General features: G+C 40.5%; 6 protein-coding genes across 11 annotated transcripts; 4 read left to right on the forward strand and 2 right to left on the reverse strand.

Annotated features, from left to right (window-relative positions):
- Nucleotides 1-151,039: 151,039 nt before the first annotated feature.
- Nucleotides 151,040-249,693, forward strand: rxraa (retinoid X receptor, alpha a). Of its 4 annotated transcripts, none has more exons than XM_029515094.1 (11): nucleotides 151,040-151,367; nucleotides 177,088-177,201; nucleotides 209,298-209,536; nucleotides 225,011-225,170; nucleotides 227,357-227,536; nucleotides 232,547-232,731; nucleotides 238,975-239,104; nucleotides 240,331-240,463; nucleotides 242,124-242,215; nucleotides 243,920-244,025; nucleotides 245,275-249,693. In XM_029515094.1, the coding sequence occupies exons 1-11, from the start codon at nucleotides 151,340-151,342 to the stop codon at nucleotides 245,420-245,422; spliced, it is 1,515 nt and encodes a 504-aa protein (XP_029370954.1). In that variant the 5' UTR covers nucleotides 151,040-151,339; the 3' UTR covers nucleotides 245,423-249,693. The 4 variants fall into 4 exon arrangements, with proteins under 4 accessions (XP_029370954.1, XP_029370956.1, XP_029370955.1 ...); XM_029515096.1 differs by having other exon boundaries at nucleotides 232,562-232,731; XM_029515095.1 differs by having other exon boundaries at nucleotides 225,020-225,170; nucleotides 245,275-245,422.
- A 611-nt stretch (nucleotides 249,694-250,304) lies between these two features.
- wdr5 (WD repeat domain 5) lies at nucleotides 250,305-255,686 on the reverse strand. The gene is made up of 14 exons (XM_029515098.1): nucleotides 255,519-255,686; nucleotides 254,412-254,521; nucleotides 254,065-254,173; nucleotides 253,796-253,869; nucleotides 253,498-253,587; nucleotides 253,141-253,230; nucleotides 252,884-252,967; nucleotides 252,733-252,788; nucleotides 252,233-252,279; nucleotides 251,997-252,072; nucleotides 251,794-251,827; nucleotides 251,397-251,471; nucleotides 251,147-251,234; nucleotides 250,305-250,976 (listed from the first exon to the last, which is right to left on the reverse strand). The coding sequence occupies exons 2-14, from the start codon at nucleotides 254,487-254,489 to the stop codon at nucleotides 250,876-250,878; spliced, it is 1,002 nt and encodes a 333-aa protein (XP_029370958.1). The 5' UTR covers nucleotides 254,490-254,521; nucleotides 255,519-255,686; the 3' UTR covers nucleotides 250,305-250,875.
- A 1,317-nt stretch (nucleotides 255,687-257,003) lies between these two features.
- Nucleotides 257,004-264,531, forward strand: LOC115051607 (bromodomain-containing protein 3-like). 3 transcript variants are annotated; one of them, XM_029515091.1, is made up of 11 exons: nucleotides 257,004-257,296; nucleotides 259,425-259,781; nucleotides 261,017-261,154; nucleotides 261,231-261,366; nucleotides 261,824-261,882; nucleotides 262,008-262,352; nucleotides 262,457-262,585; nucleotides 262,697-262,894; nucleotides 263,475-263,596; nucleotides 263,691-263,965; nucleotides 264,103-264,531. In XM_029515091.1, exons 2-11 carry the CDS (start codon nucleotides 259,587-259,589, stop codon nucleotides 264,204-264,206), a joined length of 1,701 nt encoding a protein of 566 aa, XP_029370951.1. In that variant the 5' UTR covers nucleotides 257,004-257,296; nucleotides 259,425-259,586; the 3' UTR covers nucleotides 264,207-264,531. The 3 variants fall into 3 exon arrangements, with proteins under 3 accessions (XP_029370951.1, XP_029370952.1, XP_029370953.1); XM_029515092.1 differs by having other exon boundaries at nucleotides 263,535-263,596; XM_029515093.1 differs by having other exon boundaries at nucleotides 262,697-262,879; nucleotides 263,535-263,596.
- Nucleotides 264,532-274,353: 9,822 nt separating this feature from the next.
- vav2 (vav 2 guanine nucleotide exchange factor) lies at nucleotides 274,354-451,423 on the forward strand. Its single transcript, XM_029515090.1, has 28 exons — nucleotides 274,354-274,557; nucleotides 323,977-324,093; nucleotides 399,589-399,647; nucleotides 412,142-412,210; nucleotides 419,634-419,739; nucleotides 422,028-422,126; nucleotides 423,831-423,899; nucleotides 424,894-424,994; nucleotides 432,108-432,207; nucleotides 433,306-433,401; nucleotides 437,082-437,150; nucleotides 437,335-437,421; nucleotides 438,535-438,623; nucleotides 438,726-438,858; nucleotides 439,275-439,289; nucleotides 439,642-439,751; nucleotides 439,928-440,029; nucleotides 441,110-441,198; nucleotides 441,880-441,893; nucleotides 442,033-442,051; nucleotides 442,729-442,856; nucleotides 444,422-444,493; nucleotides 444,652-444,713; nucleotides 445,005-445,121; nucleotides 445,633-445,720; nucleotides 445,819-445,942; nucleotides 448,245-448,399; nucleotides 449,291-451,423. Exons 1-28 carry the CDS (start codon nucleotides 274,354-274,356, stop codon nucleotides 449,336-449,338), a joined length of 2,541 nt encoding a protein of 846 aa, XP_029370950.1. The 3' UTR covers nucleotides 449,339-451,423.
- Nucleotides 451,424-451,982: 559 nt separating this feature from the next.
- On the reverse strand, nucleotides 451,983-469,325 carry vsig8a (V-set and immunoglobulin domain containing 8a). Its single transcript, XM_029516424.1, has 8 exons — nucleotides 469,306-469,325; nucleotides 469,051-469,160; nucleotides 466,835-467,010; nucleotides 463,429-463,633; nucleotides 461,100-461,249; nucleotides 460,203-460,325; nucleotides 458,402-458,543; nucleotides 451,983-452,166 (listed from the first exon to the last, which is right to left on the reverse strand). The coding sequence occupies exons 2-8, from the start codon at nucleotides 469,154-469,156 to the stop codon at nucleotides 451,983-451,985; spliced, it is 1,086 nt and encodes a 361-aa protein (XP_029372284.1). The 5' UTR covers nucleotides 469,157-469,160; nucleotides 469,306-469,325.
- Nucleotides 469,326-475,288: 5,963 nt separating this feature from the next.
- On the forward strand, nucleotides 475,289-507,374 carry LOC115052354 (probable flavin-containing monoamine oxidase A). Its single transcript, XM_029516425.1, has 12 exons — nucleotides 475,289-475,406; nucleotides 475,523-475,610; nucleotides 476,228-476,408; nucleotides 477,286-477,400; nucleotides 478,994-479,151; nucleotides 480,094-480,183; nucleotides 482,535-482,619; nucleotides 490,807-490,907; nucleotides 496,620-496,778; nucleotides 499,622-499,708; nucleotides 501,523-501,623; nucleotides 507,044-507,374. The coding sequence occupies exons 1-12, from the start codon at nucleotides 475,289-475,291 to the stop codon at nucleotides 507,372-507,374; spliced, it is 1,614 nt and encodes a 537-aa protein (XP_029372285.1).
- Nucleotides 507,375-527,014: the final 19,640 nt, after the last annotated feature.

Here is a 527,014-nt window from a genome sequence, read left to right on the forward strand (position 1 = left end):
TGTGAGTAACTTTTATTAACAAGTGTAAAGGTGCTTTAAATGTCATGTTTCTATCCTCCCAAAAGCAAAAAGCCCATTAAGTCTGTCCCAGAAGATTACACTTTCCAGGGGAGTTTACCTGAAGGAGAAATCAAATTCCAGGATACTGAATCCCATAGGTGGCATGCAGACTGTCACCTAATGATTAGTTCTTGTGTCTCCCCCCTTAGTGCCAGACAATAGCCTCCCTGCCGTGAATAATCAAGGTTTGCAGGCACGCTGTTTTCCCTATTCCCATTGCAGGATCACTAGCCGGGCCTTTGAGGACGTGCCTCTCTGCACGTTGTTAGAGCTTTTACTTTCTGAGATCAGACATGTTGAGAGATCTCTAGAAAACCCAACTTTCCTTACCGCTCGCTGACTTCACTGCCATGCAGCTGAACTTTGACTTGGCAGATTTGGCAAAGGTCTAAAAATATCATAGGTTTCCATTTGATTCAAAGCAGGAGCTACTGCTACTCTGACAGCAGTCTGAGCAAAACAAAGACACGGGGAATCATTCATCATTACATTTAAAAGAAATCATGCCCCTGCTAGAACACAAACATCATGAACTTACATGAACTATATATCACTTATTCTTGAGAGTAGGGACAAAACAAGTGGAATTTATATAAAACAATCAATCAATGTATGGCTTGTGGTTAGAAGGCCCATGTTATTGTATTTGTCCTCAGCATGGGTTCACATTATCAATCAGCCCAAAAAAACTGTAACATTATGAATACATTTATATCAAATTAAAAAAGGAGGGTTATACATTTATAAAGCAAAGCACGAAGTAAAGGTCAAACAAGATTTTCCATAAAAACCTGTCTATCTAATTGTGCCTGACACCATTAGATTTTTTTTTTTTCGTAAAACCTCATAAACCTCTTTGGCATCGCTGAATGCAACACTACCACAAATACACTTTTAAGTTTGAAACTTTTGATATTTTAGACAAACAATGCCATTATCCCTACGGTCACAGCTGTACCATGCCAACACTGTCTCTCAGTTAGCTGCAGTGTACAAAACATGTTTTGGAGGGAAAACCCAACTTCAATTGGGGTCATCAACTCCCTCAAGTTGCATGTCTGGAGTTGGCGTGTAAGCAGACAAAGTCGACAAATCCACCTATAACGTCTTAATGAGCTAATATAATATTATTTGTGAACTTAGTAAAGGATAGTAAGGATTAAGATTCATATTTACACACCGTATAATATATATATATATCACACCGTATTTTATTTATATATATATATATATATATATATATATACTTTCCCAGCATTTATATATCATATAAAATGCCAGTGTGTAGATTTTCACAGCATCTGGTTTAAGGGAATATTATATTCAATGGCAGTGTCTGTAGGGGGTCCCACTTATATGTATATACACAGTAAAGTCAGGAAAATGCAACACTTCTTATTTTCATGGCACTATACTGGAATATGCTGATAAATATGGAGCTATATTCAATTTCTGACAAACCCATTACATTTATCTCACTTCTAGATTTCACCAAAAACTCTGTGCTGCATATATAAGATTTTGCATCGAATCAATCAATCATGTCAAGTAAGTGGAAATCTGATTCCATTTTTCACTGCCTCAATTTGCATTGTAGGAAAGCAAGGTTAGACAGAAAATACCTGTTGCTGAGGGCAATAATACGGGTTAGGGTAATCTCAAATTAGCTAATGTAACCTGTTTTTGGGCTACTTTTGTGTTGCAAGCCTTTTGCCCATACACACACAACACTTTTCATTTATGCTTCTCACACCAGAAAGGCGCCAGAGGACCCACACAGTTAGAAAAGGTGGAGACGGAGGATGTGGAGGAGAGCAGAGGGACAGTGTTGGAGGAAACGGAGGAGGAGGGGACAGGGACACAGTAGGAGTCCTCTCCTACTCCTCCTAGAGGTGGTTGAGAAGGAGGAGAGCAAACAGTATAGTTGTATAGTCTAATTTTCAGCATGTTCATTACAAGAATTTTAATTCAATATAAGATGAAAAGCAAATAGTTCTTCATCTATTATACTCTCTATCTGTTTAAAAACATGTTTGTTCGTAAATGCGAAAGGCACTCACATTTTTTTGTCTACACCATCAGATGTACGTTTTGTAAATTTTTGAAAGAAAAACTTTATTCTTTCTTCAGTTTTTGCTGTTTATGCAGGACCATCTGACCCACATCCTCTTATGTCTTAATTATTTAAGGAGTTGTTTTCTCTAGTATTAAAAATAAAAGTAGAGTTTGAAAATGAAACTATTTGGAAATATGAGTTTTCAGAATAGCATTAAATCACAACTTAAGTTGACACATTGTATTTTTTATTACATATCAGAGTAACTAAACCATATTCCAGATTCTTGTTTTATTTAGAGCCGGAATATGGTGTGCATTTAAAAAACAATAAGAAAGTAAAATATGCTTTCTCCCAACTCTCAGAATCAGGGATATGTGTGTGTGTATGTATCAGTGTGTAAATATATATATATATATATATATATATATATATATATATATATATATATATTTTATAATTGTAATCATCATCATCATCATCATCATCTTTGTTGTTGTGTGGATGTAGCCTAACTTTTTTTATCAGCATTAGTCTCCTGACTCCATCAGGTAGTTGGAAATATCGATGTATGTCACCTCCGGCCGTTCAGTGGGATCATTTCTCCATGAAAATGAAGGCACAATAAGAGAGACCCACACATGTGATTTATTTATTTATTTTTCATTGTACCGTTTTATTTCCGGTACAGCGTGTTAATATAATCATCTTGTTTTAAGCAACCTGCTGGACAGTGTTTTTGGCTTTCGCAGAATGACGTGTTGTGCTCTGTGCTATCATGGGACGCCCTGAGGAGGACTTTCCCTCAGCCCAGCACGGATATTGACCCAAAATTGCTTTTTATGTACTGGTACTCCTTTCAGCAGAGTAGCCGGCTCAACACTACTTTACAGTGACACAGAAGGCTGGATCCTGTTAGATTCGCTGTGTGGAAGTTAAACAGAAGACAAGTTGGTGGCATTGTGCCTTTCCCCTTACATTAGAAAACATGATGGCTTTAGATAGCTTTGACTAACAGACTACTGTGCTGTTCTTCTCAGGAACATAACATTCAGTATTTCAGCTAAGTGAAGTGACAGGAAAAAAAAATGTGTGCGTCCATGAAAAAATAGTGTGTTAGACATATTTCAACAATTTTGAGGACTCTCAGCATCGTGTGTACGTATATCTAACCAAAAATACGAGAGTAGGTTTCGCGTATGAAAGCTGAATAGCTGATTCTCAAACTAAAATGGTGCCGAAGCGTTAGACAGTCTGTCCAGTCTCTGAAGACAGAGTAAAACTGAAGTGTTGTCAACAAGATCATCTTCTGATGATAGAAATCAGTCAGCTACTGAAGTGCTGAATTCAGCCCACACTGACAGGAGAGCCACTGAGAGAGGATAACAAACAAGTTGTGAGTTTTGATGTAAATGGCGGTTCATGTGCGTGTAAAGACTGCTCTGTCAAGGTAAGAGCTCTAAATTCACATCACACCTAATGTGAAGTAAGGAGGTGTGAGAATCAGGGTGATAAAATCAGAGTTTTCCTGTTTTAGAGGTCACAGTGTGGTTAATAACTGTTACCTTCAAATTTTTGAACATTTATTTGAGCTACAATGGTGCAAAATTCATGGAGACTGCATTTTCAATTGTGGAGGGGCAAGTCCAAGTCAAGAGAGATATTATTTAGGATGTAAAAATAAAAATTGAAGCTGAGGCTGTGTCTGTCAGAACAAATGTCAAGCCAATTCACAGATACTTAAAATCTCACAGAAATCTGACTTTGAGAAAAACCTTGCAAGTGTTCAATTGGTGCCATTGACAATTTTAGCATGAAATTATAAATATTTAGCAGTCTTAGCAAAAACTTCAGGCATCTTTACATAATATCGGGGACAGTACTGTACCCTGAATGCCACAGTGGCTCAATATCAGGAACTGGCAACCCAAATGGACCTGGATTATCTTAATTTGCAGAAGAAAAGCAGTGAGAAACAATGAAGCAAAATAAGATTATCATCTTTAACCAGTGGTGAGAAGTTTGTTTGTGTTTAATAAGTTTGATACTGAGGTGACAATCTTTCCCATGCAGTGCGACGTTAGGCAGTTGACGCATTCCTACTGCAACTGCTTTGCATTGAAGTTATTTGTTATTTTTAAGATGAATCCCCGCTGGCAGGTTCCTTACATTTCAGCTTCCATCCAACAACCCCCTTGCTCACGTTGTAAAACAGCTCCACAGTCCACTTTCCCCGTGCTCGCAAGTCACATAAATCAGTCTTACACCTTTTGTGTTGTATTTTTAAAGGGGTGCAAGAGCTCTCTTTTCAAACCTTCAAAGGGCTTACAGCATGCAACAGTATCGGACATAAAGGCAGAGGAGGAGAATCAAAGCATGCTGTCAGTAAAAGCTGCTCTGTGGTTTGTGGCCTTGTTTCAATTATCCTGCAACATAACTGTTCCTCAGACATGAAAAGGCTGAAAGTGCCTCATGCTAGGATGAAAATGGGTAGGGCTTTGTTTTTTACCCAGGACCGAGGACAGGAAGATGGCAAAGTCACGGGAGATTTACGAGCCGGTGCTCACTGCTTTTAAAGAGGATGCGTAAGGGAGTCTGCTTAATGATTTATTATCTCATGCCACTGTGGAAATCAAAATGGACTTTAGAATCTGCTCAACTCTTAAATCCAGACTTGTAAAAAAAGGTGATTTATGAAAGTGACATCAAGATTCACTATGTTTCTTACTAAGCATGTGTGAAATGGCATGTTGGCCTCATTAAGCACAGTTATATACTTTTTTTCTTTTTTTCTTTTCTTTCATTTGCTATCTGCCTGTGTCATTAGGCTGCAAAACCAGAATGAATCACATCCATGTATCTATTTATTGTAACTTATGCAAGTATGTGTCAATGCATAGCATAATACCATAAAAGGATACACTGAGGCGGTGACAAAATTAGTGTCAAAAAAAAAAAAAAAGAAAGACATAATTTAAGACAAAGGAAATATTTCAGATTTGTATATCCATGTTTGTGCCTGAGAGGAGAAAATAGGTCCTTGGAGTGCGAAAACTATGAAGACAATGCAGTCGGAGGCAGATCTACCTCTCATAAAGAATTGAACATTTAATAAACATGGTGATGTCATCTCAGTGGAGATGGTGCAGGGGTGTGGAGAGAATTTTTCCCTGGCGTCCTCCTTTTTTTTAAAGTAAACTATCTCCCACTGGTGTGCGTCCACTCGTCCAAAACACAAAAACCAGACATAAAATGAAAGCTGGAACTCCTCACACACAGTCATTGAAGTGTGAGTAACTGTTATTGATCAAACACCCCACTGACCCCCTCCAGATGTATTAGGCTTTGATTGCTGGTTGCTTTTGTTTGTTGTTGTTGTTTGTTTGTTTGTTTGTTTGTTTGTTTGTTTTTTTCTGTGGTTTCCATTGAATATGAAATAATTAGTTGCCCTTAAGGGTCCAACAGTCTTCTCACTCAGGTGTTTTTGTTTATTCTGTCTAGTTTGCCTCAAAATTGGGTACGTGTGCATGTGCGGAGTGCCCGATCAACGCCTCTTTCACACTTTGTTGGCATTTTCTGTACCTGTTACATCAGGGCAATTTACCCCTTTCTCATCCTTCGCAGTACATGTAGCTTGGTGACCTCACATTATGCCCTCCACTCAGCTTCAACATGAGCTGAGACGTAATCAGGCAGAATACGTGAAAAACGTGCGCAGTGTGGAGGGCATTTAATGATAAGTGGAATCGTGGATGAATGCACATTGGGCACATCATTTATTTATTTTTTTTCTCTCCTGATTGCATGTGTGGAAGCATTCATATGTGATTTGTTCAAACACACACAATTATTTGTTAAGATTGCTTTTAAATTGGGGACATAGAGAAAAGTAGCTTTTATTATAAAAAAAAACAAAAAAAAAACATGTTGAGCACATCTGTATCTGCATCCACCTGTCACAGCAAAGACAATAACAATGATAGTAATAATGATGATAGCAGTAACAGTAATGTGAAACATCAGCTGGTATCCCAGTCACAGTACTGCGACGTGGTCACATAATTCTCCGTAACATCCTGTGCTGTGAATAAAGAACTTCAGGAGACACACCTCATGAATGTGACTGGCAGGCATCTGCCAGCAGCGGAGACCAACACTGCCAGAGATGTCAGGTATCATCAGGCAGGCTCACTCAGTCATTAGCTGCTCCAATAACGTCTGTGCTAGAAACTGTACGTATCTGGTATCCCAGGATAGTAGTGACTTAAATGCAACGCAGTGTCACCTCATTATAGACAAATCACAGAGCTCCTCGCGGATCACGCAGTAACAACCTGGAAATGGAAACACACACAACTCAAATTCTTTTCGCCTGATTTTCTGGGCTTTTAGTGTTTGCAGACAGACTTTTGCTGCGTGCATTGAGACACCCTTGTATGATTATGCACTTTTTTTCTGTCTCGGCTCATCCTGGCCTGACTCTCACAACGAAACAAAAACGTTTTGAGCAGTCCAGAAGAAATTGCAAATTTCAGTCTCCCCTGTTTTGTCACATGCGCTCACAAAATCGCGTGCACACAAATGTTTCTGCCATTGTGTTGTTGCTTTGCATGATGATGGTGCAACCAAGTCAGTATGAAATCTCATTGTCACACCAGGCTGACAACAACTGCGAGAAGTGGCATCTCCACGAATTGACAGACTGATATGCAAAAAGTGAAAGGAGAAGCTGTGTGATCACATTGTGCAGAAAGAAGAAAGATGTTTTAATTTGGGCTGCTGTGTTAAGTTTCATGCAACTAGTCCCCCATCAACTGCAAAGACAGAAAGTGTTGAATTGGCGGAGCATCATGCAGGACAATCGTAGTGTGGCTCGGTCTTTTTGTCATCATTTTACATGCAGCTTTTTCTCGCAGTTTGGGGTAGAGAAGCTGCACAAGGAGAAGCAGCAGGGCAGTTGGCGGATCCTGCTTCTCCTTGTGCTGCTCTCAAACCAGACCCCATCCAGTCTTTCATCATCTCCATATTTCCTGCCGCACAGTCTCCTCACCACTCTTGATCCCCTCAGGGATGCAAAAATGACATGTAATGCATGACGAAGCCCCCTGCTGAGGAAGAATATACACTTTGATCTCTTGTGTCTTGAAATTATGCAACCAGTAACAATCTTTGTATAATTTTTGCAATTACACATTAATTTATTCAAAAACAAATCACACTTAATGACAAAAAAAATGTAAAAAAAATCCTTATATTTGAAACATGACAGGAGAAAATTCATGTGCCGAGGCACAAATGCTATGATTGACCCGTTGACTTGATTATGTTGTTTCCCCACTTATTACTGGCAGGAGAAACCAGATGTATCACAAAATGTTTATACAGTAATTATGCGTTGAGGCAAAGTAACACAGCCAGTGTTTATATAGGACAACACGAATATGTCCGTGTTTGGAAACACTGCCGCTTGGTTCATGTGCAACAGTATGAGCAGATGATGTTTGGAACTGTAGCTTCTGGTTTGGAAAGAACGGCCAGTTGGATGATGAGAAATTACTCATCGCATTTGTTCATACAGTTTGGTCCAAAAGCCCGCCACTGTGCACTGTTCTCGTCAATCAGACTTTCTCAAAATCTGAGTGTTAAAGTGTTAAGGCGATATATTGTTTATGGATATTATACCTGAAATCTGACAGTCGTTATGTTTCATTTTTAAAGCCAGCAAAGCTAAAAAGCAGTACTCCAACTACACCCACAGTATTTTCACAAAGAAAAATTTCAATACAGCAGATGAAGGTTGGCAAAAAGCGGGACATCGCCGACAAACCTACCTTCTGATGAGTGAAGGTGACAAGAAAGGGCATTATCAGAGAGTAACGGGACATTTAAGCTGTCATTAAAATATTGTTAATGTCATTCCATGTTGAGGGCTGTATGAGTCCTAAGCTGTAAACATAAGCAAGCAGCTCCAAATCAGGGACTATAATCTGCAGAGGATACTAGCCTTTGCAATCAACGGCTACAAGCAGTTGAGTGCTTATTCACAATAGCTGACTCTTGTGGGCTTTAATGACAGATGATAAGCAGCACCCAGAGCACCAGTTTCAGTTAAGACCAGGGGTCTTGATTCTTGATTATGAATGGGTTATTTTTGTTTTTTTGTTTGTTTGGTTTTTTTTTAGTCCTGTTTTTTTGTTGTAGCCTAATGATGACTTCCCTACCATCTCTGAAGTATTGCAGACACACTATTTGTGTTTCTAAGTACTGTTCACATTATACCCAACACAGCACGGCCCATTGCGTCCAGCATCACATCCAAGGTAATATTAGCATTCTCTGCATTAAGTTATTTCAGTTATACAGCATTTTGTGCTTGATTTCAGTCGCTGATTCGCAGCCTCACTTCCTGCCCTCATATGTTTCCACCTCCTGTGATTTCCTGCGTGATGCGTTTCACTTGTTTTTCATTGGCTTCCTTCAGCCAGTGTATTTCATCTTTGTGCTTCTTTCCCTCTGTGCCAGTTCATCTCTGTCCTCTGTGACCTGAGTGAAAATTGTACAATTAATTGAAGGGATCAAACTTCTCTCTCTCTCTCTCTCTCTCTCTCTCTCTCTCTCTCTCTCTCTCTCTCTCTCTCTCTCTCTCTCTCTCTCTCTCTCTCTCTCTCTCTCTCTCTCTCTCTCTCTCTCTCTCTCTCTCTCTCTCTCTGGCAAAAGGTAACTGCAGTTCAGTGCAGACATGTGCCTCAATGAACTAAAGTGTCACAGTCTTTACAGAATGTTGCTTATTAATGTTGCTGTCAAATACATGATAAAGGACAAAATACAATATTTCCATCTGAAATGTAGTAACGCAAAAGTAAGTTAAGTGGAGCTGCCTCAAAAGAGCAGAGTTGCTGTAAATAAACGTTAAGTACTTGTCACCACTGATAATTAACCTCTGTAGCACACATGAAAGCAAAGGGTTAGGGGTAGAAGAGCAATAAATGCTAAAATGGGAAAGGTAAGACTAACTAAACCACCACAGCCACGCGTACGAATAAAAAGGCATCAGTTCTATGTGGCCAAACAAATCATTTCAATGCAAGCTTGGCGAAAATATTTACTAATGCAATATACATGTGATTTTTCAAGTGGGCCAATAATATCTAAATGTATCTACTTGTGTCACTGTTCAAGACTTTGTTCGCTAAAGGTTAGATATATGACATTTTCTGTACTCCACGAAGCATTGGAAACTAAAAAGCAGCCCCTAAATGTAACCACCTAAACAGAATCTAACCGTTAAGATTAAAAATCTGTTATCCAATTCACAAACTCAAAAGACAAGGCAAGTAAAGCACACTAATGAAATGGTTATCCACTGCTACTGAGATTTATGTGCAGCGTACGCTGCGTCTGAGCCCAACCCCTGGCCCTTTGCTGCAGTCGTCTCACTTAGCTGTCTAAAATCTAACATACTTTACAAATGACATAACATAAATTGCATGATCAATGACTGTGACTAATATAGTGACAAAAGCATTGATGTTTGTTTTTAAGCTCCCTGTAAATTTGTTCATTCATGACAAATAGGTTATAGAAGCACTGGGATTTGTAGAGGTGACAAAAAAGGGTGTAAATATGTAAAGAGCTATAGTTCTACAATTCCACAGGACATGTTTCCACAGGGATACAAAGATCAACTTGGCATTAATGGACTTGTCCGTGTGTTATGTGTCCATGATTAAGAATTCTCGGAGTCTGCAGGCTACATTAAATCAGACTGCACCACATACTCCATTTGCACCTTCATGCATCCATAATTTACCCATTTTTCTCACTGACTGTTCTTGTGGTGCTTTGGGCACCACTCACATCCTCTCTTAGGTGTGTGTGTGTGTGTGTGTGTGTGTGTGTGTGTGTGTGTGTACAGACTCACCCATTGCCCACACACAGGCATGCACTCAGGCCGCTTATTTTTGGAGTTTATGATATTGTTGTTCTTTTTTTTTTTTTTTTTTATCTCATTTTATTTTCGCTTTTCTTCCCACTGTATTCTTGGCCACTTATGGCTGGTAAGCACTTTGTGACAATCATATTAAGATCTCAGAGACTCCTCTGCTGCCACCTCTTTCCTCACTTTCCAAAATTTTTCCCAAACATTAATATCCAACCACAAGGGACTTCACTACTGACTCTTTATACACAGAGCAGATTAATTATAAATATGCAATGGAATATAGAAAATGTAGAGCTAAAGGGGGAGAGAATATTGAGTTTTGTGTGGGAATGTGCCATTTCATTTGGGTTTCTTGGGTTCATTAAAAGCCAGGATGTAGGCTGGGAAAGTCTAAGATTCAATAGCAAGGTCATTCCATGACTTAAGCTAATATTTAAGGCTGAAACCAGGCATGTGTATAAAACAATGTAAGGGTTGCTAAATAAGAAAGCCAAAGTGTGTTCTGTTTTGCTGTTGAAAGAAAAGTATGAGTGGCAGACACTCATGAAAATATTCAAGTATAAAATGCTGCAACTGAATCTCTCTTGGTACATTTGTATTAGCTCTGCATGGGGCTCCGCTGATGCAGCCCTTAGCATAAAGAGTAAACAAAGTTATAGCAATCTCCATTTGTAAGCAAGCCAACCTGGACGCCATCTGGCCTTCTTACCACTAGCTACCAATTTCGATCAGTCAATTCCCTGGAAGAGAAGTGAATCATTGGTTACATCAGCTGAGCAGATGCCAGTGATAGTGACGCCTACAGATATTTTGCCTTGGCAAAACGGAAAAAACATGCAGCAGCGGGAACAACGCACTCATTGGACAACAACAGCAACAAACAATACGACTTGCTGCAAGGAGTTAATAATATTCAGACCACAGTACAATTACATGTACGTAGCTTACATTAACAAAAAAAGAAAAACAAAACAAAACACAAATGTGGGGCAGAAACATGGTGAACAGCTGATCCCAGCAGCTGTCTTCATTAGCCTTGAACTAATATGGTGGTTGTTTTATAAGAAACAGGAAAATAAGTCAGGGTGGCATACAAGAAAAGGAGAGAGATTGCATGTTGTTTTTCAACAAAGGCGCTTTTGAGAGAGTTGGGGCAAGTAGGGCGACATAGTTGCCCCATAACAAGAAGGTCGCGGGTTCGGTTCCCGGGCCTGGGGCCTTTCTGTCCGGAGTTTGTGTGTCCTCCTTGTGTCTGTGTGGGTTTCTTCCGGGTACTCCGGTTTCCTCCCACCATCCAAGGACATCATGTTTGGGTTAACCTTTGGCTCTACATTGTCTGTAGTCTGAGTGTCAGCATGATTGTTCAGTGGTTGAACCAACGTGTATTGATGGAATCGATCGATTATGCTATTTCAGTAAAGACTAAAGGTTTTAAAAGGTTAATCCAAACAAAGTTGTATCTGAAATGTGTGTATATTGGTGAGATAAGGGCAGCAGAATTAGTGACTACTACTGAAATCTATTTGGATAGACCTGCTTTGATAGACTTTTCATTCACTTTGCATTTATGCTATGTTATCCTTTCTTGTCTTAATGTATCTATTGTTTGTTCATTTATTCTGCATGCATGGAATATGCTTCCCTTAATAATTTTGAAATACTGTTGGTCCTGAAACTCATAGCTGTTTGTAAATTTTGCTGTTAGTTTAATTTATTTATTTATTTTTTTTTTGGTTTGTTTTGTTATGGTTTCTTCTCCTGCCCAACAGAATGCAAATCACAAATGGCGCTATATAAAAATCACGATAATTATTATTGTATGGTACATTTTTATGATTGTCATTATTATTTTATGAGTGGGTGCTTATTCTTCTCTGGCTTTGATCACTTCGTTTAAGTTGCACTCAAAGCTAGTGTTGGTTGTTGCAAGCACTACATTACAACACAAAGGCCATTATGGGATATCGTCTCTGATCAGGAGGAGGAGACATGGAACATTAATCACCACAAAACAGTATGAAACACACACACAGGGAAACACAAATACATGCCAGATGTGAACACAAAAGCATTAACGTGACCACAAACGGCTGTGCATTTGCTATGCGCTTCTATTTGCACATTTTAAAAGGCGACTTAGGATGAAGCATGTGTGTTGAAGCACAGTACTGGATGGGAAGACCAACTTTAGAGCGTTGCTGTTGTAAAATTGTGAAAAGACACAGTGTTCCTTGCCTGAATTTGTAAATAGCTGTGTTGAAAGCATTCTACATGTGGCATTAAAGCCATTGTATCTGAATATTATATATTCATTATATATTTCTTTTAAAATGCCTCATTGTATTGAACTTCGTGTCTGTGCGTTGTTTCTGAAGATTAACTAGTGACTACTTGTTAAATACCTTCCAATTTCTCGCGGCAGGATAATTAATGGAGTAATTAAGGGCACGGTGCGAGTGCAGAATCATCAAATTTTTTTTTTTTTTTTTCCCACTCATCTCTTACTCTGCACTCTCATTTATTCTCTTTGCAGTGATACATCACAGATTATTTCCCTAGTGTTTCCTGTGTGTTAGCACTGAAACCACCAGAAATCCATTAGATTGGCATAACCATAGGAGCAAGCTAGCACACACCAGCTATTGAGTATGAATATGAAGCATAAAAAAATAACAGAATATTAATATGAACATTTGAGCATTAACTCACTACAAGCAAATGCTACTATCTCATGGCAATGACACAAAAACTGTGTAATTTAAGTGATATAAAAAACAAATATATCCATCTATTAGTTGTATCTGATAATCAATGTTCTAAAAAAAAGTGAAGTTGTACAATAAGCGGGCACATCAACAGGGAAATTTAGAAAATGCGAAAATAAAGTGCTTGAGTTACAAGAAAAAAAAAATCTGATTGTTTTAGTTTTTTTCTTTTTCTTTTCATTAAATCCATGTCACATCCATGACAGAATCAACCATCTTTGTATGTTTCATCAGCCTTGTGAACACCAGAATGGAAACTGAAAATGTGCTTACTGATAAAAGATATCATAGCATCAGTTTGCCTTAGTAACAGGTCACCATCCAGCGAGCCCAAATGACACTTAATGCCAGCTTTGACTCTGACTCAGGCATTAAATAGTGAATAGAGAACTTGCATAACCTGTCACACTATAGACTGATTTGTGAGTCATCGCTTACAAGAATCTTGACTTCACAGGGGGGACTTCAAGGTTAACATCAGTCAAAATGCTGACATTTCTGTAGATATGTCATGCCGAAATTCAATAGAATTTCTATTACACAACACTATGAATCACAGATAGTGAACATGGTATATTATCATAAGTGTTTCTAAGGAATAATATAAACAGTATTAGGTAACACTACAACTTATTGGACTTGACATTGCAATGTGTCTTTGTAGCAGTCACCTACACAAAACAGTTCCTTTATCCACATTTACTCACCCCCCGTGTAATTATGAAGTTAAGACTTGCTGACTTTATGTAACGTGATGAGAAATGAGCTAGTGATGAAGACCTTGCCTGGAGCAAGTCTGTGGATTTATGTCCTCTCCCATAGACAATACAGCCCTCAATATACAATTTAGAAAGGGGGAACCTGGGGAATATAAAAGGGGAGACATAAAGGAGGAGAGAGAGAGTGAGAACTAATATGCCAGATGTTAATAAGGAGTTGTCACAACAGATAGTCAGGCCTTATATCAACTTTGAGAGGGCTTCGGGAGATCTGCCAAGAGACCAGAATAAAGCCGCGGTCCGCTGGGGGCCCCTGGAGCCCAAATAGCAAGGAAACTGAACTTCTCAGCTGCTGTGCTACCTTCGTCTCCTGGCACAACACTTTATATCTACTGTGACCCTGTCCACTAAAACTGTCATAAATCTGTTATTTCCAAAGGTTGGCACAAACCCCAACAGTAGGTGAATTTCCCTGCTCCTGTTTCATGCACATTTTCAGCACTAACACAAAGTTGAAGCCAAAGCTCTTCTCTGCTATTTTAACTCTGTAGACCTTTTTACACCCTTCACTGCTTCAAATCTAACTTACTGTTGAGAACTATTCGCTTGCTAATGACATGATTAGACTGAACGAAGGTGCAATGGACAATGTACCTGATCTGACAAGATGAAAAGGCTCCTTTAAGCTAATGTTGAATTACCCCATGTGGGCTGAAAATAGCACAGTGAATCTTAAATGACAAAGCTGTATGCAAATAATCGGCAGTGTTCAGTAAGTTAGCATAATGAATTCCCACTCATTTTAATCTGTTTGACTGATTCTCTGTGTTCACAGGTATAAAGAAAATCATTTAAAAGTATGATAGTCCTTTTTCATATGTAGTCTGGGCTAACAGACGTTCGGCAATTACGTCACAGCTTCTGAAATAACTTGCATACTCACTAGACAATACCAACCGCGTTCAGAAGCAAATGATGTTTTTATATTTAGCTACGCCTTTATTGGGTTAGATATTTTGAGTGATATAAAACATCTGCCCAATTTAGTTAATCACTATTTTGAAACAAGTAGAAACAAATAGCTCATTATAAGGACAATGAATTACTGGTTCAATCCGAGCATAAAGCTACTCAATTCAGGCAATTAAAAGGAGAAATTAAAAAATAAATAAATAAATCAAATGCCAAGTCGGATGTGAAGCAACAATTAAACAGCACATGTGAGTCACTGTTATGTAGCATTTAGGAACTGCTTAAACACCTTCCACCGAATCACAGTCTCAGTGTTCTGCTTCTATTATTTCTTAAACAGTGAGGTTTTTGGGACTTTGTGGTGGACCTCTTTCCACTTCCAAAGATCTTATTGATAATCAGGAAATGATCAACGTCACTGACAACAGTCCCAGAGCTATAACCCCACCGGGAATATCTGTTCTGACAGGATGGTTTTTGATGTGACAAGCAAGTCTCAGGCTATCAACCCGATCTTACTTTGCATCAGAAGTTAACTCTTCTCTGTTGGAATAAAAGATGGAAAAACTTTTTAAAAAGTGTGAACCTCCCTTGATCCAGGCTTCTCAGGAGCTTAAGACGTGTTCCTTTAGCTGCTAAGAGAAGAAAGTGGCATCAAGTGGTCTTAAAGTAGTGGAAGCAAATCATTTTGGTGCATTAAAGGATTTTAGCAACGGTGGACTTAAAGCTGCTCTTCACTGATGATTTCATGATGATGAGTTCATATTCTGGCAAGTGCTTAGTTTTAATGCCACTTCTCAAAAAAGAGGTATAATCCTGTTTCAGGTGAAATATCAAGGAATTTTGTTTGTTTTGGAAGTGATCCTCACAAACCTACCTGTTGTGGTGGCGGTGCGATTTACCTGTTGAACCAGTATTTGTACCGATGCATCCATTCTACCATCCATGATGATGGGTTTTATCTCAGGGGTGAAGCTTGGTCTGCACCCATTATCATTCTGGAGAATGGTCTGACTATGTCAGACGACTGAAGCCAAGACAGTGAAACACGTGGGTGTTGAGCCGTGTGGCCAAACGAGTATGAATCATGAAATCTAGCCATCTGTAGTTCAGGATGGTTTGAATTGAATATAATGAGCTATAATACAAAATGGCAGACGTGTTTTCAGCACAAGTTGTTCCGCTTCAGATAAAATATGTTATGTTATGTCTCTATCTGACCATTTAGATCAGTATTCTCTGGAGCATTGACTGGCGTTATATGAATGATAAAGGAGCGGTTCTGTTGTTTTTTTTGCTTTTATTAACAATCTTTGCATCAAGAGTTAAGTGCTATTTTATCTTAATCTTACTCAGAGCCATCAGTTTGCTTCAGCTCAGTTTCAAACACAAAACTGTTGACAAACTGATTTATACTTGTTTACTCTCCAGTGCATCTTTTCATTACACGCATTATACGCACACACACAAACACACACTTACTCAGATCCAGTTGCTGCCTGGCAGACCTCCCTAGTTAACTGGGCTTGTAAATCATCTGCACAACATCAATGGAGAAACATTTGTCACCTCCAACCCCATCCTGACTCAGCATCTCTTTAGCTGTCCTCAATGAACAAGGCACAGCGAGGCAGGCAGGGCGTCGCAGGGGTCAAGGGGTGAAATTCGATCAAACTACCTCTATCAGATGGGATATTACATGATAAGACGCAAGTCCTTTGTTATCAAGTGATCTAGAGCCATAGTCCCTTTATTTTCTTTTTCTTTTTTTTTTTTTTAAGTAAACTCCAACTGAAAATAGCCACAATATATACACTATCAAAGGTTTGGACACACTTTCTCATTCAAATGAGTAGGGAGGTGTGTCCAAGCCTTTGACTGGTGTGTGTGTGTGTGTGTGTGTGTGTATATATATATATATAATGGATGACAACAACAAGATGACAACAAGAGCGACATGGTTTTGCTAATCTGTAATAAGATATCCATTCTGACCCTGAAGTCATTCCATACGACAAATCCATAGATGTTCTCCTTTAAGGCGGTGGAGGTACTCTGTGTAAGTCCGCCACGAGCAACCTGAATGTTTAACCCACATGGATCTCTGCTAAATTGGCCATATTAACCGCATCCTGTTTCAAAGGCTTTAAGGTACAATATTAAATCCCAGAAGGCTGACATGGAAGTCCTGGCTGGAATGCTGGTTTTCTGCTTATAATAACGAATAAGCGATGAAGTGGAAATTACCATTTGTAAATAATCATCAGGCCAAGCAATGGCACTTGATGATCGATTTAAAACAACAGCCACCACATACCGTAGTCTGGAGATACCCTTTTGAGAGTAACAAAGCTGTGGAGATAATGTCAAATGAAACTTACGATCACCTCATTAGTTTGCATTTGGCCTGCCATTTATTTGATTTACATTATTTTAATGAAATTTACTAAACCACCTGACAAAACCATTTTGACAAAAAATAACTCCACTTATTTATAAAAGGAAGCAAAAAATAGGTATTCAAGGAACCATTGGGGACATTTTTTTAGTATTCAGTGAAGAAAATCTGCCAAACATTTAGCAATTTTTTCAATGTGTCAAAATGGACAGTCTTCTTCTTTGAAATGTCTCTTGTATGGAAAAGAAATAGCTGAAGTAGAAAGGAATGCGTAAAATTGAACACTGAAAGGTGAAGTGGTATAAGTTTTAGTCAAGATACAGTTAAGAAAATGTATCCGTAAAATGCATTTAAAAACAAGATAGTGGCTTTCACAGAAACAACATTGCCATAATCCACAGTAACAATATTGGAACTCCTGTTTTGAGTCTTAAAATAATTTTGGGTTCATTTCCCCAGATGGGCCATTTTTATCTACAATGGTGCCACGTAAAATTTCAGTTTAAATACACCAGAATAAGCCAAATATGTCAGTGTTAACAACAGACCAAAGGTAACAGGACACCCTACATGAATAGGAATAAACCCGTACATGCTTTTGACGGCGGTGCATAATTTTTCTCAATCGCGCAGGCCGGACAGCCGTGTCAGAATGCCGGTTGTTGTTCTAATAAATAATGCATGCAGTTTGAAAGAGCTTCACCTCCTAAACCTTCCAAAACAGCACCTGAAAAACAGCCTTTCCTTTTTATCACATTTTTTTTTTTTTTTTTCAGAACTGGTTCACTGCCATCATGTGGTTTGTGAGATCATGTGCACACAGCGGTCATGTTCACATTCTGTGTTGTTTATATGTGGCATCCAGTCTTTCTGACTTCGTCATGTATGTCATGTTCCTCTTCTTTCCCCCGCCCCTGCCTTCACCAGCCGCTTGAGTCTCACCAACCCAAGCAACCAGGGTGGGATGTCTCTAATTAAACACTAGTAATGATGAGTGTGTAAGAGGGGGCGGTGGGGGGGTGGGGAGGGGGTTGGTTGGCGCACACATACTCATTACACTGAGAACAGATGCTCTCAACAGCCCCTGCCAGCCTGCCTTCATGCCCACAGTATGAATACATACATATAGATCACTATGCTGCCAGTAAAGCCAACACTTTACTAATACATTTTATTATTTCCGTTAACATCCTTGTTTAAATCAGAGTTTTGGGAGGGGATTTTTATTTGAAAAATAATAATAATAATAATAATAAAAAAGCCATACAAGGTCTCACTTTTCTCTCACACACATTATTATTCTGCACAGTATTCTGATCCAGCCCACACTTGGTCAGGGCTTTTTTTTTTTTTTTTCTTTGGTCAAAGTTACACCCACATTATGTTCAGTTTAGGCATTCAAATGCAAGTGAGCTCTGGTGGGGTTATAAAGTGCAACACAGCATCAGCGTCAACATCATGAAATGAGGGCAGGTTGAAAATGAAAATGACTTAAAAGCCTTCAGAAGAAGCAAACCAAAAGCTACAGTGTTGAAGGATAGGTAGCAAGTGAATCAGGCTGACTTGACAGCGGTGAAAGGAAAATGGATTTCAATTCATAATGAGATCTCTGCAACAGTTCTCATGTGAACTGATAAACTGAAACACCAGCCTGCAAAAACAACTAGGGGGAAAAAACCCCTGAGGCTTAAATCAGCCATTTTATGAGGAAGCTGATTTCCAACAACATTGCTTCAAAAGAATGCTAGTATTGTCCTCATTTCAGGCTTGTTGCAATTTATTACTTGAGTGGTCGAAGCCAACAGTTCCATTGTTATGATAACTCTACGCTAAACTAAATACCTACTGAGTGTAGGGCAGCATTATAATTAAATGTATTGCTTCAAGAAGCACAGTGAAATCAGCCAGGTTGTCAAAAGGTAAATAATTCAGCTAGATTTTTTTTCCTGAACCACTTTATTTGGAGGTGAAAACTGAAAGTGAATAAATCAAAATGTTTATGCTCCTCAGTTGGTCAGAAAAGCTGTCAAAGTGCAAAGTGTCCCAAAACGATATTCAATACTCACTGATAAAATAGTATTTCACATTTCTTACCAGGAGTGGGTGGCATAGGCGTGGATTTATGTTTCTGTCATCCCCCTACCCCCCCATGCTCAACATAAACCTTTTACAGAAACCCCAGCCTACATTACTTCATGCATGTCATGGATTTCAGCATCAAAGAAGATGAACAGTGGCAACCAACACATACAAGCAGACATAATGAGACTGAAAGTTGAACAAGTGAAGTTTAACCAACCTGGGGTATGAAATCAACATGAAATTTGGCATTTGGCATTTTCTGGCCATCGTTGTCTTTTTAACACAAGAGGTTGGGACTGCACTCTCTGCGCAGCGCTTCATCTCCTTGCACGTTCAGATTGAAAGCGACGAGAGCATCAAAGTGACGGGAAGTAATTCATTTTTTATGCAGCGGATTTTGAGCACTGTGGATGTCAAAAAAAGTTCAAATCCAGGCAATGATGAAGCGTTAAGACAGCCAATCTGAATGTGGAAGCGCTCTGCTCTGGGGAACAGGGTGCAGGAACGGCTTGTTTACATTTGTTGTGCTGTTTTGGTTTTGTTTTGGTTTTTTTCACTGTGAAACAAAAGAGTTGTTTTCACGTTGGTTTAATTTTTTTGTTGTGATCTTTTTAACCCTAACTGTGTGGCAAGCTAGCCATCGTATTAGCTTCAGGAGAAGAAAAGATGTGGTGAAGACTAAAAAAATCCATCCAGTGGTAAAAGATGGATGGATGGACACTTTATTTTCCCCTGAGAGGAAATTTTACTTGGACTCTACAAAGCTAGTGCTTACATACACATAAAGGCACAAAGTCCCAGCAGGCATAAAGAAACCATTCAAAAAAAGAAAACGCATAAGAATGCATCACACAATAAGCACAAGGATGAAAAGTACAAGGAGAAATGTAAAGGAAGTACACACCCTGAGGCATCTCTTCATGGAAGCATTTGTAATGCTGCACATCCTCTGAACCAAGCTTCTGTTTAAAACAGACTAATAAAGGGACAAAGGAACCTGTAAACTGGATCGGTTCGCACCACTGAGCTCGGTATCTCCTGCTACCATCACAGCAGCACATACTGTACATGAGTACAAGATCTGGGATGGACCAGGCATCTTTCTGCCTAATTATGTTATCTGATATCTCCAAAGAAAATATGTAAATATGTCCTCTGAAGAAGCCTAGAACACACCTGGGCCATGTGATTGGTCCAAGTTGAGGAAATGTCACACTGAATTACTTTCAGGCTTGAACCTGCGCAATCAGCAGGTCGTGCACTGTGACAGCACTGTGATCAGCAGCCACTTCAGGATCAACAATGTTTTTTTTTTGTTTTTGTTTTTTTAAACTTTAGTTTTAACAGTAACATGATTTGTGTCACAACAATCAAAAACATTTTCTTGTGAATGTACAGTACAGGCCAAAGTTTTGGACACACTTTCCTGTTCATTTGAATGAGAAGGTGTACCGAAACGTTTGGCCTGTACTGTACTTTGGCATGATGTCACAGGTTGTGCCACAAGCATAAGCTGAATGCTAAATACATTTACCACTGACAAACCATCTGTGAAAAAGCATTGCTCCATGAATCAATGGGGGGTGGGAGGGGGGCAGTTTCTAGTGTAATAACATCATTAGCCATACTGATCATTTCCCCTAATGGAGGGGGGGGTGGTAAATTGAAATTCAGTGTAGATGCCATTTGACACCAAGCTGAACGTGCTCTTATCATCGCCTGTGACGTTCCTATTATAAATTCTTACAGTTAGCATCTGTGCTTTAATTTATGGCTTAATGCTATCATTGAGGGGCCAAGGCCTGTGCTGGCCTCTGCCATCAATCCAATAGCCTGCAGGTAATGGCCAAGTTGCATATTGTCACAATTCCAATACATTATTTACTATGAGACATTAAAAAGTAATGCGTATTAATAAACAGGCCCAAGGCCAGAGGGCACAAGCAGGTTCAATCCAATCGTATTTCTCCTTGCTTTCATCAAGGAGACACTTGATAATATATGTACGGCCAAAGCAGAACCCAAGAGCCTTTTCTCTTTGCCAGGAGTGTGAATTATTGTTACCACTGTAAACATATTCAAAAGTGAGTTAATATTTAATTGTTTATTTCGCTCACCTCGTACCCCCCACCCCCACGGTTTAGCTCATTGTCACATGTTTCCCATGATGCATTTGTAAAGCTGTCATTTTGTCTCACTGTGCTGGAACTAAAATGAGGCAGCTAAAATCACCTTACATCAAAGTGTTTGCTGGCAAATCACAAAATGCATAAGGCCATGAATGGTCACGGCTGTGATAATGCCGTTCTCAGTATCACAGCCCTATTTGTCCTCAGGCTACTCTTGACATTACCTCAGCAGCATGCAATTATGATAGAGAAAACTGAAATTTTAGTTACAACTCAGCATCATGTTAAATGTTTCTCTCACATGACTTGAATATCAATGAATAAACCCTATAAATGCTGCTGGCTTCAGTTGTGACGCTGGTTTGTTCAAACTCACAGTACATTTTTTAAAATTGCATTGGTCCTACATCTAAGACATGGAATTGAGACGTGGGAAAAATCTGCAGAATAATTCAGTTACTTATGAAAGTGCAGCTCTATGAATTCTATTTTTCACTGTCAATAAATCAAAGCACCTCATTGAAGAGGTGTTAGAACAGACAGCTCTGGATTATATATGCAACTCCTCTAGAGCTTTATAGTTCCAAACTAACATGAGAAAAAAAAAATCACAAATAAAAGATGTCAGTTACTTCCAGAGGTAACACCAGTCTCCAGTCTTTTGCGCTCAATAAAACCTCCATGGTTTCTTGGATCAATATCACAAGCATCACAGAGCAAAGAAAATATCATTTAGTTTCACCACCTTATTCATCCCGTTTGTTTTTGAATCAGCGCATCACGTTAACAAGCATTGGAGCAAATTAGGAATGAAGAAACAGAGATTGGGTTGTTTGCTATTTAAATTAGTAAATCTGGTGTAAATACAACCCTTCAGTTTGGAGCGGCCTGAAATGAGCTGATTTTTAAAATGATGACAGGCATGAATGAAAATCAAGTGATTGCCATTCCGTATAAATTTCATACGAACAGTATCTTAAAGTGCAGCCTGATAACTTGGAAACATTCATCATCAAAATGAGATGGTGGAGTAAGTGATGCAAAGAGATAAACAGATGCTTTCTTCCCTCAAAAAGGAAACATCTGTGCCCTTGTTAGCCTCTGCTTTATGTCATCTTTATGCTGGGCAAGTGCTGTTAGTGCTCCCACATCTGCTACCGTTTATATAAGATGTACATGCATCATCTGCCGAAGGAGCCCCCCCCCCCCTTGGCTGAGTTAAGTCCTCCCATCATTGATTCATGCTCTTGGGGAAAACTGACAAATAGGAAACCATACCTTATGGTTCAGTCCATCTGGGGGAGGAGAGGCGGGTCAAGTCCTGAGCAATCACTCAAGTCTGCGGAAGCTCGAGTGTTCACTTGGCAGAGGTGTAGGACTGAAGTCATGTAACATTAATGAGTCTGTGAGAAGAAACATGACCACGCACATTTGTTTGCCGTGTAGTCATCTAAAAAAAAATTGTAATCAAGAAAAAATCACTCACTCCAATTAAAGGAAAGCAATTGCCACAGAAACACAAACAGACAAAGAAACACAGTATAACACCACAAACTACAAAAGTGCTGCAAACAAAAGAATACAATCTGTAAGAAAACAAAAAAGAGAATCTTATAGTGGCCTCTGCTTAATACTGTGGTCTGTTTCACCAGCTTTTCCAAACTGAAGTAACAACTTTTGATGTGTTTTTTGGTTTATTATTTATTTATTTATTTTTGTAAGTCATTTTCTATGCCTTTATTGAAGATGAAGTACGACTGGCTCCCTATTTAGATGTGCTGCATTTCTGTCATTGGTCTCATGCTTTTTGATCTTCAGGTGGTGGAAATATGCCAAAAGAGGCAGCAATGGACCAAGAAGACTGTCACCCAGTAATTGTGGATGTACATTCAGCAAGCACTTTATTAGGAGCAACTGCACCGCTGCTTATTCATGCAATTATTCCATCAGCCAATCATGGCAGCAGTAGATGGTATAAAAAACTGCAGACACAAGTCAAGAACTTTAGTTTGTGTTCACACCCAGCATGAGAATGTGGGGAAAATGTATGTCATAGTCGCTGTCTATTGTAGGACGGTGCCAGACAAAAGCGCTGATCTCCTGGGATTTCTGCACAGTTTCAAGAGTTTTTACTCTGAATGGTGTGAAAAAAAAAAAAAAAAAAAAAAAAACAGGCAGAAGTGTGCTGTTGATGTAAAGGGTCGGAGGAAGAGGCCCAGAATTGTTGGCACTGAGAGAAAGGTTACTGTAACTCAAGAGAAGCACTCTATACAACCGCAGTAGGCAGAAAAGCCACAGTGTGTTGAACCTTGAGGTGAATGGGCTACGACAACAGACGACCCATCAGATTCTACTTTCTGTCGACCAAGAGCAGGCACTAAAGCTAGACGACTGAAGCCTGAAAAAATATGGCCTCGTCTGATGGAGCTGGATTTATGCTGAGGCAGCAGATGGTAGATGGTTAGAATTTGGCATCAACAGCATAAAACCATGGAAGTGGGCATCTTGGTATGATGAAGGTGTAGGCCACATTTTTCTGGCACTGCTTTCCGTTTCCCTCTACTTCCCTCAAATAACCCTTATGTTTAATATTTGCTCATCCTAAATGTTTGCAGCAATCCTCAATATTATTCCAGCTGATCTGGAATGCAGGAATGGGGATAAAAAAATTGCATTGCCATGCTTCATCTCGAAAACAAACAGACAAAATGAGTCTGAACACCAAAAACATTTTTCAAATGTGAAATGAAATGAATGGGAATTACTAAAGTTACTTTACAGCAAGCCATGATGAAAGAAGCCAGAGAAAAACATGGCATACTACACATTATGCACGCACACACACACACACACACACACACACACACACACACACACACACACACGTCTGAGCCCCCAAAAGGCGGATGCAAATAATCGGAAAGCATTTCACACAGAAAGCATAGCAGAGGGTGCACACACACGCCTCACAATGCCCACAATTTAGCCGTGCAGAGTCTGACAGGCTCTGACAGCAAAACTTTATTCTTCAAGAAGCGGGCAACATTTACTTAAGTGAGACAAATGTATGTTGTTTGGGATATCAGGTGCGAAGAACATGAGGTGACACAACCATTTGTCACAATTCTTCTGTACGGTACATGACACTAATACACTCCTATTTTACAAGTTATTTCTGTTATTAGTTGCAGTGGCCCAAATGGGATTGGGCAAGCAAAAGAATACGCACCATTCAGCACCTTATCTTTGATGAAAACATACCCCTGGAAGAAGTACACGCACCGAGCAGGGGGAGTAAATCTACGCACTTAAGGTACGTACCAAGGGGAACTGCAGCAAAACAATTAAATTGCACGTGTAAGGATAAAGTAATTCAACACATGATGATTTGGAAAAAAAAAATGTTTGCGGCGAAGGTGTATGTGCCTCTGTGTCGCAGCAAGAAATATGCAATGAAAATGTTGGTTTGCACTGCTGAAATGCACTTATCAATCTCCTTTTTAATCATGTCTGTCACTTTCTTTAGCCTCTATTTAAAGCCATTTCCAAAGGTCTCCGGATTATAGAGTTCTGGGCCGTGTACCAAAAGCATTATGAAGATGCCAAAGTGAAATATGTCATAAAGCTGCTTTTGGTAGGAAGATGATTCAGATTGACGGTGAGGAAACAACAGCTGAGGTTGCAGGGGTCCAGAGGGTTTGTTTCCTGTGGTGCTGATAGCTGGTGATGTGTAGCTGCAGTGCCGGTGCAGGCGAGTGTGTCTGGGGTGCTCCGTGGAGTGTGACACACCTTGCTCCCGGGGCAATGCAGGGACAGAGGCATGTTGGAGGGGGCACGGTAAGGGGGGAGCGGCTCTGAGGATTGGAACAACATCTCCTGCAGGCTTGTCACACACTGCTGCACTGCTGCGCACAGTCAGCACGAGGCCCTCAGCTCTCTTCACATATGGACCATTTAAGGATTTAACTGTTTCTGCTGCATGAATTACTCGCGATATAACCTTGTCGAAAAACCTGACCATGCAAATGGAAATTCAAACACACAAAAAAATCCATCATTGTGCCTGGTATCCATTGCAAACACTTCAATCATAGTGGAGAAATTGTGTCTTATATTCATTTGTGTTGAACCACATTGCATCATTTCGTGCAATCTCCCTCTTTCAGTTGGCAGTTAGCTAAAAATCAGCCACACAGTCGCCCCAGATGAGACTTTCTTTTGACAGTGACTCGAGGTCCCCAGTGACTTCCTGTCCACTATGTGTTTGTGGTGAGTATCATGAGTAACTGTACTCAATTTCCATGTTTTGACATATAAGGGGACATTTGATAAATAGTTGAAGGACCTGAGCACATAAATGAGGCATAAATAATGCATAAATTAAATGCCATTTTATGGAGAGATGTCAGTGTGCTTCTCCAATAACGGGAAGATTAATGATCTGTCTGTGGGAGGGGGGGGCTTCACAGGACAGTGGTGGAAAGATCAAGGGATGAGCCTTCAGGCTGACTGTTTTCAATCAATATACTCATGTATTTACAGGGACGGGATGGATGATGCAAGCAAAGCAAACCTCAGCTGAAGTTTCTGGGAGGAAGAAAAAGTGGCCATTTAGAATAGCAACTGACTCAGGAGAAAACAGCTCCCTACTTCTTCACTAGCACTGGAGATTTTGGAGAGGGCCTGACGAACCAAGGCCACTTTCTTTTGCACCTTATTACCTTGTTCTGCATATTCGGTGAAAGTTGGATCGATGCATCAAATTGAGATTTGGGGAGACGTAATGAGCAACCAGGACCAGTAACAAACAGAAATAATTACAGTAGTAGTTTAGTCAAGGTCTTCAGTATGGAGAGCCAGACTGTGTCAGCATCATGCTGATACCCCCTCTGGGTATGCATTCCAGCAGAAGCCAGGTAATTGTCTTACTATTAAGATGACCTCGCATATAAACATAATTTGTTCTTGAATAATTACGCCTATTGTCCTGATGCCCTGGTGATTACAATGAGGTCAGACATGACACATTTATCTCTCCACACGGAGACATACAGGGTTGCAAAATATAATTATAAATGGTAGCAAATCTCTAAAAGAGCGTGTGTTAGAATGTAAATACACATATTCCAAAGCAAACGCACAAAAAAAAAGACCTGATAAAGTCAGAGTCAGTGAAGCAGAGTGGAGACAGACCATCAGAGGAGGGCAGCTTTGATATATATAATGGGAGCCTCACTGTCATGGCTGTGTAGCTTTGAAAGGGTTATGTGTTCAACATTTCAGTCAGGCACCTCTATCCTGGGACTGTCAGTCCAAAAGAAATGTTGGGTTCCCTTTCCTTTTTAATCCTATCATGATACTCATCCCTTTGTGTTACCCTGTGGATTGAGTGGGAGTTCGGGAGGTCATCTAACGGTCACAAAGCAGTGCTGCTGTAGACAGTCTATGGTAGCTCCAATGTTGCCCTGGGGGACAGTTAGCAGGTACATTTTGGTCTGATTTTACCTCTGCTTCCTCCAGAAAGTTGTCTTTCATTGTAATGACTCACTTTGGTGCCGGCTCCGAGCTGCACTCGGCAGAACAGCTAATCTATGGCCTTAACGTCTGAAAGTTTTAGGTCTGTTTTCATTGTCCATTGTTATTGTTTCCTGTCCATTGGGTGTCCTGTTTTATTGTGTACTCACATTTTTTGTCCTGTTCCCTGTGTTCCTGCAGCTTAACCACAATCACCTGATCTCCGCTCATGTGTTCCAGCTTCCACTCTTACCTGTTGATGTGACCCCTTGAAATGAAAATCAGGGCTTGCTGCAGCTACTGCACAAACAAGCAATGGATCCAGTGTGTTCCTGCACCCTAAAAGGGTCATTGATCTGCATCCCACCTACTGGATGTCTGAGTGGGAACACGTCTGTCACGTTAGCTGTAATACTGGCTATATGTGATTTAGCAAATGACTGCCCATCCCTATCTCTGTGGGCTTGGTTTCCATATACCTCCATGGTCGGGGCTGACCAATGATTCGTAGCAGCGAAGATGCAGCACCTCCTGAGACCACAGTTGCCTTGTGTGTCTGTATTACCTACCTGCCTACATACCTTCAGTATCATTTCATGTCTGACATTAAGATGCATGTCCGTGTGAGTCTGAAGGTGGCGAGGCTGTCACTCATGCTAATGCCAGCAGACAGCTATGTGTGTATCTCTTAGCCATTTCCTGTTTGCTGGAGCATTCAGGCATTGGCAGCTGTCCACTTTGGTTTCTGTCCCTGAAGCTCAGAGAAGACCTGACACTCTGTCTCCCCGACACTGAAACCTCTTGCAACGCCGTGTCACTCTCTGGCCCAAGAACTGAGGGGGAAATAAACATATTTCACCAGCAGAAGGTCACAAAGAATACCCTCACTATCACTCATTGCTGATCTAATGTTCACTGTGCCATAACTGATGACTGATGTAATTGACATCGCATAACTAATCTTACATACTCCACAGTGGCTAATGATAGTTTCTCAGCAGATGAGTTAAAGACTTTAGAAATTCTGAACAGTGGAAAAGGTGACCTAGCGCTCATCTAATCTAAAAAGGGAGAATGACACTTTAAATTCATGGGGACAATCTCTGTGCTCCTGCTCATTTGGAGTTCCCTGTAATTCGCCAAGGAGAGAGGGGGTGATGGCAAATTGAAAATAATTGGATTGATTACAGCAACATCTGTAATGTTCAAAAAATGTAGGTCAAGGGCAAATATCATCAGTGGAGGGAAACTATCTTCGGTGCCACCGTCTTTTCCCACAAACTTTTCTTTGAAAGAGATTTTTTTTCTCATTATATCGCCTGAGCATATTTCAAACTGATTTAGGAGTGTAATCCATACAAGACTTCATCCTGTGAGGGAAAAAAGAAACAGTATGACCGTTCCACACTTTGTCATTTAGATCTTCTGACCCATGGAGGATGATTTTTTTTGTTGTTGTTCTTTAAAATTACAAAAAAATGCTCACAGTTTTGTTTCTTTTGTTCAAAGTTGCCTCTCTATATTCTGATCAATATTCAGTTTACCATGTGACCTGCAGAGTTCATGGAGTTGTACGACTCCTTCCATGTTTTTCAGAGAGAAATGCTATTCTTTGTTCCCAACAGATAAAGACTAGAGAAAATACCAAGAAAAACAATCGCAGCAGTCATACTTTCTAATTTGGAACTAACTAACTAGCTCAAACTTAAATAAGCCAAGTACGCAAAAACACTGCAAACATATATGTTAAGTATTTTGATTTTCATACTTTTTATACTAAAAGTAGCATTTAGAAAGGTTTAATCTGACGGAAATAGACAAGAAAGTCACGTTTTAAGCTTTCTGCCGCTGTTTCATTGCTATCTGTCATGATGTAGCTCACTGTGTATCTGCATGTGATGTATTCAATAATGCAGTGTAGATTCATTTTCCATCACTGACAGATTTGTCCACCGTTGGTTCAGTTAGCTGTCAGTATTTCACGTACATCATGTCACAATGCTGGTTGAGCAAAAATACTTTCTGGGTTTGGTCAACATCCATCCACATCCAACATCAGTGATGTGTGTGAGGCCTTTCTCTCTTTCTGTCTAACACTACAGAATTATGATTATAAACTCAAATGAAATTTAAGTCCATTTCAGTCAATTCAGTTTTTGTTGCAACACACCTGATTCTTTTGTAATTTTCTTATATATTTGTCTGAGATTTAAAAAGTAATTGGGATCACTCTGGAGGCCTTGAGCAGGAAGTCCCCAGTTCAACTCCCAACCTTCATGTCAGCCCAAAACTCTTGCATTTCCTGTACCCTCTGCATGCATCGAATCAAAACCTAAATGGCCAAAAATAGCTAAAAATAGCATTAATAATATTATAAGAGTATGAACATTAACATAGCAGGCATGTCTTGGTATGTCTGTATCTTGGAAACCAGCTGACAGGTATTTGACATTTAATGAGTACTTTCTCACATGAAAAAAGTCCAGTCATTATCCTACAAGTACAAGTAGTGATGCGGAGAGCAGAAGGAGAATGATAACTTAAGAAGCATTGACACAAAGGTCCTTCTTTTTCATTAAACAGTCAGAGAAGACAGCTTTCATTGGTGGCAAACGGTGTCAGATTTGTGACGGAAAAAACGTGACACATCGATCCACTCTGTGGCTTGGAAACCTTTCACATGTGTGGCACCGTGTAGAGCTTTTGAACGTACCCCAGCTACATCTGCTGTCTACGGCTTCTAAATGTGTGACTGAAGTAGAACTTGTGTGATTTTGGACATCTAATGTGTGATATTTTTTTTTAGATTTAATTTTTTTCTCCTTGTGTGAAACAAACAGCGTGTATCCACGTGTAGAAAGGCAAACTGAGAAGGCCCTCATCTTTTTAATGAAAGCCGCACTAATGAACTACTATTTGGGCACTTCTTTGATGTCTTCAGATTCTTTGATGAAGCTTGATAATAGCTTTGAGGTTCTTTGAGGAGCCTCACACTGAATATAAGATTTTGCCAGAGCACCTAGACCGGAGAGACCCACAGAGAGGGCTGCCAATTTCTGAACATTTTCAAGAGATCCCTTTGAATCTAAAAGAAAATCATTTTGCCCTGCTGCATTCTCTCTCTTCTCGTGTCATAGCTTTAATCATTTCTAAAGTTGATGTTTATAGTCTAAACCTGAGCAGCTGTTTCAATATCCAAAGCGATGTAGAGCTCATTTTCACAGCTGTAACTGTCGCCACACTATTGAGAGTGGTGGATGGAAAGAATCGAGCTGCTACAGCAATTGACAGAAGGAAAGTGGTGTTTTGCTTTGCTCAATTTTGGGGTTTGGGTAATTGTAACATCCTTCAAATGGCATGTTGTTTAGATTTATATGATGAGAGCGTTATTATTATAAATACTGTTTGCATATAGTAATGTCTAATATAATGCAATTTGGTGGGGAAAAAAAAGCATATAAACACTGCATGATAAAAGAGGTTAAACATTAAAATCCCTCAACGCTCTCTCTAATCGTTCTCACTTAATTTATTTTACACACATGAAAAATGCATGAATGCAAATTACATTCTATGGAAGATGGCTGTTAGAAATATGCCTTCATGCATATTAATACAAACCATGATCACAACTATGAATGCAATTGGTTGTTATTAATCTACATAAAAACGGCGTTTTCTCCACCTTCCAATTAGCGTTGAAAGATGGTTAAAGAATTTTAAGTGCAGCAACAAACAACAGCCAGAGCTGGAGATTAACTTGGTTGGATGTCTGCTTGCTATACTCGCTGGGAAAATGTGAGATATTTTAGAGGAGCTGCGGGCTCCTGGGAAGTCATAAAGTGATCATATCCCACACCTTTCTTAGACTATAGATGCAATCCCCGCCTGTGGGGATTGACGACACTATGATTCTCACACAAAGCCTTGGTCCTAGATTTCAAAACCACATTAGACGGCTGCAGTATATATGTGGATGAGGTTTACATGTTTAAATAAAGCCTGCCTCCAAGACATACCTAATATAAGTCCTCCAGTATAAATGACCATGTAGGTTGCTTTCTCCCACCATCGGATATGACCAATGACTGCGCATGTGGATGGCATTCAAAATTGAAACCAAAACATATTGTGGGGGATGATTGGAGATGGAAAAAAACAAACAAACAAAAAAAAAAAACATGCACGTCAAACAAATAATAAAAAAGAGATATGTCATCAAGTGTTTTTCTTCCATGTGTGGTTTTTAAATGTGTTCTTTATACTCTAAAATGGCAGTACGATTAAGAGATTATTTATTTACAGCTGCAATTGAGAATTTGTAATGCGAGAGTGTAGGTATCAAGTGGAAATCTTTACACACATTGGATACAACCCTTGGGAACACACTAGGCTCACAGAACGCCTTATGAATTTACACATTTTTCCCATCACGCCATTTCCAACGTAATTACTAACACATTTTCGCTTTTTGTGTGTCATTCCAACACAACATATTTTTTATGACTTTTCAAATACAATATGCAAATGAAAAATTTACTCTTCTTTGGATATTTAGACACCACAGTAGAGCAAGATCATGTAAAGCACAAGTAAAGGGACATATTGTGACAGTTAGCATATTCATAACATCATGATCACCCAGTCATTGAACCATATTAAACATTTGGTTTCAGTCCTCTATATATTCCTTTGTGCTCACATATGCAGTATGTTAACGAATCAATGAGATTTGAAGACTTAAAAATAGAAAAAAAATAATGCTATTAATTGAATCCAAAACAGTAAGTATAAATTTAATAAATAGATGTTGTTTTTTGAATTAGATGAATTGGTCATGAATTTGACTGTTTTGTGGTGCACCCATGGTACATCTTAACTTTAATCTGATTAACATGCCTGGCATTTTTTAAGAAGTTGCAAGTAATGTAAAGTGTTTTTTGTAGAGCTTTTATTAGTATATTTTTGTTTTCTATCACACACTTTTTAAGACCAAGTGAAGAGACTTTGATTGTCTCGGTAAATGCTGTTGTAACCCAGATGAGGTGGCTGATCTGGTTTGGTGAAGTAGTGCAATTCCCCGTTACCCCGTTAGGGGAGTTTCTTCGCCTGTGGTGGATCTCTTCGCATGGAGATGTTTTGCCCCGAGAGCAAACAATCCGCCCGCTGAGAACTGCCCCCCGGTGAGACACGGTGGAATGAGACGCGCCTGTTTAGCGGTAAGAAATGCTAATGCTAACGCTAACACGAGCGCCATGTTTGACACCTGGAAGCGGTCATACTGTGCTGTTCTTTCTAAAAAAAGAAAACACCAAAACAATCGAAGTGATAATGTCACCGAGTGTCTGATACTACACAGATGCGGATGCAGATCGATTTAAGTTGTGATGAATGATTGGGAACATGTCGCTGATTACGTTAGCGTCGGGCTAATCGCTAGCGTAGAAATACAAAACTTGATTTTCACACTGCTGCTGCTTTGATGAAGCTCTCTGCCGGTACAGCAGAGCAGCGATAGTGTTTCACACAGTTATCTCATTGAGGGAGTACTTCCCCTTCTTACCGATCATATATTACATGTGATTTATTTATTTCATTTAATTGTTAAAATGTAAATGATATGGATATGAATCCACAAGAGCTAATGCAGTTCATCATAGCAGTTCAAAAAAGGTGAGTATATTAAAGAATATATGTTTGATCAAAGAATAAATATGTTGAAAGTGTGGTTTAAAAAGCATCAGTGGGGGTTTTCAGAGATATTTTATTATTTCATTTGTGTGTTTAGGTGGATATTATGAAATAAGAGTGTATGATTTGATTGCTTATAGGCACTGAATTATCTTATGTGATGTGTATCTATTCATTTCATAATGATTCGAGTGTTGCAAATAGTTGATATACTTGAAAAGAAAGTTTGAATGAGTTAAGGAAATCCACAAAGAGAAAAATGATTGTGACTTGTGCATTCTGCGTTTGTGTGCATTGTTTTTTTTGTTGGAACCTGAACTTCATGTTCAATGGCGAGCCAGCATAGTGTGAAGGTTTGACTGTGGAGGAACCAGCAACGCGGCGTAGCCACCCGCAGGATCTGTCTGTAGAAGACAGCATCACCGACACCTAATCCTCTCTTCATTCACAGACAGGTAAGATTGCCACTCAAAAGTTTACTGGTGTAGTTTAAACACAGGCATCACCAGTACACACGCACATATACACAAGAGACGTTAGGTCCTTTTTGGAAAGGAGCAGTGCACGCTGGACGTTCAACTTTGCTCTTTAGTTTTTGTGAGGAAACCTCCAAAAGGGACACCATTATTTAGACTTTATTTATTGTTTTATTTTTTCCTGGGCCCATTTATTGAGCTCACTTGGAAGCCGGCTTCGTTAGTGAGGCAGGGTCTATGATTTTATGTTTATAATTTTGTTTACAATACATCCACCCAGTTGTGAATCTGTCTGGTTTCTCTGCTAATACGTGCTTTCAGGCTCTGTAGACATTCCCGGATTTTACTGATACTAGTTTAGTATTAAATTATCATCAATATACTTATACTTGGCAAAATGGCCAAAACATGCTGCGGTGGGACCAACAACAACAACAACAAAAAAAAAAAAAAAACTCCAAAACAAAACACAAATATGGTGACCAGAGGTCATGATTAACCTTGAACTACAGTGATGGTTGTTTTATAAGAAACAGGAAAATAAGTATTAGAAAAATTAGTATTATTATGAGCTTTATTAAAAAGGTTGATTATTGACAAAACAGTTGAGGCCCAACGGACTCTTTCAGTTGATGCTTTCGAGTTTGAATACTCTGACGGTGTAGACCAGAATGAAGCCGATAGAAATCAAATGGCTAAAATTTGACTTTGCTTATTGTCTGAGGAGTGAAACTTAAGCTAAATGAAAATCATGGGCCTAAATGTCCCTGGTCTTTGAATGAGGGGTATAAAAATGCCATATCCTGGTAACATCCCTGTCAGACATGAAGGAATGTTCCACCTGTCATTCCTTAATCCAATATCTTTGATGTTGTGTATGAAGCTCTGTAAGGAACTTTGTTTGAACACTTCTTTTCATTTTCAGTTTGTTATTTGCTGGTGTTTGCCCCAGCTAACAGAAAACCTTTTTCATCTGCAGACAGAAAATCGACAGCTTGCTTTTTCTCTGCTAACAGTTTCCTGCACCACTTTCACTTGGCCCCTTTTCTTTGTCTTGCCATTAACCATTTCCCACTCTTTCTGAACTTATCATCCTTATTCAGAGGTACGGAGGCTAACTCAGCTTGACCAGCATTTTCTGGTATCTTTGTGGCTACATTGTGCTTAATCAGCATGAGCCAGAACTTCTGGAATGAAACACACGATTGCCATCTTTTCCCTTTTCCCTGTAATCCCCAAATGCACATTTCACATTTCACTCTCTTTCTTTGTCTCTTTTTCTTTCTCCGGAAGCGCAGATGATTTTATAGTATGAAGTCCTTTTCTTCTCTGGCAGGCTAAACTGTAATGTAATAGTGTCAGGCCCTACATTCATGGGATTTGGACTACCATTGCAGTAGATACATGTTAATGGGAAAAAAAAAAAAAAATACTCCAAGTCGAGAAGAGCACAAAACGTTGTGGTTAGTAGTTTGTATTTTGCTTGACAATGGCTTCTGGTGAAATACATAAACACTATGAAATTAGCAATGACTCCATAATTACCAAAGTGGAACTACATGATGTTGTACTTCAAGTAAACATCAGTTAAAGGTATGCAGAGAGTGCCAAGGACATACAGCTTTCATGAAAATCTTGCTGCCCATAAAACTGAGTTCTTTTATAGTACAGCACAGCACAGCACAGTACTATGAGTCTTGTATGGTGGACAATCTCTTCAGATTAACCTTATTTAGATATTTAATGTGTTATATTTAGACAGGCAATATAATTAGTTATCTTAAAATTTTAGTCGCTCCTAACCAGCTGATTGCGAAAGGCCAGGCTCACAAACTGTGGTTCTGCACCTCGCCTGTCCTGCCTGCAGTCTCGTTCCCAGTAGTTTTCCACTGACCTGGTCCTCCTGCTCCTCACCTCCTTACTACTCTCTCACTACTTATCTGCCTCTCATCTGCACTTAGCCTCTCCACTTGGTTCCTCTGCGTTATGCATGCCTCTCCAGTTTTGATTCCCAGATTGCTTGCCTCTTTCTGACTCTTCCCCTCTGCCTGATCCCTGGTAAACCTGCCTGCCTTTTGTGCTTGACCACGAGTATTGCCTCAGCCCTTCTTACTTCCTGTCTTCCTATCCTAGGGGCTGCACCATGGCTCTGGGTGTGTTTCACAGATGTGTTGGTCTGCCTCCTGTCCCCCTGATTCCTGACCCTGCTTGGTACGCAGCCGTTTGTGTGTGTTGCCTATCTTGCTATTCTTAGCAATAGAGGGCGTTATCAACTAGACCTTTGGCTGTGTGTGCTGCAGTAGGGTCCTACTAACATCCATTTGACAAACTGCAGATGGAAACGATTACTAGCTGCAGTCCAAACCCATTGAGTTGTTATCCTTCCATGAGCCGAGCTGCAGCAAGCTGGTTAGCAACAACATTTTTGACTCAAAATACTTGCAAAGATAAACAAATCAACTTTGATGTGTGATTGCACATGCACATGTAGCAATTTTTTGACAAAAGACAAACTGCAAAGGTTGCCGGCAGATGCACGACTGCCACTTCCTGTCAGGACTTAAATACGATACAGTTGTTAAGGAGTTGAAGCTTTAGCTTTGAAGTAGCAGGCTTTTTGCAGAGACATCCACATACATAGCTTATTATGTGATAACGAGTCAGATCACTCACCCCTACAACTGAACCTCTTGGACAGCAATTAGAGCAGAGAATAACTGAACACGTTAAATGTATTTATTAGAGTAATTTTAAACACATTTTCAGAATACCTTTCCCCTGGCACTTTAAATGGCTGAAAGTTAAAAAAGTTAAAGTGAGAATTTACATTGGAGGGTACTGAAGCAGTTGTCCAACTGAATGGACAGATGAAGATGAGTGATTCGGTGTAAGAGGTTAGAGGGGAAGGGAGTTGGGTAATACTGAGAAATTAAATAAGGGTGGATGAGAGAAGACGATAAAGAAGGTAGAGAAATGAAAAGGATGAAATTACGCTTGTCTAGCTTGAGCTGAACAATTGGCAGCACCCTTCTTCTTTTCCTCTTCTCTGCCTTCATCTCTTTCTTTTCCTCCAGCTTTGTTTGAACAGCCATGGTTGTTTGCTTTTTGGCTTCTTGTGAGACCAGAATCATTTATCTTCAGTATTTTTACACACAGCTCTTCTCCTTCATCAGTTGTTACTTGCCCTCTTCCAAGTCTTCTTTCTCAAGTAGTTCAGGTCATTCATTGTAATTTTGTCATAGAACCTTTTGTACTCCTCTCTCAGCGCTTTAGTTTTTAAGTTTATTGTTGTTCATCAATTGGAAATATTACACTTTCTCAGAACTGAGTGAGTTTTCTCCCTGTTTAGACATTCATTTTCTCTTGGACATCATAAAAGGAATTTCACTGTTGGAAGAACTCATCATTGGGATGTGTCTGAGCTTCTGGGCTGTGGGGATTTTCATGACTCTGATGGGTGTTGTCGGTGAAGCTGACATTTTTGGTAAAGAGTAGAATATCATCCCCGTCGTACATGTACTTGTGTGTATGAGGCCCAGCCATACCATGTTGAGACTGACATTCAGAATTGTAGCACGCAGACTTGAGCAGCTTGTGAAGTTTAGCCACGCCTGCAAAGATGCGACATCACTGACAGCTTGATACGCAGCCAGGCTTCTTTAAGAAATAGGCCACACCCACAAATAATGGGACACAACTTGCAGTTCTATCAGACTCCAGTAAGAAGTCCCATTAATTTTCCTATAGAGAATAACTCACATCCTTTAAAGGCAGAAAACCGACATGAGTCATGCCTATTTGTCAGTTATAGTTTTATCTGTGGATTCCAGGATAATCTTGTTTTTGAAAATGGATTCCTCTATGATTCATCATCTCCTCACAAGGAATCTTGGAATATGTTGCCCAGGGGAACATATCACATGACTTGACAGTTGAAGCACAGAAACTGTCAACTGGGCCAATAGATGAAAGATGAATATCTGAGTTAGAGACAACGAAAACAGAGTAGACTAAATATCCAAAAATATCACATCTTTAGCAGGTGGTTAGCCAATACAGATTCACTTTTTTGTATGTATTTGTAACACCATGAACTGAATTATTAGTATTAGTGTTAATGCTGGATTTTATTTAATACCAACAATGTTTCAAGATTATGTGAACATTAGAACCTTAGCATATATGCCAATGTTTCCTCCTGCACTGCAAAGAGTAGTGATGTCCCTCACATGTAATTTGCTTTGCTCTGCCAAAAGAGTAAATGGAAATGCGCTGCTGTCAGAAATTCTTCTGTTTGAAACAACATAGCTCAAAAGCAACTAGTGCGTCATTCTAGCGATAAAATTCTCACATGGTGGGTTAAAACTGGAGGCTCTTCGGAAAAATGGTTCCATAATCTGCATTTTAAATGAATGCACTTTTGGATTCAGGGTCATTTTCGATGAATTGGGCAGGAACATTGACATGAATTCAGAGATGAAGCATTCTGCATTCAGTTCACTTACATGTCTGAGGTGACGCTAAAGTCAAACTGGCCATCAGTATATATATGGACATTATGACTATATGTAAACATGACATGACCTTGGAGAAAATGTCAGTAGCATTAGAAATGCTTGTATTTTGTATTTTCATTTTCTTTTCTATTGATTTTTCTTCAGACCTTTTTAGGAAACCAACAAACAACAACAACAAAACTGTGGCTGGCCTTCACTTGCAGATCAACGTTGAAATAAGCAGGATTTGTCAGATTATTTCTGTTGTACTATAACGCATTGAAATATGAAAGAAAAATGTTTTCTCTATTTCTTTTTTGCACATTGTCTTGCTGTTAAAATGGACCTACAACTGAAAGCGAGGTAGAGAATGAATGAGTGGGCCGTCTTCTGCATAACTAAAAGCCTTCATTGATTAATGATTTTGTGCATGCAGGCGTCAGAATTAGCAGCCCCTGCTGAGAGGGAGGATTCTGCATAATCCACTGATTTGCTCTCATTACCATCCCTTATGAGTGCCAAGTTTGTCAGGTTTCTGTAAACTCTCTTTGTTTAATGTGAGGCAATCATTCCAGCCGTGGTCTGCTCATCAGAAGTAAAATGCCCCCACATGTTACATAAAATTAAATCTTTCCTGGTGGATGGGTGTGAATTTAGATCTTCCTAAAAGTGGCATCCTAATGTCAGTTTTGCAACATGGGAAATATGTGTGTAATTGTGAAAAAGAGATTTCATCAGATACATTTGGGTCCAAAGGCCTGAAGTAATCTCATACTTTTGAACTGCATGTTTCAAAAGGAGAGGACCCCATGGACTTAGCGAAGTCAGTTTTTAGTTTTTCAGTCAGTTTTTTTCTGTGGCCCATGTGGAATGATGATCATTTTCAATTCACTTTCTGAAAGGTTCAAAAAACGCTTAACAGTACAGCCTTCAAGTCCAATTATCACATTTTTAATGATCATCAAACACTTAATTTCCTCTGGCTGCATCGTGACGAGGGTCACTTAGTGACTTCCAGTTATGCTTTTAATGAAGAAGATACAAAAAATAAAGTTTAATAATTATTTAATATTGGAATATTTCAAGTTTAATTACCTTCCTGGTGAAAAGAGGAAGCACAATCAAAAGCATTGCAGTTTTAAGACTATGGGAGCACCATATTATCTGATGAGAAAATATTGCAATTATCAATGCTGAGGATGCAGACAAAAAAGTGAGTAGTTCTTCCTCTCTGTCTGTGTTTGTTGGCCCTGTGATGGACAGGTGACCTGTCCATGGTATTGGGATTGTCTTCAGCAGCCCTCGTGACCCGGAAATGATTAAGCAGTGAATGAACAAATGGATGAATTCTCCTTCTAAAGGTTACAGTGGTCTGCTCCTTTTGAAATGCGTATAATGGATCTGTTTTACAACAGAACTGGACTTCCATCAGTTGGTCTAGCTGCTAATCAATGTTATCATGTTGCTATGGTACATCAGGAACATAAAGAAGTTTTGCTCCAACATAGAGCGATGTAAAAAATATGTAAATGCATCAAAAGATATTTGCATCAACAACATGAGCCTAACCTCATCTTTTTCAAAAAATAACAAACAAAACAAGTCATGTGAGCAGCCTTTGTCACTGAGGCTGATGAGACATTTTGCTCAAAACCAAAAAGGTGAACTCGTACCTAACTGTTTCACACCTGGCCACTTTTCTTCCTCTCGTACTTGTTCCGCGTCATTAACTGCACTGCAGCTACAGTCTCACGCCTCCCTCATTGCGGGGCAAGGATGTGGTGCTCAGGCAACATTTCGAATACTGATTTAGCAGTGTTTGTTGTACAAGGAACACAGACACACTTTTGTCTCCTTTATCCAAGCTTCAATAATTTTCATCTCAAGGACATTTACAACAGGAAGTTGCACAGCATTTCAGAAAGTTTCTCTTGTTTCACCTTCCGATGATCTGCTGGCACGATTCTGTGCGTTCATGAATTTGTGTAGTTATAAGCACATTTATGAGGTCATTCTGTGCACAGACACATATTCAAATAAAGCCTCTTCGATAGAAAGGTAAAGTACTCATACATATGCTGATGTTGTTGTTACCACGGGAAACTATGTGGTTGAGAATAAAAGCAATTGCAGCTCCACCATTTAACCATTTTATTTATTTATTTCAGCTTGTTGTTTAAGATGAAGCAAATGTGAATCGAATCAGTATGTATCAGTGACTTTGTAAACGGCATCTCTCCATCCATCCATCCATCCATCTGACCGTTGGAATCACTGCCTGTTCTCTCATGTCTGGAGTGGCACTCCCTCTGTTTATCTGCAAAAAGCATTTAGGTAGCAAACAACACTAATTTCGCTTTTTCACGCTGTCAGCACAAGTTAAACTAGATCATATGCGATTTCTGTGACCAAAAATGCATTCACTGACCACGTCAGTCAAATTCCATGCATTCTTCTCTCACTCAGATTCAACTGCCAAACCTCTTAGCATTTATACTGCATTTTGCACTTGCTTACATACTACAAGTGGAACAACTGTGGCACTTTTGCAAACTTAAAACAAAACCCTCTAATTAGAATTGATATGTACACAATTCCCATCCCAACCTCAATGAAAGAGACCATGTCGCAGGTGACGAAAGAAATGGCAGCTGTTTTTTTTTCTTTTTTCCTTTTAATATGGGATAATTGTATGAGGCTATACTATTCTCTCCCCATCACAGAGTGGTTTACTACCCTTCCAAGGAGGCTGTCACTTTTATTTTCACTTTACACTCCATTTCCCGAGCCCCGTCAAGGAATTCTTTCCCTCAGGCGGAATGTCCACCAGCCACATGATCAGATCTCCCTCCTGGATATGATGAATGTCAATCAGCCAATCATGATTTTGCTTTCAGACTTCAATGTTTTTCTTGTCTTTGTGAGAGGGTCTCTGACTCTTTTAAAGAAATTGCATTCTTAAGCAATTGATTTGCAACCGATAATAGGTTTTGCAGGATTTGGAAGGGGAAATGTAATGCTATCTGAATTACATTTCCCACTAACATGATAAGAAAATAAGGTCAATTCACAGACAAAATAATCAAAGGAAATATGAGCCCAATATTTCATTTGTTTTCTTTCAAAATATCATATCTAGAACAATGATATCTGCTGTAGCAACAAAAAAAGGAATCCATTTCTTTAACACACAGCACAGAATAGTTCACTGCAGAAATGAACAATTGCTTGTTTGAAAATATTATTTACAGCTGACTAATTCAGTCTTTTATGAATGAGGTCCCCTTAACTACTCTGTTAACCAACTGGAATTTCCTCTTCCAAGCAGTAAAACATTATTAGAATGGGAATAAAACTCTTCATAAAGATGCATCGCATTGTGGTAAACTGTACATTGCATCACATGATACTGCAGGGAGACATCAGGACTGGATCCAATTGTATTGATCTGTTGTCTGCTTTGCAATGTCTCAGTAGACGAGCTACATACCCTCAAACATTAGCAAGACTTCACAAAATGCAGGCTAAGGTTTCATCGCAAGTTTCGATCGGAGTGATCAATCAGTCTCGGAAAAACAAAGAAAAACGACCTATATACAGGATAGTAGAGGGACAGCCAGGTAGAATATTAAAGTGTTTAAAGTAAGAACGTCTGAGAGCCAGAAAAATTGAGCAGCAGTAATTGCTGCAGAATAGCATTTTATGTTATACACTTTCCAAGTTTATTTTAGTCTCTTGTATTTTTTATTAGCGAAAGCCTCTTAAGTGATTTTTCAACACAACCCTGCAAAAACAAGTCTGAGGCAGATGAAGCATGTGTTCATCTCTCCCAGTGTCTGTAGGTACAGTATATTGTGGAAGGTAATAGGTAACATAGAGTTCAAACTGGAGAGCAGTGAAGTAATTAAAATAAAGTAGGATAACTAGGATGTAGTAGTTTCATATGAAGTGATTAAATGGTAGCTTCTTATCAATCTGCAGCACCTGAAGATAGGAGTATGGCGAGGGCTTCTGATGTCATGGCTTCACTTCTGAGACACACACACACACACTCATGTTGTGCTATTCTCTGTTAAAGACTAAAAACATCATAAACATAAATAACCTCAAAAAGGAATCAAATGTCAAAACAACTGCTATTTTTGTAATCTCTTCAACTGTTGTGTTTTTCAAACATTGTGCTGTCACTAGAAGATCTCTACCTTTGGTGATACTTCTGGTGTGTGTGTGTGTGTGTGTGTGTGTGTCGGGGGTGGAGGGGGTTGTGTAAGTACATAACACAGCTACTGTACAGTCAGTGATGCTCAAGGCCTGGGAGCATCTGTTGTAATGCCTGACATTGCACATGGTAGATGGGAACATGTTTCTTTCTATGTCTCTTCATATATCTCTCTATTGCTAAAAATGTTGAAATGGATAGATAGAGCATCCACTTTATAAAGTGATGACACACAGCACTGATTGCGCGTTTGTTGTGCTAAAAATGTGCGTTGGGCAGAAACTGCATAGCCAACGAAGTCTTTGCTTCACAACTACACACAGATCTCAGTGGATTAAAGACAATCGTGCCATTCATGTTTTCCAAAGCGTTTTTTATTTTTTATTTATTTTATTACATTTTTTTTTATTAATTCTGCCAACAGAAAGTATTTTGGTCTTACTAAGTTCTGTCATCCACATCCAAAAGCAAGCATGAGCATGCTGATGAATGAGTAGAGTTAGGCAACTTCTGTGGGTGGGCGCTCCTGCATGGTTAGATTTCTTTTGGCTGGCACTCACTGATGCTATTTCTGCCAATCAAAGTTGCCCCTCTCCATGGTTGTATTAACAAAAAAAAAAAAAAGCGGTTTGAAGCAATGCTGTATGTCCATCCTACATCCTACAGAAGAACATACAAGCGTATAAAAAAAATTCTAAATGTATATATGTGTACGGTTCATGCAGCTTTAAATCTTGATATAGAAATCAAGCCATTGTGGCACTTCACAGAACACAGAGAAGAGCAATCCCATGTTGTTAGCTAGGGAATTTAAAACTAGGACATAGAACAAAACATCTAATTAAAGCCCCTATCTGTAATTGCAGTGTACTGTTCCTGTTGTTTCTCTGTTGTCTTTGTGGAGCCCTGAGACATTGAATCGAAAGCATTTTATCATCTTTAAATGGGTGTGTAGATTTAACATACACCAAATGAGGGTGATACTTTTATAAACCTGTGGCCATTTAAATTCCGATCTGGGCCTTTATACTACATTGTTATGTAATGCATGTGATGTTAAATTTATACCTTATTTTGATGCTATTTGGCATTAGGAAGAGATCATATGTATGCACGTGCCCCGATGTGCATTATTTAGATACCCAGTGTATGGTGGTGGTCTTGTAGGCCAAATGATAATCAGGGGTTTCTCACAGCTGACCTCAGACTACCTTGGGATCCACCAGAAACAGCTGCGGAGCATGTGGGTGGTCCTGAGATTGCTTTCACCTGACCTGGATAACTGCTTGCATGGATAGCAACAATATTTTTACACACACACAGAAAAGAAAAAAAGTTCACTTGCTCTCTCATTCCTGTGCACGCAGCTCCAAAGTCTTTGTCAAACTTAATAAGTAATATTGCCGTAGCTGTTATTAATTATGTATAATAATCCACAGTTGCAACAGTATCAGTGAATTTAATTCAGAAAAGAAATGGCTGCCAACTGCGCTACGCTTAAAGCCCAAAGGAATCATATTTTGTCTCCCAGGCTGGAAAAAAATTCAATCTGCGATGTTTTGACCAAATTAGAAAATGGAGTAAATAAAATATTTATTTGCATTACAGTAATCTAGTCTGGATACCTTCCAATGTTTTACAGAATTCTTTAAAGTCAGCAGCCCAGAGTAAGTAAATCCCAATAGCATTAATCTTTGCCTTTCCTGACAATCTAAAAACTGTTTCTCTGTCGTGTCCAGTTTTAAAATGACTGCTATTGTGCAGTTGCACTGTCTGTCAAGTGCCATGAGAGTTTTCCACCCAACATATCATTTTTATTCTAATGTGTATGCGGGCCACCAGTCATGCATTCCTCTAAAATACAGATCCTCTCACTTCTTCAGCATTCTGTCAGGGAGAGCTGCGTGGCAGAATTCAATTTACTGCTCTGCACAGCCTGCTGAAGGCAAAGAATGTCGCCTGGCTGTCGCTTATAAATATGGATTTGGCCCACACTGACTGCTATCAAAGTATTTTTAAAAGCCCCAGTTTCCCTTAAATGTAAAAATTGTCATATGTGTTTACTCATAGAGTGTCTTGGCACGTGAGCGGCAAGTTTGAAATTGCTAGTCAAAGCGATTAAAAAAACCTGAGTTTACTTTCACACATTTGGTCACACTTTCCTTCATGTGGAGGGCATTTTCCCCCAACACACGAGTGTTGTAAGGCCATGCCAAAAATACTGAATCACTGACAGGCAGGATGCCCGGAACAACTTTACGCAATAACTTCCCCCACTATCTGCCACACATGCCATAGCCAGTTTGGTGTCTTTGAGCAGATGGAAGAGAAGAATTCCACAGCCATACACCTGCTGTGTTTCTTGAAAGCATCATGGATCAGAAAACAACAGGTCACAAGACAATGCAACTTCATCGCCGAGACTGGAGGCTTTGTGTTCAGAAGGTCAAAAGGTCATGATAACTTGTGTTGACAAAGGGTTTAGGGAGACAAAGAGGATGCCAGGCAGATATAGACAGGCCATTTCCCATCCACACAAGGGGCCCAAGCTCCGCACTGAGCAGTACTGGACTCAAATGATAACGGCAGCTATGGATGCACCCGGTTGCTGCCTCCACAAGGCCATCCCTTCTCATCAGTCTCTCACAGGGATAGTTCAGCCGAGTCAGCACAACGCTGATAAAAATGTCGGTGATGCGGCCTGTTCTAGCCTTTTTTTCCTCTGTAACAGAAAGAATAGATGGAGACTCTGTCTCATGGAAACTTCCTCCTTTCTTTTCCTATCTCCTCTCATTGAGAATCTCTCTTTGTAAATGTGAAATCTACTTGGAAATCTCTATGTAGGTGTATATTCTGAGAGTGAACAAAGACACAATGCCAGACACTCCAACGCAGTAAGTGCACTGATAAGCATTCTGCCTTTCTGCGACTCAAATATTTCCTTGAAATATTGTTGACATAAATGCAGCAAACTCCCATTTTGTACCTCTTGATTAATGCTGTGCGCACAGAGGGGCTATGTCTGTAGATGAAGTGTTTGCTCTATTTTGGCTGGGAGCTCAAAAAAAAGTGTTAGTCTAGAACACCCCCCTCCCTTCCTCTTTCAGACAAGACAAGATTAATATATGCAGATTAGATAATTCATTTCTCTCTCACTCTTTTTTTTTTTTTTTTTTTTTTTAAAGGGGACGTGGGCTCATTTTCTGGATGACAATGATGATGTAAGGCTGACTTGATAAGTATTCACTTTATTGAGCCAAAAGCCAAATCTGGCCATAACACAATATTAAATGGAAAGGGAGTGCTGTTTCTGTGCTTCATTTGACATTTGAGATTACTATGGAGTTGATTAGCTGTCAGTGCATGAAGCTGCTACATCTGCTGTGTCCTGGATTTGGGATCTGACTAATATGAGGAAATTAACCATCAAGGTGTAAGAGGCCTCTGATCTGATTTGCTGGACTTCACCAACTTCTCTTTTCGTCATCCCTGAGTTGCTGCTACGATAACTGGACAGACACCTTGGCAGAGGGACTCAGAAGTGTGATGAAGCACAACGCCTCCCGATTTGATCCAGCCTGATTGCCAGATTAGCGCGAGAGAACAGGGCTTCCACTTTCAGGTGAATGATGCTGGCTCGGTATTGACTGCATCTGTCACACAGTCTAATGACTTGTGGTGAAGCATTTTTGACTAACAGGATCAATCAAAGATATGCCACTTGGAGTGTTCCCCTAGACCTAACGGTGAATCTCTGGGAATGAGCGTGGTCAAATCACTGTCTCACTGTCTCCTTTGGTTTGGTGATTTATTGGCAAGTAGCAAAATGTTTCCGCCACACACAAATATACATGCGCACACACACACACACACACACACACACTGCTAAACAGGTAGCTACAGTGTTTCACTAGTAGTAGTAGTAGTAGTAGTATGTTGTTAGGTGATATGATTTTTTTTATTTTAATGTCAGCCGAGGCAGAAATCTGCTGGCTATAGTAGCAACAGATATTATGGTAAACTAAATTAGATTTGCCCAATCAGTTATTTTTTTTTCCTATTGAGAGAAGAATAGCTGGTTCACTGGTTTAACATCAACGAAAAAAAGTGTATCCAAAGTCAGCATTCAGGTTCTGGTATTCATCATAATCGTGATGCTCTTGTAAAATTGATTGTGTTTTTTAACATTTCTCTCAGTTCTAAAGTTGACAAGTGCTCATACTAACACACACATTGATGTAGCTATATTGTGATCATTACATTTTCAAACAGCTCCAAGACTTAAGTTGTGCTGAAGCCCAGTGTCCAGCATGAAGGATCAAAGTCCATGTTGCAGCATCACATTTTCATTACCGTTATCTTATTCAATCAAAAGACCAGCAGAACAGTAACATTGGCAGTAACATTTCAAGGCAGTTGTCAGTGTAGTACATCTCATGTACATTTATTTTATGCATAACGACAGTAACTGTTAGAAAAAAAGTGGTAAATTAACATGCTGTCATTTAAATTTACTGAGAATGTTTTCCTAAAATTTACCAGCAGCCTGACAGGACACTAGTGAGCCATTATTATCCCATTAATGTCCTGCTCTACTGTTTGGTAGAGCACATTTTGGTATTTGTATGTATTTTAATACATTTACCATGAAGTGCCATCTCAACCGTTTGGTAGAGGCCTATATTTTGTTATTTTTGCCTCAAGGAAATAAAAAATGCAAAGAAATAATTTTTCCATTGCTTTGGATTCTTTGGACATTAAAGGGTTATACTGACACATGTTGTTGACTGGGGAAAACATGGAAATAGCCTTGGAATTAATTAGAACTGCTGAAAAAAACCAACGAACAAAAACTCCTATTGCAATACTATATTTGTTGCTTAAGCATTTAACACTTTACTGTAGCACATAAATATAAAGGCTTGATTGTTGAATTTATTTATTTATTTATCTTCGGGAATAAATGACAGGAGGAATGTTAGATATAAGAAATCATACCGTAAAAATAATACTTAAAATAGCTTAAAGCATTTGGTTAAGTGGTCTTTATGAGTTAAGTCCAAAGTTATCTTTCTAATTTAAGTAAGCACACTGCTGCAGGCTGCAGGTTGATTGTAGTGCTGTTGATTAAAAAAAAAAAATAATTGCCACCATCTACAAAAAAATGTTTCCCCAACTTTGGTCTTCATGAATGTAGCAGGCTTTCAGTTCTCAGGGAGAAGCAGCTCAGATGTCTGTTTATGTTCTGCTATACCAAAACACATTAGCAGCATATTTTATCATTTTGGTTTGATGTTAGCTTACACAACAGCTACAAGAAAGTACTGCTCATATAGCACATTGCCAGATGTGGACAGTTTCATCATAATTTCAACTGTTAGCTATAAAAAACAATTGATTCATATGTTAACATTGTTAGATGTTGGTTTTTAAATTTTCACATCTCGTGGTTTATATATTTTTCTGCTCATATTCAATATTTAAGCAACAGCTCATAACAGGCTGTTCAGCCTGCTTTGCATTGGGCCGACCAACGCCCATTATCAGTGATATAATAAGCACATTCGACTGCCTGCCGTGAGCTATTGCTTAATTAGATTCTATATTGGCTTTTGTATCTATATTTATTCTAGTTGCGCTGTAAAAGAATCATATATAAGAAACATATGCCAGTATTGACAATACAGTTGACTTTAACTTTATGGGAGCTGAATGTCTAAGCATGGCCTTGTTTGAAGTTTATGAGTCCATCTGTCTATTGTCAGATCAGGCAGGTGAAGATGTACATGGCACCCACCCACCCCTTACTCTTTCTTTCTTTCTCTTTTTCTTTTCTTTTCTTTTTTTTTTTTTTTTTTTTTGGCCGTTTGTAAAAAAAAAAAAATAAATAAATAAATAATAATATTGAAAAGGCCAGCAAGGCAGCAGTTTTAACTACACTGGACAATGTGAGAAATGACTGATTCAGGAAGATGCAGCTTGCCTCACGCTCAATTGTGGGAAATCTATGTGAGCTAATGATGTGAAGTCTTTGTATACTGACACACATCATTTAGAGTGGTGCTGGCTATAAAATGGTTGCCAGTGACCAGATGGGTTTAGTTTTTGCTGCCTCTCCTAAAGTTTAATGTGGACAGTTCCTAGAGCATCAAAATTCATGAACTCCCGCCAGCCCATTTTCTTTATAGATAAAAAACATTAGATATGCTAAGAATAATAAATTGATGCATAACTATAATTTAGGTGTACATAATTTGAGGAAAATCTGTAATGCGTGATAACACTTCAATATTTCCCAACCATGCATATATTTGCTGCGTGTCTGTGCTGGTAAGAAAACGCTATAATCATTTTTTATTTTCAACCACTCATCTGTCAGGCTTGTGGGGATTCTGGAGCCAATCCCAGCTGGCATCTCAGGCGAGGCGGGGTACACCCTGGACAGGTAGCCAGTCTACTGCACGGCCAACATATAGGGACATACAGAGACAACCAATCAGACGTGCAATCACACTGCAATCACAAGCAATTTAGAATCTCCAGTGAAACTGGACGTGCATGTACTTGGACGCAGGCATGGGGAGAACATGCAAACTCCACATAGAAATGCCCCAGGTCTGCTGAACCCATAGCCTTCTTGCTGTGGTGCAGTAGCGCTAACAAAAATGCCACCATGCCACCAGAAAACACTATATATTAATCTCTAATTGCAAGTGAGAGTTCATTCACTTTGCAATTTTACAGCAGCACACTTAATATCTCTTATTGCATGACAGAAAGAAGTGTGAATTTAGGTGAGTTAACAGCGATAATAAATGTGATTTGTTTTGCCCTTTTCATGTCTTCAGCACACTTCTTTAAGTGGTAGAGTAAGAGAAATGACCTCTCATAAAACCCTAATTAAGGTAATGTGTGAATGAGCAACGGAGCCACGTGAATGCTGATGGTGATAAATGTCTACTCCCCTTCCAAGCCACACTAAAGGTGAAAGTGGCTCTTGAGTTCAGGTTGCCTACTGTGCCTTATTATTCCAGAGACAATAGAGGAGACACAGAGCGGATGTGTCTCCTGTGTACAGCAGCAAAGAAAGAAAGAAAGGAGAAAAAAAAAAACAAACAGTAATGAGGTACGAATAGTTTGCTTTCCAGCAGCCAAACATCTTCTGTGGGGAAACAAAACAGTGCCAAGCATTTGTTGAAATTCAGAAGAAAATACTCAAACAGCCGCTTTGACAATTCATTCCCTTAAAGCCACAAGTAATATTTCCATTTGTATTGAAGGAAGACTATTGGTTCTGACGTTTGAGCAGCAATTCCCAAGGAAGAGCTTTTCTATTTGCATCAGGGGTATGAAAAGGAGTGAGTCAAAGAAGAAGAAGGATCTGCTTTAATTTGACAATCCCAAACATGTTTCAATGCAAGAACTGAAAGTAGAACAGTGTGGGAATCTGTCAGGTTTTTTTCTTCCCACCACACATCCTAGAAGGTGCTTTGTTGATGACGCTGGTTTGGGGCTCTGGCAATTTATCACAAAGCCGAGATTCCAGCCTGGCCTATTTAGTACTGTCCAGGTTTCAGAGCATTCAGAACAGCTTTATCAGCATCCACATTCACTCGGGACTGCTGATTTAGGAATATATTCACTGAGCCATGTCACCTATGTCATTATCTTGCAAGACCATATTCCTTCTATGGATCTGAGTGTGGTCTGGCCTGAATTGTCTACATGTTGAGCTGCTAGATGAGCCCTAATACTAGCAATGCTCTCATTAATTATTTCTTAGGCAGCCTCTGTAATACTTGACTAAGAGGAGAAAGAAAAAAAAAACTTCATTATTGTAAGAATGTAATGAGTCTTTATAAAAAAACAAAACAAAACAGAGAAGTCAAGTCAAACAGGAAACCATTGCATGTTAGGGGAAATGTGGTGTGTAATTTATGTTGATTTTTTATTTTTTTTTTTTAACAATGGAGGTTTCAGAAGGGAATAAGAAAGTTGATGACTTCAGCCAATGAATGTTTCACAGAAGGACCCTTGTAAAACCAAGTCCTGCGTGGATGTGGTTTTAATTACTCTAAGGGACTACAAAACCTTCATTTATATTCACACCGGTTGGCTATGCCGACCCTCTTTCCTCACAGCACCAATCATTGTAATGAGAGGAATAATTTGATGACAACATGACAATGATATTCAAGTAAATGTATGTATTTTAATTAATTATTCTCCATCAAGCTGAAATGCTGTAATTATGAAATACTGCATATCTTACGAAGTCATTTCTTTCTGCAATGCCAAATAAACACCCTCAAAGATTCAGTGGGCTTAACATCTGGCTCCGTTTTCATAATGTGAGTATATGAAATCTGTACTGAGTAACGATCACAGCATATTTTACATTTTCCCCTGTTCGCAATTTATGTCATCATTCTTACTTTTTAATTTTTTTTTTTTTTGCCCTTGTCAAAGAGGCACCACCCACAACAGATCATTGTTTCTTCCAGGGCACAAAAATCCCTGTCAAGCTCCACGTTCCTCCTTCACTCCCTCATCTTTGTTCACTTATAATTAACTAAGATTTTGCTTGGCTGAATTTCAAAAGGGCATTGGAGAAAACAACTCTACTTGGCTGTGAGTCACTCAATCTTTCATTTGAATTATGGGTTTTTAAAAGTCAAGCCATTATTAGATTGGCAAATGGCAAGGATGAAATACAACAATGTACCAATCATGTGAAAAATGGAAAGTTACTTGATTTCAGTTCATGGCAATAAACATCATTCAAGTGCAACTCAGAGGTAGAAACCTTGCTGAGATTTCACATTTGCATTTGAAATGGTTAGGAAGAGAAAATAAAGATGTTTCCTGCATTAGTGTTAAACAATGACACACACTTGACCATCAGTGCCTCCCAGGAATGAGCTGCTTGACTGATCATAGCACTGATTTAAAAAAAAAAAAAAAGTCTGGAAATAAAAAAGGAAATTGAATGGCAGAAACATTGCAAAGCAAACAAAAAAACGATAGCACAGATCAAGGACTTGAGATGAAAAATTTGTGATATTGCTTTGTCAGTGGGCGCCCCCCGTTGGAGACAGACTAACTGTGTTAACAAAAGCTGTGGGTAGGGATGGCCAGTGAGGGAATACTGAAGCTGCTTACATTAGGGAGTACATGTCTGCTTTTCCTGCCATGACTCCTGAAAAGGCCTACAGGTATGTACTGGCTGGTGCCCGTCAGTGGTTTGTATTTTCTGAGCACTGTCAGAACAGTTTGGAGGCCTCAGTGATGACGCTAATGAGGCTAATACTGTGGTTAAAAAACAAAACAATTCCTCCAGAAATTTACTAGATTTCATGAATGGAAATCTAGGACATTTTCAGCACGGTAACAGACAACAAATATTATCATTATGAAATAAATAACGGGCAATTACATGCTCATGTATTTTGACAATGCAAATTAAAGAAAATGAGCAGCCAATAAGAAGTCTCAAAACTGGTAGTGCCAACCCAAGTTAGTGTTCCAATCTCTCACAGTCAATTCTGGCTGTAAAATGAAATAATAAAATAAATAAATAATTTCTGCGGCAGAGCAAAATAAAATAATATTACTGTCATCTCAGGGTTATCTAAACTTCATCATCATTATCCAGACCTTTACCAGCGACAGTGACATTTGGTGTTCACATTGTGGCTTCACTTCAGGTCTTTGCTTCAGATAGACACACTTTGTTGGAATCATCCTTACTTTTAGTTGGCATCAGCCGCACACAGCCAAATCTATTACAAGCTCACAAAATAAATAGGTTCATACATGTTGAACACTGTTGAGCTTGAATGTGCTGTCTATGAGGGCGTGGTGAACATGTCACAGGTGCTGCAAATCAATAAATGACTGCTTGCTCCTGCTCAGTGTGTGTGTGCATGCTGGTCAAACCAAACCGATGGCTGCATGTGGCTTTCCCTCCGTCATCATTCTGTTTTATTCGGCATTCCAGCCCTTATCAAGATGGCAACATCAGCACGTTATGGGCCCAGAGAGGCCAATGGAAATGTTTATGTTTTGACAGAGATGAGAAGAATTATGAGTTGTGGGAAGCTAAGTTATACCTGTGTCTGCTTGATTTGAAGAGCACCATGTGACACCATGCGAACACCTGGTGAGCACGATGAAGGTGCAGCAGACTATGCTGACAAAAACAAATTTGCGTAGGTAGAACTGACTCAACTGTTGGAACCAATCCCTTGTGATAAGAGACGGGGCAGATGATGGCAGAAAGGCGCTAAAGATTCTGAGAGAACACTGCGCTGGAAAGGGGAAGCCACGAGTGATTAGCTTGTATAGGGAATTGACGTCTCTTCAGAAAAGTGTTAATGAGACACAGACTGTCATTCATGGAGAGTCTCCTATCACAGTACTGAGGAATGCTGGAGAGATTTTAAGTGATGGCTTGCTGATTGTAATGATTCTGCAGGGTCTGCCAGACTCATTAAAGCCATTTTCACTCCGCTTTACACAAAGTGATCAGAAGTTAACTTAACCAACCAAGTTTAAAAAGAAAAAAACTTTCGAAGTTATGAGAGCACAGAAGAGTTTAATGCTGCCAGCTCAGATGATAGCGTGATGGAAGTGAGAGAAAGAGACACCTGGAATATGAAACTATCCTGCTATGATTGCGGCCAGAAGGGCCATAAAGCTGTTGAGTGCAATACTGTTACTGGTGAGCGCAGGGAACAGTGACAGTGGTGTAGCACAAGGACACAAACAGCAGGCGGAGAAGATGAGACAAGGCTAAGCAGGCAGCGGATGAGGAGGACCACACATTTCCTTTCGAGGTCGGTCAGGTGGATGAAGCCTTGGTGAGTGGACTGAAGGAGGAAGACCTCATGGTCGATATGGGAGCCACGTCCCACATTGTCAGGGGCATCACTAAATTCAAGGACTTTGGTGCAAGTTTTGAGCTGCACAAGCATGCGTTGGAGCTAGCTGATGGAGAGAGGACCAGATGCATGGCTCTGAAGCAAGGTACTGGCAAAGTTCACCTGAGGGACAGCAAAGGTCGAGTGGTGGACATGATGCTTTTTGGGGCGTTGTACGTCCTATCTTTCCCTGAAAGACGGCATCTCCGTTAAAGCCGCGACCGCCCAGGGAGTAGCAGTCATCTTTAAAGAAGGTCAGAACAGACCCGTTCACGAGAACAGTGTGACATTTGACATTTAGGTGTTTTACAGACTGTTGTAACTAAACATGGGTATAGATGACGTTGATGAATGTCTTCGGTGTTTCGATCTCCAAACATTGCGCAAAATTCTAGGCCACTATAATTATGAGTATGTGTTGAAGCTGGAAAATCTTACAGATGGGATGAAAATGAAAGGTAAAACAGTTGTCTTTAGCCTTTAGCTTTTTCCACCCTTTCTCATGTCAAGCCTTCATTCAAACGCCTTTCTACGCTGTAGAAACTCCCCAAGGCACGCTGTCTCGGAAGTAAGATTAGGAATAAATTTGCCCTGGAAGTTGATCATTCCCAAGGCTGGGAGCATTCATTTTTTGTCAGTGGGGGCAGGCATGTCCAATATGGCTTGCACTTTTGACTGGTCGGGTTCCATTCCTTCACTTCACTAAGCCTTTCCCCCAACAAGCTTAAAAAAATGGCTAAAAATGGATGTTTCCCTTTTCAGTTTTAGTCCATTCTCTTTGACTCTTTGTTTCTCCAGCCTTTCATCATGCTGCTGGTGTGTATTTCCCCAGATGACGAAGTCATTAATGCAGACTCCGGTGCCTTCCAGAGCATTTATGATGGACTCCATCGCTCTATGGAAGATTTCTGGTGCTGATTGGATGCAAAATGGGAGCCTCAAGAAACAGTAAGGCCCAAATGGTGTGTTTTCTGGGTTTTCGCCTCAGCTGCCAATTGCAAAGAATGCAATTTACTGGAAAGCTTCACACCTGCAATTTCACTCATAATCCCTTCACGTTTTGGGATCTGATAATTCTCTCTTTTAATATTATCATTTAGATCTTTGGGATCACGGCACATGTATTCTTCTTGACACATGTGATGGAGTTCACTCAGTCTGTGGGCTCTTCCACTCACTCAATGACACCCATTTAAGTCATCCTTTCAAGCTCTTTTTTTTCAAGCCAGCTCTGAGTGGTGCTGGCACTCTCCTCGGGGCATGCACTACAGTCTTGGCATCATCCTTGAGCTCAATTTTGTAAGTGTAAGGTAATGTCCCATGTCCTCTGAAGACTGTACTTCCCTCACACTGCTTGTGGTCCAAGTCTTTTGTCTTGTTTGGCCATGTTCGTGTTGTTGCTGTTTATCTTATAGATCCTCTTTACTAGTGCTAGTTTCCTAGTGAAAACTAGGACTGAGGAGTGACTCATGTCCGTTGGGAACAATGGTGAACAACAGGTTGTGCTTTCGTTTGGTTTGCCTTTCGCTGTCACTTTAAGTCTTCATCCAGCCTTCAGAGGTTTGACTTTTCCTGTTAATCTTCCAGGCTTCTTAGTCAGTGTGTTGAAATCATTCTCATTGATCAAGTTACCTTTGGCTCCTGTGTCAGTTTTTGATGTTACATTTGTCCTATTGACTAACTGTGGAGCAGTCCATTTGTTATTTGTTTTTGAAGACTTATCGCTATCATCTTCATCACGTGACACCATTTTGATGAAGTACTTTTAACTGAAATTATCACTGCTATCAGTGTCTTCCTACACTGTGCCTTACACATTTTTCCATAGGCAGGACATTGTCTTGGTCTGTGTTTTTCACCACATCTCTGTCGGCTCTTTGTAATTGGTTTTAATCTTGCTGTCATTGTTTTTATATTTGCCACAGGGCTTCGCTTTCAGTGACAAGGTGTTCACTGCCTCACCTTCTTGGTATGCTTCTCCGTGAGCAGGCTCTTTGAAAGTCAGTACATGCTGTCGTGCTAGCTCACAGACATATTTTTCTAGCACTGTCCAACGTGAGTTCTGTTTCCCCAAACAGTTTCTCCCAGAGCTTCTTGTGATCATTTCCAAACACTGTCTGATCTCTTATCGTCTCTGAGATTACCAAAATTACAGGACTGAGCTTTAATCTTGAGGTCGGTGAGAAAAGCATCAAATGGCACACCCTGTTGCTATAAACGCGAACGAAAGGCATGCATCTTGTATGTTTAATTTTTCTTTGACAGGTGGTGCTCGTCAGTTTTTTTTTTTTTTTTTAAGACCTCATCAAGCTTTTTGCACGAAAGTGTTGAAGACCTCAATTGCTTCTGTGCTGGCGAAGGAGAGCCGCATGGCTATTTTCCCCTCATCTCGATCCACTCTGGCAGCCACAATATACGCCAGGAATTACTACTTGAAGGCCCTCCGACTTGGATCCCCCTTTCCAGTCAGTTTCAACAGTCCTCCATCCATTTTGTTGTGCTGCTTCTTTTCTTAACCCCACTCCTGGCACCATGCAATGTTCTTATTCTTCTCTGAGTAAAACATTAAGAGATTGTAACTTCATGCTAACTTTAGCTAGCTATTTATTATGAACTCCTGCTATCTGCCATACACGTCTTCAATGTCTCTTCCTGTAACAGCATTCGCTCTGACACCTTTGTTAGCACTTATTACATATGTCATGGAAATTAATACAATGGAAAAAAAATGTCTAAGGGGGTGTGGTGAACATGTTACAGGTGCTCCAAATCACAAAATGGCTGCTTGCCCCTGCTCAGTGTATGTGTGCATGCTGGTCAAACTAAACCAATGGCTACGTGTTGTTTTTCCTCTGACATTGTTGTACTTTAGTCAGCGTTCTAGCCTTTATCACAATGGCGATTTATACAATGCTAATTTTCATCATTTTTGGTGCCAAAATCAGGAATGTCTGGTGACCCTATAATTTATATTTACATCTACACACTGCTGGCGCTGCAGAGTTGTAATGTTGTTAAATGTAAAGCCTTGATTGGTGTGTGTGCTTCAGTTGACCGGTGGAGGATATTTCTGTCATGATTTACCGTTGGTTTACTACTTAAATTCTGCCCAATTCTCTCCATTCATATCCACTATTAAGACACCTGCTAAGAATAGTAACAGCTAAGCGGCATTGCAGCTCTCTTGTGGTGACGTGACATGAATAGACTAGTTCAAGTTTATGCAGCCGTGAAGTGTTTCTTATATTTAAGTATTTTTACTCATAAAAACTATTTGTTCAACAGTGCTTGGACTGAAACGGTTTCTGCTCTCTTTTAAAATCTCTCCGGCTTTTGAGAATATTTTCTCACGAGGCACTGATGTGGCTCGAATGTAGAGATATTTCTTGGCCAGCTGAAACAGATGAGGGAATATAGCAGCGTCTTGGTGCTAATACTGTATTGTAAATATATGTAACTACATGTAAATGTACAACAATATGGCTTTTCACTCGGTTATGTTTGTGAACATCTCACCAATAAAGTTACACACCACACCTCACACAGCTAACAACTAATTAGGATGACCTTAGGTACAAGTCAAGACCAAATCTGCCGTCTGCTAACAGTCGAGTGGCTTGGTATTGAGTTTGATATGACTCTACACACTTAGGTTTCCCCCAGAGCAATAGATTTCAGTTTGAAATTAATTCTCCTATATGTCCTTTGGTTTGTGAGCCCTAACAGTTTGCAGACTTGAAAACTATTTTTAATATGAACCTTTCCTAAATATGAACAATTATTAATCTTCATTTACAATACCCTAACCATCTTATACTAATGTGTCACTTTAAGCGATAGTTTCACCTTGTAGCTGTTCCAAGCAAAGAAATCTCCAGTCTTTGGTATCGGTGTTTTATTTGTAGTATTTTCTCCAGATATGCATCCAGCTGCAGAGAGGGCAATATGCTTCTTGTTGGCATGTACACAGCTAGGTGAACGCGATTTCAAATGTACTAGTGTGAGCCGACACTGTTTCTTCTGCACAGCTCAAGCGATTTTAATGTATTATTGCAGTAGGAGAATGTAAAAGTATTTTAGTTCGTTATTATTATTCCCTGACATGATTGCAGGGAGTTTGTTGGGGAGCAGCCACATGGCAGCCAGCACCTACACATAAATTATGCATAATAGCGGGTGTTGGGCTTTGTATATATTTGGGTTCTCAGCTGAGCTTGGCTTTGGCTCATAGGTCGTGATAATGTCAGAGCCTAAACACCAAATATCTACTGTGTGCATACCCTGGATTCAGTTCTATAAATCAGTCCCACATTGGCTGAGGGACTGAACCAAATCCTTTCCAGTTTCGCAACATTGTAATTAAGGTATTGTCGGCTTGCTCCCACGCGCAGGGCATGATTAAGTGACAATCTGTAATTGTTTTCTGGTACTGCTCCTCCTATGATTTCCCTGTTTATTTTCCATTTCAGTTTTATCACAGCTCATTAAATATTTACTGAATTGAATGCAGAACAAGACGATGGTGCCATTGCTGGTAGCCAGGGTGATTGAATTGCCTTGTCATTGTCATGTGTTATGTCAAAGTTGTTTTACATTATCACTCCAAACACAAATCAGGACGAGAAAACAAGGAGAGGAAAAAAAAAAACAGAACATCTTTTCTGTAGCACTGAGGTCTTCAAAGCAGAGGAGGAGGAATAGACATTAGGCTGATGTACTGTGTGAGATGAATGGATGCAGGCCACTGTTCTAAAAACAGGAGGGAAGTTATTTTAGTTTGACCTGATGATCCAACCCACCTACTAACATGATAAACAGATGGAGCTACAGCAGGGACTGTAACAGCTCATATCTTTAAATAAAATATGTTAAAGCCCTTTGAGCCTGAAGGCCACAATCTGTGGAATTAAAAAAAAAAAAAAGTGTCATAACAGTCAAATCTGCACTCAGATGTTCTACACAATTTTCTTTTTATTCAGTGTGACATATACTTCTGGAGGATATCATCATCTTCCATCTTGTGTGCATGAAAATGTTTATCATGGAGCAAAACTTGTAACTCCAGAACTCCCCCTTGAACCAGCACCTTTTTACACTTTCTTTAGTATCCGAATCATTCAGCAGAAGCTTATTATATATTCATGGGTACACGACAAACAGGAACTTCTAATAGCTAATTTGGCATTCTTTTAAAATGCCAAAATATAAACGAATAACTACCTGACTGACTTTTTAAGTTATAATGAGTTAAGATGCTAAACTTGTGACCGGGGTTGTTTGTGGGGACACGATATGTAAGACTGAACATCAGAAAGATTTTAAAGGTTTCAAGGATGCCTTTGCTGCATAATTTTGGCTTGCCAATGAATCAAACATTGTGCTGCATTTTGTACTATTTTGTCATCCCATTTGACTCTGCTCTCAGAAGTATTCTTTGAAAAAACAGCAAATCCTAAATCTCACCATTTGCCATAATATATTTTGCAATTACTATGCTTCTTTTTATAGACTGCTCCCAGCTGCTACTTCAGTGGTGCAGAATAAACAGCGACGGTGCGAAGCTAAGCTACTTCAATGCAGTGGCAGTTAATGTGTCAAGACTATTTAATTATTAGCCCAAAAAGTCCCAACACTATCACACGTGCAGTGAAGTATATTTGAGTTTAAACTCGGTACCCTAACCTTCGGTACATGCAGTGCAGGCTGCCATTGCTAATTAAAGTAATGCACAGATTGGTTCCATCGTTATGGACCGTTTGCTAATATACTGAGTGGTTTAGGGTTTAGAGTCAGTGAAGTATCCTTCAAGTGCCTTTCTCAGCAGTAGTTTTGGACCATGGGACCAAACTGCTCCCCTCGACTCATCCCAGATGTTGCAGGCATTTTTCGCTGCTGACCTTCCTATCAGAAGTGGACTCTGATAGCCTTTAGGCCACCGCTGCCTGCAAATTGTATAAAAACCTGTAATTTCTCCTTCTTAGCTCCAATAATGTCCATATCCCTCAGCGGGTGCTTCATCCTGCCACCAAAGCACTCTCATCTTGCCTACAGGGCTAAATCGATGAATCAAGTGAAAGGATGACAGGTGGGAAGGGTGAGAGATAGACATCAGGAGGAAAACAGAAAGAGAGGTTAATCCCTACAGCTCAGTTTTATTTTACATCTGCTGCAGAGTGTGGTGGAGGAAACCCATTCACCCTTTCTTTTTAAGGCTATCTAAGGACACACAACACATCTTTAGCTGTAGCCTTTCTCTGAAGGTCATTCAGATGATGCCTTTACATGCATCTATATCCTGCCAACAGTGCGTCTTGCCCTGTGCTGTTTATCTTAAGACTCAACAAGGCACTTCAACATCCTGTCTCTACACAGAAAGAATAAGGAGTGCAGCAGCAGGTCACCAGCACATAGTATGGGCATGTGATGAACATTTGGAACTGCATTCAACATGTTAATCATATCCAATGTGTATATATATGTATATATACGTTTTTAAGAGTTTAATTGTTGCTTTGAGCAAAGACACAGAGTGCCAATCTGGATTTGCTAGTTTAGCTTGTTTTGCTGCATCTGAAAAATCTGTCATATAACTTTTATCATTTATCATTTCATTCATCTATCAATATCAAAACCAGTCCTCATACATAGCTAACTTGGTTATAACTAACTTGTCATGGAAACAGTAATAAATATGCTGTTAAGGTTATATAGGTGTCTTAAAAATGAACAAACTTTTAACTATGACCTCTGTTGTCATGTTTAGTACTGATAATAATTTAGCAAAAAATTATTGAATTGCTTTTTATATTCTTAGCCAATTGGTTGTTTGTTTTTTTATTTGCTTCGTTATTACAGGACAGTCTTGTCAGGCATCAGCTTATAAGAGACAAGTCTTGAATCAATCGCAGATCAAATTGAAGGGCTGGGAAAAGAGATTCATGAATTTTCTACAGACCTTGTATTCTAAAATTGACACAGCTGAACAAAGTGTATTGATATTGCTCAGTTCAAAGTGTATTCTGTTGCTCAGAGTCGGAGCAGCTGGCACTTTCTGCAAATTCTCATCAAAAGGGAGCATTGTAGCTGCATATGGGAATGGGAGTGTGTAACAGTTCAAATGTTTTGTGTTCATGTTTTCTGCAGAATTAAGCCTGCATTAAGGAAGATCAGCATTCAAGTGTTCACTGACTAATCAGCATTATAGTAAGTGGTCGGCTACAACATCAGCAGTTATCAGAAAGTACATTTTCTTTTGTGTAATAGTTCTGCTATCCATAGTAGGATGAAGGTGTTATTGATAAAACTGATATTGCAATGCGCTACACTGTGTACTTTCACAGTAAACAAATGCATTGTCTGTATGTTTATATTCAGTGTTACTCACGAAAAAACTTTGTGTAGCCAAAACAAAACACAACAAGTGGCCTATAAGCCCTTTATTTTTCTTATATCCAGGTTTCTTTTTCTTCAGTGTCCCTGCTGTTAAATTTAAGTTTCTGTGTACATGTTTCTGCCAACTTTAGATCAATGCAGTATTGTGAAGCCATTGGCTTTAGAGCCACATTCTAACTGCGGGAACTTTCCCCAGGAACCGTGTTTGTACAATTACAACAGAGGTTTAGGATCACTTTGTGGGGGAAAAAAAGTATTTTTCAGGGCTCTGGAGTATGGTAAACAATTTTGAGAGTAAAGTCATAATATTACCAGAAGTTATTATTGTAGGGGAAAAAGCCAAATTATTACGAGTACCTTTTTTTTTTTTTCGTCAGAAGTAAACAAACAGCCTCTTCGGCCGTTGTCTCCTGTGTCGAGCCAACACACAGTCAAGACTGTGGAGTTGACATGTTCTCCCTGTGGCTCCATAGGTTCCCTCCAGGCCTCCAGCCTTCCCCACAGACATGCACGTTGAATTACCCATAAACATGAATGGTAGTGAGGAATGGTTGTTTGTGAGTCGGCCCTGAGATAAGACTGTCAACATGTCCATTGTGTAGCATGCCCGTGCACAGTCCGCTAGCACATAGATAACATCAATCAGTAATAATACACATTTTCAAAAGACTTGGTCCCTGCCAATACCTGAATACATGCATCCTCAACTTGCTGCAACAGTCATTTGTAAGGAGGTGCAATTGGCAAAATAAATAGCACTGCACTGGATCAATGCAGTGATATTCATAGAACTGCCATTTTCTTAAAAAAAAAAAAAAATAATAAATTAAAATCAATTCATATTTCATGCGCTGTTTTAACCATCTGTCAAAACAAGATAACATTTTAAACAGTGCCTTGAAGCACAGATATGGCAGCTTTGAGTGAGAAGTCAGTCTTCAGTAAATTGATACCAATATTTTGAATGAAGCTGTATGTATGGATTGTTTATTTAGCTGAAGTGTCTGGGAGGAAAAAATGTGACAAAATGCACACCCATGTGAAGAGAAAAGCAGCAATATTCCCACACAACATCAGAACCAAAGGCAAACGCAAAGACCGGCTCAAACTTTTACAAGACGGGGTAGAGTGTTTTGCTTTCACACAAACTTTTTCTGTTGGCAAGTGATGAGTGATATAGCCAATGTAGAGAGACGGACCTGTTCAAATCAACCTTGCTGATGAATGGCTGGCTGAAAGGGATATTTACCAAACATCTGCAACAGAAAAGAAAACATTTCCAAAGAGCAGAATCATTACATATGTTTTTGGAGAAGTGTAGTTGTTCAGATGGGATGGTGTAAAGTCTGTTTTTACTGCCTACAGGACGGTTGTTATTGATGATCCAGCTGGCCTGTCTGGGTCATGCCAGTCTATGTATGAGTCTGTATGAGTAACTCTTTTTGGGTCTTTGTATTTGTGCATTCTTACATTCTAACATATTTTATTTCCATATGGGTTTGTGTGATGACCCACTGAAGGCCTGAATACCAATTTTTTTAAATGAGTAATAGATTCCAAAACACTGTCCCTGATGTAGATCTGCATTTTAGCCCTGGGAAATGTCTTGTATTTAGTTTGACTATATCCACCTTTTTCTGATTTTGTTTCTGATAGTATTATTATTTTTTTCTTTTCTTTTCTTTTTTTAAATGCCACCCTTTGGGATTGCAGCCATTAATACACTAACTATATATATATATATATATATATATATATATATATATATATATATATATATATATATGTAATTATTATATACTGAAAGCCTGCTAATGGCAAGCCCCATCTAAAGTGGTTGCACTCCTATTAGGTGAAGGGTGTTATAATACTCCATGTATGTTGCTATACATTTGAGCTCTGCTTGACATGTTTGTGGTTAGTGTATATGTATTATATATTATGTATACATAATATGGATATTTTCCAATATATATTATAATCAAAATCACTATATCTTAAGGATAACTCAAATTATGTATTTATTATGACACAATGGAGGGTTTTAACTTTTTTAAACTTAAACTATAAACTTGACCATGTATTAATCATAAACCTGAAAAGTTCACTGCTTTTAACAAAATAGGAGTCTGTTTTGTAGTGTAACATGCTGATTAGCATGCTAACTTCTGTAAATGGAAAAAAAATATTGATAAGCAGAGTGGCTACGATAGAGCATTTTCTTTCCACCACTGCAGGCGGATGAAGGTGAGCAAAGGAAACTGCTGTGAATGCTAACGTTATCTATGTATCTATTGCAGATGTTACAAATGGCTCCTTGAAAGAGTGTCTCCCTAAGGAGACATTTTTCTCATGACATCGAACCGTTTCCCTCACATCATGAAACAAATTTATATTTCATCAGTTATCTTCAACAGTTTTAAAAGGCAATATTCCAAAACGTGTGTCACATCTGAAAGTGTTAGGTACAAGTACCAAATAGTAATGTTATATTGAAATGGCCAGTAGGGCTGCCCAATCGTGTCCATAGTGTAATCTTCTTATTGTCAGCTGGAGGGTCTTGGGATGGGTTGGGGTGGAGAGACATTACCCGATATGTTTGAGAAAAAGAGGTGAGGTGTAAAAATCGCCATGAGTTTGTGATTGCTCTCTATTTAAAGCTTTGAAAAAAAAGGAGATAGGAAACCAGAGTAAGTGACGTGTTCCGTCTGCTGTACACAAGCAGCACTTCACTGACACTCAGCTGGTCTGAGTGTGAGAGTTGGTGTTACAAGCTTCAGGTACACTCATAAAGCTATACCAGATGAAATTAGGGTTATGATAATAAGTCACCACATTAATAGAAAAACAGGAAAACACTATCAGTGAGCACACAGATGTTCAATCACAAGGATCATCGTCCATCAATACAACCCTATGGCCCAGAGAAGAATCTGTGAGTTGTAAAACTCATTTCACACCTCTCAGCACTGGGAAGAGTGCTGTAAAGTAGTTTTCTTCATTTAAAACCTTTTTTTTTTTTTTTTTTTTTTTTTTCACTTTTTTTTCTTTCTCTCTTTTTCTGAAAGTGGGTAGTGAAGAAATTATAGTTTGCTAGTTTTGGTCAGAGAAACTTGTTAAAATGGTGCTTTCTTTCTTTCTTTTTTTTTTCACATTTAGTAACAGCAGCCGATAAAAAAAATAAATAAATAAATAAAAAAATTCTTCACTGACTTTACTGACTTCACTGTGACCCAACCAACTGCGGCCAGCTGATATAAATCAGTGTCTCGGTTTATGTTCAACACTTAAAGGAGTAACCATCAGACTCATTAGATAAATTGGCATGCTGTTATGCTAGCACACCCTTGCCAATTTGTTCATAGCGTTAGAGTTCACAGTGTGTCTCTCAAAGTTGTTAGCAGCCCAATGGAAGTGATACCACCCGTTGCGCTGAAGATGTTTTATGGTGTGAAATTTCCAGGGAGGGTGCTAATTTGCCCCAGCATCCTGCACACGAGACAGAAAATTGTTCCCCCGAGTAATAAATACTCAAATCTGTAAACTAGGTTGCCGCAGATTTTCTGACAAGGGACCCAAGAGCATGCTTCAGGAGGCAGATTTAAAAGCAAATGTTTACTTCAAAAACAAAAATAAGAAAGAAACAAATTCCGGGAGCGAAATGAAGTACACAGATCGCAAAAAGATCCTGAAAAAGCAGGAGGAAGGTCAAGATCAGAATCAAGACAAGCAGGCAAAGCTGGTAAAAGGCACGTGGAAGTGGAACAGACCAGGACAGGGAGCTAATGAAGTTAATCTCAAAACTGTGAAAATCAGATGGGAAGTTTCAAACACGAGACAAAAACGCATTCCGAAAGACATTAAAAGACATTAACTTTATCGAAAATTATCGAAAATTCAGTTCGATTTGCACACGGCCTGCACAGTGTCATGGACCCAAGGAGGTGCCTCTTTATTTAGGGTGCACCTCTTGTTGCCTCACAGCAATACTTGGAGTACTTCAAAGTGGTATCAGCATCGCAACCCCCATTTTTATATTTGTCTGTTTTTGGGGGGGCTGCTGGAAACATGAGAAAAAGTGACTGATGTTTTATTGAGTCTGTTTGCCTTTTAGATTTTTCAGCTTCCATCTGATGTTTCCTGTTGCTTTTCTTTTTGTCCTCTTACCCTGCCCCCCCAAACCCCATCATCACGCCCCCCCCCCCCCCCCTCCATCACTTCAGATCTGGCTGCTAGTCAGCCCTTCTGATTTTCAAAGGCTGCAGAGCATGAAACAGAGACTCAGAACATGGGCCAGATTTTGATTCTCTGATCTTTCCTCCTCACTTCCCTCCATCTCAGTAAGCCTCCCCGTTTTTGTCTCTTTCTGTTTTCCTGATTTCAAGAATGACAGGCTAACAGGCAAATATTGAATGATGGTACCACTGAGAACACAACAACCACTGGCCTTCATAGAAGCTTCTGCTGAAGTGACAGCTGAACTCGTCTTTGTAGGAAAGGCTTAAAATACCAGCAGCAAGTGAACATGACAGATGAAGAAAATCGCACAAAAAATTCAAAATACAATTAAAATATACATGCAAGAATAAATAAGCCAAGAACGACCACAGTGCAAATATAGCGGGTGTACACTTATCCCGCATACATCCACTAAGCTGAGTTTGCTATTATTGCCCATTGTGAGGGCTTCATAGCCACTCTGCTCCATCACCTGAAGTGACCTTTGCATTTTTGTAACTCACACAAGTCAAAAGGAGGTGGTTAGGGTTGAAGTGCAGGATATTGACCCTGGCTGTGGTTCGGGTCAGCCAACAAAGTTATTTCAATATTTCAAAGTTTCAGAAGACCTCTGTGTTTAGTAAATCTAGTTTGTCTCATGCTTCAAGTCCAAACAAGACCAATGATCTTCACCCCTACCTTAAAAAAGTATAGCGAGTCCCCAAACATGACAATGAAGTGTAATCATTCACTGCATGTATTAGGGAGTATTGTATGAAAACTAGGGCTGTCAGTGTTAACAAATAAATAGCAAAGCAATCACAAATCAAATGCAGTGATTAATGATGACAGCCCGATTGAAGAGAAAGTAAGATGAGAGAAGATTTTACTGATTTATTCAGTATCGCATTTTTTGGGTTGCTACATATGCTAATAATGTTTCTTTGTGATATTGAGTAAAAAAAAAAATCTCAGGCATCAAACACCCTCTCTGATGAAACTTCCGATGTTTTGGGGGTTTTTGTTTGTTTGTTTTTTCAATATTAACGTGGAAAACGCAAATTCCTATGTCTTGACCTGGAACCAATCGTATCACATAATCTGGCCAGGTGGAAGACCAAATGAATTCAAAGCATTTGCATTACAGTGAAGAAGAGTTGGCATTATCATGATCATCCTGAGCCCTTTCTCTGACTGAGGCTCAAACATGTGGCAGAGGCGCTCAGATGTTTCTCTGCCAACCATCTTGATTTGCTTTACTCTTTCATTGACTAACGTAACACAGGCAGCAGTAGTAAGTGGGTCGCAAGTCCTGATCCAGATTTTTAATGAGGAAGCACGCAAAGCTGTGCCTTCAGCCTGTTCTTTATTTCCTACTTATGAAGGAAATCTGTATTAACCGAATAATTCATTATAGAGTATTTCCACAGTTGAAAAAGTACTCTGGAGAGGGAATTCAAGGTTCCTTTTGTTGTTGCAAAGAAGTAACTGATTAGGATGATGAGGAAGCTAAAGGTCGAGCATTTATGCAGCTATGATAGGAGACATTTCAGGGGATGCTCTTTCGGCTCGTATCAGAGGGCTATGATAAACAAATTATGTGGCTATTAAGGTTGGAGAACTTGTTGAATAAGATCATCATCAGATTATTTGAAGTCGATTTGTTTTTAATAGTAAGTGCATGTAAGTGGAAGAGTGAGAATGAGAGAGACGGTGGTTTTAAGGGGATGAGTGATGGCTGTGCTCTGTTAATATGCAGCGCAGTGAAATAAAGTCACTTTGGTAGCATGGTATTTTCATAAAGCATCTGTGGCTGTGGTTATTAAATGAAAACTCTGAGGATGTCAGCAGAGTAGGCTGTCAATCTGGCCAGGGCACATTTGTGTTCACTCTGCTAAAAATACTTTTGGGACCAAATGTGGCTCAGAACTACTTCTGAATGACTGATTGGATCTCAAATGTGCCTTGAATGACTGCTGAATGTGCTCACTTCTGTATTTAGAGTGATCACCAGAAATGGCGATCTGAGCGTGGTCAAAATGAACGCTTATTCATATTCAGTCAATTCAATCTGAATATTTTATTAAACTTTAAGGACAGAATCTCTTTGCAGTTTCTAACTTGCAAACTTTTGAACTGCAATAATGATGGTAATATAATAACACCGTCACACACAAAAAATACATTTGAATTGACCGGTTCTCCTTAGACCACTTTTGAAAGGGAAACACAAAATGATCTTACACGTTTATACATCCTTGAGGGAAAAAAAAGTATCCTCACTTCATCTTCAACAGCCTGAGCATCTTTAAAAACCACTGGCACCCCCACTCCATCTACTAGAATGTTTACACACTAACGAACAAACAAACAACAAAACAAAAACCTAAACAACCTAATCAATTAATAAGCTATTAATGTCTTCCTGTTTGTTTTTGTTTTTTTTTTTTTGTTTACTTTTGTTTTTGCTTTTTTTTTTCCCCCACTGAAGAGAAGTTTCGCTGAAACATAGTTTAAAAGGTGATGATTTCCATCGTGTGCCAAATGGAGCACAGACAAAAAGGTTTTAAAGTGTCTGTGTGTTATTATTGAAGATGAAATGCAAATCAATAGTTTTAATGAAACACTGTGGTGACTGCAGTCTGACATCTCATTCTGCTGGAATATATTTCCTTCTCTTTTGCTTATCAGCTATTACTCTGGGGAACATGAAAAAACAGACATCAAACGGCCGGAGAGGCGCCGCGGCCATATCTTCCTGTGTGTTCCTGCTACAAGCAAGGCCCGCACTATCATGTCAAGGTCTATCTTTCAGTGCACTGAGTGAGCTAACCTGCAGAAGGAAGATAAAGAAAAATGGGTTCAGTTTCTTCCATCTGAGAAAGTGTGCTTGTTAGAGCGGAGAATCCATTCCCGCATCCCTGGGACCTTTGATCTGGGATTACACAGGAAGCTCTAAGATGAGAGCTCCACATTTGGCTTGGGAGAGCTCATGATAGAGCAGCCGGAGGTGGTCGTGGCCTCTGAAGTGAAAACCAATGCTGAGTCTACTGTGAAACAAGCTTGCATGCTTTTAAGTGGATTATTACATGATTGCCAATTTTCATCAGCGGAGAACAGAACAGAACAGAAGGAAAAAAGGCCTGATAGAAAGAGCCCATGGCAACAACCAATCCGAGAACAGACTCTGCTATCAATTTACCTGAAACCAACTGAAAGGAACATTCTTCATTTGTTCCCTTAACATCCAGATATCTTCCCCTTATTTTGCATATATACAACTTACTTCATGGTTTTGCTCTTGTAATTACATGAACATCCACTGGTTATGACTATAAATGTGCCAAAAAGTGTAGTACTACTGCAGTGAGTTTGACTCTCTTTTGATATTTTCATCACACTCCCTATCTGACAAGCTGTGACCATAGCCGACTTAAAAACGTGTGTATATTCAAAGTACTTTAATGTCATTGTCATAAACAATGAAACAGCATGTCCCGGTTATGTAAGTCAAATAAAACATTTTAAAGCATACAGCAGATAAATGGAATAGTGAAAGAATACAGCAGAATGTTAAAATAAGCACAAGCACGTCATACTGTGTGAAAGTACAAAGAGCCTCAGTGCTGTAACCTGCAGGGTTCTGCAGACTGGTGATGAAATTCTGAGCTGCACTGCAGCCACCATCTTGGTGGTGCCTGTCTCCAGCAACTGTCTAATAAGTGTCCAAGTCCTGTCCAATCCAAAAATGTCATGTTAAGCCTGACACACTCCTGGTACCCCAAACTGTCAACGTTTTCCCTCTGTGTCAATGTACGACTTGACACACATAATAACAGTGATAATGTGTTGAATTTTGTCTATTTCCATTTCCATTTCCACAAGTGGCTGGGGTGAACTATTAAACCCATCAATTACTTTTTTTTTTTTTTACCATTCATACATTTATTTATTTTATTCTTTTTTTTTTTTTTTTTACCTCAACCATGTATTCAGAAAAAAGAAAAGAAAAAAAAAAACAAGCTTTATATCCGGCAGAAGAAAGCACTGTTGAAGCACTGTTGTGCTCTACTCTCATTATGTTGATCAGAAAAATATAATTTCTTTTCAATATTTCTGTCCAAACCTTTTACATTATGGATGAATTCCAGCTAGATTTCCTGTTTGATTTCCATTTGCAAAATTTTAGCTGTATTGAAAATCAGTCAACACGCAGGGCTGCCAGCTCTGCTGGTGTAGAAGGAGCATGCTGTTATTCTTCAATACAAACCGGCCTACCCCTCGAGAGCTGTTGTCTGCAGACAAGATGGTATGCAGGATGAAAAGCTGTAAAGCTGTGTGGGTCTATATATATATAAATGAGCTAAAACCACTAGGAATTTGGAGCTTTAGTAACAACAACCTTTTAATACCAAGTCTTTTTCAAAACCCATTACTTCATAGCTTAACAATAAGGGAAGCGGAATAATGCCTCTTAAAGACCATATTCCAACTACAAACTTTAGACATTCATTTATTCAATTGGTACCCTTCTGCCTCCATCGCTCTTTCTCCCCTGCTCTCGTATTCCCTCCCTCTTGCACCCCTCTCTGTGGATTCATGTTGTGATCTTAACATTATAAATGGGTTCTCTAGCAGTGCTTAGATTAGATTTGTTTCTGTGAGATTCATTCCAGCCCTAACTCTGGTCTCTTTGCTCATGTGGCTTGTTTTCTTGATGAATGCCCCCTGCCCTGTCAACAGTCATTTGCAAGATCCCTTCTCATAAACTCGTCCACAGAGGGAGGCCAGAAACCTTCCTACTGAATCTACTCTGCATTTCCTCTGTATCCCAATAACCTTTACTAAGGTCATTCAGCTCTCGCAAACGAAATACACATAACAGAACTGTAAATAATTAGAAGGATAATGTGTTTAAGAGTTTTTTTAACGGAAAGTTGTGTCTCTTGGGACAGCTGGCATGTAGCTCCAAGGTTTGTGTGTATGGGTGATTGGGTTTTGATTGATGTGTTTTTGCGCTTCTCCTAAGGGAGCAGAAAGAGGAGTATTTAATGCCTATTGCTTCATACAGAGTGAATTATTGATTGTCCGAGGCCTCCATCTGGCCTTTGTCACACGCCCTCAGGCTTGACAGCTTCCAGTGCTGGAATAAGATATCATTATTCCTCCGTCAGCGGGAGTCACTTTCAAATCAGATGCTAACATTTGGTCCGATTTGCTCAAAACTGTACAATCACGCATAAAGGATAACGCTACTTATTTTATCTGTTTAGCTTTATCAACAAATCCCCTGAAGAGACCAAAACCAACAAGAAATTTATCCTGTTAACAAGTACTTTTAACCACAGCTTGATACACAATGGAAATCTACTCTTATCCAAATGCTATTAAAAAGGCATTAAAAGACCACACTATTGCAATGGATGACATAAGCTTTTATTATTGTGAATAGAGCCACAGAGCCTCCGGACCTGTGTTGGAGGCTCAGTTCTGTGTTTACGCTCTTGAGAAATTAGCACTATATGTGTGCAGTACAAGAACAGATTTTGATTGTACAGTAGCTCTGAAACAATATATTATTGCCTAATTGTTGACTGAAGTGAGACTAATTGGACATGTGAACTTTGTTACTGGAAGTTGTTCCAAAGATTGGGAACTTACTAACATGTCACTGCCACATAACTCATACACCTGTCTTTGTTCAATGTGGATTTTATTTTTTTACATCTAATAACTCTCTTAATTAACTCACATAGCAGTAGAGGAAAAACTGCTGTCTCAGTTCTTGGCAGCAGACATTTGACTACTCAAAGCAGGAAAAGTGTAATAACTTCCTAATATCACTATCACAATGTTAAATTTAGTCAGCAAGAACAGTTGCGAGATTCCTGAAATGGAAGCAGCTAAATGAAACAGCCTTTGTTCATTCAGAATATTAACACTATACCTGTGATTCTTTTGCGGGAAGAAGATCTACATAAGAAATTGCCAGGTGTAAATTTGAGGTTGTTAAAAAGGATGTTTCTTTACTGGTAATTAAATGGCTGCTCGTGGTAATGTTGGCTATGTCACCACAGAAAAACCTGCAAAAAGCTTAAATCAGCAGGACTAGATCAGAACTTGGTATATGGTTGAAGCAGATACGATCAATGTGTGTGAAAGTGAGCATGTATGAGAAAAGCTGTTGTAGAACAGTGTAGAAACAGCTCATGTCCTCTGCTCACTGGGCTCTCATATACAGTATTTTAATACTGAGTCACAGTCAAACTGCTTTGTTTTGTTTCTGTCATTCTTGTCAGACAACAGGACAAGTGCAAAACGCAGTCTGTTAACACTTGACTGCCAGACCTTCTCCAAAATGCCAGTCTGCTGCTGAAAACCTGATTTTATAAAAAAAAAAAAAAAGTAACATAATGTTACAGAATGGCAAAATGCAAACTGTACTGTTATTTCAGCTACACTTCTACTGTATATAAAATGATCACTCAGAGAAAGTTAGAAGAATATCATTCTTATCTAATCTTGAAACAGCACAGTTCTTTTTTAGGGGGAGGTATTTTATTTTATTGTGATCAAGTTACAGATGGGAAAGGAGGGACAGGAGAGACAGAGGATGACATGCAGCAAAGAGCCAGGGGTCAAATTCAAACCCAGGACATGATGTCACATGCTCTACTTGCTGAATGCCTGAGGCGCCCACAGGTTTCAGCTAGCAGTGACCAGCATCTTTATTTATCTGAAGTCCAGAGTGAGAGCAGGCTTGAAATGGAGGCTTTCTTTTTCGAGTTTCCTATACATATAACTGATCATACCAGCATGTAGTGTGATGGCTCGTGCTCCGTGTTGCAACTGCAAGCAGATTTAACACAACCTCAGCACTTTATGTTCACATTTCAAATTAAAAGCCCTCTGGTTTTAGAGTAGGTGGCCCTTTATGTCTGCACAGAGCTTTTATAGCTGTGGTGCAGGAAGAAAATTGTCTCATGGTGATAATTTTGCTTTTGAAATACTTCTCAGATTTGCTACTTTCTTTCGTAGTTAACAGTGGTTTGTCTCTCTTTCTCTCTCTTGCTCTGTGCTAGATGTTAAGTCATTCATCTGCTTCCCCAGTAATAATGTTACATGCAATAAAAGTAGTTCATCTGCTGTAATGGAGGGAAGGCTCAGCCATTTAGAAGTGCTTCTTCACTTCCCTGCGGCTTAAGCACAGGCACCTAAGTGTAACCTTAAAGTTGACACCCTTACACCATCCAGTCACATCGCACTCAGCTGTCCAGTGGTGGAGACACTCTGAAACAGTCGGTCAGGGACGTGTAATGCTGAATGGCTGTACCAGCTACAAAAGGTCTAATGTGATGTGGAGTCTATTCACACAAGGCTGACTGAGTTCTGAAATCCATACAGGACACTTAAGTGAAGGAATGGCAGAAACAAATGATTTTCATGGGGTGGCAGAGGCGATTTCTTCTTTTCTCATCTTCCCACTCGTTCACAGCTGTGTCGGCACAGCACAAATTGCACCACGGTTTCCTCTTTTTGACAACTGAGAGCAGGTGAGATTGATTGTCAGTTGTCAGCAAGTGACATTGATTTCAGAACAGAAACAGCTCAGCCAATTAATGACTCACGGTGTGGCACACTTCACGCCTAAAGTTGGTCATGCTTCATAATTTAGCTTTTCAACTTGTTTCACGCAGGTCTGAGAGCAAAAATTATGCATTTGCCTATTAAAATCCTTTCCCTTGTGACTGTGATTTGCCACTCAGCCTCTTTTATAAATAAGCGTCAAATAAGCTTTCACATTATTGGTGTTGCAATCCTAGGAAAGTAACGAGCAAGGACAAAGGGAGGAAGTGGTGGAAAAAGAAAGAAAAGAATAGACAAAAACAACAAAAAGCTATGAGATGGTTGTTTAAAGAAAAAAAAAAAAAAGAAAAATCCACCATGGTCTCTCCCTGGCGCCATGGCAACAGGCAGACAGTGTCGTTACATCTTGCTCAAACACAATGTACACAACAAAGAGGCAATTCTATGGTCTGTCTGCTTTAATGTTCCCCTAAGACAAATAAAAAAATTCAAACCTTCAGGTGAGGAATGGCATCTTTGATGAACCACATGGGGGTAAAATGATAGCCTATTTCAGTGGGCTGAGAGAGAAGATAAGCATGTGTTTGTGGCCACTGAGGTGTGATTCAATCAAACTCACAGAGCATAAAACATCTCAGAAAATGACAGCATGTTTTAATTTTATATAAAAACCTGTTCATTGTGAGGAAGCCTGATGTGAGGCTGTGCTGCTGACGGGGGTCCCATCTATATGAATTACAGACACATAAGACAATCTTGATTTGATTAAGACCTTTCATAAAGCAGCCACAGCAGAATTAATCTTACAGGCTGTCACAATTACACCTGTCAATGTGTAGATTAGCCATTCATTACCTAACATGAGTAAAATGTGAGAAGACTTCAACTACAATTTTTTTTTTTTTTTTTTTTTTTTTTTAAATTTAACTCGTACAGCTACACACCAAAGAAGAAGTTTGCCTACTTGCATATCACTGCCCTGAGCAGAAAAACTCAGACTTTCTCCCAATGGTGATTGTTAATAACCTAGTGAGATTTGCAAATTGCAGCAACTTTATTTGGTTTTACTGACCCTTCATCGTATTTGCTTCTGAAATGAGCATCTTCAGAAGGCCATACAATGTTTTAAGTAGTGAAGGAGATTTTGGAACTTACTTTAACATGAGGCTGAATGTTAGGAGTTTTCAGTAGCATTAGACTATCCAATTCCACTCATCTTCCACTATTTTTTTTTTTTTTTTTTTTCACACAACCATGAAATAAAACCTTTATTAATCATCCATCCATCTTCTACCACTTTTCTGTTTCCGGGTTGCAGGGGGTGCTGGAGCTAACCCCAGGGCGGGGTCCACCCTGGACAGGTCACCAGTCCATCACAGAGCTGGCACACAGAGACAGACAAAGACCAAAACCACTCACATTCAGACCTACGGATGAGTTAGGGTCGCTAGTTAACCAAGACATTCATGTCTTCGACCGAACCTGCGACCTTCTTATTGTGGGCCGACAGCGCTAACTGCTACGCTGCTGTGCTGCCCCCTTTATTACATCAGTATACATTTATTTTCTCTTTCATAATCACCTACAATTTGAAAGGACGAACATGCAATGGAGAATTAAGTTTCTAATCAATATGGCTTTCAACCAAGCAGCTAGTTGGTCAGTTGTAGTTGTAAGATTAATTTCAAAACTGTCAGGAGATGCACAAGAAGAAATGTGATCTCATAAATTGACTTGAACACCACATTTTCTCGATATAGCTTATTATCATAGTCGCTGGTACTGGTGCCCTAAATAAGCACGTCATGCTTGGTAACTGCATGGATGCATGTCGCTCATACTGTGCTGTCATCTGTTGGAATAAGACACTGAGGAGGAAGAATCTATTGCTCTCAATGTAGATGTCACCATGTGCTCAGCTAATTTTGCTTACTTTCAGACAGTTGCAACAAAAGTTCCGCTTCAAAGCCCAGGCAGTTTTTACCTGTAATACTATGCGAACATATGCATTGAAATCATACAGCTTTTCGCCGTAGGGTTTTAACCGCTGACTGCAGATTGCTGTTCCAGCTCTACCCTGACTATTTATCTCTAAACTGGCCGTACAGTAAGCAAGTGACATCAGAAGCAGCAGCTTCAGTCTGCAATCAACATCCAGTTCTTCATGCCTTCAGCCTCTGTATGCCACAGTTGTACTTCAAATGAGAAATAAAGGAAACGGGCAGGGAAACACATGCAGACAGCTGTTGAGTTAGATGTACATGAAATAAACTGAAGATGCTGATTTTTAACAAAACATGCTTTGCCAAGCCACAGATGTGCAAAACCTATTTCATGTTTGTGTTTAGGTTGCAACTGGAGAGACAAAATGAACCATTGTACAGTGCTTTCAGATAAACCGTCATACTTATGGACACTTTATTCTCACTGCACCTACTTGATTCTATGTCATTTTCTCTCTAGTATCTGTGCAGTCCTGCAATACAGCCTCCACACAGCCCCATTCAGTCTGAAAGCAGTTCTCAGAGACCATTCTCTCCCCTCTGACCAGTCCCAGCTCTGCTTTACTCCTCCCTACAGATATTACTGTATTCTACTTATTCTGTTGCTGTTTGGTAATATCAGGGAGGACTTGCCATTAACCACAGAACAGGATTCCAACTTTACCTCTTGGTGTCTTTATTAGTTAGACGTGAGGCCAGGCAGGTCACCTATCAACACGGGGAAAGCAGGCCGGACCAAGATAGTAACAATGGGGTGAAAACCTTAGAGAATGAAGAAATCAAGGTCTAATATGTTTGCAGTGTCCCTAGGCCAAAGCCATCTGGCAGTCTGAGAGTGATAGGCTTGCTGAGGCAATCGTACATCACTTTTCACCTGTATCAAACCAATTGTCTGGCCTTTCATGGACAGCTGCTCCCTTGCACAGTGTTTGACACTTTATGGATAGACATAGCCTCCATATGGAAGGTGTGAAACAGGTTTAGGCCATACAATCCTAAATCCTTTTGCATTTTTCACCAAATGACTTGGAGAGCATGTCATATACACAGGATAATTCATGCATAGACTAGATATAATACAGTAGCTAACATAATCCCTCACAAAGGGTATGAGACAGCGTCTGTAATATCAAGTTCCATCAAATCCCGTCTACCTGTGAGTAGAATGAGATTAGCATTTTGTGCTTAATTTGCAGGCAAAGTGCTGGTTATCAATTATCTTGTATTAATTTTATATCCATTTTATATGTTTTTTGTAGTTTTAAGTTATAGTATTGCTTTTCTCCTTTCTTTATTGCTGCAGGAGCAGCCTGTGCAGAGGGAGGTCACTTGTTGATTGTGGTGGAATTATTTAAAGTTTGTTGCGGCATTAGTGGTAATAGTAGTAGCAGTAGTAGTTTGGCGATTCTTTTGTGTGTGTGTGTGTGTGTTTCTCACATGTAGTACCCTTTCATTGCATCAGCCTGCTGATTTGTGTGCCGTACCACTCCAGCAAGTCATTTCATTTCCATCCTTAAATCGCATTAATGTGAGTCACCCTAATTTTAATAAAACCACCTGTGATGGCACTTTGACCATCACTGACCATGACTGACTGGTTTTGCAATTAAAGCTCGCCTACATGTATATCATACCTAGATCCAGGTTACAATAGCACAGTTCACATGCGACACGAGCACGTTGGTAACGTTTATTCTTGAGCTGTATCAGACATGCTGATGCCTGAAATAAAATCTGTAGCTGAGGAAAGCGCAATACGTTTTCATTGATCATTCTTCTACAAATATAAAACCCACCAGTTTCTGCCGCAGTCACATTTGTTTTTTAAGGTTTTCATGAATCTTTAAAAAGTCAGTAGATGAGTCAACAAGGACATTAAAACACTGTCATGCTGAAAATGAAGACTGACAAACAGTTGCTAACAAAGGTAAGGTAAGCTAAGAGTTTTTGTACTAAAGTTTGCGAACCAATAAATTTCAAAGAGGTGGTAACACTGAATTCACATAACACAAATATATATAGCCTAAAATTAGCTTTTTACTTGTGCCTAAATACTATTGCATTTAAGCTCGACAAATTATGAAAGTGCTGTCCATTAATGCAGATTATCCTGCAGAACAGAATGAGTATCATTACCTCTTGTTTGTCATTGATCTCATTTTCTGCAAAATTCAAGAAGCAATTCAAAAATACCAATAGATCTTCTGAGTGATGTTTGTGTTAGTTTACAGCAATATAGTTATGACTCAGTGCTCAATGAGAAAGAATCAGTGTAGAGGCGGGGCCCCATTCATCATCTTCATTATTGATTATGAGACTAATGCTTAAGAACTTGGATAATCCACCTGACCACGACTGTACAGGCATAATGAAACTTGATTGACAGTTGTGGCAACAAAAGGAGATCAATGTTAAATCTGAGATTCCGTTTTTATAAAGCTCCACATCCACATCAATGAGAAAAGCTTGGACAGAAAGAAAAGTAAAAATGCAGAAAAACAAGAATTGCATCCTGAGAAATAGCAGAACCTCTGGGTTCATGCAAAAAAACAGATGCTCATATTAAAGGACCAATGGAGAGAAATTTATGAAAGCGATATCCCCCCCCCATCCCTTTTTTTTTTATTTCATTTGGGTTAAAATGTCATACAAGTAAACAAAGTCAGTGCTTTTATTGTCTATCATCCACATTTCATCAAATGTCAGCTCTGCAGTTTCATGCGTGTTCACCCACTGACTTAGCTAAGTGCTAACAGAAGGTAAAACATTCCTCGGTAAGAAAGAAGGACTGCTTTTGATGCTGTGTAAGGACAACCCTTCTCACATTGCATGAATTCACTTAATGTCTCTGGAGGAAAAAGTAGCTTGAGAGTTCATTTTACCTTGTTAACTGTTGGATATGACACAACAGTTCATTACGTATTTTGGTCCATTTCAGTTAGGTTTGCAAATTTTACTACAGTATTAAAAGTAAAAGTTCAGAGCTCAGTCTTCATCCATCTAACGTGTCTATTCTCCCTTAAATTCTTTCTGTTTAACACTAAGTAAAGAAAGCCAAATGATACTTAATCACTTCTGAGAATTGAGCTAACTGGTCATCTTGCCTTTCTGAAGAAATCCTTCATTAGTAGGACTCCAGTTGATTTAATTTATTTGATGAGTAAAATCCTCCCTCAAGCGGGTATCACATTTATTAAATATCATAACACATGGATAAAGAATCAAATGGCCAAAGATTCTTTGTTCTGGTAGAGAGCTAGTTTCTGGATCACCATGGACCATGTAAAGCAAACATCCTAACTGAAAATGAATTATTACAGACTGTGTCCTGTGTCCTGTGTCATGTTTTTTGCGTTTTTGTTTACGAGCGTTGTGTCAGTGAGGTTGGGTGTCTATTAACCCTTACCTGTCTTGTAAGCAGGTCAACTCCGAGGGAGGTGATTTTTCTCTAGCCTGGTTAATGGTCCTTACTGACAGCTTTTAATGAAAATTAATGACTGGCCATAAGATACTATGCAAATATACATGTATACAGTGCAGGCCAAAAGTTTGGACACACTTTCCTGTTCATTTGAATGAGAAGGTATATATATGTATATATATATTTATAATGCATCCATGGGATTCAGTTGCAGCGACTGACTGAGCTGTTCCTTTTGAGGTTTCAAGTGTTTCATGGCTGTTGATTTTTTTTTTTTTTTTTCAGTCCATACTGGTGAACAGCAGTACCTCTGTTTAGGAGCCGCCTCTGTTCAAAGTGAGCAGAATAGAGTGGAAGGACTTTTTATACACTTCATTAGGTTTCCATTATATTTTGCTTTGGGTGATCAGCCGAAATGAGGGATCAGATTTGCCTATTTCTGTCAGTGATATACAGACAGCAAGATGACATGATTAGGGGGTCATTTGGTTAATTGCACAATACTGCCAGTGTGTCGCATTCATGGAAATGAAATAGGTGCCAGGGGCACCGTAATTCATGCAAGTCACATCATGAAAAACAAGCTGAGCAAGTTCTGATTGCTTTTAGCCTCTTGTTGTTGTTTTTTGTGTGTGTGTTTTGTTTGTTTTTTTTTCCCTCTGGCTGTCCTCTGTATGCAAATGATTATGAATGTACATGAAGAGATGTGCATTAGTTTGCATGCTCTCTGCTGTGCAGCACACAGTGAGATGGGTGATTGGCAAAGAGGAAGGAGAGAGAGAGAGACGGGGCGGGGGATGGGGGGTTGAGGAGTTTACTGTAAAAATTTATCACACATTTTCACAGTGACTGATTTGATTTCAGTAAACAATCAAGCACACCACCTGGGCAAAGGGCACAGGGGTTGCGGGTGCGTAATTGTTTGACATTCGCAGTGTAATCAAAAGGCATTAATAATGCAATTAAATTGAATTCCCATGTAAGCCCGTGGATAAAGTGGTCCAAGGCAGTGGCGGGAGCACACAAATATGGCAGCCCACCCCTGCAGTCCCATCCGTATGAAACCAGCCCTCTGTCGCTTTCTCGTGTGCTCCAGCCCCTTTAATCTCTGTCGTTCACACACTCTGCCCTTCTGTCTGACCTCCAACCCTTATTCCCATTTCATTCCTCTGATACCCCACACTTTCCATTAATCCCCCTTCATTCCTCCAAGCCTGAGCCAGAGCTGTGGCAAGACTGCCATCTGTGGTCGAGGCGCAACTTCTCTCCCTGCCTTTGTCTTCCCGTGTATCTGACGATGGAGTCCTCTATATCCCCCTGGGTGTCTTCAAAATCAGCCAACCAACAGTGTAATGAAGCTAGACTGCCATCCACTGCCTGCTGGGATTCTACCTCTTCCTCACTGTCATGCCCAGCTGCAGCGAAGACAGAGCAACATTGCCATCTGCTGTGACTGCAAATTCAATTAAGCAGTTAATCTTCAGTGAAGTACAGTTTCCTTTTGCAACTTTTTTTTTTTTTTTTTTCCCTGTTGGCATTTTGCGTCACTAATTGTTGGAGGCTAAAACAAGCTGAACTTGTGACTATAACTTGATTGTGTTTGTCACTTTCTGTCTCAGAGTAAAGCATAATTTGGTTGTGTTTGTCTCTGACCTCTGTCCTGCAGTGTGATCTCCTGTCATTGTCGTCAGGCGTGGAGTCAGGCAGACTAAGAGAGATATAGCCATTGCTGCTGCTGTCTCTGCATGACACTGCAGGATGACAGGATATATTGACATCAATCTAAAAGGGATCCATCCGTCTTTTCTGTACATTTTATTGCTGATGAATTAGACTTTACTGTAGCTGCATGAGCAATTAATTTTTTTTCTCGCAACTTATCTTACAAAATTTAGTTTTATTTTTCTTCATTGGGTGCCAATCAATTTGGCAATAAATCCCCCAGAATTCTGGCTGCCATTAATAAATGCCAGATGCCCACACACCCTCTATATTTCAAAAAATGTCAGGTGGAGTTTTTAGACGTTTCTTTCTTGAGCAATCGTTGTTCGGCAAATAAATAAACTTTTCTGCCAGAGTTTTTGATGCATTGCTGTGACACAGAAGTTTTCACTGTGTTATTCGGCTTCTATCACAATGATAAACTGTGCTTTGTTCTGTTCCCTCTATAGTTCCACCTGAAGGCAAAGCTCTGAGGTCAATCAGGAGAATAGACCAACACGACAACTACGCTTTGTCTTCCTTCCGATTCTCTTTTATTAAAGGGGGAAAAAATAAATAAAACCTTTTCAAAACCCTTTTCTAGTCTTCAACCCACATAACAGTAGATACTTCCTAGGCAATCACACAGGAACAAACAACCACATTGTGCAGGCTTTTCAAAAGAAAGTTGAGACATTAAATCGTGTTTCTCTCCCGATTGGTAGCTCAATAAATTCCTCTGAGTATACAATTAGCATTAACATGCCTTTTATGTCTGCCATGATGTTGCAATTCAGATCGCATGATTTCATAATGGCATTAAAATTGGCCTCTTTTTTAATTTTTCTTTTAAAAAAGTGTTAACACATTCAAACATGGGCCTCCAAAAAAATGACATTGTCCTTAGAGTGTGATTTCTTTGCTTTTTCCCCCACTTAAACCAAATGATCATCTCTTTCTAACTAGCCCAGATTCTCCCACATTTGACATTTACTTCTGCCAATACACATGAACAAAGTTCGATAAGATTTGGATCGGTCTGACCCTTTTGACTTAAGCATTACTCCTTTACCTCTGTCCATCGATCCTCATCCATCATATTTGTGAGTGATGTCCAGAGTCACATCTATTCACGACAAACAGCCCATCAGAGTCTCATTCAGAGGCCAAACAGTCAGTTTCCAAGTAAAATGGGAGCAATCCTGTGTTTTTCTGATATCAGGGTGAGGAGAAGTTGGTCCAAGTTTATTGCAGTGATAGAATAAAGGCAGAGAGATGTGGACAAAAGGATGATTAAAGCATTAGAGGCTTTGGAGCTTACTTTTCATGAATACTGCTCAGAAGAATGAACAAAAGTTATTATCAGATGAAGATAGAGACTGTAATCATCTGTAGAACATTGTGAAATTTTATATTGACATTTCCTTTGTTTATGATGTTTTAGAGTGTTTGTTTGGATTTTGGTTTTGGTTTTTTGAAAAAATAAGGAAAAATTCAGTGTCTTCCTTTTTATTTATTTTTTTAGAAGATATAATTTACCATCAATTTGAACAAAAGCTGCAATTACTACATTTGGCTTCGGCAACGTTGACTGTTCAACTATTCAACTATTCAAACCGTCACATCCCAACTGATTTATTGGAAAAGCCTTCACATAGAATTGCAGTCATTGCATTTTACTTTTAGTTTAACAACTGCTGAAGAGGGAAAAAACAGGTAGCTAATATAAGCTGTTGCATTTTTTTCTTCCAGACAGTCACGAAGAGTCTGTCTGCTGTTTGTTAGCGGGTGGCTAATGTACACTTTACTTTACTTTAGCTTCTTTACTGATTTCTGCTGCTGCTATCACTGGAAACATGTCTGATGAGTGAACAAACTGAACTATATAGTAAATGTGCCATAAATCAAAACAGGAAGTTACAGAGGACAAAACATTTGCAGGGCTGCAGAACTGACTACGAGATCGTCATTGCAGGGGACTCATTTCAAATCACAGGCGGTCATTTGTTTTGTTGATAATAAAGAAGAAACATCAATGCAGCTTTAATACGTATTCACTACTAGCCTAGCTATTATAGTTTCCAATTTCAGCACTCCCACCCCTGAGTAGTTCGAAATTATTACCTGGTTTCCACCAGCATTTCCTGTGCGAGGTTTGTGATTGTGCTTGTATTTGCACTTTGCTGATTATGAGACGGAAAAGCGCCTCTGATCTTCACTGTGCAATCCAAACCAATCACCCAACATGCATTTTAAATAGCAGATGTAGCCAGGGGTTCATTTTGTGAATTGTTCACAAGTGTTACGATGCCACTAATGTGTGTCTCTAGTAACAATTTGTATTCATGAGTTTTAAGAGAGGAATGTAGATTTTCATCGATAGTTTGTTTGCCTGTGAATGCGTTCGGATAATCACAACTGATCCTTCAAATATTTTAAAAGCAGATCATAAATAGTCTCTCTCTCTCTCTATTTTTTCTGTAATTATCATTTTGAATTTGCTGATTGCAGTAATTATTTCTGTTGTCAACTCTTGTTTACCCTGCAATATACCCCTTGCTACCACCATTCCATTGTTCCCAGATCAATTTCTTTCCAGGACAGATTTTTGTTACCCAGTAAACATAATTCAGCCTGGAAATATAAAATGCTGTTGTGCTGTACAGTCAGTCTTTCTTCAGATGATTTTCAGAAATTGGATCTGTATCAGATTTGTGCCAGCTCATGTATATGCAGGACTCTCACTACATGTGTCATGCCAGTGTTTCATTTTCAGTATCGGTGTATGTAGACAGATAAAGAGTGAAACAAAGTGCCAAAATACCAAAGGTACGCTTTAAATTGTATACAAAAGTGTTATCTATATACATTTTTTCTTCTTCAGTACATATCTGGGCCATTGATTCTTTACTAGCTTTTACAGAGTGCAAATTATACATTTACCATCGGGAGGGTGTTTTTTCCCTCAGCGAAAGGGAACCAAGCACTCTGCAGGCTTGGAATCTTTATTTTATTTTTACATTGTATCCTTTTACTAAATTATCTAATGAATGGAGTGGGTTCAGTATTTTCCTCTGAAATATGCTACATTAACTAAAAATGGAAATGGAAGTATTAAGTAAAAGTACCTAAGAAGTGTAATTAAGTGCATAGACTCTATGTATCATGCTCAATCACTGATAACACAATTACTTCAACACACATGAGTTCCTGAGTGAAAACAATGGACGTTAAAAGTCAATATCAAAACATAAAAGGCTAATAAAACCATCACAACCACACAAAACAATTGAAATTATAGATATTTGCTTGTAATGATTTGTTATATGACATTTTCTATTGGAAATAGTTACTGGCATTTATTTGTAGATGCCTGACTTAATCTAAATCAGTAACTCTCAAGGTAGAAAAATAAAAGGAAAGTGTATTAAACAAGCTTTTTATTACTGCTGATTACATGAATTATGACATGTCAGTGCGATGCAATGGAGCTGAGCTTTGAGGGCACAAACCCCCTGATTGCAGTCAGGCAGGTAGCGGAGGCTTTAACTAACATCAAGGAAATGAAATAATCATTTTTAGGGGGTGTCTGAAAGTGTATCAGGTTCTTCCATGCACGAGTTGTATAACAGACAAAAAATATTGTTTTTACCTCGTTTGGATGGGCCAAAGTGTTTATCTGGAGGGCCTTGTCTTTATTTAAGCCCTGGTTCAAAAGGAATTGTTATTTATAATGTTCAGATTCTCTTCATCTGTCATACGTTGAAACAGCAGTCTGTGTTTTTGGCAAGGCAGCGAAATAGCCACAGGCAAAAAATTGGTCAAGGGCAGTGACTACAGAGCCAGAGTTGGTATGCAAGAATGAAAAGAGACACGAGGCAGGCGAAATAAAGGAAGACTAAAGTAAAACATAGCAACAGACAGAGAGATGGCTAAATACTACCTGACAATGGACAATGATATGGTGAGAATATTTAAGCAACGAAGGGGGCGGGGGAGTGTCGGTCATTGTGCGTTTTAAGCTGTGAATGCTGCCAAATGCCTTGCAGCGCTGACATGCCTGCAGCTTGCATGTATTCATGGCGAATACAGCTTGTTTTAGCTCTATGAGGTCTTGTCATACAGTATTTACTCCCTGCTGTTCAAGAGAAGGACAGAAGCAAGCATTTACTGTCTTAGCCCTGTTACCCAACAGCAGCAAAGCATTGCTTCACTCTGTCATCTCTCATTTCTTGATTATTAAAAGATTAAGTATCACCTAAATAGAACAAGTCCTTTATTTGAAGATTTGATGTGCGAAGTACACCTGATTTTCTGCAGTATAAAAGTTGTTGATAAAGGTGATATTATGATAACATAATGATTCTTGTAAATCCTGTATAAGCATGTATGTTGCACAAACACTGAGCTCTTCTGTTTTGGTTTTGTCAGTGTTTGTGTGACACTTTACTTTTCTGGTCCACTCTCTGCCTGTTTGAACAGACTGTTCTGCCATGGGCTGAGAATAAAAGCACTTCTATCTGTCTCCCCCCACAGACTTCATTCAGGTTCAACTCTGTTGTTGACCTTGAAAAATATATGTAGCATTCACATAAAAGCGCTGTAATGATTTGGGACTGAATGAAACTGAAGCGTTAACATTTTTCTCAGCACCCTGTGGGTTCTCCCACAAGATGCAGTGATTTCTAACAAGGGCAGTCCAGTTGGACTACTCCATATGGTTCAGAATCAGGCATCCTTTCTTTGTTTTTTGTTTTTTTTGTTTTGTTTTTTTGTTTTTTTGCACCCAGGCACAATGCCAACAGTATAGTGTGTGCATCTAAAGAAAAAGACAAAAGTGATGGTACACAGTGTGGGCCAATGCATCATCACACTTCCTGCCACCGAGCACTCCATTTGAGTCCTATTGATTGTTGTGACAATACAACATTAACTTTCCCTTGGGGGTATACTCAAAAGTAACCAGTGAAGCCTCTGGATCTGGACTGTTTTAAACTAATACAGCATTGAAGCTTAATTCTAAGCAATGGTCACATACAATATTTCCTTGTGAAAAATCTAGGGCCAATTAGACCAAAAAATAAATAAATAAATAAAGTACAAAAATCGCAATTATTTGGCCAGATATTGATATAAAATGATGCTGATGCTATTTTTGTAGGGCCTTGTAGCAAGTCAGCATTTTTATTATGTTGGGAGAATATGGTTTGAGGGCCTGGATATTGCTCAGCTTCTGCAATGTTGGTATTGCTATTGCACTGCCAGATTAAAGATTTTGATTGTACTTCCAGTAATTGTGCAACGTTAGCTATAATGTGACTTGAGACGAGATCCTGCAAATCAAAAGGACCCATCAGGATCCTCTGCAGGATCGCGCTCTCATGTGGAAATGTACATGTGCAAAGAGGATCTGACTCTTTCCAGGTGGCAGTGGCAACATCCCAATTATCCTAAACGGATCAAACCAAGACTGCACCAGTGTTGTTGTTCCTCCAGGCAGCTGTGAGTATCACTGTGTTCATGTAGCTCTGTCAGGCAGGGGGCTGCTGTGTTAGTGTATCCTGATATGCTGGTTCAAAAGAACCATCTCATTAAATAAGCCGGTACTGTCTCCACACTCCTACCATTTTCCATACTCAATTACTAAGTGATTTCCTTCAGTTTTATCATGAGAACACCGACCATGCATGTGTTAAATAACAACGCCCACCAGATGGCTCTCTTTACCAATAAACATTATAGATGTTTACCATCCAATATGGAAATCTGGTGAATTCAATAAGGGGACAAAAGACCCGTTTAGTGTCAAAATCATGATGTGAAATAGCCTTACATGGTCCACCACTGCTTCACCAGTGTGAGCATAAAACGTGTCCAATGTTGCATTTAGAGATTAAAAACTGTCAAACAGCACAGCAGCGTAGGTCTCTTTTATGTGACCATTACTTTCAGACCATCTTTAACCAAACCCAACTCACAGAGGAGACAGTTCAGAAATAAAGTCCCAGGAATCACATTAGTCAGTCAAAATGGTTTGTCTCGATTTTGCACCAATTTGGTGTTTTCTGTATGTTTCAATACCTTTCTCGAGTCTGTCAGTAATTATGTGTCTTTATGGTGGGGTGGCATTGCTCTTGGGCAGTTTGGGTAACTACATGAAGTGACTTCATATATTTGTTCAGCTATTGGGGGGGGTATTCATGAGCCACATAAAAAAGACTTAAAAAACAAGCTCTTTTGTTGTTAAATAGTTTGGAAGACTCATACTGACTTTCATCAGTGTCACATTCACAGGACAAAGATGTGAAGGACAATTATAATTACATGGGGAAATGAAACTCCCTACTCCTTTTTACAATGAAACAGGGCTATCCTATTTCTGCTTTGAACCCCTGTCCCCAGATAAGCCTTACAAGATACTGGTGTGTGAATGTATGGAAACCTACAGGCAACTGTTTTCTGTCTCCTGCATTGGTGATGGCCTGTTGATAGGCACCCCCAAACTATTAGTCACAGCTTAACACCAAAGACGATAACGGAGAGCTGGAAGGAGGAGAGAAAGTTGGTGGTAGAGAAACTTAGAGAGGGAAGGTGGGGAGACACAAGGAGGAAGACAGGAGGAATGATAAATAGGGGCCTCATTAATGTTTTATTTATTTATGTAAGAGGCAGAAAGGAGAGGGTTGATAGGCAGCAGCTCCTTTGCCAGCTGCGCAAAGAACAGAGGATTTTCACAGACTTGCAAGAGTAATCTCAGAGACATGTGGGAAACGTATCAATTGGAGAGTGCTGTAAAAATTATGAGCGACTTGCTGTAAAATGTTCATGTTTCCATTCCCAGCGAGACATAACGCGAACAACGCCACGAGCTTACTTTAACACACTTGCCCACAGTCTATCCAGCCACCCCGCCGCCCTCATTTCCCTCCTCCTGCCTCTCATTCTGGAGCCCGACTGTGAGTCTGTGGCGCCACACTCACAACTGACAGCTTAATAGTGCTGCAGAAATTGGTTTTGTGGAGTGGGCAAAAAAAAAAAAAAAGGGATGGGATTTTAAAAGCCTTCTTTTTCGGGGGTGGGCTTTGCTCGGCGCTGTCTTCCTCATCATCTGTCATATTTGCCTGTCTAATGATGTTTAATAACAGAGCGAGGAACAGTGCGCTGAGCGAAATACACTGCCAGCCATTGTGCCGTCGTTTTTCCTGATGATGACTTGAGGTAAATGTTATGACGCAGAGGAGTATTTCCACTCACTGGCAATATTCTCACCAGCCAAGTCAACTGTCTGTCAAACAGATCCCAGTCAGAACTCAAGTTCTTCGCAGTGGAAGTATAGATTTTATAGGTAAAAGTTACACTGGCATACCCTGAGAGGGAGGGAGAGAGAGAGGGAGATGGAAAGAAACTGTGCTATAGCATAAAAGCTGCATTAATGCAAAAACCTTCAGGCCCTGGTTACACTTAAAAATTTATGGTTGTCAAGCTACCAGCAAAGTTGCCTTTCTTCCTTTAGATAAAAGGCTCCCCTTCTCAGAAAGCACAATAGTTGGCACCGTTAGTTTTTTTGCGCTTACGCGTGTGCCTGAGTGATACACAGTGTGATCTCCGTGTACACAGCCCTGTCCCTGTGTACATAACGTATGAATGCGCGGCTAAGAAAAAGAGAGCTCACATGGAATGGTTTCCCTCAGTGCTCTCACAGCTGCCTCTTTCATTGTACACAGCTTGTGTCACCAAGCCGCATAAACCCTTCCGTTTTCTCTCCACAATAACACCAGGAGCCCGACCCTCATCACAACTGAACCCTCCTGAACCCTCCTATGAGGTGGTACTGTCCAAAACAGCAGAGCAAGCCAGGCTAGCTTTCCGCATCAAATGCACCTAATGAATGCTACTAAATTGCTCAAGGAGTCACCCTGTTTCATCCTGGATGATGCCTGTGGACCCATTAATCCTATCTTATAAATTAAAGCAGCACTACACAAGTCAGGAAGTGTGCAGACAGGTAGAGAAATCCACATCACATTGTCTTTGGCAGCAGCGACGCTTGGTGCACAAAAGCCTCTTTGTCTCTCTCACAGAACTGGTGCTTGAATGGAAAGTGGCGTTGGCTCAGAAGCAATAATGATGTTGTATCGGTGCTTTCCATCAATGTAAAATAATAATGTCGGGAGGGTGATGGCTGCTGATTGTGATCGTTTTATAATTGAAACTGCAATTTGCTCTTTTTTCTTTTTTCACGCAAAGGCCAATTCTCTCTCATGGGTCCACTTTCTGTAGGTCACAGTTGTTGTTGCTCACACTTTTTGGAGGCATGGAGCTTTGACAAAGAGCGCTGTTGTGATCGTCAGCATCCAAATGTTTCTATTTTCACATGGCTGCATACTGTGTTTGCAATGCCAGTTTTTAGATTTCCTTTTCGTCATTTTGTTTTTTCTCTTCTCTACATTCCCACATACCCACGCACAGGACATGTAAAGATAATAAAACCAAATTCTATATAATGTGTTAACAAAAACATCTCTCTGTGGGCAAACATAAATGCAAAATTTGGATGTGAATGACACAACAGCTACACAAAATTGGACCACATTGTTTAGGATTGCTCCATCCATCAGTGCACAAAGTTTATTTTTATGATTAAAAGAACTAGAGTTAGAATAAAAATTAGAAATATATTTTCAGTCTATTAAAAAGCTGCTTTCGATGTTGATGTTTTTTTTTTTTTTTTCTTTCAACCCTTTTTCCAGCCTTTTTCACTGATGACGCAGCACAGTACAACATGACCCGTTTACAATATTTGATGGTAGAGTAGGGAAGGGGAGGGGGTTGCATTTCCTATTGTTTTGCTACATACAAAACCCCAATTTAAAATGGTCCACTGTTATGAAATTGTAATAATTTCCATTGCTGTCTATTTTTCCTGTTGTGATTGTTTTTAATCTAAGCTTGAGCTAATATCAAAGGTGTTAAGAAGACTTTGTGTTTATAATAACAATGATGTGTTTATGGTAATCAGCTGTGTTCTCCTTTTGGGTTTTAGATCAAGGAGAGAAATTGATCTATAAAGAAATATGAAGAGGAACAAGGATAGGATTCTGCAACAACAACAAAAAAAAAAACCCCGCAATGATGACACAAAGATTAAAAAGAAAATACTGAAGGTGAGGAAAACATTCTCTCTCCTTGTTCGTTCGAGTGGAGCCCAACATAAATCCACTCTCATCTCCAATAAAACAAACTGTCGGCAGCAGCGGGATGCCTGAGCTCTGCAGGTAGGAGTATATTTTGATCCTGTATTGAGCTGTTAATTTCATTGCTTTATTTATTTCACTCGTTATTTTATTCCCCCCTCCCTTCGTGCCAATGAGATCTGACAAATGGCAAAACATTAAATTGTGGACAGGTTTCAAAGATTGTACATACAGGTGTTGTGTATGGAGCATGCGACTGCCTAGCTACCCAGCATCTTACCAAGAAGTAAAAGATTTCAAAGCCAACCGTGGGTTGAATCAACCGAAATTAGCTTTTGAAATTATATTAATTAAAGTTTTAGTGAGGAAAAAGCAGCAGCTGACTTTTCTTCTCAAAAATACACATAGGATCAATTTCACCTCACTTGTTGAATGTAGATGATGAAGCATGTCTTCATATTTTAGATGGATTTGCCAAAACAAAGTTTTCCAATGAGACGTGGTAAATGTGAGCGCTGAATCTGAATGCGATGCATAAAAATATAAAATCGATCTACAGACCAATTGAAAGAGGTCAAAACTCCATCAACATCCCAAATTAAAGTTTAAAGTCTATTTTGAGTGATCAAATTTTAAACATTATGACATGGCTGGAGCTCCATTTTCCCGTATTTCAGAAGAGGAATATTGTACCATTTCTTTGCACACATTTCTGTCTAAACTCTGAGCCCCGCAGGAGGGGCACAGCACTGTGTGACTGACATCTGAGGACATTTGGGTTGCCAGTAAACACTAATGGACAAGACAGAGACAAACCCACACCACCTACTGTAGCTGTAGTTATGCATCTTATAAGTGATTCAAGATGTCTGTTCCAGACGGATCTGCCCTGCTGTTAAATTTATACTTCATTCAGAAAGTAAGAGCTGTGGCATGACGATGGTTTGTACTATTTCACCCCTCCGAACATCTATGTTCAGTAAAAAAGAGCAGTCCTACTGGACTGACCTAAAGTGTCAAAAGTGAAATTTATGGATCTTTACCTAATATGTATGCAACCCAAAACACATTGTACACAGTTATATAGATTTCTTAAAGAAACATTTTCACCAGGTACTGGATCGAATCTGTGCTGAACAGCACAGTAGCTGTTATTATCCTGTGAGATCAGATAAGCATTTCAAACAGAAGCACATGTCCTTACTGTGACAGTTCAGCTGCGTTTTTCTTTCATTTTCAGAGTGCGAACCCAGAAATCCATTTTAATATTGCCACTACATCGCCGCTCATTCCATCTCCCCTTCACAGAGGCCTGGAGATAGAGATCTGTAACCAAGGTAACTAGCTGTTTCTCTGTTACCCATCAGGATCAACAAGCTTGTTGTCTCACATCAGTACACCTGCAGCACAGTGTGTCCCCTCCACATACTTGGCCGGCGTAGACAGCAAGCGGACGCACTTAGAAGGGCGTGTGCATGATTTTCTCAAGAGGTTTTGCCAATGAAGTCCGAAATGTTTCGCAGTATTTTTGTCATCAGTGACTTCAGTGTAAGGTTATAGTTTGTGCGACTATTGGTGTCTGATCACAGAGGGAGCGTGTAGAAGGAGCAGAATGCAGCAGCCATTCAGTGGGAGGGCTTATCGTAGCAGGCAACATCCGCTGAGTTGGACTCACGTGCCTTTAACTCAACGGGCCCTGCCTGCTGCCGGCTGTGGGGGGGGGGGGTTAACCTGAGGTGGCAGTGAGCCAAGAACTCTTGAGTAAGCAGGTTCAAGTTTAGGCCTCACGACCTTAAAATGATAAGGTGAGGGGTCGTGGAGAAGTCAGGAAACCATTGTTTTTAGAAATTCCAATTATTTGGTTATTTAAGTCGACTGGGGCTTGTACTGCTCCCACAACCCCCTCCCCCCAACCTCCCACTTTCGTCCCGTCACTGCACTCAGAGGTCTGCACAACATCATCCGATTAACCACATGTGTGCTGGCCAGAGCTGCAAACCGAGAGGGAAAGGGGAAGGAGCGATATGTGTAGAGAGCGGAGGAGGTAGCGAAAGGATGTTTGAGATTTTACTCGGGTCGGGAACACAAGTTATCAATTACACAGCACAACATGGAAACTAGTAATGGAGTCGCAGTTTGTGAAAGACAGCAGTGTAGTGATTTGTGTCCTTGCAGAATCATTTCTCTCCATTTGTAAGGACAGAAATCTTACTCTTGCGGGGCCAGTGTGTAACTTGATATTGGAGGATTTAAATTTTACAGCCTTTCTCGACGTCCTGTCAGCTGAATTGAAAGCGCACACTGTAAACAGACCTTGGAAATTTTGCGCTTCCCTGCAAGAGGCAATGTTTTTAGTTCAGCTCAGATTATTCCACTTTTCTGTTACATCGTGGAGGCTGAGCTTTGAGCAAAGCTCTCTCCTGTGAATCCATTATCTCACCAAATGAGCAGTTTAAGATACTAGCCTCTGTCTGACCCCCTTCCCGTCCTGGGTTCCATACATACTGATAAACCAGGCATGTGAGCGCGGCACAAGTATCTCTTTAACAGCGAGGCAGACTGTTCAGCACATGGACTGAACTCAAAAACAAAGTCAAATTTGCAGGTGGATGCATCTGTTAACGCGTGACTTTTGATTGACTCCACTGACTCGTGGGAAGACATTTGAGCTCAGTTCACTGTCTTTCTATAACTGGCGCTTGTTTTAGCAAGCCGGCGATACTTCTTGTGAAACATGCCAATAACAGGAGGACACGTTAACTCTGGAGTCTGTATAATCAAAAGATTTGTCCGTGTGTATGCATTTGTTGAGGTTCCCCCGGCGTTTGTAGTCAGTGATGCGAGGATTCATTAGCACCATAAAGTACCCAAAAATCAAAAAGTCTGTAGAAATGAGCAGAGGGAGGCACGGAGCACGCAGGGTGGTGCTCCTGAGGGGCGTTGCGATGAAGGGGATTGTGGGATGTGTATGGGTGCAGCAGAACAAACAGAGAAAGGGTACAGCTCAACAAACACGGCTCTATCAAAGAGACAGGACTTCCCAGAGGATTCGGCAGTAGGCCCCTGCAAGAGCAGTGCCAACTCTTGGCCTGGCTCCTTACCTCTTTGCTTCTTTGGCAACTGTGACGGGTTTTCTTTGCAATTCTGACCTTTCCTGGGCTGAAAGCTGCCACACAGAGAGCTCCACGCCAGGGGCTCATTTACGCAGAAGATCTCAAACAAAACACGCAAGGAGGATGTTTTCTCATCTGGAAAGCAATTTTATCTCTGTGCCTTTCAACTCAGCCAGCTTCATTCCATTTTTTTATTTTTTTTTTTACAACTTTTCATGTAATAACCGAGGCCACATTATGAAGTGGGCCTCTCTTGTTGGAAACATATGCTTTGCAGTGTTTTTTACCTTTGGCTTTTGGACAGCTAGTTCCTTTATATACCCCATTCTTGACTCAGCCAATACCACAAAAACCTTTTCCTTCCATTTAAAAGCTTGAAGTCAATACTAACCAAAGAAAAAGAAGCAATGCCAGGAGTGAGGGTTTGAAAGAAAAAAGAAAAAAAAAAAAAAAAAAAAGCGTTTGACACCAGAGGAAACTATAAAAGCGTTCATATTTTGATCATAGAAACGATGAACGTGGCATGACTTGTCCTCATAAATCTCTTTTTATAGCACACATTTCAGTGTCATATCCCATAACGATTACGCGCATTAGTTCCATTCTTATTGTTTAATTTATCCATAAAGTCATCTATCACATTACAACGACTGCATCGGAGGGTGTGTGGGACTCTCCGGAGGGGCTTCGCCATGCTTTTTTCTCCTCTGCCAGTGTGATCAATTGTGGTATATGTGGCATTATTCTTATCCACACCCGTGATGAATGGAAAAGTGATTCTGCAGCATATTCCATTTTCATTCAAATCAATACTGCATGTGAAGGAATAAAGGAGAGGGCATCTTGCCTCACTCCCGCTTAATCCTTTGGTCTTCTGGACGAAGATTTTCAGAACCCAGATTCACATTGCACATTTTCATAAGCTAAAACACCACTGTGTTGCTTTCAAAAATGCACGTGTCGCGGTGGAAAGTGGAAAATCTGATGTGAGCGTAACTTAATACAGGGCCGAAAATCAATGTTTCACAGCTCTTTGTGGTTGAAAGTGATGTCACAATGCACTTACACACCCTGCAGTAGTTGCCTATATCGCTGCAGCAGGATGAGTAACGCAAGTTGAAAAAACAGGATTTTCAGGGGCATGGAATTTTCATTTTTATTGCTAAGCAATTCTGTAAAGTGTTTCAGCGATCAAAATCGAAAAGAGCTTGGGTCATAGTGGTGTGACCAGGCTGCTTGGCTTTTAATGCTTCTTCAAACGTGCTTGACCCAACAGGTGGATCTTTGGCAGCCCAACCTATCCCACAATTCACTGTCCGCTCAAAATGAAAGTAAAATGTCAGCAAACAACATGACCAAAGGAGCCAAGAATCACACTCGCAATCTAAGTGTTCGATTTTCAGTTTTTTTTTTTTTTAATTTGGCATGCTGTCAACATTGCCCGACTTGTAAAGTTGACCAAATAATATTTTTTTCAATGACTAATTACGCAATTGTATATACTTATATATACATTTAAATTATTGATATAAAACAGAAGGAAGCTACAAATTCTGAGAAGGTGGCGTCAACAAATGTTTGGGGTCAATGCTCAAGCCAGAAAAGGCAATACGCTTCAGTGATTCTGTCTTTGTGGCTCAGATTTAGAGCAGGCCACTGATCAATCTGATCAAACCAAATCTATATGAAGCCTAATAACTGGGTTTCCCAACATTCCCCGATGTAAATTCTTCTATTTAAATATTCCCTAATTTAAAAGAGAGATGCTTAGATGTTATAACAGTTTAATCAAATAATGATATCAGCTATAAAACAGGCACACAATGAAATTTAACATTTGAAATTGATCTAAAAAAAAATAACATGCTTTATGTGTCATGGTGCTGTCACACGTATAAAAGGATAATCAATTTTTAAACAAATGTGAGGAAGCACGTTATGCACATTGTGGACTGTGAAGGGTACACATCCTCCGCTCCAAGGTGGAGGTAGAAACTGTGAAAGCTTTCCTCTCTTTGTGTTTCTGCCTCTCATCATGTGACTGGAAAACCTATTTTCAGCTGTAATGGTGTCGGCTTTAGGAATGTTTTGTGTTTATTCTAGATGCAGTGCGATGTACAGTTGATGTTGTGTACTTTGGCAAAGAACTGTATTGTTTGGGAGGTTCACACAGCCTCTGTTTACACTACAGAAAAAAAAAATGAATTGGGCCTATTATATGACGTTTTATTGAAGTAAACAACCACCAGCCACCGTTTTAAAGCCACATCCCATTTGTTTGCTCAGGTTGTTTACAGTGGACTAATGGACTACTGGTCACCAGACTTCCCTGTACAGCTGTATGTGGCTGTGCTCAAACACAGGCAGCTATAGGACGATGCATGTAATGCTGCACAGTATTCTCTTTTATAATGTCAGGTTAAAGTGCATCTTATTACTTTTATCAATGCGTTTCTGTCAGTAGTGTAAGACCACAGTTCATGCTGAATCCAACGTGGATAAGGTGGGTGGTTTAAAAGTCGACTGTATGTCAAAGTGGAAATTGATTTGGGTCAAAACAGATATCAGTCTATAGGAAAATGGTTCGACTTCTCACATGATTTATTTCATCAGTTATCAGTTTCATCATTTTAGTGTTCTCAATCACCAATTTCAAGTCCCGGTCAATTCATCATGACTCTTTTTGGAGTAAACCAAACAATGGCACCGGCCATGCACTGGGGCGTGGCTATCCCATGATTGACAGACTATACCAGAAGTGGCCACACAGCAGATCAGATATATCCGTCACTCCTCCTCAGCTCCACCTTCACCTCACACACTGACAATACACAGTAATGAGAGTAGTAGCTGTATGAAGTCAGGTGGAAATTAGGCATGTGGAGATCACAGGGGTGTGAAAAGGATTTCCTACCATCACAGACCTGTAATTAACTGTAACCCCAGCATTTCCTTTACCAAGTGTTTTAGTTGCCCATGGTTATTTTAGCCACCGTTTATACAGCCACTAGACAGATTCCCATTCTTCTGTTTTTTTTTTTATTTATTTGTTTGTTTTTTATGCCCATTTTGTTTTTGCACATATTAGAAGATGTTGGAAGAGCAGAGAAAAGGATGTGATAAAGACCAATGGAAACTGATTTTACATCAGAAACAACAGAACCGTGTTGCACGTCAGCGGGCTCTTTATCACCATAGTAGCCAATAAATATACAACAGGGAGCGCATGAATCTCATATGGCAAGCAGCGGTGGGGTCCCAGCACTCGATGTTATTTTCTCATGTCCTTTTAATTAATTATACATTGGCAAAAGCCAACTGAGCCTGCACTGTGTTTTGACTCTTGTGGTAGCTTGACGAGTCCCTCTCTCATTTTCTCACTAACATTACTGCTGCTCCTGTACTGGTTATGAGGTGCACGTCACAGTGCCAGGCACGCTCTAGATGTCAGCAATTATCCACGCTCCTTCTGAAAGGCCTAAGCTGTATGTCATTTTTGAATACACACAGACCTGCACCCACCCACCCTCTCATCTCAATAATGCCTTGTGTTTGATTCCAGTACTTGTAAGTGTATCTCCTTAGGGGGGTGCTTGGCGCGCAGAGGGGGCGGATGTCAGTTTCCCAACACTCTGTCCTACATTTGTTGTGAAAGCAAACATTCACGATGGGGAGAAGGCAGCTGTCAATGGGTATCAGGGGGTGGAGCGGGTACAAGAGAATGATGATGACTTCATCGGAGCCATGTAGATTGGGTGCTGTTCCAGGATGGATGGAAATAGAATGAAATGAAAATTGATTGTCGCGGTGAGAGAAACGGTGGGAGGATGAGACGAGACTGTCCTGTTTAAGAGAAAAAGAAAATGAGACCAGAGGTCATGAGTCCAGGCAGCTTATTACTACTCGCTTTATTGCCAGGAGACCTTTAGCAGGCAGAGTAATTAAAATGAACAAAGGAGGAAGTTGGGTGACATCGTATAAAGAGTGACATCATCTGCCTGAGGAGAGGGGATTGCTGATCATTTCTTGCTTTTTATCCGTTTTTTTATTTACACTTTGTGACTAAGTTTGAGGTCAGCTGCCTCTTTTAAACTACAACAGGTAGTCTGATTGTCACACTGACAGCGAAGGTCTGGTGCAGCTACAGCGGAGTGCTTCAATGGGTCCATATCAAATATACGTTTATTAGTCATACCAAATGATCTGTGGTTGTTTAAGTTTGAGGACTTTAATGAGCCCACGAACAGAAAGTGTTAGTTTAGTGTCCCAAAAATGAGGCGTTGGGGCTTCAACTGTTTGATTTCATTGTGGAAATTATGTGGTGCATTTCTACCATTATAAAACAAATGATTCAATAAAAAATAATCAGTGGTAAAGTGGTTACAGACCACTTTTGTGAATGGTCTCTTGAGCCCTCTATTTCTTTCTCTCTCTCTTTTTTTGTATTTTTTCTTTTTTTTTTTCTTCTTCTTTGTAGATTTCATTGATCTGCTCTGCTTCTCTGTGTTTAGCACCATGTGGCTTTTGTTTCCTGCTGTGAGACGGAGTCCCATTATTGGCTAGTTGCATGAGTGATTAAATTAAATCTAACAAGGATAAAATATCCTCACTCCAGTCGTGATAGCAATTAATCTCCATTCAAGATGAAAACAGGCAATAACAGCCACAAAACAAAAGCAATCCACGTCCCTGTGGAAAGGACGAGATCCCAAAGATCTGCAAAAAGTGATGGATTCTGCACATTTCCTCACAGTGCTACTGATTCTGACTTCAGATTTGGATATGGGAGTGTCAATTTTTATGCCGAGCGAAATAAAAATTGCAGCATTTAATTTGATGTGTTTGATGTTTGATGTTTTTTTGTTGTTGAAACTGTAACTGCAAAAAAACAACCCATTTTAGCTGTTGTATAACCGGATGAATCACTGTGTGTATGATTCATCCAGCAACTTGCACATACACCTCCGCTTCACTCCCCACTGATAGACATGTCAGCTTATTAGAGCAAAAGCATGATGTCATGAAGAAAGCAATGTAAAAATCATATAAATCCTATGAAACGCAATGGTCAATGAGATCATTTGGCGATTGTTTGGAGGGTCAATGAGTTTAAAAGAGAAAGACAGAAAAGGCAATCATGATATCATAGTTCATTTCCTTTGGAAAAAACACAGGTGCTTCAGCCTGATGCATTTGATTTTTTTTTTTTTTTTTTTTTTTTTTTTTTTTTGTAATCTACTGAGCCCTCCAGACAAAGATTCAGGTAAATACAGAGTGGTTGATAGGCTGCAAACATCAGTCCTCTGTCATCTTGTCAGATTCTTATCTGCCTTCAAGTGAGCTCTTGTATGACAGTGAATGAAAGGCAGGAGAGGAGAGGCCCCTCCTCTAATGGTGTGTTGTTTGTTTGTTTGTTTGGGTTTTTTTTTTTGTTTTTTCAATCACTCCTGGGTGCTCAGTCAGTCACAGCAGGGAGATTTTTCTTGGCACATTGGTCCCCTTTTCCTCTACTTGAACAATATGGCTGTATGCTTTTTGTTATCTCTTGATTCTCCAGGTGATTCACCCGAACCAAGCTCTCAATATCAGCCTGTGGAGACAGACAAAACCCTCATATCACATACTTTAAGAAGTTGACCTCTGCAGTGAAAAACCTCCAAAATGGGGGTGTTGAATATCTAAAAGATTTCATCTTCTTTTAATAAATAACATTCAGCATAATTCACAGAATAATCAAAGTTCTTCTCAACACGGTCACCTCTCTGTTTCACCACACCTTTTTGTCATCATCTCTCACTTCCTTGAATTCGCTCTCATCAACCATCCTGTGTGTTTTTCTTGATTCAGTGCTTGCCATTACTTCCCTAACAAAACCAAAATGTCAGGCTTTCATTTTTGATCTGATCACAGTTTGACCTCATCGTCATTATTTGAAAGATGCTGTATTTGGTGTGGACGAATAGCATCCAGCATCCCCCTGGAGTAAAGATATTTTCTCCTGCACAAAGCGCAGCACAAGTGTCACTTCCATATCCAGCCCTCAAGTTGTTTGAATAACAGATACGGTTCCACCCATCTGAGTTCCCATGGGCATTGTTGGTCTTAAAATCCAGTGTGGTCAGGCACACTTTCGATGCTATCTTGTGACAGAGAAAAGTGGTTGCACGATAGAGCAAGAAGGATTTTTTTCTTAAGTCAGTTGCACAATGTTTCACAGTTATTTTAAGAACACATTATCAAGATACTAAGATATACAGACCTAGGTAATGGCTAAAACGCACTTATGGGGTTTGGATAAGTCAGGTGGAACTGTAGAATTCAGCTCCAGATTGTTAGATTTTTGTTTCTGGTATATTGTGCTTTGCATTTCTTTGTGTCTAACAAATAAAAGAGCCGCTGCCGAGAAACTTTCTTCCTTACTGCCAGGTATATCCGACGCAGTGTTTCCCAATCATCACCTCCACTACATTTCTACCAAGACAGTTTTGTTATCAAAAGTGTATTCAGTCTTCTGATAATATAAAATACCTCATTGGGACCTTCCCCATTGCTTCTTTGTTGAGCAATGAATCTACTTGCCCAGCCTTTTCTTGGCTCCCTGGTCAGTCACAATATGTAATCAACTAACCACAAACAGGATGTAATTCTGTATTGGAAATTGAAGTTGCTGCTCTGATTACTTTATTGTGTTATACCCAAAACAGATTGATTAAGAATTTGAAACATACACTTGGAGAAGCAACCATTTGTGTTGATGGACATGCCCTTAAAAGCACTTTCTTTAAAATAACACGCTGGGTGTCCACATCCATGGTAGGAGCAATGTGTTGCTTTGAGCCACCTGCTACAACCAGCATGCTAAAATGCTTATGTTTATGTGTATGTATGTCAAGGGGTCACCATTTTCTGCAATCTTACACTTAATTTTATAGTGGTCCATCCACGTGTTTTCAAATGTCAACCCACTGCAAAGGGCCAGGCAGGCTGAAAGAAATACCAATAAAAATGGAGCAGATTGATATTCCTAGCTACAGAGCAGAGCAGTCAGCAGCCTCCACTCTTTTTTACCAAAATCAGTGGGAATACCCAGGCCAAAGCCAAATAACCCCTTTTAAAGTGCCAAACACACACACACAGATGTAGGGAAATTAACTGCTAGCCGCCATGCAAACGGATAGAAACAGATGTGTTTCGTCTAACCTCCCGGTTGGTGACTTTGAAAAATAGCTGGAGTCCATCAATGATTGCATGTTTTTAAAAAGGTATTTAGAAGTTCCAGCTCCTCCTTCAGAAGAAAGTGTAGCCACGGTCTCTCTTGTGTAACGGCACCACGCTGGGCAGGTGGCACGTCTGTGTCTGCGTTCTGAAAAGTATCATAGAAGCAAAAGAAGCAGAAATTAGCAGGTTCAGCCAGGTGTTGTGTTTGCACTGGACTCAAGCATTTAATGGCTCCAGCTCCAAATGAGATTGATGCAGTCAATTGACCTGGGTCTGAATGCAGATTGTAGACTTTTACGTTGCCAAAAAAAGCCTGACGTTCCTCAGCCTCGGTCTCAGTGGGTTTTTTGACCAGTGGAAAAGGGTCTTTGCTTTAAAAAAAAAAAAAAAGATTTTAAAAGATAAAGTGGATTCTTCTGTGTCCTTTCATTTCCTTTATCCAAATATAAGCAGGTGCATTAAGATACAGTTGGTGGTGCTAGTCCTCCATTTGGCTGCCATGAAACCACTGCAGAAAATGAAGGGCCTTCAAGATGATCGACAAAAGAGCCTTAGTGCAGAGAATGTGCAATACATGGCAATTATGTGTGAGGGTCATTCCCATCCTAATATGGCACAGATCTGATGTTCTGCTGCTGTTTTTCATCCCTCCACAAGGCTTTTTGCTTTTCGTTTCTTTTTTCCAATTGCACTTTGTTGTATTTTGCTTTTACGATCAGGTTCACTTATGTGGAAATGTGTATTAAAAGCAAGTGAATGGAAATGGCATTTCCTGGTAAAAACCATATCCAGTTTAGAACATGTTACGAATGGGAAAAAAAAATAAAATGTTCTTAAAAGGGACAAACATTGTTCAGGATTCAGATACAAATTCAATCTAGGAGAACAACTGGTCACCACACAGGGGTTGGGGTAAAAAGAAATGATGGAACTCAACACTTGAGTCTGCTTTCTTATTAATGGAAGCATAGGTTGTGTATTGGACGGAATAAGTTATAGCATTATGAATGTCTCTTTCCCCTCTGTCCTATATTTGTGTTTTGTCACGCCTCTGTCACTTTCCTCCTCTGCTGGGAGCTGGAGTCGGTCCAAACTCTTTAGAAAGCTGCCTGCCTCACATGCAGAGACGGCTGTTGTTCGGGTGTCTGGAAAACAGCTAACTGGTGACGGATTAAGAGATTTTAGGCGTAATCTTCCAGAGAGGAAGCACCTCCAGTCATGGATATGCTGTCATCACTGTTATTAATAAAGACATAAGGGATTAAATCAGTAAAAGTTCAACTGCTTTTTACAAAAGCAAGCAGTTGCTCAAACCGTGTCCCCATTCTGAATATAGTGTACCATTGTGTCACAGGTTTTGCTCTCCTAAAAAGAAATGGAAAAATTTGCAGTCATAGAGCTCTCTTTTTATTCCTAATGATTGTACCTGCTACCAGAGAATCAATCATCTGCTTTTTACATAACCGTATAAACCAATAATGTTTCATTGTTTTGATGGGATGTTTTTTTGTTGTTGTTGTTTTTTGTTTTGTGTTTTTTTTCTAGTTGAGATGAATCTAAGGACACAGGAAGCAGTGTAGGAACCAGACCGTTTGGAGAGCTATTTGTAGCTCATTATACGTTCATTAGTGTTCAGTAGACTCATCATGGTGGTGCCCCGGGGGGGAACTGAGAGATTCGCAGAACTTTGGCAGATGTTAAATTTTAATCAGAGGGGTCTAGACTTACACCATGCAAGTAATCCTGAGCTCGGAGTGGAAGAACTCAGTCTGTGTGGTTCCAGTGTATTGCCACAGCAGAGACAGACCCATGAGAAACTGTGTTCTTATGCAGTTTGCCATCATGTGCACGTGTTTGCTCTTTAGACAAATGGCCATTAAGTTAATTTTCATTGCCTCATTGAGAGACTGATGTCAACACGTTAATGTAAACATGAGGACATGAGGAAAATAAAGGGCAATCGATACATTTCAGTCTGATTCATTTAAAAGACAATCCTAGAAAAACAATTCAACATTATGTTATCAATGAATAATAGCTAGCAATTCTTGCTATTTTTGCCAAATTATTCTCTCTAATGAGCTGATATAAACTCAGAACAGGGTTTTTTCGCAGACCCCTTTCCTGCTTTCAGGTTACACGTAATTATTTGAGTTGTTGAAGTGGGAGAAACTGGCTGAGGTTTTATGAAATTTGACTTTGGTGCCGATAATCAGTGGGATTTGCAAAATTTCACGAACCAGAGCTAAAGACAAGAAACCCATTTTCGCCATTGTTTCCATTGCCATATTTTAGTTTCGACCCTAAACTGTTGGTCACTTTAAATCGCATCACTGTATGGATGGACCACTGCTGCTTACCCACTTCTCCTGGCGTTGTCTATCGGTAATAGCTTGTGGCACACAGATTGAGAATGACAGGCGATTGTGTCCTGTCTTCAAGTCAGGATGAGGGCCATTACCCAGCTGTCCTTGGGTGGACGACATCCATCTCCCATAAGAGGCATGACATGGCCAAGTGAAGGTGATGATGTTATGAATGAGGTTGGCTGGCAGCACAAGGTAAGGCTGGCTGCTATGTCACTCAGAGCAAAAGTTGACAGGGTCCATGCACAGCCAAGGAGACAGGCCTTGGGAAAGGAGGCAAGGTTAACTAGTACAATATCCGGATCTAATAGGAAAGTGACCATCCTCAGATAGAAGATAAATGAATGAGCTGTTTGATGATGCCACCCTAAGTCCAATAAGAAACTCTGTGGAATTCTTGCACCTGCAGAGTCGAGTATCCTACAGACAGGTCTGCGCTTGTTTCACATTTCATGCCCTGGCTATCACCTACCACAGATAATTGGAATGCGAGAGAGACAGTAAGCAGGGAGATATCCCTCAGCAGAAAATCCTATTTTGCTTTGATGCCTCACAGGAAAGTAGATTTTAGTCACAGCCAAGCAGCGTTTGATCTGCTACGACCATTCGTTTCATTGCCTCCTCTGCCAAGGGAGCTTATATGAGCTAAACTGGGGATGATGCCACAGCAGGCCAGCGTTTTCAATCAGTCCGTCCGGGACAAAACTGCCCACTGACGGCAGCCATCTGGTGTAGAATGGGGTCATTCACTTTGGCAGCCAGTTCAGACCTATCACAATATTACGTTTATAGTATATATTTTTAAAAATCATGAAGAAAAAAAAACTTAGATGTTAAGCGTCTGCGCTGTCAAATGCTTAGGAGGCGTGCTTTCCCTTCCTTCCCTTTCCCATCAGATGTCCAGCGCTGGGGTCCTTTGAGGTTGCACCGCAACAGCTGAATGGCTGTCACATGTTGGTTGTGGCGGATGGAGGCTCGACTGAAGCAAAATGGGCAGACGGTGCCTGATTCTCTTTTCAGAGAGCCTGTGGCTGATGTAATTGAAGTGGGCAGAGTGAGGACGGGATGATCCCCTCCAAACTCCACCCCCCTCTACCCTCACAGAGGCACAGTCGTCTCCCTGGCTCTTCCTCCCTCCACCGGCCTGCCAGGCAATAGAGCTGTCGAGTAGTGAGTCTACTAATGGAACACCCAGCTGGCTCAAGACTTCATCATGCTGCAGTGAATTATTCAGCTTTCAGAGGGCTCTCCCCAAATTATTTAAAAGCCCACTTTGGCGTTCAGGGGAACAAGAAATATTCCAAGAGAAGTGCTCAGAGTTTGTGTTTTAGGTTTCCATGAGTTTCCTCATGAAACATAAACTACTCTTCATGTCTTTGCCTTCAGTGAAAAAAAATATCTGATTCCAGCTTTAATGAAGATACATTTTGTACAAGGAAACAACTGCCATGTATATTACAAGAATGCTGACTTGTACACGAGACTATGTAGCTGCACTTTATTATTTAGCAAATACAGTTGCTTTTCAACAGAGAATAAGTGGATGGCAATTGAGCCCTGATGACAGATAAACTACTGATCTATTCTTCATATCAGTAGATATCAGCAGATTTGAAAAATGAAAGAGACATCAGGCAAGGACAAATCTGCATATATATATATATATATATATATACACACAGTGAAATCCTGTCTCAAATGCACGATGCTTCCTCCTACAGGCTGGAGTCATCAGTCCTTTTGGGTAGGTGTGCTGGCCAGGATGACTGATTGGAATTCCATCTCCATATACATCACACTCGATCCTCGTCCACTCAGCAAAGAACGGATAAATCACTCCGTCTGGGCCGTCCCTCAGCAGGCCCCAGAAAGCCTTTAATAACAGGCTCAAGCTGCCTGCAGTGCCGGCCCCTGATTGTTTTGAGTGAAAACAGATGTGGTTGCTTGCTTCACAGCGCGGCCTGTACTATGGAGGTTCTGCACAGACCAATGTCACAAGACCCTCGCTGCCATGTTGTCTTACTAAAACATCCGGCACTGATAGGAGGCCACCTGAATTCCCTCTCCATTATTCCACCACCTCCACATTCCCACTCCCAAGAGCAAGAAAGGAAAGCGAGGAGGCGGGGGAAGTATTTCAAACAAGGTGGAAACAGGCTTCCCTCTCCACCCTTGTAAAGCCCACTTGAGAATCTGGGGGAACACATTCATGCCTCGAGGCCCTGATGAAATAAAACACCAATGCCATGCCCTTTATGTGAGCCAAAAACACTGCCGATGTTTATTACATCTGACCATCTGGGTTTTACACGTGCGTGTCTGCTGGCCACAGTTCGGCACAGCCGTGCACTCACACATAGGTCAGAGGTCGCTCAGACGGCCCGATAGCTCATTAGCCACATTCAGCTTAAATGCCAGCTACACGTGATTGTTGTAAATTGCTAAAATGCTTCTACGCTTGGCGTAATAGAGCAGGTACTTTCCCTGCTCTTCCATTTAAAGGCATCCCTCCTTCTCCCTCTCTGTTCACAGATGACAAAATGGTCTCTCAAGGAGAGACAAATGCCTCTGCAGCAGGGGAACAAACCAACAGCATCTCCCGCAGGGGCTTCAGTGACTGATACTCTTCACTGATTTGTTTAAACAGTCTCAAATGTCCCCCCCACCCGTCCCCCAGCAGTCCCCATCCCACCTCAATCTCTTGCCTCCACTAACCCCCCCCCCACACCTAGAGCTGCACATGTGGTGTGTGCCCTGGTGAGCCCAGAGCGGTGGTCGAGTTCCCCCTCAGGCCAGAGGTTTTAATCAAAGCAGCATGAGTATATATACTAACGCTGCCTTTTAAGATGATAGATGTAAAGGGGCCTGGCTCAACCTGATGGCCCCTCCCCCTGGCACACATAAAACCCCACCAGCTACACTGTATTTTCCCTTTATTCTCCTCCTGTCTAATTTGTTTCTCACACCACAGTTTTTCTTTCTGATTCAGCTGCAGGAATCCTTAGCCACGGCCCGTCCCACCCAGCTCAATGTGTTGTGTTGAATCAGGAAGGAAATGTTTACCCAGTGTTGGTGTGAAGGGGTTACGACCCCCAGGTCAAGCTGGAGGTCAGGATGTGGGCGGCACAGGTATGGAAATGTTTAAACACGTCACTCATGAGATGGCATAATGTAGGCTGTCTGAGGACAGCATGCAGATGAGTAACATTCTTTGTGTTATCCTGAATCGCTGCACTTCTGCATTTATAGGTGTTAATGGAAATTTTGTAGTAATTCACCTTATTGAGGAGAAACCAGAACTAGCCACAGAGGCTCCCCTCATACCAAAAATACACTTTTCTACACCACATATATCACATGCTTCACTTTTCTGAGCACAAGTTCAATCGAGAGGCACCAACATGAAAGGATCTTTGACAACAGTGGGCCAGTATGTTCAGATTCTTACACTAAATCTCCTCCTTTCTTTTTCCAGTGAAGCAAATATTCCAAGTGCTGATGTAAACTGCATAATTTAGATGAAAAATGATGACAAAAATAGATGATGGCCACATGTTAAGCAAGTTGCTTCCACAACTCTCTCACAGCTGAGTTTAAAGCCCTGCGGTAAGAAATCACCAGATGTGGTTTTAGAGGACTCAAAACAATAGACAACAGATAATACTGGACAGTAACGCCGAGGAGGCTCTGAGATTGAAAGATTTCTTTTCAGCTGTTGGCTATAAATAAAAAAAATCTAGGAAGTTGTTATTTGAATTTCGAAGCCATGATGATGATCTAGTGAGTGTGTCTGTGTGTGCCTATGTGTCCCAAGACACAGAAAATAGGACAGAGAGAAGAACGACCCAGCGGCCAGCTTGGAATCAAACCAGGGGCTTGTCTGCTCGGAGCACTTGTATGCGCTCTAACCCTTTGGCTATTGAGTCACTGTATTAGACATATATTTTATTTATTTATCAGAGTTAATAACACGTTTTTGTTCCCCCCCCTGTGGACAGACCACTTTTATTTAATCCTACATCATCGTCTGGACCTCTTATGGATTTTGTTCAAAAATTCAAGATGACTGAACGACACAAATTCTCTTAAGAGACTCAGACGTGCCACTTAAGAGCAAAGCACTTCATGAGTGCGTACTGCACGAGGCCCACTGAGCCTGATAAGCAGCGTGATTAAAGATCTACATAATTGCTATGACAGTTTAGAAACACAGAGTCGGAAATGCAGCCCCACATGTGAATGTGACAGTTATGGAAACATGAGGATTTAATGACCCATATGAATCTGAGCTAATTCTTTCTCTCCTCTTAAGTGTCTTGGATATTTGTCCAGTGAGTGAAGAGAAACGGTTAAGACAGCAAGATCATTGTGATGGTTTTTGCTTTTGTGATGTGCGTTTCCATTTGAGTTTTTGGACTTGACAATACACCACAGGCAATATTAACATGAAATGAGCCAAACAGAGGTGTATGTGACACATTGTTGGATGTCATATAGGATTAGTAACACTGGCTAGCATATAAATACGCCAAGCATTTCGCAACAACAGCAGTGTGAGGGCAAGTTTGTTTTTCAGAAAGGGAGAGAGCGTTATTTGGGAAAAATAAAAGAGTGACATGCAGCAGAGGACTCAAAGCCTGAGCTGAGTGTTAATGGTACGTGCTCTGCCAATCTATGTTTTTGAACATGTTTTTTTTTTTTTAAATCATACCTCAGCCTCAGCCATTTCTGGTTGCCAAGGATATTGTGATCTAACAATGTTTTTTGTTTGTTTTGTTTTTTTTTTTCTTTTACATTACATGCTCTTTGCAATTTGCACACTTCCTTTCAGATTTAAAAATATAACTCATTATAAACATAATTGGTCAGCAGAAAATGGTCATGACCATTTTTTTCCATTGCGTAAATCGCAGAAACATATTTCTCCATGAGTGGAAAGTAGAATAGCAGGGGGATAAAAAAATATATATCTCCTTCAGTACTGAAAATAATTAGGTTCTGGGAAAGAACAGCATAACAATGAACATGAACACAAAATAGATATTATGGACCCACTGAATTGTTCTTTTTCAGTTCCAGGGCTGAAGTACTAACCCTGAGATGTCCAAATATGTAATAGGTTCATCTATGTCCATGGCCTCATGTCACCACGTATGTGATGGAGTGATGTTATAGATCTCTCATGGACTCCAGATGAATTTCTTTGGTGGAGGCTCAGCACACTCGCAGCCAACTCTCTCAGCATGAGCTATGACTTTTAGATAAGGTCTTCCAGGTGACAAGATGACATGATTTTTGGCTGCCCTGTAGGAACTTGTCACGTGTATCATTTAGTCAAAATGTTCTGTGAAAATTAGTGTCCATGTGTGTAAATATGACATTGCATAAAGGTAGAGGCTGTAATGTATACTAATGTTGACATAATGCTTTGTGTCGACAGTGGCGACCACGCCTGTGCCGTAAAATCAAAATAATCTCAGTCATATTTCTCAGGTTCAATCCAGTCCACCTCTCAGTGAGCACAATCATGTATAGACTAAAAATCTATTTACCAAAGTGGCAACCCAACATGATCCCCATTAGTTATTGGTTTGTTAACAACTCTTTGGAAACTTTGTGTTTGTAAATTGGCTGCCATCATCTTTTTTTTCCTGTTTCTTTTTTATTAAATTAGAAGAAACACATTTAGAGAAGGTGGAGCTGAAGAGGAGTGAGGGCTGGATCTGGCCTGCACTGTGCTCTATCCCGATTGAGTCAACTGATTAGGAAATATTCAGGGTAGTAAATCAGTTGAGAAGTTTGGACATCTTTTTTTACAGTGTAAGGGTATTATCCAACTTACAGTTCATGTATTTTTACTGAAGGGCCACCAGTTTGAAGACATATACACAGAACAGCTATTGGATTTATGAATGAAAATAACGTTCCTACCTACTATATAAGTAGGACCTTGTGGACATTGAACGTTTGCTCTAGTGTGCAGAAATTGAATTGATATATATTTTTTTATTATTATTTTTTTCTTATGATTTTATACACAATGTTTTGCTGAACAACATGTTTTAGGAGCCGCGCTTGCTGTCTGTAATAATGATAATAATCCAATCTATTATGATTAGCTCCTCAGCCTTTTATATCAAAAAAAAAATCCCTGCTATGATTTAGCATGTGTTACTTGTGTGTGAAGCCCTGATAATATTCAAATCCATGCTTTTGAATGATGCCCAGCTAAGCACAGCCACGAAACAAAGTGGTGTTGAAGCTGTAGAAATAGTCAAAACAACGAGAAAACAAATATACGAGCAGGACTGGCATTGTCCTGGTCACTAGCAGCCATGAGAAAGTCCTGTTTCAAGAGTTCAGCCATGCAATGCTCTCTTTCATTTGCATTTGAGCTAAAGAAAGCCAGGATTTCCTAATGCCCAGAATGGGGAGCTCTCAACAGATTGATCTCCAACTGGGGACTGTCCATTCTTTGAGCTGGACAGAGTTTGGTAGAAGAACAGTCTGAAATAGAGCCCGTCTGGGTTCCAGGGCACGCTGCACCTGACGTAGGAAAGCATAAATCTGCGGCTCTGTCTCTCGGCTTGACGTAGCTCATTATGGACCCTTACTGCTTGGACATGAGCATAGGTGAGTCAATTTAAATTGTGAAATCAACAATAATTTTGGCATCCAGCCCTTGTTGGTTTGCTTCTGCACATACGTGATTATATATTATATACTGAGCTTTTTTTCTATGACTTGATTTTGAAATTAGAATTTGCTTTTGACAGTATCGCCATTATAATTCAGTCAAAATGAGATTTTTTTTTTATGTATCTTATTTAGATTAGAATAACTCATATTGTAAAGGTGATGATGACTATAGTTTTTATTTATCAGGCAATTATTCAAAAAACTTAAGTTAAAATTGTGCCTCACCAAGGCACATATAAACAATACAGATAAAAGTGCTAACACAATCAAGTGTCTGAAAACCAGTACACTTATTTAGACTCTTTGTTGTGGCTCAAAATTATACTCAAAAGGTGTCTGCATCATCATTGGATTCCCAATGATATATGACTAGAAATTGATTGGAGTCCATCTGGTTGTAGTTAAGAAATGCACACAGCAGTGTATGAATTCACACAAAGAATGTACAATGAGACCACGTTGCAGCATCGAGCAGCGCTCCATTTCTGAAGCACTGAGTGTTCACTCAGCACGGGGGTCTCGATCATGGTAAAACAAAAGGGGCGCCGAGGCTGGTCGGAACTTGCAGAAAGGTTGCAGCTAAATTTAAAGAGGTCATGTTCAAATCATGACCATTTATCTTTCAGCACAACAATAACTTGGAGTAAAAAAAAAAAAAGAGACAAAGCTGGACTGACTTCAGGACAAGATGGGGTGTCTTCAAGTGGACCAGCTTAAGTGGAAAGTTAGAGCATTCAGAAGTGTGGAGATGGCAGTTCGTAAAAGTTTCTCATTTGATAGCGAAGTCTTCGTCACAATGGATTATTGAGTATAAATTGATGGACAAAAGTGTTATCAGCCGCACAATACCTTGAAGTGACGCAAAGGGATCAGAGTACTTTCTGGAGCATTTGTAATATATATACTATATAGATCCTTGATGTAATTGGAATTGGCAGCATATGCTTACTCAGGAATTAAACCACATACAGTCTGTGTAGTTCAAAGGCACTAATGCAGTGTTGTTAAAATCTGCAGCTACTGTGGTACATCCTCACCATTTTCATCTTTTTTTGAGATGGCTAATATCTGGTACCATCTGAAAGCTCTGTATAGCAAACACGAACACAGACATAAAAAAAAAATAAAATAAAATAAAAAAAAAAAAAAAACAAGACCAAGACTTGGCAGGATGGAGCACCCTTGTACAGTAGGGAAGCTCGGGTGTGTTTGTTTGCCAAGCTGGACTGAGGATTATTGATTTTGCAAGTGTGTCTGTGTGTGTTTTGGGGGGAGCTGGCACACACCCTTGGAATTCAAGCAGATGCTGTTGCAACAGCTCTGATGATTTAGAAGGAAGGCTAGACTACACCCACCGATTGTACTTCATTGCTTCATACACGAAGCCTCCAAGGATATTTTGTGCTGGAGTTCAAGGGTCTCTTTTTTTCCCCCCCCCCCCATTTGTCTTATATCATCCACATATGGTTTGTTAGTGTTTCATCAATGACTCTCCTTTTAAAATCATCTCATTTGCCTCTTTGTGCAGCATTGGTATAAAAATTGAACAAATATTTAGAAACTCCATGCAGAAAATCTTATCCGATTATTGTACCAATTGGTCAGCCAAACTTTTACTTTACTCCGGATTTGTTCAACTTCATACTCACACTTTGTGAAAAGAATAAATTCCGGAGGCTGGGCTTAGCTTAGCCCCAAAAGTCCCCGCAGTGGAAGAGATACAAGCACTTTAAAATGAAAACTCGAGTTTGGTGAGCTGATCTTCAGTAGGTCTTCAGTAGTTCGATGTATATCGGCGTATACATCACTGAGAATTAACTTAATTTGGAATTATTTGGCTCTGCCTGGGAGAGTATGGGAAATATGTAGCTAAAAATAATGAACAAGCTCGTCAATGTAGTGTGAGCATTATTCTAGGGACCTTGTGCCAGTGCTTCCTGAGTTGAACTTTGTTTCAGAACTGCTCTAAAAGCCTCAAGTGTTCAAGTTATAAATCATCTTCTGTGCAAGAGTTGCTGCAAGAACTTGTAACATTTGCAAAATCCCCCCCCAACTGCTGATGAGGGAAACTAAATGTTCCATCCATGTGGCGCCATGGCTGAGAGGCATTTCTGAATTCAAATGGTGGGAAGTTTTATGCTATGCAGTCATGGCACAGTCTCGTAACATACATACGGCTGCAAACACGACATCAGCCAAAGAGAAATAAGTAGAAACATTGTCACTAAGAACACAGATCTTTGCTTTCTCCTCCTTTTCTGTCTCTCTGTGACTTTTTCCAGTGAAGACTGTGAGGGAAAGTGGAGTGTGTTGCACGAACACACCCTGTCAGGGGGCTGTAAGGTATTGATCGCAGCAGTGTATGATGTTGATGGGTTTTGACAGCCTGCTGCGTGGACCTGAGCTGAGTCAGACAGGAGCCAGCTCCATCTTCCGTTTGCAAGGGCCCAGGGTTACGCTGGCGAAGCCCACATCCCTGCGTATGCATGAGTGCCCCTCAGACACAGACAGAAAGGCTGCATGGAGACAAGAGCGGCACTGAAATATGGCTGCAATTTTTTATCTAGGTAAACTATCAGCTAAATGTTGTTTAAGTATTGTTTGCCTACCCTGACTTATTTTTGCTGATGTCCTATGTTTCCAAATTGAATCAGGAGAATGAGTGCGTTGAGTTCCATATAAAACAAATGTCAAAACAACTGTGAAAATGCTTATCATCCTTTCCCAAGGCCCAAGGGGACAGCTACAGTTTGCTTACTGTGTCCAACCAACCAAAAGAAACATTTTCTGCCCCATTCAGTCCACTGTAGCTTTGAACTGCAGCTGATTGTTTCAAGAGAGAGAGCGACGCTGACAAAATGTTAAACAGTGGGCAAGTAACTGCCAAGAAAAGGGTTATGTTATAGTAGTTGCACAGGAATACAAAAATTAAAGTGAGCTGTTGTTTTACACAGCGGTCATGGTTCCCAGCTGGCTAAATGTGCCATTCAAGAAACCAAGCAATTGTGTCACTCACCACAAACTGACGGACTTTGGTTTCTGGGAATACACGACAATCCTGCTGTTGAATAAATGTTAATAACTTTGGAGTTTAAATACATTTTTAGTTTAAGATTTTTGTGGGCAGTAATGTTAATAAGAGTGAGGGCACTGCCGCATTCATAAGAGCATAACATCCTTTGGTGATGATGAATAGGAGGGGACGAATGAGTGTTAGTCCCCTCTACTAGTGGGGACTACTACACTGCCAGTGTTTTACTGTTGATCTGAGTTGATGGGAGATCTTCTGCATTCACAAAAAATGTCTCACGCTTGTTCCTGATTTTAATACTTTGTATAAAAAAAAAACAAAAAAAACAAAACATAGATGTGCTAATAGATGAGCTAAAGCAAAAATCTCCATTATAAGAGTGCTCTAATAATAAAAGTGCTCCAGGAGTGTACCACACTGTTTCATGGATGTGATTTCCTGTTCCTCAGAACATACTTTGCCCTCTGGAGCCAAATCTTTGTTATTTACATCCACTGCCAAACCTCGGTGGCACTGATTAATGGGATGGAATCATATCAGGACTTTGACACTTTACCTTAGCTGGAGTTCACCTCAACTACAACAATAGGTAGTCGACAAATTTAAAATGAGTTTTGCAGAAACTCATCCAAATATAACAGATTTTTTTACCTCTTAACTGGATTTTGTAATACAAGGTTGGGAAAAAAAAAAAACAAAGCTGTAGTGTAAATGAGCTGTCACCTAAGAATTCAGATGGTCCATTTCCGTCTTAAGGAAGGTTTTTCCACCACGTTTGGCCCGAATTATGCCGATGTATTATTCCTCAAACAGAAGGCTGATGTGGTGGACATCTGCTCTGCTCTCAGGACATGTGGTATTAGGTGTTCTGCTTAAGGTTTTTGTTTCAGCTGACTGATTTATGTAGAAATAAATGAAAGGCAAACCTCCTGGCATTGGCAGTTCTGTGCAGGCCCGCAGTGAGTAATCTCAGAATGTGCACTATCCAAGGCTCAAACTAATGAGCTGGACTGAATGAAAGCTTTCATCAAATCCACTTTAAACACTGTAAGCAGTGTTTCAGCCCGTAGGAGTCACTCAGCATGACTGGCTCTATAATCACCTCCAAATGTGTTTTGTGTGATTGTTGCCTCGAAGCCTCTGTCTTCCTCACTCTCCCTCCTCTCTCTCTCTCTCTCTCTCTCTCTCTCTCTCACACAAACACACACACACTAACCTCGTCGCGCAGGAAATTTGTACTTATTGGTTTGAAGCAAAATGATGTGGATTTTTTTTTTTTTTTTTTTAAATTCACAAAAAATTGAAACCATGTCCGAAAGCATACTGTAATTCCAACAATTAGTCGCTGAGTGAGTCACCAAAAAAACAAAACAAAAACGTTTTTTTACCCTTTCTTTTTCTTTTTTCTTTTTTCTTTTTTTTTTTACATTGTTTTGTGGAATAAATTAATAACCTTCAGGTGTACAATCTACAGCCATGCAGATGCTCTGGTGCTGCCAATTAGACTATTTCGAGGTGGTGAGGATAGAAAATCTGCTTGATAGGTTTAGCAAGTGATAATATTTCCAGAAAGGAATGCAAATGTAACATAAAATGCCCTATATCAGGAGCGATGTTGCTATATATATTATTTTCATTTTTCATTATTTTCATTATTTTAATTATTTTCATTTATATTTTCTGGATGTATGTGAAATACATGAAATATACATAGCAAAAGCCAAAATTTCAACATCTAAATGTTCTGCATGATTTTTCATTAATTTTGAACATACAATCATTTATAGGTATGCTTTTAAAAAGAACATCAACATATATTGACAGCTTTTGGGATGGATTCATATTGAGCGTATATGACATAGGTATATTTATTGAAATTACATTTGCATATCAGCAAAAAAAAAAAAAAAAAAGCACTATTTGTGAGTGTTGCTATTGCTATGTAGCCAGCTTCAGCATTAGTCATTTGCTTACCAGTCCAGTTAATACATCAAACTTCACAGTTTACTTACCAGGAGCTGACTCCAGCAGTTGAATGCAACGCCGATATGAACTTGTATTCCTATGGCATCTTGTTTGTTACTGAAGTTAGCATGCTTACCAGCTAGCCTTGCCACCGAGGGCACTGGCATATTATAACTCCTTGTCTTGTCAACGCATCAATGGCTGTATTTATTACCAGCAGACAGCCATCACCTCCTGCTCCCTCCCATAAAGCACATTCGGCTATACTAATGGATGAAAAACAGACCCATTAAATGGTTGCTTGTCATCAAGGTCTGCAAAACCTTAGATTTCTGTTTGTTTGTGTTTTTTCAATTGGCCCAATCTACAGAATAAGAAATGTTGAAAAATGATCTGAAAAAAGCTGCACATTATAGCTTCACTGCTGCGGACAGTCTGTCCTTTGGAGTCCATAAAATGTTGGGTCACGCTCCACAGTCACTGTATATAACCAATCACAGGATTTGTGTATAATAACATGAGTTTTGTTTTGAAGTAAACACAATTCTTAAGGATGCTTAGGTGGATTGTTTGGCTTTGAAACTAATTAATTGATCGGTGTCGCGGCGTCACAGCTGACATGAATGTCCCTTGCTCTGCTGACACTACCACCTCAAGACTACTAGAGTATGGTTAATGCTGTAAGTGATTACAAGCTTCCGTGACAAGGGGAAAAAAAAAAACAAAAACGATTCAACCTGAGAGCAATCAATAGCAACAATGGATGCAAAGAGAAGTGAAGGACAGGCGGTAAAACCCGTCAATCAGCTTAGTGAGGAGCATGTTTACCAAATAATATGTAGCATCTGTGTTTTTCCTGTTTTGAAATTTTTATTGGGATATTGATGAACAATGGATTTTAGAAAATCACACCTTTGCTCGGGTTGTTTTAGCCAGCTGGGAAGGACGGCCACTCTGTGCACAAAAACGGCTCAAATTGATTTCATTTCCTTGTGCAACTTCAGATGTATTAGCATAGACTCTGTCCTGGCAGTCCCCTTCTCTCCGTGTCGAGTTTATGTGGAACAAATGGCTCATTCCCCCGGCAACACACAAACATTTTGTGGACATCTTAATCAAGGATGTTGCATAACTTTTCATGGCAAAGTTCATGGGTTGGGAAACAGGATTTTTATGTTGGGTTTCTTTCCCCCATGTCTTGTTGGCAATGTGCTGCAAGGGAGGAGAGCTTTACACCCTGATGCGAGAGAGGGAAAGAGAAGAACGAGGGTTGTTTGAAGAGAGAAACTTAGCATTGGACAAATCCCATCGAGATTCATTGTATTCCCATAGAACCACAGCGCAATTAGTCACTCCTCATTAATGACTACAACTCCCACATGGCACACCCCACCTGCCGCTCTGCCACTGATCCAAACTTTATTTAATTTAACCCTTACGCTGTGTTGAAAAATACAGAGCATCACATAGGTGGAGAAGTTTCTGAGGGAATAACAGAAGGACAGCAGGAGAGGGGAAGCTGACCTTGTTGAGATCCCCCCCCCCCCCCCCCCCTCATTTCTGTTTGTATTTCTTCTTTCATGAAGCCGGGAACTGCAGCAAGCAGAGAATAAACCACCGCAATTCAAAACATGTCTTTCAGATAGCAGTGGATAGAAATGTTATACACAAACTAGTATCAAGAATTGGTTAACCCTAAGATCAGACATTTTCAAGTATGTCTCTGCACAATATTTGCATTGTTCTTTCTGTCCAATTGACAAATGAGGTGTCATTTTACTTCAATGGATGAAAAACAGAGCGAGAAAAATTTCCTGGCTGGACACTAGGTTGCACTTATTTATTTATTTTTTTCCATGAAATAAAAGTTTGGGATTTTATCCCCCTATCATTATAAGTGGCCTTCAGTCTCACTTCACATCCAGGATGGAGAGGAGTTATGCTTCCAGCGACCAGTCATGCTTCCAAAGAGCGTAGTATCATGGGTATTACATCCATTTTGGAAGATTCTGCAATTCTTGGTTCTGGTTGAGTGCAAAGCGTCAATGTCAAAGTAGAAATCAGGGTGTGGGGATGTCCAGGTTTCACACAAAGGATTGAGTTTGCGAGTTTGCGTGCTGACAAAACCTATTGTCATAAGAATTCATCCTTCACTTGCACAAACACAGCGTGAGCGACGGCAGAATTATCCACTATTTCAAGCGGATATTTCACATGCCGTTCTTGTTGCCTGATTGGATCGCTGTCAACGCATTGTGCACGTGGTTGTGCTTCATTAAAATGAGCTTGAAAAGGTAGAAATCTATCCCTTAAGAGTTTGACTTCAGCATTAAGATTCATTAATTTGTTCATGATCCATGCCGCTTCCCTGTAAGTTACCACGGAGCGTTGGATCCAATCACAGCTGGCGTCGGGTGAGGGCGGAGTTGCTTCAGTCTTTCACAGGACTGACATATTGAGACAAGCATTCACGCTCACTGTCACACCTACAATCAACCTAACCTGTGCTGAGGAAGCTGGAGAAGCGTATTTAATGTACGCTTATATGCAGCACTTTGCACCTGGTGGGATAAGGAGAGGATCTCAACTAGACATCTAAATCTATTCTTTAGAGCATTTTTTTGAGGCAAAAGCTCAAAACTTCCCTTTGAAATCCCAGAGGATTTTAATTCCTGTTTCATCAGCGGTTTGAAAATACACCACTTACAACCACCTCTGTTAAATGAAGCAGTTCAAAGTCTTTTAATATATGGGCCACCTTGAAAGTGTCCCGTTATTTTGCTTCCTCCTTTCTGGTGAGTCTCATGGGTCCTCACAACATTTTCCTTTGTGATCCTGCACAAGTGGAGCATGCGGAATAGGACACATGAGCAGGCGTGCCCCCGGCGCTCTCAGGTGATCTGCCTGCGTGGATCCATTTACCAGCCAGGCAGCTGCTGTGGGAGGTTTGAGCCCTCTTTAAAAAGTCCACGTCAGGCTATGGTTACAGGCTACAAAGTCTGAGGCAGCGTTGGAGAGATGGGATAGCTTAGAGCCAGGGGGTGCTGTGAGTCTCCTGCTGTGAGTTCAAAGTGAGGTCCCCAACAGCTGTGGCTCTCCAGGGAGGTTCAGAGGGCGGGAGGAAGGGAGGGGGACGGGCGGCTCAGTGAGGGTCATATGGCAACAACTCTGACCTTTAAAATCAAGTTTCTGTGTTTCTCTTCTTCCCAAATTTCCCACATTTTGAAAAATATTCATTCCATATATTTCATCACAAAAGACCATTTTTCATGCTTTCCTTCAATGGAATGCCTTTACAAAGAGGTTTCCATTTGTGTCCTTGAAAGAAGTGATCCACTGCCATTGCAAAAGGCCAAGGTGACAAAAAATGCTTTTCTTTGCTTTTCTTTGGCAGCGTGTGTAGCTCTTAGCATTTTTTTTTTTTTTTTGTAATTTGATTTAGAGGTGAGAAAACCTTGGGAGAAAAGGAACATAGATCCCAGGTTGTGCAAATCACCTTATCTGAATCACAAACTTGGGGATTTGGGAAATTGGAAACTGGAAACGGGGCAGCACGGCAGCATAGTGGTTAGTGCTGTTGCCTCACAACAAGAAGTTTGCGGTCTCCCACCGTCCAAAGACATTCTGTTTGGGTTCATTGGTGACTCTAAATTGTCCGTAGTGGTTGTGGGTCTCTGTCTGTCTCGGTGTGTTGGCCCTGTGATGGACTGGCGGCCTGTTCAGGGCTACCCCGCCCTCACCCATAGTGAGCTGGCGGAATGTTTTTCTTGCATTCTGTTGTCTGTCGTATAAACTGACAGAAAACGTGACGAAGAACTACTTAAACCCTTCTACAGAGGTAAACTGAGGGAAAGTAGAGTGAAGCCAGAAGGAGTAAGGCAAGTGCCCACAACTGTACCTTTAAAGGGAGGTGACACATAAAAAAAATAACCTGAATAAATAACAGATGCAGAGTGTGAAGGCTGGTTCCTGTGTGTGAAAGGCAACTGATTCATATAATGTCCACAGATGTTTATTCAATTTGAAGCTGCGCTGGAGGAAACCTCTCAAACATTTCTTAACGATGTTTGTCCTCCAGCTATATGTGAGCTTGTATGTACATTTAATTCATAACACAACTCAAATGACTTTATTTTACCCTTTTCCACCTGCATAAAACAAGCCGTTGTGCAGTTGTTGGCATGACAGACATGAGCAGATGTTTACATCTGGGTAAACACACCTGTCTTCAGTGTGGGTGTATATGAGGGTTTGCTGTTGAGAGGTAAAGCAGAGTAACAGTAATAATATGTCTTGGTACCTATTGTACTGTCTGACAGGTTGTCTGAACAACTTTAGTGTAAATTGTCCTTTTGCATGTTGCTAAATTCGTATACATGTATGAAATATAGCTATTTATAGAAAGTAATTGAGCAGCTATTAATATGTCTTTTAAAAATGTGGCTAACATTTTTTTTTTTTTTTTTTTTTTGGTTTGTTTGTTTTTTCTTTTTTCTCTTGGGAAAAATATTGTCACTCAACCAACGCGGCCACTCAGTGTAGGCACTACAAAGACATTCCAGGCAATAAACAAATTTATAATCTGGGTTAATGCAAACCTTCCCCATGTACAGTAGCAGCTGGGAGCCTCCTAAAATTGTAACTACAGAAGATATCAGGTCTGAGGCAGCTATGGAGATACCGTGTGATGAATCTGATAAGTGCGACTGGGGCTGTTGCCAGTGAACAGTTGCTATAAATCAAAATCCTATGCAGCAGGCATGTACGGCAAAATGACAGCATTTGCAGTCTTTCAAGTTCCAACATGAATGTTGGAAGCAGTTGTGGTTGCTGTAAAGAAAAATATTTTGTTACTGTTGCTTCACTTGAATCAGGGAAACGCTCCAGGGACGATATCTGAATTTAGCACCCAATGACTTGTAATGACAGTAGAGAATAGTTTTAAGGCAGACTTAAAAAAAAAAAAAAATTACCATAAATATACCATGAATAATATTTCCCCACAATGCACCAGTAAACCAGTAAATAAGATGAATGAGTACTCTTAAGCATAAGGAGCCCCATTCACTGTTGCATTTCCTGAGCTTTGATCAGTGAATGATCTAATAGCAGATCCACAGATAAAGTGGGACTGTACTACATGTGTATCTGACTTCTCAATCACCCTGCCTATTCTTGTCTTCTCTAGTTAGAATGTTCCAGTAACATGATACTGTATAAATATTTGTCCGACATAAGTGCAGCCCCATTCAGCTGATCCCGCGGCTTCAGCTCCAGCACAATGGCCCCTTATCCGAACCACGTAACTCTACACTCACCTCTCTGGTCATTATTGATGGCTTAGTAAGTGTTACAGTTACAAACCAATTACTCTACCATTAATGTTAGATGAGCTGCTCTACAAGTACAGCTTGATGCTTATCAGCTTTCCTCTCTTACATGCCTTTTTACTCTCGCTAAATTACACACCTTCTCTCGCTGTTGGTTTCAGTCTTTAATAAGTGGGAGGTGAGAATGACAGCTGGCAGTCTCAGCCCTACAACAAGGGAAATTTCTCTCAGTTCAAGAGGTAAAGAAGTCAAGAGGTGAGCAACATGTCCCCTTCATGACTCTGGGAAATCTGGTGACCCAGTAAAGTGATATCACACCGGCAAAGAGGAGGAGCGGGGAGGATGGAGAGAAAAGGAGAACAGTGAAGCGATGCAGGGATCGAATGAGCTGCGCTGCCACCTCAAAACGTAGTTTCAGCGGCACGCTGAGATGCTGGCCATAGGTCAATGAAAGGTAGAACGCTTCAGTGACAGTATTTTTCCTCCCCAGATGTGTGTTTGAGATGTGCCAGACAGGTGTCTTGTTTTTGCGGGGGAGGGGGAGAGGAATGACAGTTCACAGCTCAGGTCGGCACCTTTCACATCTCCATCAACACCAACTGCTGCGAGACGTCTCTTACCACAATCTCCCCCGTAACAGCTATTCCACTTAGGAAGAAACAGAAACTTAATTTGCAGCTTTAGCGGTTTCATTGTCTTCAGTAATATTCTTTCTTTTTTTTTTTTTTCTATTTATCAGAAAGATTAAGTGCTCACCAGCCCTCAGAATCACCCATAAATCCACACGTCAACATTTTGATAGCAGTCGCTATAAGAAGTCAAAACCTTTGAGATTATAATAAATGACACAAACTACAGCTTTCCTGGAAAAAAAACAAAAAAGTCTGGCAGCTTAATATTCTAATTCTAATCTCTTCAGTCTATAATCTTAAATTCTCTCTGACAGGTTTGAACTAACCACATCCCTGAACTCATCCATACACTGCCTTTGGTCCACTAAGACTTATAGGAAACTGTGTTGTTTCATAGGCTGCTAAAATGGATCCATTTGGAACTAAGCCTATTGATATTGGTATATGTTGATGATGTTGTTGAAAGCGCAGTCTGTGGTTGTTGTCTACATTATTTGATGCAGTGTTTAATTGGTTATCCATACGAAGATATATCTGTAGCTTTAAGAACCAAAAACCATCTCGGTGTAGTTTTATATCATCTCCCTGTTTTCCCTATTGTGCCCTAATAACAACTGGTAAGTGGAACAATCAGAAGAGAGGATCTGACTTGTTTTCCAACTGATAAAATTAAATAATAACAAACTTCAGGCAAAGGCAATTCCTGGCAAGGATAGATTTGGGCACAGGTGGGGTGTGTCTTTGGTTGGTGACATCACAAAGTTGCAGAAGTCCTGACAGGTCATTATAAAAATATACTATTAATATTGAACTTAGACTGGCTGTAGGGTAAAAAAAAGCATGTTTAAGACAATGTTTAATACTTTTTAGAGCTGTTAAATATAGCTTGGTTGGTTGGCTGAATCCTCAGGGATCATAAATGCCATGAAACTAATTTCATGGCAGCTAATTAATATTTCTTGAGACATTGCAATACATTGTGGTGGGCATCTCTAGAACCCATGCTTACATGTGTAAAATATAATATAAGGGAGAAAAAAAGATGAGCAGAACACTAAAAAGAAAGTATAGCTTTTGTACAAACTGCAGTGCTCCCAATTCTAATTTGCCAACAGTCAATATTTGCTCTGTCTTTTCTTTTTTTTTTTCTTTTTTTTTTTTACTTTCTTACAAACAAACACACACACACACACCTCTGTCTCTGTAGGTGGTGATGCTGAAGCCATACATCAGCAGCTTTGTAGAGGACCATGTCCTTAAGAATACGATGAAAAAGGAAGCAGGCACTTCCTTCTCAAGAGGGATGTTTTCCTCTGCACGTCCTGTCCGATTAGCTGGACCACATGCCCCCTTCCTTGCACCACTGCACAGTTAGGTTATCCTTTACCACACGTTTATGGAAAGAAGGTTTCATGTTATACAGCATGTTGTGAAAATGCTATCTATTGCATTGAGCCCGAGAGCACTTCTATAATTCATGCGTGAGCCGTAGCTCTCAGTCTATCACGAAGCTGTCATGAGACAAACCTCTGCGATTTTTGAATCGACTCTCTTCAACGCTTTTTAAACCAGCATATGTCTCATTTTAAAGTGGCTGAGTTTGCAAGATCGCATATCGTAGTTATAGAGGGAGACCCATTAATGCTTTCACAGCTGCATAAATAGATAATGTTCCTCAAAGTGTCACTATTTCTCAGGAAGAAAACCTTGATAAACTACAATGCCCATCAGCTGCCCTGTTATGGGAAATCAGGAGTTCTCCTCGTCTCCTCTACAGTCCATGCAGGGACTGTAGAGGAGGAAATGCATTATCTGAGTGTCCAGCGAAAGTGGGAGGAGTGTGGCTAGCTGAAGTTTATGGAGATTTATGGCTTCTTCCCTGGGCCTTAATTGCCTCCTCCTCTGTGGGTAGTCCTGGGAGGCCCACAGTGCACGGCAACCAGCACTGGGGCTTCTGCAGGTGGGCCCACCAAAAAAAAAAACGCTATTTACTGAGACTTGTTATGGAGACAAATGGTGTCACGGAGCACTCCAAAAAGCCAGACGACAAACAAAGCCGAGGAAGAGAAAAAGTGGGGAAAAGAACAGCTGGTCACTGAAAGGGCTCAGGACTTCAACTTGGCCTTCGCAGACACCAAAAAGAGTTATGTGCGGGAGCCTTGGATTTAATGGCGACAATTAACTATCTGTCACGGTGGACTGCTGCGATAAAGTAGTGACAGATTCAAACTGCTGTATTCGATATCGGGACATTCATTTTGGAATGACAAGTCCACCACCAGGCAGACATTTTTTTCTAATGAAGTGCAAATCTTTTCTTTTAACAGCAATAGAAGTATTTATATGACAAGGGATGACATGCAGTAAACATCAAGCAGGAGGAAGTGACTTTTTTGACAGATTTAAAATGAATATAGGTGTCCCGGCTGTCAATGATATCCCCCTGCATTAGGAGAAACTGGACAATATTATCTGAGTGGCAACACAATTTCACCTGAATTACAGGTCAACTGACAATACAGAGCATACAAATGCATGTAAATAGTAAAAAGAGACAGCAAAAGACAGCAAAAAATATAAATATTATTTCTGCATCATGGTTGTTTTTCTGTCGTTCTCTCAGGTTGGGCTCCAACCGACTCACATTAATCCCTGAATACCTCACTCAGGGTACACACATGTCCTAATAAGGATGATGGCAGCTTTCTCGTTTTGAAGGCGCACACAGAGGAGTGGTAAGGGTGGGGGTGGGGTGGGCACACTTCCCTCTCAAGTGGTGGGTTGTACGAGGTGTCAGGAGGACTGCTGGGAATGACAGCCTCATGTTTATTGCAGGGATCACGTCGTGAGTGACTTGTCTCCATGATGAGCTTCAGAGGGAGATGGCAGTAAGTGCACTAATGACTGCAAACAGTACAGCCATTCAAGCCGTGAATACTGGATATTTATAGGTGCACATTTAGACACCACCCCCTTCCTGTTCTCTGATGAGGTGAAGCTGCTGCACATCAAACCGAGCTCACCTCCAGAACACAGGCAAACTCAGTGTTGCCATGATGAAGGGTTAAGAGGTAGAAATGTGGAAGGCATGACTATATAAGAGGTGGGATAAGGGCAGCCATCACCTTCAAACCTTTTAAAGGACAGGAGTCACATTTTCTGCAACGAGAAAAGTACAAATGCCCTAATTTCCCCATTTATTTAACTATTAATAGCCATTAACATTATTACGTTCAATCAGCTGCCCATCTACCCATTAAAGCTTCAGCCCTACAGAAGGAAAAAAGTTATATATTGTTCAGCCGCAACCTGAAACCAGGTGCCAGGCAACAGGCCACAATTAAAAAATGAGATAGGTTCTGAGAGCCATCTGGACCCCCCCCCCACACCCATGTTCACTGGGCTGGAGCGAGGACTGATGCTGCTCCATTATTCTGAGCTATCTCAGATCATCATCTCAGGCCCATTTTTTGTCAGTGACTCACCAGCTGCAGCAAAGCATTGTTTGTTGTGTTCAAGTAAAATGGCCACATTAAAAAAAAAAAAAAAAAACATCTGACTTATTGGATTGCTTGGTTTCCCATAATCGACCGTTGTATGGTTCAGCTATAAAAGCTCAGCTCTGTTTTTATAGTTGTTCTTTTGGTGTTATTGCTATCAAAGGAAGTGTGAGGATAAATATGAAAATGCACAATGCTGTCATTGTTTGCAGGAGAACCTCAGCTTTGAAAGGAGAGTCTCACAAAAGTGAGCAAAACCTGTGACCGCGCCTAGAGAGATATTGATTTGGCTTCAGCTGTGGATTTTTTTCAGCTTGTCACCTGTAACGTGTGACCACGTTTCCTGGGATATTCAAGACATCCAAAAATACTCCCCCAACATTCTGCCTATTTGTGTGTGTGTGTGTGTGTGTGTGTGTGTGTGTTATGGTCAAATTAATATTTGCATCCGTGCAGTCTGTGGCTCCAGATCAAACTGAACTGGTGCATTATTATTCACCCATTCACTCAGCCTGTATTTTCTTTCTGTCATTCCAAGATCCAGTGGAGACAAAATTGCAGCTGCCAAGTGACCACTAGTGGTCAGATTTCACTTTCCTCCAACAGTTTGATGGTATCTGTCACTCTTATTGTCGTTTTGTAAACTGCAAGAAGCTTAAGCTGAGGATGATGGGCTTAGTTTGTGTGCACATTTGAAAATCCAATTCGGCTTTGAAATGTGCCCCTATGCAGAAATAGGTCTTGTTGCAAGGACACATTTGTATTCTGATTACATAATAAATCAGATGTGGTCTCATGCATTCCTACCTCCGAAGGTGGCCTGAATGTTTAGCTCCAATCTCCAACCACACGCACATTCAGAGATTTGATTGTAATGATATTTTGGTCGCAAATATAAATTTCATATTCAAACCTGAAGTGGCATTTAATGGCCTCACTTGTTACTGGAAAATAATGCTAACTACTATGCCACCATGCTGCCCCTGTTTCATTTCAGGTAAATATCGTTGTTTTGTTCATTGTTCTTTGCTTATAAAATGGGTTAGATTTTCCAAAATGCACTGCAAAATAAAAAAACAAAAAACAAAAACCAAACAACTTTCTGATTGTGATAACATTACCCAAGGCATTTTTTTATCTGTAACTGTCAAAAGAGGCTTCAATTTGTACAATATCTCAAACTTTGTCAGAAATTCCAGTTCCAGATTGTGACCACTAGCATTCCTTTGCCATGTACAGTATGTGCTACAATGTGTAAAACCAGAGTTTCCAGGGCTCAGGTAGACGCAGCGACTCCAGTCGCTGGGAACTTCAGCCATCTGAGCTGCAGTACCAACGAGTTAAGGAACCCCCTTACCTTCCCCCCATTCTTCACTCTAATGAAGACCAGAGGAGAGAATATCAGGCCCTCAATCAGCCAACAAGTCCACTTCACATGTTTTGATGAATCTCCGCTCATGTGCAGAGTCTAGTGAGCTCAGGGGGATCACGCCTTTAGCCCTTATCAACATTCCTCAGAGGACATGGTCAACAAAACCACATGTGCTGTCACTGACAAGTGACGCCCCGACACAGGCAGGCAACGCCTCAGCGTTCTAAGCGTGTGACGGCCTGGGGAGCCAGGAGCTGGATTGTTTGTGCGATCATGATCACATGATGTAATTTGTCTCGAAGCCTGTTGAACACTCAGCTGCTGCTGTGGAGTTTGTGTGTGTGTGTCTCACATGACTGACAGCAAAGGGTTTTGTAGAGGAAAGATATGCAGTGTGAAGCTGAGAGGGATCTTTTTCCCATAAGTTCAGCAGGACTATGAAAGGTTGTAATTGAGTAATTTTTTAATTATTATTAAATATTGATCATATGATAATAAGAGACAATCATGTCAATTCTTTCTGCAGTTAGAAATATCTGTTATTGAGCCTGTGACTTAGCTGTCACCGTCCTAATTTTTTTTTTTTTTTTTTTGTAACAGGGCAGGATCTGACCTGCACTGTACTCTATCCTGATTGCCAGGCAGGGCACCATTTGTAGTCCGGTCTTTTAATTACGCCGTTGCCACTCCCCTATGGTCTGTTTTCCTCTAAATGGGATTACCATTATAAAAGTTTACATCAGAGTAGATCAAAGACTTGAAACTAGAAACTGAGACCCGAACCCATTTGGAAAACAAATAAAGATATAAATTAAGTGAAAAGTAGGGGCATTTTCCCATAGACTTCAACCTGGCTCCTTTCAGTGGAGTCACCCCCCTGGTGCATTTCAGTATTGGCTTCACTTTTCAGCCCTGTAGTGTAGACTGTCTTTTATATGGTTTGTGTAGCATCTGCAAATATAACGGTGTATGTATGGTGTGATGCATACACACAGTTCAAATGGTACTTCAGTGATACACCAGACAAAGTGAGCCAACGCGCTGTGGTCATGTTTTAACAGAGTGTTGGAGCTTTGTGTGGGTTCAGGTAGTGAAGTCTAACGCTTAAATGCTAAAGTCTATAATTGGAAATTTGTCACAGACACTTCCAAAAGAATTTTCATTACTCAACACCTAAAAAAAATATCTCACAAGTTGAAACTTGTATACATTTTGACAAATAAAGCATGAGCTAAATATTTCCTACTCAGTCTACTGACTGAGTTCATGATGTGCCCATTTCAGATTTCTTTTTTTTTTTTTTTTGCCTTGAAGTAGCTTTCACGCCTCATAAATCTTTTTTTTTCCTCCTTCTCACACACTTCTGTCTCCCCTGATTTAAACACTTCAAATAAAATATGACATCAAAAAGAAACATTCTCAATATTCTCAGCATTTAAATACATACCTCTGTGGGTTAGCATGACATGTTTATCTTAGAAACTTATGAAAAATAGTTGTTTGGTGGAAGTTTGGTGTATTCTTTTCAAGGTTATGGCTTATGCAACATGTTTTTGAACTGAGCTGAAAAAGTAATTGGTTCACGAGCAGAAGCTGTAATTTTCAGGTATTGTTCAATAGAGAAGGGAATCCTTCAGCTAGAGGAGCAGATAGTGATGGTGACAGATGTGAAAATGAAATTAAATCAAACATGGGCGTGTGCGTCTGGTGAATTGGGGTTCACGTGGCTTCTTCAGAAAGTCTGAGACAATGCCTATATTGACTGTGTGTGATCTTGTTTCATCTTACTACAACACAACCTGAACTAAACCCACAAGCTTTCACATTTCCTCAGTGATTTAATCATTTCATTGGCAGTGTAATGGAGGGAGGGGGTAAATTAATAGATAAGAGAGATTAAGAGAGTGATGGAGGCAAAATTGGTAGGACGAGAGTACATGCACTGCTGCCTCCAAATGTTTGGGGAAATAAAGGAAGGGTGGGGGGTTCGGCTTTTTTTTTTTTTTTTTTTTTTTTTAACAAAATACATTGTGGTAGGTAGAAGTGATAGAGGGAAACATTCAGTACTGCCTGGGAAAAAAAAATTTTATCTGTCTTTTGCAAATTCATTTTCTAACCAGTGTGCTAAAATATAAATAATTGCATTGAAAGCCCCCATGGGTGCATTTTTTAATACCAGTGTGCTACATACAGACTGCATACCTTATTCTACTCCGAAGTGGCAGCCACCTTATGAGAAAACAGGAAGTTAGCCAGCTGAGTGGTTTCTTTCTTTTGTCTGCACTGCACTATAACCCACAGACGGAAATAGTGCTATGGAAAGTGTGACTTCTGCCACAGAAAAAAAAACAATATGTTCAGAGCAAGTAAAAATAGAGAAAATTGGCAACCTGTGTTTGGTTTGTGTGACCAGCGGGACTCATGTACAGACAGGCTGGCCTTGGGGACTGAGGTGATAGCTTTCTGAGAAAAAAAAAAAAAAAAAAAAAAAAAGATTATTAAGTAATATTAATGTCTCAGCACAATGATGTTTTTGTTTTTTTTTTTTTCTTGCTGGATTCCCACCAAAACAGGAGAGTGAATAGCTGAAGCGAAACCGCTGTCTCCAGCACTCTGAACGACTGTGAGCCGTTGTGCAACAGTCGGCGCTCTATTTACTCGTGTTTCCTCCTGGCAGCTTGTTGTTTTACACTTTCCACATCCTGCACATGGGGTGCCACGAGAGGCTGACGCCGCTGTTTAACTACTACCTCATTTACAGATTAAATCGAAAGTGTGTGATAAATTAAAAGAAAACAAAAAATGAACGGAGGAAGTAAAACCTGCTTAGAAACACTCTTATTAATAGTAACATCTTTTTTTGTCTTTTTTTCTTTACAGCCTTGTGTGATTACAGGCCATAAGGGTTAGATGAAATGCCAGGCAGATGACTACGTTTCAGTATATACAAATGCACTCCCCCACCACACACACACGCACGTACAGATAATGGGGAAGAGAGCATAATGGAGAGTGAGGGTCAGGAGAAAGGTCAGTCTCCAGTAAACAAATGGCTATTTAACCATAAACAAATCATTGTGCCTCATAGATGCAGCAATGAAAGATGTTACCTCAGGTGACATAACTCTTCAGGGTTGTATTTATCCTTCTTTACATAAGCAAAGCAGCTAATTGACTGTTATCTACTATTATCTGCAATTATAAGCCCATTCCTTTTTTTTTTTTTTCCCACATTTATTTAGCGGCAGTGAAATGACTGTCACAACCTTAAGACAGATTTACAAATGTGCGCCTGCGGCCGTTTGTGTGTTGTGTGTAAATGTGCGTCGGTCGGAGCGTGGAGTTTTCATTGAGGCAGCGCTGGTGGTTTTGTATGAAAGGTTGACACGCCAAGCTGTGGTCACAGTGCATGTTTGGCTGTTTATTTTCTTCTGCTTGTCTCGATGAAGTCCTGGGAGGGAAAAAAAAAAAGGAGCAATCTCGGAGGTACAGGGTTAGGAGTTCAAACAGGAAAAAGAACACTCGGAAAATGTACTTTAATCCCCCTCTTAGATTCTGAGGCTGTACGCTGTAACACACTGAGAGTCAGCACTCATGTATCATGGAGAGGACAACAGTCCTTTTCCCACTGACAGACCAAAATTTCCAGCAGACTTTTTCTGTGCATCTATCCATTTGATTTACACAATTTCTTTTTTTTTTTTTTTGAGAATAAGAGGAGGCTATTCACTGCAGTTGTTATGGGCAAACATTATAGCACACCTATTAACTTCAACAAGAAAGGAGGTGGCATTGAATAACAACCAGGACGGATGAATCTGGTTCAACAATTGCCCTTAAGGGACGCTGTAAGAAGTAAAGTGATGAGACCTCGGAACAAAGTCTGAATATAAAATGGAAGAATTATGTTCTTAAAATGATGTAATATAACTATTCTATTGCAGCGCAGGATATCATGAATATTACCCAATGGTTGCCATCTGTCCGTCATGCAGCGGAAGTCGGAACTGCAACGTAACCAAACAATTTTTTGATGTTGTACTTTGTTTCAAATGAAGTGTAGTGTTACATTTTGTGTGTCTTGCAAACAAAAGGTCACATTTCTGCATCCTGCAAATATGATGTTTTATGGTAACAGCAAAAGTCCAGTTCCAGCAGTGTAACCGTTTTGTTTTTCCGCCGTGGAGAAGATCTGTTGGCGAGTCAGTCCCCCTCTTTGGTCCAGACTGCATTATCTCAAGAAGTCTTGGATGCACTGCTACAAACTTAACTACAGACATTCAGCACAATTCAGGCTTTCAAGCAGCCATCAATGTATCAGCTTCCATTTATTTCATCAGATAATCTAAACCTGTAATTAATGAGCAGACAATCCCTGTTGTGCTATTTAGTAGTTGACATTTTGGGTTTTTAATCAAATGTATTGGATAAATACTCAGGAAATTCAATGACAGTGCCAGAGGAGGAAATGTGATCTTTGGGAACACCCTGATTCTTTTATCATCATCCAGTGCTAATGATTTCTGTCGTTGTGCAGACAAGGACAGCCATGAGCCCTAGTTAGTTCAGTGTTCATCACACCATCACCTCCAGCTTCTTCCGCTTTTTCTGTTTGCTAGTAAATCCAAGACTTTTCTGCACAATGACCTTTGATTCGCCGTATAATCCCACCAGCAACTGATATTTTGTGGACACGCCATTTTACAAGACATGGTACCATCCCACACAAAGCATCAAGCAAGCTTCGGTCTTTAGTCTTTACTAAAGTTAAACCTGTCTTCTTTTGACATAATCTTTGCTGTTATGTGTGTGAGTATTAAAGAAAAGTACCATACTGCCAGCAGCATTAGAATAACTTTAATCCTATATGGTAGGTGATAGTAACTGCTTTGACCCAAATGACCGCAGTGTTTATGGAAACACGACTGTTCCTCTGTGGTTTATTTCATGGTCCACCCTGCGGCATAGTGCTTAGCATCATTGCCTCATAAACAGTAGGTTGCGGGTTCAGTTCTCGGGCCTGGGGCCTTTCTGTGGAGAGTTTGAATGATTTCCTCCCACCGTCCAAAGACATCGTGTTTGGGTTAACTGGTGGCTCTAATTTTCTGTAGGTGTGAGTGTGAGTGGTTGTTGGTCTCTGTCTGTCTCTGTGTGTTGGCCCCGTGATGGACTGGTGACCTGTCCAGGGTGACCCCGCCCTCACCCAGTCTGAGCTGGGACTGGCTCCAGCACCCCCTGCGACCCGGAAACAGAAAAGCGGTAGAAGATAGATGGATGGATGGAGTCCAGCTTGACGCACAGACAGAGCACATATCTATAATGTCACAGAGACTAGAATCAGTCAAGGCCTGCAGGTGTATCCTAATGTTACTCAGGATTAAAGTTTGGGCTTGTGAGGGAAGAATGTTTTAGGCAAACAAGCTGCTCATTATGGATTTTTAAACCCGGATTTTGAAAACAAATGCGTCCATGTCACCTACCCCTGGGAATCTGTTTGCCCTCTATTTGCATTTTATTGAGTTTTATGCCTCAAGTCCAAATTTGCCCTTTTTAAATCACGATAATTATATAATATTTATCATCCAAAACAAAAACAAAAGAGGAGGGAAACAAACTCTGGAACTCCACCCCTGAAGTGAAGGAGTATACAGTAAACAATGCAAGTACCATTGCCCTGTGTCTTGCAGATTTTCCTTCAGGCAGCCAGCCAAGGCGTGCTTGGCCTGCGTCCGTGCATTGTGGGGCAGATAAAATGAGTGGGGCCACACCAGCGCTGATGTGACCGAACCGCGAGCTCAGACATTGAGGGTTTTTGTCCAAGGCTGCCGCTCAGCCGTGGTTAGTTGTGTGTTTTCTCACACAACGCATATTGTCCAAGTGTGTAGGAGAGGTGAATCAGTGCAACTACTGTCCAAAGGTTGTGAGGAGGATGTTGTTGGTGTTACTGCCATAAACTATGAGGGGCCTGTACTGTAGGGCTCTAACTGCAGCTGTGACACTTGACTTGGAATAATAGGGGAAAAAAAGAAAGACGCCTCTGAAAAGCCATGAAATGAGCATGTCCTTCTAAAATGTTTTGAACTGGATAGAAGAAAACGAGCAGTACATCTGCAGTAAATACCTTGTTGTTAAGCCTTACCTTGTTTAGAATAAACTTCATGTCAAAATGTCCTTCTGATCTAATGTTGACTGAGGTAGATATCAACAGAATCCTACAATTTCCATTACGCAATTATATTAGTGTTACATTTTAAACTTTTGCTTGAAGTCTGAATAACCTCTGATGGCATCACCAAGGCTGTAGCCTTGTGTTTCACCATTATCCAAAGCAGTAATTGGTTTCTAACCTTAATTGTGCTCTATTTGGTGTTGGAATAAACTTCTGGCTCTGAGCCAATGTGGTGCAGCATTTCCCCCAGAATGCGAATAAAGTATATTAGTTCTGGTGTCAAGTGACAATTGTACATACAGTTACAATTGTATGCTTTTATTTTGCCATATTTGTTGCTCATATTTGAAGATTGTCATCTCATAACACTCAAATGCTCAGCTGCAAATCACACCTCTTGCTAAGGAGGGTACCATTCAGGATTTGAATTAACATATTATGGGCACTGCAGGAGGTTTGTTTGTTTGTTTTGTCACAAATTCAAGTTGCTTGGTTGTCTTTTCAGTTCGAAGTGCTGATCTTTAATCCCCACCCAAACAGGGCATTTGACTTCCTGGGAAGGGCTCAGTGATAATTTTTCGAGACAACAAAGTTCTATGTCAACATGAGTTTTAGTCATTTGGAATGGCAAATGGCAATGTCAAACAAAAAGGTCACTGCCATCTAATTGTTGTATCGTGTAACTCTTCTCAGGAAAATTCAAAATTATTTCTATGCATAATGTGTAAACATAAAAGTACAGCTGTTTCTCTCTCTGTCTTTGAGTTTATCTTGGGCTATCAGATGCTAGCACACAAGTTGAAGATAAGTCACAAATGCACCACCAGAGCAGGCTTAAAATCTACTCAAATAGCACTTTCATATGAATGGCTGTGTTTTTTTTTTAGTGTGAGGCTCATTTGTGGGGGGAAGTGAACTTCACATGACGGTAATAAATGGAGTTTCCTTTTTGAAATCCACTCTACGCCGACCAGTGTGGATGACGAGCCTGATAAGGTTAAACAAACACCGTGACCTATCCACTTCAAGCTACAGAGCAGCTGAAGCTCAGATAAAGTACACACACTGAGTCCCACCTGGTTTTACCCACTGCTTCTTTCTAGTAACTGCCTCAGCGCTGATAGTCATCGCCGTTACTTCATATCTGCGCCTGCAGGTGTTTACAGTACAAATTGTTTGTGCAGGAGAAATAATCCTGGAGTGCAGTTATATGTTTTTATAAACTTATTTAGAGGGACTTTCTGAGGTGGTCTCAGGTGTGATTTAATATAGATTATCGGATTATGCAAATAGAAATGCACTGTCCCAAATCTTGTTTGCATGTGGCCGAACAATTCAGCTTGAAGCCAAACTCTTTGTTAAAATTATTTTGTATTCATGAAAATCAGTATTTCAAAGACGATAATAAAGGCCAGCAGTTTGACTGTTATAATACAATGTTAGCATGTGGATAATGCATTTAGTCAGCTAAGCTTAGCACACTAACCTTTATTATGTGGCTTTATATGGTGCATTAGCCTGTGTATGCAGTTTAATGAAAAATAGTCGTTGGGTCACGCTGGACTAGTTGAAAAAGCCTGCGGATCATTAAAATCTGTAGTTTTACTCCTGAGGGGACTATAATTGTATGACCAATCAATCCATGCAAGATATTACAGTCTAGACTGACTGTCACAAGCATGGCTGAAAATGAAAATGAATTATTTCTTGTAATTTGGCTTTGGTCTGGATTGGCAGCATAAATCCAGAGTTCCTTTTTCTTTGTGGTAGCCGCCGTGGAACAATGCTGGTGGAAACGATAGCCAGTATACAGTAGTCAGTGCCACTCTGGGGTAGCAAGCATGAAAATCTGAGCGTTTGGCTAGCTGGGATCTGCCAGACCCATGCCCTCTGTTCCGCCGCATCCTCGGAACAATCATACCTTGTTGAGAACTGCACTAGTCGGGCAAAGAGAAAGTTAGAAAGAGGAAAGGAAAGGGAGGGAGGGGAGGATGGGCAGAGGCTTACTCAGAGAGCCTGAAGCTCTGACTGTGAGAAAAGACTGTTACGCTATCTCCACAGAACCCCCTAGACCGAGGAGGGATTTTATCTCTCAGTCCTCTGGGACTGGAAAAGGCAATAGAAGGTTATTTCCTGAGAAGTAAAGCAAGGGAAGAGTGAATGGTGAGAAAGAAAAAGAAAAAAGAGAGAGGGGAGGTAGAGGTGAGTGAGTAGAATTTCTGAGTTTGCAAGATCCAGAATGGGAAATGAGCAGGAGAGAGGAACAACCCAAAGCGACAGAAACACAAAGCACAAACAAAACACAAACACAGCCCATTGGGCTAACCCTGCTTCCCACCTTTTCACTCTTCCATTTCCACAACAAAAACATCCCCATGCCGTCTGAGGCAGTGCCAGGTCAGAGTCGGAGCTGCGCAGAGTAGTATATGAAACGTTTGGAGACTATAATGTCCTACTTCCTTCGTACACAGCTCCTTCCTCAGTTAAAGCCACATAGAACAAACAGCTATCAAAGGAGCGTGAGGAGGCAGAGGCATAAATCCGAGATTGAATGGGACAGTGCAAAAGGAGAAAAAGCCTTCAAAGGCATCCATGTGAGGAGGCTCTTCTCTGGATATGGGTCAGACTGGGTTTTCTCTTTTTTTTCCATCCGTCATTCAAAGTTAACGCCCACTTGGTGTATCGTTTGCTTTCCATTGTTATATATGACTATCTGACATCTGAGTGGGACAGGGCATTCGAAACCTGCTGACTGCTGATATTCCTACAGTCATTTTGCACTTACTTTAGACAAAGAAATGTACTCACTAGCTCATTTATGAAGCTCTGTAGTGAAGAAAACATGTCCTGACTTAATATTCTCAAGCAATTATCAAATTCTTTTGGACATTTTGGAGCACTTGCCTTTATTTTGAAAGAGGTAGGAAAGTCAGAGCAAGAAAGAGAAAGAAGGAGAGGACATGCGACAAAGGGCCATGGGTCAGACTCAAACACAGACCGCTGCAGTTTGGGCTCGACCAGGTGAGCTACTGGGTGAACTCCAATTTTCATATGAATCTGACCGTCATTACAAGTTCAGCTGTGCCATTTTTAGATCAGGCGCTGATGGAAAAAGCTACTGAAGAATGTTGGTCTCTTTCCTTTCTCAATGCTTCTTGGAAGCTGTCATTTAATAGCTTTCACTTTATATGCAGTTACATGTGTGAAGGCTCACCAGAGCACAGCATGAAAGTGAACAGAGACCCCGGTAATGAGAAGAGAAGCTAAAGTTGAGCCGTTTTAGACCTGCATTCTGTCTAAGACCTGAAAGGGGGCGACACCACTGTTTTTCAAAAGTCAGATTTTATTGAAATCTATGAGAAAATGGCAAACATTTTCAGAATGAGTTTATGGACTTGATGTGTTGTTAAAAAAAAAAAAAAAAAAAAAAAAGATTTAACTTTGCAGATCCACAATTTTCACTCTCAAAAAATTTTAATTGAACATGAAATTTTCAACATGGATGTGTTTTCCTAATGCAGCGCAGTCTGCAACAAAATAGGTGGTGTGTTTATGGACTCATGTTATGGTAGGATAAGCAATTCAGCTAGCCCACCAATCCCTCCAAGACTCCATCACAATGCAAGGGTGACTTTGGAGGAGAGATTTACAGCGGCACGCCAGCGGTGATGCCGTGGCATGACAGGGTGATGTCCTTCTCCTCCTTCATCAGGAAGAAAAATGGACACGAGCAGTTGGCCGCGTACGGGAGCGGGCCATCTGTCTTGGCTGCAATTATGCACAAAGCCACAGACGCATCTAGTCGTCATACTTCCAACTGTGATGGTAGCAGCACCACATCTAGACAGACGGAGTTATGATCATCACACAACATGAACTCATCCCCTCTCTATAACACATCTGTTGGATGATAGAGGTGGACAAATGGAGGATGGGCCTCAGCTCTAATGACCTGCTCCCCTGAGATCTATTGGAGGTGTTGCAACTAACAGCTATTTTCACTATCAATAATTTATCATATTTTGAATCGCATAATGAATAAAATGTCAGAAAATACTTAACTAAATGTACAACAATAAGAATATAAATCTAAGAAAAGAACCCAGCCACAAGGCACCCACAAACCAGTGGTACACTTGTGCCGGTCCCAAGCCCGGAAAAATGGGGATGGTTGTGTCAGGAAGGGAATCCAGCGCAAAACTGTAGACAAATCAAATCATGCAAGATAGATGCTGAAAAAGTTTGTCTTTCTCAACTTGGTAATTAACAATTGATCAATTGATAATAGAAACCACCCACACACACACATATATATATATTTATATCTGGAGTGTGTCCGTTATAAGTAGGAAAACCGTATGTGAAGCAGATTTCCTGCTTGTCTTTGAAGTGTTGTGTTGAGAAACACAACACCAGTTTTTCTCACCTGTTATTCTCTTTCCCTTCTTCCGTCCCTCAAGAATGATCCTGCAGCCTCCTGTATGGGCAGTTTTTACAAGCCTGAAACACAGTGCTGCTTGATGAGGCCTCCGCCTCTGCACACACACTCTGTCTGTGCTCCATTCACTGGGACAGGTTTAACAGCCATTTATATGTTTTCTGTCACACTTTCAAGGAATTTTCCACATGTTCGATGTGTGATATATATTTTCTCGTCTTTTTCTTGCGTCAGGCTGTCGGGAAAAAAATGGATAAAAATGTTTTTTTGCCTGCACAGCAAAAAAGTTTTTTTCCCCAAAAAACTCCATCTATAGGATGTTACGTGTGAACAACGAGCAGACACTAGCACAGACACAGCAGCGGCAGACAAAGGCCCAAGTCAAACTGTATGGGAATTTAAATAGAGCAGTCCCACAGGGTTGGTTCTCGTGCTCACCCTCAAGCTGAAGCCCAGTCCTTCGAAAGAGCAGAGAGAGAAAATGGGTTAAAATTCCAGTGAGTGCTTCTGCTCTCCATCCCACTGTGGAAAACATGATTAGTTTTTGTTCAAGTCCTTATGCATACATTATTGTTCCTCTGTATTATGGCTAAGCTTTTTTTTTTTCCTCACTCCTCTCCATTCTTTCAGGACATAAGAACAAAGGGAGCATGATGTAAAAACTGCAGCTTTCTCACTGCGGCGTTTTGGAGAAGTCTTAAAATGACGGCTGAAAACAGGTGTGAGGCATAATATCTGATGAAAGATACCGGACCATTTTCAAATTGAACCATATAGCTGGGAACAAATATGGATATGCATGTGTTGGAAGGAAGTGGATGGGGGTGGGGCTGTAGATGCAGCCGCATTCCTCTGAAGCTTTGGGTCACCAACCATATATAGGAAAACGCTTATAGAGAATAAGTCCAACCAATAAACAGCATTTGCACATCTAACAAGTGCTCTAAATAATCCATAAATCCAATTCAGTGTATGTATTTTGCAGCAATCACAAATTGCAAAACTTCTGGTGGTTTATTAATTATTATTATTAATAAGCCAAACAAGAGGAATAGGAATAAATAAACAAAGCAAAGAAATACAGTTGGTAGTATCGCAAAAAAAAAAAAAAAAAAAAGTCTACGATGGGCCCCATACCCTCAGAATATCACCGATGTCTATTTTCTTTGTTTCCAGACGGACCAAAGCAGCATAAAGGAATAAGTTAGCTTCCCTCCCATGTGCTCACAGCAGGCGAACATGAACGAAACAGCATCGAGCTGCAGCCACTCCAACTGCACATGCAGCGCAGGGGTTGGGGTTGTTTTTTTTTTTCATCTTTTTAAATGAAATATTCTCTCTCATCCTGGGCATGGAGTGCTTCAGGTTGGGAATGAGGTAGCAAGAGTGCCCCCTCTTTAGAAAACTAGATATATTTAGAAATAGGCACATTGAAGAATAAACCCCTCCAACACTAAAGATAAGGAAAAAAAAAAAAAGAAATCACTAAAGGCCAAAATCCTACCCTGGATAAATCACATTATAAGAATTCAGTTAGAACAAAAAAAAAAAAAAAAAAAAAAAAAGAACGAGGGAGGGATGCACAGATGGAATGGTTAGTCCATAACTGCTGAAAAATTTACAGCAAAGTCTGTGCAGATGGTTCAATTATGATCGCTTCTCTGAGAGCCTCCGACAGACCGTTTGTCATTTATATCACCTTGCTACGGAGTGAATCTGCACACAACTATGCAACGTTTGTGTTGAAATCATTGTAAGGTCATGACGCAGTTGTGTGTAATGGATACCCTGCTGTTTTCTTTTTTCTTCCCCCCCCCCCCCCTGCTGTCCTAGAATGACTGCACAAGATTTAAGATATTCATGTGCCTTGTGCACATAAAATTGACTGGAGTTGTAACAAGCTCAACAAAAACATAGCCACCTGCACGTTACCATTGGAATTCAGTTACATCTTGACAGTTTCGGTGCGTTAAGCTTATTTGACTGCATTTTTTTTATATTTAATTTTATCTGAATCATTTAGCAGCACGTCAGCTGTAAGCCAACACATTAGAGCTTGGCTTTCCTATCCGTGTTGCTTATGGTTACACAACTCTGTAACTAGTGTTTGCAGTTTATCTCACTTCATACCATTTTTTTTTTTTTCATTCATTAATCTTCTACTTATCCGTTTCCGGGCCGAGGGGTGCTGGACTCAATCCCAGCTTCCGCTGAGAGAGGGCAGGGTATACCCTGGACAGCCCATCCCACCCAGTCCACCACAGGGCCAACACACAGAGACAGACAGAGACCAACAACCACTTGCACTCACACTCAGACCTAAGGACAATTCAGAGTCAATTGGACGGTGGGAGGAAACCAGAGTACACAGAGGAAACCCACACAGACACAGGGAGAACATGCAAACCCACAGAAAAGCCTCAGACCGAACCTGCGATCTTCTTATTGTGAGGCAACAGCACTAACCACCACTAACCAAAACAACATATGTATCAAGTTGATATTAAGGTTTATTGCGCAGTTCTCCGTGGGTTCAATATTTTCATAATTGTGTCTTTCGTTTTGTTGGACAATAAAGTCACTGAGGATGGTTTTGTTTTGTTTTGTTTTGCTTTTTAATTCAACTTCTCCTGTTGTAGTTTAACAAGCAAATTTGAAAAATCCAACCTAATCTGTCAGGAAAACATCCTTTGGCCTTAATCAAAACACATTTTCTAAAAATGTGAATGTGCAAAAGTGGTAGCATAAACAGCACAAGTGTAAAGCATGTAAAGAATCGGATGCAGAAGACAACAGTGGGATTTACAAGAAAGGGAGAATGACAGCAAATGACAACATCATATTTTCTCTTTTGATAAAAAATGCACCATTCTCTCTGATTTAAAATGGATGCCATCTAAAAAAAAAAAAGCACAGAAAAAGAAAAAAGTTGCTGAGAAAAATGAGAGAAAAGCATGAAACTCAATCCACACATCTGCACATAGGGGATGTAATTTTTCAGCTAGTGCAGTTACTCCACTCTGAATTAGTTTGTCCTCTGGCAGCCCTTATTTGGTTTCTATTAAAACTCCTGCATCTCAAGCGTTGGGAATGACCTATCTTATTACATAATTCATGCACAGAGCTGGTGAATAATGAATGTTTCTGCCCCAGTTGATGTGATGCCAGACGTGGAAGAGCATTACACTATGTCCAGCTTTGCATCTCTGCAAACCAAACACTGCTGCCACAGGTTTTCTTGTTTTTCTTTTCTCTTTTTTTTACTTTCCTTTCTTCTGCATGCTTAAGATTCTGCAGTCCAAACATACTAAATAATGAAACACCAACACAATGGCCTGCTGTTTTTCATTAATGTCTTGTTGTTTTTCAAAGCTCTGTTTTTCATTCTGAAGGCTATTTTTTCCACCCGCACTGAGAAATCATGAGGATGATATTTGCCTCACAATAACACAGTCATCTTTTAATCTTTGTTGCTCCTCCCAAAGGACCAACTGTTCATGTTAATGTTTTATCAGGTCTTTTGGGCCTATTCATCTCCCTCCTTTATGCAGATGCCAGTGAGGCATCACAGCATGGGAACCCAGTGGTTTTTAAAGAGGCAGCAGCCAGTCGCTGCTAGTTACTGCGTAAAACTGAGCTTTATTAATAAACAAAAGCTGAAGTGTTTGCTGCCTGAGAACCTACAAGTGATGAGACCCACATTAGGAACTTGTCAAGGCAGGAGTGGGGAGAGTCAGAGCCACAGTTGCTGTCATTAGCGAAGGAGGACTCCACAGCAGCCTGGGGCAGCTCATCAGTACTTGCCACCGAGTTGGCTTCATTAGTCACCGTGCAGATGACAGGAGCTCTTGTAAAGAATATCTCGCCCCCTGTGAAGAGCCAAGTGTCTTCGCAAATAGGCAGCTGACCTTAAGAGCATCTCTGGTCCTGAGGGGGCAGAGTTGTGGAGAGGCAAGATGGGCGGGAGCAGGGTGAGGGTGTGCAGACTGCAGGGCACAGCCAAGCCAGGACCTTTCCTTTCTGGAGGATCCTGGGAGCTGACCTGCCCCTGACCCCATCTGTACAATGAAGTTAGCCGACTGGTGACTCCTGCACACTCTGATGAAAAAGCAGATTCCACAGAAGGGGACAGGAACAGAGAGTGAGAGAGAGAGAGAAAGAAAAAAGAAAAATCTGGGGCCCCACTGAATGAGAATGGGACACCCAACAGTGACATGCTAATCTGCCTGGTTGATGATTAGGACTTGTGGAGAAGGGGGTGATGGAGAGGTTGGAGAGGCAGAAATGAAATGATGAGGGGAAAAAAGATAAACCACTGCAGTTCTTTTTGATGCCTCTGCCTTTTGATTGTGTCTCTCTGCTGTGCGACGTAAATGACAGGAGCTCTGTCACAGTGGAGGTATCTGTTCAACATGTGGACGTTTGACGGCTGATTACGCTTTGATGCTGCCACCCTGTCTGGATCTTCAGCAAGACACCAAACGCAGGCGTGTTTTGATAGTCAGTAAATGCACCTCTTTGTAAGCAAATTCACTGACACTGGATGAGAGAAAGTTTCAGTGATGACATTACATCAACAGCTTTTGAAAAGTTGTGGCTTTGGTGGATGCTCACCAGTTGACCCATCCACATTGTGGTCCCTGTTTTTGATACATTGTGTTTTGACGTAGATCAAGCAATTTGGACATATTGAATCTTACCTGTTATTTACAGTCTGGGTTCAGTTGCAGGGAAACCACTGAGATCAAAGTTTTTGTCTGCTAACAAAAGCTGCCTTTGGATATTTGGTTGGATTCTGACCAGTGAACAACATGATTTTCCTTGATGGTTCCAGTCAGATTAGACTACAATGACGCTGCTGTGATGTGGCTGTGGGATTGAACCCTGATCATGATTGGGTTGGGCGGCCTTCACGGTCTTCTTGACTGTGAAGTTATGACATTCAGACTGAAACTATTGCATCTGGGCTACGATAGGAAATGTACTTATTGCACATGGTGAGGGAGGATACTCTAACTGTGGTTTCAGATAGAAAATAAGCAGGGGCCTCCTGTCTAACTCTTTATACTACATCTTCTGACCTCATTATTGTTACCATAGCCTCGACATTTTGAGCAGCTGTGCTAAAAGAAGTATTAGGTTGTAGCTGGCTGTGTAAATTAGCCCCACTTGTTCTCTTACAACTATGACCAAAATTGATGCTGTTAATGAACAGCCAGTTAATACACCTGTGGGCAAAATGTGCCGAGGTATGAATGACAAACAGTGTACCAGACAACGAATCTTTGCTTTGCTACATTAGTGCTCAGATATTTCGGAGTGACACAGCTCCATTGGCTGTGTACAGTTTACAATAAATCCAAAACTAAGAGCCTGACAGACAGTGAGGAGACTCCTTCACAATGAATATGGTGCCCACTTTGGTGATGGGAAAGTTAAAAAGATCTTGTCATTCAACGTGACTAGTTCCAGGATTGTGCTCAAAAGCCGGTGGCTCACCTCAGCCACGGCTAAACTCCAAGGAAGCCCATTTTATCTTCCTGCTCACCACCTAAACCAAACTGCCAAATAAGAAAGAGCATGCTCATGTGTTTGCCGTAGCATTCAGGAAGACATTCAATCCCATAGATTTGGTCTGCCAGCACATGGGCTGTTAAACCTGTGACGGGGGAAAGTCAGGTGTTTGACAATCGACAACTGTGAAAGAAAGTCAGAGGAACTCGTCCTCTCAATATGATGCTTTCTACCGTATGAAACATAAATGAGCTGCTCAAAAATTCACCAGCGAACAAGATGTTTTTCTTGAACTGAATGTGTTATTGATTACCGATATAAGAGAGAGAAAGAAGGCGAGATTCAAGTTTTCAGTTTCCCATGAATCATCTTGCTCCCTTCCTGTCATGTCAAAACCAGTGAAGCAACCACTCGCCCTGCTCTCAAACGCGTCCAGAAACTCTCCCAGGAGGGACACCATCAAAGTTACATGGAGAATCACGGCACATACTGGAGCCACTTTTGACACTGTATTCCTGCCTGTTTCGATCCTGATCATCTTTTGAACCTTGCCTGTATATTGGGGTTGGATTCTTTATTTTCACATCTGCCTCCCTCAGTCCTGCTCTTAGTCCCACATTTGAGAACTACGACAATGTCAACATTGTATTTACAGCTTGTTTCCGGCTTTCCCAGGTGGTCAAAAAAATAAAAAATCAAGAAGAAATCAATGTGAACCAAAGTGATGAGTGAGAGCCAGAGTGACACAAGAAATACAGCACGTTGACAGCAATCCATTAGGTAGACTCATACATCACTGCAGTACAATAGCAGACTTCACCCAGTGACAACTTCCATATGGCGTGAGCCTCTCTCTCGCACACACAGCAGACTGTACTCTGTCCGAGAAGTAATATGCTTTAATGTATCTACTGCATGAGCCTTGGGAGAAGAAGGGTGGCCCAGAGAGCCCCCACCACCATTTGTACTTTAACTCCAAACCTTCTCTTATTCATGTGCCCCTTTGTGCTCTCCACAAACGGTGTGCTCAATCGCATTATCATTACAGAGGAAATCACTCATATTAAGCCTCTGCACTGTCATTTGCCCCACAATCTCAGCTGTGCACTGCCAAGCAAGCGTGGCAGGACATAAGATGCATGCGAAATGAGATTTGCATAAACAGTGTTACTCAGCCATTTATTTATTTTCTCCCCTCAGCCAGAAAAAAAAAAAAAAAAAAAAATATATATATATATATAAAAGATGCTGGCTGCTTGCAGAGGACGCCCGTGAGCCTGCATCAAACAGGTGTTGTTCCCAGCATTGGGACTTCATCGATGGCATTATTGTAATAACGACATAATGACCTCATCATGGTTTCAGATGTGGGCGTGCAGGGAGGGGAAGATGGGGCAAAAAGCAAGTGGAGCAGGTGGCAGCTCCTTCACCGGTCTCTTTAGCGTGAATCATTATGTTGCTAATGGGCTCGTATCTGTGTTTCTCTATCAGCAGAGAGGAAAGGTAATAAAGACTTAAGCGGCAATTAATTTCTGATCAGATAATTTGCAGCCACAGTGGAGGAGCAACACCCTTCCACCCAAGACCTGATTCCAAAGAAACAGGACACAAAGGTTATTTAAAAAGATGTGCATGAGTCACTACCGGCGTTCACCCTCTGTGCGGTTATTTACTTTCTGTTTTACTATACTGTCATTATCTTTTCATGCTGAAAACCTTCAGTGTTAGAGTGTGAAATTACAGCCATGTGTGCTTTATTCTAAGTGAAGTTGAAAGGCTTGGAAGCCAACAAAAACACATACTTCTTCTTGGTGTCATTCTTAACCTTCCAACACAAGCACTTTAATCAGCACATTATACTGACTACACAACTTTTGCAGCTGTGCCCTCCTGAAATAGCCAAACATATTTCGTCTTATTTAGTTATTTATGCTACTATTACTATTTTCTCTGAGAAAAAAAAAACAAATTACTTACTAATACTTTCTTGTTATCGTCACAGTTTATTGATTGAATATCAACTAAAATTATGAATTCATAGCTGATCTATATTTGGGGCAGCACATTGCAGTGGTTAGAGATTCTGCGTTTGAATCCCAAGGCTGGGATCCTTCTGTTTGGAGATGTTCTCCCTGTTCTTGGTTCCATCCAAGAGCTCTGGCTTCCTCCTAAAACAGCCATGTTCCTGTAGGTGTAAATGTGTTTGAATATATATATATATATAGACTAATGACCTGTGCAGGATGCAACCTACCCTTGGCCAGTGTCAGCTGGAACTGCTTCCTGTATCCCCTCTGAGATAAGCATTAAAGCTGATGGATGGACGGAGATGTATTTCTGGCATATTACCAAAAATATCCAACAGTCCAAGAGTCATTAAGCATACATTCTGTAAAGTTCTCACACAGGACCACAGACCACAAGTTATTCTTTAGGTATTTTTAACACTGCATTGTCATTATAGTGTTTGTCCACCCCTTGGTTGAAGTTATCAGGGTAGAGGAATATTGGAGTAGCTTCACCTCTATCTAACATGTATCAGTGGTGTGCATATGCATATACTGTATACACTCCTGTACTGTCTAACAGTATATGCAGGATTTCCCATGTTGATACGTGCTGCAGATGCATTAACATGTAGCTCGTATAAATACTAAGACTGTATGAAAAAAAAAAACCCATAGCTCCTTAACAATGAGAATGCGATTGTGTAATTATAGCTTCCAATATATACAGGAAACATCACCAACAATGTTTTGTTTAACTTCGGTGGTGAAATGAAACATATGTCTTCATCCATTCCAGTCTAAATACAGAGTCGGGGTTTGGTCATTTGGCATTTTCTACTTACTTCACCTTCTCTTGTTTTATACTTAAAAACTACATGTCACTTTAAGCCTTCAGGCACCAACTTCATCACCTTAAGCAGCAGCAGTGGTGGATAGGTTCACGTAAGGTACCAGTGAGCTGATAAGAATCCACAACTTGCTGCATTGTTAAATTAACAGGAATATACAGCTTGAAACAACGACAGCTCCAGCATGAATTTCATCTGTTATTTAAAGCAGCTGTGTCCCCAACTGCTGCTAAATGAAAGACTAGCATTAATATAGGCAATTTGTTGCAGACAAAAGGTTTCACCTCACTCATAAGTGTCCGTCTTCTGCTTCTACTGTAAATGAACAGCCAGTTAATACACCTGTGGACGAAATGTGCAGGGGTATGAATGACAAACAATGTACCAGACAACTAATCTTTGCTTTGCTACATTAGTGCTCAGGTATTTCGGAGTGACACAGCTCCATTGGCTGTGTACAGTTTACAATAAATCCAAAACTAAGAGCCTGACAGACAGTGAGGAGATGAAGCATTGGTGTGTGTTCCTCCATGAATAATGAGTGGGTTGGTTTGTAAGTGGTAATGTGTTGATATGTGGGTTGTTTTTTTTTTTTTCTTGTTGCATTCTTTTCATTTACTTGTGTTCATGTGTCTCCATATGTGTGTGAGTAGGTGGGTGGCTTAATAGATAGCTTGTGTTGTTTGGTGTGCAAGTGGGTGATAATGAATGTGTGAATATGCATGTTTTAGTTGAATGTGTGCAGTCTACACCCGGCAGGGCCTTTGGGTGAGGGCTGGTAGACTGCTGCCACAGTTCAGTAAAGGACCCTCCCTCCCCTCTCCACCCTGCTTCTGACACAACAGCCTCGGCCTCCTTACGCTCATCTTTTTCATCTGAAATTTCATAGATCGCATTTGGGCACCTCAATGACAACACGTCTCTATTCGTTCTCAAAAAAAAAAAAAAAAAAAAACAACCCCCCAGCAGCGAGCAAACTTCCTTACTGAGCTGCAATTGGCATTCTGGGACTATCGCTTCGCTCAACTTGACCGAGTTCTTTGTAGTTTGAAGGCCTTCTGAAAACATTTTTCTTACTTTGTCATTGAGAGGCACTTTCATAACTTAAAAAAAAAACATTTACTTTTGTATTATTGTATTATTGTATTATTGCACATTATAAGGGAGGATACTCTAACTGCTTGCATTGTGTCCTTAAAAATTGTTTTCCTGTATTGATGTACAATTTGTAAAGGTCTGTTATATTATTCTAAATATAATCTGCAGTCCTTTAGATCCTTTTCTCTGCTGTTAGTTTGGAGAAAAAAAATCACGATACATTACATTTCATTTTTTTCTTATTTTTTTCAAACTCTCAGCCAAAGTCTAGGATATGCTTTATTAGTTATTTCCTGTGTAGGGAAGGAATGGCAAATCTGGAAGGTTGCTTGCCTCTGAGGTGTGAAGCAGGCCCTGTTTTTTTTTTTCCCCTGCATGAGGGCCTCTTGTTGGGGATGGGGGGGTTGCAGGGTGTGTGTATGTTCAGGGGACTGTGGACAGAGAGGAAGGGGGTTAATCACGTTTGCAACAGGACGGGCTTCCCCTTGAAGTGGGAGACAGTGGTAGGAAGTGTCCAGATTTATGGTGCTTCATAGTCAGCCATTGTAGCCACCTTCACCATGGCAGTTGACCAGCAGACAGAAGGAGAGAGTGTGAGAGAAGCTGTAAATCACAGCGAGAGTGTGGCTCAGACACACACACACACACACACACACACACATCTAGCACTATGCTCACAGTTCACAGCAGCTTAAGTGTGAAGGAAGCCTGGCTCTGCAGTGGTCGGCTGAGAAGATAGAGTCATTCTCACTCTTCTTTCATAAAAAGTTTGAAAATAGTTTTCTTCTTCTCCACAACTTTTCAACTCAAACGGGTCATTTCTTTGAATGAGTGACATGACCTCCAGTGCTCACAAAATCCTTTTGAAACACTCTTTGACTTAAAAAAAAAATTCTCAATCCTCAACCATTAAAAATAAACATAAAAAGACAGGTATGTGGCAATGCAGGGAACACTTACCTCTGCCAAGGCCACAGAGTTGATTTTAAGGTTAAAGGCATCAGAAAGAAACATATTTTCTTTTTTTTCTTTTTTTTTTGGAAAATTTTAGCTGAATGAAACCAGTGGCTGTAGATATGCAACTAACTGGAAACTCAAGTTCACAACAATGATGCCATTTGATGCATTTTACTGAAGACAAATTTCAAGTTAGTTCACTCGCCAAAAACCAACATTTTCTTAACGTGTTAATGCCACAATGTGAATAATGCAGATTCTACTCCTCTGTGAACCCACTCTGCTGAACTTCAAAATGTCAATGAGTCAGTGAGTGGCGGATTTTTACGTCAATCTGATTTTCATTTTCATCTGTCAGACATTAGAATTATTACACCAAGATTTTCCTGACATTACATTGGTGTCTGGTGTCTGCTGGGTGAATTTATAGTTACACAAATATGTTGTGTTGCTTCAGCAGTATCTATTCTGGCAAGCTGCCATCATCAATTCATCATCAATGGATTTAATACTTTTCATTTCAAATAATGTTTTCGTGGAATAGACTATAACTAGAAGATGTAAACAACAAATTATTCAACATTATAAATTGAAATTGCCTTCTCACTTCTCCCTACAAATGAAGAGTCATGAGCAAAAATAAAACAATGAGTTATACCCTTCTGACACTTATGTGGCCCATATTTCCATGGTCAATGGTCTGACAGAAATTAGATCACATGACACTGAACTCTGCCAAGCATTTTTTTATGTCCTGCTTACTAAGACAGAAACAATGAAAGGCCTGAATACAGTGAAAATGAAGATGGTAAATACGGAGAGTCTCACTGGCAGCAGCAACATGACTACTGTGAGGAGGGCTAATCCAGACAAATAGCATCACTGTTACTCTTGGCATCCCCCAGGCTAACGGGGCTTCCGATCTAGATGATAATGTCTCCCTCTGATATCGCCACAGGCTTCTTTTCAGAGACAGGACAAATGACTGATTTCAGCAAAAAGAAAAAATTGATTATCTCTATTGCATCTGCCATGTGTGAGTTACTGAGGTTTCATTATTAGGTACAGTCCTGTGTGCACGTGCAGGTGACTGCCAAGTTGTGGGAGAGCATTCATTGAGCCACAGAAGAGGTGTCCTCTTACATCGCTCCACTCTGACGTTCCTCTCGATGGAAACGACTCGCTTTGCCTCTTTCAAGCATCATTGAGTCTATTTCCTTCACCAGCGGCGTGAGGATCACTTATCATGCAGCGTGAACACGTGTGCATCTTTGCAAATACACATGAGAAGAGAAGTGTGCTAGTGCCTCATCCACAAAACCGTATAAACCAAGCTGGTATCCACATATCTGAGTTTAATGGTTTCAGCGGACGGGGGTGGTCTCTAGTCATATTTCAACTGCTGTGCCCACATGGACTCTGGCCCAGTTAGACCATCCATCCTCGCGGTGGCTGTGAGGCCCCCCTCTCTGAACGTGCGCTGTGCCCAGTGTGTACACAAGATCTCTGGCCTCAGCGGGGAATGTTTACCCAGCTGAAGTCCAACAGTGTCGCACTCTCTTCCAGCTGCACTGTACTTACTGGAGAGGAAGTCACCTAGGACAAATCTATTGACCAATGTCAAACATGTACTGTAGAGGCTTCTCTGAGGTTAATATGTCACTTGAAAACGAAAATTTGAGATTGAGAGCTTCAGAGCACTCTTTTTTGCCTTTACTTAACTGATGTGTAACATTTCCAAATTAGCCATTTCTCTTTTAAACTTAGAGATGAACCACATTTAACTAAACGAGTGACAAAACAACACGCCTACAACAAATCCACCTACGGATACGAATAAAGTAACCTGACCTGAGCTGACACAAATGAATCCAGCTAATTGTTTATCCAGCCTCAAAAATCTTTCCTCCCATAAAACAGAACAGATTTGTTGCTGAATGTGCTCTGATTGCATGTTACAAAATTGCAAAGCAATGCAGGATTAGGAAGCTGGATCAGCAACAATGCAATGCAAAGCAGCTGAGCTTTGCAAGACAAAAAAAAAAAAATATTAAATTTGTGATGCAATTGGAGCGAGTCGGTTGACAGTTTGACTGGTGGCTTACAGTTACAGTAAGAAACAATGGGAAATCAAAACAAATTCCAAAACAAAGTAGATAGCCGCAACCGATGGGATCTGGAAAAGCTAGATTCTACATGTGCATTCCAGCAAATGCTTAATCGCCAGTTCTCTTTCAACTCCAGACCAAAAAGAAGAAAAAAAAAGGAAAAAAAATGTGTGACTACACCTTCAACCCTTTGCACAGCCATAATTCATCCCCTCAATCTGCCGGCTCCAGCCTTACAGTAGCTCCATCATCAAGCAATAATGCTGGACTCAATCGGAGGTAAGAAGATGATGCCGTGCAGGGACGGTGATTCTCCCCTCTGTGATAAAACCAGCTTCTGCCAAGTGCTGACGAGATTTATCGCAGTGTCTGTTTAAACCTGGCCAATTTCACTTTAATATGATATTAAAGAATGATGCATGCCTGTGCTTCAGACGTTCCCATTGAGGGGGTCTCGTCTGCCCATGGCAGCATTCAGAACGCAGCGTGGCGGGCCAGTGATACAGCTGATGTAATGTTCAATATTGATAACAGCCCTGAGCAGAATGGGCTTGCATCATTTGGGAAAATATTGTGTGATTTTTTTTTTTTTTTTTTTTTTCAAACTGCCATTTCTTGGCCCTGCGCCTGGATTCATGCCATCCATCAGTTCAATTTGATAGGCAGATATCCACAAAGCTCTTATGACTTCAGATGAAATGAACTCTGTGAACACAGAGTTCATTTCATTCACATTGTGCATATGAGGTGAATTTTCCTTCATGGGCATCTCTGAAACCTGAATTGTTAAAATCTATGTTTAATAATTTTAAGTATTTATTTCTAATATTTGGTACAAAAAAAATAGTGTGTTGGGGTGTAGGGCAGAGTCCTAATTTAAAACATGCTTGCTGTCCATTGTTGGGCTCGAAAGGAAAATACCAGTGTTTTAATTATTTTTATTATTATTATTATTAATTATAATAATAACAATAATAATTTTTCAAGGTAAAGCACTAGAGACTTCAACTTCAATAGAATGTAAATCATATTTTTTTTTTACAGCTAGAGTTCTTCTTCTTGTATATTTAGATGAGTTTCCAGTTGGCAATATTAGGATCATTTTTGGTTTTACTCCCAAAACAACTTTTGCAGATTAGTGGTTCTAACCCCAACCCTCTAACAGCCCTTAAGATGAAATATCAGTAAGAATTCGTTCCAGGGTCCACCATATGATAGGATGTCTTCTTGTTTAATCAAACAAAATAGTTATAAATCCTGCCATGTGTTCACTCTAGATGGAATTAAATTAAATTCATCTGGGGGTGGACAAGACACTTGACAAGACAACCAACGTCCTCAGATCAGAACAGTTACTTTGAGTGCATATTATCATAGTAAACAGTTTCACCATGGTTAAAAATAATCGCCATAATTTATGCTTTTTATCATGACTGCGATTGTGTAACATTGACTTGTGTTTATAGTAAGAGGGGATATACAACACAAGATGCACCCAACTGACTTTAGCACTTCAGGAAACAATTGACTGTGTGGTAAAGAAGGGAGAATGTGCTAAGACAATCTAGGTCTGAACATTTGAAAGTGATCAACAAAACTAACTCAGATTCATATTTACTGCACATACAGACACAGTCCCTGTCCACAAACCCTTCAGTTTATAAGGTTTGTGGACAAAATAACTATTTTTGCGATCACATATGTGCTTCTGTCTGTCTGATGGCCCCTCTTCCTGCCTCTGTGTGCGTCTCCAGTGTTCAGTCTGTCAGCTCTTGTTGATTTCCGCAGGGGAAGTTGCCACAGTGTTATCCTCAGACAAAGCACTGACCCTGGGGTTAAGGAATGTGAACTCGGGGCTATGACGATCAAGACCTTCCCTCAGGGCGGACAATGCCGAACACCTCAGCAAACGCCCTAATGATCTCACATGCTTTTGTGTTCCTAATAGCACACCTTTTTCCTCGGTGCTCAATCAACTGGTTACGTTTCAGTGGAATCGGGAGTTAAGATGAAGACATCAAGAGTGTCCAATTAATAAAGACAAAATCAACTTTTTGTCTGATTGCATGCTTTAGTTAGTAGTTTAGTTAGTTAGTAGTTCCCTCTATTTTCATAGGAAGCTTTGCTTAATTGTTTTTTTTTTTTAAAGAGTCCATCAATAGCTTACTATACAAAAATTTTGTTCATTGCTCAATAAATTAAATCATTTATACAGCAAAAAAATTCAAATGTTCAATTTTTAGACCATCAGTTGGACATTACAAGCCTTTTACCACTATTTTCCACCACTGACTAAAAAAATTAATCAAAAGAAAATCGCAGTGTATATTCATGCACATACATTCCTCAGGATCCAAAACCATTGTCATTGCCACTGAAAGAGGCCATAATCACTTTTACGGATGAGCTTGTCGTGAATGGTCAAAGTACAAAGGAGACCAAAAGGCTCTTGTCTCATTTATCACCCACTTTAGGAGAGGCAGAAAGAAGAAGAGGAGGAGGGGGTGCCTGTCAAAGCAACCATAGCAGAGTGTATCGTAACAGTGGTGGTCTGTCATCCCCTGAGGCCCAGACACATTGCTTAAAGTGGAGAAAAAGACAGCACAAGAGAAGGAAAAAGAAATGGAGGGAAAGAACTGAGCCAAGAGCTTTTGCCATTAAGACTGTAGCGTATACTTGAGGCCTCTGAGAACAGAGGTGTGAGGCATTGAGAAGAGCCAAAATTACCTCTGGAGAATTTATATGAATGGAGGTGAGGGGTCAGACTGCTATTAATCATGGCTCATGCTGAGGATTAAATAGCTCGGTGTAGTGGGCCGATGAGAGGACCTGGCCTGATGGAGGCATTTAAAAAAAAAAGAAAAAGGCAGTGATGTGTCTGTCTTCTATTACAGAGCAAAGACCGGAGGCAAAACAGCTTTCTGTAGAACGCACAAATAGGGTGTCCAATCAACGCCTCCACCCCCCCTCGACCATTTAGCTAGCCAGTTAAGTCACTTAACATCATTGTGCAAACATGACACGCTAGACTATCAATCATCAGGCATCGTGTGATGATTGATAATTGGTTGCTTGGAAAGTAGTTCACACAAAAGCTAAGGGCCTCTCTCCTTAACTATCTGCACAGCTACCCAGAAACACACATCATATAGAACACACATTCTGTCACACACACGCGCACGAGCACACCTTGAATCAGTGCCCAGTCAGACTTAACTTTTCCTTTTTTTCCCCCCTCAACTGCCTTTGATCTTTGATATGCCATGCATTACATTAATTATGTATCCTGCCTCAGAACGAATGTGGTGAGCACCTTCAGGTATTTAATAGGAGCCGGATCATCATAGGGGCCCAGAGGATGACTCCAGGACGCATATACAGTAAATGCTGCATTGCCCCTATATACACTGCATAAGGGATTTTACAGTATAGAGAGAAGTCAGAGCTTGCAACTGCAGTGCTCCGCATCAAAGCAGGAACACTTTCCTCTTTCCTGAAACAAATACCTGTTCCATGCACGTGCAGGGCTGAGCATTTAAAAAGAAGAGGAGCACACAGGATAGATGTGGCTTAAATTAGGCAGAAACCGATGTAGCAGCAGGAACAATGGCAGCGAAAGGATCAAGATCAAACATATGCAAGGGAGAGTGATGCAAATTGAGCGTGGTGCCGTTCGCTGCAAAGCTAGCCTGAAGGGATTCATGTGAATCTGCCCCAAACTTTTATGCCTCCACAATAAATTTGTTAATTTTTTTTTTCTTTCCTTTTTGATATGCTTTTGATGGATCACACAATAGATTTCATAAACACTACCAGATGCAGTGTGGGAGTTTTGACAAAAATCTTGGTATTGTGACAGTATAAGGATTTCACTTGCGCAATTCAATGGTCTGGATTTACTTTTGTTGTTGTTGTTGTTTCACACAACATAAACACAATGTCTTATTGTTCCACTTAGAAGGAGGTTCGACATCTGGATTTTTTAAGCTTATTTCATACACTGCATTTTCATTTAGACCCTTTGTGATGCATGTAGTTTGCCATGATCCAGCTCAATGTTAGTATGCCTGTAGATCTTCAATTTCTCAAAGCTACAGCCATTTTGAGATGTAAGAAAGACATCAGATCAGGATAAAATGCCAACAAGCAGCAATCCTCTGGTGTAGGTGCGTGTTTATTTCATTTATTTATTTTGATGGTGTTGCAGCTCCTAGTGAGAGATAGGCTAATTGCTTCAGCAGCGAGTAAGTGCAGTGGAAACATCTATCTACTGAGCCAACAGCTCCGGTTCAACAGATGTGACCAGGTTAAAATAACAGGAGATAAGCAGTGCAAAAAAACACAAGAAGCCGTCTCTCGGCTGAAAAAGCGCCGTATGATCTGGAAAAGCTCGAGCTGGAGACTTTTTACATAACTCGGAGATGAAACGTGCTGTGCTTTTATGCTTTTATCTGTCTTCTTCTTTTCTTCTTTTTGTTTTTCTTGGGTCTTGTTAATTTCAAACCTAACAGCGCCAGAATCACGTTTGCGTCGCTGCAGCTCGGCGGACGTGGGTGGGAGTACCCCCTGCGCTGGTCCCCTTTGCAGTGCGGATCCAGTAGTTGGAGTTGTACACTGAGAGAGAGAGACACAGAAAGAGAGAGAGAGAGAGAGAGAGAGAGAGAGAGAGAGAGACAGAAAGAGAGAGAGAGAGAGAGAGACAGAGAGAGAGAGAGAGAGAGAGAGGGGGGAGTGTGTGTGAGCGCAGCAGCTGAGTGAGCAAACAGAGAGAGAAGCATTAGGTTATCTTCTGAGACTATCACACATCGACCTGTCACTTTTACCGCTTCGAGTCCCGTCTTCTTGAAGAGGCGCCCCGCAGCAGCAACAGCAGGAGAAGAAGAAGAAGAAGAAGAAGAAGAAGAAGAAGAAGAGTCCCGGTCCGGTCTGGTCTGCTCGACCAGCAGCCGCCTGTGAAAAAGAGAACTCCTAAACGCGGCCGTCTCAGCTGGCATGAGCTAACCTACCAGGCAGACATGGAGACCAAACCGTTCTTGTCATTGGGTGAGTTTGTTTGCGTTATGAATGTGAGGCTTTTGATTAATGTGAAACCTCCTGGCGCTGTGGTTGTGTGTGTGTGTGTGTGGGTGTGCGTGTGTTTTTCTTGCCACCTTTTATCTTTTGACAGCGTGTGGAGCGAGTTGCCAAATGCGGCAACATGTTGACGAACCGTAATGGACTTTATCTCCTTTATTTGCATTTTGAAAAAAAAAAAAAAAATAGACCGGTTGTTTAAGCAAAACAACCATACAAACAAACAAACCAAAAAAAAAACAAAAAACACGTAGGAGTCCCGCACATGCTGGCCGTGTTTGCATATCTGTCGCTGCTGCCGGGCTGGGTGACATTTCGCTGTGATACAGAGTGACATCTCAGTCGGGATCGAGCAGCGCGCTGCAATTAAACGCCGCCCGCTCGGTTGGTTCAACTTTGCGCGTTCGTTTTAAACGTCGATATTTTTTTATTTTTCAAACAAAGCACGAAGTAAAAGTGCGTAAACGCGGCTCGTGCCGCGCAGTTTGCCGTTTGCTTTAAGCATGAAAAAACAAGTTGGGTTTAAGATATTTAAACCCCTTTTCGGAAACGGTTTTAAACTTCTTCTCCTTTTGCTTTCTTTCATTTTCTCTTTTCTTTTCTTGTTTTACTCAAAGAGCAGCTTATTCATTTATTTATTGTGCCTTTCAGCAAAGCGTGTCCTTGGAGTGTACAGACCTGCAATGGAGGTTTCTTTCTCTTGTCTGTCTCTCTTTTTTTAAGCTTTGTGTTGTGGCTTGGTTTAACTTAGGGCTACATTTTGTTTCTGTTTTTAAGTGTAGCTTGTGGGGTTTTAAAAGTGAACTCAGGCAGCACAAGATGTGAACATGCAACAAAGTGGTTGGACTAAATGAGCACGGCTGACAGAGTTTTGTCTGGGGAAAAAAAAACATTCTGCTTAGGTTAAGGATAACACAAAGACATGAGTTGCACACAGGTGGGACTGGGCGTCCAAGCTGTTGTGATTCTGGGTGAAATACTCCATCTAATCTATATTTCCATTGCAGGCTGGAGAGCAGACTTTGTAAAAGCTGCTACTTTCAGTTTAGTCACAGAAGCAGACTGGTAACTTTCACATTCATTTTTCATTTTCAAGTAAGGATCCTAATGGAAAAACAGAGGAATTTACACACCTGCCAGGATTTGCAAAAGTACACTAACATAGGCATCATTCCATTTCCAGGAAAAGTCAAAAAGGCTAGTTTACCCATTACTGTGGGAATGAGGCAATTAGTTTTACTTGAAGTCTTAATTTTTATTAATGGATGCTTTTAATTTCCAGTTTAAACACATACTGTTACACGCACTGTAAATCATTAATGTTGGTCAATAAGTTTGACCAAGTGAACAGAGCAGACCCTTGTCCCCTGAAGCAGCGATACAGCGCAAGGCTGAAGGCGAGCCCTGTTATTGTTTCTGGTGCTCTTTCATGAGGGCGTCATGTTACACCTCGACACGTATCGTCAGCTGCCTGTACGCACCAAGGAGATTCACAGGGACTTCTGAGATGCTGGGCGGCTTTCTTCTGTTACAGACCCCACTCGCTGACACTGTCGCCACAATGCCCTTTATGTGGCTTCCCAGAAATACGCGAAACCACCGGAGTCACACACACTGATGTGCTGTTATTACAGGTGCACCGTATTGTGTGTCCACACTGAAAGTGATTCAAGTTTCAAGTCTGTCTAAATGTGTTGCAAGTAGCCAATACAGGCACTTGACAGCATGGACGCACAGCCAAGTCTTATCTGGTTGGTGTAAGCCTCACCACTTAATTGTTTAAGTGAGGAGGAGTACTTTTCCAGCAGTGCTGGATCTAATCTTTTCCTCAGTGCCACACCACATGCTGTATCAGCAGCAATTTCATCGCCCATAGTCTCAATCTGTCAGTCCTTAAATCACCAATTATATTTAAACTTGCTCCATCAAAAGGTCCACTTGAGCACTGATTGTTAATTGGCCACTTCAAGGACGCTTCTATCTGCAAAGTCCTTGAACATATTGATTAGCCACTTACTCAATGTAATTATCTGTCGTGCTGCATTAGAAATACTGACATGCAACTGTTTGAAATGACAGCAAGTGCATTTCCCAATTAAAGATCACTTGTTGGCTGTGATGATGACATCTCCCTCCCTTTGGCACTGTACGTTCAGTATTGTATACTGGTGTGTTGCCTGATCTTGCCATTAGACACCGCCTCCGTAGCTGACATTAAGCTACGGAGGCTGAAAAGATGACATTGAAAGGAGAACGTGTCCTTTTGTCAGAGTAGAGGCTGTCAGTTTGTCAGTGGAACAAACAATGTGGCTGTGAATAAAAAGAAGAGAGTATGAGCAATGCTGAGGTAAAAAAACACTTTAGATTCATAGCCCTCAGTTGTTTTTGCAGTTATTTTTTCTGATTATTTTCTGGCTAATATGTCAGCATATAGGTAATTCCACGGAATGAAGTTTCACCAGCTGACTGTTGGACATGTCTGGTTGTTATTTAGTTTGTCCTTATCAGGATCTAAGGATAGTGGGTGTTATACAATATGTTGTCCAGATTCTGAAGCCTGCAGAGGCTAATTTGGAATGTATAAACAAAATGTTCTCGGCCCCAATCAGACAGCGACTACAGCGTGGCGTTTGCTGCTGTAATTTGTTTTTCAGAGGATTCCTAAGATAAACAAGTTTTGAGAAAATCGACACCATTTTTTTTTAAGTGTCTGAGAGTCCCGAATGGCTTAATAAGTTATATATTTAGTGAAAAAATAAAATGTCAGATTGAATCCAAACAAATCTAAAATTAAAAAACATAATAATAATAATAATAATAATAATAATAATAATGATGATGATGAATGTACGCTGAATTTTAGAGACATTTTATTCACTCAGTGTTCATCTGGGTTAAAGTGAATGTGACAAATGTTTTGATGTTTTATGAAGCATTATGAAATAAAACATCTTCTTTTGATGGATCATAATTATTTACCACTGTTGAATAGCACCCAATTGTTCATTCAGAAGTCCCATTTTACCACCTGCTAAGGAGGTGTGTGTTTGTGTGTGTATGCTGCCTGTATCTAGTGTACCTAAACTGTTTGGTGCTTACAATTTAGAGGAACATTACTTAAAGCTCAACTTACACGCGTGCAGACTGACACTCTCCCAAAATCAATGAAGTTCATGGTCTTTGATGGGAAAGTGAGATTCATGATATGTGTGTGTGTGTATGGGGGGAGTGAGGGCTACATTCCTTTTCTAGCAGTAACTCAGGAACAAAGGTAATACAGGGCGGGTGCTGGGAGGGGTGTGTGTGTGTGGCAGTGGGAGCGGGCTTGTGGAATTACACTGCCAAAAGCATTTGGCCAAGTTTGTCTTTTTACGGCCGTCCAGTTTTGTGTTCCTGATGTGATGCTTTTGCTCCCCTTCTGAGAAAAGGGGCTGCAGCTGTCATTTTTATTGGAGGAGTTTTATAGCAAGACTTAATGGCTTAAAGTGACAGCTCTCTCTCCCTCTCCTTTCTCTTTTTTCTTTCTCCGTCTCACCCATGAACCCTTTAACTCAAGGAAATCAAAGAAAATTTGCTTGCCTTCTATGTGCCCACCCTCCACTTTCCCACCCTTCACCCCTGCCAACATCCAAATCAAACCAAAATGAAATGTGCAAGAGAAAGAGGATTTATGTTGCAAGTATGAACACTGCAAGAGTCTATTTTTTAATTACAGTAAACTGCTGTGAAGCATTGTCCAATGTTTTTTTTTTTTTCTTCCCTCTCATGGCATAGCTCTGCTGAATCTCTATAAAGCATTAATTATACTTTATGACTAAGAAGAAGCTGTGTTGGCCTCAGATAAAGCACTACATATTTTAGCCTGTCATTCTCTCTCCTCAGCAGCCCATACATGTTTATGTTTTAAACATAGTACAAATCAGAAAATCCTGGGAGGCTTTCTGATGCACAAATCACGGAACAACTCAAATGCTTGTTAATTATTTGTCTAAGGAGGTCCTTTGCTCGCAGGAGGTCTTTATTGATAACGACCACACTGAACTTTGCACCTCAAACCTTGACCTTTGCTCCCCATATGCTCCATCATTTCAGGAATTTGCCTTTGGCATTCAGTCTGTTGTCTAAAGAGTTTTAAAGACAGTAGCGCGTAGTTCTTTTCTTTCTTGTTTATTTCTTATTATACTACATATTCCTTTTCCTCTTCATGTATTTTGCCTTTTTATCTATCATTTGCCGTGCCAGCTTTCATTTGTGGATTTGTGGTGATTGGGAGGAGAGTTGGAACTAAAACTAATTCTGTCTCATGTATTCATTTGTTCATTCATCTTCTCCCACTTATCCGTTTCTGGGTGCTGGAGCCAATCCCAGCTCTCTCTGGGTGAGGGCGGAGTCACCCGGGACAGGTCGCCAGTCCATCACAGGGCACACACACACAGAGGCAGACGGTGAACAACCACTCACACTCACAGTCAGACCTACAGAAAATTTTGAGTCACCAGTTAACCCAAACAGGGTGTCTTTGGATGAAAACCACAGTACCTGGAGGAAACCCATACAGACACAGGGAGAACATGCAAATTCCGCACAGAAACGCCCCAGGAACCGAACCCACAATCTTACCGTTGTGTGGCAACAGCGCTAACCACAATGCTGCTGTGCTGCCCCTGTCTCATCTATGAAATTCTGAAAAAATGACCTTCACGAGTTCCAACAGCCCAATGTCCCAGCTTTATACAGCTTTTTTAAATCCCACTCCATTGTGCAAACCCCCAAAATTATTCCTTTTACAATAATCGAAGACATGGAAAGATGAAATTATCAAATCTTTAGAAGATGGAACCTGTGAATGGTTGGTGTTCTTTTCTTGGAAAATTACTTAACCAATCTCTTCAGCTGTATTTGACTTCCACAGCTTGGATTTCAGGATGCACGATTATTGCTGTGAACGCTCACTGACTTGGTGCTGGAATCATCGGAGCACTATTAGTTTCAGGGTTTTATTGCAGGTCCTCTGAGTATCTGAATGGCCTTTCTGTGGGCTACCAGTATTCAGGGTGCGTACAGCCACTCTTTTGAAGTAGAATCATAGCCTCTGTGGGGATTTGACCAGATCACACATAATTCGCATTGAGAGGAAGGTCAGTTTGCCCTGCTCTACCCAAAAACTCTTTCCGCTCTATTCTGTGTGCATCATTGAACCAGAAGAAGTCAAATACTGGGAAAGAAACTAAGTTAATTAAATAAGTAAAAAAGTTATAGTATATAGCAAAATAATAATAATAATAATAATAATAATAGAAAAGGCCAGTAGATGTCTGAAGCTAACGGCCTTATCTTCTCATCCATTGTCCGCAAGTTGTCCTGATAAAAACAATAGTCTTCTTCTGTGATCGCAATAATGCATTAAAATATCTCAGCTCTCTATGTTTGATAATTATGTGTTTTATAATAAGGTTATGAGCTTAAGTGCACACACTGTTTTCCTATATATATATATATATATATATATATATATATATCGCTGGCCTCATGTAGAATAACAGAAAAAATACTGAGCCATTTACTTTACTCGTCATGTAGAATGTAGTGAAAGGAGTGAGTAAATTTCACTTTCTCTTTCCAGATGATACAATAGGTCACAGAAGTAAGATTTGAATATACTGGATTATTGCTTCACATGTAGTAATACTACGTGTCTGTTAAATTAGTTACGATATCATCACTGTGTAACATGATCAAAAGCTGGAACAATGTGTTTGATGTTTCTGTGCTCCTCGGAGAAAGAACAAGAATGAAGTTATGGACTCCAGCTGGGAAGCTGTTTTTATAAAACTGTATATTCAGGTGTATGCACAGTGCCCTTCCTGTATTTTTTTCAGACACACTGAAAACACTGTGTGTACGTGCGTGTTTTAGTGTGTATGTACATGTAAACACTTGCTGCCACAGCAAAAACAGAGGAGGTTAATTAAGACTGTGTCTCTTGTTGGTCTGGTACAGATTCTTTTTGAGGTTGCATAGAGCGGCTTGAGGTGCTCTTATGAACCCCATAGCTGCCTCCACCCCCCTGTTGTCTCTGCTGCCTCTGCTGTTAACGTTTGTCTGTCACCTTGCCAGATGCCAGGAGTTGAGGTGGGGCTGCCATGCTCTGCTGGGCATAGAGCCAGAGAAATCCATCAGCATTAAAAAAAAAAAACAAAAGAAAACAAAAACCCTTGGTTATGTTCTGTGTGTGCATAAGTAAGTGGCCTGCTGTTGGTGTAGCAGAGGGGGAAGATTATGTGCATTGGCATTGTAATTTTCATCAAGCATCTTCAGTATTTACATTTTCACGTATGAAATAAATGAATAGCTGCTACCTTCATTAAATGTTACATATACACATAGTACATGTTCAAGAACCTTTCTAATGGCAGGGGGAAAAGGATGAAGATAAAGTTGAATAAATTTAATCATTGTAAATTAGGGTGTCATCAGTATTTCGATCTTCAAAATCAAAGTGGAATCCAGGATGTTGCCCTGTCTCCCATCTCATGTCCCACAAGTGTGTCAAGGGGAAAAACACACATACACACACACTCACACTTGTGTTGAAGTGCTGAAAGTCAAAGCTATTTCCTAACTTCACTGGTGCCAGTTAAAAGGCACCATGGTAACTGCTAATATAGATGACACTATATCAGCACTAGAAACTGAACACAAACCAGCCAAGGCAGCAAATATTGCAGGGCATTTCCACAGGCTTCACTGAGAGGTAGAGGTAACTATGAAAGCAGTCAACTCTTCCATTCTCAATTAGAGCTAAAAATCAATAAGTCCTCTTGGAATAAATCCAGTGACACTAGACTAAATTAAACTAGTCTAAAAATGACATGGCCATATGCACTAAAAGGACCAAATAAAGATAAGACAGAGAGAGGACTCAGATAATGTACTTCAAATCAAAATGAATGAATGAATGAATACCCAGATTGTAAATGTTAATGCAATTTTTTTTTTATGTTTTCAAAGAATTCAAATAGCACATGGTTTTCCAAGTTAAACAAAAAAGCGGCGATCCTTCATGTAATTTCTTCTTTCCAATCAGTTTGAGGTTTTTATGGTCATTAAAGTGAGTACTGACCCCCACTCTGCCAGCTTTATATAACAGTGTGAATGCAATCACAACTTACAATGGATTTATATTTGGGAAAAGCTATTATTTAAATTAGGAGAAGAAAGAATAAGGCACAGTGGCCCAAAGGCACAAAACAAAAGTAGTTTATAATGTGCATGACTCAGTTTTCTATAGTTCTAGACATGTTCTATTCTCAGGCAACCTGTGGAAAGAATATGACATTATGACAGGTTGTGATCTTCCCACAATACAGAAACAAGCTTTTCATGGTGTTCTATTCATTTAATCAATTAGTTTGTCAGGTTAGTGTATATCTGGAGGTGAATAGAAGCTGTAAAAAACTATTATGGACATTAGAGTGTTAATTTATTAATTAAGTATTATGCAAACACACTAGCGCATAAATATTACTGCATCTGTCGCAACTATCATTCATCATTTTTTAAACTTTCCCCAATTCATCCGCTTCCTGCAACTATTCTTTTCCCCCTGCTTAAGAAATTAAGCTATGCTAATGTATTTGTGAACAGCAAGTGTGGATTATGAGGCTGAACAGCAAACAAGTTAGACCTACACAACCAAGAATAAGTAAATTAAAACGTTAAAGTAAATGTTTTCTGATAAATTACATTTTTATCTTTATCTGTATGTTACTCTGAGCTGCTCTTTACTAGTCAGTTTTCCCCACACGTCTGGATTGAGGGCCACTGAAGCGATTGCTCAAGCGCACATATCCAGATCCTGCATGGGCAAGCTCTCAAGAGAACTCGCATCAAAAAGTTTTCCAAAACTTGTGTGTCCTTTTTCCCCTATGGTGATAGGATTCAGGTCCAACTTTGGCAAAGTGGTCCTTTAAACCAATTTGTAAAATAGGAGGCTGTGACTGCAATTATGATAAAAAGGAGATCCATTTGTACAAGGTTCTGAACAGCTTGGATTACTGAGATGATGGAGAATGTCAAGGGATATTAGCAGATGCATAAAGGACTGATACAGGTCATCTCAAAAGTGGAGACAAAAGGGTAAATGTGTACAACATTAATGTATTGCAGCTTTCACATTGCTTTCGCAAATTAATCTGTATGAGAGGGATGTGATGGGGAAAAAAAGCTAATATATGATATAGCAGGGTTCCTCTATGGGTCTCCCTCTGCCTGCAGAAGAGAATAACTGATTAACTGTTTGTTGATGCCTGCAGGTTTCACATGTTCATACATCCCCTCAGGGAGGCTGCTGCCCCCTTGGCCTGAACAGACACACCTGTACGCATGTGCACACCTACACACACACACACACACAGACAAACGGACTGGGTTGCAGCTGAACATAAGTGTGGAGGACTTCTTTGTCACCTACAGTTAGACACCTTCTGTGGCCGTCTGGTTTTAGGAATGTTCTCAATAGCAGGAAGGTGGAGGGGTGTTAAGGATAGAGGGGGATGGGCTGTCTATCTGGAAAAACAACACTGGCAACACAGAACACAGTCTTACGCTTGATATTGACAGATCAGCATGTGCTACGATTATCATCCTCCTCCCACCGTAGAAAAGCTCAACTCGAGTGAAAAGTTAAATTCACGCTCAGCTGCTTCCTCCCTTTACTTTGTCACTGAATACAATCTATTTGAGTTCAGCATTTTATTGCTCCTGAAGACATTGGCTTTGCAGACATGGTTTGCTGTGACATCACACGTGTAATACATGCATACGGTAAAAAACAATGAGACCACATACTAGAAGGCGGGAAACACATAAAAACGGCTCAAATTTCAAACAGTGGTGCCTTAAGTGGTGACTGAGTTGAATACTCCTTGATACTGGCTAAAAAAATTGTTAACCTGCTTGTTCAACTGCCACCAAGGAAAATGTTCTCAGTGTCATGTAAATGGATTATGTACTGAAAGAGGCTTTGTAACACTGCTCCACAACATTGTGCAAATTTTTTTGACTCTCTTAACACAGTGAATTAAGTGTACTTGCAGCCTAGTCTCTATATAAGTATGTTTGAGGAAAGTTGAGCAACCAGGTGTATTAGGCAGTGAACAAGACAGGCAGACGTGCAGGCGCTGGCCATGTCTTTGTCATCAGCGTTCTACATACCAAGGTGCTGACATTTGCCTGCACAAACGGCTTTGACAAGTTCAAGTGACACATTTAGGATGCTTTCTTCTGTTTCAGCCCAGAACGGGGAAAAGGAGAAGGCTGCAGATTAAACAGGACAGGTCTAAGCCTTGAGTTGTTTGGGGGAACAGGACCATTACTGAATAGGACCGTACGCATACGTGTAGATTTATGTAATTCATTCCTTGTGTGTATGTGTGTGTGCATTTCATTTGGTATGGATTATACCTGTAGCGAACACTTACATTATTGATTCATCTGTTGTTTCTTTTGGTTTATTTATTACTTTATTGATACATTTTTAAAGTTGTGTCTGTGTCAGAAAATAATGAAAAAAGCCCAGGACTCTTTCTGAGCGCTCAGGGCATTATCTTTTAAGCTGGTTGCTGTGTGTGATATTTAATTCAGAATGGCATCAAACGGAGAACAGCAGAGTATGCTTGCAATTGTGACACTTGAACCAGAATGTCTGTTATTATTGTTTGATAAAACCTCTCAATCAGTGGAACATAAGAATTGTAGCTTATTGATTGTATGATAAACAGTGTCAGAATACATGTTTGCGCTTGAGTATGCCATTGTGTCTGTTTGCACAAGTCTGCACATGTACGCCTGTGTATGTCCCACATGTGTGTTTAGCACTGCGGGTGTTAGCCGGGAGTTCCTGACACACTTATTCATGAACTGGTGCATAAGGAGCAGTGAAGAGCGGAGCAGCTGAGAACCAGTGTGCTGTCTGGGAAAGGGAAGGTCAGGGGTTGTGACTGGGTCACGCTCTGTGGGAGAGGAGCGGCTTCAGCAGACATGACAGTGTTTGTGTGGAGGAGAGGAGAGGGGAAAAGTGATGGAAAGGGGGAAACTAGCGAAACCAGATTGTTGTGGATTCTGGTTTAAAGGAAGCAGGGAGCTTGTTTTTATTTAGGTCTTGTTTCACTGTGTGCATTTGTTCTTCATTATATCAGTGCATCTATTGTTAGTAACAGAGTTAATTGTTAATTGATCCAAAGAGCGATAAAACAGGGCACCTAATCTCACTTTGTCTGACACACACACACACACACACACACACACACACACACACACACACACGTGCAGTAGAGAATGAGAGTGGATGTTTATTACAGGATCCTAGTGGATGCTGAGGTGCCCTGGGGGCTATTAAAGCCCTCACTTAAAAGGGACTATCAGGGAGCACTGATGTTGGCTGCTTAAAAGAGGGAGGGGCTGTAGAAAGAGAAAAGAGAGGAAAAGGGAAGAAAGGGAAGTCAGCAAGCAGAAGGAGGGAATAAACAGAGTGAGCACATCTGGATTGCCTCAGCAGAATATTTGTGCAACATCTGGAAAAATTCTGTGGAATTTAAGGGTCCCCTCCTTTCATTTCAGATTTTTTTTTTTTCCTCCTCCCTCTCACTTCTTCTTCTCCGTCCTGTTTTCCGCATCTTCAAAGTCTCTTACCGTGGTGAGGCAGGCACGTAAATACTTCTGTAGTAATGCATGTTGAGCCCTTGCAGACTTTATAGCGGGCCAAATTGGGCCCATGTGACCAACTCCCCTTTGTGCAAGGCTGGCTAATTAAGTGGCACAGAAGTGAGAGGGCACCCGCCTGTGGATCCAGACCTAAGCCAGACTTGGGCCTAACACAACCCCTCGTAAAAGGGGGAAAAAGGAAATAAAAAGCAAGAGGATTACTTTTTTTCCCTTTCTTTTTAGTTTTCATCAAAATAAAACTTGATGTTGCTTGTACAACGGCCACTGTAGAATGTAATATAGTGAATATAGTGTTGTTGTGTTCTTTCACAAACGAACTAAGACATATTATGCATTAGTCTGGTGTCACTGAGGACACACAGTGTATTCGTGAGGCTGTCTTTGAGGTGTAATGTCTCAAGAGACCAAAAAAAAAAAAAAAAAAGCTTCAAGACTGAATCAACTCTTTCATTTGATTTATATCCCTCAACTTTCTCTGAGTCCGCGGCACTGCGTTCATCTAAAAGGGCCTTTGCAGTACATTAGAGATGCACAAGGAGGTTTTTGTCCATCTCTTCGGTGAGATCACAGGAGTGGTTCTCTCCTCTCATCATTGGCGCTCCTAACCTGCGTTCATTAGTGATTAAAATTCAGATGAGCTCCGGATGCCTCCCGTCTTACCTGGATGAGACGCCTCATGGGTCGGCAGGAGCTGACAGGCAGGTAGCTTACTCAAAGCTGAGGGGAGAACAGGAGAGCGCAGAGGTACATGCTAATGCAGTGACTGTGCTGATCAAAAGAGGTGCATCACAGCCTCCCTCTGATGGGCTTACTGATGCTGGGCCCCCCTGAGCGCTACAGTGAGCAAGGGCAGGAGCAGGCCAGCGATCAGAGGAAGGCAGCGAGGGGAGTGGGAGAAAAATAGAGAGGATGGGGTTAGGGAGATTGAGGGAGGAGGGGGAGGGTAAAATGCTTGGAAAGGGATGGATGATAGGGAACTAGAAAATGTAAAAGATGAACCAAAAAACCCCAGTAACCTAATACTGTTGGTATTGAATCAGCAAACCCAATCAACATCAGTTTGTAATCAATGAAATAGCAAACATTCACAACATGCAACTCAGGACAAAAATAATGTGGATGAAACGCGCCATTCTAGATCATCCTTCATCTTTGTATCAGGATGACAATTTCATAAATTCTTTTTCCTCCCCGAGTTGCTCAGCACTTCTACTACATCCTTATGTCTGTCTGAGCACATACGTCAATATATGCTTGTGTGCAACATATGGCCCTTAAAGTCTGTTAAAGTAAATAACACAAAAATAAATAAATAAATAAATAAATCCTGCGTTTCAATTTGGAACAATTTTTGCTTCCTCACTGCTGACATCGTTGCTATTGATTACAGCAGGAAAGGTTTCTGAAAACAAAACATCTTGGTGGAAAACAATTAAAATCAAATCTGCCTGCTTAAATAATAATTCTCCTTTAAAATATTTGAATTCATGGGGTCTCCAGATACTGATTATATTCATTTTGTTGTTTATTTGTTTGTTTCAATTCTATTCAATCATGAAATGATTTTTTTCATTAAGTTATGAAACATCTTGTTTATCCAGCTTCACCCTACCTGATGGACAAAAGAAAAGTGTCAGCATCTCGGATTTTGCCATTTGTCTCAATAAATCATGCCTGTCAGCTATTTCATTCATTGATTCAGCCTTTTAAATAGACAGACTGTGCTAACACAGAAACCAAGAGGATTATTGATTTTATGTGCATTCTTAGAAAGACGTATAACATTAAATCACATCATGCTAGTATCAGTCTTGCTTACTTGTGACTATGAATCTGACACTGACCTTCAAAGTTATTATGTACTTGGACATCTATGCCCTGCAGAGTGACCTTGCTTGGTTCTGTCCACTCGCCTTGTGCCTTGATCCAAGTTAACTTTGCACTTTTGGATGCTACGATTTGAAACAGAGCACCAGTGATCAGCTCTAAGTTGATCTGATGATCTGCCTCTCTTGGTCAGTAATTCTTATGCGAGATAAGAGTTTTACCCCAGAAGGCAGATTTAGTATTTTTGGAGCGGCCTCATGCTTCACTGTGCTCATTGTATCTTGCAGCAGCTGCAGGTAGATGTGTAATGATGTCATCAATGACATTTCAGCAGAAAGAGTACGCTGCCAGCCCTCAAATGATGCCTCACCTCTTGACCTCGACCTCGTTATGGTATCAAAATAAACCTCACTCTTTTTGCATGACCTATTGGATTTTTATAATGCAGCTTGTGGCTCATGCTCTCGGCCCATAATCTGCACAGTAAATCGTCTAATAAATCTCTCAAGGTTAACCAAACCAAATTCACATTTTACCTAATAATTGCCTCTAATAAATACTGTGGCAAGTGATTGTTTACATTTGAGGTAAATAAATGGTCAAATTTAAGTAGCATAGCTGAGGGAATGTAAGTATTGTCAAAGGTGACAAAAAACCCCACAAAACAAACTTTATTTCTAGCACTGATACAACACAAGGGAATTTTCCTTTGAGTTGAAGGAAGTGGGGCGGATTTCTGTCATAGAGGTTCACTTATTGAAACTGTGGGCAGCCAGCGAGAGATTTGAGTTCTGTGCCCAGCTCATTCTCTCCTCCTCTCATTTGCTCGCTCTCTCTCTCACTCACTCACTCACTCACTCACTCACTCACTCACTCACTCACTCACTCACTCACTCACACACTCACACACTCACACACACACACACACACACACACACACACACACACACACACAACTTCTGTGTGTGTGGTGTCTCAGTGAGTGACTGAATGAATGGTATTCCACAGGCTGGACTCCAGGGGATTGATTGAGCTTATGACCAGCTTAGCCTTTAGTTCTCCGCTTGATTGGCAGCTATAGTTTCCTCTTTAGATGGAACGGGGTGGCTGGCATGGGAGGAAGGGACTGACGATATTTTGAATCTCACAGCATACCACCCTGTGTCACATTGCATGTGTGTCCTCATCATTGCTTTTTACAACAGATATTTTTATTATTATTTTTTTTATAATGACAATATATTCTCTTGTATTTACCCCCGCCCCCAAGAAGTGGCATTTATATGATAAATTATTGCATATGGAATTACATATGTTAAAAATAAGATGAGATATTTTTTAGAACAGACCTCAAGAATAATTTTAACTGACAGAGCCCAACATCATCTGACAAAATGATGGATTCAATTTAGGGCTACAACTATAGATTTCTTTCATCATCTTTTTATCAGTCCGTTGTTTTCTCAATAAACTGATAAGTTGTTTGTTCGATATAATACATATAAAATTAATGTGAGAAATTGCAATCCCATCCTCAGTAAACAGCCCAAAATCTAAATATATTGGCTTAATCATGGATGAGCTGGGGAACCAGGAAGGTTTCACATCCAAGAGCCTGGAAGTCGAGAGTTTTGACACGTTTTCTTTTTTTGAATAACTAATTAAGTTGATTATCATAATTGTTGCTGATTATTTTCCTCCATTTGATGAATTTTTAATTTGAGTGACTTCATTAATTTGTGTATTTGGTGTATTTTGCTTGCATTGACAATATATTTAGAGCTGTCACTTGATGTGATGTCTCTGTTTTTTGATATTTTGCTGTCCTTTGTGTTCATCCAGGATAATGGACAGGGTGTGTTATGGCCATTAGCCTGTCACAATGGAGCTGTCTCATACTGGAACCATGCTCCCTCCTGTTATGATCATTTCCATGCTATCTCAGGCTCTCGCTTTGTTTCCTGTCTCAGAGGGAAAGGCTCACTCAAGTCTCTAATGCTCCGTTTGTACTCACTGAAAAGCCTTGCTTCCAACCCTGAATACAGGGTAGACTCACACTCTCTTTGCCAACCCTCATCCCCTGTGGAAGAGAAATAATTTATAAAATGAAATCTACATTTGTTGTGTAAATGACCACATGCTGTAGGATATTTAATCCTGCTTGCAGTCTATCCCAGTCACATGACTTGACCTAGTTTTGTCTGCCTCCGTCTCTGGTTCTTTCTCCTCCTTTTTTCCCTCTTTCATTCTCTTTCTCACTGGTGTCCCTCGATTCCTCCCTCACTTGTGGTTCTCTCTTTTCTCTCCCTCTCTCTTGTTTTCGCCCCCATGCTGGCTGCTGTCTTTTATTTCTGTCCCTTTTTACAACAGATCCAAGGATCTGTCCTTCTCTGCCTGATGTGTTAATGTCTTTAACTATGAGGCCAATAACTCTGCCCTCTCCCCCCACATACTGAATATAAACTTAAAAATAAGGCATCTGGCAAATGAAGGAGATGACATTCACTTGCAGAGCGGAGTGTGGAGTATCATTGAAGTCATGAGTCATGTCATCATCCTCCACATCTTCAGGATTTCTACCCGCAGTTAGAGTCACGTCGGTTTCAAAAATGTCATTATCATATGAAGGTCGGATTTTACTTTGGCAGGCACAGTTTATTTTGATTTTCAAGAGCGGCATTCTGCAGGATTTCTGTCCTTGGGTTTGTTTTATTGTTGATCAGGTGTGTTACAGTGAAATGTACACAGTCAAAAGATGGATGCTGTTGACTATTTCAGAGATTCTACCTGAAGAAAAATGATTCCTTTCAGTGCATGGGCAGTTTGTCCCTGCTCTTGTTGTGGCACCCTCCAATGAAAAATAAAATGATAGCCACTTAAATGAAGTGTTGTATATCTGTTTTGCTGCAGCATGTAGACCATCATCTCAATTAAAATGATTACTGTTACAGTCGCATGATCATTTTAGTGTATTAATTTGAAAGGCTATTGCTTTGACTGACTTGTACTTCAAATATTTTTTAATACCCAATGTTTCTGTCACTTGGAAACAGCGTTTTACTTCTTCAGTCTGATGGGAAATCCTAGAGGTTGAATATGTGGTCTGTGTATTCTGATGAACACCTTTCAGACTTAGGCCAAAAGTAAGGTTGTTCGCAGGAGTGGTCAGAGGAACCCGACAAATCATCTCGAGATAAATATGCTTTTTCTTACGTATATTTGTGGGATGCAAAGGTATAAAGGTTTTGCATAAAGGTGTAGGATAAATGCTCAGATAAATGGACACAGGGATCCGTAGCGACTGTGAACATCCCTGCAGGAGCAGCTGTAGCCTGCTTGTCACAGGCTCAAGTGGTTGCCTCCTGGAATGTTTGGCATGTATCCATTCCTGAAGAGCACAAGAGATCACTCAGCTTTGGAATAATACTGTAACCCATAACAAGCCTCAGCCTCAGCTGTCTCACTCTCCCAGCAAGCACTGCACACATGTCAGTAATTTTGCACAATTTATATTGGGATCCAAACAGGCTATTTTTTATGTTCCTGTAAGATATGGTGTATCAGCTTTGATAAGCTATTACTTCTCTGAAGACTGAGATGCAGGAATGCCCAGATCACAGTCACACTGATATACACACAGTGACACCTGGAAGCTGCCCAGTATTACCACAGTCTGCTCTGCTGACCGAGCGGGTGCATTGCAGCAGTTAGGGCTAAGGGCCTTGCGTAACACCACCACAGGGCCATCGATTATGGTTTGGATTAATCTTTTGGATTTCCCACTGTGATTTAATGCTGATCAAACCAGCAAGGCTCCAGTCATATGATGTTCAACAAATGTAAGTCTAAATGAAAGTTGTCTATTTGCTCACACAGTTGCACAATTAATAGACATATAACAAAAACTGCAATATGACTGTGATGTCCAGGTGTCAGGGTCTGCTTTTACATTTTTCAGTTACTTCATCATTGGAAAGGAAATAATTTAAGGTCTTTTTGACCAATGACTCTTGTAGTATGAGGGAGAATTCAATGAAGGCCTGAGTTCCATGACCATCTGCTTTTTGGAGGATTTAAGAATAATTTACTGTTTTCCTTTAAAAGCTCAGCAAGGTCTAGCTTTCAGCAGTGTTTCATAATTTTTACATAACATGCAGTGCCAAAGAGCAAGTTGAGAGTCTTGCCCATTAGCTTTGCTGAGGATTAATTAGGCCTTTGCTTTTCCATAATTACTTCAGATGTTAAGAAAAATCAATGCCACCTTATTTTCTTTTACAACTTCTTTGTAGACCAAGATTTATGTAATGTGTAAACTGGATTAGTTCAGTCCTCACATATTTGCGTATTTTGAAAGCCTAGATTCAGGGTTCCCTGGGGTGTTTGGTATCCCTGAGTTTGTGAATTTAAGAAAAAGAAAAAATGTAAGCCCCAAAGTTTTTGAGAAAAAGACATCGGTTATTGAAAGTTATATATATTTTATCCTGACGTTCTTTGTTGATCAGCTTACACAATATATTGTAAAGCTGAGTTGTGTTAAGAGAACATAAGACACCACGTCCAACACTGCAACAAGAGAACCTAGAAGTGTTCTTAAATTCAAACCTATCGCTCTTTGAATTGTCTGTCAGCTACTTTAAAGCCCACTAGTCTTCTGAAAACAGTGTGGGCACTGTAACAGTAATTAATCTTGATCTGTGTCTACACTGTGTTAGGTCCTTGTGTTAAAAGCGAAAAGGGCCTTAGAAATTCTAGAAATGTACGTGAATTCGATCTTTAAGCAGGTATAGGATCTTCTTGACTGTGTTCTACCTTTAGCCTCACACAAACAGAAACTTTGTCTTGACTCACAAAACTGTCCTTGGACAAGAAACAGGTTGAAGCCGAGATGCCAAGATGGAAGTGTGTTTATTTTTATTTAGTTAAGAGTTACACTAAAAAACATCACAGTGTTCTGCACTTCTGAGCCAAGTCAGTAATGTGATACGATCTGATATGATATTAATGTGATGTGTTGATAAGTGGAGGTTTACTCAGTGAGATAGTCCTGTTGTCTCCACTCATTGTTTTGGCCTAAACTCTTCATTCCAAAACTGGACTGCATGCTGTAAACTGTCTCCCTGTACAAGTTTTTCTCAGTCCAGCCTGGCTTGATATCATGCAGCAATACGGAGTCAGAGGTGTGGACTTTACATTAAATTTGCTCTAAGTTTGAAATCCATGACAGGATTATTCTAATTTTTTTTAGCTTCTGGACTTCTCTCCCTAATGGAGTTTGACAGTCAACAGGCTGGAGTCAACATGACTTGTTTTAAAACCCTCTATTCCCCATGTTTAATGGCTCCAACATAAAGCGGCATTTTAGCCAAATCGTGCACTTTAACTTTAATCCCTGTTTTTATAACTGCTTGGCAAACGGTCTGTCTTGTGTGATTCTTATTCTGTATAATGAATTTCAGTGTTTTTATTGTTGTTCTGGTTTGCAGTGCAAACCCATACAGAGCAACTGTGGGGGTAGATGTTTTTGTTTCAGGTTTTGAATTATGTACTACTTCATATCATTGTGTTTCACATAGCAGACTCAAGCACAGAGCTTCCCATGACATGCTTGTGTGGTTTTCTTTTGATGTGTTTTTGAAAAGGCACATCTCTGCCTCCTTAATTTCTAAAAATATACCAGAATAGCATTTTCCTTTCATAGCAAAAATAACAAAACTGATTAACTAAACTTATTGTTTACTTTGCCATGCATTTTTCTCTGCTTGAAAATTAAAATCAGTGCTGCAGTTTTTTTTTTTTTTCTTTTCTTTTTTTTTTCAATTAGAGCATTCAGAAACTTAGAAACATTTAATTAATCATGCATCATTTTTTTTACTGATTATTTCAGAATTGCAGGTAATTCTTTCCCTAAGAAGAAAGAATTCTTCAGTGGAGTCAAGTCGTCATTGTAGGCATGTGCCACAGTGCTTGAGTAGAAAATCTTGACTTAAACATACTTTGGCCTTGATTGGTGTATCTGGGTCAGAGTTATAGAACATATTGTTTGGAGGAGAAGAACAGGACGTGGGTGGCAGCACAAGTCCTTCCTCATGTTTTGTCCTTGGGTGTTTGTACCTGTTTACATCCTCAGCATGTTGGATTTGAGATGTTCTAGGCTGAGGTGGCAGGAGGAGGTTAATGGGAGACTGTGTGCTCCTGTTGAGATGAGAGCGTGGGCGTGTGGAGTCAATCTAACAGCCTAACAGGAAGCGTGCCTCAGGACCTTCCACCAGGGCTCAGATAGACAGTGAGTGGGCCACAGGTCGCTACACTGTACCACACCTCACTTAGTGCCTTGGAATATCCTTGCACTGATGTTTTTCTCCCACAGAATAATCTTCACACAGTGAAGTCCAGCTTTGTTTTGACACTTTTGGCTGGAGGTAATTCTCTTTGATCACTTTGAAATGTCAGCTATGATCAAGGAAAACTGAGGCTGTGAACTGAGGCCAGAATTGTACCAAATCACCCATTAATCAAGGCTAAAAATAGCAGTGCAGGCAAAAGTGAATGCTAAAATCTGTTGGATGAATTTTCGCGAGTGATTCATTGGAGGAAGTGCATAAAACAAAGTTTCATCCTCCCCCTTTCTGCTGGTGATATTTCACAGCTGAGAAAAGGGCCAGTGTGTGTGGTGCCAAAGGCTGTTGGCGTTTGCTGATATTCAGTCATGTGAACTGCTACTGTAACGATCAGCAGAGGGATAGTAGATTTTTAAATGCTTCCTTGTGTCCCTTCCCGGGTGAAAGGAACCTCTTTTACTCAGCTTTACGCAGCTTTTTCTGAGTCTAATCACACAAATTTGATTAGAGTCATTTGCCCAAGGAGCTGCTTTGGCTGCAGGGCTGCAGTGAGGCCCTTGTTTCCCTGTTTGCCCCTGGAGAAAGGTTCTGACATGCAAAACAGTCTTTGAACTGCCCCCCCCCCCCCCCCACACACACACACACACACACACACACACACACACTCACGCACTCACATGAACACTCACACACCTCCCACCTCACCCCTTTATCACATCACTGAAAGTGAGACAAATGAGTGTGCTAAATTATCAGGAACCGCTCTCTTGGTGTCATCTAAGCTTAACCCTGGCACCGTAATGTTTGCTACAATCCTGAGAGCACATCTCTGTGGGAAAAGTGAACCTGAGAGACTGGGAACCAATGAAGCCACTGCCAAAATACATCCATCCATCATTTAGCATTAAACATTCTTAGAATACTTTTGCCATAACTCACACTTGTTATATGTGCAGGTGTACTGCGTATCTAGAGGCAGTCAGGTTTGAGCCAAACCAGTGACTTAGAGGTGGTGGAGTTGGTTATTTGCACCAGGACTTACAAGGTTAGAAGGAAGCCTGTGGGTCGAGCTTTGTAAGTGACAGTTTTGCCACAGCCACAACTATATTTTCAACTGGTTATCTTCAGTGTGTGTGTGTGTGTGTATAAATACATGCCTTGCCTGTGTATATATATATATATATATATATATATATATATATATATATATAGGCTATGTATTTTAGTCACTACTTTCAAAACATATCACTACAGTTTTGTCTCCTACTCACTTTGCTTAGTATTTAGCCAATATTTAAATGAATGGGATCACATTAACATTTTTGGAGGCTTTGTATAAAACTCAGTGAAATAAAGTGTTAAATTACAGTTTTACAAAGGACATCTTTGTCACTTTTACCTTTTCTACAGATGTCTTCAAATGCCACACCACAGTAACTGCCTTTTTCATTATCCTGAAACTGTGTGAAAGTGCAGACTCAATTTCAGACAAAGTTGGAAGGAATTTTTTTTTTCTTTAACAGCAGTTACAGAAAGGTGCTCTTGTTCATTTCAAAAGCCCCTCAGTTTAGGTCTCGCAAAACACAGTCGCTTAATAAGTCATTCAATAAAGCTGTCCAGTTAACTTTTTATTGCCTGCACAAACCTCAACAGCAGTTACCTTTGTGAGTCTGGATACGATAAACAAATGCAAGTTGCAGATTTCAGTTGCTCTTGTTTTCTCCTTACTCTTGGCTTCAACCACCTCGTCATTTTGTTAAGGAAGTTTTGCCTCTGGTACTTTTGTTGTTTTGGCTGAGGCTGAGAATTATGTCTTCCAGCCAAGGTCTTCATGGGTATCTGTTACTGCAGATTTTGTCTAACCTTCCGTTAGGACTAAAAAGATGCCCTCAGGTGCCTGATGTTGCTCTAATTCATCCAAGCCAGATCAAATTAAGGCTCTGGAGAATCTATAGCCACAATGGAATGCAGGTTAGCATTCAGGTTCTGAATGCAGAATCTACATCTGCTTTACCTTGATACTAGAGGGTCGCCCAGCCATAATACGGTGAGTAAAATATACAGCATACTGCATAGATCCATTCAAAGCTAAAGCCTTAGCTCATTTGAGGGGTCACCTAATGTCCTAGGACAGACCCATTCTTGCTTATTTGTCATGTGTTTAGATTGACTCCTTGTTGCCCCTCAGGGGCTCTGTAATATGGTCTACCTTTGGGTGGAATTTGAACCTTGCAGTAGTGGCTCTATAACTGTGAGATGGCGTGTAATCAGTCTAGATGAACAGAGAAACGTGCATAAACAACAAAAGGATTTACATAAAATCTGTCAAAGCTGGTTTTGTAGGCATGACAGTATGATCATCATCTAGATACTGCCTCCAATAATCTTTATGGTGTTGGCTTTGTTCTTGTGATATATCTCCTCAGTCTTTGCTCTGGTTGAGATAACTAAGTGCTTAGAGGCATGTTGAAATGTGGCCTTTTCTCCTTCAAAACGGATATCATCAAATAGAATGGAAGACAGTTTGCTGATAGAGGAGATATGCTCAGGCTGCAGGGCCAGATGATCGGGATCGTGGAGGGATGCAGCAGTCAAAGTGAGAAATGTTTCACTGTTAGCTGATGGGTGCTGAACTGAAGAGAAAGTAGTTGTCAACGCATCAGGCTTCATCAGTGGTAACTGTAGGTGTAATGGGATCACAGACAATGGCCACACCGAGAATATAATTGAGTGTTGCACTTGGCACCTTTCATTTATAGCAAAACAGAATGAAACACAAACAAAAATTATAGTCACAAAAAGAATAGCAGTGGCATTGCTTATGTTTGAAATCCTCAATTATTTTCAATATTAATTAATTTCTCAGTGATTTTTAGCAATTAGCTGAAATAGCTGAAGGGGAGGTCTTTGAATTGTTTTTTTTTTGTTTTGTTTTGTTTTTTGTTACTGATATATTCTATAAATTTTATACCTTGCTTATAAGTTGTCTTGTAAAGCAAAGCAGTCTGTGTAAAAGTTATTGAATATAGTGTGTTCTTCGTGATTGGGTTACCACTCAACAGTTAGGTCTGACTTCATTGGTCAGTCATGGTCAAGTCTTTTGTCCTAAGCGATTGCATACCTTTAAAGGTGAATGACATTCACGACGGTAACCGTGGGGATTGATGGCTCCTCTTCTGGCCTGTCCTTCCGTGCACTATACCAGGACCTTATTCTCTTGAGTCCCATGTGGGAAAGGCTTTTTCTTTTCTCTTCTTTTTTTTTTTTTTATTGCACCTGGGAGATGCATTAAGGCCCAATGAACTTTGACCTTGGGCTTGATCACCCTGGCAACACGGGACACGAACAATCGTTATGCTTTAAGAGAGCTCGGCTGCAATCCCTTAAACTCTCATAAATGCTTGAATGTATTTCAAAGACTTTAGTTTGTGGAGTCTTGTAAAGTCTGGAAGTGTTTTCACTGATGTATCTGTGATAAATGCGAATTGTACATTAATGAAAATACTTCAGCTGGGCTGCTATCAGTGGGTTTTGTTATAATGGCAAATTTACACACCTTTGTTTCATTAGAACCTTGTCATTAAGTCTTTCTTTTATTAGCCTTATATCAATAAAAAAAAAGCCTTCCTTCATTAGCGGAACATCTCAAAGGCTTGCCTTCATTAGCACAAGGTTGTTAATGCTGGATGCAATTTCATTAGCAGCCTATCTTTAATGAGGAAACCCCCAGCGTGTTTACATTTCTCTGATGCCCTATGATCGCTGGTAAAGGATAATGCTGATCTGCTGTTCTGGGGGGTTGAGCTTGTCTTCAGAAGATTGGATCATGAAATTATTAAAGCCAATGAGATCTTGACTGCTGAGAAGCAAAGACCAAGATCAAACATTTCTGTAATCATGGTCCTGCCACAGAGTACCAGTGAAGACATAATGATGCACTGTGACAGAGGCGATTAAATGTTGAGACATGTACCAACCTTACCACTCATGAGAGCATTACCTGAACCTGTTCATACACGTCCATGCTAGTGCCAGACTTTCATCATTTACTTCAAGGCATGAAAAGTAAAGCCCTTCACTGAAAATGATTTATGGTGCCAACAGAAAAAAGACACGCACCCAAATGTTTTTTTTTTTCCCCAATTATTTTTACAGCTCTCACATAACAGCTGTTTCTTTTTTAAAATCTGAATGTCATAGAAATGCAGTGTTGTCACAAACTTAGCAAAAAAAAAAATCTGTTTTATAATTGATACATTTTTGTTTACATTGAGAATAAAAAAGGATAACGTTTCTCTTTCTGAGATGGTGAGGTCAGGTTCGGGTTCAAACTAATTTGTTCCATTTTCTAGCTCTGTCTTCAAGCTTTAGTCTAAATTCCAAGTGTTTGAAGCCCATGCTTTAGCGTTACTCTTGTCTCGTGGGAACGTTATCCCAGTAGATGGCTTGCAGGGTTGGGCTTTTCAGGGAGGAGCTGCTGTCTGCTTGGTTTATTCCTGATTTAGGAAAAGTCCAACTTGACTGGGAGACTGGGCTCATATGTTATTGTCTTAATGTTTAGTGACATTGCTCAGAGCTCAGTGCCATGTGGTCCATTATTTGTCCTTTGACCCCTTTGTACAGCCAAGAATGTGCCGTGTTCCTGGAGAATTGATTCATTTGGCAATGACGGGTAAAATCTGGCAGAATAAAGCAAATGGAGCAGCACTTTACTGGATCAAAATCTCTTGATCCTCAAACATTCTGGTACTGAGATGATAAAGGGATGGCTTGCGTATTTGAATTAAGTCATCCTTTTTGTTGGTTTAGTTCGTCTTAAAAATGTGAAAATATGGAAATTTTATTGAATAATTCAATTACATTTTACTTTATATATGATATAAATGATTCCCTTACTTTTGGATTATCTAAAGAATAGCATCAAATGCAACTATTGCCTTAGTGCACCATACCCATAAGGACAAGTACATTTATCTCAGCATCTTTTTATCAGTGTATCTTGGAATGTGGTTAATTTTTTGCACTTGAGCTCTGATTGTGATGACATGATGGGAGATAACCAAACTTTGCCAAATCGCACCGAATTGGTTTCAGTCGATAGAAAACCAAGAGGGAAACACAAATCTGTATGTGATGGGGTGATGGATATCCCTAAAGATTGACAACCAATATACAGCTTACTCACAGATGCATGCGCACAGACACACATATAGTTGTCACTCACATCCAGCCATTATGTCAAATCACCAACATAAATTGTCATGGTTTTTTATTTACGCTTTCCATTACATCATTCCTCATAATGATAACCATAAAACTGAGATTCAGAGTGACTTTTTTTTTTTTTTTTTTTCAGTCATAATTTTCCAACATTTGTTAACAATAGTGGCATTGTGCTCAGGATCAATGAGTTGAAGAGCATGAAGAGATATGTGCTTACTTCTGGTTTGATGAGAGAGTCTGTTTAAATCATGACTTGTCAGTCCCTTCTTCATCTGTAATACTAATCAAAGCTTTGCAGAATGCCCCCCACACATCTAGCTGCACATACACATGGAACAACACTCACACTTGAACACCCTCACTAGCAGAGAGTTTCAGCATCTCAGACGGCTTATCACAGGGAACTAATGCACTATCCCTTTGCCTGTTTTAAATGTCATTCTCTAAACTCATCTGGAGTGACATGCTTTTCATGGTGGAAATAAAGGAGCTTTATTGAGCTCAGAGCAAAGTGACGGGGGCTCCACTGCCTGCTGCTCTTGATATTTGCGGGGAAACTAAAGGTCCTCATGAGGAATGAATAAAGTTTGGATTTGCAAAGACCTGCCAATGTCAGTGAGAGCCGCATGAGCTGTTGGTCGATGAAGACAGAGTGAATCCTCTGCTGACTGAGAAACGCACACAGTGCACACAGAAGTTTCCAATTTGGCTGAAGGCTACAGCGTGAATCATGAAATCAAATGCCACTCTGCCATTTCAAGTATGGTAAGGGTTAAAGTTTACAGAATCTGATCTGGAACATCTTTACAATTTAATGATAAATAAATGGTCTATTTGATTTCAGCATCCGATGTTTCTACTTATTTTTTTATATTACTGATAAATCAAGGTGCTAAAATACAAGAAACCTTTCCCCAAATTACGGCTATTTTTGGCTATTAAGTTTTTCTTGCTCTTCTTTACTGTTGGATCAGTATCTGGTCTAGTGGGGTTCAGCCTTCTCAGTTGCTTCATTGTGCCAGATAATGACTTCCCTATTGAAAATGACCTCTTTGACCCCAGAGACAGACAGTAAGACGGCCTCGTCCATCCCCTCAAGGCACTTGGGCCTGATCTGCCATTTTGCAGTCATAAGAGCTGTTAACCTCAGACCTGTGTCTGACCATTTCTTGTCTTCCCTGAGGCCAGTGTCACCCAGCAGGTTCTGCAGGTTCTGTCCAATGTCTCAAGATGCTATTTTGTCACCAGAGAGTAGGTTAGTGTAGACGTCCACATTGGTGCAGAGCTTTGAATATGAGAGGTTGGCTGCGTCTGATGGTGGCACAGTGCTGCAAACAATATATTTATATTTATTTTACTTGTTCTCTCTTCCCTTTATGAACAGGAAAAGAGCCTCTACAGACAATGCCTTCAATTTAGCATTTACCATTTTCAGCTGCTGTCAGCCTCTGTCCAATTGTTGTTACATACTCAGAGGAGCCCTGCTTATCCTCTACTGCCTAGGAGACATTTTTCTCATTTATTTCTTTTTCATCTTTATTCTTGTCTCTTGATTCTCTTTTTCTGTTTCATTGCAGGGTTTCTGAAGCCCCAGTGCTCACTGGCTCCTCCCATGCAGCGAGGTCGCTCAGGCGAGGCTTGTTCCTGTTTCAGTGGCGTATGTCCTCTCCATCAGCGTCGCCTATCCTCAGGTAACACTCCTCAGATTTCCCCTTAGGGACTTGTGTAAAATGCAAGAAAATAATTTGTCGTCAGTGAGACAGCAGGTAAGAAATGTGCCTGGTGGTAGTGTTTTTGTATCAAAAGAGTGGGTGGACACATTGGAGAAGGTCTCACCAGTTGCAGGTTAGAAATAGCATTTTTATCAGAAAAGTTGAGCAGTGGAACAGCCTGTTATTTTGAAACTACGCCCCATGACCTGATGCATATAATGAAAATCTGCTCACCCAAAACGGAATCTCATTTAATTTAATCTGCTTTCAAAGGCAAATCAAATAAGATTTTTCATATTGTAGTTAGATAGGTTTTATAACGGGTTATAGAGATAACAATTGTCTTCCCAAAATGTTTGGTGGTCTGTGTTTCACAAAACAAATAACTCAGAAAGAAAACTCCTTTTTCGATGCAGATTGTTCTTTTGATGTTAATCTCTATGATCATTCATTTGAATGCAGTGATAAAGTATGGCTTGTTGCTGCTGCAGTGTACACATACATACACCATTGCCTCCAGTTAGAGGTGTGTCTCTTTGGAGGCAGAGTTGAGTCTGGTTTTCATGATTAATGGCGTCTTTGCATGTGGAGCCCCAGTGATCGACAAGTTAACAGAGGTGCTGGGAGATCAGGCCTCTTCCTCCAAATACCTTTGCCTCCCTCTCAACACACACACACACAAACACATTGACACTCCCCATCTCAACCTCAATAGCTAATGAGTAGTGGGACCAACCTGTGCCGAACATGTGGTTAATGCTGACACATTTATCATGTTATCCCCAAGGCTCGCTCCTTCTGTAGTGTCAGTGCGTGTCGTGAGGAGTGCATGACTCTTTTTGGCTGGACAAAGTCACTTAAATCCCTTTTTTTCCAGGCATTTATATGTATATATATATATATATATATATATATATATATATATATATATATGGGAGGAAATTTTAGATATACATAAGTGACTTTGTCCAGCCAATATATATATATAAATCATGAAGGAAATTTAAGGCATCCATATCTTACACAGAAACATACATAGCACCCGCATATCACTCATTTTAAAAATTATTAAGCAATAACGGAATATATTAGAAAAAAAATAATAAGAATTTTGGGCAAAGGTTGTGGTGGAGGTGCAATGGTCCATTGCAGCCTGTAAATACAGTCCAAAGCAGACATCACATTGTGATGAGGGGATGGTGGTAGAGAGAGGTAGACTCACTCTGTTAAGTCTATTTCACACCACCTCGTCTGTGTAGTGTTAAAAAGCTGGATGGCTCTGGGAACAGAGGACCTCCTTAGTCTGCCTGTAGAGCATGACAGGGACAGAAGTTTGCCACTGAACATGCTCCTCTGTTTTGAGAATATGTTACGTAGTGGATGCTGGTCAGTGTTCACTACGCATCTTCAATAGCTCCACCAAAGCAGCTGTCTGGATTTAAAGTTACAAACCTTGGATTTTTAGCCAAAACTTCTCTGTAAAAGGAAGTGTACTAATCCAATTAATAAAAAGGTAGAGCATGTAGACATTGAATATCTACCCATTTTGTTCTGGTCAATTTGCATATTTATTTTTGGATAATATCAACACTCGTCCTCAACTTGAATTCCCAGAGTGAAATCGTTTTCCTGCCTGGTTTGCTTGATGTACTCAATTTTTATCCTACTTGAAGAGCTCTTAGCTGCATTAATGGTATTTACTCTGTGTACCTAACCCTCAGTACATTTTAAACATAAAAGCAAATGCTTGTAAAAGTTGGTCTTCCTAATGTTTCCATATTTTTCTCCACCAAGCACAAATAAGGGGAAACAGTTAATGTTTTAATGGTAGAAAAAGAAATTAACATAATAATTTAAAAAATAATAATAATCAATGCTGTCTATCATCATCAAGTTGTAGGTAACAGCCACAATGACAAAATATTAATCTCTTATACCTTGCAGCCTGTCAGTATTTTAAACCATTCCTTAATATCAGATTATTTTGAAATCTGTTTTACCAATTTGTGTGATTGTTTGTTTTTACAATCTGGTTTTTACACAGTGGCAAATAGTTCATATCAGAACACTGAGTCTTAGCCACCGGCCGCGTGACAAAGTTTCCATCTCATCAGATGTATGTTTGTTTGTTTTTTAGCATTTTTCTCTTCTTACTGTATTTTATTCCCATTTGAAGACAAATGTACAATGTAAACTCAGCTTTCTCTGTAGAAGGAACAAGGTTGTTTTTTTTCCTCAATGGAGACAGGACTATTCTCTCTTCTCAGACAAATACTTTTTCATGGACAAGTTTGAGCATGATCAGTGAGGTGCACAATTTTCCACCAACCTCACCCCCATCTCTATCTTGATTGATTGCTACTTTTTTTTTCTTTTTTTCTTTTTTTTTTACTGTTACAGCCTGCAGAAAGGGCGGATATGCTTCCTGAACAATTAGGAGCATCTGGATTAGAAGTGTAGTCTTTCTGAAGTAAGAAGAAGGAAAACAAAGAATGCAAACAAAGGGTTTTCTCCTCTATGTTGTGGCTGAATGAGTCTCACCAGATTATTTTGTCTACCTAAGACTTGGGGGTGAATGGAGAGAGGAGGAGTGAAAGTGTTGAAAAGTTCAATTTTACTAACTTGTTGCTTTTTCACTGCAGGAGCTGTTAAACAAATTCAGCAGCGTTTCCTGAGTAGCTGATTGCAAAGTATGCTAGAGAGGGTGGACAGCTTGGAGTCTAAAGTTTATAGACCCTGTAATAATCATGGTCTAATTATGGAATGTGTTACTATAAATCCACCAATGTCCCCAGATTGTGTGATTGTCCTTCAATCTCGACGTTCTGGCCGCCTGACTATGGCCACAATGACAAGCTGCTGTGGGAGGCGTGAGGCGTGTAGTGGTGACCAAGCGGGAGGTTTCTGGGAAGGCTTGTGAGCCTCGCCCGGGGAGCCGTATTCAGCAGCGATCTGCTGAACCCCAGGCAGCACACTGATGTGGCCAGGCTCCGGTTTCAGTGGTTTTACATTGTTTGGGCTTTTCAAAAACAAACTCTTACTGGAAAGGGACCGTGAGAAACGTAATGTTCAGGACCTTGTTTTTTTGCAGGATTATTAAAAAAAAAAAAAAAGCAATCATTTAGTGTTTTTTATTAGAAAACAGAGTCATGATAGAGTTTTTAGAGGGAAATAGGTTTTTTTTGTTTTTTTTCTTTCTTTCTTTTTTTGGAATTGTGGTGTATGAGGTGAGAGAGGGGGAAAGCGTAAAAGAGAGACAGCATTGAAAACAGGGCTTTTTGAAAAGGCCCTCACAATGCAGGCCTTGTGCTGTGATTTGGTCTGTCCTCACCGAGCTGAGCAGAGGAATGGAAAAGATTATCCACAGGAATGTCTGGGGTGCCCTCAAACGGAGCGGGCCGCGTGACTGGCCAATGGGAGCGAGGCCTGCAGAGCGGCGGGCTAATTTTTTCCTGATGAACTCAGCCGCCTGCTCCACAATGCAGTCTGATTGCCAGGGCTGAACTCGCATATGGTCTGTGTTTGGAGGGTCCAAATGACAGGACCAATTCTGCCTGGAGAGAAAAGGGGGTGGTGGTGGGGGAATGCTGGATGTAGATGATTGTTATTTGCTCCCCCTCTTTTTTTATTTCATTAGCTCTGGAAAGGGCTGAGTGATGAGTCGGAAATACACCAACATGATTTGTCCTTCCGATCTTCAGTTTTTTTCTACCTGCTGATATTTACACACCAGGTGTCTTTTTTGGTTTTGTTTCATGCTCTTTATCCATGGTGCTTTGTTCAAATGAGTAGCAATTATGCTGAAAGCCAAGCTATATTAGTGTTCACAGCAATCCCACTTCATTACAGAATGCCTCAGAATGATCTCACTGCATCACAAATCCTGCCAATTAATTTGAAGCCTGTTTACTATTCAGCAGACTTGGAAAGATGCTCCATTGCCCCTGCACCTACAACCAAGCCAGAGTAAACTACAGGAAAATCCAAGTGACAGAGCACTGAGTGAGGAGTGTGTGTGTGTGTATGTATGTGCTCATTGTTTTTCTATGTAGTGCTTTTTTGCATCAGCATGGCAGTAAAAAGCCATGTGGTGGGACTCTGGAGAGAAGCCACATGTGTTTGTAGAGCCTGTGGTCACACAGCAGGGTCTGAGACTACAGGAAGGGGTGTAGCAGGGGAGGGCAAAGGAGGCTAAGCAGAGGGGTTGGAGAGGTTTTGGCGAGTTAAAGTGGCTCCCGGCTCCTCATATTTCCCATCGAGGGGTCCTGCAGAGGTGAGGCGGGTCACAGAGAGGGAGCTCATTAGCCTCGGCGTGCTGCGTACTCCCTACGCTCCCAGTACTCTAATTGGCTGGTCGGAGTCAGTGCTGTCCCTGGCTGCTTCCTGCTAGGTCAGAAACCAGAGGGGCCATAGCATGCCAACATGTAGATTATGGGCCCTGGCCCCCATTCCCCAGTACACACAAACTACACTTTGTGTTGAATACACAAACTAACTATCCCAACTATCCCAACTCATCTCAAGTAGCAACCAGTTAATTTTTTTTTAAGCTTTACTTAAAGCCATAGGACTGGACTTTGTCGAACTTAGATAAGAAATGCCAAAATATTTAGTTAATTGGCTTTGCGTTTTGAATTTTTACTAAACTTATCCAGTACTGTTGCATTGGCTCTGGTTCACAAGAACTATAACTGCCTTTTTGTGCTGCTCTTGACGATCTTCAATTCCCTGACATCAGGAGAGGGCCAGGAAATGGAAAACTTTAGAGCCTTATGAAATTATACTATCAGAAGAAGATAAATCTCTGTCCTGGTCCCATAAATAAACAAGGGAACAAACATGGTAGAAATCCAACCTGATTCAAATCAGTTTTTATTCTATTAAATCACACAACAGAGAGGCTCAGTGTTTAAAATGTTTCCATTTACTTTAATTTAGCTTTGCTGCAGGATTCATTTAAAGAATAGACAAAAAGAAGAAATGGTAAGATATGATTCTAAACTAATGAAAGTTTTTCTTTTTTTATAGTTATATTTTATAAATAATAATATTTAAATTAAACTTGCATTAACAGATTCTTTGGCCAATTGCGGGCAGTTCAAAAACCTCCAATAACCGCACTGCCCATAAACACTGAGCTAATGGTGGCAGGCGAATTTATCTGCTATTGTGTTTCTGGCTGCATGGCAAAGTTCTGTTTCTTTTTTCTTTACTTTTTTTTTAGCTGACTTTCTAGCTGGCTGTTTAGCTGTTCGATGATGTGCTATGTTCACTAGCAAGTGGCAAATGATGACTGTTTACTGCTCTGCAGTGGGAATAAATTTTTCTGAAAGCAGCTGTGGCTGGTGACAAGGTTCCTGAGAGCAGAGAAAGTGAACTAAAACAGTAATCTTTAGGCCGGTGAGCTTTAAGATGTTAAAACGGAAATAGAGCTGAGAAGAACTGCCCATCCTGATGATAAGTCTGTTGGTTTGTTTGTACAAATCAAATATCACAAAACAATCTAATAAAATATGAACACAAGCAGCTTTAAAACGAACCATAAACCATCTTGATTTGTCTTGATTAGATGTCTTTGCAATTATGCTCTTTATATTATTTCCTACTAATATTTTTGCTACTCCGTATCATGAGGCGATTTACTGAATACCCATAATGCCCATCCATCATGTCCATCAGTGGGATTCCCCGAATTGACATGGCTTCTAGTCACCAGCTGCCACCGCAGCAGCAGCCAGGATGCATCTGGAGAGGTGGATGTCTCTGCATCGCACAGAGTGACAGGAGCTATCCACGGCGGGTCACTAGAAATCACAGCGAGTAAGCCTTTGATAACTCTCTGAGCCTGTAATCTCCCAGCTGCACTATCAGACTGAAACAGCGCAGAGCAAGGTGAGCAGGCAGCAAGAGTCACAGGGGACAGTCAGGCGTGATTGTGATTGTATCCCCACAATCACACCGTCATTGTCTTCTCCAAAGTGTAATTAAGGAGTGTAGAGAAATGGGCTCAGAGTTAAACTTGAATTTGTAACTAACCTCAAATTCTCAAAGGCTGTAATTATGAATTTAAATTTGGATCATAGTTACACAAAAGCAACAACTGTTAAATATGAATTATCAGGAGTGTGGCTTATTTGAATGTCTAATATATTTTTTGAGCTGAATACAAAATTACCCATCGTTGATTTTCCCTTTTAGAATAAAAATGACTGATTGTATTATTTCAAAGAGAAAATAAATTTATTTTAATTACACTTCCTCTTCAAGCTTCATATGTATATATTCTCTTCCAACTAGATTTACACAGATGAAGTGAAATTAAATTTTGCCACTGACAGCAGTTTTCCTCAGAGTTGGACCTGACCCCATGAATGAGATTTACAGAACAGGCTTTTCAACATTTTTCATTGAGATTAATTAAACATGAGTAAGAAGGTTCTCACTCTTCAGGCCCTATGTTGCCTAACATAGAACAGTATGTTAATCAGAGAGAAGAGATGTTGGGTTCAATCAAAATATATGAACAAATTAAGGAATGACATGAATATGAATGAATATGTACATCTTAACCCAGATATCCGCGTGCTGGTTCTGTCTCTTGATGCGGCTGATGCTGAATGCTGTGTTTATTTCAGCCAGGCTGAATAAGTGTTGAGGGACACTTGCTTTCTCTAACCACAGATAAACATGGAACGATTGCATTTGTGTCACATTCGCAAAAGAACGCTTAGGCTTGCCTCATGACACGCTGTGCAAACAAACATTGGGAAATGTGTTCTTTGTGTTTATTTCAAAAAACACTGCAGGCAGGAATAGATTATAAAGATACAATGGAGGGAAAAAAAAAACAGCCATATGTGCTGTGATAGATGAACATAATTGCGAACAAAAGTGTACAATAAGATATGTTTGTTTGAGAAGATGCCTCTTGTTTTTCACTCTACTCGCTCAAGAGTACAGAGAATCCAAAAGGTTTGCATTGAACATCTGGATCAGCTAACAGCAGTAGGGCCAGATATTTGGACAAGGCTGCACCAAAGGAAGAGGCCAATTTCTATGATTTATTTATTAAACCTTATTTTCTCTCAGAACCATGCGTTTCCTGGTTGTTATGCATTGCTTGCAACAGCCGAAGCTGCTTTGGTAACCATGAAGAACAACAACACAAGAATGCAGGAACATTTTTCTTGGCCTTGCAAACTTATCGTGTCACTTTGCAGTTTGAACAGTGGGTCACACTGATATATTTCACGGACTTTCTTCCCTTTCTTTATACGTTTTCTTGCTCCCTCTTATTTGTAATGAGCTCTCCCAAACTGTTGTGACAGATTTCTACATGTCCATCTCTGGCAGCTTCTTGTTTGTTCACTGGGTGTTAAGTAGGTGGTGAGAGAGCTCAGGTATCCTTTAACAATGGACTGGGAAGTGTTGCTGTCAGGGGCAGCTCTGGTTGCTCCTCCACTCACTCCTTTCAGTTGCCTCTATCCTCATTGAATTTGAAGGACACTGGCAACTACAGATCATCAAACTGTATACATCCCCCTTTGCACCAACAGGAGGAGAAATAGCCGGTGGAGAGAGAGAGAGCTAGATAGTCAGAGATGTTTGGGAGAGAGAGGGGAGGGGAGAGGAGGAGGGAGGACTGTCGGTATTTTGATGCTAAAGTGATTTGACACGCTTGGCATTATAGCCAGCCTGGCAGTGGGGGAGGGGGAGACAGCGCAACCGAGCTCTTGATCCGAATGTCACCGAAGCCGATCTCATGAAGTGGAAGGTCAGAAACATAGCACCTGCCACCCTGGCTCTTGCAGGCTCCACCCTCATGCTTTCGCAAAGGGCAAACTGGGGACTCAGGGGTATAGGGTGGAGGTCAGTGTTGTCTGCAAAAGGAGCATGTGTGAGTATGATGGGGGGAGTGGCAGAACCATGACCTCCCAATGTCACATGTCTCTGCTGCACAGCAACAATCCCACCCGAGTGCGCTAATGCAGGCCAGTACATGCTGTGATGTGAAAGGTGGAAGTGGGGGAGAAGTTTTTGCAACTCCCATATGCGTTTGCTTACTTCTTGAGGTGCATGGAGTAAAATGGGCAGGGGCGGGGTGGGGGGGTAATGCAGCAACTAATGGAAATATCTTGTCGGGATTTGGTGTTGGTTTGATCAGCTGCCAGCCCTTGAGGAGTAGATGTTGCTGCTGTGGTGACTCTGAAGCTTTAGCCTGTTGATACTGTACAAATGACAGCCCTTGAGAAGCAGGTCCCAAAGTCTACTAGTCAAGACCATAGCGGTTGGTCATGAGCAAAGCAAAAGTGGGGCAGGATTTTATTAAGTTTATTCCAACTTGGGTAATTATCTCTAGCAGATTCGATAATGTAATACTCACTGGAGCTAAGATCAAATGCCAACAAGAACAGTAAGGTGATGATGGTGGTGATGATGATGATGAACAGGTTGTAATGAAGGCAACAGTTGAGTGATTATCCAAACCTATTCAAGGTATTATATGCTATTTTATTTAGTGGTACTGTACACTATTGATTAGGCAGCACCGTACAGTATTCATTTGCCAAATGTTTGTCTTCGACTGTTTGTCAAATTTGGCTAACAATTGAGTATTGCCTTAATTCAATCATAATGATCACTAAAAGGAAAACCAATGAAAACATTGGGAGTTATTCTTTAATACAGCTGTGCTGTTGCCAGCCACCCATTTGCTTGGGGCACAGGGACACCTGAGGCAATGGTGGAGGAGCTATTGCAGCAAGTTGACCTTTAGTGTGCATCCATGTGGGCGACTCAGTCAATGGGACTGTGATGAAGTAGAGCCTATGTGAAAGGGTGTACCAAACGCCATGGGGGCATTATGTCCACAACTCCATTACAGTTACTGACATTGAGCTCATTGACTTAGTGGTTGTACAGCAGTGGTGGCATGACTTTGAAATGAGGATGGGGACAGGGAGAGTGTGATGGAGACTGAGGTGAGATTGTTGCCTCGTTGAGTATAAAGGCAGGTGTGGGGGCAAAAAAGTCAAAACAGAATGGCTCAGTACTGATATATCCTATTTATCACAAGGTTTGGACTGTGTGGTTCAATTAGCCAAACCTTTATGAATCATGCTCATAAGATTTCCTGGTTCAACAGAAGGTCAGCGTAATGTGAAATGAAAAAGATAAAAACACGTGAAATGCCTAGAAGAGCAGGGGCAAGGACCAAGCAGTTTGAAGACGTCAGCTTCAGTTCTGCAAAACATCACAGTTCACTATTTTCTGACATTTTATGCAGTATATGTCATGGTTGTGTTGCTGTTGCTGACATGTTCACTTGCCTTGCTGCCCCCTCCCACCTACCCCCCACCAGGCTACAGGAGGCTCACCGAGGAAGGAGTTAATCATTTGCGTGACAGTTTTGCACTAAATATTATGAAACTGTCTAGAGGACTTGGAACATTTAGTCTCTATCTGTTAATGTGCGTCATGTAAGGATCATCTCTCCATGGGAGACAACAGTATCAGAACATGCGCTCAATGCTGGAAAGAAAAGCTGCCACTGGTTTAATGTCTTTGCATTAGGTTTTTGCGGTGAATAGTTGTTTGTATGTTCTTGTAGGTGGTTATGTGTTTGTGCTCCAATGTGCATGTGCGCATATATTTGTGTATAAATATATATTTACTGTATTTACTGTGTGCTCTTCATCTCTCTGCCAGCTGCGTTTGACAGGGTTGTTTGATTTAGCATGTACTGCCAGGCGAGGAAGAGCTGAATCATAAAATTCTTCAGCTCCTCGAAAATTGGTGCTGTGATTTTTATTTATTTACATTTTTTTTTATTTTATTTTTTCTAACCTTCATATGCGAAGAGTTTATATGGGTGTGATTTTTATAGAACATCTATGTCAAAATGAGCAACAGCAGCTGCCTGTAACTGAAGCTGATAATGAGCATGTATTTGTGTTTATTTAACAACCTCCCTGCCATCTGTTCCATGTATTGTGATACACAGGCGGGGCACGTGTGCATGAGCCTGTTGATTATACAACAGCCGTGATAGTTTTGTGGTGGCAACATCTCACCCGACACCATTGTGCCCGCCAATATTATTATTCAGGCTTCGGTCAGTGGCATGGCGCTTGAAATGAGATGACATCAGGTGTCAAATACACATGTATAAAGGAAAGAGGGGGATGCTGACATGCTTCATACAAACCATATCTGTTGTTCATGTGCACACAGATGCACATCAACAGAGCACTTACAGAGACATGATTAATGCAGGAACTGAATCTCACATATAGGAGAGTCACATCATTATTCTTAATGCAACAAGAGTCAACTGTGTTTTCCTGTCCTCCATCTGTCAACCAAAGGTCGCAGGGCTTAAAAAGCATTTGGAGCAACAAACACAGATATAATCACTGATGGCACCTTGGTTTTATGTGACAATTAAGCATTTGTTGTTGTTGTTTTGTTTTTTTTTTGTTTGTTTGTTTGTTTGTGTGTGTTTTTTTCCTTCTCTCTACTTGTTCCCACAATCATTATTTGTGAACCCAACACATTTAGCATTTGGCAGTCAAAAAATGAATGCCCAAGCAAAGCTGCACTGTAGGTTACATAATGATTGTAACCTGAAAGCACCTTATTCTCTGGGCAGCAAGCTAAAAAGTGTGTTTACAACCCAGCTTTACAGCTTTTAGTTATCTGGCTGCAAGAGCCATTGCAGAAGAAGCTGATACTATCTGAAGAAGAGAGATGAGAAGTTGACTTTGGTCGGCTTTAATGGCTGGGAAAGTGTCTGACTGATCTTTTATCAGATTGTTACCTAATGTGTAACCATATCATGGTGACTAGTGTTTGTATGTCAGCAGAATTCAAAACATATAAATTTTTATAAGAGGCTTAACAGACAGTGGAAATTAACTGTTTACCTCAAACTTTATGTTTGAAATAAGATCTTATATGTCAAGAAATGCTAACTTCAACATTATATAGCTCCAACAATAAGGAATTCCGTGTCTCATATCTGGTTATATATAAAATTAATCACTGTCACTTTGTTTGGAGCTGGAAGTCTTATAAGCATGGCATTTTCCACATTTTGTATAGCATGGTTGTATGTGTTGTCCCTGTTAAATAAACAATAAAATGAAATGAATTGAGAGATAATGTCATGCAGGAGAATTTAAGCACAGATCCACACATCAACACAGAGCTTACATGTCCTGAAAGGAACACTGCAGACCATGATCATACCATCATAAATTTGAAGGACAGATTAAAAAAAATTATATATATAAAAAATGTATCTAAATCAGAGCAGCAGAACTTAAGATATCCCTGCCTGACACCTTTCATCTTCATGGTTTGATTGGCATACAAGGGGGAGTGGGGTCAGTGTGGATGCCCAGCAAGAGATATGAGATGTCCTTAATGGTTAGCATTCCTGTGGTGGTTTAAATCCACAGTTGAAAACAGACCGAAACACTTTGTACTCTGAACGGGTTATGTTAGAAACTTTCAGCATTATCGCGCAGAGGTTGATTTATGGTGTTGATTTACAGATGATGTCCAAAATATTTCACAGTTTGATGAGCTGGACACTGGGTGTTAGCGGCCACTTCCCACTTTAATCTCCCCCATGTCAGTCAGCCCATAACATGCTGTTTAAATGTAAATCTACTTGTGCTGCTCCCAGTGACAGGCTGTCTGGATTTGTGCGCTGACTCTCTGCTCAATTGAGGTTCCTCAGTCCCCTCAAGAAAGAAAGTCAATTACATCAGAACAGCATTAGACATTACTCAGAAAAATAAAATGGCTGTCAGATCTGAAACATGCTCCCATCAAATATCTTAAAACAGAGTTGAGCAGATGCTGTGACGGACACATCAGCGACAATTTATCATGACAGGCAGAACCACATGACAGTGCTCAACGCTCTAGTACAAGGTCACCAGACTGACCTGAGAAGTGGCCCGTGAAATGCTTCAGTACAACAAGACATGTTCAGATTGTCCAATGGTATATTAGGTCTGGATGACATTAGTGACAGCAGGAGCGTTTTCACAGACTGTGCCATATCAAATATTGAAAGATTCCAGGGAAATTTCACAATAACAGAAGCATGCTGGGAGGCAAAGCAACATCCAGATTACTGGCAGAGAAGATCATTGAATAAACAGGGAAAACTGGGTTTTAACATGGGAAGCAGAGCTGTTAGAAGTTAGTACACGCGGGGCAGTTTATAGGGCTGCTGCTTGTGCATCAGGAGAGGAGACTTTCTGTTATTTAGATTCTTTTTTTATTGTATATTTATTGTTATTGCTTTCATAAAAAAGAAAGAAAGAAAAAAATTAAATAGATATTAACAGTAGTTGGTGGTGCTACACAGAACAGTACAGGTTTTTGACATGCGAAAAACAGGACATAGGACATAGATAATGGTGCAGTGACAGAATAATACTAGTTCAGTTTTTAGACGTTAAATCGAGAAAAGGTTGCCAGATATATATATATAAAAAAAAGATCTCCTCTTTAGCAGACATAGTGTACCTGATTTTCTCCAATTGTAATACATTTCCCAAGTAAATTGTAAAAACTATTTTCTGGCTAACAGTGTTGAGAGGGAGGTAGCCTTAGCTTCACAACCAATTTTGTTATTTAGACTCTTTGTCAGAATCTTCTTCAAAGGTGCAATAAATGTGAAACAGTGGCTTCAGGATGAAGAAAAAGGTCTACATGAAAGTGAATGTAAAAAAAAAAACAACTACTCTATTTTTTCTTCACCAGAGGCATACGCTGACACTAATAATTCCTTCAGGCTGTTTAATCTGCTACTTTATACATCACACCAAACTGCACTTAGACTCTGAATGATGCAAACAGCTTCCTTCCTTTCAGCTCCATCAGAGGAGGAGAAACGTGTGGGTGACTTCTGTTGAGTCTCACTGATCACTACGAATGCCGATTTGTTATCTGAGGGTTGATGTGCTGGTCTTACTAAAACTTCAGTGTTTTCATTTCATGACTTCCTTTTTTTCTCTTTTATCTTTAATCTTTGATTTTTGTTTCATTATACATCAGTTCTTTAAGAATTAATTGTCCAGAGTAGTTCAGTTTCATGGTTGCGGCTTCTTCCATCATTCGCATTTCACGGACACAGGTTTGTTATGTAATACAAAATTAAATGTGTACCTGTATACAGGATAGGACAATACAAGTTTGTAGTTCCTGTGCGTGTTTACTTCCATGTTCCATATTAAAGGTCCCTTAGCGCAACAAACCAGGAAGACAAAGGGCCCTGCCTTCCTGTTTGTGTGCTACTAGGAAGCTGAAGGGAAGGCAAGCTTCAGAAATGAGGGGAAATTAGAATTACATTCAGTTTTACAAACCTCCACTCAAACATGACGAGAAACAAATTTACACAAAATGCTTAAAGCCAGCGTTTTATTTATATTCTTTCATGGAGCATATTTCAATGTTTTCACATCGAAGTGTCATTTCTATGGAGCCAGTGTAATGTGACAGTGTTTGATAATGCTTTCCTGGTCTCTCTCGTTAAATTGTGAATTGCAGAGCAATTTGTCAGTGTAACTAAAAGGCCGGACCGCCTCTAATGATGCATCATAGGATCACCCAGACCACTTGCCTCGCTCTAGTTATATGTGTATGAAAATGTTGCCTCGGTTGGAGGCACATTTCTGAAATTTCGGAATAAATCAAATGTGATGCAGTTTGTTTCCATCAACTGTCTCTTCATGGGAATATATTCAAGAGGACGTGACATGAATATAGCAGCAGCTGTTCTGATAGCTCCTGCCTACTCAAGATGACATTTGCTTTTAATATGTGGGTTTTTTAAATCAGTTGGAAAGAAAGAGTCTTTATTTCTCTTTATCTCTCAACTGGCCCCCATGTCTTCTCTCTTCTGCTATTCCACTCTCACTTTTTTCCCTGTCCTCCTCTCTCCCCCCTCTGACTTGTCCTCTTTTTCTCTACACAATTAGTTCTTAATCACGTTAAAGCAGATTTACTCCTTGGCCAACTAAGCCAATAAATATGCTCTATGTGATTGATCTCCCTGCCTGTCTTGTTTACACAGTGCATGCTTGCCTGCACCCAAAAAGACAGCTGACCTTTCACACACAGGGCAGCTCACCCTCTTTATCTTGCATCATTGTGCAGCTGACGAGTCAATCGCAGCCGATCATGTGGGAAGGTTTCACTGTTGCTAGCAGAGAAAAACATTCAGGTCTGTATGTATGTATGTGTGTGTGTGTGTGGGGAGAGGATGAGGGCAAATGGATGTTTTCCTCCAATGTTCTTGTCCATATAGTTTCATCGCCCCTGACGGAAAGGGGGTTATTTATTGAGGGGGGCCATGTGTGGGAAGCAGAGGCAGCAGGCTGCAGCCACTGTTTCATCCATTAACTGCTTTGGTGATCTCGTGACCTGCTACTTCCCCCGGTCAACTCTGGAGTTCAAAGTTTGTCTGCACTAAGGCAGCAGAGGGTTAAGGTGTAAACTGGCCCTCTGTTGGTGGGACCCTGGACATACATGTTCTGGATCATGCTGTCTGCAGTGTTATGCTTTGTGTTTTCAATTTGATGATTTGAATGCTCCTCTGTTATTGATGACAGGCATCGACTGACATAGACGTGGGAATTGATGAGATCTTATTAATATTATGTCATGAGGAATTACGCCTGTGGGTCACATTCTTTCCTTAAACAATTTCTCATTAGTTTTCTGCTTTGAAAAGTCTTTAAATTAGGTTAGGTTACTGCAGGTAATCTGACAGGTGCATGGCCAGAAGTAAGTAGCAAAGTTGAAATCGACTGGTTTTATCTAATTGGAGAGCATCTGGGCAGCCCACATATATGTGAAATGCTTATTTAGTTATCTGGAAATCTCATAGACCTGGGAATTAAGACCGTTATTCATATTAGGTTGTTTCGGCATATTGCTTATAAATTTGGATTGTTGTCATCTTTCTTCATAAAATCAAACCACACTTGGACCTCCTCTCGACCATGACACCCATTTGTTGTCCCCAGCATTGAAGTACGAGTTATAAACCAACAGTTGAAAAAAAAAAAAAAAATCGATGAGCTTGAGCATACAACTTTAATTAACAGTTTGGTTCTTAAATGGTTGATTTTCATCCTTTCATTTGAAATGGGGACCACTAAAAGCATGTTCTATTCACCTGCTTTAGCTACTTTTACTGTTCATTATTCACTTTTGTACTTGACTTATTATGACAGGGAAGACTTTGAATCTTGTTGGCTGCATTAGTGTCAAGGAGCAGGGTTGTGAAAAGAGCTGACCTCCTACCCAAAGCCTGCCCATTAGCATAGTTGTTCAAGCATTTTTTTTTTTCTACTCTGCCATCCTCCATCTTCTTCTTATTTTTTTTTCTCCCTGAACTCTCTCTGCAGTATGGGGGAAACAGAGGGAAAAAAGAGAAAACTAAGATTCTCTACTGGGGATTGTGGGAACCCACTGATAAAGGCTTGCATCTTAATCCATCCTAAGGCCTGTCTTACGGTGTACGGTGAGCTTTTATGTGATCATTAAGAGTGTGTGCTCATATGCACATCCACATGCACACAAGCGTGTGTATGTAGCTTTGCGCATTTGATATGTTAATGGTTATTTTTTTTGTTTGTGCAATCACTGATGCAGCAGTTCAGTCCTTTGAATCTTATATTTCAAATTTCTTAGATGTCTTCAAATATCTTCAGTAGAAGCAAAACACACCTCTTCTGTTTGACAGCAAGGCAATGCAATTACGCAGTTAGTGCATACCAACTTCTTTTAGGGCTCATAAGTGTATTAAAACACTAATTAATGTGCTACAATTTTCCCTGTAATGCAATGTACAAGGTAAGGATCTCTCTCTCTCTTTCTTGTTCTCTCTCTTTCTCGCTCTCAGAGCTTATGTCTTCAGCTCCCTTGCTCCTCCTTGAGTGTTACTAGAATTCGGCTGATGTGCGCCAGGGGGAGGAGAGGAGGGAGGCACTCATCTTGTTTCAGTGCTTTATGAGTCTGACGTGTATGTCTGTAATTGCGGTTATGGGTGATTAAACTCCCGATGCCCCTCAGGATCCACAGCCAGCTATCAGTCAGTGCCAGGCCAAACCATACAGTGCTGCTTTCAAGGCTCACATTGGTTCATCTGAGTGTCTGTCCCTGAGATGATGCTGCTGCATTTCACCATGTACAACAGTCTGTGTGCACAGGTCTATTACTATGTTAATAAAGTCATTTAATAGTAATCGATTATAATCTAAAAAAAAAAAAAAAAAAAAGTGCATGTGTGGAAAAAATTAAATAAATACATTGACTGATAAATTAAATAAATAAATAAATAAATAAATTAAAAAAATTAAAATTAAAAGCCCAAATTCTGTTACTCAAATGTCCTAGGTTTGAGTTTTGATTAAGTGTTAACTGATTAGTTAATTGTCATTTATTGTGAAGGAAAGCCAAAGGCTCACTGGTTCAGGTTTCCTAAAGTAAAAGAATATCTTTTTCAGTCAAAACAAGCAGTTTGAAGATATAATTTTTAGATCAAGGCGCTGAAATCTTTCCACTTTCGTACAGTGTCATCGTTGGACATAAATTCAAACAAAAAACAAATTTGATTCTTCTCACAGGTGCAGATTTTGCGTCTTTGAATCTGCTAATCGTTTCTGCACTAATGCGTTGGCAGTCCTCTGTTTGCTGTATGTTCCGAATAATTAATTATAGGAAGCAAATCATGTTTATTTGAAATGTAAATTTGCATATACGTGGGCGGATGGAAGCGTGGGTATTGGAATATAGAATCAGTTGATCATGTCTTGGTATCTATATGTTTATGTGCACAATATGCTTTCATGCATGCCATCATATCTGCATGGTGTGTTTGCATATGTGTTTCTATTTATGGTTAAAGATAAAAAAACAGAGCCTCGAGGCCTGCTACTTCCTGGTCTAATTAGCATGTTAATCATGTCTCTGTGAGTTGGATATCAGAATGTGTGTTTGTGAAAGACTCATGACTTATCTGAAAAGGCAACGTATGACCGTGAGAGTCCTGTCCTCCTCACCGTCCTGTTCTGACACTCCCGTTGCGAGAGGACAGAGGTTCTCTCAGCTTAACAGAGATATGCAGCCAGGCATCTGAGCCTCAGCCTATCACATGGATTTAGAGTCCAAATAAAACACGGCAGCATGTACAATGAGGAGTAATGAGGAGCTGTTTGTGTGCAAGTTATCTGTCAGTGGCCTCTCCCATTAGTTTGCTAGCTTGGCAGAGCCTTCCTCCTCTGTTGATGTTTGGATGTTTTCTCTTGCCTCCCCCCTCCCCACACAATACCCTTGGAGGCAGCAAGGGATAGAAAAGGAATCCCACACCCTCTTTACCCTAAGGACCACTGTTAATCATGGCTGAAAGACCTCATGGATGAGGATACAGGGTCACGAGGGCAGGACAAATGACTTGTCAAAGCACAGAAAGACAGGGATATCAAGAAGGAAATGAGTGAAAATTAGAAGAAAAAGGGAGAAAAAAGTGAGACATGTCTCTTGTTGCAATTCATCTGAAGCTTTTGCTTCAACTTGACAGAGGCCGAGTGCCTGGGTCAACCCAGGTCAATCTCATTCCTGAGTGTAAAAGGAGTCCGGAGGCTGCTGGAACGCAGAAGTTTGGGAATAACGTGTGACAGCACACAAGGACATGAAACACCATGACTACTCTAAACTCTTTCACACTGCCATGCTGCTTTATGCACTAAAAAAAAGAGAGAGAAACACAAACTCCCACAAGTTGTTGTTTGTGCAGAGTTGATTCAGCTGTAAATACATCCCTTTTAACTTGGTACAGATACCAACACACCCTGGATTTTTTTTGATTGACAGTTATCATCAGCCATCTGTCCAATAGCCAGTCAAGATACAGCAATTTAAGAATGCATAAAAAGGCCAAACTACTGTATTTTCTCCTACTTTGATCCCAGATGAAGACTTGCAAATGACTTGCTTGAGGTTTTGCCTTCATAGTAAAAGATTTCGGCACTATTTTTTTGGAGAGTAATCCATCTATCCCCAAGTGCATTGTAGTTCTTGCCCCTTAATCATAACCTTTTAGACTTGCACTCACTAATAACGATACTGAATGACTATTCTTGGTTTTTCAACCTTTTAATCTGCTTTCTCTTCACTGGGCAGAGCCAAACAAAAAAAATCCCCCTCAGCGTGGTGGAAAAACCCGAGCTGTAGCTCCTTTTGAAAGTTTTGCTGGACAGCGTGTGTTTGTTGGAAAGCTGCCAGTGAAAATGCAAGAGAGGGGAAGTCAGCAGACTGGCTGTCTTCTGTTCACTGTTGTTCAGATTGACTCTGTCAGGCTGGCCTTTGAGGCCTGTGATCCAGGTGGTCTGTTCTCTGCGGCGCCCATCCCCCAACCTACCCTGTTCACCCTCCTCTCCCCTCCCTCTGCCTTGGCAAACCCATACCTGCAAACATGCCCAGTCTCAGCAAGCTTCCTCCCAGAGTGGTGGTGTCTTCCCTCCACCAATCGCGAGACTCCACAGCGATGGGCACATCGGTGTGAGCCAATGAACAACACCTGTTTCTCTCAAGCATGGCTGTCCATGCCAATCATAACACCCACTTTATTTGGCCTCTGTCGTGAAGCCAATCCTAACATGTAATTCATGGGCATCCCGGCCGTGAAAGTTACAGGCAAAGAGAAATATGGATTTTATCGCTTGGGAATGGACCTTCCAGAAAATGACTTATCCAGCACAAATGTCACAGCAAATGTGCGCTTTGTCATTGCATCATCGGAAAAAAGGTCCTTGCGCTAAGGCAGCCTTTTGATAGGACTGAGAGATCATTGTTTTGTGGTGAGACTCTGGAAGAATGACTCATTTTGTTGCCTTTTACAACTGTGAAAGCTCTGCCTGTGTTTGTATGTCCAGCTGAGAATTGCTGCCATGATCACATATGTTGAACTAAGTGGAGTTAGTGGTTTCAAGTGCTGTCTGCTTTTGTGAAATACGTTAATTTGTGGTAATTGTGAGAGCTGGATGATCTGTCAATCGTATATCATGGACAATCTTAAATTTGTATGTGATCAACTCTTTGGATGAATCCTTCAGCTTCTTAAAAGGTGGTTAAAAGGTTTGATATCTAATATTTAAAAGGCAAATCACTGCACACCAGCCCACAGTGAACTGTGCAGCTAGACCTGGTCCTGTTGTACTTCTGTGGTGACCCTGGCGTAGCGGTATATGTACTATTCCTTTATGTGAACGGGACAATAACTACCATCACCAGCTGTAATGCAAGAAAATGGAGCAATGGAAGCCTGTGCTAGCTGGTAATCAAAACTTTTACACGTAGCATACCATAAATACACTCCCCAATAATTACTCCATATGAATTAATGATACAAACTGCAGCAAACATCAGAAAAAAAAAGCATCAAAGTGGTAGAAAGATTTGAATCTGAACTTTCTACACCTTCCAGCCAAAATGTTCAGTCAAATAAAAAAAACATCAGAATGCAGATCATGATTAAGATCAAAAGAACACTACAAAAGACTGAAAATGATCTTTTGGCCATTTACATGCTTCCACTTAGAACGGTGATGTTACACACCTGAAAAGAAGGCCTTCGTTTATTTTGCCAGCCTACAGAAATTCTGAAGATGTTCAGCTTTTACCTGATGATGCATGGGGTAAGATAAAAATAAGGATCTTATTCCGGGGTAGAGGCCAGGTTGCTGGTAATGGCAACAATTGATTTAAAGGTATTTTTCATTGAGATGTTTATCACAGAGGTGCATGGACAAGCTGTTGAACTTTCAGTACATCAACTTGTGTAAAAATGTAAAAAATCTTTTGCATTAGCTCTTCACTCCAAATTTTGTGACCAGTGTTTTGCTCTGCGAACCAACACTGCACTCCTCTGAGGTAACCCTTCCTCTGCGGCTCTTCAGAAGTACCCAGAGCGTACAGAAGGGCAAAGCAGCAGTTAGTGCTGCTGTTGAACTCCGCAACACCTGGAACCTGATCAACTCCCTGGTGTTTGTGTTGTTTGTGCTGTCTAAACACAAGCTATTAGTGTTAGTCACGTCCCCAGCAGAACCAATGGGCTCCATAATGGAAGGGAAACATAAACATGGGTAAAAACATGAGCAGGGTAAGGGAGAGAGAAGAAAGAGAGAGAAACAGACAGCGGGGCCATGACGCTGATGCAGGTATCTGTGGAGGAAAGAGAACTGGCAGCGCTCTCGCTAGTGTGTCTTCCCAGGACATGAAAGACTCACTGCTCCTTACTGGGATTATCCTAGACCTCTTGGGAGTCCCTCAGATGAGCAGAGAAGACAGAAGGAAAGATGTGGAAAGAAATTGAAGGCAACAGAGACAGAGAAGGCTGGAAAGGTCAAGAAAATTAAATGGGAAAGCAAAGAAACTAGCGAGAGATCAAGAGACATATTTTTATGGGCTCTCATCTACTTAGATGGCAGCTCTACTTAAGAGCCTGCTGATGCACAGATAATTCAAGCACAAAATATGCATCCATTCCCCTGAAGAATGACCAATAGCGGTAATTCACCAGAGTGCCATCTCTTGTTTGATCTGACGCCTTCCTGAAAATCATCTCTGCAGGCTCAGACAGTTTAAATCAGTCGTAACATTTCTTCTCTGGCAGAAAAGATCCATACACCAGATGCAGGTAACAGAAATCTACCATGCAGTAATCTAGCTTCATGATAGTGCTGTGCGCCTTTGAATAACTCTTGAAAACTAATTGAGGCAAATTGACTTTTTTTTTTTTTTTTAACCAAAAAAAAAGTTGAAGAATAGTGCTGGAGCTCTTGAGAGTTCCTGGAGCTTTTTCACATTTGAGGAAAACCATACTTGTAACACTCAATAACAGCAAAACCTGAAGTGTTAGTAAGGAGCTCATTTAAATTGCCATGAAATATGCACTTGAGACAGAGCATTCAGTACGGTTATGTTTCACTGTTGGCTTAGGCTGTTTGAACTGTCCATGTGACTTATTTTGTTGATAGTGGGCCAAAAGTTAATTGATTTTGTGTGTACTGGACAGGGTGTCTGTGTGCAAGAGCGGGGGGGGTAGCGAGGGAAGGGGCCGGGTGGCCGTTAAGGTCAAATCACATCAGTCAATGTGACTATATTTTCGTTTTGTTTGTTTATTTTGGATACGCCATCGCTCCACACTGCTGGATTTTGTGTTTTTTGTTTGCTGTGGGATGATGCACCGATCCAAAGTACACTCCTCTGGTGACAATCACAAACAGAACACACACTCTTCAGGACATACAACGTCCACTCCCCACCCCCCACGCACACACACTCCTTGTATTGAGGCGTATGTGTTCCCCTTGGCTCGCAAGGCCTCTTCCTGCAGCACGTACACACATAGTTTCCCATCACTGCTGAACCCCCTCAATACCTCCCTCTTTATTCCCTCTGACTGGCCCCCACAATCTCCAGCTTTCTCTGAGAGACTTTCTTGCGCTTTCTTTTCCTCTTGCTGTCCGTTTGAATTTCTCTTATCGGCCTGTAAATCTCTATATCTCTCTTTCTACATGTTCATCTATCGATCAATCTGTCTCTGCCGATCCTCCTGTTTCCCTTTATCTCAGGCTTGTTCCCAAGAGGGTAAAAGAGAAAAGGGTGGGGGGGAGCAATTCCAGCTCAAGGCCGGGAGCCAGACCCTGCTCCTTTTGGATTTCATTACAAACAGACCAGCACCTCACAGCCTAGGACGAAAGAATAATAATCAGAGGGAAAAAAATAAAAGAAAAAGATGGTCTTCAAAGGCTTGTAATATAGTCAACAATTCAAGCTATCCACTGAAAAAAGTTCTGATTTTACTTTCACAGTCCAAAACCAAAATGTGAACCAGCTTTTTTTGCCTGAGCTGACTCAAATTGAAAATGATCTGTTATCACATCTAAACATGTCCATCTTTTGCAAGAGAACACTTAGCATATTTATGGGCAGTTATTCTTCCTCCCTAGATCCAGAGGGTTGAACATGGGATACCATATATTCATCCACATCTACCTTGAGCCCAACACTCAAGGCAGACACCCAAAGCTGTTGTATTTCGGCGCTTCCTTGATAAAAATGGAAGCTGCCAATCACCTGCTGCCTCTCAACAGGTCTTCAAGTGGCAAATTCCTCTTCCTGATGTCAGCACAGGGAAGGAACGGTTTGTTGTTTCTCCTTAGTAATTGGCATAATTAATCTCCATAGACTGATGGCTTTATTACTAGTGAGTCAGGATAAGAAATTTAGGAAAGCAAGCAGACACTCCTTGTAGAGTAATGTCTCATTCACTCCTCACTGTGGCTGGCTGTTTTTCCTTTCCCTCATTTGCATGTCTGTTTTGATTCTAAACCAACTGTTTAGGTTGAACATAAAGACCAACTGTGATCTAAAACATTCGGTGAGAAGCTGAACAAGGACTCGACAAGCTACAAAGCTTCACTGTGATAGATCGTTGTACCCTGATTTGTATTTACATGCAATAATGCCCTTCCTTAGTTGGTATATCTCCTTTTCTATGATGGACAACTGGTTGGAGGACTCAGCCGGTTGGTTGAGATTTACATTATGACTAAAATGGTGACTTATCAGTAATATCATCATGATGTTAAACAAACCAGATGTAGAAAAGACTGACTAGTATAGCCTGTGGACTTGTTCTTGCTCATATCTGCAAAAATGTCAAGCTTTCTGAAACTTGAAATCTGTAATGCGTCAGCATGCCTGGTTTTAGTAACATGATGTGAGGGCAATCAAAAGTAGTTATCAGATTTGTCTTCACAGTTGTTGAAATTGCACTGAATCTTGTGTTTTGCGTTTATGTTATCATCTCTCTGTGTCTGTGTGTGGGTGTATATGTGAATGCTTGGCCATTTACCTTCAAGTGTTCTTTTGGCAATGCGCAAGTCAGATAAGGGCCTGTATTGTGATGTTTATCTCAGGGCGCAACAAAAGAGGAAGCTCGATGAATCATGGCTTCCTGGTTGCCTTGCATTTCCCCAGTTCTTGGATTCATACAAGAGTTACACACATGACAGCTGAGAGCTTTACAGAGAATTTTTTTTTTTCTCAAATAATATTTCTTTCAAATTCATAGTCCACATTTTAAGTTAAGTCGTGATATTCATAAGAAAAAAAATGGCTTTTCTCTGCCTTTATTTTTAGTTAGCGTAAAAATTTGATCCCATAAGATCCTGCAAACATCATAGGATATGATGCAAACATCATAGGACAAAAGCATTAAAAGATGTTTGGGTTTTTTTTTTGTCCCCCCCCACAGTCATTAGTCACCTCAAGTTCAGGTCATTCAAAAACTGTAAAGGTAATGAATTCTCAAAAAGAGCCAGGATCATCACTTTCAAATGTAATCATCTTCTCCTGACGGCTCCTCCGTAGGCTATGTTGGCAATTATTGCTCCGTGCTATGCCTATGACCACCTGCCTTTGTCAGTTGTTGCTCATGGCATGAGCTTCCAACCGGAGGACGGTCAATATGATGCATGCACCATGCTGGCTTTTATTCATTTGTATATTACATCTGCTCAGTCACATTTTCTTTTTCATATTTTAACTGTTACTCTTTTCTGGTTTCCCTCTTGACAATTTCAGATGTAGCCCTATATTTGTTTGCACTGTTCAGGGAAAGTTGCAGGTATGTGTAAATGAACCGTAACAGGTAATATCTCTAATGCTGACCCCCACTCTCCTCCGAGGCCATTTAAGGTACATGCTTTGTCAAATCTGAATCAAGCATCAAATCTGATTATGAAGCCTGAATCCTTTTAAGAGTTGAAAACAACCTTTAAAATTGGTATTATTTAACGCTATAAAAAAAATTAAAATAATAAAATCATTTTTATTTGATGGCCTGTTTGAGTTGACTTTTTCAATGTAACCTAAACTCTATAACACCATAAAAGTCAGCGACAAAGAGGGTGGGTACCAATCTATTAAGAAAAATAGAACATTAAGACTGAGTGAGACTGAATGAAACTTTTAAACTGCACCCACAATATCATGAACTGTCTCACTGTCTATCTGTCTGCTCAATATGTTGTTCACCAATCATAGCTTCTCACGTCTTCTCAAATTCTTTTACCTTAGTCTTGTCTATGAGATAAGCTTGAACATGACATTTACTATGTCGGACATTTACTGAAGTATTTCCAGGCTCTACTTTCAGCAACATTGTTTCAGTCCTATCTTGGGCAGCTATGCTCAAAAGCCAGCTGGTGTTCTGGCTCAGAGCTTGCAGGGAAAGATGCTATATCACTGCTGTGCTAAAGAGAACAATTAGGCCATATCAGCAGATCAGAGTGCTGGCTGTCGGAACACAGTTAGCAATAGCGCCAGTAATCTGTGGCTTAGCTGGCACCTAGCCACAGCCAGCCACAGCTCCATGGCCTCTTCAGACACTTAAGAGTCACCGAGGGCACCAACATGCCTTAGGAGCCGGCGCTCTCATCCACACACCCTCTGGGAAAGAATTTGAAAAGGGAAGAAAATAAAGGGAGCGTATGGCAGAGAGCAGAGTGAAAGGAGGTAGGAGTGAAAGAATCATGTTTTTCATGAGGGCAGTTATTTCAGCAAGCAGAAATAATCAAGGCGTATCAACACGGTGCATCAAATGACAGTTGTTAGTCACCCACCGACTGTAAAAGTTTGGGTGGTCTGTTTAAGTCTTTTTCTGTCTTTTGGTCTAGTTGGACCACGGATGCTGTCGAATAGGGGACTTCACAGGCAGTAAACCAAGGGCATACTTTTGATTAGAGCTGTCTCACTGCAGCTACTCTGATCATATCTTATCATGAAAGGAGTTCCTGTTAAAGCAGACACCCTCATCACTTTGGGGCTTTTTGCAACTTCCGTCTCACTCACCTTGCTTTAGGTAATGAAGATGTGGGATTAAAAGTATTGAAAGTGAGGAGAATAGCCTCGTAAAACTTTGTATTATTTTCCGCTGTACTGTATATAAAACAGTGAGAGTAGGCAAACCAGTAAAAACAAAACCCTGCTTTCAACAAGCTTCCCTCCTGCATGTAATAAGGCTGTGATGACCCTTTCTTTGTTCCACGTCTCAAAGAGTGTTGATCAGATGCTACTGTCTCCAGCTGCTCCTTTCTTGTGCATTGTCATGCATCAAAGTGTGTTCTGTTCGATGGCAGGTTTACATATTCATATTAAGATGTGAACTTTCCAGCAGCATAACCCTGACTGCCAAAGGTTCATTCTTACATTCATTCAGCCCACAACAACTCTAATTAAGAAAGACTTTCTCTGACGACATGTTTAATGTCCCACCACCCTGAGCACACATTCTCTCCCACAGACACACCCTCCCACTATATCTCCCCTATTCTTAGAGTAAACACATCAGACAGTGATAACCTTAGTTTGTTTTGCCAAAAAACACTTTCCCAGATTAATGTGCAAATGCATGCACACTACACTGAATACATGTGCTATTTTGGTTTATTTTAAGCACTGATAGAAAGTGGGATGATGACAATTAGCTTATGGATGATCATGGATTTGTTGAAATAAACAAACATCGCTGAATGCTGAGTAAAACATCAGCCTGTAGTCATAAAAACTCTAAAAATAAAGCTATTCCTGTGTTATTTTAGGATCTGGGTTTTTAAGCAACCAACTACATCGCTTGAGTATTTTGTTAGATTTATTCCTCTGAATACATCCTGAGGAATGTGAATGACTAGCATTTCATCCAGACTTTACTGTGGTGCTCTGTGCAGTTCAAAAAGCAACTCACCTGCCTCTTCTTAAATCTCTATAAATAACAATAATTTAAAAAAATTTAATAAGAAAAACCCTATCTACTTTCCCTTCTAATCCAAAGAAAGGATGAGCTGAAGGGGTGGGGTTTGTGGTTCTGCGTTATTGTTTTCAGGCCACTTCTTCATCCCCTTTCCTCTAAAAGGGGAAGTGCAGTTTGCTAATGTGCTACAGAGTAGGTGTAAGTGACTCATGACTACTTCAATCATGCCAAAGTCAATCCATGCCATGATCATTTTTTTCCTGGCTCCTTTCTCACCAATGCCATCATCCCTCAACTGACCCACTGTCAGCACAGTGGTATAGAAAACCCATTGTACAAGGATCTGCATGGAGCCAGTCTGGATATTTTGTGGGCGTGTGTTTTAGTGTGCATTTGTGTGTATGTATGTGTGCGTGTCTGTGTGTGTGTTTTGTAGTGAAAGATCTTACGAAATCTCAGGAGAATATGGGATCAGACAGGAGCTACTGGCACCGGTGAATGCATCATTATGAGAGCACAAGCTACCACCAGTTGGTAACAAGATTTAAAGGCAAAATGGAAACTGGAAATCAAGTATGTGATTTACTGAGATTTATGAGTTCTCCCTTGCTGTTTTTACTGTATCCCATGCCCTCATGATCCACTAAATCTCCCCTGTGGCACTAGAAGATGAATAATAGAGGCGAGCTGCAGAGCAAAAAATAAGCATCTGTCTTGCTTCTGCATAGGTATTAGGATCTGTTTGTGAAAATTTTTCACACAGTGCTGACCACACCACTACCTGATGATTACTAAACGTATGGTCAATGTAACAGCAAAATCAGGAGGGAGTTTTCTTCAACCTTACACAAAGGAGGATAACTTCCATCAATCACTTCTGTAAGCTGCAACTTGCAAATATGGTCAAATAGGGTTTGACCATATTTTTTAGCAAGTCCAAAACATGTTGTGGGGAAAATGTTGTGTATCTATATAGTTGTATGTTGATACTATAAATTGAGAAGCAGTAGTGTGGAAGAACCCTGTCTACAGAGAGACAATGTTATCAGTAGAGCTTTGAGTCTGAAACAAGAGATAGAAAGTCAGACAGGTTCATGTTACTTCCCCCAACACCTCTAACAAACACACACACAGTCTGATACCTTTCACCACCAGCTCTGTTTAGTTGACAGTGCACTGTCCACTGTGCTCCTTCAGGATATGCTCTCTCCTACAAATTAGGTATTGCTAACATAGTGTCACTATAAAAACCTCACAACAGCCTCCTCTTCCTCTCTACTAGGCCCTTATACCTAAATGACAAAACAGATTGTCACAGTGTTTCAAAACAACTCATTTGACTTATTTTACTGTTCAAAACATTTGTCATTTGAGCATCCAGTAGGTTGTTACTGGAAAGTGTTCCATTTCAGATGTAAATGAGTATATACCTTACCAGTCACACAAACCTCACTTTATTTATTTATTTATTTATTGATTGATTGATTGATTGATTGATTAATTGATTGAGTTGTCTGTCCCATTCTTGCAAACATGTCTCAATGAGCCCTTAAGCAAATTTCTTCAAATGTGACACAAATTCACCATGACTTAAGAATGAACTGGTTTGGTGGTCAAAAGGCCCCGGCCCCTGTGACCTCTTCAAATATGCTCTGGGGCTCTTTAATGTGCTGCCTCAAATCTGCCTTGAAGAAATTAGTTTCAGTGTTTCAGTGTCTCTTTCTTTGCAAGGTTCTCACACAGGCATAGTCAGGAGAAAGGTGTGGTGAATATCTCCTTTATTTGCCAGACTCCCAAGGTGCACATGTGTGTGAGTGTGATGAGGTCATAATGGAGACAAAGCAAAGTACCATTTACAAAGAAAGGAATAAGACAAACTTTAGTTTACCATAACTCAACTCAAAGTTCTCAGAGCTCTCTCTCTGTGACGGCTCTGCAACAAAACACTCACCCTGTGCATCACCAAGCAAGGCTCTTTTAAACCTGAGCTCCTCCCAGTGGGTGTTAAATAAAATAGATGCACCATTGCTGATCAACCAACCTTTTTGCCGTTAAACGCACGCCATCTCACCAAAGGTAGCTTAATACAAATGAATTAATTGTCGGTGGCCGTGTGTGTGGATCTGAGTTTTCGCCCCATTCACACTTTAAATCAGTGGGAAAAATGAATAATGAGGGGTTTCTGAATTAGCAAAGAAAACAAGAGCTAGAAAATAAGTAGTGTGCGCGTGTGAGTTTGTGTTTGTCCGCCTGACAGAATAAAGTGTGATCACGGGTGTGTATGTGCAGGCGCGTATCAGTCTGCAGCAAATAACATTTTCATCTTGTTCCATGGTCTTGGCCTTGGCAAATCTTGCTCAAGATGAAACCTGCAATCAACATTTTGTGCTATTTCAACCTTTGCAGCCGAACAAATGGCAGATTGTGTAGTCTTTCTGGAAAGACCATTAATCACAACATGACAGATCACCTGGCAGAAAACTGTAAACATAGGTTGTCTAAGGCATTTGAACAAATGCTGTACTCAATTTTCCTGTGAAAATCTGACTCCTTTCATCCCATCATCCTTTGTTATCTCAAACATCCATTTATCATATTCTACAGTGTACTCACAAACCAGCAACAGCCAGAACGCAAACTGACAAATTTCCTCTCTGTAATTACACCCAAAGGCACAACAGAAGAGGAAAAAAAGGGAGGAGGGAGAAGCAGGAGATGCTGCTATGTTTTACACAAGTGATAAGTGAAATATTCTGTGTGCGGCTGCCAGTAAGATGGGCCTTAATTTGCTTATATGTAGCTGTCAGTGGAGCTTTTCTGTGCTCAGGGATGAAGGCCAATTGACATGCAGAGGCTGCACAGGATATCGCTCATAAGCAACCATTGTCAAAACATTTTTTTAATATGCCGTTCATGAAACCTGGACAACTAGCACTAATTTCTTGGATGCTAAACTTGAATGTTTTTTTTTTTTTCTTCCTCTCCTCCCTTGCCACATCTTTGCTTACTCATTTGCTTTGTATACACATTCTTATTGAATCTAGCAAGCATGCTTATTTAATCTTTTTTGCTGGTAGTCCAGCACATGCAGAGGTTGGAACTTGTAATGCAAGACATGTTCAACTTTCCAGTTAAACAGGCTGACATAAAATGAGGTATATAAAGAAATACAGACGGAGTGTCAGTGAAAGATAAATCGTCAGTGTTTTGTTTTTGGTTTTTTTTGTGGTTGTTTTTTGTCTCATGTCCTTCTCCTCTTCCCTCCTAGTATTCTCTTTTGAGTTCCTTTCCTTCTCTCCTTCCCTCCTCTCCTTCCCTCCTCTCCTTCCCTCCTCTCCTCTCCTCTCCTCTCCAGGGAGGATTAGGACAGAGTCCTTTTCATCCTGCTGTAATCCTACACTGGCAGCCCAACTCCAACAAGAATAAACATAGACACATAGACATGAAAACAGGCATAGACATTTTTGCTCTGAGATATGTATATGTTCAGGGAGCGTTGCCTAAATAAGACCATTCATGTACAACATGACCACATGGCTACATCTGGAAAAAGTACATCAGCAAGGATTTTTGGAGAGTTTTCAGTTAATGTTCTGCTTGGGTTGTTCCTCCTCTCCTAAAAAGAGTAAGAGGGGAAGACATAAGCAATGGATGTGAAAAGACTGATCTACCTCCCAGCCTGTCTCTGTCATCTCCCTTGAGGTTCGGCCTTTCTGGGACTCTTGTCAGCTGAGCTCCCCCCTGCTGAGACCTACAATGGCAGATTGGCAGCGCTAATACCAGCTCGCTTTATCTGCCTGAATTAAAACCCAATTGGAGAAGGGTTATGGGAATTGCTAGCTCAGAGAGAGCGCTTATTTATTTATTTTATGTTTTTTCAGGAATTATGTGTGGGCGCATTTTATGGGAAAAAAAAGTGTAATCAGAGGGATATAAGCTCAAGGGGTATCAGCCGGAGGATTAAACACAGTGCTAATACAGCTAGATGCAGAGCTTTTGTTAGCCCTTTATTAAGAAGGATGTGTGTTTGTTTTCAAAAGGATGGGGACCATGCGTGTGTGTGTGTGTGTGTGCGTGTGCGCTCACAGGAAGTGCTTGTGAGGCAAGCAGGATGTGCAGGAAGTGTTTGGCTTGGCTCAGCTGGCAGCTAGGTTGTTGCTCTGAGGACTGCTGATGCAGGGAGAAGGATGCAAAGATCCCTCCGCCTCCAGCATTTTCTGCTGCATTCAAGAGTTTTTCACAAAAGAAGCACGCTCATAAAGAACACACAGAAGTAACTGTGAAGTCAGCAGGGACAGAGACAAGGCACTCCAGGAAAATTGCTGTGAACCTGATGGTTTACTCTCATATGACAACCAATACAAATGTCCATCGGTTGTATTCTACTGCGCAGAAACCTGGCCACTTATGAAACATGGGAACATGATAGGCAAGCCGCACTCTTCTCATTTATTACATAAGAAGTCCATGTCCCCGCTGCAGTGGGAGCAAAGTTGTAGTGTCAAAACAGGACGGTGCACAAAAGGAGGGCATGTCAGGACAACAGACTGTCCGACCTAAGCTGCCTTATACCAACTATGGGGCAGGGTGTTTGGAATAAATAGTTCCAACATGATACGCTGGTGTAGTAAACATATTTTATAACCTGTGCTGAGAAATTGTTAAAAGATAAAATATTGATCCATGGAAACTCATGTGAAGGTTCTGTAAATTCCAAAGCACATTGATTATTTGAGTTTGGTGCTGAACAGATGAATTCTCAGAAAGGCAAGTTATAATTAAAGTAAGTCAACAGCCAGGCTAAGTTTCTGTAAGCATGGCTCAAAGTCAAAAGATTGTCTCAGAGGGTTTATCAATCTGATTAGTTTGCAACATCCTCTCCGACTGAAAGATCCATCTTCCATAATGTTCAGATTAGATTGAAGTAGCAGAGGGACAGAGAATGGGAAGGCAGATAGCAGCAAAGGCAGCCGTGATCATAAATGAAGGCTAAGAAAGAGCGAAGGTTGGCGTTGAAAACCAGGGCAGGACCGAGGGAGTTGCTACGAGTGCAGATACAAACCACACTGCGATATCCTCTGTGTCTGCTTTAACTCCTGTCTGTCCCATATCCTCTGTGTTGACAGCTGATGGGCAAGCTCCCACAAGGTAGAGAGTCAAAGCTTTGAGAGTAGGAGAGAGAGGAAAGACATAAAGTCAGAGTCTGCATATAATGATTTTATCTTTGTCGGTATCACTGACTACAGTCTAGCTGCAACTTTCCCCTCAGCCAGTAAAATATTTTATTCCCGTGGGAACACTGTCTCCAAAAATTTATATTTGTACACAAGCAAAATGCAAATGCAAAAATCTGACAATTGCATATTTATCATATTTATTTTTGTGATGGCTTCAGCATTAGTAAACGTATTTATCTTTATGTAGACATACAGCACTTGGTTAAAGATGAGAAAAGGACACATTCTTTTACACAGAAGTTTTTATTGATTCCAGACACAAAAGGTAAATTTACATTGAGGAAAAGGCTAATTATTTCCCATTAACAATAACCCAAGCTGCTTTTGTTCCCTAGACTACAGATGAGCATCTGGGAGCAAACCCTAGTCTTTGGTGTGACAGTTGTGTGCTTTGTACTCTTAACATCCACCCAAATCTACCTCCAAGCATCTCCGCTGCTGCTGATAAATGTATTTCTTTATTCATTCAGAAAATATGTTACATCTGAACACGTTCCAGCCAGCAATTATGTTTCCAATGAAATTACGTTGCTGTATAGCTGTGTAGAAACATTATTTCCAGGAAACAGGGTTGCTGTCATCCCCACTGTTCCACTCATCAACCACACATGCATTATAGATACGCATCCTGTCTCATAGATCCCCGAGGGGGAGCACTTGTGAAGAGGTTAACTCTTCAGTTCAGGGACAGACTCACTCTTCCCTGCAGGGATAGTAAGAATACACCCACTCCATACATATATATGTATATATACATATATATGGGGGAATTATATTGGGTTTAATTGTCTCTTTGTACATTTTCCTGGACTGTGGTCAGATTCAACTACTGCTGTTGCTCTCCACCAGATGTCCTGAATGACATTTCAACGGATTTATGTTAAATCACAGCCTAGTGGAAAAATGACCAATCTACAATCTTAAAAATAAAATGCTTCCATTGTAACATCCTTCCCCCCTTTTTTTTTTCTTCTTCTTCTTCTTCTTAACAGACTCTTCGGGCCAGATGACCTCATCGCCTCTGGGCTCACCCACATCCCACCGGGGGATGCATCCGTCTCTTCTCAGTCCGACATCAATGGGGCCCTCTGGCTCTCTTCACTCTCCCATCAGCACACTGAGTTCACCCATGAACGGCATGGCCTCACCCTTCTCCGTCATCAGCTCACCCATGGGCCCTCACTCCATGAACTCACCGGGTATGGGTTACGGCCCCAGCGTTAGCCCCCAGGTAAGGCCTGTGACAGATTCAAGAATATGCATGATCACACAAGGTACACACACACACACACGTATGTAGTACAGACACATGGCATATACACTATTGTACATAAAGACAATATAAGAAGATATTGTTTTTACTATTAGAAGACCAACTGAAGTTTGTTTTAAAGATTTTGTCACGTACTTCATGCAGTGAAAGAAGCCTTGTTGGCTACCTTGTACAGCGGATGGTAGTTTGATGTTAGCTGCCAGCATTCATGCATTTGTTGGTTTACTTGTGTATTTTGGGGAATTATATTGTGTGCAATAAAGCAGCTTTGTTCCAGGTGGCAGAAGGGGCTTATGTTAATAAGAAACAGCATTAGCATAAACAATGCTTCTTTTCCAGTTCTCTTGACACTCATAAGTTATTGATGTCTGATTTCTTTGGAATTCAACCAGTGGAACCAACCAAACAGTGTTGGAGGTTGCAAAGCAGCTTCAGCTTGGAGGGGCTCACCTGTATTTTTCCTTTTTGTTTTAGGAAAAAAAAAAAAAAAAGAATGATTGAACTCTTTGGGGAAACAATTTAATTTTCTTTCTGTCTTTCCGACAGTTGGAAGAGAAGATTGACACAAGATAGGTAGCTAAGCTTACCAGTAAGACTGAAAGATGGTGTGGCTCCATTCAAAGACCCTGTGTATCACTGCCTGGGAGTATTTTTCTTCTTTAACTCTGTTCACATTCATTTGAATAAGTCGAAAGCTTACAATGAATTATTGCGTTGAATTGTACCAGTCAGAAAACCAAAGCCTTCATATTCTGTAGCCTTCAGTAATGTGAGCTGTTTCTCTCTCTCTCTCTCTCTCTCTCTCTCTCTCTCTCTCTCTGTGTGTAGATGCTCTCAACTTACTATAAACTATCATGTCTTACACACTGTCTAAGAAGTGCAAATTACAGTTGCTTGTACTTGCTCACACACGCACACGTACACACACACCACACATACTTTCTCCTAAGCCGGGCCCCAGCAGACTGAGGCCTTGCTTTGACCCCATGCCACAGTTAATCAAGGCCTATTCAACTGGGATTCCACTGCATTTCAGCCCTGTCACTCTTTCTTCTGTATCTGAGGTGTATTCATCACTCTCGCACCATATCTTGCTTTTTTCTTTCCATCCACTTGTTCTTCTCTGTTACTGTCCTATTTCCTCATCGTTTTCCCCTTTATTGCTATTTAATTCCTTGTCCTTTTCACACTATCTCTATTTCCTCACTATCTCTCTGTGTTGCATTTGTTCCATCCATAAGCCTTGCTTTCTTTGGTGTTAAAAAAAAAAAAAAAGACACACACACACACACACACACACACACACACACACACACACACACACACACAATTAAGACATCAAAGCCTGCAGTGTCCCAGTTTCCTTCTGGAGCTATATCTAAAATTGAAATTGTTTCCCCCTAAAATGCAGTGGCCACCACTTTTTGTGTTTGTTCATAATTGTGTTAAAGTGCATGGGCAATGTGATGCTATTTGGAATGGGCTCTCCTCACTATTGTCAGGCTTATCTCTGCCTTCTGAATGAAAGTATCCCGCATGTAATGGAGTTAAGCGTGGATTAGGGTCACTTTCAGAAAGCAGGCAGAATATTTCGTTGCTAGAAAGCCCACTTCCTGTGATTCTTCTACAATTTTTAATTCCAACACTTTCATCTCATCTGCTCTTTCTGTCCCAGAGCAGGGTACTTTGTATACAGGTTGGATGTTTGGGGAGCAAAATTGCAGTTGGTTCAGCTCAGTGTTGATTGTATCTATAACAGGATGGTCAGTGAATTTAGATCTGTCTGTCCAGTTTTTTTTTGTTTTGTTTTGTTTTGTTTTTTTTTTGGTCTGCATTTGTCCTCATAGTTTAACACCACGGGTCAACATTATATGAGATTGATGCAGATATAGTCTTGCAGCTAAATATTTTATTATTTCTGTGTGTGTGTGACCATCACCAGCCCTCCCTGGAAACTGGTTTGTGGATCTTTATCGGGTGGAATGACCTTTGTGTGGCAGGAAGGGCAGTGCTACACCTCAGTGAACATTGGGGGGAATAAAGGACAGACAAGATGTGGAAGGATGGGCAGGGGAAAGGAAGCAGGTGTTGCTGGTTGGCACTGGTGGAGTGAAGGATGCTGTGCTTTTCCTGTCACCTCACTCAGGATTATGAGAGTCCAGATAGTTTTTGTGTTGATCTCTGGAGAGATGGAAGTCAAGGTAGGTGAAGGTGTCCCAAAAGAGGAGCCAAGTCAAAGGTAGGGTACATAGTGATGGAATGAAACAGCAGCTCAGCCTATTTTAGGCAGGATTCATACATTTTTCATGATGTGACACCACACATGCATGTGGGAATTCTCTAAATATGAGTGAGACCATCACCAGGGCCAGAGTGGGGTCCCTGTGTGTGGGAGCGCGTAAGTTACCAAGTCCAGAGAGCCACCACAGCTACGCGGCACACCGCAGCCCCCAGTGTTCCAGGCAGGCAACAAGGAGCACCACCGGACCGCCCAAGCAAGCGCATGTAGGGCAGCATCCTGTGATCTTGGGTGTGGTGTGATGCATTAAGATTGGGGGAAAGGAGAGGACAGTGGGGGGAAGTCAGAGGAATGCTGCACACTGTCCTGCAGCCTGCCCCAATGGAGTGCCACCCTGGTGCATCCCCCAAGGTGTGGCGCATTAAAATTTGTGTAGCGTGTATGTGGTTGTAAGAAGTAACATAGTGGAAAGTGTGTGTGGTGGGTGAAGCATGATATAAGTGCAGTTTAGGAGGCAGGCAAGTGAGGGTCTGGACCCCAGCCGGAGGGCCGCAGGTGCAGCAGCCCAGGGACCCAGTCAGAGTTTTAAGAACTGCTTGAAAGAGTAGGTTAGAGCTCTAGGGCTCTAGAGTACAACCAGATCCGCCATGTGCAACTAAACATTTTCAGTGGGTGCAGACCCATTTAACAAGTCTGGTTCTGTGTGTGTTTGCGCAATTGCCAGCAGAGCAGCATTTCAGTACCTGACAGCAGCAAACGAAAGTGATGAGCCTGTATATTAATACATTTTTACGAAGCTATTTGGGTTAGTGGGGACAGTTGTAATGTATACATGCAATTATATCATGTGTCTTAACATGTTTTACGAGGAATAATTGGCTCTCTATCTTAAACACAGTTGCATTGTTTGCAGGAAGAATGACACTACAAAATGCCAGTCGCTATTTAGTACTGCTGAAATGTATTCAAGTCTTTACTTGGAGAAGTAGGAATGGGCACCACCCTCTTCTTTCAGGTTTCCCACCCATTTCAAGATGACAATGTTTAGCAAGCACATGCAAATATACACTTCTGTACTCAACTGGTCTGAATGACATAAATGTCCTTGTCTTATCTTTATTTAATTTTCTATAAACTAAATGCAGCCAATTGTTACTCACAACAGAGCAATGCTTTGTGTACAAGGCTGCCCTTGTCTATCTACCAACTAAATTATGGTATGTTACAAACAAACATAAACGATATGCAGTGCTTGTAAATGCTGAATTGAAAGTGTTTAAAAACACACTCTGGACAAAGAGATGGTTCCCAGTGTAAACATCACTGGTCATTGGTCAAATATAGCTGTTAATCATGAACATTTGCACAACTGAAGGTATGGAGGCTGCTGGCTGTTGCTCACGGAGGGTGGAGAATGGCGGTTTGATGTGGGAATGGTGTGGCTGAGGGGTTAGAGGTGGTGGCAGGGCCCTGTGGTCGTGAGGCGTGGCACTTTTGATGAGACGTGATTTGAGTCAGACGGCGTATGCCACTTGCTCTTAACACTTGGCTGACTTGGTGTTTTCATGAGCAGTTGACTGGAACGAGGTCACAGCTCAGTCTCTTCCCCTACTTAACTGCCCAGAGCCCATTACAAGACGCCCTCCCCTCCTCTCACACACACGAACACACACGCACTGATAGCAGCGGACTAAAAGGCTCAGTGTGAACTCACATAGCCGTAGCCACACACATTTTGCATATCCAATATCTTACTCTTGGTAATGATCTTATAGCAGCATAAAATAATGTAATAGATCTGTAGATGTATATCTCGTTTTCTGTTTTTTTTAACTTCAGGTTTGTTTGTTTTTCTCATGCCCATGTTTATCATTAACAACAATCAGTGTCTTCATGAACAGGAAACTTCAATGTATCTAAATATTTAAACCCAAGATGAAAAAGAGTTCTTTTACAAAAAATGGCAATAAAAACTGTAATTTTTCAAAAAAAAAAAAATTGTGAAAAAATAAGGACTGAGGTTTAACTTCCTTTTACATCAAAGATGCAAATGACAATTTGACGAAAGTTGTGGACGGGATGAACAAAAGTCCCATTCTCGCTGGAATCTCACGTCCTCTAAGGCAAACCACATGTAAAGAGTGAGACAGTCCTTTATCATCGGCCAGTTCTTACATCTCAGACAACAGTGCTTTCCCTTCAGTTCTGTCCAAACTTCCAGACACACAGAGGCATGCTGTGGGTCTGCTTTTTCCTTTATTCTTTTTTTTTTTTTTTTCAGCTGCAATTTTTTTGTTATGTCACATCTATTCTGTGTATCCCACTTGAATCTTGTGCATGTACATGTGCATTGTTATAAGAAAAGCCGCATATGCCATGAAAGATATTTTGACAGGAATAATTTCCCTTTAATGTAAAATGCATACTTTCACGCAGTGGTTTTGCAATTTTAAGGCTTGTTATATGTGGTATGTGAAGGAAGAGATGGCCAGGCATCTCCTCAGTTATCTGATCTGTGGACGATGGCAGGCCACAGTCGTACTCATGACGATCAGAACCATCAGTGGTCATGTCCGCAGGCTTGAACTCACTAACAATAGAGACCATCCCTCGATCACAGACACCGCAGCTCTTCAAGCAGCTGGAAGGAATTATGTGCAGGAGTTGGAACACATTTTAATAACCAGAGTTGTCTGGCTTTTGTTGTTATTGGTTTTTGTTTTGGGTTTTTTTTTTTTTTTTTGATGTGGGGGTATCTTTGTAAATGTACCACTCCTGATTTCCCTTTTGCAACTTTGTAAGTACTCTTGTGACTCTCTGGTGAAAACCTCCTCAAGCATCTTAAAACCTACAACAGGCTTCCAGTGTCTCTCAACATGGCTTAAAAATACATATAAAGCTGGAGTGTTGTTTGAGTCGGACTCTAATATGAAAAAGGTGTAAATTTTTTACAAGAAATGGAACACATTCTTAATTTGTTATAAATGAGAGGCGGCTCTGATGTCATTTGCTGCTTTTGGGTATGTTATGTTTAGGTAAGGGTCGCTAGGAGACTGAAACACAACGCACACACATAAGAGAAAGAGAGGGAGAGAAGTAGACTGCAGCCCCTTTTCCTGTGTGGGAGTAATAAAGGTCCATTCCACTGCTCTGGTCTTTGATGGACCTTGGTGTAGTCACTTTGCATGACATCATGGTTGCATGGCTCTAATGGCTGCACAAAGGGGCTGTGTGCAGGGTCCCAGGGGAACAGTCTGTGCTCTCCAACGTCAATCAACTCTCAAATGGATGGGTGGGGGGGGGGTTGCCAAAGCTGTCTCCAGGTAGCAATTACAAGCACTTTTAGAGACCACTTTTTCCCCCAGCACTGGTAGTTCAAGGAAGTGTAACTAATGGGGAGAATTAATTAAGTTGTGCTTCACTGAAAGTTTAGTTTTTAGTGTCCTGTAGTGACAGCCTCTCTGTTGTTATACTGTAGGCAGGCATTTATTTCAAATGAACTCCTGTCACATAAATACAGGAAACGTAATAATATTACGGTAAGAAGTTCCCAATTTGCCATATTAATTTGCTGTCACTGCTTTTTGATGTTAACACAAATGTCTGACATCTGGTTCGTATAAAAAAAAACTCCTGCAGTGGAGGGGATGGATTACTTCTTTGAGAAGGCTTTTATTTTGAAACACACTCAGTAAGTGATGTGCGCAGAAAGTTCACTATAACGTGAAAGAAGAAAGCTCACAGAGCTGCAGAATGATGTGTTCTTTTGATAAATTAATAATAAATTGAGTATTTTGATTAATTGCGCTTTATTTTTGCCCATCCTTTTTTGTCACGACATCCTTATTTCTTAAACATGCTTAAGGCCATCATTTAAGAGCTGACAGTGTGTGGCTTGGTAACGCTGGGGCCCGTGTGGGGCCGCACAGGAGACAAGCCATTCAGGAGGTGGCACCTATAAGGGATAGAAACTGTAACTTTAGGTGTAAGTTTCAGACATCTCCCGACTAATGCAGACACTAGACATTGCGGTTTGAATGCTTTGAGGTCATGTATTTATTTTAAAGCTTCAAATAATCCCTTTAGGGCTTTCATAGCATCTAGTGGTGTGATCTTACAGCAACTCGACACTGTCTGTGGACAGACATGTATACTGGGGCATGTCTGTGAAGTGTAATGACACTTTCTGTGGGACAAATTCTTCTTTCTTTTATGAACATGCCTGTAAAAATTGTAACCATGTATAGAAAGTCATTATGGTCTTTAAACAGAGTGTAAGACAAAACCAGCACCAAAAGAATAACCTCTAAATATAGGAGGCAAACAGCCCAGGAGCCTTATGAAATAGTGTAACCAAACGGTTTAGAAGCTTGCCTCATTGTTTTTAATTTTACATGTATCAACTGACTGCTACGCTGAAGAAAAAGCACACGTGTGGTTTCTTAATAGCAGCCTTTGCTTTTCTCACACAAACAAAAGAAAAATGAATACTGTGAAAAATGTGATGTAGTCATAACAAGTAATGATGGATCTTTTATTTCCATTGCACTGATGACCTTCATCACGACTTTGTGCCATTATTCAGACATCTGTATGAAAATCTCTGCACTAACGCCAAACTTTTCCTGACCAAGACGTTTGAAGTTAGTTCTGTTAAACAACAGGAGTTGAGCCTTGGACTACTTTATTCTAATTAAACGCCACATCTTGTTTGAAGAGCTGATTAATTATTCAATGCATAACACAGATGGAAGAATTAGAGGTCAGGATAAATAGCAGTTAACCAGTGGCTATGTGACATGCTAATACTTAAGTAAAACATTATTGTCTTTAACGTTGGATGATTCGCCAGCAGATTTATCAGTCCATTATCTGCTGGAGTGCAGACAATGGAAATACTGAATCACTTGCAGGATGCAATCAATCTTAACTCTTGCAAAATGTAGTGGTGGTTTGATATTGAGATAATATTTGAATTACTGCTGGATTATGTGTTATTTAAAAAAAAAAAAAAAAAAACTACTTTGTACTTGTATGTAGTCCAAACAGAGAACAGCAGGGAAATCCTAATGAATGACTTGATGATAGAGGACATACAAGAGAGTTATTTTCAACATGGACTCTCAGTTTGACATTGAAAATACCTCTTGATCCATTACTAAGTGATGTGAGAAGGTGAATGGCCTTCATCAATGACCTGCCTGAGGATAGTGGACAGGCAGTGGACAATGGGAACACTAGTGTCAGTCTTGATTTAGGCTTGTAAAATGGAAATATGAATTTTTTATTTGACTACACGAGTCAGTAACAGACAGACAACAAAAAGAGGTTTGATTACAGACACATACGTGCTTAATATACCATGTCACAAATGTTTAACTGTGAGCTGGTGGGCTTATTTTTCCAAAACATTCTTCCCCAATTTTAAAATGTAGTTATGCACAGTTGCAATAAATTACACATTCATCCTCAGTCCAGCAGTTTCTTAAACTTCTCACTGTGTTCACTGGATATACAGTATGTAAGATAACCTCAAAGGTCTGAAGCTGAGACTGAAATTTTAGAAATTCAATAAATTTGTATAAAACATCAATAATCATGGTTTTGTTTGTTTGTGAAGTTGGGAAAAACAGCACAAATGCATACATTTCAAATTTTGTCTCTGTGTTTCAACAAGCTTATCTTAGGAACAATAGCAATAAAAGGAAATGGGAGGAAAAATAAGTATTTTTATGGGACCATTATGGTAGATTTTGGGAGATAGATGCGTGGTCGTTGTGAATCACTTATGTTTTTATGTGAAACTTATGTTTCACTTATAAACAGCCAAAATATACACAGCCCAAAGGAAAAAAGTACCTTTTCAATTTCCAGTGGAACATGGAAAGTCCCTGATTAAACTGAGAACCACACCCCCCCCCCCCCCCCCCCCCAAAAAAAAAAAAAAAAACACACACACAAAAAAGACAAAGCTAAAGTGAAGAAAGTAGATAAGCAGATGATGAATTTATACTTATAGACCACAAGAACAAAAACACACACAGCCAAAAGGACAAAGTCATGCGCACGTATGCAGACAAGACAGAACTGCATGCTCGTTCATTCAGAAACAGACACTCACACATACAGAAACACACTCAACTAACACAAAAATTAAAATTACATGTGTGCATGCTACAGAACCACTCTTGCATACACGCACACTCCCACCGATGCCGAAAACACTTAGACGACCCACAAACACACACTCAGATATTGCCATTCTGACTTCAGACAACAGCTGAGCGTCACTCAGCGTAGAACCTCTTAACTGCTTTAACACTTACTGCCTTCCATGCCGCTAATAGTTTAGTATCCATTTTCTCACTTTAACTGAAGTTTCTGTCAAAACACAAACACACAAATGCAAGCAGTACTTGAGATGATTCATTTTATCTGTTTCAGCACAGCATGGGGTGAGTGTTGGGAGCCCCTGAGCTGTCTAGAATAATGTCTGCCTCTCCTAAGTCTATCCACTGAGAGAGAGCAGACAGTGCGATTAGTTAGAGCTGAGTGACAATAATCATGGAGCTATTTTTTTGATAAAACATACTGACGAAAGATTTCACTAAAACCTTTATTAATGGTGAAAAAAAACATTTCCACGTACACTTACAGAAAAATGTTAAATGTTTTATTGTATTCTCAGCCAATGCTCTCAATTATGCTCTTAATCCAAAAAGGACCATGGAAGAAAGCTGCAACAAATAGCATTTACAAGGCTGTTGTAGGCTCTTCCACTTAAGGTTGCAATTATAGATGTGTACTCACAACCTGGCAGCACTAAAAGGTACACAGCACCTTATTATTAAGCTGTAAAAAATGTCATAGGAGCGGTTTAATATCAATGAATTAACCAGTAAAGTATTCTTCAGTCTTTGGCTAAAAATATCACTGAATCCACGTTCTTGGAGATGAAGCAGTGAATTGCGTGTAGTCAGCACAATGACTAATTCCTAAAGGAGGCTTGTATAACCTTTCTATGAATATATGGTAACTTTGTGATTATTTTACAACTGAGACAAAAGTAACACAAATCTTTATGATAGCAATTAAATTTTTAGGCATATTATTATTATTATTATTTTTTTTTTTTTTTTTTTTTTAAATATCAACTTTGGTTTGGACAGTAATTTCACAACCTTGAGATATCGAGATGTGTAATGCTAAGTCGCTCAGCATGTTCTAGTGGTCACACACTGGCCCTCTTTCCTTATGCTGAATGTGACTTTACATTTCCAGTTTCATGACGGACTAATTTTGTAAACCGTGTGTTGAAACAGGTGTCTTTCACACTCGAAACAGTGCCGTAATTGATCCCAAAGGGTGCCTCACTGCAAATGCATCTTGAATGCCACAGAAGAGCTGGCCCATTAACACACACCCCTGTTTGAAACCCGACGCTCCCGTCTTTGCTGATATGCTTCCAGCAAAGACGCGCACACACACAGACACATCAAGAATGAGAGAAGAGTTCTGACTCATTCCTCTCGTACTTTGCGAGACTGCTGAGATAACTGTGTTTTTAGGAGGAAGTGGTTGTCATGAGGTGTCAGAGGTGAAAGGTGACCCAGGGTTATCTTTAGGTTGCTTCATGACCTAATCCCTGTCCGCACCTCGCAGGAGACAGTTGGTTAGGGTGTCGTTGTCTATCAACAGGAGATTTGTGTCCTGCCCACTCATGCTTCCTTGCTTCTCCTCTCATTCTAGCTTTGGATATCATTAGTTTCTTGGCTCGAAACAAGAACAACTAAATTAAATCTGAGTTGGGCAGAGTGTTGCTCACACAATAATAAAGTTTTGGAGAATGAGTTCTACTGTACGAAAATTGCTTGTAAAATAGACCACATTATTCCTGGCTGCTGATGTGCCACTGCCTGGATTTCTGAAGTCATTCTGTGAGGGTAGCTTGAAAAAAAAAAAAAAAAAAAAAAACAAGTACTGTGAAGATAACTTTCTCTGTGTTAAGAAAAGGTGCCCTTGAACTGGGAAGCAACTGAAGCTCCACATGAGGGATGTGCGTTGAGGAGTGGTGTGCTGTAGGATTTGATGTCTCCTTTTGAAGTGTCTTTATGAAGAAAGTCTGTGCTCTGCCTCTCTGAATCGAGCTTAGCTTGTCTTAAGCAGAGGCCTCTGCTGTCTTTTTTCCTTTTCTCCTCTGTTCACTCGAGGGATGACTCCTTTCTTTTTTATTTCACCACCATGTGTGTTGTCATAGCATACTAATGGTTTACAAGACCCGCTCTGCTGCCACAATGATTCTTTCTATTAAAATGAATTGAGATCGAGGAAGACAGCTAGAGTAAGTCAGGTCACAACAGTGCCTGCAGCTCAAATGAGATGAGATGCCTCATGAGGCATTAAGCAACTTTTCTTTTGTTTTAGCATTTTAAAACTATTTTCAGACACCACCTACATCTCAGGGAACTTGTAACGGGCATTAACGTGCACTGCCATGTATAGATTACAGGAAATGTGCTTTATGGCTCTACATGACTTTATGAAATTAAAACTCCAATCACAAATTAAAAAAAAATGTATATTGAATAATTTCATACTTTAATAAATTTCTCTTAAGAAATCCTTGAATGACTTGAGCATTTGCAACATTATTATTATTTTCCAGAAGTAAAAAGTAAATGCCGACCTTCTAGCTTGTGGTTAAACCACTGTATAAAAAACAACACAGACACAATTTATAGTTTCTTGTACACGTTTTAAACTACACACATTGATGCCCCTAATGCAAAAATAATAATTTAATAAATAAATATTATTACAGCAGCTCTTAATAGCAATGGACTCAGAATACATGCAATTATGAATACAGCTACTTAGTATCTGAAAATTTGTTGATATAGACCATGACTCTCAAGGATACTAATACTAATTCCTCACCTTTACATGCTTGCATCTTCCATCAGTGTGTTGAAACCAGCGGCTAGCAGAGGACATATAATCACATATATCAGTTCTGTGCAGAATCTGACACCCACAAGCAGACAGAGACCACCACTGTACTGGATGTACCAGTCTGATGTCCTCCACAACATGTTGCATAACACCTGCAGCACATGGAACTGTGTTATTTAGCTGTAGCATTTCAGGCAATTGTGTTGCACATATTTCTAAGGGAAATCCTACATTTCTAGTCCTTGAATTTAAACAATCCTCATTCCCCCACCCATCCCCTCAGTCTTTAAAAGTTTCAAGGGGAGTCCACTAAGTAAAAAGAAATAGACAAAGACAGTACGCAGCAAGAGGATTGTCAAGGGGTTTCCCAAAACAATGTAGCTCAACACACAGCTGGCATACCACCCTATGATGGGTCACATGTATATGTTGTTGGGGAAAGCACATGTATTCTATTTCCAGAACCAGTTCTGAGCTCCCCTAATCCCCCCGCCTTGCCTCCATCGCCATGGGCAGAAGAGAAAGAAAGGCCCCCCAGTCTGCCCACCCCACCTTGGGGAGTAATGTCTCTGAGATAGAGTTGCAGATTTACTGAAAATAGATTGTGAGTGGAAGAGTCTTTTCTGTCAGGCAGACAGAGAGTTTGAGAGAGACGATCTCAGTTGAGGAGACAGCTGTGTCAGTGCTGCGCTACAGGGGAAAAGAGTAGATTCAGGCATTTAGCTGAGGTAAGACCACATGCTGTGTGTGTCTGTGCATGTGTGTGCATGTGTGCACGTGTGTGTGTGCGAGTGAACGCACAAAGATGTCAGTGTGTGCGCACATGCTTACAAAAGCTAGTTCCAAAGAAAAAAAATGAAGCTTTGTTGGTCCCTTTGTGCTATTGAGACGCTCTCTAAAAAATCTAATTCTTCCCTGAAATAAAGGCTTTTTAGCGGAGGGTGGTATTCTTCCATCAAAGAGCAGAGAGGTTGACAACAACCCGTCCTGTACTCCTCTGTGTTTACTATTCATATAAATAGTGCAAATTATGCTTATTTTGACAGTTTAAACAGAACTTACTATCGCTTTTATGTAACCTATGCTGAGTTGATATTCTGCAGGAGATTTTCTTTTTTTCCGTTGTAGCAGTAATGAATTTTATAAAATGTGTGATATATGTGTATGTATATATATATATATATATAAACAGAAGTAAAGCTCTGCTAGATAATAACTGAAGAATAATCTTTTATATTTATAGATTTTTTGTGAAGGTTAGACTTTGTGTGTATGTGTATATGTATTCAGTAATAAATGTGTGCATATAGGGTGTGAGGAGCAGGCCACGGGTGGGAGTTTGAATTGAACACTTACTGTAGCAGAAGGTTTTAACCTTTTCAACTCAGAGAACCCACCACTGCACCCATCATTCACATTACAGGGAAACATTCAAGTCCATATAAGTGTCCTTTTTTTGAAAGTCTAGTCAGGTTCTCAAGTCAAGTTCCCATGACAGTGCATATGCCACGGTAAATTCTGTGACAGTGTGTCTAAAATGATGCAGAAGACACGTGGAGTTTTCTATTTGATGAGGTGCTAAAGCACCGTGGTTTGAAATATTTCACTCGGTGTAAGCATGATAGATTGTCGCTCCAAGCTAAAATATAAATGGTATTGCTGACATTTCCTCACTTTGAAGCTATTTGAGAAGAATCAAATATTGGTTTCCGAAGTTGAAAGGAGATGCCAGGAGCAGCTCAGTCTGTGTACACTGTGTCATATGCATGGGTATATGACATTCCATGTGTGTGTATTTGGACCACAGCAAATGACTAAATTACATGAAATATCGCAGCATTCACATAGTGTGGAAAGTTGTGCAAATGGGCTGGAGTTTGGTTTGCTGAGAAACACTAAAGCTTGGAGTTTCTGGTCAGCTTGAGGTGCAGAACTGAGAGGATTTTGTAGTGTCATTGCTGTGGGCAGGAAAGATTTCCTGCATTGCTCCCTGCGACAACAAAAACTAAAGCAGTCGGTTGGTAAACGCTAACCCGCTGGCTCTCCAGTAGGTGGTGGAGCAGGTGGTCTGGATTATCTATAATAGCTAACAGTTTGCTCAGTGCCTTCCTCATCACCACAATTTCATTGTTGGATGGTTACAGAGCCAATGGTCTTGATCAGTTGATTCAGTCAGGTGATGCTGCAAAGACATTACAGTGGCCACAACAGACTTGTAGAAAACCTGGAAAATCCCGATGCACATGCTAATGGATCTCACTTCCCTCGGGTAATAAATTCTGCATGTCCACTTGTTCTATGCAGCCACGGTAATAGCCGTCCACTCCTCTTCCAGTGTCTACAGGCACTGTTTTTATCACCATCTCTCTGATCTTTGCCACATTCAGAAAAAGGTGGTTATTCTTCTCCAGCCTTATCTACAAAATGCTCTGTGCCAGTCACTGTGCACATGCCGGATACGGCCAACCACTGCAGAGTCACCAGAGGCCTGTAGTTTGCTTTTAATTAATGTTTCAAGTGGTGCATTTGTTTTTAAGTTGATTAACATCAATCGTAACAGTACGATGCTGTGTACTGACAAGTTGAAAATTGAGGAAGGAAGAAAAGAAGAGTAGTTGAGTAGTAGTTAAGCACATTTTGCTTGCAAAGAAGCCGAGCTGCTGCATTAGCTGCAGGGCCATAAGCTAACTAACTAGTCTTATCTCTTTATAGAAGTGGTGCACATAAATAAAAGGGAAAATCCACGTAATTTGGATTTATAGACTCATCATTCCAGTACTAGCTCCTCTGCTATGAATACCAAATCCAACAATTAAATTTTTAAGACATGTTGTAGAGCTGTAATTCTTTTATTTTATTCTTTATATATTAATGTCATCCTTTTGATGTGAGTTGTTCCTGATTATGAAATAATCCTGTGAATGATTTATGCCACACTCAAATGAGAATAATCCACTAATTGAGTCCCAGACTTAATAAAAGACTGTGGAAACAGAGCCCATGTTTACTTTATATATTGTGTTTGATGGAGAGCATTGTTTTCAATGGTGTGTACAATTCTGTGTTCTTCCACTGCATAGTTAATGTACTCGCTATCTCAGACTATCACGTTTGTCTCATCATCGTAAGAACAAAATGGTTCCCCTGTCTTGACCTATCCCCACAGACAGAGACGGGGCTTCCCTGCATAAGAATAAGCTAAATTTAAAGTGTTTGTGCTGTCAGACGTCTCATATGCGTTAGCTTAATGAAAACACGTCTGGCTATATGAACCCAAGTGTCTGCACTGCCAACTATGCCGTGTCTGTTGTGGGTATGTTTGTCAGGGATCCTCTTGGCTGAATATATTCAAATCATTTCTCTTTTACTTCCACTGGCATAACATCATTTTATGTTTAGCATGATCGACCAGAGTTGTGCTTTTACTTTTTCATATCTCTCATCACATGGTGCTAATGGGTTTCTAGCATCTGCTCCATCCAGTCCATTTACTGTTTTAGGATAATTTATATCCTGCCCTCCTAACGTTTATCTTCTCTGGAAACAGCATGTAGCTAGTTATAATAATTAGTCTCCCCTTGCTCCCCGCTTTTATCAAAAGGCAAACGGAGGTCACTGTGAGATGAATTTTATCTTTTTCAGAGAGGGAGGCAAGCAGCAATTGAAGTAAGACTTAAGGCTGCAGTTGCACTGCTGCTAAAACAAATGCTGTCTCTTTATTCTACTGCACTGTTAAATTTTGCAGCAAAGTTACGCTACTGCTGAACATTTGAGAGCCAGCAGGGCTTGTTGAGAGCATGAATAAAAGAGATCCTGGGGTGGAGTGGTGCAGGATCCTGCTGCGCCGTATTTAGATCTGGAACGGAAGGGAACAGGAGGGAGGAAAAGGAGAGAGGGAGCAATCAAAGAGGGCAAAAAGAGCTGCTGCTTGGATGGCTGACCATCTGTGTTGAATAGCAGAAGTCATAATATCCTTCTCGCTTTCTACTTTTAGTAAATTGTTCTGGACAATCCACGTGACATAACCTTGCTGCGATTTAATATCCCTGTTTGCATGTGCAACCAAGCCTCCTCTCCCCTTTGCAAATCTGGCCCTTGTTCAATAGTTAATGTCATCAGCTTACTATGCCGCGTCAGCTGAGCTATGTGAGGTGCCTGTGCTATGGGGTATGTGATGTCGCCTGTGTTGATTTCAGGCGAGCTGTTTTGTGACCTGTCGGCATGTGTGTTTGTGTATGCTGATGTTCCAGTTGAACTCTCCGATGAACTCGGTCAGCAGCACGGAGGACATTAAGCCCCCGCTGGGCCTCAACGGCGTGATGAAGGTGCCCGCACAGCCCTCAGGCACAGCCCTGTCGCTCACAAAACACATCTGCGCCATCTGTGGTGACCGCTCCTCAGGTGAGTGACCAGACTCAGATGAACCCAGAGTGCCTGACCATATGTACTGTCTGCACAGGAACAACAAGCTCTAAACAGTATATAACAAAGTTTTATCTCTTTTCAGAATCACCCCTGGTGTCAAAGGTTTACCAATAAATTCATAGAAATGCAATCAAAAGAATGAGATGTAATTATCAAGGTTGAATTGATTAGAAATGGTTGTATAAAACGTGAGTCAAACCCTAAAAGTCAGGGGACCTTTGTGCGTCATTTAGGGAGAAATCGTGGGAAACCATTGATCCAGAAATCCAGAAAAAATATTTTTCAGCTGCCAAGAGTCCATCATCAGCAAAAAGAAGAAAAAAAAGAGAGAAAGCATTGCTACACAGACTATTTTTAAAAGTAGTGTTCTGACCACACTGAGAAACCTCTAAAGAAGATCCAAAGATAAACTATGCCCAGCGGAGTGCCTAGTGGACTGCCCATGGGACGCTTTGGCAGAGCCACAGACTGCAGTATTTTGCAGTGGGAGATCTTGGATGGACAGCAGTCAGAGAAATCCTTCACAAATCTGAGCTAAATGGCAGTGAGGACAGAAATCTGTGACTCCTGACAACATGCCTTCACGCACAGCAGCATAAAAGAAAAGAAGAAAAAAATTTAATTTGAAGCAAGCATGAGGCAAAACATAGTATGGCCTGATGAAACCAAACCTCAATGCCAGTTCGACTGAAATAGAGAAGCACTGTGTCTTTAGGGAAACCAGTCGTACGCCGTCACTCATCCCATAGCATCCCCACCATAAAACATGGTGACACCACCATCATAATAGTGTGGGTGTGTGCTGTGTGTGCTGCAGCTGGCACTGCACATACAGAATTCAGACTGGAGAAGCAGATTTTTGAGAACAACCTGTGGTGTTGTTGTGATGATAGTACAAATGCTACCACATCTCTCCTGGAGGGCCGTTAGATTGGGAAATAACAGTACTCTCAGTGGTATTTAATGGTTTGTTGGGGGGATACATGAATCAAAACTGTGATGCAATAATGCCTTTTCCTGTCTGACTGAAGCCTCATATAGGATGGCAATCATCAAAAACCAGCAAAATATTCTTCAATCCAATGTCTTCATCGAAAGTGCAAAATAAGCCACTACACTTAATTGTGGTGAAAGTGTACTTGTGTACAACTTTATTAACTGCATGTCCCAGATAATTGCTACTGTGTAGTTTCCTCTTCCATTCTGGAGAGCCAACATGTTTGCCTGATGTGACTAGAAATATTAAAATGCCACACTGTCAAGTTCATATTTTCTCAAGCAGCTCTAACAGAGGTTGCCATTATTAGTGTTATTTCTTGGTGTGTGTTTTTTTTTTTTTACCTTTCACACAGACCACATTCTCATGGAAGGGTTTTATTAATCGTGGGCTATCATTTGGTCTACAAGAAGCTTAACCACTATAACCACAAGGATATTTAACAAATGGCAAAAAGTGTTTCTTTTGGAGAATTGTTCAACTTTGCACAGTCAACAAATATCCCTTTCACCCCGGGGATAACCATGAAAATTTTTCTGCCCCAGGATGCAGCTGGATATGTAATTCATTAATCTCTTTCGGTGGCAGCCTGCGTCATCAGTCCAGTAGTGGCCCACAGGGGGGAAAAACTGTGTTTTAGCAGGTCATGTGTCATTCAACTCAGATGTTTTATTTTATTTTTGCACAGAGCTAAGAAAGATGCAGTTTACTGGAGATTGCAAATGGATTTCATTTGTCATAAACTATGAAAGAGAGCTGTTAGGAAGAGCATTATGTGAAAACAGCGTTTAACATAAATTCATGGAGCCCCCCTGCAGCTTGCCTTCAGTGGGGACCTATTTTCTTTCCTGGCCACCTCAGCATAACCCCCCCCCAAGATATACTCTGCTCATTTTAATAGGGCTTTGATAATAATTGCTTTTAAACTATGTGTATTTGACTGTTAAATCGGAGCGTAAATGTTTCCGTCTCCTCTTTAGGAAAATAAACTCCAATGTCACATCAAATAAGTTTACTTAGTTTGCCTGCCAATATCAGACTGTCTGTGGTGCTGTCACCAACCTGATTTGTCCATCAGACCAAAGACACTTAATAACTGTGACAGAAGGAAAAGAGATTGTATCCGACAACTGGTTGAAACACCTTCCTCCTCTCTCCCCCTCAGGTAAACACTACGGGGTATACAGCTGCGAGGGCTGCAAAGGTTTTTTCAAGAGAACGGTGCGTAAAGACCTGACCTACACCTGCCGTGATAACAAGGATTGTGTCATCGATAAACGCCAGAGGAACCGCTGCCAGTACTGTCGCTACCAGAAGTGTTTAGCCATGGGCATGAAGAGAGAAGGTACAGCACATACCGTAGAGGATAAAGTCCAACTTACCCATTCCCTCATATCAGTACTAATCCACATAGATGCACATTAAGATACTGATAAGGGCTCTTTTCTAAAGCAGCGCATGATTTTCACAATTGGTGTAATAGTATTTTCTAGTGGCCAGTTTCTCCAGTGGGTGTCGTACGTCCTTCACAGCCAGGTAAAATGTATAGTTTCAGTCTGTTCACTTTCCCTCAAATTACACTCTCAAGACTCCCAGCCAGTCCGATCAGATTTGGAGTTTTGTCACTCCGACTCTTGATGCATCCATTCAACGGCATTGAGATACCATAGAAAAGACACTTTCGCAACTTTAAGATCTTTAGATTTTTACATTATAATCAGATTTAGTTTGAAAGTATATCACCTGAGCTACAGTGTAACTTTCATGTGGGGTGGGTCCTTTTTTCTTGTATCACACTGTGCAGAAGCATTTGCAGCTGGGAATCTGCTTTAAATCACACTGTGCTTTGCAGCCATAAGCTGCGCTGTATTAATAATGTTCTGCTTCACGCACTGCTTTTGGGGAAATAAAGCATTCAGCTGTAGTAGCTCCCAGGAACTCAGCATTATTGGATGCGGCAACAGAGTGCGGGTTTGTGAGAACAGGCAGTCCTGAGGGAGTTTCAGTGATGTAGACTGGAGAAATGAACTGCGTGAACCTCTGCCTACATTGCAGTGCTTGTATGTCACCAGTCATACTCTTAATGATTATTACCAACTTAGAGGTTGTGTTGAACAGCCCATCGAGCTTTGGAGTTCCGCATTGTTTTCACAAATACAAGGTGTATGCACTTAATTTTGCACGATCCTAAGGGACACAATTTGACCAAAACACACAAATCAGATAAGTGCTTCTAATTGCATGGCATTGTGAAAATCTGCAGTACATTTTGTTAAATTGCGGACTGCTAATGGAATGTGCATAATGCTCGTGTCCTTTTCAGATGGAGGCAGAGGTTTTTATCTGCCACACAGAGAAGTCATAGTCAGTCTGTGTAGCTTTGGAGGACCAAATGATATTCAAAATTAAATCTGATTTAGATTTTTGGTGTTTACGCAGTTAAACAATTGCATTTACAAAGGCAAATGATATAAATTTTCTGGCGTTTGTTGTGGTGAATGTAAGTTGAATGTAAGTCCTCTACTGCCAAATCTCATTGTTATTTAGTGGTCTTAGGTTCGGCAGCCTCTTTTCAACAACCATTGCGTGGCGCTCCCAGATAAGACAAAGTCCAAAAATCTTTGAACTGAACCAAACAAAAGTGTAGGAATCAGCAAAAAGATTCCTCTACAAGTTCTTCTTTCTTATCTGTGATTGGATCATAGTCAGGAGTGAGTGTGGTTTCAGGATTGTTGGATACAATTTTTACCGCCAGAGGATGCACTGCACTGTCTGCATTTTCACACAGACGTTCCCCTTTAATGGATTGTTTGATTGCACCGTTTTCATATTCTCCCAGTGAATGAGATGAGATGGACTCTTGAGTGTCAGGGTTGTTGAACAAGGTTACCATTGCTCAATGCCAAACTTTACGGTGACCCTCAGTGTAAAAATTGGATTGGCTCCTAAAAGCAACTTGAAGGAAAGATTGCAGTATAGATGAAAACCAGAAAGACTTGACTTGTGACAGAAAAAACGTTGTCTGAGAGGTGTGAATTTTCACACTTCATGGGGGTGTTAAAAATATTAGCACTCTCAGCAGTGCTGTTAAGCTCTCCTTCACACATTGAATAAATCAATCACTGCCTCTTCCCATTATGACCAATATAGCTGCAGAATTTTCGATACAGAGTGCATAATTATACTGAGCCAAGTACAGTAAATCCAGTGAGGCTGAAGATGGAGACAGGTGCTACCCAGGTGTGTGTGTGTGTGTGTGTGTGTGTGTGTGTGTCTGAGTGTGTGTTAGGTGTAGACTGACTGCTTCAAGCTGAGCACAGAAGAAGAATGCATGTTTTTTGGGTAAATACATTATGGGTGCTATTATGTTCAAGGCCACTTTGTCTTGACCTTTACATGGCCTTCCCTCCCCTCCCACTTGCTTTTATTTATATCATTGTTGGGCTTTTTACTCCATCAAGGATATTATCATTTACTGCCTTTTGCCTCACTTTCGTCCAGGCTAAGCCTCCCCCAGCACCCCGAGGGCTGTGTTTAGAGAACAAGGCAGCAGTAGCCCAAAAGGCTAAGCGAATCCACAGAAAAACAGGATTAAATGAATTTATGCTCCCCCAGTCAGGAGAGGAAAGGAGGGGGGGGGGATAAAGCTAACATGATTTCAGCCCTACTCACCTCTCCCTGACTCCAACACAAGTATTCTACCCTTGGGCTGACCTCCACCACCAGACAGCAGTTCCTCTAAACTGGGGCCCCTTTCCCTCTCCTCGTCAAACAACCCCACCCCCCCCAACAACAACTACAGACTCTCTGATTCAGAACTTGGAAAAGAAACCATAGTCAGGGAAACGTGAGGAGACATCGTCCAGCGAACCCAGATTGTCTATAGTGTGCGTGAAACAGGGTGGTTTTCCAGGTGCATATGTCAGTTTCCATGCTGACAGACAATTCCTAAAAAAAACAAAAAAAAAACAAATCAATCATGCAATATATTGTGTTGAAAATGTTTTATTAATCCCTGTGTGGAGGACAAACTTGTGCAAAGCTGCAGGACTCTTTTTTTTTTTTTTTTTGTGGTGGTTTGAATCATGTAAATTATAGCCTTTAAAAAGACAAAAGACATACACATGCATCTTTTCCATCCTAACTGGAGGGTGAGGGTGCGGTTTGTCTTGCCTTGGCCACAGTGAGTCTTCGTGTCTGCTCAGCATATAACAGTCTCCTGTGTTTCCTCGCCAGACCAATCAGGTGATGAAACCAACACGGTTTTGCCTCAATCAGTAGACAAGACATCAGAAAGAAAAATCTCCCAGACAAAGTCTTGATTCATTTGTGTTCAGGCTTTATTTATTAAGCCTCCACGGCAATAGTCGTGGCTGTAGGCGTTGTATGTTCGCGTTTCTGCCCATCCATCCCATAGTTGTGAATGAGATATCTCAAAAACGCCTTGAGGCGATTTCTTCAAATTGGCACAAATTTCCACTGAAGGATGAACTTATGAGATTTTTGCTGCCAAAGGTCAAGTTTGTTGTGACCTCCCACTCTGGCCTTTCATTTAAAAAATGACGTATCATTACATTACATCTGGCACAAACATTCATGTGGCCTCAATGATGAACTCATCCCAATTTGACGCCAAAGGTCAATGGTCACAATGAGCTCACAACATTTTTCACCATTACTCAAGAATTCATATGCTAATGATAATGACATTCTCCGTAAATGTCTTATTGGATAAGATTTTTAAGTGCCATTTCTTTATCCAGAAGACTGAAAATCAACTTCGCTGTTACATCATTGTGTTCTGCAATAACACTTTTCTGGATAGAGGTGCACAAATGTGAGACAGTAATTCTAGTTCAAGCTGTTCTGGTGACAACACGTGACAGGCCATGCGTTATTCATACGCCTGTAAGTGTGTATAAGAGGAGCTGGCTATTTGTCACTAAGCCCTACATGAAAAAGACATCTTTTGATGAAGCAGAGAGAAAACCTTGAACATTTCTGCACTGCTGCATTGTGCTTAATGTAGGTCCAAGGTCCCAAATACATTCCATCTGCATTGTCAAAGCAATTATTGATGATTGAACTCTTGGATATGTTTACCAGCATAATACATGCAGGGTCATGCACTATTTACCGTATTTCAAAGGAACATAGATTGAAACAGCTACTTGTGCTTGTACATACTCAATGTGGGCAAGTAAACATTCATGTACACATATTTCATCTACTTGTAGATATGAACAAGGCAGCTGATGTTTACCAGAACTGACTAAAAAAAAAACCAGCAAGAGTCCAAGCAGTAAAGCAGTTCCACATGTTATTACATCTGTACAAACAATAAGACTGTGTTTCTTACCAAATCATTTCGTGTCATATTCTTTCAGCATTATTTTCTTCCTTTATGAGTTCAATAGCTAACCTGCCATTGTAAATGCTTTTCCAGCTCTTCTTGTTTGAGAAGGCCTCAAGTAAAAAACAGGTTATGGGTTCGATTCGCTGGCCTCAGGCCTTTCTGTTCAGAGATTGCATGTTCTCCCGGATAATCCAGCTTCTTTCCACTGTTCCACAGAAATGCATGTTGGGTTAAATGGGTGACTCTATACTGCCTGTAAGCAATTAGGGGGGGAATGTGAGTGTGGATACGTTTTTTTTGTCTCCTTATTTCGACCCTGCGATAAACTGGCAACCTACTCAGGGTGCACAAATGGCTGAAATAACATCACCACATTGAAATATAAACTTACGATGAACAATAGACAACCAAAGGTAAATTAGGGAAATGCAGTACTAAGAGGATTCTTAATAAACTTGAAATACCTGTATCACTTTCCCATATGGGGTTAGGTTCGTAGCTTTTGTCATATGGATGTGGGTGTGGTCTTGTTTAAAGTGGGTCGGAGAAATCTTAAAACAGCCCTGACATAGTCTCTCATACAAAGTTATTTTATCTATGCAATCAAAAAGACTCACATTATCAAATTTGAATTCATGTCATTGTGATTTTGATGCGTTTTTGTATTTGGTGAGTGGAAGCTTACTGCTAACGTCCATTATGTGCTGCTTTACTGGTGGTTCATTGTTGAGCCACCAGTTAAGCTGATCAACCAGATTTTTGCTGCTGCTGGAAACAGATCCTATGATGAAGTGGTGAGACTGATATAACTGGTAAACATACAGCAAAATTCAAAACAATGACCTAAAGTAGGCAAAAACACCCAGAGTTTTGATAAGTACATATTGATCAAGGCTGGATTGTTCTCAAAATGGCTTTGTCATCTAAAGTCATAACAATCATGAATCTGACTTTTAACACACAAATTAACTTGAAAACAGCAGTAGTGACCGGAACCAGTTTTGTTACATGCAGCCGTTCAGGAGGAGCGCCAGCGAGCCAAGGACAAAAATGAGAATGAGGTGGAGTCCACCAGCTGCGCCAACGAGGACATGCCCGTGGAAAAGATCCTGGAAGCCGAGCAGGCGGTGGAACCCAAAACAGAGACCTACATTGAGACCAACCTCGGTGTGCCATCAAACTCGGTGAGTTGGCACTTCATACATTGTTTCTCCACCAACCCATCACTTTATTTTCACACTTATGCACACACGCTTACACACAGTGGGTGATTGCTGATGGGAAGAATATGCTCTCTCATGTTTACTCCCAAATTGCATTGGATAAAATGATCACTATTCTTCCTGTTCTTCCATCAAGTCCACAGCCACTGATATACTAATTTCTGCAGGTGCATTGAAATTAGCCACATAAAACAGGAGAAGTCATTTAAAAAATAAGTTGACGCCTCCTCTTTGTGTACTTTCTTAATGCATTTAATGACAATCAGAAAACAGTGTACCTTTTTGTGAGATTCATTTTGTTATTTAGTTGTGTGCATAGAGGAAAAAAAGGCTCGCATGAGTCATCATCCTTTGTTTTAACCTCAGTATTAATCATTGCTTGGAGGGTTTATTAGATTTTCTTTTATGGAGATGCGGTCAGAAGTAAGGTGAAATACTAAATTTAGAGATTAGCTTTTTTTTTTTTTTTTTTTTTTTTTCACCATTTAGTTTCAAATGTTGGAAACTCGTAATCTCTCATGTGAAAGCTGAAATAGTCCACACAGATACAAGGTTTGATCATTTTCTTTAAACAAATTCCTTTAAATCTATACTAAATACTGTAAAGCAGAGTGTTTTACAGGGACTTATGACTGATAAGTTATGACGGTAAACTTTTGCCACGGGCTGTCAATTTAACTGTCCAAAAGTCCAAAGCTTCTGCCAGTAAAACTTATCGAAGAGAACTCACCAAAAGGTTTTTTTCAGATTTCTGATTTTCACATTTAGCGTTAAAATGTTTCTGCGTGGAGTCAATTTACGATCATTTTGTTCCTTATTTATTTTTTTTCAGTTCCCTGTCAAATAACCCATGGTTGTTTTTGTTGTGGAGTCAAAAGCTGGTAGAGATGTTAATTAACATCAGATGTGAGAACTGGTTTTTCCCTCTTTACTTTGGTCCCTTTGGAGGTTTACCTGTTCATCTTGCAGTGGCTCCCTTTCTCAGCTGTGCGTTGCCTCATCTATCCCCCTGTCATCGGGCACTGTGGGCTGTCTTTGACACATAGGAGACGAAGAATGATGAATAATGCAACACGCAGACTATTCCTGAAAGCATCTCCAAAAAAGCCCCAGCTTTTTCAGGAATTCTGCTGAGAGGAGCTGTGCAGGGAGAAAGGGGGGCATCACAGAGCGAGGGAGACTGGAGAAAGAGAAAAAGGGAGAGGGCCCCTACATGGATTCTTCTGCTTCAGGGGAGGGAATTGTCCTGTGAAATAAAGGTAGAAATGCGAAGATGGTTATGTGAGTAAATGGGAGCTATTTTCGGGGGGCCAGAAAATAACTACTGTATAGGAGATGAGCGTTGATATTGGGGAGAGAGAGTCACAAGAGAGCAGCCAGCAACCTAGATGCACTAATGCACTAAGTGTGTTTGGGCTGAGCCCCAGTAGCTCCCTGGATGCCCCTGTCTGCCCAATACCAAAAAGAGGAAGTGTTCTGACGGGCTACAGAGGAAATAAAAACAGCACTTATGTTATCAGCCTTCAATTGGTTCACGTTACTGAGTCTGAATAAGTTGTAGTAACAATACTACAAGATTTGTAGCATAATTGTTTTTGTATCTAGTCTGAAACATTTTGGTTTGGATCAGTTTGATTGTGCATCTCCAAAATTGCAGAAGTTAACATTTTTTAAAAGTAAAATGTGCCCAAAGGTTTTTGTGCGTTTTTGGCTCGTAAGGAGTGTTTTAGTTCTACAGAGACACCCTAACCTACAAACCACACTCCCTAGACATAAAGCCACATGTGTTTTGATACAAATAAAATCAGCTATTTATATATATTATTTATATATATTATTATTATATTTATTTATTCTTTTTTTTGGGATAAGCATTTCATCAACTGCGATAAACAATGGGTTTTGGTTTGATTTTTTTTTTTGTCAGATTTCTTAATTTTGGCACATTTTGTTGCCACCAAACATATAAAAATTTATAAAATTGACATTTTTCAATAGCATCAATAAATCCTAATTCTAAATTCGACAAAAATTTTCCGATCAGGTTGAAGTAACGTCATTAGAAATGAAGAGAATGCCTATTTTGTTCCATTTACACAATAAAGTGTTCACAAGGTAAAGGTGCTCTAATATTTTGTGAAACAAATGTATATTGATGTGAAAAATAACTTTTTTATTATTCAAAAATGGATGTATGGTATATAGCTCCCTAACCCAGTATGTCAGCTTTGTGATAATAACATCTTGATTCAGGGTCATTTCTTAAGGTTCCACAATGAGTTGAGTGTTACTCAAGTTATATGCCAGGCTTTATTGCTTTAGAACTGCTGCCAAGACTTTTGTTTGTATATGTTAAAGCTCAGTCTACCCTATTCACTGTATTTTTCTACTTAAGGCCTCAAGGTCCAATATGTGGAAGTGCAGATACTTTCAGCTCTTTGTGCCAATGTTTTAAGATATTCTTTTCTCAACCTTTGGGTGTCTTCCCAGAGCAGAAAGAAATGAAGTTTCACCTTTTTTATGAGAAATTTTGAGAGCTTAGAACAACACAAAACAAACCACCTCCATTGTGTCACAGTGGCAGCGCAAATCTCAAGAGACTCAAAACATGAGGAGGTGGCGCAATAGGAAGGTTTCCATCCACTTCAACAACACATGGTGTTTGAGTTATTGGGATGGGAGAGAACTGTTGCACCAGCGGCTGTTGCTCATTGGTTATGTCTCCCTGCTGATGTCCATAACTGGCAGGTGGATAGAGGTGGCTGTATGGGCAATTAGTCCGCCAGTAGGGTGAACAGTTAACAGTGCCAAGCCGCAGGAGATCTTCTGTGTTCAGTCTAAAAACTGACAAGTTACAATATAATATTAATATAAATATAATACATACAATGCTCAGTACCAGTCCTTTTTTTTCGTACTGAAGTGGCACTCAGGCTCTCCTGACCACCAGGACTTCCCTTCTCAGTGCTGAGCCCCTGCCTCAGGCTCTGCGAGGACTCCATTGAGAGGCATTGCCCCATGCTATAATTAATCACAGAGCCATGAGTGTACACCATAAATGAGCCACCACCTCTGCCTAAATGACAGGGGTCTGGCCAAGCTGAATAAAGTGTGTTTATCTCATGGTGACCTAGAACAGGTCAAACACACATTAGTAATTTACCTTCAATCAAACAAGGAGACTTTTCTTCTTAACAATGAAGGGGAGAGGAAAAATGCTGTCAGTGACTGATGCTGAGGGGGTGCCTTCACTTGGATATATATGTATATATATATATATATTTATTTTTTTTACTTTATTTCAGGGAAGCGGTTTTATCGTGAATGAATGGATTTGTGTAAAGATAGAGTTTCTAAGTTTTGTTCAAGTTAAGCAAGGAAACATTGCTGAAGATTCCTCCCCACACATGAGGACAGTTTCTTTTTCCACTTGAAAGAAGAGGGGACTTCATTTTCATGCTGATCGGTATGAGTACCCAATTTTCTCTCCATTGTCACGCTAATATAGTCTGGTTAAAGGGGTATAATAAAAAATTGAAAGGCAAATCTTTCGTCTCTCCTCTTTAAGTGATGAAATTTTCATACGACCATGTGCAGGCCTGGCATTTCTCTAAGTTGGGATGATCGAGCACGTCACTCGAGTGTACGACAAACCCTTTGTTTTGCTGGGGATAAACATAGAAGTGTTTGTGGCAGGCGTTCAGAAAATCTGTTCGAGGAGCCAAGGATCCAGTAATTCAAAATGTCTTCTTCTACTTATCGTCTCTATTTTTTGTCCCAGCTGTCCAGAGTGATTTTCACAGTAAAAGAGGAGGAAGCAGCTCAGCTCCTTCTGTTGAGGTGTGACATATTCCCATGTGGCCTTTTATACTGTACACAGAGGTTAATATTATTCCCCCACAGGTCACAGTCAGCTCCTCCATTGTGGCTTGATAACTGCTGCTCTGTGACTCAAACAGTAAGTACAGTAATGTGATGCCCAAGGATTGTTGTAAGGAAGTTTAAGTTTCCCCTGTCATCTCCACAGACAGAGGCAAAGAAACCAGGTCAGTGTAAACACGGCTAAGATAGTCATACAACATTCATGAGGCTTGTCGTGTTTAACGAGAACCCTGGGACTTGTATTCATATGAGGAAGGGTGGCTCGGCCGTACCGCACAATGAAGCCCCCGTTTGTATTCTTTTGTGTTGGCCAAGGCTGCCCTTTGAATTAGCTCTTTTTTATTGTTGTTGTTTTTTGGGGTTTTTCTTTCTTTTCTTTTCTTTTTCTTTTTTTTTTTTTTTTAGAGGAAGCACAGCTCATGAAAACTGTCACGCTGAACTGTGCTGTCCACATCTCCCACGGAGCTCAGATGCTGAAATATTCATAAGATGCCTTTTTAATTTTTTTCCCCCCCAAGAAAAAAAAAGTCAAGTTTCAGTTTTCACAAAAAAGTGTAGTCTTTGTATGTAAAGTTTTTCAGACATCAGTTGCATATCTGTAATACACTGTAGTGAGTGTGAGGTTCAAACCACAGGAAGAAAATGTGGAGGAGAAGACGGGCAAGTCTGTGGCCTGTATATTATTAAAGGATAGTGTGAGCGGAGAGATGTTTTCTCCTTCATCTTGAACTAATCTTCTCTTGAGAGCTGCAGTTGGTGCTGGGATCCTCTGAGCTTTTAGCATTGATCTGTGGGATTTGGCTGAGGAACTTGGGGAGAAGTTGCAGAGTTTTTGTCTGAGTGTGAGTTCACACAGGGATACTTTGCATTTAAGGATGTTTACTTGATTTAAAATTATGCGCAAAAGCGCGTGCATAAAGTCTTTGTTGACTTCCACACGTGTCAAGGGTATGCACTCCTGGGATGACGATAAATGACAGTATTGTTTTGAATATTTTTCTCCTCTTCTGCCCAGATAAATTTACATCGTTGTGAATCAGTCATACTGTATGTGCATTGCATTAGTATTCCACAACTCCTTGTAAACTCCCTCTGGGTTAAGGAATAACATTTCCAAACCTCCATGTATCAAGACATTTAAGGACAGACAGTCATTGTATGTGAACTGCTTCGTAAATTTCACACAGCAGCTACAGGGCTCATGGAACTCTGGTATATATTCCCTGGTCACATAAACTGCAGTTGATATCTTACATTTTACAGATTTTTACTTCAGTGACAATGGCATTTTGTAAACTGTGCTTAAAAAAGCAAAACAAAACAAAACAATAATAATCTGACTGAACGTGACCAAATAATATATCTCAACAGTTCAACAAAATGTAAACTTCTGATGGAGAAAAGGGGGTTCTAGACCATAATGGCCAACATAATTATGTCCATATCTCAGAGCTGTAGGAGCCATCCGTTGAATTTCTTCAAGCTCTTATCTCCCCTCTCAAGGCCTAAGTAGGTCTAATGAAGTGGAATCAATAAAGGATTGTAGCTTTCCTTTATTCACCTGGACCTTTCATCTCACTGGGGAACTAGTTAATGTCCGTATTTTGGGCACTAAATGGACAATGTACTACCAAGAGCAGCTTGTTTCTGCAGTCATATTATCAAAAACTGGTGTTTTCTGTTACTATTTCTTTGTTTGTTTTTTAATTTTTAAACATAACTAAAAATGTTGACTTTGAATCTATGAAAAACTTATATGAAAAAAGCTACAGCAAGGACACAAACTACAAGATACAGCGATTTATATTAGTGATAATTACACAATCGTTATCATGTGGGCTGCAGCGGGTAAATATGAATGATCATTATATGCAACAGTTTTCAGATTTTATAAAGATGTGTCTGGTCTGGTAATAACCTCATTCTAACTCCTAAGAGCTGGCTCTGTAGTGGAGTGCCAGTGAAGTGTCAGAAGGGGCCTCTTGAGCTCCACTAGCTGTTCAAAAGGCTGATTTGTGTGTCAGCTAAAAGGTCCCCAAAGAAAGAGCCTGCGAGGCAAAAGTTGTTTTTTCACCGGCAGCTCTCTGCAGGTAATTCCTCCACGAGCTGGGACAGAATCACTGTTTGTTTTGTCTTCCTACGTGTTCCTCTTCAGAGGAAATTATTCACAGTGTAGTACTCATCTTGGCTAGTGTGTGTAAACGCACAAAGTTATTTAGCTCAGCCAAGAGAAACAGACAAAAACAAAAATATGGCACCTATTCATTTCAAGAATTGCTAGTATTTATAACTTTTTTAACTTGCGTCTGTGTTTTCTTGCAGCCTAACGACCCGGTGACAAATATCTGTCAGGCGGCTGACAAACAACTCTTTACCCTGGTGGAGTGGGCCAAGAGGATCCCCCACTTCTCTGAGCTGCCACTGGACGACCAGGTCATCCTTCTACGAGCAGGTCTGTCACGGAAGGCTTTTCAAAAAGCAGCCTGATGTGTAAACAAAACCAATACCATCTCTGTTCCAAAATGACCCCGCCATGAGATATGTAATTATATAGCACCTAGTATCAAATAAAACACAAGTAAACAGCTTTATCGTTCTTAAAATGATGGATAGATACCTATTTTGTTGGTATATAGTCAGGAAAGGAAGCCTCATCTGTTCTAGCTGATAAAGGAGAAGACACTCTGCAGACAACTGCAGAGGCTAGTGGGAGCTTGCTGCCTCCATCTAGGAAGAAAAATCCATGCAAAAATAGAAGTTGAATAGATTAATCTGCTGAATAACTTACTAACTGTTGGTCATGTAACTGAGAAAAACATCAGACCCAACAAGGTCGGAATGGCTCATTGAGTGTATCTGCTATATGTGGAAAAGCAAGTTCACCACCAAGGATCGCAGAAGCAGCAATATATGTGAATCATCTGTCACTGTTCTATTCACCAGCAACACATGCAGGAAGGTCTTTTGGGTTCTCTCAACACATTACCCTTGTTTCCTGTTGCTTCTAATTTCGCCATTATATTCTAAAACCACCTCTGGGGGAAAAAAATGCTATTACACACCTATCCCTTACTGTGAAAAAAATCCCCCCGTTATTCCTTATCTGTCACACATACACCGATGGAAAGACTTCAGCAAAGCAGAGAGACATTATTCTGGAGAGCTCTGAGGTTTTCTATAAATAACTGCTTTAGTTCTGCTGTATCACAGATAAAAGCATCCCAGCTTCTCTCATACCCAACTCAACTCTGGGGAGAAGAGGCAAGTGTTGCCAGGCAGAACAGTTAAAGGAGCCCTGTCACTCAAAAGGCAGCATCTTGTGTCTTCAGTGCTCTCTGTGTCAAGCCCATGCTTTGGCACATCAAGGCGGTTGTCTTTATTGTGGTGGCAGGCGCAGTTCATCCCTTTTACACGCTTGTCCCTCAGAAAGCATGATTCGAATGTCTTAGTAATAACCTGATGCCTGTGCTTGAGAAAGCTGCATGCTTTTGCCGCACAGCTTAATTGATTCATTGAAATTCTCCCTTTGTTGTCAGTTTAATTTTGCTTGAATGCTGTGTGAACTTCTGTTCTGGGATTTGCTTGGAGTTTTTTTTTTTTTTTATTATTATTTATTTTTATTTTTTATTTTTTTTACCTCATACTTTTCCTCAATCCCTTTCCCTATCTCTCCCTCAGGTTGGAATGAGCTCCTCATTGCATCATTTTCGCACCGTTCGATAGCAGTTAAAGACGGGATTCTGTTGGCAACCGGGCTGCATGTGCACCGCAACAGCGCTCATAGTGCCGGAGTGGGAGCCATCTTTGACAGGTCATTATTACCTTATTATTAATTAATTATCCACCTAGAAACAGCCATCTATCTATTATCAGACAGAAAAAGAAGCACCTTGTGTGTAACTGCATCTTATTTATACAGTTATGTATTTATTGTTTTAGGAATCACCAATCAGCAATTAATAATGACCACTAAGTTTTGACAAATTAAATTGGCTTTGCCCTTTTATGATTTATTAATGCCTTATTATTGATCTATGATAATCAATAAAACACCTACTACTAATAATGTAATAGTTACAACATGAATCCTTAATTAGAAAGCAATCTAATTCTTTGCTACATATTAAAGTGTCTTTCACATAAATATTCCACCTTCACTGAGACTCCTAGGTGTGCTTCATGAAAGGCCACACAGTACAGGAACCATATCACTTACCTCCAGTGTATGAAATATGTACAGCTGTGCGCATCAAGGGTCAAACAGGATTACTGACCTGCCCAGAAGAAAAACGAAAGACAGTCACAGTGCAGTTGGATGTGTGCAGGAACCATCTTGGTCACTAGTATTGACTCTCCAGGTCAGTGACCTGTCTGTCACACTGAAACCTGCAGCATTACATCTGAAGCTGGGCTGAGATACACTATGTGGAAATTCATAAAAGATTCAAGTCAATTGTGTATCAGGTGTTTTTATTATGGATTGTCATTTTTGATAATTGCCATCTGTACACAACAATTAACCACTCAGACAATTCACTAAGAAAAAGAAAAATGCAGCTTTCGTCATCAAATCCACAGCTATTCCGCTGAATATCTGTGTCTTCTTCTCTCTTCTTTTCTCTGTGCTTCACCAGTTTCTGCACTCGCTGATCGACGTTCACTGCCACGGGACATATTCCATCTCTGCATTAACTGTGGCAAGCATTAAGATACAGAGAACTGATGATGTTATTTTATCTACTCCCCTCTCTTTTCACCATACAAATGAAGAGCCTGATTAACTTAACCACTTGAGTTGCCTCTTTTTCTTCTTCTTCTTTTTTTTTTTTTCCCTTTCCTCTTCATGAGCCCTGTTGTCCTCGGAGCAAATTAAATTAGAATGAGCTAAGAGCCACAATTGACTTTACTACGCGAGCGTGAGGGGGAGAAAGAAACAAGAGTGAGAGGGAAAATAAAGAATACTGGGGAGAGGGTGTGACCGAGTCAAAGAGGGGTGAGGAGTTCGAGAGACTCCGTGCTCTGACCCTCCCACCAGTGATGTCACACACAGACAGTGGGAGCTCGGGTGTTAGATTACAGCTTGTGTTTACTCTGTGGCTTTCCTTTTATGAAAACCATGTACTAAATATAATTGCTTTGCAGGGTTGTAAACTTTTCCACTGATATAACTGTGCCTCTGTGGACTGAGAGGGCGCTTGTGTGTTTTATTTGTTTTTAAATAGATGTGAGCTGGATAGCAGTTAAAACATATTTTTAATGTCCTCATCTGGATGTGGATGATTCACATGAAGCATGGTGTGTCATTTACAAATGCTGCCAGTTAGACAATTAGATGGTTTCCTGTGAATTTCTCTGCTACGAAAGCTCTCTAGTAGCCAAGAGGAATTAGACTTGAAATAGTATTCTACCTCTGATTTTAATCAAGCCAAATGTCTAACTTTGTGGTGGTGTTTTTGCCCTTTTTTGTGCAGAGTGCTCACAGAGCTGGTGTCTAAGATGAGGGACATGCAGATGGATAAGACAGAACTGGGGTGCCTTCGAGCTATAGTCCTTTTCAACCCAGGTAACAATCACAATGCGTGTGCTTTCACTGATGTAAATTTCTTGTTTCAAAGGTGGTGGGCGGTGGTTGGTTGGAGCATATGCTTTAGAAAGCTGTCTTTTAGTTTCAGCTGAACCTGGAACCAAAGCAATCAACTGATTATCAGAATACAGCATGTGGAGTTTTTATTAAACTTTCCCAATCTGTGTGAGTTGTTGGGCTGAGTAGAACTGTTTTCATTTAAAGAAGGGGGAAAAAAAGCATCAAACTAACCTTCACAATACTATAATAGAATATGACTCATTAGGCCTACAGTCATTCTCAAAATAAACTCTATATTTTGAGCATGAAACACTCTCTGCCTGAAGACTTGAAATAGGACTTTAAAATTGCCAGACTTCCTCAGCTTGAGTTTGTTTATAATAGAGTGCAACAGTGACTTTTCACACTTTTCACAGTGGGGTGTCTATCCATCCATATCCATCCATCCATCTATTCCTCAAACCACACCTGCAGCATAACCCACAACGCCACTGCCCTTTAGCTTTAAAAAGTTTTTCCTGTTTTCACCAAAATATGTGTCTTCAGGTTGAGGTTTATTGCTTCAGAAGCGATGATAGCAGGGTGCACAGGGCGTATTTAGTCTTATGTTTGGGACAGACTGAGCATATAGATGGAGAAGAGGATTATGATCCAGGAAAGAAAAAAAAAATAAAAACATGTCCATCATTAAGGAAGTGACTTCAAGGAGTGAGGAAGGAATTTTGTTTTTCCAATGAACTCATCATCAATGTAACATAACGGGGGCTTCTGTTTGTTCTTTTTTAACCTAACTGTTGACTCTCGATCCTTTAAAACGTATGGAACCTCTGCAAAGTACTGAGGTAAAAGAGCACAAAAAAGAAGCTTATAAAATATATATTTTATCAACACAATTTTTTTTTTCTTATTGTATATTACAACATCTTCTCTCCAAAATATGGCCATGGAAAAGCAATTTCTGCTGAGGCATCACTCCATCTGGCAATGTGCTGGTTTGTATTTAAACCTCATCCACATGGCACCAAAGTTTGCTAAACCATACCATCAGTGTGTCCCAGGTTTTTAATGACACAGTGTGGGAGCCTCCGTCCGCCCCACAGTCCCACTGTGGCCCCCAAACACTGACCCTCTGTGCTCCACATTTTGTTCAGGCCAAATCCAGACCTACTGGCCCTGGTTCACTTCTGAGCTTTATTCCTTGTTAATTAGGGGTTCGAAAGACTGGTCTGACTGAGAAAGCAGAGGGCGGTGAAGAAGGGGACATTGAAGCTAAAAAGGCCCTTGGTCCTCCCTTTCCCACACTGTGATCTGGTCCAGCCATTAGCTACAACAAATGTTCATTCATTGTTGATCAATTGTGCAAAGCTGTGTTCATCAGAAATGTTAATCAGTGGCATGTTTGTGTTGTTAATCAAAGATGAGCCCAGTGAAGCCTGAATTAGCAGAGCTTTGAAATCACAGTCCTAATTGGACTAACCCAGAATGTGGCGACACACGTCCACAAAGAGCCTGGGAGGTTAAAACTCAACTTGTCAGCGAGTCCATGCTGTTCCATCATCAGCTCCTGCTTGGTCCTTTTGAGCACACACAACCATGTTATATTCAAACTAAATCACCACTTCAAACACACAAGATCTGGGGTTATGGTGATTGTTTATGTTTTCTATTTGTGTGTTTCTGCAGACTCTAAAGGTCTCTCCAACCCAGGCGAAGTAGAAGCCCTAAGAGAGAAAGTCTACGCATCTTTAGAGGCCTACTGCAAACAAAAATATCCTGAGCAGCCTGGCAGGTATGAAAACACACACAGGAATGATGGTGCCGGCTCTCTAGACTCGAGCTGAATTAAATTGTTAAATCCACACAGAGAAATCAAAAAAGATCCCAGCTTCATTACAAGCTCCATCCCACACCAGCCTCGAGGAGGTTGAAGCTATAGCTACTACATACAGTGCAACAACACGAGTAATCATTTTGATCAATACATTATCTTTGAGTTCACTTTGTCATCAGATGTGACTGATTGCCTTTACAAACTCTGTGCCTTCTTTAACTGTCAAAGATGGGCTCAAAGACAAAAAAAATTTTAACTCAATAAAACTCATTTAGATGTTCATGATCTCTTTAAATTCAGTTTTTCTTTAGTTACCTTGGTTTGAACAATTGGGCCAAAGAAAAGAAACATGTTGTTTACTGTTGTAATCTCACCATTTGGAGGAGAGCAAATGAAAGAAAACAAGTTTTAAAGATCTGAAAATAAGCTGAGGCAGCATTGCGGCATAGTGGTTAGCGCTGTCGCCACACAAAATGAAGGTTGCGGGTTCAGTTCCTGGCCTGGGGGCTTTCTGTGTGAAGTCTGCGTGTTCTTCTCGTGTTTGTGTGGGTTTCCTCCCACCGTCCAAAGACATCATGTTTGGGTTAACTGGTGACTCTAAACTGTCTGTAGGTCTGAGTGTGAGTGTGAGTGGTTGTTGGTCTCTGTCTGTCTCTGTGTGTTGGCCCTGTGATGGACTGGTGACCTGTCTAGGGTGACCCCGCCCTCACCCACAGTGAGCTGGGATTGGCTCCAGCAACCCAGTGACCCGGAAACGGATAAGCAGTTGAAGATGATTGAATGAATGAAAATAAGTTGGCCTCATGCAAAAACATTTTATATTATCCATCTCAGTCTCTTACACGTTTTTTCCTCAAGACTCTCTTATATGAGACTTCCAAGTCGGACTCATCGAACTCTCCAAACTGCACAAATTTGTGAATTGATAGTTTCAGCCTAGTGAGTGCCAGCTGCTTATGAGGAGATGCTCCACTCCGTGTGCAAGTTTCATTCACAAAATTAATGTAAAAAAACTTTACCCCATGGAGCTTGCTTAAGAGGAAGACACCTTTACCAAACAGGAAATCTTCTTTTGCTCTGAAGTACAACAGTCTATCTGTTCTCTTCATCCCTACAGGTGACTGTCAGATGTATGATGCTGATTTTTATTTATTTATTTTTGTTTATTGAAGTCCAGTGTTTTAGGTGTGGTGTTCTGTTGTGACAGGTTTGCCAAGCTGTTGCTGCGGCTACCAGCACTGCGCTCAATCGGCCTCAAGTGTCTGGAGCACTTGTTCTTCTTCAAGCTCATTGGAGACACGCCCATCGACACCTTCCTCATGGAGATGCTAGAGGCTCCACATCAGATGACATAATAGCATAAGGAGTCAAACCCTCGTCGCCCCCCCGCTGCCCTCCTCCTGCCTCTCCTAAATCTCCTACCAGCCATGGATCAGGAGCATGGTCCTTTTTAAAATCCTGTCGGACCGGATGGAGAACCTCTCCCTCCCACCCTCCTGTCTCTCCTCGGCTTCCTTTGATGTGTTTCAAAACAATGAAATCATCACAAGTGGGTCTGTTTTATACCATGTAAAAATATATAAATAAGAAATATATATATGAAAATTCACACGACAACATGAGTGACAAAAGTGGACTGAAATGAGCAAAAGGACAGAGGACAAAAGAAACGTATTGAGCCATTGTTATCGTCGGTGTTCCTACACCTTGACACGAAAAAGCAGAGTCGATCAGGTTTTAAATGCCCATGGTTATGCTTCCAGGTATATATAAAAATTGGTAATGATGTCATATTTGGACCCTCAGCGTTGTGATCGGGACAATCGTGGACTTGGAGAGCCTCAGGCTGTGTAGACTTTGACCTGAGCCCTCTCTGTCTTTCAGGACTGAACTTAACTTTGGGAGAGGGACAGTGGGGGAAGTCTGTTTAAAGGAACTCGTCTGTTCCTGCCTGGCTCGACTGAACACATCAGGTCTTGCACTAGCTGTTTTTGAAGTGTGAGCTTTCTGGAGTAGAACTCAGAGGTGGGGTAACAAGACTGGAAAAAAAAAAAGAAAAAAAAAAAAAACAAACCTCAGGTCTCTGCCCAGTTCCAATACAACCATGTCTTACTCTGTTAGCACTGTGCAACATCGGGGAGGACGACTTATTAGTCCAATGATCAGCCCTTTAGTTAACATATTGGTGGATAAATAGGTGGGAGAGCTTGTTCCATAAAATCTGCGCTGTTCTTTCTGCTTATAGCAAAAAGCTGGCTGCTGTAAATAAGCCTCACAGGCTCTGAAAGGCAACTAGCAGGCGCAGCAGCTAGGAACAACTTTTCCCATCCTAATTGAAACATTTGTCCTTCACAGAAAGCTTAGAAGTGATCACGTCAAACTAGGATGGCTGGAAAGTGAGCCCACACGCTCATCAGTGGTAGGAACGCAAGCATCTTTTTCATCACATGTCCAACCTCCTCTCTTTGTCATTTCATGTGAATTTGAGCACACCATTTACACCTCCACACTCAAATCCATCTGCTCTAAGCAGCAGGTATTAGCTTTTCAAACACCTCATATCTACCTGTACAGAAATTCAAAACCATATACAGTATTGATGCTATGTTCAGTTTTCATTTTAACAACAGCAATGCAGAATTACCTCTGTTTCCATCCCTCAGACCGTCAGTCCTCAACACTCATTAACCATTTACAGAACGCAGGAAAAGTGCGTATTGTTGCAGCAGAGCCATTATGTGTTGTTGGGGGTTTTTTTATTTGTTTGTTTGTTACTTGGCACTTAACCTCATGACAGCGGAGTTGGGTTCCCGAATGGGGAGCTGATGTTGATGGAATCGACCTCTGAGGTGGATTTGGTCCTGGTCCAATCAGGCGCGACCTTGTTATTGTCCTCCTCAGAGGGTCACACAAACTCGCTCTCTCTGCACTTCTCTGGACAACCAAGTGTCACTCAAGTTGTTAAATGTCTCCGTGTCATGTATACATATGCTTTAGGCCCATATTCTGCTTTTCCTTTCTCTTCTCCTTTCCTCTAAATGCTGCAGCTGCTGCAAAACTATGCATTGAGTGCATTTCCAAAGATTGTCCACAGCGCGTGTGCATATTAGTAAGGCTTAAAATTCCTTTTCAACTAAATTTTCTCAAACGTGGGTCCACTGTAATGATTTCCTGGAGGAGAAGCTTAAACTGAGGTTATTTCCCCCACGATTCAGATGTTTGATCGTCATTCTGTACTGGTTTATTAAGCTGACTGATTACATACAAAAACAAAAATGTTATAAGCCCTCATTTGAAAGCGGTGTATGGTAGAATTGTTGGTTAATTTCAGAGCAAGATATGCAAAAAGAATGAAGTTCAAGGATTTCCTTACTGCTTGGTCATCAGCTAATGGTCTGAGAAAAACGTGTGGAGTCCTGAGAGTGCCACATTAATAATCTTTTACTTTTTTGCAATCAGTTAGCAAATCATTCATGAACTTGAAATTTGAATCAGAAGTCTAATCTGCCAATTAAAAACGTGCCCTTTTTTATGAAATAATTAAAATGTTAAAATGGAGTCACTGCTGATTTTAAAAAAAGTTCAGAAGATTTTTTTCTTGATAAGTTTTAGCTACAATTTTCATCTTATCATCCTTTGCCTTAAACCATTTAAAGCTGTCATTGGCCATTTTTTGGCTGCAGATCAAGTTAAAATTATTTTAGATTTCAATATGTCAACTTTTTAATTGAACATTAAAAGTAAAAAGAATGTGAAAGAGGTTCTAGTTTGTTGGGTACTCCCCTTCAGGACTCCATAGAGTGGTGACTCTGACCAAAACACTGATGTCTCAATGACCATGTGTAAGTGTGTCTGTGTTCAGGGGGATCTGGGGCCTTCTCACAGATGGGCATTAATCCACCTCTGAGAAACCGATCCCCAGATGACCGTTGATCTTTTTCCTTACGAAGAAAAAGAAAAGGCCCAGTTCAGATGCCAGCATTGAAATGTCACATACTGTACACTTCAAGGAGTTCTGCTACCTTCATTTCAGTCGGAGACCAGTTTGGACGAGAGTAGGAGAGGGATTTGATGATTTTTAGAGATGTGAGCTCCCTCTAGTGGAAGAGAAGCAGCACTGCAAGATTACTTGAATTTTTTTTTTTCTACAAGTATTTAATGAGACAACAAGGCGGCACTGTGTTATTATCAGCATGGTCTTTTAGATCAGACAAAACCTCATAGTCTGTGCTTGTTTGAACTGAAAAAGGTAGCAATAACTTAAGTTTGACCTATTGGCTCGTTGTTTTATTGTTACTCAGCAGTTTCAATGAGGTGATCTGTGTTATTCCTAACTAATCCAGGTGACAGTATTGACTGCCAGCTCGAGCTCAGTTTACAGTATTTATATTTTGGAAAATTATATTTGTTGGTCTGTTAAAAGAAAAAGATCAATTTCAGCATCAAGGCTGAGGGAAGCTAGACATTTTAAGCTTTTACTGTAACAGATGGTGAGATTTGTTGAAAACTCTTTTGGAGGAATGCAAATTTTAACCAAGAAAAGGTGATATTAAGCAATTACACTTTTTTTCTGACAGGGTGACCCAACTCAAAAATGAATTCCCTTCTGTTCTCTTCAGTGTGACGAGGTCTCCTGCTCTTAGTTTACTGTGGTTGGTTTCTGCAGGTATCTTAAGCCATAAAGTGCATGAGGTGGGATCTCCCTCCCCTGCAGGAAATGAACAGACAAGGATCCTCTGGATGAGATAAAGAAACGATAACCCACAGAGAATGACAACCTACACAAACGCTTAAGAACATAAAGCTATATTTTGTTAATATGTATATGTGTATATATTTATAAATATATAAGACCTGTTCCTCAAATATTTCCAACATTGAAAGGGTGGGGGGGACAAGTCTTTTAGACCAAACTGTTCCACTCCAGGTGTTCAACTCAGAGTTTTATGGCGTTTCCTTGTTGACAAATATTGGAGGGTTTCTGCATTTCAACCTTGACTTTATAAAACCAGCAGATTCGCAGCACCTCCAAACTCGAAAAAGAAAAACCAGCCTCTCAACAGTTTATGGGACCTCAGAAAACTATGAAAGAGAGAAAACTAAAAGGTTAAGTCTTTAAACCCTCCAAAATATATGTTGCTTGGCAATTGTATGTTAAATAAATGTAATCAGGAAAAAGCTGAGCTTGTGACACAATCACTGCTTTCTTTGTTGCTTAAACAGTAAAATGTTCTAGTTAAAAAAAAAAGAAAGAAAGAAAGAAAAAAAAAACACTTGGAAAAAGATCTATTTTTGTACAAAGGTAATTTTATCCCTTGCTTATGTGCTCTGTTCTTTGCCTTTTCTTCTGTGGGCTGTTGTATACGTTGTGGAAAAGCTTAGTCAACGAGGCAAGAGAACATTTTCAGATTATTAAATGAGAGGAATTGTTGGCTTTGGCACCTTGGTAACTGTGTCGCCTTTACGTCGCCATTTTCAACCTGTCGCTGCAAGATGGGAATGTCTTCATTATATTTTTGTCTATTTTTAATGGAGTTGGAGTTTTGTCATCTGTTCTTTGTGGGTTGTTCTCTGATGTTCTCTCATGGACAGAAAAAAAAAAAGTTATTAAAAAATTTCAAAGTGAGCTGGACTGACGCAAACTTGATTATCTCGTGGATCCCCAGAAAACACGCACACATGCTTCCAAGAAGGTGTTTTTCACTCATGACGCCATGTCATGAAACATACAAAAACTGGATTTAATAAGTTGCAGGTCAGAGCTCGTTGAATGCAAAACATACCTCACAAAAATATCCAGGTTAGCTATTAGAGAACAGAGGCTGTTGGCTTTGTGTGCACAACTATCTGCTAATCATAAAATAAATTGAAAAGGAAAAAAAAAACTGCTAAAATGATCCGATCACAGTACATGAAGATGTACAATGTGTAACAAAAAAAATAACAAAAAAAAATCCAAAAACACAAAACGATCCATTTGGTCACTGGTGGACTGTAAAATAACATTCAGGGAGAATTGATATCAATTCAATCCTCCAAAAGGACAGTAGAAAAGAAAAAAAAGGTCATGTATTGATATTTTCGATGGCAGCTGTTATATGACATCACATTTTTGACTTGGTTTATGTTCTGCTCTGACAATATGATACAGCACAGCACTTGTTGAAACTGACATTTCATATCAAAGAGAAAAAGGATGGTAACAATGGCACCACTTGTATAAATACCAGAAAAACAGCCTTAGGTACTTTTGTTTTCTTTTTTTTTTTTTTTTTTTACCTAAAGCTTGATGGCCAAGTCGCATCTTCATCTTGAAGTAATTTAGACGGTACTACACATTAACACAGACAAAAGAATTCATAGTTTAAAAAAAAAAAAAAAAAAACGTCCAAATGATCATTACATTTTTTTACACAAGAAAGGCCAGAGATGACTGTGTGGGAGCTGATGAGAAGCAGTGCGGGGTTAATGCAGTGTTAAAAAAATACTGAAGCACCAGAGCAGTCGCAAAATCTGGCACATGTGGAAACAAAAAAGTAAAACCAAAAAGACAGTTGGAATGTCTCTGGGGGCGGGGGGCGCGTCCACTTCAGCGTACTGAAGTACTGATACTGTGCATGGATGATGCGTCTCTTCATTGGGCTCTCTTCGCTGGATTGCCTTACCTGAAAGCCGCCTGCATCCACCAGTGCTCTCTTTTAGAAAAAAAGTCCTTACAACAAAATGTAGAAAATAATAATAAAAAAATGTAAAAAAATACATGAATGAACACCACCTCCCCCACTCCCAAAAAAAAATCCAAGAAGGCTTAGCAGTCGCTTTTCCATAGCTTGATGGTTTTGTCATTTTCTAAGGCTGCGGATGCGATGATGTTCTCTGTCGGGTGGCAAGCGGTCGAAATGACGACATCTTGGGGGGGAAAAAAAAAAAAAAAAGACAAAAAGGAAAATTGTTTTTTTTTTTTTTTATCCCATTCATCAAATATTTTTTCTTTAAAATGTATTTCACCATATGCAACTTGTGGCCTTCTTTAAATGCGTACTTTCAGAGAAAACAAGGGAGGAAGTGCGTCGCCGTACCTGTGTGGCCCTGCAGCTTCTGCACAATCTCCTTCGTCTGCAGGTTCCAGATATAAACCATGTTGTCCTCTGAGCCCGACACGATCCACTGCAAGAGAACGGATGGGTATGTTTAGGTGTGACTTACGCTCACCTGCACACACTGACAAGTGGAGATAAATACATAAAGTCCCTCACACTGGAAATTAAACAGCAGGGCGGGGTCAAGGTTTCACACTCCAGACATGCTTGGAGGAACAGGAGCTCTTACCTTTCCGCCAGTAACGGAGAAGTTTGCGAATATGCAGTACTTCTCATTTTTATGGCCTGTGTACGTTTTCAAGCACTGGAAAGGGTAAATGTAATGAAAAGTTAAACATCTCATACTAACTGTAATACTGTATTTAATGGTAAACGAGATGAAACTATATTTGAAAAAACGTTTTTAGCTTTCAGTTTCAAATTTGTTATTATTATTGACATTGTACTGGAGATTTGCATATAAATATGAGACTATGCTGGAGACGTGAGCCAAACTCATACTAATTTTGACTTTCTTTTTAGGTCAGAATAAAAGAGTAAAAAGAATAAAAGTAAGAAAAAGTAAGAAGAAGAGTAAAAATTCAAAGAGTAAATCTTATAAATTAGACAAGAACAGTTGATCTCACCTTTCCTTTGCTGTAGTCCCACAGCTTCAGTGTGCTGAGAAGTAAATACAAATGAAATCAGCAATGTAACATTATATTCACTTAATGTAGCTGCAGTTTAAATTGAACAGGTAACCAAGGAAAGCTCACTGTGGTGTTACACTGTCCTCTGCTGGGGAAAAGATGTGCTAATGAAGCTGATGAAATATTAACTCCACACTCACTTGTCCAATGTAGCAGCCAGGATGTATTTCCCATTGGGGGAAAACTTGACAAACGACACGGGAGGATTGTCGTCGTCTGACAAACACGTAAAAGAGAGAAAAGTGGGCACATGAGCAGAGGTCAATACTACAATACTTATGCTGCAATTCAGGGAGAAACACTGACAGATTTAACAGAACCAGGTCAAGGCGACTGAGGATGGCCTACATGTGCTGCACATCATGGATGATCTTACCTATGAGTGTCTTTAAACACTGGCCCGAGGCTGTGTCCCAGATTCGGCTGTAAATGTTTTAAAAGAAATTAGTTAAATCAGCAGTTAGAGACATTCTATGAGGACATTCAATGAGCATATTCCACATGCAGAGGCTCTTAAACATATTCTGTCCACTGCCTTGAAATTTGGATTTAGGCAGCATCAGCAGACAGCCAAGAGAGAAAGGTGCAATGAAGCAGAGCATTTATTCTCTATGTGGAAGACAGACTCACATAGAGAGTCTATGTGAGTCTGTCTCTATGAGAGAGTGGCTAGACAGACAAACAATCACAGAAATGTGTATCATGTGGAAAGATGTCACTTTCTGTCACAAGAAACATAGTGTAGCTTATAGTGTATAGTGTATAGTGTGCGTGTGTGTGTGTATGCAACATGTCTGAATACAAAATATTTAAAAATACCAACAGGAAATTTCTTCTGTATGATACTTGTGCAAAAATTATTGAGTTTGCTCTCACCAAAGGCCATCATAGCTACTGGACACAATCAGGGAGCCGTCTCTGTTGAAATGAACCTGAGAGGCGACACAGATCGTCACATTACTGGCATAAAGTTCATCTTCAGTTTGCAAGATTCAGCAATTGTTAGACATTGAGATCAACAACTTACAGCAGAGACGGGATCAGAGTGAGCTGGTAGTGTTTTCAAACATTTTCCAGTCTTCACATCCCATATCCTCACACTCTCATCAAACTTGAAGAAGAAGGAAAAAAAAACAAGCAAACAAACATTTGTCTCTGTTTAATAATGATAATAAAAAACTCACACAGACATGCTTTTAATGCTTGAAGGGAGTGTTTCAGAGAAAAGGTCTAACTTCTGGTTTCCATTTACTGCTTGTTTCATGCCAAAGGCTTCGTACTCACCGATCCTGACACGATGAGATTGGACTGAGGGTTGAAGTTGCAGCAGAAGACATAGTTGCTATGACCTTTTAGAGTTTTTAGGCATTTTCCCTGGAAGAAAGAAAAGACAAAAAAAAACCAACTTCAAATGCCACATTCTGGTTGGCAGCAGAGTAGAAGTGAACAATTACTCCCCTCCCGCTACAGAAGAGGGATTAGACCTTCTCCAGCTAACGTGCAAGAAGCAGCTGCAGCTTCCACTGGGATTAAAACCTAACATCGACTGAAACCGCTGATGTGGATCCAAATGGCGTGCAATGCTACGAGATACGAGTTTGTCAAGTCAGTTGTGCAAAACTTTTGCATTGGCTCTCTTACTGAGCTGACGTCCCAGATCTTCAGAGTTTTGTCATCCGATGCAGACACCAGGAGGTTGGAGTCAGAGGACCAGGCTACATCAGATATGCCCTGCAGAAAAACATGTGGCATTCATGTTGCTTTCCACTGTCTTCATCAAGCAAACAATAAAGTCTCCTCTGGACAAATGCAGTCCCATCTACAGCATCTCCTCACAAGCCGAACAACACAACGGACAATACAAACCAGCTTTTAAAAACTTAAGCACAAAGTCTGCACGTTGGCAGCACAGCAGTAAAGACATGCGCGTTAAACTCACAAGTTTATGTCCAGATATGGTTTTTTCAAACTTGCCATCATACGCGCCCCAGATTTTGATGAGTTTATCAGCCGCTGTAAAGACAAAGCAAATGTGCCTTCATTGTCATGTGTAAGCATGTGGAAGAGTAAGAGCAGACTTTATTGTCCCAAAAGGAGAAATTTGTCTTGGGCAAAGTACTTTGCTTGTCATTGCTTGACGAAACACACACATCACAAAGGAAAACGTTGCATCACATTAGAAGAAATAAAAGGTGGAAAAAAGCTCACATGAACTGGCGAGCCATTCTCCGCTGGGACTGAATTTGACAGAGGACACAGCTTTCGTGTGGCCCGCTAATGTGAATTTCAGGCTGTAGTTTGGCTTGGCAGGTGCCGACTGCAAGTGAAAACACAACGTGACATCTAAAAAAACTCCCCCTGCCGTATGACAGGATGGAAAACATTCATTTCTCAAAAATGACATCAAAGGAAAACAAAAACATTCATCAGCCTTCCACTAAATCCCACCTCGGGATGTTCCAGGATTAGTCCCACATAAATTACCATAAACAAAGCCCTGAGTAATGAGAGGCTGCATGAAACACTGAAAAAAAAAAAACTCTGCAAAGCCAAACCTTGCTTTGACTGGCAGAAGCTGATGGTGCGACTGGAGGTTTTGTATCGGTCTCTGGTTTCTTATCTTCTGTTGCCATGGCGAGGGAATGAGCATCTATTGTGCGGGATCCTGAGACAGACAGATTGTTCAGAGCTTAGTAAGTGATGTTACAATTCGCTGGCATCCGAGCACAACGTGCAAACAGCCTCAGAGCATTCCGGCACACTGCAACATCAAGGGTTTAGACATTCATTCAAACGTGAAACAGCTGAACAGCTCCAGATTTGAAAAAGTCACAGTTTCAACCCTGTATGACAACACAACAGATTGTGATACAGCGTTGTTATGTGAATTAAAAAATAAATACAAAATAAGGGACAACACAATAAGTTGCCTTTTGTTGTTGTCCATGACAATCAAATCTGTGTCTGTGGCCCTTCCAGCAGATTCATATGCAAAATTCACATTCATCTTGCAGGATGAACAGATTCTGATATAAATGCTAATCATGTAAACCACTGACAGAGAAGAGCCAGATCTCTTGTCCATACACCGACACTGTAATCTCTACGAATGCTGCATTTAGCACTGCATTTCTCCTTACTGCGTCTGTTGTTTATGGGTCACCTTTTGTTCATTTCTCCTCCAGCGGAAGATTTATCTTTAATCAATTAGCTTTAGCTAGCTAATGCTAATCCGTGTTGCTAACGTAGAGGGACGTAAACAAACGTTGACCGGTCAGATGAGGTTAGTGGTCCGTGTTTGTCGTCTGCGATCGTGGCCAAACGGCGATGCGCGTTTAAAGTGGACTAAAAGGGGAAAGCAGAAAATTCAAACAAAGGCAGAAGCGAAACCTCCAATCCAAACAGAGACACGGACACCGCAGCAGACATGCCGGAATTTATTTGCGTTTTTCGTTGTTTTTTTTTTTTTTCAGGCGGGGATGAGAGGATTGGCAGACATAACGATCGATCCTAAACGGACTGGTTCTGACTTGGAGCTGAGGCCGATCCGATCACTGAGGCGCCTGGTTGGAATTCACTGATGCTGTTGACAAATTGCCAGAGCTGCCACGGAGGGGCCCTCCATTCAAACAATGAGGAGCCAGCGGCCAGGCGGTACTCACCGGGAATTTAGCGCAGCTCCGCGTCCACAGTGTCACTTCCGGGTGGAGGCAGGCGAGAGTAACGAAGCTACATTTATAACTCAGACGATCGTGGGGAAAGTGGATTTCAGTCGGATCGTTGTTGGACGTTTGTCTGCGAGAAGGAAGCTTGCAGGGGACGCGGGGAATGTGGTGTGGTGTTACATATCTGCGCATGCGCGCTACGCTCATAAGTAACGGAAGCTAATGAGGGACATTTTAAGTGTCAAATATAAACTTTTTTGGTCAATAAGTTGTTTTCTATTTATTATCAATGTTTGAAATTACTTCCTTAGAATATACAAACATTATGTAACTAAACTAAGTTATAGTTTATTATTTTACATCAGGTGTGTGCAAACTACAGCCCGCCATCCATTTCCAATTGGCCCATGACACATTGTAAAAGTATAATGGATTACAGCCCGCACATAATATAATACTTAACTGTATTTTACGTCTAAGTTTTTACAGCTGATGTTACCTGGGAGCTGTTTGATCTTAGGAGTCTAAAGGGGGCAACAACTGGTAAGGACATTTTTGTCCGATGGAATTGAGCAGATGGGACTTAAATGGGACAAGCTGTGTGGAGTTACAACAGATGGGGCTCCAGCAATGACAGGCGAGCGCAAAAAATGGCATTTATGGTACGCGCCAAGGTGCGAGAGAGCGGACGTGGGGCTGTTAAAATGCACTATATCATCCACCGAGGAGCGCTCATGTGCAAAGACGGTCCAGGATGGTGATGTGATGAACACTGAAGACTGTCAGCATAATTCGGTCACAAGGTCTCTGCCACAGAGAGCTTTCCTGTGTGATGTTAAGGCTGGATATGGGGACTTACTCTGCCATTCTGATGTACGCTGGCGGCGATTTTATTCCCTGAGATCAAATATGGGCAAGTTTGGAAAGAAAATGGGCAAATCTCTTCAAGAGCTCAGTGATCTTTTCAGTATTTACAGTTATCTGATATATATGAGCTATTAAATAGTCTTTAGAAAGTACAGAATGAAAAGTAAGGGCACTTCAAAACTGTTCCATCGGCTTCTGATGTTGGTGTAAGTGGACAACAGACTCTTAACGAAGCAAGCCGACAAGTCCCTTTTATGAAAACCTCAACTAAGAAAAATACATGAGGACCAATGGCCAGGGTAAGGAATACTGGAAATAGAGGGAACCATATTTTCCAAGTTATACGTTATATGAGGGGCCATATATTATATCAACAAATAAATGTACATAGCATCCAGAAACAGTTGGACTCATTTAGGGAACAGGGATACAAATAATAATAAATATTACTGCAGGTCAGATATCTGGTGTTTTTAAAAGTTATATATATATATATATATCACTTTGGCTAAACTCCGGTCCAGTCGGTGGCGGTAAGACCTCTTTAAGGAGGTTTGTCAACCGCAGATTTGCACCACAGAAGAAGAGGCAGCGTCAGGAGGAGGGAACTTATCGGTCCGCAGAGTTAAATCTGCTGTAAAGGCCCGCTGTGGGCTTGATGTGGACTCTGTAGTCCGGCTTCGGTGCGGCTCGACGCCTCCTCAGAAGCACAGCAGCTCCTAAAGTGTCGCTCCAACGTGTCTTCATCAGAGAATAAGTTGGACGAGTCGGTTAAAAAAAAATAATAATAATAATCCGTGGTTTGTTGATGTTGTTCCCTCTGGCTCTCACGCCACGCCACGTCACGGAACCCGGAAAAGAAGTTCCTGCTCGAGCCACCGTCAGCCGAGCACGAGCGCTAGCTACAGGTTAGCTCCGACACGCCTCTGCGTGGAAACTTGTCGATACTGGACTATATATATATATATTTAAAAAAAAATGCAAATAGCAACATTAAAAGCGTTAAAGTGTGTAATATAATCTTGTGTTAAACCAATGATGGCATTAAGGGTGTTTTCTACTGCCAAGCTAAGGAAACTAAGCATTAGCTTTGGTATAACTTTTCGCGTTAGCTTGTGGATGCATTTTGCGATGGTTTTTCTACTTTTTACTACCGAACTTCTTTATATTACCCAACTTAGTGAAGGTCTTCTCGGCTCTGTCCAGCGTTTAATTGATTGTGTGAAAGCGTCATGGATGAAATATGGTTGGTTTAGTAATTGCAGTAAGTCTGAAGCTAGTTTATTTGACCAACCCCCAACTTTGTTCAAAACTTTGGCTATTTTGCAATTCCTGTTCAACGTGACAACAACAAACAATCAAACTTTATTTAAAGTGTGGAATCACCAAGCAGGATGGTCTCTAAACACTTTACAACCAAAATAGTGCATGGGACAAACACAGAGAGAGTAAAAAATACAATCAAAACGCAAATTTTAACCACAACAATTGTAACATCAAATAAAAGGGATGTTAAGAATGTAGCGGATCATAAATACTACAATGGGCTTGTAATGGACACATATACAGCAAACAAACAGCAATACTATGTTGGATATTATGGATATTAAAAGAAATAAAAGTCAGGTAGGGTAGGCTGTAATAAAATGAATAGGGTAAGTTTTATGTCTACCTAGTGACCTTTTTTTAATAAGTGATGGGAGGCCGTTCCAAAGAAAATGGCCACAGTGGGTGAATGCTCTACAGCCAGCCGGTATCTTTTTCACCCCCAACATAAAATTTTTCATGCCAATTCTGTATAAAACTGTACAGCTTTGTCATTAAAATAACAATTAAGTCACCAGTAGTGATATGTGTCCCTCCACTTCTCTAAAAGGTTAGCAAATGACTAAAGTAACAGGACAAGCACATCCCATCTTAAATTCATGTACCTGTGCATGTGGATAACTACCAGGCAGATTAATTCAAATAAGCAATGCAAACTATTCTCTGATCTATGATGACAATTACTTAGATAAACATCAAAATTTAATTGTGATTATTAATTTGATCAGATTGGTGTTTAGCGTTTGTTTGTTTTTTGTCTTTGGCCAACCATTCAGTTCATGCCCAATTTTAATAAGCACGTCCAATGTAATCTTAAGTCACACAATTACCACAACTTTTTCCCCTAAGTTCTAAGGGTGTGCCAACAAAGCGATTCATATAAGAATTGCAATACTCAGTTACTACAATGTAGAATAATTAAATAAAACCAATCCGCAGGCTGTCTGCCTTCATTTTGGATGCTGGATGGTCTGACATCACCACAGAGCTGGTTCTGGATCATACACATGCATGGTCAGCACCAAAACAAGGAGGAAACTACAATAATGGAGATAAGAGAAATTCAGCCGGCCAATTTAACCTCAAGACAGTGTTTTAAGTAATGAAGGCCCAACCCTCTCAGAGAATTTTCCTGACAGACACGTTCATTTTAATTCCGAAAAAAAGACGGGTCCGTTCTCTGTGGAGGGGTCCAGTCTCTCGTCTCGTCTCTTCAGTTGGTCTGGTCTCTACTCTCTGCAAGGGTCCCATCTCTGATCTAGTCTCTAGTCTCTGGAGGAGTCTGGTCTGACTTGTTTGGCCCTGGCAGAGGAATTTCTTTGAGTTGTTAATGTGAGAACTACCCTTGGTCCAGTGCTCAAAACAGCATCTCCACAATACTTATATGTGAGATGTGTAGTGATTGAAACTTTTTTTTTTAATCTTTAAATATTACATGTCCATGCAAAAATGAATGGATAATAATAATGGTTAAACATTTTTAAGCAATGTGTGTGTGTGTATATATATATATATTCATATATATATATATATATATGGCATCACAGCTTTGGTGATCCAAGGAATTGTACTCTAATAACATTTATCATTTTGATTGGGATATAGCCCATACTAGGAGAAAAATCTGATTCAATTACAGCTGCAGTAGACTAAGACGTCAACATATTTTGTTCTTGGACTGATCGCTTGCATTGTTTTTAATATCAACAGGTCTTGTGTTGTATGAAAACTATGTATGGAGGTGGCAGATGTTCCCTGAGAAATTCTGATGAGCTGACGGACAAAAACTACATAATTCCCAGGAGATAACAGATACCGTTGGAGCTTGTGTGTCCACTCCTTCAAGACTAGTCTCTTTCAGCTGCTGACATCATGTCAACAGAGACAACCTCAGATCCTTCACAAGCTGTGAATCCGCCACCTCCTGAGGTGACCAACTCCAGCAAGCCAGGTCGAAGGACCAACCAGCTGCACTTCATGCAGAACGTGGTGATCAGGTCGCTGTGGCGGCACCAGTTTGCCTGGCCTTTTTACCAGCCTGTCGATGCAGTCGCTCTTGGACTACCAGTGAGTAGCTGCCTTACGCCATCTCATGTAACTGTCCATCAGACTTTCAAGGCTGCTTCTACTGTGCTTTTCATCAGTAATACGGATAATACAACAGTTACTACTGTAATTTCTTGATGTTATTTTTTTGCTAATCAAAAACACATCAGAAAACAAGTCTTGAAAAACACCAGTCAACTGCATCTGTCGAGCCCTGAGCAAGTTGTAAATCTGTTTTTCGAAATATGGTCAATTTCACACTGAACCAATGATATAGCTCTTTTTTTTTTAAATTCTGTCGTTTATGTGCCAAATAATGTTCTGAAATACTCCACAAAAAGTATTACCCACAAACTAAAAAAGGAAGTGAACAGGCTTTTGATCCCTGAACTGGATGGGATTTTCCCCATCCAATCCCTGCAGTGTAACTGTGATTTAAATTTAATGGGTTTACCTCGACTTGTAGAAAAAAAGTATTTTTTTTATTATTATTATTATTGAAGTGAATTAGTTTCTCCATCAATTGTCCTCTCATTTCATACCTCTTTAATTGCAGCTATAGATGTGTTTGTTTCTCTCTAAGCTGTCTTTGTTTCTTCCTTGGTTTTTGGTTGCTTCCCAAAACTGCATGCACACCCCACTTAAAAAACACAACACAGGAATCGGTCACATTACGTCTCATCTATATTCAATATTAGATTTTCCAACCCTTAATTAGTAATAGCTAACAGCGCTGCGTGTTTTGCTTAAACTCTTTTCTGTCATTTTAGCTTTGCTGCATTTTAATGATTTACTTATTTTTGAACTTCATGCCTTAGTTAAAGATTTTGAAATTATATTATCAGCTAGGACTCTTCATGTAATTGTCTGGAAATTAAATTTCATTTATCACTACTGAATCATTTGAGAGGCGGAAATTTCAGAGACAGATATCTCAGGGCCCAGAGCAAATAAGACCAGGTTTTTCTGCATGGCCCGATGCCTTGTTAAAGGGTTTGTTCTTGTTTGTTGAAATTTTATCAAAATTTAAGCAGCGCACATTACATTTTTGGACAGCTACTGTATAAACAGTTTGTGTAAAAAGACACTCAACTATTAAGGTGAAAAGGAAGGTCGGACAGTTTGGTAATAATTGTATTTTTCCTTTTTACTTCATAAGACATCCAGCTTATTTAGACTCCTTCAGATCCTTTTGATGTTGTGGGACAAAAGTAAGACTATATTCATCTGAGATGTTCACTCTTATTCTTGATCAGGATTATCATACAATAATAACTTCTCCGATGGACATGGGAACCATTAAGAAACGACTAGAGAACAACTACTATTGGAGTGCCAGTGAATGTATGGAAGATTTCAATACCATGTTCACGAACTGCTACATATATAACAAGGTGAGGAGTGTCAGGATTGTGAATTCATCTTGCTTGTTAGGATGTAAATCCTCACAGGTTTTCTTCTTGTGTCTAGCCTACAGATGACATAGTGCTGATGGCCCTTGCCTTGGAGAAGATTTTCTTGCAAAAAGTTTCCCAGATGCCTCAAGAGGAAGTGGAGATTTTACTTCACGCAGGCAAGGTGAAGGGCAAAAAAACCACTGCTCTAGGTAATGAACCATTATTTGTAACTCTATATATATACGTATATATATTTTTGTTTGTTAATTAAGCATGATTAGCTTGTAATACATGCCACTGCTCAGGCTCCCAAGCTATATTTTCTTCTACCTTTAACTTTTTCACAGATTAATTTTGCAGACTCTTAAGAATAACCCCTTCAATTATGTCACATGGATTATAATTGTGATAAAAGCATTTTTTCCTGGGTGCTTGCACAAATTTTCTAGCCTTGAGAAAAACTGCAGAGAGCAACATAAATGTGTGAAATGTGGAATGGTTTTTGCCGTGCTTTTATTGCACGTTATGCACAAATGTTTTTGCGTACAGCACACTACAGTCTGTCTCAGTTTTTTGCTTAGCAAAAATATAGAAAATTCTGAAGAGACCTTCGGCACTAAAATCTGTATTTGCTCTTTTTCCCCTCTGGTTTTTGTGATGATGCAGTTACAGGTGGGCAGAATGGGACTGTGACTACGTCTCCTTCAGTTGCGCCACAGATAAAAGTGAGTCACCATTTGTATCACTCAATCATATTAATTTAAAACCTGACAGCATGAGAATGTTTATAATGTTATGTTTTTGTTTTTTTGTTGTTGTTTTGTTTTTTTGTTTTTTTTTATCAACGAAGAGGAAAGTGCTGAAAAGGAAAGAAGAGGCTACCGCTTTGTCCTCAGCAGGCACCATAACCAATTTCAGCGATTCATCAGAAAGCAAGAGGAAACGTGGAAGCACAGGCCGAGCCATCACTCCTTCAAAGAGCAGCTTTGGCGAGACGGAGTCACCTCCACATGAAACTGACTGGGGCAAAGAGAGCCAACAGCTCAAGTACTGCAACAACATCCTGAAAGAAATGCTCTCCAAAAAGCACTCAGCTTATGCCTGGCCTTTCTACAAGCCTGTTGATGCTGAAGCTCTGCAGCTTCATGATTACCATGACATCATCAAATACCCCATGGACCTAAGCACTGTTCAAGTACATGCCCATATATTTTTATGTATACATACATACATATGCAAACACATTCTGGTGTAGGGTCAATGTCACTGTATTCTCTAACCTTTAGTTTTATTTAACAGATAAAGATGGATGCAGGAGAGTACCAAGATGCACAAGGTTTTGCTGCAGATATAAGGTTAATTTTCTCTAACTGCTACAAATACAACCCTGCCCATCATGATGTGGTCACAAAGGCCAGAAAACTCCAGGTGCGTTTTGAGTGATAAAATCTAACAATTGAGGGGTTTGAAATCAAATTTCCTTTTTCTTGAGCCTCAGATTTCACTCAATTCTTCCTCCTCATGCTTTCATATGCTCAGGGCGTGTTTGAGAAGAGGTTTGCAAAGATGCCAGATGAGCCTGTGGAGTTGAGTTCCCCAATGAACACCATGTCCACTAAGAGCCCTAGTTCCAGCGGGATAAGTGGCAACACTTCACTCAGCGGGGACAAATCAGACTCAGCAGAGGAGCACACCACCCGCCTTGCTGAGTTGCAAGAACAAGTGGGTGCAGAAGAGGTGGGTTCCTGCACAGACCTCTCTTTGTTAAAAAAAAAAAAAAAAAGGCTTGTTGCATCCAAACAAGTGAAGATCTTGACCTGTTATTTTATCTCAGAAATGATGGCACAGCTTTCACACAATACCTGCTCATTTTAGATGAACCAACATGTTGTAGGCTGGTGCTTCTTTTTTGCCCATGAATCTGCCAATAAGTAGTGGCATCTTTGTGATCATAAACACAATGGGATCACATAACCAATAAATTGGCTCCTATACAGCAACGTTGTAAAAGAGATTTAGTGCGCCATGAGATGTGAACTGTCAACATGATTTAACCCGCACTCTGATAACATGACTAAACAATTTCTGCCAACTTAATCTCTGGCTCTGTGATGTGAAACATGGAGAAATAAATCCATCAAGACTATCAGCTGGAGACAACAGTGTTGACTGCTAAAAGCAGATGCTGAGCTGCAGTCACCTACTCCAGCTTCCTAGCAACCACATTCTTAGCTCCAGCAGGCTGTTGTTTATCGGGGAATTTTGATTTGAATATTATTGAAGCACCAGTTACCCATTTCTGTTACACTCTGTACAGTTCAAAGCTGTTCATGAACAACTTTCTGCACTCTCTGACGGCTCTGTTATTAAACCAAAGAAGAATAAAGAAAATAACAAGAAAAAGGATGACAGGCAAAGAAAAGGCAATTCAAATTCCAGGTATGATATAAATATTTTATATAATTTAACTTTGTGTGTATAGTGTGTTGGCTCCAAAGACACCTAATTCTGCTTTTTTTTTTTTCAATTTCAGCCGGTTGTGGAAGGGGAGAACAGACATTGATTCAAATGATGAATGTCTGCCGATGACGTATGATGAGAAGCAGCAGCTGAGCCTGGACATTAACCGTTTACCTGGCATCAAGCTGGGCCGGGTGGTGCAAATCATTCAGACACAAGAGCCCTCAATGGGTGACACAAACCCAGATGAGATTGAAATTGACTTTGAGATGCTGAAGCCATCAACCCTGCGGGAGCTCCAGCAATATGTCAAGTCCTGTCTGTATCAGAAGTTTAAGAAATTTCAAAGTAAGTGTTTCTACACAGTTTTTACCCCCTGACATATAAGTTAAGGTGTTAAGTTGCCAATAATGCAAATGCCAAAATGCGTCAGCATCTGTAGCATCTAACTGATAATGGCCCTTTTCTTTATCCCCTTTATCCAGAGAAAAGCAGTTATGCTGCAACTCAAAATGTCAGCAGCAGCAGCTCTTCTGATTCTGCCCCGAGCAGCTCCAGTGAGTCCAGTTCAGAAAACAGTGGCTTCTAAGAACCTGATTTTATTTATTTATTTATTTATTCTTTCATGACCAACAGAGTTTAGAAATAATGTCAATTATGTTTATTTTTGTATTTGATGAACGTTCACTGTGTTCCAAATTTTACTTCCTGCACAACAGGTTCTCAGTTCAGTTTCTCATGTTGTCTCTCTAAATCGCAATATCCTAGTGTTTCTTATCAGACACTATAGATTCACAACACAGATGGAAGATGCATTGTTGGAGCTCGGGCACACTTCATAAGACCTGACACTCATCCAATATCCTGTTTTTGTTATCCATGTTCTTCTGTTTAATTAAAGGACTTTTTTTCAAACAAATCATAGAAATGTAGCCATGTTCTTTTATACTGGACATCTCTTTCTATTCAGCTGGGTCATTCAGCTAAAAATGCATTACCCATTTTATATATATATATATATATATATATATATAAAATGGGTAATGCATTTTGTGCATATATATATATATATATATATATATAAAAGAGGACAAAATTCCTTATCTGTAGGACAAGAACCTAAAGAAAAAAAAAAAGAAAAAAAAATGTGCTGTGCATATTTATGTCTTCAGTATATGTCTAATACTGTTATTAGAAAACAGGAATGATTCAAAAAGAGTACTTAAAGTTCCGGTTAAACAAAAACGGAGTTTCAAAGATTCACCCTATCTGTGTCAGGATTTTTTTCTATTTTACTTGGGAAAGAAAAGTTCTCTCTTTTTGCAAGTAAATTTTCTCAGCAAAGAGCATCAGATGTGCATAAATCAAAAGAAAAAAAAAAAGATTTATTTGATGCCAGTTACTCATAAAAAAAAGTCTGAGCAAAGTTGAAGGCTAAAGGCATGTTCTGTCAGCGGTGTTTGTGTTTTCAAGGGCTGATGTGTCCAACATGGGAATGCAGGACACCGTTTTGGTTATAAACCGGCTGTGGTTTATTATGAAGTTCTGTTTGATTAAATGGAGACAGAACATTTTTATAGAATATGTACATGTAAAATTATATTCTATATCCCATATACATAAAAATATATTTTTGTAGCACTCTGTTCCAAAAGCACCTTTGTTCAGGTCTGATCAGATGGAAAATCGCCTTTGCCTGTCTTCAGCATATTGCTTTGTGTTGTTTCAGAGCCTGGATCTAAATTTTCTACTGTTCGGAGCTCCATAAATAATCGTTCCAGGCTGCATAAGTTTGACAGCTGTTAAACAACCTTTTTAAAGGTCATTTTCCAGTAGGAATGACGTCTAATGAATCCTTTCAGCATGATGTGGTCTTTTAATTGTGTTTTCCATCCATCCAGGCTTCTTTAGATGTGGTATGAAAGTCAACTTAAACTCGAACTAGACTTCAGTCATCCATCAAAGTGATCCCCGATGTCTGCTGTTATTTGTGTCTCCTGTCCTGCATTTTTTTGTTAGATGGTAAGGCAGTGAACACCCTTCAGATCTGCTCAGCTCTCCTAACTGTCGAGCCACGCAACAACAGTGCAACTCTGACAAAAGTCGGAGCAAGAACTGCTCCTGATTACCTCATTCGTCTCTCAAGTTTCAACAGTTGGGTATTTCTTATTTCTGTGTGGACATGAAGACGGCCTGTCTGGACATGAAAAAGCAGTCCAAAGAGCAGGAATATCACTTAAGGAGCCCTTTATGTTGTCATATTTTAATTAGGGTGATTGTGGGTTACTGTTGATATAGTGAATGTGCTATAAAAGTTCAACATTATTCCTCAGGGAAGTCTCTTCTTCATGACCAATACTGAATTGTCATGCATATTAATATACTACAGAAAAACTAAACTTCCTCTTTTTGACACCAGTAACATCATCAAGCTTCATCTACATATTCATCAGACGTAGTCTATTTTTAGGCTTTGCACTCACACTTCTAAACCGAATATTGAATCTTCTGCTCACCTTGAGAACAGGCTGTTTTCTGTTTTTTTTTTTGTTTTTTTTTTGTTTGTTTGGTTTTGTTTTGTTTTGTTTTTTTTTTCTTTTTTTCTTTTCCTATTCAAGAGTTTCTTTGTGTTTATTTAGCAGAATAGGTGCAAAACTGCCTCAATATTGTGCTCTTTTGTAGAGAGTGCCAAGGTGAAAGGAAGGCATTTCTCCTGAAAAACAAACTCACACTTCTAACTAGCCTGCCAACTGCTCTGAAACTGGCACGCTCCCAAAGCCGCCCAGTTCAAACAGCTGGTGCTTCTGCCAGCTTATGCTCCGCTGGGTCTCGGTGCTTAGCTTCTTTCAACATGGACTAGAACACTGGACCTATGCAGTCATGGAGGTTTACACCAGAAGCCTGTGATGCAGAGGAACTGACTTATACTGGCAGAGAAAATATGAAACAGGCTGGATATATCTGGCTTCTGGTTCAGTAATCAGCCAGAAGATGGCAATCATGCGCCATCCTCGACTTGACCAACAACGCTTTTTCTAGTCTCACTTTTGTGTTGAAGGAAATACTGCAGTTGGAATGAGTTACATGACTGCTTGATATATACGTGTATGTATATATGTGTATTTTTTTTTTCACATCATTATTTTTACCTTACTTTAGGCACAAATCTCCTGTAATGAGAGAAGTACAACTTAAAGGAGTTTTCGTGAGCAGGAAACAGAGAAAACAGACAGAATGTTCCTGAACATAGGGAACTAAGCTCAAGAATGCATTCATTGTGCATGCTGGGAAAACAGCTTCCCAGAGCAGCTTACTGTCCTTGCACAGCGAGATGTGCACTTGGTGGCCTGCATTCCCATCATGCCAAATAGAACATGCCACCCGGCGGCCAACGACAACCTTGGGGCTTGATTGATCAATACAGCAACTTCAGTGACAACTAGTCATTTCTGCCACTACAGGCCATCGCTCACATGAACATGGATCCAATGTTAAAAAGACCACACCGCGCACATCCCATAAGAGACAGGGGTTTGTTTTGATTAATGGATCCTTGGTTTTCATTTTCTTCTCACCACCTAGTTGAAGGCCAATTGGTCGGGTGGGCTAAGAAACTCAGTGAGTGTGGGCTTCACTGTCAATTTAAATCAAGGTACGTAGAATGAACTGCACATGCAGGCACTTCCACTCAGTCAACGATTTATGCTAATGTAGCATATCAAGGATCATATTCACAAATTAGCTGATAGTACAACCCTTCTCAGCTAAGTGGAAGCATCTTTCTTCATCCAAATTCAACTTGTAATAACATATAGTGATTAATAATCTAAGTGACAAAGGGGTTTTGAAGTTGCTCCTTTGCAGTCCTGCGCTGCATCACAATAACATCCAGTGTATTCACTTGGGGTTTCCCAGGGCCACCAGCTTATGCTCAGCTGTATCCCTGGATCAGCCAGAGATTACGTACCTTGCAACAAGGCACTCAAACAGTATTTGTTTGGGGAAAGAAGAGCATTATATTTCCCCACATTCATTTTACAGCTATTGTCATGAAGAAAGCTCTGGATTGTCATGAAGTGTCATTTTTCTGACCTTAATTTATCTGTCTGGACAGGCGAAACACAGCTCCCCTTGGAAAAGGCCTGCTTAAAGATTTGTAGGCCATATTTTAGGCTGATGAGGCTGTTCAAAAAGGTCTTTAAAGGTTAAGTGATCTCAAGGCTCCATCAACCAAACTCAAAGGCCATTTGTACATCAGAGAATGCATCACACAAAGGACATTAACAACAGCTTTCCACCCAGGACATTTTAATATGCCCCCAAATGTCAGATTTAGGAGAGGTTTTAATGAACCATTCAGAGGTCTGATTCAGTAGAAGAGTTTTTTTTTCCCCCCATGAATTGAAATCTTTATTTCCATGGCATATAAAAGCAATTGAACATGTGATATATCAAATAAAGCCCATAAAACCAATGTATATAAAATTATGATTAAAAGGTGTATTTAAATCGATCCATATATTTAATGTCAATCAAGACTTGGTTTTTATGACCTCAAGGCATGAATTCTGTGATGTCTTCAGACTGCATGTACATACAATAAGTCTTGTGGCCTTTTGGGTGAAAGATGCAGTTTATACATGAAGGACAAAGTCGTATTGCATTGTAATGGCCCGTTTAGAGTGTGTCAGTGCATGGTTGTGATAGTATTTGGTTGCACTGTTGTCAAGCTACCATATTACGCTCAAACTCTATCTGTATTGTTTCTGTATACCTACTTGACCAACAGAAATTGTGCATGTTTGGTTTGGAGGTCATTTTGTACCTGTCAGTCCCAAAACAAACGCTGAATGTGACAGAAAAGAGCAGAGCGCACAATATCCCCGTCTACGGGGAAGAGCTGACAGTGGCTGTTTGAATCCTCCCTTAAGCCTGTGTGTAAGTCCACACGTGCATATTGATGATTTACATCCCCTCAAGATGGCCACAGTCACATATGGATGGATCTCAGTCACGATCCCCTGCCCCCCGAAAAATAAAAGATAAAAAACTGGGAAGATCAACCTTTCTGTGCAGCTCTATTTTATTCCTGGAAATAAATTTGCTGAACATGTTACATCCATTTAGGATTCTGAAGGTGGGAAGAGACAATGATGGCTGAGCTGATAAAGTAATGAGACACAACCAAGAGGATTTAACAAGGAGCCTGTGGCATATTCACTTTAATGATGATTAAGCGATTCATTAGCAAGGTGTAATTGTTTTGTTTTGTTTTTTATAAGAACTGACATTTAAAATTTGAAAGCAGAGATAATAGAAAGGAACACAATACAAACCAGAGTAGCAGTGGTATAACATGTTATCATTGACACAGTATCATATATCAAATTCCTGGAAAGCTAGCTGCTTTAGTTGGTAAATCTGTTGGCCATCCAACAAGATTGCAATGAACATAACCACTTGATCCCTTTCTTATATAAAAATATGAATTATGGCAGCTTGAATGCACGTTGTTTCACTTTACAAGGTAAGTAAATGGTTTCCCTTCTCTGGTGTTTTCTTTGAAGTTTAGGCATAAGATTTATTTGTAGTTTTAAAATGTAAGTTTACACCTCATCTCGAGGGCCTTATTCTGGAGCTCAAGCAACAGCAGGGCAGTGAGCCAATCAGAGCCTCTCGCTCCTCTGATTGGCTGTTTTCTGAGCAACTTAATGCACTTAAAGCAGCTGTTCAGGCAAACAGTCAGAGAAAGCAAATTGTGCAAGGTTGGGTGTTTGGACCTGACGGACAGTGCTGGGAACAGAGCTGAGAGTGGTGGCTCTAAAGACCGATGCACAACCTCAAGTGCTGAAAGATGAAGCCAAGATGGAAGTACTAAAAATGCAGTTCCTTAAATGGCCACTTAAGACTGTCTCCAAAAGTGAGTCAATCCCCATACACTCCCATATTAAAATGTCAGTTCACCGCAGAAATAAATACATATAAAACCTGGAACAAAACACACTTTTTGTCTCTATAGTTACTTTCATTGACCATAACAGCCACACAGCGGTGAGTATTTATGTCATTCATTAAGTTTCTATTCCCCACCCTTGATCAGCTGGGAGTTAGGCTAAATTGAGCGCTGCCAGAATGGCATGAGGATCACAGCTCAGCCTGAGCTTAAAAACTGCTCTGAAGAAATCTGTTAGTCGCATTATCAATGGCCATCTTTATTTACAGCGTATGGTTATGACATCACAAAGCTTTGGAAGTCAGAATGGCTTGTTTTAAGGTGCTGTTTCTACAGTGTGCATTTCACTGCAGCCTGAGCTCTTTATTCTCACCACATTAATATAGGGCCTAGACCACATTTCCAATATTAAAAACCATGGAAACATCACTGTTTAATATGGGACCTTTACTGAAATTTGCATGCTAATCTCCCAGCCATGTCTTGTTACTGCTCATCTTGACATTTTGCGCAACGTCTGTGTAAAGGCTGATTTTTGATTAGAATCATTGTAAAACGTATTCAAAGTTATTTCCTCTGAGGACGTTTTCAACAAGCAATGGGTGGTAGTGCGACAGCAAGAGATGCCTCAAACTGAAGCAGCTAAATAGAATTCATCCATCATTGACTGTGTGACGACACTCATGCTTTTCTTGTTTTGATCTGTGAAAACAGGCCTACTCAGTGCGTTGTCTGTCTGCTCCACACACTGTGCGCTCTGTGGCATCACCAGGAGATGACAGGTATGATTGGACAAGCTGTAAGAGGCCAGTCGTAGAGAGGACACCTCCAACCATTTTTGCGTGGTGTTTTTTAATCACTTTATTACCTGCTAATGCTATTTTCTACATGACTCTGATTACTGCTTGATTATTGTCAGTGTTTCTGAAACTGCTGGTATTTTCACAGTCAACAGTCTTGACAGAGTTTTTACTCAGAATTGTGAGAAAAACCAAACACATCCAGTGAGCAGCACCTCTGTGGATAGAAACGCCTGCTCGATGTTAGAGGTCAGAGGACATTGGCCAGACTGGTTGTAGCTACAGCAAATCATAACCGTTTGCGCTGCACAGAAAAGTATCCCAACACACTGCATTTTGATCCTACAGGGGCATCACCTCCAGCGGCAAGCGATCGCGTCAGGTTCCTGTCAGCTGAAGAAGGGAAATCAGAGGCTGTGGTGGAAAGAAGCTCACTAACAGTGGACGGTGAGTGGAAGAATGTAGCCTGGTCTGATGAATCTGGATTTCTGCTGAGGCAGCAGATTATAGGGTCAGAAGTTGGAATCAAAAGCATGAATACATGGACCCGACCTGCCTTGTGTCAACAGTCCAGACTTGTGGAGATTTTTTCTTTGCACACTTTGGGCTGCTTGAAGCCAAAGCCTTTCGCAATAATATTTCTGACTGTGTGCAGATTTTTATGGACGTTTTGTGGACTTTAGTCAAGAAAAACTGAGGATGTTTTTAGAGCAAAGGGCATCTCTACCCAGCATCATTATGTTAATAATGAAGTGCTTGCGGAATGTGTAACAACTTGAAATCTTACCTTAATTGCTATTTACCACAAAAACACAATATGCTGTGAAGATCACAGAGGTGTGATACTTTGTGGTGTACATGAGGCCTACAGCTGACCTTTAGCAATTGGCCTGTGGTCTCATGGGATAAATTCCGATGCCAAACAACTACCTGCTCTTTATTCTCAGCCAACTTGTCTGGTCCTGCTCAAGGTCTCTGCCTCTGAAACGGATGTTTTTCTAACCAATTTCCCCTTTGATTGCTCTTAATTGTGTCTTTTTGAATAATTTCATTCAGCAGGTCGAGTGTTGTTCTGTTTGAGTACCTTGAAGCAACTTCTGTTGCAAACTGTCGAGCTTACTCTAAATTCGTTCTTATCGCTCAGTGGTAGCCATGAACATTATGTTCCTGTCAACATTTCCTCTTAAGCACATCAGAGGAAAACCTTTAATTGAATTTAATGACTCAGTTAAAGCACATTAATGTTCACACATCTGAAAGTGTGCTGGTATGTGGTGTTCTTCATAGTTAGATGAAAGGGGGAGTACTCCAGTGATTGTTAGTAATGTGCTTCCAATTCTGTAATGTTCAAATCTGTGAGACATCAGGTGGACAAGGTTGAAGCTGCAGGGGGCGAAGATATCCTGACTTCTAGTCCCATAGAATTAAAATTTAGTGTGTCCCAGCCCTCAGACACTCTGCTTGGTGAAATACACATATTTCAAAAGCAAAACTTCTATTCTTTGAGTTGTTGTTTTGTAAAAAAAAAAAAAAGCCCTGTCAAGTTAGATAACTTTGGTGATGTTATACATTTGTTTGACTCAAAGTTCCTTCAGAGGGGTAGAAAATAATGAGTCAGTAGACATAAGCCAGTACACAAGCTAAAAGACTTTGGACTACCAGACTCCATCTGCTGGTGGATTCATGACTTCCTGTTGGAACCCTCCCAGGGTAAGGTCGGCACCTGCACTTCCACAGCCTTCAGCTTCAGCACTGGCTCCCCCTGCTCTTCACCCTGAATACACCACTGCAGCCCCTCTCACCTGAGCAACTCCGTCAGTCTACGGATGATACCACCTCTGGGGGGGTGGGGGTGGGGTGCGCTTACTGGGACGGGGTGGTTCCTGTTCATCAGTGGGGATTGTGTGGAGAGAGTGGCTGACTTCAGGTTCCTGGGTGCCACCATTGATGAACCTACAGCACCAACACCACAGCACTTGTGAAGAAGGCCCAGCAGAGACTCCTCAAGAAACAACAACTCCCTGTGAAGCTGCTGGTAACCTTTTACCGTGGTGCTGTGGAGAGCATCCTGACGTGCGTTTGATTTGCCAGCTGCATGGCTGCAGACAGGAAAGCACTTCAGAGAGCCATCACCACCGCTCAGAAGCTCATCGGCTGCGTCTCCATTCACCGGAAGGGAATGCCTTAAAAAAGTCAGTAATGTAATGAGGGACTCATCTCGTCCTGGTCACCCTGTCTTTTTGAGCTGCTGCCATCAGAAAGGAGATACAGGTCTCTTAAATCAAGGACAAATAGACTTAACTCTTTTTTACCAAAAAGCCATTGCTGCCCTAAATGCTGCTTAAACAAATGTGCAATATGTAAAAACTACTGTATGCTGCTAATGGAGCTGTGCAGTGGTTACAAGTGGGTTGCTTGTGTGTGTGATTTATTTCTAAATCTGTTCTTTTTTACTATTTATACTTTTACTTTTATTCTTTCTGCACCACAGGATTGCAACAAATTCTGTTGTGCTCGTGCAATGACAATATAGTTTTCATTCTATTCTGTTCCTGGAGATACTCCGACCCAGCTGCCTAGACATCCCACTTAAAGGGTTCACATCATCACACCTGGACATTTTTCCTGCTTCCAACGCTTTGTTTCCTGCACTGCCGGGCGCCATCGTAAGGAGATGTTCAGTGTTTGTCACTTGGCCTTTCAGTAATTTTCTTCATGTTATCGTTGATGGGTTCAGTTAACTGTGAAGTTAGGGCAGTTTTATTTTTATTATTAGTTCTTTTTGAACTGTCCCTTTAAACACCCTCGCGTTTGAGTCCGGTGCAATGCGCACTTCATCCGTCAGAGGGCGCGTCTCCAACTCCCTGTTTAACAAAAAAAAAAAAAAAAGAAAAAAGAAAAATCACATTCTTGGAGTATGGAGCCACTTTGGTGAAGTGCGGACGCAACAATTCAAGTTTTGACCCTTTGCGCCAAATAATTAAACACGTGTGAGGCCGGATCCTGGACGCGCCACCCCCCTTTCCAACCCACCATCCCACCCACCAGATCTGTGCAGTTAGGACCGAACATCTCCGTCCGAAAGGGGGAGAGGGGACATGAGCGGAAGGGAAACAGGAATCACAGAGGAGCGCGGCCGTGAGTGCGCCGAACGCCGTGTCGGACGTGCGTAAAAGCGCGAACCGAACTCTCACCGAGCGGCCGGACCTGACGGCTGATAGTCGGTTTGATCCGCGGCCGCACAGCAATGTTTATATGGTGTTGTGAGAAGAGGGAGACACCGGCGTTTGTATCATCTCCGTTTCCCTTAGCTCTGGACATTACTGGAAGTTGTTGTTTTATTTCATTTCATCTATTGCCTTTAGGAGAACGTTAAATTCAAACACGGTAGGTGACTCTGGACTTCGGTTCCGAAAACTGAGCAGACTGTAAATCGCTGTTCTCCCAACCTCCCTCCACATTGTGTTGTAAGCCGCGTTGTGGTTCACTGAAATGTGAGACCCCGGGGAAGTCGATAGGCTGCATGACAAACCGCTGCATCCAGCTGTTTTTATCTGCCCGTGTTGTCGCGCTTCATTCACGCCTTTTCGGGTTTAGTATGTTGACCAAACTTTTTTCAGAATGAAGACGGCTCCCGTGGCCCGGCTCTGTTTTCTGCTGCCGCCCGCTGAGTCCGCTTCCATGAGACGCTCCGGTTGTTTCGCTTTTTCTCCAGCTTTCATCATTTCCATGTGGAGGGGGCAGGAGAGCTGACATGCGTCTGGGAATGGGGATTTAGTGCGGTGACGTGCTGCGATTTACATAAAGTTGTGAAAGTGCCAGATTAGGGATCTGATAGTGAATGGTCGAGACATCCGGCGCGGGGAGGGAAACGACCCTAGTGCCTGTTCGTGCGCCGTGAACCAGCCGCTCTCAGACCGCCGCCGACAAGCGCTTGGACCTCGGTGACTTTTGCGCGGAGAGAGGAGCTCCGGGGAGCCGCTATGGAGGAGTGGAGACAATGCGGCCGGTGGTTGATAGACTGCAAGGTCCTGCCCCCCAACCACCGCGTCGTGTGGCCCTCGGCGGCCGTCTTCGACCTGGCACAGGCCCTGCGAGACGGGGTGCTCCTGTGCCAGATGCTACACAACCTCTCTCCGGGATCGGTGGACCTGAAGGAGATCAACTTCAGGCCCCAGATGTCACAGGTGAGTTCATTTCATGCCTTTGATTCACCCCTCCAGGCTTGTATTGTTTGTGTCTGTAAGCTCTGCCTCCCATTCACACCCTCCGGATGCACAGAGGTGTTCTTTGGATTGCTTTGATTCTGCGGAAGGACATCTTGTAGCGTCTTATTTCTGGATTCCCAGCACAAACCTCCCTGTCACAACAAGCCCACTTCTTGGGCTCCAGCCCAGTGCGGCTTTCTTATCAGTTTAGCTGTGATTATACACAGACAGTAAAAAGTAGATGCTGAAACATGTGATGGGTTCATTAAGCTTTGTGAGGGTGAACTAGGCCCACAAAGACATTTTGAAAATAAAGGATTGATCATGCCTGTTGCCTGTTAGCCTTTGGAGGGGTCAAGTGTGAAATCGACCTGAAAAAATTGTCATGTCATCATAAATTTTCAGTATGCGTGAAAGGAACTTGCAGTGACAGCGGCAACATTGTCTGTCTTACTGTAGCTGAAATACAGCGGTGTACAACAAAAGCACACTGACCCTAGCTTCAGGTATTGGCCACAGTTTTCCCCAACTTTTTGAGACCATTTGGAGGATCAAGTGGGTGTCACTACAGGGCTGGACAAATCAACCAGAAAGCTTGATAATGAATGGTTTTGGTTTGGCATCAGCAGTGCTATTGTAAAGTTGCAGTGATTTGAACACTTTGCCCATTTCCCAAAGCAGCACAAGGGGTAAAAAGAGGAATAACCATCCATGTCCATTTAATTAGACTCAAAGGAAATATAAGTCTGTGCTGTGAAGTCTGGATTCTAGACGCAGCACATGTCCGTTTCTGAAGCGCTCCCTTGTGGTTCTTAAACCACTATGAGGAAGAAACTTGTCTATGTTTTCAGTCATGTACATCACAGTTCTCTAAGGAAGTTGAACCCACAGAATCCACAGTGAGAAAACCTGGGGAACAACAGTTTTCCTTTCTTGCACTGTGTACACATAGAAGAAGACAGGAGACTCCATATTGGGGGGAAAAACCCCCACACACAGACCAGTACCTACTCTCGGATTCTCATCACCTGCTTTAACAAACGTGAGGACTTTATGAAAGCCAGTGCAGGATCTAGGAGGAACACCGACACTGCAGGTTGATGAAGAAAAGAGCAATATATGTAACAATGTTGTCATCTCTTATGTGGCTGAGATATCAGAGAAACACGGGAGGATTTTAAACAAGCCACAACTCCCTGTGTTCTTTAAACTCAGCAACACAATGAGAGAAAGTGGCACACCCTTTGACTGTGTTTTTCATACCCAGTAAAGCATTGTGGTTCAGGCAGTCCGGTGTGGTGGAGGACGCACAGACCTGCTCATGAGCGAAACCAGGAAGTGTCAGGTGGCACAGGAAGTTTATGTGACCACAGCAGCACAGTAAAAATTATTAGTGGCTTTTTATCGACTTTTTATCCCACCTGAGGTCTGCTCTGAACTGCCACTGAGCCTCCATTACGGTGTGCTGATAAGTCAGAGGATTGGGTCGCAAGCTGCCTGCATCCAGGATTGTTGCAGTTATTCTTATTGTTTTACCCTGCAGAGGACAAAACGGCTATCACAGCACAATGATTTGCCGCCAAACAGCACATTTGTCTGATGTTCTTGGGACAACTTCCAAAGCCATAACAATAATAGCAACTTCTGTCGTAATATGTGGACGTCTTGGCTTTCAGTCTGTGTGTTGCTGGATGACCCTCTTGGTTTTCCTTTTTGTTTTTTAGGGAAAAGAAAAATAACAAATTGGCCAACAAACAACTTTGTTTGACAACAGTTTTGCTAACCAATTAATATTTGATGTAATTTATTCAGCAGAAATGCTAAATGTTCTGTGTCTGACTTCTCAAAAGACAGAATTGTTATGTTAGTCGGATGTTTTTGGGCTTTTCAATAGTTTGTCGGGCAAAAGAGGCAACAACATCAGGATATGGATCAAGTTGTGAAGCTATTTTCTGATATGTCTTATGATCAAATACTTTAATGGAAACACACCAGCTGACCAATAAATCAGGCAACACAGTTGTTACTGGCCCTAGTTCCAGTCCTTCTCTAATTTGCCAATACGCAGCCTTAGCCTCGTCTTATCAGCTGCAGAAGCTACTGACTTCCATGATCACAAGGCGAGACAGAGGTTTGGATGGCATGCTTTGATCCGCCCACTAATCCCATGCTTCCCAGTCCTACAGTGCGGATCTGCAGTGAGGGTGGAAGGGGTGTCCTCAGTGACAAATTGGGTTAAACAAAATCCTGGCAGCTGAACAGTGGTATGTGATTTATGATAAGGAAAAGGTCAGAGCACACTCAGAACACACAGAGTCTGAAGAATGAAGAGGAGGTGAAGCTGAACGATTACATTATTTGCCCTGAACAACCCCCCCACCCCCAAATCATCAGCTCTGAGATGAATGATAACTTCCGAAGTTAATTTTTGTCCCTCAGTATGTCTGCCATGACACATTTAGTATCATCATATTTGTTTGGTATAGGAAGTGTGTGTAAATTAATATTTGTTCTAATGTTTCCTAAAACCGACCTGTTTTTTGATAAAGGTGTAACACCCACAGAGGAGGCACCTTTATCCTCTGTCTAGTGGCCCACTATTTCTCTTCACTTGCTGCTGTTAGTGGATCCAAATCGCAATAATGCTGTTAAGGTTGGCACCGATCCCAGTTTGTGCTCCAGTGCATTATGGCTGAGTTTTACTTTGGTCTGCAGAGCACAACGGGAAGTGTTGGAGATTTTAATGGATTGATAGTGGATATTTTGGCCGTAGAAAGGTTTGCTTGATTTGGCGTTCCTGTCCTTCTGCTGATATAGTGGTTAGAGCTGGTGCTTCTTTCTACCTCAATCAGGCCAAAAAAAAAAAAAAAAGACTTTTCTGCATGTGAAACTGAAAACAGAAGCACCAACACAACAGAAGCAACAGAAACTTCTCTGTTTATGAGTTTTTGTGACTCTCGTAATGAGTGGCTTAGACTTGACTTACTTCCAGGCTGTTCATTGATGAGCACACATCAGTCAGCTCCTGGCTCTCTCATGCGGATTGGATAGATACAACAGGAAATTTGATGGGATCATCTGTGTCCCTGAATTGTGGAGTTGAAGATGGTTGTTCTATGGCCGATGTGCTTCCCCTGTGGCAGCCTGGTGACTTGTCCAAGTTGGAGCCTGCCTCGTGCCCGCAGCCTGCTGGGATACAGTCCCAGTGATGTCTAACCGGAGACAACATGGAAGGATGGATAATTGTTACTGTGAAGTGATTACACCACAGGAGCTCTCAACTGTTGCCAAGTGGAAGTGTGTGAATTGTTTAAACTCCCAATCTCAATCATGAAAAGGTACAAACTAGTAGAATTAGAGTCAGGTGAATAAATGCCAAATAAATTTTATGTTTTATCAATGATTCCGTCCTAAGTTCTATTGTTAAATTGTCAGCTTAAAGTTTTTACAAGGGCAACTATTGTTTTACTTTCTCTCGCTCTAAATTGGATTAACAGAGGCGTTTTTATCAAGTGCTGTCCCCCATGACAACATTTCTACAAATGACCACTGAGCATACAGGGAGTCTCTGAACTACAAACCGATCTTCCCTTTTAAAATCATCTGAAACCTCAGGGGCACAGTTATAGAGCCACACAGAGCTTCTTCCTTCATGCTTCTTTTTTGATTTGATGAAAAAAAAGAAAGCCCACCACAAAAGGCTTGTCGAAATATCAATCATGAATATTTTAAGCATGCATTGCAAAGGCTGGGGAGTATATTTACTTGTATATTATTAATTTGAAATGATTCTTAATAACTTCACTTGATGAGTGAAGTAAATAATCACATCTGGCCTTTTGCTGAACTTACGATTTGAGCAATGAAAACATTAAACTGGCAAACATATTTAATCAGACTCAGTTACTGCTAAAATAAAGTTGATGTAATATAATTTATCAGGAGATTTTCGTAGTGCTAATGGTAGAAAAAAATAAAAATCATACATTAATATTCAAGGCTATCAGCACTGTTGCTTTCGTTTGCTGTGTTTCCTTATTTGATGAATTGACCTGTTTTACTTTTTAATGTTGACAGTTTAAGTGAAGATATATGCTAAGATGTTTGTGTAATGGGCTTAGTAAATCCATTGGCACAAACATTGTTTACGGCGTGAGTGAAGCTGTAGTTGTGAAAAGAAATGTTTCATTGAATTTCTACAGAGCACTAAGTGAGCAAAAATATTAAAAAAGCCATTTTTCAGACAGTTCTTTAAAAAGTGAGTGAGCGTGGGCACAAAACTAAACCAGTATTCTCAGCTTTGTTGTTGAGGGATGGCTCTCCCAAAGAAGCTACGGAGATGACCTTCATTTTGGTGGTCAAATAAATCCCTGCTTGTATTTTAAAGGGTGCTGAGACGTTCATCTTTAGCTCAAGGTTGTGAATGTATGCCTAATGAGCGCCGGTGTTAGGAATTGTTTGGGAATGCAAAGTCCACATCTCGATAAGCCAGTGCCCCAGGCTGCGTCTCAAAGACAAAGACTGAGCTCTGCGCTCTCTTTTGCAGCGTTTTGTTTTGGTTTTTTTTTCTCTTCCCTGTTAGTGAGGTAGTTGTGAATACCTTTGGGATGACTCAGGCCTATGTGTTTGTATGTGCTGCTGTGCTTTTGTTTGTCTCTATGTATGTGTGTTTGTGTGCATGCTTGCTTGTTATGTGTGTGTGAGATGTTACAGTACCTGTGTTTAGATTGAATCACTGTTGGTTGAGCCCAGAGCGCTGCTGGAGCTTCTCAGAGCTCTGCGGGACTCCAGATCTCACACAGAGCCTCCTGCTTCCACTCACAGTAATTGAGATTCTTCCTCTTTGTCCTGCTCCCTCCCAAAATATTGGTTGCTGCTGGCAAGAAAACAGAGCTGATTCAAATTCATTGTCGAATTCTGCTGTCAATATGTCGGCATTGACCATAAATAATATAAGCCATCTGCCATTTAGTCATGCCTTAACAGCAGAGAAGTAGTTAAAGCTGTTTTTTTTTTTTTGTTGTTGTTGTTGTTTCTTAGAGTACAGAAACACAACAAGCAAAGTGGATTATTTTGTCCAGTGCAAAACTGAAAGACTGCCTCTTAAAGAGAATTTGAGATTAAATGCCTCCTTGCCCTCCTGCTGTGGGGAATATTGTTAAAAACCAAACTGCTGGTAAACATAATAGAGGATTCAGCATGGAGCAGCTCTCCAGAAAAAATGGATAAATGGTAGCTTGATTATTATTTTTTTTTTTTTTGCTTTATCTGTTTGCTCTTTTTGGATGGTATGATATGTGGGCAAGAAAGGGCTTCTGGGAACTGTGGCATCTCTCTCTGAGGATTTCTAAAACCGCTTGCTTGCTTGGCAGACATACTTGATAGTACAAGTTGAGAAACAGGCATGTGATCAGTTTGCTTTATCATTTGTATGAAACTGTATGGAAAATATGGATCAATGTACTTTGTGTATATCTTTCAGTTCTAAGTAGTTCTCACCCCTCCATTTTTTTTTTCATCACTGAAATGCAACTGTCATTGACAATGAGTTGGCTAACAGCTAATTCACTGGCTGCCAATTTCAAATCTTGTATTCAATAATCTTTTAATTCCGGTTTGGTCACCGTATCTGGATTGGCTTGCTAGTTATTCAACCTTTTTCAGAGGCTTCAGGGCTATAGTTGGGTGGTGTTTTCTCCTGTTTTGTCACTGTAAGCCAACCCTGAGTCATCTGAGGCAGACTTGAAATACTTTCGTATGCATATATGCCCCATCCTAGACTCTGCACCACCCTTGTTCATGTATGCCTCAGTTTATTTAGTTGACTGCCCAAGCATACTCTGGCTTGTTCTCTTGCTGTGCTCTGCAGGGTCAGAAATAAGATCAGAGTGAGTGTATGAAGCGGAAAATGACATGGTAAATGGTAAACCCCATGTACCATTCTAAAATCTGTGTTTGTGATCAGGGAGCTGAGGGAGGAGGTTACCACTGTAGACATCCACCCACCACTGCCTCCCTCAGGAGTAATTCAATCTCAACGTTTGGTCTATTGTTGAACCCCTGACCTCAGCGGCTGCCGGATGCAGGTAATACTGCTAATGGAGCTCGTTAGACTCGCGTTCTGGGTTGCACAGCTGTGACGGTGCCACGGGCAGATAATGGGATTGACGAGGAGTGAATGGGCCTAGGTTGGGGGTTTCTAACCTTTTGTGTGAAGTAATCTGACTCCTAAGGTCATAAAAATCTTTAACGGAAACTTCTGATGATCATGTCTTTACTAGAACTGGCCTAGAAACAGCCTTAACCTATCAGTGTAAATGACAAAGCTATAAGATTAAGCAACCTGTTTTCACAATGACGTGCACTAATCAGACGAGTGTTGATAATCGACTCCACTGCTTTGGATCCACGTCCAAGTTGGCAAAATCGGAAGGACAAGTCCTTTGTTCGCCAATGTCAGTGAAACGCAGCAGTCTGTGATCCGTTAGATTGTCTCTTTTAGCAGTGCAAGCAGTGCAAGTTCACCCTCCCCTAAAGAATGGGGTTAATATATGTAATATAATAGGAAGTACATTAATCTGTTTTATAGCTGGAGCTGTGACTGTGATTCCTGGTGCTTCAGTTACAGTAAATTTTTTACAGTTATGTGCTTGAGAGCTTAGATCCTCAATGCTAAACTCTGCTGATGACCTGTGTGTTCAACTAACCCTATCATTATGACGATATTTCCCCAACTGCATGATCATAACTGCACTACTTGCTCTGTAAGAATAGGAAATGTTGGCATATACAAAAAGAAAAAATAAATATAATAAATAAAAATACACCTATGTATATATACTCCTTTAATCCAGGAGATATAGTAAGGATTCAAACAATACATTGATCGCTAATATAGTCATACTTTTTCCCCTTAACCTGTAAACCTGTTTCCACAATGAGGAATAATTAAAGAGCTGCAGCTTCCCTGAGCTACTGGGAAACCAGTGTCCTGTTCAAGGTCACTTCATTAGGGCAGGAGGGAGCAGCAGGAGGGAGCTTGAACATTCATCGAGTTGAAGGACAGTGCTCGTCTCCACCTGGCCTAAAAACTAAGTTTTTGCCCAACTACCAAACCACATTGAAAGCTTTAGATTCCCAGCTGCTTCTGTTCAACATTTTCTTGTCAGCTAAGTAAGAATTTATCCTCTTCTAACATTTGTCAGCTGCACAAAAGCTTGAATATCCTTAGTATCTGAAAAAAGGTGTTGAAAGGTTCCTCACTACTCTTAGGGTGTTTGCGCATGAATAAACTGGATCAAAAAGGCTGTAAGAATGTATAATGTCTGTAATTAGCTGTCAAAAAATAGGAAAGTTGAATTCAATTTTTTCATGTCACCTAAACATCTACCTGAAAATGTTTTATTTACGCTCCATCCATGCCGTTCACAGTGCTTCATGATTATAAAGAAAACGACTTACTCTCATCCTCAGAGCCAATCTAGTGTTGCTCAGGTCTTCAGGTCTGAACAGCTGTGCCTCTTTGCAAAAGGGTTGAACACCGTAAAAAATTTACCACAAATAAAGTACACTTTGAAAGGTGATGGACAGAAGCCATTATTGTATAATATATCAGAATGGTAAAAGCAGGGGCAATGAGTGTCTAAAAGCATCTGGCCAGAGAAGTTTCAAAAGACTCAATGAGGTACAAAGCAAATCTCCATAGAAAACATGCTGTCAGACTGGGCCTCAGATAAATTAAGTTAGAAGAGTAATTGTATAAAAACACTTTTCCAAAAAGGAGTTAATAGGTCAGGCCAGGGACTCAAGTCCAAAGCTAATTCAACCTTTGGATTTCCTTGTTCCCCCTCCTTTTCAACGGAGTTGTGTGCTATGCTGCTGCAGGGACATAAGGAAACTGAACTTAAACAAAAACATTGTATTAAATTGATATGATGTCATATCAGACTTTGTACTTCTGCTGTTTGGCTTTTATTTATTTATTTATTTATTTATTTTTTTGCTCAACCGCTTTTTGCTTTTGATATATCAAGGACTAATTAACATCCTGGCCAGACAACCTGGTATAACAGAAACAAGGAATGCTGATTTCAGAGAGACATGTTTCTTTTGTAAATACAGCAAAACATTAGGTTCCAGCTTCTCTGCATATGTTAGTCTGACGTGGACTCTCTGAGGGTAAATAAACATGAGGCTGTATAAGTGTGCGGCTGTAGCATTATGTGTGAGGAGAGATGCACAGCAGAAGCCTAAACAGAAAACCAGCTAAGTAGTTGTGCAGCACAACAATCGAATGAATTGTGTAGTGGTTTCAGTAGATATTCATTAGGTGCAATGAATGGTTATACATAAACCACTGCAGCTCTGCAGCTCTTCTGCTCGTGCAGTGCGATAAAGAAACAGGAAGTGAATTTGGAATTCAAACAAGCTCCTTTTTATTTCAGACTCTCCACAACAGTGGCTTGCAAAAGTATTTATACCCCTTGAACTTTTCCACATTTTGTCACGTTACGACCACAAACATAAATATAGTTTATTGGAATTTTATGTGAAAGACCAACATAAAGTGGCACACAATTGTGAAGTACAAAGAATATAAATAAATGATTTTATTTTTTTCATTTTTTTTTATTTTCTCTGAGTGCAACCAATTGCCTTCAGAAGTTTCCTGATGATTGCTGAATGATACAGCTGTTCTGTGATGGCCTCATAGGTTTGTTATGAAAATATTGGGGCGCAAACAGATATTTAGAGCAGGGTTAGGCTGTAAAAAGATTTCCCAAGCTTTGAACATCTCATGGAGCACCGTTAAATCCATCATCTGGAAATGGAAAGAGTATGGCACAACTGCAAACCTACCGAGACACGACTACCTAAACCTACAGGCCGAATAAGGAGAGAACTGATCAGAGATGAGAGCCAAGAGGCAGAGATCCACAGCTCAGGTGGGGGAATCTGTCCACCGCACAACTATTGGTCGTGCACTGCACAAATTTGGCCTTTGTGGAAGAGTGGCAAGAAGAAAGCCATTGCTAAAAGAAAACCATAAGAGGTCCCGTTTGCAGTTTGCCAGAAGCCACATGGGGGGGGCAGCAAACATGTGAAAACATGTTTGGCCTACACACAAAACACTGGCGGAAAACGGAAAACTAACACTGATCATTGTTCTGAACACACCATCCCCACTGTCAAACATGGCGGTGGCAGGATCATGCTCTGGGGCTGCTTCTCTTCAGCCGGCACAGGGAAGCTTGATGGAGCCAAATACAGGGCAATCTTTGAATAAAACCTGTTGGAGTCTGCAAAAGACTTGAGACCATGGCGGAGGTTCACTTTATGATCTGACAAACAAACACACAAACTCTCTCCATCTAATCTGACTGAGCTTTGCAAAGAAGGATGGGCAAAAATTTCAGAGTCTAGTGGTGCAAGGCTGGTATAAAATTCCAATAAACTGTATTTATGTCTGTGGTCGAACGTGACAAAATGTCTAAAAGTTCAAGGGATATGAATACTTTTGCAAGCCACTGTACAGTAAATACCTGGTAGAGCTGCAGGAAATGTGAGTAACTCAAGCCACAGCTACTTTCAAGATGTGGCAGTTGAGCAGATTTTAGGCTCTGTTTCTTCCTCCTGGAGGTTGGGGGGGGGGAGTCCCATAGCGGGGGGAAAAAACAGAGATGGAGATTTAAGAATAATTACTAACACATTAATAAAATCAAGGATTTCATGTGTATTGAGTAAAAATTATTCAATGCTAAGTAATGTAGTTCTCACAGTTTAACTTAAAACTTTTGGTACCTCTTTTACAGGCTCGCCACAGCTTAACACACAAAGACTGTGATAATGCAAATGGTTTGCATCCAAAATGCAAACAGTGAGCGCTGTCCCCAGTGTGAGTGGCTGCCATTGTTGACTCTTTGGGGTGGGAATTTCAGTGCCAGAATGTCCAAATTGTAAAGATGTGAATGTGTTTTTGTCACAAAAGTTGATTTGATTTGAGGAAATTGAAGCCTTATGGGGAGAGGGTGGGCTTTGTTTTGTTATTTTCTAAAGTAATTTAATAGACTTAAGCACAAATTTAATATGTGTTCAAAACTTCAGAGAAGAAATTTACATGTTGCGTTAGTTTTGCATTTAATTTAACTGAAAAATGATGATGATGATAACAACGCAATTTTAGTTCTCTTTAGGATTCAGAATGTAACCTAGTATAATAGTCCTAATATTCTGTAGTTTGGGGTGGGAGTTGGGCAGGGCAGCCAAATACCCTCTAAGAAACAGACATGGCACCATTAGACATAAAGTTATTCTTAAATTGTTACTTTACAGTGCATCACGTTATTATCTTCTTCATTTGGTCTCTTCCAGTGGCTTGCAGGTGACTCACTCGGTTGATGCTGAGAACCAGAGCAGCGCATTTTTATCTCCACTCCTCCACAGAAAACCTTCATCCGCCTCTTTGGTCGTTCTCCTCCTTGCATTCCTCGGGGAATGCTGTTCGTCTGAAATGCCAGCGCAGTGTTTATGCCGGGGAACTCCGAGTTGACCTATAATCTGTCAGACTGAGAGGGGGAACTGCAGTGATGTCATGCAAAAACAGCTTGCAGCAGATTTAGTTAAGAGCATTATAATATCAAAAGAACGGCATGTTTTTATAAGTAGCATTACCTGTAATTCTGGTGGCTGCGAAAGCATTCTGAGAGTAGGATCGTTCTGTTGCTATCCTCTCATAATGATCCTATCTAACTAACCCTTTGGGACACATTACATTTTGAGGAAACAGATCCACCATGACAACATGCCGCCTTTTCCACTGGAGACGGACAAAGAGATCATGGTGCCTTATGGACGCCGTCTGATTTCTAAAGAGGCTCCATCTGCGTGGCGGTTGTTGGGGGTGATTAGCATGGGCATGTGGTGGAATGGCGCCTGAATCTTTCCACAGCCAGCCCCGCTCTGTTGGGCACCATCGCTCCACAGAGAAACAAGAAAGGCGAGGCCACAGTCCTGTCTCTGTAGTGGTGAACCAGATGGCTGAAACTCTCCCCTGCCGTTCCTCTCAAACCAGAGCAAAAAGGTTCTTATTCTTTAATTGATTTTGTCTCTTCATTTGTTAATCAGCTGCCAGTGTTTTTTGTGGTTCTTTTTTTTTTCTGAGACTTGACTGACATCTGTCTTCATTCATGATTTTCAGTAATGACACTTTGTCACGGTAATGCATTTGCTGGGAATCTAATTCGGGTTGTTGTTGTTGTTGTTTTTTTTGGTGGACTGATTGTGGCTGTTTCCTGTGGTTGGGAACAGATTAGGATCTGAATTGTACTGCGAGGAGAGTCGCAGCAATTCCCACCTCCCCGCCCTGCGGACACCTCAAAACCCAGCTGTACGCACACATTAACACACACTGCAATACATTAACAGACTCTTTCTGGGGGAGAAGATAACCAGTTATAGCATTTTTTTTTCTATCTCTTGTCAGAAGGAACAGATATTATGGACTGCTGTGATTCACTGCCTGGTGGCAGCTAAGTATTGGAGGAGTTTATACGTTGTACAAGCTTTCTGCAGCTTTTGCCACAGAATCGCCACGAGAAGCACCGATTTCCCATTACAGACGCGTATTGATCATATCACATAATTGGCTGTGTGATAGGAAGGGCACAAAGGTAGGGTTACAGCTCCAGGCTAGGTCCCGTAAAAGGCCAGCGATTATTGATCTTCTCCACAGCTCAGTCGTTTGTTAATCATGCAAACAAAGTGAAACAGTAGTGCAGGCTATGGAGGGTGGAAGAGATCATTTCCTCTTGCTCCACCTTGAAGCTCAGGGTGTGCCTCTTTCTGAACTCCCAGTTGGGTGTACTCCTACAGTATCTTTCAAACATGCTGCAGTTGCATTTATCAGTGTTTTATATTCATAATATTATTTCAGGAAGAAGATTATTATTATTACTTTATTCTTGTTATAACATCATTGTAAGATAACATTCGATAATTTGTTGTGCAACAGGCATAAACTGCACTTTATTGATCTGTCAAATTTGTATATATTCATTATAAATGGCATTAAAATTTCATAGTCTTACCTGACAATTATTCTCTGATCTTTAAGTAGAAAAAATACACATACAGCAATGAAACAGAAATGCATGGTAGCGCAAGTGAACATATCTCATTAGTATTCATGAAGCTGTAGCCAGCAAGTGTTTGCAGTGTCCATGTAAAATATAACTAAAGTGATGAATGAAAATAGTAACAGATCAGTTTTCCGTTGAACTAATCAGCTCTTGTTCTCAGCTCTAATAAACTGCACAGCATGAACTTGGGCCTGCAAATTCAATTTTGAAATTAATCAGATGCGTGATTACAGGCCTAGAGAGAGAAATCACATTGTGGTGTGGTGCATAATGTCTTGATGGGAGAAAATAGCCCCAGTATCATCAGTTCCAGCTCCAGTGCGACACTGAAGGAACACGTTACCAGTGCCAGAGTTTTGTCAGTGAGACCAAAGCCAAGTTGTGAACTTAAAGGTCGGTTGCTTTAACCAACAGACTCTCTTAATCCAGAGAGAACAGTACCTTTTGTCAGTCTTTTCCAGATATTCATTTGTATTCTTGAAGTTTCGAACCAACCCTCAAAGCCCTTAAAAATCTCCATTGTTCGTCTCTTTCCATTAGTGTATCTGAAATAAGCTGCCACCTTGCATGCTAATTACATCTTAATTGTCACTGTTAACAAAGGCCCACAGAAACCTACTCCCAGCTGATATCTGCTGTGGAAGTTATCTTCCTGCATTTTCCTGCAGCTGAAGAAATCCCTCTCCAGTTTGCAGGGAAGATGAGACAGAAACTATACTGGGAAGGAAAGTGGAAAAAACCCAGACAGAACGTAAAACAAATAGTTCCAAAAATGTACGTTATATTATGATTTTGAGGAGTGTCGCAACATGAAAGGTTTTAAAACTGTTCCTATTCCAGAGCTCCAAGCTGTATGTGTGTCGTGTTGATATTTAGTCTACTAGTGACTGCATCGCTGTGTGAGGGCCTGTTTTCTTTCATTATAAAGTGGGTGTGTGAGTCCTGCATCATGTAACTCAACATTGTACTCAACTGTAGTTGCATTTTCGGTAAAGGAGACCAAGTTTAATGTTCATGTCACTTACCGCACTTGTATTTGTCGGCACTTTCACTACTTCAGACATTCGATTCAGCAGATGAGGGTAAAATTAGTTTTCTGTAACAAATGCAAGATGTCCTGTCCCTCTGTGACTGATGTTATTAGGAAAAGTGAAACGATTTCATGTAAGTTCCGGCTTCAAAACGGCAGGTTGAGCTTCCTCAATCCAATCTCCTGTCTAAAACAGATGAAAAAGGGGGAAAAAAAAAAAAAAAAAGTTAAACCAGCCGGTTCGGTGTTACCATAATGAAAGCAACCGAGTGTGAAGAGAGAAAAAAACTAAGCAATTTAGAATTAATGTTGGAAGCTCCTGGGGAAACACACACACACACACACACACACACACACACACATACACACACACACACAAACACACACCACAGAGAAAAGGTGGAGTCACAGAGAATCTGATTGAGAAGAAGCTTTTAGCGGCTTCCACTTGAGAAATTGAGCATGTCCCTCACACTGACACAGCTCCCATCTAGTTTTACCTATCCACATCTTATCCCCCAAGGCAGACAACGATTTGTCTTAAATAAAGAGGCCATGACAGCAAGCGGGAGACATAGCTGTCTCACAAACCCAAAACTTTTTCTTTTGCTTAATTCATGCAAACCTTTCATTTCTTTCTTACCTTTTGAAATCATCCACAAAATATACACAAACTTCAAGCGGTTGTTCAATTATTAACAAAGTTATTAATACTCTTTATCCCCACTGGACTATGTAAAGCAGCAACAGCTCATACTCTAATGAACCTTAAATACACTTGATATTAATTATGGTCAATTCAGGTATTTTTCTTCCTTGTTGACTCTGTTCAACACTGTGTTTAGTGTCTGCATTCCCAGCTGTGTGAGGGTGGAATATTCCAATGGGCATGTGTTACAAACATTATCATGGTTTAATAATTTACAATGCACAGAACAATAACTGATGTACTTTTTTCACAGGGCGCTGTAAACACTTAAAAATGTGTCAATGGGCAAACAGGCTCAGCTGCCTTTTTGTGGGACACATCTAATATACCAGGCCTGAAAGAAATCCTAGCCTAATGAAGGTTATAACATTTTAGAGCCGACATTTCACTTTGGAACCTTTAGTTTTTAAGTGCAGCTAAATTGTAATGAATTATTATTATTATTGTTATTATTTTTAAAGACCTTCATGGGATGGAATGGGATTGGCAAAATCTTTGAGATACTGTTGAGAACTCTTCCTTGTAACCACTACGTGATGTATAATATTCCATTTAGAGCAATAGTACCCAAATGCTGGTGAAAACTAATCTCATAATAATAAACAATAATGCACACCCCTGTAAAATGGTTTTCACAATGACAAAGATGATTGATCTTTCTGTCTGTTTATCCAGGTTTTCCCTTTCCTTTTCTGCGGTGATTCACAGCTTCCTACTTCCTGTTTAGTATAAGCCCTTGGTGGGTTAGGTAGCGAGTTGGAGAAAGGGTTGTGTAATCCCCTCCCCTCCTTTTGCTTGCACATAGCCAGACAACAAGAAACATCTGGACGGAGAACAGAGAGTTCAGAACGCACCCATCCCCACCTTGGATGAGTCCAACAATGCTTGGCTCAGACTGTGCACTTGGAGTCCGGACACCCCAGTGCTATCCCACAGAACCCTGTGCGAGTGTTGCATTCTTATCATGACTCTGCTGATTTCTGAGAAGAGCGTGTGGGTGGATTCTGTTGTTGAGTGCTCGCTGTGTTGTGCAAAGTGTGTGATTTTTCTTTCTCTGAGTGGGGTGAAAGGTGTTATTTTGCTCTTAACATATCCATTATGGGAACCAGAAACTGCTTTTTCTCCTTTAAATATTGTGTATCGTCATGCTGTAGCTTATGTTTTTTCACTCATGTTAACCTCTTGAACTGTGTTTCACCTCTGTGGCCTCTCAAGTAAAGATTAAATACCTGTAGATCTCAGGTTAAGATGAGTTTGCTAGTTTAATCTGTTGTTACAGTTGTAGACTTTGGGAATCATAAACTTTAACTTAAACAAAGTCTTTTTTTTTTTTTTTTTTTCTACATCAGTGATCCCCTGTGCAGCTGCTGAAGCCAAAATTAGAACTGTGGAATAAAGTGGGCTTGCTTCAGCTTTTGCATTTGCCTTCTTATTCAACTGTGTCTGTTTCAGTTTTAGTTATTTCCCACTTGTGGGCTTGCTTTATGGTTAGTCATGTTAAGGGACAGTTGTTGGAAGCTTTGGATGCAACACCCACAAATTCATGCAAATGTAATTTAAACCGTTAAACTGTTACTTATGGCAAAAAAAAAGAGTGAAATGACTAAACAAATGGCTTATTTTACTAAAGTTGTAGTAAATGGAAATAAATCAAATCAGATATATTTATATAGCACCAAATCATAACAACGTTACATCAAGGCGCTTTACATATAGAGCAGGTCTAGACCAAACTCTAGACCCAACAGATGCCCCCCGATGAGCAAGTACTTGGTGACAGTGGCAGAGAGGAAGCGAGAGACACACACATTGTGTACTGTTCTAAATTTGTTAAACCATTACTGTGGCAGCAGTGACCTAAATCACATCTAGCCGCACACAGACCAGTAGTTAAACATAAGTGCAGTTATACTTTTCTCAAATTCCGAGCTTATCACAAGTTTGATCAATATTTTCACACGATTTTGTTGCTCTTTGTGTTTGCATTTGTTCCACACCATAACTAGGTCCCTCCCTGCCTTGTGTTGTAGCCATTAACTCTGGTGTCCTCACCTTCACACAGCTTCCTTGCAGGGGTTAGGTTGTAGCTTTTGATATACAATCAAAACACGTGGCTGTTTCCAGTTTGCCGGCCAACGTTTGGCTTCGGGGCTGATTGTACGCTGGGTTTGACCTGCTCGTCTTTGCCTCCAACAGTGCTCTTTCATTTCTCTCATCCTTTCCTCGTTTTCAAGGATAACTTCACCTTGATAGAGGGGGCGGGGGGTGTATGGGATCACGTTTTCTCCCTGACTGCCACACTCAGATAGGCTTCTGCGATGATGAACTACACTGCACTGTGACATTCATCTTTCCCACCTCGTCTTCTCTTTATGCCTCTTCCCTCGCCTCCATTCTCTTGGTTGCCTTTGTTCTACTTTAGATTTAGAGGAAATAAAAGAGAACTCATATCAGATAGAGGGCATATTGTCTACACACACATTTTAAAGTAAATGAAGGGACATTTCCTCCTTTAACTGGGCACAGTATTTCTGAATTAGGGTGAACTTGATAGCACAGGGTGACGCGCCCCATTAAAGGCATGGCCCCAGTTAATCTACACATTGTATTGAGTGTAGAAACAGTCCCCAGACATATTGCATCTCTTAGGTATTTAATTGACTTTAAATGTCAGCACGAGTGATGATACTATTGGGAGATCATTACAGGCCTCACTGGCTTAAAATAGCTTACCTCTAACCAGACAGCCGAACTGCGCTGATGATTGGCTCTTTGACTGGCACAACTGATATATATTGTGTCTCCTGCTGGAATTTAATTTGTGTAATCATGGAGGCAGGCTGTTAGAAACCCACATCATCGTTGAAGATTGGTCAGATCGACAACTGGAAAATTTCTTTTGGGATTTTGTCAGCCAGTCATGCTGCTGTGTTTTGTCTGAAATATATTGTTCAGAAATATTTCATGACTATCCAGTCAGAATTTAGACATTTTATTTTCTTCTTATCTGTTTAAGGATTTGTGAAAGCCATCATGAACAATCTTTATTAATAGTGATGAGGTTAATGAGCTGTTTATTATTTAACTGTGGCAGTTAGTAACAGCAGATTGCCCAAGTGATCTGTTGCATCTTAATGTAACTATTTACCTGCTCTGTTAGATTGCATGTCTGGGCCGTTCGGTCGTTTGGCCATTCAAATAATTATATTATCAATGTGTGGGATGTCAATATGTGCCTCTGGGGTTTCTAAGATTTCTTCCCTCCTTAAAAAGGGTTAGGGTTGATGTGCAACATGTTGTTTCTGAGACAGTTTTTTCTGGTCAAAGAAATCAAATGAGAGGGTGCCTCAGTCAGTTTGTTCATAAGAACCTTTTTTTCCTAGTATAACTTTATCATTGCCGCTCTTATTTATTGTACTCCTATTAGTTATACTAGCATAGAAAACCTAACATGCTTTAATGGTGTAATTAACAGATTTGGAGTGTTTTTTTTTTTGTTTGTTTTTTTTTACATAAAAAATATGACATTACATTCTGCCAAATAAGGAATTTTAATTATAAATAAATCTCTTTTTACTGTCTAAATACATTTTGGCCTTTTTTTTTTTTTTTTTTTTTCTTTCAGAGAATAGTTATTTTTTTCCCCATTTTTTTCCCTCTCACTTGCATGGACAACCGCTCTCCATACAAGACTTGGGTTTTTGAATGCAACCCCTCGCTCAAAGGTGTGCGTGTATGTGTGAGACGCTGTAAATGTGTTAGCTAAAGTGCCTGAGGAGATTCTGTTGCGGTGGAGGATTCAGCTGTCACCGCACATCTCTGAGATCATTGCAGAGGCAGTAGGTCAGGAGTGAAGGTTTTGGGGGTAGAAAGAAACGCCATGAAACCGCACAGCTGAATGTTAGAGGCCCCTGGCCACCTCCCATCCCTGCTGACACTCCTGTTCTCTGTCTTTCCACCTCCATTAATTAGAAAACCCCTGGCTCACATCACTGGCCAGTAGAGGAAAGACTATTGAAATATTTAACTGGAAACTTCTACATTAGGCTACCTTGGGCTAAAGGCATCTGGGAGAATATTTAAACATTTACAAATGCTCCCAAACGTACAGTTCTTAAATATGAGAGCACTGTAGAAGATCAGTGGGTTTATCATTTTTTATGTATAAAGGAAACCTTTGCTTCTCTTCTGTGCTTGAAAGGCCATATTTGCTGTTACTTTAACACACCTGTCATTTTAATCGGCTGTTTAATCACCACAAAAAACACTAAAGTGTAAGCTACTCAAGTGCAAGCAGCTCTCAGTCCATACAGCTTTGTATACTTTTGCCAAGGTGACAAGACATCAAATTATTATCTGGCCTACTTTTCACCTTATGCAGATACAGATAAGTATGAGAACACCAACACTTTCCAGCCGCGGTAACCTTGAAGCTCTCTTGTAATCAAGAAGGAGTGCATGAGGCGTTTAGAACAAACAGGATTTGTCTGCAGAAGCACAATCAAACTGGCAGAATGGGAAGAAGATATTTCCATTTTCCCATCTCTTTAATGACAGTTTCCTAACGCCTCAGGACAAATGAGAGAGTAGTAATTAGAAAAACAATAGGACGGCTTGCTAGACAACAAAATGCGACGGGAACACAGGATTCCCTGCCATTCGTTTTATACCGACTTTAATGATGCACTTGATTAATTGGCTTTTCTTTTTTTCAAGCGGTTTTACCAGCACTTTCCACTGCAACAACACAAAGCAGTGTAAAAGTTTTCTCGTACAACTTTGGCATGGCTATATCGGCACGTTTTTGACAGATGCGTCCCTGAACAGTTGAATGAGCTGGAATGTACCAGAAAAAAGTCTCCAGCACAAATTTACTCATCATTAGACCATCTGCTTCTGAAATTATTCACCTTCTCTGTGATCATTAGGCTTTTTTTCTGGTTTACACGGCAGCAAAAGCACCTGTCATTACAGCTCACTTGGTATTGAATGATTTTTAGTTTTGTTAAAGCTTCAGAAAAGGAAAGCTTTATGAGGTTCTTCTTTGCGAACTGTTACTTCCTTATTAAGAGGCATAAAGTTTATGATTTCCAACAATGAAACTCGTCTTTTACATAAACTGCATTGCTAGTAGTATATCTTATCATAGTGCATATGTGCTCTATAGAGTTTCAAATGGAGGACGCAACCTCCTGACAAGTTCATTATCAATCAATGCTGACTGTTTGCCGGCCGGATAAGTGCAGAACACACATTTGAACTTCGATTTCGCTCTCTGCGTGTTCAGCATTTCCTTCTGTATTGAGCGGTAGATATGATTAATACTAGTTTAAAATCAAATGAGGAGTTTATCCACAAGAGCAGCTCCAGCATCTGTCAGGGCTGAGCAGTTCACAAGCAATGGGGCAGAGGCAGTTGTGTGAGGAAGCAACAGAGCACTTTGAATACTGCTCCCTTTCACACTTAAACACCTGGTGTGTGACACAAAGTGATGGATTGTTGGTTTTGGAAACTTTCACTAATCGGTGGATGCCCCCCCCCCCCTCCCACACACACACACACACACACACACACACACACACACACACACACACACACACACACACATACACATACACATACACATACACAGACTTTGTTTAAGGCAAACTGTTGCCTTTAGCAAATTCAAGAGCATGGGCTTGTTTATCTAGTTTGCATTTCTATCTCATTTGGCCCATTGGGAGCGCTCGTGTGAAAGATCTGTCTGTTCATTTGGTGAATATTAAAGCCATCTGTTGGCGTTTGCTTCCTCCTTAGGACATCCCCCTGATGTGCTTTGTGTTTGCCATTCATTATATAGCACGTGAAGCAACCCAAAAGTCCAATTAGATTAGCGGCCCACACTGACAAGACAACGAGAACACACATGCGCTGAACAGATCAACAGCAGAGGGGTGGGGGGGTTAGCGGGGCAGGAGGACCCTGATGTGCTCACCCATGTATAAAGCTGTGCACACATGCAAATGCATACTGCACGTGCCATCTGTAAATCCTGACTCGAGTTCACACTTGATATTTTCAAAACCCTTTCCTACAGCTTCTTGAACTCTTGAGTATGAATTGTAATTGCTTGCCTTTAAAACCACACCTCAGACCTTCTTTAACACAGGTCTTTGTCGACAGTATGCCGAGTCATTGGTTTCTCATGACCAGCCAGACATGTTGCCAGGTTGTGATAGATAGTTTCCAAACTGAAAACAAACTTGGTAATTGGTTGGTGCTGGTGGAAGGAGGAGAAGTGTGAGCAGGCGGATCACGCCACCGTTAGACGGAGACATTGATCAGAAACTATGAGCGGGCGGGTCGGACTTGAGGTTTCATGAATAATTTAAATGTGGATGATGACTCAGCGCTAGTAGCTGTGTTTTGCCTCATTGCAAATACATACAGTAAAACTCCAGTATAGTGTGTTTTGTTTAAGGGGTGAAGTGTCAGAAATGCTGATTTCTGTGGTATGAAAATGTGTCTATACGCTTTTTTTCTGTGATACTTGTGCAGAATTCATACCGACTTCCAATAAGCATGGAAGCTGAATTGCAAATATGTTTTGCTGCTCTGCCTCTATTCATATCAGTTTTACGAGCATAGAAAATGTTTAGTTAGGGGGAAAAAAAAAAAAATCAGCAACTTAATTTCATCACTCTTCATTCTGACAACCGGATGTTTTCTTCAGCTTGCAAAAGTGTTATTTATCTTCGCAGGGCCAGATGCCAGGGGAAATGTCTGTGTGTTAAAATATTGCTACGCAGTGCGCTGCGTCACATCCACAAACAAAACAACATCTTACATAATGTCGGCTCCCGCTCATTAACCACGGCAACTTGCCCAATATTGTTGGAGATGTCTAGTCCTCAAATGAAATTCATCAAACTAAAACCATAATCGTAATGACAATGCCTCAAGGTTTAGCAGAAAGGAAGTGCACTGTGGGACAATGCACTAGATCTGTGATTAATATAAAGAAGATTAGATCAAATTAGCAAGATTAGATATTTTAAAATTGGCAAATAAGTAAAACACATAATTGACTGTTAAATTAATAATGAAAATAATCATTAGTTGTTGGTCTTAATACCCCGAAACAAGTGTGATTAATTAGAGTAAAAGCTGAAGCCATCCATTACAGCTCTTTAGTCCTGGTGTTAAGCTCACTCCAAGTAATGACAGGAGTCAGTCAGATCCTCATAGACCAACACACAGCTCGGGATCCCCTCATTTCGAACAAGAAGCCCCTGTTATTCTATTATGGGTTATGAATTATGGAGTTCTCACAGTGTGGACGTATCTCTCTCTCTTTCTCTCTCTCTGGCAGAGTGTCTGCTCTGATTTAATGCTAGGAACTGCTGCCAATCCTGTCCTTCACTGCCAGGCCTGAGCTCCTAATGGATATGGAGAGAGAGAGAGAGAGAGAGAGAGAGAGGAGAGAGAGAGAGAGAGAGAGAGAGAGAGAGAGAGAGAGAGAGAGAGAGAGAGAGAGAGAGAGAGAGAGAGAGAGAGAGAGAGAGAGAGAGAGAGAGAGAGAGAGAGAGAGAGAGAGAGAGAGAGAGAGAGAGAGAGAGAGAGAGAGAGAGAGAGAGAGAGAGAGAAAGAGAAAGAGAGAGAGAGAGAGAGAGAGAGAGAAAAACCCAACCACAAGCTTGTCTGTCTAATGGCCAGGCCCCTAATGTGGCGCTAAAATAATTGGTAACAAGGAGGAAGGATGGGGGTGGGGGTGGCTTCCGGTTTTGGGGGTAGCAGAGGTTGACGTGCCTGTCTGCTGGAATCTGGAAGGGACACCACCCTCTTCACCCCCTCCCCACAGTGACCGTTGGGGCTGCTGACCCCGCTGGGAGGAAATTGTGATGTAACTCATCTGGGACGAGGAGTAACAGATTAAATCAGAACTAATGTTGCTGAATGTGGCCCTTCATTTTTCATTTTGGTTAAAAAAAAAAAAAGTGAGGAGTAGTTCTCAGATGAATGGTGAAGCTCAGCAGATTAAAACAGATTTGTTTTTTTTTTTTTAAATGTATTTCATGATCAAACATTTGCCATTATTTTGTTAAAGCACTTGCTTTGCCTTTTCTAACATTTCATGTATGAATATTTTTGATAAATGATGTGTAGTATGTATATTAAGGAATCGTCGACATGGTGTCTCAACCTTCACCCTGTCGAAAGGTTCACACAGAAAGTTATGTAACTCTCACCCAGATTATTTGACCCTCATATCTCGTAGGTTTATGGCTCTGGTGTCAAGGTTCCTAAGCACATGTTCCTTCACAAACTTTTATTTGAGGTGAAAGATATTTTCCCTCCTAGCTGTAAATAGCACTAACAGAGTCAGACACGATTAGCCAAGCATGTCGTATACTGGCTTTTCAGCAATGGTTGGGTTTTGAGTTGCTGCAGACGTTTCTTTGTAATCCTGTTGCATGAGTGCAGAGGAAGTCGGGATAGAGCCTGTTTATTTATAGGGCAGGGAGGTCTTTCCCTTCACTGTGTAGCTCTCAGTCAACTCAACTGCCAGACAAAGCTTCGTAAATGATTTCGTATCTAGGCGTGTGAGTCACTTTACAGATTCAAATGCAGCCAGTATAGCGGAACCAGGCCTGTAAAAAGTATGTGGTGCTTTCGAACTCTCTGGGAAAACCCCCTTAGCAGCTGAGGTCATCACCACTGGCTGGATTTTAGTTTGTGGTTCATGATGACACTGTTACTAGCTGCTGTGGAGCCTTTCTCCTGTTTTTATTGATAGCAGACCTTGCTCTGTGTTTGCCATCACACGTAACCACATTAAGAACTGAAAGCTTTTTGTGATTAAAAAAAACCAAAAACAACAACAACAACAACAAAAAAAAAAAAACACAAAGAAACACATTGGTCTGCTTTAATATCTCCATCTGCCTGAAATGGAAAACCCTGAAAGAGCTACGGGTTGAGTGAGTGTTCTTGTCGCCGGCCGTGATGGGATCAGAGAGTTCACTTTGGCAGTTGTGCGTGTTTATAGAGAGGTTACCACACAGTCAGTCAAGCCTGGAGATGAGTGCTCCAGCTCCTGCGACCATCACTGTGACAACAACACCTACTGTTTACAATTTGCATTCAGTAACTCACTGATTAGTGGCGTGGTGTGTAGCAAACTGTAGAAACACTTAAAAAAAAAAAACAAAACTAAACAACCAAACAAAAAAACCCAGCTGAGCAGCTGACAGTTAAGAAGAAATGCACAGTCAATAGGCTGTGCAGGTGGGATTTATTTTCCCCAGGGCATTTCAGATAATATGTGTTTACTGTATATTAATGAGAATGCAGTTGTGTGTCATCTGGGCCGATAAAACCAAATCAGGGGGAAACTATTTGAACTGTACTGGCCTTTATGAAGCCATTTGCTCCGCTTTACTGCCCTGATTTATTACACAAACAAAGCCACACACAGGTACACAAGCGGCAACACACATGCAGGCGTCTGCATATAAACAAATGTACAGCTGCTCAGTTTGCCGTCTTGCCTATGGGCTTTAACAGATGATATATACAAAGCAGTTTGGATAGGGAGTGGTGCCGTTAGAAAGATGGATCGTTGTGAGGCGGATGGGGATTAATCACAAAGCTACAGCCCAGTGTGAAAAATGAGGGATGTCTCTTTTTTCCGTTGCCCCCGTTTCCATTCATTCTCTTTCACTGTGTTTTGCATGCACTTGCTCTTCTTGGGCGTGGCCTCTGTCGCTCTGTCACGGCTGGGCTCTCAGCCCTTCCTCCAGCAGATGGAAAACCTCTTCTATTATCATAGTTCTTCACCACACATCTGAGACTTCATCATCACCATATCTCCTGCCTCATATGAGTCTCACAAGGCCCCTGTTTTGTGCTGCTGCCAGGCTCTTTGCATCTGTAAGATCCTGTATGTGTGTTAGTGTGTTAATGTGTTAATGTGTGTGTGTGTGTGTGTGCGTGCGCGTGTGTGTCTGTCTGAGGTTATCATTCTAATGCTTATCTGGTCATTTGCATTATCTGGGCACAGTGACTGTATTGTGTTGGATTTACTGATTGCTGGTAGTGAGATGTTACTGTTGTTATTCCACATGGATGGGCACGGTGCACAGGGACGAGGAGGAGGAGGAGGAGGAGGAGGAAGGACAGCGAAAGGCCGAGCCATTGTCATGGATCAAAGATCAAAGATTGTCTGCTGTGATGATGGAGAAAATGCAAGTTAAAGCAAACAGGCACATGAAAATTCAGGGAGCAGCTTTGCCTTGCCCGAAGCTTGAAGGCAATTTGTGTGTCATATGTGTGAGATGATGGTGGATTCTTCAAACGCTGCTGTGTCTGATTTGGTTTCATTGCTTGTCCAAATCCTATTTGCAAGGAGTGAATGGTCGATTTGAAAGCGGACTGGCTAGAAATGACAGATTCATCCCCATTAAACTTTACTTAAATTGATTTATTCACTCACTTATTTAGTAACTTTAAAACCCTCTCTGTAACAGAGAAAGATGAACTATCTGCATTATCCTCAGCTGTTTAATAATCTTGACTCTTGGGTCTGAATTGGTAGCTGACGGTGATCCACCACCTTGTCAATATGCAGACTGATAACAGTGAAAGCAGCTCCAGGGTGAGCTCTATTGCTATTGATCAATGGTTTGAATAGGGACGCCGGCTTCAGCCAACAATACAGAATCTCTGTTATTCACCACGTCTTTGTTTCCGCCTGGTATTACTCAGCATAAAACCACAGGCCCGTATATATTGACAGTATGATGCTTACTGAAGATATTACTGCTTAAAAAAAGATTTGAAATACTATTGAACTACTGTTCTATTGAAACACCGTTTGACAATTCAGGTGATTGATTACATGATATTATGGTAATGGATTGAAGGCTATTTTAAGATTAAACGGATAGTTGATTAACAAATTATTTTTAGAAGTGGTTCATTCGTTTAGTAATTTTTAGAAATATTCATTGGGTGAGGGTTTCTTAACTGGTTATTTTGGGTAGGTTAGAAAAAAAGGAAAAATTATCAGCGTGGCCTCAGGCTTTGAAAAAAAAAAAAAAAAATTCCTGGCAAATGATGAATTAATTGTGGAAACAATTGTCTGATTAAACAGTAATGAATGGTTAGGTGCACTGCTGTGTTTATTAGCATTCTTTTTGTGAAGTATTATAGTTAATTGATAATATTTGGGAGTTTCTTCTGACACTAAGAGAAACAAAGCAAGTTATGCACATAAATTTAAGCTGTTGCAACACAAAAATGTGCAGCTCTCCTTGATTTTAACATTTTATCGACCATGTGGTTGATTTTAAAAAGATCAGTCTTAGCGAAAAAACAGCTTTATGGATAAAGTCCAAGAAAATAGAAGGGCTTTAAATTTTTTATCGGTCTCTTCTCATCCATGGCCAGACTGTTATCTTTATTCATGTTCCTTTTTTAGGGAGTGGGACTGGAGTTTCATTTTGTCATCTACATGACATGGAGCTTGTCAGAACCTTCTTATCTCTGTCACTCCGTAAGTCTCCTTAGCACTGCCCCAGTTCTGTACTGTCAGGAAAAGGTGCCGCACTGATGTTTCTCGAGGCTGTATTGCCCTACAGCTGATTGCTGTGTACACCCCTCTGCCCTCTGTATTCTTCTAGTCAAACGAGAACTGACCAGGTGGGGAAATAGCTATTATGTTGACCGAAGAGCCTCTTGAGATTTCTTTGTAAATGCACAAACTGCTCTTGCCTCGAGAGCATCTTTGGTCTGAAACTGGTTATATGAGATGGGCGATCTTGGAGAGAGGAAAGAGTGAGGATGGGGCCAACTGTCTTAAAACCAAATATATTCAGTTTGCTATGAGAGAGAAAATCCATAGACTCGAGATGGTCAAAGCAACATAAATTTGCTTTTGCTTGATAAATGCTAGAAATGATTAATGAAATATCATGTCGGTGTCAGTTTCTGATGATTCAATGTTAAACGTAGTTTATTGTTAACTAGTGAGCATTGACATGAACAAGGTTTTTGTTCAGTGACTTGCTCTTTGATAGATAAGCATTATTTACAGCATGCTGCCCATAAATCTTTCCCTATCTGTGGATTTAGTTTCATAGTCTTCTCTTTGGCCACTGCTTACTAAAACTACCAACAAAGTCAATTATATGAAGTAGTAACAACAGGTTGACGTCCTTTGAAAAGCAAATACACTTCTAAAACTGCCTATAGTACTATTCCTGGGGTAAAGAGATGATGTTCCTCAAAAAGTAAGATGTACTGTGTTTGACCAGAATTATTTTTCACCTGGCCTGCACACAAATTTTAGTCTTTGACATACTGTAGGACTGAAGCTGTCCAGTTGGTTGCCGGAGAGGGAGAGATGCGGAGACACACTGGAAGAGGGAAGTCACGGCAGTGCACACGGCAATTTAAATTTTAATTGCCTAGATTTATCTTCCACATACAGTGTGACGGGCTGATAACTAGGGCTGATAGCACAGAGAGCCTGTTTGTTAAGGCTTGGCAACATCCACATATCTGGGCAGGAGCCACAGGAAAGAGCAGAATGGATTTACTGCAACATTTCTTAACCTCTGACAAACACCCACGTTCACAGTACAATGCACAGTTCAGCCAAGGCTCAAGTGCTGGGTGCAACCTAAAAGCCTAGCAAATTGGTCAATTTCAACCTGTCTGCGACACTATATCACCTGTGCTCAGTGTTTCGCTTCAACACGCTGCTCATACAGCGAACGGGAGAGTGCTAATCTCATCTTTCCGCAAGGTGCTTACCCGAATTTTAGACAAACATTTAAATGTGATCAGAAGCAACGGCAGTTTCTTTGTTACGTTGCTGGTTAGCTGCAGAACGTTTTTTTTTAAAACCTTATCTAAGTGCCATTGTATTGTGTTGATCAGTTTTATTACGGCGCGTGCTGCTACCGTTTTGTTTTTTCCATTTTGCATGACAAATGTGGTTAAAAATAAGTTTGACTTTGAAGACACTGCTGACAAACCTGATGTTAATCTGTTGTGGAAGTGTGGGAATTGAACAATATGCCTACAAACTGTTGGAAGATAGAAGCGGGTGCTCTTCCCACAGAGCTCGCCCTCAGGTGCTATTCTGAAAATAAACTCAGGCAGACTACAATTATGAAAGCTACAAATGTCTGCAAATGTCCACAGAGAAGCTTATCCTGTAGTTTTCGTGCATGATATACTATATATTCTACAAATCTGAAAAGCCGTAAACAATGGCTTAACTGGAAAGAGCCTGCACTGTCCCACTAACCTCATTTGTAACCTTGGCTCTTATGTTCCAGTGTTTTGCTCTTATTTATGTAAGATTATTTATTTAATGCAGCTGATGTTTTCTGTCTGGCTGGAATTGCCTTCTTCAAATTGATTTTGAAGTTTACATTTGTTACAGTTTGTGCTTACATTTAGTATTTCCAAAGATTTTGCCTCCCATGGATTCTGCAGCACTTAATGGGCATGAAAGAGAAGAGCACAGCTGAATGAGTCAGGTTGTGGTTGTAAATGCTACCTTCACCACAGGCAAATATTCTGTCACTGTGGGGAAAAAGTAGACATCTGTGAGAACTACACACAATTACTCCCAAAAAAAAAACCAAAAACAAAACTAATCTATGACTTCTACTGAGGGTTACCTATGTAAAACTTCAGTTCCATACAGATTACTTGTTGTGTCCTGTTGTACACACAACAAATGTTACTGCAGTTCGCACAACAATAGTTGTAACCAAGTTCAAGTTTGATGGTTTGCTCTATAAAATGCAAACGGAAATTAAAAAACATGTAAACTCAATCAGAATTAGTTTAATTCAAGTTGCTGGTAACAAAGATTCAAATAAATAGCTTAACAGTGTTGGCCATGTATAAAATGTTCTTTTAACTGTAAACTGAAATATTTAGCATGAGTTAGAGAAGGGCGGCAGGATAATGCAAAAATTGTGTAGTTTTTTTTTTTTTTCTGCAGTGCAATTTAATTTTGTTTTTTTAACGCCGCATTTGAGGCGATTATTTGAGCTTTCACTTTCTCTCCGGTATTTGTATCAATGTCCAAACCAGCTGCTTTATCTTGACCTACATCCCTTACATCCTTTCATCAGAAGTCTGATTAAACATAAAACTTTAAAAGTTTCAAAAGTTTTCAAAGGCTTCAAGCTAATAAGCCCTGAGAGATGGCTAATAAGCCGGTGCAGATCCAGTTCATATTTAAGAGCATGTTTGCATGAAGTATTGAGAACAGAAGGCCCACTGCTTGTCACACAGTACAAACGTCATCATTTAGACCCCTGACCCCCACTTATTCCCTTGCCTCTTTCACACTGTCTCTTTCTTCCATCTCAACCATCCATCTTTCCTTGTCATCCACTTGCCCCTTCTGCAAGTCTGTGCTTCATTGAATTTTTCCACATCTTTCACCCCGCTGTGAATCTCTCCACTCTGGTCACATTTCATACCTCAGCATCAAAATAAAGATTCTTGACCTCCATCTGTGCATTTTTCGCCTCTCTCCTCTGTCTCCCCATCTGTTTATGCTGTATTCCCAGCCGCCATTGAGATTAATTTTCAGGCAAACTTGTGTCAACAAATGCAATGAAAGTGTAATTGAATAGTTTTCTTATGGGGCACAGCGGTACAATGTGTAATTTTCTCAGTAAACACCATGCCACCATGCTGTTTTGTAATATACTCAAACTGAATGGGCATTGTGCCCTGGAGTTGCATCTGAAATTGCGCAATATGAAACAACAACCCATCAGGGAAATGGTGAGGAATATGAACAATCACATCTTTTGTTTTCTTCACAATTCCCCAGATTTTGTTTCTTTCCTGCCAATATTCCATCAATTAAAATATTACAAATGTGCTTAATTAACGACAGTCATATGCTTTTAACTATCTGTTACTGGAAGTGTAATGAACCCTGTCTGTGCTTCAAAGAATGGGTTAGGGAACAGAATGAACTTTAATGCATCAATTATCTCATATTTTGCTCCCGAGCGGCTGACGGAAGAGATGGCCGTGAAGGAGTGGCGCAGTGAGGAGAGAGGTATTGTGGGTCGTTTAGATGACAGCTGCACGAGCTTGTCTGGTGATTGAGGGTTCATCAGGTAGTTAATTTGCGAGTGAGCGTCGTGGTGCCTGTGAGCGATGGCGGTTGGATGATATTGCAACACTGAGCGGAATAATGACCCCGGCTGCTGCAGAGAAAAACCTCTTATCCGACTGTCACTAGATGGATAGACCTCATTTGTAATTAGCACCAGGATGGGAAATTATTGGAGAACGCTAGCTAAGTGTATTCACGATTTCTGTTCGCTCATTTGTTAGATGTTTGCAGTTTTACATGCCGAGGAAAAATAAGAAAGGCTGCCAAGATCAACTTTATGAGTCCGGCATAAATTTTCAGAAAACATTAAACCTTAGTCATCAAAAGATGTTACTCTGGTTGTATATTTTTTATGTTGCACATCAGCAGCAAACTCCCTCGACCGCTGTAGCAGTGCAATCATCAAAATTTGTTGCCTTGATCCCAACATTATCGTCCTACTGCTTTCCTTCATATCGCACCCAATTTCATCACTTTATGAGACAGTGTGTTTGTGCGCGTCACTTACACAACATACAGTAAAGGGCTGAGTGTCTTGCTTCCTGCCGTGTGATGGATGGATAGACAGTCGTATACATCTAATTACCATTAGCCTCCTGGAGAGAAAAGCCTGTTGGAATGGGGACTTTTATTACTGTAATGCCTTTATCAGCAAATAGCTGTCCTCCTGCTGTTATGCTGCGCTACATGACCGTTTGTCTTTCTCAAAAGTTCTGATACAGGCTTTGCAACGCTATGATGCTATCCATAATGACTCTCGTTCTCTATTCTGCTAATCAAAGTGCATTTAGTCCTTTTGGATGCAGCTGTAAAATTGAAAATGAATCACAATTGCAATTACCTTCTCTGATTTAAAGCTCCCATGTTATATAAAGTTAGAATATCATGTCCCGTATAAAGTTGTTCCAGGTTCTGTTTAAATACTGAGACAGTATGAAGGCACTGGATTGCAAAACAGACTTGCTCACAGCTTGCATCCAGAAATGAGCTGTTAGGTCTTCTTGATGCCACAACAAAACCGCCCCATTTTTTAATATAGCTTAATAATGCTGGAAGTGAACGCAGTTGAAAAGTGTAGCTGTGGTGCAGGATGGGTTGAAAATTAGCTACTTCGGACTGTAAAAAAAAATAAAAAAAAATAAATAAATAAAGAGAGAGAAAACAGGCCTTTTCTTGGGCAGTACTGTTTGTATTGCAATAGTCTACTGCAAAGGATGCTGGGAGGCGTACACATTTCCTTGGCACATTCTTACAAATAGCTCCCTTTGTAAAATATGGTGCATGAAGCCTTTTTATGTCGACACGTAGGCTACATCTGGCCTGTAGCTGGTCTGTGTTATTCCAGAGCATATCAAAGGAAGGAGAGACAAAAGACCTTCCTCTGGATGGAGCATCCACCTGCTGCGGTTAAGGAGACAGTTTCTGCTCTTAACCCCCCCTCCTTCTTTCTCAGAAAACTGTTGATGCCCTTGCACTGAAGTGATATCTGGGAAAATACCGACTTCAGAATCCCAGGCAACAGAGTCAGATTCTTTTCTCCACTGCGGCCTCCCACTTCGGATGTGTATTTACATAAAACATTGCACCTACTCCACTGAACATTTGCCTTAATTTCTTTCCTCCTGTGGCTTTTGAACATGACCTGATAAGATGCTGATGCAAATGTCATAGGTTGCACTTCAGCCTTTGAATTGCAGGGGCTTTTTTTTTTGTGTTATTTTTGCATTTTACCTCAGGTTTCGGCCCATTAACAATCACAGTGAGAGCTATAAACCAAGCTTTGTGTTCAGCATGCCAGCTCAGCTCACCTGAGTATACATGTGCCTGCTCTATCGACCGTTCTATTGAGTCATTAAAAAGAGTGGAGCCTTAAGGGCTTTGTCTGTGCTCTCTCGCTCTCTTTTTGTGTGTTTTTGTGTGTGTGTGTGAGAAGGATAAAGTTTGTGTAAGTGTGCTAGTGTGTAGCCAATATTGAGATAGTATCTGGGGTTTATTTGCCTGGATATATTTTCTCTTATTCAGTGCGATAACTCCTTCGATAAGGCTAAATGGACGGTTTGTCTCTTGTGTTATCTAAGTCACATTAAAGTGGACACACATACTGTACAGTGAAAGAAGACAAAACACAGACATGCACGCAGACTTGCGCACATTCAAAGCAGTGATTTCAGATAATATTTGGGCAGCCAGCCTGGAAAAACAATCGGCTGTGCAAGTAAAACTTTAGTTTTTTGTAGATGAAACTAAGATACTGCGATTCATGGAGCCAGAAGTCAATGTGGTCATTCTTTTTGGCTTAATTAAGAAATAAGTGCACAATATGTGTACCATTTGGCAACAGCAGCTGTTTGTTTAACCTTGTCTGAAATTTTAAACAGCCAATTTGTAGTAGTTAATGTTTTATTGAACACAGAATATGCCCAGATTACAGTTTTTACCATCACAACATTTATTTTGAAAGTGAATGTATCGGCCAGCTGTTCACTGGCATCACCAAATGTTGATACTTTACAAAAGCTGCAATATCATCATTGTATTTCATACACAAACACACAAAGGCATACACTATAAACTCCCGAGAGCATGAGTCATGTTTTCAGAGCACTTGTTTTTAGTTAGGGAGAAAATTGCTAAGTATTGCAAAAGTCAACGCTGAGATGAAATTTTAGATGCAACATGGATTCTCTTTTTTAATATTTAACCAGAACTGCAATTTTTTTTGGCCAAACTTTAAAGCACTCCAGCCTCATAACCATTTGACAAAAGGTGTGCATGCTGTTCTCTGGGGTCTATGAAAAACATGTACTGTGCTGCATCTTGCACAGATGTCTAAATTTATGCAATCTAGCAAAGAGGTTCCACTGATTTTGAGTCCAGCTATTTTTCCACGAGAGTTTAGCAGATAAGATGATAGCCAAAACAAGAGATGCATGTGGCGTCAGATGGTATGACAGGAGCTTTGTATCATTGAGGAGAAAAGACTGTCGTTGTGAGAAGGCAACAAGCCTAATCTGGACTTTGTGTGTGCGTGCTCTTCACCTGTGGATCAGAAGTACGACTATAGTTTATACAGCAGAAGAAGAGGATTTTGACTGAAGAGTTAAATGTGTGGTGCAGTTTTTTTTTTTCAGTGTACTTTTCTTTTTCTTTTTCTTTTTATCATTTTTGTGCATCCACCCATTCAAACTGACACACACTAAAAGGCTCCAGCTCTGAAGTTCAAACCCAGAACCCTTAGTCATCCATTTGTCATCTTGATTTTATATTTACTTAAGAAAAATAAAAAAACAAACAAAACTTCTTATTAACTACGATATGGATTTCAGCCATATAGTCCAGCCCTAGTTGTTCTGGGTGGACCTCAGATGCTGCTTGTGTGATTGGAGCCAGATAAAGTTTCAACAGACCAGAAACCAAGTACGGAGTTGAGATGTTTTGGACAGCTGTTGGCCTGTTAGGGAGAACAGAGTCAGAAACTAGTCTACTTGCTCTTTCCAGTAAATTGTTGTTGTTGTTGTTGTTGTTTTTTTTTAAGAGCTCCTTTGGGTCCCTAAGCATGTCCCCATAGTCGTGGGTAAAACTAGTCACTCAATTCAACATGCCTGCTTATTATGAGGCCTATGCTGTGAAGTTGACCTGGGGGGGAAATATTTTATCATGCATGCTACATACTCTGTCAGATTTGTTTTTCTCCTCTGCGCCCCGTGTCTGGCAAGATTGAAGAGAGAGAGAGAGAGAGAGAGAGAGAGAGAAAAAAAGGTCAGCGTATGTAACATGCTAATCCAGATATTAGCCCCACAATGCTTGAGCTTTTGTTTGTCTCCACTGATCAAATATTCCATTACTCTGCCAGCTCTCCTGCATGTAATGGAGTGGACCAGATCCATGTCCAAATAGTATTAGGCTCTCAACACTCCCACTCTCTCGCAACAGTATCCAAACAATTACCTCTCCCCACATCTGCTGGTGGAGGCCAGCTGCAATCTTGGCCCGGTCCTGTGACACCTCATGTGTCCACAGAACTGACAGAAATGACTCTGCCACTCTGTTCCATTCATACCAGCATCATTTGCCAAGCGTCTGAACGAGATGCTGCTTTGCATCGGGTTTTTCATTTTTGCGATAGTGTGTTGACACTGCACTGCTTTATTTGTGGAAGACAAGTGAGACCTCATGGGAAGCTGCTGTTTCCTTCCACAACAGACTTGAGGCGGGCTTGTTGTACACCCACTTGTGTCTATGTGGACAGGCGGATGTGAATATTGATGTGCTCTATTGATTTTCATAGAAAATCCTCAGGCAGCCCTTCTCAAAGTGGTCAGAGGTCAGAGTCACCTCTAGCTAAGCTCGTTGTTTTCCTCTTTTATTTTGTAAAAGCAGTAATGTGAGGCTGTCACGTTTTTTTTTTTATTGCCTCATTTATCCCACTGAATTCTTTTTTTTACCGATCTATCCTTGATCACAGAGCACCTTTTGGTGACAACCTGATCATTCCTCAAGTTTTATGAGCAAACAGCCAAAGACAAATAAAAAACTATGTGGTAAAAACATTCCAGAGTAGAGAGAAGTAATCAAGCCTGTTTACTTAAGCGGTGTCCCTATTTGCAGTTTTGAGATATGTCAGTAACACAGTAAAATCATAGTTGTACTGTAAGTCAGACTAATATTACAAATTGAAATGTCACCTCTCATTGGGAAGGTATAAAACGCCACAGTTTGGACCTCAGTGCAACGAACGTAGCACTTTTAGGCGTGTTGGAGGCTAATAGTTCTAACTAGAACCGCAGTCATTGAAGCGTATACCCTTTTTTTTTTTTTTTAATTTTCAGGTAGAATATTGGCATTTGGTGTGACTTAACTTCATTTGCATGATTCTCACAACAGTAATTTGTGGCTTCCTGGAAACTGGAAGCTTAAGATCTGCTCATGTGTGACTTGAGGTGTGACAACCCACCTCAGATCTCTGATTCCTGTTCTTTCATTTGCACTGAGAAGTTTTTATTTAGAGGTGCCTTTGCTACAGCAACAACCATAGCCATTCAAATCTGAATCAGCAAGCGGCAAAAATCCATTTCACATAAATCTTTCACTCGTGTTCTTCTAGTGTTATGTATCCTAAAGTGACTCAGAGATAAAAACACTGTGTTGTGAGTAATCTGGGTTTCTAACATATGAATTTAAGGGTGGGTTGGGGAGTTAAAGCTCCAAATCTGTTTAAACCGATCTGCTCCTTTAAGGTATTTTTCTCACAACGCAGCTGTCATCTGGGCCCTATCTACTCTGAATGACATGCTGCTGCTCACAGCTGGTTGGCTTCCTCCCTCCTTCACCTGGTGTCCTGCTGCGAGAGTCAGTGAGGTCACATCACAGACGTATTGGATTAGTTTGGGATGAGAGTTCACTTAGCTCTGTTGTTCTTCCCCAAGAGACAAACTCTCTCCTTCCTCCACCTTTACCCTTGGGTGGACTTTGATCCATCTGCCCCCTCCCTCCGTTTTCCTCGCCTGCTGACTCAGACACATCATCTGTCGTTGCAGTGGCTGACTATAAAATTCGACGAAGAACAAATGAGGAAATTCCCATATGGGTGTTTGTGTCGTTGCACTGATATGTCGATTCCTATAAGTCTGTATTTCAAGTTGGCAAATACGTTCGAAAATGCCTCAAGGATGCTCGTCATGATGGATAATGTTTTGATTAATGACTGTCCTTGAGGAGGCCTTGCCTTGTTTGTGATATGATTTACCAAACTATATGTGCATTTGTTCAAATCATGGGGGGCTTGCATGTTATTTTAATTAGAGATAGACTGATTACAGTTGAGGTAATCGCTTCACCTTACTCCCAGCTTATAGGAAAAGCTTGATCAGCGCTGCATGGGGCCTCACTCTGCTCTGCTGGCACTTTTTCTCGGTATGCAGGCAAAGTTGGCATCATAGAGCAGATGTGTAACTATTAGGGGCCCCTGTCTTCTTCTATATCTTCCTTTTTGATTTCATTTGAGGAAAAATATCTTTGATTTACACCTGGACCTCTCACCTGGAAAATCCCCCCAGACAGGCTTAGCTTAGGAGATAAGTGCCTACAAGGGAAGTGTGGGAAAATCGATAAAAGTTTGGGCGGTCTAATGCTTTTCAGTGAGCTCCTTGCTTCAGCCAGTATCATCCTTTGATGGTGATAACCTCAGCAGCACACATCACATTGATAACGATGAACCTCTCAGAATAATCATCCATTCAAATGATAAGGCTTTAATCTACTTTAAAATAAGTGCTACCCCTGTTTTCTTGGGTCATCACCATTTCTGCAGCAACTTTCACCCGAAGCTCCTCACTCTGTTATTCACTCAGCTTAGAGGATGCCCCTCCCTCCAAGCCACTATCCCTTTTTTTTTTTTTTTTTTCTGCCATCTGCTTTGAAATTAATGGGCATGTTGGAAAGTAGGTTAGATCCAGAGTGACAGCTTTTTCTCCCTCCTATTTTTAAAGGAGCGCCGCAGGCCGTGTCCAACTGCGTGGGCGATGGAGAAAAGAAAGCTAGTTTATCAAGTTGCTTCTGCCTCTTACTGTAGATTTTTCTCACCTCTGCCCTCTGGGATGTTCCTGAAACCATTGCTCATAGCATCACTTAGCTGCTGATGATGTATGCTCCTTGGAGTAGTCAGCCGCATTCATCACATGGCTTCAGTTATCATATGTGAATAATCGCTTTCTTCTCCTTCATATTGCGCTCAGTCCTTCTGGGATCCTGTCAAGTGCAATGCATATATTGAGGATCAGCATGAACGCATTTAAGGGAATTTTGCTAAACTCTGCAACAAAATGCTTTACTATTTTGCACAAAAAGTTGGTAATATGTTAAAACATGAATTCAGCTGTTCATCTTAATAATCAATTCCTAAATGAAATAAGTCCCTGAGGTAAGTAATAACCGAAAATACAATTATGGGAATTCTGTGTTTAACTTTCCTCGTTGGTAGCGTGTGTAGTTCCCTGGAAGCAGGAAGTCAATGTACTTTTGTGGCTCTATTTCCTGAGTTTGGTGTGTGTCATTGCTAAATGCATTGCTTCCAGCCATTTTGGGGACCAGCAAATTCCATAAAGGAAACAGTAGATTTAGGCATTATTTTAGAAACAGCTTATTGACCCCTTTTTCCACTCTCACTGTTGAGTTGACCTTTTCTGTCCGTGCAGAGGACACAAAACTGCTTCACATGCGATTGGAGGAAGACTGAGCTGTTAGCAACAGTGTACACTGCTGAAACAGTCATGTCTCATCCCTGGGTTAGTGCTCCTGTAAAAAGGTCAGAAACCTTGAGTTATTTGACCTGAATGCTGATTGTAGCCTTTTCCATCACTGACTAAAGCACAATGTTAACTCTGTATCATAAATACTTTGGAACTGGCTGTTACATATGTGGACATCTCTAAGCACCACAGTTCACACCTGGCATTAAAATGTGCTCTGATCTCACTTGCTTACTTTGTATGCAAATAAATTTGGATACATGTTTACTTATGCTGCTTTTAGATAGGGCATCTGTGTCACAAGGCTTCATTGTGAATGTGTTTGAGAGAGAAATGGAGCGGTGCTCTACAATAAAATAAGAGTTTCTCCATTTGAAATAGCGAAATATTTTTTTATTTATGAAAGGCTGGACTGATCAGACAGAGTTGGCACTTTTGTATTCAAACTGTGAAAAGAATGTAGCCACATGTGGCTCAGATGCCCTCCAAATGTGAATATGATCTTATGTATAAGTTTTAGGCAAAAAACTGTAATGACTGCCAAATTTATCAGGAATTCTTTTCAAAAAATCCTCCACAAGTCTTATTGATCTACAGGTGAGCCTGAACAATGTTTTATACTCTCAGGCTCTGTGGTTCTAGTGATGATTTAACTCTTTTATTATAATTTTCTGTTAACTTGTTAAGGTTACACTAAAAATCCCTCTTATATTTTTAGAGCACATGTTGAATGTTTAATATTGTTTCATATGAAGCAGCCCCTGATGACACAGTGCTTGACATATCTGGTGAATATCTGAGTATACTACACATGTTCTTAGGCTCATCACAGAGGCTTAAAGAGAAAAATAACCCAGCGTCTTTCTGGGTTTCTTTACACTGTTGCCACGTTGTGGTTTTCAGACACCCTACGCAGGCTACAACCTCCAATTATGGAACAAGCACAGCATTACATCTGAAAAGCATAAGCAGTTATATGTAGGCACACACACACTCACACACTTTTTCCTCTCTCTCTCAGACAGACATCCTTTTTTGGGGATATTTGGGGACCTGTCATTGACTTAATGCCTACGCCAACCTCAACCTCCACAACCCTAACCCAAAAACTATGTCTAAACCCTCAAACAGCTAACTTGGGTCCAATATGGTCTTCATAAAGTTGCCAGACCCCACAAATACTGTAAAACGTGTATCTAAGGTACACACACTCACACACACACTTAGGGGAGAGACTCTGCACATACTCTTTCCATGCTTGAGGCTCAGGACTCTGATCTTTCCAAAGGTTTCCTCCTGTGGCTTGTGTGCCAGACAGTCTGGAGAGCTGTGGAGGGGCTGGAGTTGCCTCGCCTGCTGGATGAAAAAGCCAATAACATTTGCTTTCTGTGGCACAGTAACCAGCCTCTCCTCTGCTCTCCTCCGTCTCCCAGCTAACTCCCCTCCTGCTTCTCTCGAGAAGGATTACCAGCAGAAACCAGACGTTTGATCCTTCCTTGCTCTCCACTGCTGCTATATCCGTCTGACTTTGCATCTCTTTCTATTCCATGCTTTTTTTGTATTTTTCGCTCTGACTTCCTCTTAAAAAAAAGAAAAAAAAAAAAAAAAGAAAGAAAGAATAAAGATAAGCATTAGGGCTTTCTTTTGTCTGTTTGGCTGTTTGATGTTTAAGATTTAGCTGTAGTCTACCTGGGGGCAGGCAGGACAGCTGGGTCACAGACATGAGAGGAGTTAATTCAATTTCTTTGGGACTGGTGCATAGAAGATCACAGAGACAGGTGTGGGTAATTTGTCACTGTTTCCTAAGATAATGTAGAAGGAGTGATGCAACTGGACCATTAACTGTCACAAAGATGAGGGGTTTTCTCAGCCAACATTCCCTCTGTTTCTCTGTATAAATCTCATAAATAAACAAAAACATACACACAACCATGGCCCACCTCATCCGCTGAAGTTTTTTCTCTTCTTGTTTTTCCATCCTGACAATGCTCTTATCACAACAGTGATTAATTACAAGGGTCAGTGCCAAGAACTTTCCAATGTAATTTGCAGAGGAAGTGCAAACAGGAAGTTTGCGCCCAATACATAATATGGCTAATTGCAGCTAGGGGTGACAGGGTTGCTAGCTGGGTGACAAGGGCCAAAAAGAAAAGTTCTGAAAATGTGATATGATGTGTAACAGGTGCTTAATTTAAACTAAGCTGTTGATGTGTTGGTTTAATCTTTTTTTAGAATAGACGAGGCAAGTATTTGATTCAAATAAGACTTTCTGATCAAAGAATAAGTGGATTATTACAAATTTCTGCATTTGTTAGCTTAAGTTTTGACCTATGTCTTTTGTGTAAATAGTTGTCCCCATATTAAAAAAAAAAAAAAAAAATTAGCCACATTAACATTTACTTCTTCATTGAGAAGTTTGGATCTGGCCTTGAGACTTGCCCACCACTGCAGGTCACATTAGGTTGCCAAATGACAGATGAGAGATTATCAAGATGGTTGGCAGGCTCAGGAGTTTGTTCTGTGCCACATTTGTCAACTAGAAGATGTATGCGAATGTGAGGGTCGTTGTTTGTTTAAATTGTTTGTAAGCTGGCAGCGGCTGAAACGGTATTTGAGTTTGTGGTAATGCAAACTCTTGCTCTCTGATCTGCTATGACAAATTTCTGTTTATTTTGCCCAACCCTGCAAATTGATGAGATTGGGTCCTGAGGTTATGTGACGTATCTATCCCTGTCTGTCTGTTTCTGTTTTGCAGAGACTCCAGTTAGTTCCCTGCAGTTCCAAGTAAAAAATACACAGTCATGTTGTTTACTTGTGATACTTGGTTTAAAAAAAGTAGTTAAAAAAAAAACTTGATTTTTATCATTGTGGAGTCTTAATCACGTTTCAGTGATTGATGCATGTAATTAAGTGTCACGAGTCCAAATAATAATCTGTGAATCAAGTTTGTGCTGTTAGTTTAACTCATGGTTGGGGTAAACTGCAAAACATTAATGCCATGGTTGGTCACAATTAAATACGAGCAGACTCTAGAACATTTGATGTGATCTTTGTGTGAGGCAACATGTTATATGAACTGAAAGGACCACAATCAGAAACTGGTATTTTTCTCCAGTTAAACCGCCACGGTGCGACATGGTATATACAAATTACTGCTGTGATCGATGTTCGAAGTCTTGTGTGCAAAACGCACATTATCAGAATGTGTTTGCAAACATGAGTTGTTGGCTTTTTTTCCCCCAGTGTGACTGTCGTTCAGCCAGCGTTGCACAAAATGAAACTTTACAGCGTGTTTACAAGTGTGTTGCTGGGGTTTCATATTTCATTCGCTCTGGCCGAGCGCCCGGTGGAAAGCTCTCCCCTGTCCAGTGCACCACAGAATGGAAGTAAAGTGTATCTCACAGTATCCAGTCCCTTAATCTGTAAATTGGTTGATTGCTGAATTGTGTGCCGTGGCAAAACTGTGTGATGATTGAATGATTGTTTAGCCAAGCTGCGGATATGATGATTAAAGCAGGCCGAGCCCAGTCCCAGAGCCAGTTGGGTTATTAACAGGCTGTTCTCCGTGTTAATAGCATTAGTCACCTTGGAGATAATCGCAGCCATCAGGAGCAAAGAGCTGCATCCCCCCAGTGTACCTGATAGCCTCCTTAAACAAAGGCCTGACAAATATTAGGCACAAACAAAGCTTCAGCTTTCAGCATTCAAGACAGACTGGAATAATTTCAGAGGCCATTTCACACACACACACACACACACACACATTTACTATGGATACATATTCTTTTTATTCTGAACTTCATACATATCACTTAGTGTGATATATAATGTGTCCACTCTAAGGTGATATACATGTAAAAATCACTCTCCCATGAGAGCATAAATGGCATATATTTCATTTCTGTATGGGAAGAGAGTCAGCAGTTGTAAAATGAAAAAATAATTATTTGTTGACCAACTAATTGATTCATGGTGTCAGTTGTAGTAATAATACCCCAGTGTAAAGTAGACCTATGGACGCATTAGTAGCATAGGCGAAAGTAGACGCGCTCATTATGAAGGATGCATCTTATTGATTTTGTAGCTTCTTTGTGCACTACGTTGCATCTTTGAATCCATATCAATTGATTGTATTTCATGAGCCCATGATATGTTTGGTGAGGGAATACTATCTGCTTAGTCAATGCTGAGAAATATAACAGAATGTACTAAATACCACAGCACTGTAGTAAATTTAGCCTCTAACACAAGTGCTTTGTTAATTTTCACCTTTTGTCCAGTTAGATCACAAAGTTGTCAGTGAAGATATCTTCAGTGAGTCATTGAAAATCTAATTTAAATACCCATCCCTTTGAAGGCACACGGCCAAAATGTGTCTGTTTTGCTCTCTCTACACAGACACACATAAACACGTTGGCTCTGATGTGTAGCCAGAACTTCATGACTTGAATCCATTGCTCTGAATTTGTGATTTGTGTTAAAGAACATTTTTCTTTTCACAAACAGGCCTCATAAGTAAGTTTAAAGGCTTGCTGCAAACAACCAAAAAAAGCAACTCGTGATTTATCTGCATCTGAATTTGGTTTTAGGTTTTATAGTGGAGGAATCATAGTCCAGGTCTGCCTGATATTGTTCTTTTTAGCTAAGCCCTGTCAGATAAATTTGAAGTGTTAGGTGAGTGGTAATGTGTTTATTGTTTTTCCTCTATGTCAAAACACATTAATCTATATAGATTTCAGTCCCTTGTTAGCTCCTCAGCCATGTGAGCTCACGCCTGGAGCGTACTCGGCTCCACTAAAGGCCATTTAAGACTGCAAGACTTATTGGGCTGCGAATGTGGCCCACTTTAGTACACAATGGATCTCTATCTAAGTAATGTTTAACTTATTTGTCTGAGTTTGTCTTGTGTAGAAAGAATGGAAAAGTAACGCTATCTCATGCGGGATCTAAATCACCGTGGTCCGGCTTAAGTCGTGAGGGAAACTTGCAATCGGGAAAGATAGATGCAGTCTTCCTCTCCCTGCTCTGATGTCATAAATTATGTCGGCATTGATCCATGGGTGTCTGTGATTCTCAATGGACCTCCTTCTCACATTCATCAAGCTTAGAGTCTGCAGCTAAGCAGAGTCTTGAGTCTCTGCAGGATGCCCTGTTGCTTGGATACAGAATAGATTCATATGTACTTTCAGAGTGGATATGTTTTAGCGCCTTGGCCTATGTTCGTCCTGGAGTAAGGTTTGAACAACAGGTGAATTCAGAAAAATCCATCTAGAACTTATTTTCCATTGTCAGGCTGATTCATCGAGAGCAATGAAACACAGGAAACCCACCTGGGTATCCACCCAGGTGGATGATGATGATATTTATTACAATCAGTTGTTGAGAAGCCGACTGCCTCCTTTTTGACAGTGGGGATGGAGAGAGTCGGTCATGCAAAGGTGAATCCTCTCTTGCACGAAGCAAAGATGTCAAAAAAAGAAAAGTCTAAATCTTTTGCGTGTAGTTTTTATCACTTCACAGGAGAGAGGCTTTATAAATTATTACTGCTTCACAGAGAAAGGAGGAAAGCAACATTAAAGGTCAGAAGAAACTGAAAAAAATAAGGTCAGGTAGAATTAAGATTATAGAGTGCTTTTTGTTTGCTGTTGATCTCTGCTTTCTTTTGGCATCGAAAAACTTTTCCACACAAACATTTTTCTTCCTCCCTGTGATTGTTAAACTGGAGAGATCTTTTTTTTTTTTTTTTGGTTCAGTAAAGACTGATTTGAATTCATTCATTGAACAAGACTTGATGTTCTCCCAAGTAGGGTGAGGCTTCAGACTTGACAGTTGTTGTATGAAGTTAATTTGGGTCTCCTGCTTGTTTCTCCAACTGAGACTTTAAAAACAGTATACCTTGAACGATTGTGAAAAAATGGATGAGTGTGAAGGGAAAAATACAATAAACACTGTAAGCATCACATTGTCATCAGTGTACAAGATACATAGAAATATATAGTTTTTTGTTGTTGTTATATCACTTAATCTTGTGTGTTTTTATTGGTGTGTTCATGAAATTGACTGCTGAGGTATTAAAACATTTCCCTTTAGGGTTTCTTAAAGTGTCACTGACTAACGCTCACTTTGAAATGAGACAAAGATTTGCACCTTTGTGTTACATTGCTGGCGTACTGATGTTTGGCAGATATTTGATATGCTGATGGTTTCACACATGACAAAACTCAAGAGATAACCAATGATCATGTGTGTACAATGTCTTGATAACCAATCCAGTAGGAAAAGGGTAAACCTCAGAGTAGTAGGCGATGTGATTCATACATGAAACATGAATGTGCCAGTCTGTCCAGGTAACGTTGAGTTATTTCACCAGATAGGCGATAATGTTGGCCTGCTGGGGCCATTACAGGAAATACTGGTGCTGCACCAAAGTCAGTAGAATTTATCCTTTAGGGTACACGTATGTATCATTTCCTTTCTTTTATATGCCAGGACATCCATTAGTTGTTCAGTTATTTGATGAAAGTGGGGGTCTAACTGCCACTATACGTATGCAGTATTAGTGTCAGGACAAAAATCTATAAAATAATATAGAATTTCACTATACTGGCTGACATTTTCAAGCAACCACACAACTTGAAAAACTTGTCCTCTCTGTTTCTCTCCATTATCCATGAGAGCAGATCTTTATTCCTATCTGTGGCCATTTCTGCTTCAGTAGAGAGAGGCAAGAGCAGTACCTTGAAGACATATCACTTCTCTTTCTTTTCGCTATTCTGTTTCACTCTCCCCTGCACAAAAGCCTTTCTTCATGTGGAGAGGGGCTTCTTTTTAGTTAGCATTAGGTTCACTGCTTCTCTATTCTCGGAATGACCTATTATACGTCCATGTTACTGATGGCATGCTACTGTAGGTCAGCTAGGGCTTCTCTCGTCCTCGTGCTGTGTGCCTCTTATCTCAGGCTTGTCCCACATGCAATTAGAGTGCGTTTTGATGAGTTGTCGGTGTAAAGGTGAGGGAGGGGTTTATTAAATTATGTTGGCAAGCTCCATTATTGTGATGCCCCCCCACCCCCACACCAGAGTCTGTGCTCTAAACTCAATGATCTTCCTTTGTAGTGGAGATTAACCTCACTAAAAACTGTACTTACCTTGTTTAACTTCCACATTTTCACACAAGCCACGTGGGCCTTGCTAACGAAGCAACTCTGCTTCGTCTACTGAGGCTTGTATGAGATTTAAAACGGTGGTCAATCCATGCCTCCTTACAGGCTTTTAGGGGTAATAGGATAAGATTAACACATTTGCATACTTTTGCAATGCATTATTCATGCATTGTCCCTTTCTCTAATTTGCCAGAGCAGGGTCTCTCTCTTCGCTGACTTAAACATCTGGGTGACCTGGAAGCAGGGCACGGGAGCCACAGCACTCATTAATCCCCATGTGGGTGTCACCCAGCACTTGCTGCTTAAACATTTACCAGCCTGCATGGCAGAGAGGGGTGTGCATGTGCATAAAATAAATCTTTCCATTTTTCATGCTGGACTATTACTCCTCTGGTTCTATTAAACACATTTAACAGCACAGCAGCACAGCAGCCATGGCAACTCAGAGGAACGATTTGCTCAGTTTCAAGCATTCATCAAAGCATATATTGATTTCAAATAAGGGGATTCAGAGATCAGACATTGAAGTCCGTCAGCTTTGAAAACAATATCCAGAGTGATTTGTGTGTGCATGTTTTAAGTAGAAAAGATACCGCAGACTGAGATGTCTCATCCACTTACTTTATCAGTGACACTTGTTCGTCAGTGATGTCCACATCATGTGTAATTAATGCTCTGATGAAAGCAACGAGAGAGACGCTTTCATTCACAAAGCTTTTATGTTCCCCTAAAAATTCATAGATTTGACATGAAATTGATCAATATGATTACCCTACTTTACAACATTATATATAATTTTACTTTACCACTCAGATTTTCCATAGCCAGTACCAATGAACTCTTTTGACAAGGTGCTATTTTTCTACATTCATCTTATGACACAAGTTCAAATGTTATCCAAAGTCTACAGCAGCAATGCTGAGTTAAGAAATCAACTCAAATTAACATTCACTTATTTCAAAAGTGATCTCTAGATGTTTGTTTTCACTTATGATTGAATACTTTTCTTTGTAATACAAATTTTACTGCTACATCGGATATCCAAACACATCAGCTGGGATATCTGACTTCAAAACTGCCAACATTTGTTGTTATTCATGCACAGTATTTACATATGAATTAAAAAAAAAAAATATGTGATAGCATGAACAGTCAGATATTACAGAATACTAAAAAATACTAATCCTGTATTACTGAACCTTCAAACAAAGTCTCAAACATTATAGTTCAATGACTTATCATACTTCAAGTCATTATAATGGTGGAAATGCACCATATTTTGAAGTATTTAGTTGGATTATCTTTCTGTCAGGGCTTGTTCCGAAGAAAATGACCTCAGTAAATGAAAAGATGAGATCCTGTGGAAGTTGTACTGATTGCATGAAGCCTTTAGGTTTGCTGTATGTTTTCCTTTAATTATTGTCAGACTTGAATAATGGACATTTTCTGCACCGGTAGTTATGCATTTGGATGAGTTACATTCAGAAGGCTTGAGTTCTGATCACTGCCAGGCATAAATCTCTCTTTACCAGAATGTAATCAACACCTTCAGTTGTAGGATCATTAACCAAGCCCAATGTTTACCAGATTCATTATCACCTATACCTGGTATTTGTGTGTGTGTGACAGTTGTGTATGTAGACAACAACAGAAGCAGAAACAGTTCAGCCAGCCTTTTCTTGCCTCACATGAGCTCTTTGTCACTGCTATCCAGCTTGATGAGAGGTGCCTTCCTGTTCTTCTAAAAGTGTTGAATGATTCACAGCTGCAGACACAACATGAAGGGATTCTGTAATGTGTGTGTGTGTGTGTGTGAATGAATAAGCGGCTGCCCCAGAGTTCCCAGATGGGCATCAGTCTCTTTCACTGAGTCCAGTCGTCTGACTGGCTGTCTGAGTATCTGATTGTCTCTCTGACTCACCGCAGTCTGCTGGATAGAAACCATCTCCCTTCCCCTCCTCTCTTTGATTTCATTCCTAGATGATCTTTTTCATTGATTTCTTTAAGGCAGCCGGAAACTTTTCAAGTTAACCATCTTTGCTTTATCAGGAATCACAACCTACAGTTGACTGCTTCTCACTTATTCTGTCTGTTGGAGATGAACCTTCCCGTTTCAGTCTGGAACTATTTGGCCAGTGCACTAATGAAACCTGAAATAGTTGTAGACAACAGTGATGCTATTTTCCTTTTTGTTATGATTTAATACCTGCCTAAATTAAAAAAGGTTATTTCCTAAGGTAATTAACATGTTGTAACGGCTGAGGGAAATGAGATGAACCAAATGCAAAGTACTGTATCTGAACTCTTATCTGCACGCCCCACCTTATCCCTCTTAACTGTGTCTGGACTCGCACAGTTGTCTTTGTTTGACTGGGTTTGTGGATTTCTTTGTTAGTCCTGTGAACAGGACAAGACATCATGAGTCTGTGGTGTCACTGTGTTCAAAGGTGTGAAAGTTTTGTTTTTAATTTGCATATCAGCTTTGAATCGGTAGCAGGTCAATGATTCAGGAAAGCAGCTTCTGAGCAGATTGAACAGCACTGGCTCCTGTAGTTTCTCAGACTAACACACCTTCTTTCTCATCTTTTGCTCTTTCTCCTCAGTGGCTTGTGTCGTCTCCCAGCTTTCATTTCCTCAACCCCACCCTTCTTCTCTGACACCAAAGAGCTTTGTTTTGGGGGGAAAAACAACCCCGCTTCTCCCACCTCTTCCTCATCCCATCCTCCCGTGATCAACCCCAAATTTTCCCTGCATCTCATTTCTTTAATTTGTTGTTGCTCAGGTTTTAGGAGGAAGCTCTAATTTGTTTCCCCTCAGATATCAGCATCTCAGAGTGTGTGCAGATAAGCGCCACCCTCCCAGATGAAATATGCATTATTTCTCTCTGAGATGTAGCGTAGTGATACAGTACAAGGGCTTGACAGGGATGTGACAGGTCTTTGTTACCTGACTCTTTCCTCATTGCCGCTCCTTTCCTGCCTGCTTCCTTTGCTCTCTGCACTCTCTCCTCTTTCCAGCCTTCCTCACAACAAGTCTCCCTCTTTCAAGTGTTGTTTGCTCTTTACTGAGAAGTCAAAATCAGAGCTGTTGCTCTGGTGGAGCAAACAAGCCACCTTGTAAAAAGTCTCCTGTAGAACAGCTGAGACCACCAGCAGGCAATATCTCTCTTTACCTTCACTTTTTCTCCAGTTCCCCTCAATGCACAGACTTAAAGGGCTTTAAAAAGGCCATTTAAAAAGTCCAGGCTGACTATGAGTGGCTGGCTGACACAAAGTCAAATGGCCATTGTATCAACCTGCTTGAAGCAAGAGTGCAACACGTGTGTTTTTTTTTTCTGGTCTAGGTGGAGGAGATGTCTTTACATGTACACTTGAACATAAAATATTTCTTTTGTGACATGACACGGGGGAAAAAAAAACCCCAAAACTTTTAGCCGACTTACAGGACATAAGCTGCACAAAAAAAGAAGTACTAATAATGTAATTGCTAAAAGCGATCAAACACCTGCACACCTTCTTCACTCACGATCAACTTTTATTGTAATGTTTTGGCTGTAAAACCATATGTGGGAGCCAGAATATCTTTCTGTAGCTTGAAACAGCAATCCCAGAGTTCTGTAGTAATGAAACAGATTAAAGCTGTAATGAGCCAATCTGTTACTGTGAAAACGAAAAGTTTCATCTGGTGCAGTTTCTAGGGAAAAAAATCTGATTTAAATTAGCTTTTTGGAGTCAGGCAGCAAATAATGATTAGTGTAATAAAGATTCAAATAAAGGCATGCACATCCAGCAGGAACCTGCAGATGTTTAACATTTCCTCTTCCCAATGTTCTTCAAAACTTGATAAAGCATTCTTGGTATCATAAATAATTTTGATGGTTTATTTACTGTATAAAAATGCATTAACAAGAATTCTTTTAACCTTTACATTCTATCAGTTTTGAAATCAATTTTGTGCAGCGCCGTTGTGCGAGATTGAACTCACAACCCTGTGAAAAATGGAGCAGTATCTATGCTCAGCCATGACTGTGTTGCAGACTTCAGTGAGGTCATTTCAGATGTGCGGTGCTCAGGGTAGCCTCATCTTAAGGAGATGACCGCAGTGTATTTATTCCCAGCCACACTCACACTCCCCCACTCCACAAGAAATCGTGTATTTTTTTTTTTTTCATCAAGATCATAGCAGTTCTCTATTTCTACCTCTACCTCGGCTCCTTTATCTCCAAACATACATTAGGATGTCAGACACACCCCCCACTCCTGATTTATATCTGCAGAGCCCTTCTCTCTCTCTTTTTCTCCGTCGCCTTTTTCTCCTCTGGCCTCCAAACAACTCCAGCAAATGTTACCTTTTCATATCTGGGAAGGGGAAAAGAACCCCACACACACACACACACACACACACACACACACACACCACCACCACCAGTACTACCACTGCATGTGTGGATTTGCAGACAGGATAACCTTCGCAGGTGAACTTCAAATATCACTCTGGCTTGCTAGCCAATTGAATTTCTTTTTGCTGGCTGGTGTGACTCTCTTATGGGGTTTGCGCCCGTGACACTGAAACCGAGCAGGTGCACACGCATGAATAAAAATGAGTAAATGATGCTCTCAGGTGTGGCCAGGAGGGGCCAAAATGAAATACCACAAAATACCAGCAAGCCAGTATCTGATAAAAATTGTCTTTTTTTTTTTTTTTTTTTTTTCCTTATCTGAAAAATTAAGTCCTTACACAAAGCCTGGAAGCCAGTTAGGATAAATAACTTAAGTGTATGATATTTCATATGGTCAAACACTGTGGCACATCAAACTGCACTGAACTTAAAATGAGAGGATACTCTGCAGTTCTGTCGCCGCATTTGTTGCCTCATAGGCGTTCCACCCAATGTGAAATGCTACTGTGGGGTTTCTGGTTATTTTACTAGTTTGATGCAACAGCCACTCCAACGATGAAATGTGTTGTCAAAGCTCTCTGCAGAATTGGCAATCAGGCTTTTTGTTCAACGTGGGCCTCGCTCGCTCGAATCTCTTTGTGTGTTCGCTTTGCTTCCGTGGCCATCGGTTCATATCTCTCACAAGAAATGAAAGGGCAAATCTGAGTAGCATCTGGATTTGCATGCCAGATAATGTGTTCTTCACACACAGAAAGATGGAGAGATGGGAGGCTGTTATGCTTATCATTAATATTTCAACACTCCTTTGCAGTCATTGGTCTGTTTCACCCATCCCTGAAGGTTTTCTCTGCATGATAGCATATTTTAGAAACTGGGACTATCAATATCCGTGACCAGGGTAGTTATTATGCCGTTTATAATGAGGTTTTTTTTTTTTTTTTTGACTACTGCAGAGCTCTTATTATATCAGCTATTCCCCAACCTATTCCACCTTTCTGTAGTTCAAATGTATTTAACTGATGGCCTCATAATTCTGTCTCCCATCTTTCGTGTCTCACAGTGATCCACTAACCTGAAATAAAAATTCTTGTTTTTATTTTAGATGTCAATGATGAGTGCTGCAGCATCAGTTAATTTCTTAAAGATGGTCCTTGCTTGATGGATTTTGGGACTTGTGAGTTCAGTGTTGCCATCCAGTGAGGGCCATCTTTACAGGTCTTTGCCGGTGGTCTTTTAAGGGGTACACTTCCTGTGTGCTCTGATGTCAGGAGACATGCTCCTCTGTTGCGCTCCTTATCTCGATTCGAGAGGCAGGGGGAGTGTGCTCTCCTGGTGCTGAATAATCTTTCACATAGCAGGAGGGGATGGTATCGAAGGTCTACCAATCATGAAGCAGGAAATGAAATATTTCCCAAAAATTCTCTTACTTTGGCAGGGAATAAAAAAACAAAACACGATGTAAGTGTATGTTCAATCATGCTAGGAATTCAAAGCTGTTCGCTACATTTTCTGCACAAGATTCATGTTGAACGCACATTAATGTCTCCTATCTTTTTTTTTTTGTAGTTCCTGTGTCTGAAGAACATTCGGACATTTCTCAAGGTGTGCCACGACAAGTTTGGGCTGCGCAACTGTGAGCTGTTTGACCCCTTTGACCTGTTTGATGTCAGGGACTTTGGCAAGGTGAGTAAAATTGGGGCATGGGGACAGACTGTTCCAGGTTTCAGGCCAAAAAACACTGTGCGCTTGAGCTGACTTGTTGCTGCTCGTGCGGTTCATATTAAAAGATAAGAGATATTCCCATAATTTGGTGTTGTTTCAGCAGCTGCCTTCTGCAAATATATTTTCAGCTGATGTTACTCGGTTGTCCACCTAATGATATCTGTGGCAGAAGAAGCATGGACACGCTTCTCTGTGCTCACATGGGCATGAGGTCTAACACCTCAGAGTCAGCAGCCTCCTTTCAGTGAGGAGAGTAAAACTCAACTCTACTTTGAAAATGAACAGCCTGCTGTGAAGATAGTGTGTGAAGGTGTGTGACAGCTCAGCGGTGAAGGTGGCTTACTCACTGGCACACACCGTCGGAGCCACGTGGGGAGATTTTTGATTGGTTTGTTCGAGGGAATTGTTTGTATTTACTAAATAATGATGCCACTGCCTCTGGGGACTTTTTAAATCTCTCTCCAGAGGGAGGTTCACACATCTGGGTCATTTGCTCAGCCAGCTGCCTCTGTGACCCAGAGCTTGATAACTAGCTGAAGATGGATGGATGGATAGATGGAATTGCAGATCTTTGGTACTGATAAGGATTGGGTGTCAGCAATACAGTTGAGCTGGGCAGTGTATGAAAACAATACATATATACAATTACTACTCCTGTTTCAACATTAAAAGATCTAAAAGCAAAATGGTTTCTCTTCTTCTCAGGAGATTTAAAGCTCCCTGATAAGGAGCCATTTGAAATAAGAGTGGGGGGATTGGCTGGTAATCCACAATCGGCACACCCTGTTGGCCTGTGCTTCTGAAAGTGAATTGTTTCCCCTCACTTTCTGATCCCTTTGACTGCAGTGTAAAGTGTGTTATGATTGTGTGTTGCTACAGACAGACAGGCGGGGTAGGAGGGTTCGCAGAGTGTTGAAACAAGCAGTAATGACAATATGATTCATTCAAGTGATGATGACATCTGATGCCGTCATGTCAGGATCGGCGTGGTGGGAATGTTAATACAGTACCTTCAGCATTATTTCTACTCCATGAGAGGGGATTACTCTGTAGACATGAGATATGAATAAAACTGCATTGTATATCACTGTCATCGATTACAAAGAGCACGTGTTTGCAGAAAGTCATCAGCTCCTTTATAAAATGTTTCCAGTCCAGCCACGAGATGGAAATATGAAAGACCAGTGAGAAGTAAAAAAAAAAAGAAAGATAAAAATAAAAAATAGACTTGGGCTCATTTGGCAGTTCGTAGATAAACCACAAGACAATGTCTGAGAGTCAATGAGCTCACAGCGAATGGTATTAAAATCCAGCAGCAGTCAGAATCAATCACATAGGCCCTCCATATGTCAATTTGCAAATTGCTTTTGTATGGTCTCAGCGGTGGTGGGCTTGTCTCACCATTGATTTTCCATTAAGGCCGAACATCACATTATAATATATTGAACTGAGTAGATCCTTACTAATGTGACGTACATTTAAATAGTGACAATCCTTCATAAATGTTATATAAACGGAGAGGTGATTTTTTTTTTTTTTTTTTTTCTCCCCCCCTGCACTCTCCTTTGTCACGATGACACAAAAGTGTCTTTGTGAGCACATCTGATAGCCAACAGTGGGAATTCTTACTTTTGTCATTTCCGTTTATCATAGTTTGGTATCGTTTCTCTCTCCTTTCTTTATCATCCTTTTGTCAATCCTACTTTCATGTTACTCAAAGATAAAAGCAGCAGCATCGAAGAAAACGGTTCAGTATAAACAGATCAAAATATTGTAGATAAAAGCCACATAAATATTCTGTGTGAACGTTTTCAGTCCTTTAATATTGCCCAATAATGTGCTGCCGTCACACTGGATGTAACTTGTGCAGCTGATTCTTCCCAAGATACATCAGATGACAGTTTTTGTTTGTACTGCTCCCATAGTGGTCACTATTAGCTAATTCTCTGAAGTAAAAAGCAATTATACAAGATATGTACAAGCTATGTCCACATTGTCTTTCTTGTCTTAAGCTAAAAACTAAACTCTCAAAACTCTCAAACTAAAATTGGGCTTGCAGAGTTGCTGTGAGAGCTCATGCCGGATCAGGTGATGCCGGAGGAGCCAGGCACACTTTGGCTCTGTGTCTACATGTTACATGGGATGGTAATGCATCCCTTTTCAAATGGATGTTTGCTGTGTTTCCCATCTTTGTCGCCTGCTTATCTTGCAGTGGATATGGTCCAGCAGTTTAGTCAGCTTTAGAAATCCAGAGCCATTCCCAAATCAGCAGCTTTGTGTGACTTTTACCGTTCTCCTGTGCAACAGCCTGTCTGTCCTGTCTTTTGTATGACAACTGTAGTCTGTAACAAGGTGATTGTGTAGAGGGTTAACCAAAATGCGGACAAAAGTACATTTATAGAAATGTACTCAACAGTTGGTCGTTGTCATGTATTGCCATTTTAGGTGGTTTTACACAGCATGAAGAAGAGGAAAAACAAGGAAGGTGCAGAAAGGTTGAAAGAATAGCACTTCCTGGTGGCACTCCTCTTGAAAACAGATTCACAATCAGGAGGAATAGGTTTTTTTTTTTTTTTTTTTTTTTTTTTCTTTTCTGAAAAGTGGCATTTAAACAGATGGCTATAGGGGAGCGGGGTTGGTGGTGGTAAAGTACCTCTATAAACTTTAATCAGCCCTTATCCAACATTCATTCCTCCACAGTGGCTGCTGTGGGCCTGAGTTCATGTCCCTTGGCCTCTGATTGCCATCTTTCCCCCTAATGATTCTTTTTGCTGTGTCACTAGCAAATGGAGACTCAGGGGCCAACTAGGCCTCGTCCTGGGGAAAAAAAAGTAATTGCCCCTTCAAAACCTCCTGTACCCTTTCCCATGTGGATAGTATTGAAACAAATCTAGCACAGATCCTGCTCGATGTCCTTTACTGATTTTTATTTTCATTACTTAACTCATTTCATCGAGGAATGCCTTCAATGAAATGAAATTGCCACAAACAGTATGAGCCAGTGTTCCCTTGTTGTGTTTCTCTTTTGGAGGGGGAGAAACTAGCTCCACTGTTTGGTCTCCTGCACATATCACTGCATTCGTTTGCACCCAAACCCATCCCCCATCATTAGAAATTCATTATGACATCATTAAACCAATGAAATACAGCTTATTACAGTAAACCCCAGAGAATGCTTTTATTTAAACACCTCCCTCCATCTGACCCAACCGCATTGTTTTTTTTTTTTTTTTTTTTTTTCCTCCAAACCTATTTTAATTAGGCACCAAAGGAACATTGCTGTCATTTAAATGAACATGGCAATCACTTTATTTGGCTGTTGCCATGATTAACATAATTAGCCTGCACCTGTTAGACATCTATCAACAGTTTGGTAATTTTCCATCTGCAACTGGAGAGCAGTGAAGGAAGGAAGCTTTCTGACAGATTTGCCATCTTCATTAGAGGAGAAAAGGCATCATCATTTTGACGCGGACGCCGTGGCTTGCATCACCTTCCATCTCATCCAAAGAGAGTTATGACTAAGTGGCCTGTGAAGCCGTTCACCTGACGCTCATTGACCGGATAGTACAGTGTCAAGGTGAATGGATTTTGTTTTGTGTGCTGCATTTAAAATGGAAATTGGCCCCTTGATGTGAGCTCTTTGTTGGCGTGAAACAGCAACGGTTCAGGTTCAACTTTTGATTTTTATACATGTGAATGTGAACGTTTACGCTTTATAGCTCAATTGCTGCTGAAAATGAAGTGTTAGTTTTTGCCTGAAGTGAGCAACTCTGTGCTTTTTGGAAGAAATTAAATATTTTTTTCTGAAATATGCTCTGCCCCACAACCTATAATCACTTTATTGTCATGTGGAATACACAAAATGCAGCTTGAAACAGATGGAGGATATGAATGAGAAGGAAACACAGTCCCCTGATTTAATTTGTATGAACTGCTCCTTCTTCAGCTTTGCTTTTTCTTTTCCTCCTTATCCTCCCCCCTCCCTCTCCACTGTCCTCCTCTTCCTGCTCATTCATCTCACACCCACTCCCAGAATGAGCATGTTGCGATAAGAAAGAGGCAGCGGCGTGATTGCCACTGGTCCTCGGTGTTTGATTACCCTCTGTGCTGCTCTGAATCCCGGGCACACTGAACTCCTGCTCCCTTCATTTCCTTCCTGCCCTCTGTCGCTGAAAATAGCCAGTTGCTTAGCATCCACGCCCAGTGCTACTAACATCTGGAACGTGCCTCAGCCACAATTGGGCTGGCTGCCTGAATGCTATTTACTGAAGTGCGCTTTAACCTCAGCCCCGAGCTCCCAGCTTGGCCCTGTTCTCATTTGTTCTCACTATGTGAACATTCCCAAACATGTAAAATGTTTGCAAAAACGACCTTTGAACTTTGTTGGTTTTCAAGGTATTTCCAGCCGTAGGGCATGTCTCAGGAAGGCATTAATTTAGAGATACACATACATAGACAGAAATTCCGTCATTTGGTATTTATGAGTGGTGTTACATATATTCCAGGAGACTTTTGTTGTTATTGCCTTTTAAGAGAGTTATGTGTTTATTAGATGAGAATCAGCAGAGGCAGAAAGGAGGCTCAAGGGGAGCAAAGAAAAAGGACAGGCATGGAATGATCAGGCCAACTGGTTTGACCAAACACATTAAACCAAAGAGAAATCAGGACACCCTTTGTGTAACACAAACAGAGTAAATGCGTCAAATTGACCAATTCTCCAGAATCATGAAAAAACATGTTGATGAGATGTGCCTAGGCATTCTCATAAACTATACAGTGAACTAAATGACAGCAAAATGTAGGAAAGACAGACATTGATTTGTGATTTATAGAAGATCGCTTTAAGGCAAAGGTGCACCATGGGAAGTCATGCTGCATTAGGCGTTCATGGAGCCTGTTGCGCTTTGTGCTTTGTTACCATGGATACACTTGCTCTTATCAAGTACTTAATATAGAATATATAAAAAAAAATTATTGTCATTAGTTTGATTTCATGACTGAGGCAAAATTTAGACACTGTAGGAACACTTTGTTCCTGTTTGTGTTCCATGGAAAAGACATATTGTACCATGAAAAGCCACTCTGCAATATAAATTCACTGCAGGACTTTGTGCGTTGTACATTGATATAAGTTCGGACGCACTTTTTTATTCAAATGAATAGAAAAGTGTGTCCAAACTTTTGACTGGAAGTGTAGATATATATATTTTTTTCTGGATTCACATTTTGAATAGCTGAAGGATATGTAGTGATTCATGCCTGTCAGACTCAGACTGGAGAGTGTGCAGTAAATGGGTGGAAGAGGCTTTAAGGGTCAAGCAGCCAGGGTCGCACACTGCAGTCAGTGCATCCTCCTCCATTAGGAACCATGTCCTCTACAGCAGTCCTTCACTGTCAAGGCCCAAGAGTTCTTTTTTTTTTTTTTTAAGGTAGGCTCCTTCATGTTATCTTATCCCTCCAGGGCAATAAGTGGTTGGAAGAGGTTTATTGCTAAATATGATGTTAATATTTTTCAGCAGGTGTCAATGGGATAATAAGATACCTGATCTTATTTTTAATTTAGTAATAGAAATTAAGGTAATTTCCCCAACAGGCTCACAGAAACCCTTATCTCAGCATGTAAATATGCCGTGTTCTTCTGTATTCCCTTTTTGTAGATTAAACAACCGCATTATAACAGTATATAAAGATGTGAAAATTATCTTCACCTTGATGAGCTGCAACAAGAAATGCTGTTGGTATGCAATCCATCAGTGATGTTTTGTTTTATTTTGGGTTTTTGTTTATACTTACAATAGCGTGTTTTTATTGATCCTGTTGATCCAAGATCACATCCTAGTTCTGTGGCTGCTCGTCCTTCTGCCTCCTGAACTGCAAGTTTTTACATAAAGCTTCCATCAAACAATCAATAATCCATTTCAAATGTCACGGAGGTGATGATAATTTTCCTCACATGAATTATAAATGGAAAATTCGTCCCCCTCCCTGTGTTTCGAGCCCCCTACCACATTTCTGCTCCATTGCTCCACTCCCACGACCTCATTATTACCGCAGTTCGTTACGACAGTAGCCGCGGAAACAGGTGGTTGCCGAGCAATAGGCTGTCATTTGTAGGTGTGGCCTGTGCTGCCAGTACTCAGGTCAGGGTTACTGACTATTTCGAAAACCTGCTGCAGCTGTCGAGATCACATTTTACTGCAGCAATGGGGATGAAATGTGATGGACGGTCCATACAGGTGACGTAGTTTTAAGCAAGGAGAATCTCAGTTTTTACGAGGAATTATGAAATGTCAGCATTAATCAAATAAAACTAGCATTAAGGGGACTTAAGGAGCATGTGGTTGATGGATGATTACCTGATGTTTACCTGCGTAGGTGCAGATAGTGTGGTCGTCCTGCTGCATTACCTCTGCTCTGGTACTCTGTCAGCTTCCCTGATTTGTTGCCTGTCAGGTTAGATGATGGAGAGCAACAATTTTCCTGACAGCACAAATGAGTTTTAATCCTCTCAGGATCCTGTTTGGAGCTCATTGTTTCACTTGGAAAGTCAAATGGAATTTTGGGATGAATATAATTCAGTCAAATGCCATCTGGATTCCCTCCAGCTCTTCCATACCCACCTGCTCTACAGTTTCCCTTTTTTTGTACACCTGGATATCCCATTCAGTTTAAGCATGTTAGTGCCAAAATGAATGAATTTTAGTCCTGTGACTTGTCATAAGACCCTGTAATATTTTTAGGTTTTCATAATTAAGATCTGTATTTTGTAGTGATGTAGCTTGTATTTTTAATATAGTGGTCAATTACATGCATATGATCTATTATAAGGAGCTGCATTTTTATCTTGTTTTACGACACTGCCAGGTCATGATCACGAGATGCAGAAATCACGATGACATCCGCACGTCTGCTTTCTCCTCCTGTGCTTCCTTAAAGTCTTCTGCACTAAAGCTAGTCTACTGTTAAAAGTGAAGAACCAGCAACTTCCCACATCAATGAGCACTCTGGCCTTTCTCCCTTCCACTTCATTCTTCCTCTGTTGCCCCTCTGACAGCACTGTACAACTGTGTTATTTAAATGTGCCTGCAGAGAGAAAGAGGAAAAGCAAAGTGATGACCTGCGTATAAATTTTTTTTTACTGAACTTTTATATCCCGGTGAAGTCTGCGTGTTATTGTGGAAGTAATTGGTCTCCTCTGGTGTTTTTTCTTTTTTTCTTTGTGGCAGTTAGTGTTGCTATCTGCTGCTAGACAAATTGACTGTGCAGTTTGGGACAAGCCCAGTGCTCAGCCTGGTTCTTTGAAATTTCTTTGCTTCTCTGTTGTGTGCCGTGGATTTGGGCCTACGAGACTGCTGGGGTGCAATACCAGCCCTCCCTCTGTTTTGGGTTCAGCGAGCGAGTGAGTGAGTGAGTGAATGGACACTGGAGGGTGTGTCCCTGTCGTTGTGGTAGGTAGTCTTTCGAGCACTGCAGGACTAAAGTGGTGCGATAAAGGAGGAAGAACCCCACCCCCACCCCCAGCCTCCAGTGGGAGAGTAGCTGAATTCTTTGTAGCCGGTGTGCGCTCTCATTATTTCTCTTCCCCCAGTTCCTCCCTCCAAGGCTCCACAGGCACAGCTTTGATGGACAGGTACATTCTCTGAGGATTCACTGGCATGAGAACAGAAGAAAATAACCAAAAAGAGAGTCCATCCTCAATCTTTTTTTCTTTTTTTTTTTTTATCTCATGGCACAGGGCTTACACTGATCTGGAGCTGAAAGGCAAACCCACTCAGCTCATATATCATGCTTAGTGGAAGTCCCAATGTGCATCTCAGTGTATGATTTGGATTGTGTAATACTATATACTCTCAAAATGCACATAATTTTTCAAACCTTAGTTTTACAGCCACAGCACCTTGACATTTGGCACACAGAGATCAGGTACCCTTGCAGAATCATAAGCAATGCCAAATGTGCAGAGAATTAAAAGAAGAATATAATCCTTTTCAATTTTATCTGACACTTTTGTTTTGAAGATGAGTGTTCACCTGCAAAAACAATAATTGGAATTGCACCAACTACTCTGGGAATTAAATCAGATTATTGTCTGTGGCCCAGATAATTAGCTGTTTAGATGTAGCACACTGTCAGCGTTGCGCTCAGATCAGATGGATTTGTAGTATTAGAAGGCTCAGTTAGGAATAGGGTCCTGTGCCAGTCAGCTGCATCCTACAAGTGTCACTGGACCATGTGTTTGCTGACAATGCTGTGAGCCTGCAATCAGTGTTTGGCTCAGAGCCCAGCATGTTCAAGCATGTGAACATGACCTTAAAGTTTCAGTTGTGACAGACCGATATCTCAAGATGGTGTCAACACTGTGTGTTTTAATTTTAAATTTTTTTTTTTTTTTTGACAATGCTGGAATTGACAACTTGAGGTGTTCTGAAAGATTATCGTTTTATTTCTGTGTGTGGCCATTGTTTTGCAACAATGCCGCAGAAGAGATGAAGCAGCTCATGTCAGAAAAGTAAAGAGTAGTTGTGACAGCTTGAGAGACAGCTTGAAAAGTGACAAACCTTAAGCTTCCTTAGGTCAAATCTGAATCGCTTAAGCTCCAAAGACATGGAGCATGCCATTTCCTGTTTGTACAAAGCAGGAAAGCACATCGGTATTTGGCACTGGACACAGTGAAAGTTGGACTCTGTACTCCTTCAATACCTGAAGCGGCTCTGGGGATGCTATTTTAAGCACTAACACTGACTTCTGACCTCTGACCTCTGGGGCACAGAAGAATAACCTTTTTTTAACCTTCCTTTATGTTCATTTGAGTGCATTAATGCTGGACCCAAAAAAAAAAAAAAAAAAAATCTCTGTCAGATGTCCATACTGGAGAAATAACCACTTCACCCAAATGGAGCATTCATTAAATTTACCATTACTTTTCATGCAAGATGGCACACATACACACAAACACACACACTTTCACAATGGAGCCTGGCTCCATAAAGTATCTGTTGGTGCCAGCGCCCCCTGATTCGTCCGATCAAAGGGCTGTAAAATGGAAATTGGACTGAATGGATGACATGGTCTCTCATTACCCGCAGCGTATTTTATACAAAGTTGTGTCAACACATCGGAGGGTGTTGGGGACACACTGATAGTAGGATGCTTCAGCCCACTTACCTTTTATGCATCCTTTTAATCCACCCTCTTCCCCCTCCTCCTCCATCTCTCTGGGAGATTCTGCATTACACGGACCCCACTACTTCATTTTCCCGCTCTTTACTCCCACTGTCCTCTCATCATTTAACTCTTCCTCCCACCACATGTCATGGCCTCACTTGTCTTTTTCACCTTTGGTCCCACTTGGTTATGATTTTCTTTTTTTTTTTGTGTTTTACTTGTGTGGCTGTGGCTTGTGTTCAGCATGCTGCATGGTAATTCTACACGGCTGATAAAAAGCCAGCAGCCAGAATCTTTATTGTGTGGGACTTGGTATTTTGCCAGATGTTATAAGTGCCCCCCTGCAGCGGCCACTAAACCGATGCCCTCCACCGTATTTCTATTCATTTATTTCCCTGCAGGTTCCTCGTAGCAGGTAGTAATGATGCACAGCCTTTATGTGGCCAATGGGTTGGACTGCCTGATGTGTAGGTGAAGGTAAAACTTCTCCTATGTAATAGAACACCAGCCATTTTAGAAAACCGTTTCAAGTAAAGATTGCTATAGTAGAAAAAATGATGTAAAATACAGAAACAGTTCTAATAAAAAATTAGTAAGCATGAATGTATGAAATTATTCATTAGAAGATTAAGGTTTCCTCTGTTTTATTTGCAAAAACTTGCCTAAGATCTTTCCGAAACTAAACTGTCATACCTTAAGGAAAATTCTCATAATTGCACTTAAATCCAAAGTTTAAAAATATTCAATGTCATACCTACTCTTTGTTATCAAATGTGGCATTCATAGTGGACCTGTAATGGCTGCATGACCTCATAGTTGTGCTTTACTGTCAGGTGACCTCTCGTGGTTGTAGCAATTATGATGGGAGCATGGGGGAAGTTGGATGATGTATTATAAGGTTCACGCTAGGAGGACGTGAACATTCAGTGTTGAAGTATTTAAGATTCTATCCTGCTGAATGTGGGGTCTTGCCGAGAGACAAGGGCTTGAGCTTTCATCTTCATAGAATAGGAAGATATAATACGTCTTCAGGGTAGATTGGAGGTTACACTGAGTGGCTGCTGAACAGTGATGAGTTGGGCTGGACCTATCTAGTTAGTATACCAACTGTAAAAAATGTTAGTGATGACAGAGTTATTGCTTTCAATTGCCAGAGACATCTCTTAGTGAGGGAGTGAAGGAATAGCCTAACACTGACTTCATAAGAGTGATATTGAGACTGATAAGTAAACAGCTATTCGTGCTAATGCTACATAGAAGCAGCAACAAAAAAAAAAAAACAACAACAACTTTTCTGAGCTTAACTGAAAATGTTTTGCTTAAACAAGAACAATTTTCTCCAAAGCCTTAATTTCATGTCTATCACGGTTACCATGATAGCCAAGGCCCAGTAAACCTGCTGCTGTGGGGTGTTTCATCCGGAGAAGCTACTGATATTGACCAATCATATCAACATATCATGTGAAAGAAAGTGAAAACAATACTGGGGAGGTCAGTTAGAGCCATAGGAAATAGATGAATAGGGAATTAACAGTCTACCCCTGTAAGAATCTAGGACCAGCTAGCGTTACAGACCTTACAGAAGGGTGACATTTCATCGAATCATGACAAATTTAAAGGATCATCTAGGAGGTTAAAGCTTGTGTTTCAGTGAGGGTGAAGGGAAGGTCTGGGGTTAGTCGTGTTGGTTGGATTGGATGGTTCAGGTAATAGGAAGGGGAATACATTCTGTCAATTGTTGTCCTCATAAAGATAAATGAGTGTATGTATCTGTGGGTGTGTTTGCAGTGCCTGCTCTGCCTCAGCTGAAATTACCAGTAGAGAGAGCACCTATCTAGCTACCTGCTCATCCTCCCAGAGCCAGAGCCCAGTCCTGGACAAAGCACACATAGCGGCTCCTGCCAGACACTGCATTATGGAGATTAGGGTGAAAGATTGACAAAGAGGTAGATGGAGGTGGAGGGGCATGAGAGCAGTGAAGCTTCAGGGAAGGGAAATTAGTTTGCTTCCGGATGCTCCCCTAAGGCTCCGGAAATACGGGGGAGGCAGAGGTATTAGGAGAGGGAAGAAGAGGCAAAAGCATAGGAAGGTTGGACAAAAAGTGAGGGACGGTAATAGATTAATTTTGTATAGAGAAACTCAAAAACTATGAAATGAATAATAATCCTTGTGATGATTTGAGTTGGTTATCCAGAAATATTGCCAAATAATGTCTGGTCCCAGCTATCCAGATATGCTGCTTTTCCTTCTTTTATAGATGTCATATTTTTCAAATTGTCTATCGCTAAAAAAAATAACAGCACTACTCTTCAAAATAGAACAACTGCACTTTGGACTTTTGCGAGCAAACTTTTTTGGGCAAGACCTCAGTGAGTTTGACAAGTCATCTGACTTTGCAAAATTGAGGTGGACAGACTGAGAGAGAGTGAGAAAGCGAGAGAAGAGTGGGTGAGCGGACACCCGTAGAGGAACGAGAGGCATAGATGTGACAGAGACAAAGACGCTGTCAGACAGAGGTCAAGCGTTTGACAAGAGAAACAATGTCAAACAAGAACAAAGTCTGCGGCAGAATCGGGATAAAGACAGGAAGGGACCGGCCAATTGTAGAAGAGTGAAATAAGAGTGTAAGAAAGATGAAAAATGGAAGAAAAGAAGCGGATGTAGAGTGACAGTGCTGCCGTTGTTGTTGTGGTGGGAGTGTGTTCACTCAGCCAGGCTCCTACGTGCCCTTTGCGATAGAGGACAGTGGTCTCACTGCAGTCTATGGCCAGGGGGATAGCACGCTAATGGCTAGACGGGGTCTGTACCAGCCTTAAAATGGCAACGATCGATAATCCCCTCAGTTCTGCCCTTAGAGCCTGAACTGCTGAGATGCGCGTGACTGTGTGTTCATATTCTCTTTATCTACCACGTTAATATTTCCTGTAGCTTACAACATTGAAGATCAGGCTCCTCAATAAAGGGTAACAAGGTTAATGTGCGGGAAACTTAAACTTTTGAAATACAGGATCATTATATCACACTGTCTCAAGATATTTTACACATGCATTCGAAGAGCGAAAAAAATTTACAAGGTTTAATATTATTTTCAGCCCCAAAAGCAAAATGCAGCCATGTTGAGAGAGAGTGACTTTTTGCAGTGTCTTTACTTGGAGATTGTAGAAATGACATAATCCAGGTGATTTGGTCTGAAAATGAGCCACCGGGCCACACCCGACATCACGCACACAGAGAGAGGGAAACACCAGGACACACAGGGGAAAGAGAGATCTTGTAACAAAATGACTCTTTAGTATCATGAAAGTTTGGGGTTTCTGTCAGTGGTTATTATTTAAAGTTGAATTTTATATTATTTTTTTTAAAGAAAAGAATCCTGCCAGTTTTACATACCAACGTCTGTATATATCATGAGTTTTATCAGGCATTTTGTTGTGTTCCAGATTAACTTTTGCAAAATAGGGACTGGTGAATAACTGTTAATAAACTAAACATGGATTAGGCATTACTTCCCTTTCAAGGATCACTAGCCTGAAAGGTTTTCGGTTTTGGCGGCTGAAGCCAGCCCTCGATCGGTGGTCACATCCTTGTTTGGGTTGTTTATGTGCTGGAATTTCCTCTTGGACACAGCAACAATTATTGTCAAGTTCAACCCTGGGATTTGCACTGTTCAGCAAAAAGGTGCCAAGCTGTGCGCAACACTAAGAACCAACATAAAATGTCCAACTGCCCACACTGCTGCAGAATGGACAGCAGAGTGTTTTTAGAAGGCCGACACACTCTCACTCTCACACAGACAGTGGGGACATTGTTAGCCTGCTGGCACAGTCAAGTTTCCCGGTACAACTTGTTTCCACCCCGCCTAGAACAGTGTGACCGTTGTGTGTGCGTGTGTGCGTGTGTGTGTGTGTATGTGTGGGCCGCATTGTGTGGACACAGGCATGCAGTGAGTAGTCACACTGGATTGTATTCATGATAGAGAGATGGTTTCAGAATATCACTCAGCTTATTTCACCGTCAGTAGTAGAGTTGTGTTCAAAAATGCGATCTTTGTCATTTGAGTTAAGTCACACTTTAGCACAAAAATGAGAAAATCTTAGACAAATAAACACATTATTTACTCCTACAATGCTGTCCACAGCTTTGTTGATGGGCTCGATGTTGAATAAAACTAATATATAATGCCCTTGAAGTTTTTTTTTTTTTTTTAATGTTTGTCTGAAGGAAAACCATCCAAAACCTGAAGGGGGTTTTTTGTGGCATGGAAACAAAGGAAACTTTGCTCCATTGAATCTCACAGCAGCAGTGGGCATATTATAAAGAAACTGAAGTAACCATGGAGCTTCCCTCAAGCCTCTGCCACACATGCACTTTTTTTTTTTTTTTTTTTTTATCTTGAAAAAGAGCAAGACACTGTGCCTGCACTGTTCTGCTGGCAGTTTAATATATCACCACCTCCTTATGGCTTCAAGAAAATCGTCTTGGTGCAGAAAAGTCTTATGGACCATAGAGAGTTGTTTCCTCTTTCTCACAGTGTGAAATCACCGGCATTGATCTTGCTCGTAGGGTGTCTGCGCCTCACAAGTTACAGCCAAGGCTGAAGTGAAGAGCCGAGGCTCCTGCTCAGGAAAACAGGAGGTCGCACATGCATCCTCACCGTTACAAACATAAAGTAGCTTGGCCTTCATGCCTTCATGTCCGCAGACATGAACTCGCACATTTACTGTTTGATGTTTTATTGCTTTCGACACATCTTCATTCAACTCAAGTGACTCAGCTGACGAGAACATGATGTCTTTTAGCCTGCAGTGCTTCTATGTCAGGGAAAGACTTTGTCACAGTGTGTGTCAGCCATGAGTTTATAGTGAGCTTATAGAATCAGTTTGAGGGCAATGAATCGCTTGCAATTTGAGGCTGAGAGAAAAAGGAATTGATATTGATTTTTATCGACTGACTAAAATCCTGGCAAACATTTGGTAAAAGATTATATTTTATATTGAGAGAAATGCTTGAAAATCGGGTTGCCACGGGAAAGATGTAGATAGCTATAGCGCTGCAGAGCAACTAGCGTTGGTTGTAAAATTAGGTTTGTTATATACATTAAATCAACTCTTTTCTATCAACATATTAAACATTAAAAATCCTAACTGATTTTGAAATAAAGCTAAGGTTGCTGTTTTCCTCCATAAACCACAAGTGATCAAATAAATAACACAAATCATCATATGCAGGTCCTTGTCTAAACCTCACAGGCTTAGTTTAGAAAATCAAAATATCTTTGCGAGAGTTGTGCCAACTATTTTATTTTTTTATGACCTCTCGCATCCAAGTTGAATTTGGATCATAAGGGCCAAACTCAGCTCTGACTCTTCCCCACCGTTCCCAGAATTTCAGTGAAAGAAAAACACACAACGAGGGAAGGAGAGTTTTTTCAGTTAAGTGTTGTCCTGGCATTCAAACCCAAAATCCCTTTAAAACACTGCCTCACATAAAAGCGTTGCTTTGCACATATTAATGTTTTTATTTGCCCTGGACAGCTCCCTGATGTCTTTATGTTACTCAGCATTTCTGTGTCACCTTATATGCTGTGGCAACACAACAAAGTGATGAGATTTATGAAGCCTGGGGAATTCAAGAGCTCTAACATCCTTACATCTCGTCTTTGAGTGTGTTGCCCTCTCTCTCTCTCTCTCTCTCTCTCTCTCTCTCGCTGCTGTGTTTTCTCTATATTTTCCGCAGCTCACCCCCTCCTTTTGTCCGCCCCTCTGCTCTGCTATTGTATGGCAGCTCGGCTAAAACTGGTTGAGTAAGGGTTTCTTAATGATGGGTTTTTCAGGCAAGCTAAAACTCTTTATCTCTGAAAGACAGTGTCTCGTATTTGTTTTTAACAACATTGTTTTCTACTGCTTTGTGGGAACTATGAGGATGCACGGCTCAGCACTATCATACTCTGATAGCTGCAGAGTCATGATGCAAGCGGATAAAATCATCTATCTGGATGTTGAGTCAGAGGAGGAATTAGGCTCCTGTCCAAAGGCCAGGCTCCACCATGGCCTCGGCTATGTGGGATGCTGTCGATCGGAAGAACCTCAGCTGTCTCTGTGCCTCATTTTTTATCTTGCCACACATTCTAAAAAATCTGCTTTCCAATTTTGTTTTGGTCCGACATCATGGGCCAGCTTTTTGATGTAGAATTAATATGTGAAACTGGAGGTTGGAATTTACCAGAGGCAACTCAGTTAGTTTTAAGCTCTCAGAAAAACATTATGATTTTTAAATGATTTTGGGATAAATGTTTCAACACTGTGAGGTCCATGGATTCATGGTGCTATTGCCGGATTTTGTCCGTATGCTCAGCAGCCTCAGCAGAAACTCAGATTCATCAGTCCAGTCTTTAACTGTCCAGTTTTGGTGAGACTGTGCTGATTGCTGTCTCAGGTTTCTGTTTTTGGCTGACTGGAGTGGACCCCGTTGTGGAGGTTGGACGTGTGTTGAATTCTGATGCTTTCCTGCTCACAGCTGTAAAAAGCAGTTATCTCAGTTATTTTAGCCTCTGGCAGCTCCAACCAGTCTGGGCATGTTTCTCTGACCCCTCGAATCAAAAAGATGTTTCTTTCCATTGAACATCAGCTCACTGGAATATTTTTTCTTTACAGTACTGTTCATCGGAGTCTGATTTAAAAAATCTCAGATACTGTTGTTTGAGAAAATCCCAGGACATCAACTTTTAGATACATTTAATCCAGCCCACCATGTGGCACTTCCCATGTTGAACATTAAAGTAGATATTTGTAAGTCTTACTTTGCCGAGCCAATGTTAGAATGAACAGCTATTTACTTCCAGTCCAGAAGAAACGACTCACTGTGGCCCGGATCTGCTCTTAAGATGTAGCTACTCAGCGGGTGCATTTTAACTGCCCTATACTTCTGCCACATGGCTGGCTCATTGATCAAAAGGTATGAAGGTGTTTCTAGTAAAGTGCTTGTTGACTTAATATCAGCCAGTGAATCCATCTGGCTTAGTTGAACGGACCATTACAGTGAAGCCAGGCATCGATATTAAAACTGAGATCAGTTCTGGCTTTAGTTTAGGTTTGTATATGTTCAGATCTCCAGATCTCAAGTTACAATTTAAATTAATACATATATTTCTCTAAATTTCATGCTGGTTTATGTGGTTAATACTTACACAGCAACTTTAAATTGTCAGTTGTGTTTGACTCGTTTCCCCAGTGTATACTGAAAAGGATCAAATACACAGAACGAAACAGATATTAAATTGAGAATTATGTTGACCTGAAATCCTCCCGTCACTCAGTCGGAGGGTTTTCTAATTATGACAGTGTTTCAGGATTGGGCAATGGATTAGTTACATTTACACAGCGATATGCTAGAGTCATGGTGCTGATAATGTCACTTGCTGTCAGCTGTTGCAGGGTGATTGCTTGGAAAAAGTGTTTCTCTCCGAGGATGCTGGGTGCAGCAGAGGACAATGACACAGACCTCAGTAGCACTGACAAGAGACAGCGCACGTCTCAAGCCGCTATGGATTTGCATTACCGTTTATTCTTACTCCTCCTCACCTCTCCGTCTTCCTCCTACCCGGGGCTCCTGACCTTAATAGCAGCCTCTTTCCTGTATGACTGGGAGATATATAATCCAATAAGTGCAGCGCCCTGCCTGTGGCCAGGACTGTTGCATACACACAAGCGCACAAAAAGAACACACAGTGCACACATGCTCACGTGAACAACAGTCGGTGCAATTGCTCTTCAAGCTGACACGCAAGTGCTTTTTGAGCGGTGTGTACTTGCCGTCTCATGTGAAAGTGATGCTCATGAGAAAAAGGCCCGCAGGGAGAGGAGATGTTTTGGGGAAACTTATTTACAATCCCTGGGCTTTTGGACTTTTAAACTGCATGGAGCCAGACGGGGGGCTGTCTTTGCCTCACGTGTCAATGCTTCCTGTCTCGAAAGGTTGGCTGGCTATTTATACAACCCCTGCCCTCTGCTCTTCTGTGTTTGTGTCCCTCTTGGTTGAGGAAATTCTTAACCTCACAGAGCCCGCCAGCTCGTTCTCACAGCTTGTCGGACCCTTTTGGCATCAGCCGGGCAGTTCGATGGAGCCCCCATCCCCCATCTGCAGTCGAATAATTTGTCTCCACCTCTTTTCCGCTCTCTTCTTTTCACGCGAATGGTCTCATTTGTTAGCCAATTTTGTTTTCTTTTTTTGTCAGGTTTTCTTCAAGTAAAATAAATAAATAAATAAATAAAACAGAGCCCCCCCGAAGGTTGACCATAACTGCCTGTGTTAGATGTGAATGAAAATGCACCTCTAGAGGCACACAGAAAGGAGCAGGTGGGGAGTATAAAGGGAAGTGCAGACAAGGTGAGGACGACAGCCAGAACAGATCAGAGGAATCCAAAGAAAGGAACCCACTTCCTCTCATTCTGTCTCATATGAGTGTGTTTTGCCTCAGATACACACACAGCTTCACAGAAACAGATAAGGTCTATGGTGAGTTTTTTGTGACACAAATGAATTCAAGATCAACAAAAGCTCTGGGTTGTTTTCTGAGAATGGAACTGGTGGAAGTAGCATGTAGGTTTTTTTGTCTTCCTCGCACTGACAACATCTCTTCTATTGTGAGTGGAAGCTAGCTGAGACAGACAGCTTGTCACACACACACACACACACACACACAAACAAAAACAACCGTGTCAGACATTTTTTCACTGAGCAAAAAAAAAATAAAAGTAAAAGTGAGGTGCTTTTTCATAAATATTTAGTATTTGGTTCTTATTAAAACAAATTCTTTAATGGTTTCATTCCCAGTTTATAATGCTGATGTGGCAGCATTAGTAGCAGTGGTGAGCTTTACATCTTTTGTGCTCTGACAAAAGAAAATGCCACAGTGGGACATTGGTTCAAAAAGCCTCAAAAGCAGGCGTGTGTGTGTGTGGGTGTGTGTGTGACATACACCCACACACATATCAACATATCTGGATGCTGCAGTAATCATCAGATGCATTATTAAAACCTGCCTCTGCCTCATTTAAACTAATCTGGATTGAATTGGTCAGGTACACTTGGGAATTGATTTGTTGAGCCTGGGAGCTGTCCAATAAATTGCAATGCTAATGGCAGGACTGAACAGGCCTCTATCCCTGATAAAGGCAGATTTAATGGAGATATTTCACAGGGAATCATTTATCAGGGACTGACAGGCAGGCAGTGAGACTCCCAAACCCCCCCCTACCCAAAAAAAAAAAAAAAAAGACACACCCAGGCACACGCACTTTGATATGCATGGGGCATGTCCTCTCTGTCAGTGCTTCCTCCATGAGGAAGCAACTTTATCTGCCCACAGAAGATAAACTTCATTCAGTTTGTTGTGAAATTAGACCAGGAGAGGGGAAAAAAACAGTACACATTTACATCAGGATGGATCTGAGCAAATGTTTGGCACTAGTGGATTGTGAATTTGGACAGACTGAGAGGAGAAACGGGCTGTGGGCTCTTTCAGATGCTCGCGGCAATGCATGCGAAGCAAGTCATAGATCACTGATAAAATCTGACTGCACAATCCAAAAATGATGGTGACTCAACACGGAGAGGCATTGACATGCAGGAAGCACACGCATGCGCCGCATTAATAGCCTTCCCAACATAGCAAGGTAATTTGTAAACCTCTATTGTAAAATGTTTAGCAATATCTGTGTTGACTTGCGCTACGTAACTCTGGTTTTCTTTTCCAAGCATAACAATAAAGACAGTTAAGTTTGTAATGTGATGCAGCAAAAAAACAGATACTTTTTTCATGTCGTAACCTCAGCTCTATTATTACACTCTAAATATCCAACTGGACTGGTAGCTCAGCCGCTCGTCTTCATTTACCTACCCACCAAAGATTTGGACTTAGATTTACAAACTTTCTAAGTGCTGCCTGAATGTACTGTAGTTTTCCCCTCATTTATTTTTATTTTTAGTTTTTTATCCCTTGTTGTCCAACTCAGTTTGATCATGAACTGATTGAGTCCATAAATGTGTTTATCAGTTTACAAAAAAAAAAGTGTTTTAACAGCTGCAGCTCAACAGGTAGAGCAGCCAAATTGATTACTGAGAATGCAATATTTTTGGGCTGATGGTTTGTTGACTTACCAGGAGTTTGGCCAGTTTCAAATTAATTTCAAATTCCTTCATTTGTCCCAGTGAAGGGAAACTGCAATGTTGTAACAGCACATAGTAAAAAGCAAAAAACAAAATATTAATCATTAATATTAAAAGAGTAAAAAAGAAATTGTGATGAATATATATATCAAAATAATATGCTTTAATAGATTCTAATAAATAAAAAATACATTTGGGGAATAGAGCTAATAAAGAGGCATTCATTTGATTCCTAAGATGTATTCAGGCCACTGAACAAGAACTTATCTGTTGGTAATGTTATTGTTTGGCTTTGCATTCATTGATGGAAAGTATAATTTAGTATCAGTTACTTTTTTTGTAATTCATAGATGCAAGCCAAAAAGATCTTCCTTCAAACCAGAACTCTAATATGCCAATCAACCCTACACTGATGGTCCAATATAAGTTGGCATACAGCGGGCCAACTGCTGAGACTTTAGCTTGATTTTGAGATCGGTCCAATGCACAGCAATTGATAATCAAACCGAAGCATCAAGCTAATGCAGAAAGAGCAGGCGTGACTTCAGAAAGCAATAACACTGCCCACCTTGAATGAAGTATATACACTTTTTGATACATGCAATTGAGCTTAGAGTGTACATCTACCACATAAAAAATTATTTAAAACGAAATTGTTTCACTGCTCACTGTACATGGACTCTACTATACTCCATAAAAAATAAACAAAATAAATTAATTAATTAAAAAAAGACTTTTATAGCCTGTTTTCTAAACCTAGCAAATCCCAGTGTGGCCTTTATTCCTCACCTCTGATTTAACGATAACGTTTCTCAAAATATGTTTATTAAGCTCTTGAGGCAATAATCAAAGTAAAAACAAAACTAATCTGCCAGAAGTAACATAGTAAAACAGAAAATAAAAAAGTCATCAAAACCTGGAGGGTGAAGTCAAAATGTATGAACGCCATAGAGACCTGGAGGCATCCCTTAACTCACCAGGTGGGCTGTGCTATAGTTCTGGGGAGCAGCGGCATAAAGGTCAGATTAAAGTCAGACTTGAATGTAGACGTTAAAATGTGCAGCGGTGTTGTTCCTGAGGACTTCTTTGTTGTCTATGACCTCACCTAACCACAGCCACCACGTTCTCTTTTGTCTGTTAATACTGCTCCCTGGGGACATGCCTGCTCTCTCTCCCTCGCTTTCTCCATCTCCTCTCTGCTCCCTCCCCCCTTCATTCATTCCTGGAAGTGGTGATTTAATGAGGAGCTTGGTCACTATGAATGACCCCCACCCCCTTCAAACACGAGTGTCTATTCATTTTTTCCCCCCGTCTGTTTTGTTTTTGTCCGTACGTCTGGTCAGATTTTGGGTTGCTGCACAAGCTGCACAACCTAAGCTCCCTGCTCACCTGCTGCAGTGAAGTTTGTCGGCGAAGGCCCAACAACGAACGGTGATAAAACAAAAGGCTCATTATAGGAAAGTCTCTGAACTCATCCTCAGCTCGTTTTCCCTCTGCTTTCCCCTTAGAGAGCACTGAACTTAAGATATCAATAGCTGCTGTATTTCCACAAGTTAATTTAAGCGGTGCACAAATAGTACTTTCATTAGTAAAGATGTTTGACGATGTGATTTCATGCTTAACAAAGCTAATGGGCTTGGGCCATCTGATTAATAACAGCTATCTAACCTCCTGTGTTTTTCATCTGAAGGTAGTGGGTGGTAGTTTGTGTGTGTCGTCCAGCGGCGGCAGGGATTTTGTATCCTGCTGCCAAGGTAATGCCCTGTAATTGGCCTTCTAATTCTGTGGGATAATGAAAGGAGAGGTGAAAGGCAAAGGCAGCGCTGCTGTATTTACCTGCAGCACCAGACAATTGGTGCATGTGACGCTTATCACAGGCTGGCAGCGGACCTTATTAATGAGCCCGGAAAAAAAAAAATTTCCACTCTCAAATAGTTCACAATGGTGATCATTAGATTACTGCACCTTTTTATAATCTGTTTGTGTCCCAAGAAGAAACACGTTAAGTATACTTCAATTCCGCATTTTTATATTCTGCTAAAATCATGGACTGAAAAATGCAACGTTTTTCTAAAAGGCAAATTAGGTTTTCAAAATAAAACAATGCAAATTTTTTATTAATTTTTGTTCATTTTCGTAATTTCAACTGTCTGGCTGCATAATTCTGTCCAAACATGACTTGAGTCCAAAAGATCAGAGTTTCTGTTGCCTATTGCACAGTAGAAGGGGTTGCTGTTGTTACAGTCGTCTCAGTTTACCCTGATGACTAATACACAGGGTGCTGAGACCGCATGAGTCCTGTCAGTCTTGGGTCGGATGTCCATCCTCTGATGCAGCAGCAGCAGAAATGTATATTGAAATAATAAAATAGCATAATGTTATTATTGTAACCAAGAAATTCTACAATATTGATCTTATGTGATGCTTTGAATAAAAGCATCTACCCAATCAGTAAATATTATGATAAAATGGGGAACTACAGGTTTTTTGGCCATAAATTTGTCAACTTGCACCGAAAATCTATAAGTAAGTACACCCTGACAGTACAATTCAATTATTTGATGCTGTGTGTAGACATTATATTTTGGACCACAGTGATGGATGGACTGACTAAGCTGGCTTGGCTGACGTGACAAAAACTAAAGTGACAGTTTATTTATAACGCTGCATGTATTCATGCAGGTTCCTTTAAATAATCATTGTTTTAAACCTTGGCTTCCTCGAGAGGCTGAAAATAGGCTTCCTTCACACAGCTGGTCTGTCTCTCATGAAAAGTCCACAGAGGATTCCCCTTGAGGGACTCTCAGAGTCAGCCACCCTCAGCGGTTGCAACCCTCTGAGGTCACGCACAGGGAGAGGAAGGCCCTCTTGAATTGACAGAAAACTGTCAGACACATCAGCTGATAGCGACTCCTGTAAATTGCCAGTTACAGGACCTAATTTAGCTGTCTTTAACAGGCTGTTTTTTGAGGAGGATTGGAGCAGGTTCGCAGGGTTTCAGAAGAGACTGGCCGTGGCCCAAAGCTGATAGAAGAACTCTGATGGTGGGAAGTTGTGAGTCTGACAGGTCCATTCTCACTGCGGAGGCAGCAGGACGGTGTGGACTGACAGGCGTCTCAGTGGTGTTCTGCCCTCTGGACAACATATGCCATGTCTGCCGAGACTCCGCACATGCTGGATCAGAGTTTTACACAAAGGCAAGCACACATGGTCATGCAGTGGTGCACAGATGCATGCACAGGCATATTAAAACATAAAGGCAGACACGCTTATATGCACATGTTCAGTCTGGTTCTGGCAGGCAACAAAAATATGCATGTTAACAATCATGCTTAATCTCATGCCCCGGCTCTCTCTTTCTGTGTGTGTGTGTGTGTGTGTGTGTGTGTCTGTGTGTCTGTGTGTGTCACTCACATGCAGCTGCGCATTCATCTATTGATGACAGACAGACAATCAGGGACCAGAAACACTACACAATCACACTGAGACAAATGATTGCTGAAATCATTTTTTTCAATTTCATCGCTAAAGCCGCAATATGACTATTCAAATGTTGTCATCCCAGGTTTTCACATTTATTCTGCAACATTCTGATCACAATAATAGGTCATGAAATGTAAGAAACAATTTCTGTATGACATTGGAACTGATGTTTGGGCAAACTCTTAACTGATGATATTAATTTTTGTTCTCATTTTGGTACTTACTGAGTTTTGACATGTGATTGTTGACATTGCTCAGCTGAAACTCTTTGTCTTGTATTTATGTCATACGATGTGTTTATTATGATATAATTCAACTGTCATTCATTCATCTTCAATCACTAATCAATTTCCAGGACGCGGGGGTTGCTCTAACCGATCCCAGCTCACGCTGGGCGAAGGCAGGGTACACATTAGACAGGTTGTCAGTCCATCACAAGGCCAACACACAGAGACAGACAACTAGTCAGACATACAGACTATTTCGAATCACCAGTTAACCCACACATGATGCCTTTGGACAGTGGGCGGAAACCCACGCAGGCACGGGGAGAACATGCGAACTCCACACAGAAAGGCCCCAGGCGGACCTGCAAACTTCATATTGTGGGGCAACAGCGCTAACCACTATGCTGTCACACTGCATGATTGCAGACATTTAATTAATGCATAACTTTAAACTATTTACACAGAAACCTCTCTAGTTACCTGCAGCTGAACTGCCAACCATCCTGTGTGAATAACTTTTAAGAGCGAAATAGAAGAATTGACATTTGGGAGAACTGCCAGTTTAGAACGTATAAAATAAATTGCATACTATGGGACTGGTGCATAGAGTTCAGCCAGTCTTCGTGGCTTTTCCAATTCTAGTAATTATATAAGAACAGCTCTGGCAGAAATTAATAAGTTGCACCCCCAAAATTGTCCTTTTCAAATTGTCCATAAACATCTTAGACTGCTGCTGAAGATATTGTTCCAATGCCTTAATTTGAGTTAAAAGTAACTTCAGGCTCTTCAGAGCTGAATAGATTAAAAAAATAAAAAAATAAAAAAATAAAATAAAATAAAATATTGAACACTGTTGTAATATTTATTTGATATTAGGTTTCATTTCATCAGTATTGCTTTGTTAGGGACTCAGAGGTTAGCACTGAAGCTTTTTGCTTCAGTTTCCCATAACCCTGAGTGTCTTTTGAGCCAAACCCTTAATCTCCCCACCTTCTCTTTGACCACAGTCTCCCTGTGATGTGAGATTTACTCCATTACGTGACATCAAATAGTTTTGGCCTCAGACAGCTTAGGATACACTGCCCAGTTCTGAACCTCTTTTTGTCTCTCACAGAACCAGCAGGTCTTTGTGGGCTTTAGATCCACGTTTATTAAATCCATCACTTAAATGCTGATTAGATCGGATGCCCAGGGATGTGGGAGATTATGAGGACATGGAGCAGGTATCCTATCAGTGCGCGTGTGCGTGAATGAATTTGTTTTGCCTCTTTATTCCATGCCGTGTGTGCGGCTGTGATTTGTGATGCTCCTCTTGGGTAAGGATGAATAGAAATATCTCCCTGTGAAGTTATAACCTCAGGCTCAAACACAGCACAGTGGCATCATTTATGGTCCTTTATTTTATTTATATATTTTATTTGTCCCAGAGAAAGAGAGCCATTGTCTGTGCAGGGCCATAAAGTGGAAATCAATGACGGGCTATAATTCGCAGCCCCAGGAAAAGATCCCGTTGGATCAATCTCCTTTGTCGCTGCCAAGGCATATAGAAGATCATATCGCTGATTAGATGTTTTCATCTCTTTTCCATGGCTTCTTAATATCGCGGCTACTGATTATTTAACACATTTCTTAAAAAGAAAAAAGAAGGGGGGAAAAAGTGTTAACATTCATTCATAATGCATGAGCATGTGTGTTGTGGTTGTTAGAATATAAAGGAGCAGAAGGTGCCAATCTGCAGCTTTTATGCTGCATGATAAAAGGTAAATGAAGACTCATCATCTACTTTCTTCAGACTAAATGGAGTGTCACTTTCTCTATTCCATCTCTGATTCTGTTCCTTTCAACGAGCAGGCTATTTACGGCTGGATATCAAAGCTCGGGGCTTTTTTTGATACCTGTAGCCTTGTGGGTTGAAAAGCACCAAGCCCTGCAATAAGACACTGAAGGTCTGGTCAGAGTTTAGTTTTTGTCATATAGTTCCTGATATGAAGTGGAAAAGGTTTTAGAATTTTTGACTGAATTTGTTCATTGAACCAAATGAAAACACGAATAACCAACATTATTCTTCCTCTTTTTGTCTGCATTTGTCCTCAAAGTTGAACACCGCAGGGTGTGTCAACTTTTTATGAGATTGATGCACTTTTAGGCAGGATTCGTCAATTATTCATGATGTGAGCCAACCCAGGCTGGCAAATGACACCGCACATGCATGTGGGAATTCCCTAAATATGAGTGAGACCATCACCAGGGCTCACAGTCGGGCCAGGGGCCCTGGTGAGGGTCCGCCACCTTGTGCATGGGAGTGCCTCACGCTGAAGTACATCATAAAATTCTCCCATCTTAGAGTGTCTCAGTTTTCCCTCTGGATTCCTGTACATCCACCACTGCCATTTTTTTTTTTGTTTGTTTGTTTTCTTTTATCCTCTCCAGTTATTCCTGTAGGTGTGAACATACATCTCATGCCTCGGTTACATGTCTAGGCCGATTGTCATGATGTCATGATGTCCTGTGTGTTTGACCCCTAGTCCCTGAGACACGTCACTGTCAGGGAGCAAGAACTCTGTACTTGTTTTTACAGTCTCCGGGGAAATAAGGCCATCAGGGGTTTGTGGTTTGAGGATCCACTAAGCCCCCTTCGCCTCCTGTCACCGTGGCCTTCATCTCTCATCCTGTCTTTTTCCTCAGAGGCTCTAATGTCCCATCACCATGCCATGTGCTGTGATGGCCGTTTGTTGACAGCTGGTTTCTAATGGCTGGGCTCACACAGGAGCTGAAATTGTGTTTTCTCCTCAGAGTGTCCTTTTTCCAATGAAGCTGACAGTGCCCTCAGGCCAGCTGACTCGTAATCGGCCCCGAGCTTCGTTGGTTCTGAACCCGATTGCTGCATGTCTTTGTCGAACACAGGGAATACATAAACACTTCTGCTGTGATGCGGCCAATACACTACACTGTAAAAAGGCTTGTGTAACCCTGCTGACAGATGGCTATTAACACAGAATTTTCAAGTCGTTGCATTTCTTATCTTACAGTACACATAAAGTTTGGTTGTGGGCAATCAAAGCCTCCCAAGGCTCCAAAACAGCTTTGAAAAGTTTCTCTCTTTCTCCTTTGGGTTCGAAACCAGCAGCAAAGTATTGCAATTTGTTGAACCACTCTGGAGTTACAATGCAATTGTCCACTCGCCATGTGTTTGCTCCAGACGCTTCTATTTTCACAGAGTGGTTTTAGCTGCTGCGCACATTTGTCGACATAAGATGTGCATTTTGATATATTCATTGGAAACGTGTGTGCTCTGAATAAACTTCGCACACAGATGGACAGCAGAGGGAAATGCTGCGGAATGAGATGCAAACAGTTTAGAGCCTTCAAGGCTCAAAATACTCAATTTGCTTTGCTGACATTGGCATTGCTTAAATGGTCCTCATTGGATTCTGCAAACCTTTTAGAAGCACATAACAAAGCTGGTAAACTAAAACGTTTTTGAGCATAGCACAGTCAAGCTAATAGCTAAGCGTCCGTGCAGAGAGTTTGTGGAGTGAAAAGAAGGCCTGCATCGTTTATCTCAGCGGTCTGTGCATCCACTGCTGGATTCATCCCTGTCGGCGGTCGACTCGGTCTCGTGTTAACTCAGGATTAACACATAAATGACCTTGTAAATGAGCTGTAATAGCGGAATAATCTCTGTGACCTATTAGACTAATACAGCAATAAAACAAACACACACTCATATACGCTTTAATTGATTCGGAAAGGTTATTTGATTTGTTGTATGCGCATTTAAAAGCCGAGGATGCAAGATAAAGACGATGATAGAGGACTTTTGAGTTCCTGTGTTGCTGTAAACGCTTCGATAAGTGTGTAATGACATTTTGTGTGTTTGGGTGTATGGCTGAGGTACAACTGTGAGTGTAGAAACCATGCACAGCATCACTAATGGCCTCAGTAAATAGCATGTTTCAGGCAATTATGTTGATCACATTCAAGGCTTATGATCTCTGTAACATGAAGCCACAGCAGCAAAACAACGAGATGATAGAGCCGGAGAAGACGGACAGAGACAAACAGAGCTATTTTCCATGTACTCTGCTCCATCTGAAGACAAATCAATATTTCAGTGTTTTTTTTATGGCACTGTGAAAAGCGCATTTCTCATTTTAGAGCTTTGTTAAGACACAATAATATGTTAGTGTTCACCGTTACTGCTACATGAGGCTGCACATTCAGTATTTTGCCAAAGGTCTTGCACTAATGGAAACGTTGGTGGATGCTTGAATGGATGTTGTGAGGAAGGGGTTGGCTATAGTGTGACAATGTTTCTATGTCCTTTGAAGGCCATTAATTGTGAAGCTAACCAGCCATTACAAAGCAGATTATGTCACAGTAAGAGGCACTCTGCTGGACCTGTTCAGCCTTTGCAAGGCTTCAGATTTGGTTTATGTTGCCCTGATAATCAGGAAGATCTAATCAGCCACCATGCAAACTCCAAATTCACTTTATTTTCCATCCTGTTTTGCCTGAGCTGCACCTTTCTAAGGTTTCACTGAACAAACCTGAGTAGCAAACCTGCAACTGAGACAACAAATGGTTGTTTTCCTAATTAACCCCACTAAAACAAACACACAACTGCTGGGAAAAATCTGACTGGCTGAGAATAGAAGCTTTTTTAATGCTTATTCACTGAGCAGGAAACATTAAGCGATGCCAATTTGTTCCAAACTTTGTGTGATGACAGGCTGAGGTCATAGTTTCACAATTTGTCATTACCTGAACTATGACATGTCAAAAATAGCAACACCCTGGCTGACACATGGCCTAGTCTTTGGGGAAAATACTAGTTTATCAGCCTTCAGCACACACACACACACACACACACACACACACCCAGAAGGCTCTTTTCAAAAACAAATAGCCCGTGTGTAAATTTTTCAGCTTTTTGGATGTTTCGATTTAGTAGATTGATTTTTAAATGCATCATTTGAAGTTGCCGTCTGGGTAATGCATTTATGCAAAAATAATGGGTACATACCTGTAGTACTCAGTTTTGGCTCATTAATTAAGCCTCTAGTCAAAGTCAAATGATCATGTTCTTCTCATGTTAATCACCATGGTGGCTGGAAATGAGCATAACCCACCAATCTGCAGCTGCTGAGAGCAGTATCTTCTGAAATAATGACTCCATTAATTACCAAGCCATGTTATTGCGAGACAACGCTCTCCCTGCACCACGTTAATTGAATGTAGCAATAATGGATTTGCAGCAAAGTCAAAATGCGACAACTGCACTCTGTCGCTGACCTGCTGCATTCACTGACATTTGGCAAGCCGAGGGTCAGATGCTATTGTGATAAAACAGAGACAGGAGGTAGAGATCGAGTTAGGGAGCTAAAGTCAAAACTAATGATGGAGCGTGGAATCAGGCCGAGATGTTTGATTGGTGTCGGCTCAGAGACTGAAAAATGGAGTGAAGGAAAGATGAAAAGGACGGCGCACAGTCTCAGGGGGAGTTGGGCGGTTCGGCAGCAAACATAACAACACAGATGATGGTGATGATGATGATCAGTGAATCCAGATAAATTGCATAGGGCCCCATTTACCGAATGCCCAGGAAGACCGAGCTTGACATGAGCTTCAGAGTGTGCAAGGTTTGCAAAATGAGGAACTCATGTTTAACGGCACTATTCTTTTTTTTATTTATTATTTTTTTTAATAGAGAGACTTTTATTTTTGTTACTTAAGCAATATATGATACAACTTTTATGTAACAGTTCCACCTAAGCATGGATAAATGTTTGAAACGTAATAAATGTGAAAATGGCACTTTAATGTCTCCATTTGTCATTCTGTCTTGCAAAGCAGACTGGAGTAGATCGTGAGGATCCTTTGCACACCTATAGATCGAAGCAGAAATCATAAATCAAATTATTTTGAATCGAAAATCGATTTTGAAGACGGTGGAATCGTAGCCCCAAAAATCGGAATCGAATCGTGAGACAGTAAAAGATTCCCACCCCTAAAATGAAGGCTCAGACTGGACAAAAATGAGAATGTTATCGATACTTTCATCCAGCCCTCAACAGTGCTGGTTGGTGGAATTGCCAGAATGTATTACTCTGATAAGGAGGACCGGCCTGAAACAGAAGTTCGCTGTAGGGGGGTGCATACAGTGTTGCATGCGTCAGCTCATGACGTCATGCCGATGCCTGCTTTGAATCGACAGCCTCCACTTCCTCTATTCCGTGGTGTGAAGGTGTGCTCATTGGCGCCTTCACAGTCATTAGTGCATTCGGTACAGGTGCTAATGGAGTGGCCAGCCTGCTGCTTCTCTGCAGGCCCTGGTTCTACAGTTTTTCAAATCTGCCTTCTCTTTCTTACTGTTTATATATATATATTCCATCTCTCTCTCTCTTTCTCTCTCCCTTTTTTGGCAATCCATCTTGTTCTCATTAATGCCAAATTTGGTACAAATTAGTTTGTTTTGGACCACATGACAGCTGTCAAATGTCAAAAGTCAAAGTCAGCTTATGAATGCAAATAGCGAATGCAAGTTTCAACCAAGTACATGACAGGATTAAAGGATGATACAAAAGGTCAGAGGTCATCTTCATTGTGACATCTTCGTCAATGTTGTGCAAATATAATAAAATGTCAAATTCACATATTACAGATTCTGGACTGCAACTTGCAACCTGATTGGCTGGTGTAGGTATGCACTTGAGTATTACTAGATCTTACCCAACTGGAGCATCCTTTCTGTTACCCTAGCAGAGAGTAACTTTAAGCCTCCAACCCCTCTCCTGCTTTTTTTTTTTTTTTTTTTTTTTTTTTTTTTGTCTCCTGTCTCTTAGCTTATGACTGAATCGATTGCTGAGGGTGTGTTATATGCAGAGCGTGTCTGGTCGCCAGTCACTCACATTGAGATGAATGTTAATCGATGTGATGTGCGGTGGATGAAACACATCAAAAATCTGCCATGTCTGCCATGTTTTTTTTTTTTTTATTGTTGTTGTTGTTCAACACACGTGAGCATCCAGTGATAGAAATCCTGCTCACAGTGAGACACAGCTGTCTGCTAGCACACAGGAGCAATAGGTTAGTGCCCTTTTGGGGTTGAAGTTGGCAAAAGCCCCCCCCCCCCCCCCACACACACACACACACACACACACACACACACACAAAAAAAACCTTGAGCCTCTGAAACTGTTGATGCATTCAAGGACACACCAGGATACAAGGTTAGAGTTGGCAGCCTCTTTTGGCGCAATAAAATAATGAACAGAATTCAGTGTTCATATTCCCAAATTTCCCAGGTATGTAACATAGCTGAGCAATGTGTTTATTTAATATCCAGCATTATTTTTGTTAAAATAAATATTTATATATACGGGCAGCTTGGCAGAATATTGGTTAGTGCTGTTGCCTCACAACAACAAGGTTCTGAGTTCGATTCCTGGCCCTGAGGCCTTTCTGTGTGGGGTTTGCATGATGAACGAATGAATCACGTTAAACATTCCATTTCCTAATTCTCCTTTAGGACTATTTCATTCTTTTCTCATCCTTTATGCATCCATTTATTTCATTGACTTTACTATGCATACCAGTGTTTTGTTTTTGTTGTATTTATTCATCCAACTGGAAGTAAGATTCATATTTTTATGTTTTTTTTTTTTTCTATTATTTATTTCCAGATGCCATACATTACCTGAGTGTATTAATTTGCTAATTCACTCGCTGCCTTAGCTTGTCTCTCTTCCTGTTTCTCTGCCTGCAGACAAGTCTGTTCCCGTGGGTTGGATGTAACTCCACTGTCTTCCACGGCAGTTGGTAATTGGGATCCATTTTCTACTCAGGTGGAGAATTGGTATCAAAGTATAGAAACCTTTAATGACACACTCTACCTGAGGCCTGCAAGGTGCCAACCACTGGTCCGACACTGTGATCTAGTTAATAATGTACGGACGGCTTTTGCAGAAACCACTGCAGATCCTAAAAGGTAACATAGGGGTTTTATTAGCAGTCTTCTGTCCATTTCTGCTAATTTCCCCCCTTCAGTAATTAATTTCCTCTGAAACATATGATGGTCAGATAACTCATTTTGCTGCACTTGGCTGACTCACCTCTTTCCCAGCTAAAGTTATGTCTAATATTGTGGTTAAACTAAGTAAGGAATGAGTTTTAATTGTTGTTTTTACTTGGAGCTGCTTTACCAGCAGCAATAACGTACTATGCCTCTGTAAATGAGAAATGATGATTAGCCTCAGCTACTTTTCAAGAATTTTTTTTTTTTTTTTCAGTATATCAGAACACAAGGAAACAAATGGCTGTCTAGACAGTAGGCTACCCTTGTTAAAATTTACAGGATGCACTCAGGGCAAAATTTGCAATTAGTAGTTTATTACCTCAGATATGCAAAGCTACTTTATGGAGCTTTAAATCAGAGACACAGATAATATTATAATGTCTTTGGATCATTCTCTTTTTGTTTCAGAGAGAGTATCTGGCTCTCTTTCATGGTCTTTTTTTTTTTTTCTGGCTCATTTCATTTTCATCTGACTAACCTCTCTTTTCCTGTCTACTACTTCTTCAACGGCTTGATCAATTATAGATCCGTGACAAAGTCACAATTCTTTAGTCCCAATGCAAATCCATATTTCACCTCCTCTGCTCCCTCTAAGTATCAGTCTGAAGATCAGTCTCTGTAAGACAGTCAGTCCTCCAGGGTAACGTCCCACCATGCAGTTCCACCGAAGACACTTGCAACTTGAGACATTTGTCTCAGTTGCGTTTAGCAGCTCTCGTATGACTCATTTGACTGAACCCCACCCCTCTCAAACAGACGAAGACAATATTTTCATCCGGTGTGAATTTATTTGAAGGAGCATGTTTTTCATTTGATCCTTAATCAAAGCAAAGGTGACAGCGTGAATGTCATCACGCAGTGGAGACAAAAGAGGCCCTGACTGCTGCAGTATGGCCCGGGTCATTAATGGATGCTAATATAATCTAAAAGCAATGGACCCAATGGGAGACAGCAGAGAAATGAGTTTGCACCGTGTTTGATGTTGGCACTTTTCAGCTTCATTACCCACCGCTGTTACGACTGGTGCCCGTGTGGATCAGTGCTCCTGTCTCTGGGCCGTCATTAATATCCCATAGTACAGGTTTTTACAAAGGTATTAAGAAATTACTGTCGCAGAATAGATTTCACTTTACAAGTGCTTGTGGAAAATGGATTGTTGTTCCTTTTTTTTTTTTTGACAGATATTTATCCCTTCATACTCATTCAATCTTCCTCGAATGTGCTCACAAGTCAGCTTGTGGGTCAGCGTAGCTACTTTTGATAGTCAACTCATTTATCTGGTGAAAATGCCAATCATTCTTTTCCATGTATTTAATGAAGGGTGGTGGTGGTGGTGATACTCCGTAAGTAAACTGGGTAAAAGCTGGTTTAGAAGAGAGTTTAAAGCCTGTTGCATGATTGAAATAACAGTTCAGTGTGTATGATTGCGTGTAAAATACATCTTTAGGTTTCTAACATTACTGCACTTTTCATTAGATGTGTAAATGCTTAGGAAATTTAGAAAATATTGCAGTATTCCATCCTGGCTCAACAATAGGACATATATGGCGTCATAGTTCTACTGAGTTGAGTTTTAGTTCACTCTCGTTTTGTCTCTGACGTATTCTTGATAACTTATTTTCCATTTATCATGCATCAGGTTTTAGGTGATATATGGTAGCAGCACTCATGATATGGGGCCATACTGTATATCCAAGATGTTATGCTTCTATTGATCTGTTAATCTGATTATAATTAATAATTATTACCCAGGAATTAAAAAAAAACAAAAAACACTTTGAGATATTTTCCCGTGACGAAACCCATTTTCTCTAGAATTTTCTGCTATTTTGTTCTTTCTGCTCAAATATTTATAAAAGCGCTTTTCAGGGTTTTGACCTGGATCTGATGAGGGACCTGAGATGAGCATTATTCCACACTGGGGGTATAATCATCGCCCCAGGAAAAGATTTTTATGGTTTGTCAGTGAACCACAGGTGTAAAACAGGCCACTCACAACAGATACTGATGTGCACTGCTGGATTCACATTACATATAATATGAGAGACAGTAAGACCTAATGGACCGCTGCAGCCAGATGTAATGCAGCATAGAGGACAGGACGTGGCATCAGCCAAACACGGCCATGGAGCTAATGCAGCATCCCATCATCACATCAGACACACAGCGTATCAGATGAGTCACAAGACAGTTTGAGGGACATCAGACTGGAAAGAGACAGAAAGAAAAACTGACCACTTCTCTGAATTCATTTATATATATATATATATATATATATTTTATTTATTTATTTTTTTTTCATGTTGCTCAAAATAAAAAAAAAGAAAAAGACCAACCACCCTTTTTTTTTCTTTCTTTCATTTTTTGTTTCATTGAGAATGGAAAAGAGACTTTCACTTCACCCTGACAAAGAAGTAATAGAAAAAGGGAAGTGGAAGAGGGCACCACATTTTCTCATTTGCTGGACAGCAATTTTTTGGTAAGAGAGTGCTTCCCGCACTGTTTTGCCCTGAAGGCAGTACTGTGCATCTGTGGCAGCATGCCAGCATGCAGCAGAATGATGCCGTCGTCAGAAGCTTACTTGATTGAGGTTGATGCAAGGTGGCAACATGCAACGAATCAGTCACCACTTGCTGCGATTGTTCAAAGCCCTTCCTTTAATTTTTCATTGCTTTTCTTTCATCTTTTGTCAGAGTTGAACCGGGCCACTGTCTTGTGACATTTTGACATTTTTGTGACATTATCTCTGATTCCTCTGCCTCTGACAGGTGGTGTATAAGCCAGGCACAACGAGTGGTTGCATGGCCTCACGGTGTCAGTTTTTTTTAATGACCTCTCACTGTAGCTAATTGAGCCCTGCAGTGTGTGGGCAAAGCTGCAGACTAAAATAACATCAGGATCAGGCCTGACAGACACGCAAGACAGTCAAACACACGCAGGTCTCCAGTTGGTGGTCCTTTGCTGCGGTTACCGTTTGTTGTTTATATCTAAAGATCAAAATGTTAATGTGAATTATTAATGCTTGTCAAACTTGCATTCACTACTCGCGAACGTTCTCCATACTAAATCCAGGGAGAGCGCTCCAGGTAAACACCCTGACATCTGCCTCTGGGCGGTAGACAACAGAGCTGTGACCTGTCAAGGTGGTGAACAGTGTCCCATATGGAGCCTTGTCTCGAAGGTTCACATGTCCCCCACGCTGCCTCCCTTTGGGATTAGTTGAGATTCATTCGGTGCCCCAAAGCTTCCTGGAGACTGTTAGAGACTGGAAATGTTGACTTTTATATAAAATGCCATTTTCAATTGTAAATATCTGAACAGTAAATAGATAGCATAATTAAGACAGTTTTCAGGATATAAGCAGCATATGGGTGTCTCGTGAAAGTGAATATTTCCACTTCCTTTTCACTGATCTGCCCCTTGGTGCTTCAGTTTTACATACCAAAGCAGCTCTCCTCCTGCTGACAACAGCTCCTCTATTTGCACAATTCATGGCGAAAATATTTTTGGAGACAGTGAGTCCCATTTGTGACCATTTTGAGCTAAATGATGTGGATTCAGATGGAGCTGCTGGTGCATTTCATCACGGCAGCCTGAGAACAGCCATCTGTAAGTGTGTTGAGAATTCTGTTAAAATGTTTTGAGGGCATTTATTACTGGCTTGCAGATTCAATGTCAGTGGCTGTGAAGGTATAAGGCAACATGATTGCTGTTAGATTGCTACCCCTTTCAGAATATTTTGCAAATCTGAGGGATAATCCAAATGTCTTTGTCTTTTTTGCTGTGCAAAAGATGCAAGAGAGCTGAAGAAATGATTTAGTAAATCCATCAGCCAGTCAGCAGAAAGGTAACTGACTGTGTCTGTGTTTTTGGACATGATCAGACTAAACCAAACTTGGACTCATTGGCATAGATTGATTAATAAATGATAGAAAATTGTTGCAGTTCTTGTATACAACATAGCATAACACCTTTTTGAATTCGTATTTAACACTAACCCCGAAAAAATCCATTAAACCAAATCAGGCTTATTAGAAGGGCAGTTCAATGTCAGTGCTAGAATTCAAAATAGTTTGACTAATCTTGATGAAATGGCGAAAATGGAAACGCAAAAATGGGTCTGCTACCTTCCGTGTTTGATCTTTCTTCTACACCACGAGCTGAAAATCCATCCTGTATGTATCCTCACTGAGTAATTGTCAGTCAGACTTTGATTGTACCTTTCAGTGTCAGGGCCGGAGAGTTGACACACTAACATCTAAAATAGATACAGTGTTGTCCGACACTCATGTCATGTCACCCGTTTCATTGATTCTAAACTGCAGAGTCCTGTTTTTTTGTTTTAATCCAGCTCAAGCTTGCTGCACGTGGCATAGAGTCAGTCACGGGAGAATTGGAGTGAAAGGCAAGAATACCGTATTAGTGTAATACTGACCCCTTCACAGCTGAGAGCATTAAGAGGTAATCCCTTTAAAGTTGGAAGAGGCAGTAAAGGACCATCCAGAAAAGTACAGGAATTTACTATTCAACAGAATTTCCTTGGGGATCGGAGATATCCAAAGCTTTCAGTGGTGTGGTACGGTGAATTAATGAATTCTGTTCTGTTTTTTTTGTTTTTTTAAATGGAAAACTTAAATGTCTTTTAGTGACCATGTGGAGGACAAAGTGGCTTAGGTAAAAAGGTAGAGTTTTTGTAGATCAGACGCAGAAATAACCGTTGTCAGAATGAATAATTTCCCGTATGAAATGGTTCATCCCATAAGACCTCCTGGAATAGTGAGAGTTTATTGCGTCGTGGGCTATCATTACAGACTCACTATAGATAGCCCTGGAATCCCTTATAGACCTGGCTATAGCCTACTTTCGGCACCTCAGCAGAAGTGGCTGCAGAGTTAAATGGATTTTGCTCCTATCCCCGATGGTTTGACCGGTTTGTTTATACCTGTGCAGGACTGTTGCTGTTTTGTTTTTTGTTTTTGTCTATCCGAGTGTGACCTTGGTACAAGGCTGTGTTGCTTTGAGTCCCGGCTGGGGAGAACTTCCTTCCATATATTAGCTCAGGGATGTTAAAGGGGAAAATCTCCTGCCCTTTTAATCACTTTTCACTTTTAATCCCAAACATGCTGCTCTCTGTGTTAAAGTCCACGTTTTTGTCCTGCGTGTGTATCGGTTTCCAGCAGGATGGGCATCCAACTGCCCCTCCCACCCACTTGAGACGACTGCTTCTGTTTGTACGCCCCAGTTAGTTGCTCCTCTGCCCACCACCGTCCCTTCCCACAGCCCGACTCCCCACCTGCCACCTCGGCCCCTGAATTTCCCAGTAGATTGTCAGGATGAGGAGAGATATGTGTAAAGAAAGATAGAGCGACAAAGGTAGTGCCAGAGGAGAAGAACTACGGCATGAATCAGTGCGTTGAGATGCACGTATTATAATACACACTGCAGCAATTTGATCAATACAGTTGAGTTTACGAGTAATTGTGTGACACACACACACACACACACACAGCACGCAGCTCGTACGCCAGACCTTTCTATGAGCATCGCCTCTCTTTCCAGACGCACGGACATGCCCTCTGACAAACACTCATCCTCCCAATCCGTCCTTCCACACCTTAATGAGGAAGCTCATTACGGACAAACAAGCTGCTGCTCCTTTGAATAAGCAACTAGGATGGCTCGGCTGTTAAGCTGAATGAGGAGCCACCGGCTGAATATTTTATTGATCTTGTGAGTCCAGCTGTTAATGTGTCTTGTGTACCCATGTCATTAATATAGTGTGTGTAGAACAAAGCTCTGTGTCCTTTGAGTTCATCAGGTTTCAATACTTGTTTAGTAGATGATTTTGCTGCGCTGTTTGCTCCTCTGGGTTCAAGAGGGCGTGTTTACATTTAAATCAAGTGTATGATCTACGCCAATATGTTTGTTTTTATGTTTGTGTGTGTGTGTGTGTGTGTGTGTGTGTGTGTGTGTGTGTGTGTGTGTTTGTGAGACTGTCCTTGCCCTTCCTGCACTGCAGATTATCTCAGTGTGCTAAAACTAATCCCATAGTACGTTACAAATGGACATATGACTTCAATTTAGGAGACATTACATAATTCAAAAAACAAAGAAAAAACACACTAAGATATGAAAAATTATATAATAATAATAATAATAATAATAATAATAATAATAATAATAATAATAATAATGATAAACAATGAGGTAATCTGAATATACCCAATATCCACACAGGTGGTCATAATATAGAAATATCAAAAAAATATATGTACATGGCATAGTTTTTATTGATTTTTCACAGTAAATTACTACTACTGCTACTAATACTAGCATTGTTGAAACAATGATCCTGTACATCAACATGCGTTAATAATTCATCTGTACTCGTCAGGGAATTGAAATAAGAGATATCGCAACAGTATATGACCAATATGGTTGGCACGTGGCTCCGGCAGAGTGGAGGAGATATGAATCAGACACAGTCTTGTGTAACTGTGGACGTTTCAAAGAACACTCATATTTAGTCATTCTGACATGTGAATTTTTGGCGTGTTTCTTCATTGCTTCGGGGTTATGGGTCCCCAATAGGATGATCGCAAGAGAAAGAATGCTGCTCACTCACAATATCTCCACTGCCAAATGTACTTATCTACTTTTCACCCTATGAACCTTCATTTTGAGCTGACGTGAAAACCCATATGACACATTCGCTGATGCATTTTAGTAGCTGTCTGCCAGAGTCTACAGAGAGCAGAGTGCAGCAGTTGTTTCCAGAGCTCAGTGATGCTGCAGAGGTCGGGACGTACTTCTTAGCCCCGCCACCCTTTTTTTGACATAAGGCACTTGGCCTTTCCCTTTGTCCTCACTTCTCAACAGAATTGAGTACATGATGTTATGTTCTGCTCATCCCCATGTGACCTTTAGGTATGACATTTAGTACATGTAACGCTTTCTGTCTGTCTTTGGAATTTGTGGAACGTAATATAAATGCAAAACGTGCCCTGTGGGAAAAATTGTTGCACACACTAGTAAACAGTGATGATGAGGTTTACACAGCTTGACATCAAGTCATAAATGCGTTGGTTCATCAACATTGTGGTTATGTTTTTTTTTTCCCTGTGTAGGTTGTGGCATATGATTTCATGTGCGGTTTTTGCTCGGTATTCTGTGAGCCATGGCTCCAGTTATTTCATCTTCTGCTTCTGCTTTCTGCTCAATAAACAGCCAGCGCTCTTAGCAGAAGAAACAGAATTCCATTGACACCATTTTCTGAATTATATATATTTTATTTGAAAACTTTTTATCCAACAGTCCCCTGAGCCAGAACGCTTTTGATAACATACAAAAAAAATGCAAGAACCTCAGGGTGCAAAAGCAATCTGTGAAGGGGTTTCCACACCTGCAGGACTATCTTTGTTCTGTCTCCTTGTACATTTGAAGTCCTGATTGAAAATACCATTAGACTTAGTGTGTGCCTTCCACGGTAGTAGTATTTGTTCTTTCATTGAGGTTGTCAGCAATAGTGGCAATAATTCCAGTTTTCCTTTTTGGTGCCAAAGGAAACCATGACAACAGAGTAATTACCAAGGTGTGTTATATATTCCGCAGCCGCACTCGTGAGCTGTTTATACATGAGCTGGGTTTATAACACAGAGGTGTGCTAAAACTGAGGTCAGGCCAGCTAATGAAGTTTCCCCCTATAATATAATTAATTACAGCACTTATCTGACCAGACAAAACCCAACTCAATGGATTACATTAGGATGCAACATCTTGGTCCTGGATGACCAGTAGGGAAATGGATCTTGATTATCTTGCTGTTAGAACAACTGGGGCACACACACACACATACACACACAAACCCATCACCTTAATTCAGATCAGTTCATGGGATGACTCACGTCCTGACAAGATCCAGTACCGTGACGGCTGGACCTAACAGACTGCGAAAAAGGACATAAAGAGGCAAAGTTTTCTTTGTTTTTCATTGAATTAAGGAGACAATTTTAAGAAATCACTGCCTTTATGTGAGTTGAATCTTGCTGGAACAAAGTCAGTGAAAAAACACAAATAGACCTGAAAAGAGACAAGAACGTAATGCAAAGGAGAATGGAGTTCTTGAGAATGTTTTGACGTCTGCATAGTTGTGATATCCCCTGCTTGTGTAGTTTGAATGAATACACATTAGGCATATAATATATCTATATAAAATTCTTATGTCATAGTTTGCTCTTTTTGTCTTAGGTGTTGATATCTATAAGAAGACATATTTGTTATTTAAAAACCATCTTAGTGTTGTTTCACACCTCCTCTAGATCTTTGGGTGTATGTGGCCATGGCTGGGAGCATGGCTGAGAGAGGTACCAGATACGTTGTGGCATCACAAAGTTATAGAAGTGGTGGTGGTTCTAAGTATTACGGAGCCTTTAGTTCACCAGAAAAGTACGTGCTCACCGTTTGTGCTTGTGTCACAACCTTGAGTTAGACTGGTGTCACTTCCTCAGTTCCTCTCCTTTATCCCCTTATTTCTGCTGGTAGTATTAGCTCATGCGTCTGTAAATGTAAATGTTTTCTCAAGCTATGAAATTTGCCACTCCTTTAGTATCTCCTTGCTTTTTTACTTTGACTTTGTATGCAGTTGTACCACTTGTAAAATCAACTTCTTCCTTACAGCTGTTGTGTTCCATCATCATTTTAGTCACATCCCATTGCTCACATATCCCCTGACAGTTAGTAGCTCAGAAGCGCATTGCATAGTCCCTGCGAGACCCCGCCAGCTCTGACATGACAGCTTATGAGGTGTGATATTTGGAGGTTTAATACTGTACTTCTGTCAGTGTTTGGCTTAACAACCAACGGCAGCTTCTCCTGGTGGCAACCAACGGCTGTCTGTGAAAATGCAATCCCACGTTTTTCTTTTTTCTCCTCCATTCCCCTGGTAAGAGGCATGAGCGTCTTTATCTCCCCTTGGACCAACATTTTCCATATTCCTTCACTAAATTACTTCCTCTGCCTCTGTGATGGAGAAGTAAAGGAAAATGATAAGTCTGGCAGTGTGAGTATAGAATTTATATACTGTATAAATGGTAGTTTTTAATCGGATCCTTTCAAACAGAGGCTTCTGACAGACTAGAGGAATGACTCTTTAGAGTCCCGTAAGAGGCGATAGGAGGAGATGAATCTGGACAAGAGGGGACCATCTACCTACAGTTTTCATCATCTGTTATGCCGTATAGCTCTCAATAACCTGTGTGTTTTGGTTCAATAGGTATATAATGCACTTTATATATACGGATGGGGGGCTAAAGAATGGTAAACAAAATAGTCCCGGTGCGGGTCAGCTGTAGCGCCTGCAGGACTGGGAAAAGGAAATGTGTATATTTATCAAATACAGGGACAGGAAGGACAGTTATATAAGACACGTGGAGTTCCTTTGAACTAACCTTTGAATATAACACAATTCAATTCAATAAAACCACAAACTAACACCTCTGGAATTACTCAAATTGACTATACACCCTTTGAAAACAAACATTTTCGGATTTATTACAGGACTGCATCTGTTTTGCCCAATAAACTGGCTACTGAGTGTATATAATCAGTTTTAAAGCAGTTAAAAGAGGAATGGTTTGCTGTTGTTGTTGCTGTTGTGGTTTTTTTTTTTTGCTTGTTTTTTTTAATTCGATTTTTCGTGACAGCAGCTTTACAATATATTAAAGAGGATACATCCGGTTCTCAAGATGAAGCCATGGAGTAACTTTAAGGAACAAGTGTGAAGCAAATTAAATTGAAATCCTCGAAAATCGCTTAATTCCCTGCCCGAGGACTAAATGACTAAATCTCTATGGATTTACATGGGATGATCACTACGCTTCTCAGTATGTGATCTATTCACTGGACTGATGATACCATCATTAGCCCATACACCCCAGATCCAGCACCAACTACACTGCTCTGCTGCTGTCAGCGCCAAGTAGATATAAAGTTAAAAGTTGTGAGTTTTCACTGTGGTGTTTTCTTGCTGCTTGAGGGAGGCAGCACAGTTCCCCTCTGTGGCTTTGAAATTGAAATATTTTCTGTTAACTTGCAGTCATTGCACACACACAGACTCAGAAACACTGCAATCCCTGGAAAACAAGCAACTTTTGAAAGCTGAGTTAAATGAGCAATAGTGACGGTGTCGCATTTCTCCATCTCGCGCTCAATATCCGACTGCTGCACAGCAATTTCGGATCTATGGTGGATGTAAGTCATTGGGCCACACGCAGTATAAATGTGTATTTTTTTCTCCTGTGCATGCCCAGAGGCATGCCTGACAGGCAGCTGTGAGTGACTAAGCAAACAACACTCTCATCTGTTTGCACGTAGTCTTCATTTATTTATTTTTTTATATGGGGGGGAGGAATGAATTCAACCAATCAATTTGACGTCACAACACCAAAACTCTAATCCCATTTCCAGTTCAAAAACCTCCTTCCTGACAGCTTAAGTGTAGTGATTTATGCGACTCTGGTAGCCTGTAAACAAGTCAACTGGCGTAACTGAAATACAAGCCTAACATCTCAGGGTTGAAGCATTTTGTCAAACTGTGTTGTTTCATGCAGCACAAATGAGTTTGGCTGCTGCGAAGTGGGGAGAGTGTGCACTTCATCAAAGGTAGAGTGGGGGCAAAGCTTGTGCGTGGTTGTTTGTTGAAAGCAGGTGTGTTTTGTTTTAGTGTTTTTTTTATTTATTAATTATCTTGTCTATGTTTAGTTGTCTTTAGTTTTCCCCTTCCTGATTAGACATTTTGAAACCATTTGGATTCAGTCTGTATGATGCATCCAAGTGAAACCTAATTCAGTAAAAAAAATGATATTTTTATTATGACCATTTCTCAGATATGGTTCATATATATGTCAGGAATGTTATATCAGATTTATTATTATTCGTTGTTTCTGTATGTTTTGCTAGGACTCACAATTTCAACATCAGTATTCAGCTCAATCAGTGAGCGGTAGGTTTACAACGAAAGTGTGGCCTTTTTTAATGTAGCTGGTAGAAAATGAAAGCAGGAAACAGTCTGGCCAGTTGGAAGGAGGACAGCCCCCATCCCCCGTGGCCCTGGATGAGAGGTTTTGGTAATGGGTGGGTTGACACTCCCGTCTCCCCGTGCCTCATCAGCATCACTAGATTCTGCTGCCATCTGTCTGAGAGAGGTACACGTATACAAGAACACACACAGGTGTGAGGCGTAGCAGGCTGTGGGCAACACGGTCAACGAAACACCAGGCAATGTGGCCTGACAGGCTCCGCCTCAGCGTTGAGGTCACCAGACAAGGATCATTGCCTTCATATTCTAAGATCGCAGCACTATGGACATCAGATATTCCTTGTTCGCCGGTCGTACCTGCCTGGGAATGTACAACCCCAATTCCAAAAAGGTTGTTGAGCTGTGTAAAATATAAATAAAAGCAGGATGCAAAGATTTACAGGCAGAGCCTCTCAGATACAAAATGGGAAGACGTTCACCTATCTGCGACCATTTGTGTATAATTGTGTCTGAAACTGTGAAACAATTGTGGAACAATTTCTGAAAAACATTCCTCAACATGAAATTGCAAAGACTTTGAAGATCCCACCATCTCCAGTGCATAACGTTATCAAAAGATTCAGAGAATCAGGAGGAATCTCTGTGCGGAAGGGACAATGCCTGAAGGTCAAAACTGGATGCTGGATGCTACAGGATGCTACAGGACATCACTGCATGGGCTCAGGAATTCCAGAAATCACTGTCTATGAACAGTTCACTGTGCAATCCACAAATACAAGTTAATGCTACATCATGCAAAGAAGAAGCCACATGTGAATACAGTTCAGAAATGCAGTTGTCTTCTCAAATCAAATCAAATCAAATGTATTTATATAGCGCCAAATCATAACAAAGATCAAACATCAAGAGGTAAGCAGAGGCAGTGAGAGAGACACAGTGAGAGCGAGCATGAAGGAGGGGAGGAAGAGGGAACAAGAACAGGAGGAGAGAAGATGCCATGGCAAATACAAGAAAACGTACAGGGATTGCACCCTGGTAGTTCTAAATGTGCACTAAATATTAGCAGTAGGGGAGAAGAAGAGCTGACAATGGGAAGTGAGTAGTGGTGAGTAATGACAACTAAATGTAACTCTTTCAGCAGCAGGTACTGAGCGGGAACATGAGTAGAAAAAACGACACAGTCCAAAATCGTTGAAAAATTACACACAGACTCCTCATTAATCTTTGTGACCTCCAACTGGCGTAGTTGGGTGCCTTTTCTACTGCCGTGAATGACCACTTCACCATATTGACCCTTATCCTTAGCCAGCAGTTTCAGATGAGGCTGGATGTCGGCCATCTTCTCTGGGCCAAAGCTCATTTAAAAAGGTTTGAGGCAAAATGTGGTCAGATGAATCAAAATTTGAAATTCTTTTTGGAAATGATGGACCAGACCTGCGGACTGAAGAGGAGCGGGACGATCCAGCTTGTTATCAGCAGACAGTTCAAGAGCCTGCATCTCTGATGGTATGGGGTTGCATTAGTGCCTATGGCGTGGGCAGCTTCCACCTCTGGAAAGGTACCAACAATGCTGAAAAGTACGCAGAGGTGTTAGAGCAGCATATGTTCCCATCAAGACAACGTCTCTTTCAGGGAAGGTCTTCCATACTTCAGCAAGACAATGCATCCATCACAACAGCATGGCTGAGTGCCGAACTGGCCAGACCTTTCACCAATAGAAAACATTTGGGGCATCACGAAAAATCCAGCAGAAAAGGCCCAGGACCGTTGAACAGCTAGAATCTTGCATCAGACAAATTTGGGACATCAGACGTTCCCAGGCAGCTGTTAAAAGAAGAGGGGACGCAACACAATGGTAAACATCGGCCTGTTCCAGCTTTTTTGAGATGCTGCTGCCATCAAAATCAAAATGAGCCAATATTTTCCATGAAATGGCAAAATGCCCCAGTTTCAACATGTCATATGTTGTTTATGATCTATTGGGAATAAAATTTTAAAATAAAATCAATTTTACGCAGCGTCCCAACTTTTTTGGAAGTGGGGCTGTGCTAGACTGAAATTTTGGTCATGTTCTCACATACTACAAGTCTGGCTTCAAGTTTTTAGATAGTTTTTTTTTTTTTTTTTTTTCTTTACCAATTTGCAAATGTGTCAATATGGGCTACTATTTACAATAAAACAACATGGCCAAAAATGGGAATTTCTATCTTTTGCAAAAAAAAAAAAAATGGTTCTACTACAAAATAATGTAAAGTTTTTGAATGCTCTCTGAAGTAACTCTGTTAATGTAAATATACAGTGGTTTACTTCCCTGACACTGGATACACCAATTAACTAAGACCAACAATAGCAGCCTCCCTTCATTTTCTTCCAATTAAACTGAATGATCTCCTGCAGAGACCCACTTCACGTTTACTCAGTAGGTGTCTCTGCATGTGTGTGTGTGTCTGCGTGATTGTGTGTGAGCATTTCTGAGCAGCCCCTCAGCATGTGAGAGTCAATTTGAGATGATGTTTGATAATGCTCTGATTAATATTGCAGAGTTCATCTCACTTGACTATTAATGCATTCCTGCTTGCTGTGTAGTATATCCGTGGCCTATCTCTTAGGAGGGTCTACTTGTTATGCGAGGCTGGTGTCTTTGAGTGTGTGTGTGTGTGTGTGTGCGTGTGTGTTCAGAGCCCACGCACATCAGATACGGACTCCCTCTCAGGCTGTGGGTGAGTGACAGTGAGGATACAGGAGAGGGATGAAAGCTGAAGATGGGCCACCTTTTTCTTTCTTATTACACTATGGAGACGAGTCTTCAGGCTGGATCTAGCTCACACGGTGTCACACGCTTAGACTGAGTCAGTAATAACCGACTTACTGAGTCTGAGCTGTGGTTAACAAGTATACTTTCTTTGTTTACTCAGTGGCATAATACAAACCATTTTCCTTATTTATAATTCGGTTTAAAAGTGCAAATCCAATGAAATACATACATTATTTCCAACTTAATTACCAATAATGTCATGCAACTGAATAATCTAACATTGTGAATGTCTTCGAACATAATTAGCTTTGAAAAATGCTGCACGATCTCATCACGTTCTCTTAATTTTCAGCCACAATGATGTCAGGAAATGATGAGTTTATTCGCTTCACTGCGCATTTTATTACATTTATAACAAGTAATAACTCTCATAGAATCACTGACATTAGTGGTTTAGAGGCAGCTGTCTTTTTTTGTTTTTGTTTATTTGAACAAAAGGCACCTCTGATCTTCTGGGCCCAGTTGCATCCTCATTACCCTTTTTTTCTTCTGGAAGTGACGGGCACAGCTCGGCTACATCTATGCTTAACGAAGAGCCAGCCGTCTGCGTGAGAGCACATCAGCCCTGGGGGGATTCCCCTATTATGACAACCCCCCCCTCCATGTTGAGCAGCCGGGCAAGAAGAGCAGAAGCACTGAGGAAGAGAGAGATGGACATAGGCCAGCTACCCCTTATGGCTGTCTGGGCTTTCCTGCCACTCACGCTGATGCTGTGGAGAAGAGCACTGACCCACACATCATATCGGATCATGAAGTTTGAAAAGTTGTGTCATGTCATTTTATATACTGCATATGTAGATTGTAACAGTGAATCAGACACCAGTATATATTCATCTTCAACCTGTTTACTTCTGTGCAGTTTGCATGTTCTCCCCGTACCCAGTGTGAGCTGGGATTGGCTCCAGCACCCCCCCCACGACCGGATAAGCGGTAGAACATGAATGAATGCAGTGGGTTTGCCGTAACACACCAGACACCAGCTGAATATTCGTTTGGTCGATATTAATTAATGTTGCAAATAGGTTGAGTTGCTGTCTTTCATGCAGTTTTCCTGATGAACTGATGTGAACAACCAAAAATGCACACTCTTTGCTGAATCTGCAGTTTTAATTGACACAGTGCAGTAACTTTACCTCTATGGAGTAAACCGGAAACATAAAGTCACTTGTTCTTGCCATCATTAGCCCTTGATAACCGTGGTAAGTAGCACTTTGTCTGCTACTACTGCCATACTGTAAGTATTTAATTGTGCAGGCCTTTCTCGCAGCCTAAATTATCGTTAATTTGCGGTTAAATATCAGCTTAATTTCCAGGAGATCATTCAAAAGGTTTGGAGTAAATTAGCCTTTGAGGTCAATGACTGGAGGTGCTAGTGATGTTTGCATCTGCTCTTGCACTTCTGTTTTTTAAGTGGATCAATCCTCTAAAGTGCTGCCTTTGGTTGAAAACCAGCCTAAACAAATGTTTTTATGTGCTGAAATCTTGGGTGTGTGAGATTGATCACAGAACACTTGGAATTGGTCGGGCCCATCATCTCTTACGCTCTCTCACACACAAATACACATAGAAGCATTGACAATGTGTTCACCTATCTAACTGGCTAAAAACGACAACAGCTGTTCATTTGCATATAAAGTGGGGAAGTGAGATTAGATCTCAAGTGCGTTAGGCACACACTGGAGTGTAGGATATGACGCTACTGATGGATTTGTATCGCTGCATAGGGACCTACCAGCCCATGATGTGCTGTTTGAGTTTCAGGTGAATCGAGTTAAATCATACCGCTTCCTTCCTTATTCTACCATACAAAACAAAAAGATTCAATGTTGACTGAATTAATGAATTCAATATTTCAATCTGAATTTGAGTTTGTTTTTGGGTTTTTTTATTTTTATTTTTATTTTTTTTATTTGCTTGGTTATGTTTTTCATTTGAGCCCTTGCTGCTTCAGAGCTTCTCCACTGAAATACTGTCATCTCCCACTGTGGAAGGCACGACTCTGATGAATGGTTTAGATGGCCCTGGATATATTGCCTCTGGGATGATTTCATTTCCCGCAGAATAAACTAACGCTCTCTGCAGTGCAGGCAATTCAGACTTTTTCTTACTTCCGTCCTCAGCCTCATCTTCTTCGGTGGGAGATATGATTATTGTGATTACTAGTTTAGCCCGGTCAGATGGAGTTTCCTCCGGACGGTCGTCTGACTCATGCTATAGCTCACAGTTCAGAATGTTCGGTTCAAACGCGCTGAACTTTTTCAATGTGACATTGTCAGGGTGATAAATGTACATTGACACCTTCCACAAATCAGAGTCTATGAGGAAAGACATTTCGGGACAGGAGACCAGTTAGTGCCAAGGACCTACAAGAGATAATGACAGCAGAGTAATTGCCAGGTGATATATTATGCCCATAAATGCATTCAATATTTCATAGCTTCCTAGTTTTCTTTTCTGTAAAAGTGAAAAATGATGTGAAGTGACGACTTGCGAAAGATGGTTTTTATTTCATAATCCATGGGTGCAGACAGTATTGGCCGCGATTCAGTGATATTTTGAAAAAACGATTTCGTTTCTTCAAAATAAAATCCAGCAAAAAAATTAGAGTGCAATGGCGGGAAGGCAACCGCTATATTTTTACCAGAAGTTATCTCCTCACACGAAAATAAATCCTGCCATCAGGTATCCCCCCTTTCCCTCTGCCCTCTCTCCTTTTTTCAAGCAAACTGTTTGATCAGTTTGATTTGTGCAAACAGAATATGGTTCACTGTGTTTTCTGGGCAAACTTTCCACTCCACAGGTGGCATAACTCAGTGTACTTTTCATTTATTTGTAATGGCAGATCCTTCAGGCGTTGGGCTGATGAGCAACGTCCCTGTTGCAGACTCTGGTCTGATGCATCAGCCTCCTCCTCTGAGTGTTCCCCTGATGGCGAGGGTAAACAGCTTGAGGTTGAGGTCATCCTTTTTGTTAAGTGCAGCTCTCTGACTGCCAAAGTTGCCATCGCTGCTTTAAGGGGCCAAATGTCTCATGAGTTCAGACGGTTTTTCTTTTCTGTCTGGGTCCGAGCAGCAGAAACACTCTCCTCTGAAATAATGCCTAATGGACATGGGAGTCCCATAGTGAGGCTGGTAGAAAAGTTAATCTCCTTGCTTCCCACAGCATAACTAAGACACACCTGATGAGCAGAAAAGGATCGGATTTTATTGACCGCTAATCTGAAAATCATAGATATATATAAGTGCATGAGAGAGAAAAAAAATATGGAAGATTCTCCAAAAGAGAGAGAAAGTAGAATTTGTTTCTTTCTGTGAAGAAATTTTATACCCTACATCTGACATAATCATAATCCACATCCTCCACCTACACAATGTCTTGTCATTGTTACAACACTGTGTGCAATGCACTTGCATCCACTGGAGTGACTCCACAGCTTCATTGGGAAACAGCCACAGTTAACACCTGGCGTGAAGTGGAACGCACGGCTGACAACACAGCTTCATAAGCTCTCAATGTTTCCGCTGAGTGATCACAGAGGGGGGCAGCATGGCAGTGCAGAGGTTACCACTGTTGCCTCAGACATGAGTTCTGCAATCATTCCAAAGCCTGGAGCATTTTCCGTGTGCAGTGTGCATATGTAGGTTCCCTCCGGGTCTCCGGCTTCCTAACACAGTCCAAAGACATGCACCTTTAGGCCAACTATTGAGTTTAAATTTCCTGTAGGCATGAGCGTGAGTGGTTGTTTGTCTCTCTAGGTCTCTGTATGCTGTGATAGACTGCTGACCTGCCCGGGGGGGTCTTTCCCTTGCCAATGTCAGCTGGGATTGGGTCCAGATCTTTGCCCCCTTGACCCAGATGGAAACGCTTTGAAGATAATGATTGAATGGTGGGATGCATCACAGGGAGTTGGACTTCCCCACAGCCCATCCTGCGGCATATTTTTGCAAAAGCTTGGTTTTTATCATGATATATACCCCCTTGAAAACACCCAGCCTGGACTCGGTTTGGTGTTTCCTGCTTTACTTTACCATATCCCCACTGTGTTGCACCAACTGAATTGCCAGAATGTTGATGCGTGTAGTTTGTTGTTCCGTGACTTGTTTAATTGTATTATATGTCTGCCTGCATAATAACCTTGGCCTGTTTCATGGATTTTGGATTTGACTTGTTAAACTCAATTTTGGACAGCCTTGTTAACGTTTGATTCTGGAGACCTCATTTGCTTGCCTTGTCATTATAATATAATATATATGTAGAGACAGACTGTACCCACAATACACAGGAAACTTAGAGGCCAACTGGTGCTGACAATGGTTTCTTAAGACATGATCATGACCTGCGGAGTGGATGAGTGGAAGGTAGTCTCGTTTAAAGTATACAGTTCCTCACTTCGACAGTATGCAAAACCCTTTTTGAAAATAATGATGAAGGAAAATGTCGCTGCCAACACAGTTCTCTTTCACAACACAGAGAAGCTGCACTACTTAGGAGCAACCATTAGTTAATAACTCACAGAGACGCAAATGTCTCCTGTCCTGATTAGATGTGTTTGGTAATCACTTGTCTGTGAAAGTGACACACAGGCACACAGCTCTGTCTTTTCCAATACAGTCCAGAGCCCCTGTGGATATGTACACCGGTATACCTTCTTCTCATATATTAGCTGTATATAAAGTCAACGCTGTGGTGCACACAAACACGCACACACACAAATCCACACAAAGCTTCCTCTGTCTGCTGCTTTATCCCAACACAGGCTGGGAGAGTTGATGGCTGTAGAAATGTCATACAGACACGCACACACTGGCATAAGAACGCACACAAACATCAGCCAGCCCATTAGCTGACATGCTCAAAATGCACATAGTGGTAATCCCAGACTGTATCCAGCTGTTATACAGTCATATGTGAACATATTGGTGGCGCTCGCAGTCAGAAGCACGAGTGAGGTTGGAACTGAGACAGTTTCCTTGACTGTGCAGCCCAGTCTGCTGCCTGCCTCTGCACGCTTGCCCGCCTGCCTGCCTGCCTCAGGTTGAACCTCTTCCACAGGAAGAGGCCTGGCTTTATAGACACACTGCTGAGCGCTCAGACCTGCCAATTAGGCAGAGCCTCTCCAAACTCCCTACTCCTTGGCACCACTGTTATCACACTCTTTAGGATTCTCAGCAAGCCAAAACACATTTATAGGCACGTGCATTAGCGCTGCAGTGTTCACACCAGCGGGTTGAGACCGGTGGTAAACAGCTGAGAGGGCTGTATCTCTAATGACAGGCATGCATGGGACTCCAAACAAAGGCTACTCTCTTGTGTTATTATAATATGTGTGTATGCAGAAGGCATTATTGATGTAGCAATTAAAATGATTCATCTGTATCTATATAAATACTGCATCTGCACATGCATATTAATATTTAGTCCAGAAGAATGTCACAGTAAAGCCCAAAGGCCTTTTTCTGCTGCACTCCTTTAAGAAAAATATTACACTGTAATAGAGCAATAAATAGAAAGACTTTGGCAAAAACTGTAAGTTGCCCTTGATTTATTATTAACAGCCTACAAGCTGCTTGTAGTGTTTACAGCCAGCTTAATTGTTAATAAACCTTCCTACGACGTTACAAAGGAAACACGGATTAAAAAAAAAAAATCTATCTAACTCAAAAAAAAAAAAAAAAAAGTTGGATAAAATGGCCTGTTTGTTTTGACACTGCAATCTAGAACTTGGCTTTGTATAGTGCATTTGCCTTCGTGTGATAATGATTTCACACTGAATTATGTACGGCATCAAGCACGCGAAATCTATCAGCCAACAATCATCAGTCGCACACAAAGGCTGTTTTTAATGGCGAAGAGTTAAATGCTCTCTTTCTTGAGCATCACTTAATTTTGAGTTATTTTGGGTTGTTTTTTTTTTTTTTTTTTTTCAGGCAGGGTGGGGGGGGTTGAGAAGCCGTTGGTCACTTCTAAAAAGCAGAGTCACATTTCATAACAGCACTAAAGCCTTTAATTGCTGGGCTTTTGTGCTTTATCAAAGTAATTCAGATGAGCTTTTAAATGGGAGCAGTTGGGTGTTTCATCTGAACAGAGCCCTTGTGCTTTTGCTCTCCTAATAAAGTGGCTTATGGCTTGGAGAAATTGAAAAGTAGGGGAAATGGCCTCATGAATGACTTACTCGCCTGCAACAGATTACAGCTGCAATAAAGTGACATGTTTCTCATTTCGACCTTAGCAACAATGGAACAGGCCCTGTTGTCACCTGCACAACGGGAGGGTGTATGTGTCCAGATGGATTAATACTGCTGTGTTGCATTTAATCTCTCACTGGTGCTTTGTAGGAAACAACAACGCAAACATGGGAAATATCCCCTACAGGGAATCCTGACAACCAGTGACCATCACCCAGTGAAACACCACTAATATATAATATCACGTTCACATATTTGGATAGTGTATACGTGTGTTGTGCTGCAGTTAAGGTTGAAACAGTGAGCAGGATTTTGTTTTTAAGCTCTTGTTGGCTGCAATAAACAGCTATTAAGAGCTGTGTGTACAAAGTGGACTTGGGAGAAAATTGTTGTTGTGCAAAATTAGATAAATCCCAAACCGGCACGCCAAACCCTTTTATGTGTGCATGTATGTGACCAAAACAATTAGAAATACTGTATTATGGATAGTCTTAATTAGTGTGTGTGTCTGATGGAGGGTGTTTTTGTTTGTTTCTGCAATTGCATTCTGAGCAAGGCCATTCAACTTTCCCCTTTACTGCTGTTTCCAATCACCCTGCCATTATAAAGCGTCACTAGCACTCAACTGTCTCCTATTAAAGCACAAACTCCAAACACTGCGTCAGATCCCGCCTGGAGCAGTTGGCTCCGTGCTCCAAAAAGCTAGAAAAATAGCAATCACTTCCTCACTTTGCTCTTGCTCTGCTCCTTTTCCAGTACTCTGTGAGGTCCAGGAAGCGATGCATAAACAATGGAAGAAACAAGTATAACATTCACAGCCCAAAGCCTAAATGTGCAGGGGAGTGTGCTTCCACACGTCTCACTCCGTTAAAGCCATCCTGTGTAGTGCATGGACAAATTGCATTTCCTCTCCTGGGTGGACAAAGCCTGATCAGGATTCACCATCTTTCATTATCAAAGAGGTGTAAAGTAAGAAAAACGAACCAAACGCTTTTATATTTCCTTGTGAAGAGAGGGGAAGAAGATATGACAGAGAGAGAGGGTGGAGAAAAAAAAGGGTGAGAAAGAAGTAATTGAGGCGGCTTGTAGCCCAGCGATCTGGAAACTCTATATTATTGCTTTTGCATTTTACTCCCATCTGCCATCTCTCCTATGGCACTTCCACTATTTCCTCAAGTACACCACAGCTCCTACCCCCCGCACCTCCACTTCCATCCTCATCCAACACCCTTCCTCTCAGGTACATTTAGCCTAATGTACAATTTAATGAAATGAAAAAAAAAAAAAAAAAAAAAAAAAAAAAATAATGCATTGTCATCATGTCCTTGACCGTAGCGGCCATTCGAACACTTTCACTGTTTCATCAGTAGTCGGAGCAGGAGCGTGTGAAAGAACTGAACCAAAACATCTCTCACCGATGCAAATGTTCACCTTTGACCCAGAATAGCACACAGTTAAATTAATTGATAAAACCTTGTTTCATATACAAAACATTGCAGTTCTCCATTCAGGCTATGTCTGTGTGGTAAGCTACGGGTGCCCCCTTGGGACAAAAACAGGAGAAAACACATTTTCATAATAGCTGTCCCTGCCTTCCAGTCCTGTTCTCTTTCAAACATTAAACAGATTACCCCCTTTATTCCACCAAGGTAATGCTTGTAACAGACGCTTTTCAGATGGCAAAAGCATTTCTCGTAGCGGCTTAATGTGTTGCTGGAGATGATGAGGCACTGGAGGACTTTTCCAGTCAAAGAAAAGAGTGAGGACCAGGCATTTTAAAGCATGATGTAATGTGATGGGCTAACAAACTGCACATCCCCCAGAACAGGCTGATTGTCCTTCACTGTTATGAAGCAAAGGAATTACCTTTGGACGTAACTTGTTTCAGCCTGCAGTTCCTGTCCGGATGAACATGCTTTCTCACTTAGTGAAAGACACATTAGCCATCAGCCAACCATTGCTCATTACTGAGAGTGCATTTACATCATTAGAACCGGATGGCTGAGGAGCAGCATACACTCACGCCTCTTTTTGTCACTTCCAGCATATAAGGCACCTTCTTTGCTGCCTTTTGTATTATTCATCTCACAGTTACTAGCTTTGCCACAACCTATGAGCTTGGCAATTGTCAAAGATAAGCTTAATGCTCCTGGGAAATGTGTTTGTCCATGACAGTTGTAGAGTTGTGTAGACCAATGGCTACTTGAGAGTAGAGCTAATTTACTTATTGCGCTTTTAGCTTGCAAATACTTTATTGGAACAACAGAAACAACACAAACATTGTTGGACGGGATTATCACAGTTATAGACCCAGAGAATTATCCAACATTACCACCAAATCAGGAGCACTACACAAACTTTTTGAATTATTTTAGCTCAAAGTTTTAGCTTCACAGCACATTTACTGTATGGTTCACCTGCACTGGTCTCTTTGAATCCATTCCCAACAACAAGTGCTTCAGGAAAATATGCTCCAATGAATCCCCTATCCAGGTCATGGTGAGACAAGTAGAGCTGAATATTGGACAACTGGACTGCAGGGCAACTGGTTTTAAGTACTTGAAGATATCAGGTCTGACTCACTGTTGGAGAGTTAATGCGGTATTTCATCCCGTGAAGTTGCTGTCGGTGCCTGTTTTGTTGGATTGAATGGTTAATGTCCTGATGGTGGAGGAATAATTATTTTTATTGAACTAATCTGTTAAGCAATCTTTTCTCTACTTCAAACCACCCATCTTCCCCATCCCCGATATCTACTAGCTGGTTTTCATTTAGAATATTGAACTTTTAATCAGGAGCTCTGGGAGTCAATTTTCCCCAAGAAGCTGCTAATGATACAGCTTTGGTTTATGATACCTTTTTTATTGCCAATCAACCCACCAATGTATTTGCGGCATTCAAAAGATACTTAAAACCCAAAATTGCACCGCACTAGTTTACTCAAATCATCACAAGAAAGTATTTGTACTCTTCTTTGGATTCACAAAACTCTATTATTAAGTCCTGATTGGGTCATAAAGTCAAATTTATGTAAGTTACAACAAATCAGGATCACATTTTCAATTCAGACTCAACCTCCACTGAGGACTATTACAGTACCATGTTGACTTCTCTGTGGTTTTCTTCTCCACCTTTTGTTCCACTCTTGTTTGAGCAGTGGTTTTTGTTGAACACTAGGATTGTGAATCTTGGCTGCTTTGTGTTCAGCTAACGATGGCTGTTGTTGCCAGATCTGTCCATTGGTGTCATGTCAGCTGCCCCATGGATAGATTACATCATCCTAAATGCTTTAGGAGGAAGCCTTTCCCTGCAGCAATGATATGCACATTGGATTAGAAGGCACATTTATTTTAGATAACAACCCGCCTGTGCATTTATGCAGAAATGCACAGATTTATACATAACTGTGGGTGTACACAGTGACCACGGTGACACAAAGATATCCATTAAGAAAGTCCTGCTCTGATGTAAGAAAATAAAACACATATCCATGCTTCTTGTTATGTTTGGCTTTTCTCCAGGGATTGAAAGAAAACACTGGTAATAGCCTTAGATCCGTGTCGTCTCCAACCCCCCACAGACGACAGTACCGCTTGTCAAATTCTTCTGCTTCCCATAGATTCAGGGTTATCGAGAGTGTCACTGTCTCTTCCTGTTTATGTTCAGGAGTGTGGGCTTGCTTGTGGTTGTGCACATGTGCACATATGTGTAGGGGCATCCTTCTGGCAAAGCTCTTTTTTCTGTGTGTATTCGTGGGTTTATTTTCTTGACAACTTTCTTGCTAGTGTATGAACTCTCTCTCTCTTTGTCTATATATATATATATATATATATATATATATATATATATATATATATATATAGTGTTGACCTGTCCGCTCTGAGTTGCTGCAGTTTTGGGTTGCGATCTAACTGACCAACAGGTCAGCACCGTCCTCAGAGGGATAAGCCATCATGTCAGTATTAAAACCAACTGTCAAGCTGAGTGGTTGGACGTGTGAGAGCGACCCGGCCGATGAAATTTCTGACGGCGGGTAATGGCATTCGGGTCGGCAACAATGAAGTGCATGTTATTGCCCGTGTTCATGTGTAGCGCTTCTTTGGGCTGGAAAAAAGCTGTTCACCATTGTCAGTGTGTGTCTCTTCCTAATCATGCGTGTCAAAAAGGAGAGAACATTAATTCATTCGTTCATCCATCTTCTACCACTTATCCGTTTCCGAGTCGCAGGTGGTGCTGGAGCCAGTCCCAGCTGACTGTGGGTGAGGGCGGGGTCACCCTGGACAGGTCACCAGTCCATCACAGGGCCAACACACAGAGACAGTCTGAGACCAACAACCACTCACACTCAGACCTACGGACAATTTAGAGTCACCAGTTAACCCAAACGTGATGTCTTTGGACGGCAGGAGGAAACCGGAGTACCCGGAGGAAGCCCACACAAGCAGGAGGAGTACATGCAAACAGAAAGGCGTTGTTGTGGGGAAACAGTACTAACTGCTATGCTGCCGTGCTGCCGAGGAGAAAACAAGGCACATAAATTTTAACTATCCTCTACAGACATTAAATATGTTAAATATGTAAATTCAATACAAAACCCCAACAAAATCATGTTTACTTTATGAGATAGCTTTCTAACCAGAGTGAGGAAGGAGGGGTCCTTTGCTTGCCATGGGCCTGGTGCAGATTGTATTCCATTATTAAGATTTGTGCACCTGACTCTTGTTAAATGGTACATGGCACAGGCAGGATGTTATGAAAATGGCCTTATAGAGCAATAGCAGTTCTATAACCTTGCTCATGCTGTCTACAAGCATCGGCATTATGGAAAAGGGCACGGTTTAGTGATGAAACTAGACAGGCAAGATGTGAACTGCACTTTTCCAGTATTTTGCAAAACTGACAACTTAATAGATTTCCCCGGTTTAAAAGCATCAGTGTAGGAGAAAACCGACCACTGGGCTGTGAGCCTGCCTTTCTGCTCTCATTTCCGTTGAGGCACAGGCTTCGTAATATTCAATGTAAGGGAATATATATAAATATGCATGTTTCTCCTTTTTTTTTTTTTGGATGTGTTCAGGTTGAAGGGATAACAGTGTGCCAGTGTCCCACTGAGGGAAACTTTCCTGCATTTTACATCAGATAAAGGAAGGACAAAATTAGACGGACCATGACAGTGAAAGTCCCGTGAAGAGACTTCCTCATCTCATGATGTCCCACAAGAAAGCGAGAGTTTTGGAAAAACACCTGAAGTCCATCTCCCGACAGCTGGACATTATATCATGAGTTTGCAAGAAGCATACTTGTTCCCTGCTCTCTTGTACAAAAAGTGCCCTGTAAATAATTGAGAGCTCCTCTGGGGTCCTGACCACGAGGTTGACAGCCTCTGCCTCACTGACGGTATCACTTCGTTTTTGGCTTCATTATTATTTCATAAAAATGAGGTAAGCTTGTTTGAAGGCAGCATGTGGGATTTAAATACAGTTTCCCAGTGAAACAAACTGTGCACATGTACGCATTCTGAAACTGTCGCACTGACATTTTGCTCCCTCGAGATTTCATGGCGCTCCCTCCGCAGACATAATACTCTGCACTGAGAAACCTTTGACAGCTCCTCTGCCCCTGTAATCAGGCCTTGAACTTTAAAATAAAAAAAAGAAAATCCTTTTGGTGAAACAACAAAACCAGGTTGTGTAAGTTTTAGGACTTGGTTGTTGTCGCCAGTGCAGTTATGCATTGCTCGCTTGATCAGGACTCTTTGGGGTCGCCGGATGCTGGTAATGGTACGGCATCATTATCCGAATTTCAGATGCAGCGTCATTTCTGAACAAATGAAGCCCCACATTTGTTAATGTTGGGCTTCTGGAGGGTGTTTGTTGCTGGGTTAATGTCAGTGAAAGATGAAAGGGTGTTGAAGTTAAAAAAGTTGACTGATGCTGCAGGTTAGAAATATACGCTAACGGGGCCTTGAACAAGCGTCTGTCTGTATTTTCTCTTGGTCAACAATATTAACATCCAGTACGCTGTTCTGCCCACCAGAAGGTATCTTCTCTCTTCCAACTGACTTTTGTACCACCCTTTTATCATTGTCTGATCCACCAAGGGCTCTTCTGTCTGCTTCTTCTTATTTTTGGTTGGGAGGGGGGGTTCCTGATTGTGGATCCCCCTTTTTCTGTATCTTCACCCCTCCCCCGGTCTCCTTCATGGTGTTCCCGGTGAGGCACGCCGAATGGAGAGCCATAATGAGGCTCTGTCTGTTCCAGCTGACACAGTGAGCTGTCTGAGGCTGTGATGTGTCACTCGTGCGGGTCTTCTTTCTCCCTCCAGACATCTGTGTGTTGAATAAAGGCATTCCTCCTTAGAAATGCTTCCAACGACCACGAGGGGAATGGAAGAAGTTCAGAACTCGTTCCGTGAGGTCCTGTGGCATAGACTTTTGTTACACACCCAATCACACATTTTCACCACAATGAAGCATGTGTTTTTTATTGTTTTTTGTTTTTTTTTCCCCCCCTCTACCTAGCCTTGCTCTTGCTTTGTTTGGAAAAGAGGGATGAAGGGAAGAAGTTGGGTGTTTAGCCGTTTTACATCACTCCTGTTTCTACTGTACATCACTACAGGGAGCACATTATGAGCTTTCACTGTCCTCAAACCAATCACACAAAACAATTTATTTTGCTGTGTTGCTGTCACTTTGTGTGATGCATTGGCGCAAATTGCCTACTTCAGACTCTTCAACGCATGGTCCCTGTAGTGTGAAGCGTTTGTTTTTCATTAGGGTAAGTGAGGCAGTTGGAGGGAAGCAGCAGCATCCCGACGGCCCCTGCCTGGAAGTACAGCATCTGCCTCTGCATCCGAGGTAGCATACTGAGAAACCAGTGCAGGGTTGGTGATATTGTAAAGGTTCAAGAGGCATGGTTTTTTCTAGATGATTGGCTTAAATCCGATGATTGCATAGTATGGTTTTTTTATCCCCCCAAGTTCAAGACCGCAGAGCTGTAGAGGTTTGGTTAGTGTCAAATCTGTTTTTCAGCTTGGATGTGGTCTTACATCAACTACAAAATGGATATGTATTTTGTTAATTTATTGTGGCAAATATATCGCTGTGTTTTGCTGTCAAGGGGTTTGAGGAACAATAATGTGTACTTGAAGTCATGAGTCTGCCTTCCAGATCTGGGTGGACTTAAACCTCCAGACCAAGTAGCTGTCAAGCAATATTTGACTGCTCCCAGCCGAGCCAGTCAGTTAGTCAGGAGTACATGTTTTAGATCATCCAGAGCAGTTCCTTATTGCCGGTAATGTTTGCTGAGGCACTGAAGAATGTGCTGTGAGATGTATTGTGTAGGATTTATTGATCATAACAAGAATGAACAGCAGCTCAGAGTGTATGCAGAATGGATTTTCAGTTTGAATTGACTGCCGTAATGCCTTGGCCTCTTTGTATCTGCTCAGACATACACGCTAGTGTCTTCCATGACGTAGCAGTAACTGCCCCAGTAACTGCCTTTTATGACTGTATCATGACAAGTGGGGGATTGTAGTCAACAAACAATGGACACATTGTCAAGAAAGAAATTTAAAGTAAACCCAAAATGCCATCTTTGACTCATGTAGATCAAAAATAAGGACAGGCAGTGTACAGCATCTGACTTTACATTTGTGCGCTATTTCTCGATCATATGTGTTTTCATTTTGGGTGGAGTCTCTGAGTGGTTGCTCGCTGTATCTCACTGACATCCCCAGAAACATTTTTTTTATCTATAATTGAGGTTAAAATGTAAATATTATGTTTTGAAAACATTGTGTACATCAAGTTCTCTTTTTTTACTTTTTTTTTTACCAGCTTTTAGCTTCTTTTTTTTTTTTTTTTTTTTAAATTCCCAATTTGCTCCACCCTTCAGAGATTGACAGACTGCAGTGAATCTCTTAAGACATGTTTTCTTCTCTCAGACTCAAGCAGTCAAACAGAACACATACATGCCAATATGGAAATGCGCAAGGAGACTGTCATACACACGCATTCACACATGCATCTATACTCAGAAGTGACAGAAGTTGAAAGGAAAACTCTACATACAACCTGTTTAGCGAGCTTCCAAATCATCCTGAGTGTTTGCTTTGCAACCACAAAAGCTCTATGAATCCTCAGATTCCCAAACTTATCTAACCACAGTCTGCTTAACCTGGCAGCCTCCACCTAAAAGCTCTCCCTTGGTACAACACCATCGCTCTTCAGATAGATGTGCGCATTTTGAGCAGCAAAATGCACAAGGTTTTTCTCGATGCGGTAGACTGTAGTCATTCTCTCCAGCATTATGGCAGTTGTTCTGACAAATCTCTTTCACTGAACTCCAAATCAGTACTGACTATAAATAATCCTTGCTCCATTCTTAACAAACAAATGAATATCAGCTAGCTTTATCCTGATCTCGTAGTTCCATACTATAAAAAAAAACAAAAAAAAACACACAAACAAACATCAGGTACCATCTGATAGAATGTGTCCCTCGCTTCCATGTGCAGGAACTGGTCATCTCTTACCATGTAACGCCCCTCTGGCATGGTGTCCAGCATTCACAATAAAACCTCCGCAATTGGTCAAAAATGCAGAGGAACGTCTGGTTTTCAATCAGCTCAAGATGTCACTCCACTTTTCATCACTCCCCCCTGGGTCCCCTTCCTCTTGCTCACATACAAAATAGCCTCCAGCACATCACCTGTGTATGTATGTTACTTACAGCAACTTGGCTTACTTGTTTTGTAGTTTTTGTTGTTGTTGTTGTTGTTTTTTTGTTTTTTTTTTTAATGCTGCTCAGGCCAATAGCATCTTCCAGATGAATGAATGGGAATGCAAATTTCAATAAAATAGACTATGCCCATGAATAATCATTGTATGAGACCAAATTCTTTTTTGGAGGAATGATTCATTTTGAAGTTGCTCAGGGCCTTCAGCTAACATAAACTTTTTTAGCAATGCAATGTTTAAATTAAAAATCCATGTGACTTGATTTTGGTATAATATTCATGACATAAACACAACTTTTGACTTTATTGTTTCCTGATAGCTTTGCCCGGCAGCTAACAGCAGCTTTTAAAATTAAGATTTGAATCAGTCTGCTATATTCAGCTGGACCTTTATGTTTTGACTTTTGTCTTTCACTTTGTAAGTCCCCCTTTCATACTAAGCCATCAACACGGCATCAGTTCTTGTTGCAAAAAGTCATTCATAGTTGTGACAAAGCTAGGAGTCAGTGAATGGGTAGTGATTCTTTGCAAACTTCCAATGCACTTCCTCAAGATATAAATCGAATCCTTGTCCAGCTTTGTGCAAGAATAAATGAATTGCTGCATTTTATATATGTGTGTCTATAGGAGGATCTGAGCGCAATTGTTGCAATAGCAAAATGCCGCAGTGTTCCTTCGTGATGTGCTGGTGCTGGCAGAAACATTAACCAGCCTCATGAGAGAGAATTATTCACCAGTTTGGAGTGATACATTGGTGGCTACGTAGCTACCAATTCAAGCTTCTGCCCAGTCGCTCTCCACCCCCCCTCATCACCATGCATTATTCTTTTTTTTTTTTTTTGGGGGGGGGTCTCTGTTCACTGATGAGCGCGGTTTTGTTGGTGTAGCCCCGAGCTCAAACAACATCACACATACAGCCCGCACATCTTCCTCACTCCCTCGATGTGCCATGGGCTGTTAACAGTGTTTTCAAAGTCAGGGAATGTGAAAATATTCAGCGAGAAGCAGGAGGTAAGACTAAAGAGAGGGGAGGAAAAGTTCAGGGGGGGTGGGACGCCACACAGACTGCCGGCGTTGGCTGACACATCTCGCCATCCTAAAAGGTTAACAGGCACAAACCTCCCTTCCATCCAATGTGACATGACACCCTCCCCACTTTTGTCGCCCAGTTTGATGTGTCAGTCTTTCACAGTTCATGAACCCAGGGACCATGAGAGGCATCTTTCACATATAGTTGTGTAGAAAATCATATAGAGTGGCAGCACAAAGAGGATCCCATTCATTACTCTCTGGATTTTTTTTTTGCCTTCGTTTGATCTGTCACATACAGACACACACGAGCCTGCGCACATGCCGTCATAAACAGTCATTCATACAGATGTGCCACACTCTCGCACAGACAGTGTTATGTATTTAGTCACGCCCCTTGCAACTGAAAGGAATTGCTCCCCTCAGAGAGGACATTAATAAGGAATGAATCCTTTTGAAGTCGGGCTATGGGCTGTCAGAGAGCAACTGACATAATCATCCCCAAGAATAACACCTCCTGCCGCCTTTTAAAATAAACTACCACACACTGAGTCTCTCTCCGTGCTTATGGAAAATTGTCAGATGACTCGATACCCAAAAGTGTCCCGTTGACATGCAATCCAAATGGCTCTTTTCCAGCTTTCCAAAACATGCTGCAAACATCCATCCATCCATTTTCGTCCGCTTACCCAGGGTCGGCACGCGGGGACAAAGTAAACAGTTCTTTTTCATTCCAATGTGTAAAAATCCAAAATAGTTCATCTTCAAAACATCCACTGTTAATTACAATATAGACTTTAGTTCTCTAAATTCCCTGAAAGAAAAAACAGATATAAATAATCTTTAAGACAACATAGATGCCATCACCAGTGCAAGTTCCTCAAAGACATGCATACTATGTCCATAATATGTCATACAAATTCATCAATCTGATGGATAAAGTCAGACTTGGTGTTTCCCTCCCTGCCCCCTCTCACACCGCCGGCTCATTTCACACTTCCCAACCCTCATGCCTCTCTGCCAGGCACATGTTGGACTGGTTGATGCCAGATTTCCCTCCTCCTCCCTGTGCTGTTGATTTTTGTTTCACTCTCTGGTGCTGGTACTAACATGTGTCATTATGTACTTATAAAAACCTGTAAATTACTAGTTTGTGTTTGCACAGATGTCACCGAGACAAAGCATGTTTATTTTACTTGCTCACTAAATTAACAAGACCGACTTTTGATCCATTTGTACATCCACTTATCCGCACACATGTGAACGTGCCCCGTAGGCACAGATGTTAACACGCACTCTGTCACTGTTCTCACATATACTGTGCGGACCACACAGCCCGCACATATGCATTACAAAGTCCGTTACTTAGTGGTGATTCATTTATTTTTATTTATTTATAACCAATACAGCATAAAATGAGCTTTAACCAAAACATACTGCAGTAACTGTCACTAGGGCCCAGTTATTTCAAGTGTCAAATAAATCTTTGGATCTTTAGTGTGACATTTGAATGTTTAAGACATAGTTTAACATGATGCAAAGATGAGCCTCTTGCGCTCGTTTTATACTATTCTATAATCTATGGATTTTTTTCAATTATTTTTGTAGTCCCTTTTTAAAAGGAATTGATCATTCAATAGATGTTTCCTACGGTATTTCATGTCCCCATGCGCCCAAAACTTCATCTTTAATGTGCTCGTAACCTGATATTATTATGGTGTGAAACTTTTACTTACACACCAGGAGCAGATCTAATGGAAAATGTAGCAAAGGTTTTGTGTAGGCTGCAGTGGCAGGAAGTAGCCTGCAGCAGCAGGGAGGTGGACATTATTTATGTGTATATCAAAGGCTGGCTAAAGCTTCAGGTAGCTGCTTTAAGGCAGGTTTTTGTCCATATAGAATGTTAATTGTCTACAATTTATTGCTTCTAAACCTAATTTGGGCTTGACTTTGTTGCTGTTGCTCTAATTGCCTTTTAAATGATCTTTGTTCTTTATTGTGTAATTACAGGCCATTAATGGCTAAAAAGCTGGGATTTTATATTACTTTCCGCTTTCCTCCCCTAGTGTTGATTACGCTCTGTAGTTTGGCAGCGACCTCTGTATAGTGAACATTTAAATATCCAACCATATTCATTTAACTTGTTGCACAGTCCGCCTGAGGTGTTCATGACGATTGGGTTCCTCATGACTGAAAATATGCACAGGACTGTCTGCATGCTTATTTTTTCCCTCGTTGCGTTGCTGAAATCTTCCATCCTATAAAGAAAAGTCATTAAAGTCGGAAGGATTATGATTATGTCCTCCGCTGAGTAATGTAGCATGATTTATGATAATTAAGTTCCAATGAAAGAGCTTCCAATTTAGCAAATGTTGGGGATTTGGGATTTGTGAATATGTACGTGTGGCGCTGATTGAAAACACAAGCGCTTGCATTTTTGAGGTGTGGGATTTTAGTCTGAACATTTTTATTTTATTCCTTTTATATGAAGCATATGTATATATAGTTTTCTTTTCTAAGCCCTGCTTGCAGTGGAGGCTGTGCAGTGGGTTTAAATTAAAATATTTCTTGGTGTGTTCGTCTGAAGGGGATCAGACACTGAATTTATTGGTGTATCTGATAAAATTAAATAAATAACAGGTAACTGTAACTGCCTTTAGTGAACTACTTTTTGATTGTGATATTTTTTTGACGTTTGGGTGCAGCAGTGAATGGAATCAGCCCTGATGGTTGAGACTGGTCGCAGTTGTCTTGTGCTCCTTTTCATCTGTCAGCAGCGTCCCACAGACAGGGTCCTAATAGTAGCAGGACAGAGGGGACGGGGCCTGTAATTGAAGCCCTTTGTTCAGTTGTCACTTTCACTGCTCTTGTGGAAACATCCTCCCGGCCAACCAGACGTGCCCTCTAGGTAGCGGCTACTGCACTTCTGTCGCTTCTCAACTGAAGACATCTATCACGCTGAACTATCTCAAGTTGCTTTTCCCTCTCCAGTCCTCCTTTTTCTTTTTTCTTTCTCACTCAGCGTTTGTCCCACCTAATGGTGATCACATTTGACAAATCTACTTTCTGTACACCAAGGAAAAATGAGCGTTTGTATAACGCCAACACACATGAAAGAAAAATCAGTATTTACAACGTTGTCTCCTAAGTATACAACACCAAAAGGTGTATTGTTGCACTGTCAAGATATTCTTTGGTAAAGCTTGGAATAGAAGCTTTGCTCCTACAATTCCTTGATGTTTGTTAAGCCACAGTTCCCCGCTTGCCCATTCCCTGAAGTGGTTATGAATACATCCCTCTCGACTTGGTGAGGTGAATATAAAGGTGGCCCTGGCTACATGCATATCTCCCGCCGGGTAAACATTGAGCTGTGTGATAAGGGTTTTAGAGAGAAGGGAATATTGGCAGAGAGGAAGGGAAGCGGCAAAGAAATAAACATTGTATCTCTGTACGCAGCTGCAGCCAGTTTGAATATAAAGCACCAGTGGGTCACCGTAGGATTCATCTCCCAGAAATACAACTGGTGCTGAATACGACGGAGCAGGACGTGCAGCCCAGTCACACAAGGGGGAATCAGTCCACTTGTGTATGAAAAAATATACCAATAAGCTCCACACTCTAGAGGATTTGGAGTGGTGGCTGCGGGCGTGTGTAAGAAATGTTTGAGGCAATGTTACTTTTCTTTGTCAAAATCATCTATCAAATATGATTAACCTTTTTGAAAATGATCAGTAAGGTTGGATGTGAATTTTTTCCAGTGACTTTTAATTTCCCACCCTGCACATGTGTAGGATTTAGACATGAGTGCAAAAGTATTATTATATTGGTTCATGGATTTGTGCACATGAATGCAAGCATTCCTAGATGTTTTGGTGGTTTGCCCAGTGTATATGGTATAATAGCATCTATGGGGATGTGTGCAAGATTAAATATGTATAAGGCTGCAGACCAGGCGTGCCGTATATCACATTAATAAGGCAACAGATGCGGCCCTACAACAAAATTAAGAAATGCAAGCACGAGTGTGAGAACACATGCAAGATTTCATTTCTATTTCCACTACATTAATTCTTTGGCTTTAACGTGATACAACTGAAGAGAATACCATGTGACCCTGAGAACAGCTGTGTGGTGAAAGTGCAGCTGTTTTTACAATGTAGAGGAACATCCTTGTACATTATCGCTGCAGGAGAAGCTGACCTCCAGTAAAACAGCCCACAGGGGGCTTTCTGGTGTAAGGTGAGCTGTACACAGATATCTGAGGGCTAATACCGCCTTCCAGCTGCCATAATAATGCAATGTTAGCCCTCAGTGCACTTCTTAATTAGCCAATTCCCAAATATTTTAATACTTCAGTGATACTCAAGCATCAATTCCTTAAGAAAGTGGTTTATTGGAATTTAAAGGGCCACACCAGAGATGAACAATGCCATAGAGATGGCAGACTTGGTGCTGAAAGATATGGACGGTGAGAAGGTGACACACAAAGTAGTTTGAGTCATAGTATTTCTCATAATGCACACCCAGTGTTTACTGGGTGTGTATAATACACTGGTGTTTTGATGCTGTTGGTGCTCCAAGTCCAGCGACATTCAACTTCTGATTGCAACGTGGCAAGAAAGCTGACCTTTTTTTGTGTAAAACTTTCAAATTTCCCCTTCAAAGTATTGAATTCAGATTCAGTGGCGCAGGGGTTTACGCCCTCTTCCCCCAATTTCCTTATCTCCTCCAGCAGAGGGGTTTGGGCAAGCCATCCTCCCTCAGGCCAGCTGGATTACTCATGTTGGTCTAATCCCATTCATTTTCTCAGTGCTCTCTGTCACACTGATGTCAACTGGACCTCCATGTCTCACACAAGCACATACGTACGTGAGCTTAGGTGCCCGTGTGAGATAAGACCTGTAGAAATACTAGGTTCATGAGCCCAGCCTGAGACACATCGTGGGAATTCCCGTTTGCTCCCATGATCCCTAGTTTGCCTTTATCGCCACAACCCGCCTCAAAGCCTAAAGCCCTCGTGTCACCGCACGCCCCCGGCAGCTTTGTGTCAGGGATCATCTCTGATGTATTAGGGCGGATAAATCTAAAAATGCTGTTTAAATGTCAAAACGGCACCAGCCATTTCAGGACGGTTCAGTAATGTTTCTTCCTCTGCTTTCCTACCTGGTAAGGAGTGCGACTGATGCAACGTGTCATCTGCTGATAATCACTTCAGTAGTCCTTCTGTATGTTCAGAAAACATTATGTTTGAAAGAGAAGCGCTGAAGGGCACTTTGTGGAAGGGTTAGGGTTAGGGTTACCCAAACTCACATCGCTTTACATCATTTTTAAGACAGGAAGTTTGGAATGCTCCTTAAATGTGTCACATATCTCCTTATAATTGAATATAACTGATCAGGGACACGGAGGATTTATTGAAATTGCAGTAATTCTCCATCTGTTCCCAATTTAACTCAGAGATTGGCAGACATTTCAGGAGAAAACACAACAAACAAACCAAAAAAAAAAAACATAGAGGATGTTAGTTTCTGGCAGTGCTTGTCCATCACACTGAGCAAGATTGCTTGATGGCAAACTGTAATAACTAACGGACTGGCTGAAGGCAGCAGCTGCTCACTGCTGAGATGTGAGCCAGACAGTGTTGTGTGGTAACCTGACCGGAACTATTTTGCAAACAGTGAGCAGACAAAACAGATTATCTCTCTGACAAGCTTGAAAAGATGTTGCAGCATCAGAAAATTCACACACAAGTCATACACAGATTGGTTGAAATGCTCCTGTGTCTGTTTACCTCTGTGGACACATTAATCCTGTTTTTCCTTCCTTTTCTAAGTGCAGACTGAATTTTAGCTTTTCTGGCTTCATTTTCTGGCCACTTTTATCTGTGAGAGGAGATATGCACTGGCTCCTGTTCATTTATAAAGTTTTGAAAGGCAACATGCCACCATACATCAGCACTTTATTGAACTGGTCACACAGTAATTATTCTACACGTTCAACCGATTGCTTGATGCTCGATGTTCCCCGGCACTAACACTGAATTTGGTAAAAGTGCTTTCAGTTTTTCTGCAGCATCTTCCTGAAACATCTTACAACGTACACTCAAACTCAACACAATGGTTACTAATGGCCGGTTTAAAAATGTGATTTCCAACTACTGTACAATTTCAATGTAATTGTTTTTAAAGGTGTTCGGTCTGTTGTTATTTGCACGTTCTTTGTGATTTTTAATTGTTGGTGTTCTCATCATCATTGTAAAGGAGGGCTTGCCCTCAATGATTCCTCGAGATTTAAATAAAAGTGAATGAATGAATTTATGAATTTACAATTTTCTTTCATTCAATGTCCTGCCTCTTCCTTGTTGCATTTATGTCTCATTTTACAATTCTGCCTTTACACAGTACATCCTGATGGATCCCTGACCTCACATTAGCCTTTAATACCAGCCTTTCAATGATATGGCTGGGTGGGCAAAGTCAACAGTTTCCTCCACTCCTAAACTACATTAGAAGGATTTTGGACTCCAGTGGCTCAGATTTTGTGTATGAGCCGCGCTCTTTGCTTCGCTGCACAAGACTGCCTCTTAGCCTGCTTCTTACAGCTGTTAGCGTTTTCAAGGATCAACTTAAGCATTAATGACAAGTTTTTTTCTTAATGGCGTGTATTGTCATAGATTTCCCCTTAACGCGCTTTTGCACGTGCACGCGCTGATTGAAATGTCGGAGATTGTCAGCTAGGTTTCAATGGTTGGCCGGTAGCCTACAACCAGTTGATGAAAGACATTGAAACATGGCATGACATTTGAGAAATTGTCAACACAGCAGGAGGTAACGTCATTCTAGCATGCAAATGTCAAACATGCTTGGGAAGAGGCTGTTTTTAAAAAAAAAAAAAAATTGGGCCAACTGAAACATGCATGCGGCCCTAGACAAACACTCTTTGCACACATCCACGTTTTCTCATTTCCTCCATTATTTTTGTTTTCATAGAGGCCTTTCAGCACTTGGAGGAGTGGTGTGATTTTTCTCAGCAGTATGTTGAGATCCTGAGTAATGAGCACAAGAAACTAACCTGCTGTTTTGTTGGAAAAGCAGCAGAGGACAGATTGCATGTCTGATCTCGGTTCATTTCTAACAGCAGGGTAACCTGCAGCCAAAGTACTAAGATGCCTCAGAACTGATAATCCCCCCCCCACCCCCCCGTTATGGGTCTGTAATGAAACACTTCCAGATACATTTTAGTGATTTGTTAGTGTTTTTGTGTTCTGTTCAGTGTTTTATTTTTTCTGGTCTTTTTTTTCCTCTCACTTTCATTTTCAGCTCATTGTGGGATAATTTCATGCGCTGTGCTCTGCTTCTGTGCTTTTAGTGAAAGGCAGCAGCTCGCTCTGCCTTCTGAATCCATCTACAACGGGGATAGCATGGCTCATCATCAGTTGTTCACACTGCTCGCTGCTTTGTCTGTTTGCCAGCGCATCTTTTAAAGAGCACTTTTTTTCAGGGAACATGTGTAAACGCATCCACCATGCACGTTTTGAGGAGTGTAAAGTGTCCCTGTTGCCATAATGCACTACCTCCCACTTCCCTGAAGGCAGGTCAAGTGTTTTGGGTCTGCAGAGTGAAAATATAATAAACAGACTAAAATGTGAGATCTAGCTTTGAGGGCTATATTTACTCACCTCTCTGAGTGGACCCTTTGGGCTTCCAAGTGATCCAAGCCTCAGTCACTCACACATTTATCCCAGCAAAACCGAGCGTATCATTAACCTTTCATTGAACTCTCACCTAAAGAATCTTCAGAAGATTCATTTACCATCCTTTGGGAGCACAAACACGCACACAAACACACACACACACACACACACACACAGTCACAACACTCAAACATGTTAATTATAGCCTGCAATAAAGTATGCTGGTAACCACTGCTTTGTTTCTGTGCTCTATGAATGTTCTGTAAAATGTCCTTAGTAAGACCTGACAGACCAAAGAGAGGTTTTCAAATGCAATACTTCTAGATTTGATGGCATAAAACTGAGAAAAGTTCAATTTAATATTCAATATACCCTTATTGATTTTATATTCAAGAATCTGAAACCATCTTGATGAATAAAATGAGATGAATATGTCTTTCTGGTGTCAATCCGGTCCAGGTTAGGGTTAGGGGTTAGGGTTAGGGTTAATACTGTCAAACAATCGAAACAATCGAAATAATGTACATGTACGAAACATGTAGGAACTGAGCCTTAAAACGGCCCTCTGCTGTGCCCCAAGTCTGGGCAACCTGGACCTGCCCTTGCTGCAGGATTTAGATTCTCTGAGTCTTTACCTGAAATCAAGCATATTTTTATTTGAGCCCTCAAAAAAAAAAAACACCAATTAAAAGAGCAGATCAGATTCTCGACTCTCCTCTGAGAAAGTTGATTTAAAGCTACACCAAGATGACATTTGGCATTGAAAATGCAAAGAGAGTGTAAAATGTGGCTCTTAAACTATAAAATGCTCAAAAATGCTTATAAATCAATTCCTTGCTAAAACTGGCCACATCTCATATTGCAACAGTTGTGATGCAGAGAACTTTATTTCGTGCCTGCTCAGCACAGCTTGTTGAAAGAGCTTTGTCCGACTCCTGCTGCTGAGTCACCACATGCCTTCCTGACTTCTTCATCCTGGACCCTCCCTCCCTCTCAGCGTTACACTCAGTCATTATGAATACACCGGCTTCGCAGCAGATAGAACTGTAAGCACAACAATTACAGGTGATCAGTTACTGTCAAGCGTAGCAGCATGTTTTGTGACGTTGTTCTGTGACGTTCTTTGATCTGCTTTCATTTATAAGAGGTTATTAACGATGCATGGCACAGACAGCCTAAGAGTGCATTCACTATTCTGCAAGCTATTCTGGCAGCATTTCTGGCAATCTTTTAAGCAACCCATTTAGCTTGGTTTATGGTGAAAAGAAGGGGTACATGCAAAGCGGGCGAATCCACAGCATCTCCGGCTGTTCTGCATTTTAAAGTGCCAGAAATTATTAAGATTGGGATACAATTTTAGTTGCTTCTGACTCTGGACTCTCACATATTTCACACTCAGAAAGGGCTGACTTGCAGCTTTAGTTTAAGAGTTTTACAACCATAAGTCAGATGAATTCTTAGAAATTTAGAGTAATAAAGTTACTAAACTTGAAGTGTAGTGTCATTAAATTTGTCTTGTCAGATCTTTTATTTTGTTTTTGTTCTCCAATACTTCACCAAGCTCTTCTTGCCTTCATGCCCTTATGTAGACCTTGGGCACCAGGATCAACTTCCTTTAAGCCCCATTCCTATCAGGACTTGTCTTTTTACCAATACTGCAGGCTCAACAGGCTTGAGAACCATTGATCTGTGTGTGCACCAGTGTGTATAAGAAAATACACACAGCTGTGTGTTTGTGTGTGTGTGTACATGCAAGGGTGTGTCTCTAGATACACTCATGTGACAGACATACTGTACAGGGACACAAAGGCAGAGTCACACGGAGGTGAACCGCTTCATGTGTGGTGATTTAGCGTGGAATAGGGCGGATCATGGACATGGCTGCAGCAACTGGAACATATTAGCTACTGTTGCCCACTCTGCTTCAAGCAGCACAGGTTCAGATCAAATCGATGCTTGAGGTCTTAAAGCTAAATAAGCTCCAAAATTCATTTGTCGGCACATATTCACATCAATAATTCATATTAATGTCTGTAGGAAAAGCATGGAAACGTGGTCAGTCTTTTCGCAGGCTTAAATCCTTTAGCATCAGCTGCATTATGTTAAGCCAACCCACATTTTGAATCAGCAACTTAGTGGCTGCGTACATTTTACGAGTGGACTGAAGGCCCTCTGTAGGCTTACGGCCATTTTTGACTGGCACTGGTGCTAAATGGGGTCTTTAGGTCAGCAGCAGCAGCAGCACTCTCCCCGGTCCTCGGGCCCACCCTGTGGCTTTATGTGTTTGGACATACACACTGAAATCCCCTGTAATCAAGCAGCTGGACACTCTGCTTTGAGGGGATTTAGTGCAGTGTGGCAGGTGCCCGTCTGACTGTAGGATCAGGATTTGCACAGGCCCCGGCTCCCCCCGTAGCATTCAGCAACTTTGACATGAGCAAATGCTTGGTGAATAATCGCAGTGATTCATGCGGTTTTATGCGTGTCATAGAAAAGGTAGGCAAGAGTTCATTAGAGATGCGCTCTGTACACTCATCCCTCCACACCCACATGTTGTGTCTCTAACGTCCACTTATATTTAAGATAGTCGAAGTGACTCTGTGTTTCAACCCTTTCCCCTTTTAGCTCACTTATTTACCTATTTCAACAATCCATTCGTACATTTAATTTCATTGATAAATGTAACTATTTCAGTATTTATATTTGTCATTGCTTCTTTGTATGTAAGAGCACAGATAGTTTTCTATCTGCACATCTATCTAATGTGATCGCATAGCTGCACCCCATTGTACTGGTAGTTTTTATGACATTGAAATTCATTTATTTCTGGTTTGATGACTTTTTTTGATGAATATCTGGTCTCCGTTGTAGTCTTAAATGTTTTCTTGTGCTTATCTCGAAGCAGCAGCAGTGCTGCTTTCCATTAACTGGATACACACATCAAAATGAATTATCAAGTCATTAGGAAGACTGTGTATAAATAAAGGCGGAGTGAATGAAAAAAAAAAAAAAAAAATCGATTAAATATGAAGTTTTTTGTGCACAGTCACACACCTCTGCAAAGCGAGCATCATCACGCCATGGCCTGTGAAGTATGAAGATTCGTTGTTTGATTCGGTGGTTTTTTTTTTTTTTTTTGTGGATGTGAATTGGTCATAATAGAGGGAGAAAAAATGGATACTGAGTCCAAAGAAGAAGAAGAAGAGAAGGTTTGTAAAAGGCAGGAACTCCCAGAGGCAGTGGGACAGCAGGACACACACACACATACACAGACAGGCTGAGCTGTCCCTCCTCTGCCTGTCTATTATTGATGTTGAGCACGCAGGGTTCCCTCTCAGCCATCTGTTCTCAGCTCTCCCACTCCACGGCCCTTTTTGCCTCATGCTTACCACTTTGGCAGGCTGGCATAAGCAGAGGAATGCTGTCCTATCAAAGTGTGAATACTTCATAAATATATCACAGCATCAGGGAGTAAGTTGTTGCAAGAGAAGCCCAGAAAGAAAATATAACAGTAATGAGGTGAATCTTTCATTAATCATTCCTCTTTGTTGCATGACTTCCAACACCCGCATTGATTTGCGGTGTGAGCTATAATGGTGGCACAACTGCATCAGACATAAAGAGATTTGGCATGTGGCTGTGTTTTTATGATGGACTGTCGATAGTCCTCTTGTGCACGTTTTCAGATCTTAATCAGATCACAGCCCCACCCTCCTGCACTTAATTGCATATGGCTGCAGGTTTGATTTGATTTGTATTTGATGACCGCACATATTCAGCCAAGCTCCGGTTACCAGGGGAAACGTGTGTTTACAAACACTTGGCTGTACCTCCTAGTTAATCCATAGATGCAGTCCTTATCCCTGCTCCCCCTGGTCTGTACCCAGACATACACACACACATACACATTACACACCCATTCACGTCCATTATGAACGTTATGATGGATTGCTAGTCTTGCATGTCAGGCTCTGGCAAAAACTTCCATGCATAGGTGAGACTTTGTCTAAACACGAGTTTCAATTATGCTGCCTGGCTGAGAGGAAGGGTTAGATTTGTGTAAAGTGATATCAGGGGCTGTGTGGTGGTAATTAAGGTACAATATTGGTGTGGGGCTTAAGAAACCTAAGCTTTCACCCTATCGTGTGACTTGTCTTTTGCGTATTCCTAGAGGGGTGAAAGAGGCTTTATTCTCTGGCCGGTTCCAGAGTTAAGACCCCCTGAGGAGTACGAGATGAGAGGGAAATTAATAATGTGTGGACTCAAAGGCTTTGACAGAACCAAGGGATCAGATGAGGGTGAAGGGAGTGCATTAGAGGCAGGGAAGGAAACTGAAAACGCAGAACGCACAAGCAGACAGGTGCAGCCATCCTTGAGCAGAGGGGGGAGTAAGACGAGTGGCATTATGAGACAGATAAAAGATGTAAAATGGGTTTTGCAAGGACACTTAGCTGAAAATCTCATCTTCACTCAAGTGAAGCCTTGAGACTTTAAAGGCAACTTCTACATAAATTTTTGGTAGTTTTTGTTGAAGTGGTTTAATAAAATAAAATTCTACCCGGTGTTCACGCCTGTGTAGCTCTACGTAGACTGTCACTTTTGTGCAATCGTAACAATGTGAGGAGACATTTTGCCTTCCTTCAGCAGCCCTGGAAACAGATTGCAAATTAGCATTTCTCATCAAAGCCAGAGGGACTCGCAGACTGCCAGTGTTCAGTCCTGAGACATATTTCTCACATTATGGCGTGTAACATGAACAAACTGCTTAATGTTAAGGAAATTCAAGATTTAATATTAAGAGTCTATTATAGTGGGATGTTTGGAGGTCATGCTACCATGCACGCTGTTGGCACACTCATGTCTTGTCTGCCTCCAGGCCAAGCAGGCTTTGGACCTGCTGTGACACTCTCTGGCTCCAAGCCAGCAGCTCCCCGATCCTTTGAACCTCGATAAACCTGGGCCAGCTGTGTTTAGCCAGATCTGACCACAGCTGATCACACCACCCTACCTTCCATATTAAATATGGATTGTGACTAAGTACAAAATCTATTGCTCTATCACTCCATGTTCTGTCTTTTTTGTGTATGCTCATCTGATGCTCCATTACCGCTCCACAATGACAAGGAAAAACCTCTCCTCTCCACAAAAATAATAGAGCTAATAATGATGCTGGGACAGTATGCCATATGTGATCCCTCCCTGCAGCATGGCCAGGTGGGCAATATGCCACCCAGCTACACAAAGGGTTTATCTATAGTGATTTATTAAACACCGTAGCCACCGACTAAACAGAGACCCAGAGCTGAATAAGCAATCCAGTCATCTCGTCTTTCTTTTTGTCTCCTTCTTTGTCTGGCTCTCTGTCCTTTTCAGTCCCTAGCTGCAGAGTACAGTTAGAATATGTGTTAAAAAGGTGTGTAATGGTAGACTAGGCTCCTATTGGAACCATTAAGCATGAACGTGACTATTACACAGGGAAATAACCCCTTATTGAGCTGCCGAGTGATAGCAGAGTCAAGGCTTCGCCCTCATGGAGTGGAGTAGATGTAAATGATTATGATGCATCCCGACTCCATAACAGTGCTCCGTTTACCCCCCCAACACCCCACTCTTCACAGCTGATTATGTTAAACACAAGACCAACTTGAATAGAGATAGTGAGAGGTTTTGGTGAACACCACTTTAGCATTACTCCTGAGTCCTAAATTGGAGGTCCTCTTGTCACAACAGCCGTTAACATTAGGCTTGTCTTGAATTTTAAATACCACACATGGTGACAATGCTGCATTGTGTGTTTAGAGGCTGCAGATGACACACCTGCCGAGGAAGAGAGGTTGAGATAATAATTTTCTCCTCCCTGTCGAGGAGGCATCTGGCACTGCCACGGTGTTGCAAGCGGAAATACACCCAGGAGTGGGTAATGAGGCGTAGGAGACAGGCTTTGTGTTTTCTTTTGTGTGTCTGTGTGTATGCGTTGTAGTTGTTGGATTCCCTCATCCTCCTGAACTAGCCTCTATAGACCCGCCAAGCTAGCCAGCTGTAGTCCATAAACCCAGTTGCGTGTAACTCATAGCCCACAATAAATCAGCCTAAATACAGTCAGGAACACACTAAACCAGACCTTGCTGTACAGCAACGCACAAAAACAGAGAAAGGTTAAACATGGACATTAGCGTACAAGGTAGTGAGTAAATTAAGAAAACATTGGGGCATTCAAGTACATGACTACGCGTGTGTGACCTGGTGTGTGAACAACCCACAGTGACCAGGCAACGCATGTCTTTGGATGACAGCATTAACACAGCGGCCCATGTGGCTTTGCATACGACTGAGGCGGGTTGCTAAGAAACATGCCAATAATTTTCAACAATACCCCGCTGAATGCTAATATTTTATTTAACCTTGCGGCACTTCCAGTCTAGTTTCTTAAGACTTCCTGTTGCAGTCTCTACATTTGAATTTGCCTTTGACAGTTTCTCTGATGCGCACTTTTATCATTTTTGGTTTTTGAATAAACCAGGAATGAACCAAACAAAGTTTGAAAATAAAATGTGTTCGATTACCTGTCCAGACTTGTTTACCTTGCTGAAATGCTTTTCCCACAATCAATCAATCAATCAATAAAAATAAAGAGCTTTTAGAGCACTGCTTTGTTTACTTTCTCATTTTACTACTAAGTCATGCATAAGCCCCGCCCCCAGCTATTTGTGTTGGGGTGACCATGCAAGAGCAGTGTGTATTGTGATGGTTAGCAGTAGTGGGGGTTAAACATTTAGAAAAAATGTATTGATTGCTTGGTGTGACAAACAGTCAACAATTGTTTTGTGTGTTTCAGGTTATCTCTGCTCTGTCGAGGATCTCCCACCACAGCATTGCACAGATCAAAGGCATCAGGTACGAGTAAATTTGTAACTCTCTCATTTATCATTTAAACAGCCTCAGCACTCAGTATCGGTGTCAGAGAACCCATTTGGATGAATGTGTCCCGTGCTACTTGTCAGCCTGTTAAAACGGAGGTGGCTATTAACGTATGCTGCTCATTTTAAAGTCAATTTACATTTTTAAGTGATTAGCCGCAGCTTTTAGCCACTGTTAATCTAATCCACAGCGGATTTCTGCCTGTCACTCAAAACGTTACAGCAACACACTGTTTATGTGGAAACGCAGCAGTTCATAGGAACTACTTCAGAGTCCAAATACTACATTGTATTCAGGGATAGTCATTTTTTCCCCAGATAACGAAGAAGCTGAGAAAATCCGTCAGAGTCCTTTATCAGTCCTGGAATGGGCCTCTGATTTCTCTTCATTTGCTCAATCTGCTAGGAGCTTCGTGGCTCACCGGCGCCACATAAAAAGCCATTTTATCCATTTGAGTAATGAGCTGATGGAGCACACCCATTAGGAGCCATGCCAGGAAATGAAAGGAGGGGAAAGAGACAGAGAGAGAGAGAGTGAGCAAGAGGGACACAGAGAGAAAGAAAGTAGGTTCCTTTCCATTAACAAAACAACCTGCTGACTGCTAGCTAATTCACTGCCCGTCCACGCCAACGATTTTGCTATAAGGTGTCAAAATCAATGGTTGGGTGACCTAAGTCTAAATCAGGGTTACTTTTAAGAATCTGAATATTAATTCACAGTAAATGATTATTTGAAGTTCAGATTTTGATCACATTAGTTGGAAATCCTGTTCTTTAAGGGAAGGACGTGCACCCACAGCTGAAAAGTCCTGAAATGCAAAGTTTGGAATATTTAACTGCCCCAGAGGTTACCCTGACCTCTCACCTTACCTTGGAGGGAAATGTGTGAAAGCCTTGTGAGGATCATTGAAGAAGAAATTTAGTGAGTAAGGTCATTTGACTCCTGGCTCTCAGAAGAAAGCACTGACTAAGGTTTTTAAATGGCACACTGAACTACATTATCTATAGCGAATGTGACAACATAGGAATTTCTTGGTGCTGTTATTTAAGCCAAAGCTCTCTTAACTCTGCATCCCTGTCTTGATAATTAATCATAGATCATCAGTCACACTCCTGAAAATGAAAAGGATTAATTATCTTTAGAGCAGGAAATGCATATGGTCAACCCAGTGTCTGTACAGCTCTTGATTCATCACATGCACATATCACAGCTCCATTAGTTGATACAATCAAAAGCTGGAGTGCCACCACGACTCCTCATCACGACGATGAGTTGAACTCATACTGTGGTGTTGTTGTCACCTTCTTGTATGCTAGATCAAGATTTAAGAAGAATTTTCAGCTTCTACATGGTCTGAAATTCTCACCACCTTTTGTGATATTTAATTTGTCCACCAACCAAAGTGCTAAAGATATTCCTGCTATCTGAAGTCTCTTTTCATCAAAGTTTGTGTGTCTTTAGCATAACTTTTTCCAATAGTCGTGTAGTATAAATTGGCATATTTGACAGGCAGTCACTTTTCAACTGATTTCTTTTAAGCGGTATTCAAAGCAATGACTGGAAATCACTGCTTTCACAGAGATGGCTTTCGAGGCGATCATTCTGAATGATGGGTTAAAATTGGATGTTGATTCTTAGTAGCAGTAGTTTTGCTGATATGAAACAGTGTATTTCAGACAAGATTTAATATCAGTGGTATCCACACTAGGACATATTCAGTGTAAAAATTTAAAACCGGTGCTTAATGGAGCTTTGTATGCACGGGGGGCACATGACAAATGCATGACAAGGTCCGAGGCCACGTACCGTATGATTTAACACGAGTACGGCGCCGCTATTAAGCATAGCACTTACACAACAAGGATGTTCACTGACCCCAGTTGGCATTTTGAAAGGGGCTCCACACCCGCATTCTTGCTAATGCCGTCCAGGGCAAGGTCACTTACATTCAAAAGTCCAAGGACTTGTCAGACCTCTTCTGTCTCACTTCAGACCAAACATGTCCAACAACAGCTATTCAAATGCAGGCCTTGCCAGGCATGTACGCCGTCTATCATATAGACAGAATGCTCATGTCCTCCAGTCATGGAGGTCCTCAGTCCTCCTGTATGACTCAGTCATGCATGAAACAGTTTGAAATGTTCTTACACCTGCCATTTCAAGGCTAAAACTGGTGATGACAGCAGAGACAGTAAAAGAGAATCAAATTAAACCAAAAATAAGATCTAAAGGCTCGACATCTTAGTCACAACCCAATGGACAAAGTCGAGTGCTGCAGAGGGAGATTAGTGATTCCTGACTACAGTCTGGGTCAGTCTGTGTTGTTAGCCAGGAAACACCCAGAGTGAAATTTGAAGCAGCCACTCCTCAAAAATTTTTTTTTTTTCTGAAGTCTTGCGTTGCCTCTGAGATTGTAATCAAGAAAGGGTAGTCCAGTTGGCTCGGAGCAATTAGTGAGAGGAAACGGGTGTGCTTCATCAAAATAAGGAAATAAACTGTGTAACACTCTAATCCTAACCCATTAATAAAAATGGTCCCTTCATTTTCAACAGATAACAAGTTTGTATTCATCTGTATTTGAATGAACATTGAACGTTGAATTTCACCCTTTTTGTCTGTCCATACTGTTTTTTCTTTAGAAACATACCTAGTTTAATAAGGGATGTAGTACCAAATAAAGTGATTTAAAAGACCTTTTAGACCTTTGCAAGCTTTAATTCCACAGGGTGTCATTCTCAATGCCCAGACAATAACCCTGAAGGTCTCCATTCATTTAAGCACAGATACCCCATCAGACCATCCATTGAGCTCTAAATGACTGAAGAGTTCCTCACTCTGTTAAATCTCTGAGCAGCATTGCCACAGGCATGTCTATTGACATTCTGTTGAAGTGCATTGATCTTGACTTTGATGTCTGTTCTCTGTAGTCAGGCCACATTGACAGTTCACATCTCTGTTGATGTGTCAACATCACAGTCCTGCCCAGAAATTAAGGATTTTGTTTAGCAGATAAATACACATTTGCATGTTCATATGCATGTACACACAAAACAATAGACATGCCATCACTTATCCGTTTGTTTATTCTCTTCTCCTGCATCTGTAAGAAGAAAACTCCTGCAAGGAAATGTGGCCATTTGTTTCTTACCTTTTTTGATATTCACAGTTCAAGCTTGGATGACTTACAATGAGTTGCTATATCCATACTTTCCTTTGTTTCTTTGCTTCCTGATATTTCCTTTTCACCCTCAGTTTCGCCTGTCAGCCAATAGAGATCCTTCCATAACTAATTTATGGCATATCTTTCTGTGCTCTTTTTAATATAAGTGAGTAAAATCCTGACATTTTTATTTGGAATTTTCTCTTTTTTAGTCATCCCATAAAAATGATGGTAGAATTAAACATTTGTTTCTGTGAATTTTAAGACATTCAAGTTTTAATTTTGCACCTAAGTTCATTACTTCCCCATCTTACGTCTCCATACTTTCTGAAAAATTCAGCATCACTCCAAAGTAAAATATGACCAAATTTCTCTCTCCTTGTGCAAAACCTTAATCTTCATTATGTGAAACCTAATGTTCCTCACCCTTTGTGTGTCCTAGCTCCTGAATTTTGTACTCTCACAGCTTATCCGTGGTATAAGCCTGCGTCATCCTCCGTCCTGTTATTCAGCCTCCTGCTCTTCCCTTCTTATCTTTACTGTCCTCAGCTAACCCCACTCCGACCTTCAACCTGTTCACACTTCAGTAGCGCAGTTCATCACTGATCCCTGCTATTTGAGTGTGTATCAGGGACTGTGGGGATCAGGGTCATATTGTACAAGAGCTCAGCTCACCACCAAGACAGAGAGCAGATGAGGAAGAGGCTTGCAGAGGGGTTTAGATAACGTTATAGGCCTTTATATCCTACTATCACACTACGCTCTCAGAAGTACAGTGTGTGCTCCCTTCAGCAGGATGTTACTTTTAAGTTTTGTTTTGTTTTGTTTTGTTTTTTCAGACGCAGGAGTACTTACATTTTCCAGAAGTATGACTCAGGCCTGTATGTGTGAATGCACCAGGCTGATAAGAGGAGCTATTTCTAATTTTAGATAGACAACGTTAGCACTTTAGTAACCAGTCTTGTGCATTTGTAAGACAAGGACAGGAGGTGCTCGCACAACTCCTTCAGAGCAGTCTAGATGCAGCACTGACTCTGAAAGTGATGAGACAGGCTGGTCTGGCTAGCGCGAGCTGGTTAGCATGCCAGCTTGCCTTACACTACTGCAACTCTTGCTGTGTGAAAGATGTTTGATTCCAAACTTACAATTTTTCTTCTAGACTGATGAGTGAACTGCGATTGCTGGCTACACTGGCTATAAAGCATGTGGTTAGTAATAAAAGTTAGTATTAGCTCTATTTAAACTGACACATCCTATGAGAGATGCAACCAGCAGGTTGGTTCTAAAATTTTTAAGTTTTCATTTGTTTCATCTGTTGTAATTTATTCATGTATACTGCTGAAAAGTAACAGCTAGTTGTATATAACGATCCGCAAATTGGATATGAGCCATAAAAAGCAGGTTGTGGAAGAAAAGTAATGATGATACTTATGTTGGCTTAGCAGAGAAATAAAATGTTTAATGAATGGGATTAAAGTAAACAGCATATTTAAAAATCGAATGAAATGGAAAAAAAAACGGCCACAGCTTAAACTTAAACAGGCATTGTCATAAAAAAAAGAAGAAGCAATGGCAATTCCAATTTCCACCACTTTCACATTGCAGAGATGTTGCATTTAATTCATACTTAAAATAGGGAAAAGCTGCAGATAAAACGACTATTCATTAACTAATAATTACGAATGAATTACATTTATTCTGACCTTTATCTGATGAACACCCATTTGTGATTGGAGGGATTTCACTGCATTTAATACACATAAGATTTTATTTGGCAGATATAAATAACATTTCTTTGTACTTAGCACATGATCAAAATAGGTCTATAATCCTACACATTCGTTAAAGTGGATGAGGAGGTTTCGCTGCACAATAGGAGGAAGATGGTGTTAACAAACACCATTTGCACCTCCCTCTCTTCCTTCATTCTGTTGGCATAGCTTTGTACAGTCACACTGCTGAATTACTTCACACACATTAGAGTGTTGTTATCGCATTGCACGTCCACTCCTTATTTTTACACACCGCCTGAACGCATCACGTACGCCAATTTCACACGTAATTGTTGCCAAATTAACTTATACATGCAAGGGGCCAGTAAAAATGCACTTGCTCTTATGTTAACCTAATTATCACACATACACCATTCCCACCACAATGAGCTTCTGCTGAATAAAACTCCAGTGCCAGGTTTAAAGGGGGGAGGGAGCAGTTTATGGACAGGTGTTCTACAATAAGTGCACAGGCCTGCTCGAGCTCCGGCAATTTATTGACCCGGCAGAAACAAAGCCAAGCTCTGGGACAGGAAACTTGCTGGCTATTTGAGCTGTGTTCACACCTAACGACCACACTGTATTTCTGCTGTTCACCATTTGTTGATCAATGGGACTGGCTTACTGCCCCATTGTCACATTGCAAACGCGTAGGAACAATTCCCTCTACACTAGCATCAGCTTTACAGGCAGTGAAAAAGAAATTTGAAATGATCACAAGAACATTACGGTTTATTGAAATGATAAACTTCATGAGAGGGCAGCACGAGAGGGAGAGGCTGTCTGTTGGCACGTTAGTTTCAAATACAGTCTGAATTCATCTCTGCTCTAGTTGACACCACAATATTTGAACAGACAGTTCTGAAAATAAGACAAAGGCAGTGCAATCACCTGGTCCCCCATGCCCCAATGAAAGCTGCATCAATTTACATGTAATCTGCTTGAGGATAATCAATTTAATTCAAAGTAAATATTCACGTTATTCTTGGGTTTTCTTTTATTTAATTTTATGCTTGCCCGCAGATGCATTTGAGACTAATAGCTCCAGGTTAAGGCTGCAATTAACTGGGATTAATTCACTGGAAGTGTTCCGACTCAGCAGTCTTTGTTTTCTGCGCAGTTAGTAACACGTTATAGATCTTTTCAAACCACCTTTGGAAATGATTAACATATAAAAGAGTTAACCAGAGGAAAAAATAAATACAGCCCAGAAAACATGGAGAGGGATAAATGTTAAGAATGTAGAATGGAAGAACTAACTCGAATTTTGCTCACTTAGACTTCAACTGAATTATTTCTTCCACAATAAGGGAATATGACAGGCAGTGCCCTTTGTTCTTCATTCAACCTCTGTGTTTCAAACCCAATATTCAATTTGATATGTTAAATTTGCTTCCAAAGAAATTTTTGAGTTTATTTATCGTGACTCTACTGCAACACAATTGTTGCCTTTGTAGATGACAACTTAATTTCTTCAAATCTTAACACAAGCATTCAATAATGAACCAAATAAGCTCTGCTGTATTGATGAGATACAATGGATATGACGTTATATAGTGACACCCCATTGACAGGAACAGCATATGAGCACCTCAAAATTCAAGTCCTCCGTAGAACTTTAAGTTAATAACAGATTTTCCGCATAACATAAACATTGTGTTATTATTGTACCAAAAGAATTCTGATGAAATATAATAGAACACAACAAATATGGTTTGTATCATGTGAAAATTTATTAATTTGGAAAAAAAAAATAAAAAAACTATGTATAGTAACATCCACTCTGCTTTGCTGCAGCACGCAGACCTGAGCAATATGAAGCAACAAGCCTGCAGGAAAGACAACAGACAGAGAGCGGCATTGAATAGCCAAGAGACGCCTCATCAGAGGGGTTCTGATGAAATTAGTAGCATTAGGACATAGTTCAATTATCCCTGGTTGCATCATTTAAGAAAAATGAAAATGGCAGCTTTGGACACTGCTTGGCTCTACAAAACATCAGTGCGGCCATACATACACACACATATCTGCACAAACTACTCTATAATTAAACTTTGTCCTGTGGGACTCCATTAATAACTTATAATATAATGCACATTTCATTGGAGGGGGCCATCAGCTGGGGGTGTGCTATTACACTCTGGAGGAAACAGCTCCTGTGCTGCGTTTCTGCTCATAACATTGTGTGAGAAAGCACCATTAATCAGACATGGCAGTTTCTGTGTTGTGGTAATAACAATGCTTGTAATTAGCTCTTGAAAATACAGAAGTTTTAATGAAGTTAGACCACTTAAACACAGCTGAAGAAATAGCAGAGTAAGTGAATCAGTTTATAAGAGAGTTTGCATATTCCTTTTCCGTGTGTGTGTGTGGGCCTGAGGGTGACAGGCTGATCAGGCTGATTCGGCTTAGCATTCATTAACCCTATAGCTGATGCCACTCACTCTGACCACAGCTTTCAGTAAAACAACCTTAAAACCAATCTTAAAACTTGAGTGAAAGAGAAATGATGGATAACGACATTGGTTTCTTGTGAGTCGCTTGCAACTGCTAATGTCTACTCATACTAATGTATATTTTTTTTCACCATTTAATGCACAATATTTCTTCAGACTTGATCTCAAATGATTGAAAAAAAAATGTTTCTAATGTGGATCAAGTAGCAGAGCTTGTGCTTAGCTAATGCAGGCCTCACTGAATAAACGTTTCTAAATGTTCTGGTTTGCACAATGGGCAGTTTAGCCAGTTGAATTTAACTGATTCGCTATGCATTCCACACATACCAAGGATTCCCAAAATGTGACTGATTTGGCTACTACGGCGAGGTTCTTGGTGAGAAGCAGCAAATTGTCTATATTTTTCAGGCCCCAACTTAATCTCCTGTCTTTGTGCATTTATGTAGTAAGGAAAGAAAGAATTTTATTTAATTAAGAATAATTTTATTTCTCATCCAGGTTTCAAAAGGCTTTACAAATGCCATATATATATATATAATTAAAATGTGAGGAGGAGACAGACCAAGAAGAAAAAGATAGAGACAAATCAAAAACAATGCACATAATAAGAAAAGCACAAAAAGAGAGGTCTTCAGCAGGAACTTCAAACACACAGGGGAGTTCAGTGACCTGGGGGGGTGCCTGCTCCACAGACAGCAAATGCTCAAAGGAACTGAGCTTTGATGCACTAGCACTTCAAAGATACATTCTAAAGTGAGATTGTTCACGTTTTATATGACAAGCGTCCTGAACTAATTCCGAATATATGTGATCAATGTCACGCAGCAATGTCATTTTAAATTTTGGACCATTCAGTTTTCAGTCACGTGGCTCGAGTCACGCTCGCGCTGACCCTTGGAGGGCAAAAAATCCCGGTCCAAGATGGCGTCGAACACTGGAAACGCCGGAGAACAACAACGCAAACCGGTCAATTTCCAAACGGTTTCAAGACACACAAATTTAGATAGTATCTCTAAAGAAGAAGAGAAAAATACATGATTAAAGTGCAGGTTCTGGGCACTTACGACCCATACACGACAGACGCCACCGCATTCCAGCCGTTAAAAACAGCGATGTTTCCATTTATCTGGTGGAGAATCGCTCCTCTTGCACTGCCGCCAGGATGAACGCATTCAAAAGTAGGGACAGTTATACGGATTTTCAATCTGGATGGGTCTCTGATGATGTCGTCTGTGAGGTGAAGGACAAGAAATTCTTCATTGTTAAAGCGAAGGTGAGTGCGAGCGTTAGCTAACGTGGCTACGGGTCGTTAGTGTCAGTTCACTTCTTCAGTCCGCGGTCTGGGGCCGTAGTGACAATGCATGAGTATTTTGGTTAGGTAGACACGGTCCCTTATAACGTAAATCTAATCAAAACGATCTCCCTCCCAAATGTCAGGTAAGCCATTGCTACAGTTTAAATGACCCACAGTTGACAGCTTGGGTTTCTGTGGAGAAAGGGATCAGTGCGATTTGGCCGCTGCCGGCGTGTCAACCCCCAGGTTCCGGTTCCCCTTTACGCTGATTTACTACTGAATCGTGCGTAGGTGCTATGTTACCGTACGTACTTAAAGAAGGAACGTGGTGATACACACCAGGTAATAATACGGCCAAGATATATGATGTAGAATGACCCGCTTTTATGGAGAAAAAATCCAGGTAGGGTGAGGATTGTACATCGTGGCCATGTCTGTACGTGCTCCAGTTAAGAATATGGCCACGATGTATAATCTTCATCCTACCTCGATTATTTCTCCATAACGATCGGCTCATTCTACATCATACATCGTGGCCGTATTGTTACCTGGAGCACACATTAGCTTGTAGCCAGAGTGTGGATGTCTTCTGTGGACATCACTGACAACAAGGTCCAGCTCCTCATCACAGAATACATGTCTGCCTGCACACACACACACAAAACATTAACAACAACAACAACTGTCAAAGATAACGTTTTGTGTCAGGCTTTAATACAAGCTAGGCTAATGGACGTTAGCATTAGAGCTGGCCAGTTATCTTACGTTACAAGCTAACGGCCCTGTTTCTTACCTTGCTCCATCTCGTCTCAAATTCACCGTCACCACCTTTTTAAAAAACATTTGTATAGAAAATTTCTCAACCCTTTATTTTGTTATTCTTCTTTCCTTTCCTTTCTGATCAACGGACTGATGCTGACTGGACATTTTCCTACCGAACTTCAGACAACAGACAACACGCTAGCATAGCAACAGTAACCAAGGGGGGCGGGGCTTAGCGAAGGATCGGTGGCCAAAACATTTGTTGGGGGGGGGGGGTTACAATAAGGAAGAAAACAAGTTAGGAACTTTTCTAACTCAAATATTACATAATCTTAACTATCACTAAAATAGGTGTGTTTTTTTTCCACATTCTCCTCCTCCTCCTTCCATATTCCACTCATCTCAGTGGGTGATTCCTTCGCTCTTTTACTGGTCTAGTCTGTGGACGCGTCCTGTCTCTCACCCGTCTGGTCTGGTTCGGCCTAGGTCCTGGGGGGGGGGGGGCGTATCTGCATTAGCCCAGTCCATTACTCGCAACCAATTAACTCCGTAGACAAGTTCAGGTGCCCACATCGGGAATGGACCTTCACATTACATTTCATTACATTACATACCTAATTCCCAACCCAGTTTCCCAAAGGGTTAGGATTGGCGTTTGTCATGTGAATGTATGTTTTTTTTATGGTAAAATGGACAAACTTGTGTTCAACGAGTTCGTGAATTATGAAAAATATGGACACTATCCGGTGGGTGTTTCCGAGGACCAGCAATATGTCATTCGGATGCGCTCCGCCCGTTTCCAAATAAACGGTAAGCAATAGTAACATTATACGTCAAAAATAATGTCATCAATTCGTCGGTCGAGCATGCTAACCAGTTAGCTAGCAGTCCATTTCGAAGCGACTAACTAGTGTAAGTGATCCGGCAGTGAGGTTTCCTTAACGTAGGCTACACTCACACAGCTATGCTAGCTGGCATCCATTTACAGAAAGATTGACAAAGAATGCCCGAACAAATGCATTCTCAATTTATTTTGTTATATAATAAATACCATACCGGTAACCTACACATTGGCTTTTTCCATTTCGCTTTCCGTACACCCAGCTGTGTTTCTATTTGCGTTTCTTCTTTAATTACGCACGGTAACTTAGCAACTACGCACGACTCAGCAGTAAATCAGCGTAAAGGGGAACAGGAACAGGGACAACCCAGGCATGTCTCCTCGTCGATTTGTGCAACCAGTTTCACAGCAACTGCCCGGCGTTTTGGTAAAAGTTAAGCCAAAACTAGTTTTAAAAAAAGTAGTAGTTGGACGGGCAGAGGAAGTAGCGTCCTTTACCCTCCAGGGGGCGTACCCGCAATGGCGTGACGTCACGTGAAAACTATGAATAGTGGATTTTCCTTGCCTATGTTTAAACATGCTGGCCTGATCATTCAAATCAAACCCATGTTTCAGTGATCTTTGTTTTACATTAGTGTGTGCACAATGATGCAGTGGTTAGCGCTGTCACTTCACAGTGATAGGGCTCTGGGGTCAACCCTGCCAACCAGCTTGGGATCATGGGGTCTGTGTGGGTTTCCCCTGGGTGCTCCAGCTTCCTGATAGTATTATATTGAAATATAAATGCAATTTTCCAAATTCTAATAACCCCAGAAGATGTTTTGAATCACAGTCCTCCATTTGTAACTCATCGTCACGCAGCGTGTTTTCACCATGAACCTGAACACGTCACCCACTCCTGCCTGCTCTGTACTCCAGTTCTGTTTTGAGTAATGGTACTGTAGAGGTGATTGTGTGTACGTGTGTGTGTGTGTTTTGACAGTAGGAAAACAAATCGTGTTTAGTGGATACATTATACAGTGGGAGTCAAGGTCAGTCTTATACCATTGCAGAAACAATTGCTTTATGTAGGATTTATAGTTTTAGGAGAGAATGGTTAAAACAGCATGTAGTGACCAGGGTCAAAACATATGCACACATACAACTACAGATGAAAAGTAGTGATTCATCTGAATACTTTGAAAACTGGACAGGACTTTTTTTTTTTTTTTTAATGTGAGACATTTTAACATTGTAAGACACACTCAGAATTAATTGCCATCATCCAGGCTATTTTTGTTTCACAATCATTTGCATGGCTGGTGATTAGCTCTGATCACAACCTTAGTGAGTTTAATGGGCTTCAATTGTGCATGGCATTAAACTAATAAACTATAATTTATAGCAATCAGATCTTGGGAGAAAAAAATAAAGTATCATAAACACGGCAGGCTGATTATGCACTTCAGGGATAATGTTTGTGGAAGGTAGATATCCTTAAAAAGATTAGGAATGAATCTGCCCCTTTTTATGGGCTAATTTCTCAGTCTTCCATTTATATGCTCTGCTACTTCTTGGCAATGTTGTGTTTGTGTCCATCCTGTGGATGGAAATGAGAAATCAAAGAGGAGGGTGGTGCAGGTTTGAGCTATCCAAAGTGTGCTGGTTTTTATAATTTACGTTATTGCTGCACTCAATGATTTCGAGCTGAGTGAGCATATAAGTAAAGAAGGTCTCATTTAATCGTGGTGGGGGAAAAATAACAAAAAACAGGTCTCCATCACAACATTTCATCTTGCTCTGCATTTGGGCTGAAGGTTATGAAAAGCTGCTCCAAACCTCCAGAGAGGATTTTTGAGACATCTGGCAAAGAAGCTCTTTTACATTCTCAATTCCTGAGAAAGTTCCCTGTTGGAAGAAGCCATGTTTTCTTTATTTGTGTGTTTGTTTTGTTGTTGTTTTTATTTTTTATTTTTATTTTTTTTTATGTCAGCTGCAGTGTGTCAATGTGTTTTGACAATGTTTTATGTGACAGATGGACTCCTCTGCTGAATGCATCATGCTGTTGTGCTGCTGAAATGACTGGAGCCATGAGTGACAAACTGACAAATAGGACACACATTTTTTGTCCCTAACTGGAACAAGACTGTGGTGTGATACAGTGTTCTGTAGCCTCTCTCACTCTCCGTGTCTGTGTGTGCACCAGGCCCTTTCCATCAGAGGATACGGCGCTGAATGAGGACGATGTCTACCGGAGCCTTGAGGAGCTGGCAGAGTGAGTATAAATTCCACTACAGACACCCACAAATAAAAATGAATAGTTAATCATAAAATTAAAGATATTTTTAGAGTAATTTAATAATCACAATGAATACAGATGAATCCCTGGATGTGTTAAGATGCTCATAAAATCTCTCATCCCATATTCAACACATCTTATGATGTTTCAAAATGAACTGAGATTGCCACTTCCTTGCAATTTCCTCTACCCACCTAATTACATAAGCGTGGAGCCTCTCTGTCACTCTGCCTGTTGCCATGGCGACAGCAGCACTGCTATGAATTTCGGCCTGGTTGCCTTGGTGTCTGTCTGCCTGACTTGGTGCATGTTAGGTGGGTGGGTGGGTTTAGCTGGGTGTGAAAGAGAGTCAAAGGGTCTAGGAAGTTGGCCACGTTCCCAGCTGTGACAACCGCTCAGTCCATTCAGATTAAGGGTGAATACTTAGTTAACCACTCGGAGATGGGTGTCATTTGTCACAGGGAGATAGGAGGGAAGAGAGCGACAGACAGAAAGAGTAACATGCAGGCTATAGATATATGCCAGCTGAATGCATGATTGTGATATTCTTCAGGGGATGAGGAATGTGCTCTTGTTGGAGGAGAGCAACAGCCAAGCAGGTTAATGCTGGATTAGGATGCAGCTCAGCCATACATACAGCCCTTCAAGCTCAGACCACAGCCCTTTGCCTTTAAAACCGAACTCGAAAACGTTAATCTTTACAACTCCTTGATGTGAAACCATCACATTTTTAGTTTTCATTTGATTCACAGTAATCTAGTGTTACTGTCTTTACGTGCAGATGTGCATTGTCAAAAGAATCTGCAAAGAGGTAATTCTGCACACTTTTAGTGGTGCCCAGTCTTGATAGAAATATGCTTATAGCCCACAGCCTCAGTCACTAAATCTGGAGTTATAAAATTAGAGTGTGGGAGTGAATCAGCCCACTGGGGTGTCAGACTTGGAAAAATCATTCGCAGAATGGACAAGTTCATTGTCTGTTTCAAAAAAGTAATCAGACTGTAATCAGGTTATGGTGGTTCATGCATTTACTGTTATGACCAGAATCAAGTTCATCATGTAAAAATGGCATATTCACAGAATACAGCTCACTTGAATTTACAAATTACCATTGAAAGACCCACTGGCTATAGTCAGTGCATGGTATCCATAGTAACAGGTCACAGAAAGTGTCTCAGCTATATTTTTTTCCGTATGGCTGATGGCACATCTTTAATTTGCCGCCAACCTCTAAAATGTGAAATCTCCTCTGTTTTCCATTGTGTTTCATGGTTTTCTGTAACCATGGCAGCCGCTTAATAGTGCCTTAAGCCGAGCTCATCTGTTTCTCAGAAGCGGTCAGTGTGTTTATATGATGTGGAAGTGTAACCTAAAAGTGCTCTGAGCAACAATTTAGTAAACACACAAAATAATAAGATAGATATAAGAGACAAAAGGATGGTACAAGCAGTGTCTCAAAGTTAAAGAGTTATGGACAACAGTCATATAGGGTTTTTCTAAAACATTCCTGTTCCAGATCATTTTAACTATGTCCCTACATAGATGGTCAGAGGTCACATCTTCCTCAGGCTCAAATTATGTTAACTGGCAGGAAGCTACACCTACACGTAGGTACAGAATTTTCAGATAAAATACAGCTGCATAAGTTAGTTATTTTTCACAGTAACAGTTGCTGTTTTGATTGATGAACCACAACCATTTTCCTTGTCATGTAACATGGTGCTCTTTGTGTAACCTGTTGGGTGCAAAGCGCAGGACAAGACATACTGAATTAATAAAGCAACTCAGCAGCTTGGCTGCTCTTGACCTTTTTACAAAGAACATGCATGCATTTAATTTCATCAATGGACAGACACATAATTGATTCATCAGCAGGTCTTGCACCTAATGCAGTTGGACACACTTAGCACATTGGCCACATTAGCAATAACCCTGCTCTGAAAGACTTATTAATTAGCCTGAAATATTGATGCATGCATCATTTACTATGAGTGCATGACTGAACTGCAAAAGTGACCGTAAAGAAAATTATCTTACCGCAGTAATAAGAGTAATTTTCTGTGCCTCTGTGCTGAAAACTGACAGTTTGTCTGTCTTTCTGTACCTCTTTCCCAGTGTCTTGATATCTCATTCAGGGAATTTCTGCAAATATGGCACTAACGTTCACCTGGATGCGAGGATAGACTGTTTGGAGGTCAAAAATCAAATGGCACTGTAAATCGAAAAAACAGTTTTTTTGCCATAACTAAAGAATTCATATCCTCATTAACAGCAACTGCAGTAGCTGACAAAGGCAACTAACAACGAGGTGGTAATTCTGGTTTATGGATGCTGTACACAAGCTGGAAGAAAATAAGGCAGCAAGAGAACAAATTATCTCATAAAAACAACAGTGTATAAGGAATAAAACAACACCAGTGTCACCTGAAATATAAGACAATAAAGCAGCATGGAGTTAATCAGCATATTACAGCTGACAATAACAATCAATAAAATGGCACCATTAAGTTCAGCGGTAAAATTAAAAAGGGTGCTGACTGCTATGGAGAGCAATCTATAAAATGGATTTTGAGGTGAGATCTAAAAGCAGAGATCATGCCAAACATACCAAATGGTCAACATTGTTCCTGCTGAAGATTGATCAGCCTTTTGTTATTTGTTCTGGAGCAGCCAATAGAGTGAACCTCAGAGATGTCTGAGAATAGCTGGAGGTTCAGTTTTCATCAATATAATAAATCCAAAATATGTGATGGAGTCTTTTCTGGTTGCTATCATCATTTTATAGGTCTAGTAGAAGCCACTCCGATGTGTGTATGATTTCCATTTTTACAATATCACATCAGAGTAATTCATTACCTGTGAGGTGGATTGAGGGCTGTCAGAACAAGTTGCTGCTCTAAATGAAAGGTATGGAGAATCTGTGAGGGGTTAAAGCATACATTTACAAAATGCAGTCTTGTGGACCTTCCCTGTTTCCACGAGTATCTGAGTCCGGTGGAGTCCAGTCTCTACCTAACTGAGGTCTCCTGGGTTGATGTGGTACACCAAGTTCCGACTTCCTGCCTCTGGCACTCTGATTTTTACTTGTGTAACTTTCAGTACGTCTGCAGTGACTCCATCGTTGAGTTGAGAAAGCATGAAATGGGAGTGGATCGGTCACAGTCGCCAAGGGACTTTTTCCTCCGTAAAGGAGACACACAGATTTACAGTCTGAAGCAAATGGTGTCACCAGTCCTTTGTGTCCCTCTTCTGTGGTTTATTTTGCTCCATTAATCCCTTGAGCCAATTGACATGAAAAAAATCAATTGCCTGGAAATAAATGAAGCTCAGTGTATCATTCACTGTCAGGAATGAATTCACACGTCGTTTTAAATGAAATTTTAATTTAGATGGTATACTGATATTTGAAAATCCCACACACCTTAGGTACGTACTCGCTTTTTTGGTCAGCTTTAAGTTATCTTTTTAACAAACACAATTTTTTGGAGGGATAAATGCTGGACTTCCCCCACAGAGTATTGTAAATGTATATGTAAAAGAAACCTAGTATTTTAAATGAAACCTGTAGGGCATTCATGCCTTTGGGGACATATGCTCAGTAGCTCCAGTGAATCATACCCCATTCCCCACTGATGTAACCCGATGTCATTGAGTACTGGGAACAGAGGCCAGCAGGCCGATTGCGTGCAAACACACTGAACACCCTCTGGCCTGTCAGTGTGTAATCAGACAGAAAATTAGACCTAATTCATGAGCCCTCTGGGCCTCTACTCCCACTGTTTGATGCATTATAATGTATGCACATGCGGAAGCACACCCCAACCTGTACAAACATACAGTTATGAATTCATTTGAATGATTCAATCAAGTTGTCACTTGAGCCAATGAAACAGGGATATACGTAGAAAATTTGCATTGTGTCATTATCTAAAAACACACACACACTTTGAGCTCTGACACCCTTGAGAATTCATGTAACATTGCCATATCCATAATTTTCTAACCTCAGATTAAAAAAAAAAAAAAAACTTTTGTCCTCAGGTAAAATATTCATTTCCTGTAAGTCATTTGCATGTGAAGGCAATTTATCTCTTGGGAAAGGTAGTTGTCACTAACAATCAATGACAGGATGGCCATAAGGAGCAGCAGGAAATTGGCACACAAATTGCTCCGGTGTCTCAATGTGAAGAAAAACAAAACATCAACAAGAAATGTAGTGTGAGCAAGTAGAAGAGAGATATGTGACTGGAATTGTGTTTTGTTTTTGTTTTTTTGTGTTACTTTAGCACTGACGAAGACGTCTGCTATCTCAATCTTACAAAAAATAATAAAAGAACAAAGAAGAAGGCTCAAGTTACCATCACCTAACCACAACTAACCTGGAAAATAAAACCAAGTCAGCAGTAATCCATCTGGATGTCACCCATTTGTAGCAGCTTGAGGAGCTTTCTTTTCTTTCTAGCAGCTTTCTTCTAAGTTGGACTATTGTTGAAAATTTGTGTTGAAGAAGACCTGAAACTAGAGACTGAGGCTCATTAAAAACTCATTAGGAAAACATTTACAGAGGGAATAAATCAAGTGAGAAGTGCTGCCGTTTTCCGAGATACGTCAATACATTATGGCTTCTTTACACAATTTGACTTCTCAATCCTTTCTTATATAATCAGCCATTCTAATCTTTAAACAGCAATTTGAGGAAGCAAGGAGCTGTTGAAAGTTCTCTCACTAATAAAGTGTTGATGTGCAAAAAACCCAAACCTCCACCTCATCGAGCCACTGAATAATTTGTCAACAAGCAAGTCATTTTTACTAGCCTTTTTGATTTTGTGAAACCCAGCATGATATGTAGGCCAAACTATTGAGTTTTGGCATAATAAAGGTCTCAAGAAGAGGTTCATTAGAGTTCTATCACTGAAAGATCAATGCATGTCGACAGTGAAACAGTTAGCCACTTAAGAAGTTGATTAATAACATCACCAATACTCTTTAAAATCCAGACATGAATTATCTAAAACAATCAAACCATGGATTCCTCTTGCTAATGAATAATCAGTTATGTCAATACAGGTTTTGGGTCAGTAGAGTAGCAGCAGTAATAGGGAACCGTCTCCCAATGCTATTCAGAAAAATCGATGTCGACAATCAGGGGAAGTAAATAGTTGAAATCCAGAAGTTTAAATGAAACTACGCAGTCTACGGTTCTATTTTGTGTATATTTTAAAAGCTCAACATCACAAAAGCATGAGATGCATTACAGATATGTGGATATTGACCATGTCAAAATCCCCAGCTGGGAAAGACGATGGGGCCTAAATGTCAGTGTGAATTAAGAAAAAAGTATTTATATTTATATCCATGATCAATATAGATGATGAAAACTCAGATAAAATCATTCCATTCAGTTTTTCATTTGGAATCTTTTCATCTTTTTGTGATGTTTGCAGCTCCTCCTCCGTGTTCTCCCTGGAGAAGCTGCCCCCTCATGTCTCTCAACAGGTCACGTTCATATCACTGCACTAAACCGCCCTCACATAATGCTGTCTCCAAGGAACTGGAGGAAAATGAAATGCAACAGCCACCCCCCCAAAAAGCTTCTCCTCAGTGCAATACATTAAGTCTCTGTGGAGGGTACGCTTCAGCCTCCAAGTTCAGAGAGGAGACTGATGGGATGTCATCAGCTGGCCACTGTCCTCCCACACAGCCTTCTCAGTATTCAGCATGAGACACTTTTACTTGATGAAGAAAGGAGAAGCGCATAGCTGAGAGTGAACCAAGCCACCTCAATTAAAACTTCAAACAACCCCCACCATGCACAAGCATGACGAAAAAGCTAAACATTTGATTTAGGGCACTTATCTTCTCTCATTTTCTTCATCCCTTCTTCGCATAGTGATGGGAGGAATATTTTAGACATGATGGCAGATGTAGAAGGTCAGATGTAGCCGTGTGATGTGGACAAAATTCAACAATCTGTGCCTGCAAATCTTTTTTTTTATTTTTTTTATATATACAATATTCATGAATTAACAAAGTGTATAAAATCCTCCCCCAAAACAATCCCATTTCAGTGATGTTAAAGTAAAATTAGATCTTGTGCTCTGAGCTCTTTTGGTTTGGTTAAGGGACAGACATGTTTTGGTCCCTCGTTGTTCAGGTAGGGGCGATGTATCTTCCTTGAAAATATTCATACCGGTACTTTTACACCTTCGAGGGTCATAAATATATTTAGATGAGGATCTACTCATCCAAAAAAGAAAAGCTCCCTTCACCTGGTGATCTGGCATCAAGTGACCTCCTCAAGGACATTTAAGATGGATGGCTTCTTGCCAAGCTTGAACTCTGCTCCTTTCCCTAGCAGGTGGAAGGGAGTTGGCAAGTTTCACAGTGGAGCCTCTGCTGACTTATTTATGATGGATATTTATTTATTCATGTATCACATATAAATGAATAAATGACATATTTATTCAGTGATGTATAAACATGACAACACTTTCACAGATTCATTTATGACAAGACGTATTTTCTTCCACCATGTACACTCTCCTCCAGACTAAAATGCTCAGATGCTGAGAAACTGTTGAAAAACTTTTTTTTTTTTTTTTCCCTTGCTCAAGCCGTTGAATATAAAAATTAGTTGAGACCTGAAGTTTGCCGGGATTGAGTTCAGCCAGAAAACAGCTCAAGACTTTTTCTGGCTTTTCATGTTCTCGGGTGTGTTTCTGACCACAACAGCCTCCATTATAACCCACCTCTGCCACAATACATTCACAATGAATGGTATTACTTTAAAAGAGACAAACAGTTGCCAACTTTTAAAATAATCATTTGTCTTTTTTCCCAGAGTTCATACTATTTGTTTACAGGAACCAATAATTGATTTCCTCTTTTATGTCACTTAATGTTTCCTGTTTATTAACTCCACGGGCCTGTTGCCAAAATATTTTCCTGTTGATGGCGTCTGCACTGCTTCCAAAAGTTTGCCAAACAATAATTGCTTTTAGAGCTCAGGGGGAAGTATGGGATGAGCTCCCGAAGCAAGGAGACTCTTTCCCAGAAGATGCTGTTCTCCACAGTAACTGCCTGAGCTCTGCTGGCTGCTTGCTTAATTAAAGGTCAGTCAGCTAGCTGGGTGCGCAAGCAACATAAACTCATTAAAGGGAAATGCCACTCAATAACACAACCGAGTGGAGGTTTGTGAATATTGCGTGCCTTTGCCTCTGACAGTGTCATTCTGGGAACAAAAATCAACTTGTTCTGGTTTGACTGCTCAGGGCCTTTCTGATGTAAAAGCACTTTTAAGGGACGTATGAGCCCTTTCTCCTGAGAGTGAAATGGTTCCTCATCTGTGTTTAGAAGTATCTGTCGATCTAACTTAATTTGTGTTTGTGTTTTTCCTTAGTGAGCATGACTTGGGTGAGGACGATATCTACGACTGCGTGCCGTGTGAGGATGATGGGGATGACATCTATGAGGACATCATTAAGGTGGAAGTACGACAACCCATGGTGAGAACGGGACAGAGAGCAGGAGTCTCGCATGATTTCATTTTCCCTTGCACCGCTCAGGAACCTTACAAGCAAATGTCTTCTATAACTGGTGGTAAATTCTACTTCTGACATGCAATGCTTTGCCTTCCTCACGCTGCTGCAGATCAGATACATGCAGGTGAGTGCTGCTGTGCTTGTGACTTACCCCACCTCTGTCAGCTAATCCTCCCTTCCCCCTCAACCACCTCATTTATAACAAACTCACAGCATCTCAAGTGAATAACCTAATAGTATGCGTGGTGACCCATGCAGAGGGGAAAAGGAGCATCCATCTGGTCCGCAGTCTGACTCAGGCCCAGGCGAAGAGGTCTGTGACCTCAGCTCAGTGACTACAACACTAGCCTGACGTTAGCAGCAACCAGCAGCTGTCACATTGAATCTCGAATCACAAGACAAATAAGCATCACCCTATTGTGTTTCAGCTTTGGCTCTGATCGATTGATTACATGTTGGACTGAAGCGTGAACTCGACTCAGTTTTGCAGTGCTTTCAGCAGTTTTTCTGCAGCCAGCACATTATCAGTATTATCAACTCTTATCAGCTGCAAGTATCTGTTCCAGATGACTATTCAGCAGTCGGGCTGCTCATATCACTGACAGTGTTTAAAAAAAAAACTCTTTAGAGTGACTCACTTATAATCTACAAAGCTGCATATTGTTCTCTGACAGAGTGAACTCGCATATGTTCACAAGCACGCAGAGACTTGCTTAGAGATCAGGCCTCATGAGAAGTGCTCTGTCTGGTTAAGTTGTGTATCTCCACCTCCGCTCCTTTACAATGTGCAACCTGTTTAATAACTGTGGATTCATCTGCATATACAGCAAATACATATACATCCATACGTGTGTAAATGAATCCACAGATCTTAATCTCAGTGTGACTGCTTGAGTTGAGCTTAAGTAAAACTGAAATAAAAAATTTCACACAGTAATTGCCTCTTGACACAAAGTCAGCATCATCCCTGCCTCACTTTACTTGAGCCATGCCAGCAGTTTTCGTCTCTCAGTCTAGGTGAATATTTTCATTTGCCATCAGATAATGCGCCATAGTTAATCAATATTCGCTCGAATCTTTTGGATGTATTTTTCCCTCTGTTGCAGCAGTAATTGCTCTCCATTAATTTTCCAACAGCACAGCCAATCATGCATAAACAAACCCTGTCACCTAGAAATTATATTAATGTGCAACTGAACTGCAACAGTTTATAAGCTTCTCATGGAAGAGCGTTTCTAAGAAATAATTCTGACACGTGGCAAGTCACATATACAATGACATTTCACTTAGACAACATATTTGTTGGGCAGTACATCAGCATAGTGGCTAATGCTGTTGCCCCACAATAAGAATATTGTGGGTTTGGTTCCCAGGCCAGAGTTTGCATGCTCTCCCTGTGATTGGGGTTCCTCCCACCACCCAAAGACATACATGTTAGGTTAATTGGAGACTCTGAATTGTCTGTAGGTCTGAGTGGTTGTTCGTCTTTGTCTGTCTCTGTGTCGACTCTGAGATAGACTGGTGACCTGTCCAGGGCATAACCTCCAACATTTACTTACAATGAGAGAGAGTCAGAGAATCATTGGTGTGATCATGGGTTTCCACTTTGCGATAAAGTATCTCAATTCAAAGATTGTATCAATTAGTCCAGCGCTTTAGTTTAAAGAACCCTTTTTGAAATACCACGGGTCTGAACCACAGACCAGGACTATATGCATGAACCCTGGCCTCTTATGTGACAGCAGCAGACATCCACCTTGCACCCCACCCAACGCCTGGTGACTCTGCTGCTGCCAATAAGGGCATTGTTCATTCAGAAAACCCTGAATGTGATCTGACCAGAGGTCGTGCCATAGTGTGAGTCTGCTGTTGCAGTTTAGATTTAAATAAAGGTAATAGGGCTGATGATGAGTGGCCCAGGAAAAAAGTGAAAAAACTTACAGGAAAAGGTTACACTTGGAAATAAATAGAAACCAACGGCTGCACAAAATATATAAACATGTATATTCACATTGACATGTACAGTACAGTACTATACTTCCCTATTAAAAACACTTGGTATGCTCATTTATCAGTGGAATCACTTTGCATCTGCATTTGACACAAATGGGTCACTGGCTCTAGCTTGAAGCTCTAGCTTTTCATGTAGATACTCAAATTTTTGTATCTTTTCATATAAATTCAATTTAGATAAGTTCATCAATTATCGTGCCACCCATGTGTGCTGATCATTTTGTGTCTTATCACTGTAGAAAATGGGAATGACAGAAGATGACAAGAGAAACTGCTGCTTAGTGGAGATCCAGGAGACTGAAGCAAAGTACTACAAGACTCTAGAGGACATTGAGAAGGTGAGTTTAAGAAAGTGAATTTGTGTGCATATAGTACACTTAAAGTTGTAGATGTGTTTATATCCAGGAACGGTAATATTGTTGCAGTATCCTTTTGTCATTTCTTCTTAATTGGTGTCTTGGGCCTGTAGGCTCAGTCCCAGCATCGAAATGTTAGCTATTGGCAGATTGATTTGGGAGCACAAATGTCACAGGAGGGGGATCAATATGGTTATTATTGGCTCAGCCTCCATAAGATACACTGATCCCACAGGCTTTAAGTATGCCTGATCACGCACACACACAGTGTTTTGGAAGCTATCCAGTAAAAGAAAACATTTACCTTTTACACACTACATGTATTACATCTACTTCCTTAAAAACTATTTTAAGTCATTTTCTAAAGGTCAGTTCTCACGTTATAATTACATAATTTCTCCTTGTATTACCACTGCTTCACTGGTGGAAACATGGTCCGATCTAGCTTATTAGAGGTTGAGATATTCAGATGTTTCTTTTTTATAATGCAACAAGGGTATCGGTATTTTTTCCAATGAGGAGTTTGTTTACAGAGTCAGCTGGTGTGGGCATGTGAACATGGAGCTGTTTTATGTTTATAGCCTCCTCTGGCATTTTCCTCTTTATCCACATTCCTCCCTCCTGCACACAGTAATTCTTAGGAGGGTAGTGTAACGCGCAGACTCCTTACTCTCAACTATGCACTGTGTTTTGCATGTCTTAGCAACATTTTGCTCTGCCTTTGCAATGTTTTCTCATCTTTGCACTCCTTTCTTTTGTTGCCGTCAGGTTTGTCTTGGGAACCTTATGTTGTCTGTGTGTGTTGTCTATATTGGTGCTAGTGGCCCCAAAGAATCCATGTTCATATCTGTTGCCCACTAATATATGAACTAAAAGACAGTGTAATTATCTTGAGGGATGATCTTCATGTTCACTTTGCTGTGCCTTCCATGTCTATCAATTCTGCTGCCTACTAATGCCGACAGAGTCAAGGAGGCTCCCAGTAAAACAGGAATCTTTCCATGTTGAAGGCATCGTAAACTCACTCGCACACCATCTCTGCGTGTTAATGAGCCATTGTTAAGATCAGTGTTGCCAACGCATCAGTTTCCATGTTGGCTGATTTCATTCACGATTTGATGGAGGGCCACACATCATCCGCGCCGCTAATTTCATTAAACTAAATGTGTGTCGTGTGTTTCCCACATCAGACCAACAGAAGACTAAATGAGTATAAATAACCATCTTATGATCAGAGCACTCGTTAAGTTTAATTGAGTTGGGGTTAATAAAGCCTGTCATCTCTCCGTTGCTTCTTAGTTGATCTATTTGTTATTATTATGACGATAGAATGTGACAACCATAAAACAATGTTAAAAAAATAACAGGCAGGTTTTATTCTTCTGTAAGCACATGGAACATCCATACACTCACTATTTATGGCTCACTCAGTGTTATGGCTTGAAATTAAATGACTCCGCTGTTCCTATGAACAGCAGTAAAGCGATGACATCTCCAACAGCATATCTATGATTTATGTTCTTTATGCTGCTGTTTGTCTCCTCAGATCTGCTTTATTTAATTCAATCAGTACATTTGTGACATGAAAGACTGTGAAGTCAAAGTTTGTGTTCTGTTATTTTTCAAAACTGTGAATGTACTCTTTTTCTTTTCTCTCCACTAAATTGTCTCTTGTTTTTCTTCAAGAATTACATGATCCCGTTAAAGCAGGTCCTGAGTCCACAGGATATGGAGGCTATCTTTGTCAACCTGGAGGTGAGCATCTGCTCAAGCAAATAAAACGATTTCAATACAGCATGCCTGGAATTGGCGCACATCAAGTGAATAATTCAAAATGTGTATGGATGGCTGAATGAATGACAGGATGTGTCATGAATACATAGAACAATGGGTGTTAACAGGTTGTATGCAAATGCACGGTTCATCAAACAGAGACATTTCTGCATTATTGGCTAATTGTTTCAGCACTGTAAACAGAATTTTTTTTATTCCATTTACAATTGGACTGGTAACACTGGTAACATATTGCATTTTTCCTTTTGTCTAAAAGGCTAATAGATCAATCCAACTTACAAGCGATTATTTGTGCCACAGATATTCCATTATTGTCCAAAAAATATAAAAAAAAAACACACCAGTGAGTCACGCTCGACCTGGTGATCTGTTCTTTCATTGAGAATAACACAGCGACTGGAGTTCATTTCAAGTCACTCCCACACACAGTATCCTGCTGCTGCTGGAAATACTTGCTTCTGTATTAATCCAGTGCTGAAAATAGTCCTCAATGGTCACACGGTTATTTCTATTTCATTAATATTTGCTAAAAGCTGCTTTAGAGAATTATTTATGCAATAATTAATTAATTAATTATATTATATATATATAATATTATTCATTATATAACAATAAAAAAATATGGTGCAAGAGTGACCTAAGGAGGATATATGACCTCAGTTGAAATGAGGAATGATAATTCAGGCTGACGACATCACAAAGCACTGAAAGAAGAGTAATCCTGCCATCTTTGAGAAAATTTCTGACTATAGTGGACAATACTGATATTCCACAAACTTAACAGTGTGAATATATTTAAACTGCATATGCACCAACATAGACCGCAATTACACCGCATTTGTTTATGTCCTAAGAAATAACATTTTAGACTTTTCAATGCATACATCATTGTCTGGGAAGGAAGGAATGTGAATTAAGCCAGTAAACCAAACTTTTTTATTGGGATTTTATTTAGGATGTGATCAAAGTCCACTTCGCTCTCCTACGAGCCATCGACCTGACAATGGTCAGTGGAGGAAGTGGACTCGGGAAGATCTTTCTCGACTTCAAGGAAAGGTTAGTAACCTCAACTCCAATAGCATCTGGATACACATTGTGCATTTTGGGTTATGTTACACACAAAGGGGTTAAAATCCCCTTACCATGCAAGGAAAGGTGAATTTTTTACTTTGCTTTCTGATTCTGAAAGCTGCAGGGAGGGCTGATGGGATTACTGCTCAAAAAATAAGCTAATTAAAACAACACAGTCAGTTACACCTGATACTGCCAAATCATTTTCTCTGGTATGCCTGGTTTCTGTCATGCATCGTTTCTAAATCTAACCTACTTTGTTTGACACAAGTTTCATTCAGTGTTTCAATTAGAAAAAAATCATCCTTCCAGTGCCACTTTAACGTTAAATGTCTTTTTATCAGACAAGTTCTGTGTGTCTTGTTAATTCTCAGTCCATTAAGTGATTAAATACTTTTTTATATGTATATATATATTTCCTGCAATCCTAAAGCAGCCACCTGTCTTCTTCATTTCAAAATTAAAAGCACATTTCCACTGGAAAAAAAAACTGCGTTGAAAATTGAACAGTGAAAGCTGCGGCCCACTGGCAGACAAAGTTTGGTCTCAGGTGGCTCTCTGTCTTGCCCAGCTGCTGAGCAACGTGTGGATAATTCGCATCCCTTAGGGGAAGCAGTGATTTTTCTGCTTGCTGTGTGTGTGTGTGTGTGTGTGTGTGTGTGTGTGTGTGTGTGTGTGTGTGTGTGTGTGTGTGTGTGTGTGTGTGTGTGTGTGTGTGTGTGTGTGTGTGTGTGTGTGTGTGTGTGTGTGTGTGTGTGTGTGTGGCTGCTTCATAGGTAATGGTAATGATGGTAATGATAGGTTCTGGCCCCAGTTATGATTCAGTACACAGCCACGGATATGCCACTCTCCTCGGATGATACAGCCATTAGTGCAAGAGTGACTCACACACTTCACTATGCGTAAACAAACCCGTTCTTGCATATGTAATGTATTTTAGCAAGACTTTTCTCACCAATCCTAATCTTTCCACCCTGAAACAGTATTCCTGCTGGTGACGTCAATTCGCACAGGCAACACTCTCAACGCAGGCCCCTTTCTTCAGCATAGAGGGCCCTGTAAAATAAAAATGACGTGACACAGGAGTGTGTCATCCAACAAGGATGCAGAGACGGTTCAGCAAAAATTAGTAGTAGAGTAGTAGATTTAACTACTTTTTTTGCTGGGTAAAAAATGTATTTATTTGAGTGTTATGTTAAAAAAAGCATAATGGTCAAGTATAATTTTTGCGTTGTTTCCAGAGTTTAAAGTGAAATTCAAAATTGGATTTGTATTTATTCAGGTTGTCTCAATTTTGTTTCTGCATGGCTGCCTCAGGAATATTATTTCATGATTTTCTGTCATGATATTATTTATGCATAGATTTGTTTAAAAAATATATATATATAAATTATGTGGACACATTTCCTCAGATGCAAACATTGTGAATGAATCTATGGTTTCTTTAAAGGCTTTCTATCAGATCTTAAAACTGCTGAGATTCGTTCAGTTGTAGGCTGCAACTTCATATCTCATTTACAGTTGACATGATTGTTTTTTTTTTTTTTTTTGATGGCTTCCTTCTATGATAGAAATATCTAACATTTACAATCTATTCATAAACTAATTTTGCTGATATATTATTTATTGTGAACACTTTCCCTCAGCAATGTTTTCCAAAAACCGTCGAGGGTCTATTTTAAGAAAAAGATTCATTAGATTTGCAGATTTGGTGCGTCACCGCCTTTGAATCTCCTCTGAATCAGCGTGTGATTGACATGTATACCCGCCTCATTATGAACCCCTGTGGTGATAAACAAGACTGACCAGGGGACTGTACTCACATAGCACAGCTCTCATCATGGCAATTTTCCTGAGGACCTTGCTAAGCATAAATAATTTGGTTATCTATGCTTGAAAGTCCCTGTGACCTTTACAACAATGTGCTTGTATCTTTTTTTCCCACATCAGTGAAAAAGAGGAAGAGCATTTTTCTTTTTTTGTCTTGTCATTGAACTGAATGCCACGCTGAAAATGTCACTGGTTTATCTCAACTACTTCTCAGTTCTCAGACAGCCAGGACCAGGCTGAGTGGAAAAACACGCAGAGAGGGAGCTCTATAAAGTAAATGGGCATCTAAGTACCCTTTTGTTGATATCCTCATTTGTGACATTCCCTGGCTCATTTCCGGAGTTATCTGGATCCCAGATCTCTTTGCAGTGCTTAATAATTGCCTCACTCTCAGCCTCTCTATTAGAGGCCTTCACTCCATATATTGTGTGCTGCCTATGCTGAGTGCAGGTGAGGGGGTCCCAATGCCTTGTGTCAGAGAATATTAGCTGGTTCCACAACCTGTCACTTCTGGTTTGCAGGGAGATTTCCTCAGTTGCCTGACTTGGCTCACGGTGCCCAGTAAGGGTGGAGGAGAGGGCCCTTGGCGCAGTTGTTCAAAATCACATTTTCTGTGAAATAAAATGCACTGCGGTGTCCTCATTATGAAATAGGCCAGCACAGCACAGTGATATCAGTGGCACTGAAAAGACTATGAACAGCAAGTTTTCAATGCACCAGCAAACTCTCCTGCCCAAAAGGAGATCCCAACACCTCTTGCTCAGCGACTGCTGCTGTGCTTCTCCTCCTGCTTGTACTCACACAAGTTCACAAACTACCTTCCCAATGTTTAACTTCTTTGGTTCTCTAATAGTACAAGTGAAATTTTTTGCTTTTACAAGGAGTAAAACTCTTGAAGTTCTTTGGTCTTTTTGGTTATATGACATTAGTCCCTGGCTGCCATTGGTTCACTGCAGTTCCAAGGTTGAACGTGGTGTAAAAAAACACCATATGGAGATGTTAACAAGGTTGAAAGCTTAATATCCATCAGAGGGCGTCTTTAGCAGTTAAAACTTAATTGGCCCCATCCAGCTTCTTCAGGGACCCTAGGTGACTTTGTATGTCTCTTCTCCCTGAACTCATTCTCTTCACAGTGGAGTTGTTTTCTTTAGGTGAGAAATCTCAATTTATCAGTCATCTTTCCATTTCTGTCAGTGAGACTATGACTGTTCGTTGAAATGTATAAAGAGGGTTTAATAAAGAGCAGCAGTTTCATCATTAATCCTCTGCTCTGCTTTTCTTAATAACTATTCTGAATCAAATGTTTGCTGTGAATATATTGTATATTTGTGAATCTCTCAAGAGGCTGACGAGGAGCTTTAAAGCTCCTCTAAAATGTGCACTATAATTACTGATGTGAAATTCAGAGTGATAGTTGTTCTTATGTACACAGCACAGTATATCAGACTGCAAATATTCAAGCAGCAACAGAAGGAGCAAACAGGAAATTAGGAGTTGTTACCTAGCTGCAATGTGTCCAGGTGAGGTGTCAATTAAAAAGAGTACCTGTCACCGTGTCATGGACTAATTAAAGCTGACTGGGCCAAGAGTGGATGCATTGTGTAATGTTCTTGCATGTCATTAGGCCTTTTGTTCCACTGCCTGTCTCAAGGAAGAGGACAAAGCCTCTGACTATAGCCCATCAAGTCTCAGGTGAAAGGGTGCAATTAAATGCAGAGAAATATAAGTTATTTGCTCATTGACTTATTGCACGTGATTTATTATTTTGGGTGTCATGTTTTGATGCTGTCATAATTTATATATTCACTGGAAGCCGACATTGTTTTTTTTTTTTTTGTTTGTTTTTTTTTTTACTATGGCTGTCATTCATCTTTAGCTTTACAAATAACTGCATGAACTGCCTTACTTTTAAAATTTCTAAATGCACAATACTGATGAGAAATTATCAGGGATTTAGTTGTAGCTTGGTGACCATATCATCATTTTGATTACATCTGCATAATTTTGTTGTTCTTCAACTTGCCATTTTGGGAAGTAGACAACCAAGATAGAGTACAGAGCAGGTCAGCTCCCCCTCCTCACTTATCTGCAGCCCCCATCCGGGCTGTTGAGAGGGCTGAGAGTGAACCTCATGTAAAATCAAAACTGTGGGACAAAAGCACCTGCTGTCTTGTTTGGACACTGGTGTGTTAGCTGCACGTAGAAACTTCACAAATCCAGCCTTCAGGTGGCAGAGAACTTGCTCCAGGCAGCGTGCCAGTGTTCCACATGAAAACACATATTCACAGGTGCACAGAAGATGGCCTTCCTTTCAGCACAGTCAGATAACCATACAAATATAATACATCACATTTTTTCCTTTTGCTCTTGCTTTTGCTGTGAGAAAAACATAATTTTGCCCCCTAGCTAATTTCCCTTAAGATCAAACTGATGAATATTTATGAAACGCATGAGATCTGTCATTCGTACATTGTAAAACAAGGCCTTTATAGAACACTTTCCTCCGGAGTGGCCACTTTACCTTCCTCCTGCTCATCACTGTTTTCTTCGCTCAAACTGCTGCAGTGATTATTGCATTCATAGAAGCCCCTTTGCATTCGTGTCTTGGAACAGATTCTTTAAAGAAGACCTTCATGTCACATTATATCTTGATAACTTGCTATATGATGGGTGTCCCTGGCACGCACCCCTGGATCCTCGCCATGCTGCACAGTCTGCCTGCTGTCTTCTAATTGATCAAGGCTTCCATTAATCTCAATCACTTTGTCGTCCTGGAGGAGCAGGAGCTAAGGGGAGCTGTCTCTCCGAGTGTGGATCAAGTTTTAATCTGCAACTTTTCTTCCCCCCCCCTGCCCCCCTGGGGACAGTTTAACCAGATATGGAGCCTCACTGCAGGGAGTTTTAGTCAAAACACCCAGTGAAGATTCACTCATCATCTCTGATAGCTCTCTTAAAACTTTGTGTTATAGAAATGCTGCTTTTAAGGTTAATATTCTGCCCTGTGCTCCACCTCTTGGCAAACATCACACTGAATTACATATTTAACATTTACAGATATTTCTAGAGCAAAATTATTCGTTTGAAGAGATGCTTTTATATTAAAAATGGAGACATAAATTTACATTTCATATTGTGAATTTTTTTTCTAAATTCTCTAAATCTCGTATTAATGTTGAAATAATTCTAATTACTAATAAGAATTTCTGTCAGTATAAATTTTAATCCTCTAATGGAGAAGCCAAATATGAACATGTCTCCTTTCTGAGTTTATGCATTTATTATTTTTCAATAAAGCTTATTTTATATATTAAGATGTGTCAAAATGTCGAAATCAGGGACACTGAATTTACATGTCCAACTCACTGAACACATAAAGTGTGATTCAGTGATCAGTTATTCTCACTGTCTTATAATGAAACATGCTCAGAACAGTGTTTTTCCACAAGAGGACCTTTTTTTAACGGGATTATGTTGAGAAATACACACACAGGTATTTCAATCAGCAGAGACCAATAAGAGGAACAAGAGTTAATGAGAATTTTGGAGTAAAATGGAAAAGACTTAGACCCCCGGCAGGAGGTGGATCATCCTGGAAAGGTTTAAGGTCCATCTAATTAGAGACAACTTCCTTCCGAGCCTAGATTCTGGTGATAAGGATGAGGGATGGCGCTTGTGGATAGTGCTCACATGCGATTGGTTTAAGGCAACTGTCAGATTGTGATTGGATAAAGATGAGAACAAGCTTAGAGATAGTGGGAAAAGATGCTTTTGACTAAGAAAGCAGAATGCACCAGGAGATGGACCAACATTTTGCTAAGCTTTATTTTTATCACTTATTTAAAAAAAGTATTGTATAGAAACTATGTAACATATAATTGTTTACATTGTGTACACAAGCAGTGGAAGGAGGAAGAGTCCATGTGATCATTCAGTTTCCACACAACCTTTCCTCATGGTGCTCTTATCTGCGTGACAGAACTAACAGAGGTTTCAGCGGCTCCCCTCGCCCCGTTTGAGATCCAGATTAAGAGACTGGAGTGCCAACTTCACCAGGGGGGTGGAGTGAGGGGGGGGTGTTCAGTGCTTTAGTATCCATTCCAATGACCTGGTTTGACGCAGCGAGTGGGTGAGAGGAATGAGTGCCACGTGCAGTAGTATCCTCCAGGCAAGATGACTTTGAACTCCTTCCCAGCTGAACACACAGATCTGTGTCAGGGTCCCATTGTAATATCTAATGAATGCAGCACTAATATCCCTCTCCTCGAAAATTAAGAGGTTTTTTTTTTTTTCCCCCCCTCTCCTTTTCTCATATGCTGATAAGAGGAACTGGGTACACGAGGACAATATAAGAGGAAGCAGTGATATAAAGCAGCAGATTTCATTAGTTGTATGTGAGAGACAATGCCCCTTCTCCCAATATTGCCCTGGGATCGCCATCCAGCATTATTTATTTATGTTATTCACATATATTACCAATAACAATATATTTATTTACATATTCATTTAACTGCCCTTTTATAGTGCCAAATGACTCTCAGCCTGACCTTTCAAATTGCATTATTAATCTTAAAATGAATATGCAGAGATTGCCTGAAGGCCTCTAAAACTAACCACTTCAGAAGTGATTGTGGAGTCAAGCAGCAATCTCCTTTTGCTTCTGTGTTTTTTACAACACATCAGTATTCCCCATGAAGGCAAATTTTTAGATTATTAACCATATTCACAATTTTGAATGGTCCACAAGCTCTCACCCTCACAGCAGAGAGGCAAAAAATCACTGCCTAAGCCAAACATTTCTCTTGACAAATATTAATGTTTTATGGTTTGGCACTCGGGCATTTGTAAGATGTATTCAGCTGCAGAAGAACTTTCTGGAGCTTTAATTTTACAGATTTTGCTTGTTCTAGCCAACAAGAGCTAAAGATTATTTCAGTCTGGATGTTGTCAGTGATGTTCATCAAATTCCATGATTAGGGTCAGGGTGTGACTCTGCTCACCTCAGTAATCCAGTTATCTTTCTGACTGTTCGAACAGATCCACTCTCCCGAAACCATGTTTTCTTTCATTTTAAGGAAAGATACATTACAGTAGTAGAAAGCCTTTAAAAGAATATTCTGTAATAATGAACAGTGAGGTGTGGTGACAGCCAGAGATGGCCATCAGAATCATGTGGGCAAATGTTTCCAGCTCTTTTGGTTGTTTATGTCACCAAAATAAGTTGTGTGAGTGTGCTTAGAATAACTTAAACTGAATTTTGTCCTTCACCAGGTTGTTGATCTATGGCCAGTACTGCAGTCACATGGAAAATGCCCAGAAGACACTGGATGAACTAATAGCAACACGTGAAGACATCAAGAATAAAGTCGAGGTAATTTCCTTCACCACAGATGTAGCCCAGATCTTTATTATTACACAACAGACAGCAAACACACACTGTGTTGCACCTGGGCCACATACTGGACAACACCTTTCCAAATATGATGCTAGGTAAAATTAAATTTTTAAGTTGTCTACACAGCCCCAATTAATCGTGCCACAGACCTGTTCAGATATGGTTGGTGGATATGATCCATTAATTTATTATTTATTGCAAAAGAAATAATATACAATGAATTAATCCTCTCTCTCTTTTTCCAATACTGAAAAGTTTTTTGTTGTTGTTTTTTTTTTTTTTAAAGAGAGAAATGTTTCCAACAGAAGCTGTCTAAAATAATGTAACCAGGTTGCGGAGAGATTATGCAAATTAACCAATCAAATATCAGAGAATCTGACTAATCTCTGTGTGAAAGTACAAGAAGCTGTTGAATAAATGATGTTGAAATTGAACAAATTCATTAATGGGGATAGAATATGCTGTTACCAAACATAAATACTGATAAAATTAGACAGTTAAATCATGCCATTTACAAACATATCAGTGAAGCTTTTAAATTCATGATACTACTGAAGATGAATTTGAATTAGAATTTTGAACAGCAGATTTTAGTTGGGCATCGCCTTGTGTTGTTTAATCCCACAAATGATTTAAAATTCATAAATGATATCTACTTCCTGCTGTCTTTCTGCACTGAAACCTTGTTTATGGAGTAGGATAAGCTTTCCTGTTTACTACACAGCAAGAGAAACTACAAAAAGAACCTCCCAATCCTAAAATTTACAGGAAATTACTAACAAAACACAATACAGATTTTATGAAATTGTACACATTAGTCGAAGGAATTTCCCATTCAGCAGCCACAGTGAAAGTCTCACAAGTGGTTTGCATGATCGGAGTTTTTGTGCCCTGGAAGAATAAACTTGGTTTGTTGCTGTTAATGGAAAAGCGAATGAATAGATGGAAGCAGCAGCAGCAGCAATGCAGCGACACACATTGAATTATTAAACCACGAGTGAATGCTTATGAGTAAGAATGCGGCATTATGTAATATGTAATAACAGCCTCGCTGTTTGTGCCATTGTTCGGCAGGAATGCACTATGAAAGTGCAGGAAGGGAAGTTCAAGCTGCAGGATCTCCTAGTGGTTCCCATGCAGAGGGTGCTCAAGTATCACCTACTACTGAAGGTAGGAAAAGTCTCATTGGGCCGTCATTTGTTTTCAGATCATCCATCTCCATGTGATTGAATAGACAGATGGATTTCAAAGATGGAAATGTCTTTTAGAAACAAAGCTGATGGAAATATGCTTCACATGCTTTTAAATTTCCAACACTGACCCCCCCCCCCACCTTTGAAAAGCAGTTTGTTGCTTGTTTCTTCATTGATGATGGTGTCTGTAGACAACTGGGACAGCAGTTTCTACAATAGCCCTAACTAACATAATCCACCTCAACATTCAAAGGCACAACCAAAAGCAGAATATTTAAAGCTCTGATTGTTGAGAATAATCATAGGTTCTTGTGCCCCACACTTTTTCTGATGTATCATAGGGGGGAAATTAGCAGACAGGGTTCAAAGCAGGATGCCACAAAAAACTTCTCCTGTCCTTCTGTGCTCTTGCAGTTTTGACGAATAGCAAAAGACAAGTGTTTAAAGTATCATATTTCATATAATCATATTTAAACACAGTTGAATGTCTAATGGATCAGTTTATTTTCAAGTGTGTCTTTAGACCTTAGTCAGTTTCGTACACAAACTCAGCTCAGTTTATTTTGGACCAGTGTCCTGATTTGCAACCCCTGTCGTTCAAGTTTTTTTGTTTGTTTTCTTTTTGGGAGGAAACCTAGCACATTAAATAATCATAATGGTCCCAAAAACTGAGCTTAAGCACCAAGATCAGGATCTTCTGTCTGCCAACGGAAGCCAATGTCCAATTAACCACCATCAGATTCTCATTCAAATGTTGTTAAATCCTGATTGTTCCGTGGAAATAAATTAAATCACCCTTTTCCAGTACAAATACAAATGCCCCTTTTTCTTTTATTGCAATTTGTGTATTTAAAAGAACCTTGTTTGAAATGGCAAAAATTCTCCCCACAATATAAAATTTACTTTGGTTTACAGGATGGTGCATTGATTGACCGCAAAATGCAGAGAATCATAATGGAAATGGACTCAAATGCAACTCAGTCAAGACATACATGAACCATGCGATTAAAAATGTCCCCAAAGTAACAAAGAGCATGTGCAACTATTTTTCTGTAGAGGTTTAATGACCAAACTGGTTTGAGTTTTAAGTTGTGCATTAGTTCTCATTTAGGAATATGTGTTTCCACACCCCTTAAATCCACTGATTGAAGATAATGGAGGTTTCCCCCAATTTCTTACAGTGGAAAACACATTAGAAAGCATATTAGATCAAAACATATTTCAATATTTCAACACTCATATCCTTCACCTCTTGAGGGGAAGCAAACTATTAATTACTGTTTTAAGACAGACCAGAAATATTCCTACAATATTTCTCTGCACATTCTGGCAATATGTCTGGCAAACACAGTTGGTTAGAAGCATTCTAAGGCTTTTTATCTGCAGGTTAATTTTAAAGATGTAATCACAACATTCAGATATGAGAGTTTTGAGCTCTGTGGATCAGGCCGCTCATTTTTTTGCTTGCTCAAACACAGACTCCTTCATTGTGAGACTCATATTTTGTTGAGACCCTTGTCACAGAGGTGAAAGTTCATGCCTGCTGTAATTTTAGCCAGTGTTTAACAACTGTCCTCAAAGTAGCGTTTTGTTTTGTTTTTTTCTTTCTTTATCTTCTTCTTCTTCTCGCCGTGAGCCAAGTGATGACAGTTGTTCCTCTGGTTCTGGCCAGTCATTTCATACTTTTCCAGACAGTTGACCTCGTCGCATGAAAATGTGTTTGTTGCTTTTCTAAGTCATCTACCAACAATTCCAACATTGACTGTGTGGCTTGTCTGAATACTTCTGGCTTTGTAACTTGTAACTGTCATGAATGTGGGGGACACAAACTTGCTGCTTGGCATTTAACTTTTTAACACAGTTTGCCTGTGTGTCTCCCTTTGCGCCACTTAACACTTAACATAAAAACACAGTTTTTATATGTTTTTTTCACTATTGTCATCAGCTATAACAGTTGCAGTAGAAGTAGTTTATATGGCAAACATTCATTGACCATTTGTCCATAAACAGAATCCCTCTGTGTGTTTCTTAAATGTAAATCACAAGCTCCTGGCTGTTGGTTGTAATCATCGTTGCTGTACTGATGTTCATATTAATAACATGCTAATGTATTTAAGCAAAGTCTGACCACTCGCATCTCAGCCCAAGATTCTCATCCACAGCCTTCCCCCTCCTCCCCTTTTCCCACCAGTTGTTCATATAGACAGAAAGCTGGCCACTGTAATATTGTTCATGATTAATTGACTCACCATTTCAATTATGGATGAGCATATGAGTTTATGATGTGGCGCCTAATGGACGGGGAGGCGGGTGTTTGCTCCAGGTGATTGTGGGTCCACACAGAGATGGCTGTGACTTGTTTGAGTCGAACTCCTGCTGCATTCTCACCAAGGCACTGAAGTCAAGTCAACTGTGCACTAATCAGTTTAAATGCACCCCATTTCACTGCTTCCCACAGCTTTGCAGAAAGGCACTGCTGTATCCTGTGGCCTTGGGGCATGTCAGATTGACAAGTCTAGTGTGTATGTGTGTGTGGCCAGTCATGCCCATGGTCCTGCCAATGGTGTGAATACTCATCTCTCCTCATGTTTTATGTTCTTTAGCTGTACTTTAAATAAAGGGAATTCAGCACGACCATCTCAAAAGTAATTTTCCTCAAGCAGGGCGTGAATATTTGATGGGTTTACAATGTTTTCATGATGCCGTATTCACATCGCAGCAGCCACTTGTGTTCAAGCAACACACTGTGGTTTGTGACAATGTGTTGTAAATACTAGAATGAGCAGGGGGTTTTAGATTTTCCAGTGTTGTTATTGTGTATTGTTCTGAAATCCCATCTGCCCATTATTTGCTGCTGGGGAAAAGGTCTAAAAATGGGAAAAATTAACTACATTTAATTACACATGCTTCATATTTGCTGTTGTTGTCTTGGAACTGAGTGATAATAGAGACCATCTTGAAAAAGCACATCCATCTTAAAATATTTACAAAATATTCAGTGTGTATTGTAATTTCACCTCTATAGGTGCTGAATTTGTGTTATGAAAATTGGTTCCCTCTTTTTGGTGACACGTCAGACCCAAGAGATGAGACATGGAGAAAACCTGTTATAGTTGGTCCACCTTACTGCAGTATTCTGGCCTTTTAACGTTTCCATGGGAGTACTAGAAAGTTGAGAGCTACTTTACAACATTTGATGGGACTTGTTTTGTTTTGTTCTTTTTGTTTAGTTGTTTTCCCCAAAAAGCCAAACACATATATCACAATGGATCAACAGTGTTTGATGAATTACTGCAATAAACCCTTGGAGGAAAGAGGAAGCAAACAGTCACAGATCAAAATGATGTAACACTCCTGTTATTGACTGGGTACACGAGGACAATATGATTTGCAGAGGAGACTGCATTTTCCATTATCTTGTTACCATACGGAACAGTCAGACCTGGATGGTAGTTAACATTCTCTTGTGCTTCGTCTTTTATTTTGATGTATGTTGCTGTTGACCGTGCCTAACTCAGCGCCGGATCACTGTCACATTCATAATCCTAGTAAAGACCATCAATAAATCTTTCACTATAAGTCCCTCTTATTACCATAGGATTCAAGATTTCAGGGGTAGACCTCTTCCTTAATAATCATAATAATCTCCCGCCACAGGAACTTTTAAGTCACTCAACTGACCGGCCAGAGAGGCAACAACTCAAGGAAGCACTGGAGGCTATGCAGGTCTGTGTGTGTGTGTGTGTGTGTGTGTGTATGAATATATATGAAATAATGCAGCGGTTTAAGCTGTGTAACTTGTTTCATGCAGCATCTGTTGCTCAAAGTACAGCAAATGCACCATGATGTGACACCTGTCACAAAGATTTTCTGCATTAACACTGGATGAGTGTTTGTGTTGCACTCTCAGGACCTGGCCATGTACATCAATGAAGTCAAGAGGGACAACGAGACACTGAAGAAAATCAGTGAATTTCAAAGTTCTATAGAAAATCTTGTAAGTACAGTGAACTACTGGGGGCCGTCACTTCAGGAAGTGACTAAGTCTGCCATTTGGTCATCTTTTCCTGCAGATTGAGGCTAGCTATTTTACTCTGCTCATGGGTCTGTTTTTTTTTTTTTTGTTTGTTGTGTTTTGTTTCTCTTCCGCTCGGAAAATGCTATTGGGTGCTGGCTGTATTTTCTTATTTCATGGCCAGATGTTGGAGTAGCAACCAGTTGCTTTCATGTTGTTGTAAAGTGGTTAAAATTATTATTTATGAATTCTCTTATTGCCATTTTAAGTAGAATAAAATAAATAATCCCCACTGACATCGGGGGGAGAAAAGAACCATTCACACATATGGACAAATTCAGTTACCAGTTAACATAAACGTGCACGTCCTTGGACTGTAGGAGGGATCCTGAGTGCCCATAAGAAGCCCACAATGGCAAACACGACAGTGCCAACCACTGCATTACCATATCCACACCTTTTATCACATCTTTTATTTTGTTACTTGCCATCCTTTATAAGCCGCAATTCTCCAGCCTCTGTTGTGCTTTAAATGACCAGATTTGACATCCTTTTGTGTCTGAAAACTAAAGCAACAGCATAAATGTTACCACCAGGCTCTGACATCAGGTTTTTGGAGCCATTAGTCACTGGGCATCACAGAGCAGTCACCCTTTTTATAGAATATCCACGTTATTCTTTCCCATCTGCCAAGGATGCTTGCATCATCCAGCTTCCACCTGTCATCATTCTTTGCTCTAAAATCATCCCTATAAATCATTCAGTCTTGCAGAGCGCAATCAAGACCTGCAGATATTCACTCACTATCATATTTTTTTCTGCTTTCACACTCTTCTCCCCTTGTCTTCTATCACTTTTTTTGTTTTTCTTCTGCCACTGTTACTTTGGACTTACTTTCCAGCATTTACAACCTCAGAATGTGGATGGGGAAATATTACTGAATAGGAATTGATAGTTTTTGTATTGGAAAATTCATTTCCTATTTGGATTTGTCTGAAATACAAATGTAATTAAAAAATTTTGTATGGCTTCTAATTCAATTTAGATTTGAAAACATGCAGTGGATTGACATTCAGTGTGTCTTTGTGACCTAAGCAGCAGGTGAAATTGGAGGAATACGGGAGGCCAAAGATAGATGGAGAGCTGAAGGTGTGCTCCATCGTCAACCGAACAAAACAGGACCGGTGAGTCCGAACTCTTTAGAAAAGGAAGAAGAAAAAAGGAAAAAAAACAACTAGTGACATATTTCACCACCAAACTATCAAACAATGTGTGTATGTCCTCAGGTATATATTCCTCTTTGATAAAGTGGTCATTGTCTGCAAGAGGAAAGGCTATAGCTATGAGCTCAAAGAGATTATTGAACTGCAGTCATATAAAATGTCCGACGATCCCATGAACAACAGAGACATGAAAAAGGTAAGAAAATGGTCCATATTGCTTGGAAAGACAGAGAAGAACAATCTATGATGCAGTGAGATCTGTTAAATGCAGCTTGGCTAATCCAGATGATTTGGAAAAAATAAATCCTGCTTAATCATTGCAAACACCACCCTTGAGCTGAAGGAGCTTGTTGATGGTAATTTCAGATACTTATGAGTAATGCATTGAAGGGTCAGATATGCATTGTGCTCGCCCATGCTTGAAAGATCATGTAAATGCAATGAAGGTCATTTAGGATTCATGAAATCGTACCACAGTGCATTTGTGTCTAACATGGCTTTTTTTTTTATTATTATTATTATTATTAGGGGTTTGAAACTGCATGTGTCTCTCCATGTTTGCATGTGTAACTGGGTCTTTCTCTGGTGTCTTTCTTTTTGCATGCTTACCAGTCAAGTGGAAAAATGGTAAGCTGAAGCGACCCTTTATTTTAACTGATCTTCCCATTGTGGTCTATTTTTAGCTGCAGAGTTTTTATATAACGCCATGATTGCACGTGCACCCACTGGCTCTTTGACCGACCGACTCTCCAGCTTTTGGTCAAATGCATCGCTAAAGCATGTTGGGGCATCTTTAAATTTGTGGATTAAATGTGACCACATGCTCACACACACATGAACATTTTACCTATATTTTCTTAGTAATTAAATATTAGTTTTATATTCCTGGCTTTACAAGATTCTTTGTCTACCTTTGTCTGACATTGTCATCCACATATCTTTCTCCGCCATTTGTCCTTCACTCACTTTATCTCCACAGTGGTCTTATGGTTTCTACCTGATCCACCTCCAAGGGAAGCAAGGCTTTCAGTTCTTTTGTAAAACTGAGGAGACAAAGAGGAAGTGGATGGAGCAGTTTGAAATGGCCATGTGAGTACAATTACATGGTATTTGAAACAAATACTGTCATGGCTGTATCCAACTTCCCTGAAAATTCAACTAAAATAACTGCAGCTGAATGCCAGTGAAACGCCAGAAGAACATGTAACACAATTAAATGTTTTGTCAGATCAATAGAATGATACTTTTGTTATCCTTTGGTCCAGGTCCAACATCAAGCCAGAGAGAGCCACAGCCAATCAGCATAACTTCCAGATGCACACATTTGATAAGAATACCAACTGTCGAGCCTGCAAGATGCTCTTGAGGTAACGACCCTGAGAGAGCTCATTTACATCCTAAAATGAAGAACTTCTGACTAATTCATGTGTGTATCAGACCTATGCAACCAATAAGAACAACAGTAGTCTGTCATAATTGTGTATGTTTTTTTTTTTTTAATGTTAGTTGAATCTGCACAGTTTTACTGGGAGTCAGTGCTTAAAGACACATTATTTAACTTTGGTACAAAGGTTCTGTCTATCCATGTTCAACACAGTGGTGGAAGAAGCAGCAGAAGCAGTTTATGATGAAAAAATGTGATACTAAACATTAAAATATTGATTTTATGTGAATGATACACAAATAGCAATGTGTTGGCAGATAAATCAAATTATATTGCCAAAAAAGAGGGAAAAAAAGAATAATGACAATAGCACAATTATAATTAATTGCAATAATATCATCATGAATGCATCATGGATCACAAAAAAGCTAACTTGGCCCATCATCAGTGTTACAGCCGTCTTCATATTTCAGTATTTCAGTAAGTGGCACCGAGGTCGATGGATGATATTTTTAAACATTCCCCTTCCCACAACCACACACTGTGTCCCTGAACAGACCTCCTCCCATGTGGGAGTGCTACCCGACTGGAGCAGGGATAACTCGTGTCACTGAATCACCACTTTCACCTCTATTACAGTCAGCCGGCAAAACTCCACACTGTGTATTGACCCACAAATTTCATGGCTTGGCTGACCTAAATTCACTGAGCCAGCAGAGGCTGGGATCGGCGTTCTCACTTCCTGCTAGATGCTAATTACTGCTGCAGCTAAAGTGGATCCCATTGTGATTTATGGAACTGACTATTCAACAAGGCAGAGTGCAATGCTTGCACTGTTATAGGATCTGTAACAAATACAGCCCTGGAGTACGTGCTCTTAAATGGGGCGGGTTGATTTTGTGATTTTAAAGGATCACAGAATGGAAATGATGAGCTTATGTAACTACAATTACTGAATTATCCTAAGTAGCACTAGGTCCCCTTGTGGGCTGTACTTACAAGAAGTTAATTTGTGTCTGAGACGCTTCCTGTTTGCATTACTGGTGTGTGTGTCCTCCCCAAGGGGCATCTTCTACCAGGGCTACTACTGCTCTCGCTGTGGAACAGGAGCACACAAAGAGTGTCTGGAAGTCATCACCATCTGTAAAATCAGTAGGTGTCTTCTTGTAGTATATCAGGTTTATTAATCAATGTTGTCTGAAATACATCATTGATATGCACATTAATATGCTGTGTAATTCATTGCATACATACACAATGAAGTAATCAATTCCTTTCATTGAGAGCTTCAATCTTTTTCTTCCCACAAATATTAACAGCAGGAAAAGGGGTCAATGGCTTCTGAAGGTTCCCTCTATGTTAAGCGCCAACGACCATAACCATATTTTACCAAAAAAAAACAGCCTTTTCAATAGGTTGTCAATCCAACTTGTCCCAAACCAGTTTATTTTATAATTCTTTAAAAGAAAACAATTTCTACTATTACAGGAAGGCAAGTAAGAAGTAAATTGATCCACGTATTCACAAGAAACAACTTCTGTGCCCGTTTTTTTTTGTTTTTTTTGTTTGTTTTTTTTTTATAGCATAGATATGACTTTTTATCTTCTCAGGAGCCCTCAGATTCATCTTGCTGCCCAGGAAGGGGTCTCTTTGCCTGTGTTGAAAACTACTTAACTTAGATTTAGTTTAAAAAAAAAAAAAAAAATCTGAACTTTCACACTCTGGAACAAGATAAATACAGCTAAGTTTGTTTTAATGGAAGGTCTAACCAGCTCTTATTGTTTATTATGAATCCTTCCTAATGGTGTGTGTTGCGTTTGTCTTTCATTTCAGATCCACATGACCTGGTGAGTAACACTATCGTCATCATTATTGTCATCTTCTAAATTGCTATTTCCCTCAGATTTTTTCTTTTTAATTAAAGGAAGTAATGTCATGTTGTTGGTAACTGCATTGATTATTTTGTATTTGTTCAAATTTTTATAGGAACCTGGAATGTCATCAGGTAAGAACACTTCCTGTCATCCAACATTGTCTGGGAAGACTCAGTTAAAGTGGATATTTTTTCAGCTGCCATGTGACCACTTTGTTAGAGTTTGCTGTTGCTCAGCACGGCTCTCTACTGCCATCTCGTGGAAAAAGATGCTACATATGAGCCATACCTGACCAAACAAAGAGAGTGGAAATGCAAATATATATATATATATATATATATATATATGTTCATTAAGTGTAACATTTGACACAATGGGGAAATCAGACTGAAGTCCTTCCTTCAAATAATCCATCTGGAGAGAACAAAACATGGTGTGAGGTTACAGCTGTTTTTGGTTCCTTTCTGGCATTTTTGCTCTGTAATGTGGACAGAGTGAGAGATATTATCTGATAAAGATCGTAGAACAGAGGTGAACACAGGATGTTATGGTTACAATGTGCGTATCTTTGACCACTACATCACTCACATGTCAAAACATCAGCCAAAATCATGACTTTCCACAGAGGGAAAGCCCAACTAGAAGCTGTCCGGTGTAATTTAGACATAACATTATATATTTACCTCTTCAGTCTCTTGGTAGGCCAAGCTAAACATGTTGGCAGAATCTGACATGATTTTAACAATATCATCAACAGTCCCATGTACTTATATCTCAAACAAACTGCACTGTGTACCCTTGTTTCCAGGTCCCAAGATGGTGGGAGTGAGGAATTACCACGGTACGCCAGCGCCTCCAGGAAAGACGCCCCTCTGTTTTCAGACAGGAGACTTTATTGAACTGCTGAAGGGAGACCCAGACACAGCATGGTGGGAGGTATAGCACTCAGCTACATCCACCACAGACCACATAGGCATAAGAAATTAGGAATACCATTATTTCCATTTTCAGACCTCTCTATACTTCAGCACATGTTCACATCATTGCTGGGTGAACACGGCAGGTGTTGTACCCAGTGGGATATTTATACTAAAAGATTTTAAACTGTAGCTCGGCTCTGTCTGAAGGTGACAAAATGGGCCAACCAGCACAGGCAAAGGTCAGTAATTAACACGTTAAATCAAATTTATTTAATCCTTAGAGAAATAGTCCAACCCCTCACTCCACATAAACATTTTTGCTTTTTTACTGTGGTTTTTGTGTGAATCAAATACAGGAAGTCTCATGTTAATTACTGAGCTGTAGAGCTGCTGATACATGAGGAGCCTAACTAGCGTTTGATTTTTTTTTTTTTTTTTTTTTTTTTTTGTGTGTGTCCCGGTCTTTATGCTATGCTAAACTAATTGGCTGCATCTTACATTTAACATGTAAACATGAGACTGGTATTTCTTTTTTATTTCTCACAACTGCCACACTATGGAAAACTATTCCCTTACTCCAGTGTAGCCAAAACAGAACTGCCCACGTACTGCCTTCACTACATATGAATCATCACCCCCTCAATGTCTTTGCATGGTACAGCTTCTATCTGGATCGTGATTGTTGATGATGATGATGTGAGCGAATTCACCCACCAGCTTACAGGACATACATTTTTTCGATTTAATGGCATAGAAATTAATTATCTTAACGCAGAACTGGGTTCGAAAATTATTGTTATGTTTTGTGAGAGTGAATTAAAAGTTATTTCCCTTACAACACAAACCTGCCACACACTGACATGTTTTTTTCATCCTTCCCTTGCTTCAGAAGTAAGCAGCCATCCGTATCACAATTATTGTTCCGATTTCTAGGAGCAAGGTGCAGGCATTTATGTATTTTCAGTGATGTACTAGTTCAACATTAATGAGACTACCTGCAAACCTGAAGGGGTTTCTGTGGGGAAATTGGCTTGATAAAAAGAGCTGGGGCAGACTCAGGCTACTTTTGCCACTCATGCTGAATCTCTGCCATCAACTGAGACTCAGCTGTTCTGTCATCCCTCCACAGCTTGACAGTTTAATCTGTCCATACAACATCGAAGTGTGTCGAGCTAGAAATCAATTAATGTAGGTAGCAGTACAGTATCTTTCAGCTTAAGTTGACAAGTAGGTAGGTATCACATACCACTATCGCATTATGTGATGTGTACAGTATTCAGTTACAGTGATAACCAGCCACTTTCTTGGTGTTACCATTAGTGGGTGCAAATGTCCCAACAATAGCAATTGGGCAAATGTGCAAAAATGATTATTATGATTGTGATTATGTGATTATAGTTTGTTATTTTCAAATGTATTTTTTCTTTTGGTTCTTATGTTTGTATCTGATTAAGTAATTTTCTCTGCTTTATCCCCTTTAACCACACTGACCCTCTATCAGCGTGTTTTCAGATAGTGTGATGAATTTTGCATTTGTGTAAAATATTTTTGATTTGTCTCTGTCCCATCTTTATTTTTCAGGGGAAACTGATACAAACACAAAAAAGTGGCTTCTTCCCTAGTTCATGTGTAAAGCCTTGTTTGGACCCAAAGGTTTGTCACCTATACACACTTAGGAGCCTTAACTTTATGTGCAAGTTCTGAGGGCCTACCAGAGCCCTGGTTTTTGTCTTTGAGTAAACTTAACTACCTGTTTGAGACGTTTAAGTAAATTATGTTTTGTAATGTGGCATGTCTGTTGTTTGTTTCAGCCTTTCCAGTCATTATCGAGTCGGCAATCCTCAAGGGAAGCAGATTACTATGGATATCCGTGGTAAGACCAGTAACTTAAGGCGGTTGTGCACTTACGTGTGAATATTTCATCCTCATATTGTTAAGGCCTGCGTGTTATATAGTATCATTACTTGAGGTCATTATATTAGAATCACTTCAGGTCTGTTAATGTTCATGCAGTAAGTAAACTAACCTCAAGCACATTGACATGGAAAAGTTTAATTGCTACATGGATGTTTGATATCAAGGACTTGCAAAGTTTTCACTGTGCCATTTCAGGGTGTAAATTTGTATCTGAGGGTCGCTGTATTTACTCTCGGCACCTCTGTAGGTTTGCAGGGAACATGGAGCGCCAGCAGGCTGACAACCTCTTAAAATCCCACAGCAGTGGGACTTACCTTATCAGAGAAAGAACAGCTGAGGCAGAAAGGTTCGCCATCAGCATCAAGTAAGTATTTCATATCCTACAGGAGAGGGAAATCTCAGGGGAAGGATTTCTGTACATATCTCATGGGAAATAAATATTCTCACATGATGACTATGTCAGCTCTTTCAGTGCACCTTTTTGCTCTGGCTAATTACTACGCAGTAATTGCTTTTTTTTTTTTTTTTTTCTTCTTCTTCTTCTTCTTCTTTTTATTTTAAATCCTGCTTTTGTGTGCATTTCCTCTGAGAGAATGCATCCCAATGAGAAACAATGTATGAGTTCTTACTGGAGCTGCCTATTTCAATTAATAAAAATCCACAGTCACACATAACTGGTAAAAATTACTTTATTTCTGTTTATTAGTTCTTCAGATATACAAATATTGCCTTAAAACAATTTCACACTTTTGAACATATGACAATAATGGCACCTAAAGTAAAATTGAGTGAGTATGTAAGAGTAAAATGTTCTTAGATAAACTATTGAAAAGGGCTTAATCTGTAACCACCACTGAGAATTTCTCTGATTTCAGATTTAATGACGAAGTAAAACATATTAAAGTCATTGAGAAAGACAGCTGGATACACATCACTGAGGCCAAGAAGTTTGAGAGTCTTTTGGTAAGTCATAAGTACAAAAGCAGTTACAGATACCTACAGGGGAAAAAAATATTAGCAGCTCATAATTTTTAATCCTTGTATGCTGTCTGATGTAACAGGAGCTGGTTGAATACTATCAGTCCCATTCACTGAAAGAGAGCTTCAAGTTGTTAGATACCACATTGCGATACCCCTACAAGTCAAGAGAACGCTCACTAACACGGGCCAGTACGCGGTCACCAGGTAAGCCAAACCAATAAACTTGTTTCCAGAAGAAAACTGAATGACACTAAACATTTCACGCCCGTCACTTATCCACATTTAGTGGCTTGCTACAGTGAATTTTTTGCGTGACCTATGGTTCAATTTGGCGAGCAAAAATGAATGACGTTGAACATTATTGTGTGCAATTCTGAGGACTGAGTTGCTCATGTTAATATGAGGAGAGAAGCCACTGTGACACTGTGTAATATGGGTAAGAGTAACAGCAATTGAGGGAGACTGAGGAAGGCTCTGGGGGAGAAAACTTGAAATGTTATGTATTTCATGTGGAACTTAATTGGCAATACATCTAACCCTTAGCTCCCATAGGGCCTTGGCCCAGTGTCATCTCTTAGGCCTGAAAGCAACTGGTTTGCTTTGATAATTTCCTGGCCAGCTTGGACACCCAGAAAGGGCTTCCAAATTCATGTCCCTTTGCCCTGAAAGAGAGGTTTTGACAGGCGATTTGGATGCCTCACGTGTAGCTGGGAGGAACCACTTGGTAAGCTCACAGCATGCCAGGGGGATTAGAAATACTCCCGGACCTGGGAACTCCTTAGTATCCCCCAGGGAGAACTTCCACCACCATAACAAAGACCCAGATAAGCAATATTGACTGAATGAATGTTTGGCTCAGGGTTTGATAGGACGCTGCATCTCAACTTATAAATTAGAGAGCTTCAATGAATGATTGTGACAGTGCTAATAATTTAATGCCCTGTCATCTTGGCCGTAGAGAAGGCCAGGGAGTGTGAAATAAATGTCAGGCTGCCCCCTCTCTCTGGGACTCTGTTCCTTGTTGGTCCAGTGACTATCCTGACTCATACAAAAAGAAATGAAGGGAGGCCAGAGGGGAAAAGGGCCAGAAAAAAGAGGCAACCTTGAAGTAGATAAAGAGAGACAGAAAAAAAAAAAGAAGAGTTTGTCAGCTAAGTCTGGACTGGCTGCCTGAGTTGGCTGCCCTCTTTGTCCATCTGACTGTATGAATACTGGCACTGACTTCTCTCCTGCAATAGCTCGCCTTTGTCCGCTCCATCGGAAGATCCAACACTCATGGCAAGATTGTCTCCCTCCTGTTTCGGCTAATTTGAAAATGAATGGAGACAATGTGCTTTCGTTTATTTCTCACTCTGTGTTTGCAAGCATGCTCCCCCCCCCCCCCCCGCTACCCAGCAGGTGGGCATGGAAACAGTGGCAGGATTTGGAAGAATCTATTATGATTTGGAACACCTATAATTGTACTTTGTTATATAAGGGTTTGTTTAGTGGACTATAACAGCCATAGCCAATCACATCCATTTCTGTTATTGCCATTAGAATCAGAGATGGCTGGTTTTACCATTTTTTATTATTAGGGTCCCATTCAGGTTCTATAGTTTGACTGTGTTTATATTCAACATTTGAGTCCTGCCTGCCAAATTTGAAACTAAACGGTCTCTTAAGCCGCTACATCAATGCATATACTGATATGTGTCGCTTTCAATAGCAGAATGTGGTTTTCAGACTGCAAAACCATTATCGTCAAGCAGATGTAAAATAAGAACAGAGTATGCTTTAAAGCCGCAGGCAGAGCTTCAATGCATTTGGCTCTCTCTTTTATTTCTTCCTCTGCCTCTCTGGCTCCAGCTCCGCATGCATGCACCTCAATACATTTTCAAGCTTTGTTTGCTCCTCTGTTTTCTTGTTGCTTCTTTGCAGCAGCCACCTGCGCTTCCTACAACTTCTCCTTCCTCAGTCCACAAGGCCTCAACTTCTCTTCTCAGAGCTCAGCTCCTTTTTGGTCAGGTACTTCTCCTTTTTTTTCCCCATTTTCTTATCATTCCTATTGTCTGCCCACGTTTCACCACCCATCATTTCATAATAAGCATCACAGCACTCTCAACCTTATTACTTGTTCTCTTTGCTGCTATTTTCATTAATGAGAACATTCCAGTTCCTCTTAGAATGACATTCCCTCATTAAGTCATGAAAAGAAAAACCTATTTCCTCTCCCTTGATCAAACAACTTGTCCCTTCTCATCATACTCATTTGTCAGTGTGTGATTATACCGTGTCATTCTGAACACAGCACTGGCCATCTTTCCTCTGCTCAATCTTAGTAACTAATTACTATCAATATGTCCAGTTTGCTCTCACCTCTGTCCCTCATGCCTAGCGATAGTTATTTGTTTCTAACACAAATCATAACTTTAGTTAACGTATAGATATGAGATATATTAAGATATCCTTTTTTTTTTTTTTTTTAACTCTGACTTGATCAAGCTCTAATTGTGTCCATTTTCAGTGTTTACTCCCCGGGTTGTCAGCACAGCAGTAGCCAGGTATAACTTTGCAGCACGGGACATGAGGGAACTGTCGCTGCGAGAGGGAGACATCGTCAAAATCTACAGCAAGATTGGTGGGGACCAGGGCTGGTGGAAAGGAGAGGCTAACGGACGAGTGAGTGAAGCTTGAAAGTACAAACTTCTACCAGAGCCCATATTGAAAGTGTTTTGGGTGCTGCAGTCTCCACCTTCATTAATTTAACAAACATCCAAATCAGTAAAGAATATAAAGAGTAATCAGCTTTCCTTAGCATGTTCTTCATTAGCCTTAATCCCCAACTGTGTTATTGTGTGGTGTGTACAAATTAGTGTCAAGTAAATCTGAGCAGAACACACAACAACCAGAATGCTTTTCTTACATTTTCATGAAAAACAAAAACATACTTTAAAAGGTCGCCTTAATCTGCCACTCCCTTTCTCTCATTTCATCCTAATAATGGTGTGAACTAACATCAAGTGTAACTGCAAACTGTGAAAAGATTCACTGTTCATGCAGTGACGGCACATTTTCTCCTGAATTAACGTGAGACGTGTCACTGCGTAGGTAGTTCCTGTATCATGAGCTTTGCATTGAATGAACATTTAGGAGGATTGTGAGTTTTACAAAAACAATAAAATATTAAATATTGATCATCTATGATTCTGAGCAAGATGCTCATTAAATAAAGCCTTTATATTGGCACTTACTATTCCAACAAGTAGAAGTTGTTGCTAAGCAACAGTCGAGGTAGCCTTCAAGTACATATAGTTTTTCTTTTTTTAGGATGGGATAAGGCCACCACATTTGAAATACAAAATTGCCTGCAAGTAATGTACATCCTGCAGCCAATTAGAGAAAAGAATCCTGACTAGCCTCAGTCTGGTGCCTTCGTGCTGTGGACTTCATAGATTACTTTTAGGTTGACTGCTCATTCAGCTTGTCTGGATGCCAAAATGGCATCTGACTGATAAAATAAAATAGCAAATAAAGGAATTCATGTCTAATAATGTCTGTTTTATGTTCCAGATTGGATGGTTCCCCTCGACCTATGTGGATGAAGAAGGGGTGCAGTAAGGCTGTGGATGGTTTCTTGCTGGGCTCCCTTTTAAATCAGGAACCATATTCTATCTACTGTTCTCAGAGAAAATTACTCACTCTCTCCAGGAAAATAACACCGGCCAAAACAAAAATTATTTTTTGCTGGCTTTTTTTTCTTTTTCTTTTTCCCAGCAAGCGTTTCTACCACATTTCTCCATCTTCAAGTATGCATCAGCTTTGTTTTTGTTTGTTTTCCGCAGGGTTTAGCCGAGTGTCCTGTTTAATTTGTGTACAGGAAAGAGGAAACAGCAGTGTGCTGTCTGCCAGCCTTTTTGTGTGCACTGCAGAGGGTTCACTGAACTGAAGACACAGCAGAAACTGACTCTGGAAAGCTTTACTTTGAAAACAGGCTCCCCCTTTGGTTGCAGGTCTACGTGAGGTGAAATAATTGTACAGTATAGATAATTTATTGAATAGAGATTATTATCATGACTAATGATTACTGTGGGGAAGTTGATTTTAGTAACAGCAAAGAATCGGCAGGGGGGCAAAAATAAGGAGGGAAAAAAAAAAAAAGGCAGCCGATTGGTTTTCATGTTGAGAGATTTTGCCTTAGTTGTCATGGTGATGCCTTTTGGGCTGACACCAGTGGAGGGAATCAACTTTGTTGACTGGTTTTACTTCTCCATGTTTGCGTGTGCCCATATGCGGCTCACTCACATACACACACACACACAGACCAATGTACAGTACTGTGCCTTTGAAGAATGGTCGTTGCTTATCGAACCTCAACATCAGCCAGTAAAGAACATCGGCCAGAAACCCGCCCTCCCCAAAGACGCTTTGTCCGTATCCAGAGGACTTTTACTAAAGGAGGGGAGTAGTGCCTGAACATCGCGCTGCGGATGGCTTGCCTTCAGCACTCAGAGACATAATGGGGAAGCATTTAAGATGTCCTAAAAAGAGACTGGATGGACTCAGAGAGACAGTTGGAGGGTTTTCATAGCCACCGGCATTCACATACACAGCCCACACCAGTCTTGTAGTTAGAAGTCAACAGGCATCATCAGCTGGATGCGAAAGGGCACATCAAGAAAATCAACTCGACAACCACTTCACACTTTGGTCATTTTGGTGTTCACTGTTCTATCGTTTGCTTTTTTTTTTTGTTTGTTTTTTTTTCTCTCACAGAATCAGGATTATTATTGTAAGATTTTTTGGACCAACACTTTTTCTAATCATTTGAAGCCAAATTCAGCCATGTTTTAATGTCTGCATGGAGTCTGATCAATTCTTATGATTTATGTACCTTGCCTTATTTTTACAGATGATCAGGTGATGGGATTTTTTTTTTCCTCAATATTATCCATTTTCCATGAGTGAAATCTATTTTGGTGCTGTGCAGAATCGTGAAGATTCAAAATCTGAAGGAAAACTCAACATAGCTCTTCCGAAGGAGCTTTTAATCACTGTTATTTTCAAGGGGTGCAGTGAGCAGTGTTTGCATTTACTTTCAGTAAGTGCCAGTAATGAAGCCATATAGACTACAGTGAGTGGGCATACAGCTTTCATATCAAGTTGTTGTGCTGTACGGATATTCAGATTTGTGCTGACCCAGTCAGCTCAGCTTTCTTTGAAAGTTGAAGTGAATTTACAAATTTATGAATTTTAATTAATATATGATATATTGACTAACTCCATTTGTATGGCCTTAGTCTGAACCTTCATATTTTCCACCTACGCTTTTCAGACCATATATTCTGCTTGCAGCTTCAACTGAACTGTTTCACTTCATGCAAGTTTGAAAATTTCACTGTGCTGAACACAAAAAAGGAAAAAAATACGAGAAAGCCTTTACGAAAAGGAGAAAAGGGGTGATGTATATTTGGAGAGTGTCATCTTGCTGGAAATGGGTCAAAAAAATCCTGCCATCAAAGCATTTGGCTGTCTCACTGAGAATAAAGTGCAAACACTGAGCACATCAAGTCTGGGTAGTCCACAAAGATCTATGGAGCAGAGGATGCTGATATGTTTAGTTTCTAAACTTCTTTATTAATGATTTGTGTCATTGCAAAGGACGACCACCCTGAAAAACACAAAGTCCTGCTAGAATTAGTCGTGGGTGGGGGTGGGGAGGGGGGGGGCTCTAGTCGCTGTTTATGTAGTGGACAAAACCCATTGCATGTGGCTCTTGATATGTCAACTCCTGTCCATAAACCCTCAAAAAATAGCTACTTCATTGTGTCCATTTTTTTTATTTTTTTTTATTTTTTTTTCTGAAAGGTTGAGTATTTCCAAATAAGGTCTATCATGAAATAAATATTTCTCTTTTGTTTTAAAACAGAGTTTTGATTTTTCTGTTAGAAATGATAAAAACTACAAATTTCTGAATTTTCTCTCATTGGCATCTTTGATTTTGTACATTTTGTCGACAGTGACGGGCAGCTGCATGCTGAATGGACGACATGAACATGATCTAGCAATAGCCTTAAAGAAATCAATATAAACAGTGTTGCACAAAATCATCACACAGCTTCAATTTCAGTTCATTAAAGTCTGCCCCAGGCTGTTGCAGCGCCACCGTTTCAGTTTTAAGTTTTTCAAACTGGAAAAGGAGTTTTGACAAATACATTTCGACAGGAGCTAAATGCTTCCCATTCTAGCTCACTTGTGACAACTGTCACACTGCGTAGCCATATTTCACCAGTGTACAGCTGTCAGGAGAGCGGGCGTCTGTGCATCCTTTACTGAAAGAGCCCACTTCAGTTGCACCCACCTGACTGTATGACCCCTGTGGGGGACGGCTGGAAGTCCGGCTCGTGTGGCGACTGACTGGGCGGCTCTCAGGTGGTGGGACATCCTCCCTGTTTACAACAACAGAGCGACAACATTAGATGATTTCACAGCAGAGGGAAAGAGGAGGTTCAGTCATTTCAGGGTGTTAGTGTGTGATTTCTTTAAACTTGCCCTGAGTGAAAATGCAGGAGCTGAGTTTGTCAACCAGGCTTTAAGAAATGTAAAACTCATTTGTCCAACCTTGAGGTACAGCTACCTCAAACATCATGGGCACATGAGTTTCTCTTGAAATTCCATCAGATCATGCTAAATATTAGGCTTGAAAGTATGTCGTCTACTTAAAAACTGGGTTTTCATTTGCACAGATACAAAAAGACAAAAGCTGCATAATTCTCACATCTTAGAAGCAAGATCCTGTGAATAACTTTTCCTGGCACATGATTTCAAGACTTATCAAAATTGACAAACCACTACACATACAGTACAGGACAAGCGTTGGGACACACTTTCCTATTCATTTGAATGAGAAGGTGTGTCCAAACTTTTGGCCTGTACTGTACATTAATCATTTTAGCACAAAATGCCTTCAATGTACACCCATTATTTATGCCAGACATCTGAGAAACACATTATTTTGTTTGTCTTCTGGACGCTGAAATCCATATTTAAAACTGTAGATGTACAATATTTACAGTAGTGAAACGATGTTGCTCAAAGGTGAAGAGCAGATGTCTTTGATATCTTTGAAGACACCTCCCAAGAGTGCCTACTCTCACTGAGACCCCGCTTTCAGCAAACGCTGACAAGAAGCATAAAGTATGATCTTCCCCCGTCAACAGAGCTGCCAACATTCAAGCTTAGAAGCTACTTTGCATTCTGCATTTATGTAACTTTTCAATAGCAGCTGGGATCTTCTCCTTTGTCGGAGTGAAACACCCGCACAACTAATCGACTTTGGCATTCTATACTCCTGTGCAGCCTGTGGAGGCCATGGGCTCACATTTCTGATGGTAAAAGGAATAAATTTGCTTTGGTTAATCTGAAACGGGAAACTGTGCCCCAAGTCTTCGAGGCTGTAATTCTTAGGTGTGAGTGTTGCCATGCAACAAGACAGGGCTACTGTGGAAAAAAAGAAAATCAAGTGGGGCATAAATTAACTATAATTTTTCTAACCTTTCTCACTTGTTTGTTGCAGAAGTTGTTGGTCTTGACTTTTGCATAAATTTGCTCTGACTGATGTGGCAAAAATTAGCTGCACATTTAACGGTTGTCAATTTATATTGAAATATTTCCTGAAGGACTACAAACATTGTTTTCACTGCCTCAGGAAAAGAAATATTTCCTTCCTGAAGTAATCACTTTTTTTTTATGTGGCTATATAATTAATATTTTGATGCCAACAATAGATTAAATAATCTGTAATGTTGAAAGTTGTAGTTCATTATGACAAGCTCACAGATATAATTACCTCCTACATATAAAGCTGCCTTTCAGTTGCAGCAATACTCTTAAATGTTTAACACTGAACTACCTGATCAGTATCAAACAACAGACTGAACTGTTTGTCCCTGCAGAGCCAGATATTTGCCCTCAGACCAAGCATCAAAGTGTTGTGTGTTTTTTGTTTTTTTTTTTTTTACATGGATGCACACAAACCCAAATGAATCCTCATCTTGCTCTGGATTCGCGGGGTGTGTATATAAACAACTGTTTGCTAACAAGCCTTATGTGTTGCTGTAGTGTTTACAGCTTGTTGCTGTCCCCAAGTGGGAAGTCAATCAGATCCTGCCAGTTAGATATTAGATGGTGCTCTCTGACATCAAAATCACAGCTGATAAGACATCTGCTGTCAAGAAACACTAACTGGTTCTCGGATTCATTCATTTTTAGATATTAGGGGGTGTAACAGTGTAACACTGTATTCTGTGCAAGAGTTAATTAACCTAACTAACAACCCAGTCTTGTTTTAGCGCCTAGCGTTAGCACAGAGGAGCATGAGACATGTATGGTGAATGCAGCTGAGAAGCCAGAGCTTGAGGACCACTGATCTTTTGAGTTTAATTCAATTTGGATAGTAAGACCAAAGAGGTCTTTTTATTTAATCGAGCAGTTCATTTTTCTTTACCAAAAATGTACCCAACCATGACTTTAGCGTACCATTACACCCTTACTAGATATCAAAGAATACTGATTTGGTGATATTTGGCAAAAAAAAAAAAAAAAAGTTAAATCTGCTGCCCTATAGTTTTTAATTCATGTTTTTAGTAAAGCATTGATCTATGTGGTTGTCAGTCCATGCATATTTACAAATTTGCACAAAATTTGCACTTATGTCTCCTTGGTCTTGAAGCAAAGCTTCTTTGCCTCACATTATTTATGTTTTTTTAGAGGCAGAGAATGTGGTAGTTTCAACAATGTAATGCTCTGTATCTCTCAGCCCTGAACTATTCCAGCTGCAGTGTTTACCTTGAAAAGATCTGAGAGGCAATATTGTTGGAGGCCTCACATTAGTATGCTTTGCCATCCCTCTTGCGTGCCTTTCTCTACAATTTCATGTCCATGTGAAGAGAGTTTTACTCCTGTATGTCACTGATATGGAGGAGCCTGTATCACGATTGTGGCTTGAAGTGCTTCCCTGTCCTCCCACACTGACACTGCTCCCATATCGACATCTACTTTGAAAGCATGTGGGCTGTTTTCAACTGCATATGAACCAACTCCAAAGTTTTTTGATAGACATTGTCTATTCGCAAGAGGAGAAATGCTCTCAGAGATGTTGAAAAGGGAGGTCATCTGCAAAATGTTGCCCCTGGAGTAGGTCAGTATTATATGTTTTCATGAATTCACTATAACTGGGCCTTCTGTTTGAAGCCAATTGCACCACACTGCCATCTTCAACTGGCTATACAGCACAGGAGAGAGGTCTCAACTAAAGCAGAGCTGTTCAGTAGCTTGAAAACACACAATTAAAAATGTGAAAATTGGATACTTCACATGAGGTTTTTTATATTGTTGCAGTGAGATGTCCATTATTTGGAAACAGTCTAATCAAACCGAAGCAAATAAGAGTAGGCTAATTTGCCACTTGATTTTCAAACTATGAAAAACGCACAGACCAAATTAAGATAGTAAAATCAAGGCAATGACTCAGCCTTTTATCATCTTCAACAAATAGCTAGAAAATACATATTTTTATTGGAAGTTGCAGATTAGTCACCTCGAGTAAACAATAGAAGCTGTGGTAAGCCATCATGCTGTTTAAATTAAGAAGAGGGAACATAGTGCTCCATTTCTCCAGCCTGTGCAGTGGCTTTCAGTCAGATCCGAAACCGAATTAAAAAGTTTTACTTACTGTCAACAAGTTACTGAATTGTGTAGACCCTGAATGTATTCCTGGCATGTTTGATGTATAAGGTCTAATAATATCTGCAGGAGCTGCTCAGCTAGAGTTTAAAGTAATTGGGGTGAGATGTTATTCAGCCACAGTGCTGCACACTGCTGGAACAAGCTCCCAACGGACATCAAATCTGCCCAAACAATGGCTGCTTTAAAAACAAGATGAGGGGGGAAAAAAAAAACTGTCCTATTCTCTATTACCTTCATTTAATGATGTAGTCTTGCTCCTTAATTAGATATAATCTGTTTTATAATTTGGTTTTACAGTTTTCTTATGCTTCTTATTTCTGTATTGTTGTTTTGTTCTATTATGACTCATGCTTAAACTTGAGGTTTGTTCCAAGTTTCCTTTTGTCATTGATTGTTTGGAGTATGACTGCAGCTTTGGCTTCGGTCTTATCCAGCTCACCTGTTTGCTTCCAAATTGCAAAGGGAGGAAGAGTTGTTGTCCAAAACACCCAATGCAAGCCTATACATTTTACACAATTTAAAGGGAGTGCTGTGCTGCTATTGATGTTTCATCTTTTCCTTTGAGGATTCAGCACCCATTGATATAAAGAGACCTTGACAAATTTATGGTCTAATCTATCCTTCAAAGGCAGCCACAGCAGTGACTGAAATTGCTGTTAGCCAGCAGGTGCTCCTGGGTTCAAACCCAACACAACCATCAAACTTTTTCAAAAGGCGTTCTCCAGACCTGGACCATGATAAAACAGATTGCGTTATCAAAGCACTAAAATTGCCAGTCTTTGTTGTGTGCGCATGTGTGTGTGTTTTTGTTAGATTTTTTGTAGTTATTTTTTTTTTTATGATTCATTTTATTTAATTGTGATCTTTAGTTTTTAAATAATGTCCTCATGTAAAAAGCGTGAACTATGATCAGAGAATTTTTTTTTTTTTTTTTTACCTGAAACATTTTTCTTTAAATTCATTCCTGAAACAGATCTGTTGGTCTCCACCATTTTTTACACACACACACACACACACACACACACACACACACACACACACACACACACACACACACACACACACACAGTTTAGTTTTTTTTTTACAGCCGAAAAACACTGTTTTGTCTTTTAGTTTGGGTAATTTATTATATTTATATTTGTGCAGAAGTGTTCGTGGAGAGAAGAATTGAACTCCTAGATGAAATGGAATGATTCGTTCATATTTATATATATATATATATATATATATATATATATATATACACACACACACACACACACACACACACACACACTGCTGTGACAGTAACTCAGCTTTTGGAGTCATATACCCTTTACTAATGCCAACAAGATCATCTGCAGCAGTCAGTTTGTTATCTCTTCTTTCTTTCCATCATTTCCAATTAAATCTAAATCTATGGCCAACTATGAAACGAGTTGAATGTCAGGAAAAGAAATGCTTTTCGTTTCGTTTGCTCATCAGCAACAATATGAAATTTGCAAGAATGAAACAGTGGGCAGGCAAAAGACCTTCTTGCAGGCTGTTAGACAAAAAGATCTATACAATTGGCAGCCACTTATCTTAGCATAGCACAAAGACTGGAGAGACAGGGAAACAGCTAGCGTATCACAACAGACGAACTGGGCCTACAGCCTCAGCACCTTGTAGACAGGCCACCTGTTGCAGGGCCATTCAGCCACTATCAAATGGTAAATAGTTATTTTATTTTGTATGGATGACAAAAACAAGTTATCACAGATTACATGTGTTCCTGTCTGTTTCCAGTGTTCAAGCAATGCTAAACTAAAACGTTCTTTGGTTATTATTTGGTTAAAATTGGTATCGGTCTCATCTCCCTGGCAGAAAGTGAATAAAATATTTTTTCCATAATGTGAAGCTTTTTTTTTTTTTTCTTTTAAACTATTAAAACATTAACAATCGGAAACAAAACACATTTGGGTTGAAATTACAGTACATCCAGTGGATTTCTTAATTGTACGCAGTAAAAGCTGAGTAAAAAACTTCAGTTAAACTGACACACAGCAAGCAGCAAGCCCAAGACAGGAAACCTCAAGAGAGTTTGCCGAGACCAGAAAGCTTATTGTGTTTCCAACGCCAAAGAAAAGCAGAAAAGATCAACAAGAAGAGAGTTTGTAACTTTTAATGAATCCTACTCTTGACTTTCAGTCGACGCAGCTGTATACTTACAATGTCAGCAATTATATATATAAATATATATATATATACACATACACACACACACACACACACACACACACACGCACACTAAAAAAGGTGAGGAAAATCTGTTTGCTTCTGCACTCTTAAAACAAAACCTTGGATTTTCGCGGGACTCCATTAAATTGTTCTGTAGAAATTGAGGTTTCGGATTAGATTGCAAATGGCATTCTGTATAATTACATTTTTCAGAGATTGTGAACATGGCAAAGTAATATATGTATATCCTAACAGTTGGAAGAACCCCGTCTCAGGAATCAAGATGTGTGTTGCCTTAAAGAAATCCAATTGAAACATATAATTTCCTGTTTCTATTTGAGTTGCATTTAAATGATTCTTTCCTGATTCTCAGGCAAGTCTAGGATTTTATGGTTATTTATCTATTTATAGATGGCAACGTGTTGTTGATCCTACAATGCACATTGATCATTGCCTATTTTAAAGTTCAACTATTCATGTTGTGCTTTTCTTAATTCTTTTATGTCTAATGAAGCTGAAAACATTTTATTTTTCTGACTTGATGGAGGTGTAAAATTTGGAAGTTTCTTATTCTACGCTATTCTTTTTTTGGCAGTAACTGAGGACCAAGAGAAACTTTCCAGACTGCATGTGTGGATTTGTTGCATCCCTCCGTGATTCTATAATCTAAACATCAAGCTGCCTGTATCTTTGAGTCTGCCTTGTTGTCTCTGCTGGAGCTGTGTTGCTGTAAGTACCTGATATCATTGGAGAACTCCTTCTCAGAGTGACATCTGCTGCTGAGCTTCCAGTATAGAAGTCCGGTGATTACCAGCAGGATGATGATGAGGAGTAGAGAGCCCACAATGGTGCCAACTATCACAGCTGCTCTGTTTGGAGCTGGGAATCAATATGAATAACAAGGAGTTATTATCTCAGAAGCTCTGTGGCAGGAGACAAGTGAAGAGAATCCTAGCTCCTAACTCTTCAGACTGCATAATAATGTCTTCTCACAACTCTTCTTCACTGTTTCTGTCCAGTAAAAGTGGCCCAGATGTCAACTTTTCTTCAGTGAAATGAATGCTCACAGATTAGAAGACTAGAAGAACAACCCCGCCCCTCACCTGTGTGATTAATACAATGTTAAGCTAACAATACATTTCGGTAGCCGATATAGCACAGCAGACAAAGTTCAAACAAAGCGGCGTAGCAAACAATGAAAATTAAGCTTACAAAGTTAAACTAACACAGAGCCAAAAATGTTAAGACACTAGGCTAGCTCTGTCCCAAGTGTACAAAATGTGCCAACTAGTGCCTCTAAATCCAGCAAAGTAACAGGTCATGTCTCATTCGTGTAATGCGTACAAATTTCAGACTCTCATCATATTAAAACATCGTGTAATGGCCCTAATTACTGGAGGTCATGGTGCCATATTTTCACCAAGAGTTGAGAACTTGCACAAATATCCATGCATCTTTTTGGCTTGGCCCCCCCCAAAAAAAAAAAAAAAAAAAAAAAAAAAAAAAAAATATATATATATATATATATATATATATATATATATATATATATATATATAAATAATCGTTCATAATAGAATGAACTTTTAGGCAATAATTAGTTATGGAAATCTGAAGATATGAAGAACTGGCTTTAACTGGACAAGTATTCAGCATCTCAAGAGAATCAAATAACAGATCCAAGAAAAGTCAAAATAAATAAATAAATAAAAAAATACACTGAATGTGGGAAAAAATAAAAAGGTCAATCTAGAAAATTCTCAGTCATCTTGCGATTTATTTGTAAGCGGGTAGGAATGCCTCAAACCAAAAACTTTTGAGTCTGAGTTATGGACTTGACAAGATATAAGATGGGGAGTCTACTCCAAAGATCAGGAGGCACACAAAGACAAACTCATTTCATAGGTCCACAGAATGCAGTGCACTTGTTTGAGAGCAGGGAGGATTTATTCTGAATGATTGCCTATTACTTCGTCGCTGCTCTTACAATCACTAGACTCATTCCCCTGTGAGACAGCTCTTGTATGCCTCTGCTTTCTGGTCTTGCTCAGAGCTGTTCACAGGTATTACTGCCTGTGGATCGTCCACCTCATAACAGGATTCCTTTTGTATTTTACACACTCTGTCAGCCAATCAAAGCTCATGAGGTGCTCTCCATCAGCCTCTTCATCGTTTAATTTACGCCCCATAAAGCTCCTGAGGACTGCCGACAACGAATCATTTGTGCATTACTCATGAGTGTGTAATGCTGAAATGATTGCACTGACAAATTGAAGTTGACAAGTAGAAGAAAAGAGACTTTGTATAAAGTTACTTTTAGCATTTACTGTGACCTTTTGTCGAAATGACATAAGGATGATTCACTGTGCGACTAAAATCCGGTGTGTGTTTAAGAAGTAGAGCAATGACAAGATTATGGCACAACTACAAAGAGAGAAGACTTAAGAGGATGAGATCTAGGTCTTTCGCGATCACGTGAGTGCATCATGAATTTGTCAACAGGCGCCATTCTGCGCAGGCGTGTATTCATTCCCTTACGTTTGTTTGCCCTCAGGTTGATGATGCAGTGTTCGGTTCCAACAGCATTGTTCACCTCACAACGATAGATTCCTGCAAAGCTCTTTGAGTGATTGCTGATTTTCAGCTCCCCGGTCACACTGTCTGAAAGAAAAACATGCACAAACACAGATTTACACATGCAGTACACACTATGTATTAAAAGAAAGATGCCGTTTTTGTTTTTTTTTGTTTTTTTTTTTAAACATACAGACAAAATTTAAGAGACTATTTAGAAAAGCATAATCTTTAACCACTGTGTTTCCTAGACAAGAGGCAAGAGCGCTACGTCTTGAGAGTGGACTGGGGGGCCAAGGCCAGTTGGTTAACATGCCAGCTTAAGGAGAAGACGACAACAGATGGACAAGAGTTGACATCGGCGTTACATCACCAGAGACGTGTTCTCCCGGTCAGTAAAGGAATGAGGTTGACATGCAATTCAGAATTTTTATATGCTGAAGACTAAATGCTAAGATTGCCTGTGTAGAAATGTTAAAATTTACAAAAAGCTCCTTTAACAGACACTTTCTTCAAGGGCTCTTTTAAATGTTCATCTGAAAATATGTAGATCGCCCCCCACTCATTACATCTGCATAACCCTGATATTGAGAAAATAAGCTGCTGCTGCTCCATGACAAAAAGAAAAGTCGCTCTGCAAATCATTATTTCCTAATGGCATTCTCATATTCTGGATGATTCTCATTTCTATAATCACAAAAACTGATTCTTTTTTTAGGATGACTGTTGAAAACACAAAGCACACCGTCAATTTAGAAAAAAAATTTTTTCTCCACACACACACACACACACACACACACACACACACACACTCTTTTTGATGTGTAGTAGCATTGTGACATCAGCAGAGGTCACACTTACCCTTTGTGGCTGTAGCAGGGAGGGCGCCGCTTTCTCTCCTCCACTTGTATTTCAGAGGAGTGGAGCCTTTTGCACACTGACAGTGCAGAATCACCGGCTCGCCGACCAGCTCTCCTCCCTCCACCCAGCACTTAGGCGCTGACGGCTTCACTAAAAACCACACAACAAATGGATAATTTCACGCTTCCATTTCCATTACATTTTCTTAAGGAAAAAAAAAAAAAACAACAAAACACAGCTTAATAGCTTCAGGATCAAGAACCATTGTGATCCTTCAATAACAACAATTCACACTATGTGGATAAGCAATGTGGGGAGGGAAAAAAAAAAACAGAGGCAGTTTTAACTGAAAAGTTAGATTAAAAAAAAGACAATTATACATTGGAAAATCTAAATGCTTTCTTGACGACAGTTGAAGACTGAAACCCTACACTGTCCTGGCGTAAAACGGGAAGAGTGGTATCATCTAAAGTGAGGCTGATGTACATTGAGGAAAGTTCATGGTTCATAGATCTGGAGATTATTTTCACCCACAGAGATTCACAATTTGAATCGTCGTCATTTCAAATTCAATTTCAGGTGAAAAACTAAAGAAATCCAGACCTCCATTCATCACGCTCATCCTGCACCCAGGATCATACAAAGAGTCTGAGCTATAAAACCACTTTCCAGACTGTCAGATGCCAGCTGTCTATTGCTATATGAGGCCTTGGCAAAACTGATTATTTAACAAGGCGCTTGCTTAATCTGTCACTGCTTTTGTATCAAGCTGAGTGTTGAAAGTCAAACAGGAACTAAGATATGATTTAGCTCTAACAAGTCAGTCATCCCTCTGATTTGATTATGTAAAATAATTGCAAACGTTGATCAAGAAATCCACTTTTGTCTGAGAATTGGTTTGTTCAACAGGCAAACAAACTGGCAACCTCCAACACTGGAAGCTTGTAAACCAACTGAAGCTGATGCGGATCAAGGTAAATTCTACTTATTTTTCAGTTTTTAACATAATTGGCCAGAAGAGGCTTTTAGGGCCATTTAAAGTGAAAACATTGTACAAAAGTCTACCAAATTTCCTCCTACAGATAAACAATGTCTGCATCATTCCTATTTTTGAGATTGATGTGATGTAAAATTACTGGTAAATTAAAATAATTAGTTTCCTTCCTTCATCATTTCAGCCATAAATTGTGATTCTTATATTTTCATGAAAAGCTGGAGGCCTAATGGTTTAAAAGTCGACCAAATGAACAAAAGGAAAATGTTTTAAAGTTTAATGTTTATTTATTTGTACAAAGATTTGTGTAAGTGTTTTATGTGCAGTATTGTGTATTTTGTCAAGCTAGTTACAGTAAATTCAGTGAAGTTGTAAAGCAGCATGAAATGTAATCAGTGCTCTGTAACGTCTGCAGCTTTGATTGATCAGAATGAAAACAAAATGTAGAACTAACAAACCAAAACTACATATTCTGATGGACATTTGGACAGGCTGCATATCTGCTGGGGAGCCATCGCTCTAAGAAGTTTTTTAATACAGTATTCAGGATTAAAGTCATAACAAATAAATCTGCCAATGGGGTGACCCTCTTCCACCAAAGGTACTGCTCGGGCTCTTGAAACAAAATGAGTTGGACCAGAATCAAGTAAATTACTTCACTTTTTTGGCAAATCTGAAGACTGACCAAAGATAAATGGTTTTAAGTGAAGTACTACCTCAAATGACTGGCGCCTTTTTTCTAATTTCTTATTCTGTATCAGTTTTAGTTTCAGAGAAAGCCACCGTACAGTTGATTCCTTTAGCTAATTCATTTAATTGCAGTGTTGAAAACTGTGACCACAGCCACCATTGAAAAGGCAACAGTCCCAGTTGGCATGATCAAAAGTGGGAAACTGTTAAGAAGGCGTGAAAACAGTTTGGTTTTTCTTTTGGTGTCTTTTGAGATATTTAGTTTCAACAAAAACATAACTTATTTGAGAGAAAATGGGTTGAACATGAGAAAATTGCACAATTTGACCCTGAATTATGGAGCAGTACAGAATGAAGGCTGACTAGTAAAAGTATGTTAGAACTGCAGACACTGAGAAAGCTATTATCTCTGGATATGGTTATGAATATGTGACCTTTTACAGAACTGACCTGTATGAGCCAGTGATGAGTACAGAGTAATGCTGTAGTATTCCTAAAAGATAAAGCCCCACCTGATAGGAAATCTTCTATTGAAGCAAATTCTACGTGTAATGCAATCTGGCATTGTCCAAAAAACAAACAAACAAAAAAACCCTCTGTGGTGGCGAAAAAAACCTCAGGATGAACCGCAGCGCCATGTCTTACCCATAACCACCAGCGACACTTTACGCATGTCCACTCCAGGTGATTTCTTCACCTTACACTGGTAGGTGAGACTGTGAGCTGGTGACAGCAGAGCGATTGAGAGTGACGCGTCGCCCACGGAGGGGTCGGGAGCGGCAAAGCCGAGCCCTTTTGCAAGGGCGTGATTTTCATGGATGTATTTGGTTCCACTGCTATAGGACATCAGCTGATGGAAAACAAAGAAAAAAAAAAACATATCAGCAACAAAAGGACTTTAAACAACACATGAATCAGAACTGCTTTCCCCTTCAGATGATTAAAAGAGTGCTTCACAATGACAAAGCCACTTCGGCTGAGCACCAACTCTGTAACTCTACTGGATTTTTGGTGGCTTTCAGTGCATTATTTTGGTTTTTGTCACAATAACTGTGCGGTCCAATCTCCACGCACACTTATCAACCTTTCTTTGAGTAGCAGCAAGCAGCTGTTCTCTGCAAACAAGCTCAGATAATCCTGCGGTTTCTCTGCCTGCCAAGGCCAAAAGAGAGACCGATAAAATTTGTGACTAGCTGCTGAAGAGTATGCAGAAGCCGGAGATTGTATATGGGTACAAGTTTCTGAGGAAAAGTTTTGAAGCTCAGAGTGCCTGCTCCCCTGTCGCCAGCTTATGCATATGCTCTCCCACTTGTCATTCCAACTCAAACATTTGCGTTACGTCAGTTTTACCTCAACATTTTTGGCACGTCAGCCTTGGATTTTGTTTTTGTTGCTACATCTGACAGTTTAAAAACAGATTTTTCTTTGCTCAGTGGAACCAAAGGCATGAAGGACAGTGTATAGTGGGCTAACATTTCTAGCTTTGAACTTGCAGTAGACAAACATATTCAGTATGCACATTAGCCACCAATTGAAACTGGTCAGCTCTCTTCAACAGCCCCAGATCAATCTCAGTAAATGTCTACTTCCAAATGGCAAAGAGGTGAAGTCCTCAGGTATGCTTATAAGCCTTATTTAATTTTACAGGAAAATGGGTTAAACAACTAATCCCTGGACAGAATTCTTTAGACTAATAGAAGAAACAAAACATCACTGGAAGTTCATTGGATCAGATCAAAGATGCTTAAGGTGGTATGTGGTGGTTTCTTCCTATCGTTTTAGGTTGTTAGTGTTACATTTCTTCTGTAACTGTCTTTATGCAGCACGCAGCAGCTCAGCTGCAAATACAACGAAAACAGAGCAGCCTGTATCTAACTTTACTCATTTACTAGATGACTGCTAGTGAGGTGAATGACCTGGAAATAAGTTTGGAACGCTGACACTGGTTTGACTACAACCTTTACTACGAAAATAGCCACAATGCCCCCTCTCATGGAGCCGCAAAACAAACACATGTTGCTTCACATGTAGTTATACAGCATACACAAAAATTACTGTGGGTACAGAAATTATTTCAGACCCCCTTAAAATTTTCACTCTGTTACATTGCAGCCATTTGCTAAAATCATGTTTTTTTCCTAATTAATGCACATACCATTTAGAATTAAGGCCAAAAAGTTCAATCACGTTGTTATAGTCTGGGAGTCCTTCATCTGTTTTTTTGGCAAACTCTACGCAGGCTTTCCTGTGTCTTGCACTGAGGCGAGGCTTCCGTCAGGCCACTCTGCCATAAAGCCCTGACTAGTGGAGGGCTGCAGTGATGGTTGATTCTCTAGAACTTTCTCTTTTGATCTTCGGTTTCTTCTTTACCTCTCTCACCAAGGCTCTTCTCCCCCAACTGGTCAGTTTTGAAAGAGTTCTGGTCATCCTAAACGTCTTCCCTTTAGGGATTATGGAGGCCACTGTGCTCTCAGAAACCTTAAGCGCAGCAGAAGTTATTTTGTAACCTTTGCCAGAGCTGTGCCTTGCCACAATTCTGTCTCTGAGCTCTTTGGGCAGTTCCTTTTGACCTCACAATTCTCACTTGCTCTGGCAGGCAGTGTGTGCTGTAAGGTCTTATATAGACAGGTGTGTGTCTTTCCTAATCAAGTCCATTCAATCTAATTAGACACAGCTGGAACCCAACGCTGTAGAACCATCTCAAGGATGATCAGAAGAAATGGAAAGCAGAGTGTCACAGCAAAGGGTCTGAATACTTATGGCCATGTGATACTGTTCTTTAATAAATCTGCAGAAGTGTCTAATTTCTGTGTTTTTCTGTTAAAATGGGGTGCTGAGTGTGCATTAATGAGGAAAAAAAAATCTACTGAAATGATTTTAGCAAATGGCTGCAATGTAACAAAGAGTGAAACATTTAAGGGGGTCTGAATACTTTCCGTACCTGCTAATATATAATAATTTGTTGCATTTAGGAAAATACAGAACTGAAATAAAGAACACTGACATTTTACTCTGCGATAACTCAGCGATAACAAATGAAAACACCAAACTCTTATGAAGAGGAGAAACAAAAAGTAAAGTTTATCTGTGCATGGTTAATAAATTCAACAGAACCACACAGGCTCATTCCACTCCTGCACATACCTCTGCAAAATTAATAGAATAAAATATAACCCACTTTGATATAATTAAAACCTATAACTGCAACCTAGCAGCTTAAAAAGGGCAAAGATAAATATAGGCCAGTTTGAATTTAATATAACAGTTTTTTATTGCAGTACACTGTCATCCTTATAACATAAAACACAGCTACATCAGCTAAAGGCCTAAAATAAATATTCCTTCGCTAAAGAACAATTTGTTAAATGTCCCCGTTTTCACCTGGTTAACGCGACTTCTGTTTCTGAACAATCTGTTTTTCTCAGACTTATTCATGGAAAACCAATCGAAGGCGGTGACCAGAAAGTCAATAATGCCAGCGGGTACAAGGTGAAGGTGTCAGCCATAGACGCAGGAAGTGACAGATTTAAGAGAGTGAGAGATTTTAAGTGACAAAATATTAAAACAATTTTTTTTTTCAATTTCATGTGTCACCCTGAACTCCAAGATAAATATCCAACAAAACAAATAAGTAGAAAAATTTAAATAATTGTTTTGGTTTTTTTTTTAAGCCAGAAAAAGCTTCTGTGATGGGGCCAAACAGCCGCCTGCTTCTCTTGGGCCACGGGCACCCCTGTGCTGTGAGACCGTGTAAAGAAGTGCACAAAAGGTGGCAGTTGGGTATTTAAGGCATTAGAGGAGTTAGTAAAGGAGGTGGTCTCTGAAGAAATGAGGCTTCAAGACACGATCGATAGACATCCTTATCTCATAGCGAGGGCATATACAGTATGCCTTCAGCATTATATGCAGGGTACCAAGAATCACCAAGTATTGAGAAATGGGTACCAAGAATCGATCAATAATGAATGAATAGTTTGTGCCTCTCATTTTGCGTCGGTAGTGGCTGGTACATTTATAGTATGAGGTGTATCAATCTCATTCAGCATCTTACCAACTGATCCTTCTGCGTGGTGTCTGGACTGACCACAGACCATTCGATGTCAAGTCCTCCGGTGTCAAGGGGGCCCACTGTGTACCTGCATCCCAAAATGGCGCTCTCTCCCTCGGCCTTCTGGATGGTTTGAGGACCCGTTGCCGTCACCTGCATTCCTCGTGTATATCTCAGCTCTTTAGATTCAGAAAAGTCTTAAGTCATTTGTCACAGACACATATAGACTGTATATTATTTCTAAAATAGATTCAGATTCTTTCTCAGATTATGTCTGACCAAGAGAGCAAGAAGAGTGCATTACTGCAGCCACATTCCACTCAAAATATATACAAGTGCCTAAAATGAAATTCCTTCAGCAGAGCCCAATAACCACCACTTCAGAAAAAAATAGCGCCAAAGGTTAAATGTGTGCTTTCCAGTATATTGCACTTTCTTTCTTTTTTTTTTTTCAGGCTCTGTTCTTCACTGCATTCACTTTGAAATAAAATAATGGCTTTCACATTAAAGAACCAAACTTTAATTTGATTCGGTTTTCATCAATATTGAATGAATTATGTGTGAGCTATTGCCCTTTTAACACATTGTGCCCCACTTGCAAGGGTTCAAAAGTAATTGGACACTTGGTCACTAAATGTTTAATGGGTGGCTGTGCTTGGCTTCAGTGCTGGGCTGTGAACAAAAGACTCACATGTAGCGAGGAGTAGACTGAGAGCTGTCATTTCATTTGACGTAAAAGCTGTCTGTCAATATGAAGGGTAAAGCAGGGATGACTGGGCAAATGAAGATAAGGTTGGCTGAGGAACACGAGGAAATCTATCTACATAGGAAAAACCTTTTATGATTGCTCTGCAAGTCAAACATGCTCACGAGGATGAGTACACCCGATGGACTTGCCTTGTAACTTCATGACCTAACCCTGCCATGGATTTACCACATACCAGGCTCCTGTTCACAACTACTCATGTACATTTCTATAACGGAAGCTTCGGGATTATTGAAACAAAATTCATCCTCCTCTATCCATCCTGCTCATTTGATGGAGAGAGGGGAAAAACAAAGCTTATCAGGAACAGCTCCTGACACAAAACTACCACCTCATTTGTCACACCTGGTTGCTGGCTCTCTTATGGCTTGGTCACGTGTAATGGCGCCAGGCACCGAGGAATGCTGATGAGTTCGCTTCTGATGGACGCAACAAGATGAACGCAGAGGCACCAGAAGCAATGTCAATAGATGCCATTTCATTAACCAGCAGGACAACGATGCTAAAGCAACCAAGGAACGTTCGGGGGAAGAGCTGAAATATCTTGGACTGGCTAAATCGATCCATTGATAAATCGCCAGTCCACTTGCTAATGAACAAGAATCGCAGAGACCTCTTACCAAGTCCTGTGTGAGTATTTCTCTGGAGAGTACAGGACAATTGTATTTGTCTTCGTGCCTCAAACTTTAGAGAACAAATCAAAATTTTCCATACCATTCTCTCTATATTGATGTAAATAAAGTTTCAATCATTATTTCATTTAAAATAAGCATATAGGCTGAAGAAAGCACCCTTGGTGAAAAAAAAAAAAATTATTATTCTTGGGTTTTTGTTTGTTTGTTTGTTTTTGTTTTTTTGCCATATCATCCTTCACAATTGAAGTTTGAATAGATATTGGGGCAGATTTAAATAAATTATCATTGGGGCTGTTTTTGTTTCCATCTTCCTTCAAAATAAATACATGTGCACAAAAAACTAATAAAAGCAAGAATTGCCTTTCAAGTTGGAGCGCACAATAATGATTCTTTTCAGACTTTAAAGTGCATTGTAAAGTAAAAGAAAAAATATTAAATGTAAAGCACATTGATTCCACTTTATGTTATTACATAAAAATGAACCGGCCTCAAACTAAATGTACATTTGTATTAACACCACAACCCCAAGACAGAAACAAAAAAACAATGAAGCGCAAGGCATAAGCTCAAATCCCAGGAGTCAACAGTCATCTGGAGGCCTAATGTGAAAGCCTGATTGAACCAACTGTGAGTGCCATGGTAACATGCAGATATCTCACGGGGGCCTGAGGCTCAGCAGAAATGACACATGAAGCCAAGCGAGTTCATTTGGGAAAAAGGATGCTTCATTCAGGATCAGTACGGTGAAACGCAGGATAGTAGCGAGCAGACACCGCGCCTTGTGTGCTTGTGTTGTCTTGAGTGTTTGTGATTCCTACCTGTGCTCAGGAGAGTCACGGTGCATAACAACAAGCCAGAGAACCAGGGCCGGCAGCCGAGGGAGGGGACTGACCTCCAGCCACCGCTACTTTGTCCGAACATCATGGTGCTGCTCGAGATAAAAACATTGACAGCAAGTGGTCAGAAGCAGAATAAAGCAGAAAGACAGAATCTACTGAATTTGTGTGAGAACAAGCGAGAAAGAGAAGTAAGTCGTGCAGTTAAGCTCTTGAGAGAGGTTATATCACTCTTACCTGGGCGCAGCCACTTTCAATCAAACACCTGGTGGAATACAAAGGCTCGGGCAGCGATGTGTTGCCTGGTGCTCTCACTTTCCAGGGAGCTCCTCCTCTGCTAACCCTCAACTGCTCATTACCATAAAGCCATCTGGTTGGACAGCTGCTCCACCTGTTTTACCTGTTTACCAGGAGGTGTCTTTGGCGCTGCTCAAACACCCTTGGAGCTTTACCATATATTTACCCAACCACCAATTCCAGACAAAACCAAAAGGCAAAATGTGAAGTCAACAAAATTGTGTGAAAGCCAACCATCTTCTACTGCTTTTCCGTTTCTGGGGGGTGGAGGAGGGGGGGGGGGACTGGAGCCAATCCCATGAAAACCAATTACACCAAATGATGATAATACTTGAGGAAGTTAGTGTCCTGAATAACAATAGAATAACAATAGAGTGATGAAAAAGTGAAACTGGAGGAGCTAACATGTAATTAAATGGGGTTTCTAATGTGAGGGTTCAAAATTCACAGCTCTACTTTGATGGGAAGTGAATCGCGCTGAGCACTGCTTTGTCAATAGCCAATAATATTTATACTGTTCATACACCGGCGACTTTTTCACAGACATAACAAAAAAGTTGACAGAAACTTGAATTCAAAAGAAACGGAAAGAAGATGAAATAATCTCCCACTTGCATAAGGATGTTACACCACTACTGCGCATTCCCTCGTATTACACAATATATCACATGCCACCTATCGTTTCTCAGAGGCCAACGGTTTCATACAATAAGGAAGAAAGGGAGTGCACAGGAGCTCTCAAGTGACAAAAAACTGGTTGTTCAGCCACAAACGCAAAAGTACCTGGGACCCTGAACAAATAATACAAAAAGAAACTAAAGCTTATCTTGGTGCCACATCTGCAGGGAAGGAGCCTCTAACAGTGAGACATACACATGAAGAAAATATATCAGAGATGAGTGATGTAGCATTTTACTTCCATCTATGGGTTATCTAAATATAAAGCACATTAAACTCTTAAAATGATTTTCTCTGATTGTGTAGTTCAGTGCTACTGGATGTATCTGAACTCCAGCTGAATCGTGGTATCCTCGTTTCTTTATAGAAGGTTTTATAGCGAGAGGAATTTGCTTTGTATCGTGCTGGTTTGTGCTGCATGCTGTATGTTGTGTGCCCCTGCATTAGATGCCTGGTGGGGAACTGGTACTAATCTGCGCAGGTTTTTCCACCCAGCAGTGGTCTGGTGTGTTTTTCTTTCAGAGGCTGACCTGTTTCTTTGCCACACTTTCAGATAGTTGTTGGTCATGCGGTTTGTGATACAGCAGCAGTCGGTTTCGCAGATCCTCAGACACAGGTCGACCTTGTGAACGTGCTCACATAAACATCAAGACCTTCCACTCTGGCAGTCCTATAAAGAGTTTGGTCTAGACTGCTAAATTAGTAAAATGCTTTGAAGTAATTTTTTTTTTATTTTGTTTTTGACAAAATAAGTGCTCCTTGTAACAGTGTTTTTTATTTTTATTTTTATTTAAGTTTTAAATTTTATTTTAAGTTTTATTTTAATCTTGGTTGGTGATTCTGTCACAGGAATGCAGGTGTGAGGACCCAAATGCAGGAGCCGGAAACAGCAAGGTGAAGGTGGAGATTAATATTTTAATGGAAACCAAAGACTCAAAACTGATACACACGGTGATGTGCAAACTCTACACAGGACTGGCTGAAGTAGACCAAACAAAACAGGGCATCCGACAAAGAGTGAACAGAAAAGCAAGATTTAAATAGAAACTGAACTAACGACACAACAGGGAGCAGGTCTGGACACCGGGGCAGGCAGGGAGTGGACTGGCTGGGAAGACAAGAAGACACAGGTGGGAAACTTGACAGGACAACAGGGATAAGACAAGGACTTCAAAATAAAACAGGAAGTGACAACAAAACTAAACCGATCCTAAGAACCCCCCCCCACCCCCACCTCTGCTTCTTTGTCACGGCCACCGCAGTAAACAAGTCGAAAGAGTGCCCTTCATTCACAAATTAACAATCAGCGAACAATAATGTTTGCCTTTAAGCCACAGAATGAAATTGAACTGCAATATAACAACTCAGATGACATTAAGCTCTATTAGGATTAACAACATTAGATCAAAATCCAGACCTACTACAAGTCCGGCCCGTTCATACTCAAACTCTACTTTTCAGAATCAGAATCAGAAAATATTTCAGTGATTCCCAAGAGGAAATTGCTTTCGTCACAGATGCTCCCATACAGGAGTCCTAAGAGATAAGGAAAGTATAAAAATATAACAGCAAATTTTAACTCCTTATGTCTGTTTTCACGCCTGGCAGATGTTTAGGTTTTCCATTGTTACACATAATTGAACAAGGTTACTTGCCATGAATGTTGGTGAGGCTGAGCTCAGTGAGCTGGAAACTTACCTTAAATGTTATGACCTTATTACCTAACATGGTGAGGCTTCCAGCTGTAATCAACATCAAGCACAAACATCATATCCTACACTTGTCCCACTGTACTGGACATAGACACTTACATTACTGAAATGATTAGGAGCATTTAATATATTTCAGCCTTTCCTTGAATTTGTGTTTTGGGGGTGTTGAGTTGAAGACATGCTCCACCAACATGCGTCTGAAGCCTTCAGCTTTTTCAACGACAGTTTGGGCCTTTTGGTGTGATGTGGTCAGGCTGCTGTCCGTACACCACTCAAGCAGGGAGCCTTCATCCCGTTATCTCATTGGTGTTGCAAAAATAAGCTTATCATAATTGTGCCCTGAGTATAGATAAAGACGTGTGCAGTTGTGAGTGAATATCAGTGCACAGCTCCAAAGTCCATCCATGATGGAAATGGAGCAGTAGTTTGACCTCACGCATCTGCTATGTGTTATCTGGCTCTGTTAATGCATGAGACTACTGCCTCCCCTTTAGACAGTCTTTTCTTACTAGTGCTCTGCACTTTTGTTTTAAGTTTTTATATGTTATCCTGCACTTACACAATATATGCACAGCTTATTGCTTCCACAGAGGTTCTTTTAATTGGGGTGGGGGGGGCATGGTTTTAAAAGTAAAAAAAAAACAACAACAAACAAAACAAAAACAAAACAACAATAACTTTGCCAATAGACTCTTTCGCTGACGAACAACAAAGGCACACATCACAACTACAGTAGCTGTACGACAGACAGCCCAGCTGATCTAATCGTTATGTCATCATTGTGACATTATCGCAAAAATGTCAGCAGTGCTGTATCACCCACTATTCTGACATCTCCAATGTGTGATCCAGTGGTGTGCCATCAAGGCCAATCCTGACCACGTTAAAGCTAAAAATAGATGTGAGTTACATGGCAGATAGTGGAGGCTTAAAGCCCATTCTTGGTGTCTGCTTGCCTATATGTATGTCACTTCATGCCAATGCATGATCACACAAAGTGTTAAGCTCTGCAGCTCAACACACAAACGCCCCCCCTCCCCATGACCAAGCTACAGGCACAGCAGCTCACTCTTCCTTGCGTTTCCTAATCTTTGTGGTAACATACACCAAAGCCTAACTCAGTGTGTAGCTGTTTTCAGCTGTTTACATGCTTTTTGTTGTATTCTATTTTCAGATAAGAATCAAATGGTTTCACTGCAGTCGATGAACTTTATCTGTAAACCAGCAGACAATCCCAAGCTGCTGCTTTGAGTTGATGGAATAATTATTTCACCATCGCAGCATCGTCTGTCAATATCAACATGATCAATAATCGCATGAAAAGTTAGAGGAGACTGAAGGTCAACTGTTTCACGGCACAACATCCCATGACTTTTACTAATGTTTTTGTGAAGGAAAACCCTGATTACCAAAACTAGACACCAAAGCAAAGATGGACAGAGACTTGGGTTGCGGGATCTAATCCTCTCATCGAATTGCCAATAGGGGCAAGGTGTTTCCATTTCACAGTGAAGTTTTGCCTACCACTCTCCGAAACTGTGAGCGATGACACCAGGATATAAAAATACTTTTTTGGCTGTGTGAAAAGAAATGCTGTTGCAACTAACCCATTATTGAACTTTTAAGTCACGATTTACCTTTAATAATCATAACATTTGCAATAATAAATCAAATCCAGCAGACACAGCTGTTTATCTCCCTCACTTGTTCGCCAGTGTTGCAAATTCTGGGTATGTGATTGAAAATGACAGGGCAGAATAGATTTTACATCGATTTAATGCTGCAAACAATTAAAATTGGTTGATACATTAATGGGAAAACGAGTCAAATATTTTCTTTGGCATTTACAAAGACAAAAGCTATTGGGAAACCTTCTGATGATCATAGACCGCAGTAGTGATTATTCACTGGCACAACAATAACAATAATAATCCTAAAGTGAAGAGCATATATATATATATAAAGTAGCGGAAGGAGACAATGACGGTCTATTCTCTGTGAATCTGTTTGATGTGGGTATGAAATCAAATCCCAAACCAATCATCCATCAGAATCCGGTTATACACAGTGGACTCAATTCAACAAACACTGCATAAAAGTCACAGCAAGATTGATTTGGATGCTGTTTGCGATTCCAGGAGGTACTGCAGCAGAGGCTTATCATCAGCTCCTGAGCTAGCGGGCTTGCCACGTGCTAACAAGTTTTTGGCCCTGCCTGTAGTAGCTGGACTCCATTCACACCTACATACCAGGCTTGGATTCTGTAGGATTCATGTTTCTTAGCGTTGAAAACAGCTTTTGTGGAGGGAAACAAAGACTTAAGAAAACAGGCAAACCAAGCCTCTCTGCTTGGACCAAAGCAGAAAATAGAAAATTTAAAGATAGGCCTAACTTTTTTCCCCACCAGCTTTTGTTTGGCACGCTTTTTTGGTAACTGTGTTGTAAAGCTTAACAACCCTCTTTAAAAAGAAATTCAGTAATTCAGACAGTGGCAGGAATGTCCTCGTCATTTTACACAGGAGAAAATGAAACGACCTAATGAAACTGAAGGTGGAATTTCATGATGCAGCTTGCACAGTTGGTACTCTTGACCTTTTTAACACTATTAGCATCAGTTTCTTAAAAATACAAATTCTCACAGAAGCTGAACTGCCAAACGCACTGCAGATGAGTAACACTGCCAGTAATGTCCTAACTCCAAAATCTTGCCTGTGTATGCCTTTTAAAAATTGACAGGAATTACGTTAGGAATGCAGCAGTAGAAGTGAGACAGAACAGTCACTGTAAATAAAAGCACAGGTCAGGCAGAAGAGAAGGAGTAATAATTGCTGTTGCATTGTGAAACAACATCCAGATAGTCATGCTTTGGACTATTTTGCATCATACTGCAGAGGGCTTGGTGTTATTCCTCCAGTACTATCATTTACTTAATCCTGATTATTAATTATGCATTTTCCAATTAATTTGTTTTTTTAACTGGATTGTCTCATTTGAGTTTATGTACTTTGTAAAGCAATATCTTTTTTTTATAAATCTGATTTTTGAAAACTGTTGCATTAATAGATTTGTATTTTTCATTGAAGTTAGTCTGAAATGATTAAATAGGTAATCTGGTTTAGCCATATACACGTGACAGCATAATAAAATTGATTATGTACCCCTTTCAATAAATTTTTTTTTATTATTTTATAAATCTAAAAAAATCAGACTTTTTCTTTTATTGATTTGAATGTATAAAACTTAACTTCTGATGATACTTCCTTTAAAAAAAAATAATAATAATAAAAAAAATTCAAAAACCTTCCTGGTTTGTATGGCTGGATTTTAGACAACTGATTCTGTGCCAATTGGGTCAGAAGCTCAGTTGGTCACAGTTCCAAAGTGCGTGATTATGAAACCTGCTGAGAGTTTGCATGATAGCCTGACTGATACAGAGAAGAAAAGAAAATGCGAGCAGGATTGCCGTCTCTGAGTCTTCTGCATACCAGCACGCTTTAACTTGGCAAAAGTAACCTTGTCACTTTACCTTAACTATGACTGCAGAAATTTGGGATGTTATTATTGTTGGTGCTGGACTGTCTGGACTGAATGCAGCTCATTTGCTCAAAAAAAGAAATGCCAAGTTGAGGATACTGGTACTTGAAGGAAAAGGTTTGTAAAACTGCATCATGATCAAAAATAAATTGTGAATCATTTTCTCCTGGATCCTTTTACTTTGCTGGAAAAAGGCATCGCTCTAATTGAATCATGTCTGGTTTGCTGCACAGATCGGGTAGGCGGTCGAACAGTGTCCACCAACATACCAGCAGCCAATGGCATTGATCGCTGGGACCTTGGAGGGCAGTGGGTAGGAAGGTAATCTGCAATTAAAAGAGATTATAGAGATTATTGTTTATGCAAAGCTAACAGCTATGGCAACCATTTTGAGCTATGATTAAATGTCAATGAAACAACACTTTATTTTTTCAGTATTTGAAAAAATCAGGTCAGTATTCAAGCTCAATTTCTCTTTCAGGTGCTTTTGCTGCTTTGGTTTGTGTCTGTTTCCGACAGCTTCTACAGTACTGTGTTTGTCAATGCTTTTCTCATTTTAGATAGGGGCAACCGACTATCTCCAAACTGCCCCGTCTCCCACACTTTTTGGACAAATTGTCCTTTTCACCATAAATTCTCCCAAATCCAACTGTTAAAAAGCAGAGCAGTTAAATTGGACAACTTGTGAAGTGCATTGTTCAAGAACACTTTGATGACAGTTTGATTTATAGAGGGCACACCCAGGTGCTTAAATTCTTTGTGTTTTTTCCTCTGGTTGTTCAAGGACTCACTCCAGCAGTTGTTGTAGCCTCAAGCCCACTCCAATCATCTAAAAATAAATATATTTGTCCTCCTCTATCAAGCATGAGTTTAATAACACTACAGAACAACCTGAAACAAAATAACGTCATGAAGTGCTGCCACCTTTTCTCCTCTAGCACCCAAACACACATCCTGGAGCTCATAAAGGAGCTGGGCTTAGAGACCTTCCTGCAGTTCAATATTGGCAAGAAGGTGCTCCACATGGGTGGGCCGGATGCCAGAGTTCGCACCTACAGGACCAGCATCCCTGCACTATCCCCAGCAGTGCTAATTGACTTCACCCATCTCCTGTGGAAGGTGAGACAACAGACGGACACATTCTGTTCATGGCACTATGTTCAAGGAGAGATGCTTTGAGGTCACAACTCTTAGTGGATAAATATGATATTTAGAAAGCTAAAGAGTGCTTTCATTTATTTTGCATTGACTTTTGCATGCACACCAGGAGTAACACTCACAGAGCACTTTTTCAAAAAGACCTTACAAAATATTGAGTAGAGTCCTCATTTGTCAAACAGCCTCAGTAATTCATGGCGCGGATTCCGTGAGATGCTGGAGATTTGTCAGCTCCACATTCGGTCTTTTGCCTGGCCGTATTGTGCACTGTGGAGCTGGAAGAGGCCATTAGAGGGCAGTTAACAGTGAAAGGAAAGGCTGTGGCATTTAAACTATGATTGATTAGTGTTAATGAGCTCAAAGCGAGGCCTGTTGACACAAGGCAGGTTGGGTCCATGGATTCATGCTGTTGATGCTAAATTCTCATACAACCATTTGCTGCCTCAGCAGAAATCCAGGTTCTTCAGACACACACAATTTGCTGGTTGGATGATTACATGAATGAGTTCCTGATAAGGTCCTCGGTTGGTAGGTACATAGCAGGAAATGTGAAGATTTTCTTATGAGACCAGACTGTGTGTTTTTCCAAAATTAGCTTTTTTCTATGTTATCCTTCACATCCTGTGACTCAAAAAGGTGTCCCAAATGTCATCATGAGTTTGACCAAGAGTACATTTGCAACAGCCCAGTACCGCAAAATTTCTTGTCCATGACAAATGGTTAGAGTGGAAGTGGGAAGTAGAAAATGTTGAAGATGCTGGATGCTCTGGCACTCTCTTACTTTTGAATCTTTGTGAACCTTTGTGGGCGTCATATGGTGACTGTGCTTTGCATTTAGATTGACAGATTGTGTGCTACAGTGTGTGTCCAGGATCCTTCGAAGACTCCCAACGCTGTGGAACTAGACAGCATGACCCTCCACTCGTACATTGAACAACATGCCTGGACTGCTGGTTTGTTTCAGTATTTTAAATACCCCCCCCCCCCCTTATATGTTCCCCTGACTTGATTTTCAGGAAAATTAGATGGTTCAATTAAAGTTTTAATAAGAATATTTTATAACAACATCAAATCCCTACTCTGAGAGAATTTATGCATCAAAAGGGAATTGAGTTGATTTTGACACTGCCTTAGCTAGTTTTAATCCCACTTGGAACAATGTATCCCGAACCCCAGCATTAAAAAACAGTTGTTAAACGAGATGTAACAAGCTGCGCTTTGCATTGAATTTTTTAAATCTTGAAACAATGTTTTTTATTAGACAGTAAAGGAATACAGTCATACCATACACCTAAATGAAGTTGTAATTAGAAACTGTGCATAGTTATAATTAGTATTACAAGAAGTTATACGCAAAGCAAATACATGCTTTTTTAAATAAATCTATTACAATGCTGTATCAGATCTAAATATGATCCAAATTGATTCTGTTGTAAAAACTGGGCAGGGTGCTCCGGCCATACAGACTGCACTCGCAAACTGTGCCGTCAGGACTTTGTGAGTTTGTAAACTAATGTAAAACTTCAGGTCATGTCTGGATGCTCTTCTGCATCCTGGATGTTTTCCAGAGCCAGGAGAGTTTGTAGGTAGTGATACTCCATTCTCATTTGTCACAAATGTTTGGCTATGGAAGGTGCCAGGACATCGCATCTCACTGTTAGACACTTATTAGGTTAATTTGCAACACTTTATGACAGAGGCGTACCCGAAACAAAAGTGAAATCCATCTAGAAGGAACAATATCTGTCAGTTTCACCTAACGGATTGTTGCTGCCTCACATTCCTTTCCTCCTGCACCATTTATCAATTCAGCATTTTCTCTTTTGGCTCTGTCCAAGGCGAGGTTCATGTCTATCATTCAAACATCCGAACCACATCCTGTTTTGGCCAGTAGAAATGCCAAGTGAGACTTAAGAGTCCATAGCCGTGGAAACAACTTGGTCTTTTAAGGTGGATGCCAGTTGAAGCCCAAAATGTGTCTCCTTGGCATTTATGGTAAAGTAAATGGCAACAGTGACAATGACAATTATCAGCCAATGTAATGTTTACCATGGTTAGCATCTTTGTTTGTTACAGTGAAAACTGTAAAGCAGAGGCTGATGGGAAGGTGATTAGTTTTGTGGTTTCTGGTCATAAAGTAAAGCATTCTATAAGAAGTCAGGTCATCAACAGAGTAATTAAAATGTATCCCCTGGGTTTCATCCAATATTTTTTCAGATATCCATGGAGATGGGGGGGGGATATCTTGCTGATACTATGTTGTTGTCGAAACATAAAATGTTTGAGTGTTTTTTTTTCCCCGATGGATGAACCTTTCCTTCATTCTAATATAAATAATAATTAAGTCATTACCCTTCTAACAATACCCCGTGTGAGCTTTTCGACTGGCTGGCAACGTAGAACAAACTGTCATTTCTTGACAAATCACTATATAGATTAGCTGCGCAATGGCATGAAACTTTGCAGAACACTCATCACAAGGCAATGCATATTATCAGTGGATGTGCGAGAGAAGCGGCATGCATTCATTCATCCCTCTCTGTCAGAGCTGAAAGAAGAGATCGGGCTGTGTACCAGGTCTGTCTTTGGCATGGAGCCATCCCAGATGTCCTTCCTGTTCTTCCTCATGTATGCTGCAGCAGCTGGAGGGCTACTGCCACTTCTGGAGAACACAGCAGGGTCTGCTCAGGAGTTCAAGATAAGGGTATGCAGCTCATGTCCTTTTCCAGACTGCAAATTGTTTACGTGAGTGCTTTAAAAAAACAACCAAAGACCACACTGGATCCCTGCTTTACCTCACTAAAAAAGCAAAAAACCAAAAGACATCCAGACTCTAAACACAGTCTGCATCTCGCTTAAGCCCCGCAGCAACAAATACTTCCCTTTTTTGGTCCTTGAAGTGTCACTGACCAGGAATTTCAACGATGGTCTTGTATTGGATTTTCTTATTTCCTCTGTGGTCCTTTAACATGAAAGTTTGAGTTACATACAGTTCACTCTGTGTCATTCTTTATCTCTCAGTCTTTCTCACTGTGGTGAAATGTAAAGGGACTGAATACCAAAAAAAAAAAAAAAAAAGGAGGCTGTTGGGATTAAGGGACAAACAAGGCCTCAGAGAAAATGGCAACAAGGTTTTCAGTTCCAAGCATGTGTTATATTTCCTTCAATTTTGCACCTGCAGAGCTTTGCTTAATGCTATAATCCAGCTATTTCCTCAAGCAATAATCATGACCATACCCTGGACGCTGCAAAAGCAACACCAAATTTGAAATGGAATGAGCCCGTTCAAGAGTAAAGGCTAACAAAATATTACTACCCCTCCCCCCAACCTTTTTTATTTATTTTTTATTTTATTTTATGATAGCAATTACAGGGAACCAATCCTTATTACTTATTATGGGACATTGACATTTTATTCTGCATGTTTTTGCTCTGCTACTCTGGAAAGGATGTAACAGTAATTTCTTGCTGTGTCAGAAAAGGTCTCTGATGCAGCTACATATGGCCGGTTAGACATCACCAGATGCTTGTGTTCATGTAATTTGCATAAATGACCCTTTAAGTTGAAGCCGCCTTTCCTGCCAGGGAAGGAGGGCATCGATGGGCTTTAAGCACACATTAAATTGTAATATCTGTCTCTCCAAAGGGAGGCACCCAACAGCTTTCAGAGTGTCTGGCAGAACACGTGGGGTGGAAGAATGTCCGGTTGGGTTCTGCTGTGACGGCCATATGGCAGGTAGAGTACAGTAACAGCTCTCTCAGGGACTGATGAGCCATGACACAGAGATAACAGCGTCCTCAGTGGGGAAACAGGCCGCCTCCTGTGAAGGCACTGTCTGTTCCGCCTGACTGTCTTCCTTATTCAAAGCTGAGAGACCAAGAGGGGTCTGTGTACTTTCAAGAATGGAGCTTTGATTTGTCTTCTACATCCAAATATTGCTCATTGCTACTGTTTATGGGTTTATTTCTATTTCTTGATAAGATACAGAATATATTTATTTTTATACAAAGGATTGATATATTAATATTATATTTGATGTGATAGTTAGAGATCTATAGACCAAAAGTGAAATATTAAACTGAGCAATATTTCCATTCAGGCAATGAGTCTATGTCTGCAGTTCCTCAAAAGTATTATCAAAATCACCAGCAGAAAATGACTTACTAAAATGTTTGATAATGTATTTTACATTTACCCCTAACCTAACCCTAACCCTAACCCAATTTATTTAAGGAAAACATCAGGAATTAAACAGCTGCAGGGTCTTAAATGCACTGATTTGTCTTCTTTTGGTTTATACTATGGTAAATTGAAAATGTTCAGCTTTATAAAGGACGTTAGGAGTTCCATAAATTATACTTGAGGATGGCAAAGGTGACTCCTTCCAGACTCTTGTGTCAAAACATCTTTACAACAGCCATATACAAGACATTTTTCTTTATAGCTAATTTCCCATTTTGTAACTCACCTGTTTAATTTTTCCTTAATAAAGTTGTAAAGTTCTCCGCAGTCGAGGGTGAGGCAGCTTATAATGACAGGTGGGTGTGTGTACACTTACCACAAACCAAAAAGTTTCTGCTCTGCACTCCCTTCAGCTCTTGGCAGAAGCAATGTCCGTCACGATGACAAGAGTGGAACAGCCCAGTCACGACTGCCGGCTGCTCTTTGGAAACCTATGGGTGACACCACAAAGGTGACATCCATCTTTATATGTTGGACCAAGATGAGCCTCAAATCCACTTGGTTGGGCTCTGAAAAAGATCACAGTTGTGCTTAGAATAGACCAATGCACAACAATAAACCAGAGATACAGAATTTTGAAATGGCACTGGAAAGCCTAAAAGCCCACGGCCCTGCTCCACCGTACACTGCAGTGAGAAAAGTGAGGAAAGGGAAAGGACAGCGTGTATTCTCCAGAGCAGCTAGTCAAGGCCACAGGAGGCTATATCCTACCCCAACATGCAGTGGATGAAAGGCAGGGCACATCCTTGACATTTTGCCAGTCTGTCACAGAGATAAAACATTTTGACAGAGTACCAAAATTACACATTCATAGCAGTTTAGAGTTTCTCCACTTTACCTAAGCTGAACCAGAGCACCCAGACAAGACCCATATAGACACTGCAGCACAATGCCAACTTTACAACGAGAGGCACACACAAACCAAACAAATAAATTACCCTCTGTATGAAGGTAGTTGCCACTGGTGTTAGGAAAAATACAGTGAAGCACTGTTTCCTGAAGGGCTCTGTAGATTTAATGCCTAAAAAACAAACCAACCCAAACCACCAGTCAAGAGATCTGAATATACATTCATTTCGAATTTCCAGCATCTAAAAATATCTCGTCTTAGAAGACAAGAAGTTCCTTTGTTGTGTAGTAACACTCTGGTGGGTGAGCGTCAATTATCACCAGAGGCTTGAGTTTTGTGGAAATACATGAGCGAGAGAAAGGGAGTTATATCGAGCAAGAGCTCAGCAAGAGTCACACTTTCTGCAAGGAGACAAAATGAATGATGTACAGTGATACATGGATCCACCATGTCATAATTTCACCACCTACCAAACTTCATTTTCCCACAACATTTGCATAAATTGTTGGAACATCTTACTCTCTCACCAGACTGTCAGATTCAAAATCCATAAAATACAAGCATGATCTAAGAATCTGTTTAATTTATAAAGCTGTGCATAATTTATGAATATCTCCTTGGAAGCCTTTTTTTTTTTTTTTAATTTCCCTGTCGAATACATGCTTAATGAACACAGCAGTATGTCTTCATGTGTACTGTACACTGTTGCATTTAATAAAGCATCATGAGCTGATTTTCAAAAGATCTTAGTTTGCATCTAACTTATTGTGCAAAATATCTCCATAGCCTAAATAATATGATGGAAATACATACAGTTTTGAGCCAATAATGTTTTCATTTGGCCAATTAAAATCTGATCTGCACAGCTGGGTACTTAGGAAAGATGAGGTCAGCTACTGGCAAATAGGATTGTGCACAAGATGCAAAAATACTGTACCGACAAAACAACCTGCTCATTAGATAAAGCTGCATTTCTGTGTATATGTTTGAGCAGGATGCTGAGTGGGCCAGAGTGACGACTGCCACCGACACCTTCTTGTGCAGAGCTGTGATTGTCACCTGCCCCCCTCATTTGGCAGGTCAGTGTGCGTCACCCACCTCTGCCGACTCGCTAAATGAAATTCTCACTGATGCAGAAGGCAAATTTCCTCCTCTCTTGCCAAGTGTGTCAAACATGGCAAACTGTGCATCCATCCAGATAAATTTATGATTTCCTCCCTAAATCTCCCTGGCTGTGGGGTGTGGCAGTCACTTTGGCTGAAGCAGATTCTGTATGAGGCTGTGTCCTGGGATGAGGAATTGGCTGGATAGGACAGAACCAGACTGTTAAGGCTGAAATTTTAACTGGGGGCTAATGAGACATTCACCGTGGTTGTCGGTGGGAAGTCGAAAGTGGCACAAATTTCATTACCAACCTTTGTGCAATCAAGCTCTGGAAGAGCTAAGAGGTAATCATACAATTTGAAAATCTAATTTTATGGCAGCCACAAAAACGTTTCATTTATTTTTTCCCAGTGAGGGAATAAAAATTCTTCCAAATTCTAATCAAATGCATGGCCAAATGGTATTGATTTTGAGTTGTATCAGTTTTTTATTTATTTATTAATTTATTTATTTACCTGGCACCTGTAGGGTACAAAATAAGAAAGATGTCATGCTTGGTGATGGCCAATCCACTGTCCAGGCCAGTTCCGATAGGCCGGGATGAGCTGGATGCTTAGCTGGAGCTTACTCATAGTTTGTGCCTGTTTGTACTAAGCTGGCAACAGATCTGTCACTCAAAGCCTCATACTCCAGGCCATGGACCATAGCCAGGATCCTTAATGAGACAAGTTTGAGTGCAGTGTTGAATTATGCAGCACAGATTGCTCAGGCTTGGATGCCACGGTGCCACGCTCTGGCCTTAAATCAGTGCAGGGAGGTTGACAGGGATTCTCAAAAGCGGAAGTCAGGCCAGTGATTGATACGTAACCTCTCCCTAAAACTGTTGGGGATAAATTAAAGATAAGATTGGTGCTTGAGTTCATCTATGTGACAAGTTTTATTTTAAGTTTTTGGAAACGAGTGAACCTGAGCATCCTCTCATTTAGTAGGAGAGTGAAGGGGAGCGCTGAACCCAGACAGTGGGAATGATGGTAATGGCTCTGGATGATTCCAAGTCTGCCTTGGAGAGTCTAGGTGCAAAGCGCTGCTCTCAGATTCCGCAGCTTTTCTTGTTTGGCTCTTTCTTTGTGTCTGACATTGTTAATGAATTCTAAAATACCTGCTTTTGAACCTGTGAATAAGCTGGTGAATGAACAAGGAAATGACAACTTTTAATGGTCCACAAGGCGCTTTACATCAAAAGACACCCACCTCTGTATTCACAAGCACCATCACAAATGGTGAATATGAGCACTGTGCTCCTTAATATATTATGTTTGTACTGTTCTTGGCTCATGGATTTATCTTCCCATTCATCCATCCATCTTTTATAATGAGTTCCGTCAGGTTTTTTTTTTTTTTTTTTTTACCTTACTTTTTTTTTTTTTGGGTCCCACTTCTCTTGCTCATCTGAGTGATTTATAGTTGGGCTTCATTGCATATGAGATTTCTATGCATGAAATGAACAAGCTGGGAAATTAGGATTTTGGCCATGTGTTCACTTTTGAAGACATGCTTAGAGTATGCATGTTATAATTGGTATGTAAGTGTGTTCCCATGTATATTTATTCAGCAACTGCAAAACAAAAACCCTAATTAGGCTTTCACAGCATGTAGTAGGAGGATAATGCAATCAGACATACGGTCTAATATTCAGCAGTACTTACAGAGACAGCTCGGCAGTTACGAAATTAACATTTCGTTTCAGTGTATTTTCCTGTCTCTCCTTATCAAACAGGATGTCATCTACAAGGCGATGAACGGTTGACTGCATGTGTACATATGTGTCCGTGTGGGCACGTCTCGTTGAGTGGGCGATGCTAAAGTTCACAACGTCACTTGCCAAAGTTGCCTCACCTGCAGTAGCTTACATGTGAGCTCAACACAAGCTGAAGGGCAGCCAAGCGATGTTAAATCTGACGTTGCTATCTATCTTCTGATGGAGGAGGAGCTGCTGTAATGACAGGCATGGGCAGTGTTGAGGAAACTGTTACATCTGCCTCTCAGAGTTTAGTCCAGCGCCCTGTTTACACTAGCAGGCGACAGGTGAGCAGTGCGTTCGCACATATTTGCCAGCTGACACTGTGATTCTAGGCCAGTTTCCAGTGTGCTGTGAATGAAACTAATGGAGCTTAATTTAGGGATTAAACATGAAGTGGGAGCTGAAGTGATTGTGAAGATAGCTAATTCAATGTGATTCTTATCTTGCCGAGTTTAGACTCTGTGGAAATGAATTTAGCTATCTGTGTGCTGTTCACTTATTTGCTGATGACTAATATAGCCGAGGCTGATGAGCATGCAAATATAGCAAATGTGGATTTGTAAGGCGCTGTTCAGTAAAAAATTTACAAATGCTGAAAAGGACTATGGTCAAGATTCTCTACTTGTCTCTTCTGCCAGCTTGACAATAACCCTGTGATAAAAAAATTTTGAAAAAGAATGTCCTTTACATAATATCATGGCCGGGGTCCAAGTCTGGTTTCTAAAGAACTCTGATGATGTTTCTAAAATTACCTCAAGCATATTCTTGGCACTTCTATGCTGTAATTTCTTGCTGACTTACTGATTGATGTGCTACACCTGCGATGTGCCAAAATCAACCAATAAGTCAAACTCTATTTCTGGGTAACAGCTCTTCTTGCTCAGAGCCGCTATTTGTAAGCTTTGCTAAGGATAAACAGCTGTTAATTTTCACATTAACAGCTGTTTACTACCAGTCTAGAAGAACCCTCATAAATTCAATATCAAGCTTCATTCCTTTACTACATGCCTACCGCTAAACCAAGAACTCTCTCTAAGCATACGAGGACACACCACTGTAAATGCTCTTGTTTGCTTTGCTTATTTTTCCAATGCTGAAGTTAGCAGGACGGACCACAGTTGCACTTTTGACAGTAGTTCCCCGCAGCCTCCGACCTGCCCTGATGACACAGCACGCCTCAGAGTTGTTTTTGAAACAACAGCAGCTGTAGCTCTTGTCAAGTCTCTTGCTCCCAGCAAGATACCACATGCGGCAACAGACACAAGTTTCATAAAGCCTCTTTAAGATTGAAGCTTTAACTTAATTTAATTTAGTTTAATTACTATGTATTTTTATTACAAACTATGAAAGTTTGCACCGAGAAAAAATTCTCGTTAGAAATAAATGAATAAAGAATTAATCTCAGCCTCACCAGTGTGGACTGTTTTTGCCTTACCATGTAGGTAAAGCAATGGAGTTTTGGACATTATTTTACTTTGGCAGACTTGCGCTTGAGTTGCACAACTTCCCCCAGCTGAGTTGAAACCAGCAGCGCTCTCACCTTGGCAAAGTGCTCCTTTATGGATTCATCTCATTCAATAAGAAGCCGATTACGACAATACTTTCATGGGGCATAAATGAGATGTCAGAATTAAATGCTTCTGTTTGTGGTCCTCTAGCTATATTTACTGAGGTATTTATTCTTTGGAGATTAAAAGCCATCCAATATTAAAACAAAGGAAGATTAATTTCTAAGCTAATGAGGGCAATTTTAGCCAAAAGATCATCCTCCATGAGTCTATTTTTGTTAAGACCAGCAGCAGAAATTATTAAGTAATGTTGGAGACCACTGTGTGTGTATGGAGGGATGAGGGAGGGTATGTGCTGCCAGAGTCAAGGGGCTTAGTCCTTAATTAAATGAAAGATCTGTGATGTAACCAGGAATGAAGATGTAGGACTCTATCTTTAACTTTTGGATTTAGTGGCTGCGAATACTGCTGCCTGTCTCTGATGGCCCCATAGATTTATGACAATGAGCGTTGCTACTTTTTAAAACCCATCTGTCGTTACTGCCTTTTTTTTTTTTTTTTTTTAATTGCTCTCTGTATGGATACCTTCCCAGAGTTTTAGGAGCTGCTTACATCTTTCCTTAAATAAAAAACCCTGACACATGGTGGTCACAGAATATTAGTCTGGAACGAGGGCATTTTTGCTCGCCTCACGTGGACATTATCTCGGCTTCACACCTAGCAAGAGGACACGCATGTGAATGGTTTCTCTCATCCACAATGGCTCACTTCAGATGCTCTGTACTTCTCTGTTGGCTTTTCAGGATAAAAGACTTAATCCTGTTTCTCAGCAAACCCAGACACTCACATGAACTTGACTTCAGTTGTAGGTAGTTATAGATATTTTCATACTTTCTAAAGTTTTTTTTTTTTCTTTTGCACTCCTTTTTATTGCAATTCGGAAGCTGCATTTTTGAATCTGCGTCCCTTTGATGTTATGTCTAGATTTGAGTGGCTTTTCATGTTTCTCTTTTCTCATCCGTTTGACAGCCAAAGACACTGAAAGTGCTTCTGTGGCATGTTAAAAGTTCAGAGTGAGAAAGTAATGGAAATTTCAAGCCCGTTGCTCTGGGCTGGCACAGGTATGACTCATAGGTCATTGACAGGAAAATTCACAGAGCAAGGTCAACGGGCTCTACTTGTGCATTCACGAAATGGAAGTTACAGAGGATCACTGTAACCCTGCCCCGTTAAAATGTGGAAGCATGATTAAGATTGGCAGGTAAAAGTGAAAACAATGAAAGAAAACCACTGAGGGAGAAGGCCTCAGAAGTTTAAGTGCTGAGGGCAAGGAACGGGCAGTTCAACAGATTGTTCCGGAGTCATGAGATGGTCTTGAACCAAAGTTGACTGAGTGATGGAAACAGAGTCTGATGAGCTGTCACATGGGAGCAGTTTAGAAAGAAAAGTCAATGTTTCTTTCACGTCTGGTCTGATTTAAAATGCCCTTTTTCTTTTTTTTTCTTTTAATACAATCTTTATTTGCTCTGGCCAAACTATGAGGATGCAACAGATTGATTCAAATGCTCCAGGATAGTAATTTGAATCACAGAGGTCGTTCTTAGTATTTTATGTCCAACAGACTACTTTTTCAACATAAAAGTATTTGAATTATGGAGTACATTGTCCAGGCCTGGGTCCTTTCTGTGTGGAGTTTGCATGTTCTCCCTGTGCTTGTGTGGGTTTCCTGCAGGTACCTCCCACTATCCAAAGACATCATGTTTGGGTTGACTGGTGACTCTAAATTGTCTGTCTCACCAGACAGTGGGAGTACCCGGAGGAAACCCACTCAAGCTTGGGGAGAACATGTAAATTACACACAGAAAGGCCCCAAGCCTGGGAACTGAACCTGTGACCTTCTTGTTGCGAGGCAACAGCGCAAACCAGTATGCTGCCCTGCTTCCCAATTATATGTGTATTTTCATGAATAATTGAATTACACTTAACTTACTTAAGATAACTTAACCAAATGAACTGATTAGTCAGTGACAGCTTGTTCAGCTTGGTCGCAAGGGTTAGAAGTCCAGAGTAATGATTAAGGGGAACATACAGGTGAAAAGGGTCTGAGAAAAGCTAAATGTCAAGCTCAGATTGAACTTTACAAAGATGGATTAAAAAGCTTTTGCTTTCGTTTTTATTGACTGTTGTGGCACCAACAGACAACTAAAAATCGACTTTTAGTTGTCTATTCAATCATCCATCAGGCCCTCATCCATACTGTTTATCTGCTAGGGTCACAAAAGGCTGGAGCAAATCCCAGCTGACATTGGAACACCCTGGATGGGACATCAGCTATCATATGGCAACATATAGGGACAAACAACCACTCACACTGAAAGGCTTTTATGGCCTACCAACAATTAACCTGAACAAGCACAGTTTAGACTGTGAAAATGGGGATCACACAGATAACCTATGCAGGCAGAGAGAGCACATGAAAATGCAGAAAGACTCCAGGCCTGGGAATTGAACCCAGAACCCAGTGCTAAACACCACTCCACCGTTCTCCCCACTTCGAATCAATATGTATGGATTTGTGGTATTTTGGATGTGGGGCACAGCAGTGATGCTTCAAGCATCTACCATCGTCTCTTAGTTAGTCTAATGTTCAACAGGATTTAGTAAATGGACAGTTCTTTCAGCTCATCTGGTCTTATTGACCGCTCAGTGCTGAAGAGTGGAAACCACACTCACTTATCCACACCCACTTTATACAACAACCAGCCTTCAGAGCAGTACTGGCCAAGTCCTGAACCATAGCTGCCAACACTTCACAGAGTACACAAATGTCAGTTCCATGGTGGTACTATAGGAACAGTGAAGCAGTGAGAGGATCATGGGACTCGGCTTCCTCCTCTGGGCACTATTGTATCCAAATTGTAGCAGTCCACCCAAAAGTAATTTAAGCAATAATAATCAAACAGACCATGGTATCATTGTTAAATTACCGGTAAAGTAGGCCCTCTTGGCTGCTGTGTATACTGCACAGCGGTTGCTTTGCAATAGATACACTAGCTGCCATACATTTTTTTATTAATCTACCTGGTCTTTCGTTAGCTCTGCATATTGTTTCCCCCTTGTCTTGTTCTTTTTTTTTTTTTTAAGCTTAGGTGTTAATATTTTCAAATAACTGCTTGCTAGCCAATTTTATTTATTACTGTATTGTCAGTCATCGATATGTGTCTGTGAAAAGTAATTTGACTTTACAGTTGTTGTATAAGCTAATAGAACGGCTACGAACTGATTAGATCGGTTGATTTGAGCCATCCGTTTTATAATGAATAATATCAGTCAGTGGCCACAAAAGTGAATGTCAGGCTAACAATACCAGATTTGGAAAAAAGGTGATTATGCTAACCTCCCACTCCCACCTCATAAATAAATAAATAAAACAGCCGAAAGCTTGAATTTTGAAGACTGTTGCTACTTTCTTCAAAGTCATCCGCGCATCTTTTTGTGTCCTTCTTAAGTTTGTGTGTCATTTGAAGTTACACCAACCTGACAAAAAACACTGAGAAGTTGGGAAACCAAAAACATTGTGACTTTTTCAGAGTTGCTTCTTCAGTTCTACTGACAGGAGAGAAATATTCAATATTTACTTTCTGGTGGATAAGGCTGGTAATTTAGGCAATGTTTTCAGAGGATGCCAAAAGAAAATGCCTTCACAAATACAAGTCTATAAAACTCCTGGAGATGGAACGTATGACAACTGTATGATAATGGCATTGCTGAAAATGGCGGGTGTCCACTCATAAGCGGTACTGGAGCCCTTTCCGTCAGTGAGCTCTTTGAGTGCACCTTCTGAGCACACAGCATCAGATTTGTGCGCTTTGTTAAATTGCCTGCGGATTGGATCTGTTTATACACATCATCTTGAAGTAACTGTGATACTAAAAGTGTTGACGGCCCCGCTTAAGTGTCATGACACATTTTTGTACCTAAGAGATGATGACAGTGCTGTCACTGTGGAGCGCGTTCCTGTTTAAAAGAATAAGATGCCAGATTTTGTCTCATTAAGCCATCTGCCTTATTAATAAAGAGGCAGGAGTCATTTCCTGCTATCACATAAACTCGCAATGTCAAAACCAGTAGCATGATGGGTAAGACACTGCTTGACAGTTCGTATGACATGTGCATAGTGCTGTCATTTGAATGTCTAAGTGACCGTGTCAAATTAGTTTGGAGCCACTTATCATGTCACTGTTTTTCAATTTCACTGCATCAGGTTCATCAATTTTCTTCAGCATGAAGAGCATTATTTTGAGCTTGTCGACAAGCTCTTGACAGTTTCTGAATGATGTTTCACATCTTCCAATGGTTCATTTGTTAAAAGCCTGGCCTCTGGCCAGATAGCGCTTTGCTTGCCAGAGTAAACACAGTAAACAGCCCTGTGTCTCTCCATGACCTACGGTACTGCTAATTGTACTGATCAAGTTAGTTGACTGCTGTCACGTGTTGCATGCAATGAGATGGACCTTTTACAGATCTAAGAGCCACCATTAGTCTTGTGGAGCATAACAACAGCCAGAAAAGGATGAGGTAATGGGGATTTCAGTATAGAGGCAGCAGTGCTAAGCATTGATCAAGATAAAAAAAAAAAAAAAAAAAACAACTCGATCTATGTGCACTTCAGCCCAAGTGTGCTATTCATCCTTATTTATTTTTGTTTACCTGTGTATACTGTGTCTCCAAAAAGGCATCTGTCCTACATTACATTTGAAGTACACCAGGTGACACGAGGGAAGCAGGATTACTGGAACTAAGAGGAGCATGCAGTTATTGGGATTCACGGTGTATTGTTGTTTTCCCACCAGCAAAAATCCACTATGAGCCGGCCCTGCCCAGCCAGAGAGAGTTCCTTACCCAGAACATGCCTGTGGGCCACATGATAAAATTCATCATTACCTACCAGAAGGTGAGTAACAGAAGATAAAATGCAATATACAGTAACAGATGCCTACATGAATAATTCTGTGACAATACGAAGGCACAAACATTAATTTGATATGGTCACTCTTTGTGATGTAAAGGCCTGCTGCAGTTTTTACATTTTACATTTTCTTCTACTAGGTCTATGTTTTTTTAAATGATGAGATGTCACATCAATACAAGAAAAACTGAGTTCAGCCATACTTATAACAGCAGCAAAGTGGTTAATGCTGTTGGCCCACAGCAAGGAGGTCATGGGTTCAGTTCCCGGGCCTGTGCGCCGTTCGCTTGTTCTCCCCATGCCGCGTGGGCTTCCTCCAGGTGCTCCAGCTGGAGTCCGTAGGTCTGAGTGTGAGTGTGAGTGGTTGTTGGTCTGTCTCTGTGTGTTGGACCTGTGATGGACTGGCGACCCGTCCAGGGCGACCCCGCCCTCACCCAGTGTGAGCTGGGATTGATTCCATGAAACGGAATATGGTAGAAGATGAATTAATGAATACAGTGTTTAATGTTGTTTTATTTTATCTATCTTTAGTGATTGCAAGGAGCTGGACTCCATAAAGCAACCCTAACCCTAACCCTTTTCTTTCTCTCTGTCAAATTTTCACATTTTTAATAGAGAGGTCCAATGCACATAAGCAATTTGACAATACAGTGTAAAAGCTGTCAACAAATGGTGGCAGTGTTCAGCTCACACATTTGATTTGATTGACTTAGAAAATTTGTTATCTTGGGTAACAAATTGCAGTTCATGTATCACAAGCTTGATGAAAAGGATTTGAATCATGCACACACAAGACAAGTCAAGATACCAAAACAAGATTTAGCCTGTAGCTCTAAGCTATTCATAACCAAAAATATGCCTGAAATTCAGTTGTCACTGTGCACTTTTTTTTTTAAATTTCATTTAAAGTGCAAGAATGTTTCCCAGTCACAGAGTTGAAGGTGTGATTGTATCTCTCTTACCTTCTTTATCAGACTGTAAGCCTGTAGCAGGACTCAGCAGACTCATTTGGAATGATCTCAACACTTTGCACAAAAGAGCCCCTAGCACATGAAATTTGATTTGTTTCATCTGCAACGACACAATTAATTAACAAAATGACTGCACACCTTGTTAGTATATTGAAATTGTAAACTGTAATGAACACAAAATCATTCATGCTCATACAAACATTTATTTGATCTGTGCTTTGGTGTGTTGCCAAAATACATTTGGATGCTGATGAAGACATGATGAAATTGGTCACTGATCTAGAATATGGTTTATTTTAGACTCTTTGCCTCTGCTTTGCCAACACTGTGTGAAGGAGAGCATTGGAATTAGCTGAAAGTAACTTGTGAAAATGTTACTGAATTCATTGACCTTCAGACCTCTTATTGGGGTTAAGTACTCTCGAGATGCATTTTCAGAACCCGGGACAAACTGTTCATCCTTGAAAATCCACAAATGCCATTGAGTGAGATCACTTCTGCATGACAGAAATGGGGACAAATGGCTCCACAGTCCTGTGACAGGCTGAGTACTCTCTACAGAAAACATTGGTTTTATTTATTAATTGGGCCTATCAATGTCATTTTCATATTGGGACTGAATGTTTTTTTAGGAAAAGAAGTCGATTTAGTCTGACATGTTAATATCAGCAGTACATTTATTTTGTTAAAATATCCCGTTATCTCATCCAGGATCCCTGAATAAAGAAATTCGCTGCTCTGTGAATTTAACTCTATACACAGCACATCGGTGTGCAATTTGCCACAAAAGCTTCAATTACATTTATGTTTTTTTCGTGAACTCGCTTATTTTCCTCTAATTTGAACACAATCTGGAAAGATGTCCTCGTAAATGTGAATGGCATTTTTTTGGAGGGGGGGAATTAGCTCAGTGCCAAATTTGACTTTTGTGCGGAAATGGAGTCAAACAAATGTGATGTGAGAGATGGAAACATGCTGGCATCAACATGTGGTCCTGTATGGGAGCCAAAATTCATCAAGAGCGCAAAGCCTCAATAAATGCACTGTTGTACAATCAGCTAACATCCAATATCAAAATTGCCATTTTTTTCTTTTGCGCTCATAACATTGTACATCATGAGTGTTCATCTTTGTTACCTTTTTATAACTCTGCCTCATCATCATTGACACAGCAGAGTTTGCTCAGTTCTGAGGCTGCAAGAAGAGAAGACAATTAAATCAAACAATGAGTATAAGGTTTGTTCCTTTAAGGAAAATATAAAAAACAACAGCTGCCTCGACTGATGGACAAGAAAAGTACGCTTCAGTACCAGACACCAACATCTTACTTTCTGTCTGAGACATTGCATACGAGAGTTGTTAAAAGCCACCCTCTTGTTAAAACCCAGGGCCAGAGGGAATAGACATAGAAAATGGAAGCTGAAATCTCTCCATGAGATGCCAAATAAATAAAAAAATAATGTTCTTGTCACATCACTTTTTCAAGGTCAAGAATTTAGTATTTTCAGCATGAATTGTTGAATCCACATGTAATTTGGATTATCAGCTCCAGACTGGAAGGCAATCCTAAAAGCACTAACTAGTCCCTCTCAGGATCCAAGCCCTTGGAGGCAGCCTCAGGCTGGGGATCACATCTGTGTCTTCACTTCCCTGTGACACATCCCTGATGTTGGGGATTTTTTGCAAGGCCATCATTTCCAGCAGCAGAATCATATCCACATTATATGGAGCATATATGAACACAAAAACAAACAAACAAACAAAACAAAAAAAAAAAAAAAATCAGCATTTTTGTGTGTTTTTGTGTAGGAAAGCTGTGGTGACAGGTGACAAGCCAGGTCACAGAGAGCAGTGAGAAAATCCCAGCGAGCCTTTACCTGAACACGTTCTGACAATATTACAATTATGGCCAGGGATGTAGCTGAGGTGGCCAAGACATGGGGGCTTTTAAGTACTTCCTTGCAGAACTGCAGCCACAAAGCATATTGTGTATCTGTCTTGCAAGGAGCTGTCTCCCTTCCCGTCATAAGGTATAGGGTTGGATAAAGAAAAAAAGTCATTGTATTTCACGCTTGTTCGTCACTCAAATATGCCCTTTGGTGGCAAAACAGAAAATTCTTGCAGAGAGAGAGAAAAGGTCTGAAACCATTTGAAGGGAGCAAAAGGATTTTCTGTCACTACAATCAGGAGTCCTGAATATCATGCTATTCAGCATGCATTTTCTTTTTTCAACTATAGATTTCAAAGAGGAAAAAGAAATACCCAGTAGAGTTAGAGCACAGTTAAATGTGAATATGGATATACATATTTTTTCAACTCTATTAGGTTAGTCTAAGTTTAGTTGCTATTTTAGAGTCGGAACAAAATAAGGCCAGATAATACAAGACAACTGGGATAATGAATTAATTTCTTCAGCCATCATCTAGCCAATCAGGTCAGCTTTTATTCCAAATAAATAAAAAAAAATGAGCAAAACAAGACACAGGAATGACAGGCATAAATAAATATGCAGCTATTGTGTTTTGCAATTAGCCTGGGTGTTATGCAGATACAGAGTGAATCTGCATGGATGGATAAAGGAACAGATATTCAAACAAGTAAGCACTGAGACGCAGGCAAACATATGCACATGCATATGCTGTAAATGGGAACTGCATAAGCTTATGCACAGAGACACAATAGTTTGCGCTGATACAATTTATCTTCTGTTGCAACATTTCAGCAAGTCACAGAAGGAGCATATGCATAAATAAAAGATGTCAAAGTGAACTGCTATTTGATGCCCACTCAAAACTGTCTGTAACAGCCAACAGCCTTGGTTGCAGGTACATTAGAGTCACTTACTATTACATGAGGCTCCAAGGTTGCCAGAAAGCTACACGTAGTCTAAATGAGAGAGCCAGCTACTTATTATTTCAGAAGACATTCGTGTTGTTTTTCTCATGGTATTTTAGTTTGTAGCTTTCTGAGCCCAAGAAAAAATGCAACTTTTCATATCAACATGCAATATATAATATATATAATGCATGCAATAGTTTTCTACATCATTGGTAATACGTTTGCCCCCTGTCACACACATCCCATTTGGGATTTTCCAGGACAGTATAAAGGTTTTTGTAATTTGAGAAATGGATGTGATCTTTTTTATACGCTAAGTCTCTTGGAGTGTGTTTTTATTGTCTTAAGCCTTTTCGAGGTACAGCAGCTGGATTACTAATCTGGCAAACTTTCTGAAGCAGTGACACACTTCACCAATGAAAAATTGGATAGTGGTTTATGCTGACACAGAGGTTCTGAACAGAAAACTCTAAAACAGTCACAGCACACCTTATAAACCACCTGTTTCCTTTTTTTTTGTATCATACACACACAGACATTTAACAGGTTTTGCGCATTTGTCTTGACAAATGGCCCAGCCCTGAATTCACTGACTTGAACAATGAGAAATAGAGAAAAGCAACAATGTGAATTGCCTTCACCTTCAGTTGGTCTTCTGTATTGTTTTAGTTTTGCACGGTTAGTGCTGACGTTTTTGTATGTTGTGTAGTTTACAAGCAACTGTACAATGGTGATAAAGATACAACCTTGAGTGGAAGAAGTGGTGGTTCCTCATACAAGTGGCATTTGGATGTTAATAAAGTTGTATTTAATTTCAACGGCAGTGCAGTCTTCTTTGGAAGAAGGCTGTACTGATACCTAACACTATACCTTCGTTAGTCACACAAAGGTGACATTTTTGCCTAACAACAGAGTGTAGCTCGTTTTATGGATGTGTCTAAGCCCTTTGAGAGTGTGGATGACATGACTATTAGATAAAACTGTCAAGTGGTTCAAAAATTATCTCTCAGGTAGGTCTCCATGTGGACTCGACATTGTGCCCAATGGTGTGCCACAGGGATTAGTTCTTGGGCCACTCCTATTCCCTAGTTTCACAAATAATTTGGATTTAAGTATTTCAGATGCAAATTTGCATGCTGACAGTGCAGTTATATACTGTTTCTTTCCAACATTGAAATGGGCTTTTGTGAGCTTTGGACAACCTTGAAATTATTGTTGAATGCTCAGAAATAAAAAGTTGTTATTTGTCAGACTCAGAGAATAAGCAACCTGATCTTGCCTCTACAGTTACGCTTCAGGAGGTTGACATTGAGCTAGACACAATACCAATATCTTGAAATTTTGAGAAAGCACCAAGGACTGAAATTCTTTTCAGATTATAATCACCGCTGAGAGGCATGGAAGAAACTAACTTTTATACTTTTATGGAATTAATTAATTAAAACTTTTTTATTCCATTTCACTTCCACATGCCAACCATCTAATTTTTCCATTCTTCAATAGCAAGTCGCTGGTGCCACCAATGTTCCCTGAAGGCCTCGTGCTGCTTACGAAAAGAATTATAACCTCTAGTCTGGTAATTGCCTCGATATCGCTTGTCAAACGACCATCATCACCAAGAAAGTTGCAAGAAACCCTGTTCAGCACCAGTTAAACCTTCAAAACAGCGTCTATATCCGAGATTCCAATGGTGCTCTTTTTTTTTTTCAATTTCATTTTCTAGAAATAGAAATGAAAACCCGTCCTCACTGATTGTTATAATTTTGGATGAATTTAAATGACTCAAAATTTGAAATTGATTACGTTTCACCTCCACAATTTAACCACATGATTATTCAGGTTTTGTGCTAGTCATGACTGACACAGGATTTTCTCTGTTTCTGCACAGGCTTTTTGGAAGGAGAAAGGCCTCTCGGGTGAAATAGTGACAGGAGCCTCCACTGACTCGCCAATCGCTGTGACCTTTGATGCCACCAGCCCCAGTGGCAATGCTGCTTTGGTGGGCTTCATTGCCGGCCAACAGGCCTCACAGTGGACCTCTAAGGAGGTAACTGGTTATTATTGTGGAGCACTGGGGGGAAGTAATCGAACCCGACAATTGTATTAATATAAAAGTACGGTATTAAAAAAAATAATAATAATAATAACCTAGGTTAAATTATTAACATTAAATTCACCCAGAGGAAAGTAGATAAACTGTCCACTGTCCTCTGGGTAAATGTTATAGTATAAAACAGAACTGTAGAGCTGGTTAAAATTACTATTGTTTCACAATTAGAACTCGTAAGGAAAACTAAGGTAACCAAGGTAATCAATCCAGTCTTAAGTGGAGCCACTTCAATAGAGTTGGATTTCAGAATTAGAATGCAGGTTTCAGAGGCTGTAAAGTGAAGCCCTGGAGTCTATGTAAATTTTTATCTTTAGACTACATTTCCAGCCTGTTTCTATTTTTCAGGTGGACCTAAACTACCAGACAAATGAAATGGTTGAATGAAACTCAAGAAAACTGGAGGCAAACCAATCAAAAAGAGGAGTCGAACCATTTAACATTCTTATTTTACAGTAAAAGGCATAACAGCATCAGTATTTTCCTCAAAAAAAAAAAAAAAAAATTAAATAAATATATATATATATATATTTTTTTTTACCAAAAACTTCCCTTAAAAAACTAGCCTGGTCGTGAATTAACAAAGAAGAAACAGGTGGATGCCTGTTTTCTTCTTCTTTTTTGCTGAAATATTAAGTTGTTGGCTTGCCCTATTAGAGTCTTTAAAAGTCAAAATTGTCACCTGTGTTTGAGCAGTTTGAGCTACCGCTAACCCTTAAACCTAATGATGTCTGAAAATTCTCTCTTGAAACTTGTAGTAATTTCCATTAAGGTCCTGTCGGAAATTTTGTTGATACTGTTCTTTCTTGGGATCCAATTTTATATTAAAACAACAGAAAATAAAGTATTCCTTCTATTTTACATGCTATTGCAGTTTTTGTTAATACAGTGACAGAAACATTAGGAAACTTAATGGGGTGTCTGCTTTAATAGTGACACCGACATCCATTTGTGTATAAAAGCAATTAAAGTGGCAAGACGAAGCATCTTGGTGGGAGCCAGCAGAGAATTGAAATTGTTTTCAACCTGTGAAATAACAAGACCTTTGTGTTGGACTGGTTTGATTTCATGTAAGTCACATATTATATTTCAATTGATGATGGTGATATGAAAGATAAAATTGCAAGTTGAAACCATGAATGTGTGTGAAATGGTCAGTTAATAAGGACTGTTCCTGAATTTGCAAGTTGCCATATGAGATGCTAGTCGCCAGGGAGGATGTCATTAATAAATGCCTCCTGCCGGGACGGGGGGGGGGGTTCACGAACATATGGCGCAGCTGGATTTCATGCATTTTACATGGACTCATGCATGTTTCAGGTTAAGACGACATAATGCGTATTGCGAATATTATGCTATGTGTTGCGCAGAAGCAACATGAAATGAGAGCATTGAAACAGCATATAGGCAGCAGCCGGTGGCCAGCCGGACAAAATAGGTTAAAGTGTTTTCTCAATTACTATTAGTGCCCGTAACCTTTTGTTCGTGCCTAATTTGAAGTGTGAAGGCGCAATGGAGCGTCGTTAAATTGAAATTTAAAAGAAGCACTTGACCGTTCTTGGTTATCCTGCTAAATCGGGAATTTCACAAGAACTCTGCTGGATTATATGTAGTTGAATCAACACACTGGATGCATCCAAATTCAGAGATAGCTCCTTTTAGAGAAAGCACTTAATAGGCCAAGTAGAAAAGCGACTTCAGGTCAGTTGAGGATATCTTATTTATCCTTTGAAACTGTGAAGTACCATACTGGAGAAACGGAGGTCAAATTATTCCCACATTTGACAGAGCCTTTGAAAAAGGACAACCTTGTCCCTCCTTTGCCCTGAATACACACTTCAAAGTGACACAGCACTGCTCAGACAATACTAATTTCAATTCTGGCGTTGTCTTTATATTCTCATTTTTTCTTGTGAGTTCTTTTCTGCAACAGCTTGGACAGACGCAGACTCATGCTGTCTCAATCTCCCGGCATGCCTATATGTTTCCCACATAACTAAATATTTCTGCCGACAGCTGTAATCCTCTCGGTCTTTCAACCAAACTTTGCATGCATTCAACCTACTTTGACCCGTCCCCTTTCATTTCTTCACTCTCCCTTTCTGTTGGCATTTTCATTTATTGTCTGTTATTCCCTTCAACTGAAAGAATGAATAAACTCAACCTCCTCCCCAGTATTGTTTTGGCACTTCACTCATTACCATGGCTTTTTACAAAACTGCAGTGTGCTAAATAATTAACCTCCTCTCAAGAGTGGAAAATTGTGCTGGCACCTGTGAGGCAAGTGGACATTAAGGTTACAATCGCATACTCCTTTTTGCTATCTAAGTATAATATGACCAGTAATAACAGCTGATATCTTTTTTTTTTCTTTTATTCAGATTTTTTTCTCACATACAGTGCAAGAGTGCAAACTATAAGGATCCTTCCCCCGCCTTTTTTTCCCCTTCTTCATAGGAGATTGTCAAGATAATATACATTCAAAATTATTGCATTCGGATGGTGCTGGGGGCAAAAGTAAAGTGACATGCAGTGTGCTTTATGGTGATCTGGCCTTTCGTTCCTCATGCTTCACCTGCTCTGTGTAGAACTGATCGTGCGGGATAACACAATGAGGAGCGTGTGCTGTGGCTGAGTGAATCACATTTATTGCTGATGCTTGTGTCCAGCTTGGTATTAGATTCCAGTTGTCACATTTCTGCTCCCCGCTGTGGGGATTCCTGAGTGTTAGGTGAGTGTTATAGAAGCAGCGCATTGGATTTGATCTTTCCTTCTGTTTGCAGGCTGGAGAGCGAAGAAGGGCTGTGATTTCCAGTCTGGTCAAATACCTCGGTCCTGAGGCTGCATCTTTCATCCACTATGAGGAGAAAGTAAGGAATTTCGTGACATATGTTCATAATGAAACAATAATATTTTGGGCCAATGCAGAATTCGGTTTTACTGAAATACGTAGTTTCATGTTTGCCCCGGATTTCAGAGTGTAAATCAGTCGTATGGGGTGAGAATCTGCACCTTTATCAAGAAAACTCAGCCGCGCTGATTACTTTCAATGGAAAAAAGATTATAGCAAACCAGCTGTTCGTGTGACTTATTTTGAACACTTATAATATCAGTAGTCCAACATTATCACAGGGGGCTTAACATGGGTATGTCAAAAGATAAGATGGGATACTCAAATTTTTATTGTCCTTAATATTCTATCAGAGCAATTCTATTTCATATTTAATCCAGATTCATGAAATGTGCTAATTGTGGGCCACACTATTTTATGAAACCTTAAATTTTTTAAAAGATTCACTTTGAAGAGAGACTTGATTATTATTACAACTGAGTACCCTTGAATTAACACTGACTTTCAATTGTGAAAATAGGAGGGTGGGGAGCCAGCATGGGGTCACAATGTGTTTTGGTGAGTTTTGGAATAACTGTGACAGAAAATCATTTCTTTTTCAAGAATGGTAGGGGCTGGAGCAACACATTAGAAAAAGGTGACTGCCTGCTGCATCACTGGAACTAAATGCCTGCAAATAGTAGCATTTTAAAAAATAGTGGCTAAATGCTTAGACTGCTTCTTATCACACTATACAAACATGTTAAATACACACAATCTTAATAAGGGAGCAAATATGGCAAAGCTCTACAGGGAGGACAGCTGCCATGATGGAAAAGACATTAGCTACCACCACAGCAGATGGAACGGCTGTGTTGCACGCTGTACCCTAGTTTTCTATATCATGCTGTGCCATGTGCATCCAGTAAAGCTACTTAGGTCCAATGCGGGATGTAGAGTGCGCATTGGTCGGCTGAGAAACAGCACATCTGTCACGCAAATGTATGATTTTAGTACATGCACTTTGCTGCTTAAAGCCACGATAGAATGAAAAAAAAAAAAGCCATAAGGAAACCGAAGTGAGGGATGTTTAGGAGGATGCAATGACATGAGGAAAATATCATTTAATGGAATACATCTCCAGGCTTAGTGAAAAGGCAAAAAGCTGATAAACTGATGGCACAGTTTGAGAGATATTTGTCATGATTTTATGGAGACACACAGGATGTATGAGTCTCTTGATTTTGGCTGGCTTATCAACGCAGTCAGCAAGTGCAGCTGTGGCCATGACAGCCAGCCCATAGAGGTAGCCAAGGTATTTAACAACTCTTATCAATGGACTGTTGAAATTCATGCTTCTTCTTGGAGTTGCACACTCATGTTCAGATTACGTGTGACTGAGATGTCTGGAGGATATCGTTATCTCCATTGTCTATCCTGACTAGGCAGGGATCCATAAATTCACTTCAAATTCACAAAATATTCACAAAAAAAAAAAAAAAACTGACTCCAGAGCTATCACTTCTTTTTCTTTCTTCAGTTTCTTCAGGATCACAGTAATCCAGTCAATGTTGTCTGTGCATCCATGGGTGCATTACAAACAGAAAGTGATTGCAGTTAATTTGTGATACCAGACAGGGTTGTTTCTTCAGGCTCAGCTGTCTCAGTTTTGTCTGATTGGAGCCCATGGAGTCAGACCTAAAAATTCCAAAAATAAATAAATAAAACTAGTCTGTTTAGGAGTTTGAAGTTGTGAAGTGTCCTCAAGCGTCATGTGTTAAACAAATTCTGCTTTTTTGGCCAGTTCAACGGATTGTTACAAGGACCCTCTCATTTTACTTTTCTGCCTTAAAGGACTGGGCTAAGGAAGAATACAGCGGGGGCTGCCCTGTTAATGTCATGGCACCAGGTCTGCTAACATATTACCACCCTAGCCTGAGGAAGCCCTGTGGCAGGTAATCACACCACCGATGACAAATACACCACAGCGTTGCACCTCTCCTTCTCCCTGTACTCCAGAGTCACTCTCCTCTGTGTCCTCACCAAAGCAAATGCTTGAAGGCATGTAGCAGAATACACCTGCACAGCAGCTTTTTACATAAAAGAGCTCAAGAACTAAATTTAGATTTTATACTTTAGTAAATTGTATGATTGTACATCAGATCGCTTAAGAGATATATGCTGCGGCTGTTGGATGTGTGTGCCATTTTTGTATCACAAGAACAATGTCTGCAGTTCACCCTGCCAACCGCATATTACTCACTAGCACCCATTGCCCACAGATTATTGACATGAGTTGTGGGAGTGATTATGCCTTCACTGACACATATTAGTTCAGTTCTAACGAAATGGCAAGAGGTCTTCAGGAGTGGTGTTCTCCTAGGAAAACGTCCTATAATCCATTCCTAATGGCCTGCTCAGAGATGCAAAAAGCTGGACGAATGAAAGCAAAAGGTGGGGAGGGGGATCCAGGTAATTCATCTCCATAATGACATTAAGTCCAAGGGGAGCAGAGAAAGCTCATTACATAACGTGACTCAAACAGCAGCATGGGGCGGTAGCCCTTATCCATATTCCTATCCCATATAGGAAATGGATCCTCAAGGACACATACTGTGACCTTGACACTAATCCAGCACATGTAAAGAAGCCAAGCCCATGCTTGACTTGACAAAAATGCAGCCAGTCCTTCATAGGTTTTGTATTATAACAGCACATTGGATTCAGGTGGTGTCTGGTGGATTATGGGATTTCATTTTGGATAGTATGAATATCATACTGACCACACTGTGGTTTATATAATTAGAGTAATTATCTGAGGTGGATACTATGGCCGAGTAGTCAGTGTAGATACCAATAGGGAGAGCCTGAGAAGCAGAGAACAGAGTGAGTAAGAAGAAAGAGAAGCTGCCAAGAACTATGAATAAATTGACCCCAGTGGGTCATGCTTTACTAAGTTAACAGCTTTGGCTGCAGGTAGAATAAAAACTGCAGGGGTAGGTGTTGCTTAGTAGGGTATTGAGGTTTTTCTTTTTTTGTTTTTTTTTTAAACGGCTATTTTTGCTGCTCCTCACATTGTTTTCATTATTACTGCCAAAGGAGGGATTAGTTAATTCAGACTACAACAAACAGAGTGAGACAGAAAAAATAAACATAGTTTAAAACTGTGTTTTTAATATTAAACTGAAATTTATATATGATGCATACTAATATCACAGCTTTATACCATAGTTTATAACTGAGAATGACACTGAGATGTAATGATTATTAGGACTGGAAGTGTCCATCTGAGCTCTATAGGCTGAGCAGTTCATCTCAGTAAAGTTTCCATCCATTCAGCCATGCCAGGATGAGCCCATCAGTCCTACTCTGTTCTCTCTTTTTAAGGGCAGAAGTAACAGCATCACTCTTCACCCTGAAACACTAGAATGACTCTTCGGGGACTTACAATATATTGATGTAATTTTTTTTACTGCCTTCTTCGACAGGAGGAAATGGTTGTCACAAGCATCTGTCTTTCCTGATAAGCAGAAGGTTACAGACCAGTTTTCCATGTATTTCCATGTCGCATGAGCTCACTTCAGCTACGATCAATGTTGAAATGTACATCGCTTTGTTTCTAAATTAGATTTGTTCTCTCAATTTAAGTTTCGTGATTTTGGTTTGCCAAGTCAGCCTTTAAAGTTCCAGCAGGTTGAGCGCAGAGCCTTTGTATCAAAGCTCCTGGCAGCACACCTAAATTCATCGAGGGGGTGACACGTGATGAGTAGGATTTAGCCACAGAACTGCTGCCCAAACCTCCTGCACTTAAAAAGAGGGCCTGTAGAATTAATATGAACGAGCCTTAGGAGAATCCCATCCTGCCAACAAATTGTGAGATGCCCACACGAAGCTAAAAGCAAGTATCTATTTATATAAGGACGAACCACACACACACACACACACACACACACACAAAAAAAGAATTAAAAAAAATCTGTCTCCACACTATCCTGAACCAGCGGCAATGCAAAGTGCTGGAAACATAAACAAGAAGCAAGTGCTAGGACGCTTGAGTTACCAAAGGGAAAGCAGATAAAAGAAAAAATGCCCCTCTTCTTTTCTATTATAACTCACTCTTGCTGAATCATCCAACACGGGATAAGGACCCTGACTTCACCCAGTATGCAACAAAATAATGCCGTCCTGCCGGCGGACAGGGGGAGATGAAGTGTGTCTGACTTAGAAAAACATCAACTTCAAATCTAGATGAAATCCCAAAGGCGCACATGAACAGAAAGGTTTACTGATTTCTTGTAATTATAGGGAGAACACAGTACCACAACTCACAACCCTGGGGGGATTATGGAGCCTTTCAAAAAGCACAACGATTATGATGTGAGAAGGTGTCAGAGGTGTTCATGCACTCTCACGGAGCAGCTCCAAATATCTGTCCACAATCGTTGCACCAAGAGTTGGCAACACTATCCACCTCACACACAAACAATTTTTCAGCACTCTTCAGGGGGACAAACTCGGTGCAGATATGGTTGTGTTATATATCAAACTAGGTCATCATGAGGAGAAATTTACACACCTTTATTCTCTCGGCACAGATTGTCAGATATGGCATATCACATTTCCAATTTCCATATATAGACACAAGGCATTTCATTATATGTTAGAGGTCAGCAACAGAAGAGAAAGAGAAAGAAGAGACACCAATCATGTTCAATTGAGGTCACAAGGTCTTTTTTACTCTGACAAATCTTTATTCTTCCAAGAGTGTGCTCACTTTAATGTGACAACATGGAACAGTTTCTTTCTATTCCTCTGCCATTATATTATTTGACCTAGCCTTCTGGGAAATATGATTAAATTGAGCCCAACTAAAGAGTTTGTATACAGCAGAGGTCAAAGTGATGTTCCGCTAGCTCAGAGGGGCTCGTTTATATTTTATTCCCAGTTCTACAGATTGGATTAATCTCATGCTTTTGCATTCCTGACATCCTTGGTGTTGCAGGGTTTATTGTAAATAACGCACCTGCAATGTGGCATTGCGTCGGTTTTAACAGCGTTGGTCAGTTTCAGTTAACTGTTATCTAATAACCACCCACAGTTTCTAAACGAGACACCAATCATGTTCAATTGAGGTCACAAGGTCTTTTTTACTCTGACAAGCTCTCATTCTCCTCATCATAATGCCTGTGCTCATTATGCTGTTAACACCACCTGTTTTGCATCCTGCAGTTATGCTCTATTTTCTCCCTCCAGCACTCCTGTCTGTTTTATTTTTTAGTACCTGACGTGGTGGAATATAAAGTTTATATGAATGAATGAACTTTATTTTACCAACATTGCAATGAAATGTGGTGAAATTCGAAATGTCTAAAATGAGATTACTGATATTATATCTTTCATAGTTCAGTTTGGAGATTGATAACAGAGACATGATGGACTAAAAAGAAGACATCTCACTCTTTTGGATCTAAGGAAACCAATGCTTGAACAGTGGTGCTACATTGAGAGGTTTTTCCATCACAAACTATCTTTCACAAACTCTGACATTTACCTGCAGAGCTGCAACATTCACAGGCTGTGTTAGAGAAGGCACGGCAGAGTACAGTCATGAAAAAGATTGGATTTTGATTGGTGTTATTTTAGGCAATACCAGTCCATTAAAATATGCCCACAGGGGCCCTGGTATCAAAGCAGCTACCGCTTCCAAACATCTCCCATTGAAGCTGATCCTGTGTTAAGAACTGATAGCTGTGCTTTTGGAGCCCTCCAATTCTTGATTGAGTCCTAGCAGAATGGCAGCACCACCGTGTGAATTTCACTGTCAAATTCTGCCCTATCACATCAGAGAAGTGTTTGTTCGAAGTGTGCAGAAGAAGCCGCCGAGGCCTCTATCTCTGCTATTCAGACACCATAAATTAATCATCAAGGATACTGTCCAGAGAGGGAACCCTCAATTGCCCTGATTGGCAGATAGAGGTGGAAAAGCAGAAGAGCCTTGAAATGCAAGAATAAGCAGATAGTGAGTATAGGAGCGACAATGTGTTAGACATGTAGACTGTCCACTGCATGAAAATTTAGAAAAGCAGATAAACATATTAATCATCTTATCATATTATGTGGACTATGTCAAACCTGCTGGCCTGCAGGTAGAGCCTCTTATGGGAAGTTGGTTCATACTCTAACTGAAAGAAAAAAGCCAAACAAAACCCAACAACAACAACAACAAGAACAACAAAAAAAGTATGTACGTTGTACTTTCATGGGTGGCAGAAAGTAATTGGACTTCAGTTAATAAATAACAGACTGGATGAAATCTCTTCTCTTTAACCTCTTCAGAGTGTCTCTCTGCTATCTGGAGAGGCGACTATGGGTGAGCTCACCTCACAGCGACGCTGAAGAGCCTAATAACATGTGTCCAAACACTTCATTAGGACATGTGAGTCGTAATATCAATAGCTGCGGTCGAAGCTAAGAGTATCTTAGCAGTCCCGTTCTGACCGCTCCTCCTTTGTCCTGAACGGGAAGGGCTGGGAATAGTTTGTGTTACAGTTTCCCTCAGTCTGAGCCTTTCAGAATATAGAGTATTGACTTTACTCTGTTTAGGGTGGATTCTCAAGACCATGTCAGGAACAGGGTTTCGAGAAAAACAACAAAACCTGCTGCCTCCATGGGGCGGTGGACAGTAATATGTTTTCACAACAGCACTGGTGATAAGGGACAGTGAGACATACGCTTCAGCTCACGGCCTACAGGGCAATTGTCCTAAATCTCCAGTGGGGATGGGGGGGTCCCAACTGACAGCAGGATCATCTGCTGCTTCCTGTTTTTACCTGTTGTTGACCTCAATGTGTATTTTTCCATTTTTTTCCAACTTACATAATTAATATGGCCACTGCAGTGCATCAAACGCACAATGATAACCCCGGGTGAAGTTTGAATGTGACAGCAGCTGCAAGGTGAGTGATTTGGGCTGATGCTGACAACAGACCGGGGCACCAAGGGTAGTATTTCATATGGTTTATAAGAGACTCCTCACATAGAGGAGAGGAAAAATCCACGTGGAATATCATTGTTACCGTGCTTTACTGCTGAGCAACCCCACCAGGCTTGAAAAGGCACAGCCTAATGTTCAGTGTGCGCGGAGACACAGAGCATCCCAATCAATGGAGACTGTATGAGTTCATCAAGACAGAAAATATTCACAGTCAGCAGCAACATGTATAAAACCAATAAAACAATAATACAAATGGCTCTTAAAGGCCAGCATGGATATGCTGAAAAGGGTTTAATTACACTAACAGAGAGTAAAATCTATGTTTCATGCAACATTGTCTTAGTGTTTGGCACATAGCTCACTGACTATCTTGAATCACAGGCTCCACTGGGCAGGCACTGAAACAGCCACGCAGTGGTGTGGGTACATGAGCGGTGCGGTGCAATCTGGTCAGAGAGCAGCTCTTGAAGTGCTGGCTGAACTGTGTCCCATGACCTTGACCCAGGAGGAGCAGGAAGCGGTGCAGCGCAGTCTAAACGTCGGCAGTCCCGCGCAACAGCCATCATCCACGCTCTCAGGACTGCCCACTCGTAAGACTGCGGTTGTCGCAGTGCTGATGCTGAGCGCTGCCCTCTTTTTGGTTCACCGTCCAAACGCTTTGCTAAAGGTCAAAGCGTATTTGACAAATGTAGTTTTCAAAAAAACAGTCTAATCTGTTTCTAACGTAAGAGACACACATAAAGCTGGTCCCTCTCTTCTGATTTACACATCTGATGACTGTGCGTACTGTTATGCTATCGATATTTTAAGTTATGTCATCAGACTGAACACAATGACTTTTTATTGAATTATATTAGTTTGGGTATACTGTGGTATAACCTAACATTTTGAAAAAAAAAAAACAACAACTATATACTGATGTAAAGTCTACAAATTAAATAAAATGTAATGTGATGTGAGGTTTATTTTGTGCAAAATGAGACCAAAAATAAAAGGGATTTATTGACTTCACGACCCTCCCTTGCATTTTTCCTTACAATTTTTCTTCATAATTAGTAAAATAAATAAAAAGTATAATGGATATTTTTTAGGAAAAATTAAATAATAATGGCGCTACATCTTATCTCATTTGCCTTTTTAACATTTCAGAATGACACCATGGATTTAGGTTGTGCCTGTAAGCTCAGGGAGATCAGGTTGTGTTTAAACCAGTTTCTGAGGAGAAAATGGAGCTTTCAGACTGTATGCCCCGCATTGTTTCCCAGAGAGCCATAAAACCCGCTTTAGAGGCTTGGAGCAGAGCCACAAGCACATTTTGTGCGCCCACCAAACCACCAACAGAAATTTGAATGAGCGTAAGATGGATGAACCAGTCACGCAATGATAACGTCCCAGGGAAAGTGATTTAATCGCTGTCACTCGATTGCACAGTTGATTGAGAGGATTTTTGTCAGTCACTGTGTCTCTCCTAGAGAGTCTCTCAAACGCCCACTGATCATTGGACGGTGGTCTCTAACTCCATTGGCTTACTATTTGCCTTTGTTATCACAAGCCTCCACTGAATCAACTGCTTGGTTCCATTTAAGCCGGTCCAGGCCGAATCCAGCCAACAACCCTCTCCGCACAGTTTTTCTCTGCTGCTTTACACATTGAAAGTCAAAACAGTATATGCAGCTTTACTAATTTCATGCACTGTTCTAGAGGTATCCTGTACACATGCCTATTTTCCCGTACGACCCCACTGAGGCTGAGGATAAAGCGGATGCTCTGCGTGCTAATTCCTGGACTCTGGGATGTGGAGGTTTCCTCTTATGTTGTCTGTCATCACCATCTTAAGGCATGCATGTGGCACTGTACGCGCAGAGGGAGTGGCAGCTTGCCATGTCGCTCTTGCAGTTTTGTCGTCATTCAGCACGGTTCAGTTTTTGTATTCTGTGGCAACCAATCCATCTCCTGGACTGCTACAGTATGTGAAGAATTGCTGCTTTAAATGTTTGTTTGTTGCTTCTAAACAAAGTCTCTGCAACGGTCACACTCGGGTTAGGTTTAGGAAAGATAATTTGGGTTAAATGAAGTACTTCTTTTGTCATAGTTGCGATGACAAATGAGCAGTTAAGGTTGTGAGACGCTCACAAATTACTCGAACATGGTTTCGCAAGGGAAGAACATACTATAAGTAGAGATAAGTCCTGTATTTATCCATACAGCACAAGCTCCTTTTAAAGCTACATTACCTGACTCTTTGGTAACGACCAGTAGGGGTCGCCAAACAAAGGAAACATACAGTAACTGTAGGTCATCATGATGACCTGTTTCCATAGAGGACTTATAGGGCTTCCAGGCATAAACTGACTCAGTGATGTGGTGTTTGATATGGCATGCGTTATGGTTTGAACAGATGCAACAGACTGTCATAGCACGGGGCATGCCGTTGGAAATAATGGCTTCTGTCAGAAAGGCCCTTTATGGATTTTAAAGGACCCGCTCTGAGGGAACCATTTACATACACATCATATTATGCACAGAAATACATGTTTACTAGGGAAAGTCTTTAATAGAAACACAACATCACATGGTGGTGAAGACAGATTATTGTTCTTCACATCAAATCAGAGAGAAAGGTGATTCGCATAGTATTCTGAAAGTCCCAAGAGAAGGGTAAAATGCAGTAATGAATTTTTCAGGGCCTGTTAGTTCAAAGGCCCAAATAAGATATAAATTAAAAATAGAAGAACTGTTTCAGCTTTTCCCTCCATCAGGATATTTTCTGCTCTGTGGACCTCTTTTTTTATTGTGTGCCTTTTCTTTTGTTTTTACATATCCAATAGAAGAGTTCCAGTAAAGTAATGTTGCTTTAATTACTGTAGCTTTTGTTAACACCTGTCGTTGTACTCGCCTTAGTGTTTGCCTTTAAAATTGTGACCAGAAAAAACTACTGTACTCTCTCACAGCTAAATCTAGAGCCCCTTTCTTGAAGCATATTTGTTTACTATGGTATTCCAGGTTATCCTGATATACAGGTGCTTCAGATGGTGAGAATACCATAACAAATCAATGGTGGAATAAATAAAGTTTATAATGCTCAGTTATTTTAAATGGAGTTCGCAAGGGGTTCATTTAATTCTGGCAATCATTTTTAGACTTAATTTTGTACAATTGTTATGCTAATGTGGCATCAAGTATCTTTTAGTTAATACTTAGGTTTTTCTTGAGGCCCCTGTGTCTCTTTTATAAAGTAGCTATCCACCATGTACCATAAATCATGTTTTTTTCAGCTTGTTGAAAGAACTTAATGAATCATTTGTGCAACTGTGCAGCTGAAAATGAGTTTCTTCAAAGTCCAGGGATAGTTTTCTTATGGGATATAGCCATATTGAATAATTCTGAAGTGCTGACTGACGTCTAATTTTAAATGTTCGACAATGGCTCTCAGACGGTGATGCAAAATGCGACAGCGTGCCGGTCAAGGTGGCTTTCCCACTGGTGTTCTCAGTCCAGCAATTAAAAACAATTATTGAGATCTTCCCTTAAGCAGCCGTCTACCCTCCCCATTCATTAACAACAGACTAATTGCAACGTGAAAACACTGCTTTGGGATTTAAAATTCATTTTATAAAATCTGCAGATGGTCCATTATCAACGAAAAGTTTGAAAATGTTTGTTAATGATTGTGATAATTTTATATAGTTAGGTATATCATTTAAATAGCTTGACAGTTTAAGCTCATCATCATCATCATTTTAGCTTGTGTGTTTGTTTTGATGGCGGTAGTAGACAACTGTCTGGGAAATGAGACAACAGAGTGAGGACTGGAGATTGTGGTCTTGTAGATACCGCACGAACCAATCATACAATAAAGTGACCCCAGAGAAAGTGATTTAAGCGTTATCACTGATTGGACTGTTGATTGAAAGGATTTTTGTCAGCCTCCATATCTCTCCTGGAGAGTATCCCCGACACCCACTGAACACTGCACAATAGTCTAGTGCTACAGCTGACTATTTGTCTTTGTTATCACTAGCCTCTGCTCTTTGGTTCCATTGAAGCCAGTCCAGGCTAAACCAAGGCCAACAACCTAGCCGCTGAATATACAGTGCAGCATCAGTGCCAGAACAAACACAGGAGGCAAATTTCCGCTCACGTCCTCACATGGGAGAGACACATCGAATAATTACACAAGCAACAAGGTGTAAAAAGCGCCTCAGAGCACGCTGAATAAGGAGAAATCAATCCAAGTCTCCAAACCAGGAATAAAAATCTATGAGTACACAACAAAAATAGGCACAGATGCACCGCAGAAACAGACACATTGCCTTTTCATTCACAGCACACCACTGTTCTGTCACATTTGCAATTTAGCATAGTGAGTTTGAGGGCTCAAAAGCAGGAAGCAGATGGGTGCAGATGTATAAAATAATTTGCAGTAGAAGACTCTCCAAGTTTGGAAGACGAGCTGAAGACGGTGAGTGTTTGTGATGGGCTGTGAGGCTAATGTCTTTCCAGTCATAAGTGCACTTTGTGGTAAGTCTGCTTTCCAAAGGTAACTCCTCCCAACTGGACCTTTCATCAGTGTAAAATAGAATAAGTGCTGGGAGAACAATGTGCACCAGCATCTATCTTAATATCCCCAAAGAACATAATCCCATTTCCAATGCTGTTGCTGATAAAGCTGCAGTATATTTCGTCAATCTTAAGGTCCAAGTAGAAGATTTCAGTGGAGAGTGGGGGGGGGGCTGCCATAGCCCTCACTAGTATCTGCGGAAGTGATGTTATCGCTGAAGTGGATCTCGTACTCTTCACTTTCTGTACTTTCTGGGAAAATGTGCCGGAGACTCTGTAGCTACTGCAGACTTTGAGTGAAGAAAAAACTAGTTTTTTGTTGGTAGCATACTCAATTAAGCTATGCTCTCTATTTTGTGTCGCAAAATCCTATAGGCTGATGTGCAGCTCTTGCACAAAAAGCAGATTTTAGCACATTTATTTATTATGAATGTATCTAAAACATGCATCAATCACTGTATTTTAAGAGTTGAAGAGGTAGTCATGCATTACACTCATTCATTTTATCACTGAGACAGTCAGGTCACAAAATTTGGTTGATGGTGTTTCTGCACATTATTTATATCTATAATGATTTTTTGTTATTATCTGCAGACATACAAATACTTGGTTATCTTGGTTATTATGGGGTTCTATCTCTTGTTTGCATCTACAGTGTGTTATTAAAAAATCTTAATTATTGTTTGTGATGCAGCACAAGGAAGATTTCAACCTCAACATGCCCACAAAGTGGTACTCTATAAACCAGACTGAAGGAAACATGTATACACAAAATGACTAGGCTTTTACATTAAGCTCCATTATAATGTCATGTACCTCTGTAGCTCTCCTGCAGCTGAGATGGATATTAAAATAGAGGAAAGCTGAGAAAACACAAGAGCAGATTGTCATATTGTGGGTTTTTATTTAGCTCTTCTATCGCATTTGAGGTGCCATCTTGTTGCCAGATGCCCATACAAGACCACCTGCAAAATTAGTGCATATCACAGATTTGGAATTAATATGTAATATTTTAAATATTGTGATGGAGCGTCTTCCTGTTTTGACTAAAGTGAAATAAATATTCTGCTCTTTAAACGTGTTGTCCCAAAAATTAAAAAAAAAAAAAAAAAGAAACAGAAATTTTATGTTGACTTGATCCTCATTGACTTTTTTAGGTCTACATGCTGTACAGCTGCTTGATATTTTTGGATCTCCTTGATAACGAGTGTGGCGTATGCTCAGTAACCCTCTGGGGTCGACCTCAATACATGACTACAGCATATTAACCAGGTCCAATTGAGCTGGAATAGCATGGATGGTTCTAAATTAGCTGGAACCAGTGAATGCTTTACATTGTTTTGTCACCCATACTGTTTCATATATATATATATATATATATATATATATATATATATATATATATATATATATATATATAGGAGATGCTGGAATCTGATGTGGGCAAGTGAAAGTGTGAGCAGAATGTAAAAACAAACATGCGCTCATTTATTTGTGACTTCTGCGAATAGCTATCACTCCATGTCTCCTGGGGTAACCGCCAATTTCCTGCAGCTCTGAACAGACTTATTCTGTGTAGAAGATGGAAGGATACTGACTTACTTCCTCAATGCCAGTGTGAACAGCAGGAAAACTAACGGACAGATAACTATCCAAAACAGAAAAATCTGGAAACTCTGCACGCAGTGGGCCAGCCAGTTAATTACAATATATTTATTTACGTTGCAAACTGTTCAGCTTTTAACAAATGTTATTGCTTTGAACTGATTTCTGAGGAGCTGTTGATGTGTTTTGGGGGAAACATTTTACACTTAGTTAAATAAATATTAAGACTGAACCACATCAAGGTTGGAATAGTTATTTTCCATGCTGTTCAATGTTTGCCATGCAATTTGTTTTATATTTAGTCTGGTCATCAGTAAAATTCTCAGAAAAAAAGGAATTTCTATGGTTAAACCAGACCTATGATTTGTCTTACTTTATAATTTTGGGCTTTCCAGTTAATTTTTGACCTCAATGAAAACATGACTCCTATCTTTAAGCTCCACTTAGCTCCGTCTGAAACATGTCTTCATTGTCAAGGCTCATCTAGGTGACCTAAGACTGGAAAAGAAGATAAGAAACAGTTATATACTGAATGGGGGTGAGATGGAGACCGTAACCTTTGGAAGTGGCATGTTCTTTGTGGCTCGATAGTCTCCTTGACTTTTCTCTAACTGTTCAGTGACTCTTGGTAGATGACTTTGACCCCTTTCAGTCAGTGCTGTGACCATCTCCTGGATGGTCTCTCTCTCCGATGTAAGAGGGCCCTAACATTTGAATGTAGTGCAGTCAAAACATCTTACAATACATAATACAGGCTTAAGCTCTTCCATGTTATTTCTTTTCAGCAATTACACTTTATGGGGCACCAGAGTTTTCAGTCACAGGATTCAATCCTAATTTATCCTTACTATCCCTCCCTGAGGCAATGCAGCCACAGACCATTGATTTCATTGTGCTTGGTAACTTATAATTGCCATGAGAAAAATACCCAGCTCTCTGTCTCCTTAAATGTTATGGAGTTTAGCAAAGAATCAATTGTATAAAATTCAATGACATTATAAGCAGCTCTTGCTACCTTTTGGGATGGCAAAACCTAATGACAGCCTTCATTCCTCTGATTGGCCCCCATTCAGCTCTGTGTGGACTGTCGACTTTTTGTCTGCATTTGTCCTCATAGTTTAACACCACAGGTCAACATTATATGATAATTATATAAATTATATAATAATATTTTATTATTTGAATGCGTGTGTGTGACCATCACCAGGACTCCCTGGAAACTGGTTTGTGGATCTTTATCGGGTGGAATGACCTTTGTGTGGCAGGAAGGGCAGTGCTACACCTCAGTGAACATTGGGGGGAATAAAGGACAGACAAGATGTGGAAGGATGGGCAGGGGAAAGGAAGCAGGTGTTGCTGGTTGGCAGTGGCGGAGTGAAGGATGCTGTGCTTTTCCTGTCACCTCACTCAGGATTATGAGAGTCCAGATATTGATCTCAGGAGAGATGGAAATCCTCCCGATGGATGTCTAATGGCAAGTGAAAGCGTCCCTTTTCCTGTGCTTCTCCAATCCCCATTGAGGAAGCATTGCCCTGCACCGTACCCTTTGACCCTGGATGTGGTGTGATGCATTAGGATTTGGGGAAAGAGGAGGAGGGTGGGGTGAGGTCAGAGGACCGCAGCACACCTCTGTCCTGAAGTCTGAACCCACTCTGGTGCGTCCCCCAAGGTATGGTGCATTAAAATCTTGTGTAAGATGTGTGTGGTGTGGCTAACTGTGGCTGTGTGAAATAACACAGTGGAAAGAGTGTGGTGGGTGAAGCATGATATGAGTAAAATTTAGGAGGCAGGCAAATGAGGGCCCAGACCCCAGCCAGAGGGCCGCAGATGCGGCGGCCCAGGGGACCCACGGGCGGGGCGGGGGGCCCTAGGGAATCTGGAAGTCCCCCAACGAGACCCCGCCCCCCAGCACAGCAACAGGGGCAAAACCGTTGACTTTCTGCTGCTTGTTTTGAAACCTTCTAATGGACTGTAAGGCCCAGACCTTTCAGGTCATTTCGTTTTAACTCTCCAGGGATTCCACAGAGAGCTCAGCTTTTGTAGTTGCAAGCCTGTGGAAGAGCCCATTTCATCTGTGAATGCTCTAATGCCAGTGGGCACGGCTCTGAATATATTAATGCTTGTTTTGTGCCCGTACGATGAAATGTTTTGAAATTCTGAAGTATCAGATGTATTTAGTCATTTATTTTTACCTAAATTCTTTTGCTCGTGGCTGTTTTCATCTTTGTTTGAGAAATGTGAATTTATTTGGATCAATCAAAGTTTGCTTAAGCTTTCTTTTTTTGCTACATGGCATAAAGAGTATGAGCTGTTTTCATAAAAACTCTCCATGTGTTTCCATGCATATTTTAATAATTCCATTCTAATTTTAATCATCCAAGTCTCCCCGAAGAAATCCATCCCTGACTTTAATTGATTCAACATTTAAATCACTTCATAATGGAGAAATGCTCCAGACAGTCATTACTCTCGAGAGCAGCATGAATGTCACCAGCAGGATGCATACAATGCTCGCACACATTGTCACACAAAACTGTCCACCACACCACTTAACAAAACGTCCTTCCAAAGTTCGCACTAATCTCATCCATCCTTGCGTAAAATAAACTGGCAACAAATACTCCCGTCATCTGCTGCTATCACAAGACTGTAGGAAGTTGGGCTAATTTAGTCATCAGAGGCTCAATAAAACAAAAAAAAAGAAAGAAGAGGATCAAAAATAATTGGTGTCAAGGTCACATGATGAGGTACCTGTTTGCAAAGACTTCAGAATTGGAGCAATTAATTAATCCATTAAGGCCAATTTACTTTGTAATATCATTGTATATAATTGCATCTCTACAAAGGTAACATGATTCATTGTTGAAGTCCTGATGACAAGGAGCTTCAGTCACATTAGGCTGCTCATCTGGCTGGTGTTTCCACGTGAACATTTCAGGTCCATTTGTCCCAATAGAGGGGAGATTCACTGCAAATCAGCACCAAATTGATCACAGTTTTCCTCTTATAAAACACATCTACCCTGATGTGAGTGGTCTTGGTCTACCAAATGACAATATCTCCATTCATGCCGGCGTGCGTGTTTCACTGAGTGGCTTGATGCATTTTCCACCTATCTGCAACAAATTGCGTTTAAAAATTGGAGAACAATTTCAGGAAAATGTTCCTCAACATGAAATTGCTAAGGCTATGAAGATCCCACCATCTATTTGTGGGAAATGTATTTTACAATGGTCACGCATTCAATATTTTTAAAGAGAACAATTATATAATTTTATTTTTCAGCTTGCACCCAAACAAATTTGAGAGTAGGACAAAGTCATAACCTTGTATATGATGGGATTGTGTATGTCAGCGTTAAGCCTATTATGTCAGCTGGTTTATGTATTTCCTTTATCTATATATATCCAAATTCCCAACAGAGTTGCTTTCAGTTTATGCTTGTACTGTTCCTGGAGTTGAACAAGTCTGAAATTGTGACCGAGGGGTGCCTCATCTCTCTCATTCATTTCTCCCTGCAATTTTCTGAAATAGTCAATAAGCAATTGCGTTGGATTTACAACATGGAAATTGCAACACTGAAATAAAAGGGACCGCTGCCTGTGTAGGAGTCTGCCGCAAGACACGTCCCTCTTGCTTCTGTGCGTACAGTACGTGTGTGTGCATCTGCTCACGTGTCTCAGCCTGTTTACGCACTCAGATTGATCTGCTTATCAATCAAAGGTGCTGAAATGTAGTTTTGGATCTTTCCAGCCCACTTGATGGAAACTCCTTTCTAAGTAGGTCCAACGTTTGTTCAAAAAGTCATTTGTTCTTGTTGCCAAGAGCTTTTTTTTTTTTTGTCTCCACAGTGTTGATGAATGCCAGTTGGAAACAGTGCAGGCTGTTTTATACCCTTCAGTACAGTTTTGCAGTACATGCATCTAACAAGAATCACGCGTTGTTGGAGGGGACAGCAGGTGGAACATGCTCTTAGTCAGAGAAAGGATACAGCAACTATCACTTTAGTGGTAAACGGAGTGCATTTCACACACTGGAGTAAAATAATCATAGTTTCACAGGCCCAATTCTACTTCCGTTAGGTTCCTTAGTTGTATGAAATGTGCTTAAGTAGCTGCCAGTACTTCAGGAAGTACTTGGGGAGCCATCTGAAAGGTTTAAAAATTGAAAAGTGTTAACTACCACACCACAACTCTGAAGATCATCGGTGTGGTTCCCGGCCTGGGGCCTTTCTGTGCGGATGTTCTGGTCCTGCTTGCATGGGTTTCTTCCAGTTACTCCGGGTCCCTCCTACCATCCAAAGACATCATGTTTGGATTAATCGGTGACCCTAAGCTGTCCATAAGTCTGAGTGTGAGTGGTTGTTGGTCTGGCAACCTGTTCAGGGTGTACCCTGCCCTCGCACACAGTGAGCTGGGATTGGCTCCATCAGCCCCCGCAACCTGGAAACGGATAAGCGGTAGAAGATGAATGAATATTTATCTGCATCTATACATTTTTTAACTAAAAAGAAAAACTACTATCTGTTCTAATCAGGGGGAGGTAAGTGATCATTATTCTTGTTTGTGAAAAATAGATTTGCCCAAGTATCGCAGAGTGACAGAGCGGTTGTGGCACCAATCCACTCCTTTATAAAACACATCAGCTGTGAACCAATCCAGTTGGGAAAGGGAGGGGAGTTGATATTGAAATTTGTTTGTATAATTTACTCAATTTGTCATTCAATAACATCCTGGAGATTTATGCTCCATCTACCAGAAATAACTACAGATTGAAATAAAAGCAGCGACCAAGAAATGCAGAACTGAGATGAAATGCTAAGAAAGCTGGAACAAGAAATTCAGTTGCTTGAAAAATAGCTTGTCGATGACACACGCTAGTGCATTTCAATTATATTGTGTCTCACCTAATTGAAACCTCACTGATCCTTTTTTGCATTTCTTGTCTTTACAACTCCAGTAGAACAAAAAATATGAAAATAGAGTCATTACGTGGTCAATGTGACACTCCACAGAAGATGGTAGGGGGAAAGAAAAATCTCACAGGGATTTAATTTATACTCACCCAATATACTGGGCCACAATCCGCTCGCTTGCAGCCTTGCTCCTGGGGTGGTCAAGATGCACTGACTCAAGATCATTATTGGGCTGCGTCTCCACTGCAGGGGACCTTTATTTTATTTTTTATTTTACTTTTTTTATGCTGGCAATGTCATGTTGTACCCTGTAGGGTACGAGCTTGATGCCATGAAGAGACCGAACCTTTCGCTTCCATTATCTGTAAAAAGGCACAGACAACCACAGATCACCTGCACCATGTGAATGAGTGAAGGCTGGAATATTCAATGTTGTTACTATCGGAAATATTTGGCACGCGGGGTGACTGATGTGCCTGAGCGATGCTGTGGAGTCCTTTGTACTTCAGTCTCCTTCATTAGGCTCAGATGGAGACTCTATCTCAACTTTGGTTAACATTGAACCCCTTTTGTTAATGCGTCAAAATAATAAAGGTAACTTTCCCTACAGCTGATATGTGCTTGATGCTGTGCCGAAACAAAGACATTTTTTGGGGAACATTTTTGACAATTTCCTTTCTGCATCATCAGATGTGTGCAAAAATGGAATTATTGTTTCTGTATTCTTTATTGGGATGTGTGTTGCTGTATATTTGTGGCTTTGGTAAATTATTGGGAAAAACGAGTCGTAGCTTAGATGGTATCTTTCCAGCAAAAAAAGAAAAAAGCTACATGGAGAGGCCGCAGGATTTTGCCTGTCTTGCAGCAGGCACTCTCCTCTAAATGCCCTTCAGGCAATTATTACACCCAAATCGATTGGTGATTCTCTTAAGGCGGTGGCTATGGTTGAAATGAATTGTTTGGAGGGGACACACAGTGATTCAGCCCCCTGTGAATAAGCCTGCACTTTTGCAGGTTTGGGGCTTATTGACTCAGCTTCAAGTGCTCTGGATAAATTTTAAACCTCATCTCATTTTGTTATTGTGTGTCAACAATGAAGTGCACCTCAGTTTCCTGAAGATGGTTTTATCATTAGCTGAGACGCCAGAGATCGCTGCTTCTACTGTCGTGTGTATTACCAGATGCTCTTGCTCTGCTCAGTCAAGTTGCTCAACTGTCTCAGGTAATGTTTTTGTACTGCTACTGATGGTAATTACAGATTGCGGCTGAGCGAATTTGTTTGATTTTATTTATCCTTTCTTTTTTTTGATCACTTGAAGTACATGTGCTTGATTTGAGAGGGAGATTTTTTTTTTTCTTTTCTTGTCATTTTCCTCAGGTCTCCCTCAGACCCTGATTTCCTCTTCACCTCCCCAGACCAGATCTATGTCCTATCTTCATGCCCATCTGTTCACCTGATTTTTATGTCCAGTCCTCTGCCGACTCAAACATCTGTTCAGAGTTACATCATCATTTCAGCCATTACATGAATGGACCATTGTCATCAGCTCCTTGTCAGACCGTCTGTGTATGTTTCAGAAGGTCAGCTACCTACCTACCTACCGAACTGCCCACCCATCTATCTACGAACAACCCTACATACCTCCCCACCTACGTACCGGCCCATCTGCCTACCCACTGACCTGTGTACCTGTGTCTTTGAGACTGCATTTGTGTTTGCTGCGACCCCACTGTTACCAGCAACCATGACATTAGTGTATGTTACTTCCCATCGTCTCAGTTCAAGCACACTACCATTTGATTTGGTTTTCCATAATATTGGCTTCAAGTGGTAACATGTAGATATATTCACATATTCAACCAAATAATACAAAAGAAATTTGACAGTCAAATTGCTTTAGTAGCAACATTGTATTCCACTGTAATTCTGCGGCCCAAATAAGAACAGGATACATTGATTTGCAAATCTCCTAAACCGATATTTTACTCCCAAAGAACATAAACAACATATCAGATGTTGAAACTGGGGCATTTTGACATTTCATGGAACATATATTTTGATGGCAGCAGCATCTCAAAAAAGCTGGAACAGGCCGATGTTTACCATTGTGTTGCGTCCCCTCTTCTTTTAACAGCTGCCTGGGAACGTCTGATGTCCCAAATTTGTCTGATGCAAGATTCTAGCTGTTCAACGGTCCTGGGCCTTTTCTGCTGGATTTTTCCTTTCGTGATGCCCCAAAGGTTTTCTACTGGTGAAAGGTCTGGCCAGTTCGGCACTCAGCCATGCTGTTGTGATGGATGCATTGTCTTGCTGAAGTATGGAAGACCTTCCCTGAAAGAGACGTTGTCTTGATGGGAACATATGCTGCTCTAACACCTCTGCGTACTTTTCAGCATTGTTGGTACCTTTCCAGAGGTGGAAGCTGCCCACGCCATAGGCACTAATGCAACCCCATACCATCAGAGATGCAGGCTTTTGAACTGTCTGCTGATAACAAGCTGGATCGTCCCGCTCCTCTTCAGTCCGCAGGTCTGGTCCATCGTTTCCAAAAAGAATTTCAAATTTTGATTCATCTGACCACAGAACACTTTTCCATTTTTCCTCAAACCATTTTAGATGAGAGGATAAGAGGAGAGAATTCCATCATCCAGAGAGGATGATGGTATTTCTGAACTGTATTCACATGTGGCTTCTTCTTTGCATGATGTAGCATTAACTTGTATTTGTGGATTGCACAGCGAACTGTTCACAGACAGTGATTTCTGGAAGTGTTCCTGAGCCCATGAAGTGATGTCCTGTAGAGAATCTTGCCTGTTTTGAATGCCATGCTGCCTCAGGGCCCGAAGATCACGAGCATCCAGTTTTGACCTTCAGGCATTGTCCCTTCCACACAGAGATTCCTCCTGATTCTCTGAATCTTTTGATAACATTATGCACTGGAGATGGTGGGATCTTCAAAGTCTTTGCAATTTCATGTTGAGGAACATTTTTCTGAAATTATTCCGCAATTTCAGGCACAATTTGTCACAGATAGGTGAACGTCTTCCCATTTTTACATCTGAGAGGCTCTGCCTCTCTGAAATGCTGCCTTTGTACCCAGTCATGTCACTGACTATTTACCAATCAAACCTGATTAGTTGTGCTCCTCGAGCTTATTTTGATTTGTGATCATTACCTTTCCAGCCTTTTGTTACCTCTGTTACAAAGTTTCCGAGTTGTTGCAAATAATTTCAACAAAATGGTAAAATGTCTCGGTTTCAACATCTAATATTTTGTTTGTGTTGTATTGGGAATAAAATATGGCTTTATTAGATCTGCAAATCATTGCATTCTGTTTTTATTTATATTTTAGCCAGCTTCACAACTTTTTTGGGAATTGGGTTTGTATTTAAAAATGTCGACCTCCTGTTTTCAGTGTCTTTATCTTAATTTGAGAATGATGACCCAGTTCAACATAGCTCCAATCTATCTGAGCTTTATAGCTATTGCTAATTTTCAGCTTCTTTTACTGCTTGGGCTTTTACATGGACTATACATGGAGTATAACTGCTGTGCATCTGCTTTTAGCTGCTATTTAACCCTTGTTGGGAAGGTTTTTGTGAATGTAATTTATTTGATTTTAATTAGTAATGTGCTCCAGTGATGACAGCCATTCACGGAAAAACCTCATTAACCAAATTTAAATGTAAGATGTGGTATTTTACTGTTGTCATTCTCAATATCCCCAATTAAACTGTTATTGCCTCCTAATTGGACAACTATTGAAAGTGGCTCTGAAGCTCGACTGTTGAAATATTTCAACAGCATTTTAAGAAAATGAAAATGAATAAAACTCCCAAAGCTACATCTTTTAAAGGATGTGATTGTGATGCTACCAGACAGGCTTTTTGTGTATTAAGTTTCTTTTCCACTCAGCTGTAAAAATGGCCCACAATATAGTTTCAATATTCACTGACTGATGGTCTTCAACTTCTTATTAACTGTCCCCAGCATTTCAAAGCCTCGAGAAAGACATGGCTTTCATATTTTAATCCATGATTTGATAATTATCTGCTGCATAGCAGACATTTCTTAGCTTGGTTCTTCATCTCTGGTGGATTACTTAGGTTAGATAGTGATGGTATAGATAAGGTGGATATTCCAGTGCTTAGTTGTACAGAGGAAGCTGGTGTCGCCTTCAGCATTTTAAGGAATAAAATTTACCATCACTCTTCATAATCTGCTGTTTTGATGTCCCGGGGGTGGCAAATCAAAACATATTTATAAACTCTGCAATCACTTAAATGAATTAATTTCTTTTCAGTTGGATGCATAAAACATAAAAAATTTTTTTCTTTAATCAAATCTTTTCTAAAATTCCTCTTTTTTACATCTCAGAGTTGCTCTTAAAAGAGTAATATGTAAATTTGTGCTATTAATACAAAACCAGTTTTAACAGAAAAACCCTTCATTCATTTACTCTACAAGAGCTCACTCCAAAGTTAGAAAACAACGGAAATGCTGCCACTTGTCTCTACTATGTATTTTCTTCTAGGGAAGTTACCACACTACCAAGCTAGCCCAGCTAGCCCCAACTTGTTTTTTGGCTATATCAGTTGGAGTTAATGTGGCTAGCATCTACAAAAGTATGAATTAAAAAGCCTTACTCTCTCTGAATTGATTTAGAGATACAAGTTGATCTTTTTTCCAGCTTTAATAAACATTATAATGATGAATCTGGTCTTGTATTTCTCAACCTGCTGTGGCTGGATCTAATTAAAATTAACCTTTCCTTACATCCATTCAGTGTCTGTACTGCTTATCTGTCTGGGACACACCAACTGGTAAAGTAGAGTCACAGATCAGCCTAAACCAGTGGGCCTCAAATCAAGAGTTACATCAGACCACTTTACATATGGAGCAGGTCTACACCAAATTCTTTATACAACAATGGGTATGAGCATGGGTCCCTTCCAGGTTCTCCAGCTTCTTCCCAGCGACAGGGAAAACGAGCAAACTCACAGGGAATTGAACCCAGAACCTTCTTGCTATGATTTGACAGTGATAATCACTGCATTTTATATAGCTGCCCCTTGGATCACCTGTTGCTACTGCTAGTATCAAGGCTGGATTTAGTAGTGTGGGGGGCATAGGGCAAATCTATATGCATAAAAATCCTGCCAGCTGTATAAAGGTCTCTGAAGACCAAATCACCACAACGAATGCTCTGGATGGAGAGTGGGAAAAGCAAAGACTAATTTCCTGCTCTTGTCAAGTAGTAGTAATTAACACTTACCCCCCGCTCCCAGAAGGAGATATTACTTTGTTTCTGTAAAAGTAGCCAACAGTTGCTGTCTTCCGAAAGAAATTGCAGCTACTTTGGCTCTGGGCGTAGTTGAACAGGACAGACCAGCAATTTCCTTTAGTTTCTGTGGTTTTGTTTGTTCCTATAAACTGATGATGTAGAAAAGGGGAAGCAGAGTTGGGATAAAGCAACAGATCAGCAGTTGGCGATGACGTTATCCGGGATGATTTCAACGAGAAGCGTGCAGTCCGGAGCAGATGGCTGAAGCAGTTGATCTGTCAAAAACTGCTTCTGGTGTGGACTGAAAAAGAGGTGATTTGAATGTTAGGATTCAACAGCGCTCACATAAAGAGTGGACATTCTTTAGATAATGGGGCTGGGTCATTTAGCTTTCAAGCCACTTCTCTTAAGCAGCTGCTGAGCAATTTGCACCTAAAGCCATAATCAAAGTGAAAACTACCTTTTTCAAGCTGGAGATGATACAAACTGATGAGTGAATAGGAGTCAATCTTATGCACCACTGAATGGCTCCTGAATGAAACTTCACATCAGAGCATCAAATCCAATTAACACACTTTAAATAAAAGCATGATTCAGCAAGGTGAGTCACTTGCTGTAAAAGTTCTAAGTGACACATGTTGGAAGTCAGTAAAACATCGTGCATCAACTCTCATATGCGCTGTCTGCACTTCCTTTCTCTTGGAAGTTGTTCCTCTGTATATTGTCTTCACTTTTCTTGCCGAAGCGAGATTTTCCTTGGCTGCGTTTCCTGAGTGCTTCAAAATTATATTCCACAAAATCTTACAATCTCTCAAACCACCATGAAGCGTTGAAATTCTCTTATCAAATCTTTGTCTGGATTTTACTGTTTCCCACATTTCTAAATTGTAATTCAGTGTCTTGCCCGTATGGTCTGAATGTGCGTGTTTCTGCTTCAAAGGCTTTCACAGACTTTACACTGTCCTTTCATCAGCCAGCCTGAGATGGTAGATAAAGAAGATGTTTGAAAGTTATAATGTTTACAATGTCATGGGAGCGCCATGATAAATCTTATAACAGTGTCTTCCTGGGGCCTTTCGGTGGAAGTGTTATAGAGTGCCAACTGTTTGGACTTTGGTCAACAGGGAGCCTGAGCCTCTGCATGAATTATGTATGTTGTTTGCTCTCAGGCAAACAGCCTTGTCTGTGTTGCCACTGGACATGCAGTGCCAGACACGCAGACGGAGTTTCAGAGATCATAGAGAACAGCAGTGGAAAGATACATACAGAAGGAGACAGAATAATACAGCAAATAACACAGAGATCAGAGCTGTCCATCTCAAGGATCATTTCAACATTTGAAGGATCAGTTGTCTCATGACAAAATATATATCTTATGTGCCAACGCAAGGGCTGCAACGAATGATTATTTTCATTTTTAAAAATAAGACCATTCATTCAACATAAAATAGACCCTCACAATTACCCAGAGTTCTTTGGGATGTTTTTAACTCTCTCAAAACTTAAAGCTAGCAAATGAAAGATTGAACTTTTGCTTGATAAAACTCCTCAATCAAATCATGTTGATTTGTTGATTTTTGTTGATTAAGGTTGCAAGTGGTTGGTCACGATCAATCACACTGTCTCCTTGGTTTCTCCAGCTGGGGAAAGAGCTGTTGCAATTACTTTTGTGATCATCATAGAAATAATTTTCAAGCCAAAATTGCTAAAATGGCATAATCTTGCAGATTAAATTAAATGTTTCACTTAAATGTTATTTTGAATTGCGTATCTATAATTGCACAAATAATGATCTGTTGCAGTCCTACTTGGGTAAACAAGACTGTCTATTGGCCCCGGCAACAAACGAACAAAATGATCTGTATTGACAAACTAGACAGATGGGAAAAAAGCGAGGACTAGAGATAGAGACAAGTGACCAAAAAATGTCACAAATAATGGGAAGAGGCCAAACGTGAGTGAGATGTGGGCAGGAAGGCAAGATCAGCAAGGGAGAGACGTAGAAGCTGGGGGAGATAGGTATAGAGAAGTGTGAAAATACCAGTGGGAGCGGCGGGCAGATTGGCCATCTGGACCCCTGAGCTGACAGCTTGACATGTTCCAAGTGCAGCGAATGTGCAGCAAATTCACTAAGCAGGACCCCCTCTTGAGATATGCGACGCATTTCACAAGAAGTGTAATTAGAGGGCTGGTGGGGCCCGCGGTGGGCGCCGCGTGAACAGAGCAGTCGAACAGAGGTCATTGTTATGCTCCCGAAATTAATGAGGCTAATGCTGATGTGACAGCCTCGTCACTGCCGATCTGTGGGGAGCAGGACACGATTCCAACCGGCAGGACTGGAGACACAGGCTTATTAAGACGCAGAGGAAATGGTTCGTATACACACATTTAGCTCCAACACAAAAAATGATTAATGAATATTTTAATTTGACCAATTCATATTGCTCACCAATAGTCATTATTCTTATTATAAAACATACTGTTGAAATTGAACAAATAATACAGCTGCTTACTAAATATCAACAAATTGAAGGGGGGAAAGCAGAAATTTACAATAGAAAATTACCATTTTCTGGCATAGAAAGATTATGTTTGCAGGTTGAAACAAGAAATTCACAACTAAATGCGTTTCAAATATAATTAAAAACTCAGGATTGATGAAACACAAGCGCACGCAGAATCCCACACAGCAACATCTGCTGTCCCTTCCAGGGCAGAGACTTAGCAGATTATTTTAAGGAAAGTGAAGCATGTGTTAAACAGAACTCACAAATATGTAAAGCAGTGCTCAAAATGACCTTTCAGACAAGTGCTTCCTCACCAAGACTGTCATTGCAAGATTTGTTCACAAAGACATACACATTACACACATGGAAAAAAGCCGACCCGCTAGCAGAGCACTGCTGGATGTGAGAGGAGTTGAGGCTTTGCTTGATTTTTCATGGACTTCTGTTAAAGGTACTATATGTGACAATCAGAATAGGTTTTAGAGACATTAAGTGAACTCCAGTTAGAGAGCATGTGACACACAAGATTGCATCCATAGATGAGCTAACTATAGTTACACTATTATTATCAACGAGAAAATATATTTTAGAAATTTTTTGATTTGTGTCCAAAGGTCTGGACTCGGCAAGGCTCTCGACTGGCTAACACTACTGTACAGAATGGACTATAAACCTGGCTATAAACAGATGATAAACTGGCATTGGATTAGCATTACCCGACAGGAGATAACGTACATAAAAACTTGTTTTGTTGATATTCATTCATTCATCTTATCCATTTCCAGGTTGTGGGGGGTGCTGGAGCCAATCCCAGCTCACATTGGGCGAGGGTGGGGTACACCATGGACAGGTCGCGAGTCCATTGTAGTTGTTGATGTAATTTCTTAGCTAATGTTCTAATTAATATGGTAAAGAAGTGGTCTTGGTGAGAACTAGGTGCCATAATCAGCAAATCTCTAGTCCTATACATAGAGCTCTGTCCCCAGGATGTTAAAGGTCACTGAGAGTATCACATGATACTCCCAGTATCACATATTATCTCAGGGATTTTTCCTTAATGTTTTTCATAATCAGTTCTCTAATTGGGGAAAAAATAAAGTTAATATAAAAATAAAATAAAAATACATATAGTACCTTTAAGGGAGCAAGTCCTTTTACAGCCCATGTTTGGAAGAGTCAAATGCCAAAAAACGCTCCATTTGCTCGTTTGTATTTGGTGTTGAAAATGGCAGGAACACATATTCATAAAGTACAACATTAACAACATTACAATTGCAGAAAAGTACATTTTAGCCTTGAAAGGAACTTTTTCTTTTTTCCATCGTGTGCGTCTGATTGCCCTTTCTGTCCTCCAAATCAAACCAGACCGCCAACGTTTGATTACAATTACAAACAACTTAGAAAAAAAACAAACAAACAAACAAAAAAAAAAAACAAAACCCAACAACAACTTTGAAAAAAGAATGAACGAACAAACAAG

Source organism: Echeneis naucrates, chromosome 12, assembly GCF_900963305.1.
Source record: "Echeneis naucrates chromosome 12, fEcheNa1.1, whole genome shotgun sequence".
In the NCBI taxonomy this organism is placed as follows: Eukaryota; Metazoa; Chordata; class Actinopteri; order Carangiformes; family Echeneidae; genus Echeneis; species Echeneis naucrates.

Coding starts and splice junctions, on each gene's coding strand:
- rxraa (XM_029515094.1), top strand. CDS start 151,340: ATGGAGACCAAACCGTTCTTGTCATTGG. Junction 242,216..243,919: donor TATAGTCCTTTTCAACCCAG/GTAACAATCACA, acceptor GTGTTTCTGCAG/ACTCTAAAGGTCTCTCCAAC. Junction 244,026..245,274: donor TATCCTGAGCAGCCTGGCAG/GTATGAAAACAC, acceptor CTGTTGTGACAG/GTTTGCCAAGCTGTTGCTGC.
- wdr5 (XM_029515098.1), bottom strand. CDS start 254,489: ATGGCAACAGAAGATAAGAAACCAGAGACCGATACAAAACCTCCAGTC. Junction 252,968..253,140: donor ATCTCATCGTGTCAGGATCG/GTGAGTACGAAG, acceptor TTCTTCTTCAAG/TTTGATGAGAGTGTGAGGAT. Junction 251,472..251,793: donor GGGACTACAGCAAAGGAAAG/GTGAGATCAACT, acceptor TACCCTTTCCAG/TGCTTGAAAACGTACACAGG.
- LOC115051607 (XM_029515091.1), top strand. CDS start 259,587: ATGTCAACAGAGACAACCTCAGATCCTTCACAAGCTGTGAATCCGCCA. Junction 261,883..262,007: donor CAGTTGCGCCACAGATAAAA/GTGAGTCACCAT, acceptor TTATCAACGAAG/AGGAAAGTGCTGAAAAGGAA. Junction 262,895..263,474: donor AACAAGTGGGTGCAGAAGAG/GTGGGTTCCTGC, acceptor CACTCTGTACAG/TTCAAAGCTGTTCATGAACA.
- vav2 (XM_029515090.1), top strand. CDS start 274,354: ATGGAGGAGTGGAGACAATGCGGCCGGTGGTTGATAGACTGCAAGGTC. Junction 412,211..419,633: donor AGCCTTGAGGAGCTGGCAGA/GTGAGTATAAAT, acceptor GTTTTTCCTTAG/TGAGCATGACTTGGGTGAGG. Junction 440,030..441,109: donor GCCTGCAAGATGCTCTTGAG/GTAACGACCCTG, acceptor GTCCTCCCCAAG/GGGCATCTTCTACCAGGGCT.
- vsig8a (XM_029516424.1), bottom strand. CDS start 469,156: ATGATGTTCGGACAAAGTAGCGGTGGCTGGAGGTCAGTCCCCTCCCTC. Junction 463,634..466,834: donor CCACGCAGAAGGATCAGTTG/GTAAGATGCTGA, acceptor GTTTTCCATCAG/CTGATGTCCTATAGCAGTGG. Junction 460,326..461,099: donor CCCTGCTACAGCCACAAAGG/GTAAGTGTGACC, acceptor TTTTTCTTTCAG/ACAGTGTGACCGGGGAGCTG.
- LOC115052354 (XM_029516425.1), top strand. CDS start 475,289: ATGACTGCAGAAATTTGGGATGTTATTATTGTTGGTGCTGGACTGTCT. Junction 477,401..478,993: donor ACAACATGCCTGGACTGCTG/GTTTGTTTCAGT, acceptor CCTCTCTGTCAG/AGCTGAAAGAAGAGATCGGG. Junction 490,908..496,619: donor TCATCATTACCTACCAGAAG/GTGAGTAACAGA, acceptor GTTTCTGCACAG/GCTTTTTGGAAGGAGAAAGG.